Here is a 497,556-nt window from a genome sequence, read left to right as displayed (position 1 = left end):
CTGACTGACTCCTGCTCATCCTTTAAGACCCACCTCCTCCAGGTAGCCTTTTCCAATCCCCCAATCCCAACTGTGTACATCTCCAATTCTGCACTATTTCCTTAATTTGAAAATGTATCAATTGCAAGATGCATCATTTCAAGTTTTGACAGGGGGTGGGATGTATGTGTGTGAGACCTTATTAAATGTCTGCATCAACTGCAAAATGCATCCTGATGTTAGAAATGCTCATGTATAAACAAAGGGTACCTCCCTTTTCCCACTGTAACTGATGCTCCTAGTTCACCTCCTGCCCCCCAGGGCCCACCACACAACCTGACACAGAAAGGTATAGTCAGTGTTCGATGAAGAATGAGTGACTAAGAGAATGAGCTCCTCAGCCCAAGGTGGCACATGGACTCTGGGGTAGAACACAGCCAGAGGCACAGGGAGATGGAACAGGAGGCCTCTAACTTCCCTCCTCCCCTCCTCCCCAAGTCTTCAAGACTCTGACTACAGTCACACGCTGGCCTGGGTTTTCTGGAGCAGCTACTATTTAAAAAATTGCATCCACTGGACTCCTCAGACCAGAGTCTCTGTGAATTCTGAAAAGCCAGCCATCCTGCTCTGGGAGGTGGCCCCACCTTCTCGCTTCCCTTGCACCCCCAACCACCACCTGAAAACCGAGAAGTCCCTTCCCACCCACCACCCAACCAGAAACCCAGGTAGGCCTGAAGCTGGGGTTCTCTGAGAGAACCAGTCTCCAGGGAGTCCCCTACTGATTCCTGGGACCCGGGAAAGCAGCTCCTGGAAGCCCTGAGTTGGGAAATTAGTGCGGGGGGACTGGCCTGGTGGAGGTTGTTTTTTGGATGGTGCTGCCCTCTGGTGGTTGAGGGAAGGTTGATTGTAAACTTGCCTTTTCAGACTGGCTTCAGTCATTCTCAACAAACCTATGGTCCCCAGACTTCACCAGCCTCTGGCTGGGATGCTGAGAGTGAAATAGGAGTGGAACTCCATCTCTGCCCAGCTGGCAGACCTGCAGACACATCATTACCTGGCATCTCCCCCAGATGACTAATAGGTGTTGCAAACTTAACACGTCCCACACTGAGCTCTTGCTCCCACTACACAGCCCCTGTCCAACCAGCTCCTCTCCTGCCTCCCCATCTTAGTCGTGGCTCCTTCATCTTCCAAAACCTGGGAGTCACTCTTGATTCCTCTCCTCCCTCACCTGCCCCCGCCCCACACAGACACACTGTATAATGCAGCCTGTCCTGTTGACTACCTGGTGTGCCTGTCTACAACCCCATCTGAGTCCTATCATTTCCTGCCTGGTGCTGACGCCTGCACCAGCCTCCTTTAGGAACCCACTGCCTCTCCTCTAGCCAGAGTTTTTCCAGGCCTAGATCTAACCCCACCTCCAATGACTGCACTTAGGATAAAGCCCACCCCTCTCCATGGCCTGTGGGACCTGCAGTCTGGTCCCTCCCTATCTCTCTAGCTCAGTTCAGTCTGCCCTTCTCTGTACCCTTTAGTCTCCCTTTAGTCTCCAGATGGTCTTTCTTTTCTTTTTTAATTTAATTTTCTTTTTTTTTTTTAATTTCTATTTTGGGGGGGTAAATAGGTTTATCTATTTACTTTTGGTGGAGGTACTGAGGATTGAAACCAGGACCACGTGCATGCTATGCATGCACTCTACCACTGAGCTATAACCCTCCCCCACCCCCAGCCTCTGGTCTTTCTTCTGTCACTACAACAAGCCAAGTTCATTTCCACCTCTGGGGTGTTGACTTTATAATTCCCCTTGCCTGGAATGCCCTTCCTTCCCCTCCTTTCGGCAAGAAAGGCTCCTGCTCACTCTGCGTCTTGTGGGCTGAAAGGTTCCTGTTCAGGGGGGCTCTCCTCCTGTGTTGCCCCTGTTTGTTGTGGTCACTGCTGCATTCCTCACACCGAGCATGGCCCTGGGCACAAAGTTAGTGTCACAAAGAGAAACAAGATTAAGTAGTGGCCCAGTCTGGTGAGGAAGAAGACCCCCCTAAACGTGTACCTCCAATTAACCTGGCAAGGGTGATAATGTGAGGAGATGGTGTGCTCAGGAGAAGAAGGTCAGTGGAAGGTCTTGAACTTGACATTGTGTGCACGTGAGCATGACTGAGGTTGGGGGTGAGGACTGGTATGTGCCAAGGCCCAGGAGTGCAAGTTTCCTCTCACCGGGGCTTCACCTCTTTGTCTCCATCCTGGGCTTTGAAGATCCCAGAGGATGAGCTTGGGGGCTTCCCAGTCCGTACACCTCACCATTGGTGTGTGAATTGACCAGGAGAGATTCCTGCTTAACAGGGACAGCCACCTCTCCAATGTCTGGGGTCCAGACAGTGCCAGGCTCTGTCTAGGGTGCTGGGAGTTCACTTTATTCACTCACTCACTTATCCAACAGTATTTGTTGAGCTCCTACTACAGGCCAGGCACAGGTTGCTTGGTCTGGGGGATCTAACATAGGGAGAGACTGAATTTATCAGCAAACCACACATGATAATAAACACTGACATTTACTGGGTTCTCCTCACGTGCAGGGCACTGTTTCCAGAATCCAGATGATCTCATTTAATCCTCAAAACATCCTTACCAGGCAAGTGACAAGTTACTGTAAGGGCCAGGAGCCTCCTCAGGTGAAGTCAGGCAAACCTCTGAGGACCGGAATTTTTGCTTGAACCAGAAGTGTTGGAGGGGAGAAGCTTTGTTACGGGCAGGGAAAAAAGCTTTCCAGGCCTGTGGAACAGCGAGTGTCGAGGCCCTGAGGGAGGAATGGGCCCTGATGATCCAGGAGGCTTCCACATCTCCAGGACTCAAGGCCTCTGCTCCCGCCCGCACAGTCCAAGGACCTTTGGGGGCGCAAAACCCTGGCCCAGGCTTCCAGACCGCTGGTTCCGTCCGACCCGCTTCCTGGGTCTCTGCCTGGGAACATCCTGAAGGTCACATTCCCCGGGCTGCCTCGCGCCCCGGTCTCTTCCGCCTTTGAGCCTCAGCCTGACTTGCCCCAGGCCTGCGGCCCTCCCCGCCCCAGTCCCGGCCCCGCCCCAGCTATGGCCCCGCCCCTCCCCAGCTATGGCCCCGCCCCCCCCGCCCTAGCCATAGCCCCGCCTCGGCCCGGCAGCGCCCGGTCCCCGGCGCCCGCCCGGAGCCGTCCCCTGCGCGCATGCCCCTCAATGTGAGTGGTCCAGTCAGGGTCTTGTAGCTGCCAGCCGCCCCCGGGTTGGCCGCTGGTACTTGCCACGTGGGGGGAGGGAGAATGTGTGTGGAAAAGACCTGGAGTCAAATGCTAGTGCCACTTCCTACTCCCCGCTGGGTGCCTTAGGCAAGTTACTTAACCTCTCTGAGCCCAGGCTTTGTCGTCTGTACACGGGGCGTCTCTAGCCAGGCCTCAGTGGATTGTTTTGAGGAGAAACGGAGATGACGTGTGTGCAGTGTTGGGCTGAGGGAGAAGGCTTGCTGAGTGACCAGTGTTACATGCCCTGAGTATCTTGGGCCTCACTTGTGTCTCCCTCTTGCGGTCCTCCGTAATCTTTTTTCCCTCCTTTCATTTTCCTTCTCCCCTCTTCCTTCTCTACCTCTTTCTCTTGCCTTTCCTTTTCTGGGTCTTTCAGGGTGTTTCTGTACCTGTGGGTCTGGGTCTGGGTCTTTTCCTGCCTCTCTCCTGTCCGGCCGTCCTAGCACTCTCCTGGCACACTTGGGGGACATAACAGCTGGATCTCCTTGTTGCCTGACCCTCTCTCGAGTAGGGGGAGTGGGCCGAGTGGAGTGGGTGGCGGGGTGTTGTGGCAGAAGCGCTAGGCTGAGGGCAAAATCAGGTGCTCCCTGACCTTGGGTGTCTGCTTTCACTGTTTCCTTCCCATAAATAGGTGTCAGCGCTAAGGTTTCCTTTCCAGCCTTGGCACCTAGAATGGTGGTGGTAGGATATGAGTCTCCTCAGCCAGCAAGTGCCAGGCCTGCTCTGCTGCTGGCCACCCAAACAGCACTTGGCACAGAGCTGGCTTGGGAGGGCGGGGGAGCTATTCCGTCTCCTGGAAATCCGCTTTCCATTATGCTTAGTAAATTTCCTTATCCCTCCACTCCTGGGCCAGATGAAGGGGAAAGCAGAACTAGCTAAGTCTAGCCCCACCCTCAAGGAGTTCAAGGTGCCATGGGAGAGGAGTGTGGGCAAACACCACCCCAGTTGCTCAGCAGACACGAGAGAGCTGGGGTAAAGGCTCAAGTTCCAGAGTCCCAGGCCCATGTTCACAGATGCCCCAGATGTCACTGATGTGCCACTCCTAGGACCTTCACTTCACCTCTCTGAGACTTGGCTTTGTTATCTATAGAATGTAACCCCCCACCCCCACCCCCAGGTGGGGTATGATTGTGAAATGCCATCGTAGGTACACAGAGGCTAGGGAGCTGGGTGGATAGGTTCAACTCTGCAGCCAGAGTCCCCAGATTTTACTAGCCAAGACGCTTCAGGTGAATTGTTGAATGTCCATAACTCAGATTCTCACCTTTAAAATAGTAGAGTTGCTGTGAGGATTATGAGCTGCTACATGTTAAGTGCTCAGAACAGTGGCCAACACATAGTAAATCCCATTAGATGCCAGCTGATTTTACAGGATTAATCCCATCTGGTTGGAGGGAAAACAGGAAGGGCTTCTGGAATAAGAGGTGTTTGAAGGAAGGATAGATTTTCATACTTGTGCTGAAGGTGACACACCCTAAACACAGCAAGCCCAGAGACTCCAGAGGTGTCCAGTTCAAGGCCTTTTTGAAGTACCTACCAAGTGCCAACCTGGTGCTTCTCATTTTACAGATGCCAGTGGTGGGATGAGTTTATCCGTAAGTTTGGACCTGACCCTGAATGGTTATGGAAGATTATTTTTGTGTGTGCTTTAGGAAGATTAATTCATAGCGGAATGCAGGTTCAATTGGAAATAGGCCAAAAAAAGAAAAAAAAAAAAACCAGTACCATTAACACAAGAAAAGAGAAAGGAGGGGAAAGATGTATGAGACAGTAGAAAAAGTGAATTTTGGGAACATGGCAACAGATTGGTGGTACTGGGGAGGCATGGGCCTCTGGGTATCCAAGCTACTGGAAACACTTACTCAACAGTGTTTCTCAGGCATCAGTTAATGTGCCAAGCTCTGCACCAGCTGTTGGGGATGACATGGTGAGCAACACAGTCTGATCCCTGTCCTGTGGAGCTTCCTGGCTAGCTGGGAGACTGACTTTAAGGGAGTCCTAAGAACCAGTAGGGTACTATGGGAGCATATGATCCAGTCTTGAACAGGGTGGGAGATGGCCTCCTGGAGGAAGTGACATGTAAACTGAGGAAGGTGTACTAGCAGAGGGAACAGCACATGTAAAGGCCCAGAGATGGTGGAATTGAAAAGTTAGCTATGAGTGGAGAAGAGTAGAAGGGGCAAATGGTGAGGAAGCTCAAGAACTTTATCCGGAGACAAACATTGATGGGTTTTAAACAAAGAGTAGTCAGATCTACCTAAGAGAAATGTACTGGCTGCCAACACGGAGGACAGGGGGTTGGACTAGGGGCTGGGAGGCCTCGGGGCTCTTGCTGTGGTCAACGTTCTAGACAATGATGGCTTCAACTAGGGTGGCAGGGATGAGGTTATTGAGAGGCAGATGGGTTTCTGAGATATTTAGGAGGCAAAACTGACACTCTGCCTTTCCTGGCAGCATCAAACAAGTCCACATCCACATCCATCCTCAGGAAGCTGTCTTGAATCAGCCCACGGTCCAGGACCCCATCCTTTTCCAGAATGTGCAGCAGAACTGGTGATGGGCCTTAACAGCTTGGTGAGTAGGACCGACAGGGATTCTCTGAAGGTAGTGATGAAAGCCTACTCAGGACCTCCCAGCTGGGAATTCAGCTCTCCCAAGATGCCGCAGCTGGGGCTGAGGAGGCCGTCTGCAGCCAGCACGTAAGAACACTCCTCTAAAGGCTGGAAGCTTGTCCTCTATAAGCCAAGTGATGAGCAGCAGCAGGACACAATGGGACAAATGCCGAATGGAGCCTTTCTGGTACAGACCTTGCTCGGTGACCTCGAGCAGGCACTGTCCTTGAAGGGCCTGTTCTGCAGCTGTAGTGGATGGAGGCTGGCCTTGGCTGATGGCTCTCCAGGGATGGCAAGCTTAGAACTAACCAGGCCTGAGCTCAGGAGAGCACCACAGGGGTCCTTTCCAGCTGACTCTGCAGGACCGCTCCAAGCACTGCTTTGTGGGGAAGGGGCGTGTCAGGTAATTTTATACTTAAAACATTCTATTAAAAATTTCACCTTGATGAAGTAAGATGTTGTACTGTTCTTATAAACAAGTGCTGCTTTTTGATGTTAAAAAACAGAGAGAGACAAGTAGTACAGGCACATGGCAGTTCTGCTACTGAGAAGCTGGCAGCCCTTGGCCTTGGGGGCAGGAGCCTGCACGGCCTTCTGACACATTCTCTTTCTCTCATGCGCACACACATATCAAGGCAGAAAAGGTGGTTGTTGTTTTTGTTCTGCTTTTTAAAGCCTTTTTATTTAAAAAAAAAAAAAACCGAATCAAAATATTTCCCATTGAGGCTATTTCTTTTTTTGTCTTTTAAAAATTTTATTACACAAATATCTCCCATTCCCACATGTCAGAGGAAAGATGTCCTTGCTCTTTCTAAAACCAATAGTGGAGAACGTTTAGAAAACAAAAGTCCAGCTAGCTTCCCTCCTTCCCTGGCCCCAAATAACCCCAATGTGTCAACTGAGACAGCATGACTTTTCCCGTTAATGCTTACATTTAATTTAATTTTTTTAACACAACATTGGAGATTGACTCTAAATCAGCAACGAAAAATATATATTTACAATATTTCTCCGAAAACAAAAAACACAACCAAACCCTTTAAACATAGTGACTTTAGGAGTTTTATTTATGGAGCAGTTATTTTTTAATCACCAAGTGATTTTATATTATATATATATTTATATATATATATATAAATTTTCTTCCTTTCCTTTGTGGTTTTTCGCCCCGGTGCTTGGAAAGATGGAGGCAGGGCGTCTGGTCCTGCGGTCCGAGGAGGGCAGGCTCTCCTGGCAAGGCCGTGTCTAAGAGCAGATTGCAGGAAATTCGATGGAACTTCCGGGTTCCTCTGTCCCCAAACAGAAGACATTTCTCTCTTCCACATGGACCAACCCTCACCTCTAAAAATGATTTCCCCCTCACAGTCCCAGAGAAAAGGAAAACCCAGTAAGGGCATAGGTCCATCGGCTGCCACTCCAGGGCTCCCTTTTCTGCTGACCAATTTACGTGCACGGTAAAAATGCTTGTTTTTCCAAACCAAAACCAAACAACAAAAATAAAAACCGAAACCCAAAACAAACCATCAGCTTGGAAATTTCTGTAGATGAAATGTCCCAAAGTCAGAGGCACTCTCCCGGCACAATCCCTGCTCTGAAGGGGTCTCTCCACCTCCCCTTTTATAAAAAGACAACAAAACAAAAGTAATCTTCTCAGTATTTTCCACAGGAGCAACCAAAAAAAGGCAGGAAGCTTCCAATTATAGGTCATTAACAATAATATTAATAAGGTTTTTGCTCAATACCCAGGGTTCTTTACAGAGAAGTTCCCCTAACTGAGGCACTCTGGAATAAGTCACTGGCATTTCTTCAAAGTTTCAGCCCCAGGTGGCTGGGGCCCGGAGACCAATGGAAGGGGCAGAGGGTCACGGGAGCAGACAGCTGCTTTTAAGGTGCAGCCAAGAGAATCAGCAGATTGGAAGAAACAGACACAAAGCCACCCCCTACGAAGACCCAGTTTTCTTTTAGGAGGCCAGTCAATGCCAGGGTCAAAGCTGGGCTAGGTGGCAAAGAGGGAGCCCCTCTGCCTCTATTGCTTTGGAAGTGGCAAGGGTGCAGGTGGCATCTCTCCTCGGGGTGGCTCACACTTCAGATCCCTGGTGCCTGGGTTCCTTCCCCTCCCCCGAAGGGCTTCAGGAGGAGGAGAGCCTGAGACTGGGCTGCAGGAAAGGGGCCAGGAAGGGATGGGCAGGAGGACGAGAAGGTTGGGCAAGGTTGTGCTATCGCTATCCTTACAGATGGGGAGCAGAGTGCAAATCCGCGTCTAAATCATTTATAAGCTCTTGCCACAGGCTGCTGCTACTAAGCATCTCCTCACACACTTAAATATTGACCCAAAAGAAATTCCGACCTTTCTTTCCATTTTTTTTTTTAAAGTGCAAAAAGCTCTCTGCTGCCCTAGAGAGAGGATCTTTGGACAGGCCGTTCAATGCAAAGTAAGAGGGGGCAGCTGATGGGGCTCAACACAGGGCGGTGGAGTGGGAGACATCACGCTCCCCTCCCTCCCTCCACACACACGCTTAATACACTCAGCCACACACACAGAGGCACATGCACACCCCCTTCCACGGCTGCAGGCAGAGAGGGCAGGTGACTGGCTTCTAAGCAGGACTCCCCTCCCCACCCCACAAGGTGCCAGATCAGTGAGCCACTGGGGCTAAACACAGGCCTGGGGCTATATTGCACCCGAGGCCTGGAGCCTGCTGGGAGGCAGGTAGGGACTTGGCCCAGTTCTCAGATCTCCCCAGCTGGGGGAGATAGGCTGATCCCTCTGAGGACACACATCCTGGGAAAGCCCTACTCAGGCAGGAATAAGGAAGTGTGGAAAAGGGCAGGGAAGGCTAAAGAGGAAAGGGATCAAGGAAATGGTGCCTGTCTCAGAATTTGCCTGGGAAGCAATAAAATGGGGGTGTCCCTGGGGTAGACAGTTCTGGCTCCTCTGAAGAGCCTCAACCCCAATAAGTGCAATAAGGACTTCATAGAGACTAGCAAGAAAGTCTGGGGTGGGTGAACCTCATTATGTGAACTACCACAAGCATCAGACGGGATCAAGCTAAGAGGAGAGGAGGGAGAGCACAGACACGGACAAGAGGTTTTAGACACCTCAACAGCACCAGTGTGATCTGCATGGGGCTGGCATTCCTGGGGCTGCTGGCCCCTCCTGCATAAGCCGGGAGAGTGTGACGGAGGAGAGACACGCACTGGACACCACAAGGAGAACCTCGCCACGGAGACAGGGCCGCTTTCTTCCCTGGGAGTTTGCTCAGAACCAGGCACTGCTGGGGACCATGGATGGGGAGGGCCCAGTGCAGATGATGGTTGCACAGACACCCCAAACTGAGAGCCCGGCCTCCTGGCAGGCGAGCGAGTGAGCGGGCAGGCGAGCAAGCGAGCAGGCACCGTGACAGCACACAGCCTGTGCTTTCCCCTCAGATCAATTTGCTACTCCTTCCTCCTTAGGAGGGAGGGGAGCAGGCAGGTAAGCCTGGTGCCCACCACCCTCTCTGCCCCGCCTGTAAGGGAAGGGCTCAAGGGACAGGAGAGCAGAAAGGGAGTGTGACGCTGGCCTCAGAGCCCGTGCAGGGTCGGGGAGAGAGGCTCTCCTGGCTGGGGAGTCAGGGGAAGATCGGTTTCCTGTTCTGTCTGGGCTGGGTGTGTCTTAGCTGATCTTCTGTATCAGCTTCTCGTCAGACAGGCAGTAGAGACTGTTGATGGACAGGTCTGAGATGAAGTGCTCGCAGGCTTTTCGAGTGATCTGCTTGCATCCTCGAAGGTCAATCAAGGTGACATTGGCGATGCGCCGTAGGTAGATCAGGGTCTGGTCTGTCAATTTATTGCAACCTGTCGGGAGAGTGACCGCAAGGACAATGCTATGTACACACAGCCACAGGAGCCTGCTCCTGACATACAATTTCCCAGCTCTTTTCCTCAAAATGCTACTAAACAAAAGTCCCACTTTCCTTATAATTTCCTGGCTCAGAGACAAGAAGTGCCATCAGTACCATGGCCTCTGAAGGTCCCCTGCCACAGCACTCCCTGCACTGTAAGCTGGGTGTGGCTGTGCTTAGGCACCTGACAACTGCTCAAGGCCTTGGTCCCCATCAGCAAAAAAGGGACAGAATTCCAAGTCCTTGTTCAGATGTGAAGAAACATGATTAACACGGTTTAGTCAACAGACCCAAGGTCTCTTTGTGCTACTTGGTCAAGCTCTAAGGAGGGCTCAGCTTCGGGGAAGCAGGGGACACCGTTTGTCACAAAACATCGCAGTTGCATACCTGCCATGTTGAGCTCTGTGAGGGAGTAACGAGTGGAAGACCCGACAGCAGTGAGCAGATTGGAGGACTGATCTGTCAGGTGACTGCAGTGACTGAGGTCGAGTCGAGACAGGAGGGGCATGTGGCGAATGATGAGGCGAAGCGTGGCATCTGTGATGTCAAGTCCTGCCAGCCGGAAGTCGGTCATGTTCCGGAGCTTGCTGCGATTGTCCTGACCTGCACAAGCAAAAAAAGAGCCTAGATCAAAACTCTTAACTCTAGTCCAGCTCCAAAGCTGCAGGCAGCTTCAGCTACTTGCTGGCCAGGCCCCCTTGCAGAGGTTAATAAGCAGAACTGCCCACACCCAGCCCTGCCTGCAGGGAGTGAGCAGCGTGTGGGGGCAGTTTCTAGGAAACCAGACATGTTTTCTTTCTTCTCAGCTGCTAGATTGTGCCTCACTCACATGGCAAAGGGGTATGTGTGGAATGCTCCTCTCCTTCCCACACTCTCACACTTTTCTAGACAATCATGCAAACAGCTTTCAATGTTCCACTTCAACCATGAAGCCTTCCCAGACTTCCTCAGGCTTATACTCTCTGGGCCCCAAACTCTACTGACCCACGAAATGGACATACTCCTGTGTAGTTATCTGGCTGTAAATGGTTAACCTGTCCTTGTACACTGTCCGTCATTCTGGTTCCAGCTGGCACTCTGTTATCCTTCAGCAGCAGCATTTCTGAGACTACCTTAGCTTCTGGGGACGAAGTCTGTTGAAAGACAAAGTGACCCCAAGAGGAGCAGAGAAGTCAGGCCCAGAGCATACCCGGTTTATCAGCTGGTGGAGTCAGCAAGTCCCGAATTTGAGGGTCTTTGATTCCTACTGCCCACCGAAGATCAAGGGTCCTGAGAAGGGGGCAGCTGGAGGTGCTGAGGGCAGAGACTGCAGACCACGAACAGCCTGCTAGGAGGAGATCTTTCAGTCCTGCAATGGAAGGAAACAGACACACAATCATACACTCTTTCAGCCCATCCAAAGCCTCAATTACCAGCTGACCTGACAAAGGTAAATAAACTCCAAGTTTAATGGAGAGAGGGACTGCATCCTAATCTTATTCTAGTAACCCAGCTCAAAGATTCCTATGACCTCCTATATTATATCCAACTCTGGTGGTAAAACTGACTGCTTAGGTCCAGTGTAAGTGACTTCCGCTCTAAGACCTCAAAATGCTTCGGGGAACAAGGCCTTACAAGGGGCTGGTCAAAGTAACACCCCACTCAAATCTCCTCTTCAGCGGCTCTGCTGAGAAGACCTGCAGAACTAGCAGCAGCACCTGCTCCCATTCTTCCTTGTCCAGTGCAGTGAGTAGCCTTGCCAGTCCGGAGTGGCACCTTGGGAACCAGCAGTTAAAGTGCCCTGGGTAAATCTCTTGCTAAGCCAAAAGGCAACCATGGCACAGACTGCTGCTCTAAATGCCCTACAGCAATTTTAAGAAGCACTGGCAACAACGCAGTTTTCCCTGCCTGCCCCTGTCCTCCTGAAGGGCAGTGCAGGGCTGCTCACCTGGCAGCCTATTGACGAGCCACGTCAGTTGTTTTTTGGAGATGTTGGTCCAACTGAGGTCGAGGCTAACTGGCTGCCTCTTGATGATGCCACTGAGAGCCTGGGGTACAATTGCCTTACACCTACTCAAGTCAATTTTTGTCCAAAGTCTCTTGTCGCAGCACCTGTGACAGAAGGAAAGAGAACTAGCTGTCAATACCTGACATCCCTTGTCAGAGGAACTCCCATCACAGGCTTCTCGGGGCTTCTGGGGAAAGCTGAACTCCTGGAGGGTCACCCTCCCTAGACTTTTCTACATGCATACAAGGATCATGCCCTATCATTTTTTTCGCCTCAGAGAATCAGGATTAGTTGACCAGTTCATCCTGATTTACAATGGATGGGCCGAGAACACAGCACAGTTGTTATGGACACACAGCAAATAATATAATATAATCTCCCATTTGCATTAAAATGGTATGGCTCCCGCCAAAATGTATATAAGGGAACATTAAAAAAATTTCTTGACTTCTTACTGCTGGAAGCTACTAGGCTTCCCTCTACTTTTTCCCTTGTCAGTCACTCCCAGCTGCCTGAGACACAGGGTGCTACCTGGCAGGTCCACAGTTCACTGTGCCTTGAGCTCTAGAAAGGAGCCCATTACTGTATCAGGTTGAAAAAAAATCTCTTTATTATCATGCCTGGAGAATCCTCTCCCACCCTGGGGTTTCTGCCTCAGGGCTATCTTTATATTTTCTAACCAGTCCAGACCAGAACTAAAAGGGAGAAGCCTGCCTTTCCACTGCAATCTACAAGTCCACAGGCCACAAATAGTACCACAACATGCAGGCTTCTGTTTAATATTTTACAGTCCCTGCTCCTCAGCCTGGCTCAGAGTCTGGCTGGCAAGGGAAGGGGAGACAGCACATAATGGGAGTCTTATGTGGCTCGGCCTGGAAACTGAGGGATAGAGCCAGGCAGGCCCACTAGCCCTACAAAGAAAAATATTTGGAGGATTTGGGTAGATCACATATTAATTCAGATTTGGGAAAACTCGTATTTGCAAAGAATGGAGTCTTTATTTAAAGACTGAAAAAGTTTCACCAATGGCACATGAAACTTCAATGGCAGAAACAGAGCAGTGGATCTCAAACTTTAATGTGTACCAGAATCCCCTGAGGCAGAATTTATTAAAAAAAACAGATTGCCCAGTCCAACTGCCAGAGGTTCTGATCCAGCAGGTCTGAGATGGGCCCCGAGAACCTGCATTTCTAACAAGGTTCCACTGTGATGTCACTAGGCATCACATGTTGAGAACTACCATAACAGGGTTTGATCCAGATATAAAGGATAAATCCTAGGGTCCAGGAACTTAAGGAAAAACAATGCTCTATGGAAATCTGTTCATTACCTCTAGAGATCCTCCCCCTGCCCCCCACCCCATGTCTTAATGTTTAACTTGAGAAGAAACGGCAAGTCTCATTAAGAAGGACAACTAAGTCTCAGGAAGTTTCAAAACTGGACCCTGCCTGCTGGAGAAAGAATTTCTGGTCCAGGTAGAGGATGAGAATTAAAACTGTGGAAAACTGTCAGCCTCTGAGCACCTTCAAATTTTCTGGAAAGCCTGTTTACCTCTCTTGTTAGATGGAGACATAACATGAGGCAGGGCCTTAACAGTAGTCATCTGTGTCACCAGGAGACTGACTGGCATATCACAGGCTCTCAACAAATGCATGACGAGTTCAGTTGACTGGCGGGAGGATATTTATGACTCTGAAGTCTTGAAGTTTTAGCACAAACTGTACAATAATCCAGCCCCCAAGCCCCAACATACAAATCCATTCCTAAGCCCAGTAAAGAGAAATGGAATAGTATAGAGCAGGGGGTGGAGGCAAGGGGCCGAAGTTCCCTGATGACACCTGCAGGCACAGCTGGCCACCTCCTCTTTAACAGGACCCACTGTCTGGGGAACAGAATGGGCTGATTTAATCCTTTAGGACCCAACAAGCCTCCAGATGCCAAGACGCATGCTGTTCTCATATGGAAATCCTGCCACCTACTCCCATACCCCTATTCCTGATCCCTGTATCCCTGCTCACCATTTATACCACGTCTTGCACACTCGCATACATTCACAAAGTTCTCTGCGGCTGAGGTAGCGGAAGACAGACATCCAGACCTCCCGCTGCATCCAGCTTTCGTCTCCATCCTGAGCCCAACTGCCCCGGCCATTCAGCCTGGCTGCACCCCCCTCCTCTGCACTGTCATCTTCCTCCTCCTCCTCCTCCTCTTCCTCCTCCTCTCCCCCCAGCCCCTCCTCATCCCCACGCTGGGGGGTTCGGGCTGGGCAGTGCTGCACTAGCACACGGGGGGAATGGCGAAGGTTGGCAGAGGAGGCCGTGATGGCCTGCAGCTTGGGCACAATGGATGTCCCGTGGAGCTCTTTGGTGGGCCTCTGCAGCGTGACAGTGAGGTACGATCCCCGGATCTTGGCTTTCTCAACTTCAGACAGCTCCTTTTTGCCGCTGGGATTGTTCTCCTTTTCCCGTACCATGGTGCGCTCTGTGGCCTGCAGCCGCAGCAACTGCCGCCGTTTGAAGCGCTCATCGCGGCTGGCACTGTGGTGGTCGCTGGGGCCGGCCCCAGGGGATGACCGAGTCACCACGCCCCGGGGGGAGGCCGGGTCATGGATGAGCTGCAGCATGGAGGTGGGCGAGTGAGGCGGGGGCGTGAGGGGCTCATCGCAGCTCCGCAGGGGCCGCAGGACTTTGGCTTGCACGGCTTCTTCATCACTCTCTTCCATTTTCCGCTTCTGCAAAACAGGCCCCCCAATGCCACATCAGTGCCACTCTCCACATTTATAGGGTCAACCTCACTGCTGCTTTCCGGGGCCTAGAGAAGGCAGGTCACTGCTTTTCCATGGGGAAAGGGCTACCCCGCATGCTGCAGGGTGGTCATCTCCTCAGTGTCTGCAATCTAGACTCTGCCATGTTCAGCAACTGAGCTCATGTCTGTGCTGGAGAAAGCTAATTACAGAGCAAAACTGTTAAAAATAGGTCACCTGGGAAATCTACCTGTGACAGAAAGATCTGTGCCCAAGTATAGAGGAGTGGGATCCAAATTTGGGCTGCATGATTCCATAGCCTGCCCTATTCATCTCTTGTCCCAATTTTTTGGTTATAATTCCCTGGGTAGAGAAATTCTTTAAAGAGGCCATAACTCTACCCCTATGCAATCTGACCATTTAAAATTGTCTCTAATTCAGCTTTTCACTCAAGAGATGCTTCTGTCAGAAGAAAAGCAGCCTATATATGTTGTCTGAACTAGGATGAGGATTCTGACAGCAGTGCACACCACTGACACAGTCCTACCAGGGTCTGAGCTTGACTCTACCAGGCTGCTTCTTCCACTCAGCATCCTGCTCTGTCCCCAAAGACATACCACAGGTGAGAGATTAAGCTGAGAATGAGAACATCTCTGAGAAGCGGCAATGCTTCCAGAGGAATCTCTGTAGGAGGAAATGAGGAATTCAAGTTTGGTGAAGCCAACATTCCACAAAAACCCACAACCTCATCCTCTGCCACTCGTGTTCTCCAGTCACTTGTCCCTTCCTGGAGCCCACACTGGCTACGCTGCAATAAAGCCTAATCAACACTAGGTTGTTCAGACTTCCAATAAAGAAGATGTTTTATGTCCCTAAGCAACAATTCTGCTCCCTCTTCTTACATTCTTAGATCACAATGGTTGGAAGAGAACAACCACCTTTTGGATGCTGGCTTTCATAATGCATTAGAAGGTAACAGTCCACATGCTACGTACAGCATCTGCCCATCCATCTGCTACAGCAAGGAAGCAAGCGCCCACCATCACCAGTGAAGACAGCTACCACCAGAACTCGCGCTAGCTTAAGAACTTGGAAAAGGAGAACTTTAGCACTCAACTCCAGAAATTTTTGCCTTCAAAGATATTTAGACCGAAAATTCAAAGACTTCAGTGCCCAAGTGGGAAGAAACAGAAAGGAAACAAGGAAACTTGGCCCTACTCCTGTGCAGGGTACTTGGAGAACACCAGGGCATGGATGACCGACACAACGCCAGTGGCCTCCTCTGTATGTGCTCTTAGCAGGTCTTGTCTTGCTGGCCTGAGTAACCAGAATCTTTCTGGCCCTTTGACATTACTGGTGACCATAGGGCCAGCAACATTAGCAGCTTGGGGCCAAGGTCACAGCATTGGTCCCCTCTGGGGAAGGGACTGCCTCTGTAGGACACAATTGGGCACAATGGCAGGGCTTTCTGCCACAAAGGTGAAGATGACAAAAAATGTGAACCTGCTTAACTGGAAACTCCAGTATACCACTGTATTTACCAGCTGCCTGAGGTCACTGCCTCCCCTCAAGTTTCATTCCTCAGGAACAACCTGGCTCACCACATTTTCCTCCTCAAACAGCCCAGCCGTGGTTCCTCTTTTTCTAGGGCCCCAGAGTATAAAATAACTTCAGGAATTTGCAGACACCCAAGGGGAACAAGGTTCAGTAATATAAAAAAACAAGAAACCCCAAAACAAACTCACAAAATTTAAAACTCAAACACAAGGAAAAAAAAAAAAACAAAGGGGAAAAAAGAAAACAAACAAAACAATAAAAAATAATCTTCCTGGGTCAGAAAAAATGCAAGTAAAGATGCAATGGCAAATGTTATCTCCAAAACTTGATGCTTCCTTCCTTTTTACAGTGCCAAGTTTGGAGAAAGTTCGCTTACCTGGGCTTTCTCTGAGTTGTCTTCCTGGTAGCACTTTGGACACTCCCAGCAATTTGGCAATTCCTCGTTAAGCAATCCCTCTCCATCCATCTATAGGCAGATAGAGATGTCAAAAATCTCTCTTAAGCTTCCTTTATCAAACAGTAACACAGCCACATGGATGGGAAGAGCTACCTGCTCCTAAACACACTGGTCCACAGGGAAGAAAAACCAAGAGCCATTTGGCCTCACTCCCAGCCAGTGGGAAACTGGCCACCCTCACTCTAGGTTACTTGATCAAAGTTAGGCTCCATAAGAAGATTCCCAAGAGTCTGGGTCAACCTGGGATCTCCTCCCCTGATGTATACATTCTCTTGAGGGTCTCATGCCATTTTGCCAAAGGAACTGAACACAAAGGAACGGTGTCAGAATTGATCTTCATAGTGGGGCACAGTACTTATGACTTGGGTTCAGAAACTAGTGACCTAGTGTCTGTGACTCAGTGTTCCCAACTGTTAAGTGGGAATAAATAACAACACCCATTTTATAGGGCAGTGGTGAGGATTAAATGAATTACATACTATATAAAATGTTAAGAAAAATGCCTGGGATATAGTAAACACTTTGTATTGTTATCATCATCATAAGCTAATACTCTATTTTATCTAATTTGGGGGGGGGGGCAGGGGAGGTAATTAGGTTTATTTATTTTTAGAGGAGGTACTAGGGATTGAACCCAGGACCCTGTATATGCTAAGCATGCACTCTATCACTTGAGCTGTATCCTCCCATTTTATCAAATTTAAAAAAGGAGGTGCATGTAAAAGAGTGCTTCTACACCCTGGCTGCACATAAGAATCACTGGAGGAGCTTCTGAACACACCTGGGTCCAGGGTCCATGATAGAGGGGTTGACTCAACTTCTAGGGTTAATGTCTGAACCTCCTTATTACCTATTTTAAAGTTCCCCGGGTGTGCACTGAGCCTGATACTGACTGAGCACACATTAAATGTTAGCTGATAGTATTAGTCCCACCATTTTTTAGGAATTAATATCCAGAGATACAATGAAGTATATTACAGAGGTGCTTAAAGGCATGAGGCGTTCCAAAACAGATCAGGCAGTTTCATGATGGCCTGGGGACTCCAAACATACCCACCAGAGGCCAGATTATAAGATCTGTGAGGGCAGGAGCTGGGACTATTCTGTGTACTGGTTTATCCTCAGTGTCTAGTACAGTGCCTGTCATTAGACCACGATATGACCCACAGCTGATGGCCTACAGCAGGGATGCTTGCAGCGTCTCATGACAGATGTCCGACTCTCCTCTGCTCCACTCAGTACCTTAAGACACTCTATCAGCGGAGACCTCAGGGGACCCTAGGCCTCTCCTTACCTGGAGGCAGCCAGGATGAACAATCTCATTGCAGATACAGCATTCCATGAGTTTCTTCTCAAAGTCCTGTGTCTCCTCATTTTGATCTACCTCTCCACAGAGGGAACACGTGACTGAGTGAGGCAGTCTAGGCTACAAGAGGACAAAGACAGAAACCAAGAAAAGAGCAGGTTGAGATCCTTATAGTTTCAGCTTCCCTTTGACTGAAGATGGGCAATTTGGTTCCTGTAATTCTCTAGGAAACACTTAGGGAGCAAGGAGACCAGGTGGAGAGAAAAGAGGTTTTGGCAGGAAAAATGGCTAAGAAGAAGATGGGGAGAATCAGCTAGCTGGGAACTAGAGACCAACAGAGACGAGTTCATTTTCAGTTGGCCTGTCCTTCCTCTCAGGTCCTTCTTTTTTAATCCAGTCAAAGAGGGGACAGATGGCAGTGATTTGCCCTTCAAATGCTGCTCTCATCTGAAAACCAGGTAGGGCCAAAAGATTAAATTAGATTCATTTTAGTACTATATACCTTCCTTCTAAACCCAGGAAGAAAAGGGACAAAATGAGGAAAGCCAGAAAGAGAGCATAACTTTTTCTTTTCAACTCTGAAGCCTCTTAAGTTTATACTGTATGCATTTTGGTCCCCCTGGCACCACCAGCCCACCCCTAAATTCTTTACCCAGCAGATCACTCACTGCCAAGCACTGTCGGAGGACACAGGACTGCTTCATGCGACCAGGCCCCCCGAACTTCTTCATGTCCCTGCAGTAGTGGCAAACACCGCACTCTCCCTGCACACAGGCTTTGCATTTTCGGCATCGCACTCGTCTCCGCCTGGCTCCAGACACTATGGGGGAGGCAGCCGCTGGCCTCACAGGTGTTAGCCGTGGAGCTGGTTTCATAGTGTGAGGCTTTGTGATGGGGATGGTAGGAACCCGCACCTTTGGCCGGGCTGGGAATTTAAGCTGGAAAGAAAAAGCAGTGAGGTCAAATATATCAGGTAGCTTTAAGGACTGGAGATGGCAGAAGGTTACAAAGCTTGGCAAACTATGGCCTGAGGGCAAATCGCCCACTGCCTGTTTTTGTAAATAAAATTCTATTGGAACACAACCATGCTCATTTGTTTATGTATTGTCCATGGATGCTTTTAAGTGCAGTGGCAGAACTGAGAAGCTGCAACAGACTGAATTGGCCTGCAAAATCTAAAACGTTTATTATTATCTTATATTTATTACTTACATATTATCTTTACAGAAGAAGCCTGCCGACCCCTTCAGACTACTCCAACCACATCCCTCGCACTCTGCTGAGCCGCCCCTCCTTGAAGCTTCCTATGTACACAATCACTGCGGGGGCCCTCCAGTTATTTCCTTATCCTGAATATTACTACTCAGAATATACTCCTGAAGAAGACAGTAAGCTACTTGAAGGTGAGATGAGTCTTCTTTTTTATTACTCCAAATCCAAGCCTACAACCTGGTCCATAGCAGACACTCCAATAATAGTTAAGTGTGAAATAAATCTCTCTGGTATATGTTTAGAATTTTAGCACTCATATTTATCCTGCTGGTGGTGATCTTTTCAGGAACAAGGACTATGTCTTCTACTTCTTTAATTTCCCACTGTGCCTTAAACACTTTTCTGACACAGAACACTCAACAGTCAGGGCTAGAAATGACTAAATTGTTCTGAGGCAGTCCCACGTGGCCAGCAGAAGCCAAGTGGGACAACTCCACCTAGAAAGGAGGAGGTGGTTCTTCAAAGTCATCCTTTAGATACACACCTTTATATTCTGCCTAAACATTCCTGGAGTGTGATGGCTCTGCAAGTTTCAGCTGGGGAACACCCAAGAAGGAGCTAATTTATTTGCCGGGTTCATGGCCAGGATCAGAATACTATCACTTACTTTGACAAAGGACAATATGAGAAATAATTATATAGAACCTGACTGCGAGGCATGAACATTCATAACTGACAATTTATTAACTAATGGGTAACTCTTTTTTTTTTCCTCTCTTTTCAATTCAATACTTAAAAGTCCAAATTAAGGGGAATCTTGAGTGTGGTCTCACTCCAATGTAGAAATACTCTAGCCTTTCAAATGTATATGTAATTAGTTTTAACTAGTTTTAAATCAGATCTATGAAAACAACTGAGTTTATGGGCCAGAAGGGTAAGAACTGATTGATTCTGGTGAACAAATGCGCACCTTGGCATCTGAACCTGGAGGTAGGTCTCCTAGTTTGACAGTTCTGTTAAGAGAGTCACCTCCAAAGATAGCCAATTATCCTGACCTAAGAGTCCAAACAGAACTGAGTAATAATTTTCTGTCAGTTTATATTAATGCATCAAAAGCTGTCTGTCTCTAGTTTTTCTTTTTCTTCTTCTTCCTGGAATGGTAATGGTCAGCCAGTAAAGTGTTTCAGCAGCCTGAAGATGAAGAAGAATAGTTTCTTACCTTATCCCTTTTTGGCCACTGTACTATAGGGACTCCAGTGAGGGCTAACTTGGGATCACTGTTGGCAAGCTCCTCGAGCAAAATCTAAGAGTCAGACAGGAGAGAAGAGGGGAAAAATGGACACAGTGAACAAAGAGCCAACTACTCCCAAAGGCATTCAGCTTAGCCTCAGTCCTCCACAAGCACCAAGGGGAAGGGCAGGCTGGCAACTGTCTGCACTCTCCTTTCATATAGAGACTCACTGCAAAACAAGTAAATTGAAGATGAAAGACAACTCAAACTAGTGCAGTGCTGTAAGACCTCAAACTTACCTTCGCTTCCAACCCCATATATGTGTACTCATTGTACTCTAACATTTATGCTGAAGCATTAAGCTACCATCATGACACACACAGTGCTGTCACAGTTCTATATATGCCAGTAAAACTTTACACCACCGCTCTACTTTTCTGTACCAGTTAATATTATCATTTATTTAAATATTGCCTTCATTTTGCAGATGTTATTAGTAAAGTGGCAAAAAAAGGGGGCAGAATTGGCTAATTAATAATATGAACAGCAGAGTCGATGTTTTTTTTTTGTTGTTGTTAAAATCATGAATTAGCTTTTTCTTAAATTCCAAATTGGGACACAGTTTCTGCCTCAAAAAGTATCCTAATGAAGTGAGAATTAGAAAAAGACATAAATAATGTCACCGTGACCAATTATAAAGTCTGTAAAAACAGCAGCAGTAAAAATAAAAATCTGAACTTGGTAGCTCAGAGACACTACTCCCTCCCTTCAACAATGTTTGTTACAGCATAGGTATAATTTTATGTTTACTTTGTAATGTGTTTCATGATAAGTTCTTCCTCAGCTGAGGGGTTAATGCCTTGTTTCAATCCAGGGCTCTCTGTTCTTCCAAAGCTGATTACAGAAATCTCAATTTCAACCTACTCCTCCCACCACACACACAGTCAATAGCCTTTATTCCTATAAATGGGGACAGGAACAATCTTAGGGGTAATAGTTCTCATGACTTTAACCAATCTAGTTAGAATAACTTGAGAACAATTCTACAGTAAGAAACTGCCACTCAAGTGAATCACACTGGTTGAGTGTTATTTTGAAACAAATCTTTTATGTTTTTGACAGAAATTTCTGAGTCTCAATCTTTCTAGCAGAATGAAATCCCTCTTTGCCTCTTCCCAGAATCCCTTCTCTGACCTCAAAAGCCCTAAAGTAATGGCAACAGCAAAAGAACACAAATCCAGGAAGACAAGTTATACGATTTCTTTCTGGTTCTTTAGGTGTGTACAGGATATTAACTGTTTCAGAGAAAAACTAAACTTTGATCCTGGAAAGGTCAGCATGCGTGGGCCATTTTTAATAATCATTCTCATAATCCTTTGGGGTCTGCATCTAGAGACCAGGACTTTTTGAAGCATGCCACATTCCTCTACCGCGCATTTTCATCCTTAACCTAAGGATCACGCTCCGCCTCCAGAGCTGGGACTCCAAGACCCTTAACTCAAACTCACAAAGCTCCTCCACGGATGATGCCCTCTGCTAAGTCTCCAGATGCCTCTCACCCTCCCCCAAACTGATTTCATTTGCAGCCGTTTTATTTACTTCGAGTTGCTATGGCATCCTATTCCGGAGCCTCCTGCTAGCACCACACTGCGTGGGGGTGAGGAGGCGGGGTGCAGTGCCACGTGGGATGGGGCTCTGGTATGGGCTCCTAATCTCCCCAGGGTGACAAATTCAGGTCCATTCAAAATGGGTGCAAGGAGTGCACAGCTGCCCTCCCCCACTCCGCAGAGCCGAGGAGTAGGACTCTGCCCATTTCCTCTGCCTGAGAGCACTGAGCTGTCCACAGACAGGGACTTTCCACTTTCAGCAAAACAGACTGCACAGAAAGATCCACGATTGTTCAAGAGTAGAAAAGGAACCTAACTACTCACCAAAAGCAGTCTACCTGCAAGGTATTTGTGGGGGACAGGGAAGGGTAGGTGGAGAAACTGTGTCTGCGTTGTGGGGGGTGGGGGAAACTGTTCACACATACACGACTCAGTTACTAGGGTCTGTGTGGGTGTGGAGGGAAATGCAGATTTCCTTCCAAGCCCTATTTCACTGGGGCCATACACCCAAGCAGCCCTGCTTCGTCAAAAAAGGCAGATTGCAGCTGAGGCCCTTCAAGAAACCATATAAAGAAGCCACCACCCTTCACCAGACGGGGTTTGGGACGGGGAGCGGGGGTGGAGTGCGGGAAGGCTAACGCCCATCTAGGCTCCTGGCACTCAGGAGAACATTCAAACACAAGCCTACACCCCACACATCCCAAGGAGGGGAAGAGAACGGCGGGCACCTGGGTAGAGAAGGCGGAAAGATTCCCAAAAGCCAAGCGACCCAATTCGAAAGCACATCCCACCAGGAGACGGAACAAGTGCAGTGATAGCTCAACCGACAAGAAGTAACCTAAGCGTTGTCCTGGACTCGCCCGGCAGGCAGTTCCTCTGCTTCTTCGCCGAGACAAAAGTCCCTACAGTTACACACACCCCGAACCAGAAAGGGTTTGCTGCCCGCCTGCCTGACCTTGTGTTTCTCGTCGCTCTGGAGCTGCCGAGGCGCTTGGTTGAAGTTTCCCCAGCGTCTTTGTTTTGCTTTCTGTGTTGGAAGTTGTGCTGAAGGAGTTAGGTTTTCTGCCTCTAGGAAAAATCCCGATTTACTTGAAAATTCTGAAATCTCCCAGAGTGAAAGGCAGGACGGTCCGGCTATAACCCTTCAGGCTACCCAGAGAGAGCGGCGTGCAGTGCTCTGAGCTCCTTCTCCAGCCCTTCAGCTCAGCCGCGGCTTCCTGTGCCTGCGAACAATGCTGCTGCGTCACCCACATGCAGCTCCCAGAAATGCTTTGCAACGGAAGATGGCAGGAGGGGAGCCGAGCGCGAGTGAGCGAGCCAGCAGACGGCCCAGCGTCCTGCTGCAGAGTCAGGAAGGGGGTGTGCTGGGCAACCGCTCTCTCCTCGGCGATTGGAGGAGAGCCTGCCCGGGGAGGGGACCCGGGCCGTGCTCCCGCCCTCTCCCTCCCACCAGCGCTGCAATAGGAGAACCCAGGGCCGCCCCGAGGGCTCTCGCTGGCCGACTTCTGAAGGCGCCAGCGAAAGGGAAGGCTTTAACCCATTCTGTGTCCGGTCTGCCCTTGTCTCAATCCACACCCTTCCCCTCAGGGTCACCTCTGGTCGTTACAGCCAGGGCTCTCTGGCTGACCGCGCGCGCGCGTGCGCGCGCACGCACCCCCCACCCCTTCCCACTCTTAGGCAGACCGGTGAGTCGCCCGAAGTTCCGCCTGGGTGGATGAGCCAGGCCCAGAGCTGAGCTCTTCTGGAGTTACCTTCTCTCCCTGCCTCACCTGCCCTCACTGCCCCTCTCTCCCAGCCCAGAAGCTAGAACCAGCACAAGTTTCCAGACAAACCTTCAGGAATGACACAGTTCAACCAATACTGAGATATTCTACACAATATGTCTGTTTAACATTAACTACTTCCACAACACATGACTGCCTTGGGTCCCCACGAGGAGCTCCACCACTAATAGAGACACCGAGGCAGCAATTCTAGCAATTCCATCTAACCAGCTAAGGTGCAACCTCAGGTCAAGGAGCTTTATTCTCCTGCCTCAGAAGCAGGCATAGGGAACTGCTGAAAGTGCATCTGCCAACTCCACATCTGCCAGTCTTCTGGGACCACAATTTGTTATACTGACTCTGCCCCTCAGATTACCCCACCCTCAGGACACATTTCTAGTGGTTTGTTTGGCCTGCCTCATTTTTGATATTCCCTGAATAAAAGCAGCCAACCCTGCATCCTGTCGGACACCTTGATGCCACCCCAAAAGCCACTCAAGTGACATGTCACCCACTCTCCATGCACCAATCCACAGCCAGAGTTAAGCTCCGACTGAACAAGCACTCTCTCAGGCTATAGTATCTCATGTTTTGAATCCAGAATTATGTAATTTTCAGACTCTCACAAATGTAACTTGGCTTTTCTGGAAATTACAGAAGTTGCTTTAAAATAAACATCTCAGGCCACTGAGAATCTAGCGCTTACAATTGGAAACATGCCTATTTTATTCCAGCTTATTCCAGGACAGTTGTTTTGGTGAGTTTCTGGTATAGAGTCAGTGGCCTAAAAAACTCTCTGGGGCCTGGGGCCTGAGGCTTTAGATGCCAGGGGCTGCATATTTTAATTTTTACAGTAGTTTACCAAGGAAAAAGGAGGGAATTTTGTGTTCTTCTGTGGAGCTCTTCTTGGAAATGTTTATATGGTCATTCTAATCCTAAACCCTTGTTTGCACTTTATCTTAAGACTCAAAGACCCTGTGCAATCAGCCTATTATGTTAGAAAAACTTTCCTTAACAATGTGAGATGTCTTCTGGAAAATGCTTATTTTGGTCTTAGTACTATCTAACCTAGAGGAATGAAAAGTACGCACAAATACTTAAGAGAAACATGTTACTCCAAAACAAAATACAAGTTCAAGATGTAGCCAGCACAAAATCCAGAGGTCACCAAGGACAAAAACTAGACAGGGTACTAGGAAACTCATTCAGAAGTTTCCAAATCACAAGTTAAATAAAGCCTAATTTTTTCTCTATTAATTCAGAATAAAAGGCAACAAAGATGGGAATCAGCAAGAACATGACAATTACATTACATAATACAGGAATATAATGAAAACATTTTTAAAGAATTGTATTTATTCTAACCTAAACTTATATGCCTTGTAGCTGAATTAAATTATTTAAAACCTTTTACTCAGTCAGAATGTGTTAATTACTATAAAATATCTTGTTAGTAAAAATTGCAAGTGAAGTTTTATTTATATATGTTTTTTCCCTCCTAATCTGACTTAATGGATTAAAGTCTAATTAAACTCGGTCCTCTTATCGGTTCTTCTCTTTATTAGTGTCAGAATCACCCTTGAAGTGTCAGATGAAGAAAATTTCTGATTAATGTTTCTGTATTTATTCACAACCAACACTCTCTGCTTTAGACCCATCACACTCCTGAGATGGAGCCTCATGTAAACTTTTAGATCATAGCTACAAAATAAAATGTTAAAATCTTAGATCAGGGCAGCAATAACCTACTGTACCACAAAGAAAAAAATTTCAAATTTCAGTGTTCACACAATGCCTTATGTCATGCCCAGCACCTGTAAATCTAGAATGCACTTTCTTTCTTAGCCCACTTAAAATGCCTGCTCTACCAGTGGACTGTAAGCCCCCTGAGGGTTGGGTCCACAGCATGTTTGCATATTTGTACCAACACTAAGCCTGTTCCTGGCAGAGCATAGGCAGGAACTATTCACAGCAGTGGAATAAATGAATTTTTCACCGATTTGTAACAGCTTTTTTTTTTTCTGTAATAATGATGCTGTTCATTAAGTACTAGTTACTAACATTAACATTAATTTTCATAACACCCCCAAATAAGGTGGATGTTATTTACAGAGGAGAAACTAGGCCTTTATAGATCTAGTACCCTGCCCAAAGTCACATCTTTGCTAAGCTATCAAAATGTTTCAGAGAAAACAGAAAAGTGGAAAAATATTCAGTAACATTGAAATTGTTTCATTAAATGAGTTGGGCAGCCAAATATATCAATATATTAAAAAGGTTCTTTTTATATATGTACATACATTAAGAGCTCCTTTATTACCAAAATAAACACAAACAAAACAATAAAGTCTGATTAAAACTTCAGAGTCTTCGCGGTCCCACTGCCTTGCTGTGACCCACTGGCAGCATCTGCTATGCCCCCTCCAGCCCTACTGCAGTGCACATACACAGAGACTTTCTTACATCAAAGGGATTGCACTGTACATACTGCTCTAGGTTCTACCTCTTTATTCAACATTTCCTAAGGACATGGCTTCTCAATTTTTGATTAGGAGTCAAGGCCACTTGCACCCCTCCCAAATAGAACTTTATACATACAGCACCTTCCCCTGAACTTTACCAATAAATCAGCACTTTTAAATGACCCACTTTTATCTAATCCCCTTCCAACTCTACACCCTGTGATTCTTTCTTCGACACTCTAGAACAGTTTAGAAGCTTCAAAGCCCTCTTATCACGTCACTAAAATGGACTTTTCTTCCAGGGAATATGGAATTAAGGATATCTCACCTTACCACTTTTCCTCTCATCTCTTTTGCTAGTTATTTGTAAGAGCCATATAGGCTACAACAAGAAAGAATTCCTCCTCTACAGGAAGGGTAAACTCTGGACTTGCCTCTGCCCTGCACTGCAGTGTAGCCTTCTGTGCTACAGACAGTAAGTTCTGGAGCACTGCAGTCTCCAGCTGCGCCGTGATTCGACACCCACCCCATCCTGTGCCTTTTCCCTCTGGTAATGCGCAGACAGATTCTCAAAGTGTTCAAGCCCTAAACTCACTATATCTGAAGCTCAGATTAAACACAACTGGTCAAATGTAGGAATAATTAATCCATCTTGTCTTAAGAGAAACTACCTGCAGAGCTGGGGTCTAAATATTTTGCTTTGCTATCAGCTGCATTTTGATCATGGTACTGAGTAAATGAGCAAAGGGAGAACTTAAACGCGGTCAGTCCACGCACTCCTCCTACTGGGCCGCTCATTTCTCATGCTCTGCTCTCTATGCCACTGTCTTACCAGCAACGGCAGCCATGTTTTTCATGATTCCTGATAAACAGAAGGAAGCTCTCTCTAGACACTTTCCATAAATGCTGAGATCTCTTTAGATGGCTTTTCTTAACTTATTCCCCTTCTTGCTACCTCCTACTCTGCTTAATATTTGACCCAAATCTTTCTACATTTCCCCGCAACAACTATCCTTCCACAAATATCCTTATTTAACTACATTAGTTAAGTTAAGGGAGTTTGTGTATTTCTATTATGACACTTTACCTTGTACAACTGATTAGTGAATTATAATATGACTTCCTACAACTGGATTCAATGAAATCAAATCTATCTAAAGACATCCCTTAGGACTGAAAAGATATTTTTTCTTTCTCATGAATTAGAAATACAGATACCCAGGCCAAAAGAATTTTAGTGAGATATAAACTTACAAATCTTTCTTCTTAGGGTTCCTAAAGGCAATTACACAAGTTAGTAAGTCGCCAAAGTCACAATTTAATGTTTCCCACATATATCCATGGTGAAATAGTTACATTAAAAAAAGAAACTTCTGTAGAAACAAAGAAAGATGCTACACTCAACTCTTAGGAAAATGTAATTATGTATGTCCCACCACAAAGGAAAACAATAAATTTGTGCCCTCTGCTCACTCAGGGGTGGGAAATGAGTCTGGGATCTGGTTTATGAGTCTGGAAAAGTATGGCTAAGTTTGTTTTGTTGCACATTAATCAGTACAGATAGAGGACCACACTCACCGAGAACTTTGTCACTTCCTCTCATAAATACAAGCCACAGTGATACCACCTGCCTTGTCTAGAATAAACTTAATAAAACCAAACTATAAAACCAACTGTCCAGCTTCTGTCACTATGGAGAGGACCAACCTCACTAGGTTACCATCCCTTTTAGTCTCTTAAAAGTTTTCAGCATTTCACTGATGCATAAACAATAAGATACAATTAAAATGTCAATCAAAGAAAGAAAAAATTAAAAAAAAATAGGAAGTCCAGGTTCTATCCCAGTCTTTGGAATTCTTTCTTGAGGTAGCTATATCAAGTTTCTTTATGTTATATTATATATTTGTCTTCTTTCTAAAGAAGTCTCCCAGCATTAGTAATCTTCAAAACTAGGATAAGTATGCTTAAAATGACACTTTTCTCAGAAGCTGCCCCAACATATTTAATTCTTAATATTAGATCAATTTGAAGCTAAATATGCTTAACCTGTTCAATATAACCCAACATAGAACAATTTCTTTCCTCTAAATCTGCTTAGGGTGAGACTGGTAGATTGTTACTGGCCACTTTTATTCTGAAAGAGGCCTCTTTATCTGAGGATAATTTAAGATTGAAGTAGCATTTCTTAATACAAACATTTTTTCAGGTTCTCCTTTATTTTTAAGGTCAGCCTGAAATCTGCGTTTTTAAGACTAGATTTAAGTCCTAACTGAACATACAAGTGTTAGTATTTTCATAACAGGGAACTAATTTCATTCTAAGAATTGAAACACTGTATGGTACAAACACACCCATATACATATTAACTTCTTGCTGGTTGAACCAAGTTTATCCAAAATCCCTGTATTTTCTCTTTCAGCACCCAGAAACTGACTGCCCTAGCTAGATCAACAGCTGTCACGCAATATGACCAACCCTTACCTTTACATCAGCAATGAGAGCATCTTCATCTTCTATCCCTGTGGGGACACATTTCTTGTGCAGCGGCAGAGATTCCAATTTATCTACAAGGCAACGAAGGCCTTCAAGCTCAAAGTGGGTCAGATGCACCTGCCTATCCTTTCGGGGGCTACACTGGGGATCCCACACTTGGCCATTGTGGGAACCCCGGCTAGAGTCAGAGGACGAGTCCCCAGACAAAGTTTTCTTCAGACTTGGAAGACTTCGGCAGGTTTTGCCTAGTCCATCATAATCCAGGTTGACCCCATTGGCTACAGGGCTAGTGAGGACAGAACGTCTACTGCTCAAGCGCCGGGGTTCTCGATCCACTGCTTCCTCATCCACATTTCCGGACTCCAACCCATTTAACTCCAAATCTGCCAGCATGAAGGAAAAAAAATGTGGTAAGAACATGCCACTTGGCCATGTGACCAATGAGAGAAATAGGTAGCACGGGAGAGGCCCTGAGGTTATAAATGACAAAGCTGTCACGTTTTAATAATGGTCTCTCTTACCCCAACCCATTTGTCCACTATTGAAAATCACAGTTACAGGTAAAAACAGGATCCTGAGCTGGTAGGACAACTGAGGTAACAGTCAATTGGATTTTTAAAAAGATTGGGAAGAGCGCAGTCCTTAAACTGTGTGCTGTAAATAAGCTACCTACGAAAATGGCTGTAAATTAGTTGCAAGTTCAAACTTGGCATTATGATTTCATTACCTTTTTAAAAAGCAGACAGTATGAAACACATATTTAAAAAATAGTTTTGTTCACATTTTGGTCGTAAAATTAAGCTTTGGAATTGAAATCCTAGCAACATGGCTAACATAACAAAACAAAGTGAATATTTTTTAAAAGAAAGATTTTGACAGTCAAAATAAAGTGAAAATAAAAGTTTTAATGAAAAGAATTTTTAAATGTTAATTGATCTTTTATTATGAAAGTAATACACACTGAGTATTAGTAATTTAGAAAACACAGGAAGGTGCAAATAAGTAAGTCATCCCATAAGCTTCCACCTTTGGAAAACAACTCAACAGCGTGATGTATTTTCTTTCCACCTTTTTCTATACATATGTGTAAGACTATGCTTTGATGTATTTTTAAACGAAATTGGGATTGTGCTGTATATACAATTCTATATCCTGCTTTCACATATTGGTGAGCATGGTTTATTTTCAAATGACAATATAAACTATCTTCACAGGAAAATGCTAAGGCAAAAAGTATCTTGCTTAGACTGAAGATTCCATGAAATATGTGACCCCTCAGGATATTACAGTGTTACCTCCTTTTTTATTTTTAAGGCATGAAGTAGCCTAAAAATGTGTAACTGAAACTATCTTGACATCCAATAAAATATTTCTCTTGATAGAAGCAGGGGAAACATTAAAGCACAGAGATTAAGAAGATACATTTTAGACTTACCAACCTCAGTTAAGCTGTAGTTTTCCCACTAATTAACTCTCAAATCATGGACATGTTTTTTAATTTCCTTGAACCTTAATGTCCCCATTTATAAAATAAGGATAATAATACCTATCTTACAGGTAATAATAAGAACTTCATGTATGTAAACTTCTTAGTTTGGTGCCTGGAATATAGTAAGAGTAATTTTGATGATATATTCCTAGTTTTTATTGTGCCAAAGACCATTCTTTATACAATAAAACATGTTAGACAACTGATCACTTTTTTGAGGAGCTAAGTACTAACAACTCAGACAAAGATGAGATCCAGAATATTTCATTTAGCCTAGTAATTCAGATCAGGGTAAAAGGATCAGCTGTAATCAGTATTCAGCTTTAATGAATGCATTTGGTACTTCTAAGTAAATAAGTAAAAAAGACAAAATAAAAAAACTACTGAGCAACAGTCTACATAATATTCCTGGTCCCACCCTCAGTCCTGCAGGGTGTTTTGAAAGTTTGTGTAGGCAGGACACTTACCCATGCTCAGGGACTCTTTCTGAAATTCCTTAGTTAGGTGGGAGCGGTTGGTTATGCAGTACACGTAGCGCTCCAACACGTACCAACACATCTCATAGTAGAATGGATAGCGGAACTTATTTGGAACCTATACAGGAACAAAATAATGAGAAAATCAAGCTGATAACAATTTTCAAGGAAAGAGATTAACAAACAGGATCACTGGAACCACCAAGAAGCTGTCCTGGTTGGGAAAGCATCGAAAAGAAGTTCTGAGATCGAGAATAGAATGTTAGGAGTAAGACACAATATACTTAAGAAAATTGCTTTAGGTTCTTAGGCTACAAAAGCATACCATCCACTCCTGCCCTTACTATAGTTTTACCCTGAATCAGAAGGCCATGAAACAGAACATACTGAAAAACAGGACATGAGATAAAGTTGTATGTTCTTATTATGTCTTTACATATACAGAAGTATGATTAGAGACTCATTCTCAAGCTATATCCAGTCTAGGACACGAGACTGAGTATTTTCCCCACCATTAATTCTCAGCTTACCTATACCATACTTTGCAGTCTGTCAAGATGGCATGTCTACAAATCAGATTACTATTCTGCCTGACCTAATAGCCACTATCCTTAGTTTTCTTTCCATTCTCCCCCAAAGTAGCATGAAGTTATTCCAACTGAATAATAATAAAAAGAATTGCCTTTTAGATCTATTCATAGTCAACGAAATGGCAAATCAGCAAGGATTAACCAGTGAGGAAGATCAATGATGGGGACTATCCTAAATACAGGCATGCCTCATTTTATTGTGCTTTGCTTTACTGTGTTCCGTAGATACTGTATCTTTTACAGATTGAAGGTCTGTGGCAACCCTGCAGTGTCAGATGGTGCTTAGCATTTTTTTAGCAATAAAGTAATTTAAAAGTAATGTATGTACTTTTCTTTTATACGGCACTCACTGGGAAACCAAAAAATTCCTGTGACTCAATTTTATCACAATATTCACTTTGTCGAGTGGAATCGAACCTGCAATATCTGAGGGAGGCCTATATAGTTTGCCCATTTTCTTTTAGACAAGCCATCTTTCAAAACAAGAAGGCAAACAATACTTTTAGGACTGTTTTGAATATGTAACTCCTGAGAATGTTCCCATCCCTTTCAAAGCTCCATGTAAGGTAGTCTTCCTGATTCAAGGAGACACAGAAGTCCCTTTTCAAAACCCTTTGCTAGGTCACAGGGCATCATTGTGGCATGAGAAGATCATTTTCTTCATTGCAAGGCAGAGACATACTTTTCATTAGCCTTCCAATGCAGGAGGCAGGCCCTGCATCTGGGTCTCTTATGTAACTATAGCTTTAACAACCAGAAGTTTTCTCATCCCTTATTTGAAAATCAAATTAATTTACTTCTGTTAAAGTAGACAGGAACACAAGAATTAAGAGATACTTGGTCCCCCCAAATTAAATATAATACACTGGGTTTCTCTGCTCGCCTTTCAGGTGTATTACCACTTTTCTGGAAAGGTCTTTATTAGAAAGTTCAGGACAACCCAAACCCTCTGGGACTCTATGGAGAGCTAAGTAATACTGACAGTAAAAGAAAAAAAAAAAGAAAAAGAAAGTATTAAAAGGGCATTAAACTTCTGGAAGTCATCAGACAATGTTAGTAACAGCCGAGACATCATGCACCCAACCTGCCCTATTACATTTTACCTATGCTGCCACATCCTGCAGAGCACACAATTTCTAAGACTCAGTTAAAATTTTTTAAAAATTGTATTTAATCCTCATTATAAAATTATTGAGCCTTTAAGCCCCATTAGTAGAATAATTACCAACACTCAAGTTTAAATAGTGTATTTTTTTTTTTTACTGGCATGGCAAAAATAACCAAAACATTGCATGCTTTAAATTTACAATACAATTTATATTTCTTTTGTAAAGCATTCTCTGTACATTCTCTTGTAAGTTAAACTCTAAGTTTATAGAAGTTAGTAACATAATGAGCAGATGTCAGGTTGGTTTTAGAATGTAAAAGGTTGGTGTAGAAAGCAATAAAAAAAAAATCACTCTGTATGTACATATGTAGAGGACTCAATGAAATAAGGGTTCCTTATTGGAATGAAAGAATTAAGCCATACTTAGGGAAAATAGAATACGACAGATGCTGAAATTTGACATTTTCTAATAAAGTGTAAAAAAATTAGGTAAATCAACATCAGTTATTACCAGTTTAACAGTCTGCAGGAAACTTTTCATGCAGAGATAAGGTGCTCATTTTAACTATGCTATTGAATATACATTCTCCCTTTCTTCCCTCAAACTGAGCAAACAATTAAGTTATGGGTATAACAGCAATTTTTAGCCAAAAAAATGGAATGCTTTTTAAAAACTAATTTTCAGATTGAATTTTATAGCAGGGTAGGTGGTATTACTTCTTAGAATGATTTTGAGTTCAATAAGAGTATTTTACCATGAAAATATATAATTTTTCTTTTTTGAAACATTTAGACTATTTTTACTGTTATTGTAACTTCAAACTACTAAACTACATACTATCTTTTGTAGTTTCAGTACTCTTAACAAATGAGCAGAAGTTTTCTCATAAAGTTGATTTAAAAGCATTGCATTCTCTCTTAATTCTAACAGGGCAATCTCTGTTAACTCCAATAATACCAACCTTGTGTATAACAGGCAGCTCCTAACCAAAATAAATGTTTCAAAATAGGCACCAAAATGGCTCACTGACCATTCCTTCTAAAAGTTGTGAATTCTTCCTTAATTGTTACTTAAAAAAATTTTTTTAGTCAAAGTATAGTTGATTTACAATGTGCTGGTGTCAGGTGTACAGCAAAGTGATTCAGATACACACACACACACACAAGTTCTTTTTCAGGTTCTTTTCCATTATAAGTTATTACAAAATATTGAAGATAGCTCCCTATAGTAGTGTGTATCACTGTTATTTTTTGACATTTAGTTTTGAAAACTTTCCGATTCACCAAAAACCTCAAGAGCAGTACCACTGAGACTGCTACAGCTTCTCCAAGATTCACCAACTGTTAACACTGCCCCACATTTGCTACTCTCTATTCGTTTACACTGTTACTATTTTGCTGAACTACTTGTGAACATCACATCCCCGAAATACTTTGTACTTTAATTTCTGCTTAATGTCAATACCATTTACACTTTAATCATATATGATTCAGCCCTCACCAACTAGGCGTCTTCTAAAGAATTAAGCCCTATTTCCCTAAGGCATGGGTTGGCAAACAGCAGCTAGTAGATTTGGTCTGCTGCCTCTGTTAAGACCTGTGAGCTAAGAAGTTGTTTTTGTTTTTGTTCGCATTTTTAAAAGGCTGAAAAAAAGAGAGAAAAAACCTAGAAGCTCATTTTATGACATGGGAAAATTGTATGAAATACAAATTTCAGTGTCTATAAATAAAATTTTATTTTATTTCAGCCATGCTGAATGGTTTATCAGCTATGTGATACCCTATGGAAGACTGAGAAAATTAGATACAAACTATTTTCTACAGGGCTTAATTCTCTCATGGAACCCCAGCTGAGAAAGGCAGTATACATACACATTTATGGATTGAAGTACAACAGTTTGAGTGTTATGTAGTAAGCTAAGAGAGATACATGAATTTACAGCTGTGAATCTTGAGTTGATAAATCCTGTTACACCAAATTATTCTAAAAGAGAATGAAAAAGAAAAACATGGCTCAAGAAATCACTAAATGTCCCTCTCTAGCCCTATAAAAATCCAAGATATAAAAACCCTCAAAGAATTGGTAGTCCCCAATACCAAACATGTAGATCTTGTTAAAACCTTTTTCTCAGTCTTCCTAAAATGTGAACACTACATTTTAAGTCAAAGAAAAATTAAAGTTTTGAAACAAAGTGTCAGTGAATCTCCTGTAAAATCAGGCTTAAATGGAGTGAACCTTCTCACATCCATTATTGCACAGTTACGTACCCGTGTCCGATCTTCAATGTTGTATATTTTTAACTGCATGGGGATATTGAAGCTATGCAAAAAATTGCCTCCAAACACTAACGTGTCTGTAGGAGTATACACAGCATGAATCCAGCCTAGAAGAAAGGGAACGGAGGGCAGTGGCTGTAAGTACATGTTACAATTCGGCTCTCTCAGAGAATTAGTACAAGACTGTCAGATCACACTTTTTACTCTGATTCTGCCTCTTTGTGGTTGGGCAAGTTATTGAACCTCTTGCAGCCTCAATATCCTCTATAAAACCAGGATAAATTTTATGTAGTTGTTGGTAAGCATTAAATGAGAAAATGCATGTGAAGTGTTCAGCATATAACAAACTTTTAAGAAATGCTGCTTCCATTTATTGGCGTACCTAACATGAACCAGGTCAAGTACAAGAGAATTTACATGCATTGTCATTTACTCCTCACAGTATGAGACAGGGATTCAGATATTTGACCAAATTAGTGTCAGCTGGTAAATGCATACTCAGAATTCTAATACAGGTCTGTGACTCCTAAATCTATGCTTCCTCTAAGTACTTATTTTGGAATTAGTGATTTGATAAAAATTACTACTGATTCAGCACTCTAGCCTTCACACTCACCCCTTAGCAGAGTAGATAGTTCTCAATCAGGGGTGTTTATCATCTGTATAACAGGTCATACCCCTAGACCCTGAATATCTAGGGCTAATGTGGGGCCCAAACTTGTAGATCTGAAAAGTCTCCTGGCAATTCTGATATACACTTTCAGTGGAAAAATCATAGCCTTTAAAAAAAAAAAAGACAAATTCTCAGTATCTATTCCATAAGGATAGGAAGAGAGGCCATTGTTTTCTGCCCACTCCAGCATCATAAGCGTCATAACCATTCTTAGCGGTAATCCATCAATTTCTTTTCCTGCAAGAAAAAAAAAGCGGCTAGAGTAGACACTCCACTTTTTCCCATCTTGCTTACCTGAAGGAATGACGAATGTATAGCCCTGCTTGAGCTCTATGCGCTGGCAATCTGACACCCGGTCACCCAGAAAGATGTCTCCCTGTTTCCCTGACAGCAGCCAATTCTCGTACAGCTCCAGGTTGTGGGCTGTAGGGGGGATGAGCCAGAAGACCTGTGAGTTAAAAAACTTCAGTCCGTTAACAGCCATTGACATGACCCAGTCGGCTCCCTCAACTAATCAACAGGTAACAAAGTTAAGACCAACAGGTAGAAGAGAAGCAGGTAATTCTCCCAGCCTACAGAACTTGACCATTTGGGAAATTCTAGAGGCCATCAAGGAGTAGATATTTTCTGACCTCCACTTGATCAAATGGCATTAGAGCTTCCCTGGGAGTTGACTGTAGAACCCATAACCTACCCAGGACTCAGAGAGAAGGATGGCATTTGGCTTGTCACCTAGATAGCCCCTTATTTGCCCTTGGCCTTCATAGTCCTAAGAAGTACAATTAGTTAGGTACAATACCTTCAAGAGACAGGCCTGGGTTGCTTTGTTCCAAGGTAATAACCAAGACCAAAAAGACAAAACTTAATAACACTTAAATGAATCCGAAGTAAATAAAATGACTTTGGATTTGGAGGTACAGTTGTTCTAGATGAGGTCCTCACACTTTAAAAGCATCATCTGCTTTCAACCCAGTTCTAGTTTTCTCTCATAAATGCATTCACTTCTTAAGCGAGAGAAGGGAAACAATAAGAGTTTAATACTATAAACCTCTGATATTAATTCTACATTTCCATTCTCATATAGCATTCAGAAGCACTCTGACAAGCTAGAATATATGTCTTTATGAATGAGGATAATCTTTCAAAATCTATTTATATCCTCAGACAGGACTTAAAGGCTTCCTTTGGCTATATTTCAGACCAATGTCTCCACATAGGGAAAAGTACTTTGGATCTCAATTTGTTGATTTAATTGGAATCTATCCAAAATTTGTGTTCCCTTGTACTACTTCATTACACTTCCACACAGAGAAATTATCTCGTACTCTTAAAACCACTTCTTTGCCTTCGTTTGGAGAATTCTGCTTTGGAAATCTAGAAACAGGACTGCTGAAGTTTACTAAGTACTGGTGCCAATTATTGGTATAAGGAGAGTGGACTAGATGATTACTAATTCCTACTGGACTCTAGGTAAGAAGGTCAACTTAATCTATGATTCTCTCCAGATTGAAGTAGGAATAATCTCCTAATAGACTCGTTTCCAGAGTATACTTAAGCATGCAGGAACTGCAGCAAAGTCACATAACCCGCTTCAGATTCCAAACCCCATCACAACTATGACCGTACCTTTCCCCCTTGATGGATGTGATACCACACAGAGGTACCACCAAAGTCCACATGGAAGTCGGTATAGCAGCCTCGAACACTCATCAGACAGTACCTGACCCAAGAAAAGCAGCAGCATTAGAGCACTGACAAGAAAAAGAGGACTTTCCCCACCACAATGCCATACTCTCCCCTTATGTACTCTGCTCCCCAGCCCCCATCATCCACCCAATAAACTCTCAGTTGGTGAGAGGAACGCAATCTCAAGTCATCATATTATCAGAAGGATACACTTCTTTTTTCATGTGATCATGGGCTATGGTACTCTTACATACACTCTTCCCTTTGGAACTAGAGTCTACCCTTTAAATAACTCATGTTTTCGATCACTTAGGACATGGAGCAAATTTCCCAAGAAAGGAACCACTCCTTGCTATCACTTTGGTCTCCCACAGCACACTGAAGAAAATGCAAGGTAAGCCACATACTTCTGCACTTTAGGGTACTGCATCTCCAGGATGGCATTTGTTGATTCGGTCTGACTTTCCTTCAAATGCCTTGGCCACATGTTGTCTACCCAGTCAATAAAATCCACCTTTAAAAAGAAGGAGAAAATGTTTAGACTTCAAAGGAAGGGTTGAGATTAAAGAGAATTTTTAAAGAAATTAGAAATACAGAAATAGAAATTAAGAAAAATAGAAATTCTCAAAATACACACTACAATTTAATGATAAGCAAACAATCTGTTGGTGAATCTTAGGGTCAACAGGCAAACATTCTAGAAATAATTATTAAGTGAGAATAAAGACTAATGGTTCCATCAGCATGAGTGTAAAGATAGCACTAATCAAGATGAAATCATTACATGATGCAGCAGTATCCAACCAAACCCTCTCTTCTATGTCAGTACTCCTATGATCAGCTGTTTGTTTTTGTTTTTGTTTGTTCCAGTAAAAGAACTGTCTGGAAGGTACTTGCAAACTTACTTAAAGATATAACACTGTTAGAGGAGCTAAGATATCAAATATTTTAAAAGCGGAGGGGACGGAAGGGGAGAGGAGGAGAAAGGAACTCAGTAGGGATTTGTAGCCTTGCATGAGCAATGTGCTATAGAATTCATTAGGTTAGCAATCAGAAGTTCCAGGTCTATTGTGTTTTCTCAGGATCATATGTGAGCCCCTGGAACTTACCTGTAAAATGAAGAAAATTACCTCAAAGGGATATTGTGAGGATTACATGTAAATATATGTTAAATTTTTTTGAAATAATGTTAACAGAGTTTAGGAATCTGTTTTAAATAGTATATGCTTAAAATAATGAGACATGAAAACAGCATCATTTGAACACTTTACACTGAATTGTAACCTTCCTATACCTTCAAATGTCTGTACCCAACCACTGAACTCCAAGAAATAGTCTTAGGTAGACAAAGTGTGAGTCAAACAACCAAGACTCTAGCACAGCACTGATGTTGCAAGAATCTACCGTACAGCTATAAAAAAACACGTACCTGGTAAGCTTTATAACTTATGTATGTATACATTTGATCATTTATTTCCCTTATAATACATATCTAGATAAATACATACAATCTGTGCATAATGACATGAGGCAGGTGTCCAGTGGACACCTAGATGTGAACTGTGGGAGGAGAATGGAAGGGATCATCAGTGATATGCAAACTGAAATAAGCAAGATGAGGAGCAACTATGAAGGTTAACTTGCTGCCCCATTTCAAAGAATTTCTGCTCAGGGATCCAACAGTTTTAACTAAGCATCCACTGGGCCTAGGACACTGAGCCCCAGATTCCTTTCTTTCCATCAAACAAAATCTACTTCTTGTTCTCTTAAGGTAGTAGCCAGTATCTCCTACTTCCTGGTATTGATTGTCCTTTGGAAAGCCTTTAACAGAATAAAGAATAACTGTGACTTGTTCAAGACACTTACTACAAGTTCTATGTCTGGATAGGGAGGGGAAAGGTAAGGAACACATGAGTTATTTTTTTATCAACTGTTCATGCAGAGAAAGATAAATATCTCTGGCTAGAATTTCTCACTACTGTAGCAATAAGTCACTCTTTTTAGCCTCCCTTTATTTGATATTATTAGGTATCATCTGACTATCAAGAGAATTTTGTGGTGAGGTGTTCATACTTTTTCCTAGGTTAATCTTTAGGCTCTAAAAGGCTTTTTGCTAAATGGCCTCATCCCTATGAGAGCAAGTCTCCAGCAGAGAGAATCACCAGTTTCTCCCTGTTCTGCACCAATACAGGGCCAAAGTGACCAGAAGCCCAATACGTAGGACATAATCTGATATTCATACACCGTGCAAAAGAGCTCATGGCCTTCCATGAACTAATTTCCCCATCACCAAACACATCTGCACACTGTATCTGTTGCTATTTTTCATTTACCTCTCAGTTATTGCTGGAATGACAGGAGAAATCACCTCCCTCTTCTCACTAGAGAATCCCACCTTATGCTACCATCCACATATTTATTCATTTCTGAAGCACTTACCATACTGTAGTTTCTATAAATGCCAATTCTCTGGTCTTTCTTCCCCATGAGACTCTAAGCATTTTGGGGACAATAATGACCTTGTTTACCACAGTATCTCTAGCACTTAAAAGCACAGTGCTGAGCATGTGGTAGGTGCTTAAACTAATAAACTAACTCTGAAGGTGTGAAGATCATAGTGAACAAGAAATTACGTAGTTTGTGTAACAGATTATTACCGAATTGAATGTATTTGTCAAAATTCATTGAAATGTACACTTAAAATGGATACACTTTATTGTACATCAATTGTACCTCAATACAGTTGGTTTTTTAAAAAGCATTACTGAGATATATTAGAAAAGATCTAGAAAACCACCTCAGAGGAAAACACCCCAGTGAGTAAGTAACACCCCCAGGGAATAAGCACGCTGCTGCGGACTTACATAGCAAGGTCAAAAAAGCCTGCCTGCTTTTAGGAGGTGACCTTGGTAATAGAAAAGTCGATCTTTCCAGCCATGTTTTAGGTCTCTGGAAGATACTGGTGCGTTGTTTCCTGCCCTCTAGAGAATTTTCTATTTCTGAGCCCTTCCATGACTTCTACTCCTCCATTTAATGGTACAGTTTTTTTCTAATTTTTATAAAATGATATATCAGTTTTATGATTAAAACTAGGGGCAAAATGAATAAATTAAGGATGTTACAAAGATGGCTTCGTGTGTGAATAACACATTTTTAAATTTTAAGAATGGAAAAGTATGATTTAGGTCAAGTTTTTCTTTATAGCTACCATCTTATTACTTTTAAATTGAAATTCTAAAAATATTAAGGAACATATTTATAAAGAATGTTATTGTGATTCTTGTATCCCCTCTCTTATTGAATTCTTTACTTATTAAGTGCACCTTGTTTGGCTAATACAAAGGATAAATTCTAACCACCTGTCTTCCTGTATTTCTACACGACCAAACAAATGATAATTAATATAAAAAGGGTTTTTGTCATTCTAGGGGGGAAAAAGTTTTCTTAATGAGAAATGCTGTATGTGTTGTAGCATCTCCAATAACAAGAAACAATGACAAAAAAAATTATACTGTCTCTTCACATAACAGTGAAATACTGAGAACATTTTCCCTGTGGTCTATACATATCAACGTGTTAGTGATGATAACAATGCAGCTTACTAGTGAGCTGAAGGTATACATATGTGTGTATATGTATGTATATAAAATAAAAGCACTATAAACAATTACCATACTTCAACTTTAAAAGTCAAAGGGTACAACTGGGATAATTTAAATGGTGATAGGATAATACGAGACCTTCAATTAAAAAAAAAATGTTTAGTACATTCCAAATTCCACTGTTCTCCAGGTGGAATATCAGACTCAAGCTGAGTTCTGAGTAAGGAATAAAAATGGTCCAAAAATGATCAGGTATATTTTAAATGTGAAATCAATGAGTGTTCTCAACATCCTGCAGACAGCAACCATTTTACTAAGAGATAGGTTAAATCAGTATCTACCTTCAGGAAAGCTAAGCATCAAAAACAAACGAACTTTCTCTTAGGATGGGTTGTTAATTTTTATTGCTACTAGTCATCCAGTAGAATCTACTCAAGAAACCATCTCATAAAAACTATCATCTGATTCTAAATCAGTTTTCTCCCAAGCATCAATGCAACTATAAACCTGTAGGACAGAAATTTATTAGGCAAACTTCTTATTGACAGTTCTTATAAAAGTGAATTTTAAGACTCTTCTCCATTATAGGCAAAGGCCAATGTTCCTAAACTGTTATTGCTGATGTAAATCAGAACAGCTTCTCCCTACATAAAATTAGGTGATGTTGAAAAATGATGAACCTTCTAAAAAGACAAGTTATTCTTATCAAACTGTCTTCTTCATCTTGGTATGTATAAGAAGTAGTAAGTTCTCCAAATACATAAACAACTTTCTTGGTGACAATGCCAGTGTGGAGAAAATAACTAGACTAACCGTGGAGGGCCTCTGCACCATGTTCTCCAGCCTGGTGTGGCTAAACTCTAGGCTGATGACATTATACAGTTTTTCTCGCTCCTCCTCTGGGGTCTCATAGTAGCGTGTCCACTGAGCCATGGTCATTTCAATGCCTTTCTGTGTGTTCACATCCATGACATCCACCATACGACGACTCCCTGCCATGAAAGAAGCATTGATCATCTCAACTGAGCCACCAATATCCTTAAATACATTAAGAAGATAAAATGCAGGTAGAAGTAAACAAACCGTCCTTTCTTATTTAGGGTATTCAGTAACAGGAGATAGTTGTCACTTGAAAGAGGTAACCAAGAGAAAATCGAATCACAGAGAATAGGAAATACAATGGTAATATCACAAACAACAATCATTCCCTATGATATGTTTACTATATGGTCAGGTATTCAATCTTATATTCAATATCTCACTCAATCCTAACAGTTTTAAACACTGAAGTACCATTCATAGATGGGAAAATAGGTGTTAGGTAACTTCCAGGACAAAGCAGGACAAGAACCCAGGCAGCCCCACCTTAGAATCAATGCTCTTATCCACTGCTTTGATGCAGGTCTGAAGATTGACCTAACCTATCCCACAATTTGAATAAAGGATCCACAATTTAGTGAGTACTAGATTAAATTTCAATTTGTCTAATCTTCTATTTAAAATGGTTATCTCTCAAACTTGTCAAGTATTTCTAATATAAATACCCCTTTTCATTCATTCCGTAAATATTTACTGAATGATAAAGACACCTTGATGGACACAAAGATCTGTATCAGATTCTCAACCAGCTGTAACCACCACAACGAGAGGCAGAGTGCCACAAGAGGTACATAAAATTATACAGGGAGAAAACAACAGACTCAGAGCCAGAGATACCTAAGTTTAAATCTCAGCTCTAATATTACTTATTAGGTAAGTTATTTAACTTTTCCAAACCTTATTATCTTTTTCTATAACATGGGGATAACACCACCTTTTATGCCATTGTGAGGACTTAGTCAATGAAATAAAATGTTTGACACAAAACTGGTGCACAATTAAACAGTAGTAAAAAAAAAAAAAAAAAAGAATATTAAAAACCACTTTTTTTTTTAAACTAGACAGACCAGAGAAGACTTTCAGAAAAAGAGGGGAACGAAGAGACATTTGAGTTGGGCCTGGAGGAACAAACAGAATTTCAGTAAGATACAACAGAGAGAATTCCAAGTAGAGGCAATGGCACAAGAGAAGATATAGAGAGGCAGTACTGCTGAAAGGTTAAGAAGACGGTGGTCAAGGAGGGGAGAGAGAGAATGAAGAGCTGCCATTGGAATATTAAGAATACTGTCTAATTTGTAAGAAACTAACAAATACCCACTATATATACTTGGCCTTGGTGGATATACCAAGTAGTGTTAGGACCTAGTCCCCTGCCTTCAAGGAGTTTACAATCTAGTTAGAGATAAGAGGTAATAAGAGGCAAGAGGACAAGAATATGGCTACAATGAATTAGATATGGTAGAATACACATAAAAAGATAACTGATAATATAAGACAATGAATTGAACCTACCCTTCATTATCTGGAAGAAAAGGCAGATGCTAAATCAAAACTGTCTTGAAATACCACTTCACACCCACTAGGACAGCCATAATTAAAAAAAAAAAAGAGAGAGAGAGAGGAAAATAACAAGTGCTGGCAAGGATGTAGAGAAATTGGAACACTCAGACTTTGCCAACAGAATGTAAAATGGTACAGCTGCTATGGAAAACAGTTTGGTAGTTTCTCCATAAATTAAACAAAGAATGACCATGTGATCCAGCAATTCCACTCCTAAGTATATATACAAAATAATCAAATTATTCATGTGTTCAAACAAAAATGCATACATGAATGTTCCTAGCAGCTCTAGTCACAACAGCAAAAAGGTGAAAATAATCCAAATGTCCATCAATAGATGAACTGACTTTTATATGTATGTGTGTGTATAACTGAATCACCATGCTGTACACCAGAGACTAATACAACATTGTAACTCTACTATACCTCAATTAAAAAAAAACACAGATGAATTGATTAACAAAATGTAGTACACCCATACAGTGGATTATTCAACCATAAAAAGGAATGAAGTACTTTATGTGCTACAACGTAAACTTCAAAAACACTATGCTAAGTGAAAGAAGCCAGACACAAAAGGCTACATATTTTATCATGCCATTTACATGAAATATTCAGGAGAGGCAAGTCCACTGAGACAGAAAGTTTCTATTAGGGGTGATGAAAAAGGTCTGGAACTAGATATGAGTGATGGTTGCACACTGTCATACTTAATGCCACTTGAGTTGGATACTTTAAAATTATTACAATGATAAATTTTAGGCTATCTGTATTTTACCATAATTAAAAAAAAATTAAAAACAAAAGTGAATGCCTTCCTTTAAGAATGTAGATCAAAGCAAATACAGTTCCACTCTGCCAGTGTTACCAGAGCACTTAGATAAAATAATGGGGGAAAAAAATGACATAGTAATAGCTAACATTTATTGAACACATCTTATGTGCTAGACACTGTTCTTCAATTTAAGTAATTTGTCCAAGGTTAAACACCTAGTAATTAGTGGAGCTGGGATTGGAAGCCAGCCAGTTTTGAGTCCATACTCTAAATCAATATATCTTATCACATAAAGTTTACACGACAGAATGGTTTTCTTCTTTGCGGGACATGAACTGACACGAGATGTAACACTATACTTTAGGTAGAAAAGAACGGATTAGCCAAAGTACATTTGGTAATAATGGATTATTGTATAGTCATCAGTTATCCCAGAAAAAAACTATCTAGACATCAAACCAGCTGGACACAAAGTTGGGCGTCAGTTGAAATTTCTGTTAGTTTAGATATAATCACTGCTTTATTTTAAATGACAACAGATACCTGTGACCATCCACAGGTCTGTCTGGAAAATATAAGGTTAGGAAGGGCTCTGAAGATCATTATTAGCACTACACATATTGAGGACATGAGGGAGTGGTAAGGAAGTGGGAAGAAATCCCAAAGAAGACTAGTGACAGAAAAAGTTCTTATATCTGTATAGCTCAAGAGATTTGGATACTGTAAGTCTATGATATAATCTAGAAGTCTATATTTTTAACAAGCATCACAGATGATTCTGATACAGGTCACTTGTGGACCACACACTCATAAGAATGCCTAACCAACAGAGAAAAGCTGTGGTGGTCTGTTAACTTATAGATCCAATGAATTACTTCCTGGAGGTCCATTAGGAAAAGTCATGTGATGGACTGATAAGTATTCAAGTACTAGACTTTCTGAGGTCCCCTGAGAGCCTTGCCTTATGAAGAGTAGGAAAACATTCTAATTACTCAACAGATTTACTGAGTTTCTACTGTACTCCAGAGACTGTGCTAAGTGCTAGGAAATACATAGTAACAGGCAGACAGCTGGACTCTGACACAGAAACAGGCAGGAGAGTGAAAAATTCAGGGAGTTAGAGAACTTTCCTCTACCTAGGACATTTACCACTTGGATAAACAGAAGTTATCCAGCCGTCTAAAAAGAGCCCTCAAGTGGCCAAGAGATAGTACTGCAATACGTCATTTCAAAGGGAGAGACTGCACTGGAGCATAGAGGACAAGACATAATAGAAGCTATATTGTTAGGAGGAAAGCATCAGAAAATTCCTTTAGTTTCTTGTCCTATTAGAAACATTTCTAAAGGTCTTAATCTACTTTACTGCCTAATAATGTACAGAAAAGAGTGACCATCTCTGAATTCCTAACGATCCTGCCATGTCTCAGGGCCACAATGAACACCAATGATCTGCAGAAAATACACCTGAACTCTTACTGACCTCAGGAAGTTTTTTTCTTTAATTAGATTGTTCTAATTTGCTTTCTTTTCCTAAATTTTGAATACAATAAAATATAAATTTGATTAAGGACTCAAATCAACCAATCGCTGATGAAGAGAAATTTTAATGTATCTACTTCCCAGCTTACAAAATTTCAAACCTAGGCCAAGTTACCTAATGTAGCATTGGTGAAAATTTCCTGGAAATTTTTCTATGGGTTTAGGGAAAGGAAAAGAACCACAGATGTAAATGAAGCTTCATTCCTGGCTAAGGGATATAAAATTTCACTGGAAGGCAGGCTCTTCATGGAGCAAAGGATGGTTGCACAGTGATAAAAATAGCAGGTAGGAAAGAAGTAGAGGTTCAAACGTTCTTTGTCTAAAGAGTACTACTGAATATACGTATGTATATGTATGACTAAAACATGCTGTGCACCAGAAATTGATACACTGTAAATATAAACTGACTATACATAAAAAAAATAGTACTAATGAAGCAACTCTTGTAACTCCCTTTGAGAAAATTCTCAGTTGCTAAATAGTAGTGTCTAATTAAGAAACTACTTCAAGTAGTATGTATGTCAATCAAATATATAATTCAATGTTCCTAGGCTTTAAATCTCAGTCAGAGATTTAAGACTTAGTTGTAAATCTTAAATATCTGCCTCAAAGACACCCAAAAGGCCTCCAGTTTAATACTTACCCACACACATTTTGACATCATTCACAGTGAAGTCTGGATCTGGCATCCTATGAAACAAACGCCAATAAGTATAATGGGAAGCACAACTCCTCTAGTCAGGGTGAGTTTTTTCTTAAAGTACTAAGAATTTCCCAGTCAAGACACATCAATCTTCATATTGGTTTAAAAATATATTTTAAATATAAATGTTTATATAAGTACATACTTACATAGGGAAAAAGAATATATGAAAAAAGGTTAAAAGTGGTAATTATCTCAGGGTGGTAGATTCTAGGAGATTTAAATTTTATTTTCTTTATAGCTCATCTATATTTTCTCACTACAACCATTTTTTTTTTAACAAAGGAAGAAAAATACGTATTTTTAAAACTAAATGGGAAATTACTACTGCTTTGGGTTATCAATACTGCATTGTCTATAGCCCTGGGTGTAACATGGCCATTTTGCAACCACATCTAATCAAGCAGAGAACACTTACTTTATTCCAAGTCCATCGGAATTCTTGAAAATCAGAGGGTCTCTTAAGCCACCCCGCTGGATATACTCTACATTAAAATCTGTCACCGTGGGAAAAGAATTGTTAGAAACGCAATAGGTATATAGCTGAAAAAAGACAAAAGGATCATAAAAAGGATCCTAAGTAATAAGCTAGAGATTGTGTTTGCTATCTCTGTGTATACAGTTTTGCTGTTGATAACATGTGCTTGTTATTAAGAAGCATCTCTTAAGATATAGGGAGAGCTGAGAATCAGAGTTATTTCCACAATAACTCAGAATTTAACCAACGGGTGATAGTGCTGTTGAGTCATCTCATAAATCCTAAGTAGAAATTATCATCACCAGCCTCTTAATAGCCAAAAAAATGTATTTCTGTTTACTACAATATGTATCATGACATCATTGTTGGTTTGCCAAGGAACAAAGCTGCATGGTACACATGGAATCCCACCTCGGTTTTGGTGGGACAGGTACGTGCATAAAAGGATCTTCATTCTACTACTCTTAATTAAACCCAAACCAAGGGATGGGAGAAGGAAGAAGCCTTTAGGGAAAAATTCCAACATCATTCCTGCCCTAATAAACGTTTGCTTCCTCTAATATAGCAGAGAATGACTCACAGAGTGGGAAGATTGGGGGGGGGGGCAGTGCATGAGTGGCACTGTATAATAAGAGAAAATAAAGATAAACAGCATTACAGTATTAACAGGCTGCAGAGATGCTGACCTCCAGTTCCTAAAGTCTACAACTTCCCACATCAAGGGGCTGCAGGTCTGAACCCAAATGATACTGACCTTTTCCTTCCATAAAAGTAACAAAATTTGCATTATATTTGTTGGTGTGGAGTTTCTCTTCCAAGTCAAAAGTTCTTTTCCCTTCAATTTCATCATCTGAAATGCCATCATCTTCATAGCGTCGTCGCATGGTACCACGCTGGGGAAAGAGGGACATAAGGATGAAATCAAGCACTCTTTCATGCCCGTCTGAAAGCGATCAGTTTCCCCGACATGTGTGAAGTGCTACTTTCAACTTCAGCTGCTATGTTAAACATCAATTTTTCTTGCCTTTATAGATCTTTTTCTTAACTAAGGATCAGCCAGTGCTCTCAGAATGCACAAATTAACAAAATTTTAATGAGTCACTGGGTCCCCTACTTGTGAATTTTACCTCTGCTTACCCTTTGAGCCTAGAGATACACATTTACAATAAAAATATGACCCAACAGGGTCTACTGAATATTTTGTCTATCATTGCTTATCAGAGTGGGGACAAACAATCTTTATATACAATTTATGCCAGGATACAAAACACAATTTTTTCATGGGGATGGTCATTGCAAGATTAACTTTCTAAAACAACTTTCAAGAATAGACTAAAACATTTGAATTAATGAAACAAACTCTTTTACAGCAGATAAAGAAAGTTAATCTAAGTAACAGCATTCTAAACAGCAGACCATCACTATTTAGCTAAAGATAATGTCTTCCCAAAGAAGATAAACAAATGGCCAACAAGCACATGAAAAAATGCTCAGTATCATCAGTCACTAGGGGAAATACAACTTAACACCACTTCACATCCACAAGGATGTCTATTAACAAAAAGGTAGACAATAACAACTGTGGACGAGAATGTGGAGAAATTGAAACCCTCGTACGGTGCTGATGGGAATGTAAAATGTTGCAGCTATTTTGGAAAACAGTTTGGTAGTTCCTCAAGAAGTTAAACATAGAGTAAGTCATCATATGACCGAGCAAGTCCACTCTTGGGTGTATATCCAAAAGAATTAAAAACACACGTCCATACAAAAACTTGCATGAAGAGGTTCACAGGCATTATTCATTCATAACAGCCAAAAGGCAGAAACAACCCAAATGTCAATCAAACGATGAACGGATTAACAAAATGTAGTACATTTACACAATGGAATATTATTAGGCCATAAAAAGGAATGAAGTACTGATACGTACTACAACATGGAAGAATCTTGAAAATATTATGCTAAGCAAAAGCCAAACACAAAAGACCATGTATCATATAATTCATTTATATGAGATGTCCAAAATAGGAAAATCCACAGAAATAATAACTAGATTAATGGTTGTCAGGGGCTGGGGAGAGGGAGGAACAGAAAGCAACTGTTAACATGGTATGGCTTTCTTTTGGGAGCAATTAAAAACGTTCTGGAATTAATAGTGATATTTGTACAACTCTGTGAATACACTAAAAACCACTGAGTTGTACACTTTAAACAGGTGAATTTTATGGTATGTGAATTATCTCATAAGCTGCTGTTTTAAAAAAAAGATAAAGTGCTGCTTATGCTGCAAATTTACCTTTTGGTATATTTTACTTTAGCCAGTGTTAAATTTGCTGAAATTTCTTGAATACATACACATGGGACAAATGGTATGGGAGACAATGGTAAAGTAGCCCTACTCTACTATGTGCTAGGAACAACCAAACCTGGAATTTAAAGTTAGACACTGATGATCTAGACCTGATCACACAGCACCTGAATTTACATAAACATGTAAGAAAATGAGACACTGGGAAAGGTCTCTAAGGGAATGAGGTCGGGTAAAGTGCAGAAATGAGTTATAAGAAGTAAAAATTAGGAGATGGGTATATCTCAGTGGTAGAGCACATGTGTAGGATGCGTGAGGTCCTGGGTTCAATCCCCAGTACCTCCAAAAAAATTTTTTTTAAATAAGTAAAAATTAAAGGAAATAAAATTGTTATACACCAGACGAGAACAAGATTCAACTTACCAGTTTTAGGTAGAAACACTGATGGATACCTGATAACTTTTCCATATTTGGCAAAAAGCCTTATAACACTCTTACCTAGCAACTTTGTTACCACAAGTCACAACTCAGAGGGCAAAAGAGCCAATTTTAGTAGACCTCTTATTTACTCTAAAAATGCCATCACTGTTCAAATATTTTTAGGACCTTGTATTTGAAGGCGGTGGTGGTGGTGGTGCTATTTTCACTGACAATTTCTTACACAAGTTTATTTTTTGAAAGACATCACTCAGTTCCCTTCCTCACTCTAGTTTATATATGTGTCTTTGAAGAGAACTCCAAAAGATGAGTTCCAAGTACATCATAGAACAAAAGCAATACTATCAGAATAAATGTAATTTCCTATAATAATCACTTCTACAAAACATTCATTTGCACCCAGAAATAAACCCACACACCAGGTCAATTAATTTACAACAAAGGAGGCAAGAATATACAACAGGGAAATGATAGTCTCTTCAATAATGGTGCTGGTAAAACTGGACAGCTACATGCAAAAGAATGAAACTGGACCACTATCTTATATCATACACAAAAATCAACTAAAAATGGATTAAAGACTTAAATGTAAGACCTGAAACCATAAAACTCCTAGAAGAAAACAGGCAATAAGCTCTTTGAGACACTGGCCTTGGCTATTTTGGGGGAGATCTGACTCCAAAGGCAAGAGAAAACAAAGGCAAAGATAAACAAATAGGACTACATCAAACTAAAAAGCTTCTGCACAGCAAAGGAAACCATCAACAAAATGAAAAGGAAACCTACTAAATAGAAGACATTTGCAAATCATATGTCTGATTAACATACAGTTAACATCCAAAATATATAAATAACTCATACAACTCAATAACAACAAAAAACCCAATTTAAAAATGGGCAAAGGATCTGAATTAACATTTTTCCAAAGAAGACATATAGATGGCCAAGAGGCACATGAAAAGATGGTCAACATCACTAGTCATCAGAGAAATGCAAACCAAAACCACAGTAAGATAATCTTACACCTGTCAGAATGACTATTTTTGTTTGTTTGTTTTTTTGGTGGGGGGAGGTATTTAGGTTTATTCATTGATTTATTCTTAGAGGAGGTACTGGGGATTGAACCCAGGACCTCATGCATGCTAAGCATGCACTCTACCACTTGAGCTATACCCAACTCCCAGAATGACTATTATAAAAAGACAACAAATAAGTAGTGTTGGCAAGGATGTAGAGAAAAGGGAACCCTGGTGCACTGTTGGTAGGAATGTAAACTGCGGCTGCCACTTGGGAAAACAGTATGAAGTCTCCTCAAAAAATTAACAATAGAGTTACCATATGATCCAGCAATTTTACTACTGGGTATCTATCAAGGGAAAATGACAACATGTATTCAAAAAGATATATGCATCTCTATGCTTACTGCAGCATTATTTATAATAACCAAGACAGGGAAGCAATCTAAGTGTCCATCAATGGATGAATGAATAAAGTTGTGGTGTACACACACACACACACACACACACACACACACACACAGAGAGAATACTACTCAGCCATAAAAAGGAATGAAATCTTGCCATTTGCGACAACACTGATGGACCCTGAGGGTATTATGGTAAGTGAAGCAAGTCAGACAAAGAAAGACAAATACCACATGATTTCAATTATATGTGGAATTTAAAAAACAAACAAAACAAAATTCAGACTCATAGATAAAGAGAACCAATTGGTGGCTGCCAGAGGGGAGTGAGGTGGTGAAATGGGTGAAAGGGATTAAGTACAAACTTCCAGTTAGTTATAAAGTCAGTCAGTCACAGGGATGTAATGTACAGCACGGGGGAATATAGCTAATAATATCATATTAACTTTATAAGGTGACAGATGGTAACTAGACTTACTGTCACTATACAGATGACCACTCTGCAAAGAATACAAATGCTCAATGTTGTGCACCTGAAACTAATATAATATTGCATGTCAATTATACTTATTTAAAAGCAAAAAGCATTCACTGGCACTGTAGTTCTAATATGCTTGTCCAAAAAAATCCCAGTCAAATTTCAAAACTTTGACATTTCCAAGGTCAACCATTAGGGATTCTTCTTCAGTCAGGATATAATCACCTGGATTATTCCAACATTTCTAACATAATAGCCAGAAGTTCTCCGTCCTTTCTTTCTTTTTACATGTTTTTATCCTTCTTATATTCAAGAATTCTTGGGAGGAGGCTATAGCTCAAGTGGTAGAGTGCATGCTTAGTACGCATGAGGTTCTGGGTTCAATCCCTAGTACCTCCCCTAAAAATAAGTTAAAACCTAATTACCTCCCCCACCCCTGCCAAAGTAAAATAAAATAAAATATTTTAAAAAAAAAGAATTCTTCTTCCACTTGAGTGGAGCAGGAGGAGGGAGGGCATGGGCAGTAAGTGCCGGAGGTAAGTAGGAGCGCGCCCAGCGGCCCAGCAAAGCTGGTGTGGGTCTGTGACTGCACTCATGCCGGGCAGGGCGAGGAGGTGGTCGCTCTGCATCTGCGCAGTGACTTTGGGCACCCAGTACTCGGCCCCGCCGTGCTTTTTGTCACCGGGCACTCCAAGAGCTTAGGGTAACCCCTGGACACATAAAGACAGCCTGCCAGGAGCCCCAGGCTCTTTGGGTGGACACAGCCCTAGGCCTCTAGAGTCCGTGCTGTGCCTTCTCCCTCCCACGGGCCCTCTTGCTGGGAATCTAGGGTCTTCTTTGATAATACAGGACATCTTGAAGCAAGACGTGGATTGTTTACTTAGGAGAGCAGAGAACAGTGACGTCCTCCCTCTCATTTACCCTTTTTGCCACGGGGCCATCACCCAGGCTGGTCTTTGTGACTGACGTCCCTTCACTACCTCCTGTCCCTGTCTCCATTTTTGCAGATGTCCCCCAGCATGGCTAACATTTCTCAATATGTCTGATTCCTCTCAGTCTCTTGCTGCAGTATTTCATCCCTGAAGCCTCCCACCCTGACCTCCCTGCTCTGTGCTCCCACTGACCCAATGCTGCCCTTGTCACAGAGCCTGCTGTCTTTTCACCCCATCAGAATGTAAGTTCCCCGAGAGCTGGGACTCTGCAATGCAGCAAGTTCAAAGTGATAGCTAACAACTGAACAAAAATGTTTTCAGACACACAGAGTAAAAAATTCAGAGTGTAAAAGACTGTTGGGTGAAAACTCAGTGTTCTTCCCACTCCTGACCTCCATGGCCTAGTTCCCCTGGGGAAGAGATAAAACAGTTTTTCATGTGGTAACAAAGAAACTATGCATGTGTGCGTGTGTATCTAATGAGTTTATATGAAAGTGTGATCCTCTTACTCAACCTGGCTTGGAGAGTGTTTACCTTCTGACACACAGATTGATTCAGTCCTCCTAATGGCTGTACCAAATTTTATTACCATTATAATTTATTTATCCTGTTTCTTGTTGGTTGAAATTTAGGTTTATTCCAGTCTTCAATATCCTTGTACAAATGTCTTCCTATCCAAGTATGAGTATTTCTGTAGGCTGAATTCCTTAGTGCAGAAGGGCTAGGTCAAAGGGCTTTCCATAGACTCCCTAAATGGGTATGTGATCTCTTAAAATAATAAATAATATTTCCTTGTAGTTTTGTTTCCTAAAAGTATAATCAAACATTTCAATGCTTCTGTCAAATTTATTTTTATGTTGATCATCTCTACCACTAATAGAATCATTTTGAAGCTAGAAAAATCTGTATTGTAAACATGTACATATTTTAAAGTCATTTGTATTTCACATTCTTCTGTCCATATTCAACCCATTTTTCCATTAGGTTGATGGTGTTACTGTTTTCTATGGACACTTTACATATTAAAAAATTAACCCATTGTTTAAAAAAAGTGTTTTTTTCCAAAAAAGAATTCTTCCAGTCTCAATATGGAGTGTAAGGATATAAGAAAGGCTCCTGCTTCAGCCAAGCTGCACCCAATTCTTAAAGACAACAGAAAAGTGAATTTGAATTCTTGTTTTCTTTTTGATTACTGCATTTGGAAGGTCAACAATAATGTGATTATCTGTGTCAGTTTTAACACTATCAAGGATAAGGGTTTTTCCCATTCCCCTAAGCGTAAACATCTACAGCAAATCTCTAAGTGCTTTAAAAACATATTCAATCCTCACAATAACCCTGGAAAGCAACCACCAATCTCCTCCAGCCTACCAATGTTACCAAATAATTCGAAATGGTTTACTAGCATGCCACGCTTTTTTATTCTAGGTGTTTTTCGGCAACCTAAAGGATGTTTTTTTGCCTCCCACAGACACCAGCCCTCGCTGAACCCAATGTCACAGTAACAGCAGGCACAAACTGAACACTGAAATCTATTGCAACTACCCTTCACTCAAAAGCAATTTGTACTTTCTAGGGTTAACAGTGAGTTATACTCTTGAATAACCAATCAGTTTATTTTATTCAGATGACCAAACTATATAGCAAACTCATGTTTTCCAGAATCCCAAATAATAAAAAGAATTTCAAAACTGCCTTAAAAAATTTACCACTCCTGATCAAGTGATATAGTTAATTATCACTTTTAAATGGTAAAAAAGTGGCCACACAAATGGAATCTCAGATTAACTCAAGTTCTGACAGCTACGTCAAGCTGAAGGGATACAGGTATTAGTTACACCACCACTCTCCCAGATGGCTAGCTGTAGAAAAGACAATGGTGCAAGAGTAGATGCAAACAGGTATTCAATCATTACATAGAAACTTCTGGCATTCTCTTTTCTAAACATGTGGTAAAAAAGAATGATGGAAAGGGCATTTTCTCAAAATGTCTTCATGTAAGACACCTAAAAAGTAAAAAAACAGATAAGAGTCAGGAAGTCAGGAATTTTGAGCAGAGAATATTCACTGATGCTAGCAGCCATCTGTTTCTCTTAGATATTTGGGGGAGTGGAATGGGGTGAGAAAGACAGAAATCATTTTTTAAAGGTCAGATAAAAGAAGACTTGCTATAGAAAAATGGCTAAGACATCCAAAGTTAACATATACTCTAGAAACATCATGTGGCAATTAACATGTTTATTACAACAAATAACATTGTAAACTGCTTATGAAATTATGCCTATAATATAGCAACATTGTTTTTTTAAAAATACACGCATAGGAAAGAAACACTGGAAGACAACAGTTCATGTCTGTTAGCTTTCAGTGATAAGGTAGGTAGTGGGTCTTCAGGTTCCCCATACTGTCTTTCAATACTTAACTTTCCTTTAATGTTTTTATTATAAAATAACATAATAAAGGACAAAAACCACATGATCATCTCCATAGGTGCAGAAACAGTATCTGACAAAATTCAGCACCCTTTCACAATAAAAGACATTCCACAAATTTGAAACAGAAGGGAACCTCTTCCAGCTGATAAAGGGCATGTACCAAAACCCACAGCTAATATCATGCTTAATGGTAAAGACTGCAAGCTTTTCCCTGAGATCAGGAACAAGATAAAGATGTCTACTCTCATCACTTCTATTCAACACTGTATTGGAGGTTCTAGCCAGGGCAATTAGGTGAGAAAAAGAAATAGAAGTTTGAAAAGTTTTGAAAAAGTAAAACAATCTCTATTCACAAATGACAAATAAAAGCTTTTAGAACTAATAAAATCTGTTCTATTTCTATATACTAGCAATAAAAAAATCTAAAAATGAACGTAAGAAAACAATTCCATTTATAATCACATGAAAAAAAAAATACTAAGGAATAAACTTAACAAAAGAAGCCCAAGACTTGTGTACTAGGAAAAAAAAAGTATTGAAATAAATTAAAGATCTAAATAAATGGAAAGACGTCCTGTGTTCATGGACTGGAAGATTTATTATTAAGATTGCAATATTCCCCAAATGGATCTTCAGATTCAACACAGAGCCTAACAAAATCCCATCTGCCTTTTTTCTTAAGTAACTAACAAGATCATCTTAAAATTCACACGGAAATGCAAGGGAACCAGAATAACCAAAATAATCTTGAAAAAGAACAAAGTTGGAGGACTCACTTCCTGATTTCAAAACTTACTCTAAGGCTATAGTAATCAAGACTGTATGGTGTTGGCATGAACAGACATACAGAACTGAAAATCCAGAAATAAACCTTTACATTTACAGTCAGTTGATTTTCAACAAGGATACCAAACAATGCAATGGGAAAAGAGTTCAAGAAATGGTGCTGGAATAACTGGGTATCCACATGTAAAAGAATGAAGCTAGACCTATACATCATATCTTGTATTAAAAAAAAAAAACCTAACAAAATGGATCAGATTTTTTTTTTTAATTTAAGTACAGTCAATTATGTGTCAATTTCTGGTCCTACAGCACAATGTCCCAGTCATACATATACGTACATATATTCATTTTCATAGTTTTTCTTCATTAAAGGTTATTACAAGATATTGAACAGCCTCCTGTGCTATACAGAAGAAACTTTCTTTTAATCTATTTTTATATATAATGGCTAACATTTGTAAATCTCCAACTCCCAAATTTATTCCTTCTCACTCCCTTTCCCTGATAACCATAAGATTGTTTACTATGTCTGCGAGTCTGTTTCTGTTTTGTAGATGAGTTCATAGTCTTTTTTTTTTTTTAGATTCCACATGGGTGATACATGGTATTTTTCTTTCTCTTTCTGGCTTACTTCACTTAGAATGATAATCTCTAGGTCCATCCATGTTGCTGCAAATGGCATTATTTTATTCTTTTTAATGGCTGAGTAGTATTCCACTGTATAAATATACTGCAACTTCTTTATCCAGTCATCTGTTGGTGGACATTTAGGTTGCTTCCATGTCCTGGCTATTATATATAGTGCTGCTATGAACATTGGGGTGCACGTTATCTTTTTGAATTAGAGTTCCCTTTGGATATATACCCAAAAGTGGGATTGTTGAATCATCTGGTAAGTCTATTTTCAGTCTGTTGAGGAATCTTCCATACTGTTTTCCATAATGGTTGCACCAAACTACATTCCCACCAGCAGTGTAGGAGGGTTCCCTTTTCTCCATACTCCCTCCAGCATTTATCGTTCGTGACTTCTGAATGATGGCCATTCTGACTAGTGTGAAGTGATACCTCATTGTAGTTTTGATTTGCATAAAATGGATCAGATCAGATTTTAAACTAACTTAAATGTAAGGATTAAAACTACACAATTGTTATAAGAAAACGTGATATAAATAATGACTTTGGATTAGGCAATAGTCTCTTAGATAAGATACAAAAGTACAAGTAACAACAACAAAATAGATTAACTGGATTTCCTCAAAATTAAAACTTTTTGTGCTTCAAAAACACTATCAAGGAAGGTAAAAGGCAAACTACAGAATGAAAGAAAATATTTGCAAATTACTTACCTCATAAGGGTCTAATGTCTAGGATATATAAAGAACTCTTAAAACTTAAAAATGAAAAGACAAAATAAAAATGGGCAAAGGTTTAAATGAGTATTTTTCAAAGATATACAACTGGCTAGCTCAGTAAAATGCACCTAAATTGGAAACTAAGAAGTAAATCTGTCTCTTTTTTTTTGCAGATAACCTAATTGGTTATATAAAAATCCTGTAGAATGTACAAAAATTCTACTAGATCTTAAAAATGAGTTTAGCAGTGTTGTAGAATATAAAATCAATACACACAAAAACAATTTTATTTTTATATACTAGCAACAATTAGAAATAAAATCATAAAATATATCACTTTCCATAGCCTCAAAATTATTAAATGCTTACATATAAATATAACAAAGTTGTATAAATTATGTACAAAATAATTTTAATTGAGACCCTTTACATATTATAGGAATATTTTCTTCCCTTAGTACTTTTCCTATGCATTAAAAAAACACTTTAACTGAACATATAATTAAAGTAAGATAAATTATTATTTAAAAAATACACAACTGGCCAATAAGCACATGAAACATCATTAGTCATTAACGAAATGCAAATCAAAACCACAAGATACACCACTTCACACCTACCAGTCAGATAATAATTGTTGGTGAGGATGTGAAAGAAGCAAAACCCTCACACACAGCTGGTGGGAACACAGATCAGTACCTCTTTGGAAAACAGTCCGGCAGCTCTTCAAATTGGTCAAGGAGAATTACCATATGACCCAGCAATTCCATTCCTAGCTATCTATCTACTTAAGAGAATGAAAACATTTGTCCACACAAAAATGTGTACACAAATGTTCATAGCAACATTATTCATTATAGCCAGAGTAGAAACACCCCAAGGGTCCATCAACTGGGGAAGGATAAATAAAATACAGTACATATCCATACAATGGAATATGGTTTAGCAATAAAAGGGAGTGAAGTACTGATAAATGCTACAACACAGATGAACAATATGCTAAGTGAAAAAAGCTAATCACAAAAGACATTGTATGTCTTTTATGATTACATTTATCTGAAATGTCCAGAATAGGCAAATCTATATAGACAAAATAGATTATTAGTGATTGCCGGGGCTAGAGTGAAGAGAGATGGGGAATAACTGCTAATGTTTACTGGATTTCTTTGGGGTAATGAAAATGTTCTAGAATTTGATATTGGTAATGTTTGCACAACTTTGTGGATTTACTAAAAATCACTAAATTGTACACTCTAAAAGGGTGAATTGTATGGCATATGAATTTTATTTCAGTACAAAATAATGACTGGCAATCTATAAAAGAAAAAAGGTAGTACAACGTATATTTTTAAGTAAAGCAGTGTATTTCTATAATACGAATAAAGTTTGATGTAGACCAACAGAAGGCACACTGCCTAATAACATTTTTTGAGAAAGCAGAATCTTTTTCTAGACAATTTCCATTTTAATTTTATATGAAAGGAAGCACAGACAAGTGACTAAAAAAAGTTATTAAGTATTTAGTGAACTACCATGTTGTGCCAGAAAGGCAAAAGCAGTTTGTTAGTTCAGAGAATTTCCACTCCATCTATTGATGTTATTCAGACATTAACAGATTAAAGGAGAAAAATTACATGATTTGCTAGATCTGTGCTGTCCAAAATGTTAGCCACTAGCCACATGTGGCTATAAGACATTAAGATTAAATACATTTTCAACAAATAACACAGGGAAAATTTGATATCTGCATGTAAGACAATGAAGATATCTTACCTTACACCATATAGTACAAAAATTAACTCAAAATAGATCAAAGACCTAAATATAACAGCTAAAATTATAAAAAGCTTAGAAGAAAACATGGGAAAATCACATACTGGCTTTAGTGAGGATTTCTCTTAAACATGACACCAAAAGCAAAAGCAAAAGCAAAAAAAAAAAAAAAAAAAAAAAAGCCACAACCCAAATTGCACTTCATCAAAATTAAAAACTTTTGTGCAAAGGGCACTATCAACAAAGTGAAAAGGCAAACCACAGGATTGTTCAAGAGAAAATATTTGCAAATCATATGTCAGATACGTGATTAATTTCTAGAATGGATGAAGAACTCTTACAAATCAACAACAAAATAAGCAATCCAACTCAAAAATGGGCAAAGGAGGACTTAAATAGAAATTTCTCCAAAGAAGATATACACATGAAAAGATGCTCAACATCAGTAGTCATCAGGGAAATGCAAATTAAACCCACAATGATATACCACTTCACATCCATTAGGACTCCTATCATCCAAAAAAACCCAAAAACCAAAAAACAAAAACCCCTCAAAATAACAAGTATTAGTGAGGAAGTGGGGAACCCTCATGCACTGCTGGTGGCAACATAAAATGGTGACAGCCTGTGTGGAAAACAGTATAGCAATTCCTCAAAAAATTTAACATAGAACTGCCATATGATCCAGTAATTCCACTTCTAGGTATATACCCTAAAGAACTGAAAGCAGGGACTCAAACAAACACTTTTATACCAATGTTCATAACAGCATTATCCACAGCAGTCAAAAAAGGTGGAAATAGTTCCAAATTTCCATCGACAGATAAATGACAGATAAATGGTGTTTATATACACAATGAAATATCATTCAGCTATTATAAGGAATGCAGTTCTGACACATGCTGCAACATGGAGGAACCTTGAAGACATTATGTTAAGTGAAATAAGTCAGATATAAAAGGATAAATATCGTATGATTCCACTTACGAGGTACAAAGAATAGACAAATTCATAGACAGAAAATAGATTAGAGGTTACCAGGTAAGAATGGAGACTTCTTTATGGTTAAGAGTTCCTATTTGGAGTAATGAAAAAAGTTTTGGAAATAGTAATGATGGTTACACAACATTGTGAATTAATGCCACTGAATTATCCTCTTAAAAATGGTTAAAATGGCAAATTTTATGTTATATATACATTCAGCACAATTTTAAAAAAATTAAAATGTAATAGATAAAAAAATTACCCTTTAAAAATCACTGGACAAGTCTTATCAGTTTATATCAAACAGTTTTTCTTACTAAGATAATCACCCTGTGCGAATCAGGAATTTGTATTATTTTACAAAGGAAGAAGAAAGATAAAACTGACCTAAGTTAAACTTTTTAGATAATAGCAGAAAAACAAGAAAGCAAAAGTGTCTAAAGAAAGAACTTATCCAGTGTCAATTCTACTACTCTACTTTGCTGGGTCATCATAGGCAGTTAAGTAAACCCTAACCTCTCTAGATCCTAATTTTCCCTTGGAAGTAAATAACTGAAGGTCCCTTTGTGTTTTAAAATAAAGTCCTCTACAATCTGATTCCAGCTAAAATCTCAGCCTCCCCACTTCTTTTTTTTAAACATTATATACCATGTTGTAATTTTGCTACATACCAATGCCCCAGGTCTGTCTGCCTTTATTCAAAGAATATTTAAATTCCAGACCCAGCCCTACTCTGTCCTAACCAGGGACTCTGAGAGAGACCTGGTGGTGGGTTGGCAGGGTAGCCTAGCCCTCCTAGGGACTTCCACCTCTTCCTCCTGTTCTCCCACCCCCCATCTCTTTATATTAAACAAACTTCCATGTATCTCAGTCAACCATATGTTAGAGGTAGTTCTTTCTGGAGACCTTAGGCAATTCTCATTCCCCAAGGGATACAAAGGAGACAGAGAATGAAGAAATTGTTTTTTTATTAATGACACCCGGAAGGGCTACTGCTCTGAAGGTGAACTATGATGCCAAGGCAAAATAACAGTAGTAACAGCAGCTAACATTTGAGTGCTTACCACATACCAAGTACTATAATAAGCACTCTGCATGTATTAACACATTTAAACACAACATCCCCTGTAAGAATATTATTCTCTCAACTTTACAAACAAGGAAAACGAAAAGATAGAAGTAACCTGCCCAAGTTACAAAGGTAGTAACTGATGCAGCTGGGATTAGAATCCAGGCCCCTTGGTTCTAGAACCAATGGTTAACCACTACTCTATACTACTGAAATCATTTTGGAATGAAACTTCACCCAGACCAGTAACTTGAGCTGGAAGTAAAAATCATTTTGGAATGAAACTTCACCCAGACCAGTAACTTGAGCTGGAAGTAACTGTCAAAGGAAGGAGACCCCAGACAGCTGAAATGGCTCTGGCAGAGACAGGAGGTAAAGTGGTGGGATCTGTTGGCAACAAAGGAGACTATCAATCAGAAAACCATGCTTGGTACAAAGAAGATTAGAAAAGGATCTTCCCCAAGAGCAGGGGGTTTCTGGTATCTGCTAAGGGACATTACATTTCTAGCTATACCACTGTTAACTTAACATTCCACCATTCCTGATTTCTGATTCTAGCTTTTACTTGACAAATTATTTTACTGGACAGCCAGCTATTCTGGCTGAAATAAAAATACTGCTGTTCCTAATCAGAGACCATTTTATAACACAGAGTGCTTTGAAGTTAGAACATTTATTGTATATACTACTAAAAAGTTTGTGCTCATTCTCTGCATTTATAGTTCATGACATTTATTACACACCCTCTGTAAAGATGAAATTGCCAATATTTTTTACCAAGACTAATTTCTACATCTCCTATTTTCTCTAAGATTCTGACTATTTTACTCTACTACCTGAGAGAAAAGTTTTAATTACAGAGCCTCTTTGCTGGTTATGGTGTAAGATGGCAAGTAACAAGTAGATTTTCATGTCCCACATTATAATACTGCTTTTAAAAAAGTTTGAGGCATCTTTTTATAAACTTATAAAGCTATATGAATTAAATCTGAATCTTTCTAACATACACCAAATCCCTACTTGGTAAGTGCTTAATAAGCTCTTATATATACTTTAAATGAAGAAGCAAGCTTAGGGTTCTCACCTGGCCCCCTTCATAAAAGTATGAACATATATATATCCCAAAAATCAACTGAACTACAAAGTGCTGTTCTCATTTTCTTTCTTTCCATATTTTTGAAAATCTTAACAATTACCACAAGGTCACACATTGTGGGGGATACGTATGTAGACAGATCACTGTCTACCCCTTCCCTGTGTGTGTGTGTGTGTGTGTGTGTGTGTGTGTGTGTGTGTGTGTTCATATGGGTGTTTGTGCTACAAAAATTACTATTTGAACACTTACTCAAAAAATAGAACACACTGAATATGGAGTAACAGCCAAAAATGCTCTGCATACAAAGATAAAAGGCAGTCCTAGGAGACCGCTGGCCAGTAGGGGGAGACAGACACGTAAATAAATTGTAATTACAATTCAATGTGATACGTATTAATACAGGTATACAAATCTTATTAAAGTCCAGGAGGAAGAACAGCCAACAGAGTGGTTGGTGAAGGCTCCCCATAAGATGTGACTTAAGAGGAAATGTTTCTTTATTCAATATAACTACTAAGTTCCAAGGACTATGAATACAGACTATATGTTGCTACTCTGTAGCAGTGACCTCTTCAAATTTTTTGGGGCTTCCCTCTTACCCTACTGGATCACTCAGTACCTCCTTAATGACAGATAGACAGACAGACAGACAGACAGACAGACAGACAGACAGACAGATAGACAAATAAAAGGTTGTAATTTTTTAGAAAATTTGTTAATTTCATTACACCTCATGAGGGACTTTAATGGAAACACCGTAAGGTAATACAAAAACAGTGGGAATCACTGCCTTGCAATGACTGAAATCTGGGCCCAAGTTTTTATCTTTTGATGTAACATTTACTGCCTTTAAAACAATAAACAGCCTGAGCACAAGGATAAAGGAAGACACATCATTTTAGTTTTTTAACGTAACTGCCTTAATATATTACAAAGAATGTATACTGATCAACTGACATGGTTGAAAAGCTTGCATTTCTTTTGTTGGAAGTTCAGCTAGGTCAGTCTTCAAATATTTTCTGGGCTAATTTAAGATCAACTTCTGCAGAGATGAACAGTACACAGAACACTTTCTATATATGAAAAACATTAGCAAATCACAGCAATTCCAACTAGACAGAGCAATCCATAAAAGGAAGGAATCATCTATAGAATTTGGCAAGAAGCTTATACACACCTAAGTCTCTTTTGATTAAAAAAAAAAAAAGCTGGGAATGCTCAAAAGAAAAGGGATATATACAACACAAAGTGAACTTTTCACTAAAGTTCCCTCAGAACTAATGTCAAATACCTACTATATACAGAATGACCCTGAAATTCTTTGAGTCAGGATACACTTACTCGACCACAAATATGCCCTCCAAAAAACCAATTGGCTGAGAAGTGAGTTAAAGTGCTGGATCTCTTCCACCAACATTCTCTGCTTTTCTACATACTACTTGGTATAATCAACTGTTTAGTATGTTTGCTACAAATTTAATCATGATATTGTCACATTTCTGTAAAGGAAAAAAACTGGCTACAAGCAGCAAAATCATTCTCTGAAACTCAGGATGAAGATAGGCATCTCAACACCAACTTGAAGAGAAAAAATTTGGACTTCAGACATTATACCAAAAGCACATTTTTGTTTCCCTAAAGCTTTTTAATAGAATATACATATAGTCTCCTCTGTGGATACTGGTAAAAGCAGTACTCAGTAATATGACCCTTTCTATCAACTGCAAGAAGTTTGATGAGTTTATCCTCCAAAAGTAGCCTAGTCAAACCATCAGAGAAACTGGAAATAAGCAAGCAACAGCATCTATCATTGTCAAAGTCATCTTGGTGGTTTTATTTCTTAAGTAACTGGGAAATAAAGATGTGTAATTCCTCACTCTACCTTCTGTCCTACTCTTTCAAATCTTCATCTCCTTTTTGTAACCACAGAATGATTTTCTAAACTTAGTACTCTATCTGACATTCAAAAATTAATCGGAGTTAAGTGAAATCATAACACAAAAGAAACATTAAATATTTGCTTTTTCTAACTGTTCATTTCTTAGAGCAGAAAAGGGAATTTCAGAGCGCCTAATCACTAGGAAATAAACTTCAAATTACCTGCACACAGTCAAAAGTGGAAAAAATAATGAATTCAGAAATACCCAGTTTCCTCCTCAACTCAAAAAATTTAGCCAGTGAACATCCACTGATATTCAAATACTCCCTGAACACTCCTGTTTACTGCCTGGTTTGTTTCTATAGCAACAGACATCCAGAACACAAAAAATGAAGATAATGCCTAGTTTTTTCACCATCTTCTGTAACTGATGCAACTCTAAGTCACTATTTTGATACATGGTGCAAGCCAGCCATTTCAGTTCCTAGAAGGTAAAGACTGGTATACTTGTCAGGGAAAACAATTTATAGAAAAAAATAAAAGGCCCCTAGACGTTTACCTTAAATCTAAAGGGGAAGTAAGAGCGACTTTTCTGCCAGTCACTGAGAAACCTAAAGGATACCTTTAGTGAACCTAAAGGATAGCCTGTTCTAGAAAACATGGGCTCTAGACATTTATTTAGTAAATGATATAAACCATTAACTGTTTCACACATGCTGCTTCTCCTGTTTTAGGTGAGTTGGGGGAGATAGTAAGCAGCCACTTGTAACCAAAAGATATTATATAAATGTACCTATTTCCAGCCCTACTATATGCTGATCAGGATGCTTTCCCCTATGGCACTTCTCTCTGGAGCTATGATTAATGTTTTGATTCATACACAAAAGTCAAGCTCTTAACTAACATATGACCTCCTTCAAACTGTCAAACTTGAGATTTAGAGGAATCATGGAATTTCACGTCTGAGTCAAAGTTCTGGGAGGAACTGGCAAAAGATCAAGAGCTGGTATTTTAAATTGTCCCCCCAAAATACATATATTCCTCCCCTCCCCCACTACCATGACATTATAATCCTGGCAAGACCTATTTCCTTAGTTTTCAGTCACCCATTTGTGCCAACTAAAGTTAAGGCACAGAAAACTGTCTTCACTTCTGAATTCACCTAGGAGTGTTACTGTAAGAGTGGTAAACTGACTCACATCATTAAAAAGTCCAATAGTAAAAGGAATACTTAATAAAGCAGTTGTGCTCTAGCTACCAGAGAAACCAATAATGCAAGTTAATGATTACATTTGCTAAATTTCTCCAGACATCTAAAGCATTACCAGTCACCTTCAACTAAGTGAAAATTCTTAGAAAATTCATTTTCAGGTGTGACTCTATTTATTATCTATTGTATTTAGCAAAACTATATAACGAGAACAAAGGAACTGGAGTCAAAAGTAGGTATGGGTCTGTGTTTAGGTACCACTACTTTGCACTTCAAATTCCCTAAGCTTCAATCTTCTTGTGTGAAGATGTCAAGAACTTCACCTAACACACAGGATTGTGGTGAGGTTTAAAAGAGAATATACTATGAGAACTCTGCCAACTGTCAAGTGCCCTATAAACTAAGAGAGAGACTATATGGAGTAGTGGCAGCATCTAGGTAAGCTACTTAACTAACAATTAGAATAGAAGCCACTGCACAGGGCTGCATAAGGATTAAATGAGGCAAAAGATGCACAGTAGCCAATATGTGCTCAAGAAATATTAGCAATTGTTTTGAACATGAATCAGTATTGGCCTCAGAAACCAACTATCTTTCACACAAAAAAAGTGGTCTACATAGCTAGAGACAAGTCATCTTCACGTGCCTTTTCTCAAACAACACTAAACATTAGATAAAACTTGCTCCTTCTTTATCATCCCCAGTGGCAGGTTCCTAATAAGTTTTCTAAGTCTATCCCTTTCAGGAGCTCTTTTAAGTTCCACCATCTCTAAATCTCCTCATACCAAATGTCTAATTCTAGGGATGAAATTTTATGAAATCCAACAACTGTATTCACTCCACCCCCAAACTGCCAGTAATTAAATATGAAGAAGTCATTTCCAGAAGATGTTATCTGGAAGAAGCTTCTGTTCTAAGTGGTAGAGTTGGTTCTCCTGTTGCTGATTTCTAGGCTGGAGCTTAAAGGAACCAACATATGTGAACAGGGGAAGTGTAGAGCCACAAGACAGAGCAGCAACCTGCTTACACAAGAACAAGTTTCTGGACATCAAGATAGTTAGATCAGAACAGAAGGCTGAAGACAGGCTCAAGGAGAAAAAAAGAGTGACCAACCAAAGTAGAAGGCTTAGAACACAGTTCAAATCTTGATGTAAAAAAATTTTCACGCCTGCTTGCCTGTGTGGCTCTAAATTTCAGAAGGTGCTACCGAAGTAATCATTACATACATTTACAGAGAATTAAACTGTCCTAATCTGAATTATTTGGCATCTATTGCTATGATTCTCTTGCATTGTTGGGATGTAATAAAAGAAACTCTGGTGAAAAGCATGCCAATTATGTTGGAATTTTATATTGCCAACCGAAAAATGGGGAATAACCAAAGAAATTGAAGTGATTTAATAAATTATAATTCATTCTTTACTATACTTGCTTAGGAAGCTTGCTTAGTAGTGGAAGAAAGTTCCTAAGAGAGAGTGAAGAATCAGAACAGAGACCTAAAAAGCTCTTTTCCCACCAACATACTCATAGGGATTCTAAGCCTGTGTTCCAACGCCTTTGTACTAGGACTTACATGTCTTGAGTGCTTACTATAGGCTGAGTTCTAAGACACAATAGAAATAAATAGCATAGAGTTGCTATTTCAAGAAGATCACAATTTGTTTGGAAAACAAAACCCACTTAACTAAGAAAAGTCTAAAGGCATAGGAAAGAGCAGAATGAGAACAAGTACTCAGAGTAGACTTGGACAGTCCAGTTTCATACAGGTGAGTGTTGCTAAGAAATGCTACAGCTAAATATCAGTGTGACTAGATGTTACCACATCTTCTATCATAATAACAGTGAACATATGAATGCTTCCTACGTGCTAAGGACTTTCAAGTCCATTTTTCTAGCTCATTTAATCCTCGCCAACAACCCTATGAAGTAAGATAGTAAAATGTCAATTTTAGTTACGAGGAAAGAAAGAACCAAAAAGGTTAGGTAATGAGCCAGGATTACTTAACAAGTAGCCAAGCCAGGACTCAAACAGAAGTCTAACTATTATTTAAAAAGCCTATATTCTAGTCAAACTCACAGCAGCAGAAAGTGAAATAGCAGTTGCCAGGGACTGAGGGGAAGGGGCAAGTGGGGAGTTGCTGTTCAGTGTGTATAGTTTCAGTCATGCAAAATGAAAAAGTTCTAGAGATCTGTTGTACGTTGTTCTTATAGTTAATAGTACTGTACAAAAAACTTGAGTATAGATCTCATGTTATATATATTTTTTAAACCACAAAAAAGTGTGCAAAAAACAGACAAAAAAATAACATAAAACAAAAAAACAAGCCTACCTTCTTAACCCCTACACGAGAAGTTCTCAAATGTTCTGGTCTCAGGAACCCCTTACACTTTCCAAAAAAAATTTTGTTACATAACATAAATTAACCCATCTGTTATAGGCTAGGAATGTTTCAAATGGTGGCACTTCTACTGGTCCTTCAATTCCTTCAGTTTTCTGATGGCAGACTTTGATGGCAGAAGAGGTGTTGTAGGTCCACCAGCTACTGCTTTCATGCAGGAACCACAGTGCGAGATGCCTGCAGCTCATCTCTTCATCTTGGTTTTGTCACAGAAGGAGCAAGTGTACTTGGCACGCTGGCTGATTTCAATCCTCTTCACCATTTTCTGGAGGGAGGCACCATAACGGGTCCCGCATTTACTGACGATTCTGACCTTCTTGGTGGGTTAGCCATGTCAGCACAAACTAAGTCTAATTAAGCCCAGAGAGCAGGAACCCCTCACACTCTTAAAAATTACTGCAGACCCCAAACAGCTTTTGTATATGTGGGTTATATATGTCAGTCTTATGATTACAAATTAAAGCTGAGGAATTTTCTAAACATTTAACTGTCAAACAAGACAATGTCTTGTATTTACACAAAGGCTCGAGGAAAACTTCAGGATTTCAAAGTAATGATTCACTGGACCACAATGAGGGTACAGAGATTATAGCAGGTATAATCAGAAGTAGCTAGTAAGAGCACATTATGAATACTAAAAACTGAGTTAATCTCTGGAAAAAAAGAGAAAAACACATTTACATCCTACTACCTTACAAAATTTTAGAAAACAAAAGAATACACAAATATACATTGCATTAACCCTGACAGCAATGTCAGCACATCAAGTAATTCTGGAAAATGCCACTGTATTTCTGGAAAAATTTCTACTTATTAAAGAATGAGACAGAAAAGGGCAAATAACATTTTAGTATTACTGTGAAAATAGTTTTGACTTCATAAACCCCTATACATAAAAGAATCCTGGGTATATAACATACTGTGGGAATCACTCTTCCACACCAATCTTCTTTAAACCATGGGTCATAAAAATCAACTCAGGTCATATATGCATGTTTTTAAATGAAAGAATAGAATTAAATGAAATGGACAGTATCAGAAAACAGTATGGGTAAGTATCATTTCCTGAAACTTTCATTACAGTTATATACACCCATGTGTATGAGAGTACTAGTTCCTAACAGAAAACGTATTTCCTACTGCAGCTCAGTCAAAACTGTGAAAAAACTGTACAACATACTAATTTCCCTATTCTACTGTCAAAGCAAAGGCTATATACATATAACCTATAATCTGTATACTGAAAAATGAGAATGTGATAAGCTAGATATTCTCCAACATGAAGGCAATTCAAAGTCTCAGATGCATAAAATGTCTACAAATTGAAGAAAGTCACAGTTCACCTTACCATGATCATGCTGTTGCCATAGCCATCACTAAAGCTTTTCCTACCACCTTCTCTTCCACAGTCAATTCAGGCAAATAGGTGGGCAAGAGAGGTTATCCAAGCTCCATCAGCCACAAATAATGGTGCTCCTTCCTTCCCTCTAAACAGAGCTCTTGCTCATAATCACAGGGTTTACTTCCTAAATGAAGGGCCTGCCTTCACAGCAACCTGGTCAACAATCACTTTGCTGCTTGCTTTATGGTTACTGCTCTCATTATGAATCTATAGATTTCTTGGGTCAAACGGCAGCATTCAGACAATGGTTTAAGTTGTAGATCTTTCTCCATATCCTGGCAAAGGCAGGCCTGCATCTGGCGAACTGCAACAAACGGAAACAGCACATAGTGAAAGGCAGAGCCTGTCTGCACCAACAGCTGAAGCTCCACCCACAGCCTGGGCACAATCCAGGACACCCAGAGATCTCAACAATGGTCTTCCTGAGAGGCCACAAAGACAGGCTCTACTGGAGGCAGTGGATGAAACATAGCATCACTGCCTCTTCCTCTTTACCAGAACTGAACTATAGAATTTTATCTCAGAAAGAGTTTCTCTGTCAGTCCAAACAGACCAACAAGAAGCCTGGTGAAAATTATCAGAGAAAAGGCAGTGACACATGGCTAAGTTCAGTGATGCATTATAATGACATATACTTTTAAAAACTTGTACTAACGTACAAATAACGTAAGATTTATCATTTTAACCATTTTTTAAATGTACAGGTTCAGTGGCATGAAGTACATTCACACTGTTATGCAACCAATACCCCATCCATCTCCAGAAGTTTTACATTATCCCATGTGAAATTCTGTACTTATGGCATGTACTTTTTCAATGATCCTATTTTTTCTGATATCAACATACCGTAAATTGCAAATGCAACCCTCTCCAAGGACAGACGCAATCCTACTACTATCTTCAAAGTTAGAGGGGAAAAGGCAAATTCTGTGAGAGCAGAAATCTTTCTTTTTACTGCTGTCTCCCAAGAATCTAGCACATGCCTGAAAAATATAGATTCAAATATTCATTTGTTACATGACCAAAGTATTACACCCAGAGTACTTACTAATTACAAAGGGAGAAACAGACCTCTACAATGGAAAGATCTGCTGGTTACCACTTTAACCAGTCTTAGGATAACCTAGGACTGTGTACCTTCTGACTTGATAAAATCAATCACCCAGGAAGCATTATTGCCAAAATTTTTAACATTAATCTAATCCTCTAGACCCAATTTCTAGTTTATGAGGAATACAGTTTAGGAAAACAAATACAATGAGGACACAGACAAATCCAGAATGTAGGAGATTTTAAAAGACAATGTCACTCACATGAGTAGAGTCAACTGATCTCTGACAAAGGACAAAGGGCAATTAAATATTTCCATGTGGAATGGACAGTCTTTTCAACAATTTCAGTGTGCTGAAACAATTACACATTCATATACCAAAATATATATATATCTAAACACTGACCTTATACCTTTCACAAAAATTAATTCAAAATGGATCAAAGATCTAAATGTAAAACACAAAACTATAAAACTTCCAGAAGGCAACAGGAGAAAACTGAGGTGACCCTGGATTTGGCAATGAATTTATAGATACGATACTAAAAACACAATCCATGAAAGGAAAATTTGGTATGCTGGGCTTCATTAAAACTAAAAACTTGTTCTGCAAAAGACACTCTTAAGAGAATGAAAAGACAATCAACAGACTAGGAGAAAATTTTCAAAAAAAAAGAGCTGAAAACTTATGTCCACACAAAAATCTGCACAGTGTTTACAGCAGTTTTTTTTCTTTATTTTTTTTTTAATAGACTTTATTTTTTTAGGGCAGTTTCGGGTTCACAGGATTGAGCAGAAAATAGAGTTCACACATAGCACTTCCCACCCACACATATATACTCCCCTACCCTCAACATCCCTCACTAGTGTGCCATATTTGGTACAATTGATGAACCAACATGGACATGTTACTATCAACCAAAGTCCACAGTTTACATTAGGGTTCACCCTTGATGTTACACATTCTATAGATTTTGACAAATGTATAATGATATGTAGCCACCACTATAGTATCACACAGAATAATTTCATTCCCCTAAAAATCCCTTGTGCTCCATCTACTCAATTCCTCCCTCCCGCTCTCTCCCCAAACCCCTGGAAACCATGATCTTTTTATTGTTTCTGTAGATGTGCCTTTTCTAGAATGTCATTTGGTTGGAATCGTACAGTCTGTAGCCCTTTCAGACTGGCTTCTTTCATTTAGTAATACGTCTTTTAAGTTTCTTCCACGTCTTTCATGGCTTGATAGCTCATTTCCTTTTTTTTTTTTTTAACTGCATATACATTTTTTAATTTACATATACGTACTGTTCATTATATCTAAGAACGTTCAGAGCCTTAGCTTTTTAAACTTTCATAGTTATCGAACGAATAAAGCCAACCACAAAATAAGAATTAATTCAAAAAGATACATACACCCTGCTATTAACAGCAACATTATTTATAATTGCCAAGATATGGAAGCATCCTAAGTGCACATCAATAGCTGAAGAGATAATGAAGTTGCAGCATATATACTTATATATGTAATGGAATACAACTCATCCATAAGAAAGAAGGATATTTTGCCATTTGAGGCCCTTCATTCACTTTTTTTTTCACTTCAAAAACCAGAATTTTATAACTGGCATGAACATTTCCATTACATCAAAAACATCAAAATACCCAGAAATAAACTTAACCAAGGAGGTTATCTATACTCCAAAAACTGAAATGACACAAATGGAAAGATTTCTTGTGCTCTTGGATTGGAAGAATCAAAACCATCAAAATGGCCACACTACCCAAAGCAATCCACAGATTAAATGCAACCCCCGTCAAAATACTCACAGCATTCCTCACAGAACTAGAACAAACCAACCCAAAATTTATTCATAATTTTGTTTTATTCATAATTGCCAAAACTTGGAAGAAACCAAGATGTCCTTCAATAGTTGAATGGATAAACAAATGACGATACAGTCATTCAATGGAATATGATTCAGCAATAAAAAGAACTATCAAGAGGGGGAAGGTATAGCTCAAGTGACAGACTGCATACTTAGCATGCATGAAATCCTCGGTTTAATCCCCAGTACCTCCAAGAATAAATACATAAACCTAATTACCTCCCTCCACCCCCCCCCAAAAAAAAAAAAAAAAAAAAAGAACTATCAAGACACAGAGACATGGAAGAAACGTGAATGCATATTACTAAGTGAAAGAAGCCAGCCTGAAAAGGTTATAACACTATATTTGGATTCCAACTATATGACATTCTAGAAAAGGCAAAACTATAGACAATAAAAATATCAGCAGCTCTGGTGTGAGAGGGAGGAGGAGGGGGATAAATAAGTGAAGCACAGTAGATTTTAGGGCAGTGAAACTATTCTGCATGATACTGTAATGGCAGACACATGATATTATACATCTGTAAAAACCCACAGAACTATAAACACAGAGAGTGAACCCTAATATAAACTATGTTGTGTCTGTGTAGGTTCATCAACTTAAACAAATGTATCACACTAATGCAAAATGTTAGTAACAGAGGAACTAGCAGGGAGAGAGGGGTTACATGGGAACTCTCTGTACTTTCTGCTCAATTCTTCTGCAAATCTAAAACTGCTTTAAAAATAAACTCTTATTAGTTAAAAAAAAAAAAGTCTATGTCACACACACACACAAAAGGATAGGGGGATTGTAACTTTTACTGTAAAGGGCCAGAGAGTAAATATTTTAGGCTTTGTGGGACATAAGGTCTCTATCACAACTATTCAACTCCACCACTATAGCGTGAAAACAGCCATGAACAACACAAATGCATAAGCATGGCTTTGTTTACAGACACTGAAATTTGAATTTCATACAGTTTTTGTGTATCATAAAAAACTATTCTTCTTTTGATTTTTTTCAATCTTTAAAAATGTAAAAACCAAATGACTGGAAAACAAGTATTTAAACAAATACTTACACACAAAGGCTCATCAAAACAGCCAAAAGGTGGAAACAATCCAGATGTACATCAGTGGGTAAAACAAAATGTGGTGTATAACCGTATCAATGAGATTATTCAGCAATAAAAAAGAATGGAGGGGAGGGTATAGCTTAGTGGTAGAGTGTGGGCTTAGCATGCAGGAGGTCCTAGGTTCAATTCCCAGTACCTCCATTAAAAATGAATGAATGAATGAATGAATGAATAAACCTGATAACCTCCCCCCCAAAATAAAAGTTAGCAAAAAATAAAAAATTAAAATTAAAAAAACATTTTTAAAAGGATGAAATATTGAAACAGGCTATAATGTGAATGAACCTCAAAAACACACTAAGTGGAAGGAGTCTGGCACAAAAGGTCACATATTATATGATTTCTTCTATATGAAACATCCAGAATAGGTTAATCTAAAGAAAAAGGAAATCAACTAGTGCTTAGCAGGAGCTGAAAGAAGGAGCTAACAGGGAGACTTTAATGGTAGGGTTTCCTTTTTGGGTGTTAAAATGTCCTGGAACTAGTACACAACATATTGAATGTACTAAATGTCAATGCACTGTAAACTTATTAAAATGGTTAATTTTATGTTATGTGAATTTTACCTTACTTTAAAAACATGTAAAAACTATTCTTATCTAGCGGTCTGCACAAAAACAGGCGGCTAGCCAAATTTGACACATGAGTTGTAGTACATGAACTTTTATTCTAGACTAAAAGAGACTAAAGAATCATAATTAAATGCAATGCATGAACCTGAATTGAATCCCGGATTTTAAAAAGAAAAGCTATTGAGGACATATGGGGAAATGTGATTACTAGATATCACGGAATTACTGTAACTGTCTTAGGTATGACAAAAGATTTGTAATAAGGTCATGTTCTTATTCTTAAGAAGGACATGCTAAAATTTTTTAGGGGTACTATGTCATGATGTGCAAATTACTTTCAAATAATTCAGCCTCAAAAAAATATATACAAAAATAACATGACCATTTTTTAAAAACTGAGGACTCTAGGTGAAGGATATACAGATGTTCATTATACTACTCTCAACTTTTCTGTATTAGTTTTTTCAAAATAAAAGTTTGGGGGTAAGTGTATTTTGTGAAGGAAGAAAACTGCATCTAGACAGCTGAATATAAAGGTTGACAACATCTTAAGCCTAATGTCCTGAATTACTTGGGAGTAAGGACTTCTGAGAACTGGGTTGAGGCCTATACTGGTTCCAGGATCCTCTTCTGGGACAGAAAAGTATTGCGTTTTCAACAACAGGCTTAATTAGGTAGGAAGATTGGTAGGACTCATTCCTTGTGGACACGGGTATAAGAGGCACCATGAGCACTTCAAGAGGAATTCCTGTGAAATAACACACCATACACACAGGCATGCACATAATACACACTCACACAATTTGGCATCACAATTCTGACTGACTTATACAATTACATTTTAAATGTTTTTCCCCACAAAGGGAGAAAAATTTGATTATAAAAGTTAAATGATGCACCCCAATGTTCACAGCAGCACTATCTACAATAGCCAAGACATGGAAACCACCTAAATGTTCATGGACAGATGACTGGATAAAGAAGATGTGGTATATACATACAATAGAATATTACTCAGTCATAAAAAAGAATGAAACAATGCCATTTGCAGCAACATGCATGGACCTATAGATTATCATATTGAATGAAGTCAGAGAAAGACAAATATCATATGATATCACTTATATGTGGAATCTGAAAAAAAAAATGGCACAAATTCGATTTACAAACCAGAAACAGACTCACAGACGTAGAAAACAAACTACAGTTATCAAAGGGGAAAGGGTGGGGAGGGATAAATTAGGAGTTGGGGATTAACAAGACACATATGACTATATATAAAATCGATAAACAACAAGGACCTACTGCATAGCACCAAGGACTATATTCAATTTCTTATAAAAACATATAATGGAAAAGAATTTGAAAAGAAAAAAAATGTATATATGTATGTATATGTATAACTGAATCGCTCTGCTGTATACCTGAAACTAACACTGTAAATCGACTACACTTCAATAAAAAAAATTTTTTTCTAAGTTAAATGATGGCTTAAATATTCTTACTGAACTAAAACTGCTCAATGTCTATGGAATGACCTATATGAAATTCTATAGCAAGGAAAAAAAAGTACTTAACCTTGGTGTAGGTTGTTTTAGATCAGCGAAGTCCAAAAGAAAGATAATGTGAGCCACATATGTAATTTTTTTCCTAATGGCCATATTTTAAGGTGAAATCAATTTTAATATTTTATCTAATCCAATAAATAATTTCATATGTAATCAATAATAGCATTACAGTATGTTATCATTATAAAAACATACATTTTACATTTTTTCATATTAACTCTTCAAGATTCAGTCTGTATTTTACACTCAGATCTCAAATTATACTAGCCACATTTCATGTGCTCAATAGCCACACGTGGATAGTGGCTTACTATACTGAACAGAACAATCTAGTTCTTGGAAGAAGCAACAGAAGCAAAGCTTAGAAAATGAGCTACCAAGAAAGGGGTTTAATTTAAAGGAATCTCCCAAGTCAACATATGCTGGAATTGTTCTATGTTTTCATATGATAATCAGTCAAACAACCATTTACCAAGGTACAATTTACAAACTAAACTAAATCCTGCTCTGGTAGCCTCCATGATATCCTCTAAGCAAAGGAGGTGATTTTCACATCTTTATTCTCAGCAAGGGAGGCTTAACTATACACCCTCCAAACACACATTGGGTTTAGGAGTTCTGCTCTTTGGCTTTCATCACTAGGTTAGGTCTGAAGACTAGGATGGAAAAAGAGGAGTTGAATCTTTTGCTCTACTCTCCCACAATGGTTAGAATTAGTACCATTTTACCTTGGCATTTGTCTTTGTCTACTAACCCCCTCCCCATAGTTTCATCCAACTGACCCCTAATTTCCCATGGAAGAGAGATTACATCAAATCCATGTTCTCTGTTAGATTCCTGCTCCCAAAGTAATTGGCCTCTTCCTCTTGACATTCCCTTAAAAAGAAAATTCTATCAGAAAAAAGTGGTTTTAGGAGAACAACTAACATCACTTCAAGATCAACCTCCTTCCATAAGTGGCCTGGAGTTCATTTCCTGATGTGTATATATTACAGAAAACAAACAAAAAAACACATCACAGGTAGCTATAAAAATAATTGAAATATATTTGAGGATCAATGATATGCAAATAGTAGTTTCAATTACTGTTTCTTACTATCCTCCCCCAAATGCCTCCCTTGCCCCGTAAGGATAGTAGCAAAATTTTCACATTTTTGAGAAAAGGAAACCATTTTTTAACTTGTCAGACTAACAAACAGTATCTTTGACCTCCCATTGTAGAAATTTAAGTAAATTGAGACAGTGAATTTCATAGGTTCTGATATTTTATTGGCCAAAAAAACAAATGTATATTTTTGAGCCAAATGGCTAAATTTCTTATTTCTTTCAGCTTCTTCCCTTTGAATAAACCTTTCTAGAGTTATAAAGAATTCTATGATTTGGCCCAAGATCTGACACTACATTAAAAAATTGTTGAATTTTGCTATCCTTTGGTTACTGAGCCTATAAAATACAGATTCTAATAACCAGTAACTGTAATATTTACAAAGTTACTGAATCATTATCTTTTTATACTTGATCTGTGAAGTAAAAAGTGTGTGTGTGTGTGTGTGTGTAAAGGCAAAGAAGAAGACATGGAAGGATATATAAAGTGATAAAATAGTTACTTTTGGGGAAGGGAGCAAGATTGGAGCGGTTAAGGGGCTCTTTAGCCTTACCTGTATTTTAATTTTATACAATAATGCATTCCTATTGTATCTGTATAATTAAAAACCAGTCAGATTTGAAATATGTAGAACTGGTTGGTTATACATTTTACTAAGTTCTGAAAATTATAACAGATACCACTTATCGAAAGCAAAGCAGTCTATATTCATTATCCCATTAAATCCTGAAACAAGGCAGGTATCATCACCACCCCCAATTTAGAAATGAATAAAATTAGATTCAGAGAGGTTTAAAAGTGCCTTGTTTATTAAGGTCATAAAAATGCTGGGACCTAGAAGGGACTCCAAAATCATACTAAAGCAAACCCACAGGGAATTTGACAGATTGGTTACAGCCCTGCTGCTAAAGGAATATTCAGTTAATTCTGGAGAAAAAGAGAAAAACTTTTTAACTTTTACCATTGTTAAAGAGCTCCAGAAAAAAAATTTTTTGCTTATTTACCTGCCAGCCTCAGTAAAGGAAGCAGTAAGAACATTTTGGGGCTATTTCTTGACCGGCTTATTAACTACGCTGAACATGGTTGTGGCGTCCCAAACCCACTGAAAGCTTAGAGATTGAAGCAGAATTGTAGTGCCAAGTCATGTACCACCAGCCCATACCTCGGCTCTTTTGGTTAATTCTAAGAAAAAGTACAGTCAATAATTTCAGCTGGATTGTACTTTAGGGTGTGGATTATTTGTTTGTGATAAAGGAAAACCCTATGATTTGAGTTTTACCTACCAAAAATCCCCATATTTTTCTTGAAAGATAGTGACAGTAACAAGTACTTGTACCAACTGTAAGTGATCTAGTAAAAACTATGTTAATTAATTGATACGTGTGTACTGAGTCGATCTACATTACCACTAGAAGATTAGCTGTAAGTCTTGCTACAAGAATCTCTAACGTAAGGGAACTTTGCAGTCTCTCTGAGGCCCTTGATTCTTGAACTTCTCTTTCCTTCTCACTCTAGTAAGGTTTAGCTAGGTTCACCAACTCTTGAAATCCAGTGAAAGGCATCCCTTTCAACCTGACCTTTCCCAGGACAGCATAAGAGATGCGGTTAAGCCTAGATGAAACACAAACAAGACTTATTTCTACTCTCATCTTCCAAATCTTCCATAACAGTATTGTTTTTAAGTTGATTATACTCTGGACTTATATGGCAGACACTTTCATAAATCTTAGTTCTGTTTCAACTTCCAACTTGCATGGGTTATTTATATCTAGTTCAGAAAATCTTTACTGCTAGTGCTACAAATTAACTTTAGTCCTGGGCCAGGTTCTGAGGGAGTTTCAAACATATTAACATAATCCCAGACAAAATCAGAAAGCCATTTACCTTTGAAAACTTTTATGAAACACTTTTATACTGCAATTAAGGAACGAAAAGATAAAACTCACTAAAATGGGGGGGGGGAGCATGGCATTATAGTTTATAACCAATATTTTAAAATTTATTTTATTTATTTATTTTATTGAGTTATAGTCAGTTTACAATGTTGTGTCAATTTCTGGTGTACAGCACAATTTTTCAGCCATACATGAATATACATACATTCATTTCCTTGTTTTTTCACCGTGAGCTACTACAAGATCTTGAATATATTTCCCTGTGCTATACAGTATAAACTTGTTTATTCTATATATAACCAATATTAAACTAAAAAGTTTTCTACAGCAAAAAATGAGAATAAATGGCTGTTTTCCATCCATCATTTCAACACTGCTCATTCTGTATTCACTGGCTTTGGTTTATATTACACATGCTGTTTCAAGTTCCTTTCCTAAACTCTATTTCCAGTTCTATCACATTTCCTTACAAACGATGACCTCATAACTTTATAAAGAACACCAAAACCTTTTTAAAAGCTAGCAATTATAGTTTTTCTTCCCCACAATGTTGGGCCAACCCCTGCCTCTTTCATCCTACCCCCCGTTATCAAGGTACCTTCTCACCCTCTCACTGGGCCTCAGTAAATTCACTCAGATTTCAAGACAACTAAGTTCTAAAACATGCCTTTCACCCTTTACTTTGTAAAATTACTTCTCTGGCTCCCTGCCCTCACCAGTTTAAGATCCACCATTTCCAGAGAAGCCATTATTTAATCCTGATAAATACCTGTCATCACAATCCACCCAATTCTAACTACTTACAACCATAAAATAACTCTTCTCTTTTCTTTGCCACTACATCTAGATAAACCAAGCAGATCTTAATTTTCTCTTCTGAAAGTTTCTGCAACTGAGTGCTGTATCTGCTTACTGATGTCAATTTAAAAAGAAAACTCAGAAAGGTTTAACAGGCCAAAAGTGTGTTGTGCTATGTTCCACTAGATTACAACAATTAGAACAATGACTTTGACATACCTTCACAGAGTATACAGCTCTAAAATAATTTAGGAATTACGAAGTTATAAAAGAATAAAAGCTCAATGGTGCCTTTGGACTTTTCTTTTGAGATCAACTATTATCTTATACAATTAAAAAATACATTATTTTCTGAATTTTTAGTAATAAATTTTTAAAGACAAAAGTATATCACAGCAAGGACAATAAATGGGTGATTAGTGAAAAGTTGTTGGGAGAATCGCAAAGGACCACCCCAAGAATTATTCTCTAATTACAAAGGAAAAAAATACATTTTTTCAGGAAAGATCTGACAGTCACACCTGTAACAAAGTCAGCATCACCAACAGTGAGACAACCTGAACTGTCTCCTGGTATGATGCAATAAATTACTGGCAGTGACCAATGTAGTATTTTTGCCAAGGAGTTTAACCTGAACCTAATCACCTGAAGTTCTATAAACTTAAAATATATCTAAAATGCTTTCTGAAGTTTTAGTCTCAGTTTACCTACTATCAAAGGGCCTCTGGACAGACCCCACCACCAACCACACTGAGAAATGGGGTAGTAGAATGAGTATGGATTTGGGGCCAGACAGACCTAAGTTTAAACCCTAGATCTGCTACTTACTAAACTTACGTAAGCCCTGAGTCTCAGTTTCCTCATCTATAAAATAAGGTTGTATCAAATACTACCAATTTCGGAGATTATTATAAGGATCAAATGACATATCTAATACTTGTAAAATATCTATCACCTGGTATGTTAGAGCTATTTAATATGGCTGCCCTATTATACCACATATTTGTTCTCTATAATGTGTAATGATTAACAAAGAACTTTTATATACATATAGTGTCTCATCAGTTGATCCTATTAATCATAGCTATAAGGCACTAAAAATGAAAAAATGACATAAATCTTCCTGCAAGGAGTCAATTTTTTAATGTTACAAAAATTAAAGAATTTGTACTCATTCACACATACTTTTTACCAGTAGTACTTGTGTATGGTCCCCTATGCACAAATTTCAGTAACCACAGTTTAGTTAAACAATATCAGTCCTCCAACAAGTATCAAGTATCAGTTACCATGGTATATGAACTGAACTGTGAGTAGCTGCATAAAGTACGAACTTTACTGCTAGTTCTTCAGTCCAGAAATCACCAAATGATAGATGAACATCCTGACCAGGACCAATCACATTACTTCTTTCAAAGTCTGTTGGTGATGAGTCACTGGGCATGTTACTCAGTTCACACACAAACAGCACAATGTGTAGCTGTGTTGCCTCCTAGTCTCAAGTAATAAACCCACATGACATTTTACAAAAATGTATGATCAAAAGAGGGATCTGGCCTGCAGAGATGAAAATGAAGCAGAGATAAAAAGTGGTAATACTGGAAGTAAAATCTGAACAGAAAATAGAGTTACATGCATCAGAGGAACTCAGTACAGCCAAATCTATCAACATACATAAGGAGCGTGATGATGAAAAGGATGAGGATGTATGTCCCAGAGGAAGTGACACCAGCAAAAAACTTAAACGAACTCTCAACGATATTTCATGACACTGAGAACTCTCAATGTTATTTTATAACGTTGAAAGTGCAAAAGATAAAATATGCCAGAAGCCAAGGCATCCAAAAGACATTTGCTCTTTAAGTTATATGACAAGATGCAGGCAAACACTGCCCAAACTACTCTTGATAGGTTTTTAAGAAAGAAATAAAACACTTTAATATTCAGTGCTTCTAATGCTTTAAATTGTAAGTGTACCAAATAAATATCAGTTTTACTATTTTTTCATTTCCTCATACACTTACAACCAATGAAATAGTTTTCAGTATTCTGACAGAAATTTTAAATGTCACATCATAATCTGTCCCAATGATCAATCATCTTTCATAGTTTCAATATGCATGATCATTTTTACACTCCCACACTACCATGCAAAGTGGGGATTACCTGTATGCGTATGCAATATATGAGTGTGTGTGTGTGTGTGTGTGTACAGGTATGCATTTTTTTTCCCACTTACTTTCAAGCCATCTGAGAGTAAGCTGCACATTTGATGGCTCTTTACTCCTAAATACTTAAGTGTGTGGGGAGGGGATAGCTCAGTGGTAGAATGCATGCCTAACATGCGCAAGGTTCTGGGTTCAATCCTCAGTACCATCATTAAAACAAACAAACCTAATTACCTACCTCCCCCAAAAAAACCCCAAAACAAATATTTAAGTGTGTATTTCCTAAGAATAAGGATTTTTTTTTCACCTAACTACAGAACAGTTGTCTGTAAATTCTATCAGTAAGTTCTGTAAGTTACTTTTTAATAACCTATCTATTCTTCAGGAATGAAGGATGGACTCGGTGCCTGCTGTTCAAAGTCAAAGGCAGCAGCTATGAAATGTATGTATGTTTGTTTTTCAGATGTAATATTTTTCAAGCAATTATATAGTTTAACTCTAAAGTTTAAGACTATCAATAGTAAAAGTAAATGGATAAAGAAAACTTTCTAAAGCCAGTCAAATATTCAGTTCAATAATTTTTAATACTCCCTAGGTATATATGGAATAAAAACAAATAAATTTTTATAATCCTCACTTTAAAATGTTATAATCCTTTCAGGAATTCAGCAATCACAAGTGGAATATCATGATGCTACACAAAAATGCTAAATTAAATACACTATAGGGTTCAAGCATAAAGTATTAAAACAATCTGTCACAAGTAGATAGGGAGAAAATTATATTCAACCAAATTCATTATGTTTTTTATCATCTACCATGTGCCAGACATTGTCAATATTCTGGTAAGTAAGACTATAATGGTTCCTGCTCTCAGAGTCCAGAGAGAGTAAGTAGAAAGACAATCAGGGCATCATTTGTTATGACAGCAGGAAAACCTAATGTTAAAGAAATAGGGAGAAGAGGCACCTTATCTAGCTGGAAAGGAAGGAGAGGACACAGAACTTCAGCTGAGTACAGTATCATATTCAGGTAACAGGAAAAGAGAAAGGGAAAATGTGGTGTAATGGAAAGAAATTCAACCTGAAGTAAAAAGACCTGGTTTCCAAGCTTTGTTCTACCACTTATTAGTTGTATAACTTTAGGACAAGTCATTTTACCTCTCTGGGTCTCTATTTCATCATGAGCAAAATGGAAACACAATCATATTCCCCCTCAAAGGGTTATCTCAAATGTAAAATTTTTAAAAGCATATAACAGACCATGAAAGAAAAAACAATTTTAAAAATTCTGCTCATCAAAATATACCATTAAGAAAATAAAGTGACAAGTCACAGACTGAAAAAATGTATTTGCAGCATGTAAGTCTAATAAGGAATTTGTATCCAAATATATAAATAACTATAAATCAACAATTAAATGATGAACAAACCAACAAAAAAGGCAAAAGACTTGAACAGGCACTTCATCAAAGAAGATATACAAATGGTCAATAAGCACATGCAAAGCTGCTCAACATTATTAGTTATCAGAAAACTATGGATTATAATCATGAGATACTATTTCACACTCACTAGAATGGCTAATGTCAAAAACCAAATATTGAGAGCAAGTGCAGCTCTCAAACATCGCTGGTAGGAGTATAAAATGGAATAACATTTTAAAGTTTGGCAATCTTTTTATAAAGTTGCACATACATTTACCATATGACCCAGCAACTATTCCTCTGTATTTTCTTAAGAAAAATGAAAACATGTCCATATCAAGACTTGTACAAGGGGGGAGGATGTAGCTCAGTAGCAGAGTGCGTGCTTAGCATGCACAAGGTCCTGGGTTCAATTCCTCAGTATCTCCTTTAAAATAAATAAATAAAAACCTGGGAGGGAGGGAGGGTATAACGCAAGTGCATGCTTAGCATGTACAAGGTCCTAGGTTCAACCTCCAGTACCTCCTCTAAAAATAAATGAACCTAACTCCCTTCCCTGCCAAAATAAAAATAATAAATAAAATATTTTTAAAAACCTACTTTCCCCACAAAAATTTTAAAAATAAATAAATAAAATAAATGTTTAAAAAAGATTTGTACAAGAATATTTATCACAGCCTTATTTTTAATAGCCAAAAACTGAAAATCACCTAAGTGTCTGTCAAAAGGAGAATAAACAAAATATGGCATATAAAATGGAATATATTCAGCAATAAAAAGGAACGAACTACAGAAACTCATCGACAAATCTCAAAAACACAATGTTAAGTGAAAGAAGCCCCTTACAGAAAAGCACATGCTGTGATTCCATATTTATGAGAACAGGGAAACTTAGTCTATGGTGGTAGAAGTCAGATACAGGAATGGAAGATGACACTAAATGCAAAGGGGCACAAGGGTACCTCCCATGACTTCGGATCCATATCAACCATACACAACATGTGGATGAACCTTGCCTGACTCGTGACTCGAACAAACCAATCATTAAAAAAAAAATGAAAACAAAAAAACCTGATTAGGGAAATGTGAACAATGATGATATTAAGAAACTGTTCATTTACTGTGATACTAGTAATGCCATTTACGCTTTTAAAAAGTCTCTATAGTACAGAGCAACATGATAAATTGCAAAATGTTGGGTAAAACAAGCCAGACACAAAATATACACTGTATTATTTCACTTTTAAAAGTTTCAAAATCAACTAAAACTAAATTATAGCATGAAAAGTCTCCATTAAGGAAGAAAACCAGAACTAGTTATCGGAAGGGTGAGGAGCTACTGATGTGGCAATTCCAAACCTTGATTAAGTGGTGGTTATAAGGGTATTCATCTTGTTAACATTCAATGAACTATAAATTTTTGTTTTATGTTCTTTTCTGTGTATGCTTTGTACTTCACAAATACTCAGTTTTACTAAAAACTTAGATATACATGATTGAAGTATGTACAGATGAAATAAAGAATCTGGGATTTAATCAAAAATAACCGAGAAGGACTAGAGGACACAGATGAAAGAGTTCCACGTGTTGATAATCGTTCCAGCTGGTGATGAGTACAGGTGAATTCATTACACTACTGTTCATTCTGTGTATGTTTAAAATTTTCCAGTTAAGTTTTTTAATGTGCATAATCTTAATTACTGTACTTCTAGGAATGATAAGGATATACTCAGAAACATAGAAAAAATAGATAACTGAGTTCACTGCATTTTTATTTTTAATATCCCCCACAAAAGCAGATACAACCTAATGTTCAGTAACAAAGAAATAGGCAAATCAACTATAGGAAATCACAGCACTTTTTACAAGAGTTTTTAGTGACTGGAAAATGACTGTGATAAATTTAGAAAGCAAGATATAAAATGATATCAAGCATTATATATCAGGATATATAATATTATTATCAGCTACATAAAAATACTTTCATGCATGGGGGAAAAAACTGGAAGGAGATATGCTAAAATGGTAATGATGGTTAAATTTGGGATTATGAGTGATTTTCTTGTATTTTTCACAATTGGCATGTGTAACTTTTGTCACTAGAAAGGGTAAAATCCTTTAAACTTCTTCCTCATTCACTCACCCAAAATATCGATTATATCAAAGTTGAGTGAAGAAAGCAGAAACACTAATAAATTGTGGAAGAGACATCAGTATTACATTCCAAAAGACTGATCAGTATGGGAAAACGTAAACAAAATTTTACCCATGGGAAAATCCTATTTGAACTTTTCTCAAGTCCTTTGTATTATCCCTGTATTTAATTACAAATTCAATAGGAGTCTTTTTAATATCAAATTATTACCATAATACAACTAACCAATAAACTATTTTTAGGATTTAATAGCATATAAAAAAGCATTATACCCAAAAGAACTTCTTTTCGGAAACCCAACAGGGCCTATTTCACATGTAAACCAGTGTGCCTAGTTTAAAGTCCTATGGCAATGAACCTGTCAGGTGCTTGTGAAATGAACAGACAGGGTTTTTGTTTTTTTTCAGACAGGTTTGAATTCAAGTGGGTATGTGTCAGCTTGCCATTCTATTCTCATTAGAGTTTTAGCAGAAGCTAATGAATTTAATTAACAAAGGTGGTCATACATAAGTCATTCAAATGATTATTACAACAGAGTAAGATTGAGAAATTTTAACGAATAGTTTTCTGATAGGTTTTAAAACTAATTCTCTTATCAAATTATGGAGATGTAGCCAGGTGACTGGAAAACTCTCAATCCATAAAACATGAGAGAGAAGACTGTTCTTACACAGGAAAGGCTGAGAGGACAACAGATGTAAGGCTGAGAGGCCAAGAGATGTGATGCCTTCCCACATTAAAACTACAACCACCACCCACTTGACACTTGGCCATGGCACTAGAAATTTCTATTAAAGTAAAATACCTTGGCTCATGGCTGGTAGCTGAGAGTTCCTCACAGTTCCAACTTGACTTAGGATAGCAAAGTATCAACAGGGGCTTTCTCAAATGTGCTGTTAGAATGGCTACATGGATTTCATGAAGGGAGAAACTCAAGAAACATATTTATTAGAACTATAAAAGCTTTTAACAAGGTTTCTCTACAGAATTTTTAAAATACAGAATCCAAAAGGATTTTGTATCACACAAGAACTGGTAAAAAAAAATTTGTTGTAAATAAGGAACAGAAGTAAATGGATGTTTCCAGATGTTTATGTCTCCTACAACATAAGGAACAGTTCCTAATATTTTCATAACTAAAGAAGACAACATGGAGTAACATTCCCAACAGGGAGGAAAGAATGGAAAAAGAGCTTAGAAACTCAATGAATATTATACTATTAGCCTTTGACTTGGGCAAGCATGAAGTAAAAGGCCTAGAGAAAAACTAAGCAATCCTTGTAAGTAATTAAAATACAATGGTTTCTGAACTAGTTTTACCTAATAAAAAGTCGTCCAAATCTATACTGATACATGACATTAGCCCAGAATCTCTGGTAGGGTTCTTCATAAAGTAGACTCAATAAATAATTGCCAACTTAAATACATTACTATATGCATAAGATTAATACAAATAAATCAAAATTATATTCTTACCTTTGTGTAAAACCATGGTATTCTCTCAATTAGTGACATCACCCATCAACAAGGAAGGCAAGCCAAGAACTCAAGAGACATCTTCCTCTCTAAGAGCATCTAACAGGATTACCAAGTCCCATCGACTCTGTTCCAGAATACCTTGATTCAGTCTCTTCTCCATCTCCATTCTTGGTACCAAGGCTTTAGTTATTATTTTGTTCTAAACTATTATAATAAATTCTTATTTCTTTACCTCTGCAATTCTTCCTTCTAATCTATCCTCCACAACACCCGCCTAGGGCAGTCTTTCTAAAACAGATACTATCAAATCTCCCTCATGTTAATAGTTCCTATAATGTCTCCTCACTACATATTGCATAAGGTACAAACAACTTGACACAATTCAGACTCTTCAAATCTCAGATCCCCTCCTGTTCATACATTCTAGCAACACTGAACTACTAGCAATGCTGTTTTGAGCCTGTAGTGCTATTTCATATTTCTTTGCCTTTAGGCAAGCTGGTTCCTCTGCTTGGAACTTCCTTCCTTGCCCTCTGACCCCTTAGACAATGCTCCAATATCCAACTTAGTAAGTCGTTACCTCCTCTCTGAAGACTGACTTTTCTTCAGTTATACCCTCCTTTCTCTTGCCTCTGCCCTTTTACTTCCTAAATGTCATTTATCACAAAATAGCAATAATTACCCATTTATATGGCTCTTACCAGACTATGAGGACAGAGTACACGATTTTCATTTCTGTATACCCAGCATGTGTATTAAACATCAATGGTACACCAATGTTTGTTGAATAAATTAATAATAGAGCAAAAGACCAAAAAGAACAAAACTTCTGAACCTACAATAATTCTTACAGTTTTTGGTAACCACACTAAGAAATAGTTAATAGGTAGAAAAGATTTGGAAAAAAGCAATAACAGTAATTAAAGGGAAAAAAAGGAACTTCCATGTAAGGAAAGATGCAAGAAAATAATAGCCTTCTTCAATTTAGAAAGTATAAAATGAGTGATAACCAAAGGTACAAGAGGTAAGTGGAACAAACATGATACCGTTTATTAAATCCTGGTGGCAATCAACCAAGTATCTTAAAAGGAATTCTTTTTATGAACTCTTCCAAAAGGTTCCTTTTATTTAACAGAGAATAAATTTAAATCCGAGGTAGTAAGCCCAAACAACAATGGTGGTTGTGCGCCACATAAAAAAACACTTAATACACGGTCAAGCACAAAATATGTATCTGAGATATACTATTATGGTTTCCAACAGTAAAGTGTGCAACTCCCTCTGCAGGAAGTAAATGAATACCAACAATAATCAGCATTTTTCAGTCAACAACAAACACTCACTTCAGGTAACACGGAAGCAAACATCCACTGCTAAGAAAGCTCTCCGGTATAAGAGGTTAATATAGTTGTCACTTAGCATCCACAAGGGATTCGTTCCTGGAACCTCATCCTTAACCTTACCCCAGCAGATACCAAAATCCACAGATGCCCAAGTCCCTCACACAGAATGCTGTAGTATTCATATATAACCTATACACATCCTCCTGTATACTTTAAACCATCACTAGATTACTTACAATATCTAATACAATGTAAATGCTATATAAATTATCATGAATACAAAGTAAATACTATGTAAATACTTGCCAGCATGGCAAACTCAAGTTTTGCTTTTTGGAACTTTCTGGAATTTCCCCCCCAATATTTTCAATCCACATTTGGCTTAATACATAGATACAGAATCAGCGGGGACACAGCAGGCTGACTGTACACATATCTGCTACTGCAAAAAAAAAAAAAAAAAAAGGCAACCTCCATGTTTTGATACTTCTTATACTGCCACACCACTCACTCAAGTCTGTCTAATAAAGGCCTATACTGTATCTTTCCCTTCCCTTCACCATTCATCATGGAGAAGTTTCCACTGATAGAGAGAAAAGCATATATGCTAGATGCATGTATACAGATATAAGTATAAGCGTGCACACACACACTGCTTGTGCAAACAGCAGTCTTCAAATACTTCTGAATCTACTGCCTCTGATTCAAAGATACCTTGTTATTTAGCTACAATTAGTTTAGAAAATGTCCTCAAATTCAACTGATAGGAAACATATGAAGAAAAGTTTTAAAAATAACTAAGCTATGAAGTTTAAATTAAGGTAGCTAACTAAGTTTTTTGAATACACAGAGAAACTGCCAAAATAATTCCAGTGGTTCCCTTTACCATTATCAGAATCACTTGGCAGACTTGTTGAAACAAGTCTACACCCCACTCCCAGAGTTTCTGATTCAGTAAGTTTGGGGCAGGACCTAAGAATATGCATTTCTAACAAGTTCCCAGATGACGTGGTCTGGGTCACCCTTTGAAAACAATTGGTTTAAACTATGAGAACTGAGAAGGACCTTGTAGGTGAATAAAATAAAGCTGAGATAACTAATACAGGCTTCCTGATTACCAATCTAAGGGTTTTTTCCATTGTTAGGGTTCAGTTATTATGTTACATATATTTTATGTATTTTTAAGGAAGTGCACAACACATTTTCATTCATTTCAATAGACATACAGGCATACCTCAGAGATACTGCTAGTTTGGTTCCAGACTATTACTAGAAAGTGAATATCTCAATAAAGCAAGTTGCATTAATTTTTTGATTTCCCAGTGCATATAAAAGTTATGTTTATACTATACAATAGTCTATTAGTGTGTGACAGCATTATCTAAAAAAAATATATATCTTAATTTAAAAATACCTTATTGCTAAAAATGCTAACTATCATCTGACAATGCAGAGTCACCACAAACCTTCAATTTGTAAAGACTGCAATATTTGCAAAGTGCAATAAAGTGAAGCGTAGTAAAATGACGTACGTATTTCTGACCACTTGAAAGAGATATGGATGGTCCTTGCCTTAAGGAAGTCTATTCTAGTGCTTACTAAAGTGGGGTGGAAAGGGTGGGGATACAGCTCAGTTGGTAGAACACATGATGAGCATGCACGAGGTGCTTGATTCAATTCCCAGTACCTCCATTTGAAAAAAAAAGAGAAAGAGAGAAACCAAAGGGGGGTGGAGGGAGGGGAAACTGGAGGAAGATGGCCAAAAGGTAGAAACTTCCAGTTAGAAGATAAATTAAGTACTAGGGATGTAATGTACAACACAATGACGAGAGCTAACACTGCTGTATGATACATAAGAAAGTTGAGAGAAATTCCTATGAGAAAAAATGTTCTTTTTTTCTTTTCTTTTTATTGTATCTATATGAGATGGATATTGGATGAACCTACTGTGATAATCATTTCACAATATATGTAAATCAAACCATCATGCTGTATGCTTTAAACCTACACAGTAATATATGTTAATTATTTCTCAATAAAACTGGAAAGAAGAGTCTACTCTATCTGGGTGAAGAGAGGCTCATGGTCAAATAATTACAACACAAAAGAACTAGTCCTACAGCAGAAATGCATATAAAGTGTCTTGGGAATGTAACTGAGGAGAACTCAAGAGAACAACATCCAGGCTTTGGAGGAAAACTAAGAGCTTACCCAAGAAGACAGAATGGGGTGGGAGGGAAAGTATTTTAGATATGCACAATCACAGAAAAAAAGTCCATCAACAACTGACTGTGGACCAGGCCCTATACCAAGAATGGGAATAAAATGGTGAGAAAAGGCACTGTAGCAGCCTTTAATGATGTTTATGCTCTAAGAGGGAAACAATCAAATAATGACCCAAGTAAATATAAAGTGGCAATTTTGATAAGTGCATAAGAGGTATTCTATACTAGGAGAACTTAAAACTGGAAGATCTGACCTAGTCAAAGAAATGCTCCCCTGAGAAAATGGTCTGAGCTAAGGCATAAAGTATGGTACCTTAGCATTCTACAAACCATGTTCAAACCTTCGCACATAAGAGTGCAGATACTATTATTGTTAAATGGACATTTCTTTCTCCTTTAAGGTTCAGAGAAGGGATCTTGGTAGGCTAGTACTCAACTCTGCAAGACAAAAGGACTATCAATTAACTCCGTCACAATGCCTAGCCTTGACTGTGAACACTCATGTCCATCATCCAAGGAACCCATTTTCCAGTATCAGGAAACAGGGGAACCAAACTAATTATGAAAGTAGCCTGGTGAGCACAGTATGAGACAGAGTAACTGGATGGTCTCAGGGAATAAGAACTGCCTGTTCCTCCTTTCTCTCATGACCAGAACAAGTGGGGCAATCACATATGGCAAATTCTTGTTCCTTGGCTCCCCTTTTCACCACCCTCCTGGTAATTATAGTATGATCAACAGTTAATAAGATAATGGAGTAAATTAATTTTATTACATTCACTTTGTCTTCAGAACAAAGTTAACCAACCCGTAATGTTAGAGTCTTAGTGATATAAACAGTACTGTGCTATCTGTGTGCCAGGGAAGTTATGCTGTATCCTCAAGGAGCACATAATCTAGACATAATTAAACTTTCTATCTTGTATGCACTCAGATATATAATAAGGTAGGGAGAAAAAAGTATGAGGATTCAGAAAAGAGGTTTCCTTCAATATTTAGGATTAGGAAAACAATATTGCAAATTGGCTTTAGAGGATGAGAACTAGGGCAGGACAAGGGACAGGATATCACAAATGTGTGGGAAAGCCTCAGTACCAGGCTAAGGAGTTTGTGTTTACAATGGCAAACCTTTAGCCAAGCACTAATAAGCTACTTCTAAAATGTAGGTTTTATTTTTACTATTCCACACATGAAAAATTAAAGTTCATCAAGGTTAAGTAACTTGCCCAAGATTACACAGTTTAGGGGGGAGGGTATAGCTCAGTGGGTAGAGCACATGCTTAGCGTGCACGAGGTCCTCGGTTCAATTCCCAGTACCTCCTCCAAAAATAAATAAATAAATAAACCTAATTATCCCCCCAAAAAAGCAAAACAAATTTAAAACAAACAAAAAAAGATTACACAGTTTATAAGCTGAAATTCAAAGCCAAGAACCAAAGTCTGTCCCACATCATCAGTGACTTTATAGAATGGAAATGTCACAGAGAATTGGAACAACATTATCAGAATCTTGGAAGTGCAAAATATGAAATAATGGAAAAGATACCTTAAAAAAATTCCGAAAAGGAGACTACTACAAAAGGCTAGGTTAAGAGTAAGAACTAGAAGTAGCAGTGGGAGATACAAGGAGATGAATATCAGAAACCCAAATAGCAACTGATTAAATACGAAGAATAACAGAGGAAGGAGTAACAGCTGATAATTCCATTAGCAAAAATATGCAATAGTTTCTTCTTCCAACTTAAAACAAAACATAATAAACAAAAATCCAAGAGAAACTTCTCTGGATCCTGCACTTGTAGCTAACTTGCTCTCCTTCTCTCTTCACAGCCAAATTTCTCTAAATTGCTCTTCATTCGCTGTCTCTATTTGATCTCACATTTATTTTGAAGAATGTATTCTGCCTCCAAGTGCCACTGAAACTCCTGTTTAAAGTCACCAATAACCTCCATTTGCCAAATCCAACGGAAATCTCATATTCAGCCTCTGAGCAGCATCCACCTCAGTTGACCACTCTCTCCTCTTTGAAACACCATCAGTATAGAATACAAACTGGAGCCAGAAAATCTGGGTTCGAAAACCAACTTTTCCAACTACTACTTGGTAGTTTTGAGCAAATTATATAGTCCTTTCTTTGTGTCATTTTCCTGATCTATAAAATAGAGATAATAAAAGCACCTACATCATAGAGTTACAAGCATTAAGTGAGTAAAAATACATTAATGCTTAAAACAGTCTGATAAAACAGTTAACTACCATAGTCCCTCGGCTTCTAAGATATCACCACTCTTGATTTTCCTTGTATCTCTCCCGCCCTTCCTTCCCACTACCTTTTTAAGTCACTCCATGTCTACCTAACTTCAACCACCATATGCTGATAAAACCCAGATGTATACCTATAAGCCCTTCCTGAAGCCCAGAATCACAGCCAGTTACCAGTTCTACCAGGACGTCTCACAGGCACTTCACACTCAACCTGTCCAAACTTACACAAAACTGAACTTAAGCTCTTCCCTTCAATCTCCAAATCTGCTCTTCCTTCAGCATGCCCTGTATCTCAAAAAAAGGACTGTACCACAAGTCATTCACATGAGAAAAACCTGAGAGTCATGCTTATCTGTACCCCTTAACCTCACCCTCCACACAACCAATGAACAAAAGTCCTTTGATCCCATTTCTGAAATATTTCTCAAAAGCTCTCTAATTCTACTGTCAGCACTCTCAACTATACTACCATCTTATCTTACCTGAGCCACTGTGGTTGCCTAACTGGTCTCACCAAATCCACTCTTGCTCTCTCCCTGATCCTTTCTCTACACAACAGCTGTTGGTACTAGTCCAAGCACACTACCCCTCAGCTGAACTCTTTCTGCATTCCCACTACCTCCAATATAAAGCCCCACTTGACCTGACCCGTGACTACCTTGTCAAGATTTTCACTGTCTCCACCACTCACTTCTCTCCAGTTACACTGTCCTTTTTGGTTTTGTTTGGTTGGTAGACTCCTCAAACATGTCAGATTCCTTTCAACCTCAGGGTTTCTGCAGATGATAATCACTTCTCCTTTCTGCCTGGTTACCACTTACTCACCCTTCAGGTCTCAGCTTTAAAGGCTTTCTCAAGAAAAGTGTTCTCTGATGCCTCCTCACACTCCTGAAGTTTAGGTCACCCTATTATACACTCTCATTGCATTCAGTATTTATCTTTGTAGTCCTCTGCATAACTATAATATTACTAATAAAAGTATTTGTTTAATGTCTGACTTCCTCAACAGACTACAATCTTGATGACACAGGGACTGTGCCTATCCTGCTCATCACTGTATCCATATTCCAAGTGCCCTGCATGGTGTCTGACATTCGGTTAAATGCTTGTAATATCTTCTCATTCCTACCACAGGGCTTTATATTAGCTGGTCCCTCTACCTAGAGCTCTGCTGATCCACATCTGGTCCCCTAAGCCCTTGAACTTTGCAAGATTGGCTCCTGATCACTCAGGTCTCAGTTACAAAACATCTTCTCAGGAAGTCTTTACCAATGACCCGAGCTCAAGGAGTAATTCCCCACACTACAAGTATTTCAGCAACCTCTTAATTTCTTCAAAGTATTCAGCGCTATCTGAAACCATGGGATTTGGAAGTTCTAAAAAAGCAAGATCCAAGGAAAGTGCCTGGCACAGTGTAACCGTTCAGCAAACATTTAAGTAAATGAATTTCCTGAATGAGAAAAGATGACTTGGGGAACACCCTAAATTCATCAGCAAAGCATTTACAAACTGTGTTCCAACAAAGTAGAAAGAGGCAGTGCAGGTGAGTAGGCCTGGAAGCCAGACTGCATACTATGAATCCTGGTTCTTTCCCTACTTAACTGGAAAACCTAAGACAAGTTACTTAACTGCACTATGCTTCAGTTTCCAAACCAGAAAATGGGAATCATAGACTCTACCTCAAAGGGTTGGTGAGAATTAAATTAGTAAAATATGTAAAGCACCAATACCAAGCACATAGTACACACTCAATTAATGTGTACTATCATCCATCCGACTGGGTTTTTTTCTCTCTTTGTTTCAAATACATGGAGTGGCTTTCCCTTTACCTTATCCACCTAAAAAGGGTCACCATTTTTTTCCCTTCACACTCCCGAACTCTTTCACATAGGACGTCTTTCACATAGATTAAGAAATGTGAATGGCACCCTCTGTAATTGTGTAACATGGTAGCACAATCCCCACGTCCTAACAACTCCCAAAACTGTGATGATCAAAAGAATAAAATGATCAAAAGACACAAAAACTCGGAAATACTTTGCAAATGATTAAAGTACTATAAAATGATGACTATATTTACAAATCTACATTCTCTTCAAGTCACTGTCAGAAACAAGAGATAGCTGGCTAGATTACTGCCCTGACACAAAAGAGTTTCTAACTTTTGTGATCCAGGGATAATAAAGAGATAAATTAAGGTTGGGGCCACCTTGAATTCACACTGAGGGCCACAAACAGATCATGAGGTTGTTTCTCAGGAATGGTCATAGGTTATTTAGCCACAGGGCAATCAACAATATTTAAATATTTGTCCACTCCAACACCACAGCTTTTATCTCATTTTTTTCTATCTGAGAATATCAAAAGAAAGTTTCTTGTTATATCTTAATTATTGATCTCAAGACAGTGAATACTTACTTTGATTACCAAAATTAGTTGATCTTAGCAAAAGTTAAAAGGAGCAACAAAATCTACAACTAGGTTGAGGATTTGCCATGACCATGTTTGTGAAAAATCAATCAAAAGCACAAAAAAACAAAAAACTGCTTCATGCTTATTTATGCTTCATGCTTATTTGGGCAAAGCCTTGGGGAATACAATCTTGAGAGTGCTTTCGAGATGTTCTGTGTTAAACCTAAAACTCTAAGATTAACAGCAGATGATCAGGATGGAAACCTAAAACCCATCTACTGGTTCTCTCTCTTTAGATCAGAGTTTTCAACCTTACACTATTAACACTGGGTAATTCTTTCTTGTGGGGGATGTTTTAACAGCATCCCTAGCCTCTACTTACTAAAATACCAGTAGTATCCTCTAGTCTTACAATCAAAAACGTCTCCACATATTGCCAAATATCCCCTGGGGAAGAAATCACCCCCAGCTGAGAATCTCTGCTTTGAACTAATTTATTCCAACTAAGACACCCACTCACATTCTCTCCTCCCTTTTTCAAAAATTCCTCCCTCTGATCTTCCTGGTAACCCAGACTTAATCCTAGAGTCCAACTTAATTCTTCATTTGTCTCTGCCTCCAAAGTCCTCAGAAATCATTTAGTACAATTCCCTCAATAGTAGGTCAGTTCTCTTGTTCAAAACTAGTTGATGATAGATTTGACTAGGATTTAGAGCTCATGATCCCCAATGAAGTACTGTTTTCATCATAACATGCTGCTATCCATCAGTCACCAAGTTTTTTCAGTCCTTTACTGTCAGCATGTCTTGCTTCTATCCCTTCCTTTTCATTTCTACTACCTATACCCCAGAGCAGTGGTTCTCAAACTTCTGAATGCTTCAGAATCACCTGGCTTGTTAAAACACAGATTGCTAGACCCCATCCCCAGAGTTTCTGATCCAGCAAGTAGGGGTAGGGCCCAAGACAAATCTTGCACTTCAGTCCTACTAATCTAATGGCTATAGGCTTTCCACTTGATAGTAAAGCTTATGCTGTCTTTACCTGCAAGGCCACCCTCTTCCCTCTTCTTCTCTACCTACCTGAAGGAAGCCTTCACCACTGTATTTGCCAAAACCACTCGTTTGGTCACTATCTGTTGCCTTTTATCTTTATGGTTTAAGTTTTTACCAAGTACTCACAGATAGAGAAAACCCCCAAGAACCTAAAATTTAAAACAGAAAACAATGATATGAGTGACATGCATAAACAAAAGGCTTGACATATACAGAAACTGCACAAATACTTCTATTTTAATAGATCAAGTGCAGTAAATTCAAAGTCCACAAAAAGAAAGGTGCCAAAATTTTTTAAACATGATCAAACATTGTCAAATATTTGTAGCTATCTCATTTAGGATGTTAAGTCAGGTCTGTGTTAGGGAAGAAACTTTAAAGGTATTCTCAAAAAAAAGATAAAGTACTCAGTCCACAACTTCCTACAACAGGAATGTGTATCATTTGTTTTCTGTATGAAACACACTGCAAGAGAGATGATACAGTGTGAAAGAAGAAACATATGGCTCAAGGTCTGATTTCAACCCTTACCCCTTACCAAGCGTATAATCTTGGTCAAGTCAAGGCAGCTCTCTAAGCCTTTATTTACATAATAAAAAAAAATTAAGGTTTGTTTCAAAATTTGTAGATACTGACAGGCATATGCAGAATAATCAAACAAGATTATACTGTATAGCACAGGGAAATATATACAATATCTTGTGGTAGCTCACAGCAAAAAAAAAAAATCTGACAATGAATACATGTATATTCATGTATAAATGAAAAATTGTGCTCTACACTGGAATTTGACACAACACTGTAAAATGACTATAACTCAATTAAAAAAAGTTAAAAAAATTAAGGTTTAAAACTATACCATTACACAGTTGTTTTGAGGATTAAATAAGGTAATGTTATTTGAAAGAACCTAACCTAGTACTTGGTACATGATAAGTGTTTACTGAATTTTAACCTTTGTTGATATGAAAGCACAATGCAAAAATACAGTATTATTCCAAAAATGAGATAAAGAGAGCAAATTAATGAAACCTGATTAAGGATGTCCATTTCCCTAGAAGAAAAAGAAAGATATAAAATAATGTTACATCCCTCTGCATGGTATACAGTTAAATGTATCCATTCCCTGACTTAATGGTCAAAACCTAGACTTGAGAGTAACACAAACACCAACACTTGCAACTTCACAACTTTAAGGCTATCTTAAAGTCAGCAAAAATCTTGACACAGAGAGTTTAGGACAGGGTTGAGTTAAGATTTAAAATTTAGGCTGAGCTTCTACAGTTAACTAGACACTTTACTTGTTTTAATGGCCCAAATATTATAAATGTGTTCATCTGGCATGTGGGCTAAGTATAAGTTTTTACTTGTTATACCTTAGACCTTCTGGTTCTTATGCATACTACAGAACCCAATATCCAGATATTTTGATCATCCTTGAACAGCAAACTCTCCTCCATTCTAGTGGTTTATTTCTAGCACGCAAGAAAACTCATAGCAAATAAATGTACTTATGGCAATTTTATTAAATATCTTGTAGTAATCTACAATGAAAAAGAATTTGAAAAGGAATATATGTGTGTATGTATGACTAAAACATTATGCTGTACACCAGAAATTGATACAACATTGTAGACCGAATATACTTCAATTAAAAAGAACAAAAAGAGAAGTATTTATGGGAGTATGAGAGCTTTCACCAGTATCAAAAAATACTGAGTTTTTTCTATATGGTAGACTGAGTACTTTCTTTTTGAGGCTACTTATTGAGCACTTTCTATGTGTCAGACACTATTCGAAGCATCCAATAGACACCAGAAACAAAAACAAAGTCCCAATTGTCAAGGAGCTTATACTCTAATGGACAGATACATGGTAGTGATTAGTGCTCAGCAAAATAAAACAAGAGAAAGTGATAGAGCTTAAATACAGTCCTCATTCAGGGTCCCCAAGATACATCTTACTGTGGAAGACTGACACGTAAGAATAAAGAATTAGCTCCCTCATCATCTGCACTCTGAATAACCAAAAAATGGACAACAAGTTTTTCCTACATCATCAGGAAGAAGGCTACAACACTCAGTACAACATACTCCTCCACCAACAGATTGATGGTTAAGTCTAATGAAACAATCACAAATAAGTAAATTCAACAAGTTATGCCATCTATAATTTGTTTCAGTTGTTAATGATATGATACTTTCAGGCTAAGGGGAAAAAGGCTTAAAATTAGGTTTTTATTTTGTCTAGTCCATTCCTGGCCAGAAAACCCTTAGACTGGGGACATTCTGAGTGGAGCTATTTATAAAAGTGATAATCTGGTAATTGTTGCTGAATCTGGGGAGACAATTTCAAGGGTAACCCAAAGAAAGGTGAGAATATCATCAGGTTCAGTGCTCCCAGCTCCTTGCAACAAATGAATGATTTAGCTATTTCAGAGAGAATCATATATAAGGCACATTAACAGGTCGGAATGCCCAATAGCATAACATCTTTTAGAAAATCTCTTAATCTCATCATCAAGATGGACGAGCAAGCTGAATTCTCAAGTAAATCAGCATCTCCCCATTCAGATAACACTACTAGGCTTAAGTGAAGTAAAGAGAAAAAAATATTCAGGTTTTATAATTTCTTTTACCCTGAAGTATATGGTCTCCACTTTCTTTTACATTGATTTAGGTGTTCATTTGTTTCTACAAATTGCCTTTAGCAGGGGCTAGTGAATTTTTTCCATACTAAATAACTATACCTTAAACATTTACTTTAGGTGCATATTATTTTGCTCTTGATTTTCTATGCAATAATAAGGATTACTCAGAATTAGTGTGATTTCGAAAACCTAAAAGATAATCAACTACAATTGCTAAGGATTTAACTAACATTCTAGACTAAGAAACTGTAAGATACTATTCTGAACACTCCCTACAAATGAACACTTAATACACATGGCTGTGACAAACATCCAAAACTACTCCAACACTCTAGCTCTAGAAATCAAAAGGAAAGGAAAAAAAAAAAAAAAAGTCCCATAATTAGCTGTCAATGTTTCACAAAAAGGTCCTACATCTAAATTTACTAGGAATACAGAAATAAATCATTGTTACCTCAAGATAGCCAAATATTCAACCATCACGAAAACTGAAGCTTCTCACGACAATATTTCCTCAGATATATCAACTTGCCATGGAGATCTATCTAGCTTTGTTCTAGGAATCTATACACAAAACCAAACCATGTCTTAAGAAAAGCCAAAATATTATTTTCCCTCCCTTATATTTCCTATACTGCAAAATAAGTACACATTCTAGCTCCAGAAAGTAGAGCTTATGCCCCGAATATACCCATACATACCATCTTCAAAGGTAAAATTCTCTTCCACATGTAACAGACAATAATAGTTTGGCAGAAGACAAGTCAATTTTTTAAAACTAGTTATTCTGATTTTTTTTTAAAATGACTTGTCACAAAGATGATATAAACATCAAATTTTATTTTACCAAATCCAGTCTGTGTACTTCAAATAACTATGTCGGCTAAAAGTATTAAAAGGATCTATTCAATCATGAATAATACATATTCTTATTGGTAACAACTTTTTTTTTTTTTTAAAGATAGGTAAAGGGTCCTGAATACAAAAAGTCACTCTTCTTCCAAAATGAGTTTGGACTGAGACTGTTAATACTGGTACTACATCTTCTCTCCCAAGAGGCTGTTCTGAAGGTACATCACAGAGGAATGACCATTTAGGTTTTGTCCTCTAAAACAATACGGAAGTAATACTCAATAACACTATAATTAATGTACTAGGTGATTCAATTCAATTTGACAAACATATGAGACCACACAAACTTTAATTACTAAGCCAAATTAGTAAACTTGTTGTTTTGTCTCTATTTCTAACTTTATGTTCCATGGCCAGGAACTGCAAAAAAAAAAAAAAACAACAACAACTAAGTTTTATACTTTGACATACTTGATAGAGGCACAGCATTATAACTACAGTAAAAGTAGGACTTTATGCCTTTGTCTTAAAATTGCTCAAATGTCTAACTTAATCAGTAGAGAATTCTGTAATATGAGCACTAGCCACAGATATATTAAAAGTTTGGCAGGCAGACTGCTACTCAAATAAGCCACCAATATGCTCTCATATCAAAAGTTATCTCATGAAAAGGATTTACACTTCAGATATAATTCTGTCATGTAATTTGAGAAAGGAAAAGACATCAGTCACTCTAAACTCCAAGGTTATTACACAAAATTCTAGGAAAGATTTCCCCAAATATATGATATACCTTCTTATATACAACACTGCCACAAAAGCACATAAACCAAAAGAAAAATATGCTAGATAAGGAAAAGGTTAATGTGTGCAACAGGTAGCAATCATTTTACAATTAAATAAAAAAAACTTAACAGGACAAAAGTCACAGATTCCTTGGATTTCCTTACCACTACACCTTCCTTCCTTGTTAAAAAATCAGAAAACTTGCTTTGAAAGACTGGATCCCTCGATCTCTCAGATATTTACATAACAGCTCAACAATTCTACCCATCTGACATGATAAAAATGAATTCCATATAGCAGTAACTAACTGGGAAGAGAGTTTTGCAGCATCCTCTTTATCATCGTTTCTCAAAGAAAAGTTGAATTCAATGTCAAAACAAAAATAAATCCTAAACATAAAAAATTCAACCAATGATATACTTTACTTCTAAAAGTTAGAGATAAAGAATTATAATTTCAACACATAGATTGGGATACAAGAAGTCAATCTCTGAAATAAAGACTGCCAGAACATACTGCCTATTGGATATACTTCCAATACACTCCACAACTTTTTAAGTCACATTAAGGGGAGAAAAAATAATAGCCATTACTCAAAGAGTGGAGATCATTAGAAAATGGATTAGAGAATCACTCTTTTTTCCTCCAAATTCAGTCTAAAATGCAGAGCCAAATAAAACTACCATAAATTTCTTTAGTAATCTTCTAGATCTTCCAGTTCACCAAATTTCGTATAATACAATTCTGCAGCTTTCCTCATATCCCACTCTACAAAAACAAATTCAAATTTCTGAAATGAATATATGATGAGAATATTAATAAAGATCTCTTTGACTAGGGAAAACAAAAATCAAATTCTTAAACTCCAATAGGGAAATCTTGAGAGGAAAACAGCACCCAAAGGACAAAGTATTCATGTGGACATATAAGCTAATTCCTTCCAAATCATAACTAAGTAAAAATTCTTTCAACAAGATATATCTCATACACCCCTCCCAAGATACAAAATACAGAACTGTATCAGTATCCAGTATTCCACCTTTTCTCAATTCCCTCCAACCCTATCAGTGTTAACTTGTGTTAAAAAAAAAAAAATCCATAGTTCTACTCCCCATCTCAAAGCGAGGAATCTTGGCACACCATAATCTAAAAAAAATTATATAAAATTATCCTTCCTCGTTTTGCCCCTAAAATTTATATTCTAATCTAACTTAATCAGATTTATTACAATGTCATTATTGCAAAATTACGAATCCTTGTCACGTTGTAATCCACAAAATCCTTTGATTTACAATGGTTTCTGTAGAAGTCAAAGGCTACACATAAATCCATTTCCAAACAGAATAAATATTAAGGCTCTAACTACTTGGCCTAAAAACCAAATGACATATTAATACACCTTCCCTCCTCCTCTGGTGCAGAGAAAAGCTACCTGAAAAGTTTTAATCACAGCATGTTCACAAATGGAAACAAAATAGTTATTCTGCTTCAAAACTAGGGAAAAAAAAAAAAAGACAAGAATACTAACCAATCTCTGGCTGTAACGAATCCTTTCTTCTTCGGGTTCCATCTCTCACTCTTCTGTTGAAATTACAGAAAGAAACCACTCCAGGTCTGCCTTCCTCTTCCTCCTTAGGAACCAGATTGCAACACTAAAGAATAATGAATGATATGAGCAGAGATGAGAACTCATCCTGGAACTCAAGCTTTCTTTCCACCGAAAGGAGTATTTAAGATATGTGTAAGTTAAAGGCTCCCTGAGAAATCTGGTTCCTCATCAGTTTGGGACCTCTCTGTTCTAGGGCTAGTGGTTCCATGTCATGATCTACATTAATCACATTAGAACTGCCTGAGGCCTATAGGCAAAAGATGTTGGTTTCAGTTCCTTATGGACGGGTTACACCACTTGCTTGTCCCTACTGGATTACAATAAGGCTACCCTTCATGGCACCATTAGCCCCCCCCCCCAAAAAAAGGCAGGGGGGAGAGGGGGCAGGACTTTTATTTCAAGAGTGCTAACCAGGTGAAGCAGACACTGAACTAATAATCCAGATCTTAACCAAATTAGTTCTCTCCCACCGGTAATTAGAAACTAAAGGAAAGGACAGAGTAACTACATAAACAGAGAACAAGAAATTAGGATTTAAATAAAGACTTCACAAAACAATTTCCCATACACCTCTAGTAAATCCGTATGCAACGTCGCCTTCCTTCCTAGACTCCCCGGATTTTTTCATTCCCAAGCCAACCCTCCCTCCACCCCGACACAAAATGTGTACAACTCTGAAACAAATTCAAGAGAGTTGCAAATGAGAAACAAAAATCATTCAGATCTTTCTGGACAAAGTAATAAAATAAACGATTTTACCTATAGATATAAGTAAAATACATCTCCCCCCAAAATTAAAGAATGGTTTGCGCGACGGTCGATCCCCAATACCAAGAAAGGTTTTTCTTGTTCCTAAATATTCTCACGGATAATGGCTTCCAGAGGGAATGCAGTTTTTTTTCTTTTTTGTCAACTACATTATGGCCACGTTAATAGCATCCTTTCAAAACTGCTACGAGACCAGAGGACCCGATGACATAGTTTGCAAGAGCAGTTCGTGGCAGAGCCCTCCTGGAGGAAGCCCTCGCCCCAAGTCGGGAGGGAAACCGTGCTTGCACCCCCTGGGAGAGGACCGCCCGGGCTTGGGAGCAGCCAGGGCCCGGAGAGGAAAAATGGCAAATCTCGCCGGGTTCCTCCAGGGAAAGGCCTTTCAACGGTTCGTTCACCCATTGGAAAAAGAAATAGAAACTTTACATTAAGTCTTTAGATAACACAGTGAACCAAAACTTCAAGGGGGGGGTGGGTAGGAGGGGGAATCTCACCGGGGATTTTGCTCGTGAGTTCTTGTCCAAGTGAGAAGTAAAAGATTCCAAAAACTGAGAGGAAAAATTAAATCCCAAACGTCGTCTTCGGTTTTTTCCGTGGATCAACCCAATATCCAGAGGGTCAGAGCGACCCGGAAAAGAGAGGAAACAGTTGCTGAATCAAACGTCCTCTTCTGGCTTTGGAGACCGGGAGTCGGAGGCGTCAGGAGAGGGGAGCGCGACCCCTCGGCGCCGAGCCCGGGGCGCCCCCGCCTCCCCCAGGCCAGCGGTCAGCAGCCCGAGCAGCAGCCCGGGCCAGCCCCAGCCGCGGGGAGCGCCCTCTTCGCCGTGCCCTCGGCGAGCAGCCGCTCGGTCGCCTCCGGAGCCCGGGAGCGGGGGCCGATCAGCTGAGACCGGCCGACTCGAGGCTGCCCGCACCGCCCCGGCCCCCCGGAACGCGGGCCCCGGCCCCGGGGGGCGGAGAGGGCGGGAGCGGCGCGGCGCGCCGGACTGGGGGCCCGGGCTCCCCTCGCGTCTCCCCCTCAGCCCGGGCTCCGCGCTGCGGGACGAGCCCCCGGCTACTCCCCAGTCGCAGAGGAGGGATTCCGGGGGATGGGCCCCCTGGCGTTGCCCCTCCTCCCGGAGTGCCCCCTGCCCAGGATAGACGGAGCGGCGACAGGCCCAGCCGCTGGGAGGGTGCTCTGGGAGCCGCCGCCGCCGCCGCCACCGCCGCCGCCGGGGAGGGGTGTTGTTTCCCTCACACAGGAGGAGCCGCTGAAGCAGCCGCCGCCATTTTGAACCCGTCAGACTCTCACATACACACAGCTCCTCGGCGGTGGACTGCGCAGGCGCCGCCTCCCCACCCCTCCTCCTGCTCACCTCTCCACCCCCCCCCCACCCCTTTTCAAGCCTCTCTTCGCTTCTTACCGCTCTCCCGGGTGCACGTGAACGCGCACGCGTCACTCCCCCCTAACGCGGCCAGTCGGCCGGCGCGCGCACGCGCGGAAGCTTCGGCCTCGAATCGCCCGCGCCCGGCGACGCCGACGCGGCTCCCCGCCCCCCCTCGCGTCAGCCTCCCGCCCTCCTGCCAGCCCACCGCCCCCGCTCCCCGTCGGCCTTCTTCCAGGGCTCGGGCCCGGCCCGCTGCTCACGCCTGCGCACAGGCCACGGATCCTCCTCCGCGAGCGCCCTGCCCCCCACACGCCCTCGCTCGAACACACACTTTGCCTCTGTGACCCCGCCCCTCGCCGGCCAGCTGCGCCCGCGGCCCTCCCCCACCTCTCCTGGGAGGATCGTGACCCCCCCCCGACCCCCTACAAAGCACAACCACCCCCCCAAGCAGTGGGGAGAAGCACCCCCGTTCCCCTTCAACCGCCCTCTGCCCTAGTCAAGCCCGTCACAGTCACACAACCTGGGGGCCGGACGGCCTGGGCAAGGGCAGCTGTTGCCGGCCTCAAAGCAGGGTCTCCCGGGGTCAGGCCTCTGGGCCCAGCCGGCCAGACTGCCCAGGGCGAGGGGGCACAGGGAAGGGACGCCTTCCCGCCGGCTGCCCTCCCCTCGCGCGCCGGCCGATGGGCCGAGGCCGGCCTGCCCGCCATCCCCGGGCAGGCCCTGGCGCCCCCGCCGCGGGGCCTGTCCGCCCTCGGCACGGGGGGCTCCTCGGTGCAGCAGCCCGGCCCCGCCTCACCCACTCCTCGCCGCTCCGAAGGGGCAGGAAACGGGAGTAGCATGTCTGTCCTGGGCTCGGCTCCCCCGGGGGGAGCTCCGGGCGCTTGACAAGGGCGTCCACGGGTACCAGGCGCGGGAGTGGTCTCCGCGACGGCCCGGGGGCGGTGGCAGCTCGCGCGCCCACCGCGGGCCAGAGGCGCCCGGGGAGATGGCCCTGGAAGCCCCTGCGCCCCGGCCACGCTCAGGTTTCCGCAGCGCCCGTGCCCCCGGCGGCCTGGGTGGGACGTGACCCCGCCCCCGGCGAGTCGGGGCGCCCCCCACGGAGGGGTGCGCGAGCAGTCCCAGGCCCCCGGGCCCACCCCGCCGCCTCGGGCCGCCGCGGGCGCGGGAGGCCTGGCCGGGAAGATGTCTTCTCTCGGTGTGCGCAGCTTCGCGCGAGGGTCAGCGACGGGGCATCGGCCGCCCGAGCCGCGCCGGCCCTGCCCATGAACGGGCTCCCGCGCGCGGCTCGACAGCTGCCCGACGGGCTAGCAGGCTGGGGACGTCGACAGAGCCTGGCCAGAGGTATCTGAGCAACGCCATGCGAGCAGCCCAACCGCGATCAGGGCATTTCCCCAGCCAATCTCGTGCTTTTGGGCCCGTTTAAATTATAAACCCCATAAAGGACCATGGCTTGGGCGTTAAGCAGCCGGGTCGGCACTCTTGACTCCACTACACTAGCTGAGAGGTGTCACACAGATCTTTTTTTTCTCCCTGCCTTGGTTTCCCACTCTTTAAACTTTTGATTCCTGGGATCCTGGGATCCTGGGATGGAGGAGAGAGGACAGGCATGGAGTGAATCATAACTTCCATAAACAATCTTCAGCTCTTTTAGGAAGACGCTAGAGAAGGACAATTGAAATAATGATACCTTCTATTTCTATCAAGTTTTGAACTCTAGGGTAAAGGTACTGTGTAAACCCAAGGTATTATTATTTATCACCACATGAGGTTTTTCTACATGCAAACTTAGGGAGTTTTACAGACATTTTCTACTTTGTCTCACAACATCTTTAGGAGACAAGCTAAAGTGCCCGTAGCATTATACTCATTTCAAGGATAGACACTTGAAGTACAGAAAGGTTAAACAGCCTGCATAACTACTCTAACAAGGAGGAGTTTAGCGCTCTGCAATACCAGACTGCATCTTACAACCGACAACAACAAAAAGATTTGTTATTACGGTATGACCCTCTCACATACCAGTCATTGGGAAATATTCTTTATTCTAATACCAGTTTTGTTCAGACTTCTTAACTTTTCAGAGCAAATGAAGATCTTTACCCAAATTTTATCAGATTTTAAAGCCTTTTTAAATCTTTCAGACTATAGTAAAATATATTTAAAAGGCAGCAGTCTTTAATACTGGTTCTACCAGATGTAATCCCATAGACATCTGGCTCTCTGCAGGTATAGAAAACGGCAGCATCTTGTCTGTTTTTAAGAAGGCGAGAAAGACTTTAGTCATTGTCAGATTAAGTAAGTGTTGGGCCTCATTACTATTTGAAAATAAATGGCTTTATTTCCTTCCCATTCATCCCTGTAAACCCATGAGATACTTGGGGGCAAAGAGAGAGAAAAGGAGGTCTCTAGCAGAAGCTGAATTTGGTCTTGCCCTTTTTCTTAAAACCCAGGGCCCCTTAAAGTAATTAACCCTCAGCGAACTGAGTTGCTCACTTTCAGGGGACAAATGCCTCCTACAGGTTTAACTCAGGTGGGTATGCTGGGAAGCAACCCAAGCCGACTCCAGGAACACTAGTAGTAGTACTTACTTGAACAGGACTGCAAGTAAAGGTTTGTCACATTGCAGCCAGCTCTCTTCCAGTTGAAAACCATTTGTTAACTAGTCTGCACTGGGGGAAATGACTTTTAAACAGAGATACACAATGGTTTCTCCACAGGCAAGCTATGTTAATATTCCAAAGCAGATGTGCAGAGTGAGATAAGAGATAGGCAGATGGCTAGTGATACCCTCCCATCACAATGGCTCTGGTTGGCAAGGGCATGTCATGAGGCTCACTGCTTTGCCCTAAAAGAGCTGATTTCAATGAAAATAGAACTTGGGGGTTCCCCCAAGAAGGCCACTAGAAATATGAATAACTATATGGCTTCAACTGCAGCTGCAGGGAGAGGAGGAGAGTAGTGGGTGGAAAGAAGGAAAGAAAAATTCCCTCTAGAAGCATTGAGAAGAGGATCTCTGACTGGAATAAGCTGGTGCCTTAACAAGATATTAACGAATCTCTGTTTTCTTGAGCAAAGCTAAAACCCAACAAATGTGGAGAGTCAAAATTGCAGATCACCCATTTCTTTGGGGAGACTTCAGTGAGTGAAAAGAGAACTCTGTAGTCTTGTTAACTAAATTAAACTATTTCCAGTTTCTCTGCACTCCCTTAATGTTAAAGAGGAAGTATGGATGTCCCAAACAGTGTAGGTCTAAACCAAAATAGAAAAGTTGGTCTTGAAGAGCCCCTGTGAGGTAGCATAGCCAGTAATTTAAAAGCTTTAGCATCAGAGACTGAAGGTCTACTCTGCTACCTACCAGCTAGTCAATCCTAACGATCTCTTCAAAACCTGGGATTTTTATCTGCAAAGTGGGAAGAAAACCTAACTCTCAGGATGAAATGAATAAAATGAATAATGTCCTAAAACTCAGCGTCTGGCGTGTAATAGCCATGGGTTATGAGCATTTACTGTGTTTCTGACCTCCAGTTTTAAGGAAAGTTTTAATTATAGATACTTTAATATTTAAGCAAATTTACATAGAGTGTAAGCAGTGTCTTATTTATAGCTTTTCTTCTTTCCTTTCCTAGCCCCTAGTCTCTCCTCACCAACCCCTGGTGTCTCTGATCTCCATTTTTCTCTCCTCCCTGACTGTCTGCCTCTCCCTGATCATCACCTGATCATCGTGAGGTCTCTTTCTTTTCACTCTTCTCTCCATCACTCTGCTGCTCCCACCTGCTGTGTGCGTTCCTCTCTCCCAGCCCCATGCATGTCATCTACTCGGTCATCAGCAGAGTAGACCTTGCTTGCCCACTTCCCTTTACCCATGTTTGGTGTACTCTAATCACATGCTCTCTAGTTTTGTAACTTAATCATCTCCTGAACATCTCCCTCCACCCACCTCCACTGGACTGTAAGTTCCTTGAAGGCAGGAGTCAGATCACATCTGTATCCCTCAAAAGATCTTCCATAATCGGTATCACATACTTACTGTGTCAACTCTAAGCAGGGATAAAAACTAGGTGTTGGGTGATTATGAGTTTTAAGGGATATAAAGTTTTCTTTTGAGTCTGAAAGTAAAATCTGAATTGATCAGGAAAAAAAGGAAGTCAGAAATGCCCTGCAGATTCTCATATCATTGAACATGGATGGCTCGTGAGATTCTTGGAAGTTTCATAGAACATGACTGACCCTTTCCTTGGGACTACAGGACCAAAGTCCCTCCCTGGCCCAGTGTCTCCTTACTGCCATTTTTTCTAGCCATTTGGCCTGTGTTTGTGCAGACCCGCCTTTCCTGAGTCATGGGGTTGATTTCGGCTATGGGGCAGCAGGAGCAGCATCTGGAATCCACCTGCTCTATTAGCAGCCGTAGCTTTGCCTCGGGGCCAGGCCACTCTCACTCCCACTTCTAAAAGGGAGAAACTTCCTGTCCTTCCTGAGAGGAGAGTGGGTCTGGAAGATGCTGAGCCCTGTCTCACTATACCTGTGTTTAGTTATTGGCACCCGAGGGTTTCAGGATCTGTTTGCAAACTTGTGCTTGTTTGCTGTCTCGGCTGTTGATGTGGGGCACCCCAGCCACATCCCCAAAGGGCTAGTTGCCTAAACTCTTAGGTGTGTTTCTAGATCCTCCCAAAGTGTCTGATCTTTGCCCGTCTTGTTGAAGGGCATTGAGCCTTTTGTCAGCTTCGGCTATGTCTGGTACTATTTCAGCTGCTTTGTGAGGGCCTTTACCAGCTGTGTGTTATTAGCCCAGTCCCTTAGTCTATCAGGAACTTCTTTAATAAAGCAAAGATCAAAAACTCCACCCTGTTTCCTCCTAGGATTTTTGAGGAGTCAAATGGACCAATGGACAGCTTCCTATGGAAGCTGGAAGATAATATATTTAGAAAGGATTGCTGGTTCTCCTATTTCTTTGTATTTCTTTTTTTTTTTTCGTACAATAAAGATTTGTTTTGTTACTGAGAATCTCATGCTTAACCCTAAATTAAGTGCTTGGATGGAGAAGGGAGATTTGCAAAATTAGAAAGCTTGGCTTTTACCGTTGAAGACTGCATCATAGCAGAGATGCTGTGAAGCTATGACATGCTAAGAGAACAACCATCACGACAGCGAATCACTGGAAGACAGTGTAGACAATAAGAATTGGATATAGAATTCCACTTGGCTGTAGACCCCATGGGGCAGGAAGTTTTGTTCATTTTGTTCATGTTCACTGACACATGGCCAGTGCCTAGAACAGTGCCAGGCAGATTTGGCACTCACTCGTAGGTGTTTAATGAATCAATGAAGAAAGCAGTGATGCTATTGAAGCACAAAGGAGTGTGAAGGCTGGAGGGCTTTGAACGCTTGCAGAGAAGTTTGATTTTGACAGAGTAAGAGAGGCACATACGTCCTGGAGCAGAGGGTTGATGTAACAACAGTTATTCCAGGTAAACTGTACCTACAGCTGTCACTTCAGCTAGAACAAGATGATAGAAAGTAAAGCCCGTACTACAGCAAATCGAGCCAGGAGGGAAGTATGTGAATCTTAGACCAAGTTCTTCATTTTTCTTATTCCAGCTTCTTTTGAAGCTATAGAGTCCAAATCGGAGCACAACTTTCTTTTTTTTTTCCAGAGCACAACTTTTGATGTGATATTATAAACTTAATATCTCCACCCAATTGTTTTCAAAATGCATCTTTAACTATACTACTGTTCATTATATTTAAAGTATGTAATTTTAAAATAACAATCTCCTTTTGTTCCAAAATGCTTACTCAATATGTAAACTCTGAAATGTGTCCAGTATTCTTTTTCTTTCTGGCTAAATCTATTTTTGCTCTCCCTGGGGAATTGCAAGAAAATATTGACTTCATTTAAGGTGAGATTCCCATGTTACATTTTTTGCAATTATACTTGATTTGCCACAGCTCGGAGTTCATATTTTGATTTGATCATAATTACTAGACCCGCTTCTGCTGTTGATCTAATTGTCTTCTTATTGGTGAGCCACTTATCTTTAGTTAATTGTCTATTCTTGTATAATTTTATTGGTGTAAGGAATGTGGGAGATACTACATCTATATCTTAATGCTTTATTATCAAACTGATTAGAAAGTTTACCCATCTATATTTTGAATGCATAAGTTTATACTGGTAAAGGTTTATGTTTTGTATAAGTGTTAATATTTTTACAATAAATTTTAGCATTTTCTATTTTACTTCTGTATTTTGTACTCATTTACTGTTGCCTATATTTTATGCATTTTTATAGTCACCAAATTCAGAAAAGTGGGCAAATTGAATTCTCAATTCCGGCTTGCTGAAAGATCAAATATACAATTGGCAGAGGCTTCCCTTTTCTGAACTCACATTATTCCTCTTGAAGGGACCATATTTCTTTTTATACGCATTTAAGTTGCTCCTTAATACACAGGCATGTAATTTGAATGCTGTTGATATTGAACAATGCCACTAATTTCCAACACTTTCTCTTCATTCTCTGGTGTGTTTCTGATTAAACCAGCCACCACTGTCTCACAATTGATTGGATCTCTGTATGACCATTATCATCAACCACAAAATACATGTCAATTTCTAACTACCTGCTGGGTCTTCAAGATTTAAAATATAAGAGCTGGACCCTGCCCTCAAGGAGCTTACAGCTTAGAGAAGAAATAACAAATGATTACTTTGAAAATGCCAAACTGTATAGACAGCCAGCAGCGGCCAAATTGGAAAGGGGAGAAGTAAAGCCGGCTCCGGCACTGTGGCAGTACTCCCCCTCCTCCAGGACCGCATGGTGTGTTTCCTTGGGGCTGCCCTAGCTTTTCCCCTAGAGTGCCTGCTAGGTCCTCCTCTATTTAAAGGGGATATTAGCACTGAATTACAGAATCTTAGAATTGACATGGAGCTTGGAGGTCATTTAATCCAACTTGCTCATTTTAAAAACTGGCAGTCTGAGGCCCAAAGATGTTAAGCAGCTTGGCCAAGGTCATGCAGCTAGTTTAGTAATGAAATTGGAACCGTAAACCATGTCTTCTGATAGCTGCTTTTCCTGCTACTCCTCAGACTGATGGCATTTTTCACCATCAGATCAACTGTATGTTCATTAATTCCTTCCGCCGAAAGAACACTCGCCTGTTTGAGACACTGTATTGGCACTGGGGTTGCAAGGTGAGTGTGAATGATACCATGTTGCAGGGGGAAGGGTGCAGGTGATGGGGGGGTCAAGTGACCATATAAATTAGACTCCAAACTGAGACCCTTTGAAACAGTGAAAAGGTCTAATAATATTATTAGGTGAAAACCAAGACACATGCCACGATGGACACCAGGTCTGCGCAGGATAGATACAGGATCTCTACAAGATACTGTGAGGGCACAAAGGTGGGAGGGGCCGATTCGGCTATGGGGGAGGGGTGTCCAGGCAGGGAAATCTTCATGAAGGAAGTGATGCTTGAAAATTACTAAGGTTTCGATGTTCACCAAGAAGACAATGAAGGAAGGGTGTTTCCCACCCCTGGTGTGCTCCAGACACAGCAGGACAGCCGACAAGAACTGAGTCTACAGAGGGAATCCTAGCCTAGTGGACCTCTCCCACCATATTCAGCAAGTGAATGGGGCTTTGTCCTTTGTAGGTGATGAGTAATTTGTTATCCAGGCAGCAGATATTTACTGAGTATCTAGTAGGTAGCAGGCACTGTTGTAGGCACTGGGAATACCGTGGATGAGGCAGATACTTGCTCTGAGAGGCAACATGGCATAGTGGTCCAGCAGGGACCCTGGCAATGAACACATCACCTCTCTTGAGCCACACAGCTCCAGGGTTTCGGTTTCCTCATTTGTAAAATAGAGTTGAGTCCCTCCTCTTAGGTCATTGTTACAGTATCTGAGTGAGTTAACATTCACAGTGTTAGAACAGCACCTGGAACATAGTAGATGCTTATAAACAAGTTGGTAGGGGAGGATATAGCTCAAGTGGTAGAGTGCATGCTTAGCATGCACAAGGTCTTTGGTTCAATCCCCAGTACTGCCTCTAAATATAAAATAAACCTAATTACCCCCCGCTAAAATGAAGAAAAAGAAAAAATTTTAAAAACCAAGTTTGTGAAATAAAAGTTACAGTTAGTTGGCAGAACCACAGCAAATTATTTATTAAAGTCTATGAAGGAAATAGGAATGCTTCTCTGAGGAGGTGACATTGGAGTTGAGATTGTATGATAAAAGGGAACGTTCCTGGGAGAGGGACAACTTTAGCAAAGGCCCTGGGTGGGAAGGGGCATTGATGTACTCAGAAGACAGCAGGCCAGAGTGGCTGAGGCGAAGCCATGTGAGATGAAATCACAGAATGGCGAGATGGGTCACAGAGCCTGCTGTGAGCTGAGCGTGTACTCCCAGGGCAGGGGCAACCCATGGTGGTTGTGGAAGCAGGGGAATGACAAGGTCAAACTTATGGTTTGGGCTAGCACTCTGAGGTGGTAAATCCAGGCAAGCAGGGAGCGGGGCCAAAAGGATGGGGTCACATTAGCACTCTTGAGGCTGAGAGACTCTGTAAGGACAGCCGTGGTGAGCAGTCTGCACCTAAGTTGGAGATCCAAGAATCAGCAGTATCAGGTTACAACCAGGGGAGGAACAAGAATGGCCCTCGGAAAGTGTAGCAGGAAGCCGGAATCCCAGGGATGGAGCCCCATCAGGGAGGCTCATGCCTGGCCCATTGTAGGTGCTCAGTTACTGCTTGAACAATGAATGGATGTAGGAAGTGGCCTACAGAGGAAGAGGAGCTCAAAGAGGTAGGACACCAAGAATGAAAGCAGCGTGGAGTAGAGTGTCAAGCAGGAGGGAGGGGTTGAGATGCGAGATGAAGCTGGAAGACAGCCCCTGGATGGGGAACCACTGTGACATCACTGACCTCTGACAGCAGGGTCGGTGCAGTTGGGGGTGGGTGCGGAATGCCGTCAGCCGAGAACAACTGGGAAGTAAGAAGAGATGGGGAGCGTACACTCTTCTTCCAAGGAACACGGCGGTGAAGGGAAGAGCAGAAGGAAGGAAACAAGCTTGTGTGTGGTCCTCAAGAACGTGTCAGGAGACAGAAAGGGCTTGAAAATGGAACCCGGAAATAAGGAATAAGGGTTAAAGCAGGAGATGCTCAATGCGGAACAGCCCAGGGGGTGGGGGACAGCTCTGGCCCCGGGATTAGCTCTGGCTGGAGGACAACATGTCTGCCTCGGAAACCAGAGAGAGGTTGGGAGGGAGGTCATCTCAGGGGCACGGGGGCTAGAGGCTGAGGGAGTTCACACTTGGAATAGAAGCTTGGGCGTGGGGAAAGCAGTGTCACTGAAGCAGGCTTTGAATTCCAACCCCTTTCTCTCTGCCAGCAGCCGTATCTTATTGCCCTTAACTTCCTTGAAGGGAGAAACAGCACCAGTGACAGCAGGAAGCCCCCTTCCTATGACCACTGGTCATGCCAGAGGTCAACGGGGACCCAGGCAGGTGCTCCACACAGAAAGGTGAGCTTGGAGTCCAGAGCAGGGCACTGTGGCCCCAGCTGACAGATAAACAGGAGTCTCCGCCCTGACTCTCCGGCACCAGCTGGCCAGCAACTTCACTGCTGGAGCGTCTCCTGGATTCTTCTGTGAGGGATGAGGTCTCCTACATGACCCTCCCCTCCACTCCCCGTGCCCTCCTCTGCCTCCAAACCCCCAGTGCACAAGGCCTTCCCTGCTGCCCCCGTCCCCAATTCCCACAGATCCCACCCAATCTGGTCTGACATATACCGTGTGCCCTCTTGCGGTTAAAAATCTCTAGAATGTCTTATTCTCCCTTGAGAGGAGGAAGCCACCTGAAAGTCCGTGTTCCCTCCACTGTGTCCGGAATGAGGCTTTGAAAATAGTCATTTTTTCTCCCCCACTATATGCTTGTGAGGATAGTGTGAGCAGCCGCTAGGATACAGCAAACTAGAGGGCTTGCCAGGAAAGAGGTGGACTCTGTAAAGTAACTGTCAGCTATCAAAAGTAACTCAAATGGGGTGAAAGGATGGGAGGAAGGGGATGTTGAATCACTTTGCCAGGCAGACCCAGCCAGTGGGAGGTGGATTTAGAGGAGGGGGCCTGGGGAGAACGAGCTGGTGGTGACTTTGGCCCAGGATAGGAATGGGTTAGTCACTGACAGCCACAGAAGTTTCCAGAGAGAAGTGTATTGTATGTTCAAGGCAAGAGCTGTGAAAAGCAGCTTTGGCACTGTACTAGGCACCCGGCGGGCCGTTGCTGGAGACCTGATGCCGGGGGTAGGAGATGGTAATGTGCAGGGTGGACAGTCAGAGACTGGAGTGAGACAGTGACCGAGGAACGAGGAGAGGAGTCAAAATGCCTCAGAGAAAGACCAGTGCTTGGCGGAAGGCATGGAGGGAGGAGGTGTTGTAACTCACATAGTCTAAGCTTTGCCCTGGAAAAAGGGCAAAGGAAAAAGGAAAGTGAATGAACATTGCACTGGTGGTCCCCATCCAACCCTATTCAAAGGGTGGTTCCTATAGGTACCCGGTGTCTTTCTTGGAGATCCCCCACCCCGGTGGTCCTGGGGGAGAGTACTGGCATCTTCCCTCTGTGGAAGCTGAAGGGGCCAGCCCCTCCTCTCCTCACCTGGTGCAGCTGGAGGTGTTTTGTGATGTATGTGTGACCCAGCAGACCCTTTCTTGCAGGATGCTGACACCCAAGCAGGAGACCTTAGGGAGTGAGGGGATCATTCCTACCTGGCAGCCGGTTCCTACTAAGCCACTGGCAGTGGGGCCACAGAGCCCCTTAGCTTCCCACCAACCCAAACCTGGTCCTCCCACCCCCATCAATTCTGGGAGCCACCTCTGCCACCACCTCCACCACTACACACAGATGTGCTTTCCTTAAATTCCTCTCTGCTTAGCTGGAGTCAGTTTCTGTTGTTTGCAACTAAGAACTCTAACAATCTGAGAGTTCAATCCTGTTAGTTCCAGGCTGTCAGATTCCTCTGCAGATGTGCAGTTTGCACAAGAATTCAGAACTGCAGTTTGGTTCACCTCCTTAGTCTCCTAAGTGCCAGAGGCTGTATACCGAGTTCTGAGGACGGAAAGATGAACACAGGCCCTGGTCTCCATGTAACAAGTGAGTGTGTCTTAGTTTGAGTTCATCGGGAAGCAAACCCTGAGACAAAGATTCAAGCGTAAGTAGTCTGGGAAGTGGTCCTGGGGAGCACAGCCCAGGGAACAGGGAACTAGACAAGGAGGGGAGGGAAGGCCAGCGGAGGGGACATGGTCAGGAAAGCGGTGGGCCACTGAGCTCAGCTTGGCTGGGGTCTGGGGGAGACAGTGTAGCAGAGTCCTCAAAGTGTCATTTATCCACCAGCTGCCATCTGTCATTGGTGGAGGGCTGCCTCCAGAGGCCATGGGCTCCCTGGCCCTTTGACTGCCTGTGTCAGAGTTAGTCGCCCTTGGGCAGAGCCACTGGGCAGGGACTGCCGAGGGGCCATGGGCAGGGCACCACGTCCAGGGCTGCAGAAGGCAGGGGAGAGAAAGTCCTATGGATTCTTTGAGAGAACTAAGACAGGGACGCTGGGCACCAGAAGAGAGCAGTCAGTTCCAGAAAGAAAATGTCTTCAGACTTGAGCTACATCCTTCACTAAGGCTTTGTAGGCATGATGGGTTTTGAGTTCAAATTTGCAGATGTGGCAAAGGAAGGCCATCTGGAAAGAAAACCTCCTGTGCCAAGGTTTCACCTCAAGAGGTGCCAGCCCAGCCGGAGGCAGCCTTCTGGGTTCTAAGGGAGAGGCATTAGGAAGGTGAGAGGAAGCCCGAGGGCAGCAGCATCTCACTGGAACCTCTGCTCCCAGGGGGCCCCGCTGCCACCAGCTGGTTCTCCACCAGCTGCCAGAGACACCCTTTGAACCACTTACTTTTACTGGGGGCCCAACCCTGTGCCAGCTTTACACACTAATCCTACACTCTCTGTGAGGAGGTATAATGATTACCCCACTTCAGAGACTGAGGGAAGAGTGCTAGGAGTTCAGGGTCTTACCCAAGGTCATGCGGCTTGAATAGGCAGAACTAGGGTTTGAACCCAGATAGCATGATTCCCAGCCCTGGGCTCCCAACCTCCCCAGAAGGATTATTTAAACATACAAGTGAGGTCGTGTTCCTGCTCCGTTAACACACAGATGGCTATGTGTGTTAAATGACAAGTGACATAAAATGAAGTTCTTGGAGGGCAGGTGGCTGCTCAGGCGGCTGCAGAGGCCCTCCCTCAAGAAGGTGAACTTGAAGGATGGGCAGGCATGGGTGGTCAGGAGTGCAGGGACGTGGTGAGGCAGACGTTTCCCTGGGGTGCCAGGCACCGCTGCAGGCTGGGGGATGGGATGAGTCACGTGACACGGTTGAGGAACCCAACGTGGGAGTCTCTGTCAGGCACTGGCAAGCACTAGGTTTGCAAAGGGTGAGGAAGCCTCTGCTCTTTCTCTCAAACAGAACCACAGTGCAGTGGAGGAGACCAAAAAGGCCACAACAAGTGGCAGAGGGAGGTGACAGCTGCCAGGCAGGGCGTGACAGCAGCCTGGGAGTGGAGGAGGACCTGGAAAGTAGGAAAAGCAGTGTGTTCAGAATCCTTCTTTGGAAAAGCAGGTCCAGCCTCCCACATCCTCACCACCCCTCCCTCCCTGCCTGCTGGCTCCCATCCACCCAGAGCCCAGGCTACAGGTACCTGGCACCCTCCAGGCCCAACAGTCACACCTGCCCACCCCCCAGGTCCCCTCCTCTCTCCTTGAGAGTTTCAGCAGGTTGCAGTTAACACATGTGGGCTACAGTTATCAACTGGAAAATGCTCCCATGCCCCACCACCCAGATGTCCACTGTCCTCTTTGATCAATGTTGTGCATGAGGACATCGAGTTTCAGGCAACTGGCAGGCAGCAGTGTGCTCTCAGGGGACCCAGCCAAGGCCTGGGCGCTCACAGTCTTGTAACAAGTCTGAGGACACCAATCCCTGGGAGGAAGCCCTGAGCCTCCGCAGCTTAGCTGAGCCTGGGGTGACGTGGTGGGTCTTAGGGTCCTGAGGTGATACACAGATAGAACGAGCTGATTCTCACGGGGTGCTGTGCTGGAGATACTTTGAACTGCACGGTGCAAGCTTAGCTTCATCTTCAGATTCTCCAAGGTAGGCACGAGGCAAGTTTGTTGACCTGAAGTTCTGTTTCCTCGTGAGGAAGAGAGTGAGAGCCCAGCCGGGGGCTAAGGTGCCTTTCTTTTCTTTAACCCCTGCAGCGATGGTGCACGGATGGACTGAGGTTTGCAGGGGCTACAGCCAAGGAGCAGGCAGCAGAGGGTGGCCCCGCTGTGAGGAAGCTGCCCTGTACCCAAGCACACACTGCCCCCAGTTTCCCTTGGGTCCTAGCAGCACCCCCCCTGCAGTTCAGGGAAGCTGCTTTCAGGGAGGAGAGGAAGGTGGGGTGGGCAAGGAGGCTTGTCTGCAGGGCTCGGGCGGTTTATGCGACTGGAGCAGAAGCCTCTTGTAAAAAGTGGGATTCATGGCTATGGGGGTAGGGTTCCCTCCAAAAGAGAGATCTGGCTTGGGTCTTGCTCCACAGCTGTGGGTGATCTTGACGTCCTGGGTGTCAGGTGTGTACTTGGCAGGAGCTGACGGAGCAGCTGTGGGGGGAAGGGGGCTGAGGTAGGGGAACAAATTGGGCCTTTGCCCTTAGGTGAAGGGTCTCTGCCCTGGCCCTGACTAGCTTTCAACCTGAACGCATGCTTGAGTATTTCCATCTAGGAGGGTCTGCAGGCCCATCCCACCTGTGGTCCTCGCAGCTGCAAAAATTATCCAGGGTTTCTCCAGCCTGGCTTAGCCTGAAAATTTTTCCTCACTTCTACCACTATCCCCCATTCTGGGCCCAGCCTCAGGTACAGGTACAGGTGACCACAAACCACTGCCCCGTGAGACTGAACTAGATACAGTTTTGGCCAGAGGCACAAAGAGGCTTGGACTGGGTGAGTGCAGGGGATCGGGCTCCTTCTGGCCAGTGAACAGCTGTGCCTTGTGCCCCAGCAGGTTCCCTGGCCTCCCTAGTCCTCCCTCTGCCCCACCCTGACAGGCTTTTAATACCTGCATAATCCTTTCTGCTGATGAGGCTGGCCAGGGGGTGGGAAGAGGGGCCGATGAGCTAGGAGAGGCCCTGGGAGCAGCTTTGCCAAAGCCTGGAGACCCTGGAAGGGGTGGGCTGGTGTCCTGAGCCCTCAGAAACAGGATCACTCAGGTTGTCAGCCCAGGGGGCGGGACTGTGCTCTGGGGCTCCGAATTGAGCTCATTAGGACAAAGTGCTTAGATGTGATTTGAAACTGTGTTTGGGTAATTGACTGATGTTAACTGACTTCCCTGGATTCCTGGGCTAAGGGAACTCGGGCTTTGGCAGACAGACTGAGAGCGAGAACGTGTGAGCAAACCCATCAGGGGCTGTTTACATCTCTATTGTCAGCGGCCAGCCTCTGTTTGTTTAAACCTCAGGAGGTCTCACTGGTTCACTTGGGTCTCTGCTCCAGTTCCAAACTCAAATTTCACAAGTAGGTGTGAATTGCACTCACCTTATCTGTCTAGCCTGGAGGTGGACCAGTTCAAGCCTTAGATGGCCCACGTGCATTTAATGAATATTGTCTGCACTGAGGGAGACCCAGAGGGGGTGTCACTAAGTCTCTGGGACCTGCCCTGAGCCATTTTGCCGTTTAGGTACCGGAGGGGACTCAGGCCCTGCCGATTAGGGTCTGTAGAGGCTCTCAGCTGAGGATATGGGGTCCCACCCTGGCACAGATCATAGGACATCCAACCAACTGGCAGATTTCTCCAGGTGACTAGTTGGATTAATTTTTTTTCATCCACACAATGTTTTTATTTTTATTCAGCTATAAGCAAATAGCAGAGTTAACACAACATTCAGCAACTCCAAGCTGGCTTTTTTTACACCAAAGGAGAATGATCAATTTAACAGGCATAGACTTTCGGATTTCTGATAAACCTCTCACCCAGTCTTGCAGCTCTAGGTGGCCGGGCTCCAACAGCAAAGAAAGCTCTATTGCTTTTTCCAGTACTGCTCTTTAAAGCAGCCAGCGCAGGACACTGACACCCAGTAACCAGCCTGAGATGTACCACATCGCGGGTTAGTGAACATGCCAGCCCCTGGTTGTCTTGGTGAGAGACAGGGCTGTGAAAACACGCCAGAAGATGCCACCATGCACAATCCTGGGCTCCGGCTACCACAAATCTTCTTTCAACCTCCCTTGAAGATTCTCTGATGCTCTTACTCTATTGGTGTAGACCTGGTCTTTCTACCAGAATTTTCTTCTTTAAATTCTGTGTTGCTACTCTTACATTAACATTTTGATGAGCCCATCATAGAACGAAAATATCCCCTCAAATGGAGTTCAGATTTGATCTAAACATAAATCAGAGTGTGTGGCCCTCTAGAATTACAGAAGACGGGTAGAAGGAAAAGTCACCCTAAGCCTAGATCTGACTGTTCAGAGCTCGGGAACAGGGAAGGGGAGAAACCTACATGCATCACTAAACTTGAAACCCTGCTTGGCAGCTCTGGGGACGGTTCCCATTTCCTAGCCCTCCTCTGCTTCCCAGACAGCTGCTCATAGAGTTTGGGCACATAATCGTCGCATTTCGCCTGGTAACACGTGCCGGCCACCGGGGCCCCGAGCTCGTACTTTTTGCGGAAAGACGCCACCTTGAATTTGCCGTGGTGGTCTCCAGACCGGTTGCTGAGGATGGGCTCGTCACACTCCAGCGGCCTGTTCTGCTCGTAAACCAGCCAGACGTAGCGGTGAAGACCTGTGCCCTTCGGAGGCCCAGAGCCCACATAATCAGAGAAGACTGTGCCACTGCTGATGTCGTTGCCCTTCATGCTGACCACCAGGAAATGGTGCCACTCCCTGTATTTGGGGTCCTTCCTGCTGGGGGCATCCAGGTCTGTCAAGACCAAGGTGTAGAGTTTATCTGGATCAAGGCCATCCCATGCAATGCTGGTGGGCCGGTTCTTAACCTAGGTGGGTGTCAGCACTTTGCCCAGCTCATCGACCTCCGTCCGTCCCGCCGTATTTGACCAGCAGCGGGTGCTGGGGCCGCTCACCCACTTCCTGCAGGCTCAAGGTCCTGGACCACTTGCTGAGATCCACTGGCACTGTGGGGCTGAGCAGCGCGGAGAGCAGGGAAAGCCAAGGGAGGGCAGGGCAGGAGCAAACCAGCAGCCAGATTAATTTTTAAATAACTTTTTTATTTTATAAGTTTTAGATTTTAAAAGAAAGTGTGAAGAGGGGAGGATATATAGCTCAGTGGTAGAGCACATGCTTAGCATGCATGAGGTCCTGGGCTCAATCCCCAATACCTCCCCTAAGGATAAATAAATAAACCTAATTATCTCCCCACCAAAAAATAAAAAAAAAAATGTGAATATAGTACAGAGAATTTCACATACCCCTGCACCCAGCTTTCCCTATTACCACCTTAGATTTGTCTGGTACCTTTGTTACAAGTAATGAACCAATATTAACACATTAGTTATCAGCTGATTTTCTTAGTTTTTACTTAATGTCCTTTTCTGTCCCAGGGTCCCACCCAGAACACTACACACTTGGTTGTCATATCTTCTGAGGTTCCTCTGTGCTACAGTTTCTCAGATTTTCCTTGGTTTTGATGACCTTGACAGTTTTGAGGAGGACTTGTCAGGTAGATAACAGAATATCTGTCAACTGGGGTTGTCTGATGTTTTTCTTTTAATTTTTATTTTTTTAACTTTTTGGGGAGGGAGAATTAGGTTTATTTGTTTATTTTTTAATGGAGGTACAGGGGATTGAACCCAGGATCTTGTACATACTAAGCACGCTCTCTACCACTGAGCTAACCCCTCCCCCACTGTCTGATGTTTTTCTCATGATTAGATGGGTGTAATGGGTTTTGGGAAGGAAGATCATAGAGGTAACGTGCATTGACTCATGTTCAATATAAAAATCAAATTATTTCCAAAACTTAATTTTCTCTCCTCTCTCTCCCTCCCTTCTCTCTCTCCTTCCTTCCCTCTCTCTTTTTCTTCCGTAGTACATCTGCTTCCCTGGCCCCAACCACCTCCTCCATTTCTCTGTTGGGTATGGGACCACTTGGCCTGGCCATGGGAGCTAAGAGGTTGAGAGGGGCACTCAGTGGGACCCAGAGCCCCAGGAATGCTGCGGGGGCGGGGAAGGGGTAAGTGTGGTACAGCAGTAAAGATCATGGACTTCTAGGGTCTGAATCACAGGAAGCCTTGCACTTCCCACGTCTCTGTTAAGAGCACCCTTAGGTGCTTGTTAGAGTTGTTGGGAGCACTAGGGAGCTGGCAGAGAATGGCCCCACCAAAGGGGGTGCTTGATGTGAGCCCCAAACAGTCCTGCATGGCTGGAGTGAACAGAGATGAGGAATGACGCCCCCCAGTCCCAAAGGCCCTTCAGTAGCTACTGTAAGCTCTATGGAACTGTCCTCTGGGCTGGCTCTTGGGCTGTGGGGACATCACCAATGACAGAGAGGCCTCCCTAGAACACCCACTAGGCTCCCATCTGCTAGGGTCTTATGTTAAGTCTTCCCATACATGACCCCTTCTAACCTGTGAGGGAGGCACATCACACATAAATGGTGTTATCACCAATGAACAGAAGAGGAAGTCAGGCACCACCCACTGAGTTAGCCATGTTTGCCCAGTCTCTATCTGACAATAAATCACCACCTCTGAAACCAAGAGTGTCATGGAAAACTCCAGGAGTTTTTCCTTCTCTAAAACCATTCTCTCTAGTTTGCTGGTAACTGGACTCCCTTCCACAATTCTGAGTAAAAGCCTCTGCTAGTGTTTGGATGGGACGGGACAATTTGAGGACAGTCACTCCAGTCAGGATTTAGGAGCAGGAAGACTGAGCCTGTGTCCTGCTAGCAACGTGTGACCTTGGGTGGGTCTCCTAACCTCTGTTTCCTCATTGGCACACACGGGTGTGTGGGGAGTGATCCGGGGTCTCTGAGTTATTAATGGATGCTGCTGATCAGCAGGGCTACTGTTTAAATAGCATTTGTTGTTTTGAATAAGCTTTCTGAATTGCAGAAAAACTAGAAACAATGCAAATAAATGTACAACAGCCAGAAGGTTTGTAAAAACTTTAGAATATTTACTAGATAAGATAATATGCAGCTGCTGAGAGTGATATTCACCTAAATGCCCATGGCATCCCGGATTGGATCTTGTAACAGAAAAAAAAATTCATGAAAAAACTGCTGAAACTTGAATAAAGTCTGGAGTTTAATTAATAGCATTAAAGTTAATTTCCTAGTTTTGATAAATGAATGTTAACAGTAGAAGAAGCCAGGTGAAAAGTATATAGGGACTCTATGTACTATTTTTGTAATTCTTGTTTAAATCTGAAATTATTTTAAAAATGTAATGACATGCACAAGTTTTTTGGAATATAGGAATCACTTAGGCTAAAATGCTCAATGGAAAAAGCAGAATTCAAAATTGTATGACAGGAGAGGGTATAGCTCAGTGGTACAGCACATGCTTAGCATGCATGAGACCCTGGGATGGATTCCCCGGTACCTCCATTAAAAAAAAATAAACCTAATTGCCTCCCCCTGCAAAAATTGTTTTTTAAATTACTGAATTCATGAACAGGCAACCAAAACAAATGCCACAGCTACAGCAAACAGCAGAGGCCATGTGGGAAGAGGTGCCAGGAAGCAGGCCGAAAGAGTGGCAAACGTGAGACCAGAGGCCACCACTGGAGTGCTGGGGTATTTTCATCTGTCCCTACACCCTGTGGTCAGGGTTGTCCTGGGCCCGGGGTGGGGCTGGAATGTGGGCCAGGGGAAGGGATCCTGGCAGTGCTGAGGGACCTGGGGCACATGACCGATAAGGACTAAGCGCTCTATCAGGCCTGTTTTTGTTTTGTTTTGTATTTTTGAGAGGGAGGAGTGGGGGTGGGGAGTGAGAAGAGCTGGAGAGCCCAGGGTGTCGAAAGTGGCAGGTTTGGGACAGAGAAGGCCCTGAGGGCTGTCACCTCCTGGTGCAGTAGAGGCACCGTTTGTCACGTGACTCAGTGCCTTCAGCTGGTGGGGGCACTGGGAGGAGAGGTCGCAACTCCGCTAACTTTTCCCAGCGCCCTCCCGCCCCCGACCCAGGCTCTGGGCCCCCCTTGTGGGTGGTTCTCCAGATGCCCTCCTTTCCTTGCCCCCTCTTCCTGTCAGCCTGCCAGGATAGTTTTGGCTACAAGGGGCAGGGTGTGCCCCCAGTTACTGGCCCACAGCAAGTTACTGTCTGGCAGCACTCCCTTGGGATTCCTTGCCATTCTTAAGTATTTTGATCATCTCCTGAACTATGTTACAAATTCTAGGGTAGGGTCGGAGGAAAGGAGGGCAAGGACCGAGAACCCTCAGTCCCAACCTGCCTCCCCAGGTGTTGTACAGAGCAAATTAAATGAGGCTGGGTTACAAGGCCAGCCCCGTGGGAAACGCTCTGCAGAGCCATTTCATCTCACTCCAGCCCCCACACTTGACTGTAATCTTAGGACGTGGAAGCACAGGATCGGGAATCGAACCCTAGATTCTGACCCTAGGACCATGACAGACAGCGTCATTTTCATTCTAGGTCTGCTCAGACTGGCCGAATAGTCAAGTCACTTGGCCTATTTTTCTGAGCCTATTTTTCCTTCAGTAAAATGTTGGAGGTGGGCCCAACTCAGTGGGTGGTGGCTGGTGGGAGTGGTGTGTCCCCAGGTCGTGCCCCAGGCAGGAGTGATGAGGTGGATCTCCAGCCTGGCCTGCCATGTGGTGCGTGCCAACCCGACCGTGCTGGGGAAAGCCTCCTCTCCTTGGGCCCTGCTGCCCTCTGCTGGTTGAGGTCCAGCCGCCTGGCCAGCACCAGAGGAGGTCAGAAACTGGGGCTTGAGAGACCGGTCCTGTTCTGTCCCCTGTCCAAGTGCCTAGCTCTGCTGCTCACTGCTTTTGGTCCCACTCGTTAGCTTCTGAAACTGTTTCCTTGGCTATAAAGTGTAGGGATTCTGAGGACTGAATGGGGTAGGATGTGCAGAATGTAACCTACAGTGCCTGGCCAGCAGGACTCTGTGATGCTTCTCTGGAGGGAAGACAGGAGCAGGAGACCTAGAGCACCTCTGCTGCAGATGCGTGGGTGAGAGGGGTAAGCTCTATGTGTCTTTTGTTCATTGACACCTCTCCCCGAATTCCCCACCTGCCCCCATCCCCACCCTGGAATCCCCAGCTCCTTTCTGGTTTCTCTCTATGGCAGGAGCAGGCTGCTTAGTGAACTTCGGACTGTTCCCTTAGTCCACATCGGAGCTCTCACAGAGGATGGAGGATGGAGGCTTGGAAGGCGAGTACCATATCCTGCTCACTCCTCCATCCCGCTGCTTGGTGTGCAGTGGCTAGAACAGAGCCCGCAGATGGTAGACAACAGATGCGTATTTCCTAATCTAACACGTGGAGTGTCTACCCTGCGCTCAGTCCTGGACGAGGCTTGGTGTCTCCTCAGCAAACCTAAGCCCTGGAGGCAACTCCAACCCATTCTCCCAGTTCCCCTCAGAGGCTCCAGCGTGCCTTGCAGACAGCCATCTGCCTTGTCCTCTAGGTCCGCTCTCCTCTGAGGCTGCCCATCCTTGTCACAAGGAGTGTCTGTGCTCCTTATTTCTGAGGATCCAGATTGGGAAGAGGGGACCTACATCCATCCAACACTTCCATTCTTGCCTCTGCTGTGCAGCCCCTGTAACAATGTTACATAACAAATAATAACCCTCACTTCATAGTTAATAACTCTAGTTAGTAGTTAACACTGAGTGAGTGAATAAGCACTAGTTGCATTAGCTTATTTAGTCTAACACTCCAGGAGGTAGGTCCTACTCTTACGCCATTTTACAGATGAGGAAACTGATGGAAAGAGAGCCCTAGTGACTCCTCCAAGGTCATAGGGCTGGTAAATTGCAGAATCAGGATTTGAACCTAGGAAAATCCCCTGCTTTCCACAACCTAATCTGTCAATCAGGAGCATTTAGCATGGAGGTTAAGCCCTGCAATGCAGCCCCTCTCCTGTTCTAGATCTCTCTGCCCCTCAGCCTGGTTTCAGGCTTTGTTGGTTCCCTAGCTAGTGGCTTCGGGATGACTTCATGGGAGCCAAGAGTTCTCATCCTCCAAAGGAAGGGCCCCAAGAGCAAAAGGCAGGAGAGAGCAAAGAGGGTGGCCTGAAGTGTGTGCTTCGCCAGCCACTGTCCCCTCCCCACAGCCAGATGTGGGGCCCAGGGTGCCGTCCAGGCAGAGGGGAGAGGAAAGCTTCATGACTCACAGAGTGCGCCCCACCCTCCCTGCCTGAGGATGCCAGGGAGTGGCCTGTCCTGGGGGAGATGACTTGGGGTCTCCACCCCTGCCCCTTGCCTTCCCGGCAGACAGCCCCAAGGCTGGGTGGAGGCAGTGTGGGGAAATGAAGACACTGTGGTTTGTGGCTCTTGGCCCCAGCTGGCCTCAGGGCTGCGCCTTCCCCAGGCTCCCACTCTGGTCCCGCCCAGCCAGGCCAGTTGTGAGGAATTGAAAGCGGGGCTTGGAGGGTGAGGAGGAGGAGGAGAACGACAGCCCATAATAACCACTCTGGCTCCTCGGGCTGGGCGTCTCCAAGTGCTGCCACTCACCGTGTCCTCCTGTGACACCTGGGATGGCTGGGGGCCCAAAGCCTCGCCCGCCGGTGTCTCTCAGGGGCTGTCTTCTCAGGCACGAGGGTGGGGCCCGCCTCCTTCCCTCAGTCTCAGCATCCCCGCCCTTCCCGCAGTCCACCTCACCTCAGCCACAGCTTCCCAGCCCAGAAGTCACCCGGCCTTGACTTGTGGTGGCTTGTTTCTCATGTCTGGGTGTCTGCAGCTGCCCTACTGGTCTCCTGCTCCCACCACCAGACATGTTACCTTAAGGAGTCCAACCTGGCCTTTCCCACAGCATGGCGACAAAGGCCCAGTTCCTTAGCCAAGGGGCCCACGCAAAGACAAACACTCTGGTGTGCAGGCAGGTTTGGGTGCCTGTGGTGAGGTAGGAGTGAGGAAGCCGGCAGATCCCCAGGCTTCCCGGAGAAGGCGGTGTCTGGGCTGGACCCTGGAGGATCTGGCAGGGTAGGGGAGGGGGGTTTGAACAAGCAGTGATTGGGAGAAATGGCAGGCCAAGGTGGGGAAACAGCTTGAGAAGAGACTTCGAGGCTGGTATGGCCATCCTGGGTGTGGCTGGCGTATCAGTTGTCCTGGGCATGAGGTGGGAAGGGTGGGCTGCAGCCAGATGAGGGAGAGCCCTTGTCCCCAGCTAGAGAAGTGGGCCTCTTCTGGGCAGAGGGGCTGCAGAAAGCGCAAGGCGACGTGACTGAATCCGTGCTTCGGAAGATTCCTGATGGTGAGAAGGATGAAGGAGGCTGAGAGCCTGGAGACTGGGAGACTTTTGAGGGAGTCCAGGCAGAAGGATGAGGAACACTGGTTCACAGCACTTGTCCATCCACTCCTCACATATTCCTTCAGTGCTTCCTACACAGGAGGCACTGCTTGAGGCACAAGAGGTTCCAACAAACCCAGTCTGTGCTCTCAGGGAGCTGGCAATTCAAGGGGAGACAGGACCACGGCAAAGGGTAATGAGCTCCCCCAGAGTCAAGGGTGGGGCCAGGGTGGGGGGGGAGGTGGAGGTGTTCCTGACTCAACCGCTCCCCTCCAAGGACCCTCCTCTTCAAGGGTCCCCATCAGACCAGGCGCGTGCCCATTTCCCTCTCTGTGAGGTGGCCCCGGAAGTCCCCTCCCCAAGCCTCTGCACACCTGTTGACATTCCACCTCCCTGACCCCCAGCCTGCTTCCCTGTGCTCACAGAGAGTTCTTCCCTGACCTTGACCTCCTAGCATCAGTGCAGTGAGGGCATGAGTCGAATTCCAGTCCTACATCAGGCCACGTGACCCTCTTCTTCAGGAAACTCCAGTGTTTGAAGGCCTTCAGCTGATTGGATGAGGACCACACACATTAGGCAAGGTCATCTGCTTTACTCAAAGTCTGCTAATTTAAAAGTAACCACTTCAAAAAAATACCTTCACAGCATCTAGATTGGCATTTGACCAAATGCCTGATCAAGTTGACATTTAAATTTGACCATCACACTTATTTATTTTCTTATTTAATTATCTCATTCTTGATATACTTAACACTGCAGAGAGCTAAGAGGCAACAAGGCAGAATTTACTCCTCCTGCTTATCAGGTGAGAAGACTGACACTCTCTCAGGACCAAGTCCATCACTCCATTCACCTTCCCGTTAATACTCAGCATCCTTGGCCTGGCCCTCTTGTCCTCACTGCCTTGCAAAACATCATACAGTATCCAGCAGATTCAAGTCACCACCACAGCTTTTTTTTTTTTTTCCTTTTTTGAGTTGAAGCATAGTCAATTTACAATGTTGTGTCAATTTCTGGTGCACAGCATCATATTTTATACATATACATACATGTTTTCCATTTCATATTCTATTTCATTAGAGGTTACTACAAGATATTGAATATAGCTCCCTGGGCTATACAGTAGAAACTTGTTGTTTATCTATTTTATATATAGTAGTGTGTATCTCATGATAATGCTTCTCATGCCCCCATACTCACCAGGCAGTCTCCCTTCCTCAGGAAGTGACTTCTCTCTCCTGGGAGCTTCCCAACTGCCCCCTCATGCTGAGGTCAGGACCCCTCCTTTGTGTGTATCCCAGGGCACTGCAAACAGACCTGGCTTTGATGATACAAAACCTACAGTTCCCTGTATCATAGCTCTAGTTCTTGTCATAGTGTTGGACACATCAGAGAGCTCCTTAGACACCAGGCTATTGAAGAAACAGACGGTGGAGTCCCTGGTTATCTCAGGGAAGGAGCCTGAACCAGCACCCAGGTCTCCCGACATCTTGTTCAGCATCTTGACCTCACATAGAGGATGCACTATCCAGCCCTGCTCTACTCCAGGTAATTCATTCCACGTTTGCTGCACACCTCCTTCATTCCTGGCACTGTGTTAGGCACCCGACAAGCATCTTATCATTTCATCCTCACAGCAACCCCCTAGGATGGGCATGATCATCTCCACTTGCCAGATGGAATACTGAGGCTCAAAGAGTATAGCTCTCATAAAATCACACAGCTACGGAAAACGGCAGGACAAGGATTCAAACCCAGATCTGCTACTGACTCCAGAGACGGAAGACTCTGCATCTCTGTGACACCCAACAGGCCAAGCCCCATCCCCAGACAGGGGCTAGGAACAAACAGACGAAGGAAACAACAATCATGACTTCAGGGAAGCCAGGAAGTCAGTGTGAAAAGCTTCATAGCCAAATAACCATCAAGGGTTCCAAGGACTCACATTTTGGGAAATCAGAGGAGACATCTGAGCTGGGTTTAGCTCACTGCACTGGGGGAGGGCAGGAAGGGGAGACTAGGGAAGAACATTCTGGGCATGGGGTGTGCTTGGGGGAGGAGCAATCAGGCTAGAAATTTAGGCCAGGAAAAGTTGTTTCCCATCCCTGAGCAGCTTATACTAAAACCCTGGAGTGGAGCCTCTAATCCAAGTGGGGTTTTCTGAGCAAGTCCCTAACATAACTTCATCTGCCTCAGTTCAGCTCTGTAACCTGAGCCAGGAGTCCTAACCTGCAGGAAGTGGTCCCTCCCCTGGAGCTTTTTCTAATGAAACGGAGTGGGTGGGTGTTAGTGGCTGTTCTGTGTGGGTGGATCTCATCCAATCAGTTGAAGGCCTTAAGAGAAAAGACTAAGGTTCCCAAGAAAGAAGGAATTCTGCCCCAAGTTAGCAATAAGAAACCCTGCCTGAATTTCCAGCCTACTTCCCTGCAGAATTCAGACTCAAGGCTGCAACATTGACCTGAACCTCCAGCCTGCTGTGCAGGTTTTGGACTTGCCAGGCCCACAATCACGTGAGCCAGTTCCTTAAAATCTCTCTCCACATCTGGTTCTATTTCTCTGGTGAACCTGGACTATACAATTTTATGGATCATATTACATAATTACATCTATAGAATACCATCTATTGTATTTATCATAAATAAAGTGACACTTGAACATCTGTGAGCATTTACTGCGTGCCAGGCACTGCAAAGCTCTTTGCAGGTGTCTGGTGATGACGCCCTTACTCATCCAGAAGCTCCATGATGTGGCCTGTGATGGGTCCCATCTCACAGATGAGAGGCCCAGAGGGTTCAAGTAACTAGCCCAAGGGCCTCAAATGATAAAGCTGGTTTTGGATCCAGGTAGTTACACTGGGGTGGGCTCTTATCCACCATGCAACATGTGTGCAAAGGCATTTTGAATCAAGAAGCATGACACAGCCGACAAGGGATGCCATTTTAGTGTTACAGTTACCTCTAGGATGGGCAGGGTGAAGGGGGACGGAGTGGGGTGTGAGTTCTGGCTGGAGGGTCCTAGCACCGCTGAGTCCTGAAGGTGCAGCTCCGGAAACAGCCGCGAGGTGGCGCCAGGCCGCTCCAGGATGTGTGGTTGGGGCTGGGAGCTGGGAGTGATTCCGGGGTCTCTATGACTAGCCCTCTACAGGGCTGGTGAGCCCGGGAACCCCCTTCCCCAGGCCTTGTGGGGTTTCGCTCCGGTCCAGGGATCCTACCCCCTGGGTCGGGGACCCGGCCTTGGTGGTGCCTATCTGTTTGAGGTATGATTTGGTGGTCACAGCCTGGGGACTGGGTCCAGCCTGGCCAACTGGGCAGAAAGTCAGTGCCCAGCTCCTTCCTTACTGCTGGGGAGGGAGGGCCCTAAGCCATCAGGTCACCACACAAAAGCTCCGGGTAATCCGCCTCCAGAAGTTGCGACTGCGGCTGCTAAGGGCCACCTCGGCAGCCTCCTGGAAGACGCCGTGGATGTTTTCCTGCAGCAGAGCCGAGCACTCGAGGTAGGCCACTGCACCCACGGCCCGCGCCATCTCCTGGCCCTAATGGGGAGAGTGGACATGGCTGCCGTGAGGTGGGGGCCGCTGGGGACCTCACGCCCAGCCTCCCCCAGCCCTCTTGGCCATCTTAGGTGCGACTGTCTGGAGTACCCACTGCTCCTGTCCCCTGGCTTAACCAGGCACACAGATGGCTTCACTGGGTTTCCCGCCTCAGTTCTCGGCCTCTGCCTCTCAAGACACCAACTAATTAACTTCCCAGCCTAACTCAGCAGGCAGCAGAGAGGGGCCCACAGGCTGAAGAGCTGGGGGTCCTTCCTGGGCCTCAGGTTCCCCATCTCTGAAGTGGGTAGGTAGGACTATTTGATGTACACCCCACTTGCTCTCCATTTCTCGGGTGGAAATTTCCAAGCCTTGTAGTTCTTGACCACGACTGTCAAGAAATTCTGGGAATTACCTATGCAAGCAAAACAACCCCTACCCTGAGCCACACCCTGCGTGTGCTAGATGCCTGGCGCTGCTGAGAGGCTGGGCCAGATCAGCACATCCTGTATCACAGAAGTTCCCTCTCCTGGTACCCCCTGCCCCCGGGCTGGGTTTCCTACCCTGTGGTAGGTCACAGGCTCCAATCTATTTTTCCGCAGCTTCTTCACCAGCGACTTGTCCTTGCGCAGGTCAGTCTTGCAGCCCACAACGATGATGGGCACCTCCTTGCAGAAGTGATTCACCTCTGGGTACCACTGCAGGGAGCAGGTAGTGAGGGGGTGTGTGTGTGAGCCTTGGGGAGAATGGGCTGCCCCCCGGTAGATCAGCCAGCATTTAGGGAGACCTACTCTGGGCCAGGCTCTCAGACTTTATGCATATGAACTCATTTGCCCCCCAAGTCTCTTTGAAGCAAGTTCCACCATCAATCCCATTGTACAGATACACTAACTGAGGCTCAGAGAGACTGTAACTTGGCCTTGGTCACATAACTGGAAGTGGCAGGATGTGAACCCAGGGGGGTGGGGCCCAGAGCCCTGTTCCCACCTGCTCTAGAATCCTACCTTTGCAAGGTAAGGGGTCCCATGACTGCCTCCCCAACAGGGTAAAATATGTAAAGAAATGTGAGCCTTTAAAAAGAAAATTGCTCACAAAACGGCTGCATCAGCTGTTTGCCTGTTGGAGGGAGTGTCCCCGTCCTGTGTCAGCAGCTCTTTGGAGTGTGAGGCTCCAGGGCCTGGTTATTTCAGTCTGGACCATAACCAGGAGCCTGGAATCCAGACTGTATCTCCAGGAACGCATGCCTGTTCAAGTTCATGAAAAATTATCATCAACCGTTTGGCTTCTGGAGCCAATAGGGCTGCTGTGGGGTCCTTGGCAGACCCTCCCCTCCACAGACTGCCCTTGGAAAGGGTCTCCTCCCTGACTCCACCTTGCTGAACCCAACAGGGAATCCTTAGCCCTCATCCTACCTGAGCCCTGACACCAGCAATCACTCCCTCCTCCAAAACCTGGTCTGCACTTCACCCCAGGACCCCACCCTCCTGGTTGTCCTCAGGTCTCCAGCTGACAGCCCCCTCCCCTACCCCTAGTCCTAAAGGGGCATGCCCTGCCCAGCCCTACCCCCTCCCAGTAACTGCAGACTCAGACATCTGCCTGCCCACCTGACCCTCCACTGGGATGCCCAAAGGCCTCCTTCTCCCACCTCCCACCCCTAGCTTACTCCTTCTCAACTTGGGAAATGGCAAGTTCACCTTCCAGTTGCTCTGATCAAAATCTCTCTCCCACCCATGTCCAATCTATCTGTAAACCCTGATGGTTTGGACTTTCAAACAGATTCAGTGCCCACTCACCTCTCATCACCCCCTCTGCTAGCACCCAGTCCCAACCACCACTGTCTCCCCTGGTCCCTGGTGCCTAGAACAGTGCCTGGCACGTAGATGTGCTCCATCAGTACTTCTGAATGACTGCGTGGAGCAGATCCATGGTTCAAATCTGACGGTTACCACTTTAATAGATGTGTATCTTGGAGCAAGCCATCCAATTTGGGGATAGCAGTTTTCTGCTCCATGGTGTTTTTAGGTTAGGTAAGTATATATATATACAAGTGCCCAGAACTGTACCTGGCACACTAAGTTCTCAATAAATGCTGTCATCATTGCTGTGGTTACTGTTACTAATGCTGTCGTGGCTGTGCTCTGAGGAACCCTGGAGCACGCCATTCACGTGAACACAAAGGCCCCGGCAGCAGTGGGGACAGGGTGTGCTGAGGATGTCAGCAGGAGCAGAGGAACTCAGGGGGCCGTATCCCTGACACCTGTGAGCAGCCTCAGGAACCTCTGACATAACTGGGGGACAACCTGGGAGGCCGCTGGGAGATAGCAGTCACACTGATGGAGGCTGAGAGCTGCTGGAAGCTGACAGTTCATGCGACCTTGGGCAGACCCAGGCTGGGGAGATGAAGGGGCCTCTGGATCACCCAGCATTTTCAGGTAGGGTTACAGCAGGAAGAGCCACAACATTGAGTCTGTAGAATGGGGCAGGCAAGGAGAGCACTGAACTGGGAGTCAGAGGCCCAGTACGGACCCTGCTACCAAATCCCTGTAGGGCTCTGGGTAAGCTGCTCCGGGCCTCAGTTTCCCCATATAAATGCCAAAGGCACTGGACTTGATGTCATCCGGGGCCGGCCGGGCTCTGATGGTCTGTTAGGTCAAGGGTAGGGTGGAACATGGGGACTGTGCCACCCAGCCCTCCCCCCTATGCCCAGTACCTACCCGGTTAGAGACATTGTCAAAGCTGTATGGGTTGGTGACATCAAAGCAGAGGAGCAGGACACTGGCGTCAGGGTAGAACAGGGGCCGTAGACGGTCATAGTCGACTTGCCCTGGGTAGAATGGAGGTGGTCACTTCCTCTGGACTCCTGCTCTCTGTCAGCACCTCCCCAAATCAGATGTCACCTCACCCAAGACCTGGGGGTGGGGGCAGTGGGGGTGAACTGGGTCAGGGCCTAGTTCTGTGCCTCAGGGTCCAGCACAGGTTTGGCACTTAGGGGGCCATTCCACGTGAATGTTCCCCTTGGGGCAGTGTTCCCCTGGCCTGCCTGTGGGATGTGTCAGCCCTGGCCTGGGTAAGGCCACTGGCTGAGAGAGCCCTGTTCTGGAATGAATGGGGGCTAAGGCAGGGGCCTCCCCCAGAGGAACTGAGGCCATCACTCAGAAGCCTGCTTTGCCCTGGGCTTGGGTTGTGGGGTCAGGTGCGGGGTGGTGAGGAGAGAGGCAAGCAGAACCCAGGCGAAGATATCACAGCACAACCAAGGTAAGGGGGTTGCAAGGATTCCCTGAGGTTAGCTTTGAGTTCTGGTGTATATTTGACTCTGAACCCTCTTGTGGGCAAGGTCAGGAGGCTGGAGGGCAGGTGTCAAGGTTGGGCAGATCTTATAGACGCTAAAGCCAAGGTAGAGGCCAGAGACAGTCCACTCCTTGAGAGCAGAGGTCTGTTCCCCTCTTGTCTGCTGGATGTGGTGGGCTGCTCTGGGCTTAGGAAGCAGCAGACAAGAGGCAGAAGTAAGGAGGGTTCAGGTTCCTGGCGGCTCTATTCCTGGCTGACACCTGTCCCTTGGAGACTAGTTGGCCTCCTGGTTCAGAAGGAAGGGAGTGGGGCTTGGCTCAGGGCGTCTGGGGCCCCTCCTCCCACTCCGTCCCTCCCCAGCCCTCACCCACCTGCTGTGTCCCAGATTTGGAGGTGCACAGGTTTGCCCTTCATTTGCAGATTAACGGAGAGCCGCTCAAACACTGTGGGGGTGTAGCTCTGAGGAAGAAGGGTTCAAGGGGGCGGCCATGAGGACAGCTTCTGAAGGAGGGTGGTTCCCGGGCCCAGGCCAGAGCCCAGGAATGCCTGCGGCACTGCCCCTCTGGGAGTCAGCAGAGCGTAGTAGCTTCTGGGAAGCAGGTGGCTGGTGGGGTTGAGGCCTGGAGCTGCCACTTGGTAGCTGTGTGCCCGGCCAAGGCACTGAACCTCCAGGGCCCCTCCTCGACTGCAAAGCGAGCCTATTAAAGTACCTTCAGCAGCGCATTGCTCTAAGAATTCAATGAGCGCTCAGCACAGGCACTGGTACAAAACGAGCACTCGACACATGCCAGGACTGTTATTTTTATCTTTGTGCCCATCCAGACTGTCCCATTTCTGAGCCTTCCTTCATAATGTCCCCTCCCCCTGGAATGACATTAACCTACGTTTGTTCGTTCACTCCCTCATTCATTCACTCATGAGCACCTTCTCTGGGTCTGATTCTGGACCTGGGGGAACAAGTGATAATGACTCGTTGCCTGCCCTGGGGAGCTCCTAGCTTTTTCGAGTCCCTCCTTTGCCTCTCAACTTCTCACAATCCAACCAGAATGCCCCATTTCTATCTCTCTTACCTGCCCCATCTGGCCTCAGAGAGGTCACCCAGGCCAGAGGCCCGCTGAGCTGGTGCTGCCCCCCTCCACAAAGGCTGGATGAATGAAAACAGGGCCGGCTTTTACACAAGTGCAGGAGTGAAGAGGAGGAGCTTTTACAGACAGGGTCTGAGCAACAGGTGAGGTTTTCAAAACCTGGCCACAGCACACCAAGAGGTATGCTGGACCGGCTACATCTTGGATACCTGGGCCTTGCTCCTTTGCTTAGGGCTGGGTGGTGGGGCCACAGTCCAGGGGGCCCTGTCTTCCGCTCTTTCAGGGTGGGACAGGGCCTCCACCTGCCCATGACTCAGGACTCCCAGCCCGCCCGCCCACAGGCCCTCTGAATCAGGCTCTGGTCACTGGGAGGGGCAGCCCCTTGGTGGTGGGTCAGTGGGGTCCCCCAGGGCACTAGGGAAGCTGCAGGGGAGGGTGGGGAGAACAGCAGGTCTGAGAGTGGACAGTGGGGCAAGATGGAGAAGTCAGGGATGGCCCTGGGGTAGGGGTTCAACCCGCCTGACCTCTAGTCACCTGGCACTTCCTCTTCTAACAGACAAGGGCTCCACACTCCTCCCCAGGGCACCTCCCCGCCCCCTCCCCTCAGGCCCTTTGCCTGGCGGGGGACAGTGTGACACAGTGGCTGGGAGCACTGGCTTTGGAATCGGATGTGCCTGGCTTGGGCCCAGCTCTGGCACTCACCAACTGTATGACTTGGGCCAGTGCCCTCACTGGTTAAGTAAGAGTGTCGCTGTGTGACAGGGCAGTGTCACTGTGTGGTAAGCAGACCAGCTGGCAGGTGAAGCTAGCCATAAATACCTGCCACTTAGAAGGCTAGTTGCCAGGGGCAGAGTCCAGACAGTGCCACCTACACTTCCAGGTGGGGGCCCTTCCCCAGCCTCTCCCCAGCCTGTCACTATGGAGACACTGACATCTTCTGAGCTCCCAGCTTGGCCACCCACTCACCAGTAGAGTGGTCCTGCGGCAGGACCCCTCCTGGTGTGAGGTGCAGGGCAGCCTGCCAGGAAGCTCTTGGGAGACACATGTCAGAACTTCACAAATGCCCATGGAGATGCCACAATCACCCACATTCTCTAGAGATCTGCTGGGCCTGGATCTTTACCTGCACCTCTCTGATCCTTGCAACCTTGGAAAGTCAGTAGTAACCCAATTTTCCTGCTGGGAATACAGGGAGGGGAATTGATTTGCCTAAAGTAACGCTCTGGACAGAAGGCTAAGGATGGTCTCTCAGGCCCCAGAGGCCAGGCTCTGCCCCTGGCCACCTGTCTCTCCTGAGGTCACCAACTCCAGTGCCTGGCGGCAGGAGTGGGCAGGAGACCCCCCACGCCTTGGTTGTGGGGTGGGTTGCTCCTCTGGCTTGGAACTGTCACAATCTTCCCCTGGACTGTCATCCTGGAGACTCTGTCTACACCTTCTGACGTGTTCTTTGAACCCCCAGGCAAGGTCAATCTCTGCCCATGGGACCAATAAGTGCCTAATCTTATCCGTTGAGCTGTCCTCTGCCAGAAGGCCAGGGTTGGGCCCAAGTTAGACCAAGGCAGAGATGATTCAGGCCTGGGTCTGCCTTCATGGGGTCACAGACAGATGGATGGATTATTGCAGGACAGGGGACACAGCTCAAGAGAGGAGAGTCAGGGGTTCCCCTGGGGAAGCACACCCCTGGGAGTCCCTGTGGGGACCAGGAAGGACTTGGCTGGTTCTGGAATGTCAGCTGGTACTCCCTGCCCTGTCCCACCCTGGCCCTGCTGTGGGGCCCCTAGGCTTCTGGTCTTGTGGGAATATGTGTTGCCCCAAGTGCCAGTCAGGACTGGGCAGGGGTTAGTGCCCAGCTTGGAGTCCCCCTGGCTCTGGAGCTCTCTACTGTGCTCCCCCTGCCCTGAACCAGACGATGGGCCACAGCAAGATGAGGCTCACTGAGGCCCCTCCAAACCCCAGCCTCCCTCTGCTCTTTGCTGCTGCAGGAGGGGCCTGGGAGATGGGACCCCGGGTCTCCTCTCTGCTGGCTCCCTGGGCTTGCAGGACTGTCAGGAGGAGTCCAGGAGCAGGGCCAGAAGGCTGGTCCGGCAGGCAGAGCACTGGGGGCTGCAGAGAGTGTCCTGGGCAGGGGCTGGAAGACCTGGGTTTGAGGCCAGCACTTCCACTGCTGGGCTCTGTGCCCTGAGACAAGACTCTTCTCTCTGGCCTCAGTTTTCCCATCCGTGAAATGAAAGCCTTTCCAGCTCTCAGACCTTGTGTTTCTTTTAGATGAAGAGGACTCTCTTGTCTTGGTGGCAGAGAAGTACCAGGGAATCAGGATCCCCAAACAGGGGAGGTGCCTAGGAAGGCCAAGTCCAGCCCTCTGGTGACAAGCACGTCTTCCCCTCCCCTGGCCACCCAGAGTGTCCTTCAACACATATTTTTCATCAACTGTAAGATGCCCATTTCCACACTGTAACCTCTCTGAAATTGGGATGGGTGTCACCATCAATATCTCAGAGTCCAGGACACTTGTGGTGGGCCCAACACTTCCCAGTTCCTCTTCTGGACCCTAGCTGGACCAGCCTCTCTGGGGTGCTCCCCACACTGGGCCCTAATTGTTGGGTTCTCACAGGCAGCATCTGGGAGCCTGGAAACACATCCCCCCACCCCCAACTAAAAACAAATGTGTGACCAAAGGATGTGATGTCAGCTCTGTGAACCACAAAGCAAGAGTCAGCTTGATGCTGCCAGAGTGTAAAGAAAGGCTGAGGCTCTTACCAGGCCTGGCCTTTCCTGCCTCCCCCATTGACTCCCTAGCGCTGCACACCCCACGGGTTTGGAGGATGCTGGCATAGGCAGGAGGGGGAGGAGATGCTGGAAGCAGACCCATGGACTCCCAGGAGAACTCGGCTAAGAGGGGCAAAGTGGGTGGGTCCAGGCCCTGTCCTGGGGCTGGTGAGTCTGCCTGGAAAGTCAGTGAGCACGCTGACAGTCCACATGCCCAGGTGTCAAGGACATGCCAAGTACCTCTCGGGGTTGTCTCTCAGCCTTCCCTTAATTCTTCCTCACCACCATCCTTGGGTCTCTCCACCCCATGAGATCATGTGAGCAAAACAGGGTCTCAGAGAGGCTAAGCAAGGTACCGAGGGCCCCAGAGTTTGTTCGAGGAGGCTGAGTGCCAATCCAGCTGTCTGAGGAGTCTGCTGCGCTCTTGCCCTCCAAGGCAGAGCCCACAGGATGTCCACTGTGGGGGCAAGAGCTGTGAGAAAAATGTTTCCCAAGAAAAAACCTTTGCTACCTTTCAGTGAGTCCTTCCTGTTGCAGCTCAGAGATGAGCCCTTGACCTGCATGAACTCACTCATCACAGGGACCCTGGGAGGTGGGCACCATCATTATTCCTATTACATGGTTAAGGAAACAGGCACAGAGAGAGTCAGGGGCTTGCCCCAGGGCACACAGCTATAAGTGACAAAGCCATGATTTGAAGCCAGGTGGTCTGGCCCCCGAGGCTCAGTCCCTCTTAGCCATGCTGTGCCACCAAGTGCTCCCTTAGGACCTGCTACGTCCCGTCCCCACGTCACCTAAGTCATTCCCTGTGACACCTCCCCCAGTTAGGTGCCATTCTTGCCACTTTGCAGAGGATACCATTGAGGCCTTCACTGGCAGAGGGAGACCTGCGGTGGACCCCACGCTCTGCTGGGAGGCAGGCTGGGCGCGCGGCCTGGGTGGAAGGATGCACCCGTGCCCCGCTGTGCCCGGAGGGGCCGGCACTCACCTCGGGGAAGGCGCCCTCGGCGAAGACCATCAGCAGCGACGTCTTCCCGCAGCCGCCGTCGCCCACCAGGACCACCTTCACCGACCGCGCGCCGGGCGGCGCCTCCTCGCCCGCCGCCTGGGCCGCCTTCATCGCGGGGCGGCGGAGGGCCGGGCGCAGAGCGCCGTCCGCGGGGCCGCCGGGGCAGGAATGTGGAAGGGGCGGGGCGGCGGGAGGAAGTGCGGCGGCGGCGGCGGCGGCGGCGGCGGCGGGCCGCCCAGGTGAGGGGCCGGCGGGGCTCGGGGCGGCGCGCGGCGCGAGGCGTGGCGCTGGGCTGGGCCCTGCGCCTCCCGCCCCAGGCGGCCGGGGAGAAGCGTTTCCCGCGCCCCTACTGTGTGCGGGCGCTCAGGCCGCAGGACGGGGCACGCAGACTCGGCCTCGACCTCGGGAACGCACCTGGGTCTGAGGGGCAGAAGTCAGGTGGCTGGACGGGGACGGTGCAGACAGGGAAGGAGGAGGCGCCTGGCCCCCTTCCCCGGGAGAAGGGAGGTGGGCGTCAGCCTTGGCTTACCAAGGTGGGGACAGGGACTGGGTCCCTGGTGCCCAGTCTAGGCGGGGCACGGAGCAGGAGACTGTGACTTTTGGTGAATGAATGAATGAATGAGTGAGTGAATGAATGTGCATTTCCCCCAGGGCTCTGGAGACAGAACACACCACAGGCCTCCCTGCAGGTTTTTCGGGGCAGGTGGGAAGAGGGTGACCCGGGCATGCCCTTAAAGGTTGGTCACAGGCACTGCCAGCCTGGCTTCCCCTCCCCCAGCCAGCACCAGGAAGTTTCACTACAGGTGGGTCTCTCCTCTGGCTGGGGCATGATCCGGGAAAAGTGATGGAACTTTCCATCTGTAAAGTGCTTAAAGCAAGGTCTGGCACATGGTTGGTGCTGTCGTAGGCGAGTGATTCTTATTTAACCAGCGCTGATGGCCCCTGTGCCCAAGGACCTGGAGACCCTGAGCCCTTGAGGTCAAAGTCTCCCATGTGGGCTGTCTCCCACTGCCTAGAATGGGAGGCAGGCAGGAGGATATGGGGGATAAGAGCCACAGCGGTGGTGGGGACAGGCAGGGGAGGGGAGCTGGAGAGAGGCTCCTCACCTAGGTTGGGGGTGGTGGTCAGGAAACCCTTCTGAGAAGAGGGGCCAGAGTCTTGAGGGAAAAGTGAGACACAGATGCAGGGCAGGGAAAACTTGATTCAAACTGAGGGAACAGCACATGCAACGTGTGGAGGCAAGAGAGGTGGGTCCCTGTGACGGAGGGTGAGGTTGGGTTGGGGAGCCAGTGCTGGGGGTGAGGCTGAGGGTTCAATAGGGCCTGGTTAGTGGAGCACTTTGGCAAGGAATAAATACAGAATTGGACTGGAAACTGTCACCTGACTCCCTGTTAGGAGCCAGAATTGAAATATGTATTTTTTTTAAATGGGCACACGGACCTCCCCCGATCGTGGACTGTTTTTACTGAAGCTCAAGAAATGGGGGGCAGAAGTCTTTGGGTTTCACCCCCCCCCCACACACACACAGATCATGATGTCATTCTCCATGGAGTTCAAAGCCAGACGGGTGAAAAACCACCCTCAGCCCTCTTTGAACCTCACTGTGGTCCAAAGAGGCAGCCCCCTCTGCACAGAGGCAAGCCAAGACCCCTGACTCCTATTCCAAGCTCACCCAGGGCCACAGTCGGCAGGCTGAAGCCTCACCGGGCTGGAGGGAGCACCCCAGGACATCCCCACCCTTCAGATGACCCTTTCTCTCAGAAACTGCCAAAGCGCTGGGCAGTGACTTGGCACCGGGCTGGGTGTGTAGCTACTGAGTAGGGCTCCCCGCCCCAAGGAGTGGTGGGGAGGTACCCCATCCCCCAAGCGTCAGCTGTCAACCTTGTCATCCCTTATTCTCCCCAGTACTGCTGTCATCAGGCTTTGGGTGGCAAGGCTGGGAGCCAGGTGTGGCCTAGGGGCGGAGGGAGCTGAGAGTCAAGCAGAGGCATTTGGCCTTGGTTGCTATAGGGATAATCACTTTAATGACACTGCTGATGTGTGTCATGCTTCACAGTTTCACTGAACATTTCCTAATAAGAACAGTGCCCATTAATGGATTGCTAACTGCATGGAGGCATTGTCCCCTAGCAGGTGGGAATTGTTAGCCCATTTCACAGATGAGGAACTTGAGGCCCACAGAGGTTAAAGTTCTCATCTAAGATCCATAGCTAGCAAGAGGCAGAACTCTAATTTGAACCCATGTCTGGCCACAAAGCTGGTCTCTCTCCCAACACCACACCCTACATGCATTATTTGACTGTGAGCTGGGGAGAGCAGGTGACCTGTCCCCCGGTCTACAGATTTAGAAGCTGAGGCTCAGAGAATGACATTGGCTTGTGTCAGGCTAGCAAGACACAGAGCCAGGATCTCAATCCAGGTCTCCTGATGTTAAACCCAGCCTCGGTCCCACACTACTCTCCTGCTTCTGCAAGGAGATTTGTCACTGGGCCCGGGAAATCTGCCCTGGTTGGCATGGAATTTTTCCAAATCTCAGACATTCCTGGGCCCTGGACGGCACTGTTTTCCTGGAGTTTATTTTGGGGTGGGGAGGTGCCCGGGTTACTGTCTGCCTGGCCAGAGTCCTGTTTACTGTTTTCTGTGGCTGCCGTTCACCACCAGCTTGGGGTGACTCAGCCCCTTGAGGCCCCATCAGCCCCAAGCCCAGAGTCCTTCTGCAACTTACTCGACGGGTCACTGCCCCACAACAGCGGAGGTGGCCAGGCCGGCCCTTGGCCTGATGGCCTGACATGGAATCCCCTCCTTCAGATGCATGTGGTCAGGCAGGATCTTCCAGCCTCCAGTCCAGCCTTGAGCATCTCAAGGGCAGGGACCAAGGCCCACAAGTCTCTGTATCCCTAGACAGGAGTGCAGGCCCCAGGCTGGCACTCTTCTGTGGCTCAGGATGTTATGTCCAGTTGACTGTCTGGCTGGACAAACAGGGGAAAGGAAGGAAAATGAGGGAGTGAGGGAAAGGGGAAGGAAGGAAGACCGGCTGACTTGAAAGAATAAACAAACTGAAGAAATTAATCAAGTGTCACGGATGAGCGAATTCAGCGCATGACCTGAGTGTGGGGTCAGCGGGCAGGTGATCACCATCCAGCCTCCATCTGCTCCAAGGCTCCCCTGGCCTTGGTCCCTCGGCCCATTTTCTGACAGCTCACCCCTATCCTCCCTGTGGCAGAGAATCCCCTGCTGTCCAGCTGAGTCTCTGCTGCCCCCATGTGGCCGCCTGGCTCCCTGTACTGTCTTCACCAAGGTCTGCTGACTCTGCCTGGGGTTCCTGGCTTGGGGCGTGGGGTCTTTACCAGTGGTTGAAGGTGGGGGAAGTGGGTGCCAGAGGGGGTGTAACTTTAGAGGTTCGGTCCTGCCACTTGGGATGCCTTGGCCAGGGACACAGACCCTTTGCTCCTCAGGCCTCCCGATGTCCCCTCCCCTCCCTTTCATCCCAAACACCAGGTCCCAAAAGCTCCAGAACTCCTCCACCTAAAGCCTGGTCCTCATGGTTACTGAGCACCCACTGTGTGCCAGACACTTGGCATGGGTCTGTTCATTCTGTCCTATAAAGTGTGTATAATTCTTATCCTCCTCTGAGAAATAAGGAAACTGAGTCCCAAAGGGGACATAATTTGCCTGAGATCCCACAGCTGAGAAGTGGAGGTTTGTGTGCCTTTGGAGGCCTTCTTGACCAATACACTCATCCTTCTGATGGGGAAACTGAGGCTCTTGAGCGAAAGGAACCTGTCACACAGCAAGTAAGCAGCAGACCTAGGCTATGGCAGGTGGAACCCAGGACGGCTTCTTGTCCCAAATGTCCTCCTGTCTGGCCTCCCTCAGACCAGGTCAACTCCAGCTGCCATTTAACTGGAGATCAGGTCTGGGGTCGCAGGCGTCCTGTCCCTCCCTCACCACTACTGACTGTTCTGAGTGGGATGGGAAGTTTGATAATAGGGTGGGAGTGGGTGGAGAGGGAAGGAGCCCTGTGGCCGTCCTAGTGTTTGTTTAGCTTTTTGGTCTGTCCCTGCAGGTGTCTGCAGGCATAGACAGCCAGGCAGGAGAGAGGCAGTGAGGATTTGAGCTGCTGTCACCTGTGGCTGCTGCCGTGGCTCATCCTGCTCCTCCCACGTGCCAGCGGGGCCCAGCCACTGTTGCTGCTCAGGACAGTGACCTCCACACCTGTCTTTGTGGGTGGGACTCAGCCTATCCCTGAAGGCTCTGAGACAGAAGGGGCCTGAGGCCCTCGAGGCAGGCCCACAGCCCAAGGGCTGGAGGAGAGGGGAAGAGTAGGGTGGGAACGGAAAAAGAGGCAGGAAGAGATGGGGGTACCGTGGTTTGGGCCCTGTGAAATGAACCTAAAACCTAAAGGCAGGTCAGACTGCTCCTCGTTGCCCAAGAACAGCGCTGGCTGACTTCCCTCATCATTGCTTCCAAAGCTGCTCAGAGCGGCCCCTCTCTCCCTCCCTCCAACCTGCTCCTGCCCAGGACCTCACTGCCAGCAGGACTAGGACCTTCAGCCTCACCCTAGACATGAAGCCTCCCCAGCCCAGCTGGCTGTGTGTCTCCCCAGACACATGTGACACCTTTGTATAGGCAGTTTCCCTGTCTGGAGGTTGCTCTCCCTCCTCTGCATGTACAGTCCTCCCCACCCTGCAAGGGTGGTGCTTCCATTTCCTCCAGGAAGTCTTCCCTGATGTCTACCCTTCTTGGGCTCCTGCAGTGTTCTGTCTCACTGGTTACGCCTGTCTGCTGGGTATTGGGGGTGGAGCTGGGGTTCCACAGAAGTTCTTCAAAGTCAGGCCCCTGGGTACAGAGGCCCCCTGATGGTTGCTGGGATTCCCAGATCCTCCTCCTCCCACGCTTGCTGTGATCTTCTAGAGCAGGAGAGGGGAAAACTGGAGCAGCCTGGAACCCAGAGGGGCTTCTCAGCTGCCTCTCAGCCCCACCTTTGCAGGGCTGGGGAAGAGGGCAGTGTGGTTTAATAATTAAGGCATGAGCTCAAGAGCTAGACAGCTTGAGCTTGAATCCCAGCTCTGAGACTCTCTGGCTGTGTGATCTTGGGCTAGTTACCTAACCTCTCTGAGTTTCAGTTTCCATATCTGCAAAAAAGGGGCTGACAGCAGTACCTGTGTCTCAGTTAGCAGGGTTACAGGGTTGCAGTCTAGGCACCGCACTCACTGAACTCACATGGCCCTGCTTCCCCCAAGCCTTTCCTTGGCTCCCTTTCCCCCTCCTCCCCAACTTTGCACTGGCAAGGTTGGTAAATTGGCCAAGTTTTTGCCCACTCTCGGCCTTGTCTACATGCTGTTCCCTCTGCCAGGGATGCTTTTGTTTTTGGTCTTATCCACCTCTTTTGGCCTGATCCTTCTTGCCCTGAAGACAGCTCAGTGACACCGCTGGGAAGCCCTCCTGATATTCTGAACTGCCATTCTCCAGGCCAGGCCCGGCTGGGGACCCTTCTCAGAGCTTCCCTAGCAGCTGGTGCTGGTCCTTGTGATGGTATCCCCACCAGACAGGGGCCTTCTCCTCCTCCAGGCACCCGGCAGCAGAGGAAGGCATACTGGCAGCAACCCACATGGAGGCCCGAGTCCCTGATTTCTGGAGACGAAGGTGATTTGGGGCGAGCAGGGCTCCCCAGAAGCCCCCTCCTTCCTGCCCCAGCTTTATTTTGGTTCTAGACTTATTCCAGTCAGCATACTTGGTCCCCACCATGCCCATCCAGGTGCACAATCAACATTTCATGCAGTTAGAGGGAGAGAGAGAGGGAGGAGGAGGTGGGAAGAAACGGCCTGCACTGTGGAGCCGCTGGGGTAGAAAGAGCGCCAGCTCTCCCAGGCTGCAGAGGCTCGCCAGCTGCATGTCCCCGGTGTGTAGACCTCCTGATGTGCTGGCCACACGGTGCAGCCTGGCCTCAGGGCTGGCCCGCAGCTGTCAGGTGGGGAGAGCCACGGTCCTGCCTCCAGTCCCATGACCACCCTGGGCCCCCCAACATCACTGGGGACAATTGATTGGGCCTAGGTCTCCATAGTGCACCAGCCTGAGAACCCAGGTTCTCACCAGTGGGCGGCCCCATAGAGCAGACGTTGCTGCACCACCTCCCCACCCCTCCATCCCTTTGACCCTAACAGGTTTCTCCTGAGGGCACAGCCCCAATTAACCCCTTGCCTGAGAACCTCAGGGTCTGTTTCTGGAACTCAACCTAGGCACCTGGTGTCCTGGGGGTTTGAACACATGCTCCAGAGCCACCTCCTTCCCAGTCTGGCAATCAAATCTGCCTCCCCAGCTCCATCCTGACCCCCCTGAACTTCCCCTCCCTGCCACTGTTCAGGCTGGCCCTTCCTCCAAGGCCCAGCAAAGGGACTCCTGTCCCACCACATCCTCCCGGGTGCCTGCTTCCCACAAAGGCCTCTCCACGCCCCCGGCAGTCTGTATTCTGGCCACCCCACTGCCCACCAGCACCCCCAGAGGCTGAAGCATCTCTCTTCCCAACAGGGCCTGGGCCGGAGGGACTCCAACAAATGCTGTGGAGCCAATGCCTGACATGTGTGAGACTGAACACAAGGGCATGGGTCTGGGCCTCTTTGGGCCCCTGGGCCTTATAAGGGTTACAGTTCTAGGGATTAGATTTCGTGGAGATGACTTGGAGCCAGCGTCCCATGTGGCCCATGGGCCACTGCTTGGCCTGGTCCTTCAGTCTTGCCTCCTGCTTGGAGAGAGGCCCTTGCGTCCACCACAGTAGGCTGAGGACTGTGTTTGTGACAGCGAAGTTCATGCCCCTGCCATGCTGAGGCTGGGCCACTGGCCTGGGATATACTCAGTCCTCTCCCTGCCTCTCACAGCACAGCTCCCATCTTGTCCTCCCGGCCCCCAGAGCCCTCCCCAGGTCCGCCTGGTGGGGCCGCCATTCCACACTGAGCAGATCACTGGGGCAGGGGGACCTTGTCTTCCCGACATCCTAGGGGCTGTGTCTTGTTCATGTCACCCCTGCCTGTGCCTCGCACCGCAGCTGGCCCCCAAGACTCGCCCAGTTTCTGTGAGTGGCCTCCCGACAGGGGTAGGGTGTGGGGAGCTCTGCAAGGCCAAGACCCCCCGAGGCCGAGGCATAGACCTGTTGGGGATCTCAAAATGGGAGTGCGGTAGGCCTGTGCCTGGCTGCCCTCCCTGGGTCCTGGCCCAGCCACAGCCGGTCCTCAGTGAGAGAAAACCCTGGGTCCCTGGACATCTAGCCAGGCCTGCTCCACCACTGCAGTCTGGAGAGAGGGACCAAGATGGTGCATGGGGACTCCACTGGGGGACCCCAGCGTTCACGGCTCCAGCTGGACTATGGAGAAGGGTGTCAGAGCTAAGCTTGTGCCAGGCTCCCATGCCCACCCTGGCCCTGCCCCGGCTGCTAGTTTCGCCGGACAGGATGCCACATGGACACGGGCCTGCGCAGCGTGGCCAGCATCTGGTTCCAGTGCGTGGTGCCCATGCCACTGGCTGACGGCCCGATGATGACATGGCCCACGTTGTCTCCACGGCCATCACCGCTGCTCTCGGCCACTGTCACACGGAGAGACAGGTCCTGGAGAGGAAGTGACGCAGGTGCTGGGGACCAGGGGCAGGGCCAGAGGTTGCCCAGGGCTCCCTGAATTCCCTCCTGGTCTGTCTAACCTCACAGCCTTCTGCTGCCTCCCTGCACAGTGGTGGCACTAGGTGGTCCAGGTTCAAATGCCAGCCTTGCCACTTCCTTGCTGTGTGGCCTTGGGCAGTGACTTGGGCTCTTCCTACCTCAGTTTCCTCATCTGTCAAATAGTGATAATAATAGTTCCTACATGCTTGGGAACAAAATGAACTAAAACATGTAAAGCGCTGAGAACAGTGAGCACACAGTCAGAGCATCATAGATGTCCCTTGTTATTCCTAATATAATCATATGTTGGACTCATAACTGAGGAGGGGAAAGAACTTGCTTGAGGTTAAAGTGGTGGAGCTGAAACTAGAACCCAGCCTGACTTCTCTCCTCCCGCACCCTCTCCCCCTGCCCCCAACCCCCATCCCAAGAAGTCTCCTGCCCTAGAAGGCTATGGGGTCGTGGCCCTAGACCACCCAGGGGAAGCAGGGGCAGATGGGTGGCCTGTCCGATGAGCACCCAGGACAAGGCAACGACACCCAGGACTAACCAGGGATGCTGGGATGTTTGCCTGGATTAGGAACACCCAGGGTGATGTAGAGCTCTGGGCTTTCAAATGCAGATGGTGTGTCCCAGGAGGGGAAATTAGGGGGGTTCTGGACAGCCCCAGGGCCAAGAGGTAGCTTTTGTCTCAAGGCACAAAAGGACTTTCTCATGTGGTCAGGAATGCCCAAGGATGGAAGGAGGGAGTGAGGGGAGGTGTTGAGCTCCCCATCCTCTGAGGCATGCAAGGAGGGCCACCAGTCTGGCGCAGGCCATATCCTCTGCAGTCCTCTCACCCTTGGTCTAGGATATCTGTGCTGGGAGGAGGTGTTCCTGGGGTACATGGTCGGGGGAGGGTCTGGGGAGCTCATCAGGGCCTCTGTAGGAAGAACTTGGGAGATTAGAGCCAGAGCTCTGGGCCTTGGGTCAGCCCTGACTCCTCCTCAGCCTCTGCAGTTCCTTCTACTGGGAACTGTCTTCCCCCAGATCTCAACTTGGCTACACTCACCTGCAGAGGCCTCCCCTGACTGCCAAAGTCCAGCATGCTCTTAGTGGACCGGGATTGTCTGGGGGCTTTCCTGCCTGTCTCTTGTAAGCACCCAGGAAGTGGTGCCTGTGTCCCAGGCACTCACCAGAGGGCTGGTGCCTAATGGGTGCTCAATACCTGCTTCTAGGGGTAATGGCTTGAGGCAAACCATCACTCCCTGCAGGAGCCCTGAGAAGCTAGGCCGGAGGGCGGGAGGGGGCCCCCACTCCCAGTACCCCCGCACCTGGAGCACGATGGCTGGCACAGAGAAGATCATGGCTTCATTGAACACTGGGTTAGGGTCATCCCTCTTCACAGCCGTCTTCTTTTTGCTCATCTTCCTCCCATCCTGCAGCAGGTACACCTTGACGAAGGGGTCTGTGGTGGGGAGGGGGAGGGGGAGGGGTGGGGTGAGGGCAGGGCCGCACTCACTTGGCAAGGACCTGCCCATCACAGCGGCTCACTGGCTCCAAACTCCCCAGACTCTCCCTATTGTCATCATCTCTGGCAGTCCTGCCATCAATCCTTTGTTTCTTTCCTATTTTACAGATGAGAAAACTGAGGCTCACATGCGAGTCAGGAGGAGAGCTGGGCTTTGGACTCAGGCAGCCTCCCTCCCAGCCCTCAAATGATACTCTGGGGACCTTGGCAGACCTACCGCTTTTCATTGTATAAATGGCCCAAGCGCAGACGTCAGCCCTGAGTCACCCGGCGCCTGCTCAGTGGAGCCTGACTCAAGGACATGCAGCTCTGGAAAAGTCGCAATCTGCTTGTCACCTACCACCCACTGGGTGTGCCTGCTGCACCTGCCTAGACTCCAGGTCTCCCCAGGTCTCCCCAGGCTCCCAGCAGGTGGGACTCCTGCAGTCTTCTGTCATAAGTTTCCTGGGGCTCAGGCTCTGGCAGAGCTGGGGCATTAGGTCCTGCCTGGCACCTACATCATCTCAGTGGCCCTGATCCCCATCTGAAATCTAGGATGCAGTCCAACTGCTGGGAAGGGACTTGAATTCCAGGTCTGGAGAGTGGGTGCCCACTTTGTTTTCATGCCAGTGCCCCAGCCTCCTGCTCAGATTCCCATCCCTCCCCGCACAGGGGCTCCCTGGCATCCTCCGTGATTCCCATGTTTCCCCAGCTAGATTAATCCTCCCACTGTGCACAGCTCCTGAGCTCAGCCAAAGCTGGGGGTGGGGGGGAGCCTGGCACTGTGCCCCACACCTGCTGATGCCTCCAGGTGCCTGGGGCTTAGCAGCTGGGCCGCGGCTCCCACGGCACACAGAGGAGCCAGGCGGCCAGCAGGGCCTTACCTGCTGTGGTCTTGTCACTGGTCCAGATGAGATTCTTGGCTTTCACCACGACCACGGTGAGGCGCTCAGCTGTAGGGAGGTAGCTGAGGGAGAGCAGGATCTCACCCACGGCGTCGGCCACCTGGAGGACAGGTGGGTGGCTCAGAGGCTTCTGCTCCCTGGACTTGAGGGGGTCAGGGAAAGGCAGAAGCCTCCTTCTCTATTGAGAACTTGCTGCTCTTGGGGCCTCTGACACCAGGGCACCAGGCTGGTGGAATTGAGAAAGGGACCCCTCCCCAACCCGCTGCACAAGCACCATCCTCCCTCCCATCAGGTGTAGGTCCTGCCTTGGAAGAAGGGCCAGAGGTTGCCTGTCAAATGTAGCAACAAATGCAATTATATTCCTTCATTCCAGACCAAAGAAAACAGTCTACAGTAGTAGTTCAGAGAGGTCCAAGTGGACTGGAATTAGGTTATCATTTGTTTAAATAAGTGACGCTCCCCAAGCACTCCTACACATATAAAGGTAAACGTCAGCTTGGTCTTTGTCTGAAATAATTCCCTTGAGGGCCAGAGAGGCACTTCCCTAACAGACACGCTGTAGGAGCAGAGCTCCTAAAGGTTTGGTGGGAGGAGCAGTAGAAGAGCTGTAAAGAGTGGTCACGGCATCTTTCATTTGGAGGCAGTAAACTGCATTTCCTTGAATGTGGCTCAGCTCTCTTTTTCTAATCTCCTAAAGACGTCGGTGCTCAGACTGTTGCAGAGAACAGAGGATACCCCCTCTGACATGGGATGCTCTCCGCAGGCGGGGTCCGATGGGCGGGCTTACCTTGTTCTGGTCCTGTAAGTAAAGCCAGCCGCTGAAGGGCTGCAGTGGGAGGTCAAGCACAGAGAGCTTCAGCTCCACCACCCCGGTGCTGACGTTCCGCTCATCCTCATCAATGCCGAACACGGAAAACCGCAGGCTCTTCTCCTCCAGGGCTGCAGGGTCCAGGGGGGTGGAGAACTTCTCGTCGAAGAAGATTGAGTAGGCGTTCCTCTGGATCTGCAGAGAAAGGGCCGTGGAAGGAGGTCCAAAGCTGGGAAGGAGGTGGCAGCGGATGCCTGCGAGGCCACGGGAGGGAGAGAGCACTGGACAGGAGCCCGGAGACCTGGGCTACAGTTCTGGTTCTGTTCTCTCCTCACCTCAATGCCAAACCCTCCTTTGGTGGCTCAGTATTGATGATTTAAAAGTCCCCTGTCCTCTCAATGGTGGCCAGTCTAGTGCCCTGGCATTCGAAGTTTCCACAGTCTGACCCCAACTAATTCCTGTCCTCAGTGTCCATGGAGGCTCCTCAGAAACCTTGCGATGCGCTGGTGGAGCTGGCTGTCTTTCTTGCACGTGTCCAGCCCTGGGCCAGGCTTGCAGTGAGGAGGGATAACTGTCTGTGGAGGTGAGAGCCATTGATGTCCCAGCTCCTACAGAGCCTGGCCCAGGACTGTCTGAACATTGTTGAGGAGGAAAGGAGGGCATAGCTCAGTGGTAAAGTGCATGTTTAGCATGCACAAGGTCCTGGGTTCAATCCCCAGCACCCCCATTAAATAAATAAACCTAATTACCTCCCCTGTCCAATAAAAGACAAGAAAAGAAATGCCTGAATGTTGTGGGGTGGATGGGCCAATGGAATGACTAGGTGAGGCGGGGCAGACTTTGTTTCTAAGCCCAGTCCTGCCCAGTGGGCACCACTGGCCTCCTCACAGGAAGCTGTAGGCAGGCCCCCTGGGAAGGTGCACTTGTGGGCACTGGTCCCCTTTCCGTCGGGGGCTGCCTTAGTCACTGCCTGGTGATATTTAAAGAGAGGAGCTCTCATCCCTGGCACCTCGCCTGAAGCTGGGGGGCTGCCCAGCCTGGGGGCAGCCGCCTACTCACTGGGATTGGCTGCGCTGTGATGCTAAGAAGCCTGAATTCTTGGGAATAAATCTGTCAGCACCTCCAGATGCCCTGAGCCACACTCTGTGGTCACTGCCGGGGCTGTGGGGTGGCTCTTCTTACATTGCTCCCTGGGAGCCACGTTCCCCACCCAACTGCCTGCTTGAGAATCCTGACCCCAGCATTCAGGCTTTTCATGGCTTTGGTCATAAATCTCCTTCCTCCGGGCAAAACAAGCCTCTTGGCCATCCCCTGCCCATAGAAACGCAGGCTCCCTGACCATCCATTGTACTTCATGAGCACACAGGTGGAAGAAAATGGGAACCCTGGGGTCAAGTCCTGAATCTCCTGCTCACTTGCTGGGGTTGTCAGGGGCAAAGCACCCTCCTGAGCCTTAGTTTCCTCATCTGTAAGATGCTATCAATCCACTCTGCTATCTTTGGGGCTAATGAGGGAACTGCAGTCGCGTTGGGCTCTGTGAACCAGGTTCTCAGCACATATCAGGCTGTGGTGGTTGCTGTCAAAGTGCACCCTTGAGGGATGTATCCAGAACCACTCGGGTCCTCCAGGTAGCCGAGGCCACAGACAGCATGGATCTGGGCTCAACAGGAATGCATCACGGTCCTGACAGACAGTCCACTGAGCACTTACCAAGGACTGGATGAAGGACTTTGCATATATTAATACATCCTCTCCTCAAGCAATATGATTCCCATTTGACAGATGGGGAAACTGAGTCACAGAGAGCTTAAGACACCCACCCAAAGTCACACCTCTAGAAAGTAAGAAAGTGGGATTTGAACCCAGGCAGTCAGGCTCCAGGGTCCTGCTCTTAACCACCCACTGAGCTGCCTCCCAGAACCTGGCTGCCCCTTCCTGGTGGTCAGTTCCACACCCTTCTAGAGTGAGGGGCGCAGGGTAGGGCAAGAGGGATGACAATCTCCACTTCTGAGGAGCAGCCAATTTTTAGCACGGGGAATGGGACTCAAAACAGTTTGGTCCCCAAGGAGTCAGAAGGCACCTGTTCCTGCAGGTCCTCAGGCTCCTCTGACTCTGGTCAGAGACTGCGCTGGGCTGAGCTTGCCCACTGGTGCCGGGCAGAAGGGTGTCTCATGTAGATTTTGCTTCTCTCGGCAAGGTGGGGGGGGACCATGGAATGGGTATCCTGGGGGGGGTGATTGGTGCCTCTCCTCACCCCCCCACCCCGCTTATTTTCCGCCCTTCCCCCAGCTTTCGGCCCCAGGAGCTGACCTCCATGGGCTTCATCAGCAGGCTCCCTTGGCCTCTGGCTTCTGGTGGGGTCAGCCAGTGAGGGTCACTGGAGGGAAACCAGAAGTTGGAGGGAGGTTGGGGTATTTATTCCCCCAGGACCTTCTCTGTAAGACAGCTGCCAGCTGACCATGTCCCTTGACCAAAGGGCAGAGTGCCTGTCGAGGTGGACCCCTCCACACACTTGACTCTGTTTGGGTACCCTCTCCTTCCCCTCCTCCCCTCAGACCAGGGTACACGCCATCCCTGAGGTCACCACACACCCCACCAGCAGCATTATAAAGTCCTGTTATTAAGCTCTCCCCCGTTAGCCAACATAAGCCTGTCATCCCTTCCCTGCCAGGACCCCAAGTTGACAGGGGACTGGTGTGAAAATAGGTAATGACCACACACTGGACTCGTGTGGCAGGACTGGTGAGAACTGTGCTGGTGGAGTCCCCAAACTCCCGGTTCTGTCCTCCCTAAGCCTGCACCTTCAGCTCTGGGATCAGCACCTGCTCTCTAGCGCCTTCCTCAGATCCTGCCTGGCCCTGCACCCTGCCTGCCTGGAAAGGACTCCTGAGAGCCCTGGGGCACCCTTCCGCCCTGCCCCCATCTCTGCCCCATCCCCATCTCTGCCCCACCCCCGCCCCACTTACCCGGGAAATACCCACGATCTGCTCGTCGGGCAGCAGGCTGACGCGCATGAAGCAGGACTCGAAGCTGGCTTCCTCCCTCTCCAGGAGGTCCTTGCCCTGCAGCACAGCCACGTGGAGGGTGTGGGAGGCGGCATCGTAGTCCATGCTCACCTCCACCTGGCCCAGCGTGAAGTCCTGCCCAAAGGTGTTGCTCACAGAAGAGATGGAGTTCAGGGAGTCGGCTGACTGGGACTTTCGGAGGGTCCCATAGGGGGCCAGGTCCAGATCACGGCCCATCAGCTCCAGAGGCCCCAGCTCACTGATGCTCTCAAAGGTGTCCTCGATGCTGAGGCTGGCTTTGCGACTGGGTGGCCCCCGAGTGCTGGCCCGCTGGGTGTTCCAAGCAGGCACTCTCTAGGGTGAGAAAAAGAACACGGGAGCATCGCCGGGGGAATAGGCAAAGAGATGGCGGGAAGCCCCGTTCACGCAAGGCACTGCCAAGTTCCCCGTTTGCAAAAGCAGGGCATGCCGTAGTTAGGGAGGTCCTTCTTTAATGTTATTTCATGTCATTCAGTTTTCTCTCTCTAACCAGGATGTAAGAGAGCTTTTTCTCAAAATGTTTATTTATATGGACTGAGACCCATACATAAAAATGTTCACCGAACTGATGTTTATGAAAAAGAAAAATACTTAGCAATCTAAGTATCCAGCAGAAGGGGAATGAGTAAGAAAACTAGAGTATATATACTCAATAGATGACCGAGAATCCTCAAAGGAAGTTTTCAAAAACGTCTACCACGTGGGAAAGCTTTCACATTGGATAACACTAACTATAACACTCGAACTTTTCTTTTCTCTAAAAAGACTTTGGGATTTGAGAGAAAAGCCTTTGTACCATAAGTGTCTCCCATGCTGGTGCAGTCTTCATTGCCGTAATTTTTAATGGCCTCCTTCATTTGCCATTGAGTGCACAGCCATGGTTTATTTTACTATTCCCCTACTGTTGGACATTTATGTTGTTTCTAATTTTTCACAAATATAAACAATGCAGCACTGAATAGTACTCTTAAAAATCTTGACTTAGAGGACATAGCCCTTTTGAAAGCTTTTGACACATGTTTACAAAATGCTTTTTGGAAAAGTTGTGCCAATTTACAGTCTCCCCAACAGAGTGAGAGATAATCACTTCCAAAACCCCAAATAAGTGAGCATGTGGGACTCTTATCTGGTAACAGATTCTGGCTGTGCTCTCGGGAACTCCACATGATGTTAGAAAACTCTCTGCCAAGTGTCAGATGAGGAAGTATTCAGCAATAGATATTGAGAGTCCCCAAAATGTTTATACTCTGTGATACAGTAATTCCACATCTGGGCATCCACTCAAAGTACGTGATCCCAAATGAAGACAAAGTTTTACATATAAACCATTTACTGCAGTATTTATAGTGACAGTTAGTAAATCATGGCACATACATAAAAAGGAATCTTATGTAGCCATTAAGATGATGTTCATGATGGATGTTCAACAATATGGGAAAATGCCTCGGCTTTAAGTGAGATGAAAAGAGTGGGGTACAAAGTTCTATGTAGAAATGATAGCCATTGTGTAAAAACCATGCACGAAGAAAAGACTATGGGAGGGGGCTAGATTTAAAATATTAGAAAGAGATAAACCAAAATGTTAATAGTTAGAAAACAATTCACAGTTGCTTGCCTCTGGGTGGTGGCATTTGGGGCGAGGTTTTTCTTCTTTTTGTTAATGGAGGTACTGGGGATTGAACCCAGGACCTCATGCTTGCTAAGCATGTGCTCCACCACTGAGCTATACCTACCCCCATCTTCTTATTTTTATTTTCCTGTGTTTTTCATAGGTTGTTTTATTAAACTGAAAGCAATCATTTATTCACAAGTATTCACTGATTACCTAGCACTGGGCTATGCTGGCAATCTGGAGGAGGACAAGGGTCCCTGTTCACAGGAGGAAACTAACAGGGAGGGAGTGAGGTGGGGAGGGAGTGAGGGCCAATCCTGAGAGTGGACGGTGGGGGTGTGGGGTGTACCCAGGGTGCATCCATGAGAATGGAAGTCTCACCTTCTGCCTGGCCTCTGCGTAGGTCTCACCATATTTCTGCTGAAGGTACCTGTAGTCATAGTTTGGGAACGGGGAGGGGCTGGGGAAGCTCCCCGATGTCCAGAGCTTCCACAGGCTCACAGCTGCAATTCCCAGCAATGCCAGGGCCCCAGCAGCGTAGACACCCACCTCCCAGTCAGGGGGGCTCTTGATGACTGCAAGACAAGAGCAGTCTCTCATTAATGGGTCCTATGGCCCCTCAGTTGTTACACATCCGCACCTGGGGAGCCTGTAGTTCAGCACTGACTTGCTTACTCATTGAACAGCTACTGAGTGCCTACTATGCACCAGGCTCGGTGCTTGGTGCTGGGGATCCAGGGTCCAACAAGATGTACACCCTCTGATTTCTGCTTCTATCCTCTTTCCACAAAGACATACATTTCTATGTCTTGAGGACACTTGGCTAGAGCAGATGGAGAGCTGTGAACAGTGGTTAAATATTGCTTAAGCTTTAAACAGATAGGGTTGTTCCTGCCTCTTTGAGTTCTCTCAACCTTCAGAGGACTTGCGCTTCCAGATAATCAAAGCAGCCTTTTGGGATCTGGGGGAAGTGGAAAGAGATTTGGAGGAGGAAAAGAAATGACCTAATTTTTGCCTCAAACCTCATCTAAAACAACCCAATGTCCATCAACTGATGAATGGAAAAATAAAATGTAGTACATCCATACAATGGAATAGTCTTCAGCAAGAAAAAGGAACGAAGTACTGATACCTGCTATAACATGGATGAACCTTGAAAACATCATGCTAAGTGAAAGAAGCCAGTCCTAAAAGACCGTATGTTGTATGATTCTATTTCTAGGAAATGTCCAAAATGAGCAAATCCATACAGACAGAAAGTAGATTAGTGATTGTCAGAGACTGGGGCGGGGGCGGTGGGGAGGATGTGGAATATGGAGTTTCTTTTTGGGGTGATGAATATATTCTAAAAATTGATGTGCTGATGGTGGCACAATATACTAAAGCTCATTGAATTGTACACTTTAAGTGGGTGAATTTATGGCATGTGAGTTTTATCCCAATAAAGCTGTTACAAAAAAAAAAAAATCAAAAATCAAAAATCTCAGCCAGAAGTGAGAGGTGGCTGTAGGCTGTGCAGGGCTTGGGGACAAATCCAAATGCTCAAACCCTTTTTGTCCACTGATAAGTAAATAACTTTCCTTATCTGAGCCTCACTGTCCCCAAACATGGTAATTAACTACCCCCTCAGCCGTGCTGGGTAAGTCATCACCTAGCACGGGGCTTGGCACATGGTAGAACCATCCAGGTTAAGTCACTCTACTAAGAAATCTGGCTCTGCATTCCCCAAAGAAGCCAATGACATAGTGGGATTCGTTTTGCAGAAGGTCACACTGTCGGCAAACAAAATTCTCTAAATCATTCTCAGTGTTGCCTCTATATTCAGTTCAGATGGAGAAACTGAGATATAGGAGAACTTATCCAAGGTCCCAGAGCCAGGAAGGGGTGGTGCTGGGATTCCAACTCTGGCAGCCAGACTCCAGGGCCAGCAGGGGTAACCACTGCCCCACCTGGCCTCAACCCAGCTCAGTTCCCCGGCAGCAGGGTGGAGAGATGTGGAGAGGGCGTTTCAGGGGTGGAGACTTACCGAGCATCCATTGAGCGCCCTGTGGAGCAAGTCAGCCCCAGGCTCAGTCCCTGCCGTTAAGTAGCAGTCGAGAGGGTGGGGTGGGCAAACAGACAAAACAGTGTGTAGGGGAGTGTGAGAACAGTCCAGGAGGGCTTCCTGAAGAGGGACATCTAAGCTGAGATGTGCAGGAGCAGCAAGCAGCATCCCAGGCCAAGGTGCCAGGGACTGGGGTTTAGGGAAGGAAGCAGGAGTGGGTGCAAAGATCAAAGCATCCAGAAAGCCCAGTGAGGGGGGGGGAGCGGGTGTTTGGAGCTGGAGGGGCTCTTTGACACTGCTCCCCAAAGCCTGCATAGGGAGGAATCACACAGCTGGCCCCTCCTCTGCTGAGCCCAGCCAGCTCCAGCCAGAATCTACAACACTCACTCCCTCCAGAGAAGGGCAGGGCACAGACTTCAGCCCTGGCATTTACCCAGCACTGAGCATCCTACCCCCACTATCTAGAGGAGAACTTAGGCTGGGAGAGGCTGGAGAGCACATCTAGTTATGGGCTCAAGCCCACAGGGGAGAAAAATTGAGAGCCTGGGTGCAGGTGCCTTGGCTCCCTGGGAGGCCACCTGGTCTCTCTGGCTCCAGTCTCCTCATCCAGAGAGAGGAGATGACGAAAAAAACACCCCCCATCCAGCGGTTCCGCCCGGGGGATTTATTCTAAGGGAAAAAAATCCCAACAAGTTTTATGTCTGGAGTGAGTCATCAAGTCTGTATATATAACAGCAGAAATCCAGAAACAGCCTGAGGTCCAACTGAGGGGGCCAGTGGTGCTGTCTCTGGAGGGACTGTCACTGGGCTTTGAGAATGACAACTGAGGTCATTAGGATGCCGCTGCGGCAATGCAGAGAAAGGTTTCAGGCATTGCTAAGAGAAAGAAAGAAATCAGTCCCCAACATGGTTTAACTACAGGATTTTGATGTCAGAATCACTCAGCGTGTGAACGAGAGCTGAGCTTCAAGGCCTGGCTGGCACACAGGGAGGTGCGGCTGGGGCACAGAAGGAGGAACCCCGGGAAGCTGACACGAAGTGCTGACGACTAATGCTCCTTTATTTACTCATTTTATTGAGCGCCAGCCTCGGGATGGTATGGGAAGATTCCCCAGGGAATGAGGTCTGAACTAAGACCAGAAATGAGGAGGAGTCTCAGTAATAACTGCCTCCTTTACTGTTTACTATTTGCCAGGCTCGGTTCCAACGCTTCATGGATATTAACCCACCGAGTCCTCAGAACAACTCTGTGAGGAAGGTTCTATTATTATCCCCATTTTACAGATGAGGAAGTGGAGAGAGAGAGGAGATATTCACTGCTAGACAATCTGGCTCCAGATCTGGGCCTGTCCCCTCCTCACCAGTGGCGAGGACTTAGCCAGGCAGAGGCAGGAAGTACTCCAGGCAAAGGGAAGGGCATGTGCGAAGGCCTAGAGGTGGGGGAGAGCTGTGTTGGCACCGTGGGTACTTTACACATCTTAGCTCATTTCCCAGCAATCCCTGAGGCAGGCCTCACTGCCCCATTTTACAGATAAGTAAGTGGAGGCTCAGGTTTCATCACTTGCTGAAGGCCACACCAGGGCCTGGGCCAAGACCTGTGAGCATGCAGATGAAAAGAGAAAATCCCTGGCTGGGAATTGGGAAAGGGAGCCCCTGGTACGTCCTTCAGTTGAGCCCTGGGCTGGCTGGGGGCTGAGCTAGGGGCGGAGCTGGAATGACAGGGAGCACCAGCCCGGGAGTCAGAAGACCTGGGTTCATGTCCTGACCCTGTTATTTAGTCACTGCCCCTTTCCTGTACTGAGCCTCCCTTCTCCCCATCACATGGGGAGGGGAACACAAGGAGAAAAGATGGCAAGTATATTTCGGCTCTGACACCACCCACCATTGGTTGGAGTGTCTGGTGTCTTGAGGCCGTTCCTAAGCTCAGTGCCTGCTGGGGCCCACATGAGCCCACAGTGCCGTCCCTGGACTGGGCAGTCTCGGAGTTTAATGTCCTGTGGATTTAACAGCAACCTTCCTGGGTTTCCTCTCATTTGGCTCTAGGAATGGCCTCAGGGCAGTGGGTTCTGGATCACAGGCTTAACCTTAGGGAGCAGCAGAACATGGGCCTCCTAGGGGATCCCCTCAGGTCAAACAGAAGGAATCGCTTCCACAGGAAGGAGCCACTAGAGCAGAAAGATGAAGAGGCCACAGACTGGTCCCAGCCTGGTGTCCCCAAGGCTGTGTGACCGTGGGCCACTCACTGACTGTTCTCATCAGTAAAACAAGGCCATTACAGGTGTCCCACTGACATTCCCCACCCCAGGCCTGGTGGGAGGCTCCTGTGAGATGGCACGCTTGCTGCTGGGACTCACCGCTCAGGTGGTATTCGGCCACGTCCACGGCCATGGCGCCCGCTGCAGGGGCTGACACTGGAAGGGAGAGAGAGTCAGCAAAGAGAGCTTCAGAGGGTCCCCACCCCCCACCTCACACCCCATGGGCAGAAGTAGTGGTTTTTTATAATAGTATTTTTAAAAAATGCTGTTTGAAGCTCTTTTCAAGCACTCTAAGACCTAATTTCAGGGTTGCCAGATAAAACCCAAGATGCCCAGTGACATGTGAATTTCACATTAGTTTTTAGTATAAGTATGTCTAAATATGGCACGGGACATGCTTATACTAAAAAAAATTATTCACTGATTATCTGAAACTCGATAGTCGCTGGCATCCTGTATTTGTGCTTGCTAACGCTGGCATCCCTCCTTCGCTGCCTGCCCACCCCCAGCAGGCTGACCGGTAGCCCCTCAGTGTGTGCAGAAGACTGACTTCAAATGCTTTTGTTTAAATTGAACAGAAACGCTGCATTTCTACACTATTCTATTATCAGTCCTTCCTCTGCTTGGGATGGTTTCCTCCCCACCCCACCTGCCACTCCCAGGTTTTATGAACCACTGAAGGTTTGACTATGCTGTTTTAGAAAGGTCTGGAAGCTCATACAAGCCAATACCTGAACCCAGGCAACTGCTCATAGTTTTATTATTGTTGTTGCTAAGAAGTAAGTCTAGCTCAGAGACACATTCTAAATGGGGTGTGGGGGGAAAAAGGGAGGCTGCGATGAACTGTATGGCTCTCAGCTCAAGGGACACAGAGGACAGGAGAGCCCCCACTCCAACTTCTGCGTTCCCTCATGGTTCAGAGATATGGTTACAAACAGGTGAGATGGGGTACACAGGGGAGGTGAGGGTTGCAGGGGAGACCTGTAGAGGGCCTGCCCACCCAAGGGCCTCTACTCTCCTGTTCCCGCAAGAATGCCAACCCAACCTGGCTGAATCTCCTGGCTCTTTAAAGAAAAGCCAGATACCTGGATTTTTTATGTGTCGTTTCTTGATTTTTAAATGTTGCAACCAATTCACAAAAAAATAAACACCATTCAGGTAGAGAGGAATGGTCTCCTGGGCAGTGGCTAGGCTGTTTGCAACCCCTTGAAGGAGTCTGTGGGCTCCTTCTGACACTGCGGTCAAATCAAGGGGTGAGCATTTTCTGGAATCCTGAGGTTGTCCTCAATTTGTAGCTCTGGAGTCAACAAACTGGGGTGCTTTGATCCAGACAGTGTTATCTGGCACTTATGAGAGTGACATAGGTCCCACGTCAGGAGGCCTTGAGAAGCAGGGCGGAACAGGGCCCTGGGGTGGAGCCCTGTCAGGTGCACAGACTGCTCCTTGCTCCCAGCTCCTCTGCTGATGCCCCCACTCTCATGGTGAGATGTGGGTTGTCATGGTGATGGGAGAGAGGTGCTAACCAGGAAGGACTTCACTCATGCCAATTCAAGTGGAGCTCATTCCTGAGACCTGGGTGGGAGATCATAATGGCCCTGCTAAGCACTCCTTACACCCAAGCTCTAAGCACTTTGCATATGTATTACCTCACGTAATCCTCTAAGAACCCCACGAGGCAGGGACTATTATTATCTCTTGTTTGCAGAAGAGAGTCCTGAGGCAAGGAGGTGAAGTCATCTGCCCGAGGCTGCACAGCTAAGAAACCCAGGCCGTCTGACTCCTGCTAACCCCTGTGCCTACTGAAGGCAGGCACGTTGTTTCAAAAGTTGCCTGAGAACCCACAGGCCAAATTAGGCACTGTGAGCAAGCCCAAGGTGGCCCCAATTCCTGGTAGAAGGGGGTCTGGACACAGTGAAAGACATATGTTAACATGAACACGTGTCCCAGCCTGCCTCTGCCTTGCGGGGAATGGGATCATGCCATTGGCTTGCTTTCCTGCTCACCTGGCACAAACTGACTTCCCGCGCTGGGACAGCCAATGCCAGCAGCACACTAGTGTGGGCTGGGTGTGCCCTGCGGCAAGTTCCTGGAGTCTGGGACAGAAACCTGTATCTGCTGTATCCAGGGGCCCCTACCTCTCCAAAGCTGGTCCAGCTCAGACCTCAGACTCCTCCATTGCATATCTTTCCCCATGTGATCACAACACCCCATGATCAGGAGCTGTGCTTTCAGGGAAGGTGTGAATGACTCTAGGCACACCCTGGCCAGAAGGTCTGGCAGTGAAGGGGCAGAAGCCAAAGTGCATCTGCCTGAGAGGAGGGAGGAGAGAACATGGGGGAGATGCTGAGGTTCTGAATCTCAGATCTGCCCCCTTACTACCTTCAAGCCTCAGATGTCCCATCTGTAAAATGGGCCAATGATTGCCTTATCAGGGTGCCAGGAGAGAGGAACGGGAAGTGTGGTTGGACTTGGCAAATCTAAGCTGCTGTGGTTCCTGGCCTAGCAATGGTCCAGAAGGGCCCCGAACCCCTACTTTGAGCAGTGGAATTATGTGGGCAGCACTGCCAGCCTGCAGATGTGTTTCATTTGTCTTAAAGTGAGTGGCCAACATTTAAAAGTTGGGAGATTTCCCATTAGAAATAGCTTCCTTCAAAAGAGAGAGAGAGAGAGAGAGAGAGAGATCCAGCTTCCCTTTAAAAGTTAGAAGATTTGGGAACAGTGTGTCTGTATCCCCCATCCCTGCACACCTCTCCCCACCAAAAAATAGCCAGAGCTGGAGCTGAGTAGGCTGTGTTCCTCAGACTGGGCTTCTGCCCTTCAGGCCTGGCACCTCCCACCCCTCCATTCATTTCCAGAAACTGCTGGCCACTGGAAGCATCTCCATTCCTGAGCCTGGTAAGCAGGCCTTCACATGACCTGGGGCTGAGGGAGGGGGCTGGGTTGATTCAGAGAGGTTAAGTAACTTGCCCAAAGCCACACAGCCAGCAGTGGTGGAGCTGGGCCTGCTACCAGGTCCAGCACCTCTTCTATTAGGAGCCACAGCCCATGCGCCAAGGGCCTCAACATGTGTCTTCCCTGTCACCTCCCCCTGAACCCTATGGGGCAAATCCTGTTATTATCCCCACTCCACAGAGGAGGAAGATGAGGTTTAGAGAAGGGCGGTATATTCGCCCAAGGTCACCCAGCTAGTAAGTAGAGAGCTGAGACTGAGCCAGATCTGGCTCTGCAGCAAGCGCCCTTCTTAATGACTTGCCTTGCTCTCACCGAGACCCCTGACTCCATCTCACCCACTACAACAACCTCAGCGGGCTCCAGCTGGCAGCCTGAGGTTTGCCAGCAGAGGGGCTGCAGCTCTGGCTTGGAACAGGATGCTGACAAGGCACATTCGAGGCCAGGGCAGCCTGTGGCCAGAGCTTCCCAGTGTTTCTGACACACAGGAAACAGAGCATAGCAGGGGAGGGTCAGAGCTGCCCCCAACCTTCATCTGAGCCCCTTCCTGGCACCCTTCCTCACTCAGTCTATTCATTCTGGCCCCAAACCCTAAACTGCACGGGGCTTGCTCATTGAAAACAGTGCTAGGTTCAAATCCAGGCTTAACCATCCCTACCCAGCAATACCTACTGATTGCTGTAAGAATTAGACATAATACATGCCAAAAGCCTAGTGTGGTGCCTGGCCCGTAGTACGCACATGATATAGACCTGACAACTGAGTCGATAAATGGACCCCTCTTTCACAGACAAGGAAGCCGGGGCTGGAGTCACTCAGCATGGGAGTAGCAATACTGGGATTGGCGGCAAGATGTGATGGTGCTGGGCCTGGGTTCTTGGCCACCATGCCACCTCCAGACTAGGCCTTTCGGTGGGGTAGAGGTGGGTGGGAACTACCACTGGCCTTACTGGAATCTGACCACAGTCAAGGCCCCCTCCTGGGCTTGTCAAGAAATGGCTTTCTAGGAATTTTGTGCCCCTGCAGGGGAGAGGGTCCCCATGGCTCTGCTCCCCCTCACCCCATTTCCTTGCTCATTGTGTCCCCATGTCACATCTCTGGCTCCCCCTACACTCACCCTGAGGCCAGCAGGTAGTGGGAAGGACCATGGGTGGGGACAGGGGAGCCCTGGACCTCCCAGGCTGCGAGCCTCATTAGAATCTTTAGGTTTGAGAGCCTTTTCAAGTGATCCCGGCTTTCTGGAATAACCACATCTTGCTACCAACCCCCTCAAAGCCCACGGAAACCACAGTACAGACTGGCGAGGGTGATGGTTGGCATTTACTGGGCACCTACTATATGCCAGGCCCTGTACCAAGGGCTGGCCAGGTGTTATTTCAGCAAATCCTCCCTGCTGCCTTCTGAGGGGGCTGCTACTCTGCCCACTTACTGGTAAGAAAACTGAGGTGCAGGAAAATACTTTCTCATAGTCACCAGAGCTGACAAAAGGCAGAGTCCAAGCTTGAACCTCTCCCAAAATGCTTGGGGAAGGTTTCAGATTTCAGGGGCTTGGGTCTTCTCCAGACTGGCTGTGTTAATTTGGGCGGGTCTCCTGCCCTCTGTTTCCGCATCTCTAGCAGCACAGCTACTGCTCTTCTACAAACCTGTCACCCTCTGGCTCAGGGAAGGGGCTGACATTCCTGGGTGCAGGGTTCCCAGGCATGTTGGAGGGAGGGTGGCCTCACTGACTGAGGAGTCAGTCACTGTCCCCTGACACAGTCCCTCCACAGATCCTGGGAGTGGGGTCACTAAGATGGCTGGCTCAGGGCTCCTCCACCCACAAGCCTGGCTCCAGGTCCCCACGTACCACCCCAGCCCCCGATTCTTCAGTCCGAATCTAGATCCCCAAGGCCCCAGGACGGCAAGTTTCCTCTCCCAAAGAGCGGTGGCATCAAAGGTTGGTGGGGAGGCACTGGCAAGCTCCCCATCCAGGCTGGTGACACTAGACAGAAGCTGAAGATCCCTTTGGTCTCCCAGGGCCTCCTGGCAAAGGGGTGCGACATGCCTCTCAGAATTGGGGCATTTCCTGAAAACCCAGCAACCATTCCACGCGCAAACCCCTAGGCTATATGGGAACTGGAGTGTTGGGGGCTGACCCCGGAGCGCGGAGTGGGTGAGGCGGAGCAGGGGCAGTGGGACAGTCCGGGTGCTGTGTGTGAGTATGAGGGGCGTGCGTGGTGCGGGCGCCAGGGAGGCGTGTAAATGGCCGGGTGAGCCGCGTGTGTGCACACGCTGGGTGGGCGTGCGGGGCACGATGCGATGCGCAGTGCGCGGAGTGGCCGGGCCGGGGAAGGGCGCCCGGCGTGCGCTGTGCCGGGCGTGCGTGTGCAAGCGCGGTGCCGGTGTGGGATCCCCGCAAGTGTGCGGCTGTGCGGGGAGCGCGGAGCCGGGGGGGACCCCGGCGCTGGGAGGCGGCACTGTGGGCTTCCGCGCGCGGGGGGCGGCGGGGCGCGTACTCACCCCGCTTCTGTGGAGGGGCCGCCGCTCCCGCTCGGGCTCCGGCTTGGGCTCCGGCTCCCGGCTCCCGTCTCCCGGCCGGCCTCCTGCGGCGCGCACGCACCAGCGCCAAGCCTGGCGGTCGCCGGCGGAACCACCTCTGCAGTGTCGCCGGGCGCCCGCCTGGGAGAAGCGCGGTGCGGGCCGGGGGCTCGGCCGGGCCGGGGGCTCGGCCTGGCCGGGACGGCAGTCGGGCGCTGCGCCGCAGTCCGGGCACGCTCCCAGGAGCCCGCCGCGCGCTCCCTCTTTAATTTAAAGTGACAACCCCGAGCGCTCTCTCCGCTCCCAGGAGCTGCTTGGCGCTTCCAGGGTCCGAGCCGAAGATCCCCAAGCGCGCCTCAGAGTCAGGAGTCTTCCGAGGCCGAGCCCAGCCCCTCACTCCCAGGCCCGGGGACGACTGGGGGTGGGGGTGGGCATGTGTTCACCCGGAGCTCTGAGAGGCCGACCGAGCACTGGACGCAGAGTCAGCTGCCGCGTCCCAGCTTCGCGTGTCCCCTTTCTAGGCCTCAGTTTCTTTTTCTGTAGAACTGGCTGGCTACTGTGTACGTCCTAGGAACCAATGAGAAAGCAGGCAGAGCAGTGGAAAGCATCCCCTTCTCTGAATGGATAATTACCTCCTCCCACTAGGACTGGGCTGTTCCTGTAGGCCAACAGCGTCTCACTTAATCCTCACAATGACCTAATGGGGTCGTGGTCACTCCATTTTTTACATGAGGAAATGGGCTCACAGAGGTGAAATAGCCTTCTCAAGGTCACAGAGCCAAGAATCAAAACTAAGACTTGAACCTTGGTCTGAGTGTCTTCAAAGCCGAGACTCTTAACCACTTAGGGGTCGTGCTTTCTCTCCAAAGGAATGAATGAATCATTCAGGAGATATTTATGACGCCCCCGCTGAAGGCTAGGCACAGTGCCAGGTGTGGGCGATCTTCCATGTTCCCAGAACAGGGGAACAGGACCCTCCTTGCCCGCGCAGTCTGGCAGGGAGGCTCGCAGGCATTAGGAGGGGCTGGAGTGTTCAGGGGAAGGTGCCACGTGCTGTGGGCACAGTAACCAGGAGAGCAAGCTTGGTGGGCACCTGGGGAGGCTTCCCAGGGGATCTGTAGGATATGGGATGGTTTGGGAAGAGGGGTGAGGATCTCAGTTGGCAAGCATGTGTGCAAAGGCTGCAGTGGTTTCTAGATCATCTACCCTCTGGGACTTTGGGGCTGAGAGCAACCTGTGGGCACTGCCCTCTCAGTAGGAGCTGGGTCTGTGCTGGCCTTGTGGAGAGGGGGCATCCTTGGTCTAAAAGGCAGGACCATGGGGAGCCAGGGATGCAGTTTCACTCTCACCCACAGGGGCACCCTTTCCCAGTTCCTTTTCTGGATCTGGAAGAAAAAGGAGAAAGGGCATGAATTATGCCCCTTGGAGTGGGGAGGAGCTGGGCACTGGGCCATGGGCTCTAACTGTCATTTTTGTTTAACTTAATCTTCATAGCCACCTGCAGTTTGGGATGATTGAGCCCATTTTCCACATGAGGACACTGAGTCATGAAGGGTTCCCACTTCAAGAGGGAGTGACGAATTAGACACACCATCTGCACATAAAATGGCGCACTCTGATGCCAGCTTCTACTGGAGCAGCTAAAAGGTGAAGATGAGGCTGGTCTACTTCTGGTGTCAGCCCATTGGGCTGATGCGGGAACTGGAGTCTAAACTGAGCTTGAAAGGAGATCTTGTCAATTTCATGTTAAAAACCCTTCAGTGAAGTGGGGGGTGGTGTACAGTTTAGCAGTAGAGTGTGTACTTAGCATGCATGACGTGCTGGGTTCAATCCCCAGTACCTCCATAAATAAATAAATAAATAAAACCTAATTCCACCCCCCAAAAAAACCCCTTCAATGACCAGAAAAACATACGTATGTGCACCAAAGACAGAGACTACAAGTGCCTATCACCACTGGAACAGGTACAGGCATGGTGGTATCATCACAATGGCACACCAGGCAGCGGAGAAAAGAAAGAGCCACCATCACCCGCAACAGGTGGAAGAATCTCATTTGTAACACTGAGCGAAAGAAACCAGCCACAAAAGAACACATGCTGGATGATTCCATTTACAGAAAGTTCAAAAACCAGGCAGAACTGTTCTCTGCTGTTAGCAGTCAGCCTGGCAGTTACCAGGGGGCTGGTGATGGGCAGGGGCCTGAGGAGGATTCTGGGATACTTCTCATGTTCTGGTTTTGATTACAGTACTGGTCCTCCCGGCTCTGTTCACTTTGTGAAAATTTGTGGCACTGTGGTCTTACGATTTGCACACTTTTCTACACGGGTGCCATGCTTCAATACAACTTACGAAAACAAAAACACCTTGTGTGGCTGTCCACTGCGCTGGAATAAAAGCCAAACTCCTTTCTGTGGTCTACAAGGGCCTACTGGCCTCTTGGACCTGCCATCCTCATCTTCACCCACCGAGGTCCTGCCTCTCGGCCTTCTGGTGTGCCTGACACCTGCCAAGCCATTTTCCACCTCAGGGACTCTCGCTGGTCTCTCTGCCTGGAAAGCGCTTTCCTTGCTCTCGCCAAGACTGCATACTCCATCCTCTTCACATCGCTGTCAAGAAGTCACCTCTTCAGAGAGACCCTTCTGACCACCCCACCTAGAGTCCTCCACCCACAGTATGCTGTTTATTTCCTGCAGAACACCAGGCATAATCTGCAGTCATTTTATTTGTTTATGGTTCATTTTCTGCATCTACTACTAGATTAATAACCACAAGCACATGGCACACTTACTATGTGCCACGTGCTCTTCTAACATCGTATTAAGGCATTGAATCCTCACCCTAGCCCCATGGGGAGATACTATTCTTAGCCCTATTTTTACAGTTGAGGCAAGAAGAGGTTATATAACTTGCTCATGGTCACACAGCTGGAAAGCAGCAGAGTCAGGGTTTCAACCCAGGAACCTGGCTCCAGGGTCCTTTCTTTTAATTCTGCACTTTGAAACATCTGTTTTCTTTCCTGTAGTGTATCTGGGACAGTCCGTGGCACTTAGTAGGTACTCAATAAAGGTGTGAATGATGTTTTTCTCCAGCCATGAGCTCTCTGGCCCTCCCAGTGAAATCCAGCCAGGCCCTCTGGCCTCTCCACCCACTTCCTAGCACTCCCAACCCCGAGGTCCAGCGCCCTCCTTGTCAGCAAGGGAGGCAGGAGCCACCGGACACATTTGTATTCAGTTTTTTCTGGTCGCACACAGGGAGGGATGTTAGAAAGATCAGAACACTAGACACGAAGGGATTCAAGCTGTGAAGCCACAACAGCTGGGACCTGTCAGGCATGTTTCAAACCCTCTTTATATTCATGATCTCATTTGATCCCACCAGGCTGATGCTGTTAGCTTTTGCTGATAAGGAACCCAAGTTCAGGAGAGCTGAGATCACTGGCCATGAGGAGCCCATGAACCCTGGCCCCAAATCCTGAGCCCTCTGTCACTGAGGAGCCCCTTAACTTCCCTTTGCTCCCAGTAGGCACTCCCATCATCGCATCACCTGGGGGCACCCACCTTGCCTGTTACCATGTGCCTCCCCCATCCATGTCAGGGTAAGGAAGTGGCTCCATGAGCAGCTGCCCAGCACAGCTCCATGGAGAGTTGCCCCCTGGGATGCATGAGGCAGGATGGGCGAGCATTGCAGCCTGCGGAAGGCCTGCAGATGCAGATGCTGTTAGGGTGGCAGGGACTCATCCTCCCGGAGCTGCCTTACTGCTTGCCTGCTGCGGGTCCACCCCAAGGACTATCGGTCTCTGCACCCACCAGACACCTAGGCTGCCTCCTTCACCTGCAGCTGAGAGCCTGCTGGGTGGAGGAGTGTGGCTGCCACTGGCATTAGGACAGAGGGTGCTCAAGAGGGAGCTGCAGCTCTGGATGTAAGATAAGGGGCCCCCATTTCAGCCACCCAGCGTGTGCCCAGGGCGACCTGTCTGCCAGCCCCTTCTCTCCCAATCTGTCCATCTGCCTCTGTGACTCCGAGGCCCAGGGTTGCTATGACCCTCCCCACCTCACTCCCAGGCCCATCAGCTTTCTGGGCCCAGGTTTGCTGGCTGAGATGGTCCATCTCACCTCTTGAGCGTCCTCTGTGCCCTCCACCCCCTCACTGTCTTTGGGAGTCCTAGCCTCCAAGGAATGTTGATGTTGGGGGTGGGAGGTCACGAGGGTCCTGGCTGCCTGCAGAGGGCAGTAGAGGACACCTACGCCCATCTGTGTCCTCAGACTCTCTGGCCAACCCTTTTTGCTACCACCGCCCACCCCTCCCCCTCCCACTGCTGTAATCCTTCGGCCTTTTATTCTGCAACGTGGATCTTGCCCACAGTGCCCCAGGTCCCAATTGCTGGGGGCCATGCTGTGTCCACAGCCGGGTCTCAGTGCCCAGGCAGAGGGCAGCCCAACAGGGGCCCTTTCCCCAGTCCTCACCAGAGAAGCTGGTGCTGGGGGAAGCAGGGAAATTGCCTGTGATATCTGTAGTCCCCCATTCCATCCACTCCACCCTCCCAGCATCCCCAGACATCTGTTCTGGGCACATTGTATGGATTCTCAGTCATTGAGTCAGTCAACAACAACTCTTTTCTTCCAATGAGCATTTTCTGGAGATGTGGAGGTGAACTTGACACTGTCCCTGACCCCTGATGCGATGGCGTAGTGGGATGAATTGTGCCCCCCTCCAAAAAACAGTCTCCCCAACCACTGGTACCTGTGAACATAACCTTATTTGCAACTAAGTTTTTGCCAAAGTAATTAAATTAAGCATCTCAAGATGAGATCATCTTGGATATAGAGTGAGGCCTAAATCCAATGACTGGTGTCCTTCTGAGGAGGATCACAGACACAAAGAGGAGAAGGCCACGTGAGGACAAGGCAGAGTTAGGAAGCTCCAAGCCAAGGAACGCCAAGGGTTGCCAGTTGCTACCAGAAGCTGGCAGAGAGGCATAGGAGAGATTCTGCCTTAAGTGTCCAGAGGGAACGGACCCTGCTGACACTTTGATTTCAGACTTCTGGCCTCCAGAGCTGTGGGAGAATAAAGTTCCATTGTTTTAATCCTGTGGTCACTTGTTACAGCAGCTCCAGGAACCCAGTACAGAAGGCATGAACCCTCACCTGCACCAAAGGCCCTGAGCAGAGGGCCACAGAGTCTAGGGCAGACAAGGCTTTTCAGCCAAGGCCACACTTGACATGGGCCTGTAACCTTGCTGGGAAGAGACAGGGACAAGAGAGGGCTTCACAGACAAGGGTCCAAGACAGGACCATTTGGTGTTTTCAGTGCTCGGTTAACTGGCCGGTGGGGCCTCAGCCAGGGAGGGGAGTTGCAGGCCAGGAGCCTAGAGAAGTGACTAGAGTGGGCCCAAGGGCTGAGGCCTTGAATGTCAGGGTTGGGGCAGAGAGGAGAGAGGTAGGAATCTTGGCTGCAAACCAGAAAGATCTGGATGGGCTGCTCAGCTCCTGGAAGGGCTGCAGGGAGAAAAGGGAGAAGGTGAGATCCAGGCGGTCCTGCGGGACCAACCATCCGAGGAGTCTTGGGGGGGCAGATGTCAGCTCAGCATGAACTAGAACTTACTTATGGTCATGGCCCCCCAGAGGGAGAGCATCTCTGAGGGGTAACAAACTCCCCATCAAGGGAGATGTGTAAACAAGAGTGCCTGAGAGACACCTCAGCCCCATATAAGGCTTGATACAGGTGGTCCCTAAGGGCCCCTTTCCATCCTGGGACTCTATACATTGCCTGGCTGGGCCCCTCACCCCAGCAGGCAGCCTCCCCACTCCAGGACTCCATTTCCCTGAATTACTCTGGCTCAAGCCAGCCATACCTCTCTAGGCCCCAGTTTCCTCAAACTGCAAAATAAACATAACCACCTCTTAGATGAGTTAGAATCTGGAGTGTGGCTTCATAAGTGATGGCTCTTATCAGTTTGAGCTGATGGGGAAACCAGCCCCAGGGCTGATCTCAAGGCTCTTGCTTGATCTACCTGCTGGCATTTATAACCACCTATATTTTCAGGTGGATGCTGGTCTGAGAGCCAATGAGTGAGATAGACCCTACCCTCCTGGAGCTCACAGTCTGATAGAGGAGGCCAACTTATGACCAAATTACAAGATGATGTGATAAGGAACTACAGAGCACCATGGGAGCACAGAGGAACAGTGGCTCATCCCATCTGAGAAAAGAGGGTTTCCTGGAGGAGGTGACCTTTAAGCTGAGACCTGAAAGATGACCAGGTATAGGCCAGGCAAAGCAGGCGAGAGAAGGCATTCCAAGCAAAGGAAACCACACATACCAAGGAGCCGCACTTTTCTGGGCTGTAAACTCCACGAAAGCAGGGAAGGGGGTCTGACCTGATCAATGTCCAGCATGTCCAGCACTTGGAGGTGCCCAGTAAATATTTGTTGAAGGAATGAAATTCCCTTGGGGAAGGGAATGCAGCAAGGTGGGGCTGTGAAGGTGGTGAAGGGCCAAGCAGGGTCTTGTGGGTTCCAGTAGTTTGGATTTTACTTCCAGGGTTTAAATGCAAGTCAGAAGGAATTCTTTTGCTGGGACAGGAGGGTGGGTGTGGGGCAGATCTAGAGTCTTAGCCACCTGTGTAGATACCTGGTCTCCAGTTCCAAGACCCTAGCCTGTTGACCTGTCCCACCGTGGGGCCTCCCTCTCTGGGCCCAGGATTCCCCCTGCCTCCTCCTGTCCCTGAACCCTGGCCTGTGCCATTCCAGGTGCTACAACCCGCCACGCCCCCAGCATAGCCCCAGACCTTGAGCCTTTGTCCCTACTGTCAGTCCTGCTGCTGAGGCAACAAGCAATGGGGCTACCTCTGTCTTTCGCAATTAGTTTCTTACCTCTAGGGGATCTCATCTAAGAACCTCAGTTTTCCCACCTGTACAATGGGCACTCCTCATCCTTTCTAATTTACAGGCTTGTGAGGAGCAGTGAGATGGTGAATTGGAGATGTAAAGCGCACTAAATACACATGGTTTTCATTTTTCCCTTTCTACATTATAGAATTCAGACATGTTCATGAGAAAAATTGAAAAACACTGGTAAACAAAAAAAAGGAAAACAGATATAATTTCCTGAAGTCCCATCACTCAAGGGGAACATCTTGGTTTCGGCCTTGAGTGTGTTTTGTGACCATTCTGAGCGGGGACCCAGCTCCGGGGGAAGCATGGGGCAGGAGGTCAGGCCATCACTCCAGGCTCAGGCTCTCCCCATCTGCAGGCCTTCTTTGAGGAGGAGGCCTTCTTTGAGGAGAAAAGATTATATGAGAAGCGAGTCAAGGCACATTTATTAAGCGCCCACTGTGTGCCTGAGCTGGGCCAGGAGTTAAGTCCCTCATATTTAATGAGAGTGTTGATTTTCCAGGAGGTTTGTCACTCAGGGTGGGACTGCAGGGGGGACACTGTGGGGTTCAGAGTAGGAGGGTCCTGAGGGCTGACAGGCTGGGGGCATCTGTGAAATGCTCTTTAAGGACAGCCTGGTGCCTCCCACCCAGTTTGCACCCCACAATGTCTGACACCTGGGAAAATTGTTGCCTCTAAGGAAAGAAAATCGAAGTTAATATTTGATCTCGCACAAATATTTTGTCAACTAGTAAACTGCACCTCAAGAGAGCATGTTAAGAATTCTATATACTGTGAAATGTGGGCCCATTTGTGTGATGTGTTGTGTTATGGCGTGAGACCCTCAGGAGAAAGGGGCCTGAGGGTCTAGGAAAGTTTTTTTTTTAATGGAGGTACTGGGGAATTGAACCCAGGACCTCGTGCATGCTTAGCATGCGATCTACCACCAAGCTACACCCCTACCCCAGGATATAAGGGGTCTTAAATGGGCCTGGTTCCCAAATTCTTTCCTCACTTCCCCAGGCCTGGAATCACCTTGGCTCAGCCTCTTCTAGGGAGTGAGGCTAGAAAAGTACAGTCACCATTGCCAAGAGGCCTCTTGGCAATGAAGCACCGGAATGTATCCCCTGACCGTCCACCCTGCCCCCAGACCCTGAGCTGCGGTTGAGACTGCCCTCCCCCAGGATGCCCAGGGAGAGGCCTCAGGGCCTTATGGGAGCAGGCAGGATGTGGGGCAGCCACAGAAAGCATTTGGAGGAGGTGGCAGGTGTCTCCAGCAGGGTGCCGGGCAGCTGACGAACACAGAATCCTGACAAGATGAAGGGGTATGAGCTCAGGGCTGGGCACAGAGCCCAGGAAGGGGTCAGTTGGGGCTGGGTACTGTCCACCTCCAGCTCCATCAGTCTGGACACTGACCCCACTCATGGCTCTCACCTGTCCTGCCCACCCCTCATAGCCCAGCTCGTCAGAACTCCAGAAACCACTCCATACCCTCCACCTCAAGGGAGCCTGGGATACAGCTGGCATGGACACTTATGGGGGAGGAATGAATGACTGAAGATTCTTCTTCAGGGTAATTCTTAAGACTCTGCTCTTTCTTTTTTTAGCCAGGGAGGTGGCAAAGTATCTTCTCTAAATGCCTCAGTAAGCCAGAAATAAGGTCAGATATTTTTGTTGTATTTTCTCACCCCTCACTTCACCCTCCTGTCTTGCTCTCACCATCCTGTGGGCTATACACTTTAAGCTTCAGCCACAATACCCGACTAACTATCCCCCAAACACATCAACCTTTTTCTTGCCTCCAAGCTTTTGCTCAATGTAATTCCTTTTGCCTGGAATGCTCTCGATTTGTTTCTCTCCATGTAAACTCCTCTTCATCCTTCAAAACCCTCTCCTGGGAAACCTTCCATAATTGCTCCAGCACGTCAATCAGTCTCCTCTCCACAGTACCTGGACCCTCCTTCTAGCACTTCACACACAGTATCTTCTCTGGAAGTATTTCTTTCCGTGCCTGTCCCTACTGGATGCTGGCCAACTGAGGAGTAGAAGCCATTTCTTAGTCATCTCTCAAAACTTCAGGCCCAGCATATAGCAGGTGCTTTGTCAATATTTAAAAGTCAAGACCCACATTTATGAAGGCCTTCAGTGCCAGGTACAATTTTCAGTGCATTACGTATGTCTACTCATTTAAGCCTCCCTACACCCCTGCAACTAAGATTACTTTATCAGTTACACATTCAGAAACTGAGGTATAGAGAAGTTCAGAAATGTGGTCAAGATGTGGAAACAAGCTAAATGTTTGCCAATGGAATGAAGAAGGTGTGGTAGATATACACAATGGAATGTTATTCAGCCATGAGAAGGAAGGAAATCCTGCCATTGGTGACAACCTGGATGGAATTTGAGGGCATTATGCTAAAGGAAATAAATCAGAGAAAGACAAATACTGTATGATATCACTATGTATGGAATTACAATAGCCAAAGTCATAGAAACAGAGAGTAGAGTGGTGATTACCAGGACCTGGAGGGGTGGGAGATGTTGGTCAAAGGATAGAGATTTTCAGCTATAGATGTACAAGTTCTGGGGATCTAATGCACAACATGGTGATTATAGTTAATAACACTGTATTACATACTATGAGAGTAAATCTTAAATGTTCTCACCACAAGATAGAAATGTGATGTCTTGGAGGTGTTAGCTAGCATTATGAATTCTTTTGCAATATATGCATGTATTAAATCAACACATTGTACACCATAAACTTATACAATGTTATATGTCAATTACATCTCAGTAAAGCTGGTGGAAAAGGTATCTTTAAAGAAACAGAGTGGTTCCTGACAAATTATAAATGAGACCTGATGAAGGAGTTCATGTATTCAATGCTCCTACAATTTGATTTTCTTAAGTGTGGCTTCTGCTTTTATCTGGTGGGGGATAAATCAAATAATTCTTCTACTCCAAACAAACAAACAAACAAACAAACAAAAGATAGAGAAAGAAAGAGAAAAGAAAAGAGAAAATGTGACCAAGAGCAGACACAAATGGGTGGCAGAGGTGGGATTCAAACAAATGAGTAACAAGTAGTGATACTAGTAAGTAATGAGTTGATGAATGAACAGATGAATGAAAGGAGGAGAAATTCAAATGAAGAGGGATGTCCTCAAGATCTGGGAGGAAGTGCTTCCTCTCAGAAATGAAGAGAAACCTTTGATCCAAATCTTTCAATAAAGAAATATAATCTTCCTTCTTCCACTCCCTCTTATTACTGCCTCCCACTCAGGAACTGAGAATTCTCATGTAAAAATAGCAAACCTGAAGGAGTGTGAAGGAAGCGATAGCAGAGCTCCCCACCAGAAACTCCATTCTCCTAACATGTCAGCCACTCCCTGTTTCTTGCTCATCCTTCAGAGCCCAGTTAATTTCCACCTCCTCTGAGAAGCTTGCACCAACCCTCAGGAAGTAACAGAAACCCACTGAAACTAGCTGAAACATAAGAGGGGGATTTATCAAAAAGATCCAGTGTTTCAAGGCACCCTAGGGCATCAGTGCAGCCAGATGTCCATAGAAGACAAGCATCAGGGATGGAGAGACTCATGAACCCCAATGGCTCCCCTCTGTGGCTCAGCTTCCTTCTTTTCGGCGGTGCCCTTATGAAGGAGAATGGCCACCCACAGCTCCCCAGTCAACATCATTAGAATTTCATTCTCTGCCACGTTCTCAGGAAACAGCTCTGATTGGCTGGTGTGGATCCCGTGATCAGCCCTGCTCCAATCGCCTCGGCCAGGAGTGCCGTCACGTGGTACAAACATGGCGGCTGGAGGCCTGCCCGGGGACAATGAGGGGAGGAGTCAGAGATGTTGACAGCGTCAACAGGTGTCTCTGCTGCCTGCTCATTCATCACTCTCACTCTTCCTGCGGAATTAATCTCGCTCTGCCTGTGCTTACTGCACTTCCTTTGCAATTCCATTTAAACTCCAATCGCATTCTACTTATTGTCTGAGTTGGTGCCTATGGGTCTATCTCTGCGTGCAAGCCCACAGGAGGACTCCAGCGTGCAGTATAGACAGACCCTCCAGCCCTGTTTTACTTAAAGGCCTGCATCCTGGACCTCTCTTCAGGACCCGCTTCATGGGCCTGCATGGTTTAATGCTCTGCTTTTGCCCTCTGGAAAATGCCTTCTTGCAATTGCCTCTTGAAATGAGTCCAGCATTTTCATTTTGTGCCAGGCCCTGCAGATTATGTAGCTGCTCTTGCCTCTCTCCTTGCCCCACCTTGAGCTCTTCTTCCCAACCTGACTCTCCAAGTCTGCCTGGGCTGCCATAATAAAATACCACAGACTGGGTGGCTTAAGCAACAGAAATTGATTTTGTCATATGTCTGGAGATTAGATGTCCAAGATGAAGGTGATGGCAGGGTTGGTTTCCGATGAGGCCTCTCTTTCTGGCCTGTCGAGGGCTGTCTTCTCGCTGTGTTCTCAGTGGCCTTTTCCCCTCTGTGTGTCTGAGGTGGGAGAATGAGCTCTGGTGTCTTCCTCTTCTTACAAGGACAGCAGTCCTATCTGATTAGGGCTCATCCGAGTGACTTCATATAACCTTAATTAACCTCCCAAAAGTCCCTGTCTCCAAATACAGTCACATTGTGGGTTAAGGCTTCAACACGTGACTTGTGGGGGGATACAACCCAATGCATAACACTGACCTTAATTTCTGGCCCCTTTGCTTGCACCCCAAGCACCACCTCATGCCCGCCCCTTGGATGTGCCCAGTTACACTGTCCCTTGGGGCTGATGTCTGGTTTTCCTCCTCATTGATGGCTTGTCTTGGATTCCTCACTCTGGGTAGCACCCTGCCCTACCCAATCTATTCCTGACCTTGTCTGTTACAGCCCTTCAGGGCCAAGGGTCGCCCGGGCCTGGAGGAGGGAGGGGCCAGATAGTCTCCTTCACTGGGTGGGGAGCACTCACACCCTTCAGGGACTTTGTCTGTTGCTTGGATGGTACTTTCCCTCCCACCTAGCCCATACTTGACCTCCAGAACTTGCCTAGACCCCTCCTCTTCTTGCCTGGCATTTCTGCCCACCTTCCACTGCCCCTGTGGGTGGGGTCTTATCTCACCCCATTAGAGTTCCAGTCATCTGTATCACAATGGCCAATTTCATACCTGTGTGTCTCACTGGTACCTTTGTGATGACAGGGTCTCTTGTCACCATCTTCACTCTGGTGCCTCACACAGGGTTGGCACAGAACAGACACAACAGATCATCAGCCCCACTGAAGTCAAGGCTTAGACTTGTCACCTTTGATCCCTTCTCCCCAGACCATTTCTGATTCTACCCAGAAGATGTGCAGGGAGGAGTGTCTGCAGGGACAGAGAGGGAGCTGGCCAATTCTAGGCCAAAGGAGAGAACAAACTTTTGGCTTCTTAATCATACAGCTTTTAAAAACTGGAGCCGTCAAAGGCCCCAGGTAACCTCACAGACTTTGCTCCTTTTTGTGTTTTATTTGCAGTCAAGATAGCCTTTAAGAAATACACTCAGCGAATTTTATTTTAATTGTGGAAGCCATTTGGTAATATCCTCACTGTACAAAAATCAAACAAATGGTTGCAGTTTAAGATTTGAAACACAAAAAAATTGGTATGAAAAAACTGTAACTCTTTCCAAATCTGTAATAACTGAGCTCAGCTCCCTAGCCCATAATTCTGCTCAATAGCAGCAAAATCCCTCATATTGCCAATTTGCCACTGGACATTTTCGATTTACACTTATACTTTGTAATCTTTGGGAAAGTTTTCCTTATGTTTTTGACTTTTGTTAACAGTAGGAAATTCACTGCACTTTTAAACCCAGTGCAACATTTAATCAATAATCATGTAGCTCGAGTTTCATAAAACAATACTTAAGTTGATACTCTCTGATATTTTCCATCCTGTTTCTATTTTCTATTCTATTCTGTGATGTTCTAGTGATTCTATTGTGTTGTGGCCACTCACTGAATTTCAGGAGCCACTGATGGATCATAAGCCAGTTTCTTCCCTTGCCCGTTTTCCTGTTATGCCAGTGTTACCTGAAAACTGGGTTCACTTGTTGGTAGGTGTCCAGCCAAAAGACACAACCAAACCAAAGATCGGGAGGAGGAAGGATTTATCACTTGCAGCAAGTAAGGAGAATGCTGGGGATCTTTCTCAAAGCAGCATCTCCCCAACAGCAAAATTAGAGAAGTTTTAAGATAAGGATATATGCATACTCATGAAGGGGCTTGGGTGGTATATGCATATGTATAAAAGGACTTGAATAGAGGAGAATTCAACACAGAACTGGGGCAAAGGCTGACAGAGTCCAAACTTTAGTTGATTGAAGTCATGAGGGTCAGAAAGGGTCAACGTCATCATGCCTTCAGTTCTGATCTGTCTGGGGTCCTAGCAGGCAGTTACCATCCTCCACCTGGTGGCAGCTTAAGTTCCTGTAGAAAACTCAAAGATAGGTATGAGACCGTTACGTATACCCCTTGAGAAGGACTCTTATCACTGAACTATTATTTCTTGACTGCTTTTCTGTTGTTCCTGCATTTCTTTGTTCCCTTAAGATCATTAATTACTGAGACCTGTTCAAGGGCAAGCATTGTGGCCAGGGTTAGATCACAAAAATGGCTTAGGCCAAAAATGTCTTCTCTCATGTCAAGAAAGCCATGCCTGGTCCCCTGTTTGCTTATGCCAGGGCAGAGCCAAGCTCTGTGGATTTGGATACCAGGAAAAGGATACCAGGTCCCTGTATTCTTCTCTGTCCTCCCTCCGAGGGGGGCTTTCCCCTCAGCTCATGGATGTTGGCTTCTGTCCAGCATTGGCTGTTGCTGACCAGGGCCTGACCAGGCCTCTGTCAACTGGTCAGCAGGCCACTTGAAAGCTGGCGGCATCTTCCTTTCCTGGCTCCACATCCTCAGGGCCTGAGCATGTGACCTTAGGGAGATCAGGACACTACCGGAAGCCTTTCCATCAATTTGGGTGCCGGAGTGGTGACGAGGACTCCCCTGCAGCTTCCTGAGGCCTGAGGGCCCAGACCAGCCACCTTACCTGTGTGGCTTCACATCAAGTGTGGCTGAATTCCCTCTCCATGAGGCTTGGAGGCCTCTCAGCTCTCACAGGAGTCCAGGGCCTGGGGAAGTGGGCAGAGGTGGCACGTGCGTGCGTGTGTGTGTGTGTGTGTATGAGGGGTTAGGGCCTGTCTCAGGCCCCTAGATCTGCTCTTTCTACCTGCTGGACACAGGGAAGCGCCCCATGACTCTTTCCCACTGCAGAAAACTTTTTGTTATGAGTCCTCCAAGGTCTGCAGTCCTTTATTTTTCAACAAACTTCTCCCTCAGAAAGCCCCACGATAGAAAGTTCCCACAGGGAGAAGCTTGTTCTTTTCTGTGGTGAGCTTTGAAAAGCCTAATTTGAAACCCAAAGCTGAGCAGTGACTTCTTTGTTCCCCTGCATTCGCCCTCTCAGGAACCAGTGCTGAGGAAGCCGGTGGCTGCCAGTGCGTGTAAGGTGAGGATGGGGGTGGGCCAGAGGGAAGAGCAAAATGAAAAGAAAAACAAAAACAAGTGCAGAATCAAAACAAGACTCTTTTACACAGATCGAGTGACAGCCTCCCCATCCCCCTGTCCCCCACTCTGCCTTCTGAGGGAAGCGGACCTCTCAGGTGTTTGTTCATATATTTGTATATACAAATATGTACACAGATTTGTGTGTGTACATATGTATTTTGCTATTAGTCTTGCAATTTAGAGCCAGCTTGTTTAGATTTGAATCCTCACTCTGCCACTTACTTAGTGTGCAACCTTGGGAAAATTACTTAACCTCTCTGTGACTCAATCTTATCTGTAAAATGGGAAGAACAATAGTAATTAACTCACAGAGTTGTGAAAATTACATTTAGGGAGAGGCTAGTGCATGATGAGTGCTGCAGAGTGTCACCACTATGACTGTTGCACTATTTGTGCTGTAGGTCTATTTGATGCTTTTTAAAATTTTTATTTTATTTTTTCATCCAACAGGAAGTCATAATTTTATTCATGATAGGAACTGTACAAATTTCAAACCAAGCCATGCTTTTTTGAAATTGCAGAGTATTCCATTGTATGGGTGCATCCCAGTCTCCTATTGACAGACCAATGGTGTTTTTAATTTTTGTTATTACAAATAATGTTGCAATGAACACACTGGGCATGTGCATTTTTATTTTAAAAGTTACAGACAAATTGCCTCCTCCAAAGGTCGTGCCAATATACTCCGCCAACACTGCCTATTTCTCTACACCCTCATTAACACTGGACACCATCAATTTGACTGGTGAGAGGATGACGTGGCGTTTGGCAGGCTTCTGCAATATCAAGTTACTTTTTATTCCCCCATCTCCTGTCTGTTAACTGTGTTTCTTGTGCCTGTGGTTATGTAGGGAGCACTCCTGGAACGCCTAGCCGGTGCTAAGAGCTGCCACAGGTTGCCTCACCGATTTCCAATGTTGGTTCACTTATTGGCTCCATTTCATAGATGAGAAAGCAGACTCTTCCCGTGATTAACCACACCAGCACCAGTGAGTGGCAGCGTCAGGATTCTTACCCGGTCTGCCTGACCCTGCATGTAACTGCATAGATGTGGAAACTGAGGTCCAGAGATGGACGCTTGTCTGAGTCCCCCCAGCAAGTCAGTGGCTCTGCCCAGGCCCCCCGGAGCCAAGGCACCTCTGACCCCACCGAGTCTGTGGCTGTCTCCCACCCACCACGGTCTTCCCTGGCCTCAGTCCCCGCCCCAAGCTGCCCACTCCAGACCCTCCTCCACTTTGTGTTCTTTGGCCACTGTGGCTTCTAGCACCTCCAGGGGAAGGGACCCAGACTTCCCAGCAAATAAACACCGCCCACAGCTTTCCAAATATACAGAGATAAGTATTCCCTCCCACCTCAGCTGGGCTGGCTGGAATGCCACACATCCTGCTGGGCTTCTGCTTCTCCAGGTGCTGGGTTCTGGGTCGGAGTCCTCAGTGGAACAGCGGTGTCCTCCACTGTGTGGTGGGGGAAGCCTGTGCCCTCGGGCATCCTCGGCATCACCAATAGTAGCAGTTGCAGAAAGAGCTAAGAGCCACATCCCGTTTAGATACATTTTCCAGTGTTCACGTTTTACAGAACAATTGTGAACAGTCTTCCCAAACATCTTGGACAACAGTGTCTTCCTCATCAGACAGAGTCTTTTTGTAGGTCATCTAACAGGGCTGTCACCAGCACCCCTCAACCCAGCCTGAGATCCAGTGGTGTGAATCAGGGTACAGAGCTATTCAGTTATGTTAGCCATCTCCACATGGTCACCACTTCCAGAGAGGATTGCTTGTCAAAAACCTGACTGTGGAGAATTTTGAACATATACAGAATTAGGCGGAACACCCACCCTCACCCAGTCCCCATCACCCAGCTTTTGCAGTTATTGGCTCACGGCTGATCTTGTTTCATCTGCATTCCAGTCCATTTCCCTCGCCTTTAAAGCAAACCCCAAATATTGTATCATTTCACCCATAAAAGGTAAGAGTAATCTAGAAGATGAAGAGTCTTTTATTAATATAACTATAATATCATTTTCACCTCTAAAAAAGGAATAGTTCTATAATGTCATCAAATATCCAGTCAATGTTCAAAGTTCCAGATACTTTGTAAACCTTTTCTTTTCTTTTTTAAATTGAATTAGTATCCAAATAAGGCTAATACTGTGATTGGTTAATATGCTAGATTTCTTTTACTCTGGAGTCCCTCCTTCCATCTCTCTCTCTTTTTTTTTTTTCTTTGCAATTTATTTGTTGAAAAAGAAACTTGATTGTTTTACCTGGAGCAATCACCACAGTCTAGAACTTGTTGCTAGCAGCCCCATGGTGTAGTTAAACATGTTTCTCTGTCCCCAGGGTTCTTATACATTGGGAGTTGCATCTAAATCTTGATAAATGCAGGCTCAGCTTTTTGGGGTGAGAGTAGCTCATAGGTGGTACTTTCTCCCATCTGGAGGAATATACTGTCTCGTTACCTCTCTCTCCCTCTTTCTCTCTCCTTTTTTTTTGGTAGGGGGAGGTGATTAGGTTCAATAAATACTAAATAGTATTTATTTATTTATTTTACTGGAGGTGCTGGGGACTGAATCCAACACCTTGTGCTAAGCACACACTCTTCCCCTGAGCTACACCCTTATTACCTCTCCTTTTATGATGCTGTCATGTTGCTTTATATATTCAAATTCTAATTTTGAAAAAACTTCAAACCTATGGAAAGTTACAAGGATAGTGGGATGAACTCCCATAAATTCTTCATCTTGATTTACCAGTTTTTGCCACATTTGTTTCATCATTCACACTCATATATATTTTTCAAAGTCAATTGAGAATGGGTTGCAAACATGAAGTCCCTTCACCCTTAGATATTTCAATGTGAATTTCCTAAGAACTCTTTTCCATAACCATCTAAAAGAAAAAAAGTTTCTTCTGTTTTCACAACACTTCTGACACCAAATGGGTGGGGTTTTCCCTCACACTTAACAATTCACCAACCGTTCAGACACCAACTTGGTGTCCTCCAATTCAGTTCTGACATTAAAGGCCCAGAGTTAGCACAGACCCCGCAGGTTAAGGGCTCAGTCCAGCAAGCCTGCCCCAATTTCAGACTCCAGTTGTGGGTTGTCACCTGGACTTTTGATCAACCAGCTATAAATTAGGGGCTCCTAGATCCTCTCTCAAGTTTGATAACTTGCTAGAAAGGCGCACAGAACTTGGGGAAATATTTATGTTTACCAGTTTATTATGAAGGAGACAGGTGAATAGCCAAGTGGAAGTGATGCACAGGGCAAAGTAAACAGAAAGGGCACCGAGCTTCCATGCCCTCTCTCGGAGTGTCACTGTCTTAGCACCTTGATGTGTTCACAATCCCAGAAGCTCTCTGAATGCCATTGCTTAGGGTCTTTATGGAGGTTCCATTATGTAGGCATGATTGATTAAATCATTGGCCATTGGTGATGGGCTCCATCTCCAGCCCCTCTCCCCTCCCCAGATGTTGGGAAGTGGGACTGAAAGCTCCAACCCTCTAATCACCTTGTTGGTTCCTCTGGCAACCAACCCCCATCCTCCCAGCATCACCTTATTAGCATAAACTCAGATATGATTGAAAAGGGGCTTATTACAAATAACATAAGATGCTCCTCTCACCCCATCACCCAGGAAATTTCAAGGGTTTTAGGAACTCTGTGCCAGGAACTAGGGACAGAGACCAAATGTATATTTCTTACACACCACACCATCAAATTCAGGAAATGTTACAGTGATGACATTCTGTTATCTAATTCCTAGATGGTACTCCAATTTTGTCAATTATCCTGTGTTGCTTTTTGAAATGACTTTAAGAGACTTATTTCCAAACATCTGATTCTTGCAACCATGGGGTCATATCCTCAGAAATAATTTATAAGTCTATATTAAATTTATTTTATTTCATTTTTATTTTTATCAAAGCAATAAATGTACTTAGTTTTAAAAAACCAAACAGTCCAAATTTATGAGGAAAACTAGCAGTCCTTTGTTATCTCCTACCACACCCATGGCAGCCCCCAACCACTTCAGCTCTTTTTTTAAAAAAATACTTTTATTGAAGTATAGTCAGTTATACAATATTGTGTCAATTTCTTGTGTACAGCACAATGCTTCAATCATATAGGAACATACATATATTCGTTTTCACATTCTTTTTCACTGTAAGTTACTATAAGATATTGAATATAGTTCCCTGTGCTATACAGTATAAACTTGTTGTTTATCTATTTTATATATATTAGTATCTGCATTTCTCCCAGTTTATCCCTTCCCACCCCCTCCCCCGCTGGTAACCATAAGTTTGTTTTCTGTGTTTGTGAGTCTGGTTCTGTTTTGTACCACTTCAGTCCTGTTAAGTGTTTCCTCTGGGATTTACCTTCATATTTCTAGATAATATGCTTCAATTGCAATTTCTTGGTTTTTCAAATGTCGATGTCATCTTTTGACTTCCTACTATGGAAGATGAAGACTTAGCCCTCTTGGATCATCCCTCACTCCCACCAGCAATAGAGTCACGTCACGGGTTCTGGTTAGATATTCATTGGTTACCTCATTTTGACTTTGTAAATAATGTTCACAGCTGAGCCACCTGGAGTTCTATGTGTTCTTTTCCTTTCTTGTACATTTTTGTTTTCTTTTCATGAGCACAGGACTGGGGCTTGATTGCTCAGGGCCCCCAGGGCCCCACCCAGAGCAGAAGCTGCTGAATGTTTGCTGAATTAATGAATGATGCTCACTTAAGCATCTGGGTCAGGGCAGACATATTTTTCAATTCAAAAGATTAGGTAGGGAACCCCAAATTCTCAAGTTCCCTATCTGACCCAAGTTAGCACCCCACCCCATGAAGTTCCCTAAACTTTTTTGGAGCCTGATGCCTCATTCAATGAGTCATTCATTCATCCATTCATTCAATTCATTCAATAACTATTAATTGAGTACCTACTGTGTGCTAGGTATTGGAGTTATAGCACGACCCAAAACACATCAAGTTCCTGCCCCATGGAGCTAGCAATCTGGTTGGAGAATAAGAGAACAAGAAAATAAACATGTTGTCCAGAATAAGCAGGGTTAAGGAGCAGAGAGGAAGGGTGAGAGAGGAAGGCTGTTTCAGACAGAAAGTTCAGAGAAGACCCCTGGGATGAGGTGATGAATGAGCAGATTGCAAGGAAGTAAGGCGGATATTGCAGGAGAGCATTTCAGGTTCAAAAGGGACCAGCAAGTGCAAAGGCCCTGAGGTGAGATAGTGTGTTGGTGTGTATAAGGAACAACAAGGAGGCCAATGTGACTGGAAGCAGAGTGTGAGGAAGAGCAGCTCCTGATGAGGCTGGAGAGGCAACCAGATGGATTTGGGAGTTATAGACCATGGAATTTATTGCATGTGAGCAGGGAAGCCTTTCTGAGTTTTCAGTGGGCCAGTAGTTAGGAGGCCATGGAGATGGTCCCAGTGAGGGGATAATGGCTTAGCCTAGGGTCATGGTCCTGAGTGAGAAGGGACGTGCTCAGAGTCTGGACGCATCTTGAAGGTGAGGCCAACAACATTAGCTGAAGTGGTGTATGGAGAGAAGTGGGGGATGAGCCATTGACTGTGATGGTTAATTTCATTGTGTGGACTTGACTGGGTCACGGGGTAGGGGTGGGGCAGACATTTGGTTCAACCTTATTCTGGGTGTGTCTGTGAGGGTGTATCTGAATGAGATTAACATTTGAACTGGTAGGCTGAGTAAAGCAGATTACCCTCCCCAATGTGGGTGGGCCTCATCCTATCAGCTGAAGGCTGAACAGAACAAAAAGGCTAAGTAGAGGAGAATCCACTCTTTTTGCCTCTGAGTGGGGACATGGGTTTCCTCCAGCCTTCAGACTCTGACTCAGACTTGAACTGGAATTCACACCATCAGCTCTCCCCAGTCTCCTCCTTGCCAACTGCAGATTCAGCCTCCATAATTATGTGAACCCATTTTTATAATAAATCTCATTATAAATACCCCCTATTGGTTCTGTTTCTCTGGAGAACCTGATTAATGCACTGACCATTGAGGGGTCTGGTCTTAGCTGTGGGAATTTTGGAACAGATGGACCAGAAGATGGACAACAGTTTGGACATGTTGAACCTGAGATCCCTATTAGACATGGAGGTGTAGGAAGTTGCAGGGAATAGTTTAGAGTTGGGGATGGGCGTCGGATGCTGTGTGATCTTGAGTAATCTACAGTTTTCTGAACTGATTTACATTTACACTCCATCCTGCCCCCATGTGATTCCAAGGATGCCAACTCAGACCTGACCAATTAGAGCCTTATGTTGCCTGTCACAGGGATTGGTTCAGAGATAACCATGTGGACAGAGATAAGCACACTTTCTCTGTGGGCTTCATGATATAAGGGCTGGGAGCTGCTACAGCAAAATAAGAAGACTATGAGGAAAGAATGAATCTGAAAGAGTGGATGGGGGAAACACAGATGTTGGGGATGGCTTTGAGCCCTGATCAAGCTGCACCTGAACCTAAACCTATGTTCAGTTCAGACATATGTGAGTCAATAAATTCACTTTTTCCTCAAGCTACTTTGGGTTGAGTTTCTTATTTGTTTGTTTGTTTATGCAGGGGAGGTAATTAGGCTTTATTTATTTCTTTATTTCTTGAGGACGTATGGAGATTGAACCCAGGACCTTGTGTATGCTAGGCATGCACCCTACCACTGAGCTATACACTCCCCCACTTGAGTTTACTGTTAATTGAGCCATAAATCTGTACCTGAAAAACCAGTTTTTTCATTTTCTAGATTAAAAAAGTAAAACCCAGAAAATATGAAGGGCTTCCCGGAGGTCACTCAACTAGTGAGCAAATGGGTAATTGAGCCTGTTGAGTGGACCAACCAAACCCTCTGCTCAACGTCTCTGAAGAGCCAGGATTGCTGGTTGAGAACGAACTGCCCCAGTCCCCAGCCCTGCAATGGAGTCTCCCTTGTAGAGCAACTCCGAAGGCTGGCCTGGAAGACTGCCCTCTCCCAGGGTCTCCACTGGCTGCAGAGTCCACTGAGCAGGCTCCAACTCGCTTAACCTCTTCCCAGGACGTTTACATTTGTCCCCTGGAGCTGTCATCTCTCCAGCCACCTCTGGTCTGTGGACATTTAACATAATCACACTAACTAGCAACTGTCTGGGGTCTGTGTGTTCCAGGAGGTGGCAGCTGTGTCAGCAAATGTGGACATGGCTCCAGGGCGGGGGTGAGGACAGAAGTAGGGGGTGGTTGGGGAAGGATTGGAGGGCGTCCAATGCCAGGCAAATCCCACTCCTGCCTGCCATGGGGACAGAAGCAGGGGCTCAGGCTTGTCACCAGCCCCCTCAGCACCTGTCCTCACTAACCATCACCTGGGAGGGGGAGGCCCAAGCACCCCACACTCTGGGAGCTGCTACTCCGGGCAGGTAGGACCCGCGCAGAGGAAAGAAGACAGAAATGTGAAGCTGTGCCCAGGCGTAGGGCGGGGCATAGGGCAAGGGGCGGGGCCTGATAGGGGAGGTGGGCGAGGAGTGCAGAGTGCTCAGTCCTGGGTCGAGTGTGTGACCCACTCGAGTCCGTCATCCCACTCCCCTCCCTCCAGGCCTCGAGATTCTCATCTGTAATTGGGAACGCAGTCAGTCTGCTCTCCTCCCAATAGGCGCCCCCCCTCATCCTCCGTGCTGGAGGGGTCCCAGGACATCTTTCTAAGCTACCTGCCTCCCTCCTCTACTGAGAACCTGTGCCTATTTCCCAGTGCTCCTCAGGTGAAGTGCCATCCTGGGTCCTTTGAGCCCTGTCCCTTGTCTATCTGTCTGTCCTTCCTCCCCAACCCCATTTTTTTCCCCAGCTGAACTGAGTCATGGCTGGATGTCCAAATGCTCCAGGTGGTCCGTGACTCCATGCCCTGTTCCCTCTACCTGGCATGCCCTCCCCACCCCTTCCAGGGGGTGAAGCTCAGCTCTGCTGTCCGCTCCTCAGGAACCCTTCTCCAATGCCCACCCTCTGAGAACTAACTTTGCCCTTCTCTGGGCACTGCTTCTCCTGGTCAGCTCCTGGAGTTCCGGTTCATTCACGCAGCAGTCACCCGAGGGGGCTTGGAGGGCTATGTCTGTCACCTGTCTGAAGTCCTCACTGGAGCAGGGCTCTGAGTGAGCCTTGCCAAGTGTTGGTTGAATTTATTGCTGTGTCTGGAGCTCAGAGAAGGGAGACCTGGCAGTGGGTGGAGACAGGGAGGGTTCAGGGACAGCCACAGTGCGGGGTGGAGTGGGGCGGAGAGAGGCCTTCCGCCCACGCCCTTTCTGCACTGGCACTAAAGGAGAGACCACCTCCTGGGGGGCCCCAGGGTGGCCGTCTGGTCTGCGGCTGGGCCCACTTCCCTGGACCCTGATGCCTGTGGCCCTGCCAAGGTCCAGCTTGGCCAAGGTGAGCTGAGGACATGCCGAGCTCCAAGTGCCAGGCTCCCCAAGGCTCTCATTGATAGGGCACTTCCGTGGGCTCAGTGCATGTGTGCTTTGGCCCATCGCATCCCCAAGACACCAGCTGCCAGGTGCTATTATTAGCACCCTCATTTCCCAGAGGAGGCTGCTGAGGCTCAGAGAAGGGACCTGCCCAGGGTCACACAGGGAGAACGTCCTGAAACTCCTTACTAAGAACCATGGGCTAAATGTTCTAAGTGCTTTACATGCATTAATTTGGGTAATACTACAACCCTGTGAGGAGGGACAGTTATTATTTCTACTGAACAGATGAGGAAGTCGAGGCACAGAGAGGTTAAGCAATTTGCCCATGGGCACTCAGCTAGTAAGTAGCAGAACTCAGGCATTTGGCCACAGAGCTTTTATGCACTTTCCTCTCAGCCTGATGACATGGGTGCTGAGGAGGGGGGCGATGTCCCTCTCAGGACATCGCACACCACAGTTTGCAAACATTTCACACCCTTGCCACCTCACCTGTCCTTCAGCCCAGGGCAGACACAGAGATCATGATCTCCATTTTGCAGAGGAGAAAAGTAAGACCAGAGGAGGCTCATGACTAACCCAGGGTCACACAGCAAGTTTGTTGCTAGGCAGGGGCTTGGGTCCTAGCTTTGACATTCAGGCCTGGGCTCACCTAGCCCTACCACTGGCTGGACACACTGAGTTTGGTGACCCTGGGGAAGGGGGTTTGGAGGACAGAGGACAGGTGGGTAGAGAGTTCTGGGCTGGGAGGCAGGAGCTCAGGAGGAGAGCCCAAGTCTTGCCTCCAGCTCGCTGTGGGAGCCTCAGTTGCCTAATCTGTGAAATAAACAGCCTGGATCTGTGGCCCCTGAGGCTACTTCCAGCCTGAATTCACAGCCTTGCTCTGAGAGGTGCCTGGGGACTCCGTGTTGCCTGCTCACCTCGCTGCTTTCCCTATTAGTGCCGCCCAGTGGCCTCGTTTCCCCTGCAGGATATTTTTTCCACCTGCTCGCAGCCTCCTCCCATCTGGCATGGCTGCAGGCTGCAGGAAGCTGGGGAAGGTGTCCAGCCAAGCCTGGAGCCTCACCCTGGTTCGGGAATCAGGGCCTCCTATTTCATCGGCCTCACTGTGCTGCCTGGGGAGCACTTACTCCATTCTGCTTCCTAGCAGAGCAGCCAGTCATCTGTCTGTCTCCCTCGCCAGAAGGACTGTCAGCTCCTTGAGGGCAGAGGTCACAGCCGAAGAACAGAGCTTGCTAGGCAGTGAGCAACTCCCTACCATTCCGGAAACATGCTCGGAGAGGCTGGGTGTGGCAGGGACATTGAGCAGGAGATAGAATGGAGCTGGGGATCAGGGTGAAGGGTCTCAGACCCCTCCAGCTCCTGGTTCTGAGACCTTGTGAACAGTCCTCGAGACCTCACGGTGCGTGCGGGAGAGGACTTCGAGGCTCTGCACTCTGTGGACAGTTGAAACAATAAAGAAGCATGAAATTGACTCAGCGAGGATATGTTTATGTGACCTCTGGGCAGACACTGGCCTGAGGGTGGATAGATTCAGAGTCCCAGGGCTTTTGCCCTGACAGAGTCCCCTCTCTGCATGGAGCATTGATAACCCACACCCTGTGGGGAGCTGCATTACCTCCCGAGGATCTGGGATGTCGGCACCATCCTCTGAGGTCTGCTTGCCGATGGCCTGCCCATCTTCTGAGAGTGAAATCTTCAGTGCTGATAAAACCAGGACGGGCAAGGCCTGAAGGTTGACATCCCAGGCAGGCAGGGAGTTGGGGAGGTGGGAAGGGAAACCATCTGCCGTGAATACATCCAGAGCCTGAGCCAGTGGCATCGCCTCGTCCGAGACCATTCAGGTGGTTTGCACTTCTCAGATGCAACGTGTTCTCTCTGGCCTGGAGGGCTTTGCCCAGGCCACTCGCTCCACCTGAGGAGCTCATCCCCTCCCTTGGCCTGGCTAACTCCCATCCATCCTCCTGGTCTCCATTTCAGTAATTCAGCAACTGCTTCCTGAACCCTTGCAATGAGCCAGACACTGTCCAAAGTGAGCTGTTCTCAGTGAGTGAACAGTCCTGTCCTCTCAGAGTGGCCACGCACTGCTAATATTGAATGAGTGAGTTGGGAGAGCCCTGTGACTGTAATGAGTAGCCCCCAAGTCAAAGGCTTAACCCAGTGAAGGTCTATTTTGCACTCATATCAGGGTGGCAGGGGGCTCTGCTTCAGTGCCACTGCCATCCCCTAGCCTTGGCTGGGGTCCCCTTGACCCTCTGCATCAGGCCAGCCCATGAGGGAAGAGGGAGAGCTGGAGGGCTGGGCAGGCAGCTTTCATGGCTCTGTCTGGAGGGGTGCACTTGCCACTTCCACTCACATTCTACCGGTGCGAGCTTGGCCACAAATACACAGCGTCCTGTGCTGCTCTAACAGTTCCCCAAACTCGGTGGCTTAAAACAACAGGAGGCCAGAAATCTGACATCAAGATGTAGGCAGGGCTGTTCCCTCTGCAGTTTTTAGGGGGAACTTGGGGGCTGTCAGCAATCCTTAGCATCCTGGGCTTGTGGCCATATCACTCCAATCTCTGTCTCCGTCTTCCCAGGGCCTCCTCCTCTGTGTCCTTCCCTTTGTGTGTCTCTTATCAGGATGCTTGTTATTGGATTTAGGCCCTCCGATAATCCAAAATGATGTCCTCATTGCAAGATCCTTAATAATTATATCTTGCAAAGAAGTTTTTTTTTCCCAAATAAGGTAGAATTCACAGGTTCTGGGGGTTAGAATATAGTCATATCTGTTTGGGGACCATCTTTTAATGTTAGCAAGATCGCCTGGACTCCTTTGCGAGGTAGCCAACTTCCAGAAGGGCAGAAACAGAAGCTACAAAGTCTCTTCAGGCCTAGGCCCAGGAGTCCCAGAACATCATTTCTCCAGCTTTCTATTGGGCTCACCGGATTCAAGGGGAGGGAAGATGGAATAGCCTTCTTGATGGGAGGTTTGGCAAGGACAACGCCAAAGGGCATGTGCCGTGGGAGGGATGGTTGCAGCTATCTTTGGAAACAACCTAACAGTGTGTGTGTGTATGTGTGCGTGCGTGTGCGTGCATGTGCATGTGTGTATGTGTGTGCGCACGTGTGTGTGTCTGCTGGGGGCCCTGGAGACGTGCTCTCTGATGAAGGGATTGCTCACGAAGCTGAGGTAGGAAATGCTCCCCTGAGTGGAAACCCCTAACCCAGCTCAGTCATCAGCTGGGTGACCTTGGGCCAGTCCCCCATTCACTCAACAATAGTCTACTATGTGCCAGGCCCTGAGCAAGGCACTGAGGTCCCAGTGGTGAGCAAGCCAGGTCACCGTGGAACTTTCCATCTTGTGGATGACTAAAGCTCCTAACTGGACAGACTGGCCACAGAGTGTGCTGAGTCAAAGGAGAGCAGTGAGGAGATGGGCTGGAGAATCTCTGGGGACCAAGAGGCCAGGATGAGGTTTGAGCACAGAGGACCCCAGGCCTCAGTTTCTTCCTCTGAACATCAGGAGGGTTTGTCAGAGTCGTAAACTCAAACTCTGCTTCCTGATTCCCCAGAGACACCCAGGGACCCATGTAGGGGCCACTGCAGAAGGGGGCTGAGCAAGGGGCATCCAAAGTCTGTGACTAATTGGGCTGGAAGCTTCCAGCGGGCTCCCATAGTCCAGGTACCAAGCCGGAAGTCCCAGTCCTGTCCCAGTTGGCTGTCTAGGACAAAATTTCCCCCCGGATTCCTCTTGTTCCTGAATGGCCCTGCCAGTGTTCTGGTCTCTGGGGAAACAGGGAACCTCCCCTCTGTCTGTTGGGCCCTCAGGTCCCCACACCACCCCAGAACAGACTCTGCACCAGGATGCTTGCAGCTGCTCCCTCACCTTTGACCTTGGGTCAGCTTGAGCCAGGAGAGCCCCAGAGACCCTACATGAAGTGCCAGTGTCTCTCACGGAGCTCAGGCTTTTTGGGGTCAGACCCTCCCCTCTGTGTGGCCCTGGGCGGGCCCCTTGCCCTCTCTGATCCTCAGGGTGAACCCTCCCTCATGGGGGTGAGCACAAAGGCAAGGAGCTGGAGAGAGTTGGGCCCTCCGAAGCTGGCTTGAGGTCAGCACAGGGAGAGTAAAGTCAGGAGAAGCAGCGGGAGAGGCCCAGCCTCCGGGGGAGCCACCCCGGTGCTGCTGGGAAGCCCTGGGCCCCGCCTGACCTCACAGGGGCTGACAGGGGACTGGGGAAGAGGTAGTCAGTAGGAAAATCATTTACTTCAGATCAGCAACCTTTATTCCTGTGTTGGGCACTGGATCGGGGTGGGGCCAGAGATGGAAGACAATGACCCCATCCACCCTCTGGGCCTCAGTTTCCCCTCCGTCACAAGGGGAGGGAAGGCGCCCCCTGCTTCCTTCACCTGGAGACTGAGTGCCCAAGTGACAATACGTGGGCCTGGGCCTCTCAGCCCCAGAGCGCCAGCACTGAGGGCTGCCCAGACCTCGTCCTTGCCCTGGGGATGGGCTCGCAGTCTGGGAGGGAGGCCCATGCCCCGCCCACCACTAGTAGCTGGCGAGAAGGGCAGGTGGGGTTTGGCCCAGTGACCAGGTGACGTGCCAGAGCCTCTCAGCCACGGGTCTGGCTTCATTGTGCTCTGTCCTGGTAGCAGAAGCGTCTGTGGGCCACGTAAGGAAGGCTGGAGCAGTCCACGTAGAGGAGGCCGCCCCATCCACAGTCCAGAGGGCCACGAAGAGGTAGGTCAGCAGTCACGGCCATCTTATCCGGTACAGTGAGGGCCCCCATCGCTTCTAGCATCCTTGGCTGTTGGTGCCCAGCAAGGCCTCTGGGGAGGCTGGCCGGCTCAGGGTCACGCTGGGGAACCTGGTGACAAAGTTCTCCCACCTTCTTCTTATCTTCTGGAAGACAGAGGAGAGGGGAGATCAAGGCTCAGGTCCCATGACTGAGGGGTGGGCTTCAGGTGCTGTTCCACCTCCAGCCATGAGGTGGTGGTAGATCCCAGAGACCGAAGCACCACACACTAGTCACCCAGTCTCCTGGAGGCCAGAGGCAGGAGGCAGGAGCCAGCAGCTCCCACTGAGGGGGTCCTGATCCCCACTTTTCTGGGGGAGAGGGGAGCACAAGATGGAACCCTGGAGAGTTGTACTGGCTGATTATCTTGCCTCTAGCAAACTCCACCCACCCAACATACTGATAGATTAATCACCTTAGAACAGCCTGCTCTAGAACCTTTCATGACTCGCCTGTGCCTATGGGGTAAATCCCCAATGCTGCCAGTGCCCTCAGAAATACAGTTCTTGGATCTCTCTCTCTTCAACCCCTTCCCCAGACAGTTCTTCACCTTCCTGGTCTATGGCCCTGTATGTTTGTACCTCTGAGCCTGCGCTGCCCTGGGTCCCTCTCCTTGGAGCCTCTACCCTCCCCCATAGCACTCCTCCATCCACCAACCCTCAGCCAAACCTGTTGATACTGCCTCAGCCACCGCCGGCTGCCTTCTTGCTGAGCTTGGATCAGCTGCTCTTTGTCCCCCAGGTCCCCAGGCAGACGCTCCTGATGGGGGGCATCCAGACTTTCTGGGCCTCTATTTGAGGACATGGACTTCTCATGCCCCTGTCTGAGGCTCAGCGCCCGGCGCAGTCGGCCTTCCAGGGGCCTCCCCCAGGGCTCCTGGAGCTTGCCATAGGAGGGCCGTGGTCCTCGCAAGGACTGGCTGCGTAGCCCTGTCCCCATGGCTCTGGAGGCTGCAGGCGCAGGACTGCTCTAGCCCCTTGGCAAGCCACTGGCCTTCTGAGATGGCCTGGTGCCTCCACCCCTGGGGACAAAGGTTGGTGTTGCTGAGGTGGCAATTGTGAACCAAAGGGCAGGCCACTGGGGTCAAGCATCCCTGAGTCACCAACACCACCACCTCTCCGCCTCCCAGAGAAGGGGGTGCAGGCTTCCTCCTCCTCTTCCTCCAGGCAGCCTTCCCTTCCAACTCCTGAAGAGCTTGGCCTCCCCTGAACTCCTGTAGCCCTGGCTGTCCAAACTCATTTCATTGACAATGTGAACAGATGGCTCAACAGCAAAACAGAGATGGGCTTTTAAGAAACAGGACAGCTCCAACCTAGAAACAGTTGAATTCACAGAGACAGAAAGTAGCACGGTGGTTGCCAGGGCCTAGGGGGGGAATGGCGAGTTGTTTTATGGCCGTAGAGCTCCAGTTTTGCAAGATGAAAAAACTTCTGGAGATTGTACAACAATGTGAATGTAAGTCACACTACTGAATTGTACATGTCAAAACAGCTAAGGTGGTAAATTTTCTGTTTATATAATTTTTTTTACTACAATTGGATATTTAAAAAAAGAAACAGAATAGCTCCAGTCTGGAAGTCAGGAGGCTTATTTTTACCCCCAGGCCTAGCTCTGGCCCTAGTTTTCCAGCAGAGAATAGGGTTAGGAGCTCAGGCTCAGAGGACCAGCTACTCCTGGGTAAATCGCAGTTCCATCACCCACAGCTGTGTGATGCTGGATGCGTTCTCCCGCTTGGCCTCCTTGTCTGTAATAGGAACAAATAACTCAGGTGTTGTCGTGAGGACTAACTATGATGACGCTGTGCTAGACACAGGGCCTGGCACGTGGCAAGTACTCAGTAAAAGTGAGTTGGCGGCAGGGGAGGGTATAGCTCAGTGGTAGAGCATGTGCTTAGCATGCACATAGGTCCTGGGTTCAATCCCCAGTACTGCCATTTTAAAAAGTGAAAAATAAGTAAACAAACCTAATTACACCCCCCAGCAAAAAAAAACAAAAACAAAAACAAAAAACCAAAACAATAAAAAAAAGTGACATTTGAAAAGAAAAAAGTAGAAGTCACAACTAAAGTAAGTTGGTATTCATTGATTTGGACAAATCCTTTCCCCTCTTGGTCAGTCTTCTCATCTGTAAGATGGGTTGTTGTGAAAATGAAATGAAATCATGAATGTGGATGCCTCTAAAAGCAAGACCAGCAGCAACTCTTTTTCTCAAGACAGTGGGGAGAGAGAAAGGTGCTTGGGCTGGGCCAGCCAATCCTTAGAATCATAGAATATGAGGGTAGAAAGGGGACTTCACAAATTGGGTCCACACCTTTTTGTTTTAACCTTTATTTTTTTTAAGCTTTTTAAACTGGTTCTGGGACTATTTCCTCCCTATATTTCATTTATACCTCATGATATTCCTATGAGGTGGATCTCATTATCCTCATTTGGTAGATCCCCATTTTGAAGGTTGGAAAACTGAGGCTCAGAGAAGTTAAGCAGGCTCAGGAAGTGGCAGAGCTGGGACTCCCGCCCCAGTGAGCCTGGCTTTAGAGTCTGTGCTCCCACCCTTCTGCTCCTGTCCTCGGGCTGGTGGCAGAGGCAGGACTGGAAGCCGCCGTCCTCCTTCCTCAGTGTCTGGGATGCTGCACTGGGTACCCCATCAGGTCAGGGAAGTACTGGCTGCAATTCTCGGCTCACTCCAGACTCCCCTGCGCCTGGCCTTGCTCTCTTTTCTCTCTGAGTTTCTAGGCCTTCTTTGGGTGAAGGGTCTCTTAATACCCTACAGGCTCAGCTCCCAGCCAAAGGAGCCAAGGCAGGGCCAGTGTGAAGAGAACAGAGAAAAAGGACTCTGACCTTCTGGCCCAGGCTGTCCCAGGACTGTGATCACTATTCCAATCCTGACCGCACCTCTAATGCCTAACCCTCCAGCCAACCTTGACCTGGTTAAAAAGCAACAAAACCATCACACAGTGTTCAACGCCCTTACCCGGGCACAGTTAACTCGAATCCCCATTCTCCCCAGAGTCTGAGCCGGAAAGAGCTTGTGGATGACTCACAGGCTTCTGAGATGTGTTGGGGTGAATCACTCACTCTTGTGTCACGCATATAGCTGCCGAATACCCTTATGCCAAGTGTGTAATCTTACAACAATTTCCCAAATCCATAAATCCATGGAGGACCAGGAGAAAATAATGTGTTCTCTTCCTTCCCCACTGCCTCCCTGCCTTCGTCACCTGGCAAGCTTACCTTTTCAGACCCTGCTGGGTGACAGCTCCCCTGGAAGCCTGCCCAACCCCTCAGCCCCTATTGGGGAGGCAGTCCCCTCTCCAGCCCACCCGATACACACAGGAGCAGCAGTCACACCAGGATGATTTCCCCACCACACTGGGTGTCTCTTGAAGGCCAGGACAACATCTCTTTCATCTCTGTCCCCAGGATATGACACAGTCAATGCTTGGTTTTAAATATTGGAGACTATGATTTGTCTATTGCTGTGTAACAAACTACCCAAAACTTAGTGGCTTAAAGCAACACGCATGTGTGATCTCACAGATCCTGTGGGTCTGGGATCCAGGCATGGCTTAGCTGGGCCTCTGGTTCAGGGTTCCTTACAGGTTTTCAATCAGGAGGCTGTAGTCACCTCCAGGTTTGACTGAGGGTGGATCTGCTTCCAAAATTATTGGCAGAACTTGGCTCCTTGCAGGCTGTTGCACTGAGGGCCTCAGTTTCTTGTAAATTGTTGGCTGTTCTCAAGGGATTACAACCTGGCAGCTGGCTTCAGTTGGAGCTGGCAAGTGAGAGGGCGAGAGATGGCAGGTGGGCAGAAGCCAGAGTCTTTGGGGAACTTAATCTCGGAAATGATCTCCTTTCACTTTTGCCATATTCTGTTCCTTCAAGGTGAGTCACCAGGTCCAGGTGGCACCCAAGGGAGGGACTCCCACAAGGGCATGAACACCAGGAGGCAGGATCATTGGAGGTCATGGAGGCTGCTAACTCGTGAGACCTGGGTGCCAAGCCCATCATGCTGCCTGAGTTGAAAGACTTGCACTTTCAGTGGTGGCTGATTCTTTGAGTGAGAAGCTTAACCTCATGTGCCAACAGTTAGCTATGAAATGGGGATGATAATTTATTTCATCAAGTCTAAGATGGCATTAATTGAAAGGTAGCATTATTTTATACACCACCCATTCACTGGAAGATGCAGCCCCGCTTCAGAGGTTGAAATGGGAGGGCAGAAATGTGTGCCTTAAAATTAATGAAACACACACACACACACACACACACACACACACACACACAAATTAATGAAACACACAGTATTTATTTCTGAAAGTGGTCTGAGACTTAAACGGCTGGTCAAGGTTGTGAGGCTTAGATGCATGGAAGGCTGCAACCTGGGTCAGCCTGCCCAGATGTTCCTTCTTATTAGTGAGCCAATGAAATTAATCCACATTTACATGCTGTGGGCAAGACCTTGTTCTGAGATGTCTAGGCTGGAAGTGAGGCCAAGGGGAGCAAGGTAGAATCTCTACCCTTAGAAAACGAGGGATTCTCATGTACATAAAGGAAGGTGCCTTAAAACAGACACCAGGTGCTGAGGGTGCATGGAAGAGAATGGGAGACTACATCTGGCTTGGGAGTGGGGAGAATCCGGGCAGGCTCCCTGGAGGTGGTGGTGTTAGAACCTGGCCTCAAGGGCAGGGAGGACTGTTGCAGTGGAGATGGGTAACCAAAGCCTGGGAATGCAAAGGGTTACCTCTTGGGTGGGAGAAGAATTTGGAAAGGCAAACTGGAGCCCACTCTTCCTTGCCAGGAAGAGGAATGTAATTGATCTTGGGAGACAACAGGGTTGGAGTGTGCCCTTCACTCCAGGAGCCTTACCTCTGTGATTACATTTCACCCTCACACCCCTCTGGAGTTTAGCCCCATTTTTAAGATGAAATCACAGAAGCTCAGAGAGGTGAAGCAACTTGTTCAAGGACACACAGTCAGTAGTGGGCCTTGAATGCAGCCCCGCAGAGTCAGGCCAGTAAACAGAGTCCTCAGCAAATGGGTGTTCCACCTACCCTGGGGGGGACTTGGGTCTTCATGCACCCCACAGGACAATCAGACAGAACCCAGACAGCCTAACGTTTAATGCCATTGGAACTTTCCTTGAAAACATAATGCCCACCAGAAATGAGGCAAGAGATTGTGAAGATACACATATTTGATTTTAAAATGTTTGTGTGTGTTTCAACTGATGATTTATCTCTTGGCCTGAGCAGCTCTTATAGTACTGTACATTTTAGGGGAGCTAGTTCTTCTACTTCAGAACAGTGATATCATTTATGTCCATTGTTTTGGTTTTCATTTCCCCACAGGAAGTTAGAATGACAGGCTGACAAGTTCAACATGAGATTTTGGTTATCTTACCACTTGGAGACATCAATCAAAGGGAACGATAAATAATAAGGATGCTGCTGGTTATAAAAGCTCTCACCTTCTCATGCAGTGCCAGGCAATGTCTTCCTGTATGGGGTCCTGATAGCAGGCCGAGGAATCAGGGGAGGATTATTCTCAGTTTAGACAAAGCATTTAAGAGTAATAATTTCAGGGCCCCAGAGCTGGCAATACGGATGCTCTTGCATTCTTTTTCAAAATATGCAGGACCTGGTGATTGTCAGCGGTGGGTCTGCCCCTTCTCCTGTCTGAGCCTATTTCCTCATCTGTAAAATGGGGCTGAGTGGGTCTAGCCAGGGTGCCCCAAACTTTCCTTGTTTAAAAAAACACCGGTTACTGGGCCCTATCACAAGCCCCCTGCATAGACAGGTCTGAGCAGGGGACTAAGAAGCTGTCTGTACAGTCATATCCTAGGAGGCCTGTTTCTTGCAGGAAATCTTGGAAACATAATTGCTCAAGGCCTTTCCACCTCTGAGGACTGTAATCTTAGGACTCAAATTTCAAACCAAACCTCTTCCTTTGAAATCTAAATTCTAAACATTCTTGTCTTCTCTTTGACACCAAAGTGTGGAGCAGAAAGAGCACAGCCTGGGGGTCAGGGGATTGGAAGTCCAATCTCAGCTCTGCCCCTGATTACTGCTGTGATCCAGAGCGGAGTCATTTCCTTTCTCTGAGCCTTCGTATCCACACCTGCAAAATGGGTACAGGATTTCTGTCCAGGTATGTTGAGAGGCCCAGAGGAATTATGGCTCAGAGCGGGGAGGAGGATCTTACCCTCCTCTGCCTTAACCTGTGGGCAGTGGCCTTGGTATGGATCTGGAGAAGTGCTGGGGCTGTGATCTGCTAGACCAAGGCCCACCTTGGCAGGTGGAAGTTCTGACTGACTTGTAGAGATCCCATGATGGGATGGGCTTGTGTATGGAAGTTACCCTAGGAGCCTGGGTGTCTAGGGCGGAGTGGCCTGGACCCCTTGAGGACCTGGGGGGAGGGAAACATATCAAAAAGAGCAGAAGAGCTACTCCTGAACCATCCCTACCCCCATCACACACCGTGAGGGTCTGTGCGGCTTAGAAGAATGGAGACACGATTCCAGCCTCCGGAGAAGGCCTGGTGTGTCAATGCTTTAGGCAGTGAGGGGGCATGTTCACCACAGCCTAGTGCCCTGCCCTGTCTTTCCATCAGTAATGGTTTATCCTGTGGTCTTACCAGCAGCCAGGCTATCTGCGGCTCAGCTTGAACTGCCAGAATTTGGTTAATTAAAAAAAAAAAAAGTGATTTTCTTTTGTCATCTCAGGAATGGGGTTCTGGGACATCTAAGTTGTCCTGTGAGATCCTCAGGACAAAGCTGGCCTTCTGAATTGTAAATACGGAGGGGTGGGCTGTTTCTGGGTTTATAGTGACTATTTAGTTTGAAGAGTTCATGGCTTTATCTGGGAGCTTGCATCTACCTGGATGCTTCTGCTTAACCCAAGCTTCCTCAGTCCTAACTGCTCTTGGCCCTCCCCACAGCCCCCTCTGAGGCTGTGAGAACTTGCTGGTAAGCTGACCTCAAGGACCCTCTCCACGTCTTGACTCCATCATGCCTCTCAGCCTTTGCTTGGGCCATGTATAGGATCCTTTTTACATATATTCACCTGATAAACTCTTGATATATGTATGTATGTATGTATGTATGTATGTATGTATGTATGTATGTATGTATGTATTTATCGAGTTTGCCTCCTCCAGGAAGTCCTCCAAGCCCCCTCTCATGGAGGTAAGGGACCCCTCATGGACTCATAGCAGTCTCTAGCACAGCACCATACTGTTTTGAAGTGGAGTGCTTTGAGGTTTCTGCACCTTATTGGTCTGGGAGCAAGCTTGGGGATGGGGAAAGTACCTCCTTTTCACTGTATCTCTACTGGGTGCTGCTGACATGGCTGTGGAGTGAATGCATCTCCTTGCCCCCACCACCCCATTCTCCTTCCCAGGACTGTTGACACAGTGACACCCTCCCTTCTCAGAATGTGCTCCTCCCTGTCCGATCGTGTCTCCTCTCTTAAACTTTCCCCTTCCCCTTAGATGTTGCACTCTCTGGACTCCTCTCTCTATTGGACTCTGTTCAGCCTCTGGGCATAGTTTCAACCAAGTGTGGGCTGATGGTACCTATTCCTTCATTTGCCATCTATATATTAAGCATCTGCTGTGCGCCAAAGTCAGCTTTTGTACAGGTGATGTTCAGGTGTGAAGAGGGGAGGGGAGTATAGAAGATAAACAAAATCCAAGAACTTTCCAAAAAGTGATAGTTACTAAGAAACAATAAGTCACATGTATCCCCAGCCTAACAGGAGCCCTGAGCTCTGCAGCTGCCCCTGGACCACTCTCTCCCAACAGAGCCCTGATGCCTATGCATATCCTGGCCAGCCCACCACAGGCTGGTCTCAGCCTGTCTGTCCCGCCTCACTTCCCCCCCTGCATCTCCCAGGACCTCAGCCAAGTTTCCCAAGCTTCCTGGGCCTCAAGAATCAAGGTAACAAGTTGGAAATTGTTTAAAAAAAAATAATAAAGGAAATAAAAAGATTCCTGGGCCCCACTCTGTGAATCAGAATCCATAGGGGCATGGGGTCCAGGAATTTGTTTTGTTTTTAAAGAGCTCCAGGGGGTTCTTAACATCAAGGAAGTCTGGGTAATAACTTCTCTAAAGCCTCTCAGTGGGTCTCAACCCTGACCCACATGAGAACCATTTGGAGAACTTCTAAACCTAGCAATGCAATGAAGGAGATCCCACTCCCCAGAGGTGGACTTACATGGTATTCTGCTGGTGATTCTAAGACCTCTGATCTGGTGGTTAATATGCATAAGAACCATGGGGTGGGGCTCAGGAATCTGTGTTTCCCACTAGCACCTTGTCTCAATGAGATTCTGTCACTAGTGACATTAGCGTAGAAGCCCACACTGAGAAATGCTTTGTCTAGCCACATTGGACTCCCCACTCAGGCTTTTGACTGGGCAGTTTTCTCTATCTGGGAGGAATAAGCCTCCCAACTTTGTCTTCCTGGGGATCTCAGTCTGGAGGTCGGACGTAGCCTGGATGGAGAAGTGTCTTGTTTCCTAATCAAACTTGAACTAATTTGTATGCCTGAGCTAACTATTCAGAATCCATACTATTGTTCTCAGCAGTTCATTTTCTAGTTCTCAATTAGTTTCTTTGTTCAGAGGCTATGTTTTCCACCCCCACCCCCCCACTTCTGTGTCTCTGCCATAGCAACAGGCCCCTACTAAGTGCTCAAAAGATATTTGTTAATTGAATGAATATGTGAATCTGGAGAACAGGGATTTTAGTCCTTGTTCTGCTACTAAAATAGTTGTGTTGGACTGACCCAGGTTGGAGTTTAACCAGACATGTGGAAGGAAAGACAAGGCAGCTGGAGAGACAAACGCAACAGACACAACACAGAGAAGAGAATGGAGTTGTACTGTCTCTCCACAATCAATAATCAATTTTTAGTTAACAAGATGGTCTCATAGTCCTTGATCCTCCCAGCTGTCTGGAAGTAGGTTATTCTTCCTCCATGCTTTAATTACCATCTGATGGTATTTTATTTTTAATTTAATTTATTTTATTTAATTTATTTTTTTGTCTTCTGTTTTTTTTTTTAACATTTTTTATTGATTTATAATTATTTTACAATGTGTCAAATTCCAGTGTTCAGCACAATTTTTCAGTCATACATGGACATATACACACTCATTGTCACATTTTTTTCTCTGTGAGCTACCATAACGTTTTATGTATATTTCCCTGTGCTATACAGTATAATCTTGTTTATCCATTCTACAGTTTTGAAATCCCAGTCTATCCCTTCCCACCCTCCGCCCCCCTGGCAACCACAAGTCTGTATTCTCTGTCTATGAGTCTATTTCTGTCCTGCATTTATGCTTTGTTTTTGTTTGTTTGTTTGTTTGTTTTTTAGATTCCACATATGAGCTATCTCATATGGTATTTTTCTTTCTCTTTCTGGCTTACTTCGCTTAGAATGACATTCTCCAGGAGCATCCATGTTGCTGCAAATGGCGTCATGTTGTCAGTTTTTATGGCTGAGTAGTATTCCATTGTATAAATATATCACATCTTCTTTATCCAGTCACCTGTTGATGGACATTTAGGCTATTTCCATGTTTTGGCTATTGTAAATAGTGCTGCTATGAACATTGGGGTGCAGGTGTCATCCTGAAGTAGGGTTCCTTCTGGATACAAGCCCAGGAGTGGGATTCCTGGGTCATATGGTAAGTCTATTCCTAGTCTTTTGAGGAGTCTCCACACTGTTTTCCATAGTGGCTGCACCAAACTGCATTCCTACCAGCAGTGTAGGAGGGTTCCCCTTTCTCCACAGCCTCCCCAGCATTTGTCATTTGTGGATTTTTGAATGACGGCCATTCTGACTGGTGTGAGGTGATACCTCATTGTAGTTTTGATTTGCATTTCTCTGATAATTAGTGATATTGAGCATTTTTTTCATGTGCCTTTTGATCATTTGTATGTCTTCCTTGGAGAACTGCTTGTTTAGGTCTTCTGCCCATTTTTGGATTGGGTTGTTTATTTTTTTCTTATTGAGTTGTATGAGCTGCTTATATATTCTGGAGATCAAGCCTTTGTTGGTTTCATTTGCAAAATTTTCCTCCCATTCCGTAGGTTGTCTTCTTGTTTTACTTATGGTTTCCTTTGCTGTGCAGAAGCTTGTAAGTTTCATTAGGTCCCGTTTGTTTATTCTTGCTTTTATTTCTACTAGGAGGAAATTTTTGAAATGTATGTCAGATAATGTTTTGCCTATGTTTTCCTCTAGGAGGTTTATTGTATCTTGTCTTATGTTTAAGTCTTTGATCCATTTTGAGTTGATTTTTGTATATGGTGTAAGGGAGTGTTCTAGCTTCATTGTTTTACATGCTGCTGTCCAGTTTTCCCAACACCATTTGCTGAAGAGACTGTCTTTATTCCATTGTATATTCTTGCCTCCTTTGTCGAAGATTAGTTGACCAAAAGTTTGTGGGTTCATTTCTGGGCTCTCATTCTGTTCCATTGGTCTGTATGTCTGTTTTTGTACCAATACCATGCTGTCTTGATGACTGTAGCTCTATAGTATTGTCTGAAGTCTGGGAGAGTTATTCCTCCAGCCTCTTTGTTTCTCTTCAGTAATGCTTTGGCAATTCTAGGTCTTTGATGGTTCCATATAAATTTTATTATGATTTGTTCTAGTTCTGTGAAATATGTCCTGGGTAATTTGATAGGGATTGCATTAAATCTGTAGATTGCCTTGGGCAGTGTGACCATTTTAACAATATTGATTCTTCCAATCCAAGAGGATGGGGTATCTTTTCATTTTTTAAAGTCTTCTTTAATTTCCTTCATCAATGGTTTATAGTTTTCTGTGTATAATTCTTTCACTTCCTTGGTTAGATTTATTCCCAGATATTTTATTACTTTGGGTGCTATTTTAAAGGGGATTGTTTCTTTACTTTCTTTTTCTGTTGATTCATCGTTAGTGTAAAGAAATGCAACTGATTTTTGAAAGTTAATTTTGTAACCTGCTACCTTGCTGAATTCTTCAATCAGCTCTAGTAGTTTTTGTGTGGACCTTTTAGGGTTTTCTATATATAGTAACATGTCGTCAGCATATAGTGACACTTTTACCTCTTCTTTTCCAATTTGGATTCCTTTTATTTCTCTCTCTTGCCTGATTGCTGTGGCTAGGACTTCCAGGACTATGTTGAATAGGAGTGGTGATAGTGGGCATCCTTGTCTTGTCCCAGATTTTAGTGGGAAGCTTTTGAGTTTTTCGCCGTTGAGTACTATGCTGGCTGTAGGTTTGTCATATATAGCTTTTATTTTGTCGAGATATGTTCCCTCTATACCCATTTTGGTGAGAGTTTTTTATCATAAATGGGTGTTGAATTTTATCAAACGCTTTTTCTGCATCGATTGAGATAATCATGTGGTTTTTGTCCTTTCTCTTGTTGATGTGATGTATTACATTGATTGATTTGCGTATGTTGAACCACCCTTGTGTCCCTGGGATGAATCCCAACTTTGTCATGATGTATAATCTTTTTTATGTGTTTTTTCTCACTGGGAGGCAGAAATTTTGGTTTGTTTTGGTCGCTCCCGTATCCTCTGGTTGGCAGAGCCTAGTTTATGAAGCTTTCCGTTCAGCAAGCCTTCTAAATCCTCTAAGTCCTGAGTGGCCTCCATTTACAAATTGGGAAACTAAGGCTCAGAGAGGTGAGGTTGCTTGTCCAAGGTCACACAGAGATTCCTGCCCATCACCACTATCCCCACAGCTGCTAAAGGGGAGAATCAAGTAAACTTGTGTGCTTCAGCGCCTTCGCAAGTGCCTTCTGCTCTTCGCAAACCCTTTCCCTCCGAACTCTTCTCCATCTGCTTGCGTGTATCTGGGTCTAGCCGGTAACCCTGAGCCCGGGTGCGATCTGTTATGCTTGCGGCTTTCGGAGACACGTGCTACTCGGGTGAATGAATCGCTCGTCCCCACCTCCGCCGACAGCCAATCGCAGCCGGCCAGAGCCCCGCCACTTCCGCCTATTGCGGGCCGCGGCCCGGGCCGTGCGGCCCACGTGGGGCTCTGGAGAAAAGGGAGTAGGCGGTGGTGCGCCAGAGGCGGGCTCCCTGAGCCTCGTCACCAATCTAGGGGCCCGCTGGGGACGCGCGGGGCGGGGCCGACGTGGGGCGCCAAGGCTTAAACGTGATGGGCAGGCGGGCGTAGGGAGGAGTCCCAGGCAGGGGAGCGGGAGTGACAGAGTATGTAGCCCAATAACAGGAGGGGTTGGGCTGCCTGAGCCAGTAGGAAGTCCGTAAGGCGGGACCGGGCCTGCAGCAAGTTCGGTTGCGCGGAGACCGCAGCTGTTCCCTGTCAGTGGAGGCAGCGGCGGTGGAGGCGGTGGCGACGACTTGCGGCGGCAGCGAGGAGGTGAGTGCCGGCGGCGCTGTGTACCTTCCTCTTACCGCAGCGGGTCGGAGCGGGTGGGCGTGCGCCGGCGCTGCCGCGGGGGACGCTTATGTAAGGGTCGCGCACGCCAAGGCGGCGCGGGCTCCACGAGTGACGGCTGGAGGAGACGGCAGCGGGCTGTGCGCGACCCGACGCGACGTGCGCCTCCCCTCCCCTCCTCCTCCCGCGGGGGCGGCCTGAGGGAGCCCGCCGTCTCCTGCCCCGGGAACCCCTCATCCCGGTCCCCCGGGCCCGCGAGCATCCCTCCCGCGCGGGCGCAGCCCGGCCTCCTCCACCCTGTACCCTGGGGGCCGCCGGCGGCTTTATTCCTGCTCTCGGGCCCATTTTGCAGATGGAGAAACTGACGCACGGAGCCCTAAAATGCCTCGCGCGGGGTCCCTGAGGGTTCGAACCCAAGTCTGTCAGAATCCGGAGCCCAGGTGTTCCCCATCATACTGGAAGTTGCTCAGCTCTGAAGAAAGCCGTGGCGTGTAAGGCGAGGGTTTTCCGTGTTCCAAGTGCCTGCACTCTGCTTCCCGTTGGATCCTCCTAGTAACCTTGGGGGGCATTCTTGTAATTCCACTTAGTTTCAGATGAGGAAGCTTGAGGCCCCAGAAGCAATGACTTGTCCAGAGCTACTCGGTTAGGAGGAGGTGGGGCTGATCTCAGCCCGTTATTTCTACAGCTTTTAGCAGTTAACGAAGCACAGTGAGGAGCAGCGGGCCCTCCGGGAAGCGCTCTCCTGGGCACGGAGTCAGAAGCCCTGGCTTTGAGGACCTGCTATACAGGTTCTTCCCAGCCCGTTTTGCTTTGTGTACTTTGAGTTGTTTCGCCTGTGGGGATCCCTTTCCTCATCTCACAAATGTTGGGGCTAGTCCAGGTCCCTAGATCCCTGGCAGCTTTGAAATTCTTAAAAATCTGATTGAAATTCATTTTGTGAGAAAGAGTAGGCCAGGGACCATTACCCCTACTCTGTAGCTGAGAAAACTGAGGCTCAAAGAGGTGCCGATCTTTGCCAGATCACAACCAGTCTCCTCAGTCTTTACCAAGAAATCCTTGCCTTCCTGTTTCTCCCTAACCCACTGCTGCCAGCAGCCCTGGCCCTCCCTATGACACCCTTCCCCTGCCTGTGATGCAAACAGTTGTGTTGGGGGGGTGTGCTCAGCATTTCTCTTCCCTCACAGCTACGGCTTTTCTGCTTCGTCCGCACTTTATCTAAACTCTTGAACTCTTAATCTCATTCTTTGCACACCTATCACGTTCAGAGCCCTAGACTGGGTGCTAAGAGAAGACCTGGGAGATGAGGTGCCCTCGAACTGCCGACAGAGTGGTTGGGGGAGACAGAATGAAACAGAACGTAAGCAGCAAGTCAGCATGCCACAGATGTTTGTAGAGAGCTGGTGTGGGCGAGGTACGGCCCACGGAGGACGTGAAAGAGAAAATTCAGGAGAGGCTGGCAAATCAGGGCAAACCGCTAAGGCCAGGGAGAGGAGAAATGGACCGGCTGGGGGCTGGACGGGCACGGATTGGGGAAGGCTTTGTGGAGGAGGCGAGCTGTGAGCCTCTTTTGATGCCAGCAGGTCCGGCTCAAATCAAAGGGCTTGGATTTGAGCAGCCAAGGTTTTATTATGGGATAGAGGTGAGTTTTAAGCAACTAGAACTTGCAAGAGGAAGGCTGAGGAAGGTGGGAGGAGAAGGTGGAAGAAATAGCACTTCCCAGTTGAGTGTGAGCAGAATGGCTGGTCACCGAGAAGAGGCCTCTGCAGGAGGCGTAACAAGGTGAGGGCACTTGCTAAGGTGAGTGTAAGTTAGAAGTGAGATTGGGTCCAAAGGTGCCAGGGGACTTGGCTGGACGCTGAGGGCCCAGCAGCAGCGGACCTGAGCTAGTTTGTGCTGTTTGTGTCCCAGTAAGCAACTTGTCAGCAGGTGTCCTTGTGAGCAGCTTCTTAGTGGCTGCTCTGCCCTGCCCTGCATAAGGGGCTTTGTTCTACAGTTGCTCAATATCTGTGTGTTGACTGGAATTAGATTGGCATTCAAAGTTTCCATAGTTTACCCCAAAGTCTCTTCTGCTCCTTATCTCCTTATCTTTCTCTGCTGAAGCCTGCTCCAGCTTGACTGTCTCAGTGCTGGTTCTCGCCTCCAGGATCACCCCTCAGAGAGGTTTGCCTTGGTGTTTGTAACCCCGGTGGATCCCTCCTGCCTTTGATGTGCCAACACAGGTGGCTTGCTTCCTCCTTATCTCACTTTCAGTGCCCCGGGTGCTGTGCTCGGTGCCTGTCCTAACTGCTCACGGAGGTACCAGGACCGAGGCAGGGCTGGACTGCAGACCCAGGTCTCATTCCAAGTTGCAGCATGTACGGGGGCTGCAGGGATGATTGTTTCATGTCAAGAGTATCTGGGAGGAAGTCCTGGACAGGCCCCAGACTGTCCAGATCTCTCTCTCGGACTCGAGCTGGATGCCCTGCAGGTAAACATTTCCCTGGAGGACTGGTATAGGCCTTCTCTCTAGCTCCAGGTAGCATGCTGCTCTCTCTCAACGGGGCCCATCTCCCCACATCTAGCAAGCGTGCTTGTTTGTAGGCTAGTCTCATCTGCAGACATCCTTCCCAGGAGTGGGGCGTTTTGCCTGCTCTCTGAAGCCTTATCTGGGCCCGCCTGACCATCCCTTCCCCTCTGTTTTAGCTGCCTCTAGGCTCAGCTGTGGGTGCTTTGCCAAACTGTCAGAGGAGTAGGGCCTGAGAGTGGACGATGAGAAAGTGATGAAACGAGTCAACCGTTTCCTCTTACCCACTGAATGAAAAGATAGGATCCTACCTATTGGACTTTTTCTTCCATTCGACCCCGCAGGTACCCTCTTCTGCCTCAGCCTCATCTGAGACTGTTAGCTGTTTCCCTGAAAGTCACTTCTTCTTGTCCTTCCACGGCTCTTGTTCCCGTGACCTTGTTCTCTGCAGAGCTTCTCTTACCCTGTCCCGTCAGAATTACTTTTCAGGCTTCCCTGCGTTAAAGTCTTGCCGAATCTGTTCAGTTGGCTGTGGGTTCTCTCCTTTAATGATAATGATAATAAATAATGACTTATTGTTATTAATAATAAAAGCCAACCTTTTGAACTCTGATTCTGTGGTGGCAAGGACCTTGCAAAGCCCCTTTTATGTATTATTTGATTCTCACAACAGCCCTACAATGAAAGTACTGTTAGCTCCTTGTTTACAGATGAGGAACTGTGGGTGAAATAACTCCCCCAGAATCACATAGCTAAGAAAGGGTGTGGCAGGGGTCCGCCCCAAGCTGTCAGGCTCAGAGTTTCCACGTGGGTCACTTGTTCTTATCTCTGTTAGCTCGCCTCCACGACTTACTTTCTGGCACTTGGGGAGCAGAGCCTGTGCCTTTGGTATGGTGCCTTATGTAAGGCATGTGCTCGAGAAGTATTTAATTGAATTGAATGCCCTAAACATTCATTTTCAACCTTGATATAATCTACAAAGTCAACTGGTTTTCTCGGAACATGGACTTAGTTCATTTGATGGTTTGCAGGCCTGCGTCTCCATTTTGCTCTTTATTGACTAGTGGCTGGAGCTGACTGTCAGGTGTGGCCTTTCAGAAACAAAGCAATCTGTGAACTCCAAAAAGTGGTCACCTACCACCAGCTAGGCTCCCATGGGTCCAGACATGGGGTGTGCTCCTGTGTGTGTGTGTGTGTGTGTGTGTGTCAGGGGAGAGGGGATCTCTGCAGGAAAGGATCTGAGGAATTAGCCAGGGAAACAGAAGTAGCTTCTTAATTTGTGTCAGGTTACGTAGAGGCAGGAACCAGGCTCAGAGGACCCCTGGGGAGGTGGCTTCTGCAGGATTGGAGGCAGCTCTGCAGAGGAAACGGGCCTGGGGCTGGGTGGAAGGAGGCAGAAAGACAGAGCACTTCAGATAAAGCAGTGAGTTTCTAGAAGTTCTTGTTCTTGTGTATTGGGTGCCAGGAAAAGGTTTTACTTAAATGTTTGTTACTAAGCACGTCGGCAAACGTCTGAGTGCATCCCCGGTACCAGGCCTGGTGCCAGTGCTTTGAGTGTTACCTCATTGGGAACCCTCTGACGGGGGTGTTGTTATTCCCATTTCACAGATGGGAAAACAAGCTTTGAGTGGTTTCGGAATGGGTGGTAGAGCACGAAGTATGGAGCCCAGGCAGTTGGACAACAGAACTGGGGTCCTTACAGCCCTGCGCTGTCCTCGTGTCCCCCAGATGCCCCTGCGATGAGGGGATGCAAAGCAGCAGTTCTTCTCTGGGCGCTCAGTCTCTGTTCCCGCCACCCCTAGGTTCTCTGGGGAGTGCTGGAGAGAAACGAGGGTAACGCTTTCTTTTTCTTTTATTTAGATAGCGGCCTTCTGAGAGCTGACAAAACCCTGAGGGTAAGTGCTGTGCCTGGGTCCAGGTCGGGGGGGTGGTGGTGCATGTGGGTCCTTCCGGAGCAGCAGCAGTGGATGTGAGCAGTCCTGGCTCGTCAGTTATCAAGCTCAGTAAATAAAAAGGGCCAAGCTCTGACTTTTGGAAAATATAAGTTGTCTTTGTTCCCATCTCTCTTGGTTTTCTTGGTTTTCTTGGTTTTCACAGGAAAGTGATGTCTGGCTCCCTGCTGGCCCCAGTTGGCGACTAGCCAGCTTCAGCAGGAGGCCCTACTTCTGGAGGGTGTGTGGCTTGAGATGCCTGTGGCGGGGGGCGGGGGGGGGGGAGTGGCAAGGCTCCTAGGACCACGGGAAGCATCTCTAGGGCTGGGCAGCTTCTGAGAAGGCCCCTTGAGTCAGTGTGAAGATCAGGCAGCTGGGCAGTGAGGGGTGTGGGGAGGTGTGCACAGCTGGGCGCGGGAAGTGGCTCTGGTGACTGGCTGTAAAAGCACACGACATGTGTTTCCAGTGATGCTCAGCCTTTGGGAGTCACAACGATGAGGGGGTGAAGGTGGACTAGGCCCCTCTTCCCCTCACATAGTGCTCTCTGGCCGCACCGCCCTGTATTAACCTCCAACTCTTAAGGTTTCCCCTCACACAGGAAACTCCACTGATTGCACTGATCCTGGTGCATCTCCGCAGCCTGAAGTCCAAGGCCCTCGGGCCGGGAGCCACCTGATGGTCCCGTCCTATCTCCCACTGCTGGTCTGTGAGAGCATCCTAGCCGGGCATGAGCCTGGCTCTGCCTAGTGTCCCGCCTGCATTTCCGACACTGATATGCTCTTCCCTTCACCCAGAAGCAGGCCAGCCATCACCCTCGTTTCACAGCCAGCTGCCCTGGAAACTTTGTGGCTCAGGGACGACTTTGCCCAGAGCTCAAGTCCAGGGCTCAGCATGGGGATTCCTTTGTATGGGGATTTTTCTCAGGTGACCCTTCAGGACCCAGGAGCTGTTCTTCTTCCTGAGATTTTTCCACAGTCCTTGCTTGTCCCGGGTCGTGGGCCAGCCATGGCCGTTTAGCACTCTAAGACTGAGTTTGTTTGGGAAAATGGGCAGAGTGTAAAGGCAGATGGGTATGAGTGGAAATGGCTCTGGACCTTTGATGGACTCCACCCTCCACAAAGTTTCCACTGCCCTGTTTTCTCTGCTTTCTCTCGGCCTCCTGCCTTGGCTGATAGAGCTGAGTGTTACGGCTCTTACTGGCATCCCTGTGGGGAGAAGAGGGACAGTTAAGTGAAGGTCCCCAAACCACTTCTGTTTTGGAGTGAGAAATTGGGGTGCAGAGAAGACTAATTAGCAGAGTCTGAGATTCTGACCATCCCCCCACCCCCTGCCTCTGTTTTTTCAGAGTGTCATCTTTTATTGCATGTCTTCCAAAATCCATTAATAGGAAGGGAAAATAAGTCCCCACGAAGGGCCTTCTTCTCCCAGGTCATTTAATTTGTTAAAGCTTGTTTGGCTTCTCAGTCCCTAAGTCCCTTGAGCTATGCTTAGTTACTGTAAGTAAGACTCTGCCATTGAAGGTTCCTGCCCTCCCCTGGCCTCTCCTTTCTGTCTCCTTGGTGATCCTGGAGGGAAGTGGATGTGGTGTTTTGTTTTTTTTTTTTTAATGCCAGAAGGCATAACCCTGGGTCATCTCAGCATCCCCTCATTGCAGCTGTTCCTTACCTCCTTATCCTGATTTGCCTGCAGGCCAGAGAAGCAGGGGGCTGGGATAGCCATGGCTGCTCTAAGTACATTTCCACCAGCTGTGTGTGGAATGGGGCCAAACTCCACATGTGGCAGCTCCTCTCCTGACCAACATCCATCCCTAAGTGAGGCCTCGGGAAAATTCCATGATCTGGCTGTGCTGAGTCATGCTTAGTCTCTGAGGATCCGTGTGTCACCTTTTGCATGTCTGTCACCAGTCAGCCCAGGGTCTGGGAAAGGCTGCAGTTAACTATGCAGAGATATCAAGCTGCCAACCTCTTAATATTTGCTTCTCCGAATGCTTTTACTAATGTGCTAGTTATCATTATAAAATTGATTAATATTAAGTCATTAGTAATAAATGGATTATTTATTCTGGAAAACATTCCTCTGTTATGGGGAAGCTAAGATTCAGAGAGACTAACTGACTTGATGAGTTTTGGGTGGGTGGCATGTCTGGATGAGATTTTTGATGCCCCCCCCCACCCCTGGGTTTTTGTGTAATGCAAAGATTATTCAGAAGTTACTTTGGTTGAAAAAAATTGATTTTCAATTTGTTCAAGTTGCAAACTCAGAAATCTTGTCCTTCCTTTAAGGGCTAGTCTTTTACATTTAGCTTTTAAATATAGCCTACAAATCTTTCTGTTCTATTTATGATTCCAGAAAATTTCAACAATCACTTTAAGAGGTCTTTTGTTAATACTTGATCCATTTGCAAAATTAACTCATTTGAAATTTTTAAATTGAGAGTTTATGAATTACATTCAACTTTCTTCAGTTGTTTTAGTACTTACAATTAACAGAATCTTTAATACTTTTAAAAGGATTCCTGTAAATTTAATACATTAAACTAACTTACATTTTCTTAAATATTCCTATATTATTTTATGTTTTTTTCACACAGCTTTATTGAAGTATTTTTGACATAATAAATTACGCGTATTTAAAGTATACAATTTATATTTTGACATATGCATACACTTTTGAAACCATAACCACAATTAAGATAGTGATTATCCAGAAATGTCCTCGTGCCCCTTGGTAAGTCCTTCCTCCCACCCCTCTCTGCCTTCCCAACTCCCAAGTAACCACTGAACTACTTTCTCTTATTACAGATTAGTTTGCATTTTCTGAAATTTTACATAAGTGGAATCATATAGTGTATATTTCTTTTTTGTCTGGCTTCATTCACTCAGCATACTTATTTTGAGATTTGTCCAGGTTGCATGTATCAATAGTTCTTTTTATTGCTGAGTAATATTCCATTAGTGGATATTCTGCAATTTGTTTATCCATTCACCTGTTCTTGGTCATTTTAGTTGTTTTCAGTTTTTGGTGATTCTAAATAAAGCTGCTGTGAACTTCTGTGTACAAGTCTTTGTATGGACATATATTTCATTTTCTCTTGGGCAGATTGTGTAAGAGTGGAGTGGCTGGATCATATGACAGGTGTATGTTTAACTTAAACTGCCTGACTGCCTTCCAGAGTGGTTGTACCATTTTACATTCCCACAGGCAGTGTATGAGAGTTCTGATCCTGCTACATCATCACTAAATTGGATATGGTCAGACTTCTTCATTTTAGCCATTCTAAAGGTGTGTAGTGATATCCCATTCATTGTGGTTTCAATTTGAATTTCTCTGGTGGTTAATCACATGGAGCATCTTTTCATGTGCTTATTTGTCATCTGCCAATACTGATTTTAAATTAGTAAGATTCCAACTTAAAATCACAAGTTTAAGCCAGTTACTCAGTTACACATTTTAATTGGAATCTTGAGGCTGACTTGTTACTCTGAACAGACCAAATTTCCTTGAACATTTAAGTATGTAAAGTAACAGATACACACAGATTTCCTAACATGAAATTATAAATACTGTGGTTTTAATTTTCTTAGGCATATTTGTATACTTAAATTTAATCTTCCTAGAATTAAATAAGCTTACCTAATAAGGAAATAATGATATGATTTCAAACTGTAGTAGGTTACTTTCCTGAGCAACTTTTGGACTTTCTTTCTCAACTGGATGACACTGCTTTAGAATTCAAGAGCTTGCTGCCCAGGGGGAACTGGGTCTTAGCCTTTGACTCCTACTGCTAGGCAGGGCCCTGGGTCATTGCCATCTTCCCCTAGCCGGGGATGGTCTCACAGCCCATGTGCCCTAGACTGAAGCATGCCTAATCCTTTCTTCCCGTGGAACTCCACTTCCACACCCAGGCTGCTGGGTTGTGTGACTGGATTTCATTAATCTGCTCAAAGCTTCATTTCTATGCACTATGGCCACAAGATCAGTGGAATTAAAATGCAAAGTAAGGTGGAATTTAGATTCTGCTTATCTTCCAAGCCTTGTCTGACCTAGGGCTAGTTTTAAAATCATGCCAGTGACACAGCCAGGCTAGAGTTGGAGTCCCAGACGTCTGAGTCCAGGTCTGGCATTTCCTCCTTGCATCTTACCCTTTTTCAAATGAAGAGGAAAGGAGTCTGAAACTTTAGAGTTCTTGGTGACTAAGAAATTCTGGCACCTGTAACCCATGCTTGCCGTTTCCTGTTCTTTAGTTCATTCCACTGGAAATGGTGAGAACCCTGGCCTCTCCCTAACCTCCCAGTGGAGAGCTACAACTCTCTTTGGGGAGGACATTGTCATCAAATGCTTGTTAGAGATTTGGATTTTAGATAATAAACAGATGTGTACTTGAGTTCCTGTCTTGGTCACTGAGTGTGGCTTTAGGAAGCTTGTGAATGGTATGGGACCTGGTTGAAAATGATTAATGCAGTCTGACCTCCCCTCCGATGTCTGATGCTTACGTAGCTCCATATGGGTAAGATTGAAGGTCTGTGGAGTTCCAAGAAAAGAAAATTTGTGTGGCAGACTGTCTTAGAGTCCTGCTTTTCAGAAGTTTTAAATATTGTCTTCCTTACTTTTGGCTCTGAGTTCCCCCTTCAGGTGGTGAGGGAGCATTGCATGATAAATAGCATGAAAGTATATTATTAAGTGATGGCAGTGACATCACTGGGTGTCAGAATCTCCGTCCAAAGAGAGAGGAAAATGTGCTCCTCCACAGGGCAGGGCATTGAATGGCAGAGGGTACAGAGAAAATTGAACCTAAAATTAAAAAAAAAAAGGCATTGGACATGGTAATTTCAGTTCTAGAAATGTAACCTAAGGTATAATGGGACTAGCACACAAACATCCTAGGCTGTTCAGGACGGCATGTTTATAGCAAAACTCGCAGTCCACTCAGTATCCTACAATGCAGCTTTACAAATAGCCTGTGTACCCTAATCAGACTGTTGCTCTAAATCTTACCACGGAACAAGAGCCATGGTGCTTTTACTCGAGAAAAGTAAAACAATGTGTAAGGTCTCACTGTTGGTTATTTTGGAATATTATCTCAATTTTTTTTTCTGGATGCTGGAATTATAAAATTTTGTATTTAAAAAATGTTGCTGTGTATTTTATTTTAAATAATCAGATTTAAAAAATTGAAGTATGGCACTTATAATACTACTTGGGGCTTAAGATTAAGTACAAAGTATTTAAATATTAGATTTTTTTTCCTGTTCTCCAAAAAATTGTTTTGAGGGGTGAAAACCTCTTTCTAAATGCTGTAAGGGATATAGGTTCTTGGAGAATGGTGAAATAAGGACTTCTTAAAATATATTGCTCCATAAAAGAAATGAGAAAGCTGGCAAAAGCTGGCAAAATCAACTTTTTCAGATCCCTGGAAATTAATCAAAGGCTTGCAGCAATCCAAGGAACATTCATTCAAGAAAAACGGCTGAATCTTTTTTCAACAAAAAATTAGACATGTAAAGAAACAAACAATGTCATGTACACAGGAAAAGGCACAATCAATAGACACTGTCCATGAGGACCTCAGACGTTGGACTTTGTAGACAAAGTCTTCAAATCAGCTATTTAAAGATATGTGTAAAGAACTAAAAGAAAGTATGAGGGGAAAAAAAAAGTAAGAGAGCAGTGCCTCACCAAACAGATGATCAAAAGTGATAGAAATTACAAACAAAAAATTCTAGGGTTGAAAACAATAACTAAAATGGAAAACGAATCACTATAGGGGCTGCAGCAGAGCTGGGCAGGCAGAGGAATCAGCAAACTTGAATACGGGTCAACTGAGATTAAACAGTCTGAGGAACAAAGGGAAAACGGGAAGGAAACCGTACACCTCAGACACCTGTAGAACACCTACCACACACACGATGGGAGTCCTGGAAAGTGCGTAGAGAGAAAGGAGCAGAACGAATCTTTGAAGAAATAATAGCCCCAAACTCCCCAAATTTGATGAAAACCAATAATTTATGCACCCAAGGAGTTCAGTGAACTCCAAGTAGGATAAAGTCAAAGAGATTTATCCTGGACACATCATAATCAAAGAATCTTGAAAGCAGGAAGAGATAAGCAACTCATCACCAGGGATCGTTGATAAGATTAAGATTAATCATTTCGCCTTGGAAACTATGGAGGCCAGAAGGCAGAGAGATGAACGTAGATACCATTTGAGGCAAAACCTACTGTATTTGACTTTTGAGTCTTAGATGGCTCTGATCTCTTCCATCTTCAGAGATAACATGTCAGTCTCGTCTCTAAATAACAATTACTCAAGCTCTTTTCACACTTGACCTGTTGGAATTCTTTTACCAAGTTCTCCTCTGCAAGTACTTTTTGAAATACCTAAGGAATGCTTACTATGTTTTCCACCAAGCCTGGAACATAGTTGGGGCTCAAAAAATATTTGCTAAATGAATGAAATCTACCTGGGTTACTTCTTTCCTTCGCCAGCTGTCTACTCATTCTTCTCTTCTGCGTGTCACCTGTCATTCTCCCTGTCTCAGGGCTGTTCCCTCTTCTTTTGCCTTAAACATGTAAACAGACCTGTCTCATAACTTCTCAGAGTACATCTTTTAAAAATATTACCAGATACATCACAAAATTTTACTGAATGCCTGGGGATAGCAGAATAGAATTACAACACAGAGGGGAAAAATGTTCTGTCCCCAAAGGTGAATTTAATCTTTAAGTCAAGAAAAGTAAAACAACTTTGGTAACCTAGTAGTGGCAGCCTCTCCCCCACCCATTAGCCATTAAGGTTTCAACAGATATTAGGGTCTGGTCTCCACTAGCGCACCCCTGGACACCATGGAACCAACTGCTGATGTTCTGTTTGCTTCTGTTGTTGATAATAGGCCCTACATGTGTATAGCACTTTATAGTTTTATTATTTATTGGACAGTTCTCGCTGGGACAGGTTAAAGTCGTGGATGGTGGACCAGAGGTTCAGGGGGCTTCAGTAAGTCACCCAGCCCCACCAGGAGGAGGAGCGCTAAGCTTTGGCAGCAACAAACCTGATTCCTGGCCTTGGAGTCTTTCTGCTGTTCCCCAGGGTGTTAGAATGTGGTGTCTCAGTGTCATTGTGCACAGGCCTGAAAAGGCCAACCTGAAACTCTCTGTCTTTCCTACTGAAATTAATCTCTTGATGGGTGTTTGCAGCTTCTGTCCCAAGAGCTATTTGTTGTCACTTGGGCTTGTGGCCAGTTGGGAGTCTTCACTCAGGGCAGGACTTTCCTTCCCATCATGTTGCCAGAGGCCAAGCCTGTAAGACCTTAAGGCTTTCCTCAGCCTTTCTGGATTTTGACCATCCCATTCCAGCCGGCTGCAAAACAGCTGCTTGTAATTTTGCTGACCCAAACCATCTTTCCATCCCTTTTTACTCCTTATATTCTTAAATGGCAGTTTCAGTATTTGGCAGAATAAATTCCCCGTTATCTAATCCTGGGTTTTCTCAATTGACTGAATAGTTTAAGAAGGGCAAACGTTATTACTGTGCATGATTCTGAGAAACGGTGGTGTTCTTTCCTTGAGCATTTGCTGTGCACCTGTGGCAGGCACAGATGCTGGAAGCTGTCAGGCTACCAGAGGATCTGATGACATGGTCCCCGCCCACGGTCGCTAATCCTGTGGTTGAGGAGAGACGGGGTGCACGTGCTGGGGTGAAATACACGTTCCAGTAGTGACCAGTTGATAAGGAAGTCATAATTGCCGTTTACTGAGCGCTGTTTCTGTGGCGGGTAAGATGCTAAATGCAAAAAACAAGTGTATAAAATTATCAGGGAAGTGGTGTAGCCCTGGTTGAGACTAGGGCTCTGGAGTCAGGGGGACAGGGGTGGAGTTCGGGCTTAGCTTTTTACCAGCCCTGTCACTTCTGGAAGTTCCTTAGCCTCTTTGAGCCTTGGTTTCATCATCTATAAAATAGGGGCAATAAGACCTCCCTTCTGGGGCTACTGGGGGCATTCAATGAAATAACGTGAAGTGGCACCTAGTGGACACATCATAGTGGCGGCTGTGTTGATGGTGCCGGCAGAGAAGTGTCCCAGGAGGACTCACTGGGAGAGGAGAGCACGTGAGGCCCCGGGCCTGTGGGCGGCGGGGCTGGGTGGGAGGGGAGTTGCTCAGGAAGGACTTCCCAGGAGAGAAGAGAAGACTCCCTCCCTTGAACGAGGGAGTCATATCTGGGTTAGTGGAGAGGAGGGGATAGCACCCAGGCAGTGGCACTTGGAAGAAAGCCATGGTGACGAGGAAAGCCGGGCACCGGGAAAGGGCGATGATGACCTCAACCTCACTGGCAGGAGGATGGTGAGGGAAGCTCCATGAGGGTGGAGATTTGTGTCTGTTTTCCGCTGAACCCATGGGACCCTGGCACGTAGAAAACCCTGTTGAAAGAGTGGATGCTGTTGTGGGGTAGTGAGAATCAGGGCTGGGAGATTCGTGCTGTGTATGCCCAGCTGCCTGTTGGACTGTGAGACAACGAGAAGCCTCTGAGATGTTTGAGCCTGCGACCCCAAGAAAGGCGAATGGGCTTTTGAGAAACTCTTTGGAGGTAGTGGGCCGGCTGCCCTGGCCTGGAGAGAGTCAGGCGTCAGACTTGGGGACTAGCTCTGAAAGGCCGTTGTTGCAATTCAGACATGCTGTTGCTGCGTGCATGTGGGAGGGAAGAAGCAAACAGTATTACAGGAGAAAGGTTGTTGTGGGGTGAAGTGGACAGGGGACTTGGGGAGCTTGAATTTACAACTCTGCCTCCATCCTGAAATGCAGAGCTGGGAAAGCAACCCAATCATGCAGTGGAAGGACCCAATGTCGGGGAGAGGGGTAGAGATAGGGAGCTGGAATGAGGTGCCATCTGTGCAGGTGGGCATTATACCCAACTCAGAATTTCCTGAGAAAATTGAATTTGCTTTAGACCAGAGCAGTTAGTCCTGAGATCCGATCTGGAGAAAATATTAGAATAGACAGCGGGGGCTCCTGCTGATGGGAGAAGTATGTGGAGACTGAAGTCACGAGTTAGAAGGTGGTATGCTTTACCTTTTAAGAAAAGGTCTGTGTCTAGCCCTGTAGCTGGCCTCTCTCTTTGTTGTTCTTACAGCTCTGAGTCAGTTTTCTTCTCCCTCATGGCTTGCTTCTCCAGCTGGAGAGAACACACAGCTTAAAGAGGCTTTTCTCTCCTTGGGGTAGATAAAGGACATTTTGGGGGCAGAGGGCATATGGAGCCATTCTGAGCAGATTTATGGCCCCAGAAGAACATTTCAGTATTGCCTCTTCGAGATTTTTGTCCCAGTTCAGCCAGCCCTGCAGAGTAAACCCAAGGGTCCAGTTATCGATAGAATCCCAACCAGTGGTCTCTGATTTTTTTTTTAACCTACAATGCCTCTGACACCAAATATGCTGTTTTCCCCAGCACCAGCAAACTCTCTGACTCTCTGATACCAACCGAGTGACCTACAATTTAATTTAGTTCTGACACTAACCACCTGGAGTTTGCGCAGATGCCGCAGGTTAAGGGCTCAGTCCCACAAGACTGTTTCTACTTCTGATGTCAGTTACCACCTGTACTTCGGAGCAACTGGCTGTAAATCAACCTCCTTGGGTTTGATAATTTGTTATAATGGCTCACAGAACACAGGGAAACACTTTACTTGCGTTTATGGATTCTTTTTTTTAAAGGATGCTAATAAACAGCCAGATAAAGGGGTACTTTAGGTGAGGTCTGGAAGGATCCAAGCACGGGACCTTCTATCCCCGTGGAATTGGGGGTGATCTCCTCTCCTGGCACCTGAATGTGTCCACCAACCAGGAAGCTCCCTGAACCCTGTTGTTTAGGGTACTTATGGAGTTCCATTATGAAGGCACGATTGGCCACTGGTGATTAACTCAATCTCCAGCCCTTTTCCCTTCCTAGAAGTCTGGAGGTAGGGCTGAAAATTCCAATCCTCTGATCATGTGGTTGGTTCCTCTGGCAACCAGCCTCCATCCTGGAGCTACATCTTGGGACAAAAGATGCTCCTTTCACCCCGTCACTCAGGGAATTCCAAGGGTTTTAGAAACTCTTGCGTCAGGAGCCTAGGACAAGGACAAAGACCAAACACATTATTTCTTATTATATCATAACATCTAGAGTGTGCGATTCTGGGCTTGGATGGGCTGGAGTTCTACCCTTGGCTGTGAAATCATTTGAGATGATGAGGACTTCTGCCTCAAAATCTGAGGTCTGGTGGAACGGTTACTGATAAGGCAAAGGAAGCCCATGTATGACCCAGGTAACTGCCTTAGAGGTGCTCCACTTGAGCCTAATAGAGCCTTGTAACAGGTTACCAAGTGGTAACCCAAAGGCTTAGGGCTTAACTTATTTTAGCTAAGTAATACTTGCACCTGGTATAAACATTTGAATGTATTAAAAACTCTTTTTGTTCTCTCTCCCTTGTAACTCAGTTTCACTCTTTAGAGACCACCTCTGATTAAAGTGTCTTGTCTGTCCTTTAAGAGCTGATGAGTCCATTTAAATTAGAAGTATATTTCTGTTCTTTTTTTCTTCCTACATCCTCTCTCTCTGCCCTGTGCCCTAAGATATATTTATCAATGTATCTTAGAGATCTTCCCATATCAGTACAGATGTCTGCCTCATTCTTTAACAGCTGTGTAGCATTCCAAAGTTTTTTTCTTTTTTCCATGTTTGTTGCAAAATGTCACACAGAAGACATATTTAACACACACACACACACACACACACACACACACACAAATAAATAATGAACATATATGTACCCATCCCCCAGGTTAAGGAATAAAAGATTAGGACCATATCAACCCCCCTTACCCCCACAGCAATTCTGACATTTGCAGTAATTATTCCCTTGATTTTCTCAATAGTTTAACCATTATGAACAATCTCTAAATAACTGATTGTTTAGTTTTGCCTTTCTTTGAACATCTTAGACATGGAGTCATACTGTAGACTTCGGTGACTTGCTTAGCATTACGTTAGCAATTCATCCTTGGTGATACATGTAACTCCATTTGTTTTCAGGGCTATGTAGCTTTCCACTGTGTGAATGTGCTACAGTGTGTTTATCCTTTCTACTGCCAAGAAGCCTTTGGGCTGCTTCCCTGTGTTTACTCTTAGGAGCAACCTTGCTGTGCACATTCTTATACATGCCTCCTGGTGTAGTGAGCATGTTTCTCCATGGTACAAACTAGAGTGGAATTTCTGCCACATCTAGCTATGCAAAGCTCTCTTCCAGTGTGGTTGTGCTAATTTATCCTTCTGCCCACCAGCAATATAGAGCATTGAGTATTTTCTGATCACCCATGTGGTAGGAATTTGGCCCACAAATCTGTGAGGGTTGTCTTGTGGTTATAACTTCTCGGGGTGAGTTTTTTGTTTCCCCTGTTGCTCAGTGCTGAAGATTGAGACACTTGATTTTTCTTGCAGGTAGCTCTAGGGGGTGAGGAGAGGTAGATCAGGTTTATTTCTGCTTCACTCATATTCTGGAGTGTCCTAGAAGTTACAACTTAGACCTCGGGTAAGCTCTGGGCTCTGCCTGTGTGCCCTTTGGATCTGGAATCCCTGGGGTCTGCCCTCCTGGTTTTAAAGACCTGTGGTTGGCCCATCTGTACCTAGTAGGTCTTGCCAGGGTCTAGGTCCACTCTAGCATTCACTGCATAGATAGGGTTGCTTTGGGGAGCAGGAATAGCACAATTATTAATACATGTCTTAAGGGATTTTAAAAATAATATTATCCTATTTCAGACCCTGGTCCCCCTTGACTGGTTGCAAATTCCTACTTCCACATAGATCTTTTCCCAAATATTTTCCTTTTGATTTCTAAAATTCCCTGTAATTTACACTTTTTTTTTTCATTCCTGGGAAGACTGAATACCCCGCTATCTTTCTGCTACTGCCAGATTGATCTTGTTATGTGTTAATTGCAGGCTGGCCTGATTGTTGTTTGTTTTTGTTTTCTTAAGAACCTTTTAAAATTGTCCTTCTGTTGTCTGGATACAGAAAAAGGCTACGTATTTATTTTTCCATTTTTTTATTGTGGTGTAATACACATAAACTTTACCCTCTGAACCATTTTCAAGTGTAAAGTTCAGTGGTATTAAAAACATTCACTTATTGTGCAACCATCACCACTATCCATCTTCACAACTCTTTTCATCTTGTGAAACAGAAACTCTCCCCATTAAACAGTAACTTCCATTCTCCCCTCCCTGCCAGGCCCTGGCAACCATCATTATACTTTGTCTTTTCAAAGTGCTTTTGGGGCTTTCATATGTCTTCTTTGAAGAAATGTCTATCCAAGTCCTTTGCCCATTTTTGAATTGGGTTGTTTGGTTTTGTTGTTGTTGTTGTTGTTGAGTTTTAGGAGTTTTTTCTCTATTCTGGTTTTTAATCCGTTATCAGATACATGATTTACAAATATTTTCTCCCTTTCTGTGGGTTGCTTTTTTACTCTGTGAATAATGACTTTTGATGTGCAAAATTTTAAATTTTTCATGAAGTTCAATTTGTCTGTTTTTTCTTTTGGTATTGTGCCTTTGGTGTCATATCTAAGAAATCCAGTGTCCAATGTCTTGAAGCTTTTGTTCTGTTTTCTTCTGAGTTTTATTGTTTTAGGTCTTACATTTAAGTCCTTGATCCATTTTGAGTTTATTTTTGTACATGGTGCTAGGTAAGGGTTCAACTTTGTTGTTTTGAATGTGGATATCCAATTTTCCTAGCACTGATTGTTGAAGACTGTCCTTCTCCATCATTGAATGGTCCTGGCATCCTTGTCAAAAATCATTTGACCATATATGTGAGAGTTTATTTCTGAACTCTGTACTCTATTCCATTGGTCTATGTGTCTATCTTTATGCCAATACCACACTGTAATTGATTACCATAGCTTTGTAGTAGGTTTTGAAACTAGGAAGTGTGAGGTCTTCCAGTTTTGTTCTTCTTTTTCAAGATTGTTTTGGCTATTTGGGGTCCCTTGAGATTCCATTTTTCTATTTCTGCAAAAAAGAAAGAAAAGTAAAGAAAAGGAAGGAAGGAAAGAAAGAAAGGAAGAAAGAAAGAAAAGAAAGAAAGGAAGGAAGGAAGAAAGGAAGAAAGAGAAAGAAAGAGAAAGGAAGGAAGGAAGGAAGGAAGGAAGGAAGGAAGAAAGAAAGAAAGAAAGAAAGAAAGAAAGAAAGAAAGAAAGAAAGAAAGAAAAGGTTATTAGGATTTTGATAGGGATTGCTTTGAATCTGTAGATAGCTTTGGGTAGTATTGACATTTTAACTCTATTAAGTCTTCCAAACCATGAACATAGGATGTGTTTTCATTTATTTACGTCTTCTTTAATTTCGTTCAGCAGTGTTTTGTAGTTTTCATGGTACCAGTCTTTCACCTCCTTGGTTAATTCCTAAGTGTTTTGTACTTTTTGATGCTATTATAAATGGAATTGTTTTTGTAATTTTCTTTTCAAATTGTTAATTGTTCATGTATAGAAATGCAACTGATTTTTGTATGCTGACTTTGTATCCTGCTACTTTGCTGAATTCATGTATTAGTTCTAACAGCTTTTTTTATGGAATCCTTTGAGTTTTTTACATATAAGATCATATCATCTGCGAACAGATAATTTTACTCCTTCCTTCCCAATTTGGATGTCTTTAATTTCTTTTTATTGCCTAGTTGCTCTGGTTAGAACTTCTAGTACTGTGTTGAACAGAGTGGACGAAGTGGCATCCTCACTTTGTTCCTGATGTTAGAGGAAAAGCTTTTAGTCTTACACCATTGCATATTATGTTTGTTATGGGTTTTTCATGAATAGTTTTTATGATGTGGAGGTACTTTACTTTTATTACTATTTTGTTGAGTGTTTTTATCCTGAAAGGATGTTAAATTTTGTTAATGCTTTTCCTGCATCAATTGGGGTGATCGCGTGTTTTTTCTCCCCTTCATTTTGTTGATGTGGCATGTTACATTGATGGCTTTTTGTATGTTGAGGCATCCTTGCATTACAGGAGTAAATCGCACTAGGTCATGGTGTATAATCCTCTTAATATGCCACTGAATTCTGTTTGCTAGTATCTTTTGAGGATTTTTACATCGCAGTTCATAAGGGATATTGATCTGTAGCTTTATTATTTTTTTTTCTTGTAGTGTCTTTGGCTTTGTTCTTAGGATTCTGCTAGCCTCATAGAATGAGTTAGGAAGTACCCTGTCCTCTAGAGTTTTTTGGAAAATTTTGAGGAGGATTGGTATTAGTTCTTCCTTAAATGTTTGGTAGAATTCACAGTGAAGCCATCAGGTCCAGAGATTTTCTTTGTGGAGAGATTTTGGATTACTGATTCAGTCTCCTTGCTAGTTACAGGTCTATTCAGATTTTCTATTTCTTTGTGGTTTAGATTTTGTGTTTCTAGGAATTTGTCCATGTCCACGAGGTTATTAAATTTGTTGGTGTACAGTTGTGCAGTTATCTCTCATAAGCCTTTTTATTTCTGTAGGATCATTGGTGGTAGTGTCCCCACTTTCATTTCTGGTTTTAATCATTTGAGTCTTCTCTCTTTTTCCTGTTAGTCCATACAGCTAAAGGTTTGTTAATTTTGTTGATCTTTTCTGGGAACCAGCTTTTGATTTCATTGATTTTCTCTATTTCATTTATCCCTGCTCTTAATCTTTATTATTTCCTTCCTTCTGCTAGTTTTGGGTTTAGCTGTTCTTTTTCTAGTTCCTTAAATTATAAAGTTAGGGTGTTGATTTAAGATCTTTCTTTCCTTTTAAAAATTTTTTAAAAATTTTTAATGATTTAAAAAAATTCTGCATTCTTTTTTATTGACATACAGCTAGTTTACAATGTTGTGTCGCTTTCTGGTGTATAGCATAATGGTTCAGTCATGAGAGCTTTCCTGTTTTTTAACATAAGCATTTATAGCTATAAATTTCCCTCGTAGCACTGCTTTCACTGCATCCTGTAAGTTTTGGTATGTTGTGGTTTTGGTTTCATTTATCTCCAAGGTATTTTATTTCCCTTGTGATTTCTTCTTTGAACAATGGGCTGTTTAAAAATGTGTTGTTTAATTTCCACAAATTTGTGAATTTTCCAGTTTTCCTTTTGTTATTAATTTCTGACTTCATCTTGTTAGGGTAAGAGAAGATACTTTGTATGATATCTATCTTTTTAAATCTGTTGACACTTAATTAGTGGCCTAATATATGGTCTGTCCTGGAAAACATCCCATCTGCACTTGAGAAGAATGTGTATTCTGTTGTTGGGTAGAGTGTTCTTTCTATGTCTGTTAGATCTAGTTGATTTATTGTGTTGCGTAAGTCCTCTGTTTACTTACTTGTCTTCCGTCTGGTTGTTTTATCTGTTATTTTGAGTGGGGTATTGAAGACTCCAACTATTATTGTGGAACTATCTATTTCTCCCTTCAGTTTTATCAGATTTTGCTTTGATAGTCTGTCATTAGGTGTGTGTAAATGTTTATAATTGTTATATTTTCTTGCCCTGTTGAACTTTCTATTAATAAATAGTGTCCTTCTTTGTCTCTTTTAACCTTTTTTGATTTAAAGTCTGTTTTATCTGATATTAGAATAACAACCCCTGCTCTGTTATGGTTACTGTGCATGAAATATCATTTTCCATTCTGTCACTTTCAACCTGCTTGTGTCTTTGGATCTTAAGTGAATCTCTTGTAGACACCATATAGTTGGATCATGTGTTTTTATCCATTCTGCCAATCTCTATCTTTTGATCAGAGAGTTTAATCCATTTACATTCAAAGAAATTACTGATAAGGAGGGACTTCTATCAGCGTGCTATTTGTTTACTATGTGACTTGTAGCTTTTTTGTTCCTCATTTCCTGTGTTACTGTTTTCGTTTGTGTTTAGTTGTGGGTTTTTTTTTTTTTTGTAGTAAAATGTTTAGATTCCTTTCTCATTTCCTTTTGTGTGTATTGTATAGCTATTTTCTTTAGGGTTACCATGGGGATTACATTTAAAATCCTAAAATTATAACATTAATTTGAATTTATACCAGTTTAGCTTCAATACTGTACAAAAGCCGCTCCTTTATAGCTCCATTCCCACCCCTTTCAGTTGCTGTGTCTTAAGATTACATTTTCGTATATTGTGTACCCCCAAACATAAAGTAATAATTCTTTTAAGTGCATTTGTCTCCTAAATTATGTAGAAAACAAGATTTGACATTACAAACCAAAGTTATAATAATACTAGCTTTTCCACTAATAATTGTTTTTTTCTTTAACTGTATTACAGTTGACCTTTGAACAATGCAGAGATTAATCCATTTACAATTTATTGTCGGCCGTTTGTATCTGTGGTTCCTTTGCATTTGCAGATTCAACCAGCCATGGATGGTGCAGTGTTGTAGTTTTTACTATTTGAAAAATATCTGTGTGTAAGTGGTCCCACATGGTTCAAACCTGTGTTGTTCAAGGGCCAATTGTAGTCTCTTAAATCAGGTAGAAAACAAAAAAGGCAGTTACAAACTATTGTTATAATAACATTAGATTTTATGTTTTTACCTTTTTTGAAATCTTCATTTCTTAATATGGCTTTGCGTTACTGTCTAGTGTACTTTTATTTCACTTTGCAGGATTTCTGTGAACATTTCTTACAGGGCGAGTCTGTTGACCACAGATGTCCTCAGCTTTTGTTTATCTGGGAATATCTTCATTTCCTTCTCACTTTTGAAGGGTAGTTGTGCTGCATGTAGGATTTATCATAGTTGTTTTTTTTTTTTTTTTTTTTTAGCACTTTGAATATATTGAACCCCTGCCTTTTGGCCTCCAAAGTTTCTATATGAGAAATCTGCTGATAATCTTATTGATGATCTTTTGTATGTGACAATTTGCCTCTCTCTTGCTGCCTTCAAAATTTTCTTTGGCTTTTGAAAGTTTGATTATAATGTGTCTTGGTATGGATCTCTTTGACTTCTTTTTCTTGCTTGGAATTTGTTGAGCTTCTTGGATGTTTATGTTTTTCATCAAATTTGGGATGTTTCCTGCTGTGATTTCTTCAGATATTCTCTGTCTCTTTCTCTCTCTTCTCCTTTTGAGACTTTTATAGTGTGTATGTGGTATGCTTAATGGGGCCCCATGGGTCCCTTATGTGCTGTTCACTTTTCTTTCTGTTCATCAGGCTTGACAATTTCCATTGTTTTATCTAGTTTCACTGATTCTTTCTTCTGCCTGCTCAAGTTTACTTTGGATATCTCAGGGGGAATTTTTCATTTTAGTTATTGTACTTTTCAGCTCCAGACTTTTTTGTTCATTTCTTCTTAGGTTTTTTTTTATGTCTTTATTGATATTTTCATTTTTTAAATTGATGTTTTTATTAATTTTCTTGACTTTCTCCACATCTTCTGATAGTTCTTTGAGCATTTTTAAGATCTTTTTTAAGTCTTTGTCTAGTATATCTGCCTGTAGATCTTTTTCAGGGACAATGTGTTACTTTATTTTTTCCTTCGAATGGGCCATACTTTCTTGCTTCTTTGTATGCCATGTGATTTTTTGTTGAACGTTGGACAGTTGATTCTAATAATGTGGTAACTCTGGAAATTGGATATACCCCTTTCCCAGGGTTTGCTGGGTTTTTTGTTTTGTTTTGTTTTAATCGTTGTAGGCTGTCTCTATCCTGAGAATCAGCCTGAATTGTAAACTTAAGGTCTTTTCAGGTGTTTTCTGAGCCTTTTCCTGAGCATGCCTGGTCACTTTCTAATTTTCTCTGTATATGCAGTTGTTTTTGAATGTCCTAGTCTTTAATGTCTGGCTTCCAAAAGTAGAAAAAGCCAGAAATGAAGTGGGGGAAAAGATGTTGTGGGTCCTTTAAATCCCCTGATAGTCACTTCAGCTGGAGAGGGAGGAGATGCAACAACAATGTCTGTCTGCCTCTCTGTCTGCACTTCAGTGATTGTCCTCAATATTTGGAGGACAGAGTCCTTTCTGCCTATCCTGGCCCCACAAGCTCTGTGCAAGGTGCTCCAGGAACAATAGCACAGTTGCCTGCCGTCAGGGTGGGCAGGGGATGGGTGGATGCTACTGTGCTAAGAGCTGAAATGGGCTGAAATTAATTGCAATTTGCTGTGTATGTATACCAAATAAAATAGGTAGCAGGATTCTGGGAATATGGAAGACTGGATAGACTTCCATTTTCCGCACCTCTTCTGAGGAGGAAGGGAAGGTAACCATCTCTTATCGGTGTGTTCATAAATATACAGGTGTTATTTCCCAAGTGTATATTCACTTTTTGTAGAACTCTACATTTTATAACGATACAAAAAAATTAAAAGACAGCTTTCCTCCAAAACACCTATTTCTTTTTCATATTCTCCTTTACTAGTGCCCCTTTTTTCTCCTCCCACTTCCTTTACGTGAATTTTGCGTTTTTTATTGCCTCGGTTCTATAAATCGCCTTCTGAGTTTAGCAGTTGTAGCCATCACGTTTCTAGCATGTTCTGTGCTGTGGAGCTTTGCCTGTTTCAGTGTAATCAGTTGCCCTCTCCCTTGTCCTGTCTGTATGGGGTCTCATTTCCCCTGTTAGGTCTCTGCTCTCCTGCTCCCGTTCCTTTGCCAGGAAAATGCCCTGGACCAACCTCCCTGTGGTTCTGCCCTCGCTCTGAGGGGGTCCTCTTTAGTCTCTTCGATATCTGCCTGTCGTGCTTGCTCATCACATGCCAGCAGTCTGCCCTTTGGGCCATTTTAGGCATATATTCTTATGTTTGCTTTTATTTTCTTATACTTTTTTCCCTTCCTGTTTCTTCATGCAAGTTTCTTACATTCTTCACATTTTTCTTTCTTTTTTTTCTCTTAGTCCTGATTCTACAAACATTTCTTATTTCCCATGTTCTGGTTTCCTGCCTTCCTCACCACTCTTTCACCTTAAGTAGGTTTGACAGCATCAAGCCCTCTCAGAACTGAGAGTTAGCACTCCAGTTCTGTCCTTTTCTTCATCGCAGGAACAGATGAACTTTTACTGAAAGCCTGTTGTGTGCCAGGCGCTAAGTCAGTGCTTGCCCACCTGTCATTCTCCTTGTCTCATTTAGCCTCACAGCAGCATGAATGCACTTAACAGCATCCCTGTTTTACTAAACGATCCAAAAGGTCAGCCTATGGAGTTTCCCACTGATTATCTGTAATGTCCCTCCTATTGGGTTGTGGGGACAGGAAGGAGTACAATCAGGTGGTTTTCTGCCTGGGCAGCTAGTGCTTCATGTGTATAGATTGTTGATGATGACTTTCACATTTCTGCTGTTCTCCTCTGCCATTGAGAGCATTTTCTGGACTGCTGTTACCTTCCAGATCAGAGAATGAAAACAAAGCAATGTGACTGGGAGTCAGACTATTGGGTTCAAGTTCTTGACTAATTAAAGCATAACTAGGGAGGCCAGCCTCGGTGGTTAAAAATTATATATTTAAAATGTCACATATGCGTGAATGTTCACAGCAGCATTATTCATAAAGTGGGAACATCCCATGTGTTTCTCAGGTGATGAAAGGATAAACAAAATGTGGTGTATCCATCCAATGGAATGTTACTCAGCCATATAAAAAGGAACGATACCTACTACAACATGGGTGAACCTTGAAAACATTATGTTAAAGAAGCTAGACACAAAAGGCTACATACTGCATGAAATGTATATGAAATGTACAGAACAGGCAAACTATCATAGAGATAGAAAGTAGATTGGTGGTTGCCAGGGGGTGGAGGGAGGGGGAAATGGGGTGTGACTGTAAATGGTACCAGGTTTCTTTGTGGGGTGATGAATATATTCTGGAATTAGTGGTGATGGGGGCACATATTTTGAATGTACTAAAAACCGCTGAAGTGTATACTTTAAAATGGTTCAAACAGTGAAAAAATGGTGGAACCCCTCCCAGAATATAAAGTAACAAACTGAAAGTTTAATCACATCATCAGACTGATTTCTCCTGTCCATCAATGCTCCTGTACATTTTGTATATACTTGTACCCATTGTGTGTATATTATCAGGCCCATGTGCTAAACAATTCGAATTGGTCATGTACCTAGTCCCTGGTCGTATCGATTTACCATGAATTTGATACAGTTTTTAAAAAATTCTACTTCCTCTTCTATGTCCAGCACTTAAGAAGTACTCTATAAATATTTATGGAGTTACCTAAGCTCGCTCATTCCCATTTTTTTAGTGTGGACAGTTGGAGGTTAGCTCTAATTACCTACTGTTCCAAAAAAGATAATATCCCTTAAATTATGTGCCTGTCCATAAGAGCTCTACATTTTACATTTGTAAGCTGTGTATATGTTTTTTCCTGCTAGGAAGTAGCTTGGTGGCCTTTCCTGATCACAAGTATAATGTCTACTAATTATAAGAGATTCAGGTAATACTCTTGCCTGGACTGTGGCCGTTAGCTTTTAGAGGTCTTCAAGTAATTCCATACCCCAAAGGAGCCTCTTTTTTAAGCTCTTTTTGCCCTATCATTCTTTTCATCATCTTCTTGAGTTTGCTTGGCTTTCATCATTTCCTACCAAATAGCTTCTCTGAGACAGGAGCCTAGGCCACCATTGTCCTCTTGTCCAGAGATCTTGTCTGTCTTGTTTGCAAATAAGAAGGAAGAATAAATAAGAATGTTTGCCATTTGTTCTGCTAAGTCAACTCCCCCTTAATTCCTAACCTTTTTCTTTCTCTCCCTACCCTTCTCTGTCTCTCTTTTTTTTTTTTTCGCCTTGTGATTTTCTGAATTCCAAAGCTGTGTGCTTTTCTGTGACCCATTTAAAGCCTTCATGTATGACACAGCTCTTTTGCAGGAAGGAAGCAGTGGGCTTCTAAGACCCCTCCCTTTCCCTTTGTGCGTGGCCCAGGTGCTCGCTAGCCTGCCTGCCTTCTGCCCAGGGGTATCTGGCCCCTTTCCCTGCTGCCCTCACGGCTTAGCAACCTTGAGGTGAGCGCGGTAGCAGTGACTGGCCATTCTGTTTATGAAGCTAATGTTCCTGACCTGTGCCTTCCTTTTTTTTCTTGGGAGTTATTTTCCAGGAATAAGAGGATGCTCTTATACTCTCTGCATCCTTGTCTGAAACCCTCTTTGTAGCGAACAGGAAACTTGGGCAGGACGGTCCATCAGAATGAGGGGAGAGCCCAGGACCTGGAGTTGAACTAACAGGCCTTCTCAGCGAGGGAGAGGCCAGCACCGCTCGGCTTCCTGTGGGCAGTAAATGACTCACACCTGTGTCACCTGCAGCCACCTGGGGATGTGCAGAGACAGGAAATGAACGGATAGGGTAGAGGAAGACCAGGCACTTCTCCCTGGAGTTGTAGATGCAAGTCCAGCAGAGCTGATGGCCATTGCTTTTGCTAACTGATGCTGAGACCGAAAGACTACTGTAATCTTAGGATGGGGCAGTTATTTTTTTGAATGAAAGTACACCTATCTGTGGCTGCCTCTTCATCCTTCTTGTTGTTATTCTGTTTATTTACATTTCAAGCCCCAAAGCCTATTTCCTACCCTCTCTTCTCTGATATAAATTAATACTCTCTGAAACCGTCTTTCTTTGGAGAGTCTGTTCGGGAATTGTAGATGCTGTGTGGGCTTAATGCAGACAAAGGGACCCCTAACCTCATTCACAAGCACAGAGGAATTGTAATGAGTAAGATGGTGAGTCTCTTCCTTCTTAACTGAGCTGGGGGTTAGGGAAGGAGCTCCTTTGTGAATGAGGCAGGGGGTAGGTAGCTTTCCCTTTGTGGAGCCTTGTCAGTGTGAAACTCAGGAAGAATTCCAAAGTGCGGGCAAAGCGAGGTCAGAATTCTTGGGTGGTTTTGTATCTGTGGGTTGATTTTTTTCCTCATTTGGAACTAAATTTGTTCCAAAGGGCAGCTCCGTTCATTCTGCTCTGCTGTTGTCTCTCCTGGAGGCAGGAGGTGTTACCTGGGGGAAACCGAGTCTCCAGGGGAGACCCACTTCCCAGAGTCGTCCAGCTGCGAAGCGACAGAGCTCAGGTCCAGACTTGTCTCCCTGCCCCACACCCAGGCCTTGCCCTGTGCGGATCGAAACCCGCCCCGCGGCCAGAGCGCTGCGCCCGTGTGTGTGTCTTTGTCTTTGCCGTGCTCACATCCTTAGCAAAGCCTGTGGCTTCCTTTGATTTTTCCTGCCCCGCTTGCCTCTGATGTGGAAGCAGGGTTCTTTGCTCAGATATCTTGGTGCTCATCTGTTTTGCAGGATTATCCTTGGCCCCTGTTCTCTTTTTCACTTGCATTTTCTTTCGGGAATGCTTCTTTAAGGCTTTTGTGAAGAGAAAGATAACCCTGCCCAAGGGCTTGGAGAAATGTGAAGGAGAAGTTTCTTTAGCGAGGTTTGGGGTCACCCTGCTCACTGCCCTAGTGCAGGGGGTCGTCTTCCTCACAAAGCAGAGGAGACGGGTGTCTAAGAGGACGCGGCGGGGGGCAGTGGAGCCGCGGGCCCAGGAAGGCATCTTGTCCCGGGCCACATTTCCTCTGTCACGTTTCTCTGCATTGAACAAATTCAGTGTGAGTTGCGGCCCAGGGCCCTTCGCTGAGGAGGTCTGATCCGGGGAGAAGGAAGGAAGCTAAACAGGTGAGGCTGCTTGGAGGAGGGTGCGTGAAGACAGAGGAGTGGCCCTAAGAGTCTTGGGACTGACAGGAAGCCATTACTTAGAGTTGGGCCTTTGCCCTGAAGCTGCAGACAGGCCTTTGGGAGACAGGCCTTCCTGTGACGGCCATTTTACATACCTGGTTTTAGGTTCATGCCATTTCTCCTGTTCCCCATGCCTGTCCCAGCCCCATATTCTGAGATCTGGGGCTGCCGGCCCTGCTGACGAGTAGCCTGGCACCTTTCCTCAGGGCGTTTACTGAGCCAGCCGGGGTTCATCTTGTTGACATGTAGAGTTGCCTTCCCACTCTTCCCTCCCTCCCCTCTGTGCCCCAGCTAGAGCGTGGTGTAATCTGGGTCTATGGTCACGTAAGCTTAGTTGTCCCCAATTGCTTACACATGCATCTTCTTTCTGTCTCTGCTTTACTCTAACTACTCCAGGTCAGACCAGAATTCACTCACCGGTATATTCATTCAACAAGCAGTTTGTGCTAGGTGCTCTGGTCACCTACGTTCTCAAGGCTGTCAGACCAGTATCCTGTGCAGAAGTTTGGGTCACTGATCAGACTATGACCTGAGGCCCATTTTATAAACTCAGTCTCCTCTTGAGTAATACAGTACCTTTCCCCGAAGAGCTGAGGCCTAGATTTTGATTCTGACCTCATTCAAAGGGGGAGCCAGGCCCCTCACTGCCAAATCTCATTCTTTTCTCAGTAATGGGAGTTAGAAGCCCTCCCCCCACCCCCTGTTGTCTGTTGGCTGTTCCTGCACGGATCCGCAGGGTTGGCCCCGTCCACTGCCTCTGGCCTGGAGCCTATTTTGACTGTTGTCACTACCCTGCCTCCCAACCCCCAGCCCATGCTCCTCCCCCGAGGCAGTAGCTTCTCATTCCTTTCCAGCTTGTCAAGCTCCTGGAGGTCTCAGGAGAGCCAGAGCACACAGGGAGCCCCACACTGGGTTCTGCAAAGATGCTCTTTACAGGTGTGAGTGAATGGTGAATTTGAAAATAGAAAAATGATTTCCATTCATTTTACCCTTTGAGACTAACCTGGTGGCTGAGACAGCCCACTTGGACCCATGATGCCAGGATTGTCTGAGTCCTTCCCAGGCACTGTTCTGAAACCCTCTGGTTTCTGTGGGTGCTGGAGGCTCGTGTGGGTGCTGGAGGCCTGTAGGGCCTGGTCTCGCTCCGCTCTGAACTGCTGTGTTAGGGGCATTTCTGGATCAAAGAGATCTCCTGGGAGAAGCCCTGAGTGTTGCTGTCCTCTCCTCCTGGGCCCCCTCCACTCGACAGGGGCTCTGCTTTGAGGCCAGGGTGAGCACAACATCTGGAGGCTTAGGGGGTGGAGAAGCCTTTTATTCATTCTCTGATTTATTTATTCTTTTGCCTCTCATCTTCCCACCTGGCTCATCTCTGCACTCCTGCACCTGCCCCGCCAAAAGAGAATGTTAGAAGTAGAAATGTTAGCAATAGAGTAGACTCTAGTAGACTCAAGCCTGGTGGTTTATTTACCTCCCTTCTGCAGGAGTTGCAGGTGGAAACAAGACTTTTTTTTTTTTAGTTGAAGTATAGTCAGTTTACAATGTGTCAATTTCTGGTGTACAGCATAATGTTTCAGTCATACATATACATACATTTATTTGGTTTCATATTCGTTTTCATTATAGGTTACTACAAGATATTGAATATATAGTCCCCTGTGCTATACAGAAGAAATTTGTTGTTTATTTTATATTTAGTAGTTAATACTTGCAGATCTCAAACTCCCAATTTATCCCTTCCCACCCCCTTTCCCCTCTGGTAACCCTAAGTTTGTTCTCTGTGTCTGTGAGTCTGTTTCTGTTTTGTAGATGTGTTCATTAGTGTCTTCTTTTTTCTTTTTTTTTTAGATTCCACGTATGAGTGATATCATATGGTATTTTTCTTTTTCTTTCTGGCTTATTTCACTTAGTATGATGACCTCCAGGTCCATCCATATTGTTGCAAATGGTGCTATTTTATTCTTTTTTTTAAGGCTGAGTGATATTCCATTGTATAAATATACCACAACTTCTTTATCTAGTCATCTTCGATGGACATTTAGGTTGCTTCCATGTCTTGGCTGTTGTAAATAGAGCTGCTTTGAACATTGAGGTACATGTATCTTTTTGAATTAGATGGAAATAAGAGTTCTAATTACCTTCACACGAATTTTTCTTTAATGCACAATTATTTAGGAGGAGGAGAGAGGATTTCACTTGCTGTGTTCTTGACCACCTAGGGAGCTCACAGGCTGCTGCAAGGGTAGGACCTTGGGCGTTTTGACTCAGGATTTTGCCATGGATGGCAGGTACTCTGTGGTAGGTAAGGACATGTGCTAATTTAGGGGATTGCTGACCAGATTCCAGTTTCTCCCCTCCCTGTAGCAGGAGGTGCTCATGGCCCGTCCCAGGCTCTAGGCAGCCCTTCTGAGGACAGTCCCCACAGCCCACCCTGGGCTGCAAGTGCTGCTGTCCCAAAGGCTGAGGCTAGGAGCTGAGGCTCCTCTTGCCCCAGGTCACCAAGTTCAGGCCCAAAAGTCACCTTTCCCTTGTTATGCAGAATGCCAACTGTTTTCCAGACCTTTCCCCTTGTCAGTATCTTTCTTACTTCAGAGCAGTTGACATGCATTTATTTAGGTCTGAAGCTTAAGTCTCGCTTAGGCAAAACACAGACATACCAGTAAAAGCCTGAGAACAATGTACAAAACCAACACGTCAACCACTATATAGTGTGATCAGTCCTCCGGGGCCTGGTTCCTGTTTTCCTTGGAGCTTAGTTCTGGAATTTCAGACTTGGCCTCTTTTCTTGGCTTATCAATTTTCCATATCCTTGAACTCCTTATCCCACGTAGGGAAAGGTGAGGGGCTATCTCTGAAAACCTGTACAGTTTGCATAGGCCCTTCCAGTAAGCAAAATACTTTCACATATGCTCCTCAGGGGATCAGGGAATCTCATTTTGCCAATGATTTGCCTGAGTTCACAAAGAACCAGGCCTGGGTTCTGGGTATCCTGGCTCCGAGTCTCCTGTACATTCTGTGATCCCATGTTCCTTTAGGGCTTATTTGTTCTCTAAACATTTACCCAGTGCCTGCTTGGGTCCCTGCTCTGCTGCGTTTGGGATGCCAAGATGAATAAGCTGTGGTCTCGGGCCTGGCAGTGGAGTGAGCCACTGGCTGCCTCTAGCCCGCCACATCACTTGGGAGGTACGGCTCTTCTTAACCTTGTTCAGAGCACAGACTGCAAGTATAAAACTGCTTGGCAACAAGCGGAACAGGTATCCTGTCCATAGTGGTGAAGCTGCCCTGCCCATTGCTAGGGGAAAATAGTGGGCTCAGCTGAATGGTGGGGTCCCTCAGGAAGGATTTGGTGAATGAGGACCAGGTGCCTTCCCTGGGCCCACACTTGAAAAGCCATTAGGAGAGCCAGGGAGGAGGTGGGGCCCCTGTGAAGAGGTCATTTATTTAAGCCAGTCCCACCGGCAGTGGAGGGAGTTCTAGCCGAATCTGTTGGTGGCTTTGCAGTGATGGTTGGTGTTTGTTTTAGGGGGTAAGGGGGAGGAGGAACTGAAGCAGGGATGGGTGGGTAGGGGTATAAGCATTTAGGGAGAGACTGAGCCAGCGTGGGGAGGAAGGGTGGTTAGCACTTAGGTTGAGATGCTGAAAGATGCGAGCAGTAGCCCATGCGCAGGCCAGGGCTGGGAAGGAGAAGGGAGACTGAACGACTTTGGGGCCTCAGCGGAGTGGAACCAGCCTCCCCCGCCCCTGCCCACGCTTGTTCCCCAGGGCCGGGAATTCCACCTGATTGCCCTCTGTTCCTTTAGCACAAGACTTCAGGGCATTTGTCATGGAAGTCTCTGAACCTGGCCCAAAGCCTCCGAGGGATTGTTGCCCGTGGGGCTTGCTGAGGCCTCCTGTCTCACTCCCTGCACCCCTGGCGAGCCCCCACACAGCCCTCCAGGGCGGGGCTGAGTCCCCCTGGAGCCCCTGTGCCCCGAGTGTTGGCCAGCAGCCCTCGTCTTCAGGGGCCGCTGCACAGCTGAGAGAGGCTTGTGTCCGCTCCGCAGCTATCTATCAAGCGCTCACCGTGTTCTGAACACATGCTACGTGTTGGAGACACAGTAGGGAACCAGAAAGCTCTGATCTCCTATCCCCAGGGGAGACAGGCAGAAGGCCGGGTACTGTGTAATAATGCCGAGCTGTTAGGAGAGCGCCGGAGCCCGGTGGGCCTGGGGGAGCCTCCCCGCCGTGCTCCTACCTTCCTACCTGCTCCACAGCTGGCGTGGCTGGGCATGGTCTTGGCAGAACACAGGGAACCTTGGGCAGGTTTCAAAGACTCAAACTCTCCCCTGAACTGGAGTGGAGGGTGAGAGGAGCTCCGGCAGCCACGCCGCCCCCTCCCTGGCTGGAGTCGGGGTCCTATTGCTGTGTCTGCCTGGTGAGCACCCCCCACCCTTAGGACCCTGCGTCGCACTGCTATTAACCAGCCCCTGTGGTGTCAGTGGGCAGATGGCAGAAAGGCCCCAGGGGGCCGGGTCTGTTTCAAGTTGAATTAAACGCTTTCTTGCCAGGCAGCAGATTATCAATTTGTGGATTATTTTGTTCTCTCCTCACATCTGTTGAGCATCTACTTCAGGCCAGGCTCGGTCCTTCCCTCAAAGAACTCCCAGCAGAGTTGTCTTGGCATCTTCCTGGCCTATTACCTGCTGACCTCACTGAGACCTCACCTGGGCAGGGGTGAGTTGTGAAATTCACAACAAGCCTCCTTGGCACCCCTACGGCTGGCAGGTGGAGGAGAATGGGTGGCTCAGGCAGCGGTGACTGGGAGGCAGGAGGTCCCTGGGTTGTGAGGTCCTAGATTTCTTTCTTAAAGGCAGCCCTCTCACCTCTTCAGGCCAGAACTGTGGCTCTGTCCGCAGGGTCAGTGCCACCCTCACGCTGGGCACAGGTGGCCTCTGCCTGGAACTCTACACCTCAGGGGCCCCACACTTTGGAGCACCTCCTCTAAAGCTTCAAAGTCCCCCTCCAGCGCTGTTCCGGCTGGGCATTCCAAACCAGGCTGGGACCCACATCAGCCCCTTTGTGGTACTCTCAACCTTCTGCCCTGTGCAGGGACAACCAGATGTCCTACAGGGTTGTCACAGGGCCCCAAGTCCAGGCCCCGGTCCAGGAGGGCAGCTTCCACTGGTGGCCACAGTATTTCTTTTGTAGGATCCTGTGAGATTGGGTGGCCAAAATGGTGCTGACACAGTAATTTTGGGTGACTCAGGTTTTTATACAGATGATGAGGATCCCAGAAAATATTTGCCTGGGACCCACACATGTCCCAGGGCAGCCCTGTCCAGGGGCTACCCACTGGGCCATCCGGCTCTGCTGAGCAGCTCTTGGCCTGGCACAGAAAAGAGGATAAGGGCCTATTGTTTGTCCCTTGGGCTTGAATGGTGCTCTGTTTTCTGCATTCAGCTCCTGGGCCAGAAGCTTTCCTGTTGCTGCACTTGTAACAGTCTAGTCTCCAGAGAGAAATCCGTTTCCACCCTGACTTCACTTTGTTTTACTGAAATCCTAGGAGGACAGGGCTTCCAGCCAACGTGGGGTCTTGTGTTGGTCGCTGCCAGGTGGGAGCTGATAACTGAGGTGCTGAGAGAAGGGCCTTCCCTACCAAGAGACTTTACCTCTCTCTGGGAGCAGGAAAAGGGGGAAAAACCTTTCTGTTCACAGTGACCTAAGGGGCTAGTTGGCAGGAATCTAGGCCAGCTCTGCCCTGGCAGGAAGGGAATGTGGTGGGAAAGCCGCCTCCGTGTCCCCCAGGTGAACAAGGCCGGGGGCAGCCAGGCGGGCAGATAATGAATCCACTGCCCTCTTCCCTTTCTCCTTGCGGTCCACGCCCCCGCCCCCCTGCCCCGGCTGCACACGCTCACTGCTTTGCCCTGTCTAGTGCAGGAGAACCGTCCTGAGGTTGGCAGGGCCCTCTGTTGTGTGAGGTCAAAGGAATGGAAAGGTGGTGTGGGTCAGAGGCAAGAGAAGCAGGGAGCGTGTCTGTAAGACTCTGAAACCACAGGAAGCGTCTGTCAGCTGAAACTCCCAGGCTCTCTAAGACTGTCAGTTACCGGGCGCTGCGGTCAGCCCACCACCCTGACTCAGTACAGGGATCACATCCCACTCTGCGCTCACCGCCGCCGCCTCCTCTTCAGTCACAAATGAAGAAGGCTGTTTGCTTTATTTTAAAGCTTTCTCCTCTCGGTCCATAGGGAGTGGCCTCTTAGACCAGTGGTTCTACAAGTGGGGTCCCCAGGTCCCTGCAAGTGCTCAAGGCCACTTCAAGGGGGTCCGAGTCAGAATGATTTTCATGTATTACTTAGGGGGTCACTTGCCCCTTCCACCGTGTTGACATTTGCACTGAGGCACAAGGGCTGGTGGCTCTTCTTGAACCAGGGCGGACCCCTTCCCCTTTGCACACTTGGCGTTCCAAAGAGCTAGCTCCACTTAAGACTGGCCTTGATGAAGCAGTAAAAGTGTGCAGTAAAAAAAAAAAAAAAGCAGTAACAAAAAAATTATTAACTCTCTATGCTTGTGTGCACGTTTTGATGTTCTTCGTGGTGGGCTGGGAAGTAGACATTCTGCAGCCGAACCACGTTGGGTGGCTCAAGGGAAGGCGTGTCTGGGGCTTCTGAGTTACGAGCTGACTAGCTGGCTTTCCCCGGGAATGCTGCTTTTACTTGAAGTAACTGACGGATAGCCGTCGTTATTCAGACTCGGGTATCTGACAGACTTTTCCTTGAAATGAGTGTAGTGAGCCTGTTGCTTCAAAGAAACCACTAGTAGTATTTGTTGCCAATGGTAAAATTAGAGCTTTCAAGCAAAAACTAGAGTTTTGGAAAGCTTGTATCCATCATCTTGACAGCTTCTCAGTACTTAAAGGATTTTCTGATGAGATTGGTGGTGATATTACACCTGTGACATTGTGGCATTTTACAATAAAATGTGTCAACATTTTGAAGATCAGTGTAACTCAGTAAACTGATTTTCCCAAATAACGGATGTATGAGGTTACAAAATCATGCTGGGAAAAGGCCCATTTGCAATTTAAGAGAGGTGAATGGACTTGAATGTAACAGAGTACATAAAAGTTTATAAGGTTTCATATTTCACATTATAATTAACTACTATTTGTCGAGTGTTGGCATAGTATCAAACAGTGGTATCCACAATTGTCTGAAAAGGCTATTAAAATATTCCTCCCTTTTGCAACTACATGTATGAGCGAGTCTAGATGTTCTTCATAAACATTACTTATCACAGTAAGTTGAATGCAGAAGTGCAGATATGAGAATCCAGTGTTTTCTATCAAGCTGGACATTAAAGAGATTTTCAAAAATGTAAAATAATATTCTCACTAAGTTTTAAAATGTTTTTATGTTTTATTAAAATATTTATGTGAACCTGTAATATGTCTATTATTGTTAGTTTTAAAGAAATGAATAAATACCAACCAGGGTACCACATCCTGAAATAACCCAGCACTGAATTTGCTTTGCCAAAAGAAAGCTCTCCCGCCCTTATTAGAAGACTCTCTGAGGTCAAGGAGCATATAACTTCTGACTGACGGGTAACTGACGAACACAAAAAAACATTTGCACGAGGATGTTAACTTTTTAAGAAGCTTTAACAAACATTACTTTTTTTCTTTTTAAATGGAGGTACTGGGGATTGAACTCAGGACCTCATGCATACTAAGCATGCACTCTACCGCTGAACTATACCCTCCCCTTAACATGCGTTACTTTTTAAAATTTATTTTTATGATAGCTTTATTGAGATACGATTCACATTCTATAAAATTCACCCTTTAAAAGTGTATAATTCAGTGGTTTTTGTATATTCAGAGTGTTGTGCAACCATCACCACTATCTAATTCCAGAACATTCTCATCACCTTAGAAGGAAACCCTGATCTCCAGAAGGAAACCCTGTCCCCTAGCCCCTGGCAACCACTAGTCTACTTTCTGCCTCTATAGGTTTACTTTTTTTAGACATTACATAGAAGTGGAGTACCTGGCTTTTTTCAGTTAGAATGTTTTTAAGGGTTATCCACTGTGTAGCAAGTAACAGTACTTCATTCTTTTAATGGCTGAATAATGTTCCATTGTGTGGGTATACCATATTTTGTTTATCCATTCATCAGCACGTTTGGGTTGTTTCCACTGTTTGGTTATTATGAGCAGTGCTGCTGTGATCATTTATGTACATGTTTTTTGTATGGACATACGTTTTTGTTTCTCTTGTGTGTATATTTAGGAGCTGGATCATATGATAACTCTAAATTTAATCATTTGAGGAACTCCAGTCTTCCAAAGCGGCTGCACCATTTTATATTCTCACGAGCAGTGTGTGAGGGTTTCAGTTTATCCATATCTTTACCAATACCTGTTATTGTCTATCTTTTTGATTATAGCCACCCTAGTGCATGTGAAGTAGTATCACACTGTGGTTTTGATTTGCGTTTCCCTAAGACTGAAGATGTTGGGCATCTTCTCATGTGCTTATTGTCCACTTGTATGTCTTCTCTGGAGAAGTGTCTATTCAAATGTGTTGCCCGTTTTTAGTTAGGTTTGTTTGTATTTTTGTCATTGAGTTGTTAGAGTTCTTTATATGTTCTGGATATTAGACTTTTATCAGATTATATGATTTATAAACATTTTCTCCCATTCTGTGAGTTGTCTTTTCACTTTCTTGCAGGGGTCCTTGAAAGTACAAAAGCCAATTTATGTTCTTTTAGGTTGCTTGAGCTTTTGCTGTCATAGCTGAAAAACCAGTGCCTAATCCAAGGCCACAGGATTTATATTTTATTCTAAGATTTTTACAGTTTAAGCCCTTAAATATAAGTCTTTGATCCATTTTGTGTGAGTTTCTGTAAATGGTGTGAGGTAGGGGTCCAACTTCATCCTCTTGCATGTGTATATCCAGTGATTCCAGCGCCATTTGTTGAATTGTCTTGGTACCCTGTTGAAGATCAATTGACTATAAATGTGAGAGTTTTCTGGGCCCTCAGTTCTATTTTACTGGACTATATGTATAGCCATATCCCAGAACCACACCATTTTGGTTACTGTAGCTTTGGAGTACCTTTTGAAATAGGCAAGTGTGAATCCTCCAACTGTGTTCTTTTTCAAGATGTTTTTGGCTGTCCTGGTTCCTTTACATTCCCATGTGAATTTTAGAATCATCTTGGCAATGTCTGCAAATAAAGTAAGCTGTGATTTTTGATAAAGTTTACTTGCATCAAATCTGTAGATCAGTTTGGGGAGTATTGCCATCTTAACAATATTAAGTCTCTGATCCCATGAACATGAGATGTTTTTCCTTTTCTTTTAGGTCTTTTAAATGCTTTCAATGACATTTTGTAGTTTTCAATGAACCAGTCTTCACTTCTTTTGTTAAACTTGTTCCTCAGTGTTTTATTCTTTTTGATGCTTGTCTTACTGTGTATTGATTTAACTTTATCTTGTTTACCCCTCCTCCCCACTCTTTCCTGTCAACTGGACTAAGTTTCCATAGGACCTGGCACTTTGGTAGCACGGTTTACTGCAGTAAATATTTTATGCTTTATTATTTTTTCAATCCACATGGCCTTTGTGAAGAAGGCATGGTCATTATTTCCATGGCCTAATGGTTAAAGAAACTAAAGCCCAGAATGCAAGTGACTTGCCTCTTAGCACAACACTGGTTAATAGTGGCAGAAGTAGGAGTAGAATTTTTCTGATTCACAGCTCCTTCCAGTTACCATCCTGCATGGGACTGACACTCTATTCTTGGCCCCCCAGGCTTGTTTCTATGTCTCTACGTCTCTTATCTTGAGCTTCAAGGCGTGATGGGAAGAGAGAAAGCTTAACGCTGTTATCACAAGGGCCGACCATTGGGGTCACTTTTCTGGGCATCTCTAATGTGCCAGACTCTCTGGGTATCTCAAAAGTACATGATCTCATTAAATCCTCAGAGCAATGCCGCAAGATGACTCAGATCATTCTACATTTTATAGATCAGGAAACTAAGGTTCAAAGGGTCCTGTAATCTCCCAAGTCAAAGAGTGAATTATGAGTTGGAGCTGCAATTCAACACAGTTTTCAAAGCTCAAGCTGTGGTGCCGGATGAGGGTACTGGTGGTGCTGGAAGGTGTGAGCTGTGCGGAGGAGGAAGGGAATGGGGGTTTCCTGGAAATTATGAGGCTTGTTAACACTAGGGTTGGGTTGAGTCAATCCAGAAGCGTTTGCTCATTGATCCAGAGCTGATATCTCAAAGTGGTTGGCTTCTTGCATCTTTATGGGGGTGATGAAGAGATAGTAGTGGCCTGGAAACAGCCCCTGGGATCCTATACCCTGTGGCATTACCCTGTGTGATTAACTCTGGTGGTGGAAGCTCACTTGTCTTACTTCCAACATCCACATGGTGGATTCTTGATGTAGGGTCATCACCTTCTATCTTTATTTCTCTATAGCACCTAGCATTGTTTCTGTTACCCAGTGGGCATTCCTTGTAAGCTTTTGGAATAAATGGAAGACATTCTATCTGCTTGCTTTGCTACACAGAAGTCACAGAACCTCAGTGCCTTGGTGGCTGGACTTGGGATGATAGAGAAGAATGGGGTACCGAGGTCATTACAGGGGTCCTGCTCTGATGGTGTGAGACCAGAGGCTTGGGACAGATGCAAGATCTGCCTCTTGTTGACCACATCCCCACCCCCAGAGCTGAGTGCAGACTGATGTCGTTCATGCCTGGAGTCCCCAATAGGAAGTCTGGTCTGTCCGAACCACGCAGGGTTCTTTCCTCATCCGAGCAACCCACAATCCAGAGCAGCAGTGAGTAACTTCGCCATTGGCTTAACTGAGCCAGATCCTTACTCCCTCCCCCACCTCTGTTTTCCTAAGATAAAGAAAACAACCATGAAAAAGTAGTCATTGGTGGTCTCGGCAATATTTTATGACTGTGTAGAAAGTTAATTGCTGCATTTTTCAGTGCTGGATGTTCTACTTAGCCAGTAGCACAGATGACTGCATTCCTCGGTGATGCAGTGAGGGGTGGAGAGCTTGCCTTTCTACCCAGCCTTGTTCTGGCAACTGGTGTCCTAGCCTCCACCCATGGCTTGTGAACATGCAAAGCCAGGTGGCCTCCCTGTCACAATTCTCCCTCTTCCTGGAATGCTTCCTCTTCCTCCTTCCCTGCCAGGCCACCTGTCAGCCTCCTCATCTTTCAGTCTCATTCCTGTGACCCTTGACTTGCTGCACCTCCTCCCACCACCAGCTTAGAGCTGACCTTTGCTTCTTAGGCCTTACCTTACTTGCTTATTTCCATGTGACAATACCTACCACACTTCACCTCTTTTTTCCTTTTTTAAAACATTGAGGTGTAACTGACGCATACCATTATGTTAGCTTCAGGTGCACAACATAATGATTCAATATTTGTATATATTGCTTATATTGAAATGATCACAATAAGTCTAGTTAACATCCATCACTGCACATAATTACCATTTTTTTGGTGTCATGAGAACTTTTAAGAGCTACTCTCTTAGCAACTTTCAAATACACACTATTATTAACTGTAATCACCACGCTGTAGAAGTCATTTCACTTCTTTGTTTACACGTCTAGTGCCTTCCCTGACAATGAGCACCTTGAGGGCAGGGACCATGCCTCAGTGGCTCTGTGTCCCCACTGCTGGTAGAGGCCTAGGCAGACTGCACTGGGCTCAGCCGAATTCTTGCTGCTGCTGTGGGTGATGATGCTTTGGTCCAGTCCAGTGACAATCTGTGAAGTGCCCGCTACAGGCAGAGCTGAGTAAGATGTGGGCCAACTCGCAAGCAACTTCTCTTCTGGAGGAGACAACTGTTCTGAAGGTTTTTTCTTCTGCCTGATCTCTGTGTAAAGCTGGAGGTAAAGCAGGAGCGAAGGTGGCCGGAGCCCAGAAGTGTCTGCATGAGGACTGGCCCCAGTGCCCCTGGATGTCGTCCCAGTCCTCTCTGGCCCTGGGGAGGTCCAAGCAAAGGCCTACATCCTCTCAAATCCTCTGCCCACCAAGAACGCAGGTCTCTGTGCTTCCTGGGAGTGTTCCCGCTCAAAGCGAGGTGCCTTTCTTCCTTGATCTCGTCCCAGATACCAGGTGCCATGGGAAGAAAGGTAGCATATATCACAGTGCCTCTGGGCTGCCAGGAGGTGTCCAGGAGAAGATAACAAGGAAGGGAGGGATGTGCCCAACCATCTAAATGAGCCTCTTTGACCACCGATCTCTCCTCTTACCCTTGTCCTTCTTGAGCTGAGTTCTTCCGTGTTGGGAGATTAACAAAAGCTGGAGAAAAACTAGAATGTCAGGATATATTTCTCCTTCCTGTCTGCCTGTCTCTCATGAGGAAGGTTCTACTTTTATGAGAAAATTTGGAAACAGTTGGAAATAGAAACTGACTATTCATAGTAATCAGACCCATTAAGCCTCATACATAACCCAGCAAGATATGTGTTGTTAATCCCCGTCTTACAAGTGACAGAACTGAGACTTGGAAGTAAAATGACTTTCCCAAGGACATACACTCAGAGGAGAACTAAGATCCAAGCCCAAATCTGTCTCACTCCAAAACTCCGTTCTTTTCTCATGCCTGGCTCACCCTCTGTAACCCGTGTCACCAACATGTCCGGAGCATCCAGTGAAGGACTTCCCATCCTTTCCAGTTTTGGCCAGTTCTCACCCAGGGGTCCTCACCCAGAGCTTGTACCCTTCCCCAAGTAGGCTTGGACTGTCCAGTCCTTCTCAGACCTGGTCTGGGGTAACCTGTTTCCTGCATTCATGTCATGAGGGTTTCAACTCCCCTCCATCAGTGGGTATAAATGTCTTGGTCCTGTCTTCTTCCCAGTGGTGTAGGGAGATTGAGTTAAGGCGTGTGAATGTGCTTGAAAAAACTAAGATCTCATGCTGTGGAAATTTCCCTTAGACCATCCTTGCTCCTGGGAGGCAGAGGCCCGTGTGACAGCCTGATGCTGACTGTTCCCTCCAGTCACCCACCCAGCAGTTCACCAACCAGATGGTCAGTCTTAAGGTGGACGTGTGAGTCAGGGCATCTCTCTGCCTCCAGCTGGGGAAGAAGCACCGGCTGCCTCTCCCGATGCCAGTGCTGGGGAGCTCAGAAGGGCAACACTGTGAGCAGGGAGTTTCTGCTGGCTTTTCACCTTGGCATTCCAACTGACCCTCTACTCTTCCTGTTTCTGGGCAGAGCCTCTAGCTGAAGGGTCACTCGGGCTTCCTCTCCCAGGATCTCCAGCTGCCTGCCTTTGTAGGGTTTATCAGTGGTGAGCACCCTTCCTTGGTGGGCAGGAGGAGAGCAGAAGGCTGCTGGTTGCCAGCTCTAGGGGAGGATGGAGAGGAGGTGGAGGCAGAAGCCCCTGTGTGGGTCAAGCTCTGGAACTGAGAGGAGCGGGCAAGTTCCCTCCCACGCAGGTTTCCATTTAACTTGTGGCCTCCAGGAGGCTCCTGGGATCCGGGCTCTGCCTGACCGAGGGCCCCTGCAGGGACAGGCGTGTCCACACCTCGTTAGCGGGCTTGGCACACTGGCTTCTCTGGGTGCCCCCTGCCCTGCCAGGTGAATGCCCGGAACCAGGGAAGGCCCTCTCTGACTAATCAACCCGGAGTTCGGGAAACTAAGCGAAGATAGAACTGTGACTGGTCAGAGCTCAGCCTGGTTTGTTTGTGCTTTGGCGATAGTGGATGGTGCCCAGTGGGCGTGAACTCTATTCCCGTTCTTGGGAGTGGTCTGTGGGATAAAACTACATTAAATGAAGGGGTCTGGGCGGCCTTAATAGTATGGTCAAGCATTTAAATATTTTGCTAACAAAATCATACTAGGCCCACGGCTCACAAGAGCCACTAGGTAATGTGTACCCTTGTGAGGGATCCAGTCTCCTGGCCTTGTAGGGAGAAAGGGCCACGATGTCACCAGTTCCCGGGGGGATTTCTGAGGTGTTGTGAGGTCTCAGCTGGAGGAGAAAGACATCAGACTCCTCACTTTTTTTCTTCTCCCATCGGAGCCTCTGCTCCTTTTCTTAGGCCAGAAACTCTCTCTCCCGGCTGGCTCTCCGATCCCTGGCCCTGGCCCTCCTTCCCTTGTAAAACCCAAATACCACTGCCCTTTAATCCTTCCACCAGAACCCACAGGCAGCGGCTTTTCACTGCCCTCTCCCGCTCACCCCTGACCTGATTTTGTTTTTTTTTTTTCCTTCCCTCAAACAGTCTGTTCAAGGTCTACTCCTGAGCTGGAAATTGGCTTACCAGCAGCCTCTCTCTCCTCTGAGCCTAGGGCAGGGGGCAGTCCTGGAAAGTCATTGACAGAGGCTTAACCCAGAACATCAGTTATAAAAAGACAGCAGGCAGAGGGCCCAGATTTGGGTGTTCCGGCACCAAGAACAGCGTGGCCTCCCTGGGGCTCTGCAGACCAGCTGCCATGGTAAGAGGCCTCTAGGCTGTCCTGGTGGGGTCCTGGGGTCCTGATGTCCTGATGCCTGCTCTGTGGCCATCACTTCTCTCCTCTGAAACTTGGCAGCCTCCTAGTACCTGGGAAAGAGAGGGCAGAGGGATTCTGGGGATGGGCCTCAGAGACAGGAATCCCTAGGAGGGATGGGCTGGATCATTGCTCATGGGCCTGTGGGGACAGTTCTGGTCAGGAAGGGGCAAAACTTTGGAGCCCGAGGTAGGCAAACCCTACCGCCAATGAAAATGGACCCTTCCCGAGACCTGGGGACAGAGGAAGATGGGCCATGGGTCCCAGAGCTCTGGGCCAGAATGCCTTTGTGTGGTGGTGACATTTAGGGAAAAGGTCACATGGTTCCCTTGACTGGAGTCCCTTGTGGAAATGGTGACGCTGCCAGCGGTCAGGGGCGGGGTCTGCTCTGAGCACAGCACCAGGCCAGGGCCCAGGGGCCCACACCTGTGGTGCTCCAGGTCCTTGGCTACCTTGGGCCTTGATGAAATGCTCTGGAGCTGCAGAACAGGAGCGCCAGGCTTTCCTTTAGGAATTGGGGAAATCGAAGGGCCAAGATCAGCTGTCCCCAAGACGTGAGAGTGTGAGTGCATCCTGCGCAGCTGTGAGGGGAAGGCGGTAGCCCCGCCTCTGGGAGGCCAGACTCCCTGCTCAGATCTAAGGGGGAGAACATGTCTTGTTTGCTTAGAAGAAAATCTTTTCCCCTCAGTTCACAGGGAAGAAAATTGATAAGGGCCCCAAAGGGCTGCTGCTTCTTATCTTCAACAGCCGAACTCTCCTCCAGGTCATGGGATAAGGATCCAGGGAGAAGGGGAAATTGGCTCTGTGTGTTGGGGGGGGTGAGTGGAGGGAGTGGGGGGGGTGCTTCGAGGAACAGATGAGAGGGAGGGACACACATTTCTCTCTGTCCCAAACTTCCCAACAGCCCAAATTGATGAGGAGTTACCTTTTCTCTCTGATGTCCTCAGGGAGGGAGGGATGTGGTTCCTAGGACTTTATTCTCTCTGTCAAGTGACTCTAAGGGACACCTGTCTTGAGGAGGAGGTCTGAGGCAAGGAAACAGCCAGTCCTTACTAATGTGGATGGATCTAGAATGATCTTGTTTGTGCATGTGGTCTCCTTCTGACTAGGATGAAATGTCAGTTTCACGAGGACAGGGACCTCCTCTCTTCTTGTGCAGGTGCCCAACAGTGCCTGGTGCGTCGCAAACGAATGAACAAATGAGTGTCTTTTCTTTGCTTTTCATTTCACTAAAGCTCTCCACCTTCATCTTCTGTTGAAGGCAGACTTTTCACCTGATCAGCATCTACTTGGTGCTGCCTGACCCTGGACTAGTCGGGCCAGACCGTCTTGCAGGGAGAGGATGGTCGCCTCTCACCGCCCATCTGCCTGCTGAGCAGGGGCTGACACCCCGAGTGCCAGGTGCCGTGACCCGCCAGGGCCTCTTGAGTGGCCCAGGTCAAGTCCCCTCCCTCCTGACACCTTACTGACACTCCCCCATCCTCCTTTTCTCTCGTCCTTTTCTCACAAAGGAAACTTTGTGTATGCTCGGTGTTTGATACTCCTTGTATTTCAAGTGTACTGGTCTTGTCTCCTCACCCAGACAGGAAGTTTCTTGAAGGAAGCAGCCATGTTTTATATTATCCTTGGTCCACAAGTGTGTGTTATAGGCAGTAGGTGCTCAGTAAACATTTGATGGCACTGATGGTGTGAAATCTAATCATAGTCCTCTGAGGATGTCCTGCAGTTTATAGTCCTTGAAACCAAAGGGACAGTTTGAAGTTTCACACACAGCAGGTCACTTGGCAGCCCTCTGTGCTGGGCGGAGAAGCCTGCTTTACAGATGGTCTAACAGGTTTGAACTGTTTTTGATTCATGACACTTCTGACATCAAATATGTGGGTTTTTTCTTTACATCAACCGATTCTCCAATTCTCTGCAGACACCAACTATGTGTCCTCCAATTCAGTTCAGTTCTGGCACTACCGAGTTAGTGCAGACCCCTCAGGTGAAGGGCTCAGTCCCCCAAGACGGCCCCCACTTCAGACACCAGCTGCAAGACCAGGCCTTCTGGACGTCCGGCCAGCCGGCTGTGAGTCAGAGATTCCCGCGACCCCTCCTCGGGTTCCATGGTTGGCTAGAACTGCGCACAGAACTCAGAAAAGTACTTCACTTACTGTTCACAGTTTCTTACAAAGGGTACAGTTGAACAGCCAGATGAAGAGGCACACTGGGGTGAGTCCTGCTGTAAGGGTCCCGAGTGCAAGAGCTTGTGTCCCCAGGGAGTAGGGTGGGCCACCCTTTTGGCACATGGATGCGTTCTCCAACCTGGAAGTTCCCTGAACCCCACCGTTTAGAGTTCTTAGGGAGGTTCCATCACAGAAGCTTGATAGGCCTTTGGTGACTAACTCAACCTCCAGCCCCTCCCCTCCAAGTGGGGTAGGGCGGTCTGAAAGTTCCAACCTTCCAGTCACATGGTGGGTTCCCCTGGCAACCAGCCCCCATCCTGAAGCTATCTAGAGGGCCATCAAGAGTCACCGCATTTGCACAAACCCAGCTGTGATTGAAAGGGGCTAATTGCGAATGAGAAAAGTTGCTCCCGTCTCCCCTACCACTCAGGAAATTCCGAGGGTTTTAGAAGCTCTGTGCCGGGAACCAGGGACAAAACCCAAATTATATAGCTCTTACATATCACAATATCACACAGGTACAGGGAGGTAGAATGATCCCCAGGGTCATATGACTGGACGATGGCCAAGCCGGAATTTGAACCTTGAGTTTTCTGACTCTCAGACTTTCCCCTTCCCATGGAATCACAGCAGCGGGCATACAGCCCCCACCTTTGCTTCATCAGGGCGTCTCCTGGGCTCCATGGAGGCAGGTTCCTGCCTGACTTCACCTGACTGTCACCTGCCCCCGCCCCGCCCCTCAGGCCACTGGCTGCTTTTCCCTTTTCTTTCCCGAAGCTCCAGCTCCTGGGATGCTGCTGCAGTGAGTGGCCTGCCCCCAGACCCACGAAAATGGGCTGCAGGAAAGAACACTGAGGAGGCAGGAAGTTCAGGAAGTGGCACTGGGGCTGGGGACGCCAGTTGGGGCTGGAGAGCCATTTTCCTTGTCTACAGAATGAGGATGTCCCCTGCCTGTTCTGCTAGTCAAACATCCTGTCACAAGCAAATGAGAGTCTATTAAAGGACCTTATAAACTGCAGAGAGCCATAAGAATATTGTTGTTAAATATGATTATAGTGCACAATTACAGCTCAATAAATCCGTCCAGTGGATAGTGCCTGCCTCCTAAGTGCTGGGCATGACCTGGCTGTGCCTCGTCCAGGGCCAGGCACGCAACAGATACTTAGCTCTATTATTAATTATTACTGGTTTTGTAATTATTATAAGGCATGACCTCTTCCCTCAGAGAGGGGCGGGTGGTGGTGAGAAGGCTCCTGGAGTAGGTGCCTTTTAGGTTGGGACGGAGAAGACAGGAAAGTCAGCCTGTCACCTGGGGCTTTCGTTATTCACGTACACCTCAGGTCCCCAAAACCCTGTCTTTCCATTGAATCTAAAGTTCTCAGCTGCTGTGCTCCTTCCTCCCCAGAGAATATTCAGCAATCTAACTTCTCAGCATCGAGAAGAAACTGTTATCTTCAAAGGCACCTGCCCACTGCTGCTGGTTAGCAGGAAAGTGAGTCTTGGCACCTCCGAACCTGCGCAGGAGGTGAAGGGGCCTGCGGTGTGGTTGCCAGAGCTCCCGGGCCGCCCTGCTCCTCTGCCCTCCCGGGGCCTGCACTGCGGGGTAAAGGCCAGGGCGAGTCTGGAAACCTCTGGTCATGCCTGCAAAACTCTAAAACAACCCGGGGAGGTTTCTGCCCCACTGGGCTGGGTGTTGTTGGGCTCCCACCACTGCTGGGCCTCGGGACGGCTGAAGCACAGTTAGCCTGTGAGCAGAAGGCTGTGCTGGGGCAGGGCGGGGTGAGGGGCATGCTTCTCACCTTACAAGGTTTTGGTGGTTAAATGAGATAATGTGAAGCACTTAATGCAGTGGCTGGTGCTCAGTGCCAAGGCCACGCAAACAGTATCTGTGGTTCTGACACTTACTCAGGGGTCTGCGATCATTAGGATAAAGCCAGCAGGTGTGGATGCTTAGGACTCCATCTCCAAGAAGCCTCTGGCCACTTTTTGTGCTCAAATTTCAAAGCAGGGTGAAAGGTCAGACCAAGGGGCTACAAAGGTACATTTTCCTGGGAAATCAAGAGTAGGGAGAGAAGGCAGCAGCAGCCATAGTCAAGGTCATGTCCTGCCTGGGCTGCTGTTGACTTTCTTCCTTCCAGGAACTGAAGCTCTTTGCCGCTGAATTCCCTCACCATGTCCTGGGCTCATGGACCCTGCGCGCTGGTGATCAGTTTACCAGAGGACTGTTTTCACGCTGAGCGAGGTTCCACAGTGCCTTCTTCCATAGGGATGTTTGGGGTGTGGGCGTGGAGCAGAATCGCAGTCTAGGCTGGCCAGGAATGGTTGACAGTCACACATGGATTTTGAGAAACTGAATTAATCAGCCAAGGTAAATCAGGCACCCAACCAGGGAAGTGGAGGCACCCAAGGATGAGCAGCAGTGGACGTCATTACTACCCCTAGGCTTGAAGGGGTCAGGAGAGGACGCCTCCAGACTCCAGGGAGGGTTGACAGTGCGGAGGCAGGGATGCCCAGGGAGGACCATCATAGAGGCAGGACGCATCCCCCATCAGGACTGTGGCACCAAAGCCAGTAGAGCGTGGGGAAGACCATACCCCACATCCTCCATCCTCCCACCCTCCCCTCTCCTGCCCGTGCCTCCCATTGGCTGAACCTGCAGGATGCCAGCCAGTAAGGGAGCCCAGGTGCCTCCATCCACAGGCCTCAGCTTCTCTGGGTGCAGAGCAGAGAAGGGGGATGCTTGGAGGTGAGCGGAGAGTAACCAACCAGGGAACCTCTCCTAAAGGCTAAATCCTGGTGGAAACGTCGACTCAACAGGTGTGACAAGCAGAGGAACAGCAGCTCTGGATGCCTAAAGGTCATAGCAGCTGCTGCTTTTTAGGGAGGGGCCACCACAGCAAAATTAGTCAGCACTTTCAGGTCTGGTCAGCTGGAGCAATCAGAAAAGATAATGAAATGAAAGGCATACAGATTGGAAAGGAAGAAGTAAACGTATCTTTATTTGCAGCAGACATGATCTTGTATAGGAAAACCTAAGGAATTCACTGAAAATCTATAAACACTGATCAAGGAGTTCAGTGAGGTTGCAGGACACCAGATCAAGGCACAAAAATCAGTTGTACTTCTATACAGTAGCACTGGGCAAACTGGAAATGAAGAAAATTCCATTTATAGTATCATCAAAAAGAATAAAATAGGAACAAATTTAACAAAAAGAAGTATAAAACTTATGAGTATAAAACATTGTTGAAGAAAATGAAAGAAAACTTAAATAAATGGACACCCTATGCTCATGGGTCAGAAGACTTAATATTGTTGAGGTGGCAACACTCCTTAAATTGATCTACAGATTCAGTGTAGTGTCCTTCACAATTCCAGCTGCCTTTATTTGCAGACAAGATGGTCCTAAAATTCACATGGAAATGCGAGGCAACCAGACAGCCAAAAGAATCTCAAATAAGTACACAGAGGACTCCCACTTGCCAATTTCAAAACTTACTACAAAGCTACAGTAGTCAAGACGGTGTGGTACTGGCATGAGGACTGATGTACAGATCAGTGGAATAGAAGTGAGACACAGAAGTAAACCCTCACGTTTCTAGTCAATTGATTTCTGATAAGGGTCCAAGGTAATTAATTTAATGGGGAAAGACTAGTCTTTTCAACAAATGGTGCTGAAACAACTGGATATCTACATGCAAAAGAATGAAATTGGACCCCAACCTCGTACCACATATAAAACTCAAAATGGATCAAAGATCTAAATGTAAGAGCTACAACTACAAAACTTTTCAGGAAAAAATGTAGTCATAAGTCTTTCTGGTATGGGGTTGGGCAGTGGTTTCTTAGATACAATAGCAAAAGCACAAGCAGTAAAATTTTAAAAACAGATAAGCTGGACTTCATCAATATTAACCCCTTCTGTGTAGCCACGGAAAGTGAAAATGCAACCCAAAGAATGGGAGAAAGTTTTTGCAAATCATGTATCTGATGGGCACTTGTATCTAGAATATATTTTAAAACCTCTTGCAACTCAACAATAAAAAGACAAATAATCCAAAGGCCAAGGATCTGAATAGACGTTTCTCCAAAGAAGATGTGCACGTGGCCAGTTGCACATGAAGCAGGGAAGGTGTAGCTCAAGTGGTAGAGCGCATGCTTAGCATGCACAAGGTCCTGGGTTCAGACCCCAGCACCTCCATTAAAAAATAATAATAAATAAATAAACCTAATTACCTACCCCCCCCAAAAAAAAGAACAAGCAGTAAGCCTGTGAAAGTATGCTCAGCGTCGTAGTCATCAGGGAAATGTAAACCCCAAACACAGGGAAACACCACTTCATCCCCACAGGGACGGCTGATCCGGACGGCACAGTAGTGAGCGTCGGTGGGGGTGCGGGAGGACGGAGCCCGTGTGCACTGCTGGTGGAATGTAAAGTAGAGCAACGGTTGTGGGAAACAGGCTGGCTGTTCCTCAAGTGGTTAAACAGAGTTATCGTGTGATCCAGCAAGATAGCACCAAATAATTTAGTATTCCTTTCACATGAAATGTTCAGAATAGGCAAATCCATAGAGACAGGTTGTTGGGAGGGGCGGAGCTGAGGGTTTGGTGGGGGTGGTGACAGTTAAGGAGCATGGACATGTTCTATAATTGATTGGGTGATGAGGGCACAACTAAAAGCCATTGAAGTGTACTTCAAATGTGTGAACTGTATGGCGTGTGGATTATATCTCAATAAAGCTGTTTAAAAAAGAAAGAAACCAAAACCCGGCCCCCAGGGGCACTCAGTAGGCTACGAGACCACGTATGACTTCATGAGGAAACTTCCCTACTGTTCTGTGGCCACTGGCCGGGCTCTCCTGGCTGGGCGGGGGGCTGCCTGCCACTGAGCACCCTTGGCCTCTTTCCAGGTCTCAGGGCATGAGAATACCCCAGCTCCAGTAGAACGTTTTAAATTTCAACTCAACTTTGCTTTGGTTCAGTTAATTGTTTCTGGAACTGTGTTGCAAACCAGGCACCAAGCCAGTTTGTGAAAGAGAAAGGGCTCTGGAGCTGAGACAGGTGTGATGGTTCTCGAGTTGGCTACTCCTTGTGGGTCCTTCGGAGCCTTATTTTTCTCATCAGTAAAATGAGGGCTCATCCCCAAGGGACTGTGGTGAGAATTAAGCAAATAGAAGGTGCCTGGCATAGAGTTGGTAGAAGTGGAAGCTGCCTTCCAGAGCCCCTGGAGCAAGTTCAAAGACTAGTTAGGTCTGGCTCTGGGGCTTGAGTGGGGAACCAGGGAAGGCTTCCTGAACAAGGATATTGAATTTGATCCATTTTTTGAATAATCAATTACATGATGCAAATTCAAAAGGGTAAACAGTGAAAGATAAGCCTTTTCCCCACACCTCTTCCCTGGAGGCGCCCACTGTTACCCGTGTCTGGAGCCTCATTCTAGAGGTGTTCTACACGTGTCTGCGTATGTGTGCTTCTGTGCAGAGGGCTCCTCTCAGTGGGGCAGGATTTGACACCTGCTACCTGGTGCTCCATGAGGATCAGAAGGTTCAGGCTAAGATGGCAGAAGAAGCAAGGCCCCGGGCCTCAGGTATTGCTCATGCTGCCTTCCTGTCTCCCAGTCCGGTTCAGCCAGAGGCCATTTCCAGTAGTAGGAATGCTGGCTGCATTCTCTTTCAGGCCCTCACCTTGCCCAGCGCCTCTCTGCACGGCGCGCTCAGGGGACGCCCTCTGCCTTCCCCTTTTTGCAGCTCCTGCTGCCTTTCTGGCCTGTTTGCTCCCTTGTTTTGGTGGAGCTCGTCTGTCCACAGGAGCTTCCTGAGAAGTGCCACGAGGCCAGGTGTGAGCCCTGTTCTTTGTCTTTTTTTTTTTTCCTTCACACATCATTGATAGTTCAGCTGGATAGAGCATTCGGGCCAGAAATCATTTTTCCTTTGCAGTTTTGAAGAACTACTTTGTCCTTTTCTAGCTTCCCAAGTTGCTGTCGAGAAATTCAAAACCTTGCTGATTTGATTCTTTGTGTCCCTTTTTTCTTTTCTCGCCCTTTCTGAAAGCTTGCCAGGTCTGAAATTTTACGGCATGCCTGGTGTGGGTCTGTGTGCATTCGTCTTGTTGGCTCAGTGTGCCTTTCCTTGTGGAAGCATGTCCTCCTGTCCTGGGAGTTTCTTGAGTTATTTCATTTCCTCCCCTGTGTTTCCTTTGTCCTCTCTTCCTGAGACTTCTGTTATTTAGTTCTTGGATCTTATGGTCTGGCCTCTATTTCTCGTTCTTTTTTTTTTTTTTTTTTTTTTTTTTTTTTGCCTGTTTTCCATTCCTTTGTCTTTTTGCTCCAGTTTCTAGGAGATTTCCTTTACCTAACCTTCCAGTGCTTCTGTTGATTTTTTATTTGTTTTCCCCATCATATTTTTAATTTCCAAGAGCTTTTCTTGCTCTCTGAATGGGTCTTTCTTCTTCTCCTCCTCCTCGCATTGGCCGTTTCCTCCAAATTGCTTTTTTCTGCTGTGTTCCTTTGGTCTCTGTCTTTGAAGGAATCTGTCCTTGGTTGCCCAGTGACCTTTGGTTGCTGGCTTACAATTACTAGTAGGGACCAAAGGCTGCCTGGAAGGCCGGTTTCTGAGTTGCACAGTGGGTGATGATGTGCGCTGCTTGTTAGGGGACCTCAAGGTACTATCCTGAGGTCTTCCCTCTTGGGCTGGGTTAGGTCTTGGAGGAGGGGAAGGGCTGGCTGCTGGTGGTCTGGGAGCTGAGTGGGGTGAGGGGACAGGATATATAGGTTCAGTTACCCTTCCTGTCCTGTTTTTGGCAAGGTATCCAGGCCCTCAGCTGTGCCTCACATCCCCCAGTGCAGAGCCTGGGCTTCGGGAGAGGGTGGGTGGGTGGGAGGGGGTGGTCTCTAGCAACATGATGGGGGGAAACGGATCTTGGGATCTAACCACTTCTCAAAAGCTTTCACTCAGCTTCCATTGTTGGTATCAGCTCGGCCAGCCCAGTCCCCGGGGCCCTGGAGCCACAGTTCCCAGCCTTTCCTGGATTCTGTGGTGAAAGCTGGTGGATGATAGCGTCTCCACTGCCAGGTGGGGCTGCAAAGCCAGCTAACCTGAACTGCGTTCCAGCTTGCACAGCTGTGCTGCTGTGGTCTCCTCTCCTGGCCTCTCTGTCCTTGGAGATTTATAGCTAGTAAAACAAACCGACAAAAACCCCAAAAACCTCTCACTAAAGCTTTGATGGGATTTCAGGAGGGAGAAAAATGAGACACATAACCCAGACGGGAGCAAGCTTTGCACAGGCGGGCACAGGGCAGAAGGCATCTGGGTAGGGAGTGTCTTGGTGGAGGGTGTACTCCGAGGGAGATGGGAACGTGCTTGGATTACTTGGAAACAAGGAGTGGGCAGTTTGGATGGAGTTGCAGGACCCAGGAGGCTGAGGAATGCTGGGAAATGAGGCTCCACAGGCAGGTTGGAGTGTTGATGGGAGGTGAGATTCTTACCCGTGGACATTGGGGGTCATAGAGGGTTTTAAAAAGTGTGTGAAATAACGCCTGTGTTTGGGATGCTGTCACCAGCAGATCGTGTGGATTGGTAGCTCAAGCCAAGCGGTAGTAATGGTTAATAAAGGCTTGGAGGCTTTTACAATAGTTCAGGGTGGGTTCCTGGAAATGAAAGGAGGAAGCAGGACATGAGGGATTTAAGAGGTAGGGCTGATAGGCCTTCTTGACTAGATGGTGGGTGAGGGGGAGGGAAGATCAGAAGGTGACCCTGCACCGGAGCCCTAGTTCCCTGGGATGGAAGCAGGACGAGGAGTCTGGTTTGGTTTTGGGGAGTGAGTGTCGTCCGAGCTGGGGGAGGGAGGGGGTGGGTTCTGTTACAGAATACACATCTGACATGTGTATCCAACAGCTATTATTTTTAAATCCTCACATTTCAACCTGCAAATGCCTATGCTGGTTAAGAAAGAGCAAGAGGTGGAGAGAGGGAAAAGGTGTCAAGGTATGAACAAGGAATCAGCCCCTTAAAAAACAAAAGAAAAAATTTCACGTTGTTAGAGATCATCAAAAGCATCTTTATTCTGATACTCTCACAGGTTAATTCGTGTTGCAGGATGGCTTCTGAACTGCCTCGAGTCATGCAGAGAGTTTCTGATTCATTTCTTCCTTAGAAATCATGTTTTGACTGAATTAAGCACTCTGCACACGAGGCCTTTACAAAAGGCACAGAGTCCTCTTTATTTGGGTTCTGTAGCCAAAAGGGAAAGTGGAGAGGGGGCACCACTCACCCCGCACCCCCTTACTGCCTGTCTCCGGGTCCAGGTGGGATGCTCGGGCCGACTGTTCTTTCAGCCGTGGCTCTTGGGGAGGTGAGGAAAGAGCCCTGATTGCAGCGTTTGCCAATTTCTCTGATGTATAGACACCCGCTGTGGCCGATTTCAGGCTACCAACTTGGTGTCCCTGAGCACGGAGTTGGAAATCGCAGAGTCGGGTGAGCCAGTGAGAGCAAGCTGTGCCTGGGGGCAGGGGGCTCACGGTAGGTCCCCCACACAGGGTGCCACTGGGCAGCACTCCATTTTGTAGGTTGTCTGACTTGTTCTGACTAAGGGGGCTGTGAGGGTCCAGTTGTGCTTCAAAGCATCATCTCAACAAACCAGGTACTGGCTCGGCTTCTTGGCTGCGCGGTCCCCCGGGGTCTCCGCTCATGGCCCCAGCCCGCCCACCTCTGTCCTCCAGAAGCAGGTCCAGTCCCCTGCTCAGTCTCCGCGTTGCTAACACTAACAGCTGACATTTGTAATGAAGGCTGACCATGTGCAGGCACTCTTCCGAGCACTCTACGTGCATTAACTCCTTTGATCTTTGTAACGAACCTACGCACATTACTGTCATTATCCCTGATTTTACAGATGAAGAAATTAAGGCCTAGAGGTAAGGCAGCTGGCCCAGAGTTAGCGGGCTTGGCGGAGCCCTGATTGGAACCCAGGCAGTTGGACTCCTGGTGTCTGACCCACTGAGTTATCCCTGCCCTGTTACAGGAACATCTGGGAATTCTCTTCACATTTTTTTTTTCTCCTAGGATCCAGTCAGGGCCTCAGCACTGCTGGCGCACTGGGGCTGCCAGAGGAAATATGGGGATGGCTAGTTAAATTTAAACTTCAGATAAACCAATAATTTAGTAGTGTACAAGTATGCTCCACATGTTGCATGCGATATACATTTTTTTAAAATGCAGTTTATCTGAAATTTGGATTCTAACTGAACAGTTTGCATTTTAATTTGCTGAATCTGGCAGCCCTTGGCTCAGCGGCTACTCTTGGTTGAGAGGAGAGTTGGGCTTACGGGAAGAGAAGCAAGTAGTCAGTCTTGCCTCCCACATTCTTCTGACCAGGTTGTGCTGAGGATATAAATCTCTGATTTGTGGTACATTTTAAAGTAAAATATACTTAATATCTAACTTCCAAACATGTCTGACTTTCCCTTTTTCCTCTAAAGAAAGAATATAAAAACACCTTTTTGTAGGAATGTGCCAAGATACAGGTAGATCACAACAGCAATTTAAGAATCTCACAGTCTATTTTGCTGTCCCAGAAGAATCACTTGACTTAAACACAACTCATTCAGAAAACTGTCTAAATTTTTAAAAAAACACCCTCAGGGGAAAATTCCATTGCTTTTTCTAATCTGTATCTTTTGCTGATCTAACCGGCCAGATATTTTTCTTAAAGCTTAATCTCATCCTGCTGTGGCTGCCGGGGAGCTTGGGTGTGAACCGGCAGCACTGCCCTCTGCAGACTCACCCTCCCTGGGTCTCTCCCCACGTGGTGTCCAGGCTTCTCAGCCCATAGGGCCAGAGTGCAAAAACTGCTGGTCATTTCAGCCCTTGGATGGGTCCGTGCAGCGGGTGGTGCCTGGGTCCCAACCAGCGACATCCTTACAGCTGCCTGTGGCCAGGTGCTGGGGTGTTTTACCCGGGGACTGGCGCTTTGGCCTCAGGGGAGGGAGGTGTTCTTCATTCAGTTCAAGGCTAGTCTTTTACCTGAGCTGTGGATCCACCTTCCCCGGTTGCTCCTTTTCTTCAGCTCCTTGCAGCCCACGCTCCTGTTTCCAAAGCACTTTGGACTCTGCTTCCTGACCTCCTCTTGTGGAAGGTTTAGCTTGCTTTTACCCCCCAGCCCACACGTGGACCCACTTTCCCTGCCTCCCTTCTTCCCGCATGCTTAGGCAACCATTTTTAAGTACCTTTTCAGTTTTTACATGATTAAAATCAGGTAAAGAGTCACAGTTGAGAACACCGACTGTATTTCACATTTTCCTGTGAAACTTCTCAGTTTCCTGGAGTCACTATTTACCTCATCCCAGACGAATTGTCAATTGTGGTCTCCTTGCCATTCCTTCAGAGACGTCTCATAATCCAGCCTTTTTGTTTATTTGTTTAACTCTCCCCAGTGTTCCCCTTGGAGCCCCGCCCCTGGAAGCTTTCTGGCCTGTGCTGCTGCCTGGAGCAGCAGTTCCTCCCCCATCCCCTGGGGGTTCCCTGTGCTTCCCTCTGTGCTGACTCCCCAGGTCCCTCAGTCTTGGTTTATTTACGCCCTTGTTTTGTTAGTGCCCCCCCCCCCCCGGAGCTTCCCGGGCAAATGCACACGTGGGTGATAAACTTTCCTAGGCCAGACGTGTCAGAAAGTCTTTATTTTGCTCTCATACTTGACTGATAGTCAAACCGGGTAGAGAATTCTGGGTTGGAGAGCATTTCCCTTAGAAGTGGCTCAGTGTCAGTGTGACTTCTTTCTTTGGGGCTGTAGTGGGCTGAGTGGTGATGTCCAGGTCCTCTTCCCTGGCACCTGTGTCACATCATCAGGGAAAAGGGTCTTTGCAGATGTGACAAAGTTAAGGATCTTCACCTGGGGAAATTATCCCAGGTTGCCCAGGGGGGCCCTAAATGCCATCCCAAGGGTCTGCAGAAGAGAATGCAGGAGATTCGACACACGCTGTGGCTCTAAAAGGGGAAGTGATGACAGAGGCAGAGACCGGAGTGATGTGGCCACAGGCAGAGGCGTTCCAGCAGCACCGGAAGCGGAGGAGACCAGGCAAAACACTCCCCCGCAGCCTCTGGAGGGAGGGTGACCTCCATTTGGCACCTCTGTTTGGCCCAGGGAGACTGATGTGGAGCTTCTGACCTCCAGAGCTGGAAGAGAAGCTACCAAGCTTGGGGTGATTTGTTACGGTAGCCCCAGAAACATACAGGAAGCTCATGGGATCCCCCAGTCTGGTTACCAGGCAAGACAGCACGGTGCTGGGGCCTCAGGGGGCCCTCACGAGCAGAAGCACATCCTTCAGCTCTAGGACAGCTCTGCCCCGCTCCGCCTGGGGCGGGGGCCTCGGCTCCCCGGACTCAGTCTCTTATTTTCTTACCTTTTCTCCTGTTTGCCATCTGTCAGTCTTTTTGTTATGCTTTCTGGGTAATGTCCTCGACTGTCTTCTAATTCTTCTATTTATTATGTTTAAAAATGTCTGTGATGCTATTTTAAATTCCCTGGAGCTCTTTCTCGTTGCCTTTTTAAAATAGCTGCCGCCTCTCAATGCAATAGCTTCTCTTCCTTCTCTGAGATTAATTATGGTTTTTTTGCCCCAAGTATCTGCTCTTTATCTGACTTTCTCCTCAGAGTTCCATGTTTTAATTCCGTTTGTTTTGGTGAATTTTTTCGGCCCTTTCCTCAGACATCTGGCAGTTTTGACTGTCCGTTCATACTGAAGGCCGACACCAAAGCCGATCAGAAAGCCTGGGACAGTGGGGCTTGTGGACCAGGGGTCCTCACCCTTGGAGAGGAGGCTGCAGCCGCCTCTTTCTTCGGGGACCCACGACGTGTCAGTAGCCATGGGATGTCGCTCCTGGGCTGGTGGTTTCTTAGAGAGGCGTCCTTGGGGTGCTCTGGGCCAGGCAGCCTGGGAACCACACTGTGGAAGCTGAGGGCTTTGATGTGCCCTCTGCTGTCTGTACTTCACATGCTCTCTCTGTCTGGTACCTCTCCCCGGGCTGGGCCTCGGGGCCCATGGTGAAGCCTTTCCAGGCACCTAGCCCCTTGTCTTCTGAAAGATGCCAGTGCCTGGTGGTTGGGAGTAGGGCCCTGGATGCTCACAACTGGTTCACCCAGCTCTGACACTTCCTAGCAGCGTGCCCTTGGGCCCGTGACTCTGTCTGTCCTGCAGGAGTATGTTTCCACGGCTCGAGACCTGGGAACACAGGTGAACCATTGCTGGGGTTGCTGCGAGGATGCTGCGAGCGACTGTACCAGAACTGCAGGGCTGAGGGTGTTTGCTATTCCTGTCCTGCTGCTTTGGGGAAGGTTCCCTGGGAGACAGGTCTGGGACTCTCACTCCCTTAGACTGTAACCAGCCTTCTGTTTGCAGCCCCGCCATCTGAGGCACCCCATCCACTAAGTTCTGAACCTTCCAGGAGCCTGCAGCTTGGATTTGCTTGTTCCGTGGCCTCCCCTGTGCGTTCTCCCGGCCTCTCGCTGCCCCTCGCCCACAAGCATCTTCTGGTTTTATGGGCCTCTCATCTGCTGCTGTCCAATTTCCCATTCTTCATCCTTGAGGGTTTGTGCTCTTTAGAAAAAGATCCTTTTACTGATGTTTTAGTGGGATTTCAGAAGGGTGGAAACAAACCCCTGTGTTCAGTCCATACATTTCACCAGACCTAGTTCTTTCCATAAAATGTGAAGCAAATATGTCAATGTAGGGACATCAGTTTATTCTAGGGTCATGAGCCTTAAATTGCTAACTGGATTGTCTATGTTTTTCAAATGTTTCATAGAAAGAAAGCAAGAGAGAGGGTGGGGGAAAGATGAGGGAAGGAAGGAAGGGAAGAAGGAAACAGAGAGAGAAAGAAGGAAGGAAAGAAAAGAAAAGGAAAGAAAGAAAGAAAGAGGGAAAGGAAGGAAGACGGGTCTCTTGGTCGTGGGACCTTAAGCTCATCCTGCCTTTGTCCTCTTCTTACTTAAACGTTCTTAAAGTTCTTGTCCAAACACTGGGGAGCGTGCACCAGAGACCTCATCTCTCACTAACTCACTTTTACCTCAACCCAACCCCCACCCCCAAGCCGCACTGAGGCCACCAGTGAGCCCCCTGCGGCTGAATCCCATGGCTGTGTTTTTATTCCTTATCAGAGCTCTGCTGCCTTAGACCCTGAACATCCCTCGGAACCCTTGCTCTCACGGTGACGCTCCCACAGCCCCGGCTGGTCCCTGGGTGTCCCTCTGCTCACCCTGGTCCTGTCGGGGGTGTTTCCGGCCGTCGCATCCACCCCTCCCACCCTCATCTCCCCCGCAGGACGTGGCTCCCAGATCTCACCCTCCTGCTCAGAGCTCTCCCTGTGTGCCCTCCCCAGAGGGAGAGCTTGCGGTCTGTTCAGGCTCATCAGGCTCAGAACCGCGCTCGCTGGCCTCAGCCTACACCTGTGCTCTGTAACTGGGCGTCACCACCGTTCACCCCTTCCCGTCACACAGGAGCCAAGAGTCACCCTCACCTGTGGCCTCTTTACCCTTCATGGAACGGGTGCTGGAGGCGGTACCTCCTGTGTGTTTAACTCGGTTCTCATTACCTCTCACCTGCGTTAGAACATCTTCCTTGTTTTTCTTCCACTTCCAGTCTTTCCTTCTCAAATTCAACTTCCTCAGGACGGTCAGAGTGCTCCCTCTAAATTGCAAATCCCTCCTCCCCTGCCTGGTTTCTTGGGTCGCATCCCCTGACATGGGTGGTAAGTCCATGCCCCTTGCTGTGCGGGCAAGCTCGGAACCTGGAGCCTAGGTGTCCCCCCTTGGTCCCCTCCTGAGCAGCCTCGCTCCCTGCCTCCGGCCTCAGAGGACGTTTGTCAGGCTGTTTGCTCCTTTGCCTTTGTTCCTGCTGTCTCCACGCCTGAACCGCCTCCCTCATTCCTCCTTGTCCTTTGATTCGTCCTTGGTCCCTGGTGTCTTTCTTCAGGTCTTCCTGCCGACTCTGCCCGCTCACCATGTAGCCACGTGCCGGCGTCGGCACTGTTCACATGCTTGTTTTTGCTGCCACCCACTCGGTCTTCCCTGGCCTGGAGCGCGCACTGATCACAGTCCTAAACAGCTCCATGCTTGGAGCACCCTCGCTGTGGCCGCATCAGGATGAGTCAGTGAGAGAAGGGGACATTTTTAACACCCTGTGCTCTGCAGCCCCTGGTCTCAGGGTCTCTATAGGTTCTGGTCATTTGTGAGGAAACTGGATCTGTTAGTTCCTAGGGCCACTGTAGCCAAGTACCAAAACCAGGATGGCTTACAACAACAGAGACATTGTCTCACAGTCTGGAGACCAGAAGTCCGAAATCAAAGTGTCAGCAGGGCCACGCTCCCTCTGACTGTCCTAGAGAGGAGCCTTCCTTATCTCTTCTAGCTTCTGGTATTTTCCAGCGGTCCTTGGCGTTGCTTGACTTGTAGCTGTATCTCCCCATGTGTCGTTGCTTTGTCTTCCCTCTGTGCGTGCTGGCTCTATGTTCAAGTTTCCCCTTTTTGTAAGGCCACCAAGCATATTGGATTAGGGCCCGCCCTAGTGACCTCATTTTCACTGATTTCCTCTGTGAAGACTCTGTCCATCTAAAGTCACATTCTGAGGTTTTGGGGGTTGGGACTTCCACAGATTTCTTTGGGGAACAAAATTCAGTCCATATACTGGTGTCTCCTACCACCTTGAAAGTGGGGTGACCTGAGTAGCGAGGGGAAGAGGTCCTCGGTGACTCTCTAGTTGGGGTGGACATGCCACAAGGGCACCCGAGAGCTCTCTGGACCACCTGCATGCCGACTGTGCTTTGGAGTCTGTCTCCCTGCAAAGCCTTGTCTGGCCTTGGTTAGAATTGAGCCTTTAGTGCCTGTCACCCAACTCAGCCCTGAAATGCTCCTCAGTCTGGGAGGTATTTTTGCTGACCTTGCCCTCTTGACCTTCCTTGTCACTACTTTGGCCTCTAATCTATGTGTGAGGGACACTTGTGTGTCCCACTAGCTTGTGTGCGCTGCTCCAGGGAGGGGCAGTGCCTTTCTAATCTTTGTCTAGGAGCTCCACGGTGTTTCTGGAGCCACACTACTCTGCAGACTCATGTGGCCTGGAGTACTCATTAATTCATTAATTCATACATCCCCAGACACTTAATTTTGGTGTCAGGCACTGTGCAAAGTGCTAGGGAGACAGTAGGGGACAAAATAGACGAAGAAACCCGTCTCCAAAGTCCTCACAGTGTCTGGTGAGACGGGTCAGCAGATCGTTATAGCATTAAGTACTCCTTCTTGAGAACAGAGGCACGACCTCATGGAGAGCCCCATAAGCAGGGGTGCAGTGGCCTGTGGCAAGGACAATGAATGACAGAGCCGTGCTGAAGACAAATGGCTGCCCGAGGAGGGTATCTGAGCTGGTTGGGGATGTGGGGTGTCCAGGGAGGCCTTCCTGAGTGAGTCCTAAAGGATATAGAGAAATTAGGGTGAGTGGCTTCCCTCTGCAAGCCTCTCACGACGTTCAGGTGCCTGGGCAGGCATGCACAGCTGGGTCACTGGGCAGTAGCGCTCCTTTTGCACCAGGGGGCAGTGTTTGCCCTGAAAGTCTCCCTGCCCTCAACTGAGGCTGGGACAAGACAGCCACTGCTGTGCCAGCTGGCCCCTCCTTGTCCTGTCCCTCCCTGCCACTTCCCTGCAGGCCCTGATCAGCCCTCCCTCCTGTCTTTCTCTGAGCCTCCTCCGTTCCCCAGTCCACAAATCCCCTCGGCCCACGCAGTGCCAGCTGGCCCTGTTGTCACCATTCCACCCTCTCCCCTCCGCCTGCCGCCTTAAACCTAGGGTTGCCAGGGGCGATGTGGAGCCGCACTGGCGCTGGAAGGGCTGGGAACCTCTGCTCAGGGGGGAGCCGCTGCTGCGCTGCCCAGGCCCGTGCTGTTTCCACTCCGCCCCTCTTCCTGCCTTCCGTGTTCTTGCTCTCCTTTCTTCTTCATCTGTCACCATCATTGTTTCTCATGTCCTCCCTTTAGCTCCCCCCACTCTGAAATCTCAGCCTGAGTCTGTCCTCTCTTGGGCGCTTTGATATCAGCCGCTGCAGCCCTGAAAGTCAGGCAGAGTCTTTCCTTTCATCTGTCCCCGTTGGCTGCCAGCCCTGGGGCCCCATCGGACACGTTTAGGACAGCGCAGAGCTGCCTGGAAGGAAGGCTCCCCGAGAGCCGCCCCATCCATCCGAGGCTCACTTCTGCCACAGCGTGGAGTCCTCTGCCAACAACTCCCTTTCCTGTTCTGAGGCCAGCTAGGGGTAGGGGATGGAGCCTCCTGGGGGTGCTCCTGTTGGGGGCAGGTAGTAAGAAGTAGACGTATAGGAGCCTCATTAGTTAATTTGGAGATTTCCAGGGCCAGTTTCTGACCTGTTCTCCCCTCTTCTCACCCTCTCTGGCTGCTCCCCAGCACACATCTGAGATGGATGTGCTGAGGGACTTGGGGCAGTTCAGGCTGTGATGGACCCATTAGCCAGCTGTGCTCGAAGCAGGGTCATGGCTTTCCCTTCCTCTGTGCCTCCTGCCCACAGTTGCCCTCTGAGTGTGCAGGAAGTGCTGTGTGAAGAACAGGGATTTTCAGGGTGGAAGCAATACAGCTCCTCAAAGGAACATTCCAGGACCTGAGGCCTGGCTGCAGCAGCCATTCAGGTGGCCACCTACCCTGATCCCAGCAAGGCTGCTCTGGCTGCTGACAGCACATCCCCCTGAGCCCAGCGGCCATATTGTCTGGACCAAAATTAGGATGGTGATGGTGACAGCGGAATTTTGTGCTGCTCCTGGTTGTAAGAGGCAGCCTGGGAGATGTAGTTTATGCCTGAAGTAGTGGGACTTCTGGTGACATTTTGATGATTTATTGGACACACAGGTGCTGGCACTGTTAGCGTGCTCCCTGGTGGGAGGCGCAGAGCACCACTGCTGGCCCTGCGGAAGTTCAGGCCAGTGACACAGTTTTTATCAGGAGTGGGGTTTGGTTTTTGGTTTCCAAGTGCCTGTCACACTGTGACTCTGATGAAAGCCACAACTTACTCCTCTAGGTGGGTGAGGACTCCCAAGCTCTAATGGGTCAGAGCTCCTGCTCCGGAGGGAGGCATGCAGATTGGCCTGACCTGGCCCAGCTGAGCGACCTTGAGTGCGATTTAATCCCATGATGCCTGGTTCCTTCTGTAAAAGGGAGTAATAAGCAGTCGTGAGGATTCCCTGAGATAGTCGATGCGGAGCCCAGTGCCTGGGAAAGACAAGAAACTGGTAGGTGTGCTGGTCCCTGCTGTGTCCTGTCCCCACCTGCTGGCACCAGCCTGGCGCGGAGGTGGCGAGCGCTGGATGTTGTAGAAGCCCCCGGGGCAGGGCAGGTCACCATGTGAGACCTTCCCCTGCCTCACGCTCCAGGTTGTTGTCGGTACCCTCCTGATTCATGTCACCACTCCCTTCTGGAAGGAGAACACGAGCTTGTCCATCAAGTGTCGGGGGAGGGGTGCACGCAGGGAACTGAAGCTGGAGGAGAAGTAGACACTGTCTGGGGAGTCATGCTGAGAGGCAGCGAGGGAGAAAGCAGGTGCTCCGGCTCCCCCCCCCCCCCCGCCTCACTGTGCCTCCGTCATGCTGGCAAGGCGTTGCTTACACGTCCCAAGTGAGAGTGAAAGCCGTCTGACTCCCTGCCTCTAACGCACAACCCGAGGCCAAGGAAAGGGATCTGTCATCTGGCATTTGCAAAAATAGCAAACGGGCCTCTCCCGGCCTGTCGGCTCTCTGGAGAGGAAGCCGGGGAAGGGATCTTCGGGCCATGTGGTTGCTTTTCTCTGGCCCATCCTTCCCCCATCTCTGAGGTCAGAAAAGGAGATTTTCACTCATGTGTCGTCACCAGCACCGAACGAGGCAACATGGTGTCCCTGAGGCAGGTGACCAGAGGCCCACTGCGCCCTGGCCGCCTCCAAGGGGCCCCTCCGCCTGGGGAGACCCAGCCAGTGAGGGGGTCCTGCCTGCAGAGCAGCCTCCCTGGCTGAAGGCTGGTGGCTCCCGGGGGAGGCTTTGCCGATGCAACAGAACAGGAGGGCTTCCCAGCGTGTCGGGTTTGGTTAACAAGGTCCTCGGAGTTTTTAAGGAAGATTCTCAGCCAAACTGTCAACAGCCTTGACTTCTGGGTTATCATCCACTGACCAAAAATCCAAAAAGCGGGGCATAGTATGGCCCCAGGTAGGAGCCTGGCTCTGCCCACACTGCTCTCCTGTAATGGTCACCATCGCCTGGGCTCTGCCCTGGTGTGAGGGTGACCAGGGCGCCGCAGGGAACAGAGCTCGAGGGAAGGCGGGTGCTCTGGAAGGTGCCACTATGAGGAGAGGCTGGTTACTTCAAGGTGCGAAAGCTTGGTCTCAGGGCGGGGGCAGGGGGTCCTATTTAACGCCAGAGGCAGCCCCTCTAGGAGGGTTGCAGGAAGGGAGTTTGTTTTCCTGAGGCCTTCCCACCGCTCACACCTCGCGCCCTGGGTTTCTGCCCGTGGGTCTCACCAGGTGCCTTCAATTGCATGGCTTCCTGCCTCCGCCACCCCAAGAGGGAATCTGCCCACTCAGCTCCTCCCTTTGGCCCTCACACTCACCCAGAGTGAACACCTCACACACACAACAACAAGGGTCCTGCTTCCCGGAAGGGAGGGCTCTGGGAGGGGGCCCCCATCTGTCCTGCAGGTTTTCTCCCAGCTGAGGTTGATTCTGGAAAGGCCTTAGGAGGCACCAGGCAGCTGAACCCCCTGAGTTTCAGGTCTGGGAGGGAAGTGGGATTTGACAGGGAAAAGGCTGGGTCCTGGGTTAACCAAGTTCTGAGAAGGGTGGAGATGTCCCAGTAACGCGGTGGTACTTTTACTCTCTGTTGTGTCCTCGGACCTGGCTTTGGGGGAGGAGGGTGGGGGTCACCCTTCTGACCAGCCTCTCCAGAGCCCACTCTGCCAGCTGGCTGACGTTTCTGTGCCTTTAACCTCCAGTGACTGTAGGAAGTCAGCTGTCCCTCTCCCGGCTGGTGTCCTGCCTCAGAACACCTCCTTTACCATCTTTCTGGGTCCCCAGGGAAGGGGGAGCAGGCTTTGGGCTGTGAATCTCCTGCTGCCTGCATGACCCAACCTCCCTGCCTCCCCTGCTCTCCCAGGCCTCTGGGCCCGCACAGGGGCGCCCCCCCAACCCCCATTTCAGCCTGCAGCCACCCCAGCCTCCAGCAGTCTGGGGCCAGAGACTTTGTATCCTGGGGCCAGTGACCTCAAGCAGAGCAGGCGGCTGCCCACAGCCTCCCTGGGGCAGAAGCAGCTCTGGGCCCCTGGCTGGTGCGGGGTGAGTGCTCAGGGGCTCCCTTTCGGGTGAGGGTCTTCCCGCCTGAGCAAGCCGTCTGCTCTCCACGTGTGCGTGTGCCAACGCTTATCCAGCAAGAGCCACCTGGTAGGTGGCCACGTTGCTGGTTTGGGTGGCAATGACAGCTGCACTGGTGTGGGCACCAGAGCCGGGGGTAGTGCGTGGCTGTGGGGAGGCGGGGGTCCTTCTCATGCCCTGAGCTCGCCTGGGAGGAAAGGCCAGTGAGAAGACAGTGACAGCAGCCCACATTCACCGCCCCAGGCATGGTGCGCAGGGCTCCTGCTCAGTGATCCCCAGAACTACCCGCCGAGGTTGGGGGTGGTGTTACCTCCTTGAACAGAGGCCTCACGGGCAGGTGGAACAGGGCAGACCTAGGTCTGATGACTCTGAGTTCATGCTGGGCTGCCAGTGGGGGGACACGGCTGCCCTCTGCCCCACTTTCCCCACTGCTCTGACTTCAGCAAAGGGCTGTGACCCTTCCTCTTCTGTAAACATCTGCCCACCCACTCCTGCACCCCAGGGTCTGCTCAGGTCTCAAGTCCAGGCCAGCGTTTGCTTCCCTCTGCCCAGGATATGGGGCTCCGGGGCATTCAGAGGCCCCCCAGTGCCCAGACTCTGGGTTCTTGGTTTGTAGATTGGGACGCCAAGGAATCCCTTGCTGTCGAGAGGTGTCTGAGGGTCAAATGCAAAAATGGGTGTGGCTCTCTAAGGCTGGGCAGCGGATAATTCAGATTCCCTTGTTTCCTGACTGAGCTGGGGAGGCACTTGGTACCCCACACTGGGAGCATAACCTCCAGGGATCTGTTTCTTTATCTGGAAAAGGGATTGGGGAGTGTGTATGGTGGGGCTGGGGACAGAAATGATCTCTTTACCCACAAGACACTACATTAGTGCCTAAGGGTCCGAGGAGTAAACTGGCCGTGGTGGGAGAAAAGATCAGGCCTCTCTGGAAATAGATGCAACATCCCTGGAGGATGGAGAGCCTTGGTGCCGGTGGCACAGCTGTGAGGCTGCTGGCCTGTCGACAAGTGAGGAAGACCTGTGGCCGGCTCACCTGTGGCAACAGGCGAGGAAGGAGCGGTGGCCCTACTGTGTGTCAGGAGGTGGGTCCCGGCCTCCTGGAAGCCCAGCCCCACTAGAAGCAGGTTGTTTTACAGGATATAAGCCGACTCACCTCCTAGGGGGAAACCATTCAGGGACTCCCCTTGGCTTTTCTCTGCAAAGGTCTTCCTATTTCCTCTGTATATTTCCTTCATTTTGTTTTCTAATGGTACATAATAATCCCCAATGGAGAAAATACAGAACATACAGAGAAACAGAAAGAAGGACGGGGAGGGTATAGCTCAGTGGTAGAGTGCATCCTTAGCATGCATGAGGTCTTGGGTTCAATCCCCAGTACCTCTGTTTAAAAAAAACAAAAAACAAAAAATGACACCTTGCCAGTTCTAGAACAGTGACAAGCTGAGTTCCTGCCGGTTGTTTTCCTTGCCTTAAAAAAACAAACAAAAAAAACTTCATGAGATCTTATTATTTAGGTTTTTTTTAAAAAAAAAAAGCATATTATATCATAAGCATTTCCCATGTCATCAAAACTGCAGCCATTTTTAATGGTCATATAGTGTCTATTGACGCCCTAGTGTTGGATATGTAAGTGGCTTCCAGTCATTTGTTATTGTAAATAATGCTGATTTGAACATCTTTCTGCTTCCATCTTGGTTCCCATTTTAGAATATTTCCTTGGGTTGGATTCCTAGATTGGTAATGACCTGGCCAAGGGACATAAATATTTTAAAGACTCTTGATAGGTTTTGCAAACTGCTTTCCAGAGAGCTGCCCTGATAATCCAGACGCACCTGCGGGCCTGCCTCCCGTCAGCCTTAGCAGCATTAAATCTGATTGTTCACGACTCTGTTGCTAATTTTCCAGGCAAAAGCAGTGCCTCCCTGTTCTGTCTGGAATGTGGTGAACTCTGGTTAGCAGTCACGAGCCGCTTGCATCTCCTGTTCTGTTGCTGCGTTTGCCCTGCAGGACACTGCCTTTTCTTGACTTGACCCTATGTGGTAGTCGGGGCTCTTTCTACTCAACCTCATCCTGGCTGGACATCCTGCCTGCAGCCCCGCAGGCATTTGGTGCCCAGGACGAGGGTAAGATTTGCATCCCAGGTCTGCTCTCTGGTGTGTGCCATTGACTGCCAGGGCCTGCCTGCTCCCAGCTGCTCTGCCAGGAACACGTTTCCCTCCCGATGGGCAGGCTACTGAAGCTGGAAGCTGTGCTGAGGCTCAGGCGCTGCTGGTAGACCTGTGAGGGGGAGATAACAGAATAACATCTAAAGTTCACTGCCTTTCAGAAAGGTGTGAAAGTCAAATGTGTCCACTCAGAGGCCCAGCTGAGACTTTGGCACCTACGGGAGCAGGTCTTGGTGGAGGGATCTGCATCTCCATCCGGGCAGCTGGAGACGATTTCTTTCACTCTAGATTCACAGAGAGGTTGCAAAAGTGGCATAAAGCGCTCTCACACCCCTTCCCCAAATTTCCCACGTACTATTGACCACGTTTGCTTCATTATTCTCCTATTTGCCCCTGAACCGTTGAGTGTAAGTTGCAGACATGATGCCCTTAAACCCCTAAACATTTAAGTGGTTTTTTTTCCCCTAAGAATGAGGATATGTATTCTCTAACGTAGCCACACGTGACGGTTGGGATGGGAAATTGACATAATACTCGTTTCTAATCTTCAGGCCTTATTTACATTTTGTCAGCTGTCCCCCTCATGTCCTTTGTCGCCGCAGGAATCCAGGATCACGTGTGCATCTTGTTCGGTCTCTCTAATCTCCTCTAACCTGGGCGTTCTTTAGGCTTTGTCTCTCACGACCTTTGACACGTGTGAAGGGTATAGGCCAGCTGCTTGTGGAACGTCTCTCAGTTTGGGTTTGTCTCCTGATTAGACTCAGGCCTCATGTCTGTGGCAGGAACATCCCCAGGCCCTTCTTGGCTGCCCGCCAAGAGGGGCTTTCGTGTCGGTGCTGTTAATCTGAGTCTCATATTGGGGTATCTGCCAGGTTTGTCCACTCTGGATTAATGAGGAAGGACAGTGTCCTCCATTTTAGAAGATGAGCCCAGCCCCTACATTCGCGCTGCTGGATTTGACCAGGGCGCCCGCCTCCCACCCTCATCTCTGCCCCCAGCAGCTCTGAACTCCCTAGAGCTCTCTTCTGCCCCGACGACCCGGGGCTTCCTGGCTTCCCTCCCTCAGTCTCCTTTGCCGCTCCTCCTCCTCCTCATCCAGACTCAGCTCTGGTGGGCCCGCAGCCCCTCTCTAGGCTGTCCTCCCCAGTGGATTGACCCCAGGCCCCTGGCTTCCAACACCATCCATCTGCCAACAGCGCCCGGTTTCCTGCCGGCTCGGACCTCTTCTGTGGCTCCGTCCCTACTCCCTATCTGGTCCCTCCTGTGATGGGGGAGGTCAAGTCCACCCACCCTTCCTGGGTTTCTTCTTTTCCCTCATCCTCCACGATGGGTGTTACCGAGTCTTGCCTGTTGTAACCCCAAATGTCTCCCCAGCCATCCCCCCGTCCCCCACCACTCCCACCCTAGTCACAGCACTGGGTCTCTTTTCTCAGCTCCCACACAGCCCCAAACCTGCACCCTCTTAACATCCCTACTGCTGCCAACCCAGATGTCTTTTCCAAACACGCAGCAGGTCATGCCCCTCCACCCCCACACTGTAAGGCCCAGAGGCCCTGCCTATCCCACCTTCAGACCTACTTCACCATGCGGGGTCCCTGTGCCCAGCTGTCAGACCAATATTTCTTGGAAACATCCAGCTCCTCCTTCCCTCAGGTCCTTGGCCTTCGCTGTTACTCTCCTCCGGGTGCGTTCCCTGCGGATCAGATCTGTGAGTGGCCACAGCTTCTCTCCGATTAGGTTCCCGCATCTGTGCCCTCCTGAGAGAGGCCTGCTTAATATCTGGCCCCACCCTGGTTATTCACAAAATGTTACTTGTTTTCTTGCCGTTGAGGCACTCCTCATGATTGGAAAGGACCTTATTTCTGTCTGGTTTTTCCCTTTTCTCCTTCCCCAGCTCTGCCTCCTGAGAGAGCCTTGTCCTCGCCTCGCCTGGCACTGTGCCGGTGGGCTGCCCTCTCTCCCCTGGTCTGAGGGCTTCCCTCTTCTCTTTCTTCTGTTTCTTTCCTTATTGCTTTTCTTCTCTTTTCTTTCTATTTGGTCTTTATTTCCCCTTCTCCATCTTGTTGGCTGTAATGTGACACTGAGGGTTTTGCAGTATCTTTTATTTATTGAATATATTTTTACGTTCCTTACTTAAAACAAAATGGTTGAGTCAAGTGTTTAAACTTTACTAAGAAATAGATCACGTGGTTAGCTAGATCAAGGCACCGGAGCAGGGGTAAAGGACCAAATGCTGATTTGGGCTCTGCTGTCACAGCTGTGTGATTTTGAATACATCTTTTGAAACTTGTCTGGGCTTTGGTTTTCACCATTTGTAAAATGAGGGGGTGGTTGACCTCTGAAGATGTTCTACATTCTGGGATGTAAGTTGCCCTCGGTTGGTTTGAAAAAAAATTCTTTTTAATTGTGATAAGGTATATAGAACAGAATTTGCCATCTTAACTAATTCTAAGTGTATAGTTAGTTCACTAGCATTAAGTATGTTATGTTACGTTATGTTACGTTACGTTACGTTACATTACGTTATGTTATGTTACGTTACGTTACGTTACGTTACGTTACGTTATGTTATGTTATGTTATGTTATGTTATGTTATGTTTGTGGTTCATGGAGTTACTAGGACTGAACCCAGGGCCTGGTGCATGCTAAGTACACGCTCTACCACTGAGCTAGACCCCTGACCTCCCAAGTACATTCACATTGTTGTGCCACCATCACTACTGGCCATTTCCAGAACTTTCTCATCTTGCAAAACTGAAACTCTGTGCCCTTTAAACACTAACTCCCCATTCTCCAACCCCCAACCCCTGGCACCCACCATCCTACCATCTTGTCTCTATGAATTTGCTGACTCTGGGAATCCCATCTAAGGGGAGTCATGCAGTATTTGTCTTTTTGTGACTGGCCAGTTTCGCTTGCCCTCAGCTGATTTTCATGATGAATTTATTTAGTAGCCTTGTGGAAAGGAAGGTTTCTGTTGTTTGAAGAAATCTGCATTTTAACCGAGCGAGCACACTGATGTGGGTTTACTCCTGAAGAGAGCCACTGTTACCCTCACTCCCAAGCCAGACAGAACCCTGAGAGGGACTCAGGGGTCAGTGTGCTGCACAAAGTTTCTGAAGCCTGGGGCTGCCTGGACTGCTGTGCCTGGCAGAGGGGACACTGACGATACACACTGTGGTCACGCAGGGCCTCCAGCTGGCCTCTGAGATTACTTCAAAAGCTTGAGGTGTTGAACTTTAGAAATCATAGTATTAGATAGGGTATTAGGGTAAGCTTGGGGTGCTGTTTGGGTTTAAATTTGCTCCCCTCCTGACATCCAGGCACCCCTGCAGGGAATGTTGGGCTCGGCTAGGAATGGAGGCCGATGGTGACTCTGGCTTCTATGAGGGGCCCCCGTGGGGCTGGGGTGGGACCCTTACTCTTCCTGGGGACCGTCCGTATTAAGGCTGCTCTAACCTGCTCTTCCCTCCCCAGATGCTGACGTTTCAAACTATCCGTGGGGGCCTGAGGCTCCTGGGTATCCGCCGAACCTCCACTGCTCCCGCTGCCTCCCCAAATGCCCGGCGCCTGGAGTACAAGCCCATCAGGAAGGTCATGGTGGCCAACAGAGGTGAGCGCAGTGGGAGGGCCCGGCATCCAGCCCCTTCCCTGGCTCTCTGCCCCCGTTTCTCATTCTCCTAGGACCCAGGAATCTAACTTCTTGTCCTGTGGCCTCACCCCTGCCCCCCAGGCGAGATCGCCATCCGCGTGTTCCGGGCCTGCACGGAGCTGGGCATCCGCACTGTGGCTGTTTACTCAGAGCAGGACACCGGCCAGATGCACCGGCAGAAAGCTGATGAAGCCTATCTCATTGGCCGCGGCCTCGCCCCGGTACAGGCCTATCTGCACATCCCAGACATCATCAAGGTGGCCAAGGTGAGCTGGGCCAGGCAGGGCTGGGCAGGGGCCCCTTGAGGGCCAGGACTGGGTTCTGTGGATTCCCTGTGCTATGCCTGGCCCCATGCCAACCGGCAGTGAGTCTCTGTGAACGGGTGAATGAATGAATGAGTGAAAGGGTGAATGAATGAATGGAGTAAGTGAGGTGGGCCAGGCTCGTGGGCTACAGGGTTTGGTGGGGTCCGTGTGAAGGGTTTGAGGACTTCTCCACTCTCCTGATCCCCGCACCCCCAGGAAAACAATGTGGACGCTGTGCACCCTGGCTACGGGTTCCTGTCCGAGCGAGCGGACTTTGCCCAAGCCTGCCAGGATGCTGGGGTCCGGTTCATTGGCCCGAGCCCTGAGGTGGTCCGCAAGATGGGAGATAAGGTGGAGGCCCGGGCCATCGCCATCACCGCAGGTGAGTCTGGTGGACAAGCTGTGAGGGTCCACGCAGCTCCTGAGAGGGGCCGTCTGGGCAGGGGCTGGAGGGTTTTGGCAAGATTTCCACCTGTTGCAGAGGCCTGACGTGTCAGTCTCCCTACAGGGGTCCCTGTGGTCCCCGGCACTGACGCCCCCATCACTTCCCTGCACGAGGCCCACGAGTTCTCCAACACCTACGGCTTCCCCATTATCTTCAAGGCCGCCTATGGGGGCGGGGGGCGTGGCATGCGGGTCGTGCACAGCTACGAGGTGAGCAGGAGCCAGAGCCGGGCTGGGAGGCCACCTGCAGAGGGGCCATGGGTGCCGAGCGCGGGCGGGGGCCATGCCGAGGGTGCGACAGAGCTGTGGAGGCCACTGTCTCCTTGGCCTGCCCTCCCAGGAGCTGGAGGAGAACTACACCCGGGCCTACTCAGAGGCCCTGGCCGCCTTCGGGAACGGGGCACTGTTCGTGGAGAAGTTCATTGAGAAGCCGCGCCACATCGAGGTGCAGATCCTGGGTGAGTGGGGTCCTTCCCGAGCGGCCCCGAGCTTTCTGGGCTTTGGGACAGCTCCAGGAGCCCTCCCCAGGAAGGCCCGCCCCAGGAAGGTGGGCTGCAGGGACCCAGCTCGGGGGCCGGAGGCCTCAACTGGATGGGTTTCTGTCCTGGCTGACCCCCGCTGGGAGGGTGCCAACGGCCACACAGGTTGTGCTGGGGGTTGTCGGGCATCTGGGAGGTGATTAGAGCCCAGGAGAAGCTGAGCCCAGTTCACCTCGCACCCCAGGGGACCAGTACGGGAATGTTCTGCACCTGTACGAGCGAGACTGCTCCATCCAGCGGCGGCACCAAAAAGTAGTGGAGATCGCCCCCGCTGCGCACCTGGACCCCCAGCTTCGGACCCGCCTCACCAGTGACTCTGTCAAACTTGCAAAGCAGGTGAAGGGCAGGGGCTCTCGGGGACAGAGTTTGAAAGCCAAGGGCCTGGGCTTCTCTCCACATGGAGACAAGGAGCCTGTTCCCACAGGCATAAGTCTCACAGTCAGTGGTCACTGGGGTCCAGGTGTGGCCAGCCTGCTGTGGAGCAGGGAGGCCCAGGGTGGCCGGCTCCCAAGGGAAGGAAGAAGGATGCTCCTGGAGGACTGAGGGCTGACACGGGGCCCTCAGGATCCCTGCTGTGCAGGCGCAGAGGTGCTGGGCCAAGGCCAAGCCTGGAGACCAGGAAAGGGTGTGGGGAGAGGCCGCTGGCCCCTCCTTAGCACCCTCTGCACAACTTGAACCTCTGGAACAAAGGGAATGAGATTCAGTCAGTTCTGTCAAGATTAAGGGACAATATTAAGGCTTTCTTCCTCACTTGTTCTTGACTGTCCCCTACATCATATTCATTGCAGCCCACGTGCCCCTAAGGTCCTCTTTCTGCCTGTCTCTGCTCTGCTGGGGCGTGGAGTGACCTACCCCCCCAGGCCTGGCCCGGGACAGTGCCTGCCGTAACCAGGCTGTAGCAGGGGTCCTGCTCTCTGTTCTTCTGGGGTCCTCCTGGCCCCACCCCAACTCAGAGGCCAGGCATCCTGCCCCCCTGCCCCTCTGCCTCTGCCTCCCCATCCCAGGGCCCTGAGTGAGGATCTTTTCAGATCTGCTCTCCCCAGCAGCCAGGCAGGCCCCTGGGCCCGCTCTCCTTCCAAGCTGAGCTCCCTCAGGCTCTCAGACCACCAGGGCACACTGAGCACAGATGATCTGTAACCTCCCCCAAACTGAAAGCCAGGGCTTTCAGTTGGCGCTTGGCCGTGAGGCCACGTGAGGCGATGCTACAGCTGACGTGAGGCATTGACTGGGGTCTGATTATGGTTGAGATTTTGGTTACTTCATGTGAGGCACAGTCTTACCTTGAGTTTGGTCTTATTCATTGGCTTACACCGTGTCTCATTCCAGAACAGATGTGAGGGAGCCTGGAGTAGTCTAGTTTGTGGTTTTGGTACAACCAGAATGAAGTTAGAATTAGTGTTGGATCTTGAGTTAGAGTCATCACCTGTGGGCTCCTCTCAATGGCATCTCTTTGGGTAGTGCCCAGAGGCGATGACAGAGTAAAGTAGGGGCAACTTACTGAGACTCTCTAAGAGTAAGATAAGAAGGGTCCAGGAGAGGGTGTGTGTGGGTGGGGCCTGAGCCTGAAAGCCGAGGAGTGGCTGGGGAGAGGGTGCCGAGTCTGAGTCTGGGGCAGACTGGAGCTCTGCTGGTGTCTCATGCCAGACACAAGCTGGGTGCGGCCCCCCTGAGGCCCCCAGTGGAGGCCTGGGGGAGACGCCCAGGTAGGGGCCCAGCCTCCCTGGGGGGCAGGGCTGGTAGGCTGACTGCCATCCACTGGGGCAGGGTTTGCCGCAGCCAGTTCTTTGATGGAATCAACCTGGTGGGTGAGACTGAATCCCTGTGGGGTCCCCATCACTGCGCCCATGCTTACGCAGCCGCCCTGCAGGTGGGCTACGAGAACGCAGGCACGGTGGAGTTCCTGGTGGACAAGCATGGCAAGCACTACTTCATCGAGGTCAACTCGCGCCTGCAGGTGGAGCACACCGTCACCGAGGAGATCACTGAGTGAGCACGGGGCTCGGCCGGGGTCGGTCCAGCGATGCAGAGGGCGGCCTCTGGGACCAGCAGCTGCAGACAGAGGGGAGCAGTGCCAGGAAGGGGCATCTCCCACATTCTGTGTAAAATCCAAATCATGGCTTTTAGGAAGCAGGTGGCCAGGAGCTTGGCTCACTGTCCAGTGGTAGAGAGCAGTTAGGGACCCGTGGACTTACTTTTTACAAAAGTTATTATAAAAGCATTAGATGGCTATTGTAAGAACTAGTACAAAGGAACAAATAAAAATGATTCAGAGCCCCTTCCCTCAGAACCAGGATGCCAAGGAGGTTCCCGGCGTGCTGTGCTGTGTGCTGCGTATCACGAGCTCACTGGAGGAGGGGACCAATCATCTCTATTTTTCAGATGAGGAAACTGAGGCCCAGAGAGGTTAAGGGAGCTGCCCAAGGTCACACAGCTGGTCATCTCCAACCCCGTGCTATATCGCCTTTGCCCATGCTAAAGCTTTTGGTTTCTTTCCATCTCTATTTACTTTACTATGTAAACAGTTTGACGCAATTGAGATGTTTGGTACAGAAATTTTATTCTACTTTTTAAATTTAAAATTTGTCAAAGGCACTCCCAGAGGCCATTATTATTTCTAAATACTTGTGGCTGCACGCTAGTCCATCATCTGTATATTTTCTTTTTTTTTTTTAAAGAATGTTATCTGTTACTGTCCATCATTTCTTGTTGCTCACAGTAGAACATTTTTCTTTTCTTTCTTTCTTTATCTATTAATTTATTTTAATGAAGGGACTGGGGATTGTACCCAGGACCTCGTGCATGCTAAGCATGCTCTCTACCACTGAGCTATTCCACCGCCCCCCCTTATCTGTATATTTTATAACTTATCTACATAGTCCTCTATTATTAGACATTTAGGTTGTTTTTACTTCTGTGATTATTAAAGGAGTGTTGGTTAACATCTTTGGGCCTAAATCTTTGCCCACCTCTCTGAAGAGCTCTGAGGACAGACACCTTTTAGTAGGGATTACCTGAGCAATGGATAAGTAACATCTCACTTAAATGGCTTTTTAGATTCCTTGTACCAGTTTGTTCTCCCACAAACATCGTGTATAGACATTAAAAAAAAATGCCCATTTTATTAACAGTTAAAATGGCCTTTTATTGTTTCAAGATACATACTTTGAGCCATTTAAGCATTATGCCCCAGCTTTGGGCTAGTCCATCTCACCACGGAACTTTCTTGACAGTTCTGTCCCCGACCCTCAACCCCACCTGAGACTGAGGATGCTGCTGGCGCTCCTGCCTTTGCTGGCAGGTGCACGGAAGCCCCCAGAGTCCTTGCTGTCTCTTAAAGACTGAGCCGAGGCACATGCTCTAGCCTCATACTCTGGCCCCGTGAGACCTTCCCCATCGTGCTGCTGTAAAATTGCCATCAGTCTTGAGCCTACCCTGAGCCTGTTCTACTAGGGATAGAAATCTTTGCTTGCTTAAGAGCGGAGGTTTTGTGTCAGGCGGACACAGAATGGGGGCAGATTCCTCCCAGGGCACTAGCTGCGTGGAGCTTGGGGGTGCTGCAGCATCTCTGACCCCCGGGCTCCTCCTCTGATGGGAACGACAGTGTCTCTCAGAGCATCGTTGTGGAGATAAAGCTTGGGAAGAGCACAGCCATGGTCCATGGCGAGTAGACGTAGTGATACATGGTAATCATCATCACTACTATGAACTGGTTTAGCAGGAAATACAAAACACTGAGGAAAATCTGCTAGTTTCCAGGCTGTCCTTACCACAAGCCTCAGTGACCATAAATTTAAAACCTTAAGTTTCTTTTAACAGCTGTTCCACTTGGATTTGTTGCTGTCCGTAGGAGCATGGCAGTCAGCGAGGCTGAGCTTAGAAAACCAGGCACATTTGGAAAGCTTTGTACTCTTAAGAGTTTCTCCCGGGCGGGGGAGTGGGGGTGTCTTGGGCACAAGCCCAGCTGCAACACAGGCCCTGGGAAGGCGGCATCCTGACCACAGTGGCGCCCACCTGTTTGGACCCTCCAACAGCTGCAGCCCCATTTCAATGAGCCCAGCTTTCACCACAACCCTGTTCTTTTGCAAATTGACCCCCCTACTCCACCAGCACCACACAGGGGAGCAAATACTGCTCTAAGAATGAGGGTCTGAGGCTTTAAACCCAGGCTTGATGGTTTGGGTGAGGCAGGCGGACAGAGAGACCCCAGGGAAGAAGTGGGGCAAAGGTGGGGAGGAAGAGTTGGTGGTTGGTGCAAGACAGCTGCAGCCATCTCAGCCACCCTCCTCCAGCCGCCGCGTTCTCCTCATTCCGGCCGGAGGAGCAGGGTTCTCGGCCCCGGTGGGTGCAGAGCAGGGGCCACCAGTCTGGTTGGGAGGAGGCTGGTGAGGGTCAGCTGGGGTGGTGGGGTCAGGGCTCTCCCCGCCCATCCCCTGCCTCACGCTCTCCCCACTCCCCACACCTGCAGTGTGGACCTGGTCCACGCCCAGATCCACGTGGCTGAAGGCCGGAGCCTCCCTGACCTGGGCCTGCGGCAGGAGAACATCCGCATCAACGGCTGTGCTATCCAGTGCCGGGTCACCACTGAGGACCCCGCGCGCAGCTTCCAGCCAGACACCGGCCGCATCGAGGTAGGCTGCCACCAGCCTCAGTCTGTGTGAAGACACTCCTGGGCCAGACTGCTGCTCCAGGGAGCACAGGGGGGCCTAGGGGCCCGGCATTGAAGCAGACCTCCCACCTGAGCTGATCAGAAGCTGCCTCAGAGTACATGGGAGCCAGGCACTGTCCTGGAGTGAGGGGAGAGCATTCCAGCACAGGCTGGAAAGCCAGCTAGTGAATCACATGGACAGGGAGCAGACCAGCTGGGTGGGGCCGAGTGCAGGGTCCTCAGAAATGAAGCCCAGGCCCTTGGCTCTGTCTTCTCACAAGAACCCAAAGCTCTGCTGCCCACTGAGCAATGCTGCTGACCTCTATCCTGCCTTCAGTCTAAGGAGGGGAGGGTGGCTGTCCAGGCAGAACCCGGGTGCAGCAAAGGACACCAGATGTCCCAGTGGAGAGGGCAGGCTGGGCCAACGGACCCATTGGGGATGAATGAGAGAGTTAGGGAGATGGTGGGGGGGCAGGGAGGAGGCCGAGAGACAGGCTCAGGCTGTGGGGCTGAGAGAGGGCCAGGGCGGCTCCCCTGCACACCAGGACCTGCACCTCCTCCAGGGCACGTCTTTCCCCCCTCTGTCCCTGTGGCCTCCCCTCCGCACCCCAGCCTCTGGGCCCGTCTGGGCTGCTGGCGTGCCTGCTCCCTGGCCCTCTGTCTCACACCCCTGATAATACCTGCCGGTCCCACGACAGCAGTGCTGCCACCGGCTCTGCTGGTTTACGGCCTCCCCATCTGGTCTGAGCCTCCGTGGAAGCAGGACGAGGCGGAGCTCAGGTCCTGCTTGGGCGTCCAGGGAGATTCTGAGACAGAGACGGAGCTTCTGAGACCAGTGCCGTGGGGAGGGCTGGGAGCCAAGGGGAGCTCTCTGGAGTCTGAAGGTCGCATAGAGCTGGTTGGCTTGAGACAGAGCTGCCTCCGTTTCTGGAAGGATCCAAGTCCACAGGTGGGGGCCAGCCCAAGGCCAGAGTGCTGTCCAGTGGGTGGCCCCCCACTTCTCTGCCCTCGGCCAGGAAAGGGCGGCCCCGCCACTCAGCGCTGCCCACCACCTCCACTTCCAGGGCCTGGCTCCTCCAAGCCTGGTTTACCACAGAGTATTTTTAGCTGACAGTTCCTGCTCACAGCTGAGTGTTCGCCCTTAAATATTTTATTAAGTTCCTTTTTATCGAACACAGGCCCGTGTCCCTTAGACACGGAAACATGGTGCAGTGGGTATCCCAAGTCCCCCGGCCCCCCCCTCCCACTCCCCGGCTCCCTGACCTGTGCCTTCCCCAGGTGCAGGCTCTCCCTGCAGGGCTCACCCCTGCTCCCATCACGGTCTGAACATCTGCCCCCACCTGGGGCCCCTCCCTGTCTCCATGAGTCGCCTCTCTGACCTGTCACTCTCTGCTTCCTTCCCCATGTGGGCTCCCCGCCTCTCCCTGCGTCTGGCCCTCCTCTCCCTCTTCCTACTGTTTCTCACCTGCTTGCCTGCCTGCTCCTTCCTCTTTGCCTGTCTCCCTCTTCTTCCCCTTTGGAAGGAGGGGAAGGTGGGGGGTGACCGAGGCCTTCCCCGTCACTGCATATGTTCAACAAAGACCCCTTGGCCTGCCTCTCCCTGCCTTGCTCCTGTCCTGCAGTGTCCTTGTCGCCAGCCTGTGTGTTTCCTTGTTTGTTTGTCTGCCCCATCGCTTAGCAGGCTGGGAGCCCCTGTGAGCAGGGACTCAGTTTTAGCTGCTCTGTCCCCAGGGCCTGGCATGAGGTGGGCACACGTGCTGTGGAATGAAGGAGTGAACAAATGAATGAATCTGAAAGGCAAGACGGTTAGTCAGGCAGGAAAGCAGCGGGTAGGTGGGCTCCGGCCCGCCTGTCCAGGCCCCTCTGTGCCCTGTGGGCCCTGCGTCAGCCTGAGTGCTGGGCACAGAGCCCTGGTGCTGGCAGGGCATGCTCTCCCCATCCCCTCCTCTCAGGGTGGGGGAGTGGCACATAGAGAAGGTGGCACACCCCTGGGTTTGCTGCAGAAATTAAGCAGAACTTCACAGGCCAGAGTTGGGGTCCCCTGTGGACACCTGTGCATGGCCCTCAGCAGCCTGCCGGCGGCCTGCACTCATCCAGCCTGGGCTGGGGCAATGGCTCAGCTCCGGCTTCCACCCCAGGTCCTGATTCTGCTCACCTTCCCCCGCAGGTGTTCCGGAGCGGAGAGGGCATGGGCATCCGCCTGGACAACGCTTCCGCCTTCCAAGGAGCCGTCATCTCCCCCCACTACGACTCCCTGCTGGTCAAAGTCATTGCCCACGGCAAAGACCACCCCACGGCCGCCACCAAGATGAGCAGAGCCCTTGCCGAGTTCCGAGTCCGAGGCGTGAAGGTGAGAGGCTGCAGGCCCCAGATGTCCATTGGCCTCTTGGTTGGTCCTGTCCTGTGTCTGTAACTGGAGATGAAATCACAGCCACACGCTGTCCTGTTGCTGTGCTGCCCGTGTATCCTGGGTGTTCCCTGGGCAGCCACTGCCGTCAGACACCCTGCAAGGCAGGAAGAGCAGGAGGACCAGGCTCTGCCTTCGGGGACCACCCTGCCCAGCCCACGGTGCCAGGTGGCCTCCTCCTCTTCTGAGAGTCCCAAAGGATGCTCTCCGCTCGAGGAGGACGCCGTCCCCTGCCCACCACATATGGAGGGAGCTGCATGGCTGGTAGCCCCCCACACCGCCTTCTCCTTCCCAGCTGCTTCTGGCCCAGCCTGTGTCTAGGGTCTGGCGTGTGGGCAGCGCTGTCCTCTCCCAGCCCCGCGCCATTCCTCTCACCTGTCCACATGCTCTGTGGGTGCAGAGCCTTTTGAAAAAGCACTTGGGAGGCAAGGGCCTGTGGGGCCAGTGCCAGGCCCCCTGCCCACCTCACGGGAACTGCCTGTCCCCGGTGCCACGTGGCAGAGACGTGTCATGACGTCCTGTGCTCGGCCCCTTCTCGCTGCGGGGGCTTGATTTTCCCAGCACAGCGTCCTGGGGCTGCTTCCAGGTGGGTGGCCGGTAGGCGGGGGCCCGGCTACCCCACCCCTCACCTGCCCATGCCTGTTGCTCTGTGTTGTCCTTGTTGGTGACCCTGGCTGGACCCCTCTGGTGGTGCCCCTGGGCCCTCGGACCCTCTAGCTGACCTACAACTTGGAGGGCTCCCGAATACCCACTACCTTAGAGCCAGAAGGTGGAGAAGGGAGACCAGGGCCCCAGGGCCATGACGGTGGGGTGAGGGGAGGAAGGTGGGAGGCCTGCAGACGGACAAGTGTTTCCATTTCCTGGGGCACCACTGTCCTCCCCAGATGTGCACCCAGACCAGGCCACCGGCCCTGCCGAACCTGTGCCTGCCGCCCCTTTCCTGTCCTGCAGGCCACCTACCCTCCCCTCTGCCCTCCCACCCCTCTCTCAGCAGTGTGCCTCCTCCGCCCTCTCTCCGTGGCCCCTTGGAGGGCTCACGCTCTCCTGCTCCTCTCTGTTGAAGACTTTGTTTCATTTTATTTAAACCAGGATCCCTCTTGGGCCACATCCAGGTATGTGTTCCAGGGCTGGGAGGGCGGGCTTAGTGTGTGTGAGCTCGGCCTGCACACGTGTCCACATGCGCCTCACCACGCCAGCTCTCACCAGGCTGCCGTCAGAGCCAAGGCGGGCCCGACACAGGAAGCCCACGCCCCGCTCAGCATGGGTGCCCCGGTGCCGGCGCCTGCCCTCCGCAGTGGGGCCCGGGCACCTGCATGTTCTTGACGCACCTGGGCGCCCCCGGTGCTGGGAGAGAACCACACATGCCCGGGAGTGTTTGTGTTTGGAGCACTGACTCCTCAGCCACCGCCCGGGAGCAGCGGTGGTTCCGAAAGCTGGAGGGGGCTGTGCCTGGGCCCGGAGGAGGCAGGTCGGAGCATGCCGGCCCTGGGCTGTGACTCCTTGCGGTGGGAACGAGAGCAGCGCAGTGGCCAGGAGGGTGTGTTTGCCCCTGGATGTCCCACAAGAGCAAAGTCACAGGGGTGTCAGGGTGTCAGAGGAACAGTTGGGACCAAGATCCCACTCAGGGCTGCATCCCTGGAGGTCCCAGGCTGACAGCAGGGCAGTGGGGCTCCAAGCCCCTTACCGGTCCCTTCGGGATGACATGTTACAAATCCAAAAGATGCTCAGGCAGATGGTGAATAAGGCTGTCACCAATGGGAGTCATGGGGACCTTCTTACTGAGTTGTGTTTCCAGCCCAAGTCCCTTGGCTAGAAGGGCGGCACCATCTCCCCGCTGCTCCTGCTGCTTCTCTGTGCACTGTGACGCCCGTGCCAGGTGAGGACGGGACGTCCTGTCCACGCCCTGCCAGGAAGGGGCATTCTCTGCGCTTAAATTCGCAGGCACAGAGGCGCCTGGTCCCCACAGCACTCTAGGGCCTGAGGGCACCCCAGGCTGCTTGGCCACCTCCACAGGGCTGGTAGCCCCAGGCCTGACCCTGTCTTCTCAGGGCCTCCTGTGGCCCCTGTGCCCCCCTCCCCTCAGGGAACCTAGCAGGATGAGACCAGAGACTAGCACTGAGGTGTCCCCAACTATTTTATTATAAAGAAAAACAAGACTTCCACTTGGCTGCAGCCCCTGCCTCAGAGGCTGTGAGCACCTGTCACAGGGACCTGTCCCGTTTTGCCCATCTGAAGGCCAGAACCAGGGGAAGGGCCCCTTGTCCTGCCAAGCAAAAGGGGGCCTGAGGTACCCAGGGTAAGACTGGGAGGGACTTCCAGGCAGTGCTGACCCGCTAGGCCAGGAGGCTGCCCACCCCACCCCCTCTGCCCTCTGCCCCTGCCTGGGCTGGCTCCCTTCCGTTCACACCACACTCTCCTCCAGCCGCTCCGCACTGCCCCCCACCCCCCGGCACCCTGCAGTGAGCAGCCCCCCATGCACAGAGTGGCTCCGTCGGGCCCAGGCCCCCCCGAGGCGCCTGGCATAACCGTAGCACCCGCCAGTGTCTCCCAGGTCCAGGGAGCAGCTACGCTGGGGGCGAGGCGGGGGGCTCCGTGGTGGGTGCACCTTGGGTGTGGGGCTGGGGCCTCCGTTGGTCTGCGATTGGACGTGGCTGAGCTTGAGGGGGAGGCGGCCATTCCCGGCCCCCCGGCCCCGAACCAGCAAGGCCACAGTGAAGACCAGTAAGGCAGCCACCAACACACCCCCCACAGCCACGGTCAGGGTCCCGCCCAGCACGTGGGCCTGCAGGGCGTGGCACAGGGGTGTGGCTGGCAGCGTGGAAAAGTGGGCACAGCCCAGCAGCCTAGTGGCGGTGAGGTCGGAAGGCCCAGCGGCAGGTGACAGGGCCAGCAGGCAGAGGTCATAGTCAGCACCGGGGACCAGGTGCTTCAGAAGGAAGTGGTGGCTGGAGGCTGGGACGATCCTGCGGGCAAGAGCAAGTGGTCAGAGCCCAGGTTGGGGTCCAGGCCCTCATCCCCCCCTCCCCATGGCCACAAAACCTCAAAGCCCCCTTCACAGCCCGCCCACCCAGCTCTGAACACTCCACACCCCTTTCCCCAGGACCACATGGGCCTCTGTGTTCACTTTAAGGAGGCAGAGAAACCAAAACAGGCATGTGTGGCACTGGAGATGGTGTAAGGGGCCAGAGGTGTGCGAGTTGACACCCAGGCCCAGAGCCAGACGAGGCAGCCGTGGAGGAGCACATGCCAGAGGCAGAAACAATGCGCATGTGTGGGCCAAGCCCACGTGCTTAAACAGATACCAAGAGCCCAACATGGGAGGCCTCTGCACCTGCTTGGCCACATCTGAGAGACCTCGTGGGGCACAGCCCAGCCTCCCTCCTCCTATCATCCCCCACCTCCTCTCTCTGGTGCCTCGCCCTCCTCTCCCTCCTCCCCCTCCTCCCCCTGCAACACCAATACCCCCCAGGTAGCTCAGAAGCTGAGGAAGGGTGTGTGGAAACCCCAAGGGGAGAGAAGGAGCAGGAGAGGTGGCCAAGCCCGGGAGGGGTGGAGCAGGGCTCGGAGGGAAAGTGGCGGGGAGTGAAGCTGGGGTCACGGACCGCAAAGTGCTTCCTCACCGGTAGATGAGGGTCTCGTCCTCACTGCTGTTGTACTGGATTTGGAACATCCACACAGGGTCCGCTGGCCGCCCTGGCCCCCAGCTCACAAGCCCCGAGGTGGCGGTCACCTCCGTCACCTGCACGGCTGGCTCAGACTCCAGTGTCCCCTCGCCCTCAGCAGCAGTGCGGGCTGAGGCAGCGATGTCCGAGGGCCCTGGGCGGCCCCCCTCGGTGCTGCTGTTCCCACCATGGGGCAAGGCCAGCACCCGGAGTTCTACGTGGGCTGTGGCCTCGCCAGCAGGGTTGGTGGCAATGCAGGTGTAGCCCCCTGCATCCCCCGAGCCTGTCACCCCAATCTCCAAGGTCCCATTGGGAAAAGCCCGGGCTCGGGAGGAGTTGCCAACCAGCCGATCATCAGGGCCGACCCAGTGCATGGTGGGTGCGGGGTCGCCAAGGGCCCGGCACCGCAGTGTGGCCCGCTGGCCCTCCAGCACCCAGAGGCGCTGCGTGTGGCGGGCAATGAGGGGTGGCTCACAGGAGAACTCGCCCTCTGGCACTGCCCAGAAGTAGCGGCCAGCCAGGCCTGGCGGAGAGGCGCACGTCTCCAGGTCATCGGGCCGGGCCAGCCGCCGCAGCCACAGCAGCTCACAGTTGCAGTGCAGGGGGTTCCCGCTGAAGCTCAGCACCAGGGGGGCGGGGGAGGCCTCGGCGTCACGGCCCCGGGAGAAGAGTGGGTCAGGTGCCAGCGTGGCCAGGCGGTTGGAGGTGAGGTCGAGACGGGAGAGCTGGCTGAGTTGGGCAAAGGCGCCCGGGGGCAGTGCATCGATGAGGTTGTGGTCCAGGTTGAGGGTGTGCAGGGCGGGCATGGCACCGATGCCGGCCCAGGGCACCTGCCGCAGGTTGTTGTAGGACAGGTCCAGGTCCTCCAAGCTGTCCAGGAAGTCGTCGAAGGCCCCTGACGCAATACGGCCCAGCTGGTTGCCGCTGAGGATGAGGTGCTGCAGGTTGATGGGGCCTCGCAGGCTACCAGTGCCCAACTCCACCAGCCTGTTGCCGTCCAGGTGCAGGGAGCGCAGGCTCTCTAGGTCCCCGAAGGCGCGGGCCCCAATGCGGGTGATGGCATTGCGGGACAGCGTCAGGTCTACCAGCCCTGTCATGTTGCGGAAGTCCGGTGGCCCCAAGGCCTGGATGAAGTTGTCAGCCAGACGCAGCTCCACTGTGCGCCGGTCCACGTTGGGAGGCACAAACAGCAGGCCTCGGTGGGCACAGAGTGTGCTGAGTGACTCGGACAGGTTTTGGCAGACACAGGGCAGTGGGCAGGCGGCAGCTCCACTGGCCAGCAGCAGCAGCAGGAGTGGTGGGGCCATGGTGAGCACCCTGTAGGGAAGGGTCACAACCCAGGCACAAGTGGGGCTGGCACAGGTGCCCACTCGCCCCAGGGCCCGGTTCCAGGGGCCAGCTTTGAGAGGCCTGGCCTGGGGCTGGGGTCAGGGTCAAAGGCCCAAAGGGCTCCCCAAGGCTGAGAGAAGGCTAGGACCTGTAGGGCCAAGCCCCCCAGAGTAAAGGTCACACTCCCCAAGCAGTTAGGGGGAGTCCAGGCTCCGGGGACAAGGTGAGACATGAAGCAGGAAGCGGAGGTGGCCGTGGAGCAGGGAGGGTCCGGGAACTTCCTTTCCCTGGCGTCCCCTGGAATCGCCAGCATCCCTTCCGCGCCATCCCCTCCCCCGCCTGGGAAGGTGCCCCCACAAACCCTTCCCGAGGCCCATTGCCCCTCCCTTGCCAACTCCCACACTGTCCCCCACGGCCCCCTCACCTGGTGTCCGTAGCTCAGGGGGCGCGGGCCGGCCTCCCCGTGGGCCCGGCCGGCCCCCGCCGACTCCAGGCGGCTCTCCCGCGAGGGTGAGGCCCGGGGCTGACCAGCCGCCCGCCGCGTGCCCTCTGGCCCATGTCGCTCGGGCCCGCGGCCCCGGCTCACTCGGTTCCCGGCACCTTTTCCCGGCGCGGCTCACGGCGGCGGCTGCGGCGGCGGCGGCGGCGGCGGCGGCGGCAGGCAGGAGGGTGCGCACCAACGAGCACGCGCACCGCGGACAGGCACGTGGAGAGCTGACGGGGAGGGGCGCGCAGGGATCCACCCGGGCCCAGGCAGGCTCCCGAGGTCACGGGGACACGCGGCCACTGCAGCGCCCACGGGTGGCTCCTGGTCACGCCCGAGGCCCGGGCCGGCGCGGACCCGCCGCGTAGCCCCGGGGCGCTGCCGCAGCGCACTCACCCTGGTACTGGCGCGCGCGCCCCCGGCCACCCTGGCGCCCCGGCATCCTGCACCGCACGGGCGCCTGCTGCCGCTGCGCGAACCGTCACTCTGCAGAAAGCCAGACAAAGCGCCAGCTCGCGGGCCCCTTCACCATCTCCCAGAGAGAAGAGTCTTTGTCACATGTCGCTGGGCACCCTCCCCAACACACCCACACATGCCTACACACCCACACGTCCCCGAACCCACAGGCAGGGCCGGGCGCAAACCCGCACTGTTGCTGGGACCCTCGCATTCACAGCCTTACGCTGAAGGTCATAACCGTTCTGCATCACTGAGTCACGTGGAGGGTCCACAGCAGGCACGGGCCCTGTAGGGGGTTAGGGGGGCAGAGTTGGGGGCGATGCCCCCCGGCGGGGCTGCTGCGGGGTGGGGCCGAGAGGGCTCGGCCTCCTGGCTGGCGCTGTGCCCCGCCCCCGCCCCTCCCTCCTCCTTCTCCAGCTCCCCGCCCCGCCTGGCGCGCTCGGGAGCCAACCGGTCCCCGCCTCCGGCCCGATTGGTCTGCGCGCCGCGGTTTCCCAGCAGGCCGGCGGTGGCACGCTGTTTGAAGCTGTGCGTCAGTGATCGTGGCTGTACTGGCAGCCCCTCTCTCCCCCTGCTCCCCCTACTGGACCATTTCCCCGGAGAGTGGCCCGGGACGAGATCCGCTCCGCCGAGAAACGGCTCCCGGAGTGTGTTTGTGGGCGGGGGTGGGGGATGAATTTCTGGCTTTCTGCCTCCGAGATCCCGGGCTTTGGTGGGGGCCCTCAGGGCTCAGAACCAGGTCCGGCACCCCAGTCGGGAAACAAGGGAAGTCACCTCCCCCACCCCAGATATCTCCCGGTCTTCAGGCTACCCAGATCCCTCCCATGCCCTGTTCCTTTTCCTTCCCTCAGGGAAACAGACTGATGTCTAATACTGCCTGATACACCAAGTAACCTTGAGCAAGTTACTTAACCACTGAAAACAATTTCCTTATCTAGGCCAAGGGGTATTGATTATGTGTACTTCATAGGAGTGAGAGGAGAAGAAATAAGGCAGCCTGTGAGGGGCTCAGCCACCTGGCAGCTGGAAGCCATTCTTACTATTGCTACTCCCCGGGCCTCAGCTGTTGCATCTGTAAAACGGAAGCACCTCGGTTCTAGCCCAAGTCAACCGTGATGCTCAGTGGCTTCAGGTGTCTCCTTGTTCCTTTTCTCCCATCAATGGTGTTTTCATTCATTCTAAACATACATGTTTCCTAGCATCCATCATGTGCCACACTCTGCGGGGAGCTGGGGGACATCAGGAACCAGATGGGCCTGGTTTCTGCCCCCATGGAGCAAACTCCATGCAGTACAGATGGGATGACAGATCCTCCAAAAAGCAAAAGGGGGGAGGGGTCTACAAAAGGGAAATGCAGTGAGGTGGAGAGGCCTCTGAGGATCCTTCTCACTCCTGTGTGATTCTAGATTCTTTAGATGGTTTAACTGGTTTCCTCTTCCCAAATGCCGTGCCTTGGCCCAGTTGAAATGTCCCCATCTCTTTAAGAGGAGCATGGACTAGTCTCAGGGACAGACAGGCAGACCTGTCACACCAGACAAGGCAATGTTGGCTGAGCCCCATGCTGCAGTGGCCACCAGGGGGATAATGGTTGGGGAGGCACCCTTCCCATTCAGGTCTCCAGGTGATAGGAGTTCTGGGGGAACAGGCAGAATCTCTCAGAGTAGCAACAGGGCCCAGCGGCCCATCCTGGGCCTGGAGTCCCTACTGAAGGTGCCAGCAGAAATCATGAGTGGGTGACACCCTGAGATGCCTTCTCTGAAGTGACAGCCAGACTGTAGCCTGTGGTCAAAGACATGCACGCTGGAATCCCATCCACCTGAACTTGCAGTCATGGGGTATCTCTCAGCGCTGCCTCCCAGGCCCTACATGGCCTCTAAGTTGGACTTAACCGCCCCAGCTTCCTGCTGTCACCCAGCTGTTTAATGAGCAGAACTGAGGATGCTTGTGTACAAAGCATGTGGACACCAGCCCCTCAGACAGTGCCCCTGCTCCTAAAGCCTCCCAGGCAGGTGAGGAATGCAGAGAAGCAAAAGATGATGAGGCCGAGGGAGGGGCCTTCCAGCAGCTGTCGCACAAAGTCCTAGAAAGTGGAGCATACAGCTCCTCTGTGAGGGCAGGAGGTGAGGACAAAGAAGGCCTTCCAGGTTCAGATTTCCAGGAAAAGCTTACCAGGCAGGTGCAGAGGTGTGGAGGTGTGAGAGCACAAGGCAAGTTTGGTGTGACTAGAGGTGACCATGACAGGGAAACCTGGTAAAGACATGGCCTGAAGGCACAGGGTCACAGAGTCTAGAGATGGCTGTGGTAGAGTTGTCTGGCTTGACCAGTGACACAGGAGTGGGTGGTGAGGTGGATGGAACATAGGTTTTGGCAACTGGGTAGATGGTGACACCCACCAGGAGGCAGAGGAGGACTGGGTGAGGGAGGCTGATTTTGGTCCTGATGAGCTTGTGTGAAGGACACACAAGGTAGAGGTCTCCAGGAGGGGTTTCCACTTTGGGTCTGGAGCTGGAGGCCCAGGACAAGGCCACCCAAGAGGACTGTGCTGTGTGAGGAGAGGAGGCCCAGGGACAGCCCTGAGAATTCCTACCTGCAGGGGTGGAGGAGCCACCAGTGGGGACTAGCGAGGGAGCAGGAGGGGAGCAAGATGTCGTGGAAGCCCAGAGAATGTCCAGGTGGGAGCTGTTAGCAGGAGACGGTGGGAAAGTGTCTGCTGGGCTTCAGTGGAAGTGGAGACCTCAGTGAGAATATCATTGTGGCCGTGTGCTGTCTGGGCGGTGGGTTTGTTAGAGGTAGGGGCTGCTCTGAAGAAGCGTGGCTGGGAGGGCAGAGGGTGGTTGCTTTATGCCACAGTGCTGTGGGAAAGGCCGAATCGGTTTTCCAGGGAAGGGATCCCTGAGGAGGGATGAGGTGGGATTCAGCACAGGCTCCAGGATGAGCAAGGAGAGAGGAATGGGCTCAGGCCCCTGACAGCTTAAGGGACTCTGCCAGAATGGGGGTGGGGAGAGATGGGGAAACACCACTCCACAGGGAAGCTTGAACCTCAGCCTGGTATCCTGGGGAACTTGGGAAGCTGTGCTAGCCTAGGTGGCACCTTCAGCCTCTCCTTTCCCTGTCCATGCTGCCTGGTGACACCCTCCCACCTGCCTCTGTTCTGCAGACCAACATCCCCTTCCTGCAGAATGTGCTCAACAACCAGCAGTTCCTGGCAGGCACAGTGGACACCCAGTTCATCGACGAGAACCCGGAGCTATTCCAGCTGCGGCCTGCACAGAACCGGGCCCAGAAGCTGCTGCACTACCTCGGTCCGGCCCCGAGACTGCCCTCCCCTCCCCTCCCAGATGCCTTGCTTCTGGCGCCCCGCCTCCCCAACCCAGAGAGCTTCTAAGCACCCCTGCCCGTCCCCAATCTGGTCCTGTGCCTTCCTCCTTTGCTTCACCTCCCACCCCACCCGCCCTCCTTGCTCTGATCTTAGAGGCCCCCCTTTTCTATCCATGTGGCCCTCAATAGGTCCCCACTGCCTGGACCCAGGAGGCCCTGGCTTTGGAGAGGACAGGGGCCAGCTGGAAGACCAGGGATCCTGGAGGAATCCCCTGATCCCCGGGCCCAACTACTCTCACTTCTGCCCTCAACTCAGACTTTGCCCAGCCTGCCCTGACCTGCTGCCCACTCTCTCCCCAGGACACGTCATGGTGAATGGCCCAACCACCCCAATCCCTGTCAAGGCCAGCCCCAGCCCCACGGACCCTATTGTCCCTACAGTGCCCATAGGTAGGTGAGATTAATTTTGCCAACTTGTAGGGGAGACAGCGAGGAGGCTGCCCCCTGAAGGATGGGTGCTAATGCCCTGGTCTGCCCTAGGCCCACCCCCAGCTGGTTTCAGAGACATCCTGCTGCGGGAGGGTCCTGAGGGCTTTGCTCGAGCAGTGCGGAACCACCACGGGCTGCTGCTGATGGACACGACCTTCAGGGACGCTCACCAGTCACTGCTGGCCACTCGTGTGCGAACCCACGATCTCAAAAAGATCTCTCCCTATGTTGCCCACAACTTCAGCAAGCTCTTCAGCATGGAGAACTGGGGAGGTAGGCTAGAGGAGGGACGGAATGTGGTACCCACAGTACAGGCAAGCCACTGGGGCTTTCCAGAAGAGATGTTAACACCTAGGGAACCAGTGAGAACTGAACAAGGCACAGCATTCATTTGTTTAGCAAACGGTGACTGGTGCCCACTCTGGCCAGGCCTGGTGCCGGCATGAGATCTTAGCGCTGAGGCCCAGGCAGCTCAGAGTCAGAGAGGAGATTCCAGCCTCTTAGTTAATTACAGCACAGAGAATTGGGTGTGGGGGCTCTGAAAGGGAGCACAGTGAGGCTGAGCTGTCCCGAGAGATCAGCAAAGGGCAAAGTCTGCAGGGGTTGGGGCTGGGATGTGCAGAACCCTGAGGATGAGTAGGGTTTGGTGTTAGGGCCAGAGGCTCAGGCTGCAGAGCTGCAGGGCATGGTGGGGTCCCCAGGACCTGCGTGGCTGACCTGGGCTTCTTGGTTCCTGTGCAGGAGCTACATTTGATGTTGCAATGCGCTTCCTGTACGAGTGCCCTTGGCGGCGGTTGCAGGAGCTCCGGGAACTCATCCCCAATATCCCGTTCCAGATGCTGCTGCGGGGTGCCAATGCCGTGGGCTACACCAACTACCCTGACAATGTGGTCTTCAAGTGAGCCTGGGGTGGGGTGGGCAGACACTGCACAGGACCCAGGCCACAATGCAATGGCCTGTGCTCCCCACAGTGGGCTTGAAACCAAGTTTCTCACCAGCTGTATCCAGCAGGGGCTGCTAAATTAGTCAGAGAATTGGAAGGGCTTCAGTGGAGGCGCCAGGAGGGCAGATAGTGTAGAGCTGGGGTTGGAACCCTCAGCCTGCCATTCCTTTGCAAAGCAAAGAATCCCCAGCTGATCCTGCTGACCTGGGCAGACTGAGCTGTGCTGCACGTGACTGGCACAGACAGCTCTCCTCCTTGCCCAATGCCTCTGGGGCGACCCTGCCCAGCCCAAACTGCCCTGGAGAGGCCTTGTCCCCACTGCGGTGCCCCCCTAGCTCTGTGGGTGCCAGGCACCCTGCCAGGCCAGACTCTCAGATCTTATTCCCTGGGAGTTGCAGGTGGGCCAGGAGCCAGAAAAGGATGTGCCCGGAGGAGTGGGATAGAGCTAACCCGTGTTCTCCTACCAACTCAGGTTCTGTGAGGTGGCCAAGGAGAACGGCATGGATGTCTTCAGGGTCTTTGACTCCCTCAACTACTTGCCCAACCTGCTGCTGGGCATGGAGGCGGTGGGCAGTGCCGGTGGTGTGGTGGAGGCTGCCATCTCCTACACGGGCGATGTGGCTGACCCCAGCCGCACCAAATACTCTCTGCAGTACTACATGGGCTTGGCTGAAGAGCTGGTGCGGGCTGGCACCCACATCCTGTGCATCAAGGTGCCTGGGCCCGGCCCACCCCTGGGAGTCTCCCCCACTTGCTCATGTCTCCCTCTGCCTCCCCACCATCTCCCTCTTCTCCCCCACTGTGCACCCAGCATGCCCCCTCCTCACGGTCTTTCTTTCTCCTCCGCTCTTCCCTCAGGACATGGCGGGGCTGCTGAAGCCAGCGGCCTGCACCATGCTGGTCAGCTCCCTCCGGGACCGCTTCCCTGACCTCCCACTGCACATCCACACCCACGACACGTCAGGGGCGGGCGTGGCAGCCATGCTGGCCTGTGCCCAGGCTGGGGCCGATGTGGTAGATGTGGCAGCTGACTCTATGTCCGGAATGACTTCACAGCCCAGCATGGGGGCCCTGGTGGCCTGTACCCGAAGGACTCCCCTGGACACAGGTGGGCACAGCAGCAGCCCATGGCCATTCCCCTCTCCAAGCGGCAGCCCTCACCAGTCTCAGCAGAGTTGGGCGTATCCTAGAACCCAGATGTTCTTGCCAGGCCTTGCCTTCCATTACCCACATCTCAGATGGGGCCTGAGCTGGTCCTGGGGTCCTGGGAGGAGCACCTGGGAGCACATTTCTGAGCCCTCCCCTGCCTCTGGCCTCCCTGCAGGGGTGCCCCTGGAGCGTGTGTTTGACTACAGTGAGTACTGGGAGGGGGCCCGGGGGCTGTATGCAGCCTTTGACTGCACGGCCACTATGAAGTCTGGCAACTCGGATGTGTATGAGAACGAGATCCCAGGGGGCCAGTACACGAACCTGCACTTCCAGGCACACAGCATGGGGCTTGGCTCCAAGTTCAAGGAGGTCAAGAAGGCCTATGTGGAGGCCAATCAGATGCTGGGCGACCTCATCAAGGTGAGCCAGGCCCAGTGCTCTTACCCCTGCCTCTGGGCCTCTGTAAGATGGCTGGAACCCTCATCTAGGGGGCTCCTCTCCTCAGGTGACACCCTCCTCCAAGATCGTGGGGGACCTGGCCCAGTTTATGGTGCAGAATGGGTTGAGCCGGGCGGAGGCTGAAGCCCAGGCAGAAGAGCTGTCCTTTCCCCGCTCTGTGGTGGAGTTTCTGCAGGGCTACATCGGCATCCCTCACGGGGGGTTCCCTGAGCCCTTTCGCTCCAAGGTAAGGAAGGTCCAGCACAGTGTGAGGGTGGGAGTTGGGTCCAAGAATCAGGCTTGACCATCTGCTTTGCACCCCAGGTGCTAAAGGACCTGCCAAGGGTGGAGGGGCGGCCTGGAGCCTCCCTCCCTCCCCTGGATCTGCAGGCTCTGGAGAAGGAGCTGCTAGAGCGGCATGGGGAGGAGGTGACCCCGGAGGACGTGCTCTCAGCAGCCATGTACCCTGACGTCTTTGCCCACTTTAAGGACTTCACTGCTACCTTTGGCCCCCTGGACAGCCTCAATACCCGCCTCTTCCTGCAGGGACCCAAAATCGCAGAGGAGTTTGAGGTCAGTGGCTCTGGCCCCCATCTGCATGCCACCCCAGCACCCCTGCCATCCCTAAGGAGCCTACCACATCTGGAGCTCCAGGCTTTGGCTTGGCTGTCACTCGGCCTCATAAGCTGTGGGTTCACAAAGTATCCTTGAGAGACCAGGAAGTTAGGCCTTTACAAGTAAGGAGGTGAGACCCAGGGTGAGGGGACTTGCCTGGGACTAGGTCAGGGGGCTGCTCTCCCCGCACTTGCCCCTGCCCCTAGCTCTGAGCCTGCACGTCCTCCCTGCAGGTGGAGCTGGAGCGGGGCAAGACGCTGCACATCAAAGCCCTGGCCATAAGTGACCTGAACCGGGCTGGCCAGAGGCAGGTCTTCTTTGAGCTCAATGGGCAGCTGCGATCCATTCTGGTCAAGGACACTCAGGCCATGAAGGTACGGCTGCCCCAGGGCCAGCCAGGTGGTGGGGATGGGCAGAGCTGGTGTCTCATGTCCCCTCTGCCCTGTCTGCAGGAGATGCACTTCCACCCCAAGGCCCTGAAGGATGTGAAGGGTCAGATTGGGGCACCCATGCCTGGGAAGGTGATAGACATCAAGGTGGCAGCGGGGGCCAAGGTGGCCAAGGGACAGCCCCTGTGTGTGCTCAGCGCCATGAAGATGGAGACTGTAGTGACCTCACCCATGGAGGGCACTGTCCGAAAGGTCCATGTGACCACAGACATGACACTGGAGGGTGACGACCTCATCCTGGAGATTGAGTGATCTTGCCCTGGACTGGCATCCTGGCCATCCCCACCCCAAGCCTTCGAGACGCTGTGCTGCCAGGGCAGGCCCAGGCCAGCCAGTGCCCAGGGGCAGGAGGGCCCAGCCCTGGAGCTCCTGTCCTCCGCTGCCTGTGGCAGGAGGCATGTCTGCAGTGGCCCATTCCCTTCCTTCTGCCATCTGTCCTTTCCCTGCTGGTGGACAGTTGCTCACATACTCATCTCTTGCCAAATAAGGGTCCCCTCCTTGCTGGAGATTACAGCTGGGAGCACAGGTGGGTCCCCTAGGACCCAGGGGAGCAGACTTGGGGATCCTACCTCCTGCAGGGGAGACCTAAATCCCAAGTCCTGAGAACTTTGCTCAATAAAACTGGTTTTCCCCTGCTCTCCATTCTGGGTCCTGTGCAACCCACTCCACTTCTTATGCCACTCAGCAGAGGGGCAGGGCTGCTGCTTGGACTCCCTCATGGGCAGGTCAGTTGTACCTTCCTCCTTGGAGGGTAGTGAGGATGACAACAGTGTGGCCCTGGTTTAAACCACTACTGAGTGCCTAGTATATACACACTCCAAACAACATTAGCTAATTGTTACTGAGGGCTTGGACTGGGGAATGGGTTATTCTAAGCATTTAACACCTATTAACTTAAGGAATCAATCTCCACCGTTTTATAGACACAGTGGAGTCACAGGCAGGTTTAATAACTTGTCCAGGACCCCACAGCTAGTAAGAGGCAGAGAGGGCTCAAACCCAGGCTGTTGGTGGACCTGCTTCTCAAATACACTGATTTATTTTCTAAACCAACTTCCCACCCCACTAATTCAGAACTAGATGCCGACAGACGCCATTTTCTAGGGGGCAGGTGAGACCCTTGGGTGTGAGTGTGAGGATTTTGGTGGAAGGTTAGGAGCACTGGACTGAGGGTCAGGATCTAATCATGCCCACACCCTACAACCAGCCCTTGGGACAATCCTAATCCTGCCCCGCAGTTCCCTCACCTGCAAGGTGGGACAGCAAACCTGCCTGTATCAATGCACCACCACACTGGGGAGGTAAGGATGGAGAGTGAAGAGAAAGGTTGGGTGGGACACTGGTCTATTCCCGAGCAAAAGTGTAAGGAAGGAGAAGGATGGAGCCCAGATCCCTGGACCTTCAGGGGACCAGGCTGGAAGCACACCCCGTGCACCTGCCAGCCTAGCACTTGGGTACCACATCTAGTCTTTGGGGTGGGACTAGGCTGCCTTCCCTTTGGACTCTCAGATCCCAAATGTACCCTCTAAAACCAGTCTGTGCTGACTCCCTCGGCTTCCCTGGCAGCTGCCACACAGGGTGGGGGAGAGGAAAGCTCTCCAGCAAAGTAGGTACGTGACTGTCACAATGCCCTTTTAGAGCCAGGTATAGTTTAGTTACAATCAACCTGGGGGTGCCACAGGAGTGACTGCACACCCGTTTCCTTTCCTTCAACCACCAGCCTCAGAGAAGGGGACTCAGGACAATGTCTTTGAGTCTGGAATGGGACCTGAAGGGATAATTAATACTCTTCTAAGAATTTCTTTCAAAAGGGGGGCTGTCCTAGGGGCAGAGGAATGAGAACATAAGAACCATTCTAAAAACAAGGGGAAAAGCAGGTGAAACACTACCAGGTTCTAGAAAGAAATGTGAGTTACAGTGTTGCTTGGCAGGGTTGCTCATGCTCTCTGAGCCTTTGTTTGGGTTCCTCCAAGGACCAAACAAGTGGCACAGTGGCAGAGGTCTGAGGTAGAGACAGCCAGAAAGGTCTCTACTCCCAGGTGACTGAGCTGGCTCCTCTTCCGTTTTAGACTTATTTCCTCTTTTGTAATGTGAGGCTGGTAGACTCAGGAGGTCCTGATGGAAAAGCTCTCAGTGGACTCGCCACCCTCTCAGAGGACAGAGGCTGGAGGCTCCATCACTGGGGTCAGGGCCCTGGGTCCAACTGCCTGACCCTGGTAAAGAAAGGCACAGGTCCCAGGATGAGCTGGACCCACACCTGGTACCTACAGTCCCAGGCCCACATATGCTAGGACTTGGCCCCTGACTCAGGAAGGAGGAAGCTATAGACCCAGGGCAGCCTCAGGCCCCCATTCTGTCCAGTACTCCAGGGAACTGTACCTACTGGGCTGACCTGCCTAGAGGTTAGTGTTCAAGGTAGCCAGGACAGGTGGTGGGCGTACTCCCAAGACACCAAACAGATTGATTCCCAAAGGTCCAAGGCCATGTTACCCAAGTTAAATCTCTTTAATATCCCAATACAAAGTCCCAATGCAAAAAGACAATGAGAAAACCCTGGGAAGTTGGGGGGAGGGTTTTTATAAATTCCACCCCCGAGCAGCTTTTCAGTGGCAGGGGGGGCAGAGAAGCTCAGAGAAGCAGCAGTCCAAAGTGAAGAAGGGAGTGCGTGGCTCCTGGGACCTGCCCCTTGTCCCCTCACTCCCAGCTGCTCCTCAATCCCCTTTCAAGAGGGGCCGCACCCTTTGGATATCTGCTCCTTTCTCTTGGTCCCTGGGATTCAACTAGCTCTGGCTTCAATCCCCTACAAAAATTCCTGAGTTCTCGGGGACCTCAGCCAGCTCTTCCCCTGCAGTACCCCTTGATGGGGAGGGGCTGGGAAGCCCATGAGAGTTCATAGGAGTGTGTACAGGAGCGTGGGTCAGGGACACAGGGGAGCCTCTGAGTCCCCTGCCCGCTCCAAAAGCACACAAAGGGGAAGGCTGCCGTAGAGCTTAGGGTCCGTGAGGGGCTGGAGCAGAAGCAGGAAGAGTCCCACACCCAGGGCATAGCCTGCCAGCAGGGGCCGCCTCTGCGGATGCTCCAGGGCTGCACATACGGCAGGAAAACCCATGTAATTGCAGAAGGAGTGGCAGAGAACCGGCCCAATCAGGTGTCCTGGGAAGGGGAGACAGAGTAGCTCATGAAGCAGTCCTACCACCTCCCCGAGCCCTTCCAGGGCTAAGACCCTTATCCCCCAAAACAGGAGATCAGTGCCCCACCCATCCACCCACACACCATGGCCTCTGCTTCCTTCTTCTACCTCTCAGGCCGGACCAGGCTGAGGGCCCTGGCTAAGCCTGTCTCAACGGCTACGGTAGAAGAAACTTGTTGCTCCTAGAACAAACACAGATTCCCAATCTCCCACCCACTCCTGTGGGCTCTTGAGCCCCCGGGGACCCGTGAGAGACTGAGGACCAACCTGTACGGATGAAGAGGAAAGCAGTGTAGGCACCGAAGACAGCTGTGTAGGAGAACTGGAACGCTGGAGACAGGGAGGCCGCGAGTGACCACACCTGCGTGCCCTACCTGCCCCAGCACTGCACACCCATCAGCCAGAGATCCCCTTCCCCTGGGGGCAGTGGCTGCCTGCCCCAGCACCTGCTGTCCTCTACACCCCAACTCCCATGGTCAGCGGCCCCTCCAATACTATAGCCTTCTGTTCCCAATTCTTTCTCCAGACTGACTATCAGGGATACCCTCACACACCCAGCCCAGGACTGCCCCAGACAAGCTCTCTAGGACTCACCTGCAGACAAGAAGATGCTCCCCACACTGCTCTGGCGGAAACGAAGCTGTTCAAAAATGTGGTGAAAATGGGCTGAATGGAAGAGGAAAATCACATTACATTCCTCCCGGCCTGCCCAATAGGCCCTACCCTTGCCTCAAACCCCACTCCCAGTTCCATGCTAGGGAACACCTTAGCAGGACCAGGTTAGAGAAACTCACCAACTCCAAAGAAAAGTGGGCAGGTGAACACAGCAGGGCCCAGGCCTGTGCACGGTGCTAACATGGGCAGCATGCAGGCCCGGAACACCAGCTCCTCTGTTAGGGGTGCAATCACTTGGTTCCGAAGCCAACGCATGTCTGTGAGGCAGCGGGCCCAGGAGCGAGGGGCTAGGGAGGGGATTCAGAACAAGCAATGAACGACTAGCTATTGAACAAAGTGACTCTAGAGGCCCCAAGGGCCCTCTCCCACAACCTCCCCCTGGCCAAACTCAGGTTAGGCACAAACACTTGTGAGAACAGGTAAGGGTCGAGTTTTCTTTATCAGATCCAGTATAAAACAATGTCTCAAGGGGACTGAAAGGGAAGGCATTAGTAGCTGAGGCAGGGTATCCTGATAGTAAACTCTGGAAATACCAGAATTTGCCTAAGACCACTTCTAGTTTGGGAAACTAAAGGTTAAAGGAAGCAAGGGACAATACTTCCTCATCCACACCAAGTAATGCTGGGGGTCCCTGTCCCTATGGGCTTGGACATCAGGAACTAATCTTAGAGCCTACCTGATATGTGTTCCCATTTTACTGATAAGGAAACAGAACATCTCATGTCTCGTGTCCAGGTCCCACCATAAGACTACTGATCCCCTTTCCTCATTGTCTTGGAATGCCTGTGCCTACTTTTTCCCTCAGCCCTGAGGACTCACCTAAGACAACCTTCAACCCATCTGCCAGGTCACAGGGGCAATCCATTGAGAGCTGCATCAATGGACCCAGGAAAAGGATCTGGGGACAGAAAAACAGGAGCGATCAAAGGAAAGGGTCAAACCATAATCCACTGCCCTTGCCCAGGCAAGGCCTCATGAGACTTCAGGCTTCCTGTTCTCTGCCAGGATCTCCCGACGATGCGTACTCGAGGGCCCTGGGCCATCTCACAATTCCTGTCTTCCATCAGTCAAAGGCTGGACACAATCAGGATAAGGAAAAAAAGACCATGAAAAGGAGCCTCACGCCAATAACAAAGAGCAGAGGAGGAAAGCTCAAGCAGGAGCACTCACCATGGTCAGCAGCAGGGGCAGCAGCGCTGCTGGAAAAATGCCCTCCAGCCTGAATCCCATCAGGGTGAGCAGGGATGTGCCTGGCTGAGCCACAGGAAAAGGGGCATCAGTTTTGCTCCCTCCCGGAAAGAGCCCTGAGATCTCTTCCCAGCTGCCCTCTGCCCCGCCTCCTTCGCACCTGGATGCCTGTAAGTTCCCTCCAGAGTAGCACGCAGAGAGGCGAGAGACTTGACACCACCAGGACACTGGTGAAGCGCCGCTTGATGACGGCAGGGTGGTCCCTACGAAGCGGGCAGTAAGTTCAGGGGGCCCACAGCCGCCTCCCGACAGCGCGGCCCCGCCCCCTGTTCGTCCAAGCTCCGCCCGCAGCCCCGCCTCGCAGAAGCGCGGGTTCCGGCCGCGCGCGCAGCCCCCGCACCTTGGCAGCTCGCTCTTCCAGACGTAGAGGCTGCCCACGTAGGAGCAGGCGAGGCTAAGACAAGAGAACACGGACACCCAGCAGCACAGCCCGGGGCCTGGACCGCCCAGAGCCGCAGACTCGGGTTGCCGCTCCGGCCGTGACACCGACAGCAGGCGAAGCCCGTCCCCGCCCAGCGCCGCCATCGCGCCCGGACCCGAGGCGCACACGAGTGACGTGACCCTGCCACTACTCGGCCCGCGCCTGCCGGAAGCGCAGTGACGTCATTAGGCAGCGCGGGCTCCGGCCCCGCCCCCGACTCCGCCCCGACACTGAAGTAGACTCGGCGTTCGCTAAGCAGGTTTATTGAACAACAGACAACGCGCGGCTCTGGCATTTCCCCGTCGGGTGTGGAGGCGCGGGGTGGGTGCCGGGTTCAGGGCCCAGGGCCGGGACTCAGCCACTCGGACAGATTGGAGACTTCCTGCAGCCACAACGCGTCCTGCGGGAGGAAAGGGGGCCCGGGTGAGGACCCCTCGGCTGCAGAAGGGTCCCCGCCCTCCCGCCTCTCCCTCCCTTGCGCGGCCTTAGCCCGGTTACCTCCAGGCCGCTCCCGGGGCCCGTCCTGCTTCTGCTAGGGGTCAGAGGGGGCACGGTAGCCTCTGCGCGGCGCCGGGCGGCCTCTGACGGGCTCAGGGCCCCGGTAGAGCGGAAAGCCCGAGTCTCCTCCACGCCTTGGTGGAGGCTGCTCCCCTTGAGCCTCTTGTTTCCTACTGGTCCGCTGGTCCCTAGGAGAAAACAAGATGCCCGCTCATTTTACTCCCACGTCATGTGCTAGACCCTTGGGGGAGACCTGGGAGAAAGGGAGCAGCTGGGGTCTGGCTCTCTTAGCCCTCCCACCTCAGAACCCTTTCATCTGCTGGATCAAAACCCTGCGGCCCCGGGGCCTTCAGGGTCAGGCTGAGGCTGCACGGTGGCTTCAGCGTCTCCCTATCCCCACTGAGCTGGGCTCTGGAAAAGTCATCTGGGATTGTAACAGGCTCTCACTTGGGGCTCGCGCCTACTCAGTCACTACACACAGATTCTCCGTAGTCTGCACTATCCAGCTTCTCCCTTCTTGCCAGAAAGCTTGCCTCACCTCTCTCTCCCTTTGTTGCTCACGCTGCATTAGGCAGTGCAAATTTAAGAGTCTGGATCTATAGATTCTTCCTGAGCAGGTGCTGAGAATGTAGATCAGCGAGCTGTTCCCTGGGTGAAGCTCACACATGCTCGGACTGATGCAGAAGTGTGTACAAAGTCCAAGGGTAGAACAGAAAGAAGCTGTTAAACATTTCTGTAGATGAAGAAAGGTTTCCTTGAGATGTCTGAGCTGGGTTTTGAAGGATGAAGAGAAATACTGTCGGCTGACAAGGTAGAGGAAAGGAATTCCAGGCTGAAAGAGTTAGGCATTACACCCAAAGGCATGAAACAGTTTCCTACTGCAAAGTGACGGCCCAAGGAGATGAATCTGAAGGGGTTAGTGGGAATCAGAGAAGGCTAAGAAATGGATTTTGATCTGTAGGAAATAGGAAGGCCGTGAAGAGTTTTAAGCACTAGAGATATATTGTAAATTATGTATTTCAGAAAGATCATTTGTCAGAGGTGTGGCTTAAGAGTCAAGTTAGAGGAGGGAAGACCTCAAGAGCCCAGGGGAAGTGAAGGCAGTGGGTATGGAAGAGTCAGAAGTATTCATGAGGCCAAATCAACAGGCTTTGGTTAGAGACTGGATGTGGAACATGAGAATGAGGGGCATCTCAAAACGAATCTCAGGTTTCAGATGAAAAACTGGATAGGTTGTGGTGTTATTAATCATGACAGAGACAAAAGAACTGATCTAGAGGTGTGTATGCAGAGGGCAAGATATCAGGAGAGGAAACTGAGGTACCAATGGGACCTACACATGGAGCAACCTAGTGAGCAGATAGATCTCCCATCTAATGCTCAAGAGAGACCTGGGCTGGTCATACCAACTGAGGAGTCTTGTGCCCAGAGGCAGAGGTCAGTGCTTGGGATGAAGAGAGCAGCTATGAAGGGAGTGCAGTATGAGCACATTTGGAGATGGCCAGAGGAAGCTAGTTGAAGAGAGAAGATCAGAGAGAGGAGGGCCGGGTGAGTCCAAGTTCTGCAAATAGTTCAGGTATGGTAAAGATAAATGCACAATCAATTTGGTAATTAGGAGGCCTTCCCAAACAAGAGACCTTGCAGTTCACAGGCCACAGAGAGAGCACGTGCCCTGGGTTAGGAAGAGACTAAGAGAAAGGGAAACAATGCAGCTTGTTTTTTTTGTTTGTTTGGTTTTTTTTTTTTTTTTTTTTTTTTGAGAACCTTGAGTGAGATGTAATGGAGAGAGAGAGGTGGAAGTTCAAGATCAAGTGAGATAACCTTTTGAGGAATGAGAGACTGATCTGCTGAGGAAAAAGAACTCAGAAAAGAAGTTGAAGGGCAGAAGTGATAACTGATGCTATGGAGAAAGCAGTAGGGATAATGCCACCCCTGAGTCTGGAGGGGGTGGGTCCCCATGCTGGTAAGGTCCTGGCAGTGAAGGAGAGTACAAGTTGGGTGAGTTTACTGAAAAAAGTGATTAGTAAGTGAAGTAGGAGGCTAAATCAGGAAGCAGAAGCTGGATAGATTTTTAAAAGAATGGAGTAGCCACTGAGAAGACCAGGAAGACAATGGAAAGAATTGACAAACTGAAGGCTCCTCAGTGAATGGACCACAGGTTTACAGTGGCATCACACAGTGTTTGGTGTTTTTCTTCAGCAGAGCTGCCCACGTAGGACATAGGACTGATGGCAGCTAGAAGTGCAGCTATGTAAGGCAGAGCAGCTCAATCTTCCGGGGGCCCACCGGGTCATAACACGTAGATTTTAAGGCTTACGTTGCACGGTGGAGAAAGCATGGGCTTTAGAGGCAGCAGGCTGAGATTCAGATCCTCCTACCTGCTAAGTGCTCTACCTCTAAACCTAGGCTGTCTTTTGTGAGAGGGGACCGATGCTGCTTACTCCCAAGGGTCACTGTGAAAGAGTGGTCACCGGGAGAGCCTAGCATCTCCCTGGGTCTATAGAAGGTGCTGATTAAATGTTAATTTCTTCCTTCTAAGGAAAGTACTTATTCTTTTGTCTCTTCACTGCATAAATACTGATTTGTATGTGCTGAATACTGAATTGTAGAATGTGATATATTTCCATTCTTTTAGATCACCAAATCTAAATTTATAAAAATAGATTCTTTGCTTTATACAAGCATTCACTGCAGGGTTCTTTTCAGTAGGAACAGAGCCCACAACATTTAAAATATGGTTCAATTGACAATGATTCCGAAACGTGTCTTAGAACTAAGCATAGACAACACACAGTGTGTTGTAGTTGTTACCCTGGGAAGAGGAATTTTACCAACAAACATAGGTGTTGAAGTCAGTCCCCATATTCCTTCAAGCCCAGTCACTGTTTGTCTGACAGTTCATCCCCACTAGTCTGGCTTTTTTAGAGACAGACCACAGCCAGGCTGCCTGGGTTTGAATTCTGGCTCTGCCATTTACTAGCTGTATGACCTCAGATAAGTTTATTGACATCCCCGAGTTTCAGTTTCTTCACCTGTAAAATGAGGATATAATAGTACCATAGTATTGTTTCTAGGATTAAGAGTGTTAACACACTTTCAAAATCCAGACTAGTGCCTGGCACGTGCACCATACAGGTTCAGACACCAGTGGCTATGATTATTTTCTCACACACACACACACACACACACACACACACCTCTGCTGTTGCAAGCCCTGAAGGTTATTTAAGAGTTGGAGGGAGGGGGAAAGGACTTCAGTATAATCACCATCACATCACACACACTGACACCTCCCCATAACCTTGATACATCATAACCTTGACACAGCAAGGTTGTAGTATTTGCACCCAGGAGCAGCCTCCAGAGCCCCAGAGTAGTATCCAAAACTAGGGAGAACCACAAATCAAGAGAAGACATGAAGGAACCAACTGGATTCAGGGCCCTGGCCCATCATGTGCAGCTATCCGTAACCACAAACTACTAGAATTTCTAGTCCGGTCATACCAGCTTTTGGGAGGGAATGCCTCCTGCTGCCCCAGAATACCCATGGTGGTAGGAGCCAACCAAATCCCAGAAGGACATTGCTGTGGTATAGGGTGCAGTTTGAAAGCTTGAAGTCATGTTTTTTATCTCCCAGCTTTGATCCAGGACTCACCTGAAAAGCTGAAACCTTACCTGCAAGGAGCTCCAGGCTGCTGTTCTCATGTGCATCCTCTGTGCTCTGCTCTGCATCATCTCTCTCTGGGAGCAGCTGCTTAAAAAATTAGAAGCCCTAAGTGAGTTGTGCAGAAGCACGAACAAGCCCCAGTGAGATCATGTGCCTGGTTATCTGGCTTTGTTGACCTCACAGGGCTGTCTTCCCTTACCTGGAACTCCCTCTTACTTCCTCCTGGCTCATGTGAACCACCCTGCACAGCCCCCAACTTTCAAGGCTTCCCTCTGTTGGAGCCTTTGCAGCTCACTCAGGCCACTCCCAGCATTTCCTTCCTCTTTTGAATGCCAGTTCCTCATCTGTCTGCTGCATTCCTTGGGCTCTGAAGTATGCACTGCATGCTCCTGTTCATCATTTTACGTGTTTATGTCCATTTTCTACATCCTAAATTCCTTGAAAGGTAAGGTTTATCATGTCTGTATCTCTTTACAGCTAGCATAGTGCCTTGCACAGGGTAAGTGCTCAAAAAATGACTGAGGACAAACATGGGAATCCACAGGGCACATTTTGTAGTCCTTTGTAGCCTTTCAGAGTCCTGCTATTTGGTTCAATTTGGACAGAGAAATGAAGGTCAGAACCCAGTCCTCTGAGCCCCGTTTTTCAATATAGGTATATAAAAATAGATATCCTCTTCATCAAAACTAAAAACTTCTGTGCTTCAAAGGACACTTACAATGAAAGTGAAAAGTCAACCCACAAGAATGGGAAAAGAATCTGAAAAAAAAAAAATATATGTATATGTATAATTGAATCACTGCTATACACGTGAAACTAACATTGCAGATCTACACTTCAATTAAAAAATTTTTTTAAAGAATTGGAGAAAATATTTGCAAGTCATATCTGATAAGGGACTTATATCCAGAATAAAGAATTCATAATTCAACAATAAAATAGCAACCCAATTAAAAATGGGTTTGACAAAGGACTTGAATAGACATTTCTCCAAAGAAGAGATATAAATGGCCAGCAACCACATGAAAAGATGCTCAACATCATTATTCATTAGGGAAATGCAAGTCAAAGCCACTGTGAAATACCATTTTACACCCACTGGGATGGTAATAATAATACTAATAATTAACAACTGCTGGCGAGGATGGGGGAAAACTGGAACCGTTATACAGTGCTGGTGGGAAAGTAAAATGATGCAGCCAATCTAGAAAACAGTTTGAGTTATCACAAGACCCAGCAGTTCTACTCCTAGATACACACCAGAGAGAACTGCAAACCTCCACACAAAATGTTCATAGCAGCAGCATTCCTAACAGCCAAAAAAGGGAATAATGTGTTCATCAACCGATGAATGCATTAAAAAATGTGGATAGCTATACAACAGAATATTTTATTATTCAACCATAAAAAGGAATGAAGTACTGTTACATGTTACAACACGGATGAACCTTGAAAACATTATGCTAAGTGAAAGAAGCCAGACACAAAAATCCACTTGTAATTGTGTAAGTCCATTTATATTAAATACTCACTATAGGCAAATCCATTGAGACAGAAAGTAGATTAGTGGTTTCCAGAGGGCAGGAGATGACTGCAAATTAGGTAAAAGGTTTCCTTTTGGGGTGATGAGGATGTTCTGGAATTTAGTGGTGATGGTTGCAAACCAGTGAATATACTTAAAACCACCGAATTGTATAATTTAAAGTAGTAAATTTTATGGTATGTGAATTATAACTCAATAAAAAATATACTCTATCGTATGTTGTTTACTAAAGCACGTTTCAATTTCTAAGTAATTACACTGCAAGGAACACAGAAAAGGTAAAGATGACCCTAAAGGGGTGAAAGAAGAAACAGTATTAGGAAAATTTCCAAAAATTTTTTACTTCTTTGAGAGAAAGCTTATTCCTTTACTTCATTCTAGCCTAGAAAATCTCATACAATAGACAAACCTTTATCCTATCTTGAAATTGGTCTTACCAAGGAAATACCTACATTCAGAAAGAAATCTTTGAGCCCTAGGGGAGCCTTGCACACCCTCCATTCATCATCAGGCCCCCCAGATGGGACAGCCCTATCCTCAGGATAGACCCCCTTGGATTTAACACCAAGGAGATGTTTAATTCTGGTCGACCACCTGGGAAACAAAACCTTTCCTTAAAAAGCTGCTTCCTTGCTACTGCTCCTGCTTGTTCTGGGTTTAAGTTTTTGGTCCTATACTCATCTGTGACAGTAAGCCTGGGATTACTATCTTGTCTACTCCTTCATGGCCTACTGTCCTCTGTTCCAACACACAGGTTTAAAACCTCCACTCCTGGCACAACCTTTCCATGAATATGTTCTGTCAAACTCTAAGTACACATTTTCTCTCATTTCTTCCATTTATCCATAAACTATAATACAACCATAGTTGGCTTTATTTTATACTATGCAAGAGATCAGCTATTCGACTTTACCTGTTTAGAAATGGAAACTGGGGGACTGGTCCAAGGTAAAAGAATTGGATCTATCATCATTGGTCATACAGTTTTGGGGTTTTTTGGTTTTTGTTTTTGGTGTTGTAGTTTTTAGCTGGAGCCACTAGGTGCCACTCTTCTGCCACTAACAAGTTATCACTAAATGGCCATTATCAGAGGGAAACAGTAATGATCTTGAGTAGACAAGTATGGGTTCTACTCAATGCCTGTGGTCACTCAACTTCCCTGGGCTTGAGATCCAGTCCTTTATGATAAAAATGTTACTAGGCTTCGGACCCAGGAGACCTAACTATAAATCCGAACCTTGTCATTTACTGACTCTGATTCTGGGCAAATTAGAAAAGTTCTCTAACCAGTTTCCTCATCTATATAATGGGAAAACTACAACTTACCTCGTAGGATTTTTGTGGTTATTAAAGTGGAAATCTTGGCCCAGATTAGGGATTCAATAAATGTTCCTTCCTTCCAAGACTTATAACTTATACCGGGGCAAGACGTTGGGTTCACTACCCATCTGCCAAGTTAACTGGGCTATGAATGGCCCCAAGGCTATAAGCCATCACTGTAGCAACACAATAAGGCAAAGGAGGTCAGATCATATCCTTTTCAGATCTCACTGGGATATCAGAGAAGCCCAAGCAAAAGGACTTCAGAGGCTGAAAACACTTCTAGATCCTGCCCTTATGTCCCAGGTTCTATGATAATGCCACATGCCTGACCCTGAATCTATCCCTAGAAATTTGAATATATGGATGGCTGTAGTGAATTGAATAGTAGTCCCCAAAAAGATATGTCCAAGTCTTAACCACTAGACCTTAGTGAACGTGACCTTATTTGGAAAAAGGGTCTTTGTAGATAATTAAAGATCTCAAGATAAGATCACTGAGTATTTCGAGAGGGCCCTAAATCCAATGACAAGTGTCCTTATAAGAGAAAGGTAGAGGGAGATTTGAGAGACAAAGGGGAAAGGCCATGTGAAGATGGAGGCAGAGATTGGAGTTGTGTGGCCAGGAGTCAAGGAAGATCTAGAGCCACCAGAGCTGGAAGGGATAAGGAAGGATTCTCTCGCAGAGCCTTTAGATGGAGTGTGGCCCTGCCCACACCTTGATTTCAGACTTTGGGACTCCAAAACTGAGATAATAAATTTCTTTTGTTTTTTAGCTAGCAAATTTGTGATAATTTGTTATAGCATCCATAGGAAACTGATACAATGGGTATTGGCTTTTATTTGCTCAAGTTGTTGGCAACAGCTTTCCAAGTTGAAGGGAAACAGCAAGAGTATTTGCAGTGAACCAGCTGAAAGGAACGGCAGATGCATTCCTAGGAAGGTGCTTCCTAGAAGGTACATAGAGCCATGAAAAAACAGTGTGGTGAAGGAAGAATTCACTACTACAAAGCAGAGGAGGGTGGGCAAATCCATGAGATGCTGTGATCCTCGGGTGCCTAGGTACCTAAATCTCCCCATCCAATCAGGCAAACAGAAGTAGGAGAGGGAGAGAAGCAGAAGAGATGTAATTCTCTCAGAAACAGTGTCTGTAATTTTCTGTAACAACTTTATTGAGATATAACTTGCATATACATAATAAATTGCATATTTATAAAATGCACAATTTGATAAATTTTGCCATATGTACATATCTGTGAAACTATCACCACATCAAGATAATGAACACATCCATCACCCTCAAAAGTTCCTTTGCCCTTCACAGCTCCTCCACTGCCTCCAACGCCTACACCTCCCATCTTCCAGCAACCACTGATCTGTAACTAGAGATGAGTTGGCATTTTATAGACTTGTATATGAATGCAGTCAAACAGTATGTACTCTTGGATTTCCAGGTTTTTTCATTCAGCATGGCTATTTAGAGATTCATCCATGCTATTGTATCAATAGTTCATTCCTTTTATTGTTGAGTAGTATTCCATTAAACGGATATGCCACAGTTTGTTTATTCATTTACCTGTTGACACTGGGTTGTTTCCAGTTTTTGGCTATTACAAATATGGCAGAAGTTTACACAAACATTAGCATACACGTTTTTGTGTGGACGTATGCTTTCATTTCTCTTGGGTAAATACCTAGAAGTAGAATGGCTAGGTTGTGTGTTAAGCGTATACTTTTTAAAAAACTGCCAAACTTTTCTCCAAAGTGGTTGTGCCATTTTTCATTCCTACAAATAGGGTCTAAAAGTTCCAGTTCCGCCACATCCTTGCCAACACCTGGTATGGTCAGTCTTTTTATTCTATGTATGTTATTTCATTGTGGTTTTGATTTGTACTTCCCTAAAGACTAGTAATGTTGAGAAACTATGTATATTTGCTGTTTGTGTATCATCTTTTGTGAAATGTGTGTTCAGATCTTTTGCCCATTAAAAAAATTGGGTTGTTTGTTTTCTTATTATTGAGTTTTAAGAGTATTTAAATATTCTGAATACCACTGTAAGGGTTTTAACTAAAAATTGAACTTCTTTAATAGTCGCAGAGCTACCAGGTATATGGAGTTATTTCTTCTTGAATGAACTTTGGTCATTTATGTCTTTCAAGAAATTTTCCATTTAATCTAAGTTGTCAAATTGAGTGCAGTGTCCATAATATTCCCTGATAATCCTTTTAATATCTGGTGCCACCTCTGTAATTTCTGATAGTGGCAGTTTGTGTCAGCCCTGTGTAAGCTCTGCATATTGTTCCCTCTAATCCTTCTGGGTGGCTCATCCTTTACCTGGATAGTGTCTTCACATGAATGAGCGGACCAGTGCTCAGTTGAATACTAGGGAAAGCCCCAGAACGCTCTTTGTGTAGCTCTCTCCTCTCTGGTACTCTGCCCTGGAAACGTACTGCCTTGGCATCCCTAGGTTCTCAGCTTCTCTGTTCAACTCAGGGAGATCACTAGGCTTTGCCTGGATTCCCTCTCCCTGTTTCATAGCCTCCATACTTTCTCTAGGCAGCGTGCTAGGGTAATCGTAGGGCTCACTTCGTTTGTTTTTTATCTCTCAGGAATGACTATCCCATTCATTGTCTGAGGCCCAATGTCTTGAGAACCACTGTTTCATATGTTGTATTTTTTGTTATTGTCCAGATTTTTTGTTATTTCAGGCAGAAGGTAAATCTGATCCCTGTTACTCTATCTTGGCCAGAGCCACTGTATAATTTCAGCCTTAAATCTCTTTTATTTACTCATCTTATACTTTAATTCCAGAAAAGTCAGTCCTGCTGATTGGAGCCAAGAGAGCCAGAAAAGTGGGCTTCAGTCGGAACACTACCACTACCTATACCTAGAATCAGGCAATATATAAAATTTGCCAGCTGTGATTTCTCTTCACTCATTAGAGAAGCCGATCTCAAAACCAGATGAAACTGACCTACATGAGGTCAGAGAGCCCAACTAATGCAACTCTGTATCTCCAGCATCCAAAAAGGTGAATAGATAAAAGTATGTTTTTCATTAGGCAAAACCAAACGTAAGAACTTCATCACTTCACCATCATCATCAGAGTAGCTATGTGCTTAGCACTGCACATACATCATCTTATTCAAACCTCACAATGATCGCTTTAGGTATGCACCATTCCTATTTTACTGATGAAGAAACTGAGGCTTGGAAAGGTTAAGTAGCTTACACAATAATACCATCCAGCTAGTTTGTGGCAGAAGTGGAACTCAAGTGACGTCTCTAAGCATGCTCTTAACTTCTGTGTAATACTACATTCTGTAAAGTTTTTCTTAACCACAGGCTTCCTTGCTGAAAGGCTCACCTCAGAAAGTACAGTCTAAAGCATGGGTACTACCCATCCTGTATTCAGGGTTCCCAAACATCAATAAGGAAAATTTCCATCAAAGTATTGATTATTACTTTACACTTACCTGCTTAACCTCACATGAGCAGTGGTGAAGAAATCGGTGTTGGGTCGTCTCATGAAATGATTTATGAAGTTTGGTCCTAAACTCCTGTGTGTCAGTTGCCTAAAATGGGCCAGAGATAGAAAATGCTGAGTTCCAGTACAGGCAACCAAAGGATAAGTACCCACAGTAAGTTTATATGGGGACAGGACAACTAGGAAGGTAAACCACTGACATCCTTTATGTGTTACAAGTTTCCTTAGTTCCTCTGGACACAGGAGAAGTAGAAAGAACGTCGGAGTAGTTGACATGAAATAGGTAGTCGTGGCTCCTATATATCTCCCAATTTCAGTTACCAAGCAAGATCTTTCAAATGAGATCTTTGTTCTCCTACCTCTATAGGAGCTAAATATCCCAGAGATCCATCTGCCTGTGAAGAGGTTATATAAACTGCTCTCCTTTAAAAAAGAAGTTCCAAGAGAACAGAGGTTCCACTAAACAACTAAGGTTGATACAGGAACTTTTCCCCAAATAAATCTTTTAGGGAGGAAAGGAACAAAAATCATATAGTTTGCATCCATAAGGAATGGGTAACAGCCATTCCATTAAAAAGTATAGAATTATAAGATAATAGAGTTGAAGGGGACCAGAGAAATCACCTAGTGCAACACACTAATTTTATAGATGAGAAAACTGAAATTCAAAAAGGAGAAGTGACCCACCCAAAATCTAACAACTAGTTAGTACAAAAGTTAGGGCTGACTTCAGGATTGCCAGGATAGTATTTTCTCTATAATGTAAACAACTTAAATGTCTATCATTAGGGGAATGGTTTAAATTAGATTAAACCAACACAGTAGAATATTGGTTAACCACTACAAATTTTAAGACTGCTGACGCAGGGGGAAATGTCAAATTATATATGAACATAGAATACTTTGGTTCCAACTATAAAATATAAAGTACATGAGATAATATGCAAAAATTAAAAATTAAGTGATAAAATTTATTAGTTATTATTTAGAGTTTTGTGTATATTATACTATCTCTTCAAGGAAAAAAAGCACAAGGAAATGAAGCAACAGACATGGAATGAATGTGTTACCCCACTGATAATACCAATTGATCAGCACACACTAGAAGGAAGGAAGGAAGGAAAGAATCCAACAATTATTAAGAAACTACCATGTGGTATGCAAGTTCACATTTAGCCCTCAACTTCATGATAACCCTGTGAGGTACTATTACTTTTTCCAATTTGTAGATGAAACTCAGAGAAGTTCAGTACAGGCCTAAGTTCACATAGCTAGAAGTAAATGAGCCAAGATGTGAACTCCAGCCTCTGATTCTAAAACTTGTTACACTATTCCATACTGCCAAACACATGTGATATTTATAGTCGTTCAGTTATTTACAGTATATTCTGTCACCATGAAGTAATGGAACATTCTTCAATGAGACATTGGGAACTACTGATCTAATCTTAGTTCTGCTTGTAACTACCTGTGTGGCCTAAAGGAAGTAGAAATTTTAAATAACTTGTTTTCTCATTTATAAAATAGTATATGCATCACTATCTAGTCAACAAACATTTCTTAAAACACTCACCCAGACCTAGTACTTATGTAGGATCACAATAGGATCAAATTAAATAATGTTTCTAAGAGCACTGCACATATACTAAGATAGGTATTGAAATGTCTCTAAAACCCTGGCACTTTTAAGCATCCCCAGTCTCCTACTAACCTGAAGGGTCTGGAGGCAGATCTTTCGGAAGCTGCTGCTGGTGCTTCCAGTCATAATACTCATGATGGAATTCACAGCCACTGAGAGTGAGGCCTGTAGTTTCTGATGAGCCTAGGGACAAAACAAGTAAGAGGGAGACTGTAGTTTATAATAATCCTAATCAGAAAATCCCACAGGGACCAAAGATTTTAGTCAGAGCAGGATTTCAACAATTCTTCCCCTGCCATCAATGATACTTACTGAGCTCATGACGTATAAAGGACATGACAAATAAAGGACACTAAGAAATTGAAATAAACAAAAAATTTCTCTCCTTTCATAGAGGTGACTTACTGACACAGACACATTCAGAAAAGACAAGCAGTTAAGACACTGGGCAATAAAACAGATACACTTACTATTAAAGAACAAAAAGCTTTAAGCTTTACTCTTTTACTATGGCTGTTTTTTTCCCTCAAAAGGGGGCCATATGCAGTAAGAAATGTGTTACCAAAAGTACACAGGAGTGGGGGGTGGGTATAGCTCAGTGGTAGAGCACATGCTTAGCATGCTCGAGGTCCTGGGTTCGATCCCCAGTATCTCTATCAAGTAATAAATAAAATAATAATAAATAAATAATAAATTAAAAATTTTTAAAGTACACAGGATGGAGGAATTCAGAAAGTCAGGTAAGGAGACAAAATGATGTTATAAAAGATTAGGAAATGGGGGAAGAATGTAAGATGTAGTGAAACAGTAGTTCCAGAAGCATGTGTGGGGAGGGGAGATGTATAGATAAGAAGGAGGCATATTATCAGTTATTTTTTCCTGCCTATTATTTGTCCCTATTTATGCAAACTCACCTACTGGGAGGTATGACTAAAGCAAGCTGGTTACAGTGACCCATCTAAGTTAAAGCTTGAGTTCCTAGGCTAGATATAGTTTATAAGATCAGCCAGGAGACTAAAGAGGAGAGGAAGAGCATTCAGGGAAGAAAGGCTCTGTCTGCCACATACTGTATCTTTTCCTGAGAGAGAGAGGAGAAAGGGAGTTGTGAATTTCTTATCACCTTGACAGCCTGGTGATGCTGCTCCAAGACCTGGCCCACGGTGATCTGGATGGAATCTTGTACTGCGCTATGGCTCTCCATGAAGATGGCACTGAGATGAGTTGTGAGCAAAGTCTGGACTCCTAAGGGGAGGGAGAATGTTGGTAACCTTGAGTGAGAATGACACTTCAAGACTCCTGTTCATGCGCTGAGTCAGAGCTGAGAATGGGAAAGAGGCCTCTTGAAAGAAGAGGCCACTCCTGCCTATCCACAAACAATTACTTTTTTAGACAAAAATAAAAAAATAAAAACAAAAAAAGCTACCAACTTACAAACCTACCTAATTCTCACTTACAAACAAAAGAAAGCTCATGAAAATTAAAGTGAAGAACAACAATTTTTGAAGAATCAATCAAATGAAGGATCATGTTTAATTCACATTAAAAACAAATATATACCATATACTAGAAACAATGATACTGGTGATTCCCAAAGGAGAGGAAAAGCCTCCTGGAGAGTTGTCCAACCCTACTCTGTTCTTATTTGAGTGTCACTGTTGTTGTGAGCCACTGTTACTGTCAGGGTGTCAATCCTTTCAGATACACTGTGGTATAGAAAAAGTTAAAACTCACAAAGATGACTCTGAGAACTGCTGGTATGAGGTCTTTTTATATGGGGGAATATCTCTGATAAAGTAACCACAGGCACCACTGCTCGGCATCCTGCTCAGCTAACATGAGACCAACAGGCAAAATATGTCATCAAACAATATGCTAACATTGATGATCCTGATACAGGAAGACAAATTCACTTTTCAGGGCACCTAGAGAAAATGCTTCCTAATTAATCTTTATTTTTTCCTTGTTTCTCTACTCTCCTCTGGATAGTCTGTTAAAGACACTGTGGTGAAGCAGCCTAAGGCTGGCTGGGTTTTCTTAGGCTGAATTAAAAATGCAAGCCAGAAAGAACATATTCTACCACAAGGCACCACGATGCTTTTCTGGAAGGGAAGGTAATAAGTGCTCTGCTCAAAAGGGGTCTGGAACTGGAGTTAAGAGAACATAGATTCTAGGGTCAATTTTACTGCCAATTAGTGGTAACCAAGTCACTTCACTTTTCTCACTTTAGTACAGAAAGTGGCTTTATACCATTTGCTCTCACAGGTATTTTGTGCAGATAAATGTGGATAATATACATGAAATGTTTTGAAATGTACATTGCAATATTCAAAGAGAAAATATTGCTATTGCTATGATGATATCATCTGGATTACTATTTTCTATAGTTTGGTTCTAAGAATAGCCTCAAGAAATGAGTTAGACCCCCTTTGAAGGCAGACATTTAATTAAAAAGCTGCATTTTCGTTCCTAAAACTGACGATACTACCAGATGCCTTTCACATGGTGGCAAAATGAGTTAATCATAGAAAAGTTACCATGACAAGGTAGGCAGAAAGCCAGTTAAGTGATTTTTTTTTAGACACATGGAAACAGACTGTAGTTCTGCACAATCTGTTTCCTAAAAGGAGCTCTGGAGAAAGCTTTCAAGGATATGAAAAAGAAGATAAAATTACCACATATATCTGTATCCATGTATCTATATCTACCTACCCTCACAGTGCATCTTCTGCAAAAGCTAGTCCTAAACTATCAGATGTATGAAATTTTAAAAGATACTTACTATGTTTACTAATGTAAGTGATGGATTTCTATTTAATCCAATACTGAGTACAACTACCTGAGATGCTACAGGCCTTCAGAGTCAAGCTAAACAAAGGTGTATAAACTATGCCAGTGCTACAAGAATGATAGGCAACCCTGGTTTCTGAGGAAGTATGTTCAATAGGATTCAGAACGTGGTATCAGACTTTATGTCATTATAGGGAAGACTGAACATGGTGCTCCCTCTAGCAGACCTAAAAAAACCCAAAACCAAAACCAAAAAACCTGCCAGTGATAGCAGATCTTATGTCTTAAGAGGGTCTTTAGACTTGTAAGGGCCTTTGATATCATCTAGTCTAACAATCTCATGTTAAATATATGAAAAGGGAAGATCAGATGATTTATGTGACTTGCTTCGGAAAAATCATTAAGGAATTTGGTAGCAGGACTAAAATTAAACCCAGGTCTCAATTGTACCCTGGAGTCCTTTCCACCATACTAAGCTGCTTCTCTTATGAGCCTCAGTCCATGCAAGCACAAGCTGGGGAACAGCCCTAGGCATTCTCACCTTTGACCTCCTTGTGGAAGCCTCATTAGTTTGAGTCTCTTCTACATTCTCATTCCAGGGACTTAATGGATGGAACAGTGGGACACCAGAGAACACCAGCTCCTCAAATACAAGAGTGGCAAGCCAGAGCCCAGGAAAGCAGTGCTTCTCTCCTAAAGAATATATGCACGATGGAAGAAGATAGGAGAGCCATAGAAGGAAGGTAGCAGGAAGAATCCCACAGATGACAATGGTTTGTTCAACAAATAGTTGGTACCAGTCAATGAGAGCTCTTATCAGGGTTGTAAGCTGTCTCATTTCTCTTATGACTCAGTGGGAGCAGGGCTACACCAAACAGCATGGGAATGCCTGGAGAGTAAAGTCCCAAGGAAAAACACTGGCCCACAAGAAAAGAAGAACACAGAAATGCATCAGGAGCACCCAAAGGAAGGCTTGTGAACCTTTCCCCAGACATTTATAAACTCCACTTCTGGCTATTTCCTTCAAAGTTGAGGAGAGCACTAAGAAACACTTAAATGTATGTCTCAGGCTTTATAGGATTGAAATACATAAGCCAACTCTCACTCATACCCAATGGTTTTCTAACTATACTACGTTTAAAAATCAGAGTTAACCCTTGCCCAGGAAGCTGTACGTTTCCAAATACTATGGGTGATTCTGATGCACGTATTTCATGGACCACAAAACACTGAAACCACTGCTTTACCACTAACAGAGAGAACGTTTCTAATAACAGGTTTTTACTTAATTGTTAGATAAATGCCAAAAGCTCCCCCTTGTTTGGCTGAACAAAGACAATTTCTCCCTTTCCAGAGGTTGATGTGGCAATCACACAAAGTAAATCATACCAATGCACTCCCACACCTCCTCATGTGGTATTTGAGATGTTGCATCAAGGCCAAGTAAGACTGATAACTATTCTTGATTCCACCTGGACGAGCAGTAGGGTGGTGAACAGTTTTCAAGCCCTAGAAGCTTTAAAAAATTACTGATATCTAGGCCCTACCTCAGTCCAAGTCTGAATCTCTTGGGATGAGGTTTGGGCATTTTTTAGAAGCTCCCCAGGTAATGTATTGTGCAGCTGAGGTTGAAATTATCCATCTAAGGTCATATACTCTGTAGAGACCAAGAGGAAGTGTCTGCTGATTTTTGGCCAACCAAATCTGGGAATGTTATCATCTAAGTGATGCTTGAAGATATAGATCTTTTCCATAGAGCATAAAATTTGTTTAAGTTATTTAAGCAAGGTTTTTCATTGAACTGTTATTCTACAGAAATACATCTAATTCAGATTTGTGCACCATGTAACATCTCCCCTCTTTATTCTCTTAACATTTAAGTACACCCAAGCAGGCAGCCCCATTCTCCTATACCTACCCCAGAGTTCCATTTGCTGGACTGGAAATCTGCTGTGGAAATCCACAAAGAGAAAAAGCAGCAGAGTTTGTCCCTGGGGGTCCATATTCTGAGACTGATCTCCTTCACTGGATTCCACCTGATAACTCACATCTGGAAGCACCAAATCTAGAGGACAAGGTATTACAGAGTATCCTAAGATAAGTAAAGTCCTCAAAATGCTAAGAGAATAAAGACCTACACTCAAACAAGGAAGGACCTGAGATAGATCTAAATTTGAACATTTCCTTCTTCTCCTGAATCTGTTTCTCTACCCACATGATGGAAGCAAATAATAGTGACTCACTGGAAGAACATCAAAATAATAACTGGGTGTGTAAAATGCAAGCCAAAAAGCATTCCTTAGAATTTACTAGGAAGCATTATACAATAAATTCATTTATTCCTCATATAACTTTCCAAGTTAAGTATCTCTAGAAGGAGGCTAGTAAGACGTAGGTATCACTAGAAAGAGAAATGATAATGGTAACAGCTAACTTGAACTGAATGCTTACTCCGTGCCACATACCATATTAAATTCTTGGCATGTGCTGTCTCAACATTTAGGCTTCACAACACTATGGTATGGGACCTAGTCTTACGCCTTTTTACAGATAAGAAAACAGTAATAGGTAGGTTAAATATATTGCCCAACATGAGACAGTAAGTGGTGGAAATGTCTTATACTAATTCCAAAATCTGTGCTTTTCACCACAATGCTATAGGATATTTGTATTTCCAAGTAATGTGAGTCTTACAGTCACTTTCTAGCATCTTGATCTTTTAGAATACAATCACAATAGTCCTAAATTCCATCCAGATCCGTAGAGAGAAGTACTTCCATGTGGATCCTGGTTCTGTCCTTTATAGAGTAATGAGCGAGGGCGATGAGGGGACGTTTTCTATATTATTCATTTCCAAAATTAACTGAGCAAGTCCAGGTACTACAAGGTACTACAAGTTGGCAAAAATGAAGGAAACCAACAAAGCATGAAAATAAAATAAAAATGGAACAGAAGTTATAGAGAGCCTTAGAGATTAAAAAGTCCTGGTGGCATGACATCTCATCTGTTAAGACCAAATATTCTCCCCCCCCCCCCCAAAGACATCAATGGTTTAATGAAGAGGAGGATCTTACACATCTGAAGCAAGGTCCTGGAGCAACACCCCACTGTCTGTGGCACACAGCAGACAGGACATGGTTGCCAAGATCTGGAGACTATTTTTGATAGACATTCCCAAATCATAATTATTCCTATAGAGTCTACCTAAAGGCTCTTATCTCATTTACATTTACTTAAAGTTTCATCATATCAAGTTATGTTCCTTGCTGACAAATCTGCAACAGATACAATCTATTTGGTCTCTAATAAACCTAGGTACAACAGAAGTATTATACTTAACATTGATGACTCTAAAGACATGTCTATATTAATCAAACCAACAAGCTTAAGCTACCTTCAGTACCAGATATTGATTCAGTACTGAACATTTCCCAGATCATGTGAACCTGAAATTCATTTTGGAGTTTCTTTTATATTTCTGAGAATTTATATGAGCATTTAATTTTTTTTAAAGCCAATTAAACAGAGCTCATCCACAAACCAATCTTGGCAATGAGAGACACTGCATATTTATAAGGTAGACATAGACATACATATTTCTATTTGGACACAGAAATCTCACAATCTTCCTGCTTGAGTTTAAAAGGCCTCCTTTTTTTCCCCATTCACTCTTAGGGATCAGGTGATTAAAGTTCGTGAGAGCCTCAGTTGATTATTTACATCTCAAAGGCAAGAGAAGAGAAATACCAATTCCTTCTAGAAAGCTAACTTCCTTTTAGGGCATATGCAAAAACCAGTTTTAGAATATCAAAAGAGTCGCATCTTGGACATTTTCAGGGATTTTTTTTTTTTTTTTTTTAGTTTCTAAATAGCCAATTCAGTTTTAAACAAATAACAGTAATAGACAATAATACTTATCATTCACTCAGATTCACTTTTCACTTGCCTCGCTTTCAGAGGAACGTGAATCACTGTTTGAGTTACTAAGGACCCCCTTATGAGGGTCAAAACCAGGAAGGGAGAAAAGGATTTGGACTCAGACATTTACACACACACCCAAGATAAAAGCCAAACCAACTCAAAAAGGCTCACTTTGATACAAAAGCAGAGCCATTTTAGGGGCCAGTGTTCTCAAGAGGTGCAGTAGGTACATCCCCTTTGTTGGGCCAGGCAGCACTGCAGGTGGGCATTACCCAAGAGATCAGGGAAAGAAAGCACTTTGCCTTCACTGATGGCCCCATAAAGTGCTGCCAGGGGTCTGGGTGGCTGGTCACAGAGGCCATCTTTGCAATGTCCTGGCCAGTTAAACATAACGTCTTCCCTGATGCCTGGGCACCTAACCTTCACCTCCGCTGTTAGCTCAGTGTCTGTGACCTTTCTTAATATAAAAAGTAACGGCCAGCCCATAGTTTTGTGGCCACCACTGCCTTATTAAGACCGAACATTCTTTCTTCACAAAACTACTTACCTACAGGAACCCAAGGACACCCTCCTTTCATTCTACCCTCTGGAATAACTACCTACACCAGAAAAAAGAGCCTTACCATGAGGCCTGCTTCCTAGATGAAGAGTCTGTCTTTCCCTGGAGATACTTCCCTACGCCAGGAGGCTTTAGTCTTCTCATACCAGCCACAGCTCTAGAGTACCTCCTCCCCACTGGTGATCTTCCTCAGGATCCAACTGACCAGACTACCTTCTAAATTTCAAAGGATTCTAGCTAACAACAGTCAAGCCCAAGACTGTAAACCTCCTAGACACCAGCTCATGGTTGCATATTCCTATTTCTCAGTTTTATTTGTTGGTCCAATTTTTAAGGATCCAACTTTCAGCATGATTTACCCAAAACTAATGTGGTCAGGCTCTATAGGAATAGTACTGCCAGCATCCTAGGTTTATTATTATATAGTTTGTCCTTGTGCTTTGCTTTTATGTAGTATTACATTTTACTATGTAATAGTAATGTAATTGTAATAGTAATACAATATTAGTATTACAATTCTAAGTAATTTTATATGGATTTTCTCATTTCATTAAGAAACATTTATCTTCCACAATGGTTCAAAGGTGTCATTGCTCCTTTACTAACCTTTCTAAAACCCCAGAGTTGACGGATTAAGGTACAACAGAAACCCTGTGAACAAGTCTTTAGAAGATGAAGGCCCACTGACTACTTCAAGAGGACCAGGAATAGAGGAGGCAGTAGAACTGACAGAAGCAGCATCAACATGTAATGGCCAAACGGTTAGGCTCTGATGGAGCTTTGCCTGTTGACACCTGTTTGACTCACTTCACGTGGACTCTCAAACTTAGTCTCCCACCTGTATCCCTCAACCTAAGCCCTCAGATCACTGGGTCCTATTCTTAAGTACCCCTGCTATTTATATTTCCTTGCATTTCTCTAATATTCTCCAAATTTCTTTATTCCTATGCAAACAAAGAGAGATATATTTACCTCTATCTAAATTGAGGTCCAAATTGGGCACCACACATAAGTGATATTTCTTCCAGTCAATGAAATAAGAGGTATCTTTGAAGATAGCAGCAGTTGGCTTCTCCTGGCTTGGCAATATCAGAGGCAGACCTAAAGGTCCATATAGAAATATGTATAGTTGTTAAAGAAAACTGCAAAATTTTAGTTTTTTATGATTATGTATTCATTTGCATAAAACAAACAGAACACTGACCTGGTTCACACTCTCAGAAATAAACTAGTATGCAAGGCGATTATATATTAAGCCTTTTCCACATGGGGGATAGGTGTGAGGCACTAGAGATAGATCCACTAGACTCCGCAAGAGTTTATTCTGGGTTTAATGAGTGTGAGCTGCAAGTATAGTACTGGGACAATTTGTTTATTTATTGATTCTACTCACTCTATTATAGGTTTGAATGGTGTCACAGGCTAAACACTATATTAAGTTCTAGGGATACAAAGATGAATATACAGATTTAATACCTACTTTCAAGTTATCATATTTATAGTATGGGAGACAGTTACACATAAAAACCAGTAAGCTGTAATATGATATGATACATGTTAGAATAAAAGTATATCAAAGGAGTATTTTCCAGTAACTATCTGAGTATATTCAGATTGAGAAGGAAATGCTTCACCTTCTCCAATCTGTTCTCTAACCAAGACTAAGGAAGGTAGGCGCCTGAAGTGGTTTCCTTCTCTTGACTTCCCATTCCCACTTTCACCTTCCCTTTAACCCAAGATTTCTCAACCCTGGCATTTTGACACTCTGGGCCAGACAACTCTTTATCGTGGGGCCTGTCCTGAGCATTGTAGGATGTTTAGCAGCATCCCTGGCTTCTACCCACTAGATGCCAGAATCCCCTCGCCTTCCAGTCATGAGAATCAAAGTGTCTCCAGACTTTGCCAAATGTCCTCTGATGGCAAAATGACCCAGTTGAGAACCACTGCTTAAACTTTTCTGTCCCCTGAACCAAGGCTAATGAGATCAGAATATACATGTTCCTTTATCTTTCTTTGTTTTCATCCTCTTTTTAATACAAGGATTAATAAACACAAGGCATTAAGTGTGAAGTTTAAAATCCTTACCCAGTAGACACTGGGACGGAAAGCCACAACAGAACAAAGGGAGGCAGTGCCTATAAATGAAGTCTCCAACACAAATCCAAGAAGGCAGTAACATGTAAGCTAAGGCCAACATATTCACTGTTGAGAGCCAGGGGAGCTGTAAGGTGCTGCACACTCAGCATAAGAGTGGGGTATCTGAAGAGTCAAAACATGTGAATTCTTTTAATTGGGTGGTTTAAACTATTTAGATTTAATATGAATACTGTTTTGGTTGGGTTTAAATCTATCATCTTGTTACCTGTTTTCCATTTGTTCCTTGTATTCTATTTCTTTTTTCTTCTTTTCTATTTTTGGATTCTATTTTGGATTGGGTATTTTTTATAATTCCATTTTATCCCCACTTTTGACTTGCTTACAGTATCATTATTCTGTCAGCCATCCATGGAAATCTTTTTTAAAAGTTTTATTGAGACTTAATTTACATATCATACAATTTCCCATTTAAAGTATACTGGTTTTAGTATATTCAAAAAGTCATCCAACTGTCACCATCATCAATTTTAGGGCATTTTAATCACCCCAAATAGAATCATTCCCCACCTATTTTCTGTCTCTATAGATTTGCCTATTCTGGATATAGAATTCTTGACATCAACTTTAGCCCTATTGTCTCCCTACTTCAGCAATGAATTGGTTACCTCATTATGTTGATTCCTTCCAGTGATAAGTCTCTCCTTTCCACGCTCACCACACTTTTAAACTCACGCATTCATTTTCTCTTGCCCAGTTCACTTACCTATTTACTGAATGATTACTGCCTTCTCTCTCCCACCCATCCTGCACAGTGCTGCTAGAGATTCCTAAAACATTCAATGGTTTCCCATTATACAGAGAATAAAGTCCACAATCCTTAGTGTGGCACTCAAGATCCACCATATTCAACTAGAAACTACTTTTCCAGCCTCACCTCTCTCTCATGCATCATTCAGAATATGAAAAGAGTGTGGCATATGCATCATATTTTATAGTTTTCAGTTTCTTGGAAGAATTCTCAAGCTTAGCTTTCATACTGGGTTTTTGTCTTTATATAGATCATACTGGCTTCTAGACACAGAGTTTATATGCTACAAGCTTTTATGGAATTGAAATACAAAAAATTCATTTTCAAAGACAATGGATTTGAACATTTTGATGGACTCTGTCATCAAAAGGATATGGAAACTGAAGAAATCCTATTCAGCTGGTTGGAAAAGACCTTTGGGCAAGGACAGAGAGCAGCAGCTGGAGTCAGTATCAGCTCTCCCAACAAGCCCATTCCCACCACATCATCAGGGATGAACAGTACTACTGGATGTCCCAGCACAGGATGGATTCTGCTGCAGAGTAATTCAGTTGTACCAAATTTTGGTGCCCTGTCAAAAAACAGGTAAGACAAATTTAGCTTTTTTCCCTCTTCAGAAATTATTTTAAAGAGAATTCAAAATTCTTTTTATAACCTCTAGCATATGCATAACCATATAATGTACCATATAAATTTTGTTGGAATAAGTAACTTGTGTCCCACTCAGGAAATCACAAGGAATGGAAAAAGGAGACAAATTAGCATTTCAGGAATTATAGCATGACTCCTGCTTTTGCTGCCAGTAATGGCAGTTTTATAGTCTCAAAAGTATATTTCTTCCATTAAAATTACTCTATGGTTCTGAGCAGAAGTTTCCAACATCATTCAGATCAGCATGGTGAGGGTGATGGTCGGGGTTCCCTGAATCACAAACAGCCTAAACCGGTCTCATGATAGTTAGATGTCTGCTCTTATACATGCTATACCTTCCCCTGAAGAAGTCTGAGTTACTATTTGACAGGAGTAATGAGGGAAAAATGGGACATTTTCTCTCCTAGAAAGAATCTAGTGAAATTTCGTATTTGCCTACTTTCCAACAGCTCTCTTCTAAACAGAAAAGAAATATTAATGAACCTTTCCCCCTCTCTCTAAACTAATCAGATCACCCAGGGAAATATGTCTGCAAACATTGGCTTAGAGGCTTAAACTCTTTCAGTAAATCTATGATAGCGTAGCTGTCTACCTGCAGGGAATGTATGATGCTAGAAGATTACTGAAGAAAATAAGGGGGGGGTTGTTTCCTACAGATATTAAAGTATAAAATATATTAGAATCTGAGATGTAATTTTGGGCAAGAGTAAGAAAACAGACTGAAAAACCACAGGTAGTCTCTTCAAGCCTTAAGATCCTGTGACTACCAACGTTGATTCAGGACATAAAAATGAAGGCAGAAACTATTGAAAAAGAATAAATTAGTTGGACTTAAACACAAGTTAGGCTTTTTCTTGCTATAATTCATGTTCACTTTGGATTCTGTGGTAGTTGGGTAGCACAGGAAGGCAAGGCACACGGTTCTACTCCATTTGTTTTTTCACCTTCTCCATGGATTTTTTTTTTTTTTTTTTTTTTTTTTGTAGTCTGGAGAAGGTGGAGGTGGGAAGAGAGATGATTTCCAAACCTCTGCAAAATGCTAACACACAAACAATAATAAAAAAGATTCCCTTCGTGTTCATAGTATCTCTCTAGCCAAGAGTTCTATTAACCTTTTAAAATCATTCCTCTCTTGGCATGTCTAAATGGGATTGGAATTAGCAGCGTTTGTTTTGTTTCATTTACAGAAGAAATTAAGACATGGAGAGGAGAAGGAACATGTCCTCAGGTCAATTAGAATATATGCAAGGAGTATCTGTTTTTAATACAGATAGCTTAAAATTTTTACTTTCACTTTTCTTACAAAGAATCTTATACCTGGCACTAAGAATTGACAAGTGAGACCATTTTCAACTTCTGCCCACATTCATACTCATAACAGGAGAGTAAAACATGGAGAGGGACAACAATGCTTCCCCCTTCACCTCACATAATGCTGATAGTTTACGACAAGAGCAATTCCATTCGACAGGTTCAAAGTAGGTTCGTTCTCTGCCCTGCAAAGCAAAGAAAAGCTAGCCATATCTCAAAGATTCTAAAACCAGTCTCAGAGGGGAGAGGGCATAGCTCAGTGGTAAAGTGCATGCTTAGCATATATAAGGTCCTGGGTTCAAACCCCAGTGCCTTCATTTAAGACCAACCAACCAACAAACCAACCTAATTACCTGCTCCCCCTTCAAACAAGAGTCTAAAAACAAAAAATCAATCTCTGCCTGATACAAATTTTGGCCCATAGGTACCAACCCCAGAGATTTTACTAGAATATAGTAACCAGTTAACCAAGGAGAAAATGGCAATTTTTAAGTTCACTCATTCTAGTAAAAGGGAAAGATATGAAAGGTTTAGATTAATTTATCTACTCATTAAAAACTAATATAGAATAAGAAAATGTGGAGGTGTCTCAGAAAATTAGTTTCAAAGCAACTTTGAGTCAGGAAATCAAACTGTGAACCTACTGAAAATAGGCTAATAATGACTGAGGAAAAACTGTACAGCCATTGCATAAACTTAAGCCATGGATTAAGGACTTACTCAAAGATCTCCATGGAGAAGATTCCATTCACCTTTACACTGAAATTAAATCTAATCTGCAAAATAAATGGGGTGTGAGATTTAACAGAACAGGGATTAAAAACTTCCATATCAATTCCTAAAGGAGAAGGTATTTTTTATATCACCCTTTTTTCATTGCACTTTCCCCAAACATAATTAACACTTGTCTGTGTTCAAATTCTGCATCTGAAATATACTGAGTGCTACACTACAATTCCAAGTAGTCACAAATTATCAGGAGATACTACCGTTTTGTCCTCTGCTGTTCTCCTAATGTATCTCTTCTCCTCCTTAAACAAACTACCAGTTTCTCTCTCTGTTCTTTCCATTGTTTTCATATGTGGAATAGTCTGTGCTTTTTAGTTTGCTTTTTCTTCCCCTATCTCCATCTGACTCAAGTCCTCTCTCCCATTTACTTCACTGTTCTAATTATTTTCTACCGTCAACCTATATTTTTCTTCCTATATAATATAAAAGGTAACAAGGGACTCTAAAGCCAGGCTGCCTCATTTCAAATCCTGGCTCTGCAAGTTATTTACCATCTGTACCATGGTTTCCTCGGCTATAAAAGGGGGATGATGGTGATAAAATCTACTTCACAGGGCGTGTTGGGAGGGTTGAATGAGTGAGTATGTGGAGAGCACTTAGAACAGAGTGACTGGCAAACAATAAGTACTGAATCCTGTTTAAAACAGAAAAAGGAGACTTTCAAGAAAAAAGGGTAAAGTTATATAGCATACTTAATTGTGAGTAACTTTATGAACATATCTACCTATAGATAATAGTAAAAATTTGGGGGAGGGTATAGCTCAGTGGTAGAGTGCATGCTTAGCATGGACAAGATCCTGGGTTCAATCCCCAGTACCTCCATTAAAAAAAACATAAATAAAAATAAACCTAATTGCCCCCCCCCCAAAAAAGCACACACACACACAAAATCTTAAAAAAATTTTTTTTAGCTCCCCAGAGTTCGAAGTACTTTATCGAATTTTCCTTACTGGCTCTTTCAGTCACTTTAGAAAAGGAGATAATCAGCAAGGTTTATTATCCAGGTTTAAAAGAAAAATGAAGCACAGAGGAGGGAAACAAGTGATTCAAAGTGATACAATAAAACAGTAAGGTAGTGAAAATAAGAGCCCAAAAGAATGTTTTCTCTATATCCAAGGGTTCTCAACTATGTCACATGACCAACATCAGACCTGCCTTAAGGATACAGAAACCAAATCAATTCAGTATTAAAACTTGTAAATGTCATTAAAAGAAAAAGAACCAATCAGATCCTTCCATGTCCTACAGAGTAGAGGTCTCTTAAAAACATATGACTTAAACAAGAGAATCATTGTGCAAAAGAACATCTTACCTTAGGGAGCACTATGATGATTTTGTGTAAAAAATTCTTTATAATCAGACTATCTGTCATCAAAGTTTTGGGCTTTTCATCAACCTGTAATAATATAACAGAAACATCCACCACACATGCACAAACCCAAGAGCACAGATGAATTAAATTATGGTATTTCTTCTTATAAAAGTTAATTACATCTCAGAAGGTTTTTCAGACATCCAAGGTGAAAAATCTTTGTGTCTGAGACCTGGACATAAAAGAGAATCTAACAGCCATCACTTCTTGGGTTAAAGTACCTATTTCATGGAACTTCAGGGGACACATATAAACATCAGAGTAAAACGCACAATCTCAAAACCACCGTTTGGAATAAATTTAAAAGGAATTTAGATTGGAGCTGAGAAGAGTAACCCTACCTTAACCCTACCATCCTAATGTGGGTCAATTTGCATTAAGAGTCTGAGTGGAGTTAAAGGAGTAGACACTAAAAGGAACCTATTTTTAAATCTTAACCTGTTCACCTAAAATTTTGTTTTTAAAGAAAAGCTGTAAAGCAGAAAGCTCAGAAGACCTGTGTTCTAATACTGGCTCTGTAAAAATTACTTAAGTAACCATGAAAAAAAAAATCACTTAATTGCTCTGGACTTTATTTCCTAACCTCCAAAGCAGGGATAAAACTTACCCTCTCTACCTCACGAAACTATTTTAAGAACCAAATAATAATCTGAAAATATATATTATACATGATAACAATAATAGATACCACTTGATGAATGCCTAGTATGTGGCAAGCAACGTGTAGGTGCGGTACATACGTTACCCCAATCCTGGAGGCAGGTATTACTATCTCCTCTTTGTAGATTAAAAAAAAATGAGGCTCAGAGAAGTTAAGCAACTTGCCTAAGGTCACTCAGATGTTCAGTGACAGAGCCAGAATTTGACCCTACATCTATCTAACACCAACTATCCAAGCTCTTTCCAATATACCCTTATATTTCTCTACAAATCTAAGATTTATCACTTAATGAGGTCCTTCTCCATTCCAGGAATCATGCTAAAATATTTTACTTATATCACTTCATTTATCCCTCACAAAAACAATATTAAATACATATAACCTACATTTTATGGGGAAAAAAATGAGTCTCAAAGAGATTAAACAACTTTGCCAAGGTCTGGCTGATATGGCTCCAAAGCTTTAGTGTTAATCATTTTCCTGTTCTGATTCACTATATTTAATATAGTGTCCCTAAAACCAAAGTTAGAAGGAGTCTCCTAAAAAAATGGGTAAGTCCAGGAGAATAAGAAGAAGAAACAGAGTCAGAAATCAGTAAGTTCTTATTAGTAGCTCAGAGAATACAGAGCCATGTATTAGGCGTATATTAAAGGAGAAAAATGGTCCCAGATCTCAAAATCTCTAAACACAATACAAAAGAAACATGTAAATATCTAATAAATATAGTATTATAATACATTTTAGAAGTACATTGAAAAAGAGATCAAGAACTGTGCAGTGGGTGGGGATAATTAGAAAAACTATTACAAAAACACTTACATTCCTTTGATAACTATGTAAGTTTAAAAAGCTAAAGCTCTAAATTGTTCTTAGAAACAATGAACAGTTCATCTATGGAAATTTAAAAAAATATGTGCAGTATAGTGTATGTATTTATTTACATACAATACATTGTATATGTGCAAACTGTAACGATTCTACCTAATAAAACTGAAAAATGAAAAAAAAGAAATAAACCTTTGTTTTCCTAAAAAGAATATTTGAAAGTATTAGAAAAATGGATGGGGACTGTTAGAAAATTCTGGAAACAAATCTAGGATTAGTCATACATGCAAATAGCAGCAATTAAATAGTAACTGCAGCATATATACCATAGTCATATCTTTCTTTTACAATTTTTTATTATAAAATGTTCAAATAACAGAAAAGCAATGGTCTCTTAAAAGCATTTTCTATACTTAACACTTCCAAAACAACTTCCTGGAACAGTTTCAAACTTCTGTAACCTTAGTGATTACAGGCTGTATCATAGAAAGGGCTTAATTATATCCAGCAGTAAGGCAACCAAATAAGTGAAAGTTCCTTGAACAGCTACTGGAGAGGGTCTACAATTAACAATGGTGGGGGCTACCATTTACTGAACGCCTGCTACATGCCAAGCGGTTTATACACATGTAGGAAATACCCCCATTTATTGATAAGGATAATGACTACATAAGCTAATTAATTTGTCCAAGGTCACACATAGCTAATTAAGTGGCAGAACTGGGATTCAAACCTAGATCTTACTAACTCCAAAGCCCACATTTCACTGTGCATTGCTCCCTCTCCAAGAATGTTCATTTTCTGTACATCTAGCTATATGAATCAGATATTACGTAATCTGTCATTTTTTATGAAGCCTGACAAGACAATGCTTACGCATGACTACTGAATATGTATATGTAGTTATTCACTGATAAAGCACTTAATGTGGTTTATTATGTATTTGGGCCTACAGAGAAAAATAAAACAATCTCTGAATTTGAGAGTTTACACTTAAGCAGAAGAGAAAGACAAATAAATAATTTATATGACAATGTGAAAAACTTTATGACTTAAATATATGAAAGATGCTAAAGAAATACACAAGAAGGATTGGCCCCTAATCCAGGGTGGGAAGATAAAGTGACAAAATATCAGGTCAACAGAGGATAGCTGACACAGAGCAAATAGCTCCTTTGAAGATCTACTCATAAAATAAAAAATGAGAATTTTTTTAAAAGGAAGGCACCATTTGCTCCAGGGCAGGAAAAGCATTTTGAGCCTTTTAAGTAAATTTCAAAACACTCTTGAGTTAAAAATATTGTTACTATAATAACCTTGGCTTTTTAAAGCCAAGTAAAAGAGGGTTTTAAAATATTCCCATTGCTTTAAAATGTACTATTAGCTCAACAATGTTTTTTGTAAGTGAGTATGTTAGTTTACATTTTGGGTTCTTCAGTAAATTTTAGGTAAGATTCTCTCTTACCCTTCAGAGTGACGACTTCCTAGAACAAAGAAAATCTCTCTCTGTGAGTCCAGGGATAGGAACTACTTTTATTTATAACAATGGGCTTCAAAGTTTCAAATGTAGCATTATTTTGGGAAACCACATTAACAGAACATCCTTTCTTTGCATATTTCCTTAATTAACAAATAATATTCTTTCTGTTGGGTAAAACTGCAATAGACTTTGAAACGAAAAAAAAAATCTACTCATAAATTACTGAGACATACACACACGTACTACACAGTCTTTTACAGCCTTTTACAGTTGGGTGTTAGAAACCCAATATCCCAGGACTGACATACCTACAGAAGCAGTTAATTTACTTACGTGTTGTTAGGAAAAAATAAATGCTGCCAGCCCTGGGCAGCGGGAGCCATTATTGAATCATGTTTCAGCCTTTACCTTTAAATACAAGCCTAATTATATGATAGAATTTGGGAGCTGTCTTATATTTTCAAACGTGAACTTACGTGGTTACGGGCTCTACATGACTTTCTAAGAGAAAGTCAGTGTCTCTGTCTCTGTCTCTTTACTTAGATAAGTATATAGATAGTAGATAATAAAGAAATACAGAGATAGATAGGTATAAATACATAGATATGTTTGTATGTATATATGTGTATCTCTACCCATTTTATCATTTCGTATCATGGCAACAATAAATATAAAAATGGATAAAGCTGCCAAGAAGGTCTTGTTTTTGGAAGGACACATTAACCAGCCTAATGGACCCCCAAGATGCAGGTCTGACTGAACATAAACATAAAACCCAGCATCTCTCTTGAAGCTTTCCTCAGTCCTCCCTGGAATCAGCTCTCTTCACATGCCCAAAGCAGCGGATCATTTATTACAGCTTTTTCATGGATGTCTCCATTCACTAGCCTTTACTATAAATCTCACTACTTGATCCTTCTCCCCAGTTGAGGTATATGTATATGATGAAATCTTTCACAATCTCCCCTTTTTCTCTTCTCATTCTCTTCATTCAAATATCTTTTAAATAGCTTCACAGTACCACAGACAGTGAGATGTAATAGAACAAATACTCTCAGGAAATCCTTGTTCTTCTGAGGTTATACTGCTCTTTTATCTCTCCTCACCCATCACCAACTGATTACTGGGCACTAAGCTCACAGTTTTCCTCTGTGCCCTAGGTCCTACCATCATCTTGGCTGACTTCCACATCCAAGTAGCTGACAAGTCTAAGTAACAACTTAGTCTCACATTTCTCTGACCTCCTCAACTCCAATAACCTTGACCTCCACTCATTTCCAGCCACCTATTTCCATGGCCACAGCTTGGAACTGTACCATCCTGGAAACCTTAAACTGAAATGTTCCACTCCTATGTAAAAAGATGCACACCAAGATGTTAATAGTGGCTATCTTAATTAGTCAAATTATCTGTGCTCTAAATGCACACTTTAATTTTCCTGAGGGAAACACTGCTTTTGCGGTAAGAAAAACAAAAAACAAAACAAAAAAGAGAGAGAAATGTTATCACTCTGATGACAACTTTCTATTCTTTCAAGTCTCTGAACCCCATATACCCAGAAAATCTGCTGTTCGGTTTAAGACTCTAGACTTTGACCCCTTCCCATTGGATTAGGTCCCTTTCTCTATGCTACCACAGCATTCAGTGCTTTCCTCTACCATGATATATTTTACACTGTATTGTAACTATTTGTTTACTTGTCAGTTTTTTCCAAGTTCCTTGGGAATCAAGCAATATGTCTTGGGACTCTGTCTAGCACAGTGAGGCCGACCTGAACAAATACAGGTTTCTGAATAAACGAGTGAATGAATGAACACTGAGACAGCACTGATCAATATGAGTAAGACTTTGGTTCAAATTCTAATTCTGTCACTTAACTTTGGCATGACCTTGGGAAAGTCAGCCAAATTTTTGAATCTGTTTTCTTGTATCTGTAAAATGGTGTGATGAACCTTGTCCTATCTACTTCATGGAGTTGTCAGGAGGCTTAAACAGCATATATTAATGTTAGGTATAAGAATTACTATTGTTTGTTCAGACTAGCTAAAACATATGATCTCCTTTTCTAGAACTGCTTTCCTTGGTTCACTGGAATCAGCTTTTTTATTGCTACTTGACATTAATAGTTTTAGAGCTGACTAACCATTAATTGCTCTAGACTGTTCACCCTTCGTTCCCCTAAAGAAGATAAGGCACGGACAGGGATATCTGTTGTCCTGATATTGTACTCATTTCCTTTTAGAAGCAGCATATAATTCTGACATGGAGAGAGGCCTCCCAAGTGTTTTTTGGGAGAATGTTTAAAGTACTCTAATTCTTTGTCTCCACCAGCTAAAAGGAAAGATGGGGATCAGAGAACTATTAAGGGGAACGGAGAACTCAATTGTTGCTCTCATAAAGCTGGGCTACAAATAAATCAATAAATATCTTTAAATCAACCTAATAAAAATGTACCCAAATAGGATCTGCACTGGGAATCCTTTTTTGTTTCCTTTTTCAGGAGGTCCAAATTCAAATAATGGCTTGTTTCAGTGGTTCTCAAATTTACCTGCACGTTAGGAATCATCTAGGATTTTAAAAATATTCCAAAGCCCAGGCCACACCTTTTATGGACTGAATTGTGCCCCCCAAAATTCATTTGTTGCAGCCCTAGCCCCTGATGTGACTATATTTGGAGACAGGGCCTTAAGGATGTCATTAAGGTTAAACAAGGTCATAAGGGTGGGGCCCTAATCTCATAGGACTGGTGTCCTCACAAGAAGAGGAAGAGACACCAGAAAGCTCTCGCTCCACATATGCAGAGGAAAGGCCATGTGAGCAGAGTGACAAGGTACCCTGATCTTGGACTTCCAGCCTGCAGAAGTATGAGAAAATAAGTTTCTGTTGTTTAAGCCACCAAATCTGTGGTATTTTTTTTTGGTGAGGGGGAGGGAGGTAATTAGGGGATTGAACCCGGGACCTTGTACATGCTACTACTTAAGGTATATCTTCCCCCACAAATCTGTGGTACTTTTTAATGGCAGCCCAAGGAGACTAATCCAAAACCCCAGACCAATTAAATCACAATCTCTTGGAGTCAGACACAAATATCAGTAGTTTGAAAGCTACCAGGTGATTTAAAATCTGCACAGGGAAGTTTGGGAACCAATGCCTTATTTCATTTCAACGTGGAACTATAATGGACCTTGGCTTTTCCTTCCTGTTATTATATTTGTACAAAAATAAGAATCAAAACATCATTAATTTATAGAACAACAGCAAAACCTGCCTCAAAAATCATCTGGAAGGGTGTTACCCCTGATGAGTCCTGAGAATAGCTGGCTTCCTCTGAAGTCCAATTCAGCTTTGCAGAGAATCCATGCAGTATAGATTGTATTTCTGTGTGAGAAGAAATGGTGACAAAATAGAACAAGCAGTTTGGATAAGAATCAGAGTTTCTGGAATTGTTTATTAAAATAATGAGCCAAGAAGGCTTTTCCCTGATGAAAAGATTATCTGCAAAATTTAAAATATAACTGGAAACAGCTATGCATCAGCAAATTGCTTGAACATTTAGAATTACTTTATGGGGTTAAGACATCTAATCTCATATTTTCAATTTTACACAAATTGAAAATTTGCTAAATCAATTTGTATTTTCAGTTAATTTCCACAAGGTCATATCCAGTGCCAGAAATCTTCAGAGCTGATAGCTCTAACTGATATTCTTATATTTTTTAATAAATTAATTCATTATTTAATAACACAAATCCAGTAAGCGAGCTAATTTAGAACTGAAATCAGAAAAATTCAAGAATGACCCTCTCAGGCATTTTCCTAATATAGTATGTTCTTTTTTTTTTAAAATTTTTTTATTGAGTTATAGTCATTTTACAATGTTGTATCAAATCCCAGTATAGAGCACAATTTTTCAGTTATACATGAACATACATATATTCATTGTCACATTTTTTTCGCTGTGAGCTACCACAAGATTTTGTGTATATTTCCCTATGCTATATACCGTATAATCTTGTTTACATATTCTGCATATGCCTGTCAATATCTACAAATTTTGAACTCCCATTCTATCCCTTCCCACCCCTCCCCCAGCATGTTTGTTCTTTAAGAGGCAATCTTTAACAAAGAAGAACAAACTCTTGCTAATTTAATTTGTATTTTAGCCACTTGGTATATCTACATATGTTGACTCAGAACTCTTTCCACAAAGCCTCAGTGAATCCTGGGTCATCATCAACAAAGAGAATCTCAAAGTATGCACCATCCTTCTTTCTTTCTGTACCGTGGCACTAAAATTACAAAGGTGAAAAACCCAAATCTCCCATTTTGTAAAATGCCATCCCTTAGTCTTCCTCTACAGTAATATTATAATGGAGAACTAAATATGAATAAAGATATATATCTCAGTCTCTGCAAGTTCTACCTTATAAATGAGGTTGATAATGTTGATATTATATAAGAATTCAACTCTAAAAAGTAACAATAAAATACATCCTAAGATAATAGCATAACTTTCTTCTAAAGAATTCATACCATATATCTAATAAAACTTAAACCATCCCCAAAAGTATGGAATTTACCAAGATCAGGTTCTAGCTATCAATCATAATGGGCAATATTTTTCTTGCCATTAGTTTGTTTTTAAACTATAATTCAGTCATGAAGCCTGAGATAATATGGGAGCAAGATTATGCTACACTGAAGTTTAGTGAGCTTAGCACTAAACCAGGATGACTTGCATCAGTCTTCAGTTTTACTAATGACTAACTTTCTGACCTAGGACGACCCTTTTTCCTGTGATTCAATTACTTTTCTGTGAAATAAGAAACAACTGTTCCAGAATCCTACTTCTCTTTAAAGTAGTAATGTCTGCGGAATGGGGAAAACATGTAGATACATGAGAAAAAGGCTTGTGAATAATTTTGAATTCTCTAGAACTCTTAATAACAATTTAAAATAAAATGAGTAGTTATTTGGGGGAAATCAATTTCAGTAAGCTCACTCCATACATCAAAAAAAAAAAAAAATCCAGATGGACTGACTAGAGTTACACGTGAAAAGGTAAAACAACAGAACTAAAGAAAAAGCTGCCTATTTCTAGGTAAGTCGAGCATATGGTGAAGTTTCATCTTCTCATTCAAGCACATAAAGTGATAAAGCAAGTATTTTAAAATCTTAGTAAAACATAGTCATGGTAAGAAAAAAGAAAAGAGAAATCTTTATAGACCAGAAATAGAGAGGTATTCTTCCCTAATCTTCAGAAACAAAAAAGAGAGAGAATCTACAATGCTAAGTAAAGACCAAAGATGCACTGTATGTGGGACATGGAATGGAAAAAACATGGCGCTACTATCGTAACATCAACTGGTTTAAGAACAAGAAACACAGAGGCCACATATAGGAGGTCTAGGCAAGGGACCAAAACATGGACAAAAGCTAAAGGTATGCCACCTACCTATGTGAGGGTTGGTTAAAGCCAAGTGATGCTAGTAGCAGCCTCAGTAATGCAGGGTAAGGGTGTTAGACCCATGTGATATAAGTGCAGACGAGGCTCAGAACTATATATTCTATTAAGATGCAAGAGTTTTTTTTTTTTTTTTTATCTTGCCGCTCAAGCAAAGTTTAATCCAAGATATATGCTCTGTAGATTACAGCTCAACAACCCAGAGAACCTCCTACTGGAAGGCTCTCAATACAGGATGTGTTCAGGACAAAAGGATCATGAACAATTAGCTCTTAACTAAAAATTACCAACCAAAAAAGATCAATACCATGAAAACTATGACACCAACAAAACATATACCTGAGGAAACAGTTAATAAAACAATCTGAAAGGGACTTTAAAATTAAGTGCTCTATATATTATACCCTCAAATATAAAAAGAAAATACATGCCATCAATTAAACAGAAAGTAACAGCAAAAAACCTTATTAGAAATCTTGGAAATTAAAGATACAGTGTTTGAAATGAAAACCCTATGGATGGTAGATTAGATACTATTAAAGAGCACATTTAAAAGAAAAGGTGGTCCTTGAATGTTCATAGAAGCATGATTCATAATAGGAAAAAGTGGAAACAACCCAAATGTCCAACAAATGATGAATAGATTAACAAAATGTGGAATATTATTCAGCCATAGAAAGAAATGAAGTACTGTTATGTTACATGCTACATACAAACATGGATGAATCCTGAAAACATTATACTTAGTGAAAAAAGCCAAACACAAAGGCCACATATTGTGTGATTCCATTAAGCTGAGGTGATAGGGAATAGAGCTCAGGGTTGTGAAAGTACCTGGAATCTGCAAAGTAGGACACTGGAGAGGAGGGAGCTGTGCAGAAGTGAGTACCAAAAGTCTGTGTGGAAGTTCCTCATGAGCCCTTGGCCAAGGGCAGGGCTATGTACGCACAGGTGAGACTATGGAAGATTTCCAGGTGAGGCTATGGAATATTTTAGTGGTGAAGCAATCCTGGAAAAATGCTGACCTTCAGACCCAACCAAAATGGAGGGAACTTGATAAAACTGATGGTGTCCAGATGAGATGGCAAAAAGGTAATGCTTTAGTAGTAAAAACCAAATTCTAGAAGAAAGTCTGCTCCTGATCCACTGTAAAAAAAAGCCTAAAACCAAGCCTCAACAAGATTCATAGAGAAGATACAGTTTGGAGGTCAAGTTAGAGGGGTTTGGAAAATGACTTGGCTTTCTACAGATCCATCCTTTAAAATGTATAAAAAAAACAAGCCTGCACAAATTTAAGGTGATTAGTCTGCTAGAACTGCTTGCTAGAACAAAAATCAACTCTTCAGAGGTAGAAAAGAATATAAAATATGATCACATTATCCAATAGAAAATACATAATAGACATGCAAAGAAAAAGAAAAATATAACTCATACAAAAAAGCACTAAATAAAAATCAAGCCTGTCACAGATGTTACATTTAACAAAGACATTTTTTTTTACATTTAGCAAAGACTTCAAAGCATATATAAGAAATATGTTCAAAGGCTTAAAAGGTAATTTAAATGAAATGAACTGATAGGGAATGTCAGAAGAGAAATATGCTGTTTAAAAAAAAAGAACCAAATGGGAAATTCTATAACTGAAAAGTTCAGTAACTAAACTTAGAATTCACTAGATAGGTTTAATGGTAGATGACAGTATAATAATATTGAGATGACTGAAAAGTCAGTAAAATCATTGAAGGCAAAGAACAAAAATTATCCAATCTGGAGAGCAGAGAAAAACAGGTTGAAGAAAAATAAATAGAATTTTAGAGACTTGCAGGATAATACCAACTAGTCAAAAATATGTGTAATTAGAGTCCCAGAAGGAGACAAAAGTGAGAATTGGACAGGAAAAACATGAAATCAAACAAAATTTTCTAAAATTTGATGAAAAATAGTAAGATGTGAAAAACTCAACAAACCTCAGTACAGGATAAATACAAAGAAAATTACACTTAGGTACATAATAGTCAAAGTGACTTGAAAAATGATAAGGAGAATACATTGAAAGAAGCTAGAGGAAAAGCACATATTACATATAGAGAAACCATAACATGAGTTACAGCTGACTTCTGAGAAACAGTGGAGGCCAGAGGACAATGAAATGACATCTTTAAAATGCTGAAAGGAAAAAACTGTCAAGCTAGAATTTCAATTCCAGTGAAATATCCTTTTAAAATGAGGGTAAGATAAAGACATTTTTAGATAAACAAAAGATGAAATAATTTGTCACTAGAAGACCTGCACTACAAGAAATGCTAAGGATGCTCTTTAGGCTAAAGATGGAAACCCAGATAAATAGGAAGAAATGAAGAGACTCAGAAATAATGAATAAGTGAATAAATATAAAAGACTATTTTTTATTCTTGCATTTTCCTTAACATACAAGTAAAAGATTAAAGCAAAAATAATAACATTATGAGGCAGGAATTGTAAAAGTTGAAAATACTCAAAATAGTATTGAATTATAGCCCCCCAAAATAAAAATCCACAAGTTCATCCTCTTATAAATAACTGAATTAATAAATTAAAGGTGAAGGGACAGCTTTTCCTTACAGATATTCCAATAAATATGTAGAAGGAATGAGGACATATTAAATCACAATAACACTATAGTAACAATCACTGCAGGTAGATCCATCAATGAATGCTAAGTTAGTAGATGAAAGTTTAAGAAGAAACAGGATATTTGCATAGCCTCATTGTATTTCCTCCAAATATCTAAAAATTACAAAGAGTAACTCTGCTTGGAAAAATATGGCAGATAACACCTTAATCAAGTGATCAAAGTTAATATTACCAACAATAAGACATATCAACATCATCAGTCCCCTGATATGATTGCATTGAAAAGGACACATCATCTCTGTGGTATTCTCTCTGACAATGTATAACCTCAACTTAACAAAAGAAAACATCAAACAAGCTCAAACTGAAGGACATTCTACAAAATGTCTGACAGGTATACTTCAAAAATGTTAAGGTAATGAAAGAAAAAGGAAGACTGAGGAACAATCACATATGAAAAGCAATTAATAAGACATGACAATTAAATGCAAAGTGAGATCCTGGAATGGATTCAGGAATTGAAAAAAGAACATTAGTGGAAAAACTGATAAAATCTTGAGTCTGTAGTTTAGTTAATATTTTACCAATGTTAATTTCTTAGTTTTGGTAATCATACTGCAGTTATTTAAAATATTAATTGTAGGGAAAGCTGGGTGAAGGTTATATAGGACCTCTCTGCACTGTTTTTGCAGCTCTTCTGTAAGTCTAAAAGTATTTTTAAATTAAAAATGTAAATACTCTGCAAAAGGATGAAACTAGACCACTATCCTACACCATACACAAAAATTAACTCGAGATAGATTAAGGGCTTGACTGTAAGACCTGAAACCATAAAACTCCTAGAAGAAAATATAGATGGTAACCTCCATGACATTGGTCTTGGCAATGATTTTTTCAATTTGACACCAAAAGCAAAGGCAACAAAAGTAAAAATAAATAAGTGGAACCTACATCAAACTAAAAAGCTTCTTTACAATAAAGGAAACTATCAACAAAATGAAAATACAACCTATTAAGAAAAAATTTGCAAATCACATATCTGAAAAGGAGTTAATATCCAAAACCCCACAAAGAACCAATACAACTCAATAGCCAAACAACAACAACAACACAAAAAACAAACCCAAACAGTCTAACTTTAAAATGGGCAGAGGATCTGAATAGACATTTTTTCAAAGACATACAGATGACCATCAGGTACATGAAAAGATGCTCAACATCACTAATCATAAGGGAATGCAAATCAAAACCACAATGAGATATCACCTCACACCTGTTAAAATGGCTATTATAAAAAATACACAAAATGACAAGTATTGGTGAATATGTGGAGAAAAGGAAACACTTGTACACTACTGGTGGAAATTGGTACAACCACTATAGAAAACAGTATGGAGGTTCCTCAAAAATTAAAAATAGAACTACCATATGATCCAGCAAATCCATTTCTGGGTATTTACCTGAAGAAAACAAAAACACTATTTTGATAAGATATATATACCCCAATTGTTTATTGTGGCATTATTTACAATAGCCAAGTCATGGAAACAACCTTAGTGTCCACCAACAGACAAATGGATAAATAAAATGTGGTATGTATATATCCACAATGGAATATTATTTAGTCATAAAATAGAATGGAATCTTGCCTTTTGTGACAATATGGATGGACCTTGAGGGCATTATGCTAAGTGAAATTAGTCAGAGAGAGAAAGACAAATACCATACGATCTCACTTATATGTGAAATCTAAAAACAAACAAAAAAAGAGCTTATAGACACAGAGAACAGATTGTTGGTTGCCAGTGGTGGGATCTGGGGGGATGTGGGGTGAAATAGCTGAAGGAAGTCAAAAGGTACAAACTTCCAGGTATAAAATAAGTAAGTCATAGGAATGCATAGGAATATACTGTACAGCACGGGAACTGCAGTTACTGTATTGCATATTTAAAAGTTGCTAAAAGAGTAGATCTCAAAAGTTTCCAACAAGAAAAAAGTTTGTAATATATGATGACAGATGTTAACCAGACATTGTGGTGATCACTTTGCAATATATACAAATAGTGATACACTATCTTGTTTACCTGAAATTAATACAATGTTATATGTCAATTATACCTCAACTTTTAAAAAATTCAGACTTAACCTATGTAGAAGCTGCATTTATGAAGAATGTCAATTACCAAGTATGCTAAGGAGGGGATTCTTTGGACCAGAGCTGATCATAAGTAGTTTAATCTATTTCCAGTAAATATACAGAAGGTAAAGGAAGAAAACTTTAAAAAAATGTAAATACTCAAAATTAAAATACTGCGCACACACACACACACACACACAAACCCTAAGAAAACAATTGCCTCCAATGACATAGAGGTTTACTCGACAAAGGATAGACTTTTGTATCAATTAGAAAAATACTAAGATCCTAAAGGGGAAAAGAAGCAAAGAATGTGAACAAACATCCAACAAAGAAATAAACAAATCAATAAACGTTAAGACAGTCATTTCACTTGTATGAAAAATGTAAATGAAAACGAGATACAATAATTCTAGTTTTATTCTAAGTAGAAATAGAAATACACACAAACACCACTAAGATAATTTGAAAAGAGGTATGCCAAAGTATTAAGTATGGTTGTCTCTGAGATTATAATATTATAAATATTTTCACCTTTTGACTTATTTTAACTTTTTTATAATAATTGAAATTGCTTTTAAAGTTTTTTAAGTGTTTTAAATACCTGAAAAATGAAATACAATATCCTGCCTATCAAGTTAACAAACCCTTCTGGAGTCAGAGGTGCTTGAGGTCACTGTCAAAGTCTTCTTTAATTAGTAGTACACAATACTGGTGAGAGGGGGATCAGACAGGTGTTTGTATGCACTGATGGCAAAAATGTAAGTTGCAATAACTTTATGCAAAACAATTTAATAATTTCATCAAAGTAATATTTATAATACCACAAAACTGGGAATCACCAAATGTCTTGAAAGAGGGGAAAGCTTTATAAATTATTATAATCTTCCAATGGAATTGTATACATTTTTGTCACTTATTATTATGTAATTTCAAACTTACAGAAAAGGTGCAAGAATAGTACCAGGAACGCCCATACGCCCTTTACCCAGATTTAGAAATTGTATATTTTGACACATTTGCTTTATCCTCTTTCTGCTTCTCTGTGTGTGTATGGATGCATATTTTTTCTTGAACTAGTTGAGAATAAGTTGGAGGTATTGTGCTCCTTTACCCCTAAGTAATTCAGTGATTATTTTATAAGAGAAAGGTCTCTTACGTAACCTCAGTATAATTATCAAAATAGGAAATTTTGTATGAATATAGAATCATCATCTAATCCATAGTCCATATTCACATTTCAGCAACTATTCTAATAATGTCTTTATAGCTTTTTTTTTTCCAGAAACTCCACCAAAGTGATGTGTCCTTCTCAGCACCTATCAGGAGGGATGTATCAGTTTGTTCTAATAATGGTGATGTTGACTTTGATCTTTTGGTTAACATCTCCTATAGATTCCTTTACTGAAAAGTTAGTATTTTCCCCTTGTAACTAATAAATATTTTCAAAGTACCTCTCCACAAATTATGTATATATTCTTTTCCTCATCAAAGTTGCACTCATTAGTTTTTGCACCCACTGATGATTTCCTAAGGGATAAAGGGATTTCCTTTATCCCTTCTACATTTATTAGTTGGCATTCTACCTGTAAAGAAATGCTTTCCTTTCTCCCTTATTTATTTCTATCAGTATGGAGTCATGTGTTCTTATTTTATTCACTGAGTTATAATCTCTTACTATCATTATTTACCCTATATTATTTTCCTATATTTGGTCAATGAAAGTCCCTGCAAGCTGGCTCCATTGTCCATCCACATAATCGTTGAGGAATTTCAAGGATGTTCTAGGCTCATCTTGTATTTTCCCTACCCCAACCCTGGAGTCAGTGTTTTATCCAAGGAGTTCTAGTTCTTTTTGGTGGAGAAGGGTGTATTGGAAACCAAGATTTGAGAGCTAAGCAATTGCTATCAGGATATCATTATTTCTAGGCTCTGTCAACAGATAAAAGCTAGGATACACACGTGTCTATTTCTATATTTATCTATCATATACAATACATATATATACACAATTGGAACCATGAGTTCCAATTCTACAGTGTGCATTTTAGTCTGCCCCCTTTCCATACTTGCAACTTCCTTATCCAACAGTGAAAAATCAGGTTCCCTGTAACCTCAAAATATTTACTCAATTTATCAAGCTAGAATACAGAAAGTAGTCTCAGAATTGTTAAACCATATCTCTGCAAAAGCAAACCTACTAACTAGATTTCAATATTTGTGTTTACAGTTCTTTTACTTAGGTAAAATTTACTTACAATATAATGCACAAATCTTAAGTGTAGAGTTTGCAGTTTTGACAAATGTATATATCCAGGTAACTTATGCTCCATCAAGATACAGAACATTTCCATCATCCCAGAAAATACCTAATTGCTTTTTTTCCTGGTGACCACTTCTCAGAGGCAATCACTTAAATTTTTTTTCACTAGTTTAAATGTTCTTGAACTTTGTATGAATGAAATCATATACAGTGATTCTTCTGTGTCCATTTTCTTTCTCAGCGTAACATCTGTGAGATGAATTCATGTTGCTGCATGTATCAGTGCAGGCATATCTCGTTTTATCGTTTCACTTTACTGTACTTTGCAGACACTATTTTTTGAATTGAAGGTCGGTGGCAACCCCACGTGGAGAAAGTCTATTGGTGCCATTTTTCCAACAGCATTTGCTTATTTCATGTCTGTGTCACATTTTGGTAATTTTCATAATATTTCAAATTTTTCATTACGTTTGTTATGGTGTTCTGCGATCAGTGATCTTTGATGTTACTATTGCAAAAAAGTTATGACTCGCTTAAAGCTCAGATGATGGTCAGCATTTTTTAATAATATTTTCAAATTAAGGTATGTTTATTTTTTAGACGTAGTGCTATTGCACATTTAATAGACTATGTATAGTGTAAACATAATTTTTAAATATTTATTTTTTAACATTTTTAAATTGAGTTATAGTCATTTTACAATGTTGTAAACATAACTTTTATATGTACTGGAAAGCAAAAACTTTGTTACTTGCTTTATTGTGATGTTTACTTTATCTGGGTGGTCTGAAACTGAATCTGCAAAATATCCAAGTATGCCTGTAACTTATTCCTTTTTATTTCTGATTAGCATTCCATTACATTAATACACTCATTTATTTATCCATTCTATTGTTGGACATTGGGATTTTTCCAGCTCTTTGCTATTTTTAATAAAGCTGCTATGAACAGCTTTTGTAAATCTTGCTTTAGACACGTATTTTCATTTCTCTTCGGTAAATACCTAGAAATAGAATTGAAGGGTCATGGCATAGGTTTATGTTTCACTTCATAAGAAACTGTCAAAACAGACAGTCTTCCAAAGTGGTTGTACCATTTTACACTCTCACGAGCATTATATCAGAGTTCTGATTGTTCTATATCCTTGCTAACTAACACCTGGTGTTCTTTAATTTTAGCTCTTCTAGTGGACTGTGAATTTAATTTACATTCCCTGGTGACTGATGATAAGCACTTTTTCATGTGCTTAATAGCCATTTGGATGTCTTCTTTTGCAAATTATCTATTCAAACCTTTAGCCCACTAAAAAAAAACAGCTTTATTCAGATCCAGTTCACATATTATACAATCCACTCATTTAAAGTGCAAATTAAATAGTTTGGAGTATATTACATTCTAAATTTTTAAGCTGTGGTAAAATACACATAAAATTTGCCATTTTAACTATCTTAAAATACACAATTCATTGCCATTAATTACACTTACAATGTTGTACAACCATCACCATTATCTGTTTCTAAAACTTTGTTCGTTTGTTTAATTTAAAAAAATTTCTTTTAATTTAAGTATAGTCAGTTACAATATCTCAATTTCTGATGTACAGCACAATGTCCCAGTCATGTATATACATACATATATTTGTTTTCATATTCTTTTGCATTAAATGTTATTACAAGATACTGAATATAGTTCCCTGTGCTATACAGAAGAAATTTGGGGGTTTTAATTCTATTTTTATATATAGCACTTAATATTTGCAAATCTCAAACTCCCAAATTTATTCCTTCCTATCCCCTTTCCCCCTATTTCTAAAACTTTTTCATCATCCCAAACAGAAACTCTGCAACCATTAAGCAGCAAGTCCCAATTCTCCCTCCCTCCCATCTCTGGTAACCTCTAATCCACTTTCTGTTTCAATGAATTTGCCTATTCTAGATATTTCATATTAGTAGAATCATACAATATCTGTCCTTTCTGTCTGGCATATTTCACTTAGCATAAAGTTTTCAGTGTTAATCCATGTTTTAACACATATCAGAACTTCATTCCTTTTCATAGCTGAACAATATTCATATGCATATCACAATTTATTTATTCGTAAGTTGATGGACACTGGGTTGCTTCCACTTTTAGGTTATTGTGAATGATGCTGTAATGAACATTGGTGTGCAAATCTCTATTTTAAGCCTCTGCTTTCAACTCCTTTAGGTATATCCATAGAAGTGGAACTGTTGTATAGCAATTCTATGTTTAGCTTGTAGAGGAACTCCCAAACTTTTTTTCTGTGGCAGCTGAACAATTTTACATTCCCACCAACAACGTTCAAAGTTTCCAATTTCACCACATACTTGCCAACATTTGTTATCTTCATTATCATTATTATTCTCTTTTTTTAATTGAAGTATAGTAGACATACAATTTTATATTAGTTTCAGGCATACAACATAGTGATTTGACATTTGTGATTTGATATACATTATAAATTGATCACCACAATAAGTCCAGTAAGTCTTTGTAACATTCTGTCACCATACAAAGTTATTACAATATATTGACTATATTCCTACATTACATCCTTGTGACTTACTTATTTTATAACTGGAAGTTTGGATCTCTTCATCTCCTTTACCTATTTCACCCCCTTCCCAGCTTCCCCCCCATCATCATCACTGCCATCATCATCATCACTGCCATCCTAGGACGTGTGCAGTGTTTGGTCCATTTTTTTTTTTTTAAATCAAGATGTCTTTTTTATCGTTAAGTTTCAGAAGCTGTTTTTATATTATGGATATTATGGATAAAAGTTTGTTGCCAGACATGTTTTGCAGAAATTTTCTCACAACTATTGATAACCTATTCATTTTCTTAAGTCTTTTGATGAGCAAAAGTTCTTTATTTTGATTAATTTTATCAACTTTTTTCTTTTATGGTTACTTATTTCTATGCCCTAAGATCTTTGCCTATTCTTAAAGGATATTCTCCTGTTTTCTTCCAGAATCTTCACAGCTTTTATTTTTAGGTCTATCTTCTGCCTCTAATTTTTGTGCAACCTGCAGTAGATGTCAAGATTCCTTTTTTCCCCTTACAGACATCTGGTAGTTCCAGCAACATTTGTTGAAAAGATTTTCTTCATTGGATTGCTTTGGTGCCTTTACAAAAAAAATCAAGTGACCGTATAAGTATAAGCCTATTTCTGGACTCTATTCTCCATTATTTTATTTGTTGGCCCTTGTATTATTTAATTATAAATTAATTATTGTTTAATTATTTTATTTTGAGTAGGGGGAGGTAACTATGTTTGTTTATTTTTAGAGGAGGTACTGGGGATTGAACCCAGGACCTCATGCATGCTAAGCAAGTGCTCTACCATTTGAGCTATACCCTCTCCCTATTCAATAAACAAAGAGAATTGATGCCATCAAGTTTCCTGTTAGCTTCCCCAAAACAAGTGTTTTATATTCAAGAAATCCTTTCAGAAAGTTTGGAACAAAACAAAGAGAAATTTTATTTAGAACCGAGCCTGATTATTCAGATTAAAACTGAATGTGTTATTATTAAACAATATTTATTAAGCATTCCCTATGTGTGAGGCACTATATTAACACTTTATAATATTACCTAACTAAATTTGCACAACCCTATGAGATAGGAATTCTATTATTATTCCTATTTTTATAACTGAGAAAAACTGATGTTCAATGTTACATAGTGTGTAAAAGTTGGGACTTAAGTAAAGGGCTGACTGACTCTAAAGCCTGTGTTTTTAATCACTATATATACCTATCTAGAATGAATTAAATTAAAAGACTATTATACACATATATGGAGACAGACATATATGTATAGACACTCAGTATCTATATATACAGTTTTCACTATTTTATTCTCTTTGGAAAAAATCATCATATAAGTAGCTGTTGTTTAAAGAACATCTCTAGGTAATATTGTAATTCTTCAAGAATACCCAGTGATATTCTTGTATCAGTAGAGTATTAGAAGAAAATGAGATTTAGGAAATCATTACATTAGACCTATCATTCTATAGCCAACTGTGCATCTTGAAATAAAATGGCATCAGAACAGTGAAATTGAATCTCACTGATCTGTATATCATGGCGTCAAGCCTAAAAATACAACTAAAACAGTATCTGAGTCCATTTGGGCTGCTACAACAAACTACCACAGACTGAGTGGCTTATAAACAACCGAAATTTATTTCTCACAGTTCTGGAGTCTGGAAGTCTAAGATGGGAGTGCCAGCATGGTCAGGTTCTGGGCCCTCTTTTGGATTGCAGACTTCTCACTGTATCCTTACATGGCAAAAGAACCTAGAGAACTCTATTAGGTCTTTTTTTATACAAGCATTAATCCCATTCATGAGGGTGCCACCCTTATGACCTAAGCACTTCCCAAAGGTCCCATCCCCTAATACTATCACATTAGCCATTAGGATTTCAACATATGAATTTTGGGGAGACACAAACATTCAGATCATGGCACTCAGCTAATGACTGAATTTACACTAAACTTCATCTTAGAAGTTTTTCCCTAAAGACAGGGAAAAAGTTCAGAAAAAGTACAGATAGTAAACACTTACTAAAAGGTTCAAATAAATACAAATTTAAACTATATACCATTTCACTAACTAGTAAATTGGCTAAAATAGTTTAAGTAATTGAAGTTCCTAATGCTAGCAAAGTACAAGAAGTTGATATCCTTACATAAAAATGCTACTATTACATGACACAACTTTTTAAAAAGCAATTTCAAGAGCTATAAAAATATAGGCTTTTTTCAAGTTAAAGCTACTTCAAGAAATTAGTCCTAAATTTTTCAATTAAGTAAAAAACTATATGCATCAAGATATTCATCCCAGTGACATTAACATTAATTAGCACTTATTGAGAACTATGTACTCAGAATAACCACTGTCCTACATGCATTATGTGTATTACCTCATTTAATCCTCAAAACAGCTCTGTAAGGTAGGTAATGTCGAAAGATCAAACAACTTGCTCAGGGGCACACAGTATGAGTTCTTAACCACTACAATATACCACTATTCATAGCGATGGAAAAAAAAAAAGAACAAACCTAAATGCCTAAAAATATTAAATGGTTAATTAATTTATGATACATCTTTTTATGGACAACTTATCCATTAAAAATAATGACTAGAAGACTACCATAACATAAAAACACTTACATGTCAATTGAAAAAAGCAGTAGGACAAAATTGTGTATATATTGTGATTACAACTATACTAAAAATACATGGAAGGAAAGTTTGTAAGAATCTTTTTCCTCTTCTCTATTTCCCCCTAATTTTCTAAAATGGGCTATCTTGCTTCTTTAACAAAAAGTTCCATCTAAAAATAATTTCTCTGATGATGGCAAAAATTGAGATCTGGTTGTTTGTTGTTATTATTTTTTTCCCAAGTGACTCACCAAACCAGTAACTATTTAGTTTTCTTGCCTTTAACCAGTGAATAAAGTAGTAATATCAAGCTTTTTAAAAAATGAAGCTAATTAAGCCAAAAGATGAAAAGGTCTTTGGTTGGCTCTGTGGTTTGATGTCATTAGTTAAATTGGCTAATGAGTTCCACATTATAAAACAACCCCAGACATGCTTTAGAGAAGGAAATAAAAAGCGGGACATTTTAATGGAGAATCAGCAACCTTTCAGAAATATTGTGTCAAAGCTTTATTCACTTCCTCGAAAAGCAAAGAGACTAGTGTCCGTTTCTACATATTCAGTGGGATCACCCAGCCAAGCAAGCCAGTCAACAAAGGCGTGGTAACTCAAGTCTCTAACAAAGGAATATGCACCTGAGTCTCACACTACATTGGTTCCCAAATAAATAGGACGAAGATTGAAAATGGAAGGAGAAAAACATGACCATTTTCCAAGACTACACTTGCCTCTTCATACAACCTCAACAACTCAACCAGCAAATGTGATACAGGCTATAGATTTCTTCAACTTGCTGTATGAGAGTAAAGTGAGAAGTAGTCAAAAGAAAGAGAAATTAGTATCTACTCATTCACTGAGCATAGATAAAAGAGTTGATTATCTGAAAAGCTAATATAGTAGTCAAACCTCTAGCAAAACAGTATACTGTAGAGTAGAACAAAATACTATGAAATAGTGGTTAAGACATAGCCTCTGAAGCCAGACTGTCTAAGTTCATATATCCTACTCAACCACTTACTAGATTTATGACTTTGAACAAGTTACTTAATCCTTTTTGAGTTTAAAATGAAATCTTTCCTGTTAGTGTTATCATTACCACCGTTAAGAAAAAGAGAAGGCACAAAAACAATATAAGAAACCCCAAAGAGATAAGTACAAATATTTTTAAATCATAAAATAATAATATAAATAACTTTACATCAATTAATTTGAAAACTAAGATGAAAATACCTAACACATAGCACATGCTCAATAAATATGTAGTGGATGAATGCTTGGGAGTAAGGGACTCTGTGTGTGTGTGTGTGCACGCACATTCATTTAAAAAAAGAAATATATATACAGTTGACCCTTGAACAACACCCATTTGAGCTGCATGGGTCCACTTATATGTTGACTTTTTTCTTCTTTTTTTAACATTTTTTTATTGAGTTATAGTGATTTTACAATGTTGTGTCAAATTCCAGTGTAGAGCACAATTTTTCAGTTATACATGAACATACATATATTCATCGTCTCATTTTTTTTTTGCTGTGAGCTACCACAAGATCTTGCATATATTTCCCTGTGCTATACAGTATAATCTTGTTTATCTATTCTGCATATGCCTGTCAGTATCTACAAATTTTGAAATCCCAGTCTGTCCCTTCCCACCCAACTATGTCAACTTTTTCAATAACTATAGTATCTGCACTTTTATTTTACAGATCTTTAACTATGTGTGGGGAAAAGTTTGTGTTTGATTAGAGATCACAATATGTGGAATCAAAAGAACTAGGGTCTGAGTCCAGATTCTATTCTCTATATATTCTATTCTCTCTATATATAAAGAAAACAAGTTGGTTAAGAAGAATATTTCCTTCTTCAACTCTCCCCACCCCAAAATACCCGGTAGGTTTGAATGATTTTTTTACAGGTTAGCTTTACCAAATTTTCAGTGAAAAAGACACAAAAAGTTCTAGAACAGAAATGGATAAACCTACCCAACTCATTTTATAAAGCTAGTATAATTTTGATACCAAAAGAGGACAAGAATAATATAAGCCAATCTCACTAGGAACACAGATGCAAAAGTTAAATCCAGGATATGCAAAAACATACAATCAAATTGTGATACAGCTGCAAGGTGTTTTGTTTTTTTTTTTTTTTTTGGTCAGAAAGTCTATTACCATAACTCATCATATTAATAAAGATTTTTAAAAAATATCATGGTGGGGAGGGCATAGCTCAGTGGTAGAGTGCATGCTTAGCATGCACAAGGTCCTAGGCTCAATCCCTAGTATGTCCATTCAGATAAATAAATAAATAAACCTACTTACCCCTCCTGAAAAAAAAAAAAAAAAAGAAAATGACAGAGCTGTGTGGTTGTGACTAGGTCTCAGAGGGAAAATAATGTCCCAAAAACATTCTCAATAGGGTGAAAATAATGTCACACATATATTCATGATAAGGTGAACACTGGTTCTTATGGGCAAAAAAAAAACATAGCATAATCCCAAAAGACGTGGAAAAAGAACTTTAGAAAATACAACAAACACTACTAGCAAATTAAGAAGGTTAGAGAAATTCCCTAACCTGACAAGGAGCAAATACCAAAAAACTATAGTAAAATCATACTTAATGGTGGAATTTTAGGTTATCTCACTGAAGGAAAGCAAGACACAGATGGCTAATATCACCCCTACTCTTCTATCCAATACTAATATTGTTCTATCCAATGCTATATGACAAGGAAAAGAATATAACCCATATAAGAAGTAAAAAGGAAAAGAAAAACTGTTAGAGTTTAGAGATGCTTCGATTGCCCATATAGAGGATCCAAGAGAATCTACAGAAAAACTAGTAAAATTTATAACAGTTCAACAAGAAAAAAAACAAAGTAAGTAGTGGTTACCAGGTGCTGGAGGTGTGTGGGGCGAATGGGACAGATGTTGTTTAAGGGTGCATACCAGTAACTAGTAGATAAATAATTCCTGGAGATATAATAGTACAGTAATTAGAGATGACAAATATGTATTATAAACGTTAATCATGCTGAGAGACTAGATCTTAATCATTTCCACAACTAGGGAAATTGATAATTGTATGTCACGATAGAGGTGTTAGCTACAATGTCAATCATATTGCAGTACATATAAATATCTAATCAATATGTTGTGCACCTTAAAATTACAGTTATGCATCAATTATAACTAAGTAAAAAATTACCAGAAAAAAATTTGTAACAGTTCAATTCAGTAATATTGAAAAAAATAAATACTAACCACAATAGCAAAAAAAACTATAAGACATTAGGAATAAATACAACAAAAGATGTCTAGGACTTATGAAAGAAATTATAGTGTTAACATAAAAGAAGATCTAAATAGGAGTGACATCAGCAAGATGGCAAAAGAGCAAGGCCCAGGTCCTCACTCCCCCTTGGAGAGACCAACTTAACAACAATATCAAATTGCCTCTGTGAGAACTCAAGAAACCAACTAAGAGGTTGCAGCACGCCAGGCAAACACAAAAAGGCGCCACTCCAAAGTAGGACCCAGGCTAAAGGAGCACTTTCTCTCATAGACATCCTAGTCTCATAGCAGAAGAAAAGGAGTTCTGATCAAAATACACACGAGCTCTCAAAGCTTCTCCTAGAAGGTGGTGCACATCACTTCCACTCACATTTCCCTGGCCCAAGCAAGTTACATGGCCTAGCTTTACATCAGTAGGGCAAGAAGTGCAGAAAATATTTTAAACAAATAATAAAATCTAGCAAAGTGGCCTCTGGAGTCAGGCAGGCTTTGGCTTTGGTGTTCTTGGGAAAGCTCCTTATTCTCCTATAGAGTCTATATACTGGAGATTATAGTGCCTACCTCCCAGTTGTGACAATTAAAATTGAATAACATATTTTTTTAAAATGAAGACCTAAATAAATGATAAGGTATATCAACTCATAGATTGAAACATTTAATACTGTAAAAATGCTAATTCCTACCCAATTAACTGATAAATGCAGAATAATAACAAACAAGATCACAATAAGATTTTTCATGGAACTTACTACGTGTAAAATTTATAGGCAAGAGTAATGATTTTAAAAACCAAAGACAATTGTGAAAAAGAACAAGGAGGGGAGATTTGCCCTATCATTCAACAAGATTCATTCTAAAGCTTTAGGAAATAAGACTGTGATACTGGTCTAGAGACAGACATAAAGACTAGAGGACCCAGAAACAGATCCAAACATATATAGAACCTTAGATAAAATAATAACACAAACTATTGGAGAAAGGGAATGATTTAAATTAGATTCCCTAACTTGTACCATAAATTAAAAAAAAAATTTCCAGACTAACTATAATAATAATTAAATATAATTTTAAAACTTTAGAACTACTAAAAGAACTATTTAAAAGAATACCATTACTTCAGTGTAAAAAACAATGGTCTCAAATCAATGATTACAGCTTCCACTTTAAGAAACTAGGAACAGAAAAGCAAAAGAGACCCAAAACAAGCAGAAGAAAGGAAAGATAAAAGATGAGTCAAAAATCAATGAAACAGAATACAACAGAAAGAACATGATTCTAGCCAGACTGGTTAAGGAAAGAGAGAGAGTGAGTGAGTGAGAGAATAAACATAAATTACTAATAGCAAGAGTGAGAGAAGTGATACTGCTAGAGATTCTACGAGTACTGGAAGGATAATAAGGGTATATGAAGAATTTTATGCCAATAATTTAAACAACTTAGATGAAATGGACAAATTCCTTGAAAGATACAAACTAGCTACACTTACTCAAAAAAAAAAAATAGATAACCTGAATATCCCTATACTTACTAAACAAATTGAATTTGTAGTTAAAAGATTTCCCACAGAAGAAAATGAAGATGGCTTCATTTAATGAACTGGACCAAATATTTAAGGAAGAGCTAAGGTCTTCCATACAAACTCTTCTAGATAACTGAAGAACAGAAAATATTTCCCAACTCAATCTATGAAGTCAGCATTACTCTGATACCAAAATAAGACAAAATCATTATAAGAAAAGAAAACTGCAAATATCTCTTATAAACAGAGATGGAAGAATTCTTTTTAAAATGTCAGCAAATCAAAGCCAACAATGTATAAAAGGATAATACATCACGACCAACTGGGATTTATCCCAGAAATGCAAAGTTCGTTTAACATTTGAAAATCAATGTAATTCACCATATTGACAGACTGAAAAAGAAAAGTCAGAAATAGAAAAATCAAAACAGAGTTTCCTCCAGATATACGCCCAGGAGTGGGATTGCTGGATCATATGGTAAGTCTGTTTTTAGTTTTTTAAGGGCTCTCCATCCTGTTTTCCATAATGGCTGCACCAAACTACATTTCCACCAACAGTGCAGGAGGGTTCCCCTTTCTCAACACCCTCTCCCACATTTATTGCTTGTGGACTTTTTAATGATGGCCATTCTGCCTGGTGCGAGGTCATACCTCATTGTAGTTTTGATTTGCATTTATCTGATAATCAGCAATACTGATCATCTCACATGCCTATTGGCCATTTGCAGGTCTTCACTGGAGAATTGTTTGTTTAGGTCTTCTGCCCATTTTTTGATTGCGTTGGGTTTTTTTTCTGTTGTTGTTATTGAGCTATATGAGCTGTTTATATATTCTGGAAATTAATCCCTTGTCAGTTGCATCATTTGCAAATATTTTCTCTCATTCCATAGGTTGTCTTTCCATTTTGTTTATAGTTTCCTTTGCTGTGCAAAAGCTTACAAATTTAATTAGGTCCCATTTGTTTATTTTTGCCTTTATTTATATTGCCTTGGTAGACTGCCCAGGAGAATATTGGTACAATTTATATCAGGGAACGTTTTACCTATGTTCTCTCTAGGTGGTTTGTGGTCTTGTCTTATGTTTAAGTCTTTAAGCCATTTTGAGTTTATTTCTATGTATGGTGTGAGGGAGTGTTCTAACTTCATTGATTACATGCAGCTGTCTAGCTTTCCCAACACCACTTGTTGAAGGCACTGTCTTTTCTCCATTGTATATTCTTGCCTCCTTTATTGAAGATCAACTGACCATAGGTGTATGGGGTTACTTCTGGGCTCTCTATCCTGTTCCATTAATCCATATGTCTGAATATTTTTTAAATGATTGACTGTATTGACCAAAGAGTTAAATTATGTCAATAAACATGGGAATGAGGAGATATTTAAAATAAGATAAAAATAAGTAAAAATAATATGAATAGAAGAGGTAAAGACACAGTGAAATAAAGACCTGTAAATATTCCTTTTTTCATATTCCTCCATTTCATCACTCTCTTCTACCTTTTCTTTTCCTTCTTTTCTTCCCTAGAGTAAGGACATGTTAGGAAGTAGCTTCAAGGTCTGGGCAAGAAGGACAAAGTAAAACTATCACATTTAACCAAATAGATACTAATTATAGAATTAGTTCTACATAAATGGATACCTTATATATATAAATGGATACATAAATGGATTTCTACATAAATGGATAACTGTATGATGCAGGATAGTAGTACATATGTTAATATGAAGGAATGAGAATTTTTAAACACATAAGAATACCTATCTTAATGAGAATAATGGGAATTATTCTAATTGACAAAGGACCTCAAATCTGGTCTGAGGTATTTTATTCTAATAAGCAATTGGGAGTCATTAAGGAAGGACATAAAGCTATGTTTAAATTAATATATAATTTAACAAATAATAATTCTACACTATAAAAGCAGAATTAAGCAAAAATTTCAATTCGATAATGAAGAGAAAAAAAGATGTGCCCCCCGACCCCCACCAAAAAAAAAGCCAGAAATGTTAAGCTTGGAGAATTATGAGAATGTACATGTCACTGAAACGAATGGAAACTACACAGCAAGTTATCTTCAAGACAAAGAACCCTATTTTAGACATGTTGCATGTGATATTTCAGAGGAACCCTCTAATGGAAAAGTCTAATTGACAATCAAAGCCAGAAACACATTAGTGATAGGAGAGGAAAAAAAATAAATCTCATCAACATAGAAATGATAATTAAAGCTTTAAAAGTAGAAGCTATATGAAGTAAATATAGAATAATGATGCAGAATAATAAAGGGAAGAAAGGCATATTGGTGACTGAACTTTAGGGAATATTCTGTTACCAAAGAAGCACTATAGTACTTATCACACTGTATTTTATTATCAGAGCTACCTCTCCCTAAAACTTCCTTGTGGCAAGGTAGATGTTCAATTAAAGTTTACTGGACAAAAGTACAAATACTTAGGGACCAGAGAAGAAAGAAAATAAAAGAGAGAACATAAACCATTAGAGCGGTAAGAAAACGGAGGTAGCTTGATCATTACTAATCCAGCATAAATGAAATACCCAGAAATATGAACCTGTTTGTACAGTAACTGATCTGAAGTATTCCAGTCAGAGAAAAAGTACCTTGATAAAACTGATAGAACAGATTGAAGAGTAAGGAAAACTGAAGGTGAATGGTTCTACAACAGTATAGTTCCCCTAAAGAGAGAGCAGACCTTATTTTTGGCACTGAGAGAAGTCAACTGAGCAGTGAAGAAGACACGGTTAATAAATTGAATTCAGAGGCATACTATTAATTTTTTACAGATAGGCAATTCTTTAGCACCTGGAAATCTGATGGTTAATTAATCAGCCAGAGACTTCCTGATGAAGCTAATTAAATATTGTAAAGATTTGTGAATGGACCAATTTAAAGCAGTTTGCTAACAATGTTACAGGAATGCTAAATAAATAACAATAGTAATAAAGGCACAATTAATAGTATATAAGTCAACGAACTTTCGAGGTAGTCAACTCATGATTCTTAAAGTTGAATTCAAATTTCCTAAAAGTCTTAGAATTGGAGCAGACTCTCCAGGACAGTAAGCTGATTCTCCCTTTCTTCCAGGCATAGACTTTGGGGGGGGGGGGGAGCAGAATTAAATGATTAAAATATCTTAAATATGAGACTAAGGGGAGAAACCAAATTTATCATGTTAACCACTGTAACCCCTCTGTATCAAGCACAAAGCTCAGTGCATAGTAAATGCTCAATAAATCATCATTTTGATTACTACTACAGGGAGAACATTCTACGCAAGTCCCCACTGAATATGTTACGGAGCTAAGAACAAAAATCTCAATTTATTTCTTGTGTTATTACTTTTCCTCCACAATTACTGCTTTTAAATGTGTGCACACCAAACACAATCTAAACAAATTAGGATCACAGAGTAAAAAGCTGAGGTCTATTAAGAATCCAGGGTACAGACACCTGGAAGGTAGATTCAGCAGGCCAAGACAATTTCAAAGGCAAAAGGGAATACACCTGATCACCCTTAAATTAACAAGCAAGCACTTTTAAATCCCCATGCTTAAACTAAAAATTACTTCAAAAAAGAAATTTCAAAAAGTAGCACTGTTTCCTATATGTTTATGTCTTTAGAGTCAATCATCTTGTGAATTGCAAAAAATACTTTCTTCTTTTTCTTTGATATAAGGAAACTTTGGTTTATGCAGTAATTGAGTTGCTAGAAACTTATGTATGAATTAAAATTTAAATTCATTGTATTTTAAAAAGAATTAAGAAATCCTGCCATTTAAAAAAGTCCAATGGTAATAACTTTCACAAGCATTTATTTTATAGCATAACCTTCTAATTTTTTTTGGTTGTTTCTATATTTAATGCACAGCATATTTTCTTAAAGCAATAACAGATGTAAATTTGAAAAAAAAAAAACACCACAATCTATTTATATTCCCGATTTAGTAGGGGAAAGTTTCTTTTAAAAAATTATTTTGTAAAATTTGTAAGTTAACTACTCATTACAAAAAGACATGCCCATTGGATAATATTTACAAACCACTCCACCACAAAAGATAAAAATGAAAGCACAATGGCTCTCAGATCATTTTGGTCTCCTTAAAATAATGTTTGTCCTTTAGATTATTCTCAAGTCAAAGGGAATAACTTCTAAAACCAAGGTCACTGAAAACTCCTAAACCATACCAACTTTGGAATGTGGAAAACAGTATTAATACTAGCCAAAATCATTTACAGTAAAAGCATTCTCCATCCATTATTTCTTTGAGGTAGATGCGAACAAATACTTTACTTAAACTTTTATTTTACACCTGGGAAAATTTTGCCTGAAATTGTATAGAGAGAATTCAGAGAAGCTACATTGACCTAGGTATCTGATCTTAGGTCTATACAATTTTCCTTTATCTATGCAATTTTATAGATCATCTTTCAGTAGGACTTTCAGATAAATCACAGGATAAAATATTGCATGGAACATACGTATACTAAAAAAAAATTCACTGTTTATCTGAAATTCAAATTTCAGTAAGTGTCCTATATTTTTATTTGCTAAATCTGGCAACCTTATCTTTCAGTATATATTAAGTCTGTTTCAGAAATATACGAAACTTACTAACAGGAAGAGATTTAGTCTTGTGGAAGTTGGGTAATTGTTTACCTTTTAGGAACTTCTTCAGGACCAAGCCACCATAAATGCTTCCTGCAGAAGCAACTGTAAGAAATAGAATACAAAGAAGTATCACAAATAAAACAATTAAATGGATTTTATCTAAAGAATCACATGGGAGCCTGAAAGCACTGTTTATAGATACAGAACATTAAAAAGATGGCCACTATGAATTAATTCAGTAAAAATGGAGACACCAAAGAAGTATTAAGAGACTACAACAACTGTCTGGGGGCAGAGTAACTTTTTGGAAATGAGAACCAAATAGCAAGTCTTTTTATCTATAACAAACACCAGGGCTTCCCTTTTGGATATTACTATTGCTGATAGAAAAGGATCATAGGAAGACTGCAAACTGCTGCTAGTAACCAGAGTATACCATGCCAATAACCCATATTCTAGTATAAGATTCAATTTAAAATGTTGGCCTTTCTTTTAACCAAACTTTAACTCTACTACTTTTTAACTCCATAGACTTTACTCTTTATAGAAAATGCTTTACTAAACTACCAGGTAAGAATTCTCTGTACCTGGAGTTCTAAATCTGAACATTAGAAACCTAGAGCAATAATTCTTCAGAGGAGGAGGAGAAGGAGGGAAACAAGCACCTAAGAGGGGGAAAAAGATCAGAACCACCTGGAGGCTTTTTTCCCAAACAGAATATGCCTTCTCCCAGAGCGATGTGACCCCATAGTTAAGAATCTAAGAATCACTGCCATAGAAACCAATGGAAATGTGTCTGTCCCTCAAGAAATATGTATTCTTCATGCAGGGAAAAAAGGTTGAGAATCACTGAAATAAAGTGAAAGGCAATACGATTCTTCAAATATGCACTGTCCAATACAGTAGCTACTAGCTACATGAGGGTATTTAAATTTAAATTTAGCTAAACTAAATTAAATGAAAAATTCAGTTCCTCAGTCACACTAGCCACATTTCAAGTGCTCAACAGGCCAAGTGTGGCTAATGGCTACTGTACTGAATAGCATAAAGAACATTTCCGTCATCACAAAAAGTTCTATTGGCTAGCAATGAACTAGATCTCCAGATTTTTAGTAATTCTGGATAAATGATATATACTTCAAAAGGCTTGAGTTGAATTAGCATAGAACATTTAATAAAAAACAATTTTTTTTTTTTTACTTAGTGTTCCTCACAGGCATACGCTGGTTCTGACTTAAAGGAACGGGGTCACTGGGACAGGGATAGGAGGTGGGTGGCAGGCCTAATCTAGTGATTAGTAAGGAGCTAGAACATTAACAAGAAAGAAACCACAACGAGTACATCTCACAGTGTGTCCATGATGTTTCTCAGCTGCATATATCACACTGTTTCCTCTAACATCCTTTCTTAGTTTTAACAAGTATATCAACCGTTGTTGAAAATCAGTCACTTTGGGTGAACATGCACAGAGAGGACAATCATCCTGCCTGCTCCACACCTATGCAGCCCCAAATTTTCACCAATAACTCTAATCTGACTGAAGTAATAAAGTGCTATCCTTCAGATGCAAAGATCACAGAACACATATTTTTAAAGCAAAAGAATTCCACCACATTCTCTTTACAGAACAGAAGATAATTTTTTTTAAAAAAGCTATGAGGTCAAATGTGTTTGGAAATGCTATATACTATAGCCCATTTATACTATAGTTCATTTTTAAAGATTCACAGTCTATGCTGGCATATTAAAGGTTCTGAGAAGATCTAAAGTAACAAAACTCATTTGATTTTAACTAGCATACCCCAAGTTTAGATGACTGCAGAACTCCTTTCTTATAATTTATACAAACATCCTGTAGCATACTTCTGGGGAAACACTGCAATAATATTTGTTAAAGCCTTCAACAATTACTGATGGAAAAACTATACAGTCACCTCTCAGCTTCTCATAGATGGCTCATTCTAGTAATAAAATTTTCTGGTTTGTTGTGAGTTGCATTTTGTGCCTCTAAAAGAGATTTTGACGAACTAAGCCCCATTACTTGTGAATATGACCTTATTTGGAAATACCGTCTTCCCAGATTTTATCTGGTTAAGATGAGGACATACCGGATTAGGGTGGCCCTAAATCCAATTGGTGTCCTTATAAGAGGGCCATGTGATGACAGAGATAAACACAAGGGGTAACATTACATGAAGACAGAGGCAGAGATTGGAGCAATACATCTACAAGCCAAGAAACACCAAGGGCTTGCTGGCAACTACCAGAAGCTAGGAGAGAGGCATGGAATAGATTTCTCCCTCACAACCTCCAGAAGGAACCAACCCTACTGAGACCATTCTTTTGGACTTCTGGCCTTCATAACTGTGAGAGAATAAATTTACTTTCTTTTAAGCTACCCAATTTGTGGTACTTTGTTACAGCAGCCCTAGATGACTAATACATGGTTCTTCATTACCAGGTATTTCAGACCAATGACACCATTCCACACTTCCAGTAAAGACAGCAGATTGAACATACACATCTATTTTTACTCCGTCCTGAAATCTCAATAAAACAATAGAAAAAATGATATTTTTAAAGGAATAAACTCACAAAGATAGAGAATAAGGCACAAAGATGATTATAATATAATTATATAAACAAAAAAAAGCAGAAAGACTAGTGAGATAAGACTTAGGTCTCAAGACCTGAAAAACTGAATTACAAGCCAAAAATGGGGAAGGCTAAGAAACAACACAAATTATACAACAAAAATCCCCAAAGACACAAAAATGGCAGTATCAAGAACCTCTGGAAGTAGGGATGGGAGCCAAAATAAGGAGAGTCGGTTGAAAAAAATGAATTTAAGAAGTAGTCAGATCTTTAGATTCCCTCCTCCACTCAGCATTCTAGGGACTGGCCCTCACTAACTTCAGTGAGGGGTTGGGGAGAGACTATTCTTTGAAAAGACAAACATGGGTCTTTGGGCTGGGAACCAAAGTTGTACTAAAAACAAATGGACTGAGTATTTTTTCAATATGATTTTAAAATGGATTTTTTTTTTTGCTTTCCTTTTCTGGTATTTCATTGTTAGTGTAAAGAAATGCAACAGATTTCTGTATCCTGCACCTTGATGAATTCATTTATTAGCTCTAGTACTTTTTGTGTGGAGGCTTTAGGGTTTTCTACCATGTCAGTAGGAATAAACCTGACCAAGGAGGTGAAAGACTTATATGTGGAGAACTATACAAAAATGATTAAGGAAATTAAAGATACTTTTTAAAAAGTGGAAAGATATCCCATGCTCCTGGATTAGAAGAATTTATATTGTTAAACTAGCCATACCACCCAAAGCAATATACAGATTTAATGTGATCCCTGTCAAATTACCCAGGACATTTTTCAAAGAACTAGAACAAATAATCCTAAAATCTATACTGAATCACAAAAGACCCAGAATTGCCAAAGCAATACTGAAGAAAAGAATGAGGCTGGGGGTATAACCCTCCCAGACTTCAGACAATACTGCAAAGCTACAGTAATCAAAACAGCATGGTATTGGCACAAAAACAGACATATGGATCAATGGAACAGAACACAGAACCCAGAAATAACCCCACACACCTACGGTCAATCTTCAACAAAGGAGGCAAGAATATACAATGGAGAAAAGACAGTGTCTTCAACAAGTTGTGTTGGGAAAGCTAGACAGCTGCATGTAAATCAATGAAGTTAGAACACTCCCTCACACCATACATAGAAATAAACTCAAAATGGCTTAAAGACTTAAACATAAGACATCATAAACTTCCTAGTAGAGAACATAGGCAAAACATTCTCTGATATAAATTGTACCAATATTCTACTAGGGCAGTTTACCAAGGCAACAGAAATAAAAGCAAAAACAAACAAAAGGGATCTAATAAAATTTGTAAGCTTTTGCACAGCAAAGGAAACTATAAACAAAATGGAAAGACAACCTATGGAATGAGAGAAAATATTTGCAAATGATGCAACTGACAAGGGATTAATTTCCAGAATATATAAACAGTTCATACAGCATAATACCAACAACAATAAAAAAAAAACCCAACGCAATCAAAAAATGGGCAGAAGACCTAAACAAACAATTCTCCAATGAAAATATGCAAACGGCCAATAGGCACACGAAAAGATGCTCAGTATCACTAATTATCAGATAAATGCAAATCAAAACTACAATGAGGTATGACCTCGCACCAGTCAGAATGGCCATCATAAAAAGCCCACAAATGATAAATGCTGGAGAGGGTGTAGAGAAAAGGGAACCCTCCTACACTGTTGGTGGGAATGTAGTTTGGTGCAGCCATTATGGAAAACAGGATGAAGAGCCCTTAAAAAACTAAAAACAGACTTACCATATGATCCAGCAATCCCACTCCTGGGCATTTATCTGGAGGAAACTCCATTTCAAAAACATACATACCCCAATGTTCACAGCAGTGCTATTTACAATAGCCAAGACATGGAATCAACCTAAATGTCCATCACAGATAACTGGATAAAGAAATTGTGGTGTATACACACACACAAACACCCACAAACACACAATGGAATACTAGTCAGCCATAAAAAAATAAAATAATTCTATTTGCAGCAACATGGAGGGACCTAGAGAGTATCATACTAAGTGAAGTGAGTCAGAAAGAGAAAGACGAATATTATATATCACTTATATGTGGAATCTAAAAAAAATGACACAAATGAACTTATTTATAAAACAGAAACAGACTTACAGACATAGAAAACAAACTTATGGTTACAAGTGGGTAAAGGGGGTGGGGAGGGGTAAAATGGGAGTCCAGGATTTGCAGATACTAACTACTGTAAATAAAACAGATAAGCAGCAAGGTCCTACTGTATAGCACAGGGAATTATATTCAATATCTTGTAATAGCCTACAATGAAAAAGAATAGGAAAATGAATATATATTTGTATAACTGAATCACTATGCTGTAACCAGAAACTAACACTACATTGGAAATAGACTATACTTCAGTTTAAACAAATGAAAATAAAAGGAATACACTATCTTAAAAAACAAAAACAAATGGACTTAGTGAACATAAACAATGAATGCTGAGATACACAACCCCCTCCCTTACCCCTTAATCCCAGAATATTAGCAACCTGGTTTTTTATCCACCCGGTGAGAGATATACACATACATAGAAAAATCTCAAAGAATATATATTGAATGTTAATAATCATCTCAATGGGTGAGACTACTGAAGAGTCTCACTTTCCATAATATTTATTTCTGTAATGTTATAATGTTTTATGACAAGCACATACCACCCTTCCTCCTGCCAAAAAAATAATAAAAATAATTACATAAAGATCAGAGACAATAAAAAGAAGAAAAATGCCCCTTATACTAGATAGAACTAAAGAGGTCTATTAGGCTCAAAATGCCTATGGAACTCGGTTTCTTACCAAAAGCTACTGTGACTCAAGTCCTTTGCTTTGACTGAAATCAACCCTGCCATCTTGGCTACAGTTTATTGGATCAGAATCAATGCACAAACTATTACAACCATATGCAGACCAACATCACCCTAGCCATATGGCTAACCAACTTTCTCATGAATAGTGGGAACTCTGTCCAGTCAGAGAGGAGTTTATGCAGAGTAACAGCAAACCAAACTATCATACCTCTCTTGAGGATGTTTATTGCTAAGTACACAAAGAAAAGACAGGTCATTCCAGTTCAGGTGAGAAAACGTCTATAGAACCTAAAGTATTATTCAGTCTCAACTGGGACTCAAGGTGACTCTTTTAAGGCTGATAGGACAACTTCATTCCAAAGTATTTGTCAATAAACCTACACATACACAAACACATACCCCCAGAAAACCAGACAGACAAAAATGTTATCACTTCACAAGTTCAAGAAAATTAGTTGTCAGAGCCTCTCAATGCATCAGCGTTCCCTCAAGAATACAGACAAAAATGATGAAAGAGTAAGAGCCAAATGGAAGAGATAATGTATTTCCAAATTAACTGCAAGTTAGGACTATCAAAGTATGCACCATACATCATTTTATTTCTTTTCCTTTATTTTTTGGCTCTTTTCCAATTACCAAAGGCTGGACATGAAGGAAAGGAGAGATAAAATTCAATGTAATATAATTTGGCTGTGAAAAAGGAGGTTAAAACCAAGAGCAAGAGTGAGATTGTTTCTGAGCAACATGAACTTAAACCAATAAAATAAATACTCCTTTGATAAGACTCATTCTCACCTTTCCTGTATGACAGATCTGTAAGTCCATCACCAGATACTTATTTCATAATCATTTCAGTTTAACTATGGAACAACTCTGGAGTGATAACATGATAAAAGGTTACAACTAACTGAAAATTTTAAATAAATTATAACATAAATCATGACAAAACAAAGACAGAAATCAGTTATTTTTTTCTTCCTCCACTTACTAGTTGTTACACAATGAAGAGTATTTGCCTGGTGCTTAGAATTTAATGCTTCTATGGAAATCACTAGCTGTCCTTCTAGCAATGCTCCCTTTGATACTTCTGCTGTTTCACACTTCCAGCGAATTATTAAATATTTCAGTATCTGAAAAGGGCATAATTCAAAGAAAACAAAACCTTCTTTAGAAATCATGGTAATAACAAACTTGTATGATACAGTTAAATTAATAATTCTCATTTCCAAAAAATATCCTTGCTTGCAAAATGTCAGATTTACATTTGTTCAGAACAAAGCATTGTGTCTAAACAGAAATTGCTAGGGGAGTAAAATTAAAAGAGACAGTGAAATTCAATACAATGTCCAACAAGACAGGAAATGGAGACAAAAAAATTGCTTTATTCAAAGGATAAGTTCATCTGGAAATAATAATTTGGAAAAACTAAGTGGGAGTGTGTTGTTCCTGTTTCTTTCTCTCCCCAAATAAAAGCCAACATTAAGATTATGAATAAGAATGACATCTGCTTATGAATCATCTTTACCTCTCACTAAATCAACACTTCTGTGGGTCAGAATACTAGTTAAGAGCACTGGCTCCAGAGGCAGATGCCTGGGTTTGAATCCCTGATGAGCCATATTCTAGCATATAACTTTAGGCAAGTTACTTAACTTCTCCATACCTCAGCTTCCTCATCTATAAAGATGTGAACAAATCTACTACATGTGGCTACTGCTGAATGTAAGCCAAATAATATGTGCAAAATGCTTAACACATTGCCTAGCACATAGTAAATGCTTAACAAATATTAACTATGATTTCTAATAAACTCATCTGTAGTAAAGACTGCACACAGTACTTTAAGTTGGACAGGTCTCCACGATGTCCTCAAAAAACATTTACTCTTAATGAGACAAATTTAAGGTAAAACATATTGTATTTAATTCTGATTACTATTTATGAAAGTAGACTCATTTCGACACTAAGGTCCCATAGCGGAATTTTTACTACTCCTTTTTTAAAAAGGCAGGGAGATCCTAGTATAAGAATTTGGGAACTAAGATCTTAATTTGTACCAGTTTATAAGGACGGTTTCCATGCATTTCTACAGTCTAACACTTTCCTTCACACATCCTCCGACTTACTGTGCTCCCTGTTAAGATTTTTCCCGCAGTTTCTTTCTCCATAATGAGAGAGCAGTTGGGAAAAGAACACTGGCTTGTGAGTCAGAAGCTCTGGGTTCTATCCTAGCTTCTGTCATCTGTAAAATCTAATTCTCCAACTTTCCTTGATAACAAAGAAGGCAGGAAAACTGGGAGAACTCGAGGTGCCTTCAGATCAATCCGTTATGGCTGGCCTATGATTCTATTTTACCTGTCTAGTATCCCTTACGAGGTCAGTACCTAAGAATTCAATTAGGTAACGACTGTGAAAACACTATAATGAACAAAGGTGGCGAGTTGGTGCCAGGTGTTTAGTCCCACCCTCCGGAGCCGAAGAGACCTCCAGACTGCGGTCTGTGTTAGCTGGATTTGTGAGGACCCCGAACCGCAGCCTTTCATCACCTAGATGCTGTAGGAGCTGGGCCAGGAACCCACTCCACACCTCGGTTGACCCAAGGGCCCGAAACAGCTTTCCCTCGTTCCCATTGTGCACCGGTTGGCTCCGACGCCTCCACCCCACCACGGTCGCCCATTCCCTTCTTTCTGTGCGCCCATCCAGCACCGGGCGGGTCCTCCTGGACTGGCGTCCAGGCTTGAACCTGGGCGCCCACTAAGGTTTGGCAAACACTCAACTTCCCGAGCCTGGGTTTACCCGGCGGTCACGTGGGGGCGGTGCCAGCTTCTCCGCGTGGGCGACCCGGCCGCTCAGCCGACCGCCGCGCCCTCAGCTGAGGAAATACTCCGCACCCAGCAGCCCAAGGGTTTTACCGCCTGAGCGCTCCCACGCCCCACGTCTCATCTGCTCCTCACACCCCTGCGTGGGATAGGCTACCCTTCACCGAATCCTATCATTCCTGAACCTTCATTCTCCCCTTCAGGCAACGCCAATCCCCTCTGCCCAAACTTCGCGACCTCCTCACAAGGCCAGTCTCCTCAAAGTGTCTTTCTCTGCTTTCTGTCCATTCCTGGCATCACCTCGCAGATGGCCGCGGCCGTCCCTTCCATTCCTCGCGGGGAGCAGCAGCGACGGCCACTAGCGGGTCGCCAACCAAGGATTCGACCTTCGACCACCGCCCGCGCCCACGCCCGGCCGCGCGACACTGCCCTTTCCCGCCCGCGCGCGCGACCGCCCCGCCCACCGGCCCGCTGCGCCTGCGCACTCGGCGCCGCCCCGCCCCAAAGCCGCCCCAAAGCCGCCCCAAAGCCGCCCCAAAGCCGCCCCAAAGCCGCCCCAAAGCCGCCCCAAAGCCGCCCCAAGCGGCCACACTATCCGAGACCTGCTCGGAATGGTCCGGAGGGTTCCGCAGCTTCGGCGGCCCGTGGGCGGATGGCGGGGCGGGCCGCGGGGTTAGGGAGACCCCGCAGGCGGCGACCGAGACTGGAGGCGATCAGGAATGAGGCCAGGCTACGACTCCTCCTTCCTCCCGAAAGAACTTTCCCACGGTACCGCGGAGGTGCAGCCCTCAGCTCTCTGCCTCCGCCCAGAGAGGGGCTGCTGGTGCCAGGTGCGGGATCCCAAGCCGGTTTTTGACCCCCAAAGCAGTCTCACCTCCTGTGGGGGCTGCCCCAGGTGCCCCAGGCCAACCTCTGGTTCCTAGACTTCGCAAATTAAAAAACAGTTAAGCCTGAATTTCAGATTTTAAAAAATCAAAATCATACATGTATTATTTGGGACATGTGTATACTAAAAAGATTATTCATTGATCTGAAGTTCAAGACTGGGCGTCTTGTATTTTGTCTGGCAACCTGTCCCAAGCAGGTCCCCAGCTTAATCCCAGGGTGCCTAGCCAGCCCCAGGCAGGATCTGGAAGGGAGCAAGCCCCCTCCCCAGGGATAGGCCCCTTTCCCCACGTTTGACTCTGCATTAAATATGCCAAGGGCAGGAGCTGGCGTTCTTAGTCTCTAGCTAACAGGAGAAGCTCTGGGGTTTTCCAAGAGTGTTCCCAACTGATAGGAAAGTACGAGACTCCAGCTGCTAAACTCTGGACTGTTCAAGGAGAGTGAAAAAGGCTTGAACCCAAACTCATGGTTTGACAGCTGGTTCCTCAGGCATCCAAAAGAAAACTGGTGAGAGAGAGAGTCCTGCCTGGCAAAGAGTTGCCCAAGGAGAAGGGTGGGGCAGGGTGTTGGCTGCTTTCCTTCAGGGAAAATTCTTCCACCCCAGCTCCAAGAAGCCAGGACTAAACAGGACAGGCAGGGAGCTGGCAGGGTGCCTGTCCAGTACACAACCTCGGTGCTACTCCGGAGAACGTGTCTACTGAGACCTGAATCATAGTTTTCTGGATCTTTGCTCTGCACTGTTGACCACCCTCCCCATCTCTGTTGCAAACAGGTAGACCTTTTGGAGAAAGCTGGGTTTTACTTCTGGAAAATTCCTCATAATACCATCTCAGACTTGATAAGAGAGCTGACACATGAGGAATCATTGGAACCTTCCTCTCCCTTTCACTCTCTTCTCTATCTGGTGTTCCCCTTAGGAAGGGGAGTTGCCAAGGAGAAGGGAGCTAACATTGATAACTGCCTACCTGTTGATGGATACCACTGGTTCTTTATGTAAATTTTTTTCACTCTCACGAGTATCTTGTGAGATAATTGTTATCGTTACAATTTGATAGGTGAGAAACCAAGGTGCTGAAGACATCTCTTTGAAGTATTTCCCATGGAGAGTGTTGACTCAGCAGAAAATGCCCCACCTTGAGGATGGCATTGGGAAGGACCAGAGAAGAAACTGCTGCCAACGTAGAAGTACTTCAGATGAGTTGGTTTTGCCGGCTTCCAGCCCTTGTCCTTGGACACAGTGAGCCTCAGGAATGAATACACAGTGGAACACCCAACACCATTCTAGAGGCAGGGGAGGCCTAACAGAGGTGGCCAGGAACACCGCCGCCCTCCCTATCAGATGTAGGCAGGAGTGAGGAAGGGAGCCTGTCACCTGAGGGCCTGCCATCAGGACTTCCATCGCATGAACCATTGTAGTCAGCAAAGTTTGATGCAGGCTTGACGTTTGAGGGACACCTAGTCTGTGTTAAGTGGTCTTCACCTCTCTGTATGTATCTTAAGTCATCCTTCCAACCTCATAAGGGAAGTGTTATCGTTGTTTTTTAAATGATGAAAATGAAGTTCCAAGAAGAGGTTGTATGACCCTGAGTTTGTAAAATGGCAGAGCCAGAACCTGGAATAAAAATCTCTTAACCATTCTCTGCTTCCTCACAGCTGCCCAGTGCATCTCCCAAGTGGATATGACCTACCGGTGTGTCTCAGAGTTCTGGAGTGTGGGAACATTAACCTTACCATGAGAAGCCAACCCCCTAAGACAGTGAACTCCAATACCCTTATCGCCCTACAAACTAAGGCTTGAATGAACCACAGCTCCCACCCTTCTTTCACCCATCAGTGTGTGCCCCCATCCTGTTTGGGGTCCAGTAACTAAAATACTATTGGACTGACTCCACATTATTAAAAGGGTTTTTACTCAGACCCCATGCTCAGAGCAATAGCGTGTTTGAGCCAGAAGGGACTTTAGAGGTTATCACTGATCTTCAACAAATGGAGAAATTTGAGGCCCAAAGAAATTAAATGACCTGTGTAAGGTTAAGGTCACCTTAGTCAACCAGGTCAACCAAGGAGCCTTTAGATGCCGCTCTAAACGTTTTCAGCCCCGACATTCAGGGTCTTATTAGCAGGGTCTTCAGGGGCCAGTTCTCCCCAGTCTTTAGACTGAGTGGCATATTGATTCTGCTTGCATTCCTACACCTCCCTCAGGATTTGGATTATTGTTGTACGCCCACTTTGGGTATCCTGTTTATTCTGAGAAGAAATCCCCTGTCTGGCCCACCTGAAGAGCCCCAAATTGATTCTGACCCAACCCCAAGAGTTTGAGTGGCACCAGAACATCCTAGGGAATGCTACCAGGTGAACAGTGACATTTTAGGGACTGTTGAGCTGTCTTTCCCTTTTGAATGTGCCCTGTGTACAGCATTCCTGGCTGCTTCTTAGGAGCTGCCTTGTTCTCAGGCTCTCCTAGAACATTCAAAGGCCCTGAAGAGATGACCCTAGGAAGTTAGGTGGAAAATATCCCCAAGGTCCCCCTTATTAGGCTGTTGCAAAACTAAGTCCATTTGTGGAGTTTGTTTCCCCCGGGAAACTGAAAAGAAACTGTTTCCCATATAGACAATAGGAAAGGGTTAAACTGCTTCTCTTGGGTCCTGAGCCAAGTCTGTCCCCCACCAGTTCCCATAACCGGGTTTCCTGAAATGGAGCAAGTCCCAGGTGCCTCTCCACTAATCACATCCCTGGAAATGGGGCCAGGAAGCTCAGATTAGCTCATCCCTTCACCTTCTCGAGGCCTTCTCCACCTGGAGCACAGAATCTGGGGCAGCTTCACGACTCACCTCCCTCTGCTTTCCTATCAGGGGTCAGACAGGGATGTTCTCGCAGAGGAATATTAGGTTATGGGGGCACTAGAGGCCACAGGGGTACTGACTTTTGTGCCAATTCTTGAACTGCAGCAAAGGAAAGATTCTCCCCTCAAGACAATACCAATATTCATATAACTAGAGTATTTTCTTCTTCACCTCCATTCCCTATGTTTTCTTCCTCTCTTTAGAATGACTGACTGTGATACTGGGTAGCTTCCTGTTTTTCCTGGCCAACAATCACCCTTTGCACAGAGACTCTTATTTCTCATCCAACCAATAGCAGGTTCTGGGGCCAGCCCACGAGAGAGCATTCTTTTTCTGCTAGTGTCCAGTTTCTTGTCTTCCTAGATAACTAATAAAATCTATATCACCAAGTGCTTCTGCTCTCTGTAATTGGCTTTTTAACTTTCTCTCTAGGCAGGGCTCGCTTTGTCCTGCCAGCTAGTGTCCACCGGAAAGGAAGTATTCTTTGTGGCAGTGAAGACTTGGGAATGGAAACAGCAGTGTAATCTGTTCACATATGGCCAAGTAAATCTATTGATTCAAAGACCAGCTGATCAACTTCATCTGAAAGACAAGCAGGCTGTCTAGGATAAAGATTCGTCTTCTAGAGCTTCATGAGAGAGGGCGCTGGCTCCATGTGGTCAATCTTGGTTCAATCTTTGTATGATTACAGTACTCTAAAGTATTTTTCCAGGAATGTTTGTGTATGAAGTCTTTAAAGCTACTAATATGGAACATTCGTTGAGCTTATTTTTCACTAATCTCTAAAGATGACTTGATTTTCACCCATTTGAGTTTTCAGGCCACTTCTATGTTCTGTTTTCCCAACTTTCATTCTCACCAGTTGAGAAGAGGCTGTGGGAGCAAAAGTCTAAAAGGGTCAGGATGTCTGAATTCTTTTCCCCTTTTACCACATACTTTAGGTGTTATGTTCTAGTTTTCAACAACTAAAATAGGGAAATTCTCCCAGGAATATGGTTAAAATAACATCTGTGAAACAATTTGAGAGTTTTAGAATCTTTAAATTAGAAGGAATCTTAGAAGTCATTCTATCTGGTACCTCCCAACCAGAGGAGCAATATTTTTTCCAATTCATTTCCTTTAACTCCACCCCTCCTCCTGAATAGCCAGCCTCTCTCTACCTCCTTCCTCAACCTCTTCCTGATATCCACAGTAGAGAATTGATCTAGTTTGCATATTTTGTTTATTTAAGATTGGGAAACACCTCCCTAATTTCATGCAGTAGTCATTCCAGCTGCCCTGACAAGTTGGTATCTAGCTTTTACTTGAATTGTTGAGTTTCCTTGAATGGACAAATTTACTTGAATTGTTGGGGAATTTGCCACTTCAAAGGAAACCCATTCCAGATTTGGACAGCCATAGTTTGGTAGAGTTTTTCATTACATTGAACTCAAATCTCCCCCACTTTATCTTTCACGCATTGGTCCTACCTCTGCCCTTTGAAACCACAGAGAATCCATCCAATCCCTTTGTAAAGGGTAGAGGAGAAACCCAGGACTGTTACTACGAACTTGCCACAGGGGTTCAGACCCGGCCTGGATGACTGTATTACAGATCTCCTTTGCTCTATAGACCAGTTATGTTCCTAGAATGTTGTATAAACCCAGTTTTGTGTGAATCAGATCATTTTAAACATACTGGGAAACTGACCGAAAGAAACCCTGTTATCAGTTCTTTCATTAACTGAAGAATCCTTTTGTAATGCAAATAGTCTTCCCAATTAATCTTTTTATCTTTTGCAAAGCTAGACTTTCATATGTTATGTTTTATTTAAGGGAAGATTTGCCTACAAAACAAGTAAAATAATGACAGTAGCAATAGCTAACATTTATTGAGCCCTAAGCTGGCACCAGGTGTGTATTATGTAATTTCTCACCACAACGTCCTTTAAAATGAACCCCTATTTTCAGGAGAAACTGAGGTTTAGAGAAGTTAAATAACTTGTCCAAGATCACGCAATGAGAAAGTGACGGCCCAGAATTTCAACAAGGTCACAAGACTCTGGAACCTTGTGTCTTCACTGCCAGGAAGTTTCAGATGCCAGTAATAGTTGAAATGACCAGCTCCTAGCTATGTGCGACAGCACAAGTAAATCAGGCTATGATACAGAAAACTGACCTGAGAGTTCTGCGGCTTCAAAGATGTACACAGAATCTCCTCTTTTTTGGGTTCTGGCACTATAGGTTTCCTAGCACAACTCACATTTTCCAGTGCAATTTGATCAAGGAACCCCAAAGACATCCCTTCAGCTACTAGTATTAAGCAGATGCTGCCAAAATTTATTTCAAGTATGTGGTTATCATCAGACATTTTTTTCAAGGGAGTCTGTATTCCCAGAAGTTTGTGGTACAAGCTTCTTAGAAAAAAAAATTAATTCATTACTGACAGGTAAAATCAAAAGCACTAAGAATCATGGTTGATCCTCACCTGTTCCTAGGTGGGCTGGAACCATTAAAATGACTTTAGGGCCCAGTTTTTAATGGTGTTTCAGTTTGCAAGTTAAAAATAGTTTGGGAGGGATGATCCATAAATAAGTACTGTTTTGAATCCAAACTGGACAAAGATAAATGGATGTAATACTTCTGTGTCCTCAAATCAGTTCCAGTTTCTCCAATTTAGTCAACAACAGCATGCACTCAAGACATTGTTCAGCTCAGAACACATCCCTCCAGACTCCTAGAACCCCAGACTTTTCTACACTGCATAAGGCAGCTCCAGGTCGGACTCGTCTGTCCTCCGGCCCCTCCTCCAGCCACCCACCATCAGAAGACCCCATTTGACTTAAGACTTTATCTTGGCTCATCTGCAGACTTTTGCTTTTAAATACATACTCATTCTTTGCAAATCATGTCTAAGTTGATGTTACACTAGCCTCCCGGTCCACAGTAGTCTCAGAAAATCAGGTCAGTCCTTGTAAGGCACTGGAGCTCCCCTCGCAAGCCCACATTTCTGACCTTTACTTGTACAGCAGACTTGTTTATAATCTCAAGTCATAGACTTAGATGAAGAAATTTGTAATTTTCTGTATTTCTCAACCTAGCTCTTCAGCTCCCATTTCTAGTAGTGGAAGAAAAATAATAAAACTTGCCAATTCAAGACAACTCAGTCATTTCAAGTTTTAAACTCAGCCTTTTAGGATTCTCCTCTCAACCCCCTTCTCCTCACCATGTCCTAGTTTGGGGTTTATGTCTTATTCTGACATCAGGGAAGGGGCCTCAAGATCAGGTACCATGTTCTGTCTCTCTTGCCTAATTGATAAAGTGCAGCTTCCTCCACTTGGTCTCGACCATTGGGCTGTATCCTCACTGCATCTGCTGCAGAGTTCTCTGGCAAGTGGAACCTCTGGTCCTGGTGTAGACAAAGAGCAGTGATTGCTTCATGGGGACTCGGTGGCTCCCACTTTCACTCTTCCTGGTACATCTGAGCCTCCATCTGGTCCCCGCCTTGGGTCATGTATCCCTTAGCCTCCACTGTGGAGTTCTCACTCCCTCACTCCCTCACTCCATAGCAGTCCCCACAGACACCCAGTTCTCAGCTTTCTCTCTTATCCTCGACTCAGGGGCTGGGCACTGAGGAACTTTTCAAATTTCCTCCAAAGGTCAAGGAGCCAAGGAGACTTGGGCTCAAGGGGTGAGAAGGCTGGGCATGGTGAGGAGATGGAATTTATCTCAGACCTACTTTGCCTACACAGGTGACATTGCCACTTCTGCTCTGTGACAGTTGCCCTTGTTAGCACAGGGTACTTTGAAAGGCTGTGTCTCCTCAGAGTTCCAGGAATGAAATGGAGCATAGGCCCCTTCTGACTGTTGTTTGGTGGTCAGACAGAAAACAAAGCCCCGTAGTTGCATCTAAACTCTCCTGCTCTCCTTCCCCAGTCCTTTTCAGTTCTGCTCCAAGCCCAACAAGGATTATATTTTCTGTGTGGAGGGGGGAAACTCACATGTTCTTCCCAGTTTGACAGTTGATGGCATAAACCCTGAGCTTTCGGTCTATCAGGTTCTGCTTCTTGACATTTAAAAGGAAGCTTCTATACTGACAGGCATATGTAGAATAGATAAACAAGATTACACTGTATAGCACAGGGAAATATATACAAGATCTTGTGGTAGCTCACAGTGAAAAAAAAGTGACAATGAATATATATGTGTTCATGTATAACTGAAAAATTGTGCTCTACATTGGAATTTGACACAACATTGTAAAATGACTATAACTCAATAAAAATGTTAAAAAATAAAATAAAATAAAAGGAAGCTTCTGAAAAAAAAAAAAAACCCTCTCAAGAAGCTAGCTCTTACAATTTAAAAAAAAAAAGAGAAGCTTTCAAGGACATCTTCTCCACAATAGACTTTATAAGGTCTAGTTAAGAGTTCAAAAACCAAGACTTTGAGAGGGAGGGTGTAGCTCAGTGGTAGAGTGCATGCCTGGCATGCACCAGGTCCGAGTTCAATCTCCAGTACCTCCATTAAAATAAATAACTAAATAAACCTAACTACCTCCCCCTACCCTCCCCCCAAATCCTAGACATGTCATTTCACCTGTGAATATTTCAGTAGTCATCTTCAAACATAAGGACTGTATATGTGTGTGTGTGTGTGTGTATATATATATATATATTTTAAAACCTTAAACAAACATTTGTTTCATTAAACAAACAAACAAAAAACACCAAGACTTTCATTCTGATGTTCTGTATTGTCCCTGTGCAGAGGGCAGTACATCTGGAAAGCTCTTGCTGCTGCTTAAGTGATGGGGGACAGACTAAGGGTTAAAGAAATGAAAAACACAGTGTTTGGTATGAAAACATCTAGTTTCATCTGCTCACAACAAGGAATCACCTTCTTTCCCAAGGTCTTTTCTGTTATTCATTGATTTATTACACAGATATCTACATGCCTGTTCTGCCAGGGATAACACTGTGAAATGGATGTCCTCTCTTCCCTCACTGAGCTGCACGCTCTAAGAGGGACACAACCAATGGGAAGTGATGATCCAGTAAGGAGTGATGCCAGAAAGCCCCTGTCACAGACTTGGAAGCGACGCCGAAACTGAGAAAAGGCTGAGTAAACTTTAGGTGGATGGAAGAGGAAGATTCTAGCCAAAAGGAATATCAGGTTCAAAATCCCACAAGCATGGGAAAAACTCCAATAGTTTCCTTATGTCTAAGACATAGACTGTCAAAGTGAGGAGTGGTGAGAAATGAAGCTGGAGAGGTAAGCAGGGCATGTAAATTCTGTTAAGAACTTGAGATATGATTCCAAAGGCACTGGGGAGCCACTGAAGGGTTTTCAGCAGAGGAGTGATCTGTTAGATTGTTGTGTTAAAAAGACCACTCCAGCTGAAGAGATGTGGATCAGATGACCCAGGAACAATATGTAGAATGAGAAAAGGGCCTAGAATAAAACATCATCACTGATAATAGCAACAACAGAATTACTTGACAAGCAGAAAAGGAACTTACAAAAGAAACAAAGGAGAGACCACAGGGGTTGAAGGAAAACCAGGAGAGGGTGGCCACCCTAAACCAAAAGAAGAACACTTCAAGAAGCAGACACAATTAGAGTCAACTGCTGCCAAGAGGAACAGTAAGCTAAGCAATTGGAAATTGACACTGTATTTAGCAATAGGATTATTGACAGTTTGTTGGAGGAGGCTTTAGAGGAAAAGTTATATTGTATTGGATCAAATCAATGGCATCAGTGCTCATCTATCCCCTCACTTACCATCTGTCTCTAAACTGATGTCTTCCAAATGTATATCTTCAGTCCAGACCTCCTCTTTGAGCTCCACACCCAGATACAATTGACTACTCAGTATCTCCAAGACCAACAGTCTCTCTATTCAAACCTCATCTCAGCAAATGATACCTCTCTTCTTCCACCTACAGCTAGTAGGTGGCAAAACTTGGTTTTAAACCCAGGAATCTGACTCCAAAATTGATGCTTTTAATGACTCTGCTATACTCCCTCTCTAGCAGAGGGGAAAGAACATCTTAGGAATCAGAAGACGTGGTGTCTCTATCATGAACTAACTTTGTGTGCTCAGGCATTCACTTAAATGTCTGAAGATCAGTTTGCTCATCAATCAGATGAGAATGAGAATGCCTACCTTATGAGTCTTTTAAAAAGATTATGAAATGCTGAAAAGGGTAATTCACTATACACAAGATATCATGCTAATCATGAGACCTAGTATCCTTGTCTTCCTGTTGGGTCACAATCTAAGAAGCTGTTGTGGAGACCCCCGTTTCCCATAGCCTGTTCAGCAGCAGAAGTTTGTCTAATTCTCATGCCATCAGCTTCAACATCGCTGACCAAGTCTCCTTGATGACGAACAGCACACCTTGGTGCTCCCTTCCCCCTGAACACACTCACTACTACCTCTGGGAACAGCTGCAGCTCATGCCCTCACTTCTTTAATTTTGTTGCCCAAAGAAGTGACTGTTGAAAAATACATAGCCTGAATTACAGCAAATGGTGAAGTGCACCCTGGAAGGCCAAGTTTCATTTTGGTGGTAGAATCACTGTTCCAGTTTACAGTGGAATATGGAAAAGAACTTCAAGGTCATCTTTTAGTGCAACCAATTCCCCAACCCTTCTCCCAACCCATTTTATAGACTAGGAAAACTGAGGCCAAGTAGGTGAGATGATACAACTAGTTTGGATTGCTCGTGAGGCATTTTTTTTAACCTTGAAAATGTCTTCAAGTAGGTTTAACACAAATGATTTCACCTTACCAGAATCGTACCTGGAAAGTACTTCAGTTACATATATATTTGTTTCAGTATGTATACCTTTTTGGAAAGGAGCAAAATCCTAAAATGCCGTTACCCATAAATAAATAAAACCTTAAACAAATAATTCACACAAAACCCATTCTTCATATTGTTCTTACTTGGCCATTTCAGGCATTTCCCTGGTAGAAACAGATCCACATCTTCAGGGGCAGTATAACCTAGTGGTTAAATTCAGACTGCTCTGTATAAAGCCCAATCTATTATTACTAGTTTATCTCTGAGCTTAGTTTCCTAGTGTGAGAGAACAGTACCTACCTCTGAGAGCTGGAATGGGGGTGGGGTGGGGTGGGGTCACATGAGATAATGCACTTTTGGCACCTACCTAGCACTCTATAACTTTACTATTTGAGCATAATTCTTTCTTCTCTTAAGCAGATAATTCCCCTTGGTTAATGACCTTAGACCTTAGACCACTCAGATGCTACTAAGCCAAGGAGAAACCCAGCTGTATCAGGCCTAGAAATGTCTGTCCCCACCCCCATTCCCTTTTAAGACAGTGAGTAGGCCGGAATTCTGGTTGATAAATGAGAGGAGCTGAGAAGGAGCTGAGAGGAGCTGCAGTGATGACTGTTCCGAGAATCTGATCTGCGAGGAGACGAATCTCCACATGTGCCATGGAGATGCTTTGGGAAGAAGAGCTGGCCTACCTGCCCGAAGGAGGACCAGACAGAGAAGGAATGGATGAAAGAAATGCTTAAAAGGAGATGGACTGACTGGAGGTGCCCAAGAGGAAAATCTGAAAAGGAAAACAGAGGCTGAATATTGGGAAACCTTCTAGGCGGTGAGTGCCATTAAAGGAAGGATTGCGTGTCCCGGGGATACAGATTTTGGGCGAAAAGCGGAGTAGGGACAAAGGTGGGGTACTCAAACTGCGGATGTATAGCCCCGCAAGCTGTGGGGGGTACCCAGACGGCCCAGGGGTGACCGGGGTCGGCGAGGACCAGAAGGCGGGGCTCTGGGGGCACTCACAGGGAAGGTGGGGGGTCGGGAGCCAGCGGAGGAGCCAACTCCGCATTCGCCCGGGGAAGGTCAGCGACCCCAGGCCAGGGAGCTGTGCGGAGACCCGAGAGGGGCCGCGGTTGCCATGGCGCCGGGCGGGGAGGGGGTGACTCGGGCCCCGCCCCGAGCCCCGCGGGGCCGCCGGTTCCAGATGGTCCCGGGCCTCCCGCGGGAGCCGGCGGCCTGCGGCAGGGGGAGGCTATTGTCCTCCTTCCGCGGCGCCGCAGTCCCGCCGCTCGCGCCCGCGCTCCGCCACGCGCCCCGCCGCCGCCGCCGGCCCCGCGCGCCCCCCGCGCCGCTCGCGCCCCGTGACAGCGCCCGCCCGCCGCCTGCTGTGCGCCCCGCCGCCGCCCGCAACCGCCCGTCGCGGCCGGGCTGCGGGCGCGGCGACGACCAGTGCGCCCCCGCCCGCCTCGCTCCCGCCTGCCCGGCCGGCGCTTCGCACCGAGGTAGGTGCCCGCGCCCTGGCCCGCTTTGTCCCGGCCGGCGGGGCGGCGCTCTTTGTGCAACCGCGTGCGGACGGCGGGGTCGGGGTCAGGGTCTCGGCTGGTCCAGGGATCCGGGGTAGGAAGATGCGGCGCCTGGCGCTCGCTCCTGCCGGTTCCCGGGGACAGGATGGAGAGTCAAGTGCCAGCTACCCAGGTACCCGTGTGCGGGCGGAAGGGGGTCGAGGCTTGCGGGACACGGGCCTTTCCGGAGCCCAGAGAAGAGTCTGGAAGAGTTGGGGCCGACAAACGTGTTAAGGGATCGGGTCGCTGGGCTCGGAGCGTGTCTGACAGCGCCAGCTGTTCGCGTCGCGGAGGCGGACTGGCCGGCGCCGGTCCAGGTGCTGCGGCCGCTCTCGGCGGTCTCTGCGAGCTCCCCGCTCCCTCTCAGGACCTGCCTGGGGCTTCCTCTGAAGCCGGGTGGGCTTCTTCTCATCGCCTCTTCAGTAGCTAGTTCCATGCTCTCCTTTATGTGTGTGTGTGTGAGGGGGACACGGTTGGCTATGGTGACCGGAATACTGGCAGAGGGAAAAGGCAGAATGAAGCCCTTGCGGGTGGTAGGGAAAAGGCGAGGTAAGGTGCCCCGGTGGCCGAGATATGCAGAGGGCTTGGAGTCCGCCGGCACAAGAACCAGCGGGCAAGGCCTCCTCCTGGGGTGTTCCAACTCCAGCACCACAGCCGGCATTTACCATCCACTCTGGCTCGGAACGACTTTACCCCATTAACCCCATGGCATTGCATGCTTGTCTGAGCTGCAGGCTTGCCCCTGTCCTAACCTGCTACATGCTGTCTCCGTAGGTTGTTTCTCAGCTGCCCTCCTCCCCTCCGCCAGCAGCCACAATTCCAGCACTGGAGAGGCACGGGCAGGGTATCCACAAACCGGTTTTCCTTGAAGGTTAAGGGGGCAGAGTGAATTCCAAATATGTGTCTTAGCTCGAGGTGCTGGGCATCCTCCTGACATATTCAGAAGAGGCAAAGATTAGGGGGGAAAGGGTTAATAGGGATCTTAGATTTGTCCCTTAGAGAAACTGATGTAACCCATTGGGTACAGGCTTGGAGGAGGGGCATAGCAAAGGAATGAAAATTAGTCTGAATAATCCTTCCCTGAGCAGAGGATTCTAAGGGAGAAGATCAAACAAAAATTCAGTCCCACTCTTCAGCCCAGTTCCTAAGTTCGTTGGAGGAGAGTTCCTGGTACTTATTAGGAACACAGCCTTGAGGGGAACAGTTAGGGTTTTGTTTCTCTGTTTTCTGTTTGCCTTGAGTGCATCTTTCCTATGTTGTCTTAGGAACCCTGAGTTTGTTTGTGATTTCTCCTTTTATGTCTCTGCTGGTGCACTCATACTTTGAGTCAAATAAAATTTTTACTTTCCCAAAGTCCCATTTTCTTCTCATCTGTTATTCATCCTGCTGTCATTTGTTGAACTCTGCTTCCCAGTAGCGTCTCTAGTCATATCGTCATCCTTCTGTACATCTGTAATTCGCCTGTGTCCGGCCATCAGCTCTGTTTGTCTCATTAGATCTAGAGTTCACTCCATCTTCATTTCCCGCTCTCATTGCCTGAGGCTTCTGGCTCTTTGTGGGCCTTGGGGTTTCCGAGGGGAAATGGTATTTGAGTTTAGCCTGGGATAGAGCCTAAACAGACCCAGAAGTTAACCTCAGGTTGCACTCACCCCTGAAACTTTGTGTCTTCTCGGTCCTCATAGCTTCCCTAACTAATTCTAACTGCTTCTCATCTTTGGACAGCAGTGGTCCTCAAAGTGTGGTCTCCAGGCCAATAGCTTTAGTGTCATCTGGGAATAGTTTAGAAATGCAATTCCCAGTTCCTACTTTGGATCTCCTGAATCAGAACCCCGGGGCCGGGGATGGGGGCACAGTGCAGAGCCCAGGATTCACGGAAGTTTGAGAATCCCTAATCCTGAACTATAGAACTCAACCCTGAGAGTACTCCAGATGAGGAGCAGAGGGTCTTCTCCGATCCCATTTTCATTCTTTCCTTGTGTTTTTCTCCAGCCCTAAACATACACTGATTTGATGGCCAAAAAAAAAAAAAAAAAAAAAGAAGAAGAAGAAGAAGAAAAAGAAGTAGAATCTTGGCCCTTTCATTTAATATCTCTTTATTGAATACCTATTGTACTGGGAAAACAGAAACATGAGCAAGACATAGCCCTTGTCCTCAATGGATTTAACGTAGAGCAGGCAGAGAAACACATAAACAACTAACTGTAATACAATGTGATAAGTGCAGTAATAGCTGCATGCTGAAATGCTGCGGGAGCACAGAGGAGGGAATGACCAACTCTCTCCGAGGGAGGTAAAGAATTAATCAGGAGGAGGATGTGGTGAGAGGAGGAATTAGGTACAAGATGGGTTCTAGCCTCGGGGATAGGATTTCTAGCTTTACATGCCAGCTAAACGGAGGAAAGGGGGAGGAGGGGCAGCTGCCCTCGCAGATCGGCACAGGCTGAGGAGACTTTGCATCCAGCAGTGCTTGGATCTAGCAGGACCCCAAGTTTGTAGCTGGCAGGAGTTGGCTTTCTTGTAGCGCGAACAATGTAAGCTACTTGGGCCTGGCCTCCAGGTCAGTGGCTAAGAATAAGGCATTGGTGAAACTGTAATCTGGATTAGCTGCTATACAGCCCTATTTCCAGAGTTCAGGAATCCATGGAGAAGAATAAGGTTGATGATTCTCCAGGACAGAGAGAGACAGGGAGTCATGGGAGTGAGAAGGAAATGAGTATGGAGACCCAGATCATAGTGAGGAATGATATATCAGTGAAAAGAAACCAGAGAAGTATCTATGTAACAAAACTCAGAAAACTACAGGGCTCTGGAGATGGTAGCAGGGAACAGAGGACACAGCATATTGTCCAAAGGCCATGGGGTTGCAGAGCCCCAGTGCTTGAAAACTAAACTCAGAGGCCCTCAGAACCACTGTGCTGAATGACACCAGAAAGCATCATTCAACTATGGGAATAAACTCCTTGGAGCCCCAACATGGTGGCCCTGTGGGGATCTGTGATCCCGGGACAGCAGCGCCATCTTGGCTCCATATCTGTATGATGGTAATTCAGGACACATGTGTGTATATTTCAAATTTGACTTGGCCAAAGAACCATTTAGATGGCTGAATTTTTATTTGGGAGAAGGGGAGTTTCCAGCTTAATATTTTCTCCCCCAAAGTGTAGGATTCCATGGAGAGGCTTTAATACCCAGACTTCACTGGGATGTCTGGGTCCCCTGCCTAGGTCCCAACAGAACCCCTCGGAGGACTAAGTGGGATCACCCAAAAGCAGCCAAAGCAGTACATGTTTAGGTTCTGTGCAGCTTACAAGGGTCCTGAGGACACACAGTAGTTTGGAGATGGGGTCAGACAGTCTCCTTCTTTAAGTTTCTGCTCTTTGTGAAGTACAAAGATATTAAGCAGGGTTTAAAAACCTCAGAGGCCTTTAGTGGCCAAGCAGGTAGCAAAAATGTGTGACATGGCTGGGAAGGAGACAACAGAGAATGGTGGGGCATGTAGAGAAATGGAAAGCACAGGCCCACCTAAAAGAATCCCAAATAAATTCCTTTAAAAACAGCTTATTGGCCATACCCCTTGCGGCTGGCTTTAGTAGGTTTGTGACTCCTGATAAAAGGCAAAGAGGTCATGGAATAGAAGATGGGAGGGCGGGCATTGTACATAGCGGGTTTCGTGGGATGGTCCATGCAAGGAGAATGGGAGTGCTGGAAACATCCATCCCAGAGCTAAGTGTGCTCATGGCTGCTGGGGAGGAAGCCCTAAGATGAAGGACCCAGAGAAGTAGAATTAGAACTGGTCCTGGGGCTTGGACTGCTTCCCTGTCCAGCGGCTGAGAGTATTAGTTGACTCTAGTTCAGGTCACACCTTGCCCACAGCACTCTTTGCTCAGGGTGACTCTGCCCTATAATTTATTTTTATATAAATATTTACAGAGCAGATTCTTTGAATCTGCTGAGGATTAGGGGAAATGATGGATTTTAAACAAGAAAGTAGTCCTCAACTTAGTGGAAGTTAAGCTCTCTCTCCTATTATGAGGAATGAAAAGCCCAAATCTAGGAACCTTAGACCTTAACTCCCTTGCACCTCATTACTGCTACTCCTGGGGAAATCCTTGTGTGTATTTTCTCTTTGGGAGAAAGGGGAGTGGCAAACAGTCTTTGCCTTCACTTGGGTCAAGTTCAACTTCATGGAACCAGTTAATGACAGAAGCGAGGTTCTACCCTGTGCTCCCATGGGAACACACCTCCCTAACCACCCACATCTCATTGCCCAGTCTGTCTTCCTTCCAGAATCAGAGTTAACCATACCTCCTTTCCAGAACCAGAGACTGCCAGGGTCATAGCCGCAACCCTAGGAAGTAGTGCTAACAATTAAAATGTCTTTGTATCTGAGAGGTACTAGGAAAATGAGAAATGCAGAATTTGGGGTTCAGTTACATACCCAGCTCCCTCCATTCCCTTGAGTGGCTGCTAAATTACTCAAGAAATTTGGACAGTAGGGTTTAAAAAAAAAATCCCTAGAAGCTAATCTGAAGCTCGTTTGTTAATTTTGAGAAGGACAGGGCTTGTTTGTGAAACATAAGGTCATAAGTAGTGCTGGCAAACAAATATGGTCCCAGTTTCCCCAGCCTGGGCTCTGGAAGGGAGTAATGGATGCTGATTTCTCCCAGGGAGCTCTAAGGGGCTCCAGGAAGTTCAAGGAACACATAAATGTGTTTAAGAGCTTGTTCCCCAGAGTCAGAAAGAACCTCGCTTCAAAACCCAGCCCTGCTCCTTCCAGCTGCCTTCCAGTGACCTTGAACCATAATTTAACCTTCACAGAGCAACTTCTTCATCTATGAAGTGGAGACGATCAAGGACCCTTGCCCCTCAGAGGGTTGCAGTGAGGTGATGCATGTAAATGACGAGGACACATCACAGCCAACATTTGTTGAACACCTATTAAGTACTTCCTGTCACAAAGAAACAAAAAGGGAAGAGAATCATCGTACTGTGTCCTCCTTTGAACCCCTGAGCTCTTCATCCATACCTACTAACACCACATCAGTCATTCTGGTGTATCATAGGTGCTTCTTGGCTTGAGGGCAGGGTCTGTGTCTTTTCATCTCTAGTTGCTGATGGGGTATCGGACGGAGGCCATCTTGTGTGGAGGAGGAGCTCAGAACAGTGTGTGGAACCAGGAAAGGAAGAACTCTGGTTTATACTCACTGTCACCCAAGGGACCCCACACCTTCCTGCATTGCCCTGGTTCACACACTGCTGTCCTGAGCCACACTGATGGCCATGCCACCTTCAGCCCCCTGCCCCCAGTCCCTCTCTGGCCTGAGGCTCTGGAGCCCTTCCTCTCCTCTGTGTCGCTCTGAGCCACTGCTGCCTTCCTGCCTCACTCCATGTGCCTCTGTTGTGTTGTTGTTTCTCTGCTTCCCCACCATGGCTTCCCCTCTCCCACTGGGGGCTGACTCCTGTTAGTCAAAACAAAAACAAAAACAAAACACAACCTTTGGCCATCCAGGGAGTGGAGCGGATCATCTAGGGCAGGAGGAGAGAAGGTCATGGTGAGTGGTGGGCTCAGTGGCCCCGAGATGCCCCTCACCAGCCTTATTCCCTCTTGCAGGAGCAGGAGGCCACCCACCACCATGAGCAGCACCCTGTCGCCCACAGACTTTGACAGCTTGGAAATCCAGGGCCAGTACAGCGACATCAATAACCGCTGGGACCTGCCTGACTCAGACTGGGACAATGACAGCAGCTCGGCCCGCCTCTTTGAGAGGTCTCGAATCAAGGCCCTGGCAGGTGAGGTCAGGGGAGGGCCAGGGGAAATGCTGAGGATGCTGGGGAGAGAAGCTTGTGGTGAAGAGTCCTTTACCTTCAGGGGAAGACTGACTTTGTTTCTAAGCTGCTGCACTAGAGTGGGAAATCCAGATCACCCTACCTCCCTTCTGGTCCCTGCCCGCAATCCAGAATGTGCCCCAGCTTCCCTCCTCCAAGCACAGAGAAGCTGTGCTGACCCTGGGACTCCTGTTTCCCCTGCACTCAGCTGACTTCCTGGCCTCTGTCCCTGAGTCACGTTCCTTCATTCTTTTGCACTTAGTCTTGCCATTCTGTTTCCACCCATCTCTCCCTTACCTTTCATCCTCCTGTGTCTTCCTTGATTTCTACTGTCATCTCTCACACCTGTTTCTCCCTCCCAGTCCATTATCCTCCACGCTCCCTCCCCACCTGTTCCTTCCACCTGCTGCCTGTTCCTTCCAGTATTTCATCTACCTGTTCCCTGAAGCAGGTTCCCTCCGCCCGTCGCTGGTTTCTGCAGCCACCCATTCTCCCGCGATGCTCTCCACCTACTCAGCCCCTGCCCTCCCCATGGGCTGGGATCTCCCCTTCAGCTCCACCAAGCACAAGCAAACCCGTTCGACGGGCCTCCCTTCGTTCTGGGGAGGAGTTGTCATGGCAACAAGAGTGTGGCTGCCACCTGACACCACCAGCGGCTGGCGTGGGGCTGAGTCACCCACACACCCCAAGGCCACCCACCCTGTTTGATTTCCCTTCTCCATGCCATCCTCGTCTTTCTCACTGACCTGCTGGCCTCCCAGCCCCGTGCAGGGGGAGAGGCCACACCTACTCCCTCCTGAGAGGTAGTGCTCCCAGCTTGCGTGGGGTGGCCTCCTGGAAGAAGGGAGACTCTGAGGGGTGTGATCCCCAAACTTGGCTGAACTTTTCACAGGCTCACCCAAGGATGTTTTCACAAATACAGGTTTTTAAACCCCTTTCTGGACACATTGAATTAGAATCTTTGGATATATGGTCCAGAAATCAGGATTTTTAAGTTCTCCGGGTAATTCTGTTCAGCCAGCCCAACACCAGACTGAGGACCCCCACATGGTGGCCGTTGCTTCTGGGGACCCATTATCATTTTCTCCTTGGGTTCCCTGTCCTGGCTAGGTCTACAGGCTAGCTTGTGAAATACTCATATCACTGCTTCTATGGCTATGAGAAGACGGAAGACATGGGTTAGGGAGAATGTCACCTCTTTGGGGGAAAGTTTCCCTGGTACCCTGATTTTGGATAAAAGTAGCTTCTAGAATGGTCATGATGTCTGTGTGCGCACGACACGTGATACCCAGGACTGTGTGATGTCTGTGCACGTGACACATGCTGTCAGTAGGTGTTCATCTCCACCACTAAACTGGGATCTCCTGAGGAGGCATGGCTGGATGGGCTTTGGCTAGCGCTGCACCTCCCACCAGTAGGTGCCAAATAAATACTGAATGAAGGAAGATGGGAGAGGGGCAAGAGTCGGCTGTCTAAGTGACAAGAGCTGAACCCAAAGAGAGACAGGAAGGGAATCAGGTAGATGTGCCTGGCAGTGGGTGTCCTGGGGGCCTGGCATGGCCTGGCTGAGGAGGACATGGTGGGCCCCATGGCAGGGAAGGAGCTGGAACTGGAGGTAGTGATGGCAAACAAATGAGGAAGGTAACAACACCTATTTCACAGACAAGGGAGGGTAAGCAAACTCCTAGCACAGTGCCTGGCTGGTACTGAGCTGGCTTCACCCCTTCGAGGATTTCCCTCTCCTCTCCGAGTTGAGATCAAAGTCCATGTCCTGAAGGGGGACCTCCCAGAGTCACAGGGAGGGGGCATCCTCATCACACCTTCAGGAGGCAGGACTTTGCTTCGGGGCCCCTCTCTCGGGGTCTTCTGTACTCTTGGGCAACTCGGGGCCTGACCGGCAGGTCTCTAAGGCGCTGGCGGTTCCCTCCTCCGCCCCGCGGGGCCTGGCCCTGCCCCAGCCGGCCAGCTCCGCCCCCCACCCCTCCCCCGTCACTGTCCGACCTGTTTGTCTGGAGCTGCCTCCGTCTCCTCTCGCCGCAGCCAGGTGTGCCCTGCCGACGGGTCGAGGAGCTCAGGGGCTCAGACATCACGTAACTCCTTTTCTCCCTCCTCGAAACTTCCACCAACCTTGAACCACACCCCGTGCCACCCGGGACCCCAGGCTCTCGGGACCCCAGGCTCTCGGGAGAGCGGATCCTTGGCGCCTGCCCCGGCGCGGGCAGAGCATGGACTCTGGGCCCCGGGCGTGTGAGAGGCAGCAGCACCATGAATGGGAACGGAGTGAGCAGGCTGCACGGGCACGGCCTGAACGGGGCCGGCGAGTTTTACTATGAGGCTGTGGAAGGGTCTCAGAACCCCGGGGGCCTCCTGCTCTCGCCGGCCGCCTTCATCAACCCTGCTCAGTACGCCAGCGTGCTGGAAGGACGCTTCAAGCAGCTCCAAGGTGGGCTCCGGCCGGCGGGCGGGCGGGCGAGGGGAGCCGCGCGGGCGGGGCGCCCCGCGGAGAGAGGGGCCGGGGGCCGGGGGCCGGGGCGTGGGAGAGGAGCGGAGCCAAGAACACCGGCGAGCAACTTCTGTGACTCACACGCTTGTGTTGGGGGACTGTGTGCTGGGGAAATAATTACAAGTGGCCGGAAAATGCGTAGATGCCGACAAAGAGGCTTGGACCCCCTGGAGGGGCCGTGGGAGCGGGCGCGGGCGGGACGGCGGCGGAGGCAGGCGAGGAGCGCGGAGGCGGCGGCGAGGCGGGGAGGGAGGGAGGCCCTGGGCGCAGCCTCGCCGAGGCCGCTCACTTTCGGGGGTTTGGGAGGAAGCGCCTGCTGGGGTAGTTGCGGGGGAGGGGGGCAGTGCGCCAGCAGGCAGGGACCTCGGGCTTGTTTGTGCCGCCCTGGGTTTCCGGGTGGGTGTCTAGTGTGTGAGGAGGCTGTGTGTGGAAAGCAGGGAGTGTGGCAAAGGGAGTTGGTGCAGACAGGCTCAGGTATATGTCTGAGCAGGCTGTGTTCACCCGGGCACCCATACTTGGGTAGATTCCTGGGAGTCGCTGTGTTTGTGTGTCTGTGGATGTGGTGATGCCTTGTCAGGTTACACTTTGTCCCCAGCGCTTAGCTTTGCACGTTTTTCTCCTAGCTGCCGCTGTCCCCACGTCTTCCCCTTTTATGCAACCTGTGTGCCAAAATGGCCTCACCCCTGTGTGCCTGGCATCAGGACGGTCACCATCGAGCCAATAGTGGCCAATGATCCGGGCAGTCCCGGGTTCAGGCAGGGACCTGTGGACCCTGAAAGAATGCCCCCAGAGCATCAGGCCATCCAAGCAGTTGTTAGGACTCCGAGGTTGGCCCAGGTACAGGGGTTGGAGGTAAGAAAGACAGGAATAGACATGGGTGTGTCACTATGTTTTATGGGTGAGGTGTGTAGGAATGTGAGATTAAGGGGTGAGTCTTTTCAGCTTCTGAGATACTGGTGCTGAGAAGGACACACAAGTGACTCTTCAGGCCCAGGCCACTTGGATTGGGTCCTTGCCCTGGGCTTCTCTCGGGGGAACTGGCAGAAATCTTAGTGGCTGGAGCAGCTTCCAATGGCCTGAGCCTCTTCCCTCACTTTGTCATTGATAATATTTTTAATTTTTATTTTTTGGCGAAACTTAACAGCATTCTCTCATCAGCAGCTCCCCCTGTGGACCAGGCAGTCAGGCATCTTCCTTTTTTTTTTTTTTTTTTGAGACTGGCACTGAACTCTGCCTGGCTTTCCCCGGCCCCCAACCCGTGTTTTCTGGGCTCACTGTTTTCCCTGTTCCCAACTTTCCCTCTTAGCATTGGAATGTTCGTGTCCTGGGACAGGATCCCTTTGCACCCAGTTGAATGAACCCAGCCCAGAAGGAGAGAGGCCTGTCTTTTCTTTAAATTATGCCAGGAAAGCAAGGTGACTCAGGAGGCCTGCAGCCTCTATAATGCCACATCCTCCTAATGACCACCTGGAAGAGCCGCTGCTGTAATTTAAGTCCACACCCTCTCTTTTGTCCACCATCAAAAGGGAAGAGCCGTACCTCCTGCTGGACCTACCTGAGCAACTCTTGCTCTTTCCTTCCAGTTAGATCTTACCTGTATTACAGCAACTCATCAAGGAGCCATTTTGTGCCAGGCATCTTACACACACTTAATCAACACCATGATCTGTTGAAGGAGAAAGTAATATACCCATTTTGCAGATGAGGAAAGTGAGGCCCTGGTGGATGAACAACTATGTCTCACCACTGTTACATGACAGAACCCTGATCCCAGGTCCCAGACCTTCCCTGCATGTCCCATGCTTCTCGTTTCTTCCATCCTTTCTTCTTAAAGCCTGTTCTCTGTCTCTCATTTTTGTTCTTTACCTTGCTTTTGAGCTCACACCAATTTATTTCCCAGCATTTTAAGTTGTAGGTTTTCCTCTCAGCCATCTTCCTTCCCTTCCCCTTCCCAGACTTCACTTCCCCAGCCCCACCAACTGGGGTTTAGAAGCAGGTGCACTGTCCTTGAAGGGCAGAAATGACCCCCTATTGCCACCACAGATGAGCGAGAAGCTGTGCAGAAGAAAACCTTCACCAAGTGGGTGAACTCGCACCTGGCCCGGGTGACGTGCCGAGTGGGAGACCTGTACAGTGACCTGCGGGATGGACGTAACCTCCTGAGGCTCCTGGAGGTGCTCTCGGGAGAGACACTGGTGAGCAGTGGTCACGAGGGAGGAGGGGGCCTGAGAGACAGTGGTCAAGGGGACGAACTGTGGGAGTCACCTTTAGCGAGAAGAGTGACACCACAGAGCGGAAAATGGTGGCTGCCCTCTGCTCAGAGGATGGTTGCATTTGGAGAGGCTTTGCTGAATGGATTAAGTAGGAGCATTGCTTCATGGAGACAGAAACAGTGGCCCCATTGAAAACCTTTCTTTTCCCACCTTCTCTGGGTGCAATTAATTCCCTTGGGAATCTTAATCTGCCCCAAGCCTCATCTGCAACCTCAGCTTTAGCTCCCTGGGGTGGTCCCTGTGTTCCTGAGGGAGGTCATGGGGAAGGTGTGGGAAGCAGGGCCCCAGGGAAGCCAGGAGGGAAGGAGGAGGAGGCCCGAGGTCCCATGCCTTTGGGTCCCCTGTCCCTTGACAGCCGAAGCCCACAAAGGGCCGTATGCGGATCCACTGCCTGGAGAACGTGGACAAGGCGCTGCAGTTCCTGAAGGAGCAAAAAGTGCACTTGGAAAACATGGGTTCCCACGACATCGTGGACGGGAACCACCGCCTGACCCTCGGGCTGGTCTGGACCATCATCCTTCGATTCCAGGTACCCCGCACAGTGTTCCTTGGAGTGTGCTCTGCACACCAGAGCTGCCGCCCTAGTGGTCGCTGCAAACGTGGAGGGCCTGGAACCTCATACACCAGAGCAGGGCACTCTTCTCACTAGACAGCATGGGGGCCAACGTGGGTGTTGTCAAACTTCTGTGGCAAATTCCCTGTGGCCTGGTCTGTACCAGTCACGTGATGTAGGACCACATGTTGGTGCACGAGGGACTGGAAATTTTACAGAATGCTCCTTCACCATGGAGGGTTTTAGAATTGCATTTGGGGTCTGGTCACTGGCCCACTCCTCTCTCTCAAACCCTGCTTACCTCTCTCAAAAGAATAGCCACCCTCCTCTTTCTTATGCTCTGAGCATAGCCAGTCTGATATCTTAACGCCACCACAACCTTCCTGATTGCCCTGCTCACTCCCTGGGTGTAACCTCCTTTGCTCCTTCCAGCCCTAAGCAGAGCTCCCTCAGCTTCACCTTGGAAACCAGCTCTCAGAAACTGTTCACTTCTCCACCTGCAGTTTCCCACCCACTGCAGGAGCCAGCATCCTTCGCCTCGGGGCACTTCCACTCTTCTGAATTCCCACCCCATTCTGCTGCCTCACATCCCTTTAACCTGAAGTTTTGTGGTCACTAGCCCAGAAGGAAAGGTCCCCAGGCTCTGTCCTTGGGCCCTTATTCTAGGAGTCTAAAGAGAAGTTTCCTGCCATGTATCTCTGAGCATCTCTGGTAACTCCAGAAGCCCCTGTTCAGGGAGTGAGGGCTTTCCATCCTTCCTTCCTTCTTAGATCCAAGACATAAGTGTGGAAACAGAAGACAACAAGGAGAAGAAGTCAGCCAAGGATGCCCTGCTGCTCTGGTGTCAGATGAAGACCGCCGGGTAAGGCTGCCCAGGGAGCATAGCCTTGGAGGGTTGGATGCACTGAGGCTGTGCGGTAAAGGAAGGATGGGCATCAGGAACTGCCAGCTGGGGAATCTGTCCTCGAGGCCCAGACCGAGGTGGCCCTGCTCACTGTTTTCCCCGGTCTCGGCTTATAGGTACCCCAATGTCAATGTGCACAACTTCACCACCAGCTGGAGAGATGGACTGGCCTTCAATGCCATCGTGCATAAACACCGGTGAGAAGACGGGGCTTGCGAGCCTGTCTGAGCTGCTGGATGGGCTGATGACCCAGGGGCCCACCCACACGTAGACAAAGCAGGGAGATGAACTGAGCTACACGCAGTTACAAGGAATGAACGTTCAGAGGAGAGCCAGGATGTGGGGGTGCCTTCTGCACCGAGGGCTTGTGATGGAAGCTAGGGGGCTGGGAGCAGCAGGTGTGGGGAGTTGGGGAATTAGGGATAAAGATAGGGGTGGCTTAGCTCTTCCTCTTTAGGATCTCGTGTCCTCTTGATACTGTCTGTATTTCCTCCCTACCCAGGCCAGACCTGCTGGATTTTGAGTCCCTGAAGAAGTGTAATGCACACTACAATCTGCAGAACGCTTTCAATCTAGCTGAGAAGGAGCTGGGACTTACAAAGCTGCTGGATCCTGAAGGTGGGGCGAGATTTGTAAAAAGAGAGGCTGTAGGGTAGAGACAGACTGTAGATGAGTGGGTGCTAGGGGCTGAGGGCGGGAAGAAGGGGAAGAAACTGCTGATGGTTATGGGGTTTCTTCGGGGGTGCTGAAAATGTTCTGGAATTAGATTATGGTGACTGTTGCACAATCTTGTGAAAATACTAAAAACCACTGACGAGCATACTTAAAAAGGGCGAATTTTGTAGCATGAAAATTGTATCTCATAGGAAGAAAGGCAGTCCTGTAGCAGAAAAGAGCCCTGGGGTATGGTTCCTCTACGGAGCAGCTCTGGGACATACAGCCAGTTTCCTCATCTCTCAAATGAGATGATTGATCTACATTGTCTCTGAGGGCCCTTCTTATTCCAAAATTCTGTGATTCTAAATTAGGCTACATGATCTTGAGGTCTCACCGAGCACTGGCCTTATGGCCAGCTGACCCTGCTGGTTGGCCCCTGTGGTTCTGACCTAACACTGATGAGACTGGTAACTGTCACTGGGCTCTTGTTCTGTACCTGGCACTGCACTTGACATGCTCTAATTAATTTAATTCTCACAACACCCCCTGGAAATCAGTATCATTATTATGCTCTGTTTATGGAAGAGAAGCCAGGGGTCTATAACGATTAAGTGACTTCCACAAGGTCATTCAGTGGGTGGGGTTGAGATTCAAATTCAGGCAGCCTGGCTGCAGAGCCTGTTTCTGCAGCCACCGCTCAGGGAGAACAGAGAACAGTCAGGGTGCAGCCAGAAAAGGGAAGGACAGAAGGGCCGAGTGACTTCCTTGCTGGAAAGGCTCCTTTGGAAGCCCCCTGGGCAGATTTGAGTCTTGGTTATTCTCTCGCTTTTTGCTGTCCCACCAGTAGACCCATTTCCCGTGCCCTTTTAGTCCAGAAAGACAAGCATCAGCTACCTAGAGATGGCAGTAGGCCAAATACAAGGTCCTTTGGAGAGATTTGAGAAGCACAGCTATGATAAGGAAACATTTAAGTAAAGCTAAGTAACCTGTACCTCTCTGAGATTATTTCCATGGCTCCTGCCTGCCTGTGGGTTGTCAGAGGGGGTCAGGAGGGCTTCTGGTCTCATAGTCTTCCCTTTAGGTAGGATACAATCTGGCCTAATTAAGAGAACCCAGGGACTGCAAGTCATAGTCAGCCTTGGTGTCCTTGTGGTAGAAGTTAATTTGGCTTGAAAGACACTCACCTCCTGGGCCCACAGCTGAACTTTGGGACTGAAGTCAGAAATAGACATGACCGTGCCCTAAGGTGGTCCTAAAAACTGGCCTCTGTCCCTGCTGCCATGGCTTCCTGGGCCCATCCCTCCAAACATTCTGGGTTCAGGAGGCCTCATTCATTCCTTCTGTCTTAATGCCCCTAAGTTGGATGACTTCGTGGACATCTTTCCAGCCTATAAGTCCATCCCCAAATGAGAATGCTGTTTCCTTTCTTGTCTCTCTTCCTCCAAACAACTAGTTTTGGTCTTTATTAGAAACATTGGGTAAAAGCCTCCTTGGGCTTCTGGGTTTTTTATTCTGCTTATTTCTAGGAGGAAAAAAAAAAAGGCTTAGCTTTTCATACCCTTTTAGTCCAAACAGTTTGTCATTTTGCTCTGAAGGGAGCTGGAAAGATGTCTGTCAGCTTTGGAGGGCTGGGAGGGCCATGGGGTTGGGGTAAGTGATTCAAGTTGGGGGTGTACTTCTGGGAGGCCGGTTTCTCATCTCTGCCTGACCTGGATGGCCCTTTTTCTCAGATGTGAATGTGGACCAACCAGATGAAAAGTCAATTATTACCTATGTGGCTACTTACTACCACTATTTCTCCAAGATGAAGGCCCTAGCCGTGGAAGGCAAAAGGATTGGCAAGGTACTGTCCATCACAGGGGCCTGGCCTAGGCGTCTTACTCCCCGAAAGCAAGAGCAGGGGAGGACTGGGTCAAGGAGCCCATGAGCGGGAAGCCCACATCACTGTCCCACAGGTGCTGGACCACGCCATGGAGGCAGAACGCCTGGTGGAGAAGTATGAGTCCTTGGCCTCAGAGCTGCTGCAGTGGATCGAGCAAACGATTGTGACCCTCAATGACCGGCAGCTGGCCAACTCCCTGAGTGGGGTCCAGAACCAGCTACAGTCCTTCAATTCCTACCGCACTGTGGAGAAGCCACCCAAGTAGGTGTCCCTGGGCCACACCCCATCATATCCCATCCGCCCTGAGCTGTGCTCACACACGAGGAAGCCTAAACTAAGGCAGCCTTTTGGGAGGGAAATTTGGCAGCACATAAACTCAGCGGAGACTCATTTCCCCCAGCTCAGAGCACCAGAAGCAGTTCCAAAATATATTTTTCAAATGATTATCCGTTACAAGAAATTATGCTGTGGAAATGACTGCTATGGTATGTAGAGCTGGTGCAATCCACTCAGATGAAGTTTGGTTGGGTCCCCTTAAGCGAGGAACCCAATCCCAGCCTAAGGACGGGGAATTGGACCCGACAGGCAGGTCGTCACTGGCAACACAGGTATGTGGCTGGTGACTTGCTCTCTGCACAGGTTCTTATCACTCATGCATTTTAGCAATTGACTGTTGAAGTATGGAGCTGCTGTTAGGCGTTTCTATACAGTACGCGCTAAAGCTTCTGTACATTTGGGGCCTTCTAGGAGGCCCAGTGGCTGGGACCCTCATGCCCCCAGCAGCCCAGAATTCCCCTAAATGGGAACCCCCTTGACCACCAACCCCCCCCCGTCCACGTAATGTTAAATCATGCACACCCTTCTAATCTTCCCTATTTATTTCCCAGGCCTGCCTGGCCACAGATTTCTGCAAGACAGAGTTGAAAACAAACAAACAAACAAAAACTTCTATACTTTTGTTATTGAGCTCTTTTGCAGTTAATATGTTTCGTCTCCAAAACTAATATTAATCCAGAAAACATCTGTCCCTGGGCATTCCAAGGAATGATTTGAAGTGTGCCCTTTAACCCAGAAAGTCCTCTTCTGGGCATTGAACAAGGATGTAGCTTCAAGGATGTTCACTAATGTACTAATGTGACCTTTGTAAAGGAGAAATAAGTCATGGGAGGGACAGTCACTGAAAATAATGTCAAAGAAATGCCTTTATTGACCTGAAAAGATGTTCGTGAAAAATGTGTTATGAGATAGTTACTTGTGGACGATAAGAGCAAAGGGTTAAGCATCCAGGTTCAAAGAACCAGAGTTCAAAACTGGCTCTGCCACCTAGCCGTTGTGAGCTTTGGGCAACTTACTAAGCCTTTCTGTGCCTCGGTTTTCTCATCCTTGAAAATGGGGGTAGTAAGAGAATAACAGAGCTGAACAAGCGAATGCACGCAGATCCCTGAGAACAGGGCCTGGCTTACAGTGGGTGAGCGAGTCCTTGACGAATGTTAGCCACAGTTACGGTATGATCGCATCTGTGTAGAGCAGAAATGCAGTTGCCTGCCCGAGGGTGACGGTGGTCGTTTCTGTGTAATTTTCAGTTGTTTTAAAATTAGATTCTTTTTCAACATAATTTGCCAGTATTTTCTGGCTTTCACACAAAGAGCATGTGCTGCTTTTACAAGAAGAAAAGCAACACACAGCACTTCAATTTGAAACTTGAAGCCTGCCTTTGACCCTAACTGGACCTGGCCTCCTGCCTCAGGTTCACCGAGAAAGGGAACTTGGAAGTGCTGCTCTTCACCATCCAGAGCAAGCTGCGGGCCAACAACCAGAAGGTCTACACGCCCCGCGAGGGCCGCCTCATCTCCGACATCAACAAGGTCCACAGCCTCCCTTCCATCCCCTAGGTCACCCACCCCCAGCACCAGCCCCTACCGTCCCTGCTGGAACCCTCGGCCCAGCTGCCTGCACTGTCCCTGGTGCAGATGTGACTCACCTGTCCTCTGCTGCGTTCTGCACACCCGCCTCCTCCCCACTCTGTCTCTCCATGCAAATTATACCCCAGTGCATCTTGTTCAGCCTGTCCCCAGCTCACTCTCCCTGCTTTTATTTTAGTTTTTTAACAGACAACATAAGATTGATCAAAGTAATGTGATTCACCCCCAGTCCCACCACCACAGACAAATCCAGTGATTTCCATTGTTCCCTGTCTCCCTCCCATCTTTGTCCACTAGCAGACATTGTTTCCACGTGGCTCAGTGGTGCTCACGCCGCCCCTGCTCCTCACGCTTCCCTGTACAGGCGTCACGTGGCTCAGTGGTGCTCACGCCGCCCCTGCTCCTCACACTTCCCTGCACAGGAGTCTAACCGCATTCCACAGACCCACTAGACCAAGCTTCCCTGAGACTCACCCTGTGCCCCCAGCCTTGGTGACCCCTCCCCACCCTCACTTCCTTTAGCACTAATCCTGCCTCCACCTCACAGGCCTGGGAGCGGCTGGAGAAAGCCGAGCATGAGCGCGAGCTGGCCCTGCGCACAGAGCTGATCCGCCAGGAGAAGCTGGAGCAGCTGGCTGCCCGTTTTGATCGCAAGGCTGCCATGCGGGAGACCTGGCTTAGTGAGAACCAGCGCCTTGTGTCCCAGGTAGAACGGGGCCGGGGGGCTCCTGGCCTGCCCAGGCAGATCTGGAGAAATGGGAAAGAAACAGTGGTGGATAAGGAATCCTGCAATATTGGTAGCGAATGAAATGAGAAATCTACCACGCAGACAAGAAGACCAAGAACCCAGGAACCGGGGGCCAGAGGCTTGAACAGGAGAAAGGGTTGGTGAGATGGGATGGGATGGGATAGAGAGGAAACTTAGAGCCACTGGAGTTGGCATCTTACAGCAGGATGCTCTGGGTGAGGGTGGGCAGAGGGGTGAGCAGAGGGATGCTCCTGAGCTCCCAAACCTCCCCTTCCTGTCCCCCACCCCAGGACAACTTTGGGCTGGAGCTGGCGGCAGTGGAGGCAGCGGTGCGGAAGCACGAAGCCATCGAGACAGACATCGTGGCCTATAGCGGCCGGGTGCAGGCGGTGGACGCCGTGGCCGCAGAGCTGGCCGCTGAGCGCTACCACGACATCAAGCGCATTGCTGCGCGGCAGCACAATGTGGCGCGGCTCTGGGACTTCTTGCGGCAGATGGTGGCCGCCCGGCGGGAGAGGCTCCTCCTCAACCTAGAGCTGCAGAAGGTGTTTCAGGACCTGCTCTACCTCATGGACTGGATGGAAGAGATGAAGGTACCAGTAGATGTGGGTGGTAGGGTTGAGCTGATTGGGACCCTGGAGTTATGACTGGGGTATGTTAGCGCTTCTGATCAGCTGATCTTTGTAGAGTGTGTACCCATCCAGGGCCCTGTCCCCAGTTTAGATGAACAGAGCAAACAGACCCCTGTCCTCATGGGCCATTCCAGTGGAAGGAGATCGATGATAAAACTGTTGGCCTGTCAATAAACAGCATAGCGAGGGTGAGGGGCATGAAACCTACAAGGAAACGGAAACAGGCCTTGTGATGGAGTGGTCTGGGAAGGGCTGTCTGAAAAATGCCATTTAAGCTGAGAGCAGAATGTCCCAATGAGCCAGCACAGGGAAATCTGAGGAGAGAACGTTCCAGGCAGAAGGAACAGCTAGGCAGAGGCCCTTGGCCTGCTCACAGCAGCATGTTCCAGATGAGAAGGAAGGCCAGCAGGACTAAGAACAGGGAGGGGACAGGGGACGAGGTAAGGGTAGAAGCAGCCAGCTCACTTAGGGCTTACAGGCCTGGTCAAGGAGTTTAGATTTTATTCTGAGTAACGTGGAGCACTGAAAGTGATTAGAAGGTTTTGAAAAGGGGAGAGATGTGATTCTGCGTTTTTATATTTTTAAAATGTCACTTTGACTGCTATTTGAAGAAGGGCTGTGGGCAGCCGGAGTGGGAGCCGAGAGACCAATCGGAGGCTGCTGCAGTGATCTAGGCGAGAGATAGGTATATGGTTAGGGCTAGAGACATGCTGAAGATTGCTGGGGTGCTGGGGACTGAGCTATGACCATAGGAGGGTGGCGATAATTCTGGGCCTGAGAAGATGAGTCAGAGCAGAAATTCCAGAAGCTGGATTTAGTAAGAAAGTTGTTCCACAGAAGGGGAGTTGAGTACAAAGAGACCAGGATGCCAGGACAGAACTGGAGTGTCCCTCTGTGTGTGTGACAGATGGGAACAGGTGTGCTCACCTGTGTGTGACACCTGGAGCTGACCAAGGAGGCTCTGATGTGTGGTTGGTTTGGGAAGATGTGGCGAGGTTAGCACATGTTTGCGGCGGGGCAAGAGGTCTGGCTGGGAGGGAACCAGGCGGCTCTCAGACAGGCATCGGCATGCCGCATGTCCCTGGCAGGGCCGGCTGCAGTCCCAGGACCTGGGCAAGCATCTGGCTGGAGTGGAGGACCTGCTGCAGCTGCATGAGCTGGTGGAAGCAGACATTGCCGTGCAGGCTGAGAGGGTGCGGGCTGTCAGTGCCTCAGCGCTGCGCTTCTGTGACCCAGGAAAAGGTGAAAACTGGGGGAAGGAACTGGAAAGGAGGTGGGGGTATTGGCTGGCAAGGAGAACATTAAAAGCTGAAACAGCAAGACTGGGAAAACCTGGGGACAGGAAGGATGATGGGTGGCAGCTAGTCAAGGAGGCCTAGAAGAGTGGGGTGGTGGGGGGCAGTGGCGGACTGGCTACAGCTCTCGACCCTCTGGTGTGACTTTTTCAGAGTACAAACCGTGCGACCCCCAGCTGGTGTCTGAGCGAGTGGCCACCCTGGAGCAGAGCTATGAGTCACTGTGCGAGTTGGCAGCGGCTCGGCGGGCCCGCCTGGAGGAGTCCCGGCGACTCTGGCGGTTCCTCTGGGAGGTGGGCGAGGCTGAGGCCTGGGTGCGGGAGCAGCAGCACCTGCTGGCCTCAGCGGACACCGGCCGGGACCTGACGGGCGTCCTCCGCCTGCTCAACAAGCATACGGCCCTGCGAGGCGAGATGAGCGGCCGGCTGGGGCCCCTGAAGCTAACCCTGGAGCAGGGCCAGCAGCTAGTTGCCGAGGGCCACCCTGGGGCAGGCCAGGCGGCCGCCCGGGCAGCTGAGCTCCAAGCCCAGTGGGAGCGGCTGGAGGCCCTGGCGGAGGAGCGTGCCCAGCGGCTCACCCAGGCTGCCAGCCTCTACCAGTTCCAGGCAGATGCAAACGACATGGAAGCCTGGCTGGTGGACGCACTGCGCCTGGTGTCCAGCCCCGAGCTGGGGCACGACGAATTCTCCACGCAGGCCCTGGCCCGGCAGCATCGGGCCCTGGAGGAAGAGATCCGAGCCCACCGGCCAACCCTGGACACCCTGAGGGAGCAGGCCGCCGCCCTGCCTCCTGTGCTGAGCCGCACACCCGAGGTGCAGGGCCGGGTGCCCAGCCTGGAGCGGCACTATGAGGAGCTGCGGGCCCGGGCCGGCGAGCGCGCACGTACCCTGGAGGCGGCCCTGGCGCGCTACACCATGCTCAGTGAGGCCGGGGCCTGCGGGCTCTGGGTGGAGGAGAAGGAGCAGTGGCTCAATGGGCTCGCCCTGCCGGAGCGCCTGGAGGACCTGGAGGTCGTGCAGCAAAGGTAGGCCCCCTGCATGCTTCCTCCGGCGTGGCCTTGTGAGTTGGGGGTCAGTGTTGAGGGTAGCGATCCTGCCCTAAACTGCCCGCTCATGCTGTACCTCTTTGAGTCTTAACCAGTCGTCTAATGTTTTAATGAAAAATGTTAAACATACTCAGACATAGAAACATTATGCAACAGATTCCTATACACCCATCCCCCAGGTTCAGTAGTTATCAATGTCTTGCTCTATTTGATAAATTTTCCTTTTCAAAAGCAAATCCCCAATATTAACATGTCACCTCTATATTCCCCAGGAATGTAGAAATTTGAAATATAAGTAAATTACTTTTTAGTTGTGTGTGCAGGCTTAAAATGGCTAAGGATTTGAAGTTATAAACCTTTTAGACAGAGACACTGATTACCCTCTCATGAAGTAGCTTATTTACAGAATAATAAACCTTAAAATAATTTTAAAAGGACGTTTTCCGTGTAGAACCATGATACCATTATCACATAAAACAAAATTAGCAATTTCTTGATATCATCTACTACTCAGTCTATAGTCAGATTTCCTGTTGGTTTTAAAAAATGTAATTAGTAATTAAAGGTTTTTTTTTTAAGTTTTTAAGATACCTCATAACAGGAGTTGGGAAACTACAACCCCTGTGCCAAATCCAGTCTCTGACTGTTTTTGTAAATGAAGCTCTATTGGAACATAGCCACTCCCATTCATTTGCATATCAGCCCCCTGGCTGCTTTTGCTCTAGAACAATAGGGCTGAATACTTACAGTAAAGACCTTATGACTCAAAAAGCCTAAAATATTTACTATGTGGCCCTTTACAGAAAGCATTTGCAGACTTTGCCCTATGAGAATATAAAATGTTCCTGAGGGAAGTTATGCTTCACATCTTCATCACTTAAATTGTTTTGGTTAGCAGTTCATTTTTTAGCACATATCAGTAAAGTGGGACCCAGGTAGGCAGCTAAGGGGTAAGACCCAGGAGGAACAAGGGAGCTTCTGATGAAGGGTGAGGCCCTGTACCAGGGATTAGGTTTGACTTGTTGTCCAGATGTCCCTGACCTTCAATTTTCACCAAGTTTTTGGACAACTCCAGAGATGACAGTTTTTCTACTTGTTTCGGGGAGGGGTGGGTGGAATGGGTGCTCCTCCTTGACCCAGAGATGCTGTGAATCTCGTAGGGAAGAGGTGCAGGGCCTCCTATAAATATGCCTCATGTTGATGGAGAGGAGTTCTCGTGGGCATCTGAGGGAGGTGGACCAGAGCACCCGTGCCTCCCACCGCTCATGGCCAGCTCTTCCACCCCCTCAGGTTTGAGACCCTGGAGCCTGAAATGAACGCCCTAGCAGCACGAATTACTGCCGTGAATGACATTGCAGAGCAGTTGCTGAAGGCCAACCCCCCGGGGAAGGACAGCATTGTCAACACCCAGAAGCAGCTCAACCACAGGTGGGGTGGGGATGGCAGGACTAGGGAAGTGAGAAAGGATTCAGCAGACACGTGGCAGCTGGAAGAGAGTCCTGTAGGGCATGAAACAGAGGCTATAAATGAAGAGGGAAAGCCATCTGGAATATGAGGGATGGGGGTGATGAAAGAGATGGAAAGGGGTAAAGTTCACCTGAAGAGGCTGGTGGCTGGGCAAGGAAGCAGGCAAGAAGGAATCAGGGCAGGATGAGTGGGGAGCAGCCTCTCTATAAACAGCAGAAGCAGGTGGGAGAATATACCAAGGGAGAGCGAAGCGAGAAGCAGCTTCCAAATACACCCAGACAGGGCAGGGAGGCCGAGCAGCTCCAGACACTCCCTCTGCTTGCAGGTGGCAGCAGTTTCGGTCCCTGGCGGATGGCAAGAAGGCAGCTCTGACGTCAGCCCTGAGCATCCAGAACTACCACCTAGAGTGCACAGAGACCCAGGCCTGGATGAGAGAAAAGACCAAGGTCATCGAGTCCACCCAGGGCCTGGGCAATGACCTGGCTGGGGTGCTGGCGCTGCAGCGTAAGCTGGCTGGCACCGAGCGGGACCTGGAGGCCATCGCTGCCCGGGTGGGTGAGCTGACCCGGGAGGCAAATGCTCTGGCTGCTGGCCACCCCGGCCAAGCCCCTGCCATCAACGCCCGGCTGGGAGAGGTGCAAGCTGGCTGGGAGGACCTCAGGGCCACCATGCGGCGTCGAGAGGAGTCGCTGGGCGAGGCGAGGCGGCTGCAGGACTTCCTGCGCAGCTTGGATGACTTCCAGGCCTGGCTCAGTCGCACGCAGACCTCTGTGGCCTCTGAAGAAGGGCCAGCCACTCTGCCTGAGGCAGAGGCCCTCCTGGCCCAACATGCAGCCCTGCGGGGAGAGGTGGAGCGGGCCCAGAGCGAGTACAGCCGGCTGCGGGCCGTGGGTGAGGAGGTGACCCGCGACCAGGCTGATCCGCAGTGCCTCTTCCTCAGGCAGCGACTGGAAGCCCTGGGAACCGGCTGGGAGGAGCTGGGCCGCATGTGGGAGAGCCGGCAAGGCCGTCTGGCCCAGGCCCATGGCTTCCAGGGGTTCCTGCGGGATGCTCGCCAGGCCGAGGGTGTGCTCAGCAGCCAGGTAAGAGTCTCGGAGGGAAACAGGGACCAGGGGAATGCGGAGTGGTGGATGGGGAGGAAAATGGAAAATGGTAGCAGGTAGAGTAGGTGAGAAACAGGACGGGCAGGGAGAACATATTAAAAAAAACACATGGGAGTGAGGAAAAAAGATGTAACTGTAACTCACCAAAACTGACTTAAGAAGAAATAGAAAACCTGGCTTGTCATATAACTATTAAGGAAATGTAATCAGTAGATATAAATAAGAGAGAACAGGATTTGGAGTATTACTGGCCTCCAGCCCAGCTCCCTTCTAACTTCCCGAGACATCCGCATAAGCAGGCACCATCCCTCCATCTTCAGAGCCAGACGGTCTCCCTGCTCCTCCCTGGTTGGCCTCCCTGTCTCAGGTGGGCCCTTGTGTAGGCTCCTTCTGAGAGCCTGAGAAGTGAGCTCGGTACTTTCTCTCCCACACAGGAATATGTTTTGTCTCACACGGAGATGCCAGGGACACTCCAGGCTGCTGATGCCGCCATAAAAAAACTGGAAGACTTTATGAGCACCATGGAGGCCAACGGTGAGCGGATCCGTGGGCTCCTGGAAGCCGCGCGCCAGCTGGTGTCCGAAGGCAACATCCATGCTGAGAAGATCCAGGAGAAGGCAGACTCCATTGAGAGGAGGTATGATGAAGCCAGTGGGCACTTGAGGGGCCCTGAAGGGAAACCAGCGAGAACAGGATGGCCTCACATATGGGAACATGGCACTTAGACTGACTAAGTAGAGGAGGAAGAACCAAGTAGCCGGGAGGGACTAAGCCACGGGTGGGAAGCTCTGCCTCCCCGACACTGGGACGAAATGAAGTCTCCTCGGGTAGCTGGCTGCTGGACATCAGGATTCCCGCGTGGTCTTGCAGCCCCACGGCAGGTATTGTCCCTGTAGGGGAGAACTGAAGGCTTCCAGGTCAGTTAGAGGGTCACAGCCCTTTCCCAGCAAGCTCAAGGGTTTCACAAGGGACTGTCACTACAGACACAGGAAGAATCAAGATGCAGTGCAGCAGCTTTTGGGCCGTCTTCGGGACAACCGAGAGCAGCAGCATTTCTTACAAGATTGTCAAGAGGTGACGCTCTCAGTCCCCCACATCCCCTCTGACACCCCCAAGCCATCGGTCTCCCACAGGGCCCTCTCTCTCTGAGCCGACAATCAGTCCATCTCAGTGTTGCCTGAGCACGTGAACCCCTGCATGGCTTCTCCCCACGTCCACCACCTCTCCCGGCCCACCCTGGTCTCCTTCCTGCCTCACACTCCCCTCCGTCCCTCCCTCTGAAACATTAACGTTCTCTGCCCTTCTCCATCCCTGCTCTGTGCTCGGTCCAGCTGAAACTCTGGATTGACGAGAAGATGCTGACGGCCCAGGATGTGTCCTATGATGAGGCCCGCAACCTGCACACCAAGTGGCAGAAGCACCAGGCGTTCATGGCTGAGCTGGCCGCCAACAAAGACTGGCTGGACAAGGTGGACAAGGTAAGTGATGCAACAGGAGTGGCAGGAAGAGAGCCTTTGGGACCTTCTCCTGGCGGGGTCGCAGCTGCAGTGCCGGGGAGGGTCCTGGGTCAGGATCTGGCTCTTTCAGGGTGAGAGATCATGGAGCCCTTGGTGCCAAACCTCCAAGGTGGAAAGTAATGGTCCACGGAACAAATGCCTTAGGTCTTTGGGCCAGTGACCCAGAACTTTGAGAAAGGACAAATTAGTCAGCAGCCAAACTACAGCTTTGGGTCAACATGATAACTATTCCTGGGTCCAGAGCAGGACGATGTCTTCAGCAGGGTCAGCAAACTTCTGTAAAGGGCCAGATGGTAACTGTTTTAGGCTGTGCGGGCCATGCAGTTTCTGCTGCTACTACTCAACTCTGCCAGCGTCATGCAAATGCAGCCATAGGGAATACATAAACGAATGAGTGTAGCTGGGTTCCAATAAATCTTTATTTATAAAAACAGGTGCTGGGCCAGATTTGGCCCTCTGGCCAGTTTGCCAACCTTGCTTTTGAGTCTCGCTTTCCTGGTTCTTAGACTCCCACCCAGCTCTTCCTCAAGAGCTGAGCACAGGTAGAACTTAATTTCTACTCAGCAAGTATTCCCAGACAGCATTCTGTGAGCTCAGCTCTCTGCTAGGTGTTGCAAGGTATATAAAAGACACTTTCCTTCCTTCAAGGGCAGCATGGTTGGGAAGAGGAAGAGACCAGCAGGTATGCAGCTTTTCCATTTGTTCAGCAAATACTTACTTGGTGCTACTATATGCAAAGCTTCGTGTTAGGCACTGAGTGGGGAACGAAGGTGATTCCATCATGGGCTCCACCCTGGAGGAATGCCCAGGATATGAGACATGTACACAGCTAAACTCGATCCAAATCAGAATATAACGAGTGTGGTAAGAGAGAGCCCAATAAAGCCTGGGCACTAAGGAGTGAGGAGATGTGGGCATCTGAGAAGCAGGGGCCTCCAGGCCAGTCCAGGAAGGACGAGTAGAATTGGGACAGGTGGAGGGGTTGGGGGAAGGATGTTTCTTGGTAGAGAAACTGGAAAGCAGGGGTGTGGAAGTGTGGTGCCTGTATGGGAGCAAGGGGGTAAGTCAGTCTGGCAGAAGCACAGAATGTGTGAAGAGGCCATGAAAGAAAAGGGAGGACCACATGAGGACAGTGCACTGAAGAGTGGATGGTGCTGAGAGTTTGTGAAGTCACCCAGCAGTGCTTGACTCCTGGCAGTGTGTGTAAAATGGCCAGAAGGCAGCATCTTGGTTTGTCTTCCCCTGGGAGCGGATCCTGAACGAAGCTTCCAGCACAGGCCACTTCCATGGGAGGCTATGGCGGGGACGCCAGCAGGGGCTGGGGGGATGGAGTGGAGAAGGGAAGGTAGTCAGTGAAGGATCCCCTACCATGCCAGCTACCGCGGTGGGCAACTGGCGCTCAGCCCTCAGGGGGCTCCCTGGGAGGCGCTGTGGAACATGCATCAGAGTTACCCCAGCCAACACAAGGGCGCCCAGCGTTCTTCTGTCAGCTCCCTGTCCGTCACTGGTGAGGGCGGCTTCTCGGGGCAGTAACTCCCTGGCACTTCCAGCCTGCCTGGGTGCTGCCCTCCCCTCCCCAGAAGCAAAAGTCCTCAAGCAGAAAGGCTGGGAGTGGGAAACCAGGTGAGACTCACTTGCCAGAGTTCAGGTGAGGGGTGATGAGCTGAGAAACATGAAATGATGGCCGATTAGACAAGACCACGTGCAATGTGACATTAGAAACCACAAGCGCCAGGGAACGCAAAATAAGGGAAGAGCAGAGTGGCTTCTTAATTGAGATGCGGTTGGAGCTGGACCATGAAGAAGGAGTAGGGCAGAATCAGCTGCGAGGGTAGGGAAGCTAGAAAGGGTGGAAAACCTTGGAGAAGAGCCCATTAATGAGAACACCCAAGAGCTTGGTATGCCAGCCCCACACCCTGCTATTGGCCTGTGAAGTTCAATGGTGTCTCATTCTGACACTTGCCCCTCCTTGTCCCACACCCAGGAAGGGCGAGAGCTCACTGTTGAGAAGCCAGAGCTGAAAGCACTGGTATCAGAGAAGCTGGAGGACCTGCACAGGCGCTGGGACGAGCTGGAGAACACCACCCAGGCCAAAGCCCGCAGCCTCTTTGATGCCAACCGAGCTGAGCTATTTGCCCAGAGCTGCTCTGCCCTGGAGAGCTGGCTGGAGAGCTTGCAGGCTCAGCTGCACTCCGACGACTACGGCAAGGACCTCACCAGTGTCAATATTCTGCTCAAGAAGCAGCAGGTGCGCATGGTGGGGATGGTGAATGGCAGAAGAAAAGAGGGGGATGTCTGCAGCTCTTAAGATTCATGAGGCCATTCTCAGGCCTCACAGACAACATCTTTACTGGTATTTCTCAAAGCGATTCCCATGGGCCACTGGGGTCAGAATCTCTAGGAGCGTGTGTCAGTCAGAGTGAAGCTGGGAGACAGAAACCACACTCTAACTTGAACAAGGACAAACTTTAGTGAAAAGAACTATTAATTAGAAAAGGTGGTTAACTCAAAGGAGTAAAGAGAACTCGAAAGCAGGGGTCAGAAAACTTTTTTTCTGTAAAGGAGCAAATAGTGAGTATTTTGAGTTTTGTGGGTCATATATGGTCTCTGTCACAACTATTCAACTCTGTCCTTCAGGGTAAAAGCAGTTGTACGTAATGCATAAAAGAATGTTGTGGCTGTGTGCCAATAAAACTTTATTTACAAAAACAGGCAGAGGACTGGGTTTGCTGATCCCTGCTCTAAAGAACACAGGAACAGCAAATGTAGGGAGCAGCTCCTACCCCTAGGGCTGAGGAGGGGGACCCCAGGAAGGAACAGGGTCCCCTCCTCCCATCCCAAGGCTGAGGCTCAGGCCTCACTGGAATTTCTTCACAGGATGGTGTAGAAATTTGCTGGGGTATTACGGGTCGAAGCAGGTCTGAAGCTAGCTGGCCAGCAGGAAGTTGCCACTGGGATGCCAGCAAAACTTGCTGGAGGGTGAGAGACACTGGGTCTCGTGCACACCATGGGCAATTGTGCTATGGGAGCAAGAAGAAAACACACTGGAACCATAAATAGAAGCCCCTCCTGTGCATTGTGGTGTCCCTCCAGCGCCCTCTACTGACAAGGCTTAGCACTGCTGCAGCTGGTGAAGGAAAAACGTTTACAGGGTCCAGTTTCACCCACTCAAAATGGGCAAAGATGGACTTGGAACTGCATTGGATTTGGGACTGAGAGACAATAAATTGATAACTGGCACAGTTGTCACACACCTCCTGGATTCTTATGTATATTAACATTAATATACGTAACTTGATGTATGTTAACGAGATCTGCTGATCTAGGCCGTGAAAAGATCCTCTCCCTGGGGTGAGCCCCAGGGATAAGAATTCACGACTGGCTTGATATAGACCAGTGTCTCCTCTGAGTTTGAAGGTGGAAGCTCGGTGACAACATCTCCTTCTTCTGGTTGGCAGATGCTGGAAAGGGAGATGGCGGTGCGAGAGAAGGAGGTAGAGGCAATCCAGGCGCAGGCAAAAGCACTGGCCCAGGAAGACCAGGGTGCAGGGGAGGTGGAGAGGACCTCCAGGGCTGTGGAGGAGAAGTTCAGGGCTCTGTGCCAGCCCATGAAGGAGCGCTGCCGGCGCCTGCAAGACTCTCGCGAGCAGCACCAGTTCCACCGGGATGTGGAGGATGAGATCGTGAGTCCCTAGGATCTGGGATGGGGTAGAGTCTTCATCAGGACAGACTGCTCCCTGCCGTTGGCTCTCCAGTCTCCTTCCTGGACGCTGGGGAGATGCCAGCAGTGCTGTTTTCTCTTCCCTTTGGCATTGAACATCAACCCTCTAGGGACACCCATGGATGCCCTAGGTCCCTCTACCCCAGAACTGGAGATGACCATTCCCAACACACATCCACCAGGAGCCCCAGAAAACCTTCCCCCAGGTATCCCCACTATACGACCCCAGCTCTTACTTTGCCCTCTGGCCCTCATCTGATCCCCTCTTTCTCATCTAGTTGTGGGTGACGGAGCGGCTCCCCATGGCTAGCTCCATGGAACACGGCAAGGACCTGCCCAGTGTCCAGCTCCTCATGAAGAAAAACCAGGTGAGGCAGAGGCTAAAGGCAAAAGAAAAGGTCCTAAGAGCCTCCCCAGACTTGAAAGTTTGTTCTCTTAGGACCTCGGGTTTCTCTGGCTCCCCCATGATGCTGTGTGTAACCCTGGGCTTTAGTGGTTCACCTTCCCTCACCTCCGGAGGGTGGGTTTCTTTGATAGGAGATCACGTGGGTGGAAAGGGCGACCTCATCACATCCTTGGGCCAGAAAGGAAGGGAAGTGAAGAGACTCAGAAAGGACAAGGAGCAGGAGTAGGGGGTATGGCTTGCTGTCGAGTAGGTGTGTGTGTCGCAGGGGGATGGAGTGTGCGGAGGTCCCTTAGCAAGCTCTCAGCATTTCTTCTTCTGCTGCCCTGGACAGACCCTGCAGAAGGAGATACAGGGCCATGAGCCGCGGATCGCAGACCTGAAGGAGCGGCAAGCGTGCTCTGGGGGCAGCGGCAGCAGGCCCGGAGTTGGCTGAGCTACAGGAGATGTGGAGGCGCCTGGGCCACGAGCTGGAGCTTCGCGGGAAGCGACTGGAGGAGGCCCTGTGGGCCCAGCAATTCTACCGTGACGCCGCGGAGGCAGAGGCCTGGATGGGCGAGCAGGAATTGCACATGATGGGCCAGGAGAAAGCCAAGGTGAGAACCGGGGCAGAGCTCTGGCTGCTTCTTTCCTCCCCCGACCCCTGCTCCCTGATGCCACTGTCCCTCCCCCAGGATGAGCTGAGTGCTCAGGCAGAGGTGAAGAAGCATCAGGTATTGGAACAAGCCCTGGCTGACTATGCCCAGACCATCCACCAGCTGGCAGCCAGCAGCCAAGACATGATTGACCATGAGCACCCAGAGAGGTGAGCACAGCCGGGGGCCAGTCCCTGGGGGAGGGGAGCCAGTTCCAGGAAGGCTCAGAAATTGCAGAGCCTTTTGTACTACGTGTGTACAGAACCATCTAGAAAGCTGGAGAAGCAGGGACTTGACGAGTAGCTGAGGGACTGAGAGGGACAGGACTCTGTGGAATAGGCCAGGGGTCAGAGCAACATATCCTGCATTCTAAGGTGCCTCCCCCACCCCCGCAGCACGCGAATAACCATCCGTCAAGCTCAGGTGGACAAGCTGTACGCCAGCCTGAAGGAGCTGGCTGGAGAGCGGCGGGAGCGCCTGCAGGAGCACCTCCGGCTGTGCCAGCTCCGCCGCGAGCTGGATGACCTGGAGCAGTGGATCCAGGAGCGCGAGGTGGTGGCAGCCTCGCATGAGCTGGGCCAGGACTACGAGCACGTGACTGTGAGTGCGTGTGGGACGCCAGCTGCAGATCAGTCTGGGCAGAGTAGGGGACCCACCAGGAGACTGGCGCCTCCTCCTGGGCAGAGTGTCAAGGGGCAGGGGCCCAGACCAGGTTGTACAGATGCTGTCCTCTGGGTTTTGAGGTATTTAATTTGAAGAATTGGGCAGAAAAGAGGACCTGGGGCTGCGCATAGTCGTGGGCAGAAAGGAAATGACCAACAGAACTCACCAGGGCAGGGGTGGGAGGACCGTGAGATTCTGTCCACAGTTTGGGGGTTTGGACCCTCACTGGTCCAGAAATATGGACCATAGTTAGGATATCCTGGTAAGAAAACCGAAGGTTCCAATCACCCCAGTACCTTTACTGGGGGCTGGCAGCTGGGAGCGTCAGTCAAATCCGAGGTCATTGAGAATCAGCTGCTTCTGCTCATTAGCTCAGCCCTGATGAAGAAACCTGTTTTGGCTCACATGGCCCTGGGGGAGAGAGATGGGTTCTCAGTCTGGGGTGGGAGGACTTGCCCCATGAGGCAGGGACCACATCCACCAATGTCACAGCGTTATCTGTGCAAATGCTTCATTCACCAGATGCTCCGGGACAAATTCCGAGAGTTCTCCCGGGACACAAGCACTATTGGTCAGGAGCGCGTGGACAGCGCCAACGCACTGGCCAACGGGCTCATCGCTGGGGGCCACGCCGCCCGGGCCACCGTGGCTGAGTGGAAGGACAGTCTCAACGAGGCCTGGGCTGACCTGCTCGAGCTGCTGGACACGCGGGGTCAGGTGCTGGCAGCTGCACACGAGCTGCAGCGCTTCCTGCACGGGGCACGCCAAACGCTGGCACGGGTGCAGCACAAGCAGCAGCAGCTTCCTGACGGGACCGGCCGGGACCTCAATGCCGCCGAGGCCCTGCAGCGCCGACACTGTGCCTTTGAGCACGACATCCAGGCCCTCAGTGCCCAGGTCTGACCCAAGCATGGGACGGGGGTGCCTCAGGGGGTTCAGAGGAGACCCCGTGGGGCATGTGGGAATGCTGGAGGGATGGCATCCTCAGCAGGGCCACTTAGGGATGAGGTTACAATGATCCCAGGAAACCACCTCTGGCCAGGGGACATCTAGCCACTGCATCCACATCTTTAGTGACAAAGCTCTTTGAGGACCTGTGACATTTTTAGATGGTCCCGATGGCTAGAGGATTCTTAATGTCATACTAAAATCCATCTGTTGGTTCCACTTGGTCGCTAGACCCACCTAAAATAAGCATAGACCCTTCCTCCAACTGTTTAAACCCAGTCAGCCCCTACCCATGTCCTTTCTTCAGCTGAAAATCACATTCTAGCAATCTTTGAGGTCCCCCACGTGCTGGACCAGCCTCTGAAAGCTCAACTGGCTAGCGGCCCTTTTAAAGGGCTGACCACCCCCCCTAATACTCAGGCTAAGACCAGCCCCCTACCCTTGTGAGACCCAACCATGCAGAGTGACAGGGCTTACTCTGGGCACTGGCCCTCATCTTTCCCAGTCCCCCACCCTCTGCTGCACCTCCTGCTTCTCTGGCTGGTAAAATGGGCAGGAGGTGGAGAGCAGAGGCCAGGACCAAGAGAGGTTGCAGCTCCTCAGAGGCTCCCAGCTCTGCCTGACTTTGACCTGGGGCCCTGTAGGTCCAGCAGGTGCAGGATGACGGCCACCGACTCCAGAAGGCTTACGCCGGAGACAAGGCCGAGGAGATCGGCCGGCACATGCAGGCTGTGGCCGAGGCCTGGGTGCAGCTGCAGGGAAGCTCTGCTGCCCGCCGCCAACTGCTGCTGGACACCACGGACAAGTTCCGCTTCTTCAAGGCTGTCCGGGAGCTGATGCTGTGGATGGACGGGGTTAACCTGCAGATGGACGCCCAGGAGCGGCCCCGGTGAGGCCCAGAGTGCCTGGCGGCCTCCAGGGGTTGTGGGGTGCTGGCTGGGAGAGGGTAGTGGGCAGCGGATGATGCGGTCTCTGTACCCCCAGGGACGTGTCCTCTGCAGACCTGGTCATCAAGAACCACCAGGGCATCAAGGCAGAGATAGAGGCCAGGGCTGACCGCTTCTCCTCTTGCATCGACATGGGGCAGGGGCTGCTCACCAGGAGCCACTACGCGGCCGAGGAGGTGGGCAAAGCCTGGGCGTAGCGGGTCATCCTCACAGCGGGAGGCCTTAATGTTCATCTTGCCAAAGGTCTTTCTCTTTCTCTCATTCTTTCTTTGCAGAAACCTTTCACTTTCTTTCCTCTCAGTGTTATTTAAAGATTTCCCATTTTATGTTTCCCCCAGAACAGTCCATCTTTTGAAATAAGAAATCATTAGTTCCCCCATGTGAGACCCCAGGGTCCCCGGAAAGGCCCCACTGGGTGCTAACTCATGTCTCTGCCCCCAGATCTCGGAGAAGCTGTCTCAGCTTCAGGCTCGGCGCCAGGAGACAGCTGACAAGTGGCAGGAAAAGATGGACTGGCTCCAGCTTGGTGAGCGCCATGGGGCCGGAAGCTACTGAGGGCTCCAGGCACTGGGAGGAGGGCCTGGGGTCTTGTACCCTGTAGGAATCCTGGGCCTGGAATTCAAGGCACCTTCCCTTGGCACTGCCTGGCTCTGGCCTAAGGCCCTGATCTGGGGCAGTGGCGTTCTCTGTGTCCCTGTCCTTGAAGCTGCTGTGGCTAAAGTACCCTGCTGTTGCCCATTCTGATTTGCCGTCTCCCCTCAGTTTTGGAGGTGCTGGTGTTTGGGAGAGATGCAGGTATGGCGGAGGCCTGGCTGTGCAGCCAAGAGCCGCTGGTACGAAGCGCTGAGCTGGGCTGCACGGTGGATGAAGTTGAGAGCCTCATCAAGCGGCACGAGGCCTTCCAGAAGTCAGCCGTGGCATGGGAAGAGCGCTTCAGTGCCCTGGAGAAGCTTACCGCGGTGAGGGCCACAGGGGCCCAGGAAGCCTGGCCCCATCCCACTGCCCCAGGCCCTGTGCGCTGTCCTGCCTGAAGAAGACATTTCTTCCTTTCCCATTGCCCAAGAATCTCCCAGATGTGAGCCAAACATGCTCCACTGTCACCTCAGCTTTAGGTTGCCCTGGGTGGCACTAAGAGACACCATCTCTCCCACTGCTTCTAACCCTCACCTTCTTCTGGAATTATATTCTCCATCCTTCCTGTTTCATCAGGCAGGAGACAGTTCAGCTGTACCCAGCGCCCTGGTCCTCTTAAATGAGAACTTCTGTGCTCTGACCTCAGAATATTTTGACAGCTGGAGGAGCAGGAGCAAGAGCGGAAAAGAAAGAAGGAGGAAGAGGAACGGAGGAAACAGCCCCCTGCTCCAGAGCCCACAGCCAGGCTGCCTGCAGGGGACCTGGCCGACAGCCAGACGGCTCCTGATGCTACTTGGGACGGGTGAGAGCTGAGACACTTGGGGCAGACGGATGAGGCTGAGCCTGAACAACCCAAAGACTTATCATTCTCTATCGCCCTCTGCCATTCCAGAGCCCACCCCCGGCTACCAGCATCCTCTCAGCCAGCCAGTGTTAACGGAGTCTGCACAGATGCCGAATCCCCGCAGGTGACTGCCGCCACCCCCAGCACCCCAGCAGAACCTTAGCCCCACCCCCTGCACATCTTCTTACAGCCTCTTGTCCTTGTAGCCCCTGATGGAACAACAGAGACTTGAGCAGGGCAGCTTCCCAGAAGGGCCTGTGAGTTTCTCCAGGAGGTGTGGGTGTTGATAAGGGATGGAAGGGGATGTGAGCTGGAGGCCAGGGATACTGGGTTTAGGAGAGGGCAGAGACTCAAAGGAAATATGGGGTGAGAAGACAGGCTCTTGGGCTTTAAGCTCCACCCCATTCAGGTTAGGTATCTCCCATCTTATCTTTCGACACAGACACCATTCGTCTTCACAGGGATCTGGTGCTGGGGACGAGGCCAACGGGCCACGGGGAGAGAAGCAAACCCGGACGCGGGGCCCTACCCCTCCTATAATGCCCCAGAGCAGGTCATCCGAGTCAGCCCGGGTTGCCACCTTGCCCACTCGAGGCCCGGAGCTCTCTGCCCAGGAACAGATGGAAGGGATGCTGTGCCGCAAACAGGAGATGGAGGCCTTTGGCAAGAAGGCTGCCAACAGGTACTGGGTCTGGCCACACAGTGCCTGTGGCCGCTCCAGTCTGCCTTATGAAGAGGCTCACCCAAACCTCTTCCTGGATAGATGGGGGACGGGTAGGAGCAGGGCTGGGGCCTGTGGTGAGGGCTGGGAGGCTACAAAGATGACCGGCCTAGAGACAGGAGGGGCACTGGGCGTCCCAGGACAACTAAGCTGTTCCCAGGGTTACTGGCCCCTCAGAGGCCAGTCAGTCACCTATGTCGCCTGCACCATGTCCCTCCCAGGTCGTGGCAGAATGTGTACTGTGTCCTGCGGCGTGGGAGCCTTGGCTTTTACAAGGATGCGAAGGCAGCCAGCACGGGGGTGCCGTACCATGGAGAAGTGCCTGTCAGCCTGGCCAGGGCCCAGGGCAGCGTTGCCTTTGATTATCGAAAGCGCAAGCATGTCTTCAAGCTGGGGTATGGATGGAAGGTGCCCTCAGGATGGGAGGGGAAGTCATGGTGCTACGAGGCACAGGGGAGCCACAAGCTTGGTCTGAGTGGACTGGAGTGACAGGGCCAGGCAGCTGGGGACAGAGATGCAGGTGAGGGAGTGGTGGGGGACCTGGAGGTAGTCTACCCTAAGGGGAGCAGGAGCACCGCAACGCAAGCCTGTCAAGCTGAAAAATTATCCTGCGTGGGAAATCTTTAGGCAGGGGGGCTGGCACTCCCCTGTCTCCAGGGACCTCTGGGGCCTGCCTCTGCCTACCAGCAAGTAGCCAGAGCAGGAGGCAGGGCCTGGGATGGAAATGAGCTCAGCCTGGTCCCCAGCAGCCAATCGGGAAGGGTTTGCTTGTGCAGAGTCCTGGGAATCTGAAGAATGTGCAGCCCATGTCTGATCTGGCTCCCAGGCCGGGGCATGTTCTCCAGCCTGGTGATAACTGAGCTCTCACCAGCCTGATCTGGCCAGAGTCTCAGCTCTGCCCTGAGTTTTCTCTCTCTCTTAACAGCTTACAGGATGGAAAAGAATATTTATTCCAGGCCAAGGATGAGGTGAGCTGTCCCTTCTCTCTGTGTAGTCTTAGAACGTTCCAGTTGCACATTCCCCTTTCTCCCCTGGCCTCTCTCTCTTTCCTTGTCTTGAGCGTCTCATTCTTTGATATCAGACAACCCACAGTGTGCCAAGTGGATGTTTGTGAAGGCCACACCAAAACATGTTCCCTACCTTAAAGGGGATTTTTCCTCCAATGAGATGAACTAATCATCTCTGCCTCCCCTACATCGGCAAGCCAGCTGCCCTGGCACGGCTTTCTCCAAGCTGACAGGTGTCTTCCCACACCCGTGCAGGCAGAGATGAGCTCATGGCTGAGGGTGGTGAATGCAGCCATCACCACTGCGTCCTCTGCCTCTGGAGAGCCTGAAGAGCCTGCAGTGCCCAGTGCCACCCGGGGCATGACCCGGGCCATGACCATGCCCCCAGTATCACCGGCTGGGGCTGAGGGACCTGTCATACTTCGCGGCAAGGATGGCAGAGAACGAGAGCGAGAAAAGCGCTTCAGCTTCTTCAAGAAGAACAAGTAGTTGGGGGCGAGACCCAGGCCAGCTCCCTCCCTCTGTCCAGGAAACTGCCAGAGACCGTCGACAGGGACCACCCTCTTGTCAGGACAACTTGCCTGCTGCTAGGGTCTGTTGCCAAGGTCAACCCATCACCAGGAACTGTCTCTGGGGACAAGTCAGTGTTCCCAAGGGTAGCCCTTCTCTTCTGCTATTTAATTCTAGACTGGTGGTGGGACCCAGGCGACCCCCAAATTCCACTCCCACCCTCTTCCCTTTTCCCCCCGGCCTTATGCCTCTATCCCCCACCACAGCGCAGACAGCGCTGCACCCTCAACATAGGCCACGTGGGGACTGGTGGCCCCTGCCTCAGGGTCATTCTCCCACTACAGCTAGGGCACGCCATCCATTCCTTGCCCCTGGGGACCAGCCAGGACCCTCTCAGAGCTGAAGCAGGACCCGGGGGCAAGATTGCCAGATGACAAGCCAGGAGGCCGAAGCTCCCCCTTCCCATCCTTCCTTATCCTCTGACTCAAGTGGCCACTCCATCTCCATCGACTCTCAACAGCTTCCGGGTGTGAGTTGTTCAGGGGCAACCACAGCCTTGAGTCTGGCCAAGGAGGTGATTAAACAGCTCAGCTTCTCTTACTGCCTCTGGGTGTCTTTGCTTTCCTGACCACAAGCCTCCCTGCCTACACCCATGTTCTTCCCTGTGACTCTGGTCTCCTGTGTGTCAGGTTTCCACTCTGCCCCCAGCGTCCAAGCCCACCGAGAACCACATTATTTTGAGAGCCTCCCGACCTTGGTCTCATTTCCCCAGGATAATGACCTCTACTTTGCTGGGTTGACTAATGTCAAGCCTCTTTTCAGACCAAAGAAGTTCAGGATGATGTTAACAAGCAGTATTAATGTTAAAAGGCAGTGAATGACTACTTCCCTGGTGCACAGCTTTCTTCACTCACGATTCTCTCAACTGTTTTCAAAAATGGAAGACTGCAGAGCCTTGCCACAATCCAGTCTCGGTCACTGCTCAGCCTGACAGCGGAGAGTGGAGCACATAGGTAGTGATGACTGACCCCACCTTATGTCTCAATAGAGAAGACCCCAATCAAGGGAGATCAGACAGGGATCAGATAAATAGTAGGTTCCCAATCCACTGACTGATAGAATGACATTGCCCTGGGAAGCACAAGGTACATCCTGAGTATGTAAACAAACACACACGAGAATCTATTCTAGATTCAGAGACATAATAAAAAAAGGAGCAGGTGGCTTTCCCTCATCTCTAGCTTGGCAACTGGAGGTTTCAGGGCAGTAGTATTTGCCTTGGTGGCCTCCTACAGGAAAAGCCTTATTCTTTCATTGTTTCCCATACATACACAAACAACCATTTCTTTTGGGGGCTCAGAGAACTTTCCAAGGAAGCAGCCCCATCTTTAGCATAATCAGCCAAGAGCCCTGGCTGAGCAGACCCTGACTATCATCAGTCACAAAAAAGAAGGGGTCAGCTGTGTGCAGACCCAGGACTAGCACAGTACAGCCCCAGAATGTTTCCAAACATGAGATGTGGTGGACCAGATAGCCCACAGAATAATTATCCCTTTCCCTTAAGAAAAGCATTTTTAGTATTCCAAAGTAAACATCTGGATAATGTAACTGTAACAGTCTGTCTTGGACTAAATGAAATAATACATCAGCCCTATACAGACACTTTCTTTTGTTCTTCAGATACAACTGTAAAATCTCCACTGTATGATGGAAGAGAAAGTCGGATGCTGTGGAGTGTTCAGGGCATCTGGGTATTTGTACTCCACAGTGGCAAGCCTAGCGGTTGGGGGAGAAAGTAACATTTGGAGATGGTAGAAGGAAATGCATATAGGGGTGAGAAATCAATGGAGAAATTATCATTTTGGCTGGTAAACAGGGCAGGGAAGTAAAGCAGCCCTGCAGAATATGGTCAATCACTGTGAATGGAGACGTAATAAAAACAGTTTGAGCACTTACATACACATGGTAGCTGAAGCTACCCGAGTGCATGAATCCTTAAGGACACAACATAGAAAAGGATAAGCATAAGGTCAGGAAGCAAGTCTTGGGAGACAGCTTCAGCTATGAGCGGAAAAGAAAGAAAGTTCCAGGAAGGATGACAATGGAATGGAGCATTGAGGGATATGTGGCAGGTTAGAGCACAAACATACAATAATGCAGGTACCACAAATCAGTGGGGGGAAAGGGACAGATAAAAGTGGGTCAATTATTTAGAGAAAAACTTTTACATTCTTACCTAACCCCACCTCCAAGGATGAACTCTAGATCTGTGCTGTCCAATATGGTAGCCACAAGCCACATGTGGATACTGAGCACCTGAAATGTGGCTAGTCCAAATTGAGATGTGCTGTAAGTGTAAAATGCTTTCTGGATTTTATAGACTAAAGAGGAAAAAAAATGTTTAATACTGCAATAATTTTTATGTTGATTATATGTTGAAATATTTCAGCTATATTGGATTTCAAAAATATTAAAGTTTCTTCAACTGTTTCCTTTTATTCCTGAAATGTGTTTACTAGAAAATTTTGTATATGTTGCTCACATATTTTATTTCTATTTGGATAGCACTGCTCTAAATGGACTACAGACCTAAATGTGAAAGGTAAAAACATTAACGTTAATAGAAGAAAATGTAGGAGAATATATTTGTGACTCGGGGACAAAAAAGCAAGTCTTATACAAAACTTCAAAAGCAAAAATTTTAAGACAAAAATTGATTAATTTGATTACATAAAAAATGAAGGATTTCTATTCAATGAAGGACTCCACGGACAAAGTTAAGAATTTGGTGGAATGAGAGAAGGTATTTGAAACCAATAAGGGGGTAATATCTAGAACATACAAGAAAATCCTGCAAATCAACAACAAAAAGTAGACTGTAACCTGATAAGAAACATGGGCAAAAGATACGAATAGGAAAATTACTGAAGAGTAAACCTCCAAAACTTAAGAGGAATAAGAAGAGATGCTTAAAATCATTAATAATCAGAGAGATGCAAATTAAAGCAACAATGATATACCACTCTATATCTATTAATACTGGCAAAAATTAGACAGCCAGATACTGTCAAATACTGGCAGAGACATTGAGATGCAGGGCCCCTCAGGTGCTGGAGGTGGGAGGGCAGACTGGTTTCAGAGGCAACCTGGCACTACCTGGACAAGTTAGTTCCACATAAACCCTACGACCCAGCAACCCAGCAATTCTGCCCTAGTTTATTTCCCCTCAAATTCTCACACCAATCCATTAGAGCACACATAATTAACTTAAGGATGTCAACTGCAACCTTGCTGATAACAGAAAGAGTTTGAGGCAATCTGCGTGTCCTAAACTGGGAGACTGGTAAATATGGTGGTTGCACACTGGAGTATTAGTAGTTAGTTATCACACAGAAACATAGTGTTTATGTGAAAAAAGTAAGAAACAATGAGCTATACAATACAGTTTACATAAACACTTGCATAAATTAATTTACCCAAATGTACAATGGGTGGACTTTGTTTACATCCGTATTAGAAGAAACCCAATGTAAAAAGATATACTTGAAACAATCTAGGGGAAATTTGAATATAAATATTAGATATTAGTATAGCATAGAGCTGATATTTTAATTAGAGGCAGATAGTGAAATCATTACAAGCAAAATGATATATATAAAAAGCTCCAGCCCACCCCCACCCTGACATGCACACACAAAAGTAGAGGGGCTACGTTAAATAAGATCAGCAAAATGTTGATAATTGTCAAATCTGAGTAAGGAGTCCATAGGAATTGATAATATTCACTACTTGTGCCTTTTTGAAAATGTCCACAATAAATCATTTTTTAAAACAGCAAAAGCAAAATATGCACTAAAAAGACATGTCTTGCAAGAAATAATACAAAGAAAATAATACGAAATTCATTTAATGGTTGCCTCTGAGGGAAAGGGAAGGGAGGTAAAAGGGAATAAATAAGAATGGGGAAATAGGTGAGGAGAAGGAGATGGAATGGTGTAGTCAGAGCTATGAGAAGGAACAGTATAAAAGCCCATGAGAAAAGGATGGTGAATGAATGAAAATTTTAGAATGGTGAAAACTGTTCAAAGGACATTCGTTTTGGTGACTTCAGAAAACCTGGGGAATTGGAGAGGAGGAAAGAACACAAAATACATGTGTATACCAAGGTAAGGGATAGCAGGTTCACACTCTCTATTTGCGAAGTTCTGGTACACAGGGAAAAAACCCAAATTAGAAAACAGTAATAGTGAAGATGAAAGCTATTTCAGTAATGGGCAAGGAGGTCCCTATATATGCTTTAAAAGTCTGAGTGTAGAGAGAAACTGGAAATGACCAAGAGGAGAAGGGAACAGGAGAGGTACACAGAATTAGGGGGAGACATGTGTGTTATCAAAATTGGAAGGACGGTGCCTCTTCTGAAATTGCTGAGAAACAAAGAATTCAGTGAAAGAAACAAATCAAAGTAGTTGGGGAGGAAGAGGGCAGCCTGGGGTATTTGTGCCTGATAGGAGAAAGAATAGCAATGAGGAATGTTGACTGACAATCACCCTGGCATGCTCCACTTGGAGATGAGCTCAGTCCATTAATCTCCATAAATGTCTTTTCTTTGTTCAAAGGTGGCCGTGAGTAATCCACCTTTATAGTTTCCTTTTTGCCACCAGGAGGTGCCCTCGGACCACAGCTGAATTTTGAAAGCTAGAAAGTGACTGGGGGACTCAGTTGCCCAGTCCTCGAGCAGCTTGATGTGGACGTGGAGACTCTACCCTACCCGCCCCCCGCCCCCCACAAGAAACCTCTCTGGGCCTCTGCACCAAGTATTCCTTTGGTGTGCTCATCACGGACTAGGCACTGTGAAGGACACACAATTAGTGCTTAATTCTCTGGCTAAAGAGAGATAACTAACCTTCGTATACACAGGACAAACAAAACACAGCTGATTAAATGTAGCCTGCAGAAAATGTCTCTTAGAGCTATCCCAGCTCTGCCATCTTTGGCTCTCAAGTTGCCTCACCAATGAATAACACTGTTTGCAATTAAATTTTTAAAAATTATGTTTAAAAGCTCTTACCAAAAAAAGACTAGGTTTGCTTAAAATGTTGCGCGCCTGTATTCCCAAAATGTCCCAAGCAGCCAGCGGCTGACCAGGCCACTAAGAAAACCCCCTTTTAGGGGACCCAGTGAGATAACCCTTTGTCATCAGCTGCCGCCCACCCCTAGCCGGCCCAATAGCACGATCCATTGTGATGGTTGGTGACTCTCCCGGGATTCTGATTTCATCAAGGTAGTGGTTGCGTCCAGAGCCCTTCTGACGTATGAACGCCGGCCCCCACCTTCCAAGGTGGTGATTGGCTAGCCCAGGCAGGGGGCGGGCTGACCTCCGCTCCGCAGTGCCGTCACCAGCTGGCCCCGCCCCTGTATCGGGGCGGCTGGGAGCCGAGCCCTGGGCATCTATTTGTATGCGGCCGCGGGATTGGTCGCCTGGCTCCCGCGAGGGGAAGGGGAGGAGGGCAGCGCGCACCCGCGCGTGCGTGAGCTGGCGCGCGAGAAAGGGCCCGGTCGCGCCGAGGCTCGAGCGGCCGTCGCCATTTTGTAGGGTTCTCTCTGACGCGGGAGCTGCCGCTGCCGCCGCCGCCACCGGAGGTGCGAGGGGGTCTTGTGGGTGTGTGGGGAACCTGGGAGCGGGTCGGGCCGGGCCCCTGGCGGACGGGGATGGCCCGAGGTTTGGGTTTCTCCTCTTGCTGCGGGAGGTCCGGGGAATACAACGGGAGGAGGCGGGGCCGGGTCTCTGGAGGGGGCGGGGCAGGGGTCGGGTCGAGTCTTTGTTGGGGCGAACGAACTGAAGTTGGGCTGCTGGGGGAAGGGGTCTCGGTTTGGGGCCAAGGAGGCCTTTTATTCTTAGAGCATCTTGAGAAGTGATGGCGCACGGAGAAGAGGTTCAGAGATTTCCCTCCAAAACCTTGTTACCAGGAACAGTCAGATATATATGCCTCTTGCCCGCTGCTTGGGCTCTTCTTCTACTAGCCCCCTAAAAAGAGTATTTTAAGCTAACCTTGTTACTTAAAATGCACCTTATTTCACGGAGATAATGGACTAGGCAGTGCATGCTGACACCCGACCTGTTTGCGTGTCACACACAGCTCCACTACTAAAGAGCAAACCTTTTCTCCTGCTACTGAAAAAATAATGAACGCGTGTGTGAGGATCTTAAAGGTGCCAAGAACTTTGGGGGCTTGATCCGAAATGCAGTGCACTGAAATCCTCCCCTCCACCCCTAACTTTTGGAAATCTCGTTTCTTCTCTCCTAGGCTCTTGTCAGGATGGTGAAGCTGTTCATCGGAAACCTGCCCCGGGAGGCCACAGAGCAGGAGATCCGCTCACTCTTCGAGCAGTATGGGAAGGTGCTGGAATGTGACATCATTAAGAACTACGGCTTTGTGCACATAGAGGACAAGACGGCGGCCGAGGATGCCATACGCAACCTGCACCACTACAAGCTGCACGGGGTGAACATCAACGTGGAAGCCAGCAAGAATAAGAGCAAAGCTTCAACCAAGTTGCACGTAGGCAACATCAGTCCTACTTGTACCAACCAAGAGCTTCGGGCCAAGTTTGAGGAGTACGGTCCAGTCATCGAGTGTGACATAGTGAAAGATTATGCCTTCGTACACATGGAGCGGGCAGAGGACGCAGTGGAGGCCATCAGGGGCCTTGACAACACAGAGTTTCAAGGTGAACTGCTCTGGGGCCTGGGTGGCAGAACTGAATGGGGTGTAGCTCTAGACAGAGGGAAGAACACAGGACCCTTCCATTCTGTTTTCTATTTTAGCTGGAAATAATGGAAAGATTGTATGTGTCCCACTCTTAAGCACAGCCTACTCTTGGGGAGGCAGACACACCTTTTCAGATTTGCCAAGATGTTCCTCAACAACTTTAGTGGGTTACTTTATCCTGCAGGCTTCATTCATTTGAGTGCTATTGGACGTTTAATCTGTTGGGCAAATGAGCACCTCATGGGAGAAGGGAGGATAAAGGTCTTTGGCTTCTTTTGTTATGGTGAGGAAGTGTTGTATTTGAGAGTTTAAATGATTAGGATTTATATTCTTTACTGCCTTGGATGATGGGTTGTGGTGGGAAAGAACAAAGACGCCTAGAGTAATCTCTATTTTATAAATCTGGTTAGGGAATTTGGATTTGGGGGAGTATCTTAAGCACTCAGATTTATTCAGTCTGAACTATACAAGCAGAGCCAAAAACCATGCCATAGACTATTCTACTCTACCTACTATTATTTAACCCTAAAAGAAAAAAAGGAAAGTTCTAAAAATATTAGGTTGAATAGAAATGATGGTCCTGCTTCTGAGGAGATTCCGGTACGGACTTTCATATCGTATTATTTATGTCATTAATAAAGGTACATATGTTGTCATTAATATCACAAGAGGTTGTCTGAAGGATGTCTAGAACTGTGCTAATATGGCAGCCACGAGCCATGTGTGACTATTAAATTGAAATTAAATAAATTTTAAAATTTAGTTTCATAGTTGTGCTGCACACATTGTAAGCAATCAGGTCATACAAGGCTAGTGGCTACTGTATTAGCACAGATGTAGAACGTTTCCATCATCACAGAAAGTTCTGTTGTACAGTGCTGTTCTGTAAGTTTTTTGTTGGCGGTATCATCTTGGATCACGTTTGTTTACAGCTACTTTTCAGGTTCATAAATTAAGACTATTTTTCGCTGAGGGCCATTAAAAGGGTTGTTAAGAATTACTTAAGGGTCCTCTACTAAATCTAGAAAACAGTGAGAAAAGAAATGGAGAAGAAAAGTTGGCCAGAAGTTTTGCAAATAGTGGAGATTGCAAATGGTGTGTCAAGTATCTCTGGCCTTTAGCTGCTCTTTAAAGCACAGGGCAGAAGTTGTAGATACTTGCTACCCGTAACTTGTCGTATGACTTCAGACAAGTGTTTTAACCTCTCTGTGCTTCATTTTCCCCACTTATAAAATAGAGTTAATGATTCCTGCCGTACCTCCCTCACAGGATGATAGTGAGGCTAGAATAAGGTAATAGATGTGGAAGTGTTTTGACAGTAAAAGCACTGTGTGATGAAAGGTGAGTGGTGTTTGCAATAATGAGCATGTTCCTATTATGGTTAGAAACTTATTTTAAAATGTGATAGTATTCCTTATTTATATTTGTTTTTCTTTTATTATTTTGGAAAGCTGTTGCACTTCAGACAACTTTAAAAATATTCTTAGTTATTTCCATTTGGTGGGGGAGGGGCTCATGAATGGACAGTGTTGGATATAGGGTTTCTCTCTTGACAGGTAACAAGCAAAATGTAGAAAGAATGCAGTTAAAGCCAGGCACATACTGCAGAGATATTCTAGTATAATACTGCATGTTCTTACCTTTTTAATATACAATTAAAAGAATGGGGCAAAAGTATGTATATGGAAGTCAGTTAATTGAGGGGAATTGGCTTGGAAAGAATGTGTGTTTTAATACAGTGGGCTTAATTATTTGTTTGGGGGGGGATTTGAGGTAATTAGGTTTATTTATTTTATTATTTTTTTAATGGAGGTACTGGGGGTTTAACCCAGGGCTTCATGCATGCTAGGCATGCGCTTTACCACTTGAGCTATACCCTCCCTGCTTACTTTAGGAAATGGGTATCTGAGTAACACAATAATCCGTGAGATTCTTTTAAAATATTATTGAAGAAAGAAAGAATCCTTTATTTGATCTTCATTTTCTTAGCCTGGGTCTGGAGAAAGCACTCAACAATGAGGTATATATACAGGCATTTTTATAACCAGCTCTGTTTTTTTTCCAGGTGACAAGAGAAAGATTAACATTGAGTAATAAGTTGCAGTTTTACACAAAATACACTCTAGGCACCAGTTTGTCACATTTTTCCATAAAGCCTTTTCAGTCATCTCCTAATGAAGGGAGCCTCTTAAGAGTGCCACTTTGGGCATCTTTTGAACCTTCATATGTTAATGGCTGCCATTTAGGCTTCTGCACTGTATGACTTCTAAGAGGAAGCAGCAGAATCTGAGTTCACCTGGGTCTTTTAAGATCTGTTTCCTCTCCACAAGCAGCATTGAACTGAACCGCTACTGAGTTAGCAGTTTGCATTGGAAGACCCTAAAGAAGCTGTTCCCAAGTAACCATTCAGGCAGGTGAATTGGGAATGATACCTAAGAGGTCAGAGGTTTTGTTTTTCCCCAATATGTAAACAAGCATTAAACTGGAGTACAGATGTGCATCAGCTACATCCCTAATCTTCTCTAGATCGTGGCACTCAATAGGAGCTCAGCAATGAGGATCCCTAGTTGCCCACCTTTTAGCATTTTAATACTCTTTTCTGTTCCAGTTTTCAAAAGAAAACACTTTTATTGGGCTGGTTTTCTGGGAAATGGTAACACATTTTAGTAACTTTTGGAGATGTCAGAACATCTTTAAGCTTTTGGCATCTACAGATGTAGTAGAGTGGTAGGATTTAATCTCTCAGTTTTCTTTGCCCTGGTTCTGTAAGTTAATAGAGAAGCACAGTAGTTTTCAATTATTAAAAGAACTTTAGGTATTTAAATTAAAAGTCTTGTCACAACCTTCGGAAAGATTATGTGGGGCAAAAAAACAAACAGACCTGTTATTTCTGTTGCAGATTTTCAGTTCGAGGTAAAAATTTTTTCTACCTAAATCCTTTTCACAGCTACCAGAGAAGTGTATAAACTTAAGAGTTCCACTCTAAATAAACCAGGGGTGAAGATTGGATGTAGTAATAGAAGCATCGAGGGAAAAAAAAATCACTGAGTTCTGTTTCTCAAAAAAATGGACCCATAATCTATAAAAGAGCAAGTAAAATTGGAATATTTTCCTTAAAAAATGTACTTCTGGGTCTCTTGATTGGCTGCTTTTTAGAGTGGCATGGTTATAGTGACTTCAGAATAAGAGCACAGTTTGTGTCCACCACACAGATTAGTATCACCATGCATGTCTGAGAGACAAGTAACTTATAATCCTCCAGTCTGAATTACAGGGAACTCCACATTTGGTATATAAATTGGGGCAAAAATCTGTTTCTGTTCTAAGCACAGTTAGCATTTAGTCTATAATAACTTCTAAGAATGGGTGTATCTAAATCTCTGAAAACAATGGAATGGCTAAATGCTGCTTTATTGCCATTTGTTATCTGTTGACTGTATCCGTGGTTTTGGTGGATGCTGCCTCTCTGCAGCTGGAAGTCAAAACCTGAGCACCTTTGTTTCTGCTGAAGAGAAAGTTTTAAGGCAGCAGCTACTAGAAACTGGGGTGGTAGGAATGTTAGACATTGGGCAGAACTGAGTGTGACTAAAGTGATGTTACTGCACTAACCCGCTCCCCTCTCAGGGTCAGTGCATGGCGCTGTTCTGGCTGCCGTCCTGAATCGGGCTGTTTCCAACAGGATGGTGGAGCACGAGGCCTCCTATCGCATAGCTGCATCCAGAACAAGGTCTGTTACAGAGAGATCAACTTGCTGATCGCGGAGGGGGGATTTGTTCGGAGCAGCCCTTAAGAGTGATGCGAAGCTCTTGTTCTCTACATCTGTACTGGCTGCCTTTTGGCTACAATTTGAAGAGCATTGACTTGATCTCCAAAGTCTTAGGCAGTTTGGTGCTAAATACTGCCAAGAATATGCCTTTTCTCAAACTGCTTTTTAAAGACCTTGGATGCTTTCATTAGTAAGGGTCCCTGGGCTTGATGGTACACAAGCCCAGGGCATAGATTGTTTCTTCTCTTAGCTGTTCCTAGTGCTGGTCATTTCCTAGAAGTATGGATGTGGCTTGTTTGTATGGGTGCCCAGAGGCCTTTAGGTAAAAGCTGTATTTTTCTAACAAGTGATAATCCCCTATAAAGAATTATAAACTACATGGCAGGATGAAATACTGATCATTCCGTTGCATGGAAACACCATCCCTGAGAAACCAGTACTGTTTCGAGACCTAATTCTTGCTGTTCAGAGACCTTGGTCAAGTAGTTTTCTTTTCCACAGTAGGCATGGATTCACCCTTGCTGAAAAAAGTGGGCATGGGTGGGGTTGAAATCTGGAGGGTCATATAACTAACTCCTAGAGGTACTAGAGATGAAGCAGATGGTGAGCCAAGTATGATTTGTATACCCATCACAGCCTTCTGGTGATACCTGCAAAAATGGCTGGAGGACGCAAGATGGACAGAATATTGCTGTGGTTTTTAAGCTACAGTAAATGCTCAGGCCTTATGGGGCCCTGAATAAATCAATGAAAGGTTGGTAAAATGCTTTCCTCTGGCGTAACAGGTTTTGTTGGATGTTTGATTTGGGGAAATCATAAGGTTTTGAAATCGTTACAAATAATGATATTCTTTATAGTGAAAAGTGGAAATTTTCTCAGTTTCTGTGTTGGGGAGAATAAAGTTGTAGAGACAGGAGGAGGAGGGAATCCATCAGTCTACTGGTGCAAGTAGAAAGTATTGACTGGTTTCTGAGGGCTCAAATTTTCTAGCTCTCACCTGTATTAAAACTTTAACTTCTTTTGGAGGGGATTGCTGAAATAGGGTCGCAGGAGTGTGTGTACGTATGTGTGTCTTTTGCCAACTAGTTCGCTTTCATTTTGGGGAGGATAAAGAATGTCAGTGAGTTATAATAAATCTTCTTACATCTTTTTCCTCAAGGCAAACGAATGCACGTGCAGTTGTCCACCAGCCGGCTTAGGACTGCGCCCGGGATGGGAGACCAGAGTGGCTGCTATCGGTGTGGGAAAGAGGGGCACTGGTCCAAAGAGTGCCCAGTAGATCGTACGGGTCGTGTGGCAGACTTTACCGAGCAATATAATGAACAGTATGGAGCGGTGCGCACACCTTACACCATGGGCTACGGGGAATCCATGTATTACAACGACGCATATGGAGCACTCGACTACTATAAGCGTTACCGAGTCCGTTCTTACGAGGCAGTGGCAGCAGCAGCAGCAGCTTCTGCGTACAACTATGCAGAGCAGACCATGTCCCATCTGCCTCAAGTCCAGGGCACAGCTGTGACCAGTCACCTCAACTCCACTTCTGTTGATCCCTACGACAGACACCTGTTGCCGAATTCAGGCGCTGCTGCCACCTCAGCTGCTATGGCTGCTGCCGCTGCCACCACTTCCTCCTATTATGGAAGGGACAGGAGCCCCCTGCGTCGTGCTGCAGCTGTGCTCCCCACAGTTGGAGAGGGATACGGTTATGGGCCAGAGAGTGAGCTGTCTCAGGCTTCAGCAGCTGCACGGAATTCTCTGTATGACATGGCCCGGTATGAGCGGGAGCAGTATGTGGACCGAGCGCGGTACTCAGCCTTTTAAAAACTGGAGGTGAGAGTGGGGTGGGTGTGGTAAAGAGAGTCCATTTAGTTCCCCTGAAATGAGACCCATGCTGCATAGAGGAGGCTAAAGCCACCTGTTTGCTGTCAGGACAGGATCCGAAAGGTATAAATTGCATGTTAGCCTTAAATATTTTTCTAATTTAGGCCAGAGGTTCATTCAGCCTGTCGAGGTTTTAGTATATGACTCCAACCAGCTTGTTCTTCTGAGAGAACAACAACAAACTCAGAATACTGTTCTTTAATCATGTGTAAGCAGATCTGGTTTACAGAAACATAGGTAAGAGAACTAACATTAGTTGAGTGCCCTCATTGTACATTATATCCATTTAATCTATATAGCGAGCCTTTAAGATATTTTGTTTTTTACAGAGAAGGGAACTAAGGCTTGGAGTGGTTAAGTACTTTGCCTGAAGTCATCTGGTAACTGAGAGGTAGAGCCAGAATTCAAACTCTGGGCTGGATGACTCCAAAACCACTTTCTCTTTTCATTACAGAAGTCACTGTGGTGTAAACTGAAGAGTACAGGTTCAGGAATTAGTAACGAATGTCACAGTGAGAAGTTTAACTATAACTGTAGACTTCCAATTTGCTAATAAAGCTACCACTTAGGTCATGAGCTTTTACCAGAGGAAACTCTTTTAATGTATCTATAAGCCAAATAAAATCCTCTAAATTTTAGGTGTTTAGTTCTGAGATACTTGTTTGAAAGCAGAATGTTTTGATGCCACTGTCCCATCGAGTCCCTATTGGTTATCCAGAGTATCCTGTTCTACATGGGCACTTAAGCTGTATTTCTGCATGGCTTATAATGCTGTCACTTAGAGCCCAACACTTCCCACTTCTTCAGCAATCTTTTTGAGAGGAATATTTAAGGAGCTAGATAAAACATAATTTTCTGATGTGTATAAAATCTCATTGGTGGTAACCCTAGACACTTAATTTCTCCTACTTTGGAAAATGTATAGCAAAGATGTTGGAATGGCAAGAATAATTACAAGTATGTAGAGATAATAAATCTCTTTATCTGAGTAGAAATTGCATCCTGACAACTTTCTGTCCTCATTTCCTTGTACCTTGAAATTGAGCATCACTTGAACTGGAAGCCTGGTAGCAAAGTTACCACTGAGTTTCCAAAGTTCCTAACATACCCCTTTGGTATATGTGTGAAAGAAAACAGCGACAGAAATTTGCCCTTTCATGTAGTGAGAAGCAAATAATGGTATGAACCTGTGAGAAATTACATCCTGAGCAACCATGACAACACTGGGATCTCCGAGACCACTGTGTAGCTGTGTGTTCTTGTGCACAAAGTAGATAATCTTAGAACTGGTGTAGTTTGCCGTTAATTTTTACTTTTAATGCTGCTGAATCTGCCATGAAGTAGGATATACCTCTAAAGGAAGTATTTTCTATCAGATAACTTATACATCCTTCAAATATGTTCCAAAGTTAAACGTTAAGTTAGTATATTGTGACCTTTAAAGGGTATTGCTAAGGTGTTTTCAAGTTAATTTTGACTGCAAGCAGTGGTTGTTCTACTAACCTCTTTTTAGTGATGACTTTTAAAGAAACTTACCTTCCAGGTGTGAACCTCAAATGGACTGAATAACCCTGAGTTGGTTGCAGTCCCAGGAGCCAGTTAATGAGGCTGCCAGGACGAAATACTCCAGAACTGTTGGGGATCCAAATTCGGGTCTCACCCTAACAGAACTGATTCAAGAACGTCACAACTTTTGAAGTCGATTGGCACAGATCAAGACCAAGATTTGGCCCTTTGTCTATAATAAGTAGAGGAACTTGGTGTGAGTTAACTCCCCCACCCCCCACCCCCAGCCATTGGTGTCTGGAGTTCCCATCATCAATGGAAGAATTAGAGATTTTAAGATTTCTTCTTTTGATTTGGTAAGGGAGATTTGGTTATTTATGGGAACTACTAGAATTATGGCTCTAAATCTGTGACAGTATAATATGCAGGTATGTTGGAGGATGAATGAACCACTCCTTGATACCCTTTGTGATTGTCACTTCTGAAAACTTGTTTACTATGAAAGACTGAAATGAAACTAATTTAGAATAGTGCAATTGGCCATATTTGAGACCTTGGCATCTTTTGATTTTTCTGGACCCCAAAACTAAATTACTGGTTTTTGTTAATATCTGTATGCCCTTTGTTGCACCGACAGTAGCCTTATATCACGGAGGTAGTCTTGCCTAAAAGATGGGTAAGAAAATGAGAAAGATTTATCACCAACACAACAGTCTTCCAGATAGATTGCTGCTTGTTTTGTATGTAGCTTTAAATAGATTCCCATGTATAGCCGTAGTAGACTTCTAGGTGATTATATGGGATATAACTTTTGATCCAGTCTGACTTGGTTTTGTTCTGTTCTTTTTTTCCCCCTGGAATACAGGACGGGACCAGGGCCCTTGTACTCGGAGCCAAGCTGCTCTCCAGGCATTGTGTAAGCCTCTTGTGTTGTGCTCTCTTTCAGGTAGGATAATTGCGGACTGAACCCTCGGGCTGCGGTCATAAATGAGAACTTGCTCCGCGCGGTCCCCTTTGCCGGGATGTTTCCATTGCTTCATGTTTCAGTAAACAAAGGAGTTTGTGACCAACTATGTTTTCTTTCTTAATTTAATTCTAAGTTGACTTCTTTCTTCCTGATAAGTCTCTGTAGCCTTTCACTCTATTCCTTATATTCTCAGCCTCTGAGCAGCCCTAGGTAAGGATTATGCTGGCACCCCCATTTTCCCAAACAGTGGAACCCCTCTTATCTTGCTTTCCTTAGGGATTGAACCCTTCTCCCTGTCTACCTGCAACATCTCCTTTCCCTTTAAAATGACCATGTAGTGGCAAGCAACCTCTTACTCTTCTGTTAGCTCTGGACTCTAACATTGAAGCTAATCTTCTGAAATTGCTAGGACCATTGGGGTTTTGGTGGTGGTTTTTGTTTTGTTTTGTTTTCTTTTGTTTTTTTAATGTCTGACCTGTGATCGTGGTACAGCATTAGCTGAAATTTAGCTTTGTTTTGCTCCACTCCTCTCACTTTTTTTTTTTTAATATTTTGACAAATAAACATTTCTAACACTTCAGTATCTTTTTGTGTTTGTGTGATTATTATTTACCACCATTATCTTCTGGTTCTCTCTCAGTTGTGCTCAATCTACAAAATTTAAATGGATACCTAAAATTTAGATGTAGAAGGAGGAATTTAGTGAGGTAAGTAATATGGCCTCAGTAGTGAGTGGAGGTAAGTTAGCCAGCATCTTGAAACACTGATAAATATGCTACACATGGCTTTAAGCTTAAATATGTGGTTAAGCTCCTCCTCTGAATAACCAGAGCTGCTTTTTCCCATTTACAGGCCAGCAAACCCAGGTTAGTAGTGATAGAAGTAAGCCCCACAGACAGAATCCTGCATCAGGAAAGGGTTGAGTCAGAACAAGGACCTACCTATCATATTGGCTCAATTTGGTGTCACTGTGTATGTTCACTTAAATTCACCATTTAAACTAGGATTAAACTTTGGCTAAAATGAGTAAGATAGTTAAGATTAGAATGTGGGGAAACGTCAATATTTTGAGCAGAAAAGCAAGTAAAGGGGTATAGTCATGATTGGCAGTGACTATTCTGCAGTTAAATGTGTTCTCTAGAATTTTTTTTAAGATTTGTGGACATAATATTCCTTTTTTTAGTGGGGGTAGGTAATTAGGTTTATTTATTTAAATATTTTTTTAATGGAAGTACTGGGGACTGAACCCAGGACCTTGTGCATGCTAATAAGCATGTGCTCTTACCACCTGAGATATACCCTTCCCCAAGACACATTTTCTTATCATTGCTAAGATCCTCATAAAACAAATTTAACGATGGGCTCAATCCCACTTAAGCTTTATTGTATCCTACGTGAAAATGGTATCATGTAAATTCTGTGAATTTTTATCTAACAATTATGTAATATTTTCCCACATATTCTGTACTTATAAAAAATCTTGACATAGGTGAAGCAAAGCTTTTCCCCTGATTTTGGGGGGGTAGGAATATATAGAGGTTAACCTATCTATGCACACATTCCAACTATTGATGATGTATTGAAGGCCCATTAGCTTCAGTGTTCCCCAACAAGGCAGGATTGTCCATTTTACAAAAAAAAAATAAGGCAGAGATACTGAGGTTTCCATGTGGTTGATCTGTAAGGCACCAGGCAGAGCAAAGAAATAAATATGTACAGGTTTTCTTAGCCTCACCAAATCCCTGGTCCTGCTACGTTAACATAGCAATTTAACACATCTTGATTTCTATCTCATTGGTGGGACACCCAAGAAAAAAAACTGGATTCTGCAAAGCAGTTCTACATCAGCACTGTCCAGTAAAACTTTTGGCAGTGTTGGAAGTGTTCTCTGCTGTCCAATTTGTAGCCACTAGCCATATGTGACTGTTAAGCTTAATGTACTTGAAATGTAGCTAGTGAAGCTGAGAAACTTATTTTAATTATAATTAGTCATGTGGCTATTGAGGACTTGAAACATGGCTAATGAAGCTGAGAATCGTTTTATTTAGCCACAGGTAGCTAGTGGTTACTGTATTGGACAGCACAGTTTAAATGGTAAACTAAGTTTCTTGGGAAAAAAGCCTTGTAAAATCTTACATTTTTCCCTTAGAAAATCCTTTCACTCTCCCCAAAATGAGTAACACTGGGAAAGGGGTTAGTTTTCAGCCAATGTAAGAGGACTGCTGAATAGGAACAAATGTTTATTTCTAAATCTCAGTTTAGAAATTGGATGTTCTGGGTACAAAATTCCTTTTATTCACCAAGACCAAGTTTCTCATTGACCATTTTAGAGTGCCATGAATTCATTTATCAGTGATTTGACTTCCTACTGAGTGATGAAACAGACACTTCTTAACTTCCTAGTTGAGAAGCAAACTTGCTGTGATAAATACTACATAGGGACAAATACAGGGTGCTTTGAAAACATAGTGACTGACGTGGGGGGAAGGGAGGAGGGGAGCAGTTGCTACTCCAAGTTGAGGAAACAGCATATGTGAAGGCCCCTGATCAGGAAGAGTGTGGTACCCCTTAGGAATCAGAAACGGAGCTCTGTGGCAGGAGAAAATCTGTACAGTAGAAACCTGAAGAGGTAAGTTCCAGCACAGTTCATGAGGGCTCTGTAGGCTGTATTAAGAAATTTCATCTTTAAGACTAACTGGAAGCTGTTTAAGGGTGACAGGATCAGATTCATTTTTCTTAAAAGATCACTGACTAGACAGGAACAAAAGTGAACAGCTCTACACCCCACTGTTCATAGCATTATTTATAGTTGCCAAGGCATGGAAGCAACCTAAGTGTCCATCAACAGATGAATGGATAAAGATGTGTGTACGTACATATGTGTACACACACACACACACACACACACACACACACACACACACACACACACACACACAAATGGAATACTCCTCAGCCATAAAAAATGAAATCTTGCCATTAGAGCAACATGGACTTGGAAAGCATGCTAAGTGAAGTAAGTCTGACAGAAAAAGGCAAAATACTCTATGAATCTAAAAATACAACTAATGAATAAAACAAAAGCAGACTCAGGGAACTAGTGGTTACCAATGAGGAGAGGAAGTGGTGAGTGGCAATATAAGGAAATAGGGGAAAAAGAATTATAGGATTATACGAAATTGTGTATGAAACTTCTGAAAATTGTAAAGCACTGTAGTTTAACACGTTGATCGCCTACTGTGGATCGGGTAAGTAAAAAGAAAAAAGTGAATAGCATTATAAATGTGAGGTTTGCTAATCATGAAGCCAAGGGTTGATGTTTTGTTTAAAGGAAGAAAAAATATTTCAGGCAGGAAAAGAACCATGTACAAGGATATGTGATACAAGGGGGCAGGGTTTAAGTCCCTGAAGTTGACTGATGGAGCCATTACCAGGGATGTGTTGTGCCTCTCCCACTCTAATGTTGCTGAGCACCTGTTGCAGGCTAGGCCCTGCCTAAGGGCTTAACTCATGGCACCACTAAGTGCTGAGGGGCAAGGGAGATGAGAGAGATCTCAGAGATCTTAAGAGTTGGGAAAGTATGATCAAAATGGTAATTGCTATAAGAAATGTAAAAGCACTGTGGGAATTCAGAGGACAATTATTTATGCATTCCTACCAAATCTCTATAGCTTACTCTTTGTGCCTTAAAATTAAAACTCTTAAAGTATTTCTCTCCTTTGAAATGGAAATAAACTTATCAGTAGTCCACAAAGAGAGTGAAATGTTTGAGAGGGATGAAGAAGGCCAAGAGGATGTCCCTGGCCCATTTAGAGAAAAGGAAAATGAGAAATTAAACTCTAGGCCTTCCGTCTCCAAGAATTTCTTCCTGAGTAGTCAAGCTATCCAAGGTGGGGTCCTGGCACCACTCAAGCATGGCCCAGCCACAGCAGCAGCACTCTGTGAGATACTTCAAGTACAATGCAAAATAAACCCCATACCCAAACCAAAAATGGGCAGAAGACCTAAACAAGCAATTCTCCAATGAAGACATACGAATGACCGATAGGCACATGAAAAAATGCTCAATCTCACTAATTTTCAGAGAAATGCAAATCAAAACTACAATGAGGTAACACCTCACACCAGTCAGAACAGCCACCTTTCAAAAGTTCACAAATGATAAGTGCTGGAGAGTGTGTGGAGAAAAGGGAACCCTCCTACACTGCTGGTAGGAATGCAGTTTGGTGCAGCCATTGTGGAAAACAGTATGGAGATTCTTCAAAAGACTAAAAATAGACTTACCATATGACCCAGCAATCCCACTCCTGGGCACATATCCAGAAGGAACCCTAATTCAAAAAGACACCTGCACCCCAATGTTCATAGCAGCACTACTTACAATAGCCAAGACAACCTAAATGCCCATCGACAGATGACTGGATAAAGAAGTTGTGGTATATTTACACAATGGAATACTATGTAGCCATAAAATGTCAACAAAATGCCATTTGCAGCAACATGGATGTCCCTGGAGGATGTTATTCTAAGTGAAGCAAGCCAGAAAGAGAAAGAAAAATACCATATGATAGCACTCATATGGAATCTAAAAAAAAAAAAAAAGACAAATGAACTTAAATATAAAACAGAAACAGACTCACAGACATAGAATACAAACTTATGGTTGCCAGGGGGTAGGCAGGTGGGAAGGAATAGATTGGGAGTTCGAGATTTGTAGATACTGACAGGAATACACAGAATAGATACACAAGTTTATACTGTATCGCACAGGGAAATATATTCAAGATCTTGTAGTAGATCATGGTGAAAATGAATATATATATATATCATGTATGACTGAAAAATGGTGCTATACACCAGAAATTGACTATAACTCAATTAAAAAAGATCAAAAACAAACAAAACCCCATCCTGATTCAAATAGTGCTGCTGGGAGAAAAGCACCTAGAGCCCCCTCGGTTGTGTCTCAGAACTCCCTGGGTTCTGCAACACCTTCCCCCTAGGGTGGTGGGGGAGACACAGACCTACTGAATCACAGCTCCAGCTTGGTGAAAGCTTAAGACTACTGCAGCCCAAGCCCTGCTCTGCCTTTTAGGCCTCCAGCAGCCTCAGATCTACCCTTTCCTTTGATTTCTGGCCACATGGTAAAGTTAGTGTGTCCAGAAAGATAACAGGTGCTCAGGGCACTCAATGCACTGCACAGAGCTTGTTCAAAAGACAGAAAAAGGTTGGCTGGCTGCAAGGTAGCCCAGAAAAGGGAAGCAACTTACGTAAGATTGGCCTCATGGCTTGTCAGGATTTGGCTCACAAATCTGGTCCTCAGAGATGAAGTATCTCTTACCTTTGGATATTTGGGAGGAGGAAGGGAGAAATAAAAATTCATTGCTAGAAGAGCTGTCGGCTTTGCCAGAAGAAATCATCTCAAGGGTTTCTTAAGATCAGGGCTATGCTCTGCTGCCAAGAACTGAAGTGCAAGAAATGACGGTTCAGCCCCAGGAACCCACAAATAAAGAGGGAAAGGTCTGGTCAGATGATTCCAACCAGTAGTGCCTTAGGTCTGCAGGCCCTCTGAGGATCCAGGCCAAATTTAAATCACACAATGACCCACAGATCTGAGGACCCATCCATCACCTCTACAAAGTCCACAAGAGCCCTTTGGCTATCCTGGTAATTAAAGCAAGCCAGGTTAAATGATTTTCCCCCTTACTCACACACACAGTGTCGAGGAAAAAAGACCCCCTCCCCCCGACTCCTACTGCTTGTTCACCACAGCGGTAAGCTGAAGTAAGAAGCTACCAAACGGAGAGGAGCAGCTGGCAAAGGCACCCGTAAGTCCTAAGGGTAGGTCCTATGTACTTTACATGGAGCAGGTGTGGAGAGGGAGTAAAGCCTCTGCATTTGGCAAGGTGAGGCAGACTTCCAGTGATAGTGGCCCTGGCCCATCCCCGGCTCTGGTACCTCAGAGGCAGGATAGTGACTATGAGAATTAGGAAAACAAGAGATTAGGGAGAAGGCCTCACCATCCTAGGTTACCATTATATTCCCTCCATGTTGGAGCATGGCCAGCACACTTCAGTGGCTGTGTCATACCATGCCTCTCCACAGGACACAGCGAGGAATTTGGGCCAAGATCACCTAAGCTAGGCAAGCGTCCAACACTCAGGGACTATACCACTGCCACCACACGTTGCCCCACCCCACAACTTGGAACTGCACTGCAGTGAACAGGACAAAGTGAGCCAGGCTCAAAGCAGGGAGGTGCAGGGCTGGCTGGAGAAGACTCAGAGACCTGGACCCTGCAGGGAGTCAGAACCCCAGATGCGACTAGGAGTAGACCTCACACTGCACAGGCTCAAGACATTCACTAGACTAACAGCTGGAATTCAGGTCCTGGAGCTGGACTGCCAACTTATATCCAAGCCTTTTCTGTGGCCTTTGGCATGCAACTTAATCTGAGTCTGTTTCCTCATCATAATATGGGAATAACTGTAACATTCCTCTTAGAGTTGTTCAGAGCAAAGCGTTGAATTAGCTATTATTATCACAGACGAACTGTGATGTGTGCAAGCAAAAGACAGGGTCCCACCCAGCTTCAGCTCACTGACAAATGGAGGAGGCAGACCCTCAGATACACAAATCTATCAAGAGGACAAACTTTCAAGAGGATTACCTGTGAAGGAAGATAGAGGGAGAGCTGTTATCACTCCCTCTTTAGTCTTCAAGGATTCCAGCTCCCCTCCTTCTTTCTTGCCCAGTTGTGGGACTGGGACAGAAACCCGCTCAAGCTCTGCCCTTAGGGATCATCAAATCTCAAAGCTAAAGGGCCCTCCTAGGTTATCAGGTCCACCATCTCTGCCTTTTTTGACTACTGACTTATGGGATGGGGCACAACTCCAGCCCTAACAGGCCATCCAGAAATCCTCTGGTCCTACTCCAAGGCTTGGTCCTGTGCTGGCACTCAGTTTCTTGAATGACTGGTGACTGCTACGGCAATGAACGGATGGGAGCAAGAGCAGAGCGTAGTATGTTCCAAGAGGAGCACATCATCCAAGTGACAGCTTACGTACATACACATTTATTATTAAATGCCTGTTACATATCAGGCACTGTTGCCAGGTACTGGGTCAATTTTCTATCCCTCTAACTTATAATTTTGTTAGGAAAATATTCAATAAATGAGTAAACAAAGAAATTGGGATAAGAACCGTAAAATACACAAACTGGGCACAATGCTAGGGAAGAATGGCGGGGGGTGGGGGGCATCTCTTAGAGGTTGTCAAGGAGGACCTCCGATGCTTGCTCTTGAAGCCAAGAGCTGAAGGATAAGAAATTAGCCCTAAAGTGGTCAAGGGAAAGGTCCTTCCAAATAGAAAGATGGCCCTGAGGCAGGAAAGTTTTTGGTAAGCAGGATCTGAAAGGAGGGCCAGTGTCGTTAGAAAAAGGTGGGTGACAGGGAAAGGGCCTGAGATGACACTGGAGCGTGGGCCAGACATTTCAAAGCCTAAGGACTGGCATTTTAAATACAATGGGAAGTTGCTGAAAGGTTCTAAGATATGGAGTCATGATCTAATTTATATTTAACAATATCAACCCAGCTACTGAATGGAGATTAAATTGAAGGAAGACAAGAGAGGAAGAAAAGGAGGAAGAGAGGCCAGAATGCCACTGCAGTAGTCCTGCTGGAACAGGACTGTATGGTTTTGACTATGATTGTGGCAAAGCCATGGACAGAAGGGGCAACATTTGATATAAAATGTGCTAAAGAACAGATGAGGGGAAATAAGAAATAAGGGAAGAATCAAAGATGACTACTGGGAATCTGGCTGGAGCAGCCACATGGATGGTAACACCATTTAAGAAATAGGGAAGATTGGAGGAGAAATTTTGAAATGGGGAGACTCAGGAGTTCCCTAGCAAGACGTTACAAATTTGAGGCACTATATTAAGACAACCAGAACGAACTCTCAAGCAGGTCTTTGGAACCCTGAACTTTGAGCGCAGAGGGGAGATTTGACACAAGAGATATAAACTTGAGTCTTTAGCATCTAAACCAGCATTATCTAACAGAAACATAAAAGTGAGCTGCAAAAGCCACACATGTAATCTGAAAACTTCTAATAGCCACATTTTAAAAAGTAAAAAGAAAAAGAAAAAACAGGTGAAATTAACTCTTATTTTTAATAATATTTTATTTCACTTAATATATCCAAAATACTATCATTTCAACATGATTTAAAAATAAGTATTTTACATTCTTTTTCATACTAAGCTTTTGAAATCCCACAGGCACTATATACTCACAGAACCATATGTGGTGGTGGCTATCATATTGGAGAGCACAACTTTAGATGGTATACAAAGCCAAGGGATCAATGGAATCAACTAGAACAGGATTTCAATCTTGGAACTACACATATTTGGGGCTGGGTAATTCTTATGTTGGAGAGGGGCCTGTCCTGTGCACTGTAGGATGTTCAGGAGCATCCCTGGCCTCTACCGGCTAGATGCCAGTAGCATGCCCCCCTGCCCCCCCGCCAAACTAGGACAATTGAAAAGGACTTCAGGCATTGCCAAATGTCCTAGCAGAGGGTGGGGAGTGAAGAGGGGAAATCATCAGTGGCTGAGAACCACTGACCTAGAGAGTGGACAGAGAAGAGGGCCCAGAAGCAGTCTGGAACTCCAGCCTTAGCATCTGCCTTAGGTAGTATGCACGGGGAATTAACAGGAACTCTGTGGTTCAATTTTTCTGGGATTACAGGTTCTAGGGAATTGAAAGGAAGGGGTGGGGTGAAAACTAGAGGTTCAGTTTCTAGCATATGAAAAAACCCAACCAACGTCTTTAACAGCAACAGCAAGAGGTCCTCTCCCAGTGTCACTTTGTACATAACCAAGTTCTTCTCTTCTGACCCTTTCCTCTTGACAATCAGTAGCATTTACCAAGGACCAATGTCCTCAAAGAGAAACTCCATATAACTGGAGAGACTGGAGGTTATCCAAATTAGAGGAAACCACAGGGACAAATTCAGCATCAAGCTTCCACAGCCTTTTGGCCAGACATACAGCTTATTTGAACACACAGGAGAAAATTTGAGACTGGAGATATATATATATGGGAATCTTCACAATCTAGACGGTAAAGCCAAGGGAACTGGTGACTCCACCTAAATGAGGAGCCCTAGCCTCATTCTTAATTGCCCTGAAAACTTATCAGCTTCCTTTCCACCTTGAAAACCCAACTCAATTTTTAAAACAAACAGGACTTTAAGGAGTATCTAGAGGAATAGCTGGTACAAATGCTAGGGAAGGAAGAGGCCACTGAAAAAGATCTGTAAAAAGTCCAGTGTACAGTGTAGCTGAAGCCGAGTGAGCAAAGGAAGGTAGGACAAAATCAGAGTTAAGAGAAGGACGGGGTAGATCACATGCAGTTTTACAGACCTTTCCAAGGGCTCTTTTACTCTGAATGAAACGAAAAGCCCCTGGGGGGTGGGGGAGGGGGATAAATTAAGCTGACTTGTGACATTTGATTTCCATTTAAAAGGATTACTCTGGCTGCTAATTTAAATACACTGAGACAATGTAGAAGCACGGACATTAATTAGCAAAGAATATAGGAAATCCAAGTGCAAGATGATGGTGGCTCCAACTAGGGTACTAACAGGGAGATTGCGAGGAGAGCCAGTAAGATTTCCTAATGGATCAAGTGTGGGTGCAACCATTTTTGGCCAGAGTGCATCACATCTTAATACACCTCTGCTTAAAAACAATGTAAGACTATTCTATTCACAGTAAAAGCCAAAAAGACCCAAGATGATCATTTAACTATCTGACTTCTTCTCCTACCTACCCCACCCCACCAATCACTCCATTCTTGCCCCTGGCCTCCTTACTATTAGAACAGGCCAGTGATAATTCCACCTTGAGGCCCTTGCTCAAGTTGTTCTAACTTGGAATACTAGAGTAGAGGGTTGTCTGGTCAACTCCCACCTCGTCTGAATTTGCTTAATTTCTCTACAATCTGCCCACTTATGTTGCTCTGGCTCTCCCAATCCTTCCTCAACTCTACCCTTTTTAATACAAAAGTTCTTATCTCTTAACACATAATTTACCTATTTACTATATTCACTGTCTATCTTGGGCTGGAGTTGAAATTTCAGATGGTGGAGCCTCCATTAGCTTGGGTCATGGGGAAAACAAAGGAGAAACCACCAAACAACTGTAACGAGTGTGGCATGAACAAGAAATAAGCCTTGATATTTTAAGTTAAAAAAAAAGGTTACCGCATGATTTAGCAACATGAAATCACTAGCAACATCTCTGTAGAATGGTTGAGATAAAAGCCTGATTAAAGAGGGTTTCAGAAAAAAATGGAAAGCAATCTTTGGGAGCAGAAACCATATAAAACACTTCTGCTTACAAAAGAGAGTAAAGAAATAAAGTGGTGGCAACTGGCAGGGGAAACAGTCAAGAAATTTTTTAAATGAGAATAGAATATTTGTAATGCTAGTAAGATTAATCCAATAAAGAGGAAAAATGGATGACATGAGGGAAAGAACTGCAAGAGCAAGAAGATGGGCCCTTAATGTCTAAGTAGAGCAAGTGGCCCTGGATCAATGCAGTATTAATCAGAATGCTGGAAGGTGAGCAGGTGTGATGAGAATGCTAATTCCCTTCTGATTGCTTCAGTTTCTTCAGGAAGGTATGACGGTCATTCATTAGCTAAGTAAGCAAGAGGGTACAGGAAGTGAACGGGAGAGCAAATGAACCAAGGACCTACTGTCTTAACTGCTTGGCAGAATTAAGGGTCTACACAAGATTTAATGTTTATAATCATTTATTTAAAGTGAGAGCAGACACTGAGATTTTCTTTCCTCCAGTAAGCCTCAGCTTCACCAGTCAGACAAATGAATAAATTGGATTTAACCAGGGTTGTGGTTTTGCCAAGCAAGTATGATAAAGCTGGGGAACTGGGCAGCCTTGAAGCTTGCAAGAAAAATGGTGGTGTAGGCAAAGGAATGATTTAGCTATGGTTTTCAAATTGGAAAAGGTGGTGAGAACATTAGAGGGTGAGGGGCAATGAAAAGTGAAATCAACAGACAGAAAATTACAATGGGATCAAAAAAGTTGGAATATTAAAGAAAGCAATCTGGAAAGAAAGGATGCCTAAGTTGAGGGTAAGAAGTAAATTTCAAAAAAAAAAAAAATTGAGAGGCTGGCTTTCTGGAAGGATTATGTCCAAACCAAAAAAACCCCACAAAATACAAAACACAAATCACTTTTATCAATTGGTGCTTAGATGGGATGCACCACTGATGTGATTTACCCATCCCCCCTTGGTGAAGGGGGAAAACACTGCCAGCCAGATTTCTTATCTGCTATCTTAAGAGATATCCAACACTTAAACCTAAAGGAAATTTGTTTAAAGAAACTGTTTTACAAGTAATTATGACTGACTTTTGAGGATGCCCAGATAGTTTTTATTTCATTCTTTACTTTGGTAAAGTAAATTCAGTAAGGTTCTAACATAATTCTTAATCCAAAGTTATATTAACTACATAAGAAATTAATCTTTGATGAGAAACTGGACCAAACAGTAGGAATGTTGATCTATACATACCAAGCCATGTAAAATAAAGTCAGTCAAATAGTTTAGTGAAATCAGGGGGATCAAAAAACAAAAACAAACGAAAAAAACTGTTCTTGTTGCAACATGACAATGTACCAGGACACCAAGAGGGGAAAATAGAAACAAAAAATCCATGGCTTTGGACACAAAGTAAGGTTTCTGCTAGTAATAACCTGTAGCTTGACCTACAACCATTACAGAAAACCGAGTAAAGGTTCAGCAAGTCTTCTACTCAGTACAAAACGTGGGGGAAAAAATCTCCATGTAGGCCAATGTAATGGCCCATAATTTAGTAAGTCTTGCAGTCAGATATTCTAAGAGGATACTACCAATAGTCTTGAAGACTGATTCAAGGAAAAGGCCACGGGACTTAAGAAAACTCCTACCAGAGCGAAACATAAGAACAGGTCAAATATGGCAACACCTACATGGAACTGTAACAGATTAACTGCAAATCTCATAAAAGAGATTTTTCACCTAACACAAGGTTCTAAAAACTGCAAATAAGCTGTTTTGGATTGCCAACAGGGATACTTTGCCAAAGAAAAAATTTTTTCAAAAGTTAAGGGGTTAAAATTTATGTATCTGCCCCCAATTGTTCTGCATGTTGTCCACCAGAGATGGAAACAGTGTTACAAAACAAATAGGTGAGGAGAGAAATTTCACTCTCATCCACCTTGACAAAAGTAAGAGGCAGGGTGGGCCCCTGTAGGTTCAGTCCTGACAGAGAAGTACTGGACATTGCCACAACTGGACTGGGGAGCACTACTAGTTCTTTGGCAGGCCCTGTAGGTTGACTCCTACAGACTGAACCCCTGGAAGACAGGCATGCCAAACCACAACAAATCTGATTAATATTCCAGAAAGTAAAGCCTATGGAGATTATTCAAAGCGCTCCAGAACAAATTTCAACAGCCAGAGCTGATTTTGCCCCCAAGACCACAACCTAGAAACTGTAATTTATTGGTCTAAAGCAGTGGTTCCCCCTGTATAAGCAGGGTTGTTTAGACTAGGTAGGAGGGATCTGTCTCACTCATTCCAGTCTTTCATCAAAAGTGCTAAAATTTCTTGTAATCAGAAAAGGAGATATGATGTTCTAATGGCATTATTTTCATCCCTTCAGTTCTACTGCAATTAAACTGAGCTTTCTTTCAATAAGGTCCCCAAGTAGCCATCTAGAAAGCAAAGTTAGATATCTATTTCATACTTTATATCAAATAAATTACAAATAGATTAAAATTTTAAACTTAAAAAATAAAACCATACAAGTACCAGGAAAAAATTAAGAATTTTCTTATATGCTTCAAGTGCAGAAATCCCAAGTATGATGCAAAATCCTGAAGTCCTAAGAAAAAGCTGGAAATTCAACTACATTTAATTTTCCTGAATGGAAAAAATATCATGAAATAAAATGACAAACTGGAACTGGAACTAGCAACTCATATCACAAAGAACTGATTTCCTTAATATATATATTGCTTCCACAAATTAACAAAGTGAAGACCCAATTTTTTAAAAAGGTAAGGACTAAGGACATGAAAAGACAAAAACGAAATACAAATGGCTCTTAAAAATATAATGATCATCCTCACTCATTATAAAAATAGATGCTAAGTATAAGATACCATTTAACCTAATCAGGTTGGAAAAGATCAACAAATGCACTGATGAGGGTTTAAGAAAATATTTTCATACCTTGCTGGTGGGAATAAAAACCGGAATAAATTCTAGAACAATCTAACACGTAGCAAAATGTAAGATGCCATTCCATCTCTAGGAACATAATTTATTTACAGATATAGCTGCCTTCATGTAAACTAACCATATTTCACCTAATCCAAAATGCCACTGATTTTAAAGGTCATCATTGATTTTAAGATGCATCATTATTTCATGTACCACTAAAACCAAAACATATCAATTAAACTATGGATATCAAGCAACATTCAAATTTCAGTTACTTTAAAATATGGGGAAAATTACAGATTAAATATGTTTATGTCCTAGAACCTCATGTCAATTTCACTGCATAAATTTTTTAAAAATTGAGATATATTCAAAATCTGGTTCCTTATCTCTGCTGGGCCTCCTGAATTTTGAAAGATGTGGCATGCTGAAATTCTACAGGAAACTTTTTTTCTGATTAGCTCCCAGGCTGCTTCTCTCCTTTCCAGGCAAAATTTTCATTGCTCACTACTAAAGTCTGCTCTTCAAATCACTGAGTCTATAAATTGGAATGTCCTAATCTAGCTCAAGCCAGTGGGTAAAAAGTATCTTCCTTCCCCTTCCAATAGCCTAGATGAAACAGATCAGATTGGAAATTCTATACTTACAAAGCTTCAAACTCTCAATCTGGTTTCAATATTTCTTACAGTGAAAATGAGAAGGGGCCCTTCTTGTAGCTTAACTGAGTACAAACAATTCAGCATGTTCAACAGACATACTCTAGGAAATGAGCAAGCTAAGTCCTTAAAGGATGAACTAGCCCCAGTGGACAAAGAATGTAGTACTCAGTTTCCCTATTGGCCCTGACAAATTAGACTGAACAGCAGTAATACTCAACTCAGCTTTTAAGGTTTACTTACCACTTAGCTAAGCACTTCCTCCTTTCGTGTCTTATCTCCTTAACAAACTGTTATTTACCAGGGGTGTTATTTACCTGCCTGTAAAGTAATACAAGTCCCTATTCATGTCAGAAAATTTGCTTTTGGTGAGAAGTTGGAAGGTTCTCTACGTGTTAAGCCATCATCTCAGGTGTAGGTCAGAAAAAAGAGCTGTTGGCATAAAACTTATTTTTATCAAAATTATCCATGAACATGACTTAGCAAAGCAAACAGTGTACTTTCAACAGTCTCTTGCACCACCCTCCTCAGAAACAAGTTTTTAGCTCTTTTAGCTGCTCCTTACCTTTGTGTCTGAATAAGATGCCCACTGTTCTCCATTTACCACTTTAAAAAATTATGATTTCCACAATGAAATTTTGAGTTTTGCTCTTACACACCTCATTACTTACCCATCCACACTTCCCTCTTCTCCCAATTTAGATGTCAGTTATTTTATTAAATATATAAATTATGCCACCATAATGACTAGGTTGAGCATCACAATTAATTTTACAAGTTTCTGTTTACTCTGGAATTAGCATTTACATATTTTCATTTATTTTCTATGTACTTACCAGTAATTCAGCTCTGTATCTTCAAATGAACCAAATTATTTCCTCAAAACACTCAAATACTTAAGTTTTTAATTCAGTCTTTGAGCCATCCCATTCTAGAACTCAACTTTCTCCTGCTTCAACCTAGACTACTGTTCTCCAAGGCCAAGTAGAAAAGCAGTACTGGGACTTCTCATCGCCATCATTCTGGGAATTCCTTTTCCCTCAGCATGAGCCCACATGGAGAACTCTAGCAAACTTTACTCCAGTAATTTGCACCCGCCTTTTATGCAAATGGTCTACTACCTCTCACCACTCCACCCCCTTAACAGTCTAGTTTATTGCTGATGTAGCTCTGGGATAGGGAGCCTGGTTTAATTTAGCACTCACTCAAGTCAACCCCAACTTTGAGGATGCCTAGAAGACTTTTAAGTAAAAGTTAAGAGTCCCAACACCAAATCAAACCCCAATTATCATCCTGAAAACTGCCCTAAGTCCTTTGACCCATCCAGAATCAGGCTGGGCCAGATGCAATCCAACAGAATAGTGTAACCATTCCCATTCCCACCTGACTTACTGTGGCACACGTTATTTGCACACCCAAGGCCTAGACAGAAAACTGCTTGTGGAAGCAAATTAAGGACAGGCATCTACTCATCTTTGTATGCGCCACATGGTACTTACATATAGTAGGCAACCAGTGAGTAAGTACTTCATGAAGTGCAAAACAAGCTCTCAGGTGGATGCTAACCACACTCCACTCAACCAAATGAAAAGTGGAAGGCTACAGAAAACCAATGTATTTAAAGCCCATTGCTCTTGAAAACCTACTGTATAACTTCTGAGGCTAAGTGATGGCAGTATAACTTTGCCAATTACACAGAGCAGACTTTGTGGCCTCAATTGAGATACACCTGATTAGAAGCTTACACAAAACTAATTCCAAAAAACTTAGTGTTCAAATATTAGAAAGTTAAAGTCAATCATTTCAAACCACCTCTTAAAAACTTGCTAATTTCCATTAATAGTTTTTCAATTAAAAAAAAAACCTACAGCAGGAGTGAGGAATGTAGCATTAACCAGTCCAGATTCTGGCAGTTATGAGTAACTACTTAGGTTTTGTTACATGCACTCAAAGGGAGTTAAGAAAGTTGACTCCCTTTTAAATTTTAACAGCATGTTCATAATGCAAAAATACATTACTCCCATATTTAACCCACTGTAACGTCACTACCTCAAAGCCTTTATTGACCATTCCCATCTAAAGAAAATTCTCTACTTGACATCATGTACTGTCTCCCCCTTTTAGAATGTATAAGCTCCAGAACTATACCTGGAAGAGTATCTTGCAGAGTTATCACTCAAAATTTTTCATTTGTTGTATCAATGAATACTGTTAGCCTCCTCCTTTTGAAACTTGCCAACCCCACCCATCAGACCAAGGGGTATGTTGATAAAAGTGTTCATCAGTGATGGGTCCATCTTTTGAGAGAAAAAAGGATCCAAGTAGGCAAACCCTCCAAGAAGTGGCAGTGGCAGAAAACCAAGCCAAATGCAAGGAAACTACCTAGCCTAAACATTAGCCATAATCTTCTTTGTTGACTGCTTCTTATCCATAGGAGCTAACTTTTCCCACGCCTAATCCCAACTTGACCAACAGCTTTCCTGGAACTGTTGTCTTAATCCCATAACCACTCACAACTTCTGTACTCAGCAACTATTTATGTATTTTGAGGTAAGAGAAATAAGATTTTAATTGACAGGAGAATGGTGGCTGGGAAATTAACACATACAACACCTATAACAAGGCTTCACATAGAACAATTAATAAATAACAAACTGTACTGAAAGTTATTCCCACTCAGCTGAGAATTACCAACAGGTAGAAACATTAAGTTGAATAATCTGAGATCACTCAACTAAAAACCAGCTTTTTCTTATCTTTGCTCACCACAAACCCATCATTCCTAAAAGCATAATACCTGGCATACAGCAGGTGCTCAGTATTTGCTGAACAATTCTGGGAAAATGCCCTAACCAGACACAGCCCCACTATACATAAAGTGGAACAAGAAGGTACAAAAAAAATCTGGAAGATAGTCTTTCGATAGAAGCACGGAACTAAACAGTGGCTTTCTTGTATTCAATCCCCACCCTAGTTGTTAAATCATCTAAAGCTCACTCACTGCTGGGTCCTTTTTCTATGCCTATCATTCTAAAGGCAATGAGACACTAGTGGGACATTGTGGTATTCTTTGGATTTTCACAGAACTATAAAAATAGATGGTGAAAGGCATCAAAAGTATTACTTACTGGCCTAGAAAAATAGCAGGATGCTGGTTGGAGCCATAATTTAATTTTTCCATTTGGCATGAAGTGAAAGCTGACCTCCTATTCCCTCAAATCCTTCCTTTTCCTAGACCTCTTTCTTGGAATTAAGCTAGATGTCTTGACTGGGTGGGGTGGTTGGAATGGCAGCAGTAAAGGCTGGGGGTGGAGGGAAGGATGATTGCTTCTAAAGCAGGGAAAGTCCTACATCTGAAAACTACTGATAAGTAGTTGGTTTTATAACAAACGTGTACCAGAGGGAAGAAGTCTTTAATGAAATAAGGCTGCCTGCTTGAGTTCTTCTACATTAACCCCTCTTTTTCCTTTGGCACCTGTAAGTCCTATCTTCAATAAAGAAAACTGCAGTGATCATGTTAACTCAGAAATGAATTGACATTTTATACCCTCCCCTTCTCTTCCAGGGACAAATAAAGAACCCAGACACAAGCCCAAGCAAGAACTCTCTCAAAGCACACACTCCCTAAGTTGAAAAACCATTTATTTCACCGGAAAGAAAAAGGTGATCCAACTCTATATATCTACCCGCCACAAGCCTTTGGGCCAAAAGACTCAGGAGCAGTGACACTCTCACAACACCCACTGGAAGCAGGAGGCAGGGAGACAGCACAACCCCCATCAGTTTCTGCACACAATGAGGCCTGCTGGGAGAACAGAACATGAATGGGAAGCTACAGAAGTACTGCAGGACAGGAAGAACAGGAAAATGGGCAGGAGAGAGGAAAGGAAGAGGTGGTCTGAACTTAGCAAGGTAAATTAAGGTCCACGGTTCCTGAGGGACTGAACGCACAGAGCCGAGAACGTCCCGGAGACGGGGTACCACGAAGGGTGTATTCTCATGCACAACGGCAGCTCGGAATTTCAGCCCACACACATCCCACCTGAAAGAGAGCACAATACAGGGGCTTTACAGAAAAGCTCAAAAGGCTTTCCCAGTTAACACTTCAAAGAACATCTTTACAAAATATGGTAACGACACTCCTCTTAAGTTTAGCTGTACCCATCCACAGTACCACAATAACCTCTAAAAGTGAAGAGTTTGAAGGCCAGAGAGTAAATGGGAAGGTCAAGCAATCTCAGACTAGGGTCTTTCTCTAAATTAAATTGCAAACTTTCTTTCATGAGAGCAGGTGGACATTGCATTTCTCTTGATGTTAACATTACCATTCTTCAGAGAAGGTAATTTCACATTTACAAACTGTCACTAGAGGGCAGGAAAAAGGGAAATGTTCCAATTAGCATTCTGGAGTAAAAGTATGTTTGAATCTTGGAGTTAACAAGTTAAAAAACATTTAAGTCTAGGAAAAAGTAACATCAACTGAGCAAGCTTTAAGACCTAAGGGTATTCATCTCTGCCTCAGGGAGAAACTAAAATATACCAGAGGGCATGCGTAAGCTACATTATCAAGTCACTCAAGTTTCTTCTCCAGTGATTTCCTATCCAGTAACCCCGGGCAAGTCACATACCTTCAGCCCTAACTGAAAAGGTGACAGTATCACCCATCTTGTTAGCACATGATTGCAAATCAATGGTAATGTCTGGGACACATTGGGGGCTACTCAAAACAAAGGGGGTGTGAAACACCCTTTAATACAACAGCAATCTCAAAACACCTAGAGCCCAAAGCTGGCAAGCATCAGAAGAGAATACACTCAAGTAGAGCCAAACGGATCATGAGGCTCAAAATGTACAGTAGAGAAAATAGCCAGAGGACTCAAGGTAGAGCTGGTGGTTCAAGAGTGTTAAATGTCCATAACCAGTGGCAAGATGAAGGGAGTGATCTGCTTAAGGCAAAGCTCCCAACCCTGGATTTCAACATAACTGGAGAAAGTAAAATCAACAGGGGTGCATATATATTTATATTACTATATACCTTGAAGTGGAGATGAAGTCAAATCTAACACTGTGGGGACAGTTTAAAAACAAAAAAAACCCTGAACAATGTAAACAGGCTCTTACGGGACAGATTCAAGGACAGAGCTAAGGAGTGGCCATTCTATTCAGCTCAGGGAATGAATCTGAACTGACCAGAGAAGTTGAATGAGTCTATGCCCCCGATTCCTTGTTGAAATCAACTTTGTAAATTAAAAGATACCTTTTTTCTACTCCTTTTTGCCCCAACTTACCATCAAGTAAGTTTTTTCTATAAAGCTCACAAGGGGTAAACTGTTCAGGAATGTCAGAAACATGCTGCTTCAAGATTAAGATGATGCCATTGGGGTAGTCTTCATAGTAACTGGGATCTGAGCAGTGATGACCAATTAACTAGTTACAGATTTTATCATCACAGGTCATATCAGACCTTTCACATAGCATGAAGGAGAAAAGGAAACTTGCAGACCTTAGTAATGTCGCACACCTAGGACAAAGGCTCTGAGAAACAGCACAGTGGGTCTGAATGTCTGGGTCCCAGGTTCGGTTCAGTTAAAGCACACAGGTGTGACCCAAGATTGAGCACACCATTCTTTGCTTTTCCAGGAACAAATAAAATCAGACTGACTCCCAGGACTAGGAGCCTTGGAAAAACAGCCATGAGGGCTAAGGATGTTTATATATTTCAGAAAGTTAATTAGTTAGGACTTCTCCCTATCCTCTGAACCATGCTAACAACTTTCCCTAACCCTGCGCAAGCAAGCAGAGCAGCCTAACTGGTGCCTTTAGGCTGCAGGAGGGATGGCAAAACCAGAACAAGGGACGCCCCACCGCTCTCACCTCAAGCTTTAAAAGGCTGAATACCGCGCCCGATCCGCATACTGCTCCCGCTCATACCGGGCCATGTCGTACAGGGAATTCCGCGCGGCCGCTGAAGCTTGGGACAACTCACTCTCATGCCCGTAACCGTAGCCCTCTCCAACAGTGGGGACTGGGGCTGTAGCGCGACGCAGGGGGCTCCGATCCCGCCCGTAATATGAAGTGGAAGCTGCAGTAACAGCAGCAGCGGCTGCTGCAGCAGCAGCGGCTGTAGCAGCAGCAGCTCCTGAGGTCGGCAACAGGTGTCTATCGTAGGGATCGAGAGAGGTGGAGGTGAGGTGACTGGCCATGGCTGTGTTCTGGACTTGTGGCAGCTGGGACAGGGTCTGCTCTGCGTAATTATACGCGGAGGCAGCTGCAGCAGCCACTGCCTCATAGGACCGGGCAGCACGGCAGCGCTTGTAGTAGGCATCGAGCGCTCCGTACGCGTTGTTGTAATACAACGAATCCCCATAGCTCATGGTGTAAGGTGTACGCACTGCTCCATATTGCTCATTATATTGCTCGGTAAAGTCTGCCACTCGGCCCGAACGATCTATCGGACACTCTTTGGACCAGTGCCCCTCTTTCCCGCACCGATAGCAGCCGCTCTGGTCTCCCATCCCGGGCGCAGTCCTAAGCCGGCTGGTGGACAACTGCACGTGCATTCGTTTGCCTTGAAGAAACAGACGCAAGAAGGGTTGCTATCACTCTTAGTCAAAGCCCCAGCCCCTACCCCAGACACTGGTCATAGCAATGGCTTTAATTAGACAACTCTAATGAAGGACTCACTGCCATTTTAAAGAATTTTTTTTTAAGTTGAGTATAAATTCAGTATAACGACCTGATAGCAGGCAAAGATCAATTAAATGAAGAAATGTTTCAGCTCTAACACCAGTTTCATGCTTAAGAAAGAAACCGCTCTCGCTCAAAAATAAGCACGTCATCCTTTGCCAAGTAACTGGACAGTAACTACTCTGAACAATGACCCAATGTCAAAAGAAACCATAATAAAAGTGCTCCACAAGATTCTGACATCTCCAATCTCCATTAAGACTCTTGATTTCATTAAGCAGAATACAAAGGCCAGCCCCCAACCTTACCCCCAAATCAAAAAGAATAGATACAACTCTGAAGTCACCACTGATAGTGATCCAGATTTGACCCATGGCTGAGTTGCTAGGCAAGTTTCAAGATTTTTAGAAAAAACACTCATGAATTGGGGGAAGCGGGGCGATATATGAGTTGAAGGATTTCCTTTCCCCTTAACTGAGTGCTTTAACTTGCTGGTTCTGATATTCATTCTAATAATGATAATCTTTAGTGACCCCTTATAGCAGGGTCAAAGAAAACAGGGCAGTGAGTTCACAAGATTCCTGAGTTTTCAGAAGAATATTACGAAAAATGTGAAATAAAGAAGGGGTTGAGAAAAGTGGAGAATGACTAGCAATGTTAGTGGATCAGACTTATCATTTTAGCAAGATTAAAGCACTTTTCGAACTTAAACTAGAGATCTGAGATCCTAAGAACATGTACTATCATTTTTTACTGAAAATTACAATTTGTATTCTGGAAATGAAGCAGTTTCCACCTAACATGATCTGTCAACTTAATGATAAGCAAAATTCCAGCAAAAACTTTCCAATACAATTGGCTATCATGCACCTAAGCATGCAGATGTCAAAGAAGTGAATGTTTAGAACCAGGGGTCAACAGATAAGTCATCTCACACTATAGAAATATACAATTTCTACAAAAGTAAAAGTGAAGTCCTAGGAGACTAGAAAAGGGAAAAGGGAATGGAAGGATCAAAATATCAAATAAAGTCCTGATTTAAACATTTTATCTGGTTAGTGTAGGTTGCAGGTGAAGAGCTAAGATGTGCAATTAAGTACTTAAGTGTTTTAAAGTGCTAACCTTTGTCCCTCTGGCATTTGCCCACATGGCCACTTTGGCAGCTAACAAAACCAGAGAAAACAAGTGCAACCAAGGAACCAACTATGCCCCTTCAAGACATAAAGGTCATAGTGTCCTGATCTAAGGATTTGCCAGAAAGGATTCCAAAGTCAGAAAAAGCAGCTAAGTTTTAAAAAATATCTAAAATGGATGTTCCTTAAATGGGCAAAAAATAAAAATATACCCAACACCGAGAAACTGAGATACCACCGTAATAAATACTGCTACTCTCTACGTACACGACTTTATTGGACAGTATTAAAGAAAATGGCTACTAGTAAGAAAAACAGGGCAAAAATAACTATGCATCAGAGAACCTAGAGTTCAGATGCCAAGAGTTACTCTCTAAGGATAATTTGTCCTGAATCAGTCCACACTGTCCTTTTATATATGTAACTGTTACAGGCAGACACCACTACCTCTTCTGGGTTAAAGTGTAGAAGAGTGTCCAAAAATTAGGCATCGTACCGCAAACCCTTCATAAAAGCAGCCTTTGCTCCCAATTAAGTTGTTGACACAAAATTCTCAACTTACCAATTAAAAAAGAAAAACAAACTAGACCTGAGAGACATTTTTAATAACACACAGCAATACCCATTACACAGGGCACCCATTAGCTTGGGGGAATGATGATCAGACTTCCAGGTCTAAGAAAGGTCCAGTTTAAGAAAAATAAACACCAAAGACAGCAGCAATGACTTAACAAAAGGAGTGTTCAGCAGAAGCAGCAGCCACTATCTTGTTTGCGCTTAAAAAAAAAAATTGGAATATGGATAAAAATGTAGCAAGTTTGGGGAATACCCCATAATTTGGAAGTAATTACACCCAAGGGCCCCCTCTTTTTTTTTAAACATTCAAATCCAAAGCAGGTGGGAGAAGACTTAGAAAACTCACCATGGATACCACCCCCTTCATGACTGCCACTCTTGCCACAGGAGCTTAGATCTTTAACCAAGAAAATACCTTCCAAATAAAGTGTCTGTCCCACAGCATCACTCACGCTACCTTCCAGGCACACTAATAATTCATCTAGTCAAGGTTCCAAGATAACACCCATCTAAGTGCTATATTCACCAACGATGTTAAAGCTCAGCCCCCAAACCAGTGAAAAGGCACTGCCATTATCTACCCCCAAGTCTCAGTCCCTCCCCCTGAGAAACTCCTGAAATGAGCCTTCAATTCTAGAGTGTCCTCATCCTCCAAACAGAACCTCTTGGAGCAAACATAACAGAAAAGCAGTAAGAGTGACAGCCCTTTAAAGAGACTAGTTCTCCAAAGACTAAGTATTTAACAACAAATTATATTTACTGAGAAGTTATGAGTTAGGATGAGGTGGGGGAGTTTAACAGATATTTTGCTCCTAAACGTGCTGCTTAAGTCGCTTTCTGCCAGGTTCTTCATGTGCAAAATAATGCATAACATACCGAAGCAATAAATTCTCTGAAAGACTCGTGTGCTCTACTACTCCGCCCCCACCAAAAAAAGACAAAATAATTGGAGAAATCTTCAGAGGAAAGAATTTCTGCACTAACAGGCATAAAAGCCAATGGGCTTCTAACTAAAGCCAAGTGTTTTTCCTCCTACACTTGATTTGCCTAAGGTGAAGTCTCTAAATCCCAAGCATTATCCATTTAAAGTTCATCACCCACACTTAATCCTTTACCATCAGCCAGTCAACAGCTGTATCTCTACTCTAGACCTCTCCTTTTACTTATCCAACCTATTTTCTACATAAGCTTGTGTTCAACACTCTTCCCAAAAAGGGTGGTTCACCTTGAAACTCTGTGTTGTCAAGGCCCCTGATGGCCTCCACTGCGTCCTCTGCCCGCTCCATGTGTACGAAGGCGTAATCTTTCACGATGTCGCACTCGATGACTGGACCGTACTCCTCAAACTTGGCCCGAAGCTCTTTGTTGGTACAGGTGGGACTGATGTTGCCTACGTGCAACTTTGTGGAGGTTTTGCTCTTATTCTTGCTGGCTTCCACGTTGATGTTCACCCCGTGCAGCTTGTAGTGGTGCAGGTTGCGTATGGCATCCTCGGCCGCCGTCTTGTCCTCTATGTGCACAAAGCCGTAGTTCTTAATGATGTCACATTCCAGCACCTTCCCATACTGCTCGAAGAGTGAGCGGATCTCCTGCTCTGTGGCCTCCCGGGGCAGGTTTCCGATGAACAGCTTCACCATCTCGGACACGGCCTGGGCGAGAAGAAACAAAATTTCTAACAAAAGACCTCAAGCCCATCTCAGTTAAAAAAAACAAGAAAGAAAGAAAATCAATACTGCCACCTCCTTTCGGTCTGGCAAATATTTCCAGTTTTCCCCCTCTCTCACACGACCCACAAGCACAGCTCCATACAATAATCAGAAGGAAGTGGGAATATAAGGAGTCTGCTACACAGTACCAGCTATACAGAACCTATAAAAATGGGAAGGCATCTGTAACAGAGATCTTTAGGCACAGACAAAGGGTCTGGTAAGAGTTAAATAGTTTCAAACGGTAATGGAAATGAAAGTGAGGGCATAAACTGTAGCCCTGGGGGTACTGCGCTTGCGATCTACTTTAAGGACAGTCAGGAAACAAAGATATAACTACTCGTTTGACTGGATTGACTATCTCAAATTATAAACTTGCTCTTCCTCCCCTAACCGAAGAATTAGCCATTTCCGGAAAAGTGGACCTTATAATGGCTACATTTTACGGTTTCCTTTGGAAGCAGTGAACCGGCGACTTGGGCCTTAGAGCGAGGCGTGAGGAGTACAGTAAGTGCTGGAGTGGGGAACGCCTCTCCTGGGGTGCTGTCTTACGAGCTCCAACAGAACGGAAGAATGCGTGGCCAGAGAAGGGGGCTTAGACTCATCAGCCAGACGACAATGTCTCAAGGCCTGAGACATTCCCGAAACGGATTGTAATTCCTAAGTCTAAGGGAAGCGCGGTTATCTCGGTGGAAACCTGGAGGCAGTACTCCCAGCCAAGTCGCGGTAGAGGGCAGGGTGGGAAAAAGCAAGGTATTCTCGGGGGAGGTCGTGGGGGAAGGGCAGCTTCAGGCTTACCGCGCAACGCCGAGCACCGAGGTCGGCTCTCAGTGAAGAGTGCGGAGGCCACGACCCCACAGGATATCCCTGAAGGCCAAGGAATAGGATAAAATTTAACAGGGCAAAAGAAGTGGAGGGGCTCGGAATCTCTCACCCGCACGGAAAGCAGCAGGGATCTTCCTCGCGGCGCGGACGCTTCTGACAAAACGCTAAAATGGCGGCGGCCGCAGCAATGACTCTGGGTAGAGAGGGGGAGGTGAGCCTACCACCGGATTGGCCCCTCAACAAAGTAAAAGGCAGGCATTCCCGTAGATCCTCTTCCTGATTGGTTACCACGAACGCCAATCACCTGAGGCCGGGAAGAGGTGGAAACGTCAGTAACCCGAGAGCGTTTATGCGAAAGCCAATGAGCACCACTCTAGAGAAGCCGAAGTCACTGATTGGATAAGAGGTCGGCGTGAGGGAGGAACTACCAACGTGGGCTTCGCCGGAGGGGTTCCGCCCGCCATTAGGCGGAGCGAGCTAGGGTTCTGGTGTGGCGGTCTTTAGCTTCGTGGCGCCAACTTTCTGAAGCTTCCACCTCTCGCCAATCCACGTGTGCTCCATTTTGCCTCCTACTCCAAATTTCTCCCTTTAAACTCCCAAACACCACCTCCTCGCAGCCAGGATACTGAGGACGGTAGCTTACAGAAACAGAAGCCAGGTAAGAAAAATACTGGGAAACGTCCCAACTTGAAGAAACCAGCCTCCTCCTGCTTTGGCCAAGAATCCACACTGGAGCCCCGGGAGTCCCAGAGCTACCTCCAAATTGAAACTACTTTCATAAGTGGTGAAGAGCATTCTGAAAACGGTTAATGGGCCCAGCTTCATTAGGGTATAATGGCCCCAAAGTTGGCTTGGTTGAAGTTTGCATTACTCGGGAGGCGCCGAGAAACAGTTTCCGTCTTGGAACCAGCCTCTCGGGGTCCAAGATGAAGAAACGGCTTCTCAGTGTGACCGTGGAGACACAAAAACCCCCACCCCGCCCTGAGAAAAAACTGGAGCAGCAAAGTTTTTTGTTTTATTTTATTGGGCGCCATCAGGCAGAGCTGTAGGTTTAAACTCCTAGAACTGACCTCAGAGGCAAGAGCCTCTACCACAACCAGCTACAATTAAAAAAAAAATACAATCGAAACAGCATTCTCCAGAGGGTCCGGATCCCCTGTCACACTTTTTCTCATCTTTGGCTTCTTCACATAATCCCATATTCATTGAATAAGCAATGACCCTTTTTGCAAGGCAGCTTTTGAAGAGGGAGTTTAAAAGTGGGTAGGGCACTGGATGGAAGAACTTAAAACATGGTAAAAGCCGTGAATTGTTTGAGGGATCATCAGAAGTGAAGATGACAAGTAGAACATACTACCATTCAAAGCAGCCCCCCTAAAAGGGGTGGGGATCATAAAGAGAAAGGTGAAGTCAAAGTTATGGAAATGGATTTTAAAACCTGACATGACTCAGAAATCAAATGGTGAAAAACTGGGCAAGAATTTATTCTAGGGTGGGAAAGGGTAAGAACCTAAAAATGTCAAAATGTAACATTTACAGATGTAGTAGTCACTAATCTTGGTCCGTTTTCATTGTGGATCCTGATGCTGACACTGAGATTGAGTAAAGGCCATAGGATCAGTGATGAAGAAAACAAACTGAAGGTCAATCAGCTGCAAGCGTACTCTTTTGAGGGGCCTGCTTCAGGAGGTGGTCACAACTCAATCTGCACAGGGAAAAGCGTCTGGTATAGAAATATTTTCGGCTCCTTTTTGTTTGATCTTCCAAATTTTTTGTTCCAGTAGCCCTGCAGATAAACTTTCTTCCAAAATACCAAAGCATATGAGTTCGACTCTATGAAACTAGGAATCTCTCCCAAGTCCAAAGGGGGAAAAATGGGAATATAAATCTTCTTAGGATCACAACTCAGGCCAGTTTGCAGACCACTGCCCACACCCCAAATTACTTGATTTACCTTCTGAAAGCCCCCTAGGTCCAGTTATATTTGTTTCATTTTGCAAGCTCATCCAACTGAGTAAACCACGTTAAAATCATTCCCCTGCTTTTTAAATTAAAACCCACAGCACCTGGAAGAAATTTCACTCACCCTACCCAATCTGGTTCTTGCCAGAATCTCCCAATCTCTTTTTAACAATTCTCCCACACCAACACAGCTCCAGCACACTGGCCTCTTTGTCCCAAGCTTATTCACACTGGCCACCCCACCCAAAGACATCCCTCCAACTCCAGCCTTACCTTGGAACTCCATCCCATGACCCCAAGTTATTTTTCCAGATACTTACCACCACCTGAAATCCTATTTGTTCATTCATTTTCTGACTTCCTTCCATCCCCTGCCCCCAGCAAATACTTGTTCTACAGGGGCAAGGAAGGACCTTTACTTGTTGCCTACTACATCCTGTGTTAAAATTGCACCTGGCACATGGTAGGCACTCAAATATTTGTTAAGTTAACAAATAGATAAATGAATGCCTGCATTAACATTTTGATAACCAAAGGAGAGATGACTTTGGATTTTCAGTCAGTATCAGCTTCAGACCATGGACACATTACTAAAAACAAGCACTTTTTTCACCTAGTACACTTTACAGTCTCCCTCAAACAAAAAAAGCAGGTCCCCAAAAGCCAGGGGGTAACCTATCATCAGAATTACCAGTTTGACGAATGCTGCAAAATGAAGCTTTAGATAGGGAGACTTGTAGCTCTTGTCTCCATGCTGATGTTTATCTACCCAACTGTATTTTACCAAATACTAAAGAAGCTTAATGTTTGCCCCTTAAAAACCATGAAAAGTTTTAAAGTTAAAGATACCTGGTCCAAATCCTTTACCTTGCCACCCCTATTACAGAGAATGGGATGCTTTAAACCTCATCTGGAACACTACAGATGCCATTTTGGTGATTCTTCTGATCAGGTTACCACACCTCTAAACCAAAAGATAAAGCAACTTGTCCAAAGTCATCCAAAAAGTTGATGTTCTGTCAGAGCCAGGCATAAATATATTCTCAGAAGAGATGAAAGAGGCTAGAGCCTGGACTCTTGAAAGGGAAACGAGGAACAAATCCAAATTCAGAGGGGAAATAACATTGGTGTCTGGAAAAACCACTCAAACGTGACCAAGCAATTTGTATTCATTTCAAACCCTATCACAGCCTTAGGGGTGCATAAAACTTATATACCTAATAAATAACTGGCTCCTAAACCAGAAATGAGTTACTGGTCTAATAAGGGCTCAAATTAAAAAAACAACTATTCTTCAAGGATGTTCAGTGGGAGCCACTAGGCCAGTGAGCAAGCTTCCTAAGCCTCCAATCCCACTGCCAGCTACTCTCTAAGCCTTGCCTAAATGTCCGTTTAAGTCCCCTGCCCCATACTTTTCTTCTCCATACCTAGGAGAATCTGATCCCAGGACACAAAAATGTTGTCTGAGACTAGAGGTAGCCAATACTGGCGTGGTCCCGTGGCCTATGTCACTCCTAGGTACCACTCATTACAAAAATCCCCTTCCTTCACTGTTACTCATGTGCTGCACCCACAGCTACATTCTATGTTCTTTGCTCAGCTGTGTGCCCCACTAGGCCATCCCAGTCTCCTCAGAATGTTCTAACTCCTTATTTCCATGAGATGGCTAACATTTAATGAGCAGTAACTGTATATGAGACCCTACACTTGCTACATGTTTTCACTGATCTTCCAAGTAGTAGTACCATGATTACAGTCCTGTATGGCTCAAAACAGCTGGTTCAACTTGATCTACAGCTTTCTAGCCATGTGATCTTAAGAAATGTTACTTAACCTACAGTCTCAATTTCTAAATTTATAAAATAGGTTTAAAAGTACCTAATACATTTGGGTTGCAATGAAGATTAAATGAAACTGATACATGAAAAGCGCTTTTAACAACTCTTAGCACATGTCATAGGCCACTGGACCAGCAGATGTTAGCTATCATCCCCATTTTATAGATTGAAAAAAAACTGAAGTAGAATTCCTGATATATCCAAGATCACACAGCTAAGTGGCAGAACCAGGATTCAAACTGAGGAAGCCTGATTTGAGAGCCAATACCCTCAGTAATTCTGTGTGCCAAGTCAGTTTTCAAATCAAATAAATCCCATCTCCAGTTTTCTCTAGTGGGACCGCCCCATCCCCTCCTTCCTTACCTGCCACTTCCCTAGCATTGCCTAGTAACTGTAACTAGTTCATCTAGGTAGGTCCTGCCTCCTCTAGATTGTAAATTCCCCAAGGTTAGCCCAGGGACTCAGCTTCCTGAACACTGTATTACCAGCACACACACACATTATTTCTAATGATTTACAGCTAGGCTTGAAATCATTTTAAGAACTTTTTTTCCCGGAAAACTCTAGATTCTACCCTTTATGACCTTTTTGTAAGGTACACAGAGAATTTAGAAGTAAAAATTTTCCACCTATCATATCCATCTTATTTTCTTTATGACCCAAACTATTACATAGCACACTAGTCCATAAACCTAGGAAATTTACTTTCATTATGACCTCAGGCATCCCATGTTATAGTCAACTTACTTGGCTGAATAGCACAAAATGACTGGAGAACCAACAGTCTGTGCAGACTTTGGCAGAGCTTAAATGGGCATGACTAGAAAGGCAGCTGACCCAAAGGGGCTGACCACTCAGTCATAGTCCCATTACTTCCAGTGCAAGGGATGGGGCCCCAGGCCCACTCTGGACAGAATTTGAAACAAGGTCCAAACCTCAGAAGAGAACACAGGCTGACGAGGTGAGACGGCTTTATGTGGTCTTATTCCAGGAATAAACCATCTAAAATTTCTCCAATGAAGGCCAAGTTATAGAGGTAACAGATGCAGAAGTGCAAAGATCTGAAGGACATTCAAGTCCATATTCCCACCTCCTTTTCCCGAAACACACGTTAAATGTCCACCCTCCCATTCACTCAACCCAACCATCTCCAAGTTATAAGACCCTGGAAATCAGAAATCCACAAAAAGTAAAGTATGAGGAATGGGAATAACACAGGGGGCATAATTTAAATTAAAAAGAGGGAGAGAATTTTAAAACAATCTGCAAGACAGAGGAAGATGACAAATGGTTTAGTTTTGTAGATCCTTCTAGCTTAAACGAGAAGCCTGGCAGCAAAGGCAGCAAGGGCATCAGGTCCTAAAGATGACAGGCAGAGTGATCATCTAGGTCAGGTGACCCTGAAGAACTTGGGCTGCAATAAAGAAATACCAATACTGGCCCCGAGAGCACATTATAGGCTATTTTTCACAGAAACCACGGGATTGGGACAGTGGCAGAACCCTCACTGGAAAGGAAGACGACAGAAAGCCATACTGACAAAGAAAGAGTATTACAAATACACAGGCTACAATCACAGCTCTATAATCACCCAACCCTTGATTTTCCAGGGTAAAAAACACAGCTAAGTCTGTTAGCTTGGCCCTCAGATTACCCCACCCTCACTGCAGAAAAGTGACAAGAAACCTGTTCAACTTCCCCTCCTCACAGTCCTGCAAGGAAATGAAAAGGAGCAGCAAAGCACCTGAAGGCAAAGCGGTGAGAAGAAAACCAGAGAGCTATGGCCCTAGTACCCCGAGATTACTCCAGTTGGCATTCACAAATAAGCGCTCAGTTATATGAAGACCATATGCTGCTTTTGCCCACTGGGCAGAGGAAAGAGCACGTAGGGCAAACTACTCCATCACCGGCAAGTTCACAAGCAGCCAGTGAAGGAGGCAGAAAAGAACCCACCTCAACTCCACCTTGATTGACACACAGACCTCCCCAAAGTCACCATGCCCCAATAGACTCCCAAATCAAGTGTCTAAAGACCCCTTTCCCAAAGGAACGTCAGTAGGTTTCCTGTTAAAATCCCACCCAACCAATCTTCTTCCATTCACCCATCATCATGCCCAAGCTTCCGTCTTGTCCACAGCTGCTACTGCTGTATTTTTTGCCCAGGTCCTCTCAATCCCAAGTCCCAGAATAAAAGTATAGAATCTTCAATTCCTCTCCCTATCCCAGCATCCCTATTTGGTTATGCTTGCACCTCACCTTCTTCCCAGAGTCTATCGTAACACATTCAAATATGAACCCAGCAAGAAAACTCCCAGACACTGTTAACAGATGGAGAGAGGGAATCTGAGTCTCAGGTGACTATGATGGCAGGGGTTGGCAGGACGCAGGAAGGACACTCCATGGTGATGTTCAACAGGCGAAATACCAGGTCTATGGCCAGAATTCCCCATACCTGCTTCCAGTTGTCCCAACCACAGGGCATTACCAGACAGAGACATGACCCCCACCCCAACTACTGGCTCCTTTCAGTTCCCGGCCCCAGTACTCACTGAAGGACCCACGAGCCTCAAAAGCACCAAAGCAGTCATTCCCCACTTCTCACTTGAGAAGCCAAACCCCAGAACCACCCTGCTGGAGCACAGGTTGTTTCTGAACTGGAGACAAGTCAAGGAAAATGGCCAAGCACAGGCAGAGGAAAATGAGCAATAAATTTCCTGCAATTGGGTGTGATTAATTCAAGTTGAAGCAACTTGGTCTGGACTCTCCAGTCCTAAAGATGGCAGACTAGCAGGGCGACGATGAATTAAATCCCTCTGGCAGCAGGGAAATCATTCTAATTCCCACATTCAAACCCCTTTCCTCATCTGCCCTGGGTTCTCTGGCTGCCTTGCCTTCAGTTGTCATGTCTTCCTGGATGTCAAACTGGCTTCTCTGAAACTGAGTGCAATCAAGACAATGACAACCAGGTTTCCAAACTGCAAATTGCCCCAAGTTTTATTTGTAGTCCATACAAAAGGGAAAAAAAAGTAAGGTTTTCTAACACCACCTACTTGGGGAGATGGGGAAGTGGGACTGTGCCGCTCAGCATCAGCTAGAACATCAGGGGTCAGTAGGGATTTGGACATATTCCAACCGACTGTCCCAACAGGAACTCAGTCTCGACACAGTCTATAGAGGGACAAAGTCAGGGCCCCCTGGATTGCTGGCACAGCTTGGCGCATAGGAAATGGTTAGGCTAACCCTTTCCTGGCCTCCCTCACATCTAAAAAGAAAAAGGCGCCGCCGACCTCAGCTGCAGGTTGCTTCCCCATCCAGACGACCTTAAATATCGCGCACAAAAATAAAAGGGAGCCAGGAAAAAAATAAAAACATAAAAGAAATTCCCATCCTGGGGAGATGGGAGGCAGGGGAGAGGGGAACCACAGATCTAAAGCCAGTAGCAAGATTTGCTGCTGAGGCGAAGGAATAAAGTAGGTTACTGCCGAACACTCAAAAGGATCGTCTCCTGGGGAAGGCCCACATGGTAGAGGGGATGAAAAACCGCAAACAGGAGAGGTATGGGCCAGTGATTATAACCTGGGTCTGCACCCTACCCACCTCTCCTCGACTTCCCTCCCTGTGATGCCCCATCCCAGGATGGCCCTACATGCGGCGCTGGTAGCCAGAGTGCATCTGAGCTGCCCGCAGGTAATCATTATAGGAGCCCGAATAGCGTGCGTAATCGGAATGGGCATCGGGCAGGCGACGGTAATCCAGCGAGGACTTTGTCGGCGAGCGGCGGAACGAAAGCTGCGACTCTGATAAACGGCGGTAATCAGAGAGCTCGGCTAAACGCCGGTCGGAACCATACCTAGTCGAGAGAAGAAGACAGTTGGTGAATGAGACAATTGAGGGGAGGGCTCCAGGTGGGCACAGGGGAGGCGCCAATGGGGATGGGAGGGTGTAATCAGATTGGTCTCCAACAAACAAGATTTTGTCAGAAGGCTCACCACCCTATCCAGGGCAAGAAATCAAGCCTGGTTCAACTCAGTGGGAAACCAAGCCCACCACTGAAGCCCTCCCTTCTGAACTGGCCAAGGTGGATTCTGGTCTATATTCCCAAACCACAAACAAACTATCCCCACCCCCTGGGCCCTGCACAGAAAGACCTTGGTTGGTTACCAACAGCACGGCGGACGAAAGCAAGGTCCCCAACTTCCCAAAGAGTGGACGCACCTCATACACCTTGCCTTCAGCCAGTGAGTGCCAAAGGGACTGCTCTTTCAAACCCACCCCCACCAAAGGTCAGGACAACCACATAACAAGCTTAAGGATCCTTGAGACGGTGGGAGAGACTATGAGCCACAATCTCACAGGCAGTAGCTCCAATGGCACTTGGGCTAGCCTAGACAGGTGACACTTTTCCTGACCTGACTAGCTGGTACCACCCCAGGCTGAGCACTATGCTCACCCGAACCCTGGTGACCAGGAAAGTTCACAGACATCACCCCCCTCAGCCTCAGGACATCCCACGGGAATAGAGAAGACCAAGGGAGGGGCCGATGGCTCCAGTTTCCCTCCCATGCCAACCTCAGCCCCTTGCCCTGAGCCCCGGTTGGGGGCAGAGGCGGGGGGGCATACAGTACCTTTTCGACATGGCGACAGCCTTTTTGTAGGGATCGTCGTAGCTGGCCCGGGGTGGGGAGAGGCGGGTACGCTCATAGGGCGGCGGGGTGCTGTTGGCGTTGGCAACGGCCCCCTGGGACATGGACAGGTAGGCTGCAGACGGCTGACCTGCCCCATCGTAGGCATTGCCCGGCTGGCCACGGTAGGAGGCAGCAGCCTGGGGATGCTGCTGTGCAGCATAGGAAGCAGCCAATGAGGCTGACGACTGAGTGCGGTAAGGAGCTGCCAGGGTGGCAGAAGGCTGGGCCCCATAGGCAGCTGCGGCACCATAGGAGCCAGTGGCCGCAGCAGCTGACTGAGCCCCATAAGAGCCTGACAGGCCCATTGATGCTTGAGCCCCGTAACTATTCAGCTGGGTCTGAACAACTGGCTGGGCCCCATAGGAACCAGCCATTGGGGTGGTGGCTTGTGCAGCATAGGCAGCTGGCTGGCTAGCGTAAGCAGCAGCTGCAGCTGGTTGTGCCACATAGGCAGCAGGTTGGGAAGAGTAGGAAGCAGCCTGTTGTGCAGCATATGGGGCAGACTGGGCATTATAAGAGGCCGAAGGCTGGGCATTGTAAGAAGCTGCCTGGGCCCCATAAGCTAGTGAGGAGGCTGCAGACTGGGCCCCATAGGAGGCTGCCTGGGCCCCATAGGAGCCTAGGGAGGAAGCTGCTCCCTGGGTGTTGTAGGAGGCAGCCGCGCGAACCCCATAGGAAGATGCAGCCTGCGCGCCATAAGAGGATGGCTGGTTACCATAGGAGGCAAGGGAGGAGCCCTGAGCCCCATAGGAGTTGAGCGAGGAAGCCGCAGCTGGCTGACCCCCATAGGAGGAGAGGGCCGAGGCCGAGGGCTGGGCTCCACCATATGGGCCAAGCGAGGAAGCTGCGGCAGACTGGGAGCTAGGGCTAGCCAGCTGGCCCCTATATGGGGCCCCAAGGGAAACGGAGGGCTGAGCGCGGTAAGAGGCTGCCTGGGCTGTCATGGGCTGAGTCCGATAGCCGACACCCAAAGAGGCAGAAGGCTGGGCCCTGTAGGCAGCTCCCAGTGACACTGAGGGCTGGGCCCGGTAGGTGGCTGGCTGGGCCGTCAGCGGAGCCACATATGAGGCTCGGGGAGGTGAACGGCGCAGGGGGCTGCGGTCGCGACCAAAGAAGGGTGGTGTGGGCTGACGGGCTTGCCCATCAAAGCCACCAGTGCTGTTGCCAAAAGCCTGCTGGTAGTCGAAGGTGGCAGAGAAGCCACCAGTTCCGGGGAATGCCGTATCCCCAGCCCCTGGTTTCTTGGTCTTGTCCCCAGACTGGATAGCCAGGCCAGGCCCCTTCTTCTGACCCTTGGTTGAGAGTTCCACGTTGATGCGCTTGCCCTTCACTTCTTTGCCGTTGAGCTGCGCGATGGCGGCTTTGGCATCTGCTTCCTTCTCCATGTGAACAAACGCGTAGTCTGATAAAGCAGCAGACAGAGGATTAGCAATTAGGGGGGGAGGGCATGCTACCCTATGGGTCCCAAACTGGACACTCCAACAGCACCCAGCTGTTGCCAGCTACCTCCAGGCCTCCAAACCCTCCTCTCCAGGAGTAGGTCATAAAACATGGCTCCCATATAACAAAGCTTCTGACTGTCCCGAGTAGTCACCTTTGCCTATGGCCTTCTCCCCATTCTCCCCGTTCCCCCGGCCACCTCACCCAACTTCCTGGTGAGAGAAGAAAGAGCATAGATGAACTGCAACACAGGAAAAAAATCTTCACAGCTCCTGTAAGTATAAACCAGCAGACAAAAACATAGAAAGGACTCCTGGATCACTCAGTTATTCAGTATTTCCTAACCCAAGGTCACCAAACACTAATGTTCACCTTTGATGTGAACCTTACTCTCAAACACCAGAAATGACCACTTACGTTTTGGCATGACCCATGTCTCAGCCCAGGACCAATTAAGGCAGGAGAGCTAGACTGATAATGCACAGTTCACGAAACTCCTCCAATATGATATTCCCTTTCCCACAGTACTTCCCAGCTTTCAAAGCACCTCCATGCATAGGACCTCATCTGGGCCTCAGAACAATCCCAGGAGGCAGGCAGAGCAAAGGATCATTATCCCCATTTCACAGGTGGGCAAACACACTCAGAGAATTCATATGGTTTGCCCCAAATCAATGTGTCACAGCCAGGAACAGAATCCCAGCTCTCCATGCTCCTTCACTACACCAGTTTATCCCTCAGAAGTCAACACATAAGGCAGGACTGTGTAATAAGGACTAGACATTTAAGCTAAGAAGGACCCTATATAAGCCAATGAGATGTGCGAATGGAAATTGAGCCTCTTGGCTGAGGGCAGACTCAAGTCATCCTCCGCACCACCCTACCACCCCAGCTACATTACATCCTCCACTGGTTACTAGTCAAGCGACAGAAGTATTCCTTACGCCTTGGCTCCTGTTCACAGAAAAGATTTGGTTTCTCAGCTTCAAGGCAGGCTCTACTAAGCAGGTTACCCCTGAGGTCCTCATTCAGGGCCTGAATGAGCTGGTGGGACAGGCTCTAAGACAGAATGTTGATGTCAAAGTCCTACTCATCTACCACATAGAATGAGAAAATTTCAGGATGGGGAGGAGTGGAAAGAAATTCTTGTTCACATCCAAGCTCACAAACCACAACAGTGCAAGCAGAGTCTGAAGAACAATGATAAGCTTGTGCTAGTGGGAAACAAGGCCCTGCACTAAACTCCATCTGGACCTGTGGCTACTTTAAAGTCCAAGCACCAGGACCCCATCTCTCTCAAATCTGTTTAGGAAATGAAGAACTACTTAGATGAAATTACTAAGGTTTCATTCTTGATAATAAGAAATCCTTTTAAATCCTCTAAACAAATGTCCTAATTTCTAGAAACTTTCATACTGGGATCCTCTCTAGCTGCTCCTAAAAAGCAAGTCATTTTCCTGGATGTAAGGCAATGCCACCAACATGACTGTCATACAAATGAGAATAATCAACAGGTAGAGGTTAAAGTATGGTATAGCAAAAGGACTCCTGGGGCTAGGAGCTAAAATGCCTCAGTTGAAGATCCAGAGCACTGACTTGCTACAAGCCCTTAAGGAATTTACAATTCATTTCTCCAACTGACAATCTAAAAATGCCTTATAAGTATAAATAGCTATATAATGATAAAGAATTCTGATAATTATTCAAGCCTGGGAATAACAATAGGCTTATTTCCCTACAGAATATCATTTTCATCTTTAATAAAACAAAAGGGATACAATGCCACGTGTATGTGCAAATTTGGAACCTGCAAGAGATGATAAAAGGACAAAAGGAACTATCACAGCTCTCCGTCTTCACACCCTCATGGCCAGAACCTGATTTCTCCTCATCTACCAACTGTGAAAAGCAAAAGTGTTACTTGGGGCCTAGCCTCAGGGCAGTAGAACTGTCCTCTGATCTCTCACCTCTACTTTGGACAGAATGAGCTAAAAATCAATGCTGGTGGTCCCAGATCTCCTTAGAAGTGGAGAATGAGCTAACCCTACCATCAGGAAAAATGCAATGGTAAGCAGAAAGCAGGATCTTGTAGACATATTAAAGGGAATTAAAACACAAACAAACAAACAAACAAAAAAACAACTTCCAGGCATTGTGAGGGAATATTAAGGAACCTCACCATATTTCTGGTGAACCTATCCTCACATTCCTAAGACTGGAATGAGCTAGGAAAAAACACCCAGCAAAAAAATTTCAATGGGTTTACAAGAGCAATAGGACATCACATTATCTACTCCTTACTTAGCTAGGTTTTATTAAGAGACCAACTTGTGAAACTTGAAAATTGAGATCATGTATGTACAAGTCAACTGACCACCCAAATGACCTATGTAAATGATAAAAACAAAGCCATGAGATAAAATTATAACCCATTTATATCAGAAAGTTCCAAATTTGACACTGGAGGGAAGTGTGAATAGGGTGTCCAGCTGACTCAATCACATGAGGGCTAATCAACCCTTATCACAGTGAGCAGCCAAACCCAGACCTATCCCTGTCAAAGATGTCCAGGAACCCAACAACTCCTAAGGCAATAAAGCAAACCAGAGACCTGCAAACTCCAGAGACCCACCTGCCTGGAGAGCTAGTTCAAGGAAATGGTGACCTCTGAATGAAGTTCATCACATTTAAAGGGGCTAAAAAGCAATGATTTACCGGTTCTCCTAATGGTCTGATGACATCACAGTCCTTCTTGTACCAAAGTTAAGAGAATCCAGAAAAATGAATTTTCCCATCCTCAGAAGAGTAAAACCTTCTAATTTGAAACTACAGAGAGCTGTGTTTAGGAGTAAAGAATGACCACTCAAAAAAAGGAAAGGAAACAGTTTCCTCTTCTGCCTTTCAGATTTCCTATGAAATCTAAATGGTTCCTAATGCTGTCAGCACCTCTCAGACTCCATCTTTGAACACCCAATAGACCGTAGCTGTGGAGAGTGGGTACAATCTGCTGTCTCTATGGAGATTTTTACTCTACAAATCAAATCATAATCTAAGCTCCTGGGGTAACCAAGCAGCTATGTTTTTTCCCCCTGTGAAATAAAACAGAACTGGTTGTTCTGTGCTTTGCAAAGACCTGACAACAAACACAAGACAACTCAATCAAACACCCATTCCCGGACCAAGAAACGAGTAAGCTATTTATAGAACCAGAGCCAGTCTCTTCCACTACATTCCCAACTTAAAAATCTCACTTTCACTCCAAAGAAACAGAAAGCCATTAGTGGAGAATATGATCCTCAAATCTTCCTCAAAGTCCCTTACATCTAAGTATATCAGGAGCTCTCTTACATATCGGCATAACTACAAATAACAGCTAACCACCGCTCCCTGAGGAACTCAATGCGTTTCTGCCAATCAAATGTTTATGAAGGAATAAAATGCACAAAACTTTCACTCTCTCAGGAGTCAGCCAGGAGCTCTAAAAACCACATGCAGTTACACCCTTCACACCATCCCACCCCTACTGTCACATGGTTTCAGTCCCAAGTAAATTCAGACAAATTTTAGGATTTCTCTACCGCTCAAAAAGAGGCTTCTTGACCAATGAGTTCCCAAGAGTTTCTAGATGCTAGTTTCTAGACTCTTAATCTAGTAGCCACCCTACCTAAGAACCACGAAAGAATAGTAGGTCAATCAACACAAAATTCTCCCAATTCTGTGGGAGTCACGTACTCCCATCTAGTTTCGGGGCAAGTACCCAATCTGAGGACCTTCCCACTCTTTTACTTTAAACAAAAGCAGAAATCCATGCACCATAGAGGCTGCTTCATCAGGGCACCCAGCAGGAAAGCCTGATTCCAGTTACTCATGGATTCTCCTATCTTGAGTTGAGGAAAACAATATTAATGCAGAAGGAGGAAATACTCCTAGTGATGGAGACTACGGCCCTTTACACTTTCCCAAGTTACAGAAAGGATAAGGAATGGCACCCAAAAGATGTGGCTTTCCAGGACAGCAAACGATGTATCTTGGTGGGAATGAATAGGCACCTGCTCCCAAACTTATTTCCTATCCTCAAAACTTCTCACACAGAATATAAACAGGTATGAATCCAACTCCAGGAGTAAGGGATCAGATACTCACTCCCAAGTTGTATCCCTGAAGATAGTGGGGCCAAATCAACTCTGGTCTGTTCCCAAGTGAAACACAGACTGGCCATATACACAAGGTCTGTATGTAACTCTAAATCTTGCCAACCAAGAAAGAAAAACTTAGGAGATAAGAACCCAAACTATTAAGTCAACAGGGCCCCAAAAAGGAAGTCAGGCCTAAATTATGGTGATACATTCTTCTCCAAGACCAACTAGGAATCTACCCTGACAATCAGACTACTCCAGCAAAGACGACTACTAAGTCCTCATGTTCCCCTCAGCCACAAAGTACGGCCCCTTACAAAATCCCCAAGCTTATAGAAAGGACACTGCCCTGGAGCACGGGTTTGGCAAGTAAAGGCTGCCCAGAAGGGGCCTTCATTTAAAAAAAAAAAAAAAAGCCTCCTTCCACATGCAGAAGGCCGAGGTTTCCAATTTAGAGATGTAAAATCGATCCCAAAAGAGGGGGTGGGGGACCAAGTCTGAGGGCGTTTGAAAGCGCAGAGTTGCCAGGCCTAACCCACCTAACAATACTGAAAGGCAAAAGTTGGTTCGGAAGGGGCCCCTTCTGTACCCACGAGTAAACAGACCCATGAGTAGACCCAGGCCATACGATACTAAAACATCCCAGCTCTAGAAACGTCCAAGGGCCCCGTTACCTTCCGCTCAGGAGCATTCACCGGGAGGGAATACAAGGGTGGACTTGGGGCGTTAGCCCCTACCTTTTCCCTCTTCCCTTGCTCTGATCGATGTCTGGAGAGGAAGTGGGGGAAGTGGTGAAATCTTCCCCGCTCCATGATCCGGCTTGTACCCATCACTTCCCAATTTCCGCTCGGTGCCAGGCCCAGGAGACCAGTGGAACGCGCGCCCCCGGTACATTCCCAAGACTCTCAAGCGCGTCCCCGGCCCCGTAGCTCGGCTCACAGTGGCCGCCGCACCCACCTAGAGCCGCTTCCTCCCATTTAGTTAATGGTGTCTGGATCGCAGGGAGGAGGGTGGCTCTACCCAAGGCGCCCCCAATACCTCCGGCCTCGCTCCCGCGGACAACCCCCCACCGCCAACCGCACCGTGACCGACCCCCGGGAAAGGGGCGTGGCTAACAAGCAGAGTGCCCCGAGCGCGCCCGCGCCCCCGCCTTCGCGTTACCTTTCACCACGTCACACTCGATGACGCGTCCGCGGCGCTCGAAGAGGCTGCGCAATTCCTGGCTCGTGCACGCAGCCGACACATTGCCCACGAATATCTTCCAAGTGTTAAGAGGCCGTGGGCGCGACATTTCCACCACGAGCGCGCGCCCTGGCCGCAGCTCGTGGCCGTGCAAGGCCTCGATGGCGCGCAGCGCGCCCGCGTTCTCGCGCATGTGCACGAAGGCGAACTGTTTCATGACGGCGCAGCTCATGACCGTGCCGTAGGGCGCGAAGAGGGCTGCCAGCTCCTCCGGCGTCGTATCCGCCCCATCGACGTTTCCCACGAAAATCTTCATTTTGCCGCCGCAGTCGCCTTCCCGGAGAGCCGGGACCGCTCCTCCAGCGACAGGCGAGACGTCCGACCGGCCGGCAGTCCTCCCCAGGAATGGCTGGCGACCGAGAACCCCGCCGCGCAGGCGCCCTGACCTAGCCAATCGGAACCTACATCCCGCGCGTCCTGCAGCCAATCAGAGGGGCTGAGAGAAGATGCCATCAGGCGCAGCCAATCCCAGAGGGCCTGGAGCCCGCTCGTTAGCGGAGGGGGTGGGAGAGGGACGACGGCGCGCGACCAACCGCCACTGCCGGGGGGAGGGGGAAGAGGGTTGGAGAAGGGGATACGCGCGCGGGGATCGCCGGGGCGGCCGAGAGGCCTAGCCGGTGAGCGGCCTCTGGCCTGGGTGGGGCCGGGATCGGCGGGCCCCAAGGATAAACTTTGTTAAGTCGGTTAAGTCAGAGCCCCTCCCATGTTGGCAGCCTGGGCCAAACCCGCACCTAGAAGTGGCTGTGAAAAGTGTTCACGGGAAGGCCGGGCCTGGCGGGAGAACCCAAGACAAACGCCTTCACTCAGCAGCAAACAGCTTCTGGGCTGTCGCCTCCGAAACTGTGCTGGGCGGCCTGAGGGGACCTGAGAGGCATCTGTCTCGGAAAAACTCTCGTGCCATTCCTTGAGGTTGCGGAGGTCCCGGCGGACGCTGGAGACAGTGAAAAAATCAGAACCCGCCTCTGCTTTTGGAATTTCCAAACGAGGAATGAGATATACCTCTCTGTATGTTTAAAAATTTCCACAATAAAAAGTTTAATGAAGTAGAAAATTAAGTCAAAAGAACGGTCCTGGGGAGGAGTAAAAGTTGAGCCTTTAAATAAAAGAGGAAAAATGTCAAAACCGACAGATGTGTGTATGTAAATAAGATTTTGCATGGCAGAACATCAAAAACAAAAACATGTGACAAACTCAGGGAAATATTTGCTTACAAGTTCATTCTACAAATTTTACTGAGCACCTACCCTGTGGGGCAGCACCGAGCATATAGCAGTGAACTAAAAGTGACGAAAATCTCTACCTTGGAGCTTATATTATGTTGGGGAGAGACAGATAATAATTAAGTAAAACGTATAGCCTGTTAGATAGTGGTAAAGACTCGGAGTAACTGAGGGAGCAAAAAAGACATCCTCTGAGGGAATCATTCCAGTTAGAAAGTACATGTCAAATGTCTGTTCAAGGAATCACAGAGAATATGGCCGGAGCGTGGAACATAGTGAATAATAGAGCTTGAAGATTGGGAGGAGGTGTAGCACCTTATGGGTCATGGTAAGGACTTTGGCTTTAAATCCTTTTTTTTTTTTTTTTAAGGGGGGAGGTTTATTTATTTACTTATTTATTTTAATGAAGGTACTGTACTGGGGATTCAACCCAAGACCTCACACATGCTAGGCATGCACTCTACCGATGAGCTATATCCTCCTGCTTGGCTTTCACTCTTAGACTGCAACTCTATAGAGGACAGAGGGGTTCATCTGATATGACTTATCTTTCATAGTTTTATAAGTATCATTCTGGCTGCTATTGAAGTGGGTAAAAACGAGGAGAAGACAGTTTGCTCAGCAATTACCACTAGTACAAAAATTCGAGAGAGAGATGATGGTGACAGGGATCAGGGTGGTCACAGTAGACTTAAGGGAAGTGGTCAGATTTGGATACAGTTTGAGGGTAGGGCCAACACAATATGCAACTGGATGTGCGTTGAGAGAGAAAGAAGTCATAGATGACACCAAGCAAGAGGAAGCATGGAGTTGCCATTTACTGAGATGGGGAACATTGTGGGTGACTAGAAATTCAGTTTTGGACATAATAAGTTTGAGATGCCTCTAAGTCATCCAAGTGGAGGTACCAATGGATAATTAGCCATGTGTCTGGAGCTCAGCTCAGAGGTCTGGGCTGAAGATACAAACTTGTGAGTCTAAAGAGTTAATATCTATACTGTACAAAGAACTCCTACAAATTGATACAGAAAGAAAGATGAGCTATATGGGCCAAGGATGTGAACTGGCAATTTTCTAGGAAAACAAGTACAAATGGTCAATAAACAAGAAACTTCATTGCTAGTCAGGAAATGCAGTTTCCTTTATAAATGAGAACATTTTCACCCCTCAGCTTTCCAAAAAAATCAAAAGATTTTTGTCTATTGGTGGTAACGCTGTGAAGAAAGTACACTCACTTATCGCTGCTGATAGTGTGAACCCTGCATCCTTCTTGGTAAATATTCTGGCAATACCAAACCTTTAAATGTAGTGAGGCTTTAACATAGTAATTCTGCTCTATAGAAAACTCATCAATAAGGATATTGGTATAAATTTATTTATTGTAGTATTGTTTGTAGTAGCAAGCAGTGGAAGCAACCTGAATGTCCATAAGTAAGGAAATGAGGTATTGCCTTATGGTGGACTATTATGTTGCTATTAAAAATAGGTCAGAATCTATTGATATGGAAGGATGACCAAAATTTAAGGGGGAAAAAAAAACCCAATGTCATTGTATGATATTACATCTGTCTAAGCTGTAGGTGAAAAAAATCATCCATATAGGTGCATATGTTTTTTCAGCATGGAGAAACAATGTCAGTTACCTCAAGGGGATGAGAGAAATAACATCAGTTACCTCAAGGGGATGTTAATTTTTTACACTTTTCTGTATCATTAGACTTTCAACAATGAGCATCTAATTCTCTTATGGCTTTTTTTTTTTAAGTGGAGATACTGGGGATTGAATCCAGAACGGTGTGCGTGCTAAGCATGTGCTCTACCATGGAGCTATACCCCCCTCTATGATTTTTTTAAGTACATTTTAAGGAAGAAAAGAGGAGCACCAGTTTGATACCACTCTGATATCTCTGCAAATCCGAACTACTGGCAGTATGCTCAGAGCTGGTTATCAGCAGGCCTCTAGCCACCCAGTAAGCATAGCCATTTTAAAGGTGTCATGGGAACAGTTCTATGTTTGTCCCAATAATGCTGGTAGGGTTTAGAGTCAGAACACTGCAACAGAAATATAATGTGAAACTCATATGTGCTTTTAATTTTTCTGGGATCCACTTTAAAACATAAAAACAAACAAGTAAAATTAATTTTAACAATATGTCTTATTTAATCGAATATATCTAAAATACTATCATTCATCAGATAATCAATATAGAAATTATTAATAAGATATTTTATATGCTTTTCCTTCAACTAAGTCTTTGAAATTCATTGCATACTGTACACTTACAGCACATCTCAATTTGGACTAGCCACATTTCATGTGTTCAGTAGGTAGCGACATGTGGCCAGTGGCTGCCATATTGGCTAATGCAGGTTTAGCCTTCCTCTTGAAACGGCCTTTTGATCCTAAAGAGACATCCTTTGGAAAAGCAGAACTTCAATATCGGGGATGCATCTGATTTTTGAAAATAGCCCCAAGGTTTTCAGAGCCAAGTGTAGGGAATAAGGGCGGGCGGAAAGATCAAGCTCAGAAATATCCATCAACAAATAGTGTCAAAGCCGCCAAGGATTCTTCAGGATGAGCCGGGACAGGCCAGGCCAATACAAATACTTTAAAGATCAGAAATTCACTCCCAGCTGGAGGAAGGAAACGAGTTGCCGACCATCAAGTTAGTGGCAGAACCAGAGCTAATTTGCTGCTCTCTTCATTACCCCAGGTCAAAGAGTTAGAGCCATGTTCAAACCTCGATTCTCCAGCTGTCTGAACTTGAGCAGGCCTCTTCATGTTTATGAGCATCACCTCCTTCACTTACAAAATAACTGACCTTCTGACAAGGATTTTTGGGTTTTGTTTTCTTTTTTATTAAGACTTGTATTATACTATAATATACATTATTATAGTATATTATTAGTACACATTGTGTATTAATATAATACTATTATAAGTAAAATATACATAACATAAAATTTACCATTTTAACCATTCTTAAGGGTAGAGTTCTGTAGCATAAAGTCCACTCAGATTGTTGTGACTACCACACACTCCATCTGCAGAACCCTTTCCTCTTCCCCAACTGAAAACCTGTACCCATTAAACACTAATTCCCTATTCCCTCCTTCCCTCAGCCCCTGGCAACCACCATTCTCCTTTCTATATGTATGAATTTGACTACTCTAGGTACCTCATGTAAGTGAAATCATACAAATATTTGTCCTTTTGTGACTGGCTTACTTCACTCAGCATAATGTCTGTCAGGTTCATCCATCTAGCATACATCAGAATTTCCTTCTTTTTTAAGGCTGAATAATCTTCCACTGTATGTATATACTACATTTTGTTATCCAGTCATCAAACAATGGACATTTCAGTTGTTTCTACCTTTTGGCTATTGTGAATAATGCTGCTGTGAACATGAGTGTACAAGTATCTATTTGAGTACCTATTTTCACTTCTTTGGGGCATATACTCAGAAATGAAATGGCTGGATTTTGTTTGTTTTCTAATTAAAGTATAATTTATGTACAATGAGATAACTCTTTTAGTGTGTACAGTTCTTTGCGTTTTGACAAACACATATAGTTCTGTACCTATGACCACAATCAAGATATAGACAGTTCCAATCACCCTGAAAAACTTTTTTATGCTGTTCCTTTCCACTCAGCCTCTCCTTGCACCTCATTCCTGACAAACACAGATCTGTTTTCTTCCACTATAGTTTTGTCTTTTTCAAACTGTCATATAAATAGACTCATACAGTGTGTAGCTTTTTGAGTCTAATTTCTTTTGCTTAGCATAATGCATTTGATATTCATCAGTGTCCTTGCCTATATCAGTAGTTAGTTCCTTTTTATCAGTAATTTACACTGTATGGATGTACCACAGTTTGTCTTTCCATTTCCCAGTTGAAGGACATCTGGATTATTTCTAATTTTTGGCAATTATGACTAAAGCTTGCATACAGGTATTTGTGCATACAAAAGTTTTAATTTCTCTTCATAAATACCTACGAACTACAAGGTTGTTTTGAGCCTTAAACAAGGTACAATAAAATGTTTAACACCCTGTAAGGTACATAGTAAGAAGCTTAATCAATTGAGCTTTTAGAAAAGCTTGTTACACAATTCTAAGTCAAATAAAAAGAACCTATAATGTCCAAATTTAATTTTATTACGCACCTGCTATCTGCCAGGTATTTTTCCAGTTTCTGAAACAACATTTAATTAGAATTTACAATGTCATTTATGTGTTTAAAGATAAAAATAAAAATAATCTCTCTCAGTTTTTGCTACACCTCAGACCCAAAACTGGATCTAGTTCTCTGGTAACAATGCTAAAATGTTCCTGATGCTTTACCTCTTCCCATAGGTAGTCCACCGACATACCTAGCCCATCATGGCTACTCCACATGGCCTCAACTATAATAAAAAGGAGAACTAACAGGAAGACATTTCTAATAAAATAATATATACCGTATGAAATATTTACAATGAGATATGTCTTCTGGTCAGTCACAAACGCTGACAGATACAGAGGCATTGCTTTGGCAACTCAAATAATACTATTGCCATTACCACTGGTAACATCCTCCAAATGGTGAGCAACTCTCAGTAATATTTCAAAACCAAACAAAGAACAAGAGAACCAAATGTATATTAAAACGGCACCAACAATACTTTGTTGTTTATGAAGAAAAAAATAAATAGATAAAATAAATTAGGTTTTTCACCTACAAGGATATCTGACGGGACATCTGAAAGTTGTACAGGATATGGGACAGTTCATTGTGCTGGACTATCCCACACGCTGTGAGATAGGCTGAGACCTGGGACCCTTTGCTGGAGGGCTTGCACCTAGACAAATGTCTCTTCCAGCAACAGAATCCAAAGAATCTATAAGGGACTAAATATAACTGCATACATGCATGATAGGGGCAATTACAACTAATAAGATACAAAAAAGCCACAAACCAACTGCTATTTCTGAGGTGCTAGGAGCAAAAGCAGGGGACTGCTCGTGATCCCTGTACGCAGCACCACCAAGGGGGTGGGCAGATCACCTAAGCTATGCCTCCTGCCCAAGCCACAGATCCGCCTGGTAGGCAGTTTTCGCTCCCTGCAGCAGAGTCCCAGTCAAGTCATGCCTAAATTTCTCATCTTGCCTCTTACCAATTTCTAGTGATTAAAAAATCCAAGGACCTGAGTTGCTGACACTTGCAGGCTGGCAAGGATCCCTAGGCTTCCCCCTATCAATGCCAGAAGCACCCCCAATCCAGCATTGCCACAACAAGGAAAATTTCCCTCACAAACTCCCAAAGTCCCCTAAGAGGCTGTAGCACCCTCAGTGAGAATCACTGATCTAAAAGACAATTCGTAGTGGGGAGGGTATAGCTCAGTGGTAGAGTGCATGCTTAGCACGAGGTCCTGGGATCAATCTCCAGCTCCCCAGTCAATCTATCTATCTATCTATCTATCTATCTATCTATCTATCTATCTATCTATCTATCTTTCTTTCTTTCTTTCTTTCTATCTTAATTGCCTCCCCCCACCAAAAAAATAATAAAACTTAATTTTGGGTAAAAAACAATTTCTTTAATAAAGCGACCTGTAGTAAAAGTCCTTATCTCTCTACGAGTGGAAGGAAACATTAGAAAGAACTTCTACCCTGTATGCTAAAGAACAGAGCCCAGTCAAACTGACTTGAAAGGACTTTCACCACAGTTATTTATATGAATGAAACAAAAGTTCTTTGGTTTAGTAGGTGACTGTTATAGGCCAAAGATATCAGGTCCTAATCCCTGGAACCCGTAAATATTACCGTATTTGGAAAAGGTGTCTTTGTCCATGTGAGTAATTTAAGGATCTTGAGATGGGGAGATTATCTTGGGTTATTTAATTAGGCCCTAAATGCATGTACATGTATCCTAATAAGAGGGAGACAGATGGAGACTTGGCACAAATACACAGAGGAGAAGGTGGTGGGAAGACAGAGCAGAGAGAGCTTTAAAAATGCTGGAAGACGCAAGGAATGAATTTTCCCCTGGAGCCTGTGGAAAGAGCGTAACCCTACTGACACCTTCATTTCAGCCCAATGATACTAATTTTGGATTTCTGGCCTCCAGAATTGTGAGAGAATAACAATCTGTTTTAAGCCACCCAGTTTTGTGTAACTTGTTACAGCAGCCACAAGTCACTAATACAGTTGTAAACTATGTTTTATTAACACAAATGAAGATATTTTCATACCCTGGATTCATATTATTTTATTCCATAGATGTTCCTTCCTGATAAAAACAAGAGCTTTTCTCCTTTCAACCCCTTTCTCCTTGCTCTCCACTCTGTCTTATGTGAGGATGTGGGGTCTGGAGGCTTGGGGCTATTGGTAGTCACCCTGCAACCAAAATTGGAGGGGAGAATGCTAAGACAAATGTGCACGTCAGGAGGACACAGTGTCCTGACGCCACTGAGCCTCTGGACCAGCTCCAAATCATCAAATCTCTAGATTGCTTAAATTATGAGATAATTAAATGTCTTAATTGCTTTGACCACTGTTAGACTCTTGTTACTTGCAGCAGAATTCATCTGAACATGGAATTTAACAGGCGATATCAAAATTGCAAATAAGAAAAAGCAAAACATTTCCCTGATGATTAGCAATGATCTGATTCACTAATCATCAGGGAAATGCAAATGAAAACCACAATGAGATGTCACCTCACACTTATCAGAATGGCTATCACCAAAAAGAACAAAAATAAAAGATATTGGCGAGGATGTGGAGAAAAGGGAACCCTCGCACACTGTTGGTGGAAATGTAAATTGGTGCAGCCACTGTGGAAAACAGTATGGAGGTTTCTCAACAAATTTAAAATGAAATTATCATATGACCCAGCAATTCCACTCCTGGGTATATATCAAAAAAAACCCTCACTAATTCAAAAAGATACATGTACCCCAACATTCATAGCAGCATTATTTATAATTCCCAAGAAATGGAAGCAACTTAAGTGTATGTATGTGTATATATACATACATATACATATATATGATGAAATACTACTCAGCCATAAAAAAGAACAATTTTTTGCCATTGCAGCAACATGGATGGACTTGGAGGGCATTATGCTAAGTTTTAAGTCAGACAGAGAAAGACAAATACTGTATGATACCACTTATGCATGGAATCTGAAAACAAACTAGTGAAGATGACAAAAAAAAAAAAACAACAGAGAACAAATTAGTGGTTACCAGTAATGGTGAGGGGAGCAGTGAGAAGTACAAACTACTGGGTATAAGATAGGCTACAAGGATGTATTTTAACAACATGGGGAATATTTTGTAATAACTGTAAATGGAGTGCAACATTTAAAATTGTATTTTAGAAGTTCTAAAATTTAATTTTAAAAAATCAGTTTCACACCTTAAAAAAAGAAAAAGGAAAAGCAATACAGTCACGTTGTCTAAAAATATGGAGGTAAATCCCAGAATAAATGGCCAAAGGAGTTGAAATCTGTTGCTTCTAGGAAGTGGATTTGAGAAGATATGGGACAGAAATTGCTCATTTTCATTATAAGCCTCGTAGTACTATTTGACTTTTTAAGTTGTGTACGAATATTAATTACTTAGGTAAAAATAAAAATAAAAAATTTTTAATTTTAATTTTGAACAGCCTAGTGAAAAAGTAAAATCAAATCTACAGGATACAATGAGCTTTTTTTTTCCTTTTATCTTTAGGCTTTATTGATGATACTTTAAAAATATATGACCAGAAAGTCTTACAGTTGCCAGAGAATGAAAGTATCTATCTCTCAATCTCTAATTCCTGAACGTTAACTCTTGGAGATTCATGCCCTTTAAATCCATTATATCCTTCCTTTCTTTTTTTTCCCTTTTTCAGTTTTATTAGGTAGAATTATTATAGTTTGACTGCACATATACATTATATTGCATGTAAATATGTATATCCACTATACTGTACATTTTTTAGTTTACATATGTGTATTGATCATTGTTTCTAAGAACAGGTTAGAGCTTTAGCTTTTTAAACTTACATAGTTATCAAGGAATATAGCCAACCACAAAATAAGAAGCACCAGAATGTGATAATCCAATCATAAAGGACAGTCATATTGTGCTTACACATATTCAAGAAATCAGTCATCTAAGTTATGAATAATAACTAGTTCATTTGTGTCCTTATTTTTAAATTTTTTATTAGATTCCACATATAAATGATAACATATGGCATTTTTCTTTCTCTTTCTGGCCCACTTCACTTAGAATGATGATCTTCAGGTCCATCCATGTTGCTGCAAATGGCATTGTTTTATTCTTTTTTATGGCTGAGTAGTGTTCCAATATATATATGTACCACATCTTCTTTATCCAGTCACCTGTCAATGGACATTTGGGTTGTTTCCATGTCTTGGCTATTGTAAATAGTGCTCATATGAGCATTGGGGTGTATGTGTCTTTTTGCATTTTATTTTTCTCCAGGTATCTGCCCAGGAGTGGGATTACTGGATCACTTGGTAGTCTATTTTTAGTTTTTTAAGGAACTTCCATACTGTCCTCCATAGTGGCTGCACCAATCTACATGCCCACCAACGATGTAGGAGGCTTACCTTTTCTCTACACCCTCTCCAGTATCTATCATTTGTAGACTTTTCAATGATGGCCATTCTGGCTGGTGTGAGGTGGTATCTCATTGTAGTTTTGATCTGCATTTCTCTGACAATTAGCGATGCTGAGCATTTTTTCATGTGCCTATTTGTATGTCTTCATTGGGAAATTGCTTTTTTAGGTCTTCTGCCCATTTTTGGATTGGGTTGCTTGTTTTTTTTATAATAAGCCATATGAGCTGTTGGTATATTTTAGAAATTAGTCCCTTGTCAGTTGCATCATTTGCAAATATTTTCTCCCATTTTATAGGTTGTCTTTTCTTTTTGTTGATGGTATCCTTAGCTGTGTGAAAGCTTTTGGATTTAATTAGATCCCATTTGTTTATTTTTGCTTTTATTTCCATTACTCCGGGAGCTGGTTCAAAGAATATATTACTGTGATTTATGTCTGCGAGTGTTCTCTGTATGTTATCCTCTAGGAGTTTTATGAAATCTGGCCTCACATTTAGATCTTTAATCCATTTTGAGTTTATTTTTGTACATGGTGTTAAAGAATGTTCTAATTTCAGTCTTTTACATGTAGCTGTCCAGTTTTCCCAGGACCAGCTTATTGAAGAGACTATCTTTTCTCTGTTGTATATTCTTGCCTCCTTTGTCATAGATTAACTGACCATAAGTACGTGGGTTTATTTCTGGACTTTCTATCCTGTTCCATTGATTTATGTGTCTATTTTTGTGCCAGTACCATACTGTTTTGATTACTGTAGCTTTGTAGTATAGTCTGAAGTCAGGGAGCATGATTTCCCCAGCTCCATTCTTCTTTTTCAAGATTGTTTTGGCTATTTGGGGGTCTTTTGTGTTTCCATACAAATTTTAACATTGTTTTTTGTTCCAGTATAATGTGCTTTAAAAATTTTTTTTTCATTTAATTTTTAAAGAACTCTTTTAGGCTCATTAATACATGAGAAAAGACTGAAAAACATTTACATTCTGCTGACCTTACAATCACAGGAGCAAAGTGATCAGAAAGACAGGAAAATTCTTACAATCTTCCCTCTACATTTGTGGGGGATTTGTTCCAGGACCTCTTGTGAATACCAAAATCCACCAATGCTCTTATGTAAGCTGCTGTATTAAATGGCCCAATACAGTTGGCCGGGTAGCCACAGGTTCCACATCTGTAGATAGAGCCAACTGTATATGAAATTATATTTATACAGACACCATCTCCTATGCTGGCTAAGAAGCAGCAGAAAAGAGTCCTGAGATGGTCATTTGTTCATCCTTAACACGATGGATGAATGAATGATAAAATAATAATAGTTAACACTGATTTTTTTTCTTTTTTTCTTTTTTTTGCCAGGAGCTATTCTTTACATGGACAATCTTATTTGATTTTAGGCTTGTGAGATTGGTGTACTGTAATCCCCATTTTACAGAGGAGCCTTGCCTGAGGTCAGACAGCTAGAAAGTAGTAGACCTAGGGTCTGGACCCAAAGCTCAGCTCAAGGCTATTAGGTTTTCCCAACTATGTGCATGAATAAGAATGACTATTAAATGTGCTCATACATAGAACATAATGTGTCTTTGATGACACTCACATGGAGCTAACTCATCCATTATATAAAGATGTTCCTCTGTGGTAAACACATTTCAGAGCCAGAAAAAGATTTGTCATTATTATGGCTTTAGGATTGTGGCCAATAGAGCAAGTGAGAGGGGAAAAAGGGGAAGAAAGAAAAAGAAAAGCCAACTTCTAATAGATTGTCTTTAATTTACTCAAGTAGTGAAGACAATGACAAGGTAGGGGAGGGTTACACAATTTTTATTGCCTAAATGTGGTGATAAAGTTAAGAGGTTATCAAAATATAGTTTACAGGCTTAATTTAAATTTAGGGATCATAGTTTTTAAAGCCAATGTTGTCTGTAGGGTTTGTCCTTGGAGTTCCCTGTCATCACAGGAACAGTTTAAGAGATCCAGCAGGTACTTGGTATGCCACCAGAAGAATTGTTGATGCATGTGCCCCAGAGGTAAACTGCCCCAGCCTTGAGGACTATAATCCTAACTCCTATTCAGCTGAAAAAAATGTTCCTTTAATGGGTCACTTATCTTATCCCTGGGAAGATTTAGAATTAAAACTAAACATGATAAACTAAATGAAACTCACGTAGATTTTTGTCATATTTGGAGAAATCTGAATATATTTGGTATTTGAAGTACATATCACGTTAAAGAAATGACATATTAGAGAATCTGACAGATCAGTCTTGTTTTTCTAATTTAAAAAATATAGTTAAGAAATTGATTCTATAAGCTAATCACGGAAGTACAAGGACTGTATGATTCTACTTATAGGAGGTACTTAGAGTAGTCAAATTCATAGAGACAAAAAGTAGAATGGTGGTCATTAGGGGTTGGGGGAAGGGGGAATGGAGAGTTAATGTTTAATGGGGACAGGGTTTCAGTTGGGGAAGATGAGAAAGTTCTGGAGATGGATGGTGGTGATGGTTGCACAACAATGTGAATGTATTTTATGCCACTGAGCTGTACACTTAAAAATGGTTAAAGTGAGGGGGAGGGTATAGCTCAGTGGTAGAGTGCATGCTTAACATGCACGAGGTCCTGGGTTCAATCCCCAGTACCTCCATCAAAATAAATACATAAATAAATAAAATCCTAACTACCTGCCCTCCAAAAAAATTTTTTAATGGTTATAATTATACATTCTGTGTATTTGCCACAATAAAAAAATAAATTGGTTTTAGATGCTAAAATCAGTGGGCAAAAGTTTGATGAAAAACAGAATCTTTAAATATTCTCCAAGTAGCTCCCAAGATACTAATTGCAAAGGGAAAAATCCTAAGATTACAGTGGAGGAACTCAGAAGATACCACCTTAACCAAACGACCACAGTAAATCACACCTATGCTGAGATCCGTCAACACCATGTACTGAGGAAGGCACAACTTCACTTCTGTGGTTAACAAGCCAAAAATACATCACCTCAACCTAATCACAAGAAAACCCAGACAAACTCAAGCTGAAAAGACATGACAAAATATCTGACTAGTGCTCATCAGAAGTGTCAAAACGAGGGAGTGAAGACAAGGAAAGAGAGGAGTGGACACAAATTGGAGGATGCCAGGGAGATACAACAGCTAAAAGCAATGTGCCACTCAGGATTAGATCCTCAAACAGAAAGCAGTCAGTGGAAAAGTTGGCAACATTTGAAAAAAGTCTTCAGTTTAGTTACTAGTATCTCCTCGGTGTTAATTAACTGGCTTTGATAACTGCACTATACTTACATAAATTGTTAACCTTAGGGGGAGCTGCGGGAAGAATACAGTACTGTTTTTTTCCTATGTAAATGACTTTTTTAATATTGAGGGCTAATTAATTTTTACTGTAATGCCTCTCAATCTCTTCCATTTAGTTGTTTGTTTGTTTTGGGGGGGGGGCGGTAATTAGGCTTTATTTATTTTTAACAAACTTGCTGGGGATTGAACCCAGGACCTTGTGCATGATAAGCATGCACTGTACCACTGAGCTATGCCCTCCCCTTGATTTTTTAATATTAAGATGTGATTTATATACCATAAAATACACCGCTTTAGTGTATAATGCAACGGTTTTAGTATATTCACAGTTGTGCAACCATCACCACTATTTAATTCCAGAACATTTAAATTAATCACCCGCCAAAAGAAACCCTGTACTCATTAGCTGTCACTCCCCATTCTCCTCTTTCCCCAGACCCTGGTGACCACTAATCTTTCTGACTCTGGATGTGTCTGTTCAAGACATTTCATATAAATGGAATAATACGAATATATGTCTCTTGCGTCTGGCTTCTTTCACTTAGCTTAATGTTTTCAAGATTTATCTACATTGCAACTTTCTTGTTAATCTAAAATAATGTCAAAATGAAGCAGTTATAAAAATTGACTTTCAGGTTGCGATTTTTGGTTAAAATGAACAATTTTTTTTAAGTTTGTAAACAGTAGTAGAATAGTTTCACTGTATTTGTAAGATTTACCAGGAAGTATGTTGGGAATTTTACCTTTAGGCCAGGAATCTGTGGTATTTAAGAAAATGAAACATATTAAATATACAAAGGCAATTTTTTAAATTTTGAGGGGACTTAAGTTGCAAATGGGTATGATTATTGAAGGGAGGCTAATGTATCCAACAAGAGTTTATCAAAGAAAAGGTGAAGATAATAACTCTTATTTTACCAGATTTATACATAGAACAATAAATCTTGTAAAGTTAAAGACTTAAGGAAAATTTTTTTTAAGAAAAAAACTGATTTTTAAGAAGACAAAGTCAAAATCAAAGAAATCAAAGAGCATAGGATCCAAAATCATTCAGTGCAGAAGCAAACAAACCTGAGACATTTCAATCGTCCTTGAGGTGTCAGTTATATTTTTTAAATTATTCATGTGAAAATTAAAAACTAGGTTTTAAGTGTATTACCTTAATAAATTGAATAGTAACTGTATTAGTTGCAAACTTTAGTGTGCTTCAAAATCACCTAGACGGCTTTTAAAACAGATTCCTCCACTTTACGCACCGAGTTTCTGGTTTAGTAAATCTGGAGTGAATCCCCAGAAATTGCTATTTCGAACATTTCCAGGGGAGCTGCTGGTCCAGGGATCACAAGGGCCCCCCAGTTGAGAGCCACTGGTAGTGGAAAAGTTAGAGAAGACAGAGGGAGAACGGAGAAAAATTTTCAAAGCCAGAATTTCACTCGCCTTCACATCACAGGCCCCTCTGGAAACAGCCCCACCTCTTCCAAGGAACCCCCCCCCCCGCCCCCGTGCGGCCAGGAGTCCCAGGCAGAGGCTCTGTCAAGGCTCTGAAGAGTGACTCCAACTGGGCTCCTCTACCAGGATTCAGCTGGGGAGAAGATCTCCCACTTGGGACAAAGGATGTTTCTTGAAATGTTTACAGCTCTACAAATTCACAGTGTGGAATCCCAGGCAGAAACGAGACTGGAATGTTGGAAGGGGAAAAGCCAGGGAGAAGAGGGCAGAAGAGACAGGAGGTCCCCGAGACATGGATTATGAGGCTGGGTGCTGGCGGCAGCTGAGAAAGCAGCCAGGGCAGAGGATAGAGAAGAAGTGGCAGCTGAGAGGACAGGGTGCAAAGAAAGTGTCTGGGTTTCCTGAAATGCCGTGCAAAAGCCACTGGAGTTACAATCTTGGGCAATTTGTGGAGGAACAATTTTTATATTAATAGCTATGTATGTTCTTTTTCTAGCAAACTTCTGCTTATGACAAATGACTCTTGCTTTCTATGCTTTACAATAAGAACCAATATGGACTTAGAGCCAGACCACCTGGGTCTGAATCTAGACTTGGCCACATTACTAGCTGTGTGATCTTGGGCAGGTTACATAATTGCTCTGTGCTTTACTTTCCTCATCTGTAACATGAGATGGTAATAAAACCTACCTTGTAGTATTTTTTTTTAATTTTAAAATTTATTTTATAATAATCTTTCAATATCCTGTTTCCTTATTTGACCGCAGAATTGGGGGGGGGGGGTAATTAGGTTTACTTACTTATTCTTAGAGGAGGTACTGAGGATTGAACCCAGGACCTCATGCATGCTAAGCATGCACTCTACCACTTGAGCTAACCCCTCCCTCCCTGCCTTGTAGTATTTTCATGGGGATTAAATGAATTGTGGCATGTGAAGTGTTTAGAATAGACTTCATCATCATCATATAGGTATTAGCTAGTAAGATTAAATTTTCCTTTTTAAGTAAGTTTAAAAGTGAATTAATTTAAAGAACAGTATTTTGTAAATGATAGTACAGGTGGTTTATGGACACGGTTGCAGTTGAGAGATAATGCAAAAATGCCTGAATTTGGCAAAGATTTTCCAACTGCGCTCCCTGGAGCCCAGGGCTTTTGGGAAGCCCTTAGTCAGGCAGAAGCATCTTTGGCTGCAGTTCCACATAAAGATGTTTGAAAGGGTTCTGTGATTCAAAAGCAAAGTTTGAAAACCACACATCTAAGAGTTTGGAAAAGAGAAAAGCTAATGGAACATTGATCCTTTAAGAGCAGAAACAGAGTGGTAGGGAAGGGTGAGTGGTCTAGCCATAAAAGGGTTAAATCCAGCTATAATCCAGAATGAAGGTAAGTGGAGGTCATGGTTTGGCTGTGGGCAGAGTCCAAGAGGAGTTCCTGCAATGCTTCTGAGGTAGGAGAAACACAGCCTGCGCCCAGGTTTAAAAGGATTTGGTTCCCCAGGAACGAAGGGGAGCTGGAAAGCAACTAGTGTAGGTTTGGCAAGAAAGAGCAGGGCTGGAGGCAGTCAGTAGCCTGAAGGGGGAGAATGGCAGGGCCTGGGGAATGGAGCAGAGCCAGTAGCATCCAAGCCAAGGCCAACTGACTGTAAAACCACCCACGTGGTTCCAAGCTGGCAGTGTAAGGGGCAAAGTGTGTATACTCTGCCGGCCCATCAGGTCACAAGAGCAGCTTTGTCCTGGATGGACAAGCTTGGCATGGTCTGGGGTAGGGGTGGGCAAAACAGGTGAGTGGGGAGCCCTGGAATTCCCAGCCCCACACACTAGTTCCTGGCTACCGACCATCCCTGAGATGGGAGCTTGGTGGGGTTGGCCTCCAGGGGCCCCATGGAGCCTCAGGATCACAGCCACTGTTTCCTTACCTTACCATGTGCCAGGCTCTGTGCCAAGCACCCTATTAGATTAATTAAAAGTCTTTCAGTTGTGAGTAAAGAAATCAACTCAAGCCAGATTGATTTTTTTTTTTTAAGTGGGTGGTGATGCATTGGGAGCATACAGGACTGTCTGTTGACTCCCAGGCCTTGGAGAAGGCTGAGTGTGGACTCTGGAGCGTCTGGCCTCCTCCAGTGACTCTTAGGTTCTCCTTGTGCATCTGCCTCACTCCTCCTCCTCAGCAGATCGGCTTTTCTGATATTCAGTCCGTAAGGCAGGGAGAAGAGGGCCACTCAGTTCCCGTATCCCCACGTTACGGGTTCAACCACAGGGAGAAACTAAAGCTGGATCTGCTTTGATTTCACCGGGAAAGCAAGGCCCTGCATGGATCAGGTGTCCATTTTGGTTCCAAATTGGCCACAGTGAAGGGAGGGGGACAGGCACAGGCCACAAACAGAAATAGGTCTGCTGTGGCCCTTCACTGTGACCCTGAGGAGGAGGACATGGCCCTCAGGAGCTGTGCGGATTTGAATCTGGTTCTGTTTGGCTTCAAAGCCAAGAGGTGGCCCTCGACAGGGAGGGCAGAGGCACTGTGTTCACCAAGCCCATTAGGGGAAACAGGGACACGGACAAAACACAAAGTTACATATTAAAATAAAACTTTAATTTGCCAAGGGAACATCATGGCAGCCCCTACACACCCTGCTTGCTAGTTCTTCTAGGGCTGGGCGAGCAGGGCCTCCCTCTGGAGTGGACGGCACTCAGCAGGGAGGACGGTGACAGACCCCAGGCTGAGGATGTGCTCAGAGGTGGGCGGGGGGCTGGGTGGGCTCCTTTCGGCCTTTGCCTGCGATGGGCCGGCCTCGCTCCTCCCAGATGGTGAGGCCGTCGCAGGAGCAGATCTGCTTGGGGTTCTGGAAAAGGCCGGAGGAGCGAGCGATGATGCCACAGGCCAACCTGCGGAGGAGCATGTGGTTTAGAGTGAGCACCTGCCGGAGCCCCTCCAGGCCTCTGTGCATGCTGATGGCACAGTACCTACCTCTCTCCAGAGTTCCCTGTGACTTTGGATAGGGGGTGGCCGCCCCGGCCCAGGTCGTCTTCTCCCTCATCAATGACCAGGCTTCGGCCAATCACATCCCACACCTAGAGGGGAGACAACAGCCTCAGACAGTGGACCTGTTAGAAAGGGCCCCCACATTATTTTTCACCTCACCTTCAGCTTCTCATCCTCTATTCTGAAGACAGCTCGGCCATCAGCATCCGCCTGGACGTTCCCCAGGTCTCCACGGTGCTGCAATGAGACCCGGGGAGGGGGGGAGCACATGGGGGCATAGCTGCTGACTTCTGGCTTCTCAGAATCTGATCTCCCTTCCCCAAAGTACCAGTGTCCTCCTGTGGTACAGTCTGGCAGGATGAAGGGACAGCCCAGGACACGAGGAAGGCAACTGGACTTTCCCACCCTGGAACCAAAATCCCGGGCAGAATGACAGCATGTTGAAAAGAGCCAGTGAGTGCCTTCGTGGGAAGTCATGCCCACTAGACCAGACTGCTTCTCCTATGAGGCTGTTGCCCAGTCTGCATCCCAGCCTCACAATCTAGCCCAATTCCTGTTTCTTTCCAAGCCCAGTTCTCCAGCTTCCTAATGACTCTGTGAGCACCTGACAGGCTGCAATTCCCCTGGGCTTAACTTGGCCAAGCTTGGCTTCCTGACCGTCAGAGGCAACTAGCATCCTTCCCCTGACATCCAGCCTCCAGAGACAGAGAAGAAACACAAGGTACAAAGGGTGTCTCCTGCCCTCAAGACCTGGCTCTGCCCACCTTTTCCCTTGGAGGTAATTAAAGTGTCATAACACAGCAACTGAGCACCTCCTATGTCAGATACTCTCTGCCGGGCGGGGCGGGGGTGCAGACACGGTCAACCACCCTCAAGGGGTTTGGGGCATGGCGGGGAGCCAGACGTGGAACCGACTAATGATTACGAAACACAGGGTTAGTACAACCCTGAGAGTGTTTTCTGGTGACAAGACCCTACTGATGAGTCACAGAGACCCACGTCTGTCCCCAAACCTGACACTTCAGGCAGAAGTAAAAGTCTGTGCCTTTGTGCCTGGTACACAAGGTCTTGCTGGAAACGTCGGTCACAAAGCATGTCACCATGTGCTGGGGCTGCCAAGCAAGTAGCAAGAAGAGTCCCTTCTCCCTTTATCTTGTTTTCCAGAGGGACATCTGCTGCTTACACCTGGCACTCTCTGTTTCGCCTAGTGTTGGGGACTTTTGTGGTAGGAAGATAAAGGAAAGGGAGGCGTTTCCAGGACTGGGAGGGAGCAAATGGCCGGTGTGATGCTCCGGGGGCATGAGCTGCAGCAGGAGGTCGGGAGAGGCAGCTTTTCTAGTCCCTCCCCTGTGCACGGGTGGGTGGAAATGAGCCAGGTGGCACTGAATGTCACAACAAGCAGCCGGGCAGCATCCATACCCTTGGGCACTGGGGAGCCATGAAGGGTTATGACATGGTTACCCCACGCTTTGGAGGAATCCCTCTAATACGGTGTATGAAGAGAAAGGATGAGGAGAGAAGGGAAGGAAGCTTAGAAACCAGCTAGGAGATGTGCAAAGGGACAACCAGGCTTGGAAGTAAATTCTCACACTGAATTCACTTCCATCTAGGCAAAACCAGATGCTGAAATCCAAAAGGATGTGCCAGTCATCATGGCGGCTTGAACACACAGCTCTTGCTCGAGTCTTCCTCTGCCTATATCAAGGGCTTGGGGACAACAGAGCAGCTGGCTCCAGCCCCTTTGATGCCCTGTCCCAAGATGGGCCCACGCCAAGGCACAAATCACAAGGCAGCCTCTTGCCCTTCAGAAACTCCACCTCCGAAGAGGCACAGGGCTGCCAGTTCCAAGACTTCCTTCTTGCTGGTTCATGCCTCCAGGGCTTTGTCTGTGCAGTGTCCCGCTGAGGCTGCCATTCCCTCTCCGTCTCCACCTGCCTAATTCCTGCTCAGCACCTTTCAAGGCTCAATGAGGAAGACAGCCTCCAGGATGCACCTCTGGATTCACACCCTTGTGTGCTCTACCACTGAGAGTCAGCTGGACCTGGCATCACCTCCAAGATTAGGTTACAACAAGAGTGTTGCTTTGTGGGTAGGGTACAGCTCAAATGGTAGAGCACATGCTTAGCATGTACGAGGTCCTGGGTTCAATCCCCAGTACCTCTGCCAAAAAAAAAAAAATCCTGAGTAATAAACAAATAAATAGACCTAATGACCCCCCACAAAAAACACTGAACATAAAAAAGGGGTGTGGCGTTGGTCTAGGACAACCACCCCCCTTCACTTGCTCTGAGGGACACCAGCTACTGTGCTGTGTGCTGCCCCTAGGGAGAGGCCCACGGGGACAAAGGATGGATGTCTCTGGCCAACAGCCAGGGGGACCTGGGGCCTGCCAACAGCAACATGAGTGAGTGTGGAAGCAGATCCTCCCATGTCGAGCCTTGAGAAACCATAAGCCAGGGGCCCCCAGCTAAGCTGCGCCCGGATCCCTGCCCCAGAGAAACTGTGATATGACAATACTTGTTGTTTGAAACCCTCAAGTTTGAAGTATTTGATTCTCAGCCATAGCTAACTGACACACCCAGTGTAAGCATGGCGCTGGGCACTGCACCCACAGAAAGGCTTCCCCAGCTTCCCAGGGGGCGGGGCGGGGTGGGGCGTGAGAAGAAGAAACTTTTGACTGTTAGAAATGTGACAGCGCTGCCAAAATTCAAGAAAACAAAAGATAAGTTACGTCAATTAAGAAACACACACGGTATTTTCATTTGTTTGCCCAGGCTGCTGAATCCCCAGGGAGGGGGCACTCGCTCCCCAGGAAGCGGAGGAGATGCAGTTGGGCGTTTGTGGACTGGGCTTAGGAAGCGTCCCACCACCGGCAGAGAAGACAGTCCTCCTGGGGTGACGTCCAGGACAAAGTTCCAGTTTGGCATTAACATGTCTTTAAGGCCCCCTAACACTTGCTAATCACTCTAACAAAGATAAAGAAGTCCTCAGTCCCTGGCAGGACTCTAATTGCACTTTTTAGGCCTGCATTGATTCATTTTTACAGTGAGCCTCCTCTTCTGGCTAGAAGTGCTGGTTTTCCATTCTCTGGGGCAATATCAAGTTTCTTGTTAAAAACAAATCTACCTTAATTACACGAAATGATGTCTTGATTTTCTTCAAAGTTATGGTGGAGAAGGGCCAGGGGTGTAGATGAAACAAGACTGGCCATGAGTTGGTAACTGTTACAGCCGGGTGACAGAACAGGGGGGTTCGGGACTCTAGTTTCTCTATTTCAGAACATGTTTGAAGCCTTCCGTGAAGGATTAAAACATTAAAAATAAAGTAGCTAAATTTACCTAAGGAAAAAATATGAGTCAATTTAAATCAAAACTTTTTTTTTGGCAGAGGGGGAGGTAATTAAGTTTATTTATTTATTTAGTTTTTAATGGAGATACTGGGGATTGAATCCAGGACCTCATGCATGCTAAGCACACACTCTAACTCTCTACCACTGAGCTCTACCCTCCCCACTAAATCAAAACAATGAGTAACTAACAGAACAAGTAGTACTCAGATAAGGCAAAAATCATTAAGGCAGCGCGTGACTCACTGCTGATGGGGAAACGATTCTCTGGTGTGAAATGAAACTCGCGGGCCAGGAGCTGCAGCATCTGGACGGCCTTTTTAGTTTAGGTAAAACCTTTAACTCCCACAACACCAGCTCCTCCAGGAAGCCTCCTCTCACTGCCTGCACCCCATGGGCTGGAGCAGGTGCTTGCTCTGGGCTCCCAGGGCCTCCCACAGGCTCCTGAAAAGGTCACCTCCCCGCATTGTAACTGCGGAGTCCTCAGGGGTCTTCCTCACCAGACTGTGAGTCTTAGGGGGCAGGCCTTAAACACAGAAAGTGTCAATAAATGTTTCTAAACTGAACAAAATACAGTGAGGGAAAAAGACCCCAACAAAAAAAGAATGCCACTCTCAGGCCCCAAGAGCTGCCTGCCCTGCCTTGGAGACCTTGGGTGTCTCTCTCAGCCCAAGCCTCGCCCAGATGAACACTTACCCGGTCAGAGTCCTGGGGGCCCCCGTGAGACATTCCATCAGGGTTAAAGTGGTCCCCACAGCTGAGAAGAAAAGATAGCAGGTGGGTAGCGAAACAACAGTTCACAGGCCGGGTGATCCATCCTCTTACTTTAACTACATTTGTTTTATTCATTCATTCACTCATTCACTTACTCACTCAACAAACAGGCCCACTCTGTGCCAGGCTCTTGGTTGAGGACACTAAGAAGAGTTGGATGTGGGACCTGCCCTCAATAAGCTGCCTGGGGAGACACAGATGAGTAAAGGACTAATTGCAGCACAGCATGACAAACACCACGACACGGAGAACTGACCCTCCCGTGGCCAGGAGTCACCTTCCGTCTCCGAGTCAGTAAGGTGGCTACAAGCGGAAGCGTCAAGGTCAGATTTTGGCTCAAATCCCCACTCTCCTATTTACATGCTCTAGGGCCTTTGACAGCCATTTTAACCTCTTTGAATCTCAGTTTCCTCATCTGTAGACCAAGCCTGTGTGTATATGCCTCCCAGGGTGCTTGTGAGGACCAAAGGTGAAGATGTCTGTAAAGGGCTGAATACAGCCCCCTGCACAGCGTGGGTGCACAGCTGGGGCGATGATGATGCTACGAGGCATGGCACGAGGACTGACCTGTTGCAGTTCCTTGTGAGGTCCCCGAACTGATGGACATGGAGTCCGTGTAGCCCAGGCTTCAGGCCGTCAATGGTCCCCTCGATGAGGCAGCACTCAGGGGTCAGCTGCAGGAAGCGCACCACCCCCTGCACAGGGCCTGGCCCCTCCAGAATGGCCACTGCTGCCCCCAGATTCTCTGTAAGGCATTAGACACCAGGACTGGCTCACTATCTCAGCCAGCCCCACCCCTTCATCAGCTTGGAAAGGCCATGCAGAGCCCCCCATAACTTCACACAGTCTCCAAAGCCACTCCAACCCAAAGCCCCTAAATCCTATGGTTAGGTCTGTACCACACCCAGCACACCTTCCTCCCAGAGAGGCCAAGGCCAAGGTCACAGTGGTTACTCACGCAACAGGCCACTGCCCATGCCCTTGAGTACCGCCTGCCGTCCAGTGCCTTCTAGAAGGGCCTGCACCTCATGGCTGGGCAGGGTGGTCTGCACCAGGACCATCTGGTTCTCCAACTGCACCTCCACACTCTGGACACCTGAGAGAACAGAGAAGGTAGAGGGCAGGAGAGGGCAGAGGGCAGGAGGGGGCTGGCACCCCTGTTCTGGGAGCAGGGAAGAAAGAAACAGATCTTCAGCAACTTGCCCATGGCCGGAGGCAAGCTCAGAGGCTGCCTTCTCACTGAGTAAGGCCCTTAACCTCCCTGAGTTTGTTTCTTTATAAAGTGGGGATAATGCCACTTTGCCCCCAGGATCCTTGTGAGTCCTTATTTTGTGCCAAATGTCATCTATAACTTATGAAACATAGATGATTCTTTTAAAAATCTTTTTATAAAAGTGGGCTATCAATAGCCACATTATTCATGATGGTCAAAAGGTGAAAACAACCCAGAAGCCCATCAAATGATGAATGGATAAACAAAATGTGTATCCATACAATGAAATACTATTCAGTCATAAAAAGGAATGAAACACTGATCCAGGGTACAACATGGATGAACCCTGAAAACATTACGTTAAGTGAAAGCCAGTCACAAAGACCACATATTAGATGATGCCATTCTGGGTGAAATGTTCAAAATAGGTAAATCTATAGAGACAGAAAGTAGATGGGGGTAGGGGGCCAGGAGGGTGATAGCGGAGGGGTACAATTTCTTCAAGAGGTGATGAAATATAAAAGTGAGAGTGGTAATGGTTGTGCAACTCTGTGACTATACTAAAAACCATTAGATTGTATACTTTAATGGATGAATTGTAAATGGATGATATATGAATTACATCTCAATAAAGTTGGCACATGCTTAACAAAGAGGGAGCTATTATTATCATCATGAAAGCTAACATTTACTGAGCATGCACTGTGGACTTTTTTGTACTTTACCTGTATTAACTCAAGTAATTGTGAAATTATCCCCACATCACAGGTGAGAAAGATGAGACAGAGAAATTAAGAAACTTCTTCAAAGTCAAACTGTAGGACTGGGAGTCCTAGGCAGCCTAATTCCAGAGCCCGAGGACTCTGCCTGTGCACTGCTCACCTCGAGAAGAAGCTCCCAGCCCCCAGGATGGGCTGGAGACCCCTCCTTGGTCCTCCTGTAGCAGCTCCTCTTTCCCCATGTGACTCACACTGCACTGCTTAGAATCCTCTGTGTGGGCTGGAACTCTGTGTGGTCCACAAGGGTCAGCTTCAAAACTCACTGTGCTTCAACTGCCCTCCAAATCCCTGAAGTCACCGTGGTGTGTACACAGCCTGCAGGATGATTCTGACATATGCTCAGCTTTGAGGGCCATCGAGCCCACTCAAAGAAGGATGAGAGGGGCTTCTCTTCCATTCAGGTATTCAAGGCTCCTAAGCCTTTTAAGAGAATTCTTGACTCCTTAGCCAGAGCACAGATGGGTTGGGAACGCTGAATGCTGAGCTCACCTGTTGGACTTACAACCATTCTGTTCTGTGTGTGTGTTTGTTGCTCTGTGGGGGTAGAGCCCACAGGAGCCGGGAGTCACGGGCAGCCCAGAAGACACAGGTTAAATGAAGCATTTCTCTCTGTTGAGCTAGTACTCTGTGAGCTGAAGGCTACACTGACTGTTGGTGCCCCCTTCATCCTTGGTTTCCCTCCTCCATATTCTTTGAACAAATGTGTGCTGGGCATGGAGGAGACCAGGGTCAGGAAAAGCACTGGTCCTAGTCTTCACGGAGCTCACAGGAGGAGAGATAACCCAGACTACGCCTGGATTAACCATCAGGCAGAGAAGGGAATAACAAGCTCTGAGGTACAGACAAGGAACCTCAGCTGTTCAGATTCCTTCCAACTGGGAAATGCTACTGGGATGAGGTAGCACCTGAGAGACAGGAGCATTTGGCCTGTGGTTACACGAGGTCTCATGGGATTGCTTCTTCAGGTCCCCTGCAGCATCAGTGACACCGAGGGGGAGGGGCAGAATCTGTAAACAGAGATCAGGCAGACACACCCATCTCCTCCCTGGCAGGTACAGGGCAATTCTGGGAGAAGAAAACCCCCCAAATAACCAGCCTGCCTGCCACTTCACACAACATCTCATCCTGGGCCACATGGTAGCCTGAGGCCTTGGGGCTCAGGGTCCAACTAGAGGAACCTATGGATGCAAAGGGGGTGTAGGGAGGATGGCAGAGAACTCTTGTGAGCTAAGCCTCTGGGGAATGTCGGGAGCTGTGTGCACATCAGGACAGTGATGCCGTCTTCCTCTGGCAGGTGAGGAAATGAGGCTGGAGGTTACACAACTGGCTTGAGATCAAAAAAGCTCAGAGGGCAGCCCGTCCAACCCCAAAGCTGATGCTTGGTCCCCTTGTCCCACAGGAAGTAGGACTGGGCCCCAAAGGATTGATTTTCTGAGCCTCCCAGGGCTCAAACAAGCATGCAGTGCAAGGGATTCACTTGCCAATTCATTCATTTAACAAATGTATACTAAGCACCTATCATGCACCAAGTTACAGGCAGTAGGGATAGAGCAGGGAACAAGTCAGGTGATGTCTCTGTCCCATAACGCAGCATGTGTTCCAGTGCAGGAATACAGACATATCAATTACATGCACAGGGAGATTCAGAAAGTTAAAAGTGTGATCAATGAAACAGATATTAGGGAACAACGAAGTGGAGGTGGGGGGCAGCCACTTCAACCAGCTGGTCAAGAAAGGTCTCTCTAAGCCTTTAAGCAAAGGCCTGAATGTAGTCAGGAAAGAGCATTCCAGCAAAGGGAACAGTCTGGGCAAACGCCCTGAGGCAGGAACGACATCTATGTGCTCTAAGAGAAAGACCAGAGTGGCTGGAGCTGGAGTGAAGAAAATAATAAGATATGAAGTTGAAAGTGGAGACTAGTGAAGCAAAGCCCTGCAGGCAACAGGAAGGAATATGGAATTTAATTTTAATGCAATGGGAGGCCTTTGGGAGATGGAACAGAGTACAGTGGTTGAGGGTGTGGGCTCCAGAGTTGAAATCCTGAGTCTGCCACATACTAGCTGTGTGGCCTTAGACAACTTACTCAACCTTTCTGTTGAGTTTTCTTTTCAGTTTCTTCATCTGCAAATGGAGATAATAATACTACCTACCTAAGGGGGCTACTGAAGACCTAAATGGATTAATTATCTCACATACAGCACTGAGAACAGTGCCTGGCCCCTGGGAAACTCTTAAACATTATGACTTTTAGAGGAGTTTAAGCAAGGCAGTGACAATATCTGATGTATGATTTCAAAAATCACTCTGGATTTTATGTGAAAAAGCTACTGGAGAGAGCAACAGAGACAATAGAGAGCCCACAGATGAAGTTCTTGTGTGGGTCGGGGAGCTGTGAGGTGGCTTGGATTGATGTGAAAACCAAAGTACGGAAAAGGAGGGATGTAGATACACAGCACACAAGACTTTCTGATGGCCTGGCTTTGGCACAGGTGGGTTCCTGCTCTGGGTGTATGAAGAGCTGCTTCTCTGCACCTGAAGTGTGGAGGGCCCCCGGGGGAAGCCCAGAACTCTTGACCTGAGTCTGAACCAAGAAGGGTGGCTCCCCAGCAGAGCAGCAGTTTCATTCAGCTGGTGCAGAGGGTGGCCAGGCCAGCACCTGTCTTAGCTCAGGGCCCAGTGAGGAAGATAAGATTAGGCCATAGGGAACTCTAGGGTGAGTGATAAGGGTTCAAGGAAGTGAGCCTTGGGCTAGGAGGTCCTTCCACTTACCCCTAGGAGGAGAGCAGAATCCTCCTCCCCAAATCCCAGGCCTCCTGGAGAGGGCAAATCCCCTAATCAAGCAATCTCTCTCTTTCTCTCTCTCCCTCTCTGCATTCTGAGAAGCTACAATTTCCCAGCCAACCCATGAGAAAGCCAAGCCGATTCCAGATACCCAGACCAGAAAACGTAGAGTCACCAGAAGTCTTTATCTGGTTTCTAAGAAATCTGCTGAGGGAGAAAAACTGCCCTATGTCCAACATAAGTCCAGCTGCTCTTCCAGCAAGAATGTTTTACAGGAGGCAGAGAGCCCAACATCCTCGGAAAGCTTTGCTCAGAACTCTCCACTCCCAGAGGCATCCGGACTGTGAGCATAAAAGTTCTTCTGGTTCTTACCTGCTATCCCTTTCAGGGACGTGCGCACCGCGTCCACGCAGCTCTGACAGGTCATCTGCACCGCGAACTCCAGCTGCAAGGGTGGCAGGGACTGGTCGATAAGAGCTCGAGAACCTTCCAGCGTGATCCTGTTTCACTACCCACCCCCACGACCACCTCCAACGGCATGGAGTAACGCCCCACGTGACTCCTTCTCAAGCGCCTTCTTCCTTATCACTCAAGATCACTCCAGGACCAACACCTCCCAAAATTAACGCCAAGAGCCCTGCTACTCTCACATTCCAGTGTTAAGCCCCGGCCCCAGGCCTCCACCTGGGTGCCCGCTCCCTCCCCCATTCCCGAGTTAGAGATCACCCCAGGGGCTGAGGTTCTCTGCCGTGCAAGGCTCCCACTTGAGGCCTCGACCCTCACCGTGCAGGCAGCCCCGCGGTCCTCTGAGTCCGATGCCATCCTGAACCCAGACACCAGCCGGAGGACCCGAACTGTAAAGGTCCTTAAGCTCCAATCCCGAGTAGCGTCGCGGAGAGGCAGAGCCTGGGAAGCCGCTCCTTGCCCCGCCTCCTGGTGCGTGCGCATGCAAGGCCCTGCCACTCCCTTCAATAGCCACGCGGCGGCGGTCACGGGCCGCGCAAGCGCACTTGGGCCATCCGGACAGTCGTTGCCTTAGTAACCACTTTGCCTACTCTTCCCAACGCCGGAGCCGCCAGCGCTGTCAGAGCTAAGATGGAGCCTTATAAACCCGAGCCCGAGCTCCAGCGGTTTTACCACCGATTGCTGCGTCCGCTGTCGCTCTTCCCCGGCAGGGCGACGCGCACAGAGTCTCAGAAGCACCTCCCGCAGGAGGTCCCGATGCTGCTGCCCCAGCCGGTCTCACGGCTGACGGTGGAGTCGCTCTGCCGCCAGGTAGCTGAACGGCTGGCCAGCAGCGGGCTGGAGGCGCGAGCGCCTTCCGAGGTGCGACTCCGTTTCACCCAAGTCATTCTGGATGAGCTAAAGTGCAGCTGGCAGGAGCCTCCCACCGAACCTAGTCTGAGCCACTTGAACAATCTGAGGCTGCGGAAGCGGCTCCAGGTCTATATGCTGCTCAGCAGCGAGCAGCTCTTCATACGCTATCTGCACCTTCAGAAGATCATGTCGACCGCCGCAGGTGTCTTCACTGAATCAGCCACTCTCACCCGGTTGGCCGCCCGCCTCGCCAGGGACTGCACAGTCCTCCTCACCAGCCCCGAGGTCTACCGTAGCCTGCTCGCTGACTTCCGCGCCCTAGAGCAGGCCCAAGCCTGCGTGCCCAGGCTGCGCCCCGTCGGCCCCGCTGGGGCTTTCAAGCTCTGCCCTATCCCGTGGCATCACAGCACTGGCTTCGCCCAAGTGCCATATTTCAACCTCAATCTGAACTACCTCATCCATCTCAGCCGCCCGCGAGATTTTGTCGGTGAGTCTGAACTGGATCCAGTGAAGGAACTGAAGTCCATTCCCCAGCTGAAGAAGAAAAAGCTTCTCCGCTGGCTGTCCTCCATGCAGAAGAGAGAAAGCAACTTCAATTCACAGATTGAGGCACTGCCTACGTACTCTGTGACTCCCGCTAGCCCGGCTCCTTCCTCCTCCCACTTGCCCCTCTACTCCCAGCTCCGTAGAGGCCAGTCCATGCCCTCTCTGCGTGAGGGCTGGAAGCTCGAAGATGAGTTGGGCCTTCCTCCGCTCTCTCCACGCCCCTTAACCCCACTGGTCCTGGTTGCAGAGAGCAAACCAGAGTTGGCAAGGGACACAGTGGCTGAAGACCTGGAGCAGATGATGAAGAACATGAAACTGGAGTGCACTCGCTACTCACCGCTGGACTCAGGCCTGCCCCTGCTCCTGGCGGCCCTGACCCACCGCCCAGCTACAGCACATCACATGGAAGAGCTGCAGAGAATGTTGAAGGACCTTGAGGAGAGTGAAGCTGCTGGGCAGTGGGACCTCCAGCCCCTCAGATGCCCTCCACTTCAGCCACAGCCAGTGACAGTTCCTTTGAAGCTAAGAAATAAGGTCGTGGTCCAGACAGCTGCTGTGCAGTTCTCAGAGAGAAATTTTTTGGACTCCTTTCATGTCGAGGGGGCTGGAGTTCTATACAACCACCTGACTGGTGAACTAGAACCCAAACTCATTAAGGAAATGGATATTGATCGCTCTGTTGGCAGTAACATCCAGGAGGTCTACAAGGAGCTAATGAACCATGTCTCTAATAAGCACTTCTCTTTTGACCAGGGACCCCTGGTTGAGCTTGCAGCCGATAAAGACTGGTCGACCTTCCTGTCCTCAGACTTTATATGTCAAGAAAAACAGCATCGTGTCATCAACCCCAAGCTGGCTGGACTTTATTTCCAGAGAGAAAACCCTTTACAGTCCAACCCTGATAGGATGTCCTCCCTCACATCATCCCAAGGAAGCAAAAGCTGGGAGAGGCGGCCTAAGAAGACCTCATGGATGAACTGGTGGGAAACCACTTTGTCTGTGGGTGACTACTTCAAGTACCTCATCAACCAGGAGACAGATTTCCTCCATGTCATCTTCCAAATGTATGAAGAGGAGGCGCCTGTGGAGATCGTGGCCCCTGTAAGAGAGTCCCTAAAGATTCAGCGCCCACCTCCCTTGCTAGAAGACGATGAGCCAGACTTTGTGCCAGGAGAGTGGGATTGGAACACGGTGCTGGGGCACAGGCTAGGAACTAAGAGGAGCCACCTCCTGGAAGAATCTCACAAAATCCTGAGCCTGCAGAAGCGTCTGGAGTGGCTGTGGTCCATGCTTGAGGTCCCCGACAAGGACCGGCTGGACATGGCCATCAAGTACAGCTCCAATGCCCATCTGAGGCAGCTGCCTTTCTTGGTGAGTGCCTGGGAGCGGGCCTTGCAGCCCATTCAGCTGCGAGAGATAATGCTGGGGAGACTAGAGTGGTTTGAGCGACAAGCCTCCGACCCTAACCGCTTCTTCCAAAAGACTGACATGGGCCTGAGTCGCTTCCTGGAGGAGAATCAGATCCGCAGTCATCTACACAGGAAGCTCAATCTAGTGGAGGCTCCTTTGATTCCCCTTCTGGAGGAGATTGAGTTAATCTTTGGGGAGCCAGTGACCTTCAAGGGGCGGCGGTACCTGGACAAGATGAAACGTGACAAAGTAGAGATGCTGTACTGGCTGCAGCAGCGGCGGCGGGTCCACCACCTGGTCCGGGCCCAGAAGGTCTCCCATCAGGCCTCCCTGTCCGGGAAGCCCAGCAGCCAGCCTCTGATTGTTCCTGGGAATACTCCCATTACTCTCTGACCAGGCCAAGTGCCCTCAGACCCCTCCCTCACCCCCACACACCCAGCAACTCATCCAGACCTTTTGACTGCTTTGAAAGAAGAAATATCTGGCTGTGCAGGGTTCAGGAGAATTGTGCTTCCAACTCCCAGGGGACTGAAATTAACACTTTGTTTGGACCATGAAGTTCTCATAAAAATTCCCCAAGCCCCTCATTCCCATTTATGTCAAGCCACACACAATACAGCCAAAATCTCATATACCAGAAGAACTGAGACCAGTCCCTGAAGTTCATTGTCATGGGAAGTGTCAGCCAGGTGGAAACCATCCCCTTTGAAACACCTCAGTTTAGCATTTCCATCACACTACATTAGATGGGCTGATTAGAGCCCCAGACCAGGAGGCTCTGTGGCATACTGTCTAAGAGCTAGTGTTCTGGAGTTCAGAGATGCAGGTTTAAATCCCAGCTGTGTAACCTTGGGCAACCTACCTAATAGCTCTGCATGTGGACCATCATATGTCAAATGAAGGAGTTGAGTCCAGGTTGTCACTTTTCCTGGTTCTACTGTTGGTAGAGCTAAAGTTTTTCATTAAATTTTTACCAGTTAATACAGACACATGGCACAAAGTACACAAGAGTGTGCATCCTTCCCTCCAAGACCTCAGGTCTTCTTGAGGGTAACAACTGTTACCAGTTTCTCGTGTATCTTTCCATTCCATTAGTTAGCAAATATTTATCCAGCACCTGCTAGGTGTTCATGCTTGGTCTACATCACTGAACAAAACAAAGACCCCTACCCTTTGTAAAGTTACATTCTACTGAGAGGAAACAGACCGTAAACTGTAAATGTGGTACCTATGCACACAGAATGATAGAATGTAGAGGGCGATTAGTACTGTGGAAAAAAGAAAAAGTAGAAAAGGTAAGAGGAAATAAAGGGCAAAGGATGCCGGTTTATTAGGATAGTCTGTGTAAGGCTCACTGCAAAGGGAAGATTTGAGCAAAGGCTTGAAGGAGGGGAAGAAGTAAGCCCTGTGGACATCTGGGACCACAGCGCTCCTGACAGCTATTGTGAAACCTAAGGTGGGCGGGTGCCTGGAGTGTTCCAGAAAAGCAAGGTGGCCAATTACCGTGGAGCGGAGCGAGGGGGAGAAAGATGAGTCAGAGGGGTCGCAATAAGGTGCCAAGGGGCAGGCTGGATTATTTTAGGCCTTGGAGACAATTGTAAGAACCATTTCAGAGCTGGCCTGTGCACACATGAGCATGTATGAATCTATGTCTATGCATATGTTTATAACTACACCAGCAATAGCATGCTGTCCCATTTTGCCCTTTATTTTTTTGCCTAACTTGCCTCAAGTTCATCCCGCATCAGTACACACAGAGCTGCCTTATTCTTTTTTGATAGCTATACAGTATCCAACTGTGTGTATTTTTATTTTGTTTAACCAGTCCCTTATTTGTTGGAC

At 45.9% G+C, this 497,556-nt stretch overlaps 15 protein-coding genes, 1 non-coding gene and 1 pseudogene across 48 annotated transcripts; 5 read left to right on the top strand and 12 right to left on the bottom strand.

Moving 5' to 3' along the window:
* Positions 1 to 6,522: 6,522 nt before the first annotated feature.
* On the bottom strand, positions 6,523 to 102,809 carry KDM2A (lysine demethylase 2A). 2 transcript variants are annotated; one of them, XM_032489955.1, is made up of 22 exons: positions 100,695 to 100,818; positions 69,204 to 69,340; positions 68,304 to 68,661; positions 47,148 to 47,286; positions 46,334 to 46,412; positions 45,856 to 45,902; positions 41,273 to 41,451; positions 37,265 to 37,371; positions 36,798 to 36,891; positions 35,466 to 35,619; positions 34,490 to 34,605; positions 30,515 to 30,641; positions 28,547 to 28,941; positions 20,222 to 20,305; positions 18,459 to 18,728; positions 17,779 to 17,910; positions 16,404 to 16,493; positions 13,746 to 14,458; positions 11,668 to 11,831; positions 10,930 to 11,088; positions 10,128 to 10,343; positions 6,523 to 9,693 (listed from the first exon to the last, which is right to left on the bottom strand). In XM_032489955.1, exons 3-22 carry the CDS (start codon positions 68,310 to 68,312, stop codon positions 9,512 to 9,514), a joined length of 3,456 nt encoding a protein of 1,151 aa, XP_032345846.1. In that variant the 5' UTR covers positions 68,313 to 68,661; positions 69,204 to 69,340; positions 100,695 to 100,818; the 3' UTR covers positions 6,523 to 9,511. The 2 variants fall into 2 exon arrangements, with proteins under 2 accessions (XP_032345846.1, XP_006179535.2); XM_006179473.3 differs by lacking the exons at positions 68,304 to 68,661; positions 69,204 to 69,340 and adding an exon at positions 102,038 to 102,809 and having other exon boundaries at positions 6,590 to 9,693.
* Positions 66,970 to 68,052, bottom strand: LOC116666588 (annotated as a pseudogene).
* Positions 102,810 to 118,408: 15,599 nt separating the features above from the next.
* LOC102522539 (phosphatidylethanolamine-binding protein 1) lies at positions 118,409 to 123,869 on the bottom strand. Its single transcript, XM_014554897.2, is given in 3 exon segments — positions 118,409 to 119,023; positions 119,025 to 119,124; positions 123,865 to 123,869. Coding segments are annotated over 3 exon segments (705 nt in total). The 3' UTR covers positions 118,409 to 118,423.
* Positions 123,870 to 128,335: 4,466 nt separating this feature from the next.
* Positions 128,336 to 137,273, bottom strand: RHOD (ras homolog family member D). Its single transcript, XM_006179475.3, has 5 exons — positions 137,069 to 137,273; positions 132,601 to 132,688; positions 131,656 to 131,765; positions 129,505 to 129,639; positions 128,336 to 128,944 (listed from the first exon to the last, which is right to left on the bottom strand). Exons 1-5 carry the CDS (start codon positions 137,198 to 137,200, stop codon positions 128,777 to 128,779), a joined length of 633 nt encoding a protein of 210 aa, XP_006179537.2. The 5' UTR covers positions 137,201 to 137,273; the 3' UTR covers positions 128,336 to 128,776.
* A 5,447-nt stretch (positions 137,274 to 142,720) lies between these two features.
* Positions 142,721 to 162,924, bottom strand: SYT12 (synaptotagmin 12). 3 transcript variants are annotated; one of them, XM_032489951.1, is made up of 8 exons: positions 162,343 to 162,924; positions 156,994 to 157,050; positions 152,977 to 153,170; positions 150,906 to 151,298; positions 147,919 to 148,134; positions 147,111 to 147,231; positions 146,051 to 146,184; positions 142,721 to 144,689 (listed from the first exon to the last, which is right to left on the bottom strand). In XM_032489951.1, the coding sequence occupies exons 2-8, from the start codon at positions 157,025 to 157,027 to the stop codon at positions 144,516 to 144,518; spliced, it is 1,266 nt and encodes a 421-aa protein (XP_032345842.1). In that variant the 5' UTR covers positions 157,028 to 157,050; positions 162,343 to 162,924; the 3' UTR covers positions 142,721 to 144,515. The 3 variants fall into 3 exon arrangements, with proteins under 3 accessions (XP_032345842.1, XP_032345845.1, XP_032345844.1); XM_032489954.1 differs by lacking the exon at positions 156,994 to 157,050 and having other exon boundaries at positions 162,343 to 162,617; XM_032489953.1 differs by lacking the exons at positions 152,977 to 153,170; positions 162,343 to 162,924.
* A 26,607-nt stretch (positions 162,925 to 189,531) lies between these two features.
* C10H11orf86 (chromosome 10 C11orf86 homolog) lies at positions 189,532 to 191,082 on the bottom strand. Of its 2 annotated transcripts, none has more exons than XM_014554905.2 (2): positions 190,732 to 191,082; positions 189,532 to 190,166 (listed from the first exon to the last, which is right to left on the bottom strand). In XM_014554905.2, the coding sequence occupies exons 1-2, from the start codon at positions 190,999 to 191,001 to the stop codon at positions 190,062 to 190,064; spliced, it is 375 nt and encodes a 124-aa protein (XP_014410391.1). In that variant the 5' UTR covers positions 191,002 to 191,082; the 3' UTR covers positions 189,532 to 190,061. The 2 variants fall into 2 exon arrangements, with proteins under 2 accessions (XP_014410391.1, XP_006179625.1); XM_006179563.3 differs by having other exon boundaries at positions 189,532 to 190,169; positions 190,732 to 191,079.
* On the top strand, positions 189,918 to 293,746 carry PC (pyruvate carboxylase). Of its 7 annotated transcripts, XM_032489948.1 has the most exons (23): positions 202,334 to 202,447; positions 202,818 to 202,956; positions 206,829 to 206,863; positions 271,255 to 271,390; positions 271,511 to 271,695; positions 271,951 to 272,116; positions 272,243 to 272,388; positions 272,519 to 272,636; positions 272,902 to 273,053; positions 274,585 to 274,703; positions 277,183 to 277,345; positions 279,530 to 279,712; positions 288,861 to 289,005; positions 289,382 to 289,471; positions 289,562 to 289,783; positions 290,252 to 290,408; positions 290,926 to 291,166; positions 291,312 to 291,561; positions 291,778 to 292,022; positions 292,108 to 292,287; positions 292,365 to 292,613; positions 292,889 to 293,029; positions 293,108 to 293,746. In XM_032489948.1, exons 4-23 carry the CDS (start codon positions 271,255 to 271,257, stop codon positions 293,354 to 293,356), a joined length of 3,537 nt encoding a protein of 1,178 aa, XP_032345839.1. In that variant the 5' UTR covers positions 202,334 to 202,447; positions 202,818 to 202,956; positions 206,829 to 206,863; the 3' UTR covers positions 293,357 to 293,746. The 7 variants fall into 7 exon arrangements, with proteins under 7 accessions (XP_014410388.1, XP_014410389.1, XP_032345839.1 ...); XM_014554902.2 differs by lacking the exons at positions 202,334 to 202,447; positions 202,818 to 202,956 and adding an exon at positions 189,918 to 190,007; XM_032489949.1 differs by lacking the exon at positions 206,829 to 206,863.
* On the bottom strand, positions 281,886 to 285,377 carry LRFN4 (leucine rich repeat and fibronectin type III domain containing 4). The gene is made up of 3 exons (XM_032489950.1): positions 285,185 to 285,377; positions 283,390 to 284,748; positions 281,886 to 282,732 (listed from the first exon to the last, which is right to left on the bottom strand). Exons 2-3 carry the CDS (start codon positions 284,736 to 284,738, stop codon positions 282,171 to 282,173), a joined length of 1,911 nt encoding a protein of 636 aa, XP_032345841.1. The 5' UTR covers positions 284,739 to 284,748; positions 285,185 to 285,377; the 3' UTR covers positions 281,886 to 282,170.
* A 1,844-nt stretch (positions 293,747 to 295,590) lies between the features above and the next one.
* On the bottom strand, positions 295,591 to 298,756 carry RCE1 (Ras converting CAAX endopeptidase 1). 5 transcript variants are annotated; one of them, XM_032489940.1, is made up of 8 exons: positions 298,558 to 298,755; positions 298,318 to 298,420; positions 298,140 to 298,223; positions 297,789 to 297,867; positions 297,089 to 297,256; positions 296,889 to 296,960; positions 296,562 to 296,624; positions 295,591 to 296,257 (listed from the first exon to the last, which is right to left on the bottom strand). In XM_032489940.1, exons 1-8 carry the CDS (start codon positions 298,740 to 298,742, stop codon positions 296,022 to 296,024), a joined length of 990 nt encoding a protein of 329 aa, XP_032345831.1. In that variant the 5' UTR covers positions 298,743 to 298,755; the 3' UTR covers positions 295,591 to 296,021. The 5 variants fall into 5 exon arrangements, with proteins under 5 accessions (XP_032345831.1, XP_032345834.1, XP_032345832.1 ...); XM_032489943.1 differs by having other exon boundaries at positions 296,889 to 296,934; XM_032489941.1 differs by lacking the exon at positions 296,562 to 296,624 and having other exon boundaries at positions 298,558 to 298,756.
* A 129-nt stretch (positions 298,757 to 298,885) lies between these two features.
* Positions 298,886 to 364,183, bottom strand: C10H11orf80 (chromosome 10 C11orf80 homolog). Of its 10 annotated transcripts, none has more exons than XM_032489939.1 (17): positions 364,054 to 364,183; positions 361,621 to 361,762; positions 361,428 to 361,505; positions 355,212 to 355,265; positions 331,321 to 331,430; positions 325,027 to 325,110; positions 323,646 to 323,701; positions 323,039 to 323,110; positions 321,339 to 321,534; positions 319,031 to 319,181; positions 315,497 to 315,643; positions 311,912 to 312,033; positions 310,864 to 310,974; positions 309,142 to 309,240; positions 302,812 to 302,890; positions 299,137 to 299,324; positions 298,886 to 299,038 (listed from the first exon to the last, which is right to left on the bottom strand). In XM_032489939.1, the coding sequence occupies exons 5-17, from the start codon at positions 331,330 to 331,332 to the stop codon at positions 298,973 to 298,975; spliced, it is 1,383 nt and encodes a 460-aa protein (XP_032345830.1). In that variant the 5' UTR covers positions 331,333 to 331,430; positions 355,212 to 355,265; positions 361,428 to 361,505; positions 361,621 to 361,762; positions 364,054 to 364,183; the 3' UTR covers positions 298,886 to 298,972. The 10 variants fall into 10 exon arrangements, with proteins under 10 accessions (XP_032345830.1, XP_032345827.1, XP_032345820.1 ...); XM_032489936.1 differs by lacking the exon at positions 364,054 to 364,183 and adding an exon at positions 363,689 to 363,893; XM_032489929.1 differs by lacking the exons at positions 361,428 to 361,505; positions 364,054 to 364,183 and adding an exon at positions 363,752 to 363,904 and having other exon boundaries at positions 302,812 to 302,887.
* Positions 364,184 to 374,546: 10,363 nt separating this feature from the next.
* Positions 374,547 to 411,482, top strand: SPTBN2 (spectrin beta, non-erythrocytic 2). Its single transcript, XM_032489928.1, is given in 38 exon segments — positions 374,547 to 374,795; positions 381,134 to 381,312; positions 385,895 to 386,046; positions 386,480 to 386,653; positions 387,448 to 387,539; positions 387,698 to 387,778; positions 388,084 to 388,199; positions 389,969 to 390,081; positions 390,194 to 390,381; positions 391,868 to 391,985; positions 392,590 to 392,748; positions 393,081 to 393,383; positions 394,511 to 394,664; positions 394,871 to 395,741; positions 397,053 to 397,190; positions 397,555 to 398,311; positions 398,767 to 398,969; positions 399,316 to 399,406; positions 399,664 to 399,810; positions 401,834 to 402,097; positions 403,308 to 403,532; positions 403,849 to 403,938; positions 404,308 to 404,363; positions 404,365 to 404,569; positions 404,648 to 404,778; positions 405,004 to 405,208; positions 405,794 to 406,168; positions 406,864 to 407,108; positions 407,204 to 407,342; positions 407,608 to 407,692; positions 407,929 to 408,125; positions 408,459 to 408,601; positions 408,692 to 408,767; positions 408,850 to 408,900; positions 409,105 to 409,325; positions 409,586 to 409,759; positions 410,290 to 410,332; positions 410,627 to 411,482. Coding segments are annotated over 37 exon segments (7,173 nt in total). The 5' UTR covers positions 374,547 to 374,795; positions 381,134 to 381,155; the 3' UTR covers positions 410,861 to 411,482.
* A 4,884-nt stretch (positions 411,483 to 416,366) lies between these two features.
* On the top strand, positions 416,367 to 426,360 carry LOC102504388 (RNA-binding protein 4B). 6 transcript variants are annotated; one of them, XR_004323442.1, is made up of 4 exons: positions 416,367 to 416,521; positions 417,187 to 417,610; positions 422,577 to 425,066; positions 425,676 to 426,360. XR_004323442.1 is itself a non-coding variant. In XM_032489924.1 (4 exons), exons 2-3 carry the CDS (start codon positions 417,199 to 417,201, stop codon positions 423,242 to 423,244), a joined length of 1,080 nt encoding a protein of 359 aa, XP_032345815.1. In that variant the 5' UTR covers positions 416,367 to 416,521; positions 417,187 to 417,198; the 3' UTR covers positions 423,245 to 423,253; positions 424,848 to 426,360. The 6 variants fall into 6 exon arrangements, 5 of the variants coding, with proteins under 5 accessions (XP_032345815.1, XP_032345816.1, XP_032345813.1 ...); XM_032489924.1 differs by having other exon boundaries at positions 422,577 to 423,253; positions 424,848 to 426,360; XM_032489925.1 differs by lacking the exon at positions 425,676 to 426,360 and adding an exon at positions 421,276 to 421,378 and having other exon boundaries at positions 422,577 to 422,757.
* A 17,007-nt stretch (positions 426,361 to 443,367) lies between these two features.
* RBM4 (RNA binding motif protein 4) lies at positions 443,368 to 450,919 on the bottom strand. Of its 3 annotated transcripts, none has more exons than XM_006179480.3 (4): positions 450,779 to 450,919; positions 449,364 to 449,787; positions 445,617 to 446,310; positions 443,368 to 443,784 (listed from the first exon to the last, which is right to left on the bottom strand). In XM_006179480.3, exons 2-3 carry the CDS (start codon positions 449,773 to 449,775, stop codon positions 445,625 to 445,627), a joined length of 1,098 nt encoding a protein of 365 aa, XP_006179542.1. In that variant the 5' UTR covers positions 449,776 to 449,787; positions 450,779 to 450,919; the 3' UTR covers positions 443,368 to 443,784; positions 445,617 to 445,624. The 3 variants fall into 3 exon arrangements, with proteins under 3 accessions (XP_006179542.1, XP_014410392.1, XP_006179544.1); XM_014554906.2 differs by having other exon boundaries at positions 450,643 to 450,838; XM_006179482.3 differs by lacking the exon at positions 445,617 to 446,310 and having other exon boundaries at positions 450,643 to 450,822.
* Positions 450,840 to 466,371, bottom strand: LOC102523565 (RNA-binding protein 14). Of its 3 annotated transcripts, none has more exons than XM_032489918.1 (3): positions 465,892 to 466,362; positions 459,095 to 460,556; positions 452,445 to 458,319 (listed from the first exon to the last, which is right to left on the bottom strand). In XM_032489918.1, the coding sequence occupies exons 1-3, from the start codon at positions 466,226 to 466,228 to the stop codon at positions 458,112 to 458,114; spliced, it is 2,007 nt and encodes a 668-aa protein (XP_032345809.1). In that variant the 5' UTR covers positions 466,229 to 466,362; the 3' UTR covers positions 452,445 to 458,111. The 3 variants fall into 3 exon arrangements, with proteins under 3 accessions (XP_032345811.1, XP_032345809.1, XP_032345810.1); XM_032489919.1 differs by having other exon boundaries at positions 460,446 to 460,556; XM_032489920.1 differs by lacking the exons at positions 452,445 to 458,319; positions 459,095 to 460,556 and adding an exon at positions 450,840 to 450,973 and having other exon boundaries at positions 465,892 to 466,371.
* A 12,012-nt stretch (positions 466,372 to 478,383) lies between these two features.
* TRNAV-AAC lies at positions 478,384 to 478,455 on the top strand. Its single transcript has one exon. It is a non-coding gene; the product is annotated as a tRNA-Val (tRNA).
* A 4,685-nt stretch (positions 478,456 to 483,140) lies between these two features.
* Positions 483,141 to 493,384, bottom strand: CCS (copper chaperone for superoxide dismutase). The gene is made up of 8 exons (XM_006179486.3): positions 493,225 to 493,384; positions 492,814 to 492,886; positions 488,629 to 488,766; positions 488,238 to 488,415; positions 487,593 to 487,653; positions 483,710 to 483,787; positions 483,536 to 483,639; positions 483,141 to 483,453 (listed from the first exon to the last, which is right to left on the bottom strand). The coding sequence occupies exons 1-8, from the start codon at positions 493,261 to 493,263 to the stop codon at positions 483,300 to 483,302; spliced, it is 825 nt and encodes a 274-aa protein (XP_006179548.1). The 5' UTR covers positions 493,264 to 493,384; the 3' UTR covers positions 483,141 to 483,299.
* Positions 493,385 to 493,536: 152 nt separating this feature from the next.
* CCDC87 (coiled-coil domain containing 87) lies at positions 493,537 to 496,513 on the top strand. The gene has a single exon (XM_032489917.1). The coding sequence runs from the start codon at positions 493,537 to 493,539 to the stop codon at positions 496,105 to 496,107; it is 2,571 nt and encodes an 856-aa protein (XP_032345808.1). The 3' UTR covers positions 496,108 to 496,513.
* Positions 496,514 to 497,556: the final 1,043 nt, after the last annotated feature.

The sequence above is a fragment of the Camelus ferus genome, chromosome 10 (genome assembly GCF_009834535.1).
Source record: "Camelus ferus isolate YT-003-E chromosome 10, BCGSAC_Cfer_1.0, whole genome shotgun sequence".
NCBI classification, from domain to species: Eukaryota; Metazoa; Chordata; class Mammalia; order Artiodactyla; family Camelidae; genus Camelus; species Camelus ferus.
Note: the sequence above shows the minus strand (reverse complement) of the source record. Positions and strands in the feature narration are given on the sequence as shown.

Bases quoted from the DNA above. Each gene is read 5' to 3' on its own strand.
- KDM2A (XM_006179473.3), bottom strand. From the start codon at position 100,736: ATGGAACCCGAAGAAGAAAGGATTCGTTACAGCCAGAGATTG. The intron at 20,306-28,546 runs GTAAGGGTTGGT...TCTGACTCTTAG, and splicing joins CTCTCATTGCTGATGTAAAG to ATTTTGCTCGAGGAGCTTGC. The intron at 14,459-16,403 runs GTAAGCGAACTT...CCTGTTTTGCAG, and splicing joins ACAACTCAGAGAAAGCCCAG to AAGCGGAAAATGGAAGAGAG.
- RHOD (XM_006179475.3), bottom strand. From the start codon at position 137,200: ATGAAGGCGGCCCAGGCGGCGGGCGAGGAGGCGCCGCCCGGCGCGCGG. The intron at 132,689-137,068 runs GTGAGTGCCGGC...CTTCTTCCTCAG, and splicing joins CCGAGGGCGCCTTCCCCGAG to AGCTACACCCCCACAGTGTT. The intron at 129,640-131,655 runs GTAGGTACTGGG...TGCTCCCTGCAG, and splicing joins TTGACAATGTCTCTAACCGG to TGGTACCCAGAGGTGAATCA.
- SYT12 (XM_032489951.1), bottom strand. From the start codon at position 157,027: ATGGCCGTGGACGTGGCCGAATACCACCTGAGCG. The intron at 147,232-147,918 runs GTAAGCCCGCCC...CCTGTCCTCCAG, and splicing joins ACTTACAGGACCAGAACAAG to GTGGCCGACGCCGTGGGTGA. The intron at 146,185-147,110 runs GTAAGGCCCTGC...TCCCCACCACAG, and splicing joins CAGTGACAAGACCACAGCAG to ACCCCTTCGTCAAGGTGTAC.
- C10H11orf86 (XM_006179563.3), bottom strand. From the start codon at position 191,001: ATGGGGACAGGGCTACGCAGCCAGTCCTTGCGAGGACCACGGCCCTCC. The intron at 190,170-190,731 runs GTTTGGCTGAGG...TCTGTCTTCCAG, and splicing joins GGCTGAGGCAGTATCAACAG to AAGATAAGAAGAAGGTGGGA.
- PC (XM_032489945.1), top strand. From the start codon at position 263,471: ATGCGGAGCCCAGTGCCTGGGAAAGACAAGAAACTG. The intron at 279,713-288,860 runs GTGAGAGGCTGC...TCTGTTCTGCAG, and splicing joins TCCGAGTCCGAGGCGTGAAG to ACCAACATCCCCTTCCTGCA. The intron at 292,614-292,888 runs GTCAGTGGCTCT...TCCTCCCTGCAG, and splicing joins AAATCGCAGAGGAGTTTGAG to GTGGAGCTGGAGCGGGGCAA.
- LRFN4 (XM_032489950.1), bottom strand. From the start codon at position 284,738: ATGGCCCCACCACTCCTGCTGCTGCTGCTGGCCAGTGGAGCTGCCGCC. The intron at 282,733-283,389 runs GTGAGGAAGCAC...TCTTGCCCGCAG, and splicing joins GACGAGACCCTCATCTACCG to GATCGTCCCAGCCTCCAGCC.
- RCE1 (XM_032489940.1), bottom strand. From the start codon at position 298,742: ATGGCGGCGCTGGGCGGGGACGGGCTTCGCCTGCTGTCGGTGTCACGG. The intron at 297,257-297,788 runs GTGAGTCCTCAG...TCCCCTCCCTAG, and splicing joins TGGGTTGAAGGTTGTCTTAG to CCCCTCGCTCCTGGGCCCGC. The intron at 296,258-296,561 runs GTTGGTCCTCAG...TCCCCTTCCCAG, and splicing joins TTTCCTCTTCATCCGTACAG to GACACCTGATTGGGCCGGTT.
- C10H11orf80 (XM_032489929.1), bottom strand. From the start codon at position 363,781: ATGGAAGGGACGGCCGCGGCCATCTGCGAG. The intron at 321,535-323,038 runs GTGAAGGGGGAA...GTTTTTTGACAG, and splicing joins AACTATCAGCATTATGTGAG to GGCACCAAAATTTGGTACAA. The intron at 319,182-321,338 runs ATATCCTTTTGA...TAACAACTATAC, and splicing joins ATAGGATTTCTTCAGTTTCC to ATATTTCTATATGGACCTTT.
- LOC102504388 (XM_032489924.1), top strand. From the start codon at position 417,199: ATGGTGAAGCTGTTCATCGGAAACCTGCCCCGGGAGGCCACAGAGCAG. The intron at 417,611-422,576 runs GTGAACTGCTCT...TTTTTCCTCAAG, and splicing joins TGACAACACAGAGTTTCAAG to GCAAACGAATGCACGTGCAG.
- RBM4 (XM_006179480.3), bottom strand. From the start codon at position 449,775: ATGGTGAAGCTGTTCATCGGAAACCTGCCCCGGGAGGCCACAGAGCAG. The intron at 446,311-449,363 runs GTGAACCACCCT...TGTTTCTTCAAG, and splicing joins TGACAACACAGAGTTTCAAG to GCAAACGAATGCACGTGCAG.
- LOC102523565 (XM_032489918.1), bottom strand. From the start codon at position 466,228: ATGAAGATTTTCGTGGGAAACGTCGATGGGGCGGATACGACGCCGGAG. The intron at 460,557-465,891 runs GTAACGCGAAGG...CTGCTTTATCAG, and splicing joins CGAGTGTGACGTGGTGAAAG to ACTACGCGTTTGTTCACATG. The intron at 458,320-459,094 runs GTACTGTATGCC...TCTCTCGACTAG, and splicing joins GCTGTCGCCATGTCGAAAAG to GTATGGTTCCGACCGGCGTT.
- CCS (XM_006179486.3), bottom strand. From the start codon at position 493,263: ATGGCATCGGACTCAGAGGACCGCGGGGCTGCCTGCACG. The intron at 492,887-493,224 runs GTGAGGGTCGAG...CCACCCTTGCAG, and splicing joins ACCGCGGGGCTGCCTGCACG to CTGGAGTTCGCGGTGCAGAT. The intron at 487,654-488,237 runs GTCAGTCCTCGT...TTTTCTTCTCAG, and splicing joins CTCACAAGGAACTGCAACAG to CTGTGGGGACCACTTTAACC.
- CCDC87 (XM_032489917.1), top strand. From the start codon at position 493,537: ATGGAGCCTTATAAACCCGAGCCCGAGCTCCAGCGGTTTTACCACCGA.